This window comes from Erithacus rubecula (genome assembly GCF_903797595.1).
Source record: "Erithacus rubecula genome assembly, chromosome: 21".
NCBI lineage: Eukaryota > Metazoa > Chordata > Aves > Passeriformes > Muscicapidae > Erithacus > Erithacus rubecula.
The window spans coordinates 9,364,945-9,925,522 of NC_136673.1; the positions used below are offsets into that span (position 1 = coordinate 9,364,945).

Genomic DNA, 560,578 nt, shown 5'->3' on the forward strand with positions numbered 1-560,578 from the left:
ATCCCACCAGAGCCTGGATAATCCACTGATCTCCCCAGGACTAACAGCTTGCCCTGAAGAACTGCTGCATCTCATCCATCTAAAGCATTCTTCATCCCACAACAAAATGATTCCACACAATTTAAGAGTCCCAAACAAGGGCAGCCTGGAGTTGTTCCCTCCCTGCCAGAGACAGCACTGAGCCTTGTTTTTGGGCAGGGTCTCACTCATCACATCCAGCTGCAAGACACTGCTTTAGCCACACACAGAGCCCCAGACAGCAGCTGGAGCCAACAGCCCCCTCCCAAAACCCCCTGGGGCTGCACATGGAGACCCAAGGAAAGGGGGACACTGCCTGGCAGACTGGGGAGTTTCCTGCCTGCCACTCCAGCATGGGGAGGTGCCAAGAGGAAAGAAAGGAGTTGGCACCATTGGAAAAAGAAGCCTACAGTTATTTATTAACCAGGGAGGTGGGCCCAGACACTCACATAGGGGAGGAAGGAATGTGGGGAGCAGAGCCAGACACTGTGGGGTATCCAGGCTGCTGCTGAGCTGCCTCCATGTGCAAAGTGACACCCATTTGGAGAAGGGGGTGCAGCAAACCCCCAGGACAGAGAGAACCCCCCAGCAGGACACTGAGAGCTGGTGGCACTCAGGAGCAGAGCTCAGGCACAGGCAGGGTGCCCAGGGGGCAGGGACACCCAGGCCAGTCCTTCAATTGCAGTTCTTGGGCAGGCGATAGACGCCCCCCGAGTAGATGAGCTGCTGGTCCCGTACCTTCTTCTGCAGGAACCCCTGCAGCTCCTGGATATCAATCTCAGTCACCACAGGGCCAGTCATCACAAACATCTTGAGCATGCTGTGAATCCTCTCCAGGGACAGGCTCTCCAGGTTGGTCAGCATGGCCTGGATGTACGTCCAGAACAGCTGCAGAGAAACACAGGCCACAGTGAATGACTGACACTACAGCATAAAGCAAATACCCCAAACAAGGCAGGAATGCAGCTGGCAGTAAGTTCTGCTCTCAGCCATGAGCATGGTGTCTTTAAACAGGACATATCCAAGAACAGCAGCAAAATGCTTGGACACAGAGTCAGACAGTGGGATCTGACGTGCAGCACAAGCATGACCCTCTGTGGGTGAACACCAGTATGACAATGCTGTGTTGCACAACACACACACAGTGTGACTCACAGCCAGGAAAGACACTGGAAATGTCCAGGAACCACAACAGAGAGAAGGCAAAGATCCAGCTGTTAGTGCTGGGTAAGTCTTTTGGGCAGTCAGAAGTGCCAAAAAGTGTTCCTCGGGTGCATCCAAACAAATTATGACTATTTTCAAATATGAAATCATGTCTTGGACTTTTTTCTGTTTTTAAACTGAAAAAAAAAACCAATCTGGAGATTTCCAAATGGTTTCCTGACTCAGCAGCTGGGCACTTGTCTGGAGGGAAGGCTGTGATCCAGCACCAAGAGAGTAACCAAGAGATACCCACTTCAAAACCCAGCCACTGGACTCAGCCACTTGCAGTGGAAAATGTGAATCTATAGTGCAAACTGAATTCATAATGATCAGATTCCCCAAACCCAAAATAGAAAATGTTTGCATGTCCATAGGGCAGGTACCTGCAGCTCCTCCTCCTTCTGGTCAGCCTGTGAGGCCATGGCAGAGTCCCCCTCCTCATCACTGTCAATCAGAACAACCTTCTCCACCTGGTCCTTCTGCTCCTCCTCAATGACAGTGAAGGTGCCCTCGGGCTCTTCCCGCAGGACTCCCTGCTGCAGCCACAGTGTCATCTTCCTCTTCAGTGATGTCACAGGCACCTTGAGCACTTCACTCAGCTCTGTCAGTGTCCAGGTGCCTGCAGAGACCATGGGGATCAGAGAGGAGAGGGAGAACAGGACACTTCCCACACCTGAGCCTGCCAGGATTTGGTAGGAAGCTGGGTAAGGCAGGGAAGGCACTGCCAGACACAAGGAGAGGGGTGCAGAGCTGACCCTGCTGGGTGCTGGAGAGATCCAAACCCATGCACCAGTCTTATCCTCCTGCCAGAGCTCTCAGAGCCTCCAGCTGCCTGAGGAATGTGGCTTTCCCACCCATGGAAGCACATCACTCACTCTTGGTCTGGAAGTGCAGGATGATGGCGGCGTGCACAGGGGACACAGACAGGGAGAGCGTGCGATCAGCCAGCTCCACGTCCAGGCTCACCAGCCCCAGGTGGTACTTCCAGTTCAGAGTCCTCATGGCCTGGGAAAAGGGGGAAGCTGCTCACCAAGTGCAGGGTTATTGCAAACCCCACTGCAACAGCCTGGTCCAACCAGCAGTTAAAGGGGACTGGATAAAGCTTTCATAAGGAGGGTTAAGGCAGGCTCACCTTTAATTTCTCATACTTCTTGGAATATGCTTCCATGGCTTCCTTGACCTGCTCTGGCAGCTCCAGCTTCTCCTCTTTGAGTGGTGGCCAGAACTCACTGGACAGGATGACAGCCACCAGGCTGAAGGGAGGCCTCTCCTCCTCAGGGAGCTTCTCCTCCTCATCCCGAATATTGGCGTTGATGCGCCGTGAGTCAGCCATGTCCTGCAACAGCAGCAGGAGAGGTGGCTCCTGCCCTCCAGAGTCACTGCTGACTATCAGTGAAGGAGAGCCTTGAACAAGGTGAACAGTGTTCTCTCCAAACTATACTGGGGACACTGGAAAGGACACGATCATGTGTGTCTACTTGGAAGTCTGCTAAATACTCAGAAAAATTTGTGGGATGTTAGAGGAAGGGGTTACAACTCAACACTGCCTTCACTGGAGGCCCTCCACATCTTCCTGGAGTGCTCCAAAAGAATCAAACTCCAGAGTCCCAACCCCAGAAGGGCTGGATGAGCACAGCTCTTCAATGCCAAGATACTGCTGGAATGGCAGGAGAGACAGCAGCACCAGAGGAACCATTCCCCAGAGCTGATAATCCAGCCCTCAGACCTTAAAACCAGACATGATTTAAAAGCACTTCTGCCTGTCCCAAATCAGCCCCCCACTGGCATTCCAGAATGCCCACTTTCCTAAAAGATCCTTTTTGGGTCACTCCTCAAGTCCCTCCCCTTCCCCAATGGGCTCAAACACCCAGGACTTGAATTTAAAAAATAAAAGGAGTTACTTTTAACATGACTTCACAGTAGTGCATCTGAGCTTCACCAAACCTCAGCTTCAGCAGCTCCACGTTACGGATTTCCCTGGAAAGGGATGCAGCAGATCAGGCAAGGGGCCTTCAGATGGACAAATCTGGCTTGGCCTCCACCCCTCCCCACACAGCCAAAAAAAGGAAGTTCCTGGCACAAGGGTGCTCTTCCTAGGAAGCCTTGCAAGGCACAGTGTCTGCCCAGGATGGCTTCTGGTACCCATGTGAGGAACAGCCATCTCCTCTAGGCCAGCAACTTTTTGAAGATAGAATCCCAGAATGGTTCAGGCTGGAAGGGAGCACTGGAGCTCATCCTGTTCCACCTCCCTACTCAAGAAGGATCCCCTGGGGTAGTCACTCAGGGTTGTTCCAGATGGGTTTGGAGTATCTCCAGGGAAGGAGAACCCATGGCCTCTCTGGGCTCCTGTTCCACCTAACAGCAAAGGAGTTCTTCCTCATGTTCAGGTGGAACTTTTAGAAACACACATCTTCCATCCCTTCCATTTGAGGGGGCCATCACAAGATGTGGGATGGAGCTAAGAGTGTGTGAGTGCTTCCAAATTCCTACATGCTGCTCTATCAGCACAAGCCAAGGGCAGAATTGAACAAGGAATTCTAGAGGCAAACTCAAAACTGCAAAGGAAATAGCAAAAGGCACTGCTGGCTCCACAAACAGCTATAGACAGGCTCTACCTTCAGACAGCAGGTGATTTTGCCATGGCAGCCCTGGTGTGGGCACTGGGGCCTCACCTCTCAGCACTGTAGTTGAACTGGTGCAGCAGCCTGTCAGCCAGCAGCGTGCGGTACTCGTTGATGAACAGGTCCTTGCTGCCATAGATGCTCACCAGGAGGCTGATGATGTCTGAGGAGCGACGCTTGGAGCTGGATTTCCCTGATGGAATCCAACAGACAACAGTGTGAGATTAACAGGGACCTGCCCCAGCCCAGCCCAGCCCAGGGGACCAGCAAATGAGCTGCTCAAGGCTACAGCCCACCAGGGAAACCAGCCGGCTGCCAGGACTGCTGGGCTTGGCATCTCACCTGGATCTGCATCCACTGGGTCAGGAACCCAGTCCCCTGGCTCTGAGATGTCATCATCACTCTCCTGGCCATTCTCCAGGGTCACTGGGTCAGCTTTGGAGAGCTCGTTTGCCAGGTCACCCGAGCCCTCAGCATCCCCTGTGAGACCAGCCACGATCTGCCGCACCGTGTCCTCCCGAGTCCTGCCACGGAAATGGAAATGGAGTCAGTGAGGGAAGGGAAGGGAAAGGAGTGCCAGAGTGCCCCACACACCTCCTACCTCAGATACTTCCTGATGGGCTCACAGGCCACCTCCAGGATAACCATGGAAGGGTCCAGCTCCCGCAGGGCCTTGATGGCTGAGATATACAGAGTGATGATGTCGGAGGTGTTGACTCCTACGGGAGAGGAGCAGAGGAAGTCAGAGTCCTGCAGCACAGAATAATGGCTTGGATAGAAGGGTCTGGATGGTACAACCCCTCTGTTCTATCTGAGGTGTGAGAGGAGGAGGGTTTGCTGTCCTGCTGCCCAAGGCAATGGGGCAGATCAGATCCATGTGGCACAGAAACCAGTTCTGAGCACCAACAGAGCCTCAGAGCTGAGCCCTGACAGTGCAAAGAAGCATTTGCCCACCTTGACCAAAGCTAAATTTTGGGCTCCTGACCATAGTGTAAAAATGAGGCCAAAGAGGGCTGGAATGCCCTCAGCTGCTGCTGCCATGCCCACTGGAACACAAAGAATGTGTGATGGCCATGGTGACTGCCCCTCACTCCTCAAACAGGAAACCAGACCAGCTCCAAGTAGATCCCCACTCATGCCCAGGCTCCTCACAGGATACAGAGAGGGATGTGAAACCCACCAGGGTGCAGAAGTCTCATTTCCAGAGCGCTTTTCAGGGAGCTGAGCAGCTGCTGCCTCTGGTTAGTCCTTTCCAGGCAGAACTTGAGGTCCTCCACAGCAGGCTTTGACTCTGGGAAATCTGCAAAGCAAGTAGGGCTCAGGAGCAGTGCCGGGCTCTGAGGGGAGGCAGTGTGGCACTGAGAGAGCTCTCTCTCCCACCAGCCAGCCCCAGCCCCAGCCCCAGGGTGGAGCACCTCGGATGATGCTGAAGAGCTCCTCGATGCGCATGCTGGCGTAGATGCGGTAGAAGAACCTCTGGACGTGGCAGCGCCAGCGTTTCAGGGTGCTGCTGGCTTCTGGGGAGGACTGGGCAGAGGGACCATCCTGCAGGAACACCCTGCTGAGCCACCCAATCACCTTCTCTATCCACTGCACAGCAAGGGAGACACAGATGTGAACACAGAGCTGGATGCACAGCCACATCCCAACCCACCACTGCAGACAGGGACAGCTGGATCAGGACAGCATCACCCCCAGCTGCTCTTCAAATGTGCCCCAGCCTGGGTTATAGCTGGGGAAAGCCCAGCTGAAAGAACTGGAACTTTAACTGCAGATCCAGGATATGGACTGTGCAGCTGGGTGTGAGAAGATAAGGGGCAAACACGGACTGTGTGCAGGCGCTGGGCTCCAAAAAGGACAGGGCTTATTCCAAAACTTGCAGCCTATTCCATTCTTGCAAAGTTTCATGCATTCTATATTTTCAGAGCTGTCCTATTCACAAGAAAATGAGCAAATTGCCCACTACACCATCCTTGACCCAAAATTTCCTGAAATCAGTGAAAAGCAAACAAGATATACCAAGAAGTCAAGAGCACCCAACAGAACTCAGGCACTTGAAATCCAAATACCAGCCTCATCACATGAATTATAAAATAGAAACCTGAACAAAGTGCATAAAAAGGTTATTTTTTTATATTTGAACTTTAGTGAGAAATGTGTAATTGCTAAATTTTAAATGTACTCAATTACAATATCCAGATGTTTAAAATAAATGCCTTTTTTCCCCCATCAATTAATAACTATATGCTACTTCCTGGGATAGTAGCATATTTGAGGACCAATATACTATGAGGTGTTTTACTACTACTCTACTACTTGATAATAGTTTTGGTTTTTTTTCAGATTCTGACAGCGTGGAAAAAATTGCTAAGTCAAGGTTTGGTTTGCTGATGTTTATTTTTAATTATCTACTAGACTAAGAAAACACTGAAGAAATGCACAAGTTCTGCCAGGACACCTGGGCAAAACTGTGGAGAAGCTGATAAAGAATTCCTCTAAAGAACAAAAGAACAGGACTATAACTGAAGCAAAATAACATGACTTTAAGGAATTATTATCAAACCAACCCATTCTTCCCTCTGAGTTAATCTTCCCTGAGTGCTCTGTTACAGCCTGATTGTGACCTGACACTCCAGGCAGCTGCTGCTGTGCTAGCAAAGAGGCCTTGCCACCAGCACCTGTAATTTTCAGTGAGCTGCTTCTCAGACTTCTCTAACCTTTAGATTTCCAGGCCTGTGCTTTATTTTTTCCTTAAAATTATCTCTTCCTAATCCCAACAAGCTCCAATATTCTGTGGCCAAACAAGAGGTAGAAGCAAGGGCAGCATCTGATGAGCAGAATGCAGTTAGTTGTGTTTTCAGTGGTGCAATGAAAATATCCTTAAACAATCTCCAAGTCATCCAAAGCATTTCACATGAGGTGCAGTGAAAAAAGTGTTGCACAACAACCAAGAGGAAATAAACATAAAAAGATTCCTAATGTTTGCAGGCAACAAGAATGGTTGGCATGGCAAAGAGAGAGGGATCCAAGGTGTCTGGCTTGCATGGGAACCTGGCTGCTGGCCTGGTTCTCCAGCACAGGCAAGGGCAAGGTCATGGGCAAGGAGAACTGAGTTCAGAATTGTGTCCTGGAGAAACCATAACCTGGAGAAGAATTTTATTTTAAAGTCATGTTGTGTAAACAGCTCAACACAAACTTAGATGAAGTAGCAGCAAAGCAACTGGGCAGCTGCAAAGAAAGAAAGATTTTAATTGTCTATGTGGTCACTGGTGAGATCAATACCACAGTATACTCTCTCATCCTCACTTCCAATTTTACACGGGGACTGGGAAGAGGACTGGGAACAGCCACAGAAAGTCTAATTATGGGCTCACCTACACAGAGGGAGGGCTTTCTGCATGCCAGGTGGCACTTGTTGATCTTGTGGTTTGTACACTGGAACCACAGAAAATGCCTCATTACTACAGACATCATGAGGTGAAATGTGAAAGCCCTGCATGCACAGGTCAGAGCAAACCTTCCCCTCCAGCATCAGCCAAAATGGGGAGTTTTAGCCACCTCTCCTGCAAGGCATGGTGGAAGTCATAACCCTGGACTAGGTGTTTTAAGCTGGAATCTGCTTTCAGCCTGAGCTGCTAAAAACCAACAAGAGCTGCAGATCTGCCAAGGAGGACTCTCACTCCCCCAGCTGTCCTACCTCCTGGAACTCGCTGAGGAAGGAGTGCTCGTACTCGCCGCGGCAGCGCTGCTCCATCCTCTCCTCGATCATCCTGTGCAGGATGGTGGTGACAGCGTCTGCACTCACCCTCTCCAGCAGGTTCAGCCCACGCCTGCGGGCACAGGGACACGGCAGGAGCACGTGGGAACAAAGGCAACAGCAAATCAAGAAAATCTTACATGTGAATGCGCCACCCTCCCTGTACATTCCACAGAGGCAGGCCCAGCTCAGGACACAGGCTCTGATAGCATTACATATGTAACACATGGCACTACTGCTATCCCATCTTCCTTACAGACATTACTTATAGCCATCAAAAGCTCTTTCATTTTTGAAGTTTCATAAAATCAGAGAATGGTTTGGGTTGGAAGAGATCTTAAAGATCATCTAGTCCAAATCCCTGATGTGGGCAGGGACACCTTGCACTGGTTTGCTTTTTTGTGGTCACAGGCCTCACAGCAAGAAGGAGAGGAACTTTCTCTCTAAAGATCTGCTCTTGTTCAACCACCAGTTGAAAGCAGAAAGTCCATGTTGAGTTCTCTACCCACCACCATGACACAACCTGACACAGCTCCTTCTGTTCTTGGGGATCAATAAAACCTGCTGCTACGCCCATCCAGACCCTTCCCTGCTCTGAGTGACAGCCACCATCCTGTGAGACACCTACAGAATGTCATTGAGCTGCTGGAACTGCTCCATGGCTTCAGGGCACCAGCACTGCTCTCTCTTGCTGTTGCAGCCTGCACAGAGCTGGCCCTCTCCTCCACCCTCCTCTGGGTCACTCTCCTGCTCGGTCTCACTCATGCTGCTCTCACACTCGTTCGTTCCATCTTCTCCTTTCTTCCACTGCCTCATGTATATCCTGAATGTGCGGCTGTAGAACTGTTGGATCATCTCCTGGAAGGATTTGGTTGTGGAGAAGAAGAGGATAGCTTTGAACATGGTGTAGACCTTCTCCTGCAGCGTCTGAGCACCTGTGCCCAGGAGCAGGCCTGCCTTGGTCCACTGCTCCAGGAGCTCCAGGCTGTTCATGTAGGGCTGCAGGCGGCACTTGAGCAGAGTGAAGGCGTCCAGGAGCAGCGCGGCGCACTGGGGCTCCCCGGCCGTGCTCTCATACTGGCTGATGCACATCCAGAACTCGGGGGCGATATTTGCCTGCAGGTCGGTCTGCAGCACCTCGATGAACCACTCCTCCACGATGGAGTGCAAGTCGTAGCAGTGCAGCACGTCCAGGGCTGCCCGGAGCTCGGCATCCTGCAGCGGCCCCGCAGCCTCTGGCCTCGGAGCTGCCTGCAAAGCGGAGGGAACACGAGTTAGGCATTTGATGGAGCACACAGGAACTCTAATGTCACACTGCACTGGGGGGATGCTGCTCCTCCAGGGCGACCTGCCGGGGTCTCAGCCCACCCATGGAAGGGCTCACACCGCACACAGCACTGCTGTCCCTGCTGCTGGCTGTCGCAGGACACAGGTGCTGATGGCAATGTTGCGAGCCACCCCGGGTGCCCAAAATGCCGAGCTCTGGAGTAAAACCCTTCCCTGGCCACCAGCTCCCTCAGACAGAGTGGGAGCAGAGGCACAGTACGGCCAGGCAAGCTGTGGCCTTTTGGTCCCTGTCCTGGTCGGAGTGATAGAGAGAGAGGGCGGCTGGACCCGCGGCCCTTCCCTGACAGTCCCCACAGACACCACAACCCAGGAGTCCTTCCCCACCTCCCTCAGCCCCGGCTGCTTCTCTGCAGCTCCGGCCGTTCCTCCCTCAGCTCCGGCCGTTCCTCTCCAGCCCCGGCCGTTCCTCCCTCAGCCCCGGCCGTTCCTCCCTCAGCCCCGGCCGTTCCTCTCCCAACCCCGGCCGTTCCTCTCCAGCCCCGGCCGTTCCTCCCTCAGCCCCGGCCGTTCCTCCCTCAGCTCCGGCCGTTCCTCTCCAGCCCCGGCCGTTCCTCCCTCAGCCCCGGCCGTTCCTCCCTCAGCCCCGGCCGTTCCTCCCTCAGCTCCCGGCCGTTCCTCTCCAGCCCCGGCCGTTCCTCCCTCAGCCCCGGCCGTTCCTCCCTCAGCCCCGGCCGTTCCTCCCCAAGCCCCGGCCGTTCCTCCCTCAGCCCCGGCCGTTCCTCCCCAAGCCCCGGCCGTTCCTCCCTCAGCCCCGGCCGTTCCTCCCTCAGCCCCGGCCGTTCCTCCCTCAGCTCCCGGCCGTTCCTCCCCCAGCACCGGCCGTTCCTCCCCAGCTCCGGCCGGTCCCACCCGCCCCGCGGAGCCAGAGCCGCAGAGGCCCGGCCGGGGAGGAGCCGAGGCCGGAGCATCGCGGGGCCGGCGGGTCGGGCCTGCCCCGGGCCCGGCAGAGCGCAGCCACCCGTGAGGGCCCGCGCGGTCCCCGCTCACCAGCCCCAGCGCGGCGGGCGGCACCAGCGCCGTGCTGAGCGTGTGCCAGGCGGCCGAGAGCTCCATTCGGGCCGCAGGAAGGGGCGGAGCGGCGCCGGTCGCGGCGATGAGCGGCACCGGGGCCGCGCTGCGGGGGCACCACGCGGCGCTGCAGGAGGGTGAGCGGGGCCGGGCAAGGTGCGCGGGGCCGGCAGGGCCGGGCAGGATGCGCCGCCCGTCTGACCCTGCTGCCCCACAGGGCTGTCGGAGCTCCGCGCCCGGCGGGATGAGCTGAGCGGGCGGATCCAGGACGAGGAGGCGGAGCGGGGCCGGCTGCAGGCGCGCATCGCCACGCTCTCCCGGCGCTTGTCCGACACCAGCGAGAGCCTGGCGGGGCTCCGCTCCGCCCGAGCCCACATCGACCGCACCATCGCCGAGATGGACACGGCCTCCGGGCAGGTACGGACTGCGAGCAGCGCTGAGGGCGCTCGGTGTGTTCAGCCTGGAGCAGAGGAGGGGACAGCGCAGTGTGCAGCTTCCTCGTGAGGGCACGGCGGCGATCTTTGCTGTCTGCGACCAGGGACAGGACCCGAGGGAATCACTGAATCAGAGTAACCTGAGGTGGACAAGGGTCACCCAGTGCAGCCCCTGTCCCTGCCCAGACCCCCCAACAATCCCAGCCTGTCCATCCCTGGTGTCCAAACGCTCCTGGAGCTCTGGCAGCCTCGGGGCCGTGCCCATTCCCTGGGGAGCCTGGGCAGTGCCAGCACCTCTGGGGGAGGGAAGAGCCTTGCCCTGAGCTCCAGCCTGAGCCTGGGCAGTGCCAGCACCTCTGGGGGAGGGAAGAGCCTTGCCCTGAGTCCAGCCTGCAGTGTCAGAGGAGCTTTAGGAGATGTATATATTTATGGGTCTGTATTTACCTGAAGGCCGGTTGGGAGCACCTCGATGAACCACCGCTGCTGTCTGGGTCACAGCACTGCAGCCAAAACAACTTCCCAGACCTGGGATGCAGCTCTGGCACACAGACCCCATCACAAGAGGGTTGTGTTGGGGGCTGCTTGGGCTTGGGCAAAATTTATTGTCAAAATGCATAAAAAATGGCCTTTGGGACAGACCCCTAAAAGTGGCCATCTCAGACCCATGGTTTGGGGGAAAGGAGGAAACAAAAGACATGACACTGACCCACAATCCTACTAATTCAGGCAGAGAACGATGGTGCTGATGGAGCTCTGATGGTGCTGATGTTGGCCTGCCACTCTCCCCGACCAGTACTTTGTGTAGCTTCTTTCATCTTTAATGTACAATGTCATTTAAAGAGTCAAATTGTTGGGGCAGTAAAGGGTAAGAAGGAGGCAAACAGCATGAGGGCTGGCACCAGTGTTTGGTTCCTGGGACAGCTCTACCCTCTCACCTCCCCTGTGTGTGTTACTGCCAGGCAGGGACTGCTTCATCCCCACAGATGGGCACAGCTGAAGTCACTTCTGTATTACACAACAACTGCTTTTGGGTTTTTTTTAAAAGGATCTTCCCAGCCTCTTTTCAGATAGGTGACAATCTTCCTTCTCTTGGTGACCAGGCAGAGTTTGTGTCAGAAACACCTTTCTCCTATTAGCTGCTGTCTAAATTCTCCTTCCATTTGCCTTTTTGAGTGTGACTGACTATTGTGTTAGTTCCTCTTCCTCTCCCAAAGTCAGTGCTTTCCCCTGGCAATCACTTTTCAGATGAAGCTGGAGCTGTTTCCTCAACCTCCTTCAAGACCTGATAGTTTGCAGTGAAGGGGGAAGCACACATAAACTTTTAAAAGCTTTATGTTGTAAGGTACACAAACAAACAGCCCCTTTAAAAAGAAACTTTACCTGAGATCCAAGTCACACCCCCAGCCTACAGATGAATTCCTGTGTATTGAAATGAACTGACACTCACAGGGAGGCAGAAAGAGGCAGTGAGGAGGAGATGCTGGTGTCCTACAGACAGAAAGTAACATAATTCCTTTCCTGTGGATGTGCATCTCTGGTTTGTCACTCCTTGCCTTCTGCCAGCCCCCATGGGATTTCACCTTCCTCCAGCACCTTGTCCTGTGGGGCACTTCCTCAGCTCCTCTCTGATTACTTGATAATTTCCACAAACTCACAGGACATAGGTTATTTTTGGGGCTATAACCATCACATTTGGTTACAATTGTCCACTGGGTTAAATTTTTTAACTGATGAGATGGACAGGCAGCAAGGTCTCCTAAATATGTTGTAGCCTAGACTATAGGAACCAGGCCTGTTGGATTATGTACACAGTGAGTTAAAAATAGGAGAAAATTAATAACAGATATAGTCTGACATAAGGTCACTGTAGATTTGAGTTAGTCTTGAAGCCAGATACTCAAAATGTGCAGTTTTAATAGTGGAAAAGAGTTGAAACTGGGTCAGCTGAGCACAATTTAATACTGATCTAAAAAGCCCAGGTAGGAAATCTCCCTTAAAAAACCCCAACCAACCAACCAAAAACACCCCAGTCTGCTTCAGGAAGTAATCTGCCTCATGACCCAAGGCAGATAAATTGCTTAAGGCCTTTCATATTCAGAATATGAAAACAAACCAGAGAAATTCTCCCACAGATATTCCCACAGTGAGACAGGATAATAAATCACCAGGAATTCAAGGCTGAAGGGCTGGAGATCCAATTCAACTGATCTGCCTTGCAGCAAGAGGGGAAGGGAATTCATAAGAGAAACAGTTTATGTAAAAATAAGCTATTTTTATTTCTTTCCCAGATACTGGACAATTCTCAGACACTGCTAGATGTGCTGAAGGAGGAAATGGGGGATCTTGGTAAAGCCATTGAGCCACAAAGTGCTTCATTAGGACGTGCACGTCGAAAGCGTTCCTAAACTTCTTCAGCCTGGAAAGTCCTGTTGGCCAGAGAGAGCTGCTCTTGTGGTACAAGGATGCCACATTTAATAAAAGCCTTTGCTTTGCAGAAGTAAATCTTCCTTTCAGATGTGCTTTGGTATTAGTGAGAGATCCACTGAAGTTGATCTTCGAATGCTACAGAGCAGGGTAGGCATTTACAGAAAGATAACTTTGATTTTGAGCACAGCCATCCTGAGGGACAACCCATCAGCTGATGCTCCTGCCCTCGGGACAGCACTCACCCTGCTCTGCCTGGAGGCAGCCCGAGTAGCTGGACAGGGCTGAGAGCCAGCTGGGAAGTGCAAAGGAGGGCTCAGTGAGGTGTGAATCTCCAGGGTGGAGCAGGATGGCCCGGAGAAGGAGCAGAGAGTCAGCAGCACACTGCACTCCCACACTCCTGAGCCATCCTGCCCACTGGGCTGCAGGCACACTGTTAACTCCCAGAGAACCAGAGCAGTGTTTGAGCTGCAGGACACTGTTGGCTTTAGCATTCCTCATGGATCCACAGGAGAACCAAGCCAGAGCTAGTTGAGACCCCTTGTCCCTAACGTGAGTTGAAAGCAGCTTTGCTTTACCATCTGCAGCTGTGCTAGGAACAGAGCTGCCTTAAACTAACCTGAGCTTGTCCACAGGGAAAGACGCTCACTGGGACCTTTTTAGCTAGAAATGCTGTGCTGAAAACTCACCCCTTAAATCTAGCAGTGACCAGCAGTCTCACATCCCCCCTCATTCTACCCTTGTCTCAGCACCTTATCCTGAATTATTTCATTAACAGGAAGCTCAACACATGAACTCCATGGTCCTTGTGTCATGTCTCAGGCAGATGCACTGCAGACACATCCTGCTCCCAACAAATAACACAGGCAGCAGATCTTAAACTAGTTTGGAACAGACAAGGAGGTGCAAAATATTTCTTTGTAGCCCCTCAGCCAACATCTAACAAACTACTGAGTAGCTTTTTTTTTTTTTTTTTTTTGCATTATCTTTCCAAAAGTATTTAGGCACCCAGGGCAGCAGGGAACAATTACAAGTAGGTATATTCTAACATTTAATCCTGTGTTTTTCAGCAGAACAGCCTTGCAGCTACTACAGACACCAAGCCAAGTGCAAGGTATGCAGAGCATTTTCAGTTCACAGACCAGTGTCACTTGAACAGACATTCATCCTCTATAACAGACAAACCAATAACCATCAAATTTAATCAAAGATACCAGCTTGTTCCTTTGGATCATGCCCCACACCAGGGTACCACTCATTCCATAAAGCCCAAAGAGGCCAGATCTGTTCTCACCACATCTCTTTTAATCCCAAAGTACAAATCACATTAGCAGCACTGCTCCATCTGTTCCAGAGTGCAATTTTGACCCTGAGTTTACAGTAGTAGAAAACTTGAATGGAAGATTCTAGCAGATTCCTTTGCATATTGGCTGCAATAAACAATTACAATAGAACTATAAAAATGCTAGAAAAAACAAAAATAACCCACATTCCTTGTTCAAGTTCTGCAGAAGAAAGGAGTGAATCTGCCCTCCTGTGCTTGAATTAGAGGAGCAGAGTGTGGCATGGAGGAAGCAACCAAGAGAGATCAATCAGATCTGGAATAAAGCAACAAGAGGAGCTGGCAAAGTGGAGCACAACCAGCAATTAATTCCCAGAGACTGGATGCCAGAGTTGGAAAGGACAGATGAAAGCTATGGCCAATGTGTGGGAATCTTCAAGGAGCTCAATACAGTCTGGACATTTCTCCACTGATTGGTGCAAAAATAACACCTAAAGCTAAAGGCATTCATTGCTGTTCCCACCTCCCAGGGTGTTCAGTGAACTCCACAAGCATATAACTGGCACACATGATGTTTCAGTGAAACCAGGGCTGGAAACATGCCAAGGACAAACCATGGTTTTCCCAACTGATACCCAATGTGTCAAATCACAGCCACACTGTGAACCCACCTAACTGCCCAGTGCTCCAATTCCAGAGCCATCCTCCACTGGGGAGAAGGGTTGCAAAAGCTGTCCAGACCCTGCACAGTGCCTGGACTCAGACAAGCACTGAGAAAACCCAACATCCATCCCGGGATTGCAGATGTCCTTCCCACACGTGCCGAACCGGCAGCTGATCTTGAACAAGGAATATGCAAGGCCACAGGCAGAATCAATCATACGCCTGGAAAGCAGTAGTTGGGTCCCAAAATCCAGTGCAAATATTCTCCGGAGATGGCCGAGCGCATCTGGTCCGCCCTTGGCAGCGGGCTCGGGGGCGGTTCCCGTGCGGCTGCACTGCCCCGTCCTGCCCAGCAGCCGCTGCTGCAGCACCGCAGCGGCCTCAGAAATAGAGCGCGGGCTCGCTGCTGAAATCCGAGAGACCGCCCTTCTCCGCCGGGGTGAGCTGCGGGAGAGCACAGGACACCGCGGCTGTCAGAGCCGGCCAGGGAGCCCCTCACCTCTGGGGGCTGCCTTGGCACCCTGCCCTGGTAACTGGCTGGCTTTAGTCAGCCCCCCCACCCCAAACGTGCCCTGGAGTTCAGAAAGTCCTGCAATGGTTTGGGTTGGAAGGGATCTTAAAATCCACCCTGCTCCAACCTCCCACCAAGGGGCAGGGACACCTTCCACTATCCCAGGCTGCTCCAAGCCCCATCCAGCCTGGCCTTGGGCACTGCCAGGGATCCAGGGGCAACCACCCTGTGCCAAGGCTTCACCACCCTCACAGGGAACAATTTATTCCCAATATCTAATCTAAATCTCTTCTCTTTTAGTTTAAAACTGTTCTCCCTTGTCCTATCACCTGCTCACTTTAAAACAAAACAAAACAAAACAAAAACCTCCCTGTTTTTTATAAGCACTCTTTAGGCACTGGGAGGGGCTCTGAGCTCTCCCTGGATCCTTCTCCTCTCCAAGTGAGCACCCCCAGCACTCCCAGCCTGGCTCAGAGCAGAGGGGCTCCAGTCCTTGGAGCATCTCTGTGGCCTCCTTTGGACTTGTTCCAACAGATCCATGTCTTTCCTGTGCTGAGGACAGAGTGTGCCAGCTGCCTTCACCCAGCTAGGGAGGGGCAGCAGTGGTAGTGGCAGTGGGATGGTGTGTTGGTCCCTTTGGGAGCAGTGACAGCTCCCTGGGCAGGAACACAAACACAGGTGTGCAGGGAAAGGCACATCCTGTCCCATCCACTGCCTGGAACAACCCCCACCACAAGAGAGCACAAGAGTTGCTCATTTATAGTCTCACCATGACTTGGTTTCCATGGGAATCAGTTTCCTTTGCTGCAGGTCCCTCTGCAGCAGGACCCTCATACTTCTGCTCCTGCCACTCGCTGAACTTCACGGAGTGCTTTGGGGTGTAGCTGGATAAATCTGCTGCAAGGAGAAAGACGAGGTAAATATTCCTCACCACCCCAAAGAGAAGAGGGGCCAGGATCCCAGCAGGGACAGGCTGGAAGCTGCCCATCTGCAGCACCCTGTTCACCTCCATCAGCATTTCCACCCATATGGAACCCTTAAGAGTCTGTGGGCAACGTGGGCAGTGTCAGACACCACCAGAAACCCCATGGTGCTAACACAGTGCCTCACTCACCTGAGTTAGGTGTACTGGGATGCAAAGTGCTGTTTGGGCGTGGAATGTAATAGCTATGAGATTTTTCCTCCTCTGTTTCGGAAGCATGTCCTTCATCTTCCTCATCTTCTTCTGCCAGGGAGCTCTCTGAGGGATACTCAAACATGGTCTGCAAGCTTGTCTCGTTGAAAGAGATCTTCATCTGGGTAACAGCAAAGGAGAATTGTCAGGGAGAAGCACAAGAACCCGCTGATCCCCACGCTGGCTCTGCCACAGGCCACTGCAAACACCCTGGTTTACAGCAGCCACTGCAGATCCCCCAGTCCCTCCCCAAGTGTCTTGGTGGATCTCTTGCCATGCTGAGGGAAACCCCAAAGGCAGAACCAAATGGATGGGATGGAGGCAGGAGCCCAGGGGTCTGGAGTACCTCTGTGCCCTCTGCAGCACCTCACACTGATGCCCAGCATGCAGGGGAGCTGCCACCATGTCTCTCATGGGAGACACAAGCAGCAAAGCACCCACGTGTGGGAAAGGTGACATTGCTAATTCCTGGCAACTCCTTTGTGCATCCAAGCTCCAGAAAACAGAAACATCCATGATCAGGATTCCAGTCTTGGGAGGACATTTTGGCAAAGAGCTATTTAAGCTGCATTAAACAGGGCTTAAAACCAGAAGTGAGGAAGCAGCTAAAGGAGAGATGGTAACAGCTGGTAGCAGACAGGGAAAATACTGGACAACGGGGAGGCCTTAAACATTCTGGTTTGAAGCCAGTTTTATCTAGTATTGTCACTAATGACCTTACTACAGTAACTAGGAGACTAGGAAATGAAAGTGACTTCAACACAAGAGTTCATCAAGGGCTAACCAGAATTTTATGGTCATGAAGAAAACTGGAGAGCAAAACCACTAAAAATAGAATCATGTTTAAGAGCAACCATTGCACTAAGAGAAGTTCATCACCTGTGAGTAAGTGAGGAAGAAAATTTGGGATTGGCTACAGAACTGTAATCATCATCAGGATGCTACTTAAATAAATCAGGAATGAAGCAAGGCATTTCTGCTGGAAATAGGGACTGCCTGGCTCTGTCCTCCCTGGAACACCCAGCAGGTGATGGAAGTAACTCCAGATGTGCTCATCCAAGAAAAGAAAAGCTGAGGGAAGGGTTTGTTCCCCTGCAGACCTGCCTGGCCTAATCATTATCTACCTCTGTGCTCCAGGGATCTGGTTACAGGTCACCTCAACAGGTGCACTGCCAAAAACTTCACACCAGCAAAAGTGAAGGTGGAGAAAAAGCATAACAGCTCTTTGTAAGTACTCCAGAAAATAACCACCAAAGAGCAGAGAACTGCTGATGCCAGCACATGACAACCAAGGAGGACAAGCTTGCCAGGAGTACATTCATGCCAGAAGTAGGGAAGTATTTAGCAAACACAGATCAAGGTTCAGCAGCAGCTGTCTAAAAGGGTGTTGTGATCCCTTTATTTCTAAATACAATTAAAATTCAGCTAATGGGGTTGTGAACAGAATGGAAAGGATGTGGCAGCTTGTGACAGGAGCCTGATGGTTCTGATCTCTCCAGATGCTGGGTAATGACTGGCCAGGGGCAAGTGCAGCACATTTATCCCATATTTCTGTCATACAGAAAATCCCCAGAGGCTGGGAAGTGGCACCTGGCCCCAAGCAGCCCTCAAGCACCATTCCCTGTCACAGCAGCAGTCAGAGCACTGGAGTGACACTGCTAGGAGCTGTCAAAGAGACACCTGGATGTCCCCAAGGGCCAGAGCTGCCAGCAGGTCACAGAGCCACCTGTGCTGCCCATGCACAGGGACTCTGGGGGGAGCAGAGCAGGACAGGGAGCATTTCACTGCTGCTTTTTAGCAAAGCAGTGGGGGGAGCTCAGTTTGAATCTGGGTAACAGGGAGCAGCTGCAGCTCCTCCACACTGCAAACCCACAGCTGGAGCTCTGTGCTACTCTGCCCCAGGGCAGGATGGACCTTGGACACAGGCTGCCTCCCTTCCCTGCTCCCAGGAGGAGGGAACCAGCTGCCTTTCCCCATTCCCTGCCCCAGCCACTCTGAGTCTCCCCAAATGACACACGAGGAGAAGAGTGATTCTAGTTCAGAGAAAAGGAGTTGGAATTAAATGGTCCTGAAGCTGAGAGCATCCCACTTGCTGCTCCCTGAATTTCCCATCCCTGCTGCTGACCTAGATGCTCCCTGATCCGAGCCAGGCTGTCACTGCTCACAATGTGGTGTCTGTCCTGTGGGGATGAGCCACACTGCCAGGCACAAAGGCCACGAGGGTGGATGTGGCACAAAAGCCTCAAGGGTGGATATGGCACAAAAGCCACAAGGGTGGATGTGGCCAGGGCTCCTGGAAGCCCAGGAGCTATCCCAGAACCAGAAACTGCACACAGGCCACTTACCAGTGCCAATGGCACTGAAGGGCAAAAAGTACTTGGCTAAATGTGGAAAACAAAGCAGACAGGAGAAATGTGCCTTGGGGCTAAGAATTTAAGTTTGGGAGATAGAACTAAATGTTCCTGGTTTTGTTATCTGGAGGAATTCTCTAAAAAAAATTACTTTGAGTCCAGTTTGGACCAAAGGTGCATGCAGTGCTAGAGTTGAAAACAGCCTCATCAGGGAGCAAAACCAAGGAGCAGAACAGAGCAGAAATGGCCTGGAGACACCCACATCCCACACAGAGCCCAGAGCCAACACCAAGAGCCCCAAATTCAACAGCTCCCACTCTCCAGAGCTAATTCTGTGCTGGAGCCCTTCAGACAGAGTCAGGCCCTGGCACCCAGGGCACAGCTGGGGCCAGGCTCACACAGGCAGTGGTGAGTGGCACAGGGACACGTGGCACAAGCTCCCCCAAACCACACTGAGCTGCCCTATGGCAGATCCCAGCTCCTGCTCCCAGCAGAGCCCCACAGCTGCTGCAATAAAGCCCAGGGCACACCCAGGCAGAGCAAACACAAGGCACAACCAGGCACTGGCACAGGATGGACCCTGGGGCACTCAGTCAGCCCTGCCTGTGGGGAGAGAGCCCCAAACCCCAAAACCTGCTGTGGCACCACCAGAGCTCCCCTCTCAAAGCACAACAGGGTTTCAGGGAAGCACAAAGCAGCTCTGCCTGACCCAACAGAACAGGGAGGGCAAAGCATTCAGGCTGAACCAGGAGACACACAGGGCAGAGCAATGCTGTGAGTGGCTGCAGAGCACAGCTGAGTGCTGTGTGCAAGGAGCACAGGCAGCTTCAGTCCCAGCAACCAGCTCAAAAGGAGAACCAAGAGCCCAGTCATGGCACAGACAACAGGTTTGCACAGCCAGCAGCACCTTGCCAGACCACAGAGACTTTCATGGGAACACAAAAGGCAGCAGGGGACATTTCTTTAGAAGAAAAGTGTGTCCCAGCAGAGCCAAGCTGGCTGGAGCCCAGCCAGTCTCAGCACTGCTTCTCCTGGTTCTGCCCCAACAGTTGTGGCAAGGAAGAATTTTGCACCCTTCAGCTGTGGATGTTTGCAGGGATTTGTCACTCTTTGCTCAGCTGGAGGCTTCACCCACAGCTGTGTCACAAACCCAGGGTCCAACCCAAACCCATATATATATATACATATATATATATATATATATATATGTATACTCTGCCCAGCAATCAGACACACTGGAAAGAGTAAAGCAGGCTTTTCAGGAAATATTGTGCTGTTCAACTGATAGGTTGTTGTTGCCATAGCAAAAATCATTTATTTATTTGCTAGGATTTGAACAGTAATGAGTAATAGAATATCCAGGAAAGAGAAGCCAGGGCAAATACTGCCTAACAAAGCATAAATCTGAGTAGTCATGCAGATCTCATTTAGAAAAGGGAAGTCAGCCTTGTGTCAGGCTGTCAGGACTCAGGCTGCACCCAGACCAGCAACCAAGCAGCCCTCATATAGAGAGATTTATTAAAAACAAACATAACTGATTTATAGAACCCGACCTACAACATGGGCAATGACAAGTCAGCAGCCACCTCACTCCCAAAAAGGAGATGAGAAAGTCTGCAAGGCAGTACTAATGACAGACCCAATGGCTTCTCACACACCAGGGACCTCTCTGGATGTCTCCAGGGGTTAATCTGCATCCTCAGCTCCAGAAGGAATCTGCTTACTGTGGCTCTTCTCCACCCATTATTACATTTGCTGCTTGCTTGATGAGCCAAAGCCAAATTGATAACGTAGGGTGTTTACACCTTTTAAACTGAAACCTCTTTGGCAATCCAAATCCTCACCTTGCAACAGTCAGGAAAAAGTGATTTTTCTAGACATTAAAAGAATGAAATCATCCTATAATTATATTTCAGCAGGGAGAGGAGAGTCCAAGTCAGCATTTGATCCCCATCACAGCAGCCCAGAAGAGGGGGCTGAGGAGCAGTGAGCCCACCTCCCTTCCCTGTGAGTGGTGCACATCTCCCAAACCCAGGGCTCCTGCCAGAGCTGCCATCCCTGCTCTGTCCTTGAGGAGCAGGATGGGATGGCAAGTGGTGAAGCACAAGCTGGGCTCCATCCTTGCCCTGCTGCCATTCCACAGCACCTCCAGCACATTCCAACCCACCAAGTGCCTCACCAGATCCAAACAGCTGAGCAGCACCAGGGATCAAGACTTGTTCCCTTCATGTACTGATTTTCCTCTAATCATTCTCTGTCCTCAGTAATTCCCAAGTGACAAACCCAGGGACTGCACTGACTCACCAGGAGCTGCCAGGTGCTGCTGGGTGTGATTGAAAGCAGCTTTCCCACCTGGTCTATTACAGGATCACAGAATATCCTGAGCTGGAGGGACCCCCCAGGATCAGCCAGTGCAGCCCCTGTCCCTGCCCAGACCCCCCAACAATCCCAGCCTGTCCATCCCTGGTGTCCAAACGCTCCTGGAGCTCTGGCAGCCTCGGGGCCGTGCCCATTCCCTGGGGAGCCTGGGCAGTGCCAGCACCTCTGGGGGAGGGAAGAGCCTTGCCCTGAGCTCCAGCCTGAGCCTGGGCAGTGCCAGCACCTCTGGGGGAGGGAAGAGCCTTGCCCTGAGCTCCAGCCTGAGCCTGGGCAGTGCCAGCACCTCTGGGGGAGGGAAGAGCCTTGCCCTGAGCTCCAGCCCTGGCCCAGCCCCAGCCCCAGCCATTCCTGTGCCTGTCACAGAGCAGAGATCAGTGCCTGCCCCTCCTCTTCCCCCCACAAGGAAGTTGCCTCCTCTCAGCAGCACAGGAGGCATTGGCTGGCATCTGCAGGAAGGGTGGACAATCCAACATGAGCACAAATCAGGGGTCAACACCTCAGAGATCACACACAAAACGAGTGCTCTGAAGAACCTTGTGCTCCTGTGCCACCTCACATCCAGACTCATTTGCTGCTGCACTGGTTGGCTCAAGATTGGGTCAAGACGACAGCAGAAGACATCAGAGCTGATCCCTGGAACTACAGCCAGCTGGGAGTGTCAGCAAGCCTGTGCACACAGAGATCCCAGGAGGGCTGCAAACAGCCCCCAAGCAGGGCAGAAAAGCTGCTCGAGCTCCAAACCCACTGGGTTGGTGGGTGGAGGTCAGGACCTGTACAGAGAGGAGGTTCTAACACAGAACAACCTCCCAGCTCCCTTCTACCCCAGCAGAAGCAGAGATTTTATGGTGGACAAAGATCCCCACAGGGTTTACCCTGCTCTTCCCATCTGGCCAGTCCCACAGAGCAGCATATTTAGTAAAAGGAGACAGAAAAGCAGTTCATAAACTCCAAACCTCTGCAGACACTTTCAGTTTTTCTTTCACAGCAGCCTGCAGTCAATGATCTAGACAGCTTCCTTGAAAAGAAGCTTTTAGATAAAGGATTTTTGGGAAAATTAGCTTTTTTTTTTTGAGTTAGTAATGAGCTTATCTATGTGTCTGTCTGTGCTTGTCCTGAAAACAGTCATGTGTCAGCCAAAATTGTTGAATAACTCCAGGCACAAACTATGTGGGCAGCCTGAAATAGTATCCTGGGGAGTGCAGAAGCACTAGCACATCATCAAGGCATTTGCTATCATTCAGAAGATAAGCAGCTTTTGTGCCTCTAAAGCTCTTCCTTGACACAGAAAGAAAGGGTTTTCCCCTGACAAGTATCCCTAGGAACAGAGGGGACTTGAGGCTTGGCTCCTATATCGGATTAACCCTGTACTGCTATGGCTGAAGCATTCTAAATATGCCCAGAAAAATGCAGATGGCAGTTCAGAAATGTACTTTTCTGTCATTCTATAAAAAAAGAAGAGTTTTGGGGAACTGGAGTTGGCTATGACACCACGGAATCAGTTGATCATGATTTTCCAGGAAGTGTTTCCTGAGAGTGAGTGACTTTTGCTCAGCCATTAGCTGCACCTCAGTGAGTTACTGAGTAGAGCTAAGAGCACTAAAGATTTACAGCAGGAGCATGTCAGGGAAACCCTGTGTGGCTGGCAAAGAAGACATTTCCTCCAGGATCACATCCCAGCTCCTAAGCCACAAGGCAAAACAAGAAAGTCTCCATTTACAAGGCAACCCACAAAGCCAGCTCTGTGTAATCAATATGCTGAAGCACATGGCAGATAGGAGCAATGCATGGAGATTCGAAATATTAAACTCCTTGTGCAAGACACGGGCAAGTTTCAAATTCCTGATGAGAGGTGACAGAGTAGGGACAGCCCCAAGAGCATGTGGGGTGGCTTGGTTAACTCTTCACTGTGCAGGACAAGGGGAGATGCCAGTGCTGACACAAGCACAGCTGGAGCCCCAGTGTGCCAGGGCACAGAGCAGCCATTCACCCTGGGAGTCCTTTATTCCTCCTCACATCTGCAGGCAGAGGAGCCAGAGCCTTCCACAGCTTAACAAGCAATTCAAAAGTCACTTACTTGGCCCCTAAGAACCATACAGATCTCCCTACTGGTATGAAACTAATCTCATCTGAATACACAAAGGGAGCAGAATAAGTAAGGTACAATTAGTATCAAGAGTTGGTGTCCTCACAAAAACCACACAGAGCTCCCCAACAGCAGAGGAGTTCACAGGCAGCTCTCAGCAGCCCATTTGTAGCTACAACAAGGAGCAGTGCTGGGAGCTGCCACCCACAAACATTTCTGTGCAACCCAGACTGCCCAGAGCAGCTCACAAAAGTACCTGGGTTTGGTGCTGGAGTGGGACCCACAGAGCAGCATTCTATGGGAAATAGCAGAATTACTTCCCACCCTGTGGGAAGGAGCTCATTCAGGACCAAAAGGCTCCCATGATGTGAACAGTATCACCTGCACAACAGGGTTCATGTCTCTCTTGCCCTTTCCCTCTCTTTTAACATGCAAAAGGAACTTCCTTGATGAGAAGCAAGTGCAGCAGGTTCACCAGGAGCCTCAGGGATGTGCCTTCAGAGCTGCACTTTCACCAGCTGCAAGCGACACAATTTCCCTACACACACAAGTGTTTTGTCTGGGATATTTCCTACATTCTTGCACTGCCCACAAAGCAGCAGCTCCATCCTGCCAAGTTCCCAAGATCATCCAGAGGGCACTTGTAGGAAAACATCAGCACCAAGTTCCTCCAGCCCAGATTTTCCCAGGATGTTTGTGAAGTTGCTCTGTATGATACAGACACTTCATGTGACTCTTCCTACACAAACTGGCAAATAGGGATATCCTCCCAGCCCCACAGACTGCTGCAGTCAGTGCAAGAGTCTGGGTAGTAAACAGATTCTAAATTCAGGTTTCACTTGGGAGGAGGGTGAGCACAACCCCTGAGGCAAAGGAGATGTTGCTGCAGCAGCTCTTACACAGATTTCCTTTGCTGCCACTGCACACAGAAACTAAATATTTTCATTTTCCCTACTGTTGCCCACACATAACAGACCAGCAGAGCTCCTGCCCCAGCCACCCAGTGTCCCTCCTCTGCTCTTCTCAGAACATCATGACCACATACTGGAAAAACCAGAGTGGGAAAGAAAACCCAAACCCAGTGGAGGGAAATTATAAACCATCTGCAATCTGGTCCACAGATTAGGAAAACTGATTAGGAAAACGTTAACTGTAATCCTCGTGATTAGAGTTCAGAGCACAAAGCACTTCAAATCTCCTCTGGAGCTCTGGGGCAGGCTGAGCCCTGGGCACGTCCTAACCAGCTTCAAAGCCAGGCTCGGCTCTTATGTGCGTAACAGTTTCTATTTCAGCCCTTCTGTCCCCTTCCCTGCAGCGCTGAGAGCAGCAGGCAGGACATGGGGGCAACAGAACCAGGGGAATTTGGGACCAGCTCAGACCGTAACTGCAGAATGAAAGAAGCATGGGACTGGTGAGGCCATGCAGAAAAGTTTCCAGTACAGAGATGAGATAAATCTGACTCATCTGCTCTGCCAGGGTTTCATACAACAAAGTCTCAGCACTTCAAGGTGCTGGCATGCAGTGGGGAAACAAAAAAGCACCCACTGCTCCATTGACAGCCTCGGGGGCAGCTTGTGAAGTGGTTTAAAAGCTGTAACTGCAGCAAATTCTGATTTTCAGTCTTCAGCCATCAACATCACAAAAAAAAAAAAAAATCAGTGGAATTAGCAAAGGGCAGGAGAATGGCCCTGTCTGGGTGAAAGAGCCTGCTGCCATCTGACAGCTAATGGAGATCGTCTCCACAGGGGAGGGGCTGCACTTCATCATCCAAGACACTGATTTCCTGAGCATGACTTATCACTGCTGACCTCATCTCCTAAAAATGCAATGCATCCATGTCAGATACTGCCATGGCCCCTCCTTAAAGGTGGCAGATGAATCTGCCCCAGCAGAGCACAGCCAGAGACAGAAAATAGAACAGGAACACACAGTTCTCCAAGAGCTAAAGAACACAAATCTCTGCCCTGACCCCTCCAAAACACAGAGATGACATAATCAAAGGAATTTTTGCAGAGATTTTTCTTCTTCTACCACCAGATTGGTTTAATTATGTTATGGTTAATTTACTTATGTTATACATTGCAAAAAACCACTTCAGGCAGCCACCAGTATTTAGACTCCACACTGTGCAGACTTGCTCCAAACAGGTCCAGGCAACAGCTGGAAATGTTAATCCCTGCCACAAGCCTACACCTGGTTCTCAAAGGAGACCATCTCCAGCAGAATTGAACAGATGGAAAACTACAGAACAAGGAGTTCAGCAGGTTAGACCAACAAAGCTGCTGCCCATGATTAAAACTGATGGGTGTTTAAAATAATTTTTTAACAGACTTTAAAGTGGGACTTTGGAAGCCACATTCAGGCATTACGCAGCTCAAAAAATTAGGACGTGGACCGTGCTAAAGTTTATGTAAACTGGAGCTTTTTGAAGTTCAGCTGAACATCTTTGAAGACAATTTAGCTCTGGACTCCAACTGTTTGGATCCCACCAGCCTTGTTCCCGTAATCCCTGCTCACACTGGGCTGCGACTCGCTGCCAGCACACGGCAAACTGCCAGCTGTGACAAGCACAAAACATGAAATCCATCAACAGCATGATGTCTGCTGGCTCTCAGGTGCTGTTATTCACAGGACTTTGGGTGGCCTGGCCAGAACTCATTCACCTTCCCTGCAGGATCTCCAGGAGGTACCAGATCCTGGAGAGAACACTCAGGATGCACTGCAGGAGTGACAACTGAAGGAGCAGGGTCAGGGCAGAGTCCAGCCTCCAGCAAGAGGAGAGGCTGAAGCCTAAAGCTCGTGGGGAGCCCAGCTGGCTCTGCAGTGCTCTGTCCTTCCCCAGCTCTCTCTCCAACACGCCAACCACATGTTCTGCAGAAACCCAGATTTCTATCTTGCCAACAACTTTATTGCATGTAATTCTGGCAGGTAACCAACCCACCACTGACTCTTGTCAGCTCAGATGAGCAAGATTTTATCCTCTGTGATCCCAAAGATCCACATCCTGCAGCAAAGCCTTCTCTTCCTCCCAGCACTGCTGAAATGCCTTTCCTTCTCTGCAATAACAGAGTACAAAGAGGAGCCCTGAGCAGAGGTCACCAACAGCGTGCTGCATCCTCTGCCCCACTCCCAGTTTAGAATAAAGGTCAGTAGGTCTCCTTCCACCTCTGCACATGTATCCTGTCCTCTCTGAGAGCTCAGCCAGCTCCTCCAGCAGCTGCCCAGCAGCTCCTGGCACATCCCTTTGGAGCTGCAAACACACATCTCAGACTGAGTCCCATCCCCACTGCTTTATCTGAACTGCTGTTGGTACTGCCTGGAGAAGTCTCAAAACAGCCCCAGAGCAGATGAACAGCCCTGAAGGGCACCTGAACCCCTGCAGGAGCACAGGATGCTGCAGCTCATCCAGCCCCCAGGGTGAGCAGGGCTGGGGCTCTGCCCTTCACCTGCAGATCCTGATGTGTCCCATCACACACAGCCCCACACTGGCCTCCAGAGCCACCATGTCCCCACAGCAGCTCCACAATAGAGCTAGGAAATACATTTTATTTCCAATACATCATCTTCCTCTCCCTCATCAAGCTCCAGCTCCAACCCCCAAAGTAACAGCTGCTTTACATATCTGAAGGTCTGAAAGCTGCAATAAAGCTGTTTATCCTGAAAGGCCTTGAAGCAGCAGCATCCCTCCCTCATGCCACAGCAAAGTCACATATCCCACAGCCACTGTCAGCAGCCAGCAGCAGGGGCTGGAGCTCCCTCAGTGTTGGAACCCACTCCCAGTCTGTCCCAGCCACCCTCCCAAAAAGCCACGGAGGATGTGGATCAGAGGACACGGACCATGTCAGCTGGCACCTCTACCATAGTCAGGCAATCACTGGCCAGACATGGGGATGGAAAAGGGAGGCTGAATTTCTACATTTGAAGAAAAACACCATTTGCATCTCAGAGAACAGTGGGGTCCAACCAGCAGGGCTGACATCCTCTTTCCAAATAAATTATTACCTGTGACTGCACAGATACCCATTGATCCACAGCACTTCCAGGCTGTGCTGACCTGCTGTTTATCCCCCAGATTCCTGCTGGGCATCAGCAAACAGTTAAACTTTTCCAAGTGCTTGAAGTTTCACTAAAAGTTATTTTCTGGAATATGGAGCATAATTAAAGACCTTTTAATAGCAAGGTTTGGAAAGGAAGATGCTTAGCACAAGAAGGGCTTGTTCACCCCAAAAGACACAGGAAGCTGCTCACTAAAACCAGCATCAGGTTTTGACACCCCAAAAGAGAAAGGGGACTGGTTTTCACAACCAGCTGCAGCTCCCAGCTCACAAGAACAGTCTGTTTCTGCCCAATTCAGGCCAAAATCAAGTTTCTGAAAACCCCAACACAGCTACAAAACAGAACTCTTGTTTTTGGCTGGTTGCCGTGGAGACACAGAGTGATCTCTTGGGAAGAAACCAAGGAATGCATCTTAATATGAGCTCCTTCCTTTTCAGGCATCAACACTCAGCCTTATTACCCAGGCTAAAAGCCACAAACATCCTCTAGGTCAAGAGTAAACAGAAATCTTTCCATTTGTCCACCATCAGCATCTTCTGGATCCTGGCTACAAAGTCATACTCTGTGCTTGACTTTGAGCAGGAAGGGAACTGAAAGAAAAATGGGTGTTTCTTCCACACCACATTTAACTTCACCCAGAAACTTGTGTCTTGACTACTTTCCTTCAGCTTGATCTTATTATAAAAGGGTTTCAGCTTCCTGAGTTCTACAAATCCAGCAGGCAGTTCCTCCTTTGCCTTTTAATCTCTCTCCTCAGAAACCAAATGTTTGCACAAGCTCTCCTGCAGGACGACCCCACATACAGTTCTTAGGGAGCAGCTGTGTGTGCACCTTGCAGTATTTGGCACCTCAGCTGCACAGTCAAGGCTGTTAAGCTGATAAGAACAGGTGCAGAGAAGCTCCATGACCTGCCCAATGTCACACAAATCCACCACTGACACACAAACCACAACATTTTAGGCTGGAAAAGGTCGTCTGGAGGTCTCTAGCCCAAACTCCTGCCTGAAGAAGGACTGACCTGACGATTGCCCAAAGCATTCCCCTGGCCAGTTTCAGACAGCTCCAAGGTAGGACATGCCAAACTTCTCTGCATTTGACCAACCAAAAACCAATTCAGTCACTGCATTGGACTTGTGCTCATCTCCCTCCCTCCCTTTTGTACTGTTAAGGACACCTTACACTGTGCACCATTTAATTGGCTTTACTTGAGGCTTTGTTCTTTGTGCCCCAACAGCATCCCCTGCTCAGAAAATTCAGCTCCATCAGAAGTAGGGCTTGTCCAAATATGACAATCCCACAAGATTCCCTCTCCGACCTCTGCTCCATCCTAAGAGCACTCACAACTGTAACATGCTGTATTTTCACCATTTACACCACATATATGATTTGGTTTCAATACAATTAACACCCCAAACAGAACCTGAACAGAGCCAAAACATCTGCAATGAGTGCAAGCCAGCAGGTGTATAAGCAGCAGAACAACTCCAGTCTGACCAAGCACTTTCCTGTAGGAAAACTGCAGGAGCACTGAGCAAGAATAAACACTCCTGCTCATTTGCTTGTTCGAGATCTCAAGGTGCACCAGACTCACTCCCTGCATTAGTCACCATCAAATTACCACAGGCTTCATGCACTGAGGGAGGAATTTGACAGCGTTAAGCCAGGGAAGCAGCACTCCCTGCCTCCCTTCAAATGAGATGCATCCTGCTCAAAGGATTTCCTCAAATGATAATGCTCAGCGCCTCAGGCACCCATGTGCATTCAGTCCCTCAGTTATCTACTGGCATTTGGATAACGGGAAATGTCCAACAATTCCCACTATGGAAAAACATGTCAGAGCCCAACAACTCTCCCCCACTCCTTTTATCCTTCACCAAGACCTACAAAGATTAATTCTCAATTTAGGGCTCATAAGGACCTACACTACTCCCCAAGGCGTGCAAAAATCTGGCATTCGCTCACTCCAAAGGCATTTGGAGCAATCAGCACCTCGTGGATCTTCAGAGCTGTAGCTGCACATTCAGAACAAGCAGGTGGTGTAATCCTATCAATGGGAGTTAAGTTCTTGCTGATCTCTTTCTGCCTAATCGAGACCTAATTCTTGAGCCTCTATCAATAGATCACTAATGCGGGGACGTCGCCAATGCCATGCTGCCCAAATGACCACGGGCAGCTCAACATGTCCAACCCCTCAGACACAGCTAGCAGAGCTCGAGGGCAAGCCCACAGCTGTTCAAACCACCACCTTCCCCAGATTTCCTAAATTCCTGAAATATTTTACTTTCCACTATCATATCTCCAAGAAAGAATGGGGTGGGAGAGGCCCTGCAGTTATCACAGGGCATATCCCACCCTCAGCTGCCTTGTGGGACAGCACCCACTGTGCCCTCTCTGAGGGAAAATTTCCTTTAAGACCACAAGTCCCATCTCCCAGCTGTGGTCCTCAGGCTCCCTTTAAAATTCTAGGAGACAGTAAAAGCAAACAAGACACTGGGCTTGCAAAGATTTGCAAACTTTCCTAATATTGGATACCATGAGAAATATTAATCCTTGACTCCTTCCTCACTGTTCTGAAATATCCTTCACATCATAGTGGAGTTCCACCTTCCCTCTCCCGTTTTCCACCAGCCCCAAGGCGTCACTTGTGAGTCGGTTTTACCCCCTCTTCAGCCAGCTGTGAGGGCAGCCCGTGTCCCCATGAGAGCCTCATGAGAAGCCAAGCCCAAGGCAGCACTGGCCACGTCCAGCCCGGCTGCTGAGCACACAGGTGCCCGGTTACCTTCTTGCGGCGCGAGCCCGTCTTGCTCATGCAGGACCTCTCCAGAGACAGGTACCCCCCGATCACTTCGATCTCGTTCACCGTGGGGTAGCGCTTTTTGTGGGATATCCCCACTTGGGGCCCATCAGCATTCTCCACGGCTTTGCCTCTTCCTTTGCTCTCCTCCTCCTCCTCCTCTTCCTCCCGCTGTGGTCTTCCGCTGGCATCCGCCTGCAGCCCCGGGGCCGCGGGCTTCCTTTTGGGCACGACAGTGAAGGTGCTGCCTCCCCTCTGCTGGGGGGCAGAGTGTGGTCTGTAGAGGGGCACGGAGGAAAACTCCATCTCCAGGTCAGGGCCAGCTCCTCCGGGCTGATCCGCCAAGCTCCCGGTCCTCGCAGCCGGGCCGGCCCTGGGAAGCAGCTCCCCGCTCTCCGGCTCCACAATGTCATCGATGTAAGTCACAGGTACCAAGGGTTCCAGAGGCGCCGCTGGGGAAGTGATGGGCTCTTCCTGCTCCGGGGCGGGAGCCCTCGGGGGCTCCTGGGGCGCCTTCTCCTCCGAGGGCGGTGGCGGCGGCCCTGGCCTGGCAATCTGGGCCGGGCTGCCCTCCCGGCGGGGCACGAAGACGAAGGAATTGCGCGAATTGAGGCGCAGCTTGGCCAGAGCCTGTGCCTGCAGGTCGTGGGCCGGGATGGCCGCCAAGTCGGGCTTGGGCGCCGGGTGGATTTCGAAGGAGCCCCCGGCCCGGGGGGCTGAGGCGGAGAGCGGCCGGACGGCGCCGGTGGCACTGGGGGCCGGACTGGCACTGGGCAGGGGCGACACGGCCGCTTCGGCCTCCTCCGGCTTTGGCCTCCTGGCGTTGGCTCTGGCATGGGAAGGGCTGGGGGATGGCACTGGCGGCCCCTTGGGCGTTGCGGGGCGGCCGGCGGGGACAGCACCGGGCTCGGGGACGCGGGCGCTGGGGGGCTGCCCGCGGGGCGTGACCGTGAAGGAGTTGGAGCTGATCTTGTGGACAAAGCAGTTGGCCTGAGGGGCCGCAGCCTTGGGGGCAGCCGGGACGGCCTGGGGGGCTGCAGCCCGGGGAGCAGCCGGGGTGGGCTGGGGGGGCACGGGCTGGGGGGTGACGGCCCGGGGAGGTGCCGCGGGTTGGGGGGTGACAGCGCGCGGGGGTGCCGTGGGTTGGGGGGTGACAGCCCGGGGAGGTGCCGCGGGCTGGGCTGTGACAGCCCGAGGGGAAACCGTGGGCGGGGGAGTGGCAGCCCGCGGGGAGGCCGCGAGAGGAGGGGTGACAGCCCGGGGGGAAGCCGGCTGCAGGACCGTGGGCTGGGGGGCCACCGGCACCGCTGGGGTGGGTGGCAGCTCGGGGGGGAGCCGGGAGCGGCGGAGGAGTGGTGGGGACCGCGGGCGGAGACGCCGGTCCCGGCTTTGGCGCCGGTGCCCGGGAGAAGCCGGGTCCCTTCTGGAGGGGCGCGGGGGCGCGGGGGGAGCCGGGCCCCGCGGGCGGCGCGGCTCGGGAAGCGCCCGGTCCCACCTGCGGCGGAGCCGCGACCCCGCCGGTCCCGGTCAGCGCGTCCCCAACGCGGCGACGGCGGCCCCGCGGCCGCTGCCCGAACTTCTCCAGGAGGCGGCTGACGGTGCCCGGCTCGGCCGCCTCGGGCGGCTCCGGCGGCTCGGCCGTCTCGTAGATGACGACCTGGTCGGCGCGGATCTCGGCGAGCGCGGCGCCGCGCCGGGCCAGCAGCTCCCGCAGCGGGTCGGCGCCGGCCGGGTCCCGGCGGCGGGCGGGCGGCGCGTCCCCCGCCGAGAAGCAGGCGGCGGGGTCGGCGCGGGACTCGATGATGAGGATGTTGTCGGCGCGGATGGTGCGGATGCCGGGCACGGCGCTGTACAGCTCCAGCAGCTGCTGCAGGGGCCGCGCCGCGCCGCCGGGCCCGGGCCGCCCCTGCCGCAGCCGGCGCCGCTCGCTCTCCAGCCGCATGAAGGGGTTCTCGCGGAGCGGGCCCAGGCTCTCCGCCACCACCAGCCGCTCCCCGGCCGGGGGCTCGGGCTCGCCGCCCGCCCCGGCCAGCTTGGCCCGCTTGCGCTCCAGGATCTCCCGCTGCCAGGCGGGCGCTGCCCGCGGCCCGGCGCCGAGCGGCGGCTCCGCGCTGCTCATGGCGGCGGCGCTGGGGCTCTGCGGGCCGGGCCCCGCCGCACCGGGGCGGCCCCGCGGCCCCGCCCCCGGGCCGGGCCGGGCCGGGCAGGGCCGTCCCGCGGGGCCGGGCTGCGCCGGGGCCGCCCCGCTCCCGGCCGGGGTCAGCGCTCCGCCCCCCGCCCGGGGAAGGGCCCGGGGCCGCCGGACTGCGCGGGGTGAGGGCTGAGACCTGCGGTGGTGCCGCATCCCCGGGGGGGAACTCCCTCCCCTCACACACAGGAGACCCCCGGCCCGGACACGAGCCGTGGTGACCCACACAGAATCCCAAAACGCCCATATTTGCCCATTCTCCCATCCCGGGCCGGTCCGTCTGGTGCCAGCGAGGACAGGATCGGAAAACGCCTTTCGGGGGCACCCTGGGGATGTCGGCCGCCGTGGCAGCGGAGCAGGGAACCAGCCCCGGATTCTGGAGCAGTGTCTGTGGTCCCCGCACCGCCAGAGGAGTGTTTTAGGGAGAGCTCTGGTGGACACGTGTTTTCCATGGCACATGGCAGCAGAGCGGGAGAACATTTTTCCCGTTCTCCCATGGCATGGAAGAACACTTTTCCTATTTTGCTCTTCTTTGCTGCCCAGGGAGTCGTGGGGTCTCCCTCCGTGGAGACATCCCAAACCCTTTCCTGTGTCACCTGCTCCGGGTGACCCTGTTTTGGCAGGGAGCTGGACTGGACAATCTCCAGAAATCCCTTCCAACCCCAGCTATTCAGTGATTCAGTGATTCAGTGATTCAGTGATTCATTGACAGCCGCTCGTTGGACACAAAAGTGGCTCCGCGGCGTCATTTCCAGTCAGCGCCTCTTATCAGCCGCCCGCAGGTGTCTTTGGGAAGTGTGTGCAATCAGGAAACCGTGGCTGGGCAGCGCAGCGCTTCCCACACCTCCCAGGCCCTGGCACACTCAGGGGACACGGCACAGGACAACCTTTGGCAGGACTCGGGGAGGTCCCGGAGCCGCGCCCGGCACGGGCGGCTGCCCCCGCTGTGCGAGAGCGCAGGTGTGTTTGCGGGGAGCAAATCCCATCCTGCTGATAAGGCTCCTACCTTTGCACTCCCGAGCCACAACAGAGCGTTTGCACCCTCTTCAAACGACACCTGCAAATTATACCGCTGGAAATAGCTTTTATTGCCCGTGCCGGGTGCCCAACTGGGCTGCGTGCCCCGCGGCGCTCTGGGGAGGAGGCAGCTCCGAGCCTTTCACCTTAAATAACTCGGGGTGATGTGAGGCTCACGCATGACCTGCCGTAGCCCCTGAGGCACAGCTCCATCACGCCCCATCTGCCTCCAGCCCTGGCCGGCCCGCAGCGGGTGCCCGGGGCTGAGGATAAAGAGCGGGGCAGCGGGCAGAGACATTTCCCCGCCTCTGGTGACTCATGGCTCAGGCACGTCCAGAGCCAACAATGTGCCTTTGTACTCGGAGATCTCAATGGATTTCTCTTTCGTGGTCTTGTCTGGTTGGCTTTTGAGCCTGTGTAAAGCCCATAAATCCTGAAAGAATGAATCCCACACAGTTTTGCTGCACCTGGCGCAAAGAAAACGCCTCCCTTTGTGGACATTGAACCTGACATCTGCTAGTTTTACTGCATGCCCGCCTGCCTTTAGAACAAAACAATAAATCCAACCATTATTCATCCCCTCCCCTGCCAGTCAGGATTTGAGAAGCTTCTATCATTTCTGTCAAGTGCTCCGAGCCTGGGCTGAGTCAGTGCAAGTGTCGAGGGCTGGGCAGTGAGACTTGGCGGGCGCTGCCCTGGAGCTGATCCCCTGCTCCGCTGTGCTGGCGGCCGCGGGGAGCCCGGCAGAGTGCCCGCTGCTCGTGCTACGAGGCTCCCGGGAATCCCGCTCGTGCTTTGGCACAACAGGGAATGCTCGATTACAAAACGCAGGTGCGATGATGACGGGCCAGCACGGGGAGGCTGTGATGCGAAGTGCCAAAGTCCGGGGCACACACAGAGCCAATGTGGTTGCAGGGCTGCAGGAGGATGTGGCAGATCCAGCACGGCAGGAGCTGAGGAACAGCCCCAAGTACAGCCAGGGGATGAGGGGAAGGGACAGAGCAGGGCCCAGCACGACTCTGTGATTTCATCTTAAACTCAGATCATCTGCACAGCTCCCACTCCAGTGTGTGTCCATCACCCACCTCGTAACAGCACAAAGGGAGAAGGAAGAAGCAATAGGGGAAAATATTCCTTTATAACTGGGATTCTCTAACAAATTTGGCTTTGTACCTCACGATGCTGATTTAAAACCAGGACACATGGAATGGTTCCAGGATAAAGGATAAAGGATGAAGATCATCTTTCTGGGCACCAGGCTCTCCAGGCGCCAGTGGTGCCACAAGGCTGTGCAGTGGGTGATAAGGGATTAAAGGTGATTGCTGTCATCTGTCACACAGCTGAGGTGAATATGGCACATCCCACCTCACTGTGGTGGTGGCACATGGAGAATATCCCCAAAAGGGGAAGATGAAGAAATGGAGGCTGAGACATCCCAGGGCTGAAGAAAAATCACTCAAATGACAGAGCTGTCCAGCCTGTTTCTCTTTGTGCTGAGGGGCTGCAGTTACCACATTTATCAGAAGATGAACATGCAGGTGACTGTCAGCATGGGAGATAAGGAGAAAATTGCAGCTGGGAGTTCAAGCCAGGGCTGCTCCCTTTGGCAATTCACTCAAACAGGCCCGTGGGAGAGAAAGTGGTTTATCAGAATTCATTCATTGCCTTCTGCCCTCCTGGGGACTTGCTGTGTTTTGGAGCTGGTCTGTTTTCCCTGGGGGGATTACCAGGCCTTTAACCTCCTTGGATTTCTCCAGGGCCCTGTTTCTGTGTCTGGGAGGGTGCTCAGGGATTAGCCTTCCTCCCAGGAAGAGGCACAATCCCTAATGCGCTCTAAATTCCTTAGCACCCCATGCTCACTAAGCCACAGATGCTGCTGGAACCTGAATCACTCTGAGCTATCCCTGTCCTATCCCCATGACTGGATTTGTGTATCTCAGATAGTCCCTTGTGTAAATTATCAGGATTTTTTCTTTCCTCCCCTTTTAGCTGCACCTGGGCTCTTGTTCCTCTGGGGTGCTGCTCCTGTGTGCTCAGCTGCTGCCATTCAGAGGTGCCCAGTGCTGCAGGTCCCTCACCTGCACCACAGGTTCATCACACACCATTTTCCTTACAGCATCTGCCAAGTGCCATTTCCTGGGTTTATAAACTCAGACAGAACAACAACAACAACAACAACAACAAAACAAATGAGAAAAAAACAGCTTTCCCAGAAAGGTCTCTTTTTATTAATCATACATTTGTGTACTCAAAGCCTGGTTATCCCCCACAAAGCAGCAGAGCCCCAGAGAAACCTGAGGCAGCAGAGATGCAGAGGGCTCCTGAGTCAGGCAGGGTTGGCCCCATGCCTGGCCAGCAGCAGGAGCCAGAAACCCCAGTGAGAGTGTTGGGCTCACTGGAACCTCCTCCTCACTTTTCCAAGGAGCCAGCCTGCTGCTCCAGTGCCCACTGAGACCTTGGAGGTCACAGTCTTTGTTTTCAAAACTCTCCATCAACCTCAAGACCATTTTGGCCTCAAACCAGTATGCCCCAGGCTGGGCTCTCCAAGCCCAGGGCTCCTGGGCCCAGCATTTCCAGCTCCTTCTGCCCCTGCTGTGCTTCAGCTTCCTGCTGGGATGGGAGAGCCACGAGGGCTCGGGGAGCTCGGACGTGCTGGGCAGGTCCATGTGCACCACAGTGCCCTGCACTCCAGCTGGGTTTGGGAAAGGAGCAGGACACTGTCAGCTCCCTCTGGACTCCACAGAGAGCAGAGGCAGAATCAGCAGAGTGGTTTATCTCCACAAGGTTTGTCAACTGATCAACTCTGCTGAAGTGGTCTGGGGCTCCCCACTTTCTTTTTCTCATCTGGGTGAAAGAAACTTGCTCAATCATCTCAGAGTGTAGAGGCTTTACTGGACATAACCTATCCTTCTCCACATTTACCAGACCCATTTCACTGTTTGCTTTTCTCCTTGCTACTCAGGCACTAAGTTTTCTTTTCAGAAAGCTGCTGCTGTCCCCTCAGTCTGCAGAAGCAAAGGGAACGGGAAATGAAAAAATGAAAACTGGTGCCTGAACTCCGAGGGGAAAAGGATCCCAAAAGGGCACTGGCTCCCAGCCCTTGAGAGCTGAGGTTGTGTTGTTGTTTGGTATCACAGCTGAAATCACCCCGGTTCCAGGAATAGTGTTATTAGAGAACAACAGGAAACACACAGCAGAAAAGCTACAGCCAATTCAGCACATTTGGTTCTGACTCCAGCCTGGTTCCCTGGGATGGGGAACACCAAACCTGCTCAGTTCCTTCAGCCACCCCCACCTGAACCCCCAGCAAAGTCAGGCCTGAGCACAGGGGCACAGCAGGGAGCAGGATCCCTGCTCAGGGGCCTCACCTGGCTGTGTTTATCTCAGGTTTTTAGGGCATTCCAAAGGGAAGGGCAAAGATCCCTGTCCTTGAATTCCCAGCTCTGCCCCAGTTCCACCTTTACAGCACCTTGTAGGTGGGTCTGTATTACTACAATGGAGAATTAGCACTAAAAACACAAATTAGGAACTAATTATCTCATAACCCCCCACTTCTCACTCGAGATTTTGAATCCACCCAAGGTGCATCTGAGCTTGTCCTGAGCCAGAGACCAGAGCACAGTGGCAGTGACCAGTCCACAGCCTCAGCAGCAGCTCAGTCACCAGGTGAGGAACATTCCCCAGGTACAACCCAACACATCCCTGCAGACCCTGGGAGGAGAGTGGGGAAACAAGGCAGGGGCTGTGCCTAAGGGAGGGGCTGTAGAGATGGGAAAAAGCACAGCTGGGGCCACCCCAGGACATGGGACCAGCACCTGGGATATGGGACCAGGACATGGGGACATGGGACATGGGACCAACACTAGGGGACATGGGACCAGCACGTGGCTCCACCAGGTGCTTGGGGGTCTCTCAGCTCAGCAGTGCAGGTGGAGAGGCTCCTCCTGCTAAAGATTTATGGGGCACTCCTGCTGTGATTGTCACCAGGCCATTGGGATGCTGAGATAAGAAAGGCTGGAATGTCTAATGAACTGAGTCATTATCCCCATTCTCGGAATCAAGGGCAACAACGTGTGATGGGCCTTATCTGTCCTTAACTGTGTCACTTTTTTATGGATACTCTAAAAACAATACAATACTGTGAAAAAATTGTTAGGTTGCATTAGTTCTTTAATATTTACTAAACATTTATGGAAAAAAGCAATGTAGTTTCTCTTCAGACAGATTCTTTACATTTAATGTCCACAATGTTTATTCCTTTCAGTCTTTACATTTCTCACACTGGCAGTAAATTGGGCTGAAGTTATTTCTGGACCAAAGCTGCTGCTGGTTCCTGGTGCTCTGACAGATCATGCACTGCCCCAGCAAGAGGTTATCTACCATTAACTGTGCCAATGACACAGCAGGATCACCTGGGAATAGCAATGATCCCAACAGGGTCATGGCCATTAAACCACCCATTTACTCCCTCAGCTCCCACAGAGGAGATCAGTAACAGGCTGTAACAGCTTCCAGTTGACTTTGGCTTGTGTTTCCAGAATGAGAATTAAAAAACACTTCCATGGAAGATGCAGAAAGCCAGGGATAGGCTGTGGTCAGTGGTACAAAATGCAGGATCACAGAGTCTTTACAGATGATGTGGAAAATGGTATCACCACTCGATAGCCCTTGGGAGGACACTGGGATCCTCGGGAAGGGCTGTCCCTAGCTCCAGGGACTGGCACAGCAAAACCCAGAGCACAGAGCAGCTCAGCTCGACCTGAGCTGAGCTTTACCTGAGCCCAGGTAATGGGCAGTGGGGCCCAGTTCCCCAGGAAGGAGGACATGGCCCAGCACATCCCTGCTGGAGGGTTCTGAGAGCAGGTGCCAACTGGAAGGATTTTCTCACTCATACAGCAACATAACTTGTCCTGGACTAAGACATTAATAATAGCCAAGTGTGAGTCCAGCTGGCTTGTGAGGAGCTGCATGTTCACACTCAGACCAAGGGAGCAGAGTGAGCCCTGCCACTCCAGCTCCAGTGGGATTAAGAATGGGGTGGGATTAAGGAGACGCTCCCATTCCCAGATCCTGCCAGGCTGGCTGCTTATAACAGCATTTTCCATTCCTTCAGCCAAGCCCCCTTGTGCTGCTGAGGGTGCAGAGCAGCAGAGCCTGGGAACAGAACAGGAACAGGCACAGGTCAGCACGGCAGGAGCTGTTTGTGGGGTGGATCCGTGCCAGGATCCCGCGCGCTGCTCACGCAGCCGGACACATCCAGCCCACACCTCCTGCACACAGCAACCCCCAGAGCTGGGACAGGCCTGGGGTGAGGACAGGGCAGCACACGGACACACCACTGGAAGCAGGAACCCTGTGCTGAGCTCCAGGCTGAGGAATGAAGAATAAATTCCTTCCTGGAGTTTCCTGCACAGAGGCTGAGCCCTTCCACTGCCTCTGGTGGCTCCAGAGGTGGGAGCAGGTGGGATCCCACAGCAGAGTCACACAGGAAGGATGAGCTGTCTGGAAAGGATTTTTCTGCTTTTGTTTTTTTAACACAGGAAGGGATTATCTGGGAGTTTGTGTTTCCCACCCCAGGCCTGGAGGTCAGCTGCAAAGGGAAGCTGGTGGCTGCAGCATGAGCAGAGGTTAAAAAAGCTTTATCTGTTTCTACCTATATTTCTACAACACATGGATAACTTGAATTTTCTTCCTTTTCCTTCCCAGCCAAACAAGAGGAAAAGAGAAAAGCCTCTCAGAAAGTGAAACATCCACAGGGTCTGTGATTCCCCAGGCCTCTCCAGCCCAGTGAACATCCCCTGCAGGCACCAGAGAACATCCTCAGGGCCACTCCCAGCCCCAGAGCCAGGCTGAGCAGCAGGGCTGGGACAGTCAGGCCTTCCTGGAGGTGACACTGCCAGCCCAGGCCATAGCACATTTATTACATTTAACAGGTGTGATAACACCTTTACCCAGCCAAGGGCTGGGGGTCACATCCAACACCACTCCAGCACAAACCCCCACCTGTGGCTGGTGAACAGCCAGGGCTGGCACCCAATTCAGCATCTGGGCTTAACCTGCTTCTCCTCAGGTGTCCCCACTGTCCTGCCCTCTAAAGCAGCTCCAGAGCCAGAGCAGCAGCAGTTCCTGGGTGGAACAGGGCAGTGGGGATGGAGCTGCTCCCTGCTCACCCAGCCCAGCACACGGAACTGCCGGTGGCACAGGGCAGAACTGGTTCAGACACACCCCAGAGCAGGTGCTGGGACTGCAGGAACAGGCAGGAGGGGAATGAGGACTGCCTGTGTGCCCAGCAGCCATGGGCAGGGCACTGAGGGAGCCCCAGAACCTCCAGGGATGCTGCAGGGGCACAGGGCCTTGGGCTGTCCTGGCTGGGACCATGCTGGACTCATCCTTTACAGCCTGCTCTGACTGAGCAAGTTCCAGGCTCTATTTTCACTTCTGAAATTTAAATAATGACAATTTTTATTTGCCTCTGCTGACCCCCTTCTTTCCCAGCAGCCACCTGAAAAACCCCACCAGTGAGAAGGGGGAATAAAAGTGTTTTCCTGTCACCAGTGGTTAACTCCAAGCACACTGCCACACACAGGACATCAAACATCACAACTCTATTCCAGTCACAGCTCTGAGAGAATTTCATCTCTTTAGGTAAATGAATGCTACAAAGGAAAAAATATGTTCATGTTATAAACACCACAAGCTATGAGGAATATAGATCTTTGGAGGGAAATGCATTCATCAGTTGTCATATCCCATAAACTGCACCAGGAGAACAGTCCATAGTCCACTCCAACACAGAAATTACTGTAAAATCTACCTTCTACTTTGCACCCCAAGTACTACAAGTGGTCAGTGAGGATATACAACAGTTCTACAGAGAAATCACTCAAGTGGATACATAAATGGGCCCTTTGGGGGTTAAATAGGATTTTCAATAGTTCCACAATGCTACATTCATGCTACCAAGTTCACTGAATTGGGATTTGAGAAAGGAAGAACAGTTTGCCTGTCTCCAATTAGGAGGTGAAAGGGTCAGAAAGGGAGAGAGTTTTGTGTCAGCATTTCAATCCTCCCACAACCATTTCCTTCTCCAGATAACATGACTTTGTGCTTTCATTGCACCTCTGGCTCCCACCACTCACTGCAGAGCTGGTGGAAGCTCCAATGTTAAACAGTAATTGGCATAAATCTGGGGCTCTTTTTCTTTTATTTCTGACATTTTTTCCCAAAAGCTACAGACTGGTGCCTGCTCTCCCCTTCACTGTAAGTCTGGCAAACCTGACTGAGTCCAGGGATGAGATGTGGCTACCAAAGTTCCCAGCCTGGGGGAGGCAACAGCCCACACCTCTCTGGGTGGCTTTCAGTGACTTTATCTCTCTCCATCTATTCCTCTCCTTGCTGTATGTACATTATTCCTTCAAAAGTTTTGCTATAAAACTGCTCTAAATGTAAAGAGTTCAGCAGTTCTAGCCAGGGGCCTGCTCCCCAAAATCACAACCACAGGTATGGCACAGGGGAAGGAGGACTCTACAGATCAGAACACCAAGTTCTCTTTGTAAGCAGTTAAAAGAAGATTTGTACATGTATTTTCCTTCACTTCACAATCAACAAAATTGAGATACCAGGAAAATAAGGTAATTCTTCCCTGTTATTTCCTTTGCTTGTAAAAGAAATAACTTGTGTAACCTCCCAGAATTGCCAGTGACCTACACAGACTCTAAGTAGTATCTGTCCTCTGAAAGGACAGCAGAATGTGAAATAAGCCCCATCCCCAAAATCGAAAAAGCACCCCCTTTACCAAACCAAACAAAAATAAATAGATTCCAAAAGATACCATTAAATATCAAGTACAGACCTGGGCTCTCAGGCTGCTCTGACAGAGCTCAGGGTTTTCTCTGTCCTACACAGGAAGGGGCTGAGCAGCTCAGACCAAGAAACAGGTCAGGGGAAAAGGGGTGGGTTATGCACAAACAACTGGCAATCAAGTGAACAGAGAAGAGTCAAACTCATGCTCCAAGCCTGTGCTGTGCCACTCCAGAAGCATTTCTCCCAAATGCCTCAGTGCTTGGCCCCCTCAGAGGGGTCTCCACACAGGAAGAGAGCTCCTCTCCCAACACACAGCAAAACACTGGCATGAACAATTAATTACCATGGCTATTAATTTCTAATTCATTTTTATACCAAAGCGAGTCTGGCGGAGGCTTCCCAGCCAGGTCCCGTGTTTCTAACCTAAAGTATTTCAGCAAAACTAAAGTTCCATAGTTTTGCAAGCAGCAAAATAGAAAGTAATGAACTTGTGGCTAACTGGAGGAGAACTATACATTCGTGAGAGCATGTACAGGTAGTGCAGCACAGCTACTCTGAAAGGAACCAAACCAATGCAGCAGACATGCAGGGTCTGCTAACTTATGTTAAAACCATGTTTGCTGGTGATTAAATATGTCTACAGAAGATATATTACCATTCTGAATATATTTTCAAGCAGACCAAAAATACCTCATCTATTGGTTATGGTGTGTTATTTTTAACTAATTAAATATCAGGAGGGATTTTACCCCTCCCTCGCTATAAAAATTGCACTTATTTTCTATTAAACAAAACAAACAAAAAAGAAGATTTCAGTTCCATATCCCAGTATATATTCACATGGAAAAGGGATGATCTTGCTCTAAGCTTGCAGGAGTAGGTGTAGCAGTCCTTGCTCTCCAGGACTCCCAGCACAGAAAGTCCCACCAGGACAAGCCCCTGCTCCCTCTGTGCTCTGGTGACTTCTTCACTGTAGTGCATGGGTTAACTGGGTTTGTGTATTTTTTTTGTAAGAAAACCTGAGCTTCAAAAGTCTTTAAAAGGACCTGGAATCAAATCTGGCCCATTCTGACCCAAAACAGCTCAGTTCTGCCAGGAACTCCATCCTGTCCTGGTTTCACACAGCTCCTCCTGAGCCCCCATGGCTCGGACCGAGGCCAGCGAGGTGTCACTGTCACCCCCTCCCCTCCAGTCTCTCCTGGCCCAGGACTCTTCTCCTCCCGAGGCTCCTCCTTCCCTCCCTTTAGCACTGCTGCCTCCTGTAGGGCTGTGAAGGGCTCCCTGTGCCAATAAAAAAGTCTCTCTGCAATAAAGCATGACTTCTTGGACACTGGTGATGAGCTTCCTCTTGCAAGGTCTTCTCCAGCTCATAAAATGTCATCGTAATCCAAGAGCTTGGAGTGCTGGCGGGTCTTCCAGAGGCGGTAAAGGCGGAAGTCAAAGTAAGTCTCAATCATTTGCTTACCTAGGAGTGAAACAGGCAGAGGGGTCACACCCTGAAAGGAGCACAGGGAGAGGGGACAGAACACAGCAGCACAACCCCCAGCCTGGCTGTGGGCAGGGCAAACCCTGACACTGAGCACGTGGAGGGGCCCGTGAGAACCAAACGTCTTTTTAGATCTTCTCAACCATGAACAGCTCCCTGTAATCCCCTGGCAGGGTTTGTCCCCAGGGGCAGGAACTGAGCACAAAGTCTGTCTCCAGACTTTGACCTCTCTGCACTGAATGCTGAGGGGAGCTGGGGGCTGGAGAGATCAGCCTGTGTGAGGTACAGGGACTTCAGAGGCTGTAAACCAAGAGTTAACTCCCTGTGAAGAAACACTAGAAATAATTAACATTGAAAACTCAAATTGAAAAATGCAAGTTTTTTTAAAATGACCAGGCCATCCCTGTCCTGCTCCTGTCTGTGCTCCCAGCAATGAGCTCCCAGCACACACCAGTGCCAGCTGTGCCCCCCACCCCTCTGACTGCAGGGGGTCTCACAGGCGGCCAGGAGCTGCATTTGAAAACACAAGGGCAAACAACCCTGCACTGAGACAGGGCTCCAAGAGGGGATTTTCACTTGTGAGGCCTGATTAAGATTAGTTTTAGATGACTTTGCAAAGGATTACAAGGGTACACTCTTAGTATGTCCCAGACTGATCAAGGGGATAAATTCAGACGTGTTCTTCAGCTCAGCTGCTTTAATGCCTGCACACAGAACACACTGCTGGCCTGTGAGCTGCCCACAAAACCAGGAATTTCCCTGCAAGCTGCTCCTGGACACATCTGAGTGTGTTTGCTCTGGGACCTGTGCAGGCACAGCTGAACTGATCACACAGAGAACTGAACAGCCTGGCCCAGGGGAGGTGTCCCTGCCCATGGAGGGGCTGGAACTGGGTGATCCTTAAGGTCCTTTCCACCCAAACCAATCTGTGACTCTGGGATTCTGTGAATTCTGCACAGCTGAGCACCAATGTGCTCAACTCCTGCACATTCCTGAGGGTGAAGGGAGGTAAGAAAAACCCAGCAATGCTGAGCTCAGAGCTGGGGGCAGCAGAGAAGTGCCTACAGCTGAACCCTGCATGGTTTTATCTGCCAAGAACTACAGCAGAGATAAAAAACCACAGGCAAATTCAGAATCTGTCACTTGTGAAACTGCATTGTGGATTACTGACATTGACCAGCAAACAGGAAAAATCCTGTAGCTTCTTGAAATATCTGAGTCCAGGAAAAAAAAAAAGGGGAAGCAGACTGAGCTGCAGAATGGCTCTGATGGGCCATATCCCAGCTGCTCATTCACACAACTCACTTGGTGCCAGTGGTTTGAGCTCTGGAGAAGAGACCCCAGCACACCTGGCAACAGAAAAGGTTCTGCTCCATGTGCATTTCCCCCCCAGAGTCCTCATGCCCCAATAATGATGGATTCTCCTAACTCAGCCTGGAAAGCTTTGCCTTGCCAGGGTCCTGGGAGAGGCCTCTGCAGCCTCAGGCACAACAAACAGGGCATGTGAAATGTGAACACATGCAGGAGCTGCAAGGGGAAAGCCAGGAGCAGCAGCTGAACCACACAAGCTAAACAAAGACCATGACAGGACTTAAGGGAGTCAAAACTGCTTTTTGATGAAGATGCCCCCTGAAGGAGGCAGATTGGTTAGCAAGTGTGTGTGTGCATTTCTGTACAGGAAATGAATTACCTTGAGCTGATAGTTCAAGTGGAGACTCAAAGGCAACCCTATAAGGATTCATTAAGTTTTTCAGATTCTGAAATAGCTGAAAGGAAAACATATCAGAGTTAACAGTGAAAACAGTGATGACTCCTGAGCACCCAGAACTGCCCATCTTTGTTCTGGAAAACATCCACCCACATCCTTTAAAACATCTCTCTCACCAGTAAATAAATAAACCAAGTACTTTGAACAACTCTTCTCCTCAAAGGTTCCAGTTATTTGCCCTGCACATCACTCATCCCTCCTCCCCTGCCCCACTGTGGGTGGTTCTCCCACTCACAGCTCCCATGGCTGGCACAGCAGCACCTTCCCACCCAGCAGAGGCAGGTTTAGAGCTCCCAGTGTGACTCTGGCCTCCCTGAGCCCAGCAGACATTCCAGGGGTGACCCACAGGCTCCTACCTTCTCCCCATTGGGGTTTCCAAGAACATAGCAGCCCATGATGTGGATGATATTTGGTTCAGGATTGACTTTACTCATCAGCCGGCTCAACCTCTTCCAGAAGCTGGAAAAAACAGAACACATCATTAAAAAAACCCAAAAAAACTCTCCTCACAGGCAAGATTAATGCCAAGGATGTGGGCACACAGGACTCACAGAGGGCCCAGGGTTTGCAGCCTGGGCAGGAAACTGCTCAGGAAGAACCACTGGATCTCAGACAAGAAAAAACAGGGTGAGAGCCAGGGCCTGAGGAGCAGGTCCAAGTCATGTGGCAGACAAGGAGGGGCAGCCCATGGAGCCAAGGGAGCTCCAAGGTGAGGAGAAAGGAGCAAAGTCCCCCAGGAGTGCTTCTGCAGTGACAGTTTTACCAAGCATCCCCTCCAGCTTCCTCTCCCCCATTTCTATCAACAATTGCCCTTTCTGAACACGAGGGCTCTCAGTGCACTGGTTCATTTCCAGGGCATGAAATCAGCAGGGAACAGCTGGAGAGATTGTTCTGAGTGAGACAACACAGCCCAGCCATGTCAGTCTGTGCTTGGTGCTGCTCACAGTCACCCCCACTGTAGTGACCAGGCACACTTGGTGCCTGAGGGATGTGAAACACAATCCCCTTCCCTGGGCAGAGGGTTGGAGAAGATTTCTGGGAGGCTCTAAAGCCCAGAAATTCCTCCATGGATGTTCCAACCAGACTGCAGCTCAGCTTTCCTCAGCACTGCCTCCCAGGAACACACAAGCTGGATGGAGACATTCACTTCCAAGCTCCCAAACTTTCAGCTGTGTGTTTACAGCTGTCTGCAGATCCCTGATTTATCAGCCTGGGAGCAGCTATGCCTGGGATGTGCTCAGAATTGTGGATGTGCACACGTGCTGGAGAATTCTACAGCCAGTGTTTGTGCCAGGGCATGAGATTGCTGAGCAGATGTTGATTTTAATACTCAGTTCTCATGCCAACAAAAAGTTGTGTAGGAGCAGGTTGGTGTACATCCTCTCCCCCACAGCCAGGCACTGTTAGCCAAGTAAGTTTGAGCCAGCACAAGTGAGTAGGCAGCAAAACAGGCAAAGCTTTACTCTCTGCAAGGAGCAGCAAAATTGCTCAGCACTCCCAGCTGAAGGCTGGCATGTTAGTGAAAAGCCTCCTCAATAACAGGCTGGACTTTGAGCAGGCTATGCAGAGACAAATTCCATTTCCCCTTGGCCAGTGTCAGCTGTGGGGGAACTCTGGATTTCTGCCATAGTCACCAGCTTAGCAATGGCATCACAGCACCAGAGGCTTGGGGTGCATGTTCTCACTTCTGGTCAGCAAAGCTGTTTTCAGTACAAGAAATATCCTGTTTTTCCTCCTCCTCTGACAGTCTTTATCCACACAGACACAAACAGACAGAAGTATAAATCTCCTGGTGACAGGGCTGCAGCACCCCAGGGACAAGCTCAGCTCTGCCACCTTTGCTGTCACCCCTGAATGAGCTGAGAGCTGCTATTCAGTGCCTCCTCAGCCTCCTCACCCCCTGACCAAGCCACCCCAGCTCCCTTCACTTCTCCTGCTCCACCATGAGCTGCAAACATAGAGCAAACCCAGCAGGAAAATGCCATGCAAGCCCAGAACACAACACAGCCACTCACAGGATCAGATCTTCCTCCTTCTCCACTTTGGCGAAAGTGGCGACTTTGTTCTTTAGCAAGTATAAGTGCCCAGGGCCTCCCTGCAAGAGACAGAGGGACAGATGGAAACCCCTGTGCACAGGCCCCCAGGAAACAACCCCTGGATGTGTTTCCTGTCCTGCCCAGCCATTCCCAGAAGTGCCACAAGGGAGCAGGGCAGCCCTGCACTGCAGCACGCTCAGGAACATCCACACATGGGCAGTGTGCTGGGGGCTGCATTCCCTGGGTTTTGCTGCTCTGTGCCCACATCACTCTGTAAGGGCACAATAATAGATTAAAAACACCCTTGTGGGTGGTTGGAGAGTAACAGGGAAGACAAGAAAGTCCCTGTCACTTGGGGATGCTGGGGGTGGGCAGAAGAGAAGCTGAGCACAGCAGGGACAGCAGGCAAGGGCTGCACTGCAGAGGAACTGGACCTGGGCACAGGAGGCATGAACAGATTGACACAACACCAGGAACATTAAAAGTCAAAATGTCCAGGCCAGTGTGCAGCAAAGCTGCTCCTCTGAGCACTGGGCACATGGAGGGAGTTGAGTCAGGTCACCTCCCTCACTTCTCAAGGCACAGCTGCCCAGAAGTCCACAACTGACCACCAAGAGGAACAGGAAACTTGGAAGGAAATCCCCAGCAACCCCCAAATCCAGCAGGGCCTGGACCTGCCCCAGCCACAGCTCCACCCTTATCCTGCATCCTCTGGCCCAGCTGAGCCATCTGCCAGACACACCATTGTCACTGTCACACTGAAGCTGAATGGAAACCATAACTATGACACTGCAAGGGCTTGTTCTTGTCTCTGGAACCCTTTCTAGGTCAGTGCTGTTTGTCTGAGGTTCCTTGAGAGAATCAGTTCAGCTCTTGACTCAGCTTCACTAAATCAGATTTGACTTCCTGCTGTCACAGCAACTTGAGACTGCTCCACGTCTGGGAAATGGGAAGTGAAATCTGTGCCTTGGCAGTGACTTTAATGCAAGCTGACTTTGGAATATTGGTTCCTCTATGTCATTTCCCCTATAGAAAAAGACAAATTTGTAACAAATCACCCGAGTGTTTAACAGCTTTCATGTACCTGGCAAAATATCAGCATCTTCCAGATTTTGCATCCTTTCCGATAAATGTTGAGTTTCTTCTCTATTTCCTCTGGGGGGAAGAAAAATGGGAAAGATGAACCATGGACAAAGCTCGAAATTAATCTTATTTCTTTGAGGGCAGGAAGATGAGCTGGCAGGGGTGCTCAGTGCATGCCAAAGGTGCTGTGGGGAGCAGGAAATGTCAGCAGTGACAGGGCAGAGAAGGGATGGAACAGCCAGACACTGCCCTGTAGTGAGCACAGCTCCAGAGCAGCCCCAGCCCTCCTGGCCCTCTATCACTGCTCCCCTCCCTACCACAGGCACAATGAACAGCCCCCTGCTGCCCTGGGCCTCAGTTTCCCTGCCATAAACCACGAGTTTAGCACAGAAAACAGCCACAGAAGGGAATGTTTATTACAGCAGCACATCCAAAAGCAGCTGATTGACTGGCAGGGGTCACTGGGGTGACAAAAACACCTCTGTGAGTGGCAGCTGAAGCACAGGGCAGCTGAGTGACTTAAATATTGATGATTACATTTGCAATAGGTAGAGATAAAAGGAAGTAACACCGACATACCCAGGATGTCATCAAAGGTGGCGTGTTCATGGTCCTGGAAACCAAGACAGAGCAGATATAAAGGTTCACTGTCACTCCAGCAGCTCCCTAATAACCACACAACCCCACTCCAAGGATGCTTTAACAGCACATTTACACCAACTGATGGCTGCTGGTCACAGCAGCAGTAACCCTCACCCTAAATCATATTTCAGCACAGAAGCTGAAGACTGAACAGTCCATGAAGATCAAATCCACCTGAAGGCTTGAAGCTGAATGTGCAGACACATCCAAAGCACAGACTGTCCCTCACAAGCAGCCAACACCAGTAATGCCAATTTGGCCCATGTTCTGCAGCCACTCTCTGGCTTTACCCTGTCCAAGCTGGCTGACCAACAGCTGCACTCCCAGCACAGCTGCCTCTGCCACAGCAGGGTCATCAGGACAATTGAACAGCCCTCCAAGGAACAGAGGCAAGAGCAGCCAGGCTAAGGCCAGCAGCACTGCCTGATGCACACTGACTTGTTGGGCTCTCAGTCCCACCTTCCCTTCCAAATTCAGTGATTAGGAAAAAGATCCCCATGACTCCTCAGTGCTGTTTCAGACACCTGCTCAGGCCAGACTGCCAGTGAAAAGCAGAATTCAATTAATGACTGAAGGGATGTCCCACTGCACATGGGGTGATGGGGCTGGTGGCTCACTGCTGAGCTCTGAGGTGCTGCTTATCCCAGGGATGAGCAAAAGGAGGAGCCCTAAGCCTGGCAATGCCTGCCCTGCCTTCCCTTGAAAATCCTCCCATGCAGTTGGCTGGGCTGCAGAGCCCAGAGCCCATGTGTGCCATTTCCACCCACCTGACTGCTCCACCTAGACCTGAGCCCCCACAAAGCTGGGTTCAGCACACCCCCAAGCTCCTTCCTGACAGCTTTTCCAAATCACATCAGCATTTTGGAGTCACCCTAACAGGAACTAGGGAAATGGAGAAGTCTCTGTATGACTCCTGCTCTCACCCACAGCAGAAGTGATTTACTTACATAGAGGATGGGGATGATGGAGGGGTCGTCCCTGCGGATAATTGTTGGGACATATTCTGCTTTGGGCACCTTGGAAGAAATGAGCTGCAAAGGGGAAAAAGGGTGCAAAGCATGAGGAGAAGGCAGTAGAGTCTGGACAGAAGCACAAAGGCCACAGAACAATGGCCTGTACTGCTGTTCTCTGGTGTTACTCCAGGCAGCAGCCAATCCAGACCATCCACATCACAACGGGAATTTTCCAGCCCAGAGCACCCCTGGCCTGCCAAGTGCCCCGAGTGTCACCATCTCCTTGACCCCCACACATGAGCACACAGCTCTGCCCTCAGGCTGCACTGGGCCCAGAACAGTCAGGAAAGGGGAGACTGGGGTGCACAGAGGATGGAGCAGCTCGTGCCCCACCATGGTTGGCTGTATCCCAGCAAGGATCACTCCTGCAGAACCCCCTTTTGGCTGCAGGGAGTGTTCAGTGTCTGGTGGGACCTGCACAGGGTCCAGCCAAGGGCTGGCACTGCACCAGGCACAGCAGGCACAGGCCTGTATGTGTCAGATAGTGCCTGGCAGCTCTGGCTGAAGCCTCAGCTGGCTCCAGCAGCACCAGAGCTCTGAACTGTTGTAATTCCAGGCCCCTCAGTTGCTTGCTGCAGGAGCAGAGCTGGCAGTGGTGCTCAGGTCTCTATTTTCAGGGTTAACAAACCTTAGGCTGACTTGGTTCTGTGTTGGTGTCAGTCCTGCTCTGATTTGGACTACAGATTCCTCCTTCTAGTTTTCTTTCAACACAGTACCCCAGCAATAACACATCCAAACCCATGTCATGTCTTGGTTCAACTCTGAGTGTCCCTCACAGACACCTGAGGCACTGCCTATACAACAGACTTCCCATGAAGATCCTGAACTCAGCAGCACTGAGAGGACAGGCAGAGCATAAGCTGGAAACTCTCACCATTATTTTTGGTGGAATAAAGTCTTCTCCGTCACATGCCATGGCTTCAAGTTCCTTTTCTGCTTCCCAGTTCAAGTCAAAGTCACCATCCAGAGTCCCACAGGAATCCTGAAGGTCATGGCCTGCCAGAACACAGGGAGCATTCATTACAAGGGCAGAACAGCTTTCCCCAGTCTACCCTGCCTTGGCAGCTTCCTCATAGGAGGTGCCACGACACTCGTGCCCTCTTGTCACCCACAGAGTGACAGACACCACTCTGGGGCTGGTGAATTCAAACAGACAAACATGTAACAAATGAAGAGTGCACAGAGAGCTCACACCACGTGTCACAGAGCTTCATCACTCTTGCAGTCACCAAGCTTGGTTTTCAAATGCTAAATCACAACAGTCACCCTTGTCACTCCAGAAATGGGGAAGGAGACAGAACACAGACAGACTCTACACTTCAGCACTGCCAGGCTGGTAAGCAAAAGTCCAAAGACTTCAAAGCTGGTCTCCTTGTAGTAATTACTTCTCTGACTACATCTTTTGAGGGATTAAAAAGAAAATCTGCCTTGTTGGTCAGCCTGATCCTGGCAGAGAAGTCTTAGAGCGTGCGTGAGGACAGCTGCAACAAACACAGTCATATTGCAACAGTAGACTTGAACTTGCTCTTCAAATCGACCTTACCTGTGGGCCTTCAATGCCTCCTGGGGAAAAAAACATCTGGAAGGAATATAATTGACCATAAAAGGTTAAAAACAGAGATGGTGGCTGGACTGAGGAAAGAGAACCGAGGTGCCACTGTTTGTGCCTTTGGGGATGTCCACGTGTCGCTGGGCAGTGTCTGGAGCCTGTGTGAACCATGGCTTCTCCATGGCTTATCCATGGCTTCTCCATGGCTTTTCCATGGCTTTTCCATCCACCTCTGGGTAGCTGAGGAAGCAGGGAGGAGTCAGACTGCCAAACAACATGGTCATGTTTTGAACCTGGCCTTTCATACAACTTCCCCTACAAGCTGGCTCTTCTACACCTAGCAGGGCCAGATCTCGTGCTTACCTGGCAGATCAGGTCATTTCATTAGTGAAATTCCCTTCAACATGGGCAAACTCATATCCACCAAGCTCCTGCCTACAGGCTTGCAATAAAATCTGTGTAAAACAGCCATTGCCTTTATAAGAATACAGTGGGAAGATGCTGGCATTCCTTCCTGTAAATGAACACAACAGCATCTGAGACCCCTCAAGCAGAACACGGCAGCATTACTGGGGATTCCCAGAGGGATTCCTGGCAGCCCAAATGAAGATCAGATTGACCCAAGCTATCACCTGTGCAGGAAATCAAAGCTCCATCTCATCACTGTGTTCTTGAGCTATTCCAGGCTAGGAAAGAGCTCAGAAGGGGCTCCTGCATGGGAAGCCATGTTAGCCCCACTATGGTAAAGGCAGCCTTGGACTGGTGAGCTTCCAGAGAGGTTGCTTTGGTGCCAAGAGGATAAGGGATGATGGCAACAGAGGGCTGTAAGAGAGCTGTACCACTGGGCACCCTTTGGCAACTGCTCAATAACCTGAGGTTGGATGAGTGGTCCTCTACAAATAAATACAGGTACATACAGATGAACAGGTACATACACCTGGAGCGTTACCTGCTCCGATCTCAGGAAACTAAAAAAGGATCACAGACAGGACAGAAGGGCACAGAGGAGTTACTCCAGTGGGACTCCAGTCAGCAGCTGCTGGAGGATTTGCCCACAGGAGGAAGCTCAAAGGACTCAGAACTCACTTTCTCGAGAGTCATGGAAGGGATCAGCTTTGATGGGAGTCGGGTCACTCCAGGACCTGCTGAAGCTCCTCTCACGCCGTTCGGCAAATGCTAAAGGATAAAACCAGAGCACGACATTAACAGATCCCAAAGCACCTCTGCTGCTGCCAGCAAACAAATCATCCAGCAGATTGCCACCAAAGCCACACATCACAGACTCCCCTGGGCTGGTCCTTCCACTTGCCAAACGTGAGTCCTTTCCACACAGCAGAGACAAAGTGCCCACTTGTGCACGGATGGGACATGGAACACAGAAAAAGGACAACACTTGATGGTCTCTCCTTAAATGCACACAGCTCAAACCTCAATTCAACCAAGGCCAGTCCAGTGTGCCAGTGTAAGTGCTCAGACTCCAAGGCCTCACAGAGACAGGCACTGCACAGCTAATGACACCTCCATGCTCAGAAGAAGGCTATAGCTCTTCGGTCAGTTCTCCCTTCATGTCCTACTGGCATCCCAGTCAGACTTGGACCAAACAGCACAGAGGGGATGTCTCTGGAAAGCTCATGCTTTCTACATTTTGTTGCAAAAGAGGAAATCCTTCAGCCTCTGTTTGCCTGCCCTCTTGTGAGCACTACTCATAGCTTTTTTTTCCTCCCAAGGAGTGCTGTATTGTTTGCACTGGCACTTCCCAAGCACAATCCAGGGAGCTTGGCTTGGATGGCTGCACTGCAGGCAAATTCCTGGGAACTGGCAACCATCAGTCTGACTTGGCAAGCCCATGTGAGAGCCATTATGCCAGGATTAGCAGCCACTTATGGGCACTAATACCTATTTCTGGTGGCAGACAGAGTGAACAGCAGGGAATTGAGTAACAGCAGCACAGGAATTCACTGTGGATCAGCATCACAAGGGCAGCCTGTCCCTTGCTGAAGTGTGGCAATAGTGGGTGTCTGGGGAGACAAACCACATCTTTGGCTCTTCAGGTGATCTCCATCCTCAGCTTTCAGTTAAAGCCAGTCATTTAGCTACTGTGCACAGAAAGCAAGCTTTAAAACATGACCCAAGAGTTCCTGAGGCAGAGGCATGCCTGAGTTTCAGGGAGGTGAGCCCTGTTCATGTCAGGCAGTGCTAACTCAGATGCCAATGAAGACTCTGGAAAGGGCAAAGCTCTTTGCTGATCACTTCCCACATCACATGAGAAAGGAAAGAATGCAGACTGAACTCAGCAGTGCTTTGCTGTGAGCACTCTGTACATGATGCCTGGCCAGGGGGTGGGAAGAACAAGATGCTTTCTCTTCTGGAGCAATCCTCAGCTCCCAGGAGGAGGTTACACCACTTTCATAGCACTAAGGGAGTTGCCCAACCAAGTTTTGGAGGATTACTGCCTTCCCCAGGGAAAGGGAATTGCCACTTTGTAGGTCTAAGAGGTGATTTCTTCCCCAGTCACTCCCTGATTTGCCCCTTGCTCCAGCCTCTCCTCTGATGCTCTTCTTTCTTCCTTCCACCATCATCTCAGTTCCCACCAGGTAACTCTCCACCAAGTCCTGCCGTGGAGATGGCAGTGGGATGGCGGAGGAGGGGACAGCCAGCAGTCAGTGTGGCACATGGAGCCACAGCTGGTCACAACTGCAAAGAGAGGCCAAGAGCTCTGCTGGACTCCCAGCTTGGCTTCTCCTCAATGGCCTCCACACCAGTGATCCACACAGGAGACAAAGATGCTGCAGCTTTCCTTCCACACCTTGCACCAGGGATGTCCCACAGCCACAGCAGAGGGTCCTTGGGAACAGCCTCCAGGCATCCACATGTCCTGGACACTTGCAACCACCTGGCATTCTTGTTCGTAGGGTAAAATGGCACTAACAGGTCAAATCCTCTCCCCAGCCCAAAGCCAGGTCCTTTCAACCCACACTGGAATGTGACAGAATTCCCACAAAGCCCACAGAGCTCCTGACAGCCACATTTGCAGGTGCTCACTTACTTTGTGCTTTAACCCTTCGGCTCCCCACCATGCGGAGGTGCTTCCGAAAATTCCTGAAAGAAAGGCCAAAGACAACCTTTGAGACACAGAGCAACACCTGGGCCCAGCAGGACTGTGAAAACAGGCAGGAGGAAAATAAAATGGGCAAGATGGCATATTTCCTTCTGGGCATTCCAGAGCTAGAGACCAGGTCCCCATCCTGCAGTGATTTAGTGCTGGGGATGGTGATTGTTGAGTGGGGCTGTTCTGAGATCCCTGGGCTGGTGGTACAGGGCAAGTGGGGTCCCACAGGGCAGCCCCCTGCTCATGGCTGCTTTCCTTTTTCTCTGGTTAAGCTTTACCTGTGCTGTATTTGCTGAGGACACCCACTGCCTGTGCTGGCAGTGTTCTCTCTTTTCTGCTCCCCTCTCTCCAGCAGGAAGATGGGGAGCTCAGGCTCTGCAGACACCATGCTCATGGCTGTGCTCATTCCCAAACACAGCAGCTCCTAAAACTCCTCCTGTGCTGCTGGGAACCATGCAGCCTGTGCTGCTCTCCAGGCAGAGCTAAGGAGGGCCAAAGCAGCTTCTCCCTCCTGGCACAGCAGAGTTCAGTGATGCTGCCTGTCCCCATGGGCCTGCTCTCCCTGTGTGCTGCTCTGGCCTCACAGGCAGGTCCAGAGGGGCTGCAGAGCACACAGCTCCAGGGGAAAGCCCTGGGAGCAGCTACACCCCAGAGTCAGGTCTGTGGGAAACAGAATGTCCTGGCCACTCCTGAGAGGCCATGGCAAAGGGACTCTGTCCAGCCCCTCCCACTGCAAGGGACCAGTGTCTCTGAGTTTCTCACGAGGCAGGAACAGGACAGAACAAACAGGACACCAGAAGAGACAGAGAGAATCAGCATCAAGAGCAGCATCACCTCTCCATGAATTCTACTGCAGCCCCAGGATGACAGAGTGTCCCTGGAGTGGGGGAGCCTCCCTGGATTCCTGTGCCCCCCAACACACAGGGCAAACAGCAGACAACAGACACCACAGCTGGTGAAAGGGGTAAGTCACAAGTTGTCTGGCTCACACACAGGTAAGTGGGGGGAGTAAGGACATGGCACAACCATGCAGATGCTTCAGCAAACTGATTTGACCAAAAGACACTTCCAGCACTAACAAGAAGTTGTTCAGAGAATCTGGGATACATCTGCTCCTGTCAGGAGATCCACACAAACCCAGTCCCCGTGGGAGAACACCCAGGTCACCCCCTGCACTGCCCCTCGTTGGCCTGGGATCCCTTGCTGTCATCAGGCTCCAAATTCAGCAAGAAGCAAAACCAGCAGCTGGGAGCAGCATTACTCCATGCCAAACTTCAGTCTGTGCTTGGGCTATTAATATTTCCCAAAGACTTACTTTGTCTCTGCATGGGTACATGAAGATTCATTGCTGTGGATCAGACAAGTGCCTCTTTAGACACATCCCTGGCCTGGCTCTTTGTACAAAACCCTCTGGGGTCTTACACTGCATTAGATTAAAATCCAAATAAATACAACTTTTTAAGGGAACCAGGGCTGTGCTTTACACAAAAAATCCTTAGACATATGTGCTATGGAAACCTTTATGGTCTGTTGTGAGCCTGAGATCACACCAGGCACTGAGAATCAAAGTTAATTGCCCAAGGCCACTGTCACATGCTTTGGGCTTTTGGCATTTTGGAGTAAAACCCACTTTTCTGTTCAATGCCCAGCTGTCCTCTCCACAGGAGTTTCTTCAGACTCTGGGGGAAGAAGGGTAAAGCAGCTTTTGCCATGGAAGAAGGATGCTCCCAGCTGCCTGGACAGCTTGGGCTCTTCTATTGGAGACCTAAATTCTGTCTCCTAAATACTGCTGAGAGCAGCTACAAGGAGTTATTTAAGGTTAACCACTGCACTAAATACTCACAGAATGTGACAAAGACCTTTTGCTCCATCTATTTTCTTCTAGAAAAAAACAGCACTTTAGAAAACTAGTGCAAGTCTGGGTCTGCATCCTAAATTTGGCCACGTTGTGAACATCAAGATCCTTCTGAGGGCTTCTTGCAGCTGCCTGGCTCCTCAGGCTCCTCTGTGCCTGCCTATCAGCATAACCAGCACTGGCCTTGGAAAAACTGCAACCACTGTGAGCAGTGGGCTCCCCAAACCTGCCCAGCCTTCCTGCCTGGCTCCTGCAACTGCACCCAGGAACCCTGTGGCATCTGATCCCTTGCAAGATCCCTTCACCCAACATGACAAAAAACCAGAATCCCTCCAGTTTCAGCACTGAAATCTCCTTTTCTGAGCAGCTCTCCTCCAGTGTGCCTCATGGTCTGCATGGCCCATGGCACCTCCAGGGTGCCCATCCCAGCCACAGGGGCTGAGGCACTGCAGCCCCACTGCACACCCTGCAGCTCTGCCTGCAGTGGGTCACCACACTCTGCCCAGAATTCTTTTCACTACCCAAACTCCTGGCAGCACCTCTCACACTCCTCTCTCTGGCTACTCCTGCAGTGGGCAAAGCTCTGGGCAGCCCTCACCACACAATGCAGCCTCCCTGGACACCAGGACTGAAGGGGCTGTGTGAGAACAGCTGAACCCTGAAACACCCACACAGGGCTGCACAACAAACCCCCAAAGCCACAGTGGGGCTCTCCTTGCTCTCTGCAGGACAGAGCTGAGCTCTGCCAGCAATCCCTGCCCAGGGCTGTCCTCCCTCCCCTCTGGAACAGGCCAGGCACAGTCATGCTCCCTGCCCTGCCCTTCCCTGCCCTGCCTGCCCAGGTGCACAGCAGGAGAAGGGACACCCTGCACATGGCTCAGGTGACTCCATCTTCTCTCCTGACTATGCAGCCCCACCAAGGGACACTACTGCTCCTGTACTCACAAGCCATTTTCTAAACAAGACCTGCCTCTGCCTAACAAATTCTGATAAATCTCTCTTTTTAAAGATTGGATTTTTATTTATCTTTGTTATTGATGAAAAAACTTCAACACTCTGAAGTTGTTAAAAAAAGATATTGCCTGGCAATTTCTCAGTTAAGAAAACCTGATGTTTTTCTCCCACCTGGGTTTGAACAGTGTTGAAGTGATCATGGCAGTTTTAAACCAATGACACAGATACTGTGTTATCCTTTTTGGTAGGCTGCCACAAGTCTTGGCACATTTAAAAAATAAACCAGTTCTGATTCCTACTGTGAGTCAGTGATGTGCCATAGGAAGCCTGCAGAAGGAAACAAGGCCTCTCTGTAACACCTGGACAAGGAATCAGTCCCCATCCACTTTTATTTCCCTTCTATTATTGAAAAAAAAAGACTTAAAAATAAACTTCTGGTCACTAGAGATGTCAATTTTGCCAAGATCTCAGATTTTTGAGGTGCATTTGAAGGTGGAGCAACGGCAGGTACAGTACTCATCTAACCTCAAATGCCTGCCTGTGGCAGGGGAGTTGGAACTAGATCATATTTTAGATGTCTTAAAATCCAAGCCATTCTGTGATGATCTACAATTCTAAGCTGGAATGGTGAAATTACATCTTTAATTTTTAAAGTATGTATTTTTCTGCCTGAGGCAACAGATCATGTGGAACGCTAAAAGCAACTTGACAGTGTTCTTCCAGAAGATGGAGATGAGCTCTCCTGAGCATCATTCAGCTCCAGCAGAGGCACTGCCAGTGTCCCCAGCATGGCACAGAGGCAGGGACAGCCACAGTCAATGCCCCAGGGCTCAGTTCTGACCCCAGGGCCATGCAGCAGCCCGGGCAGGGGCCCTACCTCTGGATCAGAGCTGCGGAATCGTTCTCTCGTTTCCGTCTCTTCCTCTCTGCGTGGCCCCTGAACGCCCTGGGAAACCATTGTAAGCCATTAACCAAGCCACAGCTCAGCTGGACAGGACAAGGGACACACAGAGGGAAGCTCTCAGCAGACAGCAGAGGCTGAGCTGCCCAGGGGGCTGGGCAGCAGTGGGTCAGGGCACCCAAACCACAGCTCCTCACTCCCTAGGGCTGCTCCTCGAATGTCAGAACGTGGCTCAAAGGAGGAACCACCACCCCTGCCCTGCAGAATGGACCTGGGAGCTGCAGCCACACCCCCTCTGCACACCTGCATCCAGAGGGACAAAGTGTGCCAGCAGCTGAGGGCTGCACTCAGAGGATAAGCATGGTTTGGTGGATCCATGTAGGTGTGCCAGGTGTAGCCACCTAACCTCCTGCCAGCTGACACACAGCCCCTAGCACAGGGAAAGCACAAGTGAATGTGATGGACAGGAGAGGAGAGTTAATCCAGGACACCAACAGACAAGGAAATAAAAAATAAGATTATACTTACGAGATGCTAGAGATTCCAGGAGATGCAGGAAAAAGAAAGAGAAGAGGAATTTATTAGTGCTCAGCCCCAGCCAGTGTTCTGAGGGAATTCTCACTCCAGAAGGAATATTTCTTGTTAGGTAGAAGGAAATTGCTTTTTAAATTAAACATTTCTCAGTAGTGAGACTATTCCTTGACTGAGCTCAGTCCTCCCTGGGGCAGGGCTGACATGTGGCTTGGATGCAAATTGAGCTCCACACAGACCCAGAGAATGTGCAGATGTGCAAGAGCTGAGTGTGGCTGTGAGGCTGCAGCACCACGAGCTCCTGGAGCAGGGAGAGCTGCTCCCAGCACCACAAACACTGCTAAGCTGGTTTGTCACACTCTGCTCCACACTGCACACTCTCACACTGCTGCTCCATGAAGGGAGCAGGCACAGCAGGATGAGAACACTGGAGCAGAGGCCAAGGCACCTGGGGAACCACTCCAGCACTTTGGGGAGGTGCCCAAAGGTGTTTCTGTGTCAATGAGGCAGCACAGAAGCTCCAGAAATGTTAACCAAGGAGCTACATGAACCAAGGGAATTGTGCTCCTCAAGGGTTCTCAGAGCATCACTACCCAAACCAACCCCACACTGGCCTTCAAGCCCTGTAAACCCAGCCATGGGCCATCACCCTGCAACAAGTCTGTCCAGAAAATACAAATTCAGACAGCAAAGGCTGTGTCCAAATGTGCTGCTTTTGCACGTGGTTTGTGGGTCAGATCACAACTGTGAAATACCATTGATTTTTATCAGTCAATATATATTTTTATTTTTTTCTGGAGGATGAAGCTACCCCACTCCTCAACCCCAGATCCAGTCCTCCTTGCATGAATCCTTGGTCTGATCCAGTCTGGGTTGTCCCAAGAGAAATAATCATCCTCTTTCCAGGATTTGGGGAGGGAAAAGCACAAGGGAAAGAAGAAACATCAGAGAAACAAGAGCAGAAAAAGGACACCAGATCAAACAAGAAGAAAACAGAGCCAGAGAGCTGAGGGTGTCCCAAACATTCAAAGAAACACACATGGAAAATGTGACAAGGCTGGGGAAGGGCCTTGGAAAGCAGAACAGCATCTCATTTCCCTCACTGCTTGCCTTGGTTTTCCAGTCAGGTAGGAAATCCTCGAAAGCAGGAAGGCAGCACTGCCTGGCAAGCTGGGTAACCTGGAGACAAGGCTTCCCTTACTCTGCTCAGCCCTTTGAGAGCTGCCTCCTCCAAAAACAGCACCCAGGGGCACCAAAACCTGTGTGGAGTGTGGAGGGAAAGGCCCCTCCTAATGCACAGCCCTTCATCCTCTGCAGGGATTTACTGCCACTTTTTCACACTGCAGGACTACATCTTATCCCAGAGAAGGCACCTCTCTGGAGTGGGGATGCAGGGCAAGCCTGGGATAGCCTTCCCTTGCAGCAGAAGCAGTTGCTGGAGGGTCTCAGCTGGTGATCCACAGGACCCTTGCTCTGCAGAGGCAGCCAGGCCACGGTGTCACAGACAAAAAAAATCAGGGAAGCAGAGAAGAGCAGGGTAACCCAAGGATTTAAAGAAGGTAAAACAAAACAAATGAGAGCAGTAGGAAAGAACTAGGAAGTGGGAAAGAAAATTAACAAGAGACAAATTTCTTTCATTCTTTGTTTCTCATCCCTCAGCAGTGATGCAAACACACAACTCCTGCTCCAGGCTCTCAGCTTGGAGCACATCTGGACTCAGACCCAGAACAGAGGCCACAGCAGTGGTGTCACTTACGCTTGCATAGTTGTAGTAGCAGTGTGGAAACTGAAGAGGTTCTCTTTTGGGAACCAGGTTCGTATGGGGACATCATCTGCAAGAGACAGAGGAAAGCCTGAGCACCCAGCAGGCACAACATCCCCCAGGCAGCCACATTGCCTTCCCTAGCTCTTTCTCTCAGGACTTTCCTTCAGCATCCTGCCCTGACTGAACAGTTCAAGTCTCATCCTCATATAAACTGCACACTGCCACCAAGTGCTCTGTAAATTTGTGCTAAGCCTGTCTATCAGGCTACTAAGTGAAGAATAAAAGCTCTATCTTAAGCACTGGAGATTATAATAATCCAGGAATTACAGAACTGACACCTGAACTAGGAAAAAAAGCAGAGAAAAGAAACATTTTTCATTAAAGCATTTTCCTGTCTCTGCCTTCTCCTTTATACCATTGATTTAAACTGTCCCATTCCTCCATTTCTTCCTGATACAGCCAGTAGAAGATGAAAAGCATTTACCTTCCACTCAGAACAGTAAGCCTGGAATATCCTCTCTTTTTCTGCCACTGAAGTTTCAGTAAGCCACTCACACCTGCTCCTGGTGACTTGGTCTTCAGGAGTTCCCCTGGTTTGGAAGTCAAACCACCCATCACCTCCACAACCTGCTGGTAACTGAGCTGATTTAGGCACTTCTCTTTGTAAACTGCCCTGCCCAAACCAGCTCTGTTTCTTTCCTAATTCCAGAGCATTAGAACACTGCATCACCTTCACTGAATAACCACTAAGACAAAAAGCAAAATAAGTCACCAATGAAATGTGTGGTGATCAGGAGGAGGAACCTGCCCCAGCAGCAGCTCCTGCTGACAGCTCTCATGCTGGAGTCAGGCAGGCAGGGAATCAGAGGGGCACTGAAACCCACTGCCACAATACTTGAGATCTCAGTGGACTGCATGCCTGGGCTTGGGGGCTACCTGATTTTTCATCTTGCTTCACACACAATTTGTGGCTCCCTTGCCTAATGCCTTGCTCCATGTTGCTGACCGTGTCTTGCCTCAGTCATTCTAATAATCTACTAATTTAATAATATTTCATATCCTGGCATTGTCAAGGTATGTTTTAATTCACTTTCACTGGCCCAAGCCCAGTCAAACTCCACATGCCCATTGCAGGCATAATTACTACAGACAAGCTATCTTAACAAATGTTTTGTATAGATCATCATATCCTACAGATTATTCCCTCAAAGTACAGAAAGTGGCTGCAATTACAGATGCAAAAAATGCTAACTGCACCTGGGGAGCCTTCCTTTGAAGTGCAGCTTCCAAGAAATCTATAGAAAGCTGTACCAGACACTCCTTCTCAGCTCACAGTTTACATCAAGTCTTGTTTAAAGGAGCTCCAAGGAAATATATATGTTAAATGAAACTGCATTCCAGTATGCTAAAGACTTCTGATGCAGTCCCAAAGTCTGCTCTCCTCCAAAACACAGAGGCAGAAGCAAAGCAGAATAACTCAGACTGTAAATGAGTTACTTGTTTGAAGCCTCCAACCCACAGAAGTGGCGAAGGAGAAGTTGTACAAACTCCTTTTTAGCCAACAATTCTGTACAGGCTTCTCAGGGACTACTCATCTCAAAGGACTGACAATCTCTTAATATGTTTTACAGCTTCTAAGCCACAGGCTTTGGTTCAAAGCAGAACTTAGGAACAACAGGCAATATCTTTAGGAGGCTTTGCCTGCACCATTGCTAGGAGCTTTCTCTCCTTTTCTCACAGACTGGAGTTAACTGAGGAGTAACATCCCTGCCCTTCACACAGCACTCAATGCAGAATAAAGGATTTGGAACTCTTAGAGGGTAGAACATCAGCAGAGGAGCCCACAGGTGGGGACTGGGCAGTACAGCTCAGCCCCAGAGCTCACTCACTGAATTAAAATGCAGATTGCTGCTGCCAGGAGCAGGTAGCACATCCTTCCCAGCCAGGCAGAGAAGCTGCTTCTCCATTCTTGTCACCACCAACTGTGAGGAAACTGGAGGAGCCAGGGGCCTGGTAAGACTGGAGGTGCACTCCACCCCCACATCCAGCATCTCCAGCCACTCCCCACTGCCCCCAAATCCCAGCACCTCTGTCCATGAGTGGATGTGTCTGCATCAGATGCTGGGAGCAGCCCAGGAGAGGATAACTTGTGCTTCCCTGGAATGGTGTCAGGCATCAGAAACTCAGCACCAAAATCCAGATTCAGCAATGCCAAAGGGGCCTGGCTGCCATAAGTGCTGGTTTGCAGCAGCACATTCTCATGTAAATGCAAAGAGAAGCAGCACTGTCAGGTGAACCCCTGGGGAAATCAGCCCCTCCTGCCTGCACTCCTCTCTGCTGCCTTTTCCCTGCTAGCCAGGCAGGAAGGACATGTCAGGGCACTCCTGCAACTGTGGCACTTGTGCTGCTCAGTTCTGGGGTTATCTCTGAGTGGCAGCACAAGGATAGAGAATGCAAAGAAGACCAAGCTGAGGGAACTCTCCTTCCTTGCCAGTGCCAGTGCTGGGATGGAGTTTTGGCCTGGGGACACAGCCCTGCCTGTGCAGCCACATGTGTCAGGACCCAGAGGCTGGAGATGAGCACCCAGGGAGCTGCTGGAACATGGAATGCCCATGGGAGCACCCACAGGTCCTGCACTGGCCATTTTGCTCCCATTTAAGTAACTACTCTGACACATTTTCAGAAAGATGAAGCTCCACTTCACACTGATGACTGGCCCCAGTGGAAATGGCTGCCTGGTTGAAAATGGACACTGAATTCCAGGGCCCAGTATCAGCATCTCTCTGCAGGAACCAGCACGTGTTCCAGCAAACACAGCTCCAGCTATGAGTTCAACTCCTCCATCAATGATGTGGAGCTTTCCCTTGCTTCTGTATCAAGTAACTTCCTTTAGTCCCACAGTGCAATTCTGATTTATCCAGGTGTGCTGGTTTGAGCTGGGATCAAGTTCATTTCCTTCACAGGAGCTGGTATGGGGCCCATGCAGTGTCTGATGTGAAGCCCAAAAAGTCCCAGGGAACAGAGGAACAATGTTTAAAAATCATGCCCAGGATTTCAGGGGGTGGCAGTTTTCCAAACATTTCATAATCAGCTATTTTTTCACTACTATTCTTCAGTTTAGGCCATACATTCATGTAGCCACATGATTTCAGGTGTCTAGGCATGAAAATATGGTCCAGGACCCAAACTTTCCATTATTTTACCTGTAGTAAACATCACTGTAGTATTTACCAGAAAACCATGAACCCAGGGAAGCTGGACAGTTTGATCTCCACAGTCCCTACATGCAGCTTCTTTTCAAGGAGAAAACTGTGACCTTTCCTGGCCAGACTCTCTGCTCTAAATGCCTTGATGTATGTTTACAGAAAAAAATCAGACAAATTAGGCCAGACTCTTTGCCAGCCACACACAGGCAAAGAAGCACTGCACATCAGTTTATAATTCAAAGCACACAGACCGTGACATGTATTTGATTAATGGTTCAGTTTTTAAAGACAATTTTTTTTTTTTTTTATGGAATGGAATAATTACAAACCCTATTCTGTGAGAACACTGAGCAGGGAAGAAAGAAGGGATGAAAGGAGGGAATAAAGGAAAGAAAGGAGGGAAGAAAGGAGGAAAGAAATGAGGGAAGAAAGTCCAACACTGTTCTTTGCTAGCACTTATGGGAAGCCCATGAGGTGGCACTACACGAGTGGCTTCCAGCCCTGCAAACAAGAATTTTGGGAAGACACTTAAGTACAGAACACCATAACCTGATGCTCCCACAGAGAAGTTCACAAAGATTTCCCCTGCCAGCAAGAGGCAGAGAGAGGATCCTGCTCTGAATTGCCTCTGGGATGGGCATGGATGCAGGACTTTGACAGAGCTTCTCTCTCTTTTGCTCTTCTTTCATAGAAAATGAACTGCATGGAGTCATGAAAACCACTCAGGAGCTGGGATGAGCTGGCCTCCAACTGAGCTCAGCTTATTGCAGACTTCTCCACTGACAACCCCTTCCCAGGAAAATCCTTTGCCCCACAGCACCAGAAGGGATCAGAACCCCCGTGCTGGGAGGAGAAGGGTGTCACCCAGCACTCACTCACCAGACACTCGATCCACGCTGTACATCCTCTCCAGCCTTTTCCTGTGCCACCCAGCCTCTCCAGGGGGGTGCTGCTCCAGCTCAATGGACTGCTGGGAAGGGGCAGCCAGCCTGCTGCAGTTGGGGCACTCCTTGGAGCCCTGGCGGCCGCCGGGCCAGGCCTTGCAGTGCCGCGCGCCGTGCGCGCCGCCGGCGCCGTGCGCGTGCTGCCCGTGGTGACACTCCTCGTGGGCAGAGCCCTTCATCACCACCAGCTCCATGCTGCCATTCTCCTGCTCTGACAGCATGGGCCTCTCCCCAGAGATGGTGTACACCCGTGGCTTGGGGCCCTCGCTCGGCAGCTTCTCCGCCTGCTCCTCGGTGAAGCTCCTCTCGAATTTGCCGTCCGAGATGACCGAGAGCCTGCGCTTGTTCTGGGCCCCCTGCTGCATCTCAGGGGAGTCCTCCTGCCCGATGTAGGAGTCTGCTAGCAGGTGATCTGAAACAAAAGGCACATTTTCCTTAAAGCAAAGCCCCACGGATGCTGGCAGAATCAGGAGGCCCTTTGCTGCTGCTGTGCAGGGGAGACAGATACAGGAGGTCCCCACCAGAACTGTTTCAGATGAACGTGTGCCCATCACCACCTTCTGAACCTCCAGAGCAGGCAATGAAATGAGAGATATTTCTCACATGTTTTAAGCATGTGTGGCCACCCAACAACTCTAGAAGCAAATGTAGGTCTCACTGCTCAGCCTGAAAATGCTGCCATGCATGACAGCTCTGCTTCAGCTACAGCCCCATTCAGCACAAGGGCTACAGATCTGGTCACAGTCTGCAGGACAAGGACCAGCACCACCTATTCCAAGTGCCAAACTCTGAACATTGGCAAAGGGGCAAACCAGCAAGGTTTGTTTTTTCCCCCCTCCTGATTTTCTGCCAGGTGGTTTGACATGAAGGAAATGCAGCAAGACTTCAGCTGACAGCTGCAGCACAGCACCCTGCTCCAGGCACAGCCCAGTCTCAGATGGCCACAGCTCAGCCCGTGGGAGCTGCCCTGGAAGAAAACACAGCCACTCCCTCCACGGGCTAGGAAGATTCAAAGGAGAGAGGCCTATGAGTGCAACTATCTTTGGAGCCCACACACTGGATGAAGTGCCAGGAAATCTCAGCATTTCCATGGCAATTCCATGCATGAACCCAACAGTAGCTCCCACCCACCTGCTAATCCTTTTTCAAGTGGCTGTTAATTACCTCTTACACTTCCCTTCAGATGGGAAGCAGCTCAGGGACTGGCAAAAAGGCTCAGTAGGGAATGCATTATTTACGTGACTACTACCCAAAAAATGAAATCATTAGTGTCCAGCACAGACAGAAGCAGTTAAAACAGAGGCAGAAAGTAAACTCAAGCCATTATTTCAGCAGATATTTAAGGAACATAACTTCTTTTGCTACTGAGACATGACCTGGAAGAACTCATCCACAATTAGAAGGCTTGGCTACCCTGCAACTGGCCATGAAGTGAAGGAGGAAGAGGACAATGACCTCTGGACAACGGTGGTGGTGCTTGTGTGTAACATGGACCTTTCACTGCTGCCCATGAAGTGCTCCTGTGCCCCTCAGAGAGGAGCCCTTCCAAGCTGAGGCCAGATACACTCAGCTTTTGAATCTGAAATCCATCCTGGAACATGCTCACATTGCCCAGAACTCTGCCTCTGTCTGCAACCAGAACTGAGCTGGTACCAGTACAGGGTGTCACCCTTGTCTCATTTTTCTGCTTAAGATACAAGTTCTTCCAGCACCTCTAGGAGGAAATAAATCACTCTCTGGCCACTCTTCTCAAGAAGTGACTATCAGAGCTGTTCAGGATGACACAAGTCAGGTTTCCTTTCATTTGTCTCCTCACAGTCTCTGGATACTGGAGCTGGCAGCTGTGTAACTCCTGCAGCTGGCCAGGAGGAGACACTGCAGGAGTTCTGAATAAAGAACAGAGCCTTTTAAACCTGCAGCTGATGCTCTGTCCAGGCTTCACATGAAGTCAAAAATCCACATGCAGGCATGGTGAGGGGTAGTGCCCCTCATGCCCAGGTATGTGAAAGGCTGGCAGGGCTCTACTTGCCCCATGGTCAGTGTGGACATCTGCACCTGCTCCAGGAGGAACTGATGACAACAAGGGCCATTCTCGTGGAAGAAGGTGCTACACAGGCTGTCATCCCAAAGCCTGTACCCACCTGCAGGGCACAGTGCCACAGGAGAGTGCAGAGTGCTCAGAGGCCCCAGAGTCTCTCAAACTACCTCCCAAGAGGCAGCAGGTCCCCTGCATCTGCTCTCCAGCAGCCCAGGTCCTCCCCAGCTCCAGGATTTACTGTGCTCTAGAGTGGGCTTGTCTTGGGAAAACACCACCAAACGACTCCTTGAGATCTGCCAAGATCTGTGCTCACTAATAGAGCCAAACAAACCATTTTTAAAATTAAAAACAAAGGCCAGCTCTGAGTACTCGTCTCAACTTGTCAAATTTACTAATCTGTGTGGGCACAGTGATGCTACAGATTTCTTAAGACACCACAAAATCGTGGCTGACAGCTGCCCCTGCTCCTCCTGAAACTGATACTTGTATGGGAGATGCACAGCCTCCTCAGAGGGAACACACAGGAGTGTCACCTTCCCTCACACACTGACAGCTCTGGAATGCAGAGATCCAGGAATTCCTGAGCCCTGGCATCTGTGGATAAATGGAAAAATGAAGTCCTCAAAGCACAATAGGCATGAAAATGCTGATGGTCACAAGAGCAAAGAGATCAATTCCAGTCTGTTTATAAGCACTGAGGTCTCTTCAGCTCCATAAAATTTAGATATCTCAGGGGGCCATGACTAGTTTCAAGTAAGAGTCAATTTTTTACCAAAATCCTGGTAGGATTGACCAGATATATTTAACATAAACTCCCTACCTGATCTAGCATGCAAAAAGTGGGGATAATTCTTTCTTCCTACCTTACTTGTCCTCTCCTCAAGGTGTTTTCACTTGTACTTATGTAGGAGTTTTCATGATCTACACTACAAAGGGCTGCCAGCACACCAATGTGCTTTCTTTTTGTAAAACAATTGGATAATTCTTCATTTTCATTCAATTTAGCACCTTCAGTAATTACACACTGGAGAAGCAACTTCATATGCAAAGGGAATATGAAGCTTTATTCAAGAGTAGCTGTTAATAAAGAATTTATCTGCAGAAAAAAAAATAGTGTGGAAGGAAAAGAGATTCAAACATCCATCATAATGAATTATTGGCCTGTAGAACAGAGTCCACACCATTTCAGGAGTCTGTGCACTCACATACACGAGGTCACACAACACCCAGCAGCCCCAAGATGTGACCAGTGACCCCTGTCTGTGCTTGCACTGAGCAGGATTCAGGTGCCAAAGCACTGCACCAGTGGCCACGGTGCCATGTGAGGTTAATAGTTTGCCTCTCCTAGGAAGGAAGTCAGGCTGGTCCAGAAATCAGTGCTGGATTAGAGCTGAGCCACAGGGTGAGGAGAACCAAGGGAGCTCAGCAATGACTGGAGCTGCCTTCTGGAGTCAGCTGCAGCAGGCTGCTGTTCACACCCTCTCCTCGAGCTGCTTGCTCCCTTCTTTCCATTTTCACATTGCTCTTGCCACCTCTCCCACTGCCAGCTGCTCCATCACCTGCCACAGCAGCCCTGGCCAGTGGGACTGGGCAGCCTGGCACAGCTCCCTCCTCTCCAGCCTGGATGGAGCTGCCCTAGGAATGACCCTGCTCCCCCACCTGCCTTCAGCAGCAAAACCTGTGTCCCACACAGCTGTAAAACTTAGGACCAGATAAATCAGGCTCTCTTCACCTTGATTCCTGCTCCACATGGATTTATTGTGCATGAGGAATGAGCAGCAAGACAGAGGGAGAAGACCAGTGTGCTTATCTGTAGATTGGGTGTCCTTTGGTACCAGGACACATCCAGGTGGTATTTCCACCACTACCTGGGCCAAGCCCAGCAGTGCTTGACATGCAGCTGTGAGGGCCAAACCACATCTCATCCCTCTCATTATTGTGATAATTGACAAAAGATTCGTGTTAATCATAGAAGTATTGGGGTTTGTGTAAACCAGAATACTCAAATCTGAAATGAAGCATGGCACTAAAGAAAGGAAAATATATGATTAAATAATTTTGTTTTAAATTATGAATATTATGTTTCTAAATAAGTTGTATCTACTGACAGCTTGTAAAACAAGGCTTTCACACAGCCCAACAGATTCTGCAAAATCAGATTTCCTACCTTTGTGTGATCAATTGCAGCCTATCCCTAAGACCAGACTGCCTGACTTCTGCCATTCCTTATCTACCAAGAGCAGATGGTTATCTGTGGGACTGGACAAATTGTCTAGACTCACATCATCCAGAGATCCCATGGACCACTATTGCTTACCTGGCAAAATTATGACAGCAACAACAAAAAATATTGATTACTACAAGGAAACCATCCTTGCCATCCTATAAAAAGGAGCTGCAAACCAAAGTTCTGTGGAGCATGGAGTGGGCTGTGACCCCCCATGCTGCATTGCTCTGTCTATATAAAATAAAGCAATCTAAATTTTGTTGAATATCGAGGTCTTTGTTTCTCATTTATAACATGTACTTGAACACTCATCTTTTTGGTTTTTTGGCTTCACTTGCTTCTGTCTGACATTTCTTTCTTCACCTTCCACACAGCACTGCCCAACACAGGGCATGTGCATGAGCAAAGACTGACAGCAGTGACAATGTGTGCTGGGCAACTGGCAAAGTGACTCAGGAAAAAAAGAACCCACATTCTCAGTACATGTAGTTCCTGATAATTAGGCATTTATTAGTATTAGATATTTGCAATACATCCTTCCTCATTCAGTAACTCTAGCATGAGCACTCACTCTGATTTAGGGAACTGAGAGAGGACTTGCCCATTTTCCTGTCACTGTCACCACATTCCTCCAGAGCAGGGAACATGATGGGACCAGCCCCAGCTGACTGATGCCCATCCACAACTGTGCAGCCAAACTCTGCCTTCTGTAGACTGCCTTGTGACCCTGTGGGATGAGAAGTTTATAAATCAAGGCAGAATACAGCCACAAGGCACAGACAGAAGCTCCAAATTTATTCCTGTATTTAGCAGCTAAACTGATGATTAAAGCACCTTAGATTTAAAGTCTCTGCTCCAGCATCAGAGGCAAAGTGGCAAAGGGGAATCCAGATAAACGCATTAAAAGAACATCTGTCATCTCAGCAAAAAAGAATTCAGAGAGACAGCTCCTTCTTCCCTGTTCCCCCTCAGCTGGAACTCTCTGGACCTGATGTTTATGACAATTAAGTTCCAACTTTAAATCAAAGAACTGCCATAGTTGCTGAAGATGAATGGAAAGTTTCTGGGCAGTACAGGGCCCTGCTCACAGAAGTAGGAACAGAGTTAATGATGTTTTTACCTTGCAGCAGGAGGAATCCAGGTGATTCCCTCAGTGAGGGGAGCAGACAGATGCTCTGGCCAGAGCCAAGGGTGCTGCAAAACCCATAGAAACCATTCAAATGGCACAGCTATCTCAATTCCAAACCTGCAACATGCCAGTCACTGTCCCTCAGGTGTGCTGGCAGGTCCTGCTCTCCTCTGCTCCCTCTCAGAGATGGAATGCAGAGCTTCTCCCCATGCCAGCTCTGTTCTCCCAACAGCAGGACCCCTGGCACAGGACAGGCAGCCCACCTTACTGGGCTCAGGGATGAAATGGGATCAAGAAATAGTCATGGGAAAAAATGGGAATTTTGCTCAAGTTGTTGAAGCATGAGGCAGGGACATCAAAGTGGGAGATACAACAATAAAAACAGGTCACAGTGGCATTTCAGCCATGCAGTAGCTTCAGAGCCAAGTGAGTAGATGGAATCACAGAACAGCTGGGGTTGGAAGGGATGTCTGGAGATGATCCAGTCCAAGCCCCTGCCAAGGCAGGGTCACCTGGAACAGGTGACACAGGAACGTGTCCAGGTGGGTTGGAATGTCTGCAGAGAGGAAGACTCCACACCCTCCCCAGGCACCTGATCCAGAGCTCTTTTTCCCTTCCTCATGCTGAGGTGGAACTTCTTGTGTTTAGTTTATGGCCATTGCTCCCTGTCCTGTCACTGGAACCACTGAACAGAGTCTGGCACCATCCTCTGACACCCCTGGAGTATTTCTGTGCACTAACCAGATCCCCTCTGAGACCTCTCTGCTCCAGACTAACAGTCCCAGCTCCTGCAGTCTCCCCTCACATGAGACATGCTCCAGACCCCTCACCACCTCTGCAGCCTCTGCTGGACCCTCTCCAGCAGCTCCTTGTCTTTCTTGAGTTGTGCACAAGGACCTGCACAGTGTTCACTGTGGGTTACCTGAGGCCTTGACCAAGCCAGCTCCACATGACTTTCCTGGCACCCTGACCCCAGTGTCCCAAGAAGGGAATGCCACACCCTCCCTTGCAAAGGCACAGGGAACAGGCAAAGGCTGCTTCTGGAAGGGAGCTGCTCTGAGAAACCAGAAGGTCACTTAGCTATGACAAAATGGTTCCAATTAGTCTTCCCTGCTCAAATGTGCTCCAAAAACAAACAAACTGAAGCTAGCATTGACCTGGCATCTCAGAGGTGAGTAACCTTTTAGTCTGGCCTGTAACATTAATGTGAATAGATGAAATTGCTACTGTGAGACACGACCCAAAGGAGCAAGTGGCAGCTCCATTACCGGCCTCAGCATCTCCATGGTAACTCCGTGCCCCACGTCTCTGCTCCCTTTCTAAGCCAGCAACAGACTCCACAGCAAGTTTCAGGATACACCCACACCATCCCTGCACTGGCTGATGCTGGAAGTGGCCTGAAGCCTCAGAAATGAGATTTCACAGCCCTGCTCTGTCCTGAGCTCAGGCCACCTACAACTCCTTCCAGAGCATGGGGGCCAGAAAGTGCACCTGCACCTCATCAGCAGAGGGATGCACCGAGAGCAGGGCCAGCTGCACTGCTGGGTCTGTCCTGGGGACAGGACTAACACCCTCCAGAGAAAAAGGACAACCTGGTGCTCACCCTGAAGCAGGCTGGGCTGGCAGCTCCAGTCTAGACCCAGAAATGGAATGTCTCCCTCAGAGCACTGCAGAGCTGCAGTGGCACAGAAAGCTCAGCCCACAGGTTACTCAGCCTGAGGCACCTGTGAAGCCTCACCTGAGGTTTCTCCAGCCCCATGCCAGTCTCTGGCAGCATCAGGAAGCTCCTCTGTGCCTGGCTGCTCCCTCCACAGACAGAGCAACCAGCCCCTCCCCACTGCCACTGGCTTGGGGAAGCTCACAAGGGCCCTCTTCTCCTTACACACTCACACTGATACCTGAAACATCATGCAAAAAACAAAGGAAAGACACAAAGATGACTTTTTTTTTAGTTTAAAAAGAAGCTTTCCCAGTTTCAGGCAATTTTGGTTTGTCCTGATGCAAACCAGTAGCTATGCTGGTTTAGCAGGGACCATGGAGAATTTGGCCCAAGCCCTGCCAGGCAGCTCCTGCCCAAGGCCCATCACACCTGCAGCACCAAGGACACCTCATATTTGATCTCTCCCACTTCCTTGTTTCCAAAGCCTTTCCCACACAGCTTGCCCAGAGCAGCTGGTCACAGTGGGCAGCCCAGTGCTGCATCCTACAGCCCCTCACTCCAGCAGCAGCAGCTGCCCTCCCAATAACCCCACTGAGCAAAACAGATTAAAAAAGTAACAGGAAAAAACTCCCACAGCTCCCTCCTGATCCTTGTGTCTGAACCCCAGCTCACCAGGATGGATCCCTGCTTCCCCAGACAGCAGGGAATTTCTCAAAGGCTCTGCTTGCTGTCCTTTCCAATGTCACTGCCCCGTGCCCTGGTACCTTTTCCTCTCACAGTTCCAGAACATGGAGATAAAATCTAAATGCATTATCTCAGCGTGGGGCCTCTGACACCTAAGCTGGAGAATGCCCAAAATTCCATGAGCTCTGTGAGACTCTTTATTCTCTGCAGCCTTTTTACACTTCCCTTTCACATTTCAATCCCTTTCTGCATCTTCCTTCTAAGTCTGTCCTAAGGGACACCTACTTCTGTATTAAAAGGTACCAGAAAGCTACAAAAGTCAGCCAAGACTCTGGCCACAGCCTTGGATGCAGAATGAATGTTGAACATGGCAGAGTGCTCTTCATGGGAACCTTCCCAGACCTCCAGCCTGCATGAATAAGTCAGCAATTAATAGAGGCAGGAAGAGAGCAGGAGATGCATCACCACCCTGGCACCAGCTCCCTCAACACATCTACATCCTGTCACCTGCAGCAAAGTCCAACCATTCCTTTCTTTCTAATTCCTCAAAATATTTTAAAGATCAGGGGAAAAATCTGAGTGATCCCAAAGGAACAACCCTCTCTATTCATACCCCACCACCAGGCAACTTCCCTGCTCCAAAAGGAAAGAAAACTGTATTGTCATCATCCCTGACATAACCTCTGAGAAAGAAGAGAGGTAAATGCACTACCCCAGTCACCTGGGAAAAATCTCTTCCAGAATAAGACACTGGAGAGTTGCACAGGAATAGTCACACAACATTTCTGAGCCATGTGAAGTTCTTGGGCCTCACATTAGGAAGAACCAGAAGCTATAACCAACAAATGCTCCCCCTCACCTTTCTTCCCTCCAGGTACACCCTGCAAGCCTCTCTACCCCGTGCAGCTGTGCCACTCCACACCTCCTGCCCCAGCAAAGCAAGCAGAGCATGCACACCCTGCATCTGTGCTGAGAACAGAGCATGAACACCCTGCACCTGTGCTGAGAACAGAGCATGCACACCCTGCACCTGTGCTGAGAACAGAGCATGCACACCCTGCACCTGTGCTGAAAACAGAGCATGCACACCCTGCATCTGTGCTGAGAACAGAGCATGAACACCCTGCACCTGTGCTGAAAACAGAGCATGCACACCCTGCACCTGTGCTGAGAACAGAGCATGCACACCCTGCACCTGTGCTGAAAACAGAAGGCAAACACAGCCTTGCACATAACTCAGCCCCTGGATGAGGCAGCTGGCCTGTCCTGCTGATCTACAACCCCTCTGCAGCTCTTCATTAGCACTCCCCAATTTCTCCAAGACATTCACTCACAGACAAACACATAAACTCTGCAGAGCAGCCACCACAAATAAAAGTTATGACTGAAGCAGCAGCTCTTTGATCAGCTGTGAAATGTGAAGTTATGAGGGATGCAAAAGCCTTTTTATCTTTTCCTTTCCTTGAAGGGACTAAAAAGATTAAAAAGGCAAACTAAAATGGACAGTCCTCGGAGAATGAAGTGCAGCAGAAGTGGAGCAAGTGTTGGGGCAGTGTCTGCACTCTTGTATCTCCTTCCACATCTCCATGGATCTCCTGGAGCTGCCTGGGGTGTCAGAGCTTCACCCCTCTGCTGAGGAGCTGAACCAGCACATAAAGCAGCAGAGAACTGACACCCCAAGGATTCACACCCACCTCATCTTCTGCATGAGGACTGACTGCTCTGCACAGGGAGAGAGAAGGGTTCCAGCTCTTGGGTCCAGAAAAGGAGGATCCTGCCCTTTCCTCCTCCATTTATGCCTTCATTGTCCCACTGATGGACACACCTTCCTGCTGCTCAAAATCCACACCTCCTTTCCCTCACTGCATTCATCAGTGACTTTAAACACTTCTTAAACCATTTTCTTCTGGACTGAGGCAAGGCCTGCCTCCTTCCAGCCATATTTAGTCCAGAGCCTTTGCCTCAGCTCAGTCTGCTGGCAGTGCAAGGAGCACCTGGCTGCACAGCTGGGGTTATGACAGCAGAAACAGGCCTGTCCCAGCAGGCACAACACTCAAGGTGAAAGCTCAGAGCTGGCAGACACATTCAGGCACTGAGGACTTGATTCTTTGGAGCACTGAGCTTTCAGGATCTAAGGCACCAACACATGCAAGTGGGAATCCAACCACAGGATGCAGGTGGGCTTTGCAGGTGAGCTCCTCCCTGCTCACATTGCCTCTGCCTGCTCTCTGAGGAGCTGGAGCTGATTCACTCCCTCTGGATTGTAAATGGGTTGCCTAATTAGTGTCTTGTTTTATTTTATTTTGTTTTCACTTAGAGTCACGACTAAAAACACAAATGAGATGAAATTCTTCATATTAGGATTTGGTTGTTTTTTACATCTTATTTAAAGTACACACAGTTCTGCAACACTTCTAGCTACCAGCTAAAAGTGAGCAAAATGGAGGAGAATCTAGTTAGTTACAAGATATTTTAAAGCTAAACAGTTCAATAAAGAACTAACACCTATATTATTTATACTTTTGACCTAATAACTAAAATCCTGTGAGTGGTAGTGTAGCACTAATTATCCAACCAAAAACTACTACTTGAAAGCATGAAGAAGGAAAAAGATAGAAAGATACAACACTCAGAAACCTCCATCTTGTCCCATACCTATAACTGTATTCTAAAAATCCTAAATTCCAAATTCTTCTCTATGTAAAATTACACACTTTTATTCTAAATACACACTTGTGATTCTAACTCCATTACTCAAATCTGGAAGCCTTTCCCAAGGCCTCAAGTCACTCCTGGGAGTCAGAGTCAGAAAGCAAAGAAAGTTCAAAATTCCCAGGCTTGTGGGTTCCAACACTGGACCTGTGCTATGCCTCCAACTTTTGCAGCAGAGAACCTTCCTCTGCTCCCCTGGGTGACAGCTGATGCTGCTGCAGCTCCAGCATCCTGCCCAGCCAAAGGTGAAGCCTCCAGAACTTGCACAAGTGATCCTGAGAGGGAATTTCTGCAGGAAGGAAAGATGTGACTTCCCTGTGATGGGGCTGCTGGGATGAACTAAAAGGAGCCAAATTTTCTACTTGCAGTGTTTTTTATTGGATAGCAACCTTCCTACTGGGGTTATTTATAAAGAAGTGTTACAGACTGTGTTAAGTTATACATTGCAGAATTTCAGAAGATGACTTAAAAATTACGATTCCTTTTTTTCCCTCCTCTCTTCCTCAGAATTTAGAGTAATTTCTAGGGAATTTTATTTCTTTCCAAGTGAATACTTAAGGATCCCAGAAGTATTGTGGTATTTCCAAGTGTGTCTCTCACTGCTTGATTCTTGCCTTGGATTCAAAAACAATCTCCAGGCTGATATACCAGGGGGTGAAAAGGCTCCCTGGGGAGCTTATGGATGTCACAAGCACAGACAGGGCTGAAATGCTGCTCTGGGGAGCCTGGCTGTGGCACATGATCCAGCAGTCACATCAGCTCCCTTTCCATGCTCTGCTCACCTACAGTCAGAGCAACCAGGAGCCCCCAAGGATGAGTGCCCATCAGAGAGGCTCCACTGCCTGGATGTGACCAGGGCTGCCCAGGCCTCTGGCACCTGAACAGATCTGCAATTTCCTCTGGCCTCCATCAGAGATTCTGTTCTCTGCCTGGCCCCAACAAGACCCCACAGGTACTACAGGGGCACTACAAAGTGAGCAGGAGCCAACACCTCTCCCTGTTGGAAAGTGGGGTGAGGGGGCTGCAAAAAGGACTGGCAAAGACTCCAGGGGACAGAAGCAGCTGCACAAATGGTCATGATGGAAAGAACAAAAAAAAAGGTTTGCACCAAACCCCAGCCTTTCTCTCCCCTTCCCTTCCTACCTCCACATGCTGCTCTTAGATCAGGTATTGTAAATAAAGTGTCTCTGGAGTCATTCATGAAAAGAACCAAGAAAACCTCAGGACACTGTCTTAGAGCCTTTCCATTCACAACATTAGCACGATTCAGCCAAGGACAACTTGAAGGTCATTAGAACAGATCCCAGAAAAAAGGAAAGGACTCGGCTGCCAAAGACTGTGTGACTGTTCTTACAGCAAGAGGCATCTCCTGTACAGGCTTAAACACACCCAGATCACCTAAAATGATAACATCACTCTACATTGCATTCTATTTAATAACTTTATCCCCCACATAACAGTTCAACAGCAAAGAACAATTTGTTACTTGTTCACACAGACTTTCTGTGGATTCCACAGGATTTCCTGTAGGTTTTGCAATTAATTTATTGCCTGTATAATATTTTTTCTTTCACACAGTAGACACAGCTCTGTTAGAAGTCAGGTGAGTTTAGCTTGAGCTTTCCTGCCATCAAGCAGAACTCATGATAAGCTGATGGGTTCAATATCTACATGGAAAATACTGACTTGGCCAGCACATGTGGTGCCCTCATCTATGCAAATTTCAGTTTAACTCCTGTTGAAGCAAACACTGGGGATAAAAGCAGACATCACCTCTGCCAGCAAGGATTCACACCAGTGAACAGAATATAACTCACCTGTTTTTATATCCCAGTGAAAGCAAGATCTAGGAGTCACAAAGCAGTGCAGAAGCCTTGTCAGTGCTGTCACTTCCCAGCTGCAGGGGTGAATTTATGACAGGGCACTTGTCCCCTAACTAAACTCATCCCCACAGCCCACCCAAGCCTTGGGTCACCAAACTGCCTTTTCTCCTCGAGGACAACTCCTCCTGCCTCTCTGCTGCTGAGATCTCACTCTGTTTCTGACAGATAAATAAATGCACTTTCCTTCTAAGTTCTTAACCACAGGTGCAGGCACACATGGACATAAGCAAGGCACGTCAGTTCTCTTACCTGAGCCGTTCCTGCCCTCAGGATGGTTTTGTGAAAGGTATTCTCCAAAAGCCCTCGCCGCTCTGTGTCCCAGCACCAGGAGGCAGCCAAGGAGAGAAAGAGAGATTTGTGATGCTCAAAGGCCAAGGAAAGAACAGTTCAACATCCTGCACTGCTGGGCTACTGCACTGCCATTCCCTCAGCCTCAAGTGACAGCCATGGAAACACACTGCCACAGCAGTGAGGCTTCCTCACTGCACACCAGGATTCCAGTGGTTCTGGTGGAACATCAATGCTTCCCTGGCCAAAGGGAGAAACAGAGCTGGACTAGAAACCCAGGAATAGTTTAGGCTTTAGCTTCTCTCTTATGAAGATGAAAAAACAGAACTGAAATGCACCTGCATGAAATCTGTGATGCACAGAGGAAGTGGCTCACTGTCTCCAGCCCCCCTGAGTTAAGCCCCTCCTGGCAGCTCAGGAAGGAGGCATCTCCACCCCAGAACCAACCACCACTCCAGGCTCCTACAGGTCCTAAAAGCTCCCACTTGGGAGCCATCACAGCTCAGATGTGGATGCCAATGCCCATTTTACCTACCTGAACTCTAAGTTTTCCAGCCCCAGCTATGTCAGTATTTGGATTACTGGACAAGCTTGTTTGAGAGACACCCACAACCTCCCACAAAAGCAGTTCCTGCTTCTCTGGTGGATTCCAGTCCTGTGGATGACCGAGATTTTACTGGAATATATTAAGAATTGAGCAAGCAGGGTGAGCTCAACCCTTATCACACATTCAGACCTACGTAAGAGAGCAGACCTATGAATATTCCAACCAGGGAAGAGCTTCCTGCCTGCAACCCACACAGGAAAGGAATCCTTGCTCAAGGCATGGAATACAGTAACCTCCAGACTCCAACAGCCAGGGCATTTATAATGTCCTGATGCCTTGATTGTTCTTCTGTACCCAACAGACCTGTGACTCCAGAGAGCCAGTACCAGAGCCAGGTTTTTCCCACAGCTGTAGAACAATCTCTCCAAGGTCTGCAGCATCCCAATTGGGCTGAGTTGCCACTGGGTAGCCCAGGTGGAGCCTGGCAAAGAGGGATGTGAAACCACCACTCACCTCCTTGGCAAGCCAAGCCAAGCCAAGAAACCAAGAGCTGAGCACCCTCAGCCCTCAAGCACACCAGTATCTCCTGAGAAAGGACCAGACTTGCTGCAAAAGGGAAGACTGTCCATACTGAGGCATCACATCCACTGTCCTCCTCCTCCAGAGGTGCTCAGCCTCAGAACATCCTTCCCTCCAGCTGAAGCTGCTGCAAAAGGCTCATAATGACCATCAAACATCTAAGTGGAAAATGGCTTTGCCCTCCAAAACCACCTTCTGCTTTGAATATCCCAACCTGGGTAGCCAGGATCTTCCCCACTGCTTTTATGCACCACCTCCCAGAGGAGAAAAGGTTAACAAGGCTCCAATGCACTTCCCAGAGTGACTTGGGCTGGAAGGAGTGGGAAGTCCATTTGTCATCCACAGCTGGCAACACAAGATCAATATGAACGATGAAGAAAGAGTAATTTAATCTCCCCGGGACTAAATTTCAGCACAGTCAAATGCAAAATGCTTTGGAGCAGCACAGCTGGAGCTGTGCAAGAAGGAAGGTTTCAGCTTCTGCATCTTTTCAGACTAACAGACAAGGCTGAGGTTTTTTTGGATTCTTATATATCCAGGGCCAGGCTGTACCTTTAGACACTGGTTTGGGGTGGCAACACACTAATGCAAACTTAGGAACTGGAGTGTGGCTATTTCAGGGAAGTGGTTGAGTCAACATCCCTGGAAGTGTGGATGTGGCACTGGGGGAACAGGGTTTAGTGGTGGATGTGGCAGGGCTCAGTTTGCAGCTGGACTCACTAACCTTGGAGGTTTCTTCTAACCTTAACAATTCTATAATTTTAACATTCAGCTGGAGGAGAATTCCTGAGCTGCTCCTGTACTCCACCTCACAGGTGGTTAAAGCTCAGCCAAAGCCACAGCTGCTCTTGAACACCACTGGCAACAGCACGGCTTTCATAAGATGGCTGGGCATGAGATTCCAATATCTCTTCCACCAAAAGAAAAGTCTCTTCTGTGACTCCAAGGCTTCCCACAGAAATGTCTGTCCTTGTGAGGCATCACCAACATCACTCACAAACAGGGCATGCACTTAGACCATTTGGAAAAACTTTGAAGCTTCTCTTTTGCAACAGTAGTCATTCCATGTTGAAAAAATAACAGCAAGCAAGTTCTCAGGTAAATTATCAGTGAGAGAACGTGGTGATTTACACGAAAAATGCTGAAATATGATGATAACCTGCAACTAGTTCAAAAGTTCCATATTCATCTGTCATTGTCTCCATTCATCTTCTCTGCTAATGCCCGAGGCTGTTTTGTCTGTCTGAAAATCTGAACCAATGCCTCACCTTTAGCTTGCAAACCACAGGCTCAAAAAAACAGTACAAAGCATTTCCTAAGATCCAAATTGACAACTGGCTAAGACAGAGCCAGAAGAGCACTGCTGCCCTCCAGCCCACTTATTCCATGGTGAGAACAGCATCACTCAGAGAAGAGCTTGGGCTGGAAGGTGCTGCAGTGTCTCTGTCCTCATTACGGTTTCCCTGAGCAGAGGAGGGTGCAGTCCCAGGTGCCAGAGCACAGCCATACCCAGAGAACAGGCATACCCAGAGCTCCTGTGCAGGCCAGCAGCACAGTCAAGGAGCAGGGAGCTGCCCAAAAGCACTGCTCCCTGCCCAGGCTGAACCTGCAGCTCTGTCCTGGCTGTTCCACCCCGTGGCTCTCAGACCCTTCAGCCAAGCCAAGGGCAAACAAACGTGGGCACTGGGCACAGCTCCCCAGCCCTGCCTGCACAGTGCAGTGTGCAATGGGGGGTTTCCAGCCAATTACACTGCAAATTTCACACTAATTATTCTGCCTATTATCTCAGTGGTTCCCTTCTACACTCCTGCTTTCTCAGTGCCACTGGCTTCTCCTCGGCCATGCCTCAGTGGATCTCCTGTAGATGTCTGCATGTGCCCTTTGCCAAGGGGACTGATGGCCACACTTGCTCCTTATGGCTACTTGCCCCTTTGCAAGCCTTTTGTGTTCTTTCCCTGCCCTCACTGCCCTCACAGTCCTCCCAGCTCAGCAACACTTGCATGGATTGTTATTGTGCCATTTCTTCCTCTCCTTGGGTACCATCGGCTTCATCGAAATAAAGCCAGAGCAAAATTCAAACAGATGGTAGCAGTTCTATTCATCCTATTATTTTCTCTCTGTTTATCTATTACCACAAGTCACACAATCAGACTCCTCTGGGCTCAGCTCTGCCTCTGCTATTGCTGCCAATGGAGTTCAAGTCCCCTCACACCGCTGGACAGCGCTGGACATAAACCCCTTCAACTGGGCTCTGAGCAGAGACACCTTGGGATAATTTAACTGGCAAGAGATGAAAAAGAAAACTTGTTTCACATAAATGAGATGAAGTACAAGGTGCCTTACAGCTCCATGGGCCGGTGAGCTATAACCCTGAGTGTATGACACTGCAGAAGCTGCATACAAATGAGCAGGTAGCACTGAGAGGTGATCAGCTGATGACAGGACAAGTTTAGCCCTGACTCATCTGGAGAGAGGTTTTCATTTTAGTGGCAGACCCGACCTACATGTCACATAGTCAGCACAGCTTGATTTAACAAAAGGACATCACGCAGGGACCAGGGCTCCAGCACACTGCTGCTGAGTGTAACCAGCACAGACCAGCCTCAGCAAACAGCAGCATTTCCTCCAGCATTCCATCAGAACAGCTCCAGGGAGGGAAGAAGGATGGGGCACAACAGCACAGGCAGCAGAGGCAGCTGCCCTTCTGGGGGCATCTGCCAGTACCCACTGTGCCTCAGATGTCCGAGCTGGGCTCGGGTCTGGAAGAGAACTGTGAAGAAGCACAGCCAGTCTAGACAGAGATTTGCTCGAAGGAGCAAAGCCGCCAAATAACAGAGATCTCAATTACAATGTAATAAGCACAGAATGGCCTTCATGTCTCTGAAATAATCACATCAGCGGGATAAAAGGGGCCTTGATGCACACGAGCTGCTAGGAGAAACTGATGCACATAAATTTATCCACCAATCTGACACTTACAGAGTGAAGAAATGCAGATTGAAACACTCAGAGAGACAGGAAAGACCTCAGATAACTCCATTTAGAGCACAGCAGCAAGCTAAGCAAAACCTGGACTACTCAGGAGTATTACACAGAAAAATAAAGAACACCCACCACCTTCTTGTGCTCCTTCAGAAGTAAGGCCCAGAGGAGTTGCAGCAGGAATTTGTTGTGACAGCATCTGACAGTGCAGCATCTCAGGCATACAGGAGAGAAGAGACCTGCATCATCAGGACCTACGTCCTCCTACAGCAGCAGCCCTGCTCTTGTCACCAAGCAGAGAAGGGAACACCTCCAGCACATCCACAGTTAACAGCTCAGTCATTAAAGACTGTTGACACCTACGTTATTTAAGCCTGATAGTAACAATACCTTGACAAAAATTAGTTTTCTAAAATATCTATGGAGAGAAAAGGTAGCCAGAAAATTTTAATTTTTAAATTCTCAGACTCAGTAAAGGGAGATTGGATGTCAGCAATAGGTCATAGAGACCCCAGAGTATTGGAGCAATTAATGATCACAAAGTTTGGACAGGAGAAGAGGAGCAGGCTGAAGTTAAAAGAAAAAGGCAATCAAAGAGACAGTTCATACCACTCACCAGAAAATTCACAAGCAGAAAAGAAGAATCTAGACTCCATGAAGAACCCCAAGCTAAGCCAAAAATCACTCACGCAGCAAGAAGCCTGGGATAAGGTACACAGTCACTTACCTCTGCATTTCATCAATGAAAAATCCCACAGCAACTAATGCCATGTTCAAAGCCACCTTTCATCCCTCTCCAGGCAGGAAGAGAGGGAGTGAGACCAAATTCTTGTCCCCTCTGTGGGCTATCCTGGACTACATGCCAAGGTCATGGAATTGGGCAAGACAAAACACACTCAACTCAAATTCTTCCTGTGCTAACTGCTGCAAGAAGAGATGGTTCTGGAACACCCAGCAAAAGCCTCATGTCTGTTTGCTCTCATCATCAAGCTCTCCCAAAGAACAGCTGTAGGCCAGCACAACACAAAGCAGAGCTGCAGGAAAACATCTGTTTTATTGCCTCATTTGGGGTGCAAGGTTTTCCTGCAGGTGTCAAGGCAGCAAGGGCAACAAAAGCCCATTTCTGAAGGGCTTTGGTTCACCTGCACCCTTGGAGAAGTTCTAAGGAAGGCAAGGAGCACAGGTCAGGCAGCCACAGCCAGGCCCTGGAGAGGCTGTCAGCGGAGGGGCAGCACCAAGGTCACCGCCCAAGGACAACTGCGTCAGCCCTGCCTTCAGCACTGGGGCCCAGCAGCTGCAGGGCAATAAAAGCACAGGCAGGGAGGGAACACTCCCTCCTGACAGGGAGCTCCTGCATCCAAGCCCTTCAGAGGTGATCAGAGCAGCAGCACCAAGCACAGCCCATGCCTGGGTGTGCAGGGTGCTGCAACTCCCCCAGGAGAAGATGAGCACAGAGACCAAAGCCAGCAGCACCCTGGGTGCTCTCCACACTGTTGGCACAGAGTAATTGCACCTTTAGTTTGTAAGAAGCTACTTAAAAGACCCAGCACACAACAAGCAGCACGGAGCTTAATTAATGCTCCTGGGACACAAGACTCCCCTGAGTCGCTCTGCAGAGCTTTTAATTGAACCACCTAGGGAGCCTGTACCTCCAGCCTGGATCCCATCACTCACACCAGCAAACAAGCCCTGCTCCTTGCTCAGTAAGACAGCCAAGTGTGCACACACACTCCAGCCACAGGTAAGGAACACATACTGTGATTGCTTGGACTTGCAGCAGAATTGCAGATCATTTTTCTCTCCAAAGAGAAGTAATGAGAAATATGACCAGGACAGAGCCCAGTCAATGCAGAGAAGCAATCCCAGGGCATCTCCTTCTGCAGCACAAGAACAGGATCCCCCAGCTGCCTACACCCACAGGACACATCACCATTGCAGCAGCGCTGTCCACACAGGTGACCCTCGCCCAGCCCTCGTGAGGTGGACAGAACAGTGTCCCTGTAGCCTTGTCCAGTGTCCTACAGAACCCTTGCTGTACAGAAATACACAGGAGATACAATGGAGGAGGACCCAGGGCAGAGCAGAGGAGCTGTGTGTGATGTGCTCCAGGAAACCTCTCAGCAGGTGGGTCATTGCCACTGTAGAATTCTAAGCATGACAGAGCCCACGGGAGCAGGGACTGAGCCGTGCCTGGAGCAGCAGGATGGGGCCACATGGACAGCACCTGTCACCACCAGCACCTTCTCCATGCAAAGAGGCTCTGCAGGGACCCCTCAGCAAGTTTGCTGACCTCCTCAAATGATTTTTGGATCAGGAATTTCTAGCACAGTCATTAACAGGGACACACATAAAAGCACCTGTCCTGTGCCGTGGTCTATATGACCAGACACTCCTCAAGTGCATTATGTTCCCCAGCCCAAATCCACTCATCAATTTTCTGGTCAAACGACTTTAATTCACACCATCCAGACATACCTCAGAGCTCCCACAAACCTGTACCTCCAGCTTGCCAGCAGTCACAGCAGATATGGAGCAAACCAGAACCTCCTGAACTCCACACAGCTGATAGAACCTGAGCAGCATCTGCCCACCCTGGTGTAGGCTAACAAGTCATTACATTCAAAACACATTAGTCGCTCCAAAACACCCACACACCATTTGAAATCCTACCAATTACTGACTATGTTGTTTGTGTGACTGCCTAATCCCACTCCCAGAACCCCACCACAGCACTTATGGTGCTTTACGTGGCATTTCTGTACATGCACCTGGCTGACATCACCACTAAGAATCCCACTTCCAAATCTCTGAATGCCATGGAAAGCATTAATGTTTTCATTACTGCTTATGGACAGGGTGCAACAAAACGTGGGTAAAAGCTGCAGGCTCTGCCTGGAGAGCTTTCCCTCGAGATACTCCAGAGTTTGAAGGATGGATTTCTTTACAACTCAAACAGATGGCAAGATGCAGACAGCTTTGCATCTCTTCAAGCCACAAGACTTCTCTTTCCTCCCAGCACAGCAGAGATGCCGTAACGCTGAGTTACAGAGAGAGGTGACTGAGATCCTTCAGCAACACGGATTGACTCCTATACACCACTTCAGGTTATTCTAACGCAATTTTGTCTAACAACACAAAGAAGGTGTTATATAATGCAGCTGAAAAGTTTCATTTCTCCCAATTTTTCCCCAGCAGCAAAGAGCCGGTCTAGCAGAAGCAGAGACAGTGACAGACCTACCCTTGGCACAGCTGTGCTGAAGGAACAGCTAAAAAGCTGCGCCAATGCCCCCAAACAGTCACCGGATGACTCTTGTGACACTTGCACTGCAGCGTGGGACAAGGGTCCTTTCATCTGGGAAAGGTCACTAAGGCAAAACTCATCTCTGACAGCTTTTAAACCTAAGTAGCACTAAGCGGCAAATGTATTTTCTCGGATCTCCCATGCTCGATAAGGAAAAGCATTAGGACCAGGCAGTGAGTGAAATGCTACACTGTAGGACAAGCAATATAAAACCAGGCAGGCACAATATAGAACCCAAATCCCTTAACTGGTCCATGCAGTGGCTTGGGACACTGCTGGGAGAGTGCAGATTTTCACAGAGCAGTTTTTCCGTTCAAATGAGCGAGACCCCTTGAAGGAGGCTGCTGACTTTGCCCTCGGACACGCACAAGGCATTTCAGCCGCGGAGAAACCACCGAGCAAACTGACCGCGCTTCCGAATTCCCGAAGATTATACAGATCCATCCCTGACAAACCCACTTCTGACACGCTCTTTGCCAACCCAGCAAACAAAACCTGCGGGTGCTGTGGCCAGGCCGGCGGCGGGGACGCCCCTGGAGAAGGGTCCCCGCTCCGGAGGGTCCGCGGGGCGCAGGGGCGGCACGGCCGGCGCCGAGTGTGCGGCTGCTTGGGGGATCGGGGCAGCCAGCCACACAGACCCGCCGCCAGCTGCCACTCCCCAGCCCCGGCATGGCCCTGGGGGACAAACCCCGAAGGGTCTCGGGGATCCCTCCCTCCAGCCCGGCACAGCCCCTGAGGCGGCCGGGGGCGAGCAGGGTCCCGGCACGGCGGGGCCCCCCGAGACACCGCGCGCCGCGCCCCCGGCACCCACCTCACTTTGGCCGCCACGGACGACATGGCCTCGTTCCTGAGCGTCTTCCTTTTGGACACGGCTGTGCCCATATTCGCGCGGGGGGTCGCGGCCGGGGGAGCGCTCATCGCCGGGCCCCGCGGCTGCCCATGCCCGTGCCCGTGCCGGGGCGCGCCGCCGCCCCTCGCCGCCGCGCCGCCTCAGCGCCCCGCCATGCCGGCCCCCGGCCCGCGGCCCCGGCCCGCGCTGCGCTCCGCCGCGGCCGCTGCCGCCCCATTGACTGCGGCAGCAGGGAGGGAGGGAGGGATGGAGAGAAGGAGGGACGAGCCCGCCCCACCGCCCAGGAAGCGCCGCTATATTTGGCCAGCGGCACCTCCTCTGCCTGCTTGACATCATGGCCGGGGAGGGGGCGCGGGCCCCGCCTCAGGGGCCGCGGGACCCCGGCATGGGCGGCGAGCGGCTGCAGAGGGAGCGGGGAATCGTGAGGGGACCGATCCAGGGGTGCAGCTCCTCCCGAGGGCAGCAGCCATCCCTGCCCTCTGTGACAGGGACAGGAGCCAGGGAACGGCTGGGGCTGTGTCAGGCTCAGGCTGGAGCTCAGGGCAAGGCTCTTCCCTCCCCCAGAGGTGCTGGCACTGCCCAGGCTCCCCAGGGAATGGGCACGGCCCCGAGGCTGCCAGAGTTCCAGGAGCGTTTGGACACCAGGGATGGACAGGCTGGGATTGTTGGGGGGTCTGGCCAGGGACAGGGGCTGCACTGGCTGATCCTGGGGGTCTCTCCAGCTCAGGGGATTCTCTGATTCCGCGGTTCTGCCTGAGGGGAACACCCAGCCAGCGGCCGGCACACACGGCTGCGAGGGGAGGCCCAGGAGTCGCTCCCTCCAGGCGTGGAAGCAGACGTGCAACCTGCAAAAAAATCGGTCATTTTGACACAAAACTGCTTTTGACAGATCGGGTGAAAGGTTTTACACACAGTTTATTCTTCACAGCAGGGCAGTGTATGAGTGCAGCCGCGTCCCTCTGCTCATGGGTGGGTACAGTCATGAAGGTCGGGCTGTCGGGTTTTGGGCACGGCAGCTCTGAAGGAGGGACACAAACACTGCTGGCTTTGTCCCCTAGCAGGTCCCTGCTCCACACCATTGTCCCAGAGCAGGCGAACAGCTGTTCCCAGAGTGACTGGAGGCAGTGGAGCATGAGGTGGACACGGGTGTTCAGAAACCTCTTTGTGCCCGGTGTCACCTGCCAGAGCCAACACCTGCCTTGAGGTCACCGAGTGCTTGAAAACAAACCCAACAGAAGGAGCTCATCAACCAGGCAGCCTTAGAGGATTTTCAGTTCACGTAGCCACAAAACTGCTTGGGTTGGGAGGAACCTTCATAGATCACTTACTCCATCCCCTGCCATGGCAGGGACCCCTCCCACTGTCCCAGGTGCTCCAGCCCCAGTGTCCAGCCTGGCCTTGGGCACTGCCAGGGATCCAGGGGCAGCCACAGCTGCTCTGGGCACCCTGTGCCAGCCCTGACCACCCTCATAACAGAAAATTTCTTCCTATTGCACAGACTAAATCTATTCCTCTGCCTTTTATCCTGGTTCTGATAAAAAGTCTCCCATCATCTTCCTTATAAGCATCCTTTCAATATATAAAGACTGCAATATATAAAGAGCCTTCTCTTCTCCATCTGAAAACTCCCAAGTCCTCCAGCCTTTCTTCACAGCAGAAGGGGTTCCAGCCCTCAGATCAATTTCATGGGTGTAGGTTTTGATCACTTTCCTCGGGAAAGTATTTTATAAATCTGCTTTTAGGGCACTTGAGTGAGTGGGGCAGCAAATTCTTGCATATTATTCATAATACATACTGAAAAGGCACTTGGATTGTCCCCCTTACTCCACAGGCAAGTTCAGGAATCCCAGGAACTCAGAGCCACTCATTCAATAATATTGGACAGAGGGGTAGAAGTTTTATACATAATTAAAATTCCTGCAGGCTTTGTCAAAGAGGCAGCTGAAGGAGGGAGTGACAGCACACCTTGTCTTGTCTGTACCTGAGGAAGGGCTGTAGCATAAGCTCATGTTTCACTGTCCTTCAGAGACCCTGCATGAAGAGACCAAAAGTTGGGGGAAAACTTCAGTCCTCTCTCTCCCATAGACTCCAAAGTAAAATCTGCAAGAAAATATAACAGAATTTGAAATTAAGTCAGTTTGGTCTATTAATCTATCCATTGAAAAATAAAGTAATTTCTATAGAGAGGAAAAAAGATGGAGAAGGTACCCAATTCCCCTGGTTTGTGTGGACACAAGGAGCAGGATACAAATACCTCACCAAGCAGAATTATCACAATCTGAACAATTCACTATGAATAACAAATTTTCAGAGTTGTATCTTTGCTGAGGCCCAAGCTGTGAGAAGAAGTTCCATGTGTGTACAATAAAGACATAGAAATACTTCACAAATAAGGTCAACCTGTGCTTCCCAACTCTTTTTTCCCTGTATGTAAACTAGATGGGGGAAATATTCTTTATTTCTATATTTAAATATTTTGCCAGTTGAGACAAATGCTATTCCTTAAAAACACAACTCACCCTCCAAACAGGCAAATCTGCTTTATCCATGACACAATTTTTATGTACAAAACCCAATCTCAGTATATTAGATTTTTTCCCCCAGAATATGACTCCAATTAAATTTCTGCTCATGACCATCTCCCCACCCTGTTTTTTGCTGTGCAGTCATGTCACCAAAGATTTCCTACAACAGAAAAGGAGAAAAAAATCCATCTGTTGTGAATGAGCAACTGAAAAAAATCACTTGTAGAAAACTGGAGCCATGCAAGCAGTTACAGTCTCCATGAAGCTGTGCCCAGTGCTATTGATTCCCAGAATTAAAAAGCATCCAGATGGATGCCTCCATCTTCATCTCTTGCTCAGACTGCTCTTGCTTGTGCCTCTTGGAGCTCCCTCAAACTCTCCCTTGCCCGTTCCCCACCAAGGTCTCCTTCTTAGAAGCTGGGGAGGGTCCAGCTCAGAACAGGGCTCACTTTGGAGACTGCTCAGGGCTTGGCACAGTGGGTTTTGAACACCTCCAAGGATGGAGATGCAAATCATGCTCTGGTCCATGTCCCAGGGCTGCACCACTCTCACAGGGAAACATTTCCATAGATTCACTGGGAATTTCCCTTGTTGATCTGTGTGCCCTGGAGAAGCAGCCAGCTCCACCACTGTATAGCACCCCAGGAGCCCTGCAGAATCTCTGCAGATTCCCCTCTTGCTCTCTGCTTTTCTCTGCCTTCCTTTAGGGTTTCCTCCCTGCCTTTGGGTTTAATAAGTCCAAGTGTTGATTCCTGCATTTTGGCCACAATAACTCCCTGCAGTGTTTCAGGCTGGGGATGGTGTGGCTGGACAGTGCCCAGGCAGGAAAGGACCTGGGGGCACTGATGGACAGCAGCTGGACATGGGCCAGCAGTGTGTCCTGGTGGCCAAAGCCAATGGCTCCTGGCCTGGATCAGGAATGGTGTGGCCAGCAGGAGCAGGGAGCTCATTCTTTCCCTCTGCTCAGCACTGGTGAGGCCACACCTCGAGTGCTGTGTCCAGTTCTGTCCCCTCAGTTTGGGAATGACAGTGAGAGCTTGAGCACGTCCAGAGGAGGGAACAAGGCTGGTGAAGGGCTGGAACACAAACCCTGTGAGGAACAGCTGAGGGAGCTGGGGCTGTTCAGCCTGGAGAAAAGGAGACTCAGGGGTGACCTGGTCACTCTCTGCAGCTCCCTGAAAGGTGCCTGTGCTCAGGTGGGGTTGCTCTCTTTCTCCAGGCAGCACTGACTGAACCAGAGGACAGTCTCAGGCTGCACCAATGGAAAATTAGCTTGGATATTAGGAAAAAGCTTTTCATGGAAAGAGTGATCAAGTACTGGAATGGTCTGCCCAGGGAGGTGGTGGAGTCACCATCCCTGGATGTGTTTAAAAAAGACTGGATGTGACACTGGGTGCCATGGGTTAATTGAGGTGTTAGGGCATGGGTTGGACTCGAAGATCTTGAAGGTCTCTTCCAACTCAGTTATTCTGTGATTCTGTTTATCCCAGGCATTTGCAGGTCTGGGTTACCCCAGAAGAGAAGGCAGCCAGCTCTTTACAGCTGGAGAGATGCCTTTGCTTCGTGCTAGGAAAAAAGTCAGGCGAGCCAGGCAGACAGTTCCCACGGCTTCTCCATGGCAACAGGGCCTTCCAGACACTCACAGGCAACTGGGCTGAGGGGGCTGAGCATCATCACAGCCCCTCCACCCCAGCCCCAAACCTCCCCTCGTGGGGCTCTCGTGGGACCTCACCCCAAAACACCTTCCAAAATAGTCACAGCTGGCCAGAGAAATGTTCCTTCCTTCCACTGGGGATGCTGCACTGCCCTGAAGCGCAAGCCAGGCAAAGTCCATCCCAACTAGTGATGGGTTTTGTCCAGAGAAATTCATCACACTTGAAAATCTGGTGTCTGCATCCTGTCAAACCAAACAGCACATCTCTGTCCAGTAGAAAACCCACAACCTCAGACCTGGTTAGGTCTAGGTCTCAGATCAGATTCTGATACTCAGATACTCTGATACTCATTCTTTTTATCTTTAGAAAAGTAATTTTTGTCTAAACGAACAAAAACTGTGTATTCTGACAATTTAAATGCAAAAAAGGAGAAATAAAGCAAGGCAAAACGAGTCACAGCAGTAACCTGCAAAAGGGAGAGGCAAACAATAATAAATACTTCTTCAAGCACGTCAAGCTGGAGAGTCAGAAGTTGGCTCTGGTGCAAGAGAAGCATTTGTAGCAGATAGGGTCAGAACAGAAAAACAATGAATATTTTGCATCTGTAGTCAGTGAAGAAAAGCTTGGAGATGTTCCTGTGCCAAAAGTCATCTTTATATGGATGTGGCATTGGATTTGGCTCATGTTCAAGTGTCAGCAGAAGAAGTTGAAGAATAAATGGCCAAACTAGAGAGTGCAAATGCACCAGGCTGAGATGGTTCACCTAAGTGTCCAGTGAGCGCTCAGAGGTGAAACAGTTTAATTACTTAATTGTAGCATGTAATCACAGTGTGTAACAGCCTCACTGTCTGAGAGCTTCAAGGTGACAAATGCAAAGGGTTTGGGGTTAAGACAGACCCTCAAGTCTGAGGTTCCCTCCTGGACAAAGTGAAATTGTCACTAAGAATCTCATTAGTACAGCATTGATACATTTGAAATATTTGGAACAAAAGAAAGTTGATTTTTCTGGAAAAAAGGAATGCTTGACAAACATATTACAGTTCTTTATAGGGATTAATAAGTGTGTGGTGCAGTCTGTCTGGATTTCCAAAAGGTCTGTTACATGAGTTTCTTACAGGAATGCAGCTACCATGGGATAACAGAAAATACTTGAAATAGATAAATACCTGGTTAAAAGATTCCCAAAGAGCAGGTCTCAGTAGGCAGGTTCCTGAATGGAGGGAGGACAGGAAAGGAGCCCCACAGGGATCTGGGCACACTTCAGTATATTCAGAAATAATCTTGAAAATTAATTGGGAAAAAAAAAAAAAAAAAGGAGTGACAAAGCTTGCAGCTGATGTAAAGGCATTCAGGGTCATAAATACTGAAGAGTTATACAAGGACCTCATGGTAGTGAATAACTAAGCAATAGGTTCAGGACATCCAGAGGAGATAATTACAAAGATAAAGACACAAGAAAAACAATCCCAACTCCTCAAGCACTGGGCTCTGCACTGATCCTTATCCTCAGACATAGCCTCCTTTCCTTCCAGGTTCAGCTGAGCATCATCCTGCCCAGCCCAGCTCCATTTGTGCCTCATGCTGGCTCCTGGCTTTTGTGGGACTATAAACCCAGGAGGAGGGAAGGGACTCAGCAGTGTGGTAAGCACAAAACCAGGATAAAGGGGCCTGTTTAATGGCCCATGTGAGGTGACTGCAGTTTCTGTGGCCCAAATTGAGACCAGGATTGTTTGTGGTCCCTGCAGAGAGCACAGTCACTCACTCAGGTCCTGGGAAGGGCAAAGACCAGGGCCAGCAGTGCCAAGGGAGGTGTGGGACCCCTCCCCACAGGTATTTCCCAGGGCTCACATCACCACAGCCTAAGCCAAGGTGCAGGTGCTTCCCCAGGAACGTGATGTGCTCAGACCACACAAGTGGCACAGATAGGACAGGGCAGGATGATTTTTAGCCTCCTGCCCTGTTTCCATTTCTCTGCACCAAACCAAAAAAAAAAAAAAAAACTAAAAAAACAAACAAAAAATAACTAGCCAGAGTGTGTTTGTACTGAAGGGATAAAGCACAAGACTTTGAAAAAAGACAAATGGATGTGCCCACTGTCCTTAAACACTCTGCCCCAGTTAAGGTCTTCTGACAAGCCACAGCAGTCCTGAGAGCTGGTGATAAACCCACAGCACTGAGGCAGCTGGAGGAGCTGATGAGGTTTATTCACTCAGCACTGGAAAAGCCTTTGAGGACAATAGTTATGGCCAAGTTCCTAGGAATGTCAAGGTCTCCTGAATGCCAGAAGGTCACTCAAGTATCACTTCTTCACCTTCCTGCTTGGCCAGTTTAATCCCTTCAAGATGTTGCTGTTAAATTCATTGATTCCAAACTTCAATCTAATGAGGCACTATAAGAAAATAACTTTCCCAACACTGGTATAATTGAAATTAGGCCATATATCACTGAAGCAATATCAATAGCTAACAAGTTGGAGTTTGCCAAGAATTATGGTTTTTCTTTGAGTGGATTCATTTGCATAGAGCTGTTCTCACATGGCCAAGCATTTGGCACCAGCAAAGCTTGTTCAAACCCAGTCCCAAAGGCAGTTCCAGTCCCTGGGTGAGCAGTTCTGAACCAGCTGGGATGCAGGGCACTCAGACCCCATGCTGGCCAGCTCACCCCCAGCTATTTTTAATAAAACACCTAATCAGTAATTGCCAGGGCTAGGTACAGCCTTTCAGCCCTGCTGTCTGCTACATGACACGTGCCAGCCCCGAGTGCTGGAGGGGAGCTCAGCCCCCTGAGACCCTGAGCACAGGGTTACCTGTGCCCAAACTCTTTTTCTCATTCCCCCTCAGCAACTGCTGTTCCCCAAGTCTTCTAATTTTGCCAGCATTATGAAGAGAGCAGATACTGTTTTATATTATTAGTCTGCTCCTGCACAAGGCAGCAAGGTCCTGGCAGAGCAAGCCAGAGCAGCCCTTCCAAACTGGAGATTTGGAAGGGAGGCTCTGTGCTCAGCTGTCAGCAGAGGATAGGGAATGCATAGCTTTCCATCCCAAATTTGGAAAAAAACATTGAAAAAGGTCTTGGGTGCTTACTTCCCATGCACAGTGATAGTCTGGGGGGTTTTGAGGGTGGGTGCACTGTCCTGGGTGAGAGCAGCAGCCTGTCTGTGGCAGAGAGAATGTGGCTGGGAGGGCACAGCACGCTCCTGCTGGGGCAAGGGCCTTTCCCAGGCACACACACCTGGGTATTCCTCAAATCCCAGCACCAAGCCTCTTCCTCAGCCTCCACTGACCTCCCAGGCTGGATCAGCAAGGACTCAGAGCATGAGCAGTCCAAACTTGGTCAGCAGCAGCAGCCTGGTTTCCCACTGGGAGACTCCCGGGTAATGCTGGCTCCGCCTGGCTGTGCAAGCACAACCTGAGCAGACTTTGTGTGTTGTTTGGAAAGGTGGGGAAATGATGAGGCTGTGGGGTTGCCACTGTTCTGCAGGGCAGGAGCCTCAGCAGCTTTCTCTGAGCAGACATTAGAGAGGGGGACAGGCTCCAGCTTGGCACCAGTGTGCACAGCATCTGGCAGGGCACTGCCTCTGCCTGCTCCCTGCACTGCAGCACCAGCACTGGCACAGCACGACCCCAGTGGGAGGCATCACACTACTTAAAGAAAATTATGTTGCTGGCCTTTTCATTATGTTGCCCAGCAAATGTTCCCATGAAATATAGGCCTAATTATCTACCCACATTCAGATTACTCTAAGATGCAATTTCCTTCTACTCTGTGGAGTTTGCTCTCCTTCTGTGGATCTCATGATTGAAATACACTCAATTAGTTATTACTCTGCTGGCTGAAATCTCGAGCTGCCTTCCTGACAGGGCTGCTCCATCTGGGGCCTCACTGGCCTTACAACAGGCAGGTGACACGGGGTCACAGGCAGGCCACAAAGATGCCTCAGCACTCAGCCATGCCTGTTATTTATTAGATTTGTATCTCAAATGGAAGCCTTGTCAGGACTGAGGGTTTGGAACGTGAAGTACCAGCATCATAGAATCACTGAGATTGGAAAAAGCCTCTCAGATCATGAAGTCCAACCATTCCCCCAGCACTGCCAAGGCCACCACCAAACCATCTCCTCAGGTGCCACATTTACACATCTTTTAAATCCCTCTGGGGTGGTGGCTTCACTATGCACTGGGCACACACCAATTAATCAAAGAAATGGCACAGCCTCAGCATGGGTGGTTGCTGTGGTCAGTGTCCATCCCTTGGGTGGGACCTTTGCAAAAGCAATCCTGAATTCCTGCTAGGGAACTCCCTCTGCCCAGGAGAGGAAGACTCTGGGTGAGCCCATGTTTCTGAGTCAGGAGAGCTGACAGGAGAGTGAGTATTTCAAGAGCAGCATAGTATTAAATACCTCTTTTACCCTTAAAATGATCCAGCAGGTGGATCAGAAACAGAAACAAGGAGCATGAGCTGTAGCAGGAAGGAGGATTTGAGCAGGGTGCTAATGTCATTTCATTCCTTTTAGCTACATCAACATAAGCCAGTCCCTCAAAATAAACTACAATAAATAATAAAACCAATTGATATAACAAAGGAAATAACAATATGGTTGTGCCATATAAGGAAAAGACTCCTTAACTCCTTCATAGAATTTTGAAAGCCCTGATGTAAAGGCTCTCTGGAGGTCTTTGCTGGAAATCTGGCACAGCAACTTCTTTTGGCCACACTGAGTCACTTGCTGGATGTTGATCCCTCCCAGGGTAACCTGTTCCCATGCTTGACCACCCTCCTGGTGAAGGGAAGCTAATTTTGTACCTACCAGAGACACATTTCACTCCCAGGGATCCCAGGGATCCCAGCAGCTGGGGAGGTGCAGGAGTTGGAAGTTGCACTGGAAGTTCCTCAAGGTCGGGGTTCCAGAAACAGCTCCAGGAACAGATCGGGTGGTAATTAACTGCTCAGTGATTCAGTCATTACTCAGTTTTTGCTCCATCCACATCTCAGTATTTCATTGTTTGGCAAAATATCAGCCTGACTTTGTCCTGACATTGACACCACACAGCACAAGAAGGGCTGAAGTTTGGAGTGACTGCGTCATATCTAAGATGGAAGAAAAAATATTATGATTATGGGAAAGTTTGTGTGACTGTGTCCCTGGAAACACCTCACTCCCAAAACTCTGCTCCAGCCCTGCCCTTCACCATAGCCAACCCTTGCTGCATCTAAAAGTGCAGAAATGAAACCATTGAAATGAAGCATCTGCTGGCAGAAAGGCTCAGATCATCTGTATCAGTGGACAAGGGGACTACAGAAAATGTGATCTGTTAGTCCTGACTTCTGTAGGACTTTTGAGACAGTCCCCCACAGTATCCTTCTTTCTAATGGGAGAGATGGACTGGATGGATGGACTGCTCAGTGCATGAGGAATTGGTTGGACAGTCACCTGCAGAGAGTAGTGGTCAATGGCTCAGTGCCCAGATGTCACTACAAGTCACTACAATGTCACTTGCCACTACAAGTGGTGTCCCTCAGGGGTCTGTATGGGACCAGTGCTGCCAAATATCTTCACCAGTGACACAGATTTGGATCCAGGGTGCTTCCAGCAGATGACACCAGGCAGTTGTGGGGTCAGCCCCAAAGGGGTGTGGTTGGCACACCTGAGGGAAGCTGGAAGAGCTTCTGAGGACACACCCAAAGAGCTGGAAATGCAGTTCCCACTGTCCATGGAGCCCAGGGCAGGGCAGGAGCAGCTCCCTGTGACACGGGGCTTCTGCCTGCCATGAGGCTGAGCAAGGGAGCAGCAGGCAGGGGACTGATCCTGCCCACAGCAAGGAGCAGGGAGAGGAGGGAGAAACATTCGGGGAGGATGACTCAGAAAGCTCAGCTAGAGGATGAGGAGGGATGCACACACATTCAGGCCATCAGCAGCTCCTGGACATGGCGAGGGTGTAACAAAATAGGTGCCATCTGCTTCAGCTGGAGCATCACACAAAGGCACAGGCAGTAAGAGCCTCCAGCTTAGACCCTGTTGGCAAGGACAACAAAATTGCTACAAAAATAGCCCAAGGCACAGGAGAGGAGTGGCCACAGCAAACATTCAGGTTCTGCTGTCCCTGCTCGTGCCCCACTTCCAAGCTGTCCTGTGGAGAGGAAGAAGAGCAGCCCTGAAAGGTTCATAGTGATTCAAAGCAGTGCTGAGTGGAATTTGGCAGCGAGCTTGGGATAGGCAGCAGCTCAATCCATCACCCATTCTGCAGGAAAGGACCTGGATGCTGCTACAAACCAGAGTCAGAAGTGCTGTGATTGTGCACAAGAGGTGAATGTCACAGCATGAGAAATAAGTGCCAGTGTGTGCCCTGTGTGAGCTGTGCAGGGCTGGGACAGCCCAGCCTGTGATGCTTCAGGAGATATTTGGACTGGTTGGAGAGGGCTCTGGGGGAGCACCAGGAGGGGTCAGATGGTGCAAGAGTGCAAGCTGTGAGCAAAGGCTGAAAACAGGACTGATTCACCCCAGGAAACTGAGGCAACACACTGGTGATGGACAAGGCTGAAGGCAGGACAGGGCCAGGAGCAGTGGGGTTAAACTGTGGTGGGGAAATTCAGGTTCCACCTGGAGAAAAACTGTGTAAGGATGGTGAGGCAGTGGAACAGACTGGCAGGGAGAGCAGTGAGGTGTGGCCAGGTGGAACAGAACCTCCCTTGGGCACCAGGTCAGATTGGATGGGCTCAGCACTCTGCTCCTGCCTGGGACAGGCCACAGAGCCACCTATGGAACCAGCAGCTTCACAAACCTCATGGAGATGGTGGCAATTCTGAGAATTTGAGGGAAAAAACCTTCTGCAGAATGGGAAATCCACAGTTCTTTGAGTCAAGCTTGTGACAGGGCAGAAAAGCTCATATTGCAGAGTAAAGAAAATGTTTATGTTTGGCTAAAAGCCTGTCCTGTAAGTTGGTAATCCTGAAAACAGTCATTGGAAGAAAAATGACACTAAATATGATGAGGAAGAAAATAATAGATACTGATCAATATGCAACAACTACATCAAGCTATGGAACAGAGCTATTGATAGAGGAGGGTAAATGGGCAGAAGAAAATCCATGTCTGGCAAAGCCACAACCAGTAAGGAGCTGTTCACTAAATTAATTAGAAACAAAGAAACATTAATGATGTTACAGACTCATTTCATAGACTAAGGAAAGCACAGAAGGATTTTGGTCAGGAGCTACCTCAGGTGTCTCCAGTCCAATACCCTGCTTGGAGCAGGAGATGTCCAGGTGACACTGCCTTGCCCAGGGATTGTCCAGGTGAATTTTGAAGTTCTCCAAGCATGGAGAGGCCCCAGCATTCCTAGATGAGGAGGTTTGCTGATGCCAGGGCCCTCCCTCAGTGGGTGCCTTCTGTGTTTGGAAAGGATGGGAAAGTCAGACATGAGGATGATGAAATTGTCTGTGGTCTAATAACAGCCCAGAGCACCCTGGGTGCCATCTGTGGAGTTTCTGAAGCAGCAGAGCTGTGTGAGCTGCACCTGGGGGCCCTTGAGCAGTGCACTGAGCTGAGCTGAGCTGAGCTGAGCCTTCTCCTGCTGCTGCTGAGGGCCTGCAAGCCTGGGAGATGCAGGTTTGGCAGGATGCTGACATGGTGCTCAGCTGCCCTGGTTAACAGCTGCTCAGTCCAGCACGACACATCCAGATGGGAAAATGGAGAGGACACAAAGGATTCAATTAATACAGAATTCAGGGATTAAAAATACACCCCTCAGCATGGTGTAATGGAAAGTGTCTTGTCAAATGAGCCTCAGTTCATCCTTTGAGAAAATTACAGGTTTGTAGATAAAGGTTACCATGTAGCCATTATTTGCTTAGCTTTTGGCAACGTGTTTGACTTAATATCCTATGACACCCTAATTACAAATTTAGTGCTATACAATCCCAATAAAGCCCACATTAAATGGATGGAGAGCTGCAAATCCAGCTCCAAAACAAGGACTTGTCAGTGAACAGAGATGATTTAGAGGGATTCTGCCAGAGTCAGTCCCAGCCTGACACTAATCAATGTTTTCATCATTGATTGAGAAATGAGCACAAAACACAGCTGATAAATTATACAGCTGCTGGGAGCAGAAGGACTGGCAGTGAATAATTATGACAGAGAAGTTCTACAGAGTGACTGGGATCTTTTCTGTGCACAACCCATTTTCACTTGGCAGTGTTAAAATAGGCCAGCTTTCAAACAGGAATGGAGGAAAGGTTTCATCCAAAAGAGTTGGGAGGAAACATTTCATCCAAAAAAAGGATGGGAGGAAAGGTTTCATCAAAAAAAGATGGGATACAAAAAAATCTAGACATCAGCAGGGGAAAGTAACAGAGCAGTTGGTTTTGCATCACTCCAGCAACCACAGCACTGGCTCCAGTGCAGAGACTGAGGCAGAGGAAGAGGAAAGCAGGACAGCCCTGCAGTGCAAGGGATGGTAGCAGAGGACACCAGAGGTGTCTCCAGGGGACAGCTGGAGTGGCAAAGGAGGCAGACAAGACCCCAGAGAAGAGATGGACAAAGTCCCTGAGCTGCAAACACCCCATGGAGTGCAAGTCATGGGGACAGGCTCCAGCTGAACCTGCTGTCACCTCCACCTTAGAGCAGCACAGGGACTCTTTGTGCATGGCCCTGCAGCACCTCTTGTCCTCATCCTCTCCATGCCCTCCACAAGCATGACACTGAAAGAGAAACACTCACTGGCCCAAGAGAAGAATTGCTTTGCTCAGCTCTTGCATCAGGCTGGGGTTATGTTCCCCTCCCCAACATCATTTTCTGCAGTCATTGTTACCATGGAGTGAAGGGAAGCTTCATTCAAGACAGGCTTTTCTGAGGCTGGAGATGAGACCCCAGGCTCACAGAAGGGTCTGTGCAAGGAGCAGGGGCCCACCTGGCAGGTGACTTCTGTGGGAGCCTGGATGGTGGACGGTGGTCAGGACAAACTCAGACACTCTCTATATTCTGGCCTTGCAGTTTGCAGTTTATTGCACAGGGTGTGGGTGAAAAGGGCCCTGCTGGGAGCAGCTGCAGCTCAGAGCAGGGCAGAGAGTGGGGGGTAGGAGTTCTAAGAGATAAGAGAGGGGAGTAAGAGAACAAAGTAAGAGAGCAAAGTAAGAGAGAGAGAAGTAAGAGAAGTAAGAGAGCAATTTTCCTGTTTACAACACAATAAATCTTCTTCTATGTTGAATATTCTAATTTCCACTAACCAATCTAATACAAGATACAAATTCTCTAACATTTACATACAACCTATAGGAATTGCTACATTACCATGTTTTACTACTTTCTTATCTCTAAACCTTATCTCAGACCCTTCCTGTCACACCTGGAGAGGGTCTCTGCTGCTCTTTGGTATTTGCAGCAACTGGTGTTATCTTAACAAAGGGAGAGGATCTTCAAGCGTCCACATTGCTGCTCTCCAGCCACTCAGTCTAAAACTGCTTTCATTTCCATCTCACTGATGGTTTCCATAGTCTCAAAATCCTTTGCTAGGCAATCATATTTATAAGGTTTTCCTGATTCATCCTTCCCAACAGACTTCCAATGATTCCACCATCAGCAGAGAGACATTTTCTCCTGTGGATTGTGCTCCTGCAGCCCCAGAGGGGTTTTTCCATGTTGCCCCTCTGCTGGCCACAGCCCCAGCCAGCCTGGCCCGTGGCAGCTGCTGGGGGAGCACTCAGCTTTGCTGGTATTTTTAGCTCTGCCCACGACATGGCTCGAGTTCAAGGCGTGACCTACTTAGGGAAGGCAGAGCTCTGGCCCCACTGAGTCCCCACGTGCTGCAAGATGCTGCTGCCCTGGGAACAGCCCCCCGGGACACCCTGTTCCCAGCGCGTGGTGCTTGGCTCCCTGTGGATCCACACAGAGCCCAGGGGCAGGTCTGGGGGAGAGGAGCAGGGTCCAGTGGGAGCAGGGCTGTGTGCAGCAGGGACATGTGCAGGGCTCCCAGGTGGATGCTGCTCTGCAGGGACTCAGCAGCCTGTTGGTTGGGTTCTACATTTCCACATTTCCCTTGCCTCAGATACAATCAGCAGCTCCCAGACTGGCACAGGCATGGCCTGGATTTGGGTGCCCAAGGGAGTTATCCTCCACAACTCATCTTTCCAGTGGGCCAGACTGTGTAGCCAGCCCAGCTGGACCCTATGGAGCCCCCAGACTGACCCTGGTGATCATAAAATCAGACTGAGTTGAGAGGTACCTTAAAGCATCTCATTGTCCTGTGCAGGGACATCTCCCATTAGACCAGGCTGCCTCAAGCCCCGTCCAGCCTGGCCTTGGACACTTCCAGGGATGTGGAGTGGAGCTGATGGGATGTGTGCTTCATGCCCAGGCTCTGGTGTCCACCCTGCCCACAGCTCCATCAGGGACCAGGCTCATTCTCAGTGTCACTGAGCAGCTGATGAATCTGTCCTCTCTCCTCTCTTAGGCACTTGGAAAACCTCTTTGCTGACACTTGGAGTTCATGACATGGTTCACTGCTTGCAGAAGAGCTCCAGAAAGAGACACACTCACCCCAACAACCCCTGCAAAGTCCAGCTCTGCCCTCTGCTTTCAGCACCAAAACCTCCTTCAGCTCCAGGTACATGTCCCAGCACGAGTCTGGGGGTGGCTGTGGCTGCCTGGGCTGTGCAGCCCCTGCCAGCACTCATGGCTGGCACTGATCCATGAGGCTGGCACAGCCTCCTCCTTGCCAGCTCTTTCCTGCCTCATTACCCCCAAAATCCCAGGGGTCCATCGCTTTGCCAGCCCAGCTCTGGAAGCTTTTCTGAACTTTGCTGTGTTAAAAGCTTTCTATTTCCAGCGAGGATGCAAGTGGAGGGGAGGGATTTTGCAAACACCAGGTGACAGTGCTGGGCATGAGCCATGGGGCAGTAGTTTCAGGGTGAGAAGAGGCAGAGAAGTCACCCACCAGCCACTTCCAGCTCATCCAGCACCTAACTGGGGAGAGGAACAGTAGCAACAACCTGGTCACACACTGGGGGAGCAGACCCACAGCAGTGGGAGAGGGGAAAGACAAGGTAAGACAAGATAGGACTGAGAATAATGATGCTAAGGGCAACAGAGCTGACACACGTATCCCTGATTCATCCAACCACACAAGAGCCAACACCCCACACAGGCTGAGCAGATTCCCATTCCAAACTCAGAAACAGCCCTTCTGGCAGTGGCAGTGATCAGCTGAAACCTTCCCCTGGGAGCCTGTGCCTTGAGGCAGCCACTGGTCACTGCAGGGAAGGAGGATTTGCCAGCTCAGCTCACACAGAGTGGACACTCTCATGCCAGATGGAGCAAAACCTTGCACTGGATGCAGACACAGCTGCAGGCACAGCCAGTGCCACAGGGCATGTCCCTGTGTCCAGCAGGCTGCAGAGCTCCCTGGCAGGCAGTGCCAGGGGCAATCAGGGGTTTGGGGTGACCTGTGAGCCCCAGCAGCAGCAGCAGTGTGCCCCAGCACGGGCACAGCTCAGAGCTCGCCCCAGGGCAGCGCTGCCTGAGCTGCACCAGCCGTACTTGACACGCTCCCCTGGGGCTGTGCATCACATCCAATGTGCCTTACCCAAGGAAAAATTGTGTCACTTATGGTACATGTAAAGTTAATGCAGGTTTGGTGTTCCTGCTGATCCCAAATGATCTCCTGCACGTGGGGAGCTGTGCTCAGCCCAGCCAGGACAGCGGCGCTGCTGAGCCTCCCTCCCAAACTCCCAAAAATAAGGATTTCCAGCAGCACTGCCAGCGTTTGTACCTCACCAGTACTGGCTCCTGCCTGGTGCCAGGGGGGCTCTGTGCCATCCAGGGCTCAGCACAGTTCTGCCTGCAGGGACACAAATGTCCTTACAGATAAACCCCTGCCCCTCCAGGGCTGGGGCCCAGCTGCCTCCTGATGGGAAGCTCACTCCTGTCCATAACCCCTGAGTGCATAAGGCTTAATTAAAAACTGTCCCTGCTGATGTTGGTGGCAGTGCTGAGTGGTGACTGTGGCTCTGCCATGTGCAAATGCCATGTCTGAGCTAAGTGATGCTCAGGCCACAGGCACCTTCCCAGCGTTTGGAATGCTGCTCCTACTGCCTGCAAGGACCCTCCAGGAACCATCCTGACACACACATATGGGTATTTATGGTATATTCTCTTCCAAAACCCAAATTAAGGGCACTGGGAAAAAGAGGGTCACACCCTCCATGACCTGAGGAGGGGACAGGGACAAATTCAAACCACACCAGTCCAAGTGGGAGCAGAACCAGCCATCAGCTCTGGAGGGATATTTATGGGAGTCAGAGCTTTGGTGCCAGCAAACCATCCCAAAATTGTGTTCATCAAACAGCACCTTAGCAGTGCCAGTGCCAGTGCCCCATGCTGAAAGCTGGCTCCCCATGGCCATGTTCTGGTGGGGCTCTCAGGAGAGTGGCAGTGGCATCCTGGAGGGAGAGAAGAAGATTTTCCATATTTTCTTGTTTGCTGGTTTTCTCAGCAGCTCTTGCAGCGAGTGGAAGCAGTGGCACAGCCAAGCCCCTGCTCTGGACAGTCAAACACAGCCCGGGGCAATCACACCTGGGGCAGGTCAGGGAGAAGGGGAACAGGATGAGGTGAGTTTGGGAACAGCAGCAGGCAGAATGACATCTGCAGAGAAGGGGCAGTGCTGTCCCCCAGCACAGCCTGGCTGTCCCTGTCTGAGCAGCAGAGCCCGGGGGCTGCAAGGACACACAGCCCCACACAGTGACAGAAACCTGAGACAGGAGCTGTCACAGCCAGCAGACATGAGCCCCACTGCTGGCAGCAGAGCTCTCCCCAGCCTGGCAGGGCTTGCTGGAGGCTTTGGACAGGTGCTTCCAGCTGCCACTGGTCCTTCTTTCTAAATCCCACTGCGGATTCTCTAGGAGCTGGAAGGAAGCAGCTGAGTTTGTTGCTTGCACCGAGTCCCAGGGTGCTGCCCATGGGGACAGCAGTGCCACTGCCACCAGCTCTTGGTGGGACAACCCCAAACATCCTCCTCCCTCCATGGCATCCCCTCTCCAGAGGGGTTCCCAAATCCCTGCCTTGAGTCCCCTGGGGCAGGGGCTCAGGATGGGAGCTTGGTCTGCTGTGAATCCATCACTGGGACACATTTCAGAGAGCTCAGCCAAGGCTTTACTCCCACTAGATGTGTCACCAAAAGGTTTTGAGTGGAATGTTCTCAGTGCAGGTCCTGTGGCTCCTCGGGACCTTGTCTGACCCTGCTGCCTCAGGGTTGGTGCTGGCTGGCATCAGATTTGTTTGGGAACAAGCTCTGTTTCCTCCTCACCCACAATGAAGCCTCCAGGCCTCAGCAACTGCTTCAGCTCTTCCAGCAAAGAGAAATTAATCCAATTTCTGGTCAGATTTTGTGTTCATGGTGATGTCACACAGCCATAAAGAAACTGCAAGGGTGGTTTCCAGGTGAAGCCTGCACCAGGAGAGAGGGGACAGGAGCCTTAGGCTCTTCCAACCATTGCATCTCCAGCAAGGCAGAGCCTGGGGGACAAAGGGGTGGCACAGCACTGGCTCCTTGGGGCAGGACTGCTGTCCACATGGGCAGGGATTGATTAAAACCTCCTGACATGGAGGTGGGGTCACTGGGGTGCCCTGGGTGTAGGAGCAGCATGGGGCAGACTCACCTCTGGCACCTCTGGGACCCAGCCAGCAGCAAAGCAAGATGAAAAAAAAAAATTTTGCTTTTATATTTGCCCCATTATGGGTTTACATTCCTCAGCATGGAAGAACAGATTGGTTTAATGTCCAGGGCTCAGCTATGCAAGATGCAGCAGGGAGGAAAAACGTGATCAATTATTTAGGAGAGACTTTCAGTCTCACATCAGAGGTTCATCTTCTGAATTCATACATTTGAACTAAATGCTGTTTCCCCTGGTACAAGGCACAAAGCAAATAGAGAGGCTCTAATTAGCACTCTCAGCAGCCTAATATTTGTCTGTTTTCTGTGACTCCCTCAATGAGCCCTGCAGCTCCCACCCAGGCTCCAGGAGCACGTCTGGCTGCCAGGATGTTTATAGGGAACATACACAGCTTGGAAATGAATTACCTGTTTGAACAGAGGGGAAGAGCTCTCCTGGAGCAAGAGCAGCAGGGTTCAGCTGACAGAGCTCTCATTCTCCTGCACAATAACCCGTGGTGCCCCAGCTGAGGGATGCCCTGGGCAGAGGGAACACCTGCAATCAGCTCCTGCTCCAACAGCACAGCACAGGACTGTGACAAACACAGTCTGTCTACTGCCAGGGGGTTGGATCCAACCTCTGCTGAAGGCAATTTTGGTTTTGGCTTTATCCTTTGGAGGCAGATGGCCCAGGATGGGCTTGGTAAGGGCAGGCAGAGCACCTTGGTCATCTCTGGGGTTTGTGCTCCAGTTGCAATCAGGGAGAGGTTCCTGGAGTGTAACCACCAACAAACACAGACACTGAAGGGCCTCACATCTGGTTTGCCAATCCTTCACCAAAACACTAATCTCTGAATTGTGCTGCTGCTGCTGCCCAGAGCAGATCTGCTGGAAGGTGAGAACTCACCTGTGCTCACCTGTGCTCACCTCCAGGCTTGGTCCCAGCTTAGAGCCTTTCCCACACCCAGCACCAAAGGAAATCCAATCTCTCCAGCTCCACAAAAGCTCCCAGCTGTTCTACCTTCACTTCTAAAGAAGTTTTTAAGTTTTCTTTGTAAGAATGAATTCTTTGCAGCAGCAGGGAAAAGCCTCCAGTGATTGCAACACATTCTGTACAACTGCATTAACCAAAATCTGCATCAAAGGTTTACATGACCCTTGTAGGGAAGGTTTCCAACTGCTTCCACTGCTTCTGGATGGGCCTGGAGCCAGATGGAGATGCAGCCAGGCTGGGTGGTCTCACCTGAGAACAAAACATTGACCTGGTGCTCTGAAGCTGAAAATTACATTTTGTGTAAGCGGAGCAGCCTCCCTGGCACAGGCTGCACATTTCTGGACATGCCCCATCCCTGGCAGTGTCTAAGGCAGGTTGGACAGGGCTTGGGGCAACCTGGGCCCGTGGGAGGGGTCCCTGCCATGGTAGGGGTGGCACTGGATGGGCTTTGGGGTCCCTTCCCACCCAAACCAGTCTGGGATTCTGTGACAGAGGAAAACAATGCAGGGCAGGTAGAATAGAGCATGTGCCAGGAGAGGAAAGGAGGTTCAATGCAGATAAAAGGTCACAATTCAGAGCTTTTACAAGTCCCAGACATCACCAAACACATTTCTGGCCTTAGAGTGCTGCCCAGCTTTGGTGATGCCTGGAGGGCCAGGAGAGCTGAGGGAAGGAAGCAGCTTTGGGGGTGTCCTCAGTGCTCTGGCTGGATGACAAATCCCTTCAAGGCAACAGCACCTACAGATGGAGCTGAGCTGGAGTTTCCATGAAGCAAGAATCAGCTTGGTTATGCAGCCACTGGCAGTGACAGATGTGACACAGGCTGAGCAAGCACCAGGGGATGTCTGGACAGGGTCCAGCTGCCACTGACAGCTCCAGCCCTGGGGACAGAGCACTGGAGATTTCTTCCCAGTGCCTGACAACACCTAGAGTGACTCCTGCTGGGCTGAGCAGCTGGAAACTGTGTGTGTTCCTCTGCAAGTCTGACAGAAGCAGAGCCAAGTTGGGCTCTTAGTTGTTGACAACTTTTCTCTTTGTAGGACCTGATGCAAAGAAACAGACATTTCAATCCAGCAAAATAACTTTATTTCAACAGGGCAAGTACAGCCAAGTGGTGATTCCAGAGTTGCCCAGCAAGTGTCAGCTCCATGATCCATCAGCAAATGTCCTGCTGAGGACTCGAGGATCCAGGCTCTATGGCCACCCTTCACAATGATTTCTTAGGTTTAGATTTCAAATGAAATACATTCAGATTTGCTCCTGTCAGAGCACTGCTCACCAGTACATGGTTGGAAGTCACTGAGGAGTTAATTACACAGTTACCTGATTCGTATGAAAAGAAAGCAACCCACAAACCCCTCCCTCTCTCCAGTGCTGCTGCTTCTTCCCAGCACCTTGCAGGGGGAGGTCCCAGCCTTCTTTGGGCCTTTGCAGTAAAAACAGTGGCTAAAAAACAGCAGCAAAATTCCAGGCAGCTTTGAACTGCACATTTCCCCTCTGCCAGTCTGTGATCAACAGCTGCTCTCCTGGCACCAGAGAGAGGAGCAGGCAGCCCCTCCCCAGAGCTGCAAAGGGCCTGGGGCACGGTGCAGGCTGTGCTGAGTGCCCGCCCTGCCTGGAGCAGCCTGGACTCTGCCTTCACTCATCTGGGCCTTGTTTTGGTTTGGTGAAGTGTTCAATAAGCAAGCAGGGCTGCTGCCAGCAGGATGGGCTGTGGCTCCCAGCTGCCTCTCCTGAGTCTAGCCCGGCTCCCCCGTGCTGCTGGCCTGGCCCTCCCCGCTGGGCACATTCCTGCGCCTCCTCAGCTGCACCTCTTCATCCTGCAGGAGGAGAGCAAGCACACACTGACCCTTCACACCCTCTCTGACTGCATCAAACCTGACCTCTTCTCCTCTCCCACCAGCTCAGGCAAGCCCAGCAAACACAACCCCCACTCCAGCTCCTGTCTCAAAACACTGACACCATCCTCACCTCCACATGGGCCATTCCAAATCCATCCTCAGTGAGAGCTGGTCAGGACTAACCCAACAGGCACCCCCAGAGCAGCAGAGATGTGACCTGGCTGAGCTGTGCTGCACCTGGTGCTCACTGACCTCAGGGTGGGCCTGCTGTTCCACAGCATCAAACCCCTGTGCCTGGAAGGGACCTCAGGAAGATAAACTGACATCTGCTCTAAGCAGGGCTGACTCAAGTGCTGGAGCTGGTTCTTCAGGGCACTAATTTGCTTTTCATGTATCTACAAGGGTGGATTTTCCACCTCTCCTCACACAGCCCAGGGTGGGACAGCTGTGTGTACAGGGCTGTATCTCCCACTGGCCCCAGGGAGGGTTTCCTTCTGCACAAATTGTCCCCTCTTGGCTTTTTGCTGGGCATTTTCTCCATAACCTCCATCTCCTAACCTCCTTCTCCATAACCTCCTTCTCCATAACCTCCTCCTCCCTACCCACCCCACAGGCATTTGGCAGATGCTCCCTTCAGCTCCTCTCCCCCAAGCTGGAGGAAGCAGCTCCCTCAGCCTCTCCAGCCCTGATGCACCTCCTGAACAAACCCACAGAGCTGCAGGGCCAGGACTGAACTGTGGCCACCCATGGCAGGGGCTGGCCCGAGGAGGGTGAGCATGTGCCATTTAGTGTCTGTACTAATAAAAGCAGTTCTGCACAGTCCTCCTCAGCCAGTGCCTCCCAGATGCTCCTCTCAGCACCTTTCCCAGCACATCCACCTCTCACCACTGAGCCAGGACTCAACATTCACCAGCCTGCTCCACTATGGTTCGTACCGAGTCAGAGTCTTCCTCAGCCTGGTTGCTTATGAAATCCAGATAATCATCCTTCTGGCTGTCCAGAACTTCTTCCTCATACTCAGTCTGGTAGTCTGACTCATCTAAAGAGAGAAGACACAAAGCACAGGGAGGATTTAACTGGCAGGCAGAAAGCAGAGGAAACTGGGAGAGGAATGACTGTCACTGTCACTGTCACTGAGCACGGGCAGGACAGTGCCAGCAGCTCTCTACAGCCCAGTGAACTGGCACTGCTCACACACAGACCTCAGCTCTCAGCTGGCCATGTCCTCTTCCAGCTGCTGTCCTGAGCCCTCCAGAACCCAGGGAACCACAGCACAGCAGCCCTGCCCAGCTGTTTGGGTCTCTGTGGTGGGTGCCAGCTCCCAGCCCAAGGGACACAGTCTGGTTTTGGGGGATGCTCCCTGGGAATGCCCTTCACTGCACAGATGCTGTTTTCCACCCCCAGCCCAACCAGACCCGTGGTACACCTTCAGAATCCTCTGAGCTGCCAACCCAAACTCCCCTGGCCACAGCAGTCACAGGCTCTGGGAACAGGGATCCCAGGCTCAGGGTGAGCTCTGCCTGCTGTGGAGCTGATAACTGAGTGTCTCCCAATCTCTGCTCCACAGGGGACTGGCACATTTGCATTCCCTTCCTCTCTGCACAGGACAATCACTTGCTTTCTCCAGTAATCCAGCAGATTAACATAATTAAAAGAGTCACAAGAGCTGTGCACAGCAGCAGGACATGCAAGGAAAGCCCCAGTCCCTTGGAATGAGGACATCAGTGCAGAGCCAATGCCTTTCCCAGCACCTGGAGATGACCTGGAGGATCTGCAAAACAGGCAGCAGGAGCTCACCAGGGCCTGGAGGAACAAGACAAGGGGGAATGGCTTTAAGGAAGGCAGGGCTGGATGGGATATTGGGCAGGAATTGTTCCCTGGCAGGGTGGGCAGGGCTGGCACAGGGTGCCCAGAGCAGCTGTAGCTGCCCCTGGATCCCTGGCAGTGCCCAAGGCCAGGCTGGACACTGGGGCTGGAGCACCTGGGACAGTGGGAGGGGTCCCTGCTCATTGCATGAGCTTAAAGGTTTCTCCCACTCAAACCCTTCTGTGACTCCACCTGCAGCCAGGGCTGGCTCCCCACAGACTCCAGGAATGTGCTGGGCCCAGCTCACCCCAGTGCAGCAGCAGCCCCTGCAGAGCCTGTCTCAGGCAGCACCTTCCTGTGCTGGCACCCAGATCTCCAGGATGCAGCTTCAGGCATGAAAGTGGCATTTTATTGTGACCACTAAAATCACATTTGTGTGACACCAGCTCTTCCACCCCTGAGTTAATTCCAGTGTTCTCCAAAGCAGTATCTGGGATGCAGCTCACTGGTGAAGAGAGGGGGCTCCTGTTTAAACCAGATCTTGATTAAGTATTTCTCCTGGGAGCTGTCAATAGCATCTGCTCCATGCTGAAGACAACAGCACAGCCTGTTCCACAGCCTTTTCTCCTAGCACATAACCACAACCAACTGCTAGAACATTGGAATGAATGATATTTGGTCTTTTTAATTTTCTTTTATGCTTTTTAGCTTTTGGGTTTTTGTACTGTGGATTAGAGAATGATTGTTAGTTTTTACTAAAAACACTAACAATAATCTTTGATAAAATACACCAGAGAAACAGGAAACTCATCTCAGCAGCAACAGACACCACAAACAGGAGTTTGGAGTTTATACCTCCAATAAAACCAGCTGCCATCAAGACCATCCTCCTTGACTTTCCCAGCACTGTTCAGCATTTAACAGGTCTTTCCACAGATACAGAACCAGGTGCCACCCTTCTCACATCCCTCACAGCTGCTGGAGGGAAGAAGGAGAGCAGGAGGTGGCCCTGCTGTCCCCAGACATCACCTTCCATCAGGGCTGAGGCTCACAGTGACTGTTCTGGGCACTACAAAACCTCCAGCAGCACCAAGCAGGAGCCTTGCTCAGCTCTCCACCAGCCAAAGAGCACAGCCTGGCATCCAGCCAGCCCAGAGGAGATTCCCCCATGGCAAGGTCCCCAAGGCTGCCCTGAGCAGGGTGAGCAGAGCTCTGCCTGCTGCTGCAGCTGGGGCTGTTTCCCTGCTTTGTGCTGATCCCAGCTGTGGTGGGGCTGCTGGGGCTCCTGCAGTGCCACTGCCAGCCCTGGGGGTCACTCAGGAACTGGAAGCTCAGCACAGCCTCAGCTGCATTAGTGCTGCTTCAGAAAAGTTTTTTTAAGCAGCACAGCTGCAGAGGTGACCTGGTGCCTGTGAATTGTGTCCTTTGGGAGGTGCTGGGATGTCTCCTGCTTCAGCTGAATGCAAACCCAGGCATTTGACACCACCATTAACATTTCCACAAATCCTTTTATCCAAATGACCATGGCTGCAAGTGCTTGATCTCCTGGGCTCAGCAGTCCCTCCCAGGGATGTGACAGAGCCACCCCAGCACAGTGGCACCTGTGCTCCCCTGGCCACAGCCAGATCTGAATCCAGATCACAGCAGGGCAGAGGGATGGCCCTGGGGAGGGAATGTGTGGATGGAGGATGGGCACAGGGCCACCAACACTGCTGTGGAATGAGACACCTGTGCCCAGCCCTGCTGCTCAGCCCTGCCTGAGGAACATTTTAGTAATGGTTTTGGTCACTGCTCTCAGTGTGCTCAAGAGAGGAGCAGAAATTCCTCTGCCCTTTCCCCACAAAACCCACACAGGCTTCTCACCCTCTCTGCTGACCCTTCCCCACCCATCAGAGCTTGAGACTTTCCCTTTGCTTTCCTTAGAACAAAATTATTGACAGAATTTCCTCAGCCAGCCTGAGACCTGCAGTGTGCTGTGAGAACAGGCAGAGCCTTCCTCATCTCTATGATCCAAGAGCTCCCTCAGGAAGGGATTTCCAGAACAAAGGTGACAGAGCAGGGTCACAGCCAGGCCACCAAGCAGCTCCCTGTCCCCTACCCTAACAGGTCACAAGCCCAGACCCCCCTCACCCCCAGAGCAGAGCAATGCCAGAGCTCAGCAGCTGCAGGAGCCACCTGAGAGCAGGTGCCACCTCCCTCTGGGCTCAACTCACCACACACCTTCCCCCACAGTTCTTCAGATAAAGTCTCATGCACAGAGGCCACCAAGGAATGTCACTGCCACCAAAACAGGGTCCCTGCAGCCACACAGAGCCCATGGCAGGAACACCAGAGATCCTCCAGAGCACAACTGTGCTGCCACCCCAGCCTCCCCCTCCTCCAGCCCCCACAGCCAAGGGATTTCAGCACCCTTGAGGAACATGTGGGCCCTGCTCATCCCACCCCATCCCACCCCATCCCATCCCATCCCATCCCATCCCATCCCATCCCATCCCATCCCATCCCATCCCATCCCATCCCATCCCATCCCATCCCATCCCATCCCATCCCATCCCATCCCATCCCATCCCATCCCATCCCATCCCATCCCATCCCATCCCATCCCATCCCATCCCATCCCCATGTGCCACTCTCCCATCCACAGCCTCAGCAGAGAGCAGGAGCCTAAAGGGGAATCATCAGGAACTACAGGAAGGAGGAGGATGTGTCCCAGTGCTCTGGTTAAATCTCAGCAAGTCTCAGTGCCTGAGCCTTAAATAACCACATAGCATGAACTCTTTACTCTTATCCACAATGGCTGCCTCAACCACATTTGATTAATATTTTCTTCATAAGGCATATGATTGTAATTAGCATTTCAAATTACCACAGGGACATCTCTACAAACAGTCACAGATGGGAGCACTGCTAACTTTAGCTTTCCCTCTGCAGGAACAAGAATCAGGAGGAGGGGAAGAGACTGTGTAGAAAGAGCTCCAGCCCTGGTGCCACCCTCAGGGGTTTCAGGCCTGCAAGGCTCTGACCCTTCAGGACCTGGGAGCTCCATAAACAGGGAGCTGCTCTGCAGGGCAGGGCCACCACGGGGCACAGAGCACCTTTGTGTCACCATGCAGGAGTGGGACCTGCTCCTCATCACTTCACTGCTGCTCCCACAACAGAAGCACACAAAAAGCACTGGAGCCAGTGAGTCACTCCTGATCCCACTCAAGACAGCAGGGAAAACAACCTTGGGGCAGGGCTTTAATTCAGCCTCCCCCCAGCCCAGGATGGGCAAACACATCCTTGAGGCAGGGCTTTAACTCAACACAACACAGGCTGAGGATGGAGCCAGCAGAAGGGCACAGCACAGCCTAAGGGGATGGAAGCTGTGTGTCCATTTGTGTTATTTCCCTCAGATGAGACTGGAGCAGGGACCATTCCCACCCTGGAGCACACCAGTAAGGGGCTGACAGCAGTGAGATCATCCTGACTGATCCCTCTGTTCCACAGGAGGTGGCAAGAGGGGGACAGAGAGGATCTGAGAGGAGCAGGGAATGGCTCCCATGGATGGCAGTGCCCAGCAGGGAATGGCAGTGCCCAGTGGCTGGCAGTGCCCCATTGCTGGCAGTGCCCAGTGCCTGGCAGTGCCCCATGGCTGGCAGTGCCCTGTGCCTGGCAGTGCCCAGTGCCTGGCAGTGCCTGTGCCTGGCAGTGCCCCATTGCTGGCAGTGCCCTGTGCCTGGCAGTTGCCCATTGCTGGCAGTGCCTGTGCCTGGCAGTTGCCCATTGCTGGCAGTGCCCCATGGTTGGCAGTGCCTGTGCCTGGCAGTGCCCCATGGCTGGCAGTGCCTGTGCCTGGCAGTGCCTGTGCCTGGCAGTGCCCCATGGCTGGCAGTGCCCAGTGCCTGGATGTGCCCCATGGCTGGCAGTGCCTGTGCCTGGCAGTGTCCCATGGCTGGCAGTGCCCCATGGCTGGCAGTGCCCAGTGCCTGGCTGTGCCCCATGGCTGGCAGTGCCCCATTGCTGGCAGTGCCCTGTGCCTGGCAGTGCCTGTGCCTGGCAGTGCCTGTGCCTGGCAGTGCCCCATGGCTGGCAGTGCCCCATGGCTGGCAGTGCCCCATTGCTGGCAGTGCCTGTGCCTGGCAGTGCCCCATGGCTGGCAGTGCCCAGTGCCTGGCTGTGCCCCATGGCTGGCAGTGCCTGTGCCTGGCAGTGCCCCATGGCTGGCAGTGCCTGTGCCTGGCAGTGCCTGTGCCTGGCAGTGCCCCATGGCTGGCAGTGCCTGTGCCTGGCAGTGCCCCATGGCTGGCAGTGCCCCATTGCTGGCAGTGCCTGTGCCTGGCAGTGCCTGTGCCTGGCAGTGCCCCATGGCTGGCAGTGCCTGTGCCTGGCAGTGCCTGTGCCTGGCAGTTGCCCATTGCTGGCAGTGCCCTGTGCCTGGCAGTGCCCCGTGCCTGGCAGTGCCATCAGGAGCTGTCCCTGTCCCTGTCCCTCCCCCCAGCCCCTCACCATCAGCCAGCGCAGCCTTGACGGGCTCGATGCGGGACACGATCTCTGCCAGGTCTGTGAAGGACGTGGTGGGACAGGTCACGTTCTGCAACACAAGGACAAGTTGAAGGTCTGTCAGCAAATACACACAGAAAATCCAAACAAGTGGAGACTGGATAAAAATGCTATTGAACAGACAAAGCTCCAGACACACACATTCTCCACAGCTACCCCCTCAAAAGCCATTACTCATCACAGAGAAATCCTCAAACAGCTCTCCTGAGGCAGCTCTGCTGCAGAGATGGGATTCCCAACTGAGGGACATGCTCCTAATGGCTCTTACTGCACCCACACAACAAGAACCCTTATTAACAATTAGCAAAGTATGGAAAAGACCCCAGAGACAAGCACAGGAGGGGCTGAGCCCTGGCATGGACAGAGCTCACTCCATGTGTTTTTCTCCATCCATGTCCCTCTTATAGAGGGGCTGGCTGGGCCAGGTGCAGCCCCCAGGGAGCTTCTGCTTTCCCTTGAGAGAAGGTGACCAGGTGGGACACAGCCCTCATCTGGAGGCTGCAGGGACAGGAGGGCCTGGGGTGACCAGAACCCCTCAAGACCCCTGAACTGGAGGTGCTGCAAGAGCCTGCAGAGACTCTCCCACACTTCTCTCTCCAACAGACCCTTGCTATTTTCACTCTGCCTCACCTGAGCAGTGGGCTAAGTGTTCTCTGTTTTGAGAAGCTCTTGCTCCAGTCTCTCCTCCAAGAAAACCCAACTCTGGCATTTAAGAGCCCTCTTGGGATTCCTGCAGCCCCATCTCCTTTGGGGCTGGGCACAATGAACCAGGTGGGCACCTGAACACCTCTCATCCTTTTTTAAACCCAGTGAGTTTAATGAATACAGGACAGCCCCAGCCTAGAGGAAAGGGATGGGGGAGAGCTGGCAGAAGGAACTGGGCTGCCAGGAATTGCTGTGACAGTTTCTTCTCAAACACTCAGCCAGGGCAGCTTCCTAACACAGGGTTTTATGAACAACCCTTTGCCCTTCTGGCAAGAACAGGGACCCTGTGAATCACACAACCCCTGGGGGTCACAGCAGCAGCCCATTGCTGCTGCAGCAAAGTGCTCTCACTTGACCTCCCATCTGTAGCTGATTTTGATGAAATTTAGAACAGCCACAGCACAGAGCAGATCCAGGACAAGCAAAGAGAGCAGAGAAAAGCCTGGAGGGAATGAAAAGGTACCTGTATGAAATGGAACAGCAGTGGCTCAGGACACACACCTTACAATATAAAGAAGCTCATTGTGACTGCTAAGGAACTGCTGGAAAGGATGAGTCAGCCCAGGCTCCCTTTGAACATCCAACCTGAACGTTCCCAGTGCAGCATCTGCAGAAAGTTCCTTACCAGGACAGGCAAGAAAAGCTCCTTAACAGCTCCAGGCTGTGCCACACGACTCAGGGAGGGCCAGGTGCACCTCTGGCCACCACACAGCCACAGCCAAGGCCTGGACTCCCAAACCCACCAGGAGAAGGAGGCTGCACAGAGCACTGGGGCAGACAAGAGCCAGGCTGGGCAGGAGCAGGGACAGGCAGGGACAGGCTTTGGGTAGGGTGAAGGTCCAGGGCTCTGCAGCTGAACAGAATCCTGCCCAACACCAAAGTGTGCCCCAGGAAAAGCAGCAGCAGCTCCAGTGGTGGGATGGATGGCAGTGAAGTGTGACTGGACCCTCAGAAGCATCTGACCCCAGGTCAGTCTGGCTGAGGCAGCTGCACCCAAAACCTCAGCACCAGGACTGGAAAGGCACTTGTGGGAAACCAGGTGTCTTCCCACACTCATTTAGTGCTTTACAAACAGGACTCCAATGTTTAAGTGCCTCCTCTCACTACTTTTAAGGACAAAATCACCCACCCATCAGATAACACAAAGCAAAGAAGTGTCTCAGATCCACCTGAAACCTACTCTCAAACCTCTCTGATATTTTTTTTCCCAAGGAGAAAAGTTTTCTCTTTGGCACAATCTTTATGAAATAAATTAGAGGAGAAAGACAGTTACTATTGTAGTCTGATGGATTATATTTAGCTTTGACTATGAATAACACCTCAGTAGACAAAACTTCCCCAAGTAGATCCAATTAATGGTGCTGCAGCATTTCATACTGGGGAAGAGTAAGGGCTGCTCAAAGTAAAGTTTATGTAAGGTTTCTGTTATTTGTGTCTTCAGTATTTGCATTCTGCAGACAAAATAAACAGGGACTAAATGATCAAAGCAAAGGAGAAGCATCTAAATGATTAAATATCTGGATTTTAAAATAAAATTGCAATGCTCACAACATGCAAATGAGACTATAAGAAATGGCACTCAGCTCTCAGATGTTGAGCATTCCAGAAATAGATGAAGAACTAAAACATATAAAGCATCAAAACCTTTGCTAATGAAAGGCAAATTAAAAATATCAGCTGCTCTGCCTGGAAGATAACACAGCTAAAGGCCTTAAGTGAGTCTAATGCACTAAGGAAAGCAGGAAAAATACTCCAGTGGGAGCTGCAACAGTTGTAACTTCATAGAAATAAATCTCCTGCAACAGAAGCCAGATGCAAAAGTCTTGGGTTTCAGAGGGCTCCAGAGTTTTAGGAGTTGAGCAGATGTCCCTGCAGGTCCTTGGGGTGCACAGAGCTGTGGCTCCTGCTCCATAACCCAGCAGGGCTGGTGAGCCACTCTCCCAAGCCTGTTATTTCCATGCTGTGGCACCTCAGCAATCAGCACTTGGTGCCTCGTTATCGAGTGAGAGCAGGGCCAGGCTGGGTGTGCAGTGAGGAGGTGACAGAAGTGCCACAGAACCCAGGGGAGGTGTGACAAATGTCCATCATGCTGCTGTGATAGCATGATTCAAGTGAAATATTCCCTTCCATTGCTGTAGCCTGTGAAAAGGGCAGTTTCAAAAGCAGCTTTCTTTAGAAGAAGTGTCTGTTACAGCAGTGAAAATGTTTGAGGCTTTTTACTGGCTGGTGATAAAAGCAGGGCTGAAGTAGGACACAACCAATTCTGAGACACAATTCTCCCTGCCTTAACCTCTCCTTATGACTTTCAATATAAAACCTGAACCCCAGCCCCTGTTTCTGATCAGGAGGTGCCAGAGGTGGATTGAGGACTCATCTTGTGCAGCCACACTGAAGTACCTCCTCACCCAGGAGTGCTCCCAGGAGAATCCCAGGCTGAGGGGTCTGGGGCTCTTGAGGCTCAGGGATCTCCAGCTTGTTTCCTCCACAGCTCAGCCTCTGTGTGCTCCTTCCAGAGCCTCTCTGGCCTGCCAGGCAGCGTGGGCAGACCCATCTGATGCTCTAAGTCCCCCTGGACTGGGGGGACATTCACCTCCTCCCAGCAGAGCCATTCCCACCCCTCAGTGACTCACAGCCTCTGCTGACACTGAGATGACATCTGACACTGGCTCAGATGTGGAATAATTCTGCCCTCATCCCTGGGCCAGTGTCCATCCTGCCATCCATCTCTCCCTATCTCCAAGCCCAAGTGCTCTGCCACCCACCCCTGGAGTGCTGCAAATCCTCAGTGTCATCTCTCACCTCACTTGACTTCCCTCTGTGAGGCTCATGACACCTATGATTCATTCTGGCCATCCCTTAAAAAATTACTGCTCATTTCCCTCTCTCTACAAGATAAAAAAGAATTACTGGGTAGAACATAAAGCCTTTGTAGCACTTGAGTTTCAAATCAGAGGGGTTCAAAGGAGAGGAAGGACAGTGAGCCCTTACATTATCCAAATTCCTCAAAGAGCTGGTAACTGTTTCTTAAAACCAACTGGAGTTTCCCTGCCAAGAAATCCAGAGCACAGAGCTGTGACCCAAGCTCAGGGCAGCCACTGTCCCCTGTCCCAGCCCTGAGCTCCAGCAGCACAGAGCATTTCCCTCAGCACTTACATCAGTTTTGGATTTGCAGGTCTCTTGCCTGTCCTTCAGCATCTTGTCAAGGACTCCACTCCTGCACCACACATTAAATACTGTTTTCCCATGCTGGTATCCCACTTCCTGGAAAAAAAAAAAAAAAGTAATCAGGAGGAAAAAAGTAATTAATAACTGCTATTAGCATGGAAACAACTGGAAAAAATAGACCCATTGCTCAAAGTTTTACTCTTTTTCTCAGAACACAGCAAAAATGATCTGAAAAATCAAATGGGAAGGACAGAGCAAGAGGTTTTGAGAGCCCTGGAGCCCTTCAGCCCTGGTTCTGGCAGCAGCACCAAACCTCTGCTGTTGTCTCTCCTCTGGTTTTGGATGAGGGTTCAGAGCATGGGAGACACTGGGGCTGGAATTCACTGCTCACCATCTGTCCCAGCCCAGGGTAGGGGTGATTAAGGGGAGAAAAAGGAGCTGACAGCTCTGCCTGGCAGGGTCAGGCTGACCCAAAATAACCATGAGAAGCTGAGCTTCAGGAACTGCCCCACAGCCACCACTGCTCTGGGCTTTGACACTAAGAGATTCCAGCTCCTTGGAAAGTGCTGGTGCCCATTTCTATCTCCTGTAAAACCCAGGCACACAGCTGAAATTAAACCCCCCACACTACTGCCCAGTCCCTAAGGATTAAGGAATGCCTGGATTGTCCTTCCCTTTGAGATCAGCACAGTTCAAAGCTTCCTTGTGGACAGAAGTGATTGAGCTATGCTGCAGGGAATGAGGATCCAGGAGATGCTGCCCCTGCAGTGTCTCATGCCAGGTGACACTTTTGAGGAACTGCCCTTCTCTCAAGTTTTACTGCACTGACAAAATTTGCCTGGTGCCTTTACTTCTCTTTAACAGCACCACATTAGAACAGAGCAGGGATGTGACAGCTCATGATCTGCTCCTGTGATGAACTATCACACCTGCCTGTCAAGGTTTTCAAATCAGCCAGGGTTCTCCAGCTGGCAAAGAACTATTTATCAGCAAAGTCCTAGATCCACAGGCAGACAGCAGTGTTTGCCCAGAAACCAAGAGGCACCAAATATCCCAGAGAAAATATTTTACACTGGGGAAATCAGCTGGTGGTTTGGATTAGCTGCTGTGTGTCCTAAGGAGTCTCTCAGATGAGAGACTGAACTGTGATCCTGTGTTTGTTAAGCCAGGAGAGATCAGTCTGCAGGTTAAAGAGCATCACAGCATCTTGACTGCAAGAAGGAGTGGTGGTTTCCCAGCCTGGGAGAGGAGCAGAGCTCTGCAGGAATATCTGGGCATGGAAGATGCCTGCATGGCTAAAACAGGCAAAGAGGGGAAGGAGACAGTAAAATCACTTTCTTGACAGGAGACACTGAGCCAGAGTCACTTTAGCTGCCCTGCCTGGGCAGGGACATTTCTGCTGTGAACACTAGATGATGTCAGCAGAACAATTCCCTGCACACCTGGAGCTCTGCCCCTGCTGGGCTCTGACACAAACTCAGCCAGTGCCAGAGATGTGAGGCCTGGTAGCACTGCTCTTCCTGACCCTCTGAGGGGTGCAGAGGAATTATGGTTGATGTTTATACATTGAAGTGTTCACACATTAACAGAACCAGCTTTTTTCACATTTCCCTCCACTTCCAGGATTCAAGGGCTCCCTGACAGATTTCTGCAAACCTTTTGCCTTGGGTTGCAATACAGGATGTGCCAGCAATGTGTATTCTGTCCCCATCTGTTAAACCAGCTGGGGCAGTGATGCTTTTCTCCATGGGAGATCCCCTGCTAATGGGCCATCTTTAAACCAGCTGGGACAATCATCTTTATCTTCCCACAGCCCATCCTCCCTCCAGGAGATATCTCCTGTTCATGGCCACTGAGTCCCAGTGCATGGCTGATAAAATTCCATCATCCCACTGGGAGATGCTCCAGCCAGGGCAGGAGCCAAGCCTTTCCTGCCCAGAGAAAAACTGAGATTTTGGACACCAAGGCACCTTCTTTCCACTGCATTCCAGAGCAAAGCCAGACCTTTCCACATCATCCCTGCACCTTCAGAGGAAACTGCACCTTCTCCAGGAGCACTGCTCCAGCTGAACCACATCTGCCGCTGCAGGAGGATGCAGCCACCATTGAATGGGACTGTGCCACCACCCTGACTGACTGACTGTGTCAGCTTGGATTCTGACTCTGGCAGGGTTTGGGATTGTTCTTTTTAATACTGTATTTCTATTTTAATTTTCCTAGTAAAGAACTGTTATTCCTAATTCCCCTATCTTTGCCTGAGAACTTCTTAATTTCAAAATTATAATAATAATTTGGAGGGAGGAGGTTTACATTGTCCATTTCAAAGAGAAGCTTCTGCCTTTATTGGCAGACACCTGTCCTTCTAATCAGGACACCTTTCATGCTACAACAAGCTCCAGGAGGAGGGGAAAGTGAGGACAAAGCCCAGCCCACACCAACACCAAACCCCAAGTGCCCAGAGAAGCTCAGACACCCACGAGCTGTCACTGAGCCCAAACAGCCTCGAAACACAACGAGGCAACCGATCCCTTCACAGGTCATTACAGAATCAAGATTGCTAACTCAATTCCTGCTGCTAATCCAATCTCCCAGCCAGGATATCATTCCACAGCATTATTGAGTGTCAATTATTCACTCTGTGCCAGCCAGCTCTTCTCTCTGCACTGCTCCAGCACTAATTAGCAGCACCAGAGCTGTGAGGAGCAATGCTGGGGGGGGTGTAAGAGCTGAAATGAGGGATGGGGGCTTTAGGGGGCTCTTTAAAATGCTATTTATTGTATTTAGATCTTGTAGCAATTCACGTGTTGTGAGTAATGAGAGCCCAGCCCACAGGTTTTTCAGCATCAGCTGTGGGTTTGTCTGAAGTTAGCTTTAGTTCTGGTTACAATGCATTATTTACTTTTAATTGCAGAGCATTTTTAGATATAACAACTAATCAATACTCTTATTATTACCTACAGCCTATTACAACTACTAACATTACCATATTTATGCTACTATTTTCCAATCACAAAAAGTTAATATGTTACAGTTTAAGCTAGGAGTTGTTTTTCAGTTTTCTTACAGTGGATGATTTTGAGATGTTTCTTTGTACTTCCAACACGGCATTTTTGTTTGCTGTGAAAATCTTGCTTGGTAAAGACATCTTTTGTTTTGAGGCGGATTTATCCTTTGCTCAGAGTTATAAAAACCCCTTTCAACTCATTTTACTCTTTGCCTTAGTTACCCCCTAAGGCTGGCTCAGCAATTCTTTTCCTCTATATCAAAACTTGCTACCATTTCTATTAACTCTTCAGACTGCACACCCGGGGCCTCTCTGTCACACAGATACCCCTGCGCTCCCGACGTGTCCGGCGGGGCACTCACGCAGATCTCGTCGAACTTGCCGAAGTCCAGCGTGCCGTAGCGGTCGATGGGCGGCCGGATGTACTCGCAGTAGTCGCTGCTCTTCACCATCTCCAGCTGCCGCACGCAGCACACGTACGCCAGCCGCGTCTGGATCTCGGCCATGTTCAGCACCTGCCCGGCAGCCACAGCGCAGCCTGAGCCGCAGCTCCGGGGGAGCTGCGAGAGAGCCTGCACTGCTGAGCTTACACAGCGTGTTGACTGCGTGTGATGGGGATGGTGATGGAATAAGGGGTGGAAATGTCTTGGGTTGCACTGCAGCATGTCACCAAAAGTGTGGATTCTGCCACCATCTGTTAAACCAGCTGGGGCAGAGACCCTTATCTCCCAGCACATATCCTCTGCTAATGGGCCATCTTTAAATCAGCTGGGACAATCATCTTTATCTTCCCACAGCCCATCCTCCCTCCAGGAGATATCTCCTGTTCATGGCCATTGAGTCCCAGGGCATGGCTGATAAAATTCCATCATCCCACTGGGAGATGCTCCAGCCAGGGCAGGAGCCAAGCCTTTCCTGCCCAGAGAAAAACTGAGATTTTGGACACCAAGGCACCTTCTTTCCACTGGATTCCAGAGGAAAGCCAGACCTTTCCACATCATCCCTGCACCTTCAGAGGAAACTGCACCTTCTCCAGGAGCACTGCTCCAGCTGAACCACATCTGCCACTGCAGGAGGATGCTGCCACCATTGAATGGGACTGTGCCACCACCCTGACTGACTGACTGTGTCAGCTTGGATTCTGACTCTGGCAGGGTTTGGGATTGTTCTTTGTAATACTGTATTTCTATTTTAATTTTCCTAGTAAAGAATTGTTATTCCTAATTCCCCTATATTTGCCTGAGAGCCCCTTAATTTCAAAATTATAATAATTTGGAGGGAGGGGGTTTACATTGTTCATTTCAAGAGAGGCTCCTGCCTTTCTCAGCAGACATCTGTCTTCCAAACCAAGTGGATTTCAGAATGTGCTCTGTGCTCACATGAGCTGGCACACAGGAACCTGGTGATGCCCTCACAGAGCAGCACCTCCAGTGTGTCCCAGTGTGGGCAGGCAGGGATGAGGGCCCATGATCAGCACCACAAAGGGAACTGCCTTCCAACAAGCTGGAACCAAGACTTTCACCCCAGGATATAGTGAAAGATCTGTGCTGAGATGAGAGGCACAGTGGTCCTTTAAGGCAGAAATCAGTGATGCCCCATCCCTGCAAGGGTTCACAGCCTTGTTGGACAGGGCTTGGAGTCTTGGGGAGGAACTGAATGAGCTTCAAGTCCCTTCCAACTCAAGCCAGTCTGAAATTCCATGATTCTCTGATCTGTCCAGGGCCAGTGCAGAGATTGTGCAGAATGGCTGAGGTGGACAGGGACCCCTGAGATCACCCAAACTATCCCTCCTGTCCAAGCAGGGTCAGCTGGGGCAGCTTCTCCAAGAGCATGTCCAGCGGAGTTTCGACCATCTCCACAGATGGAAACTCTACCAGCCATCTGTTTGGCCAGTGTTTCATCACTATCAGTAAAAAAAGAGAAGTGCTTTGTGGTGTTCAGAAGGAAGTCCATGTTTCTGTGGGTGCCTACTGCCATTCAGGCAGTTGGAATATTTCACTGGGTACTGCTGAGACCAATTCCAACTGGGGAATGCAATTGGAAGGAAAGAATTAAAATCAATATTCACTTGGGGGACAGCTGCAGAGCCAGGAACTTTAGGAAATGCAGAATAAGAAACAGAGTTGGCCTGACCACATTAAAAAAAAAAAAAAAAAAAAGTAAAATCATGGTACGCAGACCCATGTTTATCAGTTGTACTTCATTACTGCCAAGTGCTAAGATATCCCTACATCAGCAGTTCAGACACATACAGGATAGAAAGTGAACTGAACAGATTTACTACTTTTATGGGTAAAATTAATAAATTCTGACTTTATCAGAATGTACACAGTTCCAAGAAAAGGTTTCTTTGCTCTGAGAATTCTGCCAGGCCCTTCCACATCACTGCCCTCCCCATGGTGTGAGGGCACTGCCCTGTTCTCTGAACAAGAACTCAAATCCAGCCAAACAACAAACCTGGCACAGCCTTGCTCCCTGAGTAACAGGGAATCTTCCCACTGCTCCCACTGTTCCCACTGCTCTGGAAAGCTGTCTGGCCCCCAGCAGTACCTTGACTTTCTCAGCCAGGGGGTTCCACCTCTTCCAGAGCAGCCACCATCCGGACAGGCAGTCGCCGTAGTTGGTGAGGTCGGTCTCGTCGCGGCTGCCCACGTCGATGGCGATCACCACCTTGGCCCCCATGGACCTGGCCACGTCAGCTGGGGGACAGCAGCTGTCAGAGCCCCTCTGCCCTCCCTGCTGCTGTCCCAGGGGCAGGGACAGATCTGTACAGCTCAGCTGTGTCACCTGAGGCTGCACCCACCAGCAGCAGCAGCTGGGCAGGAGTGACCATCAGCGCTGACCATCAGTGCCCAGCCCTGCAGGGATCCCAAAGGCAGGGGGATGTGGCACTTGGGGACACAGGTTAGTGCTGGGGAATGGCTGGTCCCAGAGGGATCTTCAGCCTAAACAGTTCTGTGATTCCATATGAACTCTGCAGCAGCTCTGCCCACACCATTCCTGCTCAGGGAGGCTCCATAGGGAGGGAGGGATCCCAAATCCTGAACCAGCCAAGCCCTGAGTGACCCCAGGGTGAGCCCCCACTGCTGCAGGACATCACTGCCAGGGGATGTTTTGCCCAAATCAGTGGGATGACCTGACCCTCCCTGAGGTCCCCAGTAGCCTTGTGAGGCAGCAGGGGAACAGGGGACACAGCACCAGGGCAGTGACACCACACTGGGTATAATGGAATAGAGCACATCAAATCCACATTTATCCTAAAAAAACACCTGGGGCACCTGCAGAGAGAACAAGTGGCTGTGCCTTAGAGAGAGGAGGCAGCAGTGCCAGTGCTGCAGGGAGAAGGTGACAATGGGAGGAGCAGGACAGGGACCTGCCAGAGAGGAGAGGCTGGATGGCAGCCTGAGAACAGCTCTGGGATCCAAGAGAAAGATTCACATCTGAAAGTGGGAGAGAAATGAGGCAACACTTCCTACTTGAAGGTCAGTGAAAGGACAAGCTGCAGTCTCTGGATACGGGTGAGGATTCAGGGAAGCGCCAGGGGAGGGAAGAGAAGGACATGAACCTCACAGAATGAATTTATATTTCTTTCACACCCCCAGAGTCCGAGATAGTTGCAGTTTCCAGAATAGTTTTGCGTAGGAAAACCACAGCTCTGAAGAGCCAATTTAGAGGCTTTATTTAGACACTTCTTTAAATCAGAGCTGTTCTGTAAGTTGGATTTATATTCCTGGGCTTGTTCAGTCTATTGTGTTTCCCACCCAGTGTCACCTGTGTCTGCCCTTTGCCCTCTCCAGCTGTGGAGATGCAGGAGGTGCTTTGGTTTGCACTTCACAATTTCTGCTTGCAAGCACAGAGAATGCCAGATTTGGGGGATCTGTTTTGTACTATTTCTGTTACTGGGTTTTAAGTAAACACAGCCCTGATGGAAAAATGAAGTCAGGGTGTGACAGAAGATGTAAATGACTCAGGTTGCTCAGGTGGGGAGTCTCTGCCTGGGGTTCCTCCCTCTTGACCTGAGCACAGTCACGAACTGCAGTGACCCTGCAGGGCTCTGCTGCCTCTCCACCCCCTTGGCCACCCACCCTGGTGACTGCAGTGAAACCTGACACAAAGCACATCCCAAACACAGCCAGCTCACAGCCCTGCACCCTGCTGGGGGTTCAGACCTCATCCCACACCACACACCCTCCTTCATGGCCCCGTGACTCCCCCACTGCCACATGCTTCAGGTGACACCAGCCTGAGCAGCAAATGCTGCTGATCTCTCAGAATGATTTTTAATTAACTAATTTAAGAGAAACTCCAAGGTAGATTGTATGTCTATGGTTTGATTCCTCCTCTCTCCCTGCAGCAAGCACTAAAATAATTCTGACTTAACTGGGAGTTGTATATTCAGAATTCTGGAAATACTTCCTAGAAAAGTGTTAATAAAGCCAAAATAAAGGGAACACCCAGGAAACTGAGAGCAATGAGGTCACCAGGATGAGGTTAAAGGTGTCTCTGAGATTTAGGGGAAAACCAAGGAGCCCAATGTTTACAGGCTGTTTGATGGGCAGTTCTGGGAACTCCCTCCCCCTGTGTTGTGCTCCTACCTGGCAGGTTGTTGATGTAGCCCCCATCCATGAGGAGATGGCCATCCTTGGGGTCACACAGGGGAGGCATGTACCCCGAGAGGGACATGCTGGCACGGACATACCTCCACAGGGAGCCTGCAGGGAGGGCAGACCAACCACATTAATCACCAGCATTAATTACTGCCATGCAGGGGGGGCTGCTGCACTCATTAAGGTAATCAAGAGATAGAGACAGGCTTTCCTCAGAACACTGTGAGCAAGTTATTAAAGCAGTTTATTATTTTCTGTTGCATTTTAAGGCTGTAAGAGCAGTGAAAAGGATAATGCAACATAATTCCTGGTGTAATGGAGAAGTAAGAGAGAAGAGAGATTTATTTTAAGAAATATTGCACATATATAAAGGGTAGTTTGTGCAAAACAAAATAGAAAAGACTCATTGGTCCAAGAAGATAACACCTCTCTCAAAACATACTTTTGCAAAACATCATGTCCCTCAGGCACCCTGCAGGTGCAGAATCATTGTTATAATTTGTTGACCTTGTAAAGGCCTGAGGAAGGCAAGGCCTCAAGGCTTTTCCCTGGTTCCCAGTAGTATCCAATGACAACTTTCTGTATCATAATCCTGGCTAGGATGAAACAAGGACTCTGCAGACATCAGGCAACAGCCCCAGAACCCAGGGCTTGAAGCCCATTCCTCATATTTATATTGCCTTTTGTGAGATCTCAGCACATTCCTACTGCAGGGAGCACCAGGGCTGAGGAGGGAAGGAAAAGGTTTCTCCTGAGGACAGAGGGATTGACAGAACAAGTGCAGCTGAAGTCACTGTGCTCTACAGAGATCCACAAACTCCTGACTTCTAGCAGGACCTGAACCTGAAAAACACAAGCTGTAGAACCCACAAAAATTCTGGTTTCCCTCCTCTGCAACAAGCACACATTTTCTCTTGTGAAACCACTGCAAATGCCTGGTGGGGATCATTATCTTCTCCTGGGCCATTTCTGATGGTGCTGTAAGGAAGTTATAATCCTTTAAGCTGCTAGAAACAAAGTTTAGTCAAGTAGAAATTGATTTGCCTTGCTTCCTGTAAAACATTCTGCTTTAAGGCTCTTACACACTGATTTTTCTCTTAACATTTGCATCAACCAAATTGGGAAGACACTGCATTTCCACAGGCCAAGAGGCTTGTCAGAGAAGTGAATCTTTAAAATACCAGGAATAAGTGAGCCTTGCCGTGTTAACTCACTGCTCAGTAATTAACTGCTTGGTGCTTCTAACAGCAACTCTTCCCAGCAAATTCCCTGGGAATTGATTTTTTTGGTGTTTTCTTTTAAAAACAGATAACAGCTCTGTTTCTAATGACAACCCCAGCACTCCTGCTGCTAGCACAGGTTAATACTGGCACATTTGGGGGTTATTATTAATAGTTTTAGTGGAACTTCCACCCAAGGAAACTGCTGACGTGTGTTACACCTCACAGCCCAAACCAAGATGGGAAATGGCAGCAGCTGGGAACTTAATTTATCTCCATTCAGTGGAGACACCCATAACCATTGTCCAGCTGATTCCTACCCTTACATTAAACTTCCATGGGGACAAGCAGGTGGCTGGAGTGAGTTTCCTGACCTCAACTGGCTTAACCTGCTATGGAATGGGAATACAAAACCTCTGAGAAGGGTTAATCCTTTTTCTGCTTGTTTTAGCTGCTCTGATCAAAGCCCAGAGTCCTTCAGCAGCTCCATAACCCCCCTGGAATGGCAGGAATGGACAGTGTGACCTGTGCCAGCCCAAGGACAACCATCAGAGACATGGCAGCAAGGGGTGCAGCTCCCCCCAGGAGGAGGCCTCCCTGGAGGCCTCCCCTGCAGGCTGAGCCACTGCCCTGCTACCCCAGACTGACAAAGGGCAAAGGCAGGGACACATCCCAGGCACCTCAGATCCTCCTCCCCTCTTCACTCAGTGAGAAACAGAAAGGACTGACCACAGGTGAGAGCTTCACTCAGCCCCTGCTGCAGGCAGAGTCTGTTCTGGGGGAAGACAGCTTCACTTAGGGGAATTTGAATTGTCAAAGGTTTCAGTTGTTTGAAGTCTGATTTATGGATAAAATACCTGCACTTGACTTTAAGGATACAGAAAGGTGCCAATGGACCCATTTTCTCCTCAAACAGTGAAGGCAGCATCTCATTGAATCCCTTCCCAGCAGCCCTGCCCCTTGTTAACTGTGTACAACCACAGTTTGGTGCTCAGCAAGTATCAGAGAAGGGAGAGACAAAAGGAAGGACAGATTTGAAAGGTGAGACAGATCCCAAGAAGAAGGGGTGCCCCTGAAGTCCCCCATGCAGGTTCAAGGCTGCAGAGGCCATGGACACACTCACCATCCCTGTGCACCCTCATGGCTGAGGCAGTGATGTCAGTGGTGATGGTGAAGTAGGGAATCCACAGATCCTGCAACACAGGAGTCCCAGTTTTACTAAATCTGTGACCTTGCACTTGAGCACACCCTGTGCCTGCCACACAGCAGAGCAACAACCCCTGGGCCTCATCAGACAGAGCTAGACACACACCTGAATGGATGGAGGAAAAACCCTCAGTCCTGCATTTCAGTTCCTAAATTTGTCTCTCATGCAAACAATTCATTCAGAACCAAGGCAGACAAAACTCCTCATTTCCTTTTTGCAGCAGCAAGAACCCCTTGTTCCAGCAAAGTGTGCAGAGACAGCACAGAGAGCTCCTCACACAAATCAGAGTCACCTTCTGCAGGGTTTTATTTTAATTTCAGGTGAAGGGTGGGATCTGATCACTCCCATCCCAAGGGATCCTGAGGCTCTTTAGTGAAGAAAAGGATCCATGGCTTCTTGACTGAACAATGGTTAATTTGTAGCTGCTGGTGAAGGAGCCAGGGGTCATCACTTCAGCAGGAAATGCAGACCCAACATTTTCTGGAATCAAACACCAAACTCTGGAGCACTGGCTACAGGAACAAAGGACCCTGCAAGATTCCAAGAAGATTTTGGAGGCTGCCTGAGATCCTGCAGTGTAGCACAACAGTGGGGGTGTGGAACAGGAGGTGAGTTAGACAAAAAGAATGGCCAAGCCAAGGGCTTTGAGAGTTCACTCAATGGGGCCAGCCCTGCTCCTGGCAGGGGAAGTTCTCCCTCTGGCTTCAGCTGTGTCTCACCTCCCACCAGCTGGAAAAAGCAAAGGGCAAGGTGACCTCCCAAGTGTGCAGGCTCTGCTGGACACAGCAGAGTTTTGGAAAGTTTCCATGGTGCCTGGTGAAATGGTAGCTGCCAAGGGGAAGCAGGAGGACTTGTCTGAGTGAACTGACCTTGTGCCCAGGGAACAGCTGATGCTGCTCTGTCAGTCAGAAAACTTGAATCAAGGCTGGAGAGGAAAACCTGCCCTCCCAGGCAGCCTTTGTTCAGTGGACACAGTGTCTGAGCCTTCTCCAGCACAGCTTTAAAGGGCCTTAGACCAAACCCAGGTTTGCACTCCAGGACAACTGGAGCTGGAAGCTCTCCCTCACTGGGCAAGCTGCAACTCCTGGTGTGATTTCTGTGCTGTTCACCCTGAAATTGTGCCCTGCTAAAAAGAAGGGGTTTTTCTGCTGAATTTAATCTCAGCAGCTCTGCAAAGCTGGGGAGAGCTCCCAGGCACAGCACCAGTATCACAACCCCAGTGTAAATGCCAGAGGAAAGTGGATGAATAGTGTGATTACAAGAGAATTAGGGTGCCTATCCATGCTGAAGATATTCTGGGGATTGCAGCTCTCAGTGCATCAACCACATACAAAGCAAAAATAGGGGAATGGGAAAAGAAGCCTCTCTGACACCTCCTTTCATGTTCCTGCAAACACAAAGCAAACCAACCCGAGCCCTCCCACGCCACAGCAACATCTCACTGCTCAGGGATTGTTCCACTGCTTTGGAACAGAGCATCATTCAAGCCTGAAACAGGCCTTAATGAAAGGCTTGTCTGATTCCTCACACCTGAACTCCCAGCTGAGATGATTCACAAGGGCATTTTGGCACGGGTGTAAGAACTCTGGAATGGAGAATAAAAATTCCAGAGGCTGATGTTCTCACAGAAGAATGGGGAATTCCAGAGGAAAATGGCTCTATTACTGGAGAAATTTCCTTCAAGCCCCTGGGCTGGTTAGTGTGTCCAAGGGCCCAGGCAGGGCTGGGCTGTGCTCCCTGAGGGTCTCACGTGGATGATCCCAGCTTGGGAAGTGCCTGGGGCTGGAAGCAGAGCTGGGTTTTTGTCACCAGAGCCCCCACACGAGCAACACTGCTGGGAGTCAGGAGACACCCACGTTACAAGGGTTGGCAGGGAGCAAATTTCAGAGAAAATGGAAACCTCCCTTTCAGTGTCAGAAATACCAGCTCAGTGTAAGCTCCTGCTCCTGCCTCCCACGGGTGAGGGGTGAGCACTCGTGTGGGAGCACAGGGGTGTCACCTCACTGCCACACCTCACAAAAGGAGGGTCTGGCCCAGAGCTTCTCAATTTCAAACTTTTCTGGAGTGTTTTGGGTTGATGTGGCCAGAAATGTATATTCTATCACTATCTTTAAACCAGCTGGGACAATCATCTTTATCTTCCCACAGCCCATCCTCCCTCCAGGAGATATCTCCTGTTCATGGCCACTGAGTCCCAGTGCATGGCTGATAAAATTCCATCATCCCACTGGGAGATGCTCCAGCCAGGGCAGGAGCCAAGCCTTTCCTACCCAGAGAAAAACTGAGATTTTGGACACCAAGGCACCTTCTTTCCACTGCATTCCAGAGGAAAGCCAGACCTTTCCACATCATCCCTGCACCTTCAGAGGAAACTGCACCTTCTCCAGGAGCACTGCTCCAGCTGAACCACATCTGCCCCTGCAGGAGGATGCAGCCACCATTGAATGGGACTGTGCCACCACCCTGACTGACTGACTGTGTCAGCTTGGATTCTGACTCTGGCAGGGTTGGGATTGTTCTTTGTAATACTGTATTTCTCTTTTAATTTTCCTAGTAAAGAGCTGTTATTCCTAATTCCCATATCTTTGCCTGAGAGCCCCTTAATTTCAAAATTATAATAATTTGGAGGGAGGGGGTTTACATTCTCCATTTCAAAGAGAAGCTTCTGACTCTACTGGCAGACACCTGTCCTTCAAACCAGGACACAGAGCCGTGAGGATCAGTCCCTTGGGCAGGATGTCCCCAGGTTTTACTGGGATCACTGAACATCCTCCCAGGAAGGAGCAGCTGTGGCCAAGCACAACCCAAATACAACCTCTCCCTGTAAGGATGTAATTAATTTTTACTGATAGGAATTTCCAGGTAGAAATCATTGCTACCCAGCCAAACCCACCCCAGTTAGGGAGAAAAGATGGATGTTTGCAGTTTGGATGCTCCGAATACTTTGAGAAAAGGCTTTTTAAATGTTTCTGGCTCAGCTCTTGTTTCTCCCTTTACCCTGGGCAGTTCCAGGACTGGTTATCCCACACTGAGAGTGGGAATTGCAATGAAGGAGAAACTCCCTCTTTCCTGACTGTGCTACACAACATTTTTCCTTATTTATCTGGGGGAATTCTTCCCACATGAGGAAACCCTGGGCATGCACTGAGGGGTTCTGATGGTCAGCACACAGTGATGCTGCTGCTGGATGCCTCAGGACTGGATTTCTCCTGCACAAAACCTTCCTGTGGCTGCAAGGGAAGATCAGAACATGCAGCTACAGCTGTTGAAATTCCTAAGGAAGGAATCTGCTGCATCTTAAAAAGGAAGTACAGAGAACTGCTGGAATCCAAAGCAGGGAGAGTCAGAAACAGCCTCAAGCTGCACCAGGGGAGGTTTAGGTTGGATATAGGAAAAATGTCTTCATTTTCCAACCTTGATGATTCCAGGATTCTCTAAAATCTGCTTGTCTCCAGCTCCATCCCCTCTGCACAGCAAACTGCTATTTTAAGCCACATGATGATTAATCACTTGCTTTCATACTTACATTTAGGTAGGGAATGTTTTGGATTATTTTTACCAAATATATTTAAAGTATATACAGTGTTAATTTGCTACATGATCTTTCATCACAAGGATGCAAACACAGGAATAATTTGGTTAAAATTGCAAATCAGGTGAAATTCCAAGGCTACCCAAACACTCTCTGAGCTGGGTAATGTGGGAAGACAAACACTGATAATGTGCTTTACAGTCTGCTGCTGCTGAGGGACAGGAAGAGGTGGATTCCAAAGGTGGCTCGTGGCTCAGGTGGATCACACAACACCCAGCAACTACAAAAAGGTCACCAAGTGCAGACCAGGACACAAAGGACTCTGCCATTACTGCAGTTTTCAGTAGGCTGCTCAAAAAAACTCATTCCAGCTTCAAAACAAAAATTCAAAAAGCCAAATCCACTGCAAGCCAATTCAAGCCCTTCTCTGATGTGCCCTGAGGGTCTCTGAGACCTGATTTGCAGAAAAATAATGATGAAGCAGTCTAAGCTGTTCTTCTTCAGTGTCACAATTTCCACTTCTTCTCTCAGACAATGAGATCCCTTTGTCAAACTGAAATAACTACAAATAATCCACAGTTTGTCTTTTCTAAATGCACCAAAAAGAAGAGGCTCCTTCCTGCACTCCTGGACCACCACATGCACAGTTTTCAGTCACCCAACAGCTCCAGACTTCCACATTGGCATGGAAAAAAGCTATTTCTGCTCCACCAGAACACAGGGACATGATTTCCTACCCATAAGGTGAATTAACAACCTACCTCTATCTGCTTATCTTTGAAGATGTTGTTGATGCTCTTGTTAAAAGCTGCTCCAGAAAACATTGAGGTTATTGGGTATGTCAAGTCTAGAATAGTCTTAAACACCGAGTTCATGACCTAAAAAGAAAAAAGAAAAAGCATTTCAAAGGTCAATACAGAATCCAGAGGAATATGTGCAGTTCCAGAGACATCACATTCCAGAGTTCAGAGCTGACATGCTGGAAGCATCACAGGTGCAGAAAGTGTTGAGGGGACAGAAATACAACTGCAAAAATCTACAACCAGGAGCTCCTTGAGTGGTGATTTTACAAACCCCAGAGCAGAGCAAGCCCTGCAATAAAGCTCTGCAAGAAGGACCATTGCTTCCCCTGTGCCCCAAAATGCCCCAGAGCAGCTGACACGGATGGGGCAGCTCCATCCTTTGCACTTTTTTAATTAAAAAGAGATGTTCTGAGTTGTCTTCCTCTTCACTATCCTTCCCACAGCACCTGTGCGGCTCAGTGGTGTGGGAAGGAAACCATAAATCCATGGCAGAGGAATTGCTTCATCCATCTCTTCTCATTTGGGGATCACACCTCATTTTTCTCCCAGATTTAAAGCTTTTCTCTGCCTCAGTGGAAGCACTTAGAAAATCATGCCTGGGATTCTCTGGGACTCCAACAGGGCTCAGTCAAGCATATGTTACAGAGCTTTGAACACTTTCCATGGAGCAGGGTCCATTATTTGTCATTTCCAAAGTTACTGGGATGTGTTATGGACACATTTAACTGCTACAAACCCTCAGCACAGCAAGGGAAACCAAACCACATGAGGTTTCCTAAAGCACTGCAGAATCCCTGCAAACCAACCCTTCTAACACACAGATCATGGAATTAACTTTCATGGATTCCTTTTTCTCCATTTCAACAGCATTATTACACCTGTGTACTGACCCACAAGAGAAAATGATGAAAATCCTAAAACTTTTATGGCATTATGGCCATAACCAGGCTATTGCTGCCAAATCCTAATAAATATTAACAAAACTCAATGTTTAATATATTACACCATAGTCAAAATGTAAAAAATAACCATCAAACCAAATCAATTCCTTTAAAATAAAATAGGGTTTCACTATTTTATAGGTGAAATGGATGAAATATTTCCATGAGATGAAATATGTTTTCTCTCTACATGTTGTCTGTAATTTAACAAACAACTTCTCAGAGATCAGGGCATCCTTCCCAGGCAGACACAGGGAACAGCCTCAAAGCTGCCAGCTGTTGAAGCAGCTGTGAGCAACATCTGGCCCTGGCTTTACTTTGATTTAACCAGGATCAGCCTGCACTGTCATGTCCAGTTGCTTTCACATTTCTACCAGGGATGTGCCCAGAGAACACGAGTGCAAGGATAAAACCAGATCACTAAGAACAAGGATGGGAGCAGGAAATGTGGGGGAATGAAAAAGGCTGAGCACAAACCCAAGGATGAAGCATCAGCTTCATTCACATCCTCACTCTGGGTTTGATGTGCTGAGGACACTGTGCCAACCTAACTATAGACTGCTACCCACAGCTTCAGAGGAGATGGAATTAGTGCTGCACCTAAAATTGGGAGCAGGTCTCTTCAGGATGATTAAATCAGGGGAAGAGACATCTACAAAGAGCCCTTTATTTAATACTGAAGAAAAATCTCTCCCACTCAGCAGCAGCCATCAGGCTTCCCTTGCTGGAAATTATATTTATAATGCTGAGCCCTCCACATTTCTCCTCGTCCTGACAGTGATCTTACCCATGGACAAAATACATGTATTAATTAACAGTTATTTCTTAATATTCTCATTTCTCAGAGCTGGAAGATGCCCTTTAGCTGAAGCTGATGGCCAAAAGCCTCCCTCAGCCTTCCAGGAATAGCTGTAACCACCTCCTGTTGCCCAGATAAATTCAGCTGAAGATCAGCCTGTGCAGAGGCAGCCAGAGCCTTCTGCCTCCTGCTCCACTTCCTACCAGGAGCTCTGGATCAGCTCCAGCAGCTCCAAGAGCTTCATCCCCTGACACCCCCAGGGAAACCCAGCCCTGAGCCAGCTCTGCCAGTGCTTCCAGGTCATGGAATCATGGAATGGTTTGGGTTGGAAGGACCTTAAATCCCATCCAGTGCCACCCCTGGGGACCCCTCCCACTGTCCCAGGTGCTCCAGCCCCAGTGTCCAGCCTGGCCTTGGGCACTGCCAGGGAACCATTCCTGCCCAATTCTTCATTAACTTCTCATGAACTTTCATTTCTACACCTCTGCTGCAAGATAAGCCTTTTTTAAAAAAGACCTTCAATCCCAAAATAATTTCTAAAGTGACCTAAGGTATAAAAAACTTCAGGAAGAAGGGACAAGGTTCTGCTCACAGAGCAGAAGGACAAGAGCAAAGACACATGATGATGGACAAGAGGAATTTTCATCTCTGCTCTTTTATTCTTTGATGCAGCATTGTGGCAAACTGGTGTGAAAAGCCAGTATAATCCCAAGATTTTTCAGTGCTCCTGACAAAAAAAAATACCCAAGGTTATGGGAAAACTTATGCAACAACAAAAATTTCAAAGGGATCCAGTATTTTTTAAACTCCTCAAAAGATCATGCAGTGCCTTCTCAGCATTCACCTATAAAGTTTCAATAAAACAAGGAAAGGAATTCACATGGTAAAAATGTTAAATCAATAAAATAAAAATATAACTCAGGGATGAATGACAGGGAAAAAACCAAACAGGCCTAATTTCTGACCAAATCAGGTCATTAAAGCACAGGATCTCCCAATGTACAAATAGAGCAGGGTCAGAGGCAGAACCCCCCCTTTATCTGAGCTGTCAGTGCCCCCAGACAGTGACAGGCACCAAAGAATGGCAGTGTCCCACCAGCCAGCCCTCATTCCCATCAGGGGCACTGTTTTAGCCCCACACACACCTGTAACTGTATTCCTTTCAAAAAATATTCCATCTTTATGAAATATTTCTACTTTGAGATATTAATCCTCCAATAAAAAAAAAAAAAAAGCCCCAACAATCTGGAAACATTGAAGTTTTGGCTTGTTTGCTTTGCTGGTTAAATAGAGGTGCAGAAGACACACAGAGATAATAAACAGTAACTAATCTGACTGGGAATTTTCATATTTCCCCCTGTATTTTGACAAGAGTCATTTATTTCTAAGTTGCTTCATTAGGTGCAGAAAACACATTCCATTAAAAATATCCCTTCTCCCAGCACCAAGTGTAGAGCTAGAGAGATGCCAATTTCTAAAAATACCAAAAAGAGAAATAAATGCAGGACAAACAGCATTCATGATGGATTAAAAAGATAGATAAGAAAAGCTCAGAGTTAAGTGAGTTAATCCATCCCAGTGAAGACATTCCCAAGCTCAGAGCTCCAGAGGAGCAGGAGCAGCAGGTCCTGGACAGGGGATGCTCCAGCCTGGCTGCTTCTGGGGCAGCAGGGAAGGTCCAACTTGTGACATGGGAATTTGGGGTTATCTGGGGGATATTTCAGCTCTCTCACACTCAGTCCCTCCAAGCAGATGTTCCCAGCAAACCTGGCTGTTTCCCACACCCTGGGGCTCCTTTCCCTCTCCCTGCTCAGCATTAACCCACACAAGAGTCAACACCTTAGAACAGCCACTGATAAAAGATTTGTAATCCCCCCAGCTCTCTGCACACTGTGATTTTGGAGAGGGGATTTCATGGCTCTCTTCAGTTTGCAGCCATTCTCCTGGACACTGCTGGTACCAGAGGGAGAGGTCTCAGACAGAGCAGGGTTTGCTTTTGTCCTCAAACCATTAAACAATTTCTGGGTTGGAAATGGACCTGCAAGAACAGTCATGCAAGTCCTCATGAAAATCCATCCTCATTAAAGAGATGAAATGTTTCTTCTAACAGAGGTCAGTCACTACTTCCATTACTTATTTGCAAGTTTCAAGGCATCAACACCTGAAACAGCCCCAGGCCAAAAATTGCCTTTTACCTTATGAAACATTCTCTGAGCTTCTCCAATTTGTGCTCAAAAGTTAATCAACAGATTAAATGCCTTCACTTCATCTCTGACTATTCCTGATAAAAGTGACTGTGATCCCAGCTCTGCCAAACTCCAGGAAACATCTCCAGTTCTGCCTCATGCCCTGCACAGGGGAGACCTGACAAACAAGAGGAGAATCCTCTGGAGAAATGCACAGAGGAAAATTCCATGGCTGTGCCTAACCAAGAGCTGGGAGAGAGGGCAGAGAGCCCCAGAGTGCTGGGAAAGCACTGGGAGCATCAGCACCCACCCAGCTGCTGCCCTGCAGGCACCAGGTGGGAAAGAGACACAAGGTTAAGGGCATGTCTGACACAATTCAGTGCAGTTGGTTTTATGGCTTTAATCTTGAGCCTCCCCCATGTTTGTGATTCCAGCAAACTTCTCTGGATCATAAACAGTTTATGTTTTGGGTGCTTCCCAAGCCAGCCAGGCACAGGCAGTTCTTAAATAAAAAGCATAAAAGCCATATTCTTCTGGCAGGCAGTGATGGGGAGGAGAATCTGTCCCACAGTGCTCTGCCCACCAGGACAGCACAAACATCCCAGGGACTCCATCTGGATTTTAGTGCCTCACTCAATCCAGCTTCCCAGAGACAGTTTTTGTTGCAAAGCCATGGCAGATTGGAAGATCCCTGGGAGTCAAAATCAGTGCCCATATGCCTATGTCAGGGTGTTGTTTCTCCTGAAACCAAGACCTAAGACTCTCAATCTCATTTATAAATTTCCCTATGTCACTTCATTTCCAGTAAGAAAATCTACAGGGAAATGTGGCTATGATATGAAGAACAGAAACTTGAAACCATCAAACTTCAGAAATAACCTCACCTTCAGTCAGTGAGCCAGTGTCACCTGGGACAGTTTCCATCCAACATCCCATCAATAAATTAAACCAAGGCCAGGCTGGATGGGGTTGGAGCACCCTGGGATAGAGGGAGGTGTCCCTGCCCATGGCAGGGGTGGGATGAGACATCTCTAAGGTCCCTTCCAATCCAAACCAATCTTTGATTCCATGATAAATGAACTCACCCACTGAAGTCACTATTTAAAACACCCTTCCCAAAACTTGGGTTAAGTTTGAAAATAAGATTTGGTTTGTACTAAATGTTGAAAGTGATGAATTTCTCCTGACCCAGAGTCCCAGTGCTGTGAAGTGCACAGGCAGCACCAGGAGTGACACACTTGGGAGTTATTTAGAGAAGGATTACCTCTGTCATTCAGTTCCACTGACACATGACAGCATGTGAGAAAGAGAGAGAATAACACAAAAGAGAAACACATTTGTTGAGAGCTGGAAAGGAAACAGGTCCCAGCACATAAAAGAGAAGATAAAACAAAGATAACCACAGGTGAGCAGACTGGAATAGCATCATTGTGCCTTGACAGCATGACCAGGATTTGTGCAGAGCTAAGCCAGGCAGCTGCCTCCTGACTCCTTGGACATGGAGCAGCTTTTCCAGGTGATCCACTGTGGGCACTGCTGAAGGCTCCTGGAGAAGCCTAATCTGTTTTTTCCCCAGGTTGCTGATTTTCTCAGCTCCAGCTTGGATTTTTCTCAGAGACAAAACAAGGGAAGGAAGCAAGAAAACACAGACAGACACCTGGTGTTGACCACTGAGCTGTGTGAGTGTCTTGTGGTATTTTGCAGACAGCATGTTTGCAAAGAGGTGTTGCCTTCTTTGACCAATGAACCTTTTCTACTTTGTTTTTTCCCCATCTATACAATAAATAAATAAATAAATAAATAAATAAATAAATAAATAAATAAATAAATAAGCCATGGCTTTCCAATAAATTGCTCTTTCTTGCTGCCTGGGAGGACTTTTGTTGCTGTGTTCTTTGCTGCTTCCCAGCCCCAGAGTGACAATCCATCACTGCCAGGCAGGGCTTGTTCTGTGGCACAGACACTGAAATCCAGGAGGCTGCACCTTCCTGCTGGTGCCTGCCTGGGCCTGGCTCCAGAGAGGAGGGATCCAGCATTCCCATGGGATAGAATTCAGCATTTCCAGGGGAAAGAATCCAGCATTCCCATGGGAGGGATCCAGCATTCCCATGGGAGGGATCCAGCATTTCCAGGGGAAAGAATCCAGCATTCCCATGGGAGGGATCCAGCATTCCCATGGGAGGGAGTCAAACATTCCCATGGGAGGGAATTCAGCATTTTCAGGGGAAAGAATCCAGCATTCCCATGGAAGGGAGAATCCAGCATTCCCATGGAAGGGAGTCCAGAATTCCCATGGGAGGGAGTGAGTTCAGCATTCCCATGGGAGGCGATCCAACATCCCCATGGGAAGGAATCCAGCATTCCCAAGGGAGGGATCCAGCATTCCCAAGAGAGGGAGTTCAGCCTTCCCATGGGAGAGATCCAGCATTCCCAAGGGAAGGATCCAGCATTCCCAATGGAGGGATCCACCATCCCCAATGGAGGAATCCACCATCCCCAATGGAGGAATCCACCATTCCCACAGGAGGGATCCACCATGCCTACAGCAGGGTTCCACCATTCCCAAGGGATGGATCCACCATTCCCAGGGGAGGGATCCACCATCCCCAATGGAGGAATCTGCCATTCCCACAGCAGGGATCCATCATTCCCAGGGGATGGATCCACCATTCCCAAGGGAGGGATTCACCATCCCCAATGGAGGAATCCACCATTCCCCTGGGAGGGATCCACCCTTCCCAAGGCAGAGATCCACCCTTCCCGCAGCAGGGACCCACCCTTCCCAAGGCAGGAATGCACCCTTCCCGCAGCAGGGAGCCGCCCTTCCCAGGGGAGCAGCCCTGGCAGTGCTCACCATGGCCCACTGGCGCGCCTTGATCCTCATCTGGTTGTAGCTGCGCTCCTCGGCGTAGAGCGCGCTCATGAAGGCGCCGATGGACGTGCCCCCGATCATGTCCACGGGGATCCCCGCCTCCATCAGCGCCCGCATCACGCCCACCTGCGAGCAGCCCCTGCAGGGACAGCGAAACACCAAGCCTCCGTCAGCCGCGGGCACTGAGGGACAGCAAAGGCTGCGGGTGGGTGCTGCAGCCAGCCCGGCCCGTGCCAGGCTCTGGCTGAACAAGCCCCGGTGCAGGAACAAACTGTGAATGCAGGAACGCTGCAGAGACTCCCAGGGGATCCCAGGGAACTCGACCCCACAGCCTGGACCAGGCAAAGGCAGGAGAGGGCAGCAGCCAGAGCTGAGCTGGTGGATGGGCGAGGGGAACGTCAGCGTGCATTCACTGGGGTCCCCCCAGAGCACCCAGGCAAGGCTGGAGCCCAGAGCCCTGCCCAAGAGCTTCTTTCCCAGGGATTCCCCACAAACCCTGAGCCAGCCTGGGCTATTGGGAGGGGACACCACATGGATTAATAATGAGTTTGAAGATGGAAATAAAAGCAAGCAGAGACAAAAAGTGATGAGAGGGCAGAGGCTGAGTCTGCACACAAACCCAGGAGAGGGGCAGATGAGGAGGCGACTTTTGAGGATTCACAAATTCCTTCAGGAAAGTAAACATATTCCTTGATTTCAAGTGCAGAAGGAATTCTGAGCAACAACAGAGTCAGGTGCTAAACAACAGAGGAACCTCAGTGCTGATGGGGCAAGAGGAAAACAGAAGCAGCAATGCCCATGCAGCAACCAGTTCTTATCCAGCTCTGCTCACATGGATTTGGGAACCCCTGGGGATATTCCCTGAAAAATATTAACCTAAGGTTCAGTGCTAAGCTTCAAGTGGCAAATCAAAGAAACCAGAATAAACCAGAAAACATAAAAACACACATCCAGGATGGGCCAGCCTTTGGAAAACAGTGAGGAAGCTCAAACTTCTCACCCAAAAAAAGAACAGAACTAAAAAATGACAGAGAGAAGCACAAAAGGTGACCAGAACATGGGATGGATTTCACATGAGGAGAAGGTAAATTTGGATCCCTGACTGGGTAAGATCCTGACTGATGGGAACCATGCAGGCCAGCAATGATATCACCATGCAGAGATTTTAATGGAAAGGAAAGAATTTGCAGACAGGTGTGCATAGAGCACAAACTGGGGAAGCCACTGTAACCACATGCTGGAGAGGTCAAACCACAAATGGATTTAAATGTGGAAAGGATGAATCAAAGGTACCAGGCTGTCAGTGGCTACTGAACATGAAAATGGGAGGTGCAAGCTGGTGCTCAGGAGGCTCAGAAGCTGCTAATTGCTGCAAACACCAGAAATGAGGAAGCAGAGGTGGAACATTTGATCTGATCCTATCAACATCTGAATAAATCTGATCTTTTATCCCCTAATGGGAGAGGGATCCCTGTCCATCCACAGAACACTGCAGTGAAGGTGAATTGCCCTTCCAAGCAGTCCAAAGCTACAGCCTCTGCTTTCAAATGCTTTGTCCAGTGAATAAGAAGCATTTTTGATTAGTTCATCCCACCTGGATGGACATTTTGCAGTCTAGGCCATAAAGCAGTAAAAAAAAAAAATCTTCCTTTTCCTATTTTCATCCCATTTTCTGTCCCCCACAGTTTGCTCTGTTTCCATCCTCCTTCCCCTTGCTGTTTACATCCTATAAATACTTGCTAACAGCTGCCAAGTCCACCGTAGGTGTCATTTGGCCAAGCTATGCTGAACACATTCTTTCCATCCAAATAAATCCCCTCCAGCTGCTGAAATGCTTTGGGACAGGTTCGTGGTTACACTGGTGTAAATGACTTCAATGACAGATCTGTGCTGCTGCACTCCAAGAGCAGAAAATGGCTCATTTCACTTTCCTCTCTAAATTCTCCTTCCCCTCTTCTTCTCCTGCTTCTTCCCACAAGATGCCCTGACTTAAAAGGAATTATACTTTTATCCTGCCCATTGTTTTGAGGCTTTTAGAGTGCAGCTATTTTTGTGCTCTGCTGCTCCTGCCTGGCATTTCCCACTGCCTCAGCCCTGATATTCCAGCAAGGAGCAGACCTTTCCCTCCACCTCCTGCTCTCTGCAGACAGCTCACATCAGGTGCCTTTCTCAGGGCACAAGAAGTACATTAAAGCATTTCCTGCTTGGAGGACAATTTTAAACAGGCCATGAGTAGGTCCAGACTGGATTGTTTAACTGTTAACTGTTTCTCCTGATTCACACATCCATAAATATAAGGGATTTGAGCATTCTGGGTTTGCTCCTACTTTGCTGCATGATGTCTTTGCATGAATAACAAAAGATCATTATTATTTTTATTGGCAAGTCATCCCTCCTCCTGCATCCACAGAGTCCCTGCCAATATCCCACTAATCCCACAGATACCCAACAGATTCACTGATCCCAAAGCAAGATGGGAATCAAAGTCCTTTTCTTGCTTGTAAAAGGATCTCCCATAAGCTGCCTGGCTAAATCATGTTTCATTTATACATAACCAGAAAGTTGATTCTTCCAGCTCCAACACCCTGAGCAGGAGCATTCCTGGAATTTGCAAACTAAATCCTGAAAAAAGACAAATGTGCCTGACCTCCCCCTTTGCTCCAGGTAATACCTGACTTCCTGAAATATAAAAATGGGGATTTTTTTTTTTTCCTTTCTCCCTGCAGTTTTAGGCCATCACTGTCCCAGCAATGTTACTACATGGGACCTCTCAACAACTCTTTGCAGTTGGTTCTGCCCTGGGCACTTCCCAGCTCCACAAACACAGGCAGGCTGCCAAGGGAAGGGCTCTGTGTGCTGGCTCAGGCACTCACATCCCCTCTGACAGCATCCCTGCACTCCCACAGAGCTGCACTGGGCACCTGCAAACTGAAGAGGAAAACAAACTGCAGCCAGGAGCAAGATCCATGTCAACAGCCAGAGATCTAGTGCAGAAAAAAACCCAAGGGACTGTGCACTTCTTGTAATGCCAGGCCCAATTTCACAGGGGACATGTCCTGGTTTAGGGAAACATGGAAATACAAGTGTTGGGCAGGAGGAGAACAAAGGGAGATGGCTTGTGCCAGTGCTGTACCTGCACAGCAGTGACAACACAGGGACAGGGCAAACCTCCTGGTGACACAGAGCTGAATGTCACTCACTGCAGAGGAGAGGGACAGGAATGCTGCTCCAGGGCAGTGGGGGCAGCCCAGAGAGGGGGACACAGTGTCCCTGGAGCTGCCTGAATGCAGCACCTCCTATGGCAGGATAGCAGTGCCCCAGGACAGGGACAGGGGGGCTAGGAACAGTGACCTACAAGATGACTTGAAAATGGGAGGTGCAAGCTGGTGCTCAGGGAGGCTCAGAAGCTACCAATTGCTGCAAACACCAGAAATGAGGGAGCAGAGGTGGAACATCTGATCTGATCCTATCAACATCTGAATAAATCTGATCTTTTATCTTTTATCATTTCTATCAGAACCCAAAGATTTGCCCAGGAGGTGCAATCAGCATCTCTATCAGAACCCAAAGATTTGCCCAGGAGGTGCAATCAGTATCTGGGCAGAAACTCTTCAGTGCCCAGGGCAGGGCTGATTCACTAATGCCCTTTCAGAGAGAGCTGAACCAGCATCACCCAGCTGGAGGAGCAGCTGGAAGCCAGAGCCAGGCTCTGTTCTCAGCCCTGAGCAGCACAAAGCAGGGGCTGCTCTGGGCATCAGCTGCCCAAGTGCTGCTCTGTGCACTCACCAAACCATGATCCCCAGGCTGAATAAACCTCCAGAAGCTGTGCTGGCTAAACTCCAACCCATTCCCTCTTCACTGCTCATGGTGACAAACAGGTCACAGGATCAGAGGGATAAGAGACTGAGGGGAGAGAGACCTCACTGCAGGCAGAGGGGAAGAACAGGGACAGCTCTGATCCCTCCTCTGCATCACCAGGGACAGAACCCAGGGAGTGGCTGGAGCTGTGTCAGGCTCAGGCTGGAGCTCAGGGCAAGGCTCTTCCCTCCCCCAGAGGTGCTGGCACTGCCCAGGCTCAGGCTGGAGCTCAGGGCAAGGCTCTTCCCTCCCCCAGAGGTGCTGGCACTGCCCAGGCTCCCCAGGGAATGGGCACAGCCCCGAGGCTGCCAGAGCTCCAGGAGCGTTTGGACACCAGGGATGGACAGGCTGGGATTGTTGGGGGTCTGGCCAGGGACAGGGGCTGCACTGGCTGATCCTGGGGGTCCCTCCAGCTCAGGGTCTTTGATTCTGGGAACGAAATGATCACAAAGCAGGGAGAGGAGTTACAGGGTTGGAGACCTGCTTCCCTAAATACCTCAGCCCAGCACACACAGAGAGCTCAGCCTTTCTGCAGGAAAATTCCTGCTGCTGAAATGAGCCCTTGCTCATCCCCAGGGGAAGTGCTGCTGGCATGTGACTGTAATGCATGAAGGCCAGAGCAGAACTGATAAAAGGAGAATTCCCCTGTGAGCTGTGCATGTGCCAGCCCTGCACGTGCTGCCAGAGCTGGGATTAATGAGGCTCAGGAGAAGGCAGGGAATGCAGCAGGACATCCCAGACCCAAGAGCCAGCAGGAAGGCAGGCTGAAAGACAACCAATACAAACCAGCATTTGTGCACCAATATTTCCCCCACAAGCCATGTCTAACACACCAGCAGGATGCTGCCTGGTTTGAAAGGACAAGCCAGGCCTGGGAGCAGCCAGAGGGGATACTCACTTTCCAGACCATGGCTAAGGGGGTAGCCAGGCAAGGCTGCAGCTCAAGCACCTCCAAAGCCCATGTCAGATCCAAAAAGGAAGCTGGATTCCAAGAGGAATCCAGCCCAGGCACTCATCCTCACCAGCCCCCATCTCTCCTCCTGACTGACTCAGCAGCCTGAGGATCTCCCTGAATGCTCTGAAGTGATGCTGTTTCCTTTGGCTAAAGAAGGATTAAGGCCATGGCTGCTGCAGAGCTCTGCTGTGTCTCCCACCAAAGCCTCCCCAGAGTGGGACACAGCTTCTGTCCCTCCTTTTCTGACAGTTACCTGGCAAAGGAGGCAGAAAAATAGAGAAATTGTCAAGGGGACTTTATTAAGCTCCATTAGAGCCTAAAAAACCCTGAATTAAGACACCCTCAGAATCTTAAAACTCCTCAAGTAGCAAAGCCACAAAAGCAGCTTTTCCCTGGAAGGGCTGTCCAGCCCTTCACAGGCTGCTCAGGGCAGTGTGGAGTCCCCAAAAGCCACATGGATGTGGCACTTGGGGACAGGGGTAAGTGCTGGGGGATGGTTGGACTCCATGACTTTAAAGGTCTTTTCCAGCCTTACCAATTCTGCAATTCTGTGAATTTGCATTTATCATGTCCATTTTGTGCAGAGTGGTGCCTTGGGCAACCACTGCTCCAACCCTGCTGTGAGCACAACAGAAATAAACTGAAGGTGCCTGAGCCTCCAAGCCCAGAGGAGTGGACAGCACATCCAGAAATCCACACACAGGGAACCACAACCCCCAAACTGGGCTGGTCACTGAGCCTGCAGCTCCCAGAGTAACAGGTGCAGCCACACAACCATTCACTGAGTGGGGGTAGTTCTAGATCCTTCCTGGAGTCATGGTGGAAGTGTTCTTTGTGTTGGGATGGATGGAAATTGGATGTTGTTTATGTGAAGAGCTACATGGAGTGGCATCAGGAAAGGTGACAAGGAAAAGCCTCTTCTTTACATAAACAGCAGCATTTTTGGTGTGTTCTGTGGTTGACCCTGGCATTGAGTGGTTCAGTCACTGGCTCAGAAATGGAAGTCTGCTACAAGTTGCAACTGGACTATCTCCAATTGGCACCTTCCAGCTCTTGCAGCAGCAGCAATATACTCAAATGCTGCTTTGAAATCTAATCCTAGTTATATCTTCCCAATAACACTATTTCCCAGCTTTCCTGACCATAAAATTTCCCAGCATCATAAATCAGCCAGAATTAATGCAGTGATTTTCTGCCAGCTCCAAAGGAAACCAGAGCCCTGCACTTCTGCAGCCACGGCTCTACGTGAGCATTTACAAGGAGCTTTACAATCTCAACAACATTAATTAATTGATTCATCAACTAAGCACCATTTCTAAGCTAAATAGAAGGAATAACCCCACATTACTGGGTTCTCATTCTAACATCCAACAATCAGCAGGATCTCTCCCAGCAGCTGCCCTGGAGGAAGCTTTTTCCCTTCCACAGCCCACACATATTGATCCAGAGACCTGGATTTTTCTTGTCCTCCCCTCCATTAACAATCTCATTCCATCCTCCCACTTAGCTCTGCCCTCAGATTCCCTTTAACTCCTTAAGCCAGAGCTCAGGAGCCTCTTCCCCTTGGCCTTGCCATGCTGCAGAGGTCACACCCTGTGCCAGGCAGGCACATCTGGCAGAAAAATCCTCTCCTATTTATCACAAGCCCGGTGAAATCCTCTTCTTCTTGCAAGAAAATCCAAATACAATGTCCTTTTATAGCCCTGATCTTGTTTCTGCTTTATACACTAACTTTAGAACAAGCTTTAAACAAAGAGATTTGTGCCTGACACAGAAATAAATGAACAAAATGTGTTCAGTCCTTCCAGGAGAGCTGTCAGGGCTACCAAGCCCTGGGGTGTGAAGGGACACAGGAGGGAGGCACTGGAGAGGAGAAAAAGCACAAAATAGTCAAAGTAAATTATAAAATGCACTATTTTGTTTTCTGATCCCAGCTGGCAGCAGCACACCCAGAGAGGGGCACAGGAGCACGGAAGGGGCTGAAGGACAAACTGCACCCACTTGGGGATGTCACAAAACCCTGTCTCTTACTCTGAGCCAAGGAACAATTCAGTTATCACCTGCAAAGAAGATAATTCCTTTGGAAAACAAATATATCCTCCTTCCCCACCCCTCTGAGACTTATTTATTAAAGCCTTGGAAGAACCCATTCTGAGCATAACATCTGGAAGCTGCAGAAATAAGACCAAAGCACTTCAGAGAATATTAACTGAGAATTTACTTTTTCTTAACAGGAAAGCTCAATGCCCAGGTGAGGCTGGACAGAGATTCCCCAAAATCACAGCAGTGCAAGAACCAGACTCCTGAAAGCACAGGGATTTGCCAATAGAGTTTTACAGCACTTTTTATGCTCTTATATCTGATAAAAAAAAGGTGCAAAACCAGCAACAAGAGCTGACCCACAGCTCCACCACCTTCTTGTTTAATTTCATCTGTTTATAAAGGCACTGCTGTAAATAAATGAGCTTGGTGGGAAAGACTAGAGATCAGGACAGAAGAGTCCAACTAAACCACCTGCAATTAATTTTAGGGGTTTTCTTTAAGCAATAACTTTGAAGGTGATAACTCCCAAGCTCCTGCTGCTTGGAGGGTTTAATAGAAGTTGTTATAACCTTCAACCTCCATGGCAGATGGAGGCAAATGAGCAATTACAGAGGTGCTGCAGATGGGAAAAGGAAAAATCAGATCACTGAGCATTCCTTGGGTGCCAATGCATTTGAGTCTGGCTTTTGTGGGCACGTGGTGACCCAAGTGTTACACAGCTCCCTGAGCAACTGGCATCAGTCTGGGAATGTGGGAGCAGCCCCAGGCTCTGCCCTTCCCCAGCTGAGGGCAGGCTGAGCTCTGAACTGCTGCACAAACACAATTAGAAGCACAATGAATGCAGCAGGCATGGCTCAGGATGGTTGCTCCCTGCAGAAACCCAGCAGAGCCTCTCAGGAGCAATCAGGCTGTAGCTTCTCCCAACATCTGCACACACAGAGCCCGGGGTCCCAGAGGAGCTCCCAGCCCTGTCTCAGGAGCTTTGCTCAATAACAGCAAACACAAATCACTGATTTATTTTTAGGGGTTGTTTTCTGCTTGTTCAAACAACCTAACTCTAGGGCTGACCTGGATAAGACTCACATTAGATATCTGAACATACATTATCATCATCTTTTCCCAGCAGGAGCTCACCTTCCCTACCTTACTCCTCTGGCCTCTCCAAAAGAGCAGCACAATTAAAACACCAAGTCCAAGGTGCAGTTTTATCTTTAAGGATAAAGATTTTTGCTGCTTCTCTGTTATTTTACCTCCTGAATGTTGCCCTGGAATCAAATCTAGATTTTGAAAGATCTTGGGAATCCAGGAGCCTGACTCTGGACTTCAGCTTTCCCTCTGGTTTGTCTGCATGTGGCAGTGGGTGCTCCTCTTGTGACAAGACACCCAGCACAGGACACTTCTCTTAGCACCTACAGGGGCAACTGCCAGCTCTGAAACGCCCCATGCACCAGCCTGAGCTTCAAAAAGGGAATCACAAAGGAAAATCCCACTCCACTGTGCACTGAGGTACACACACAAATGCCACAGCACAGGTCACCAAACAGCCTCCACTCCTTCAAAATGCTCCCAGCCAGTTCAGGCTGGTCCTGATGGGGAAAACTGCAAAGGCCACAAAGCTTAACCTCAGAGCTGCCAACTTTCTGCCTGTCCAAAGTCAAAAGACAGACTGGCCTGGTGTACAAAGGGATTACTTTGAAGAAGAGGAACTGAAGGAAAGATATTTCAAGTATTCAGAGGTTGGAGTGTTGTTTTTTTTTTTCATGACACAAAGCAGATTGAGCCCCTTTTGTATCATTTTGATACTTCCCTGCTGCAGAAATCCTGCTTCCTCAGCTCTTACTGGGCACTGACAGACTGCAGATGCTGCACAGCAAGCCTGATTCTTCCATTTAAACCCAGGGAACAAGCATTTTTCAAGTTCCTTTCCCATCTCAGCTTAATTTGCTGGAACTTCAGAGCATGATCAGGATGAGGAATGGGATCCTTTTAGCAGCACATATTCCTCAAGACCTGTCTTGCTGAGGAGAGGAAAGTACAGCCCTTAGGTGCCAGCTCAGTACCTCCAGCAAGCACTTGGAAATGGAACAGGAATTTCAGGGATGCTGAAACTGCATCAGGGGGAGAGAAAGAAAAGACAGGAATCACACAGAAATCCTTGTTCTTGTCTTGCCTAAGTGGAAATGGTGTGAAGCCAGTGCAGAAGGGGCCAGCCTGTGCCAGACAGGCTCCATCCAGGGCTGCCAGACACCAGGCTGCAGACAGGGATCTTGGCCAGCCCAGCAGAGCCCAGCACCCAGATCCCTCCTGCCAGGGAGGCAAAGACACCCCAAAACTCAGCATCAACACTGCTCATGGCTTGGCACTGCACAGGGTGTCACCTGGGCACCCCTCTGCTGCTGCAGTGAAGAATCAACTCCACCAGGCACTGGAATTTGCTTTCAAGCAAATTCCCCAGACACACCAACCCACGAGGCAGCAGCAGAAATCCATTTACATTTGGAGATAACAACATCCTCCTGAAACCCCAAACTCCTGCCAGTAATGGTTTGTATCTCTCTTCCCTCTAAGTGCTCCAGAGCCATTTCAGAGCTGCAGAGGGTGACCTGCCCATCTGCCCATGCTGGGTTTCACCAAAGGAGAGCACAGCTCTGAAAGTTTAAACCATTTCCTCAATCCCATCAGCAGCTGAACCCCAGCCCCAGGAAATCCTGCCTGTCCCCTCCTCTCCCCAGTGACTGAACCCTTCAGAGCTGCCAGTGGCTCATGGCACCAAGAACACCTTGGAGAGGCTGGTGCTGCCCTTCCAAACCCCTCCTAGCCAAGGTCACAATAAATAACAATGGGTTTTAGCAATAGTTTTGTTCCATAATTTACTCCAGAACAAGCATTTTCTCAGGCTATGCTTTCTAAGCACTTCAGGAAAAAACACAGCCCAATTTTTATATTTTTATTCTCAACCCTGAATCCAATTTTTATACATTTCCAGCTGTCAGCTCTGTGCCATGTGAATTTCAAGCACTGTGAGGTAGAGATACCAGAAGAAGGGGATACCTGTGCCCCATTATAAACCCCTGAAAACACCATTAAACATTGCAATCAATAACCTATTTGCAAACTTGGTGCAGTCCTGAAGCTCACTGCATGATCTGGAATGATTTCAAAGCCAAGTGCATCTCTGTTGACACACAGGGACATACCAAGATGGCAAAAAAAAAAAAAAAAAGGCAAACTGCAGTTTTTCACAATAAGTGAAAATCTCAAAACTTGTGAGAGAACTTGAAAGCAAAGACTGAGAAAAGAACTAAAGGGCAGATGTAAAGAAGACAAGAAGGAAAGAATGTGGAGCAAAAACAGTGCAAAGAAACTGGGAAATCTCAAGGACTGGATGTGTTAGAAAGGGAAGAGAGACTTACAGACTGGCAGACACAGCCAGGTGGGAAAAGAAAAAGGGAAAATAGGTTGTGTATGATCTAGATAGATATGGAAGCATGGAGAAATATTGCTAAGCAAGTTCTCAAGGTATTCCTTTTATCCTCCAACACAAGGAACTGGTCACGACAGTACTTGGGCTCCAGGGACCCCTCATCCCTCCTGCCCCTCACCAGACCCAGTCCATGTTAAGTCTTGAACCCAGCAAAGGAACTGGAAAGCATTTTCTGTGCTCCAATTTAAGTGAGGTATATCAAGAGCCCAGGAAATTCCCATGGGATTTTCTTTCATCCATTCTGTAATCTCTATATTGAGTGTTTTTAGGATCCCACAGGTGAAAGCACTGCTCTGTTCTTGCTGGCAGTGTTTTCCAAGTGGTTTTCTCTGGAGCTGCCTCCTTCAGGCAACAAATTCCTTCCCTCTTCTCCCACCCACCCTAAGAGCACATTGTCTGGGTGCCTGTGGTCAGGTTTAACAGTTTAACAAAGTAACTCCCCCCATATTTCCAGTTCCCTCCCAGTATTTGAGATTCAGTAATTGATCTCAGGAGCCCACCAGCTCCATCTCAGGTTCTGCAGCTCTGCAGTGGCACTTTTAAACAACATCCACACGCACACTTCTCTTCCTGACAGGGGTAAAAAGCCTCCTATCATTAGTTACCTGTCTTAGCTGAGGAATAAGAATTAATCTTCCTTAACTGCTGGAACTGAATCTGAAGCACCTGCACCACAAAAGCTCAGAGTCTCCCCAGGAGGTTCTGTTATTGCCCAGGACTGAACATCAGGGTTTCATAACCACAGTGCAGGAAAGGAGCTGCAGCCTGGGGAAGGGAGCTGTCAGCACATGGGAGCAAATTGTCCATGTCAAGGACAGCACTTTGTCACTGGAGCAGCATTTCCACCTCAAATTTCAGCTCTTTGCTCCTCAGATGTTGCATCACAGGCTGGAAGTTGGGCTATGAGGGGTCAATTGTACCACTGCACCACCAGCCAGCCCCCTCCACCCCTGGAGCCAAACCTCAGTCCAGACCCTTTATTAGTCCCTGAAAGCCCTAAACTAAGCTTAGCTATTTTCTGTGCAGTATTCCCTGGTTTCTCTCTGCTGTTGCAGATCATGGAGCAAAAGATGACATTGCACAAGGGATCTCAGCTCTTCTCCACAGCAGCAGTGCTGAAAACAAACCTTCCCATGCTGCCATTTGACCTTGAGAGAACTAAACACAGCCCCAAAAAGCAGAGGTGCAATTTCCACCCTCCTTCCCTTGCAGCATATTCCTCAGTCATTGCCACTGTAGCATTGCCATGTTATGCTGATGAGAATTTAAATGTTCATTAATTCTGGCAGCTTGTCAATTTTTCCTTTATGAATTCAAGCAGTGGAAAGAACAATGGCTTCAGGACTCCTCTCAGGAAAAAAAGCTGATGAGAATTTCACAGGAGGCAAGAAAGAAATTTCTTCTGCCTGTAGTGACCCTCTTGTCAAGCATCAGACCTACACTATGCAGAAGTGAAAGTTTCTCAGAGTTAAGATGGCAAAATCCACTTAAGGAGGAGGCATTGAACATCTAAATACCAGGGTAAGCACCAAACCCTGTCTGTTACCAATTATTATGTGAAAAGGACAGAATTAAGAAGCAACTGCCTTCAGCCAGGATGAGACCACAAGGGTTTTGCTTTAAGACTCCTCTCCATGTTAGACTAACAAACAAATCAACCCCCAAAACTTACTAATGTCCTTATTAATAACTTCTGACTCTGCATATGAGCATATTGCAGATTCAGCTTCTGTATCCTGCTGGCTGGGCCAGCACTTAATTGCTGGGTGTGTAATTAAAACACTGCCAAGGAACAGCAGCACCACGTCCCTGTGCCTGCTGAAGGCAGCCAGGAGCTCCCCAGACAACCTGAGGAGGAATATCAGCTCTCACAGCACAGCATTTCCTTGCTTTAAAGTGTTTTACACGGGTAGATCAGGCCATCAGTCCCCAAACTCGATGCCTTTTTTAGCAGGATGGAGCGGGGGAAGCAGCACAGGGTTTGTTCCCAGGCAAGAGCTCCTCACCTCCCAGCCACACTTACAGGCTAAAAGCACTGACAGTCAGAAAAGGAACATGATCTAAAGTTCTCAAGTTCTCAAAATCTGTTTCAAGTTTTTCCTTATGGTGTGTTGGGAGCTTTGTACCACTTATTTTCTGCCATGATTGCTCAGGAACACAAAAGGGCAAAACCCTCCCAAGTGTGCTGCCACACTGGGCTCAGCCTGCAAGCAGAAGCTCCTGGAGGGGCAGGTGAGCATCCAGCACGTCCCCAGGTGGCTGTGGGCACATCCCACCTGCTCCTGGCCTGACCCATGCACAGGACTGTGTGCCCTGTGCATCCTCCAGGCACTGAGCACAGCCCTGCCCCTCCTGCCTGTGCCAGGCTGAGTGCCAGTGCACACACAGGACAAACAAATCCCCTGTGCCTTGTGAATAACAGAGCAGTGCCTGGTGGCAGGACAGGATTGACAAGCAGGATTTTACTCAAAGTAGCCTGAGTGAGCTGGAGCTGCAGCCAAACATCACAGGCACAGAAAATCCTCCATGCTTTATCCTCCCTGCAATCCTGGAGTCAAACACAGAGTGCAGAAAGCAAATGTGATCTCCTGAGAGCAGAACAACTGGGATCTGCCTCTCAGGGACCCTCCAGCCTCTTCATCCCTGGGTAAAGCCACTGAACAGGCAGATCAAGCCAGGCTTTAAGGAGCTCAGCAGCAGCCCATGAGTGACCAGCTGAAGATGGAGCTGCCTGCTTGTCCTTCTCTAAGAGCTTGGAGTGCGAGCACCCTGCATGTGGCACAGACAGGAGACAACAGAGCATTATCAGACACACAGATCCCACAATAAAAAAGGCACAATTTGCTTCTCCTACACTGCTGCTTTTATCCTCCCTTTCCAGAAGGCCAGAGCTGGAAACAAAGAAAAGGTAGAAAGGACAAGTTGCTGAATCAAGCCAACTGCCCAAAATAAAAAGGCCTGAGCTATATTTGTAGTGTCAGCAAGAAAACTGTGTGCAAAAAAACCCATCTACTTGACACATCAAGTGCTGAGGTGAGATAATAAGTTTGAAGAGAAAACTAAACAGAAAAAGGAGAAATGAAAAGATGCTCTGATGAAATATCTATAAATATCCTTGGACAGAGCTCCTCAGGAGAGGTTGAAATGCTCAGGGGGGATTGCTGGGGGGTTTGTACAGGCACAGGAGTGAAGATCCTTGTGGGTCTCCTCCAGCTCAGGATATTCCATGATTCTGAAACAGCTCAACCCATTTTCCCCCCAAAGTTTAGGGATTCCCAGATAGTTCTGCAATAATTATTTACTGCCTAGAAGGTTCAGTTTCCAAACAGCTTTGCTAAGACTACCATAGCAAACCAAAGAAGGGGTGGGCTGTATGTGGGAGGGCTAAAGGTCAGGACAATTATTTATGGAAGGTTTATGCCTTTGTTCAGGGCTTGATGTGTCATTATTCTTGCAACTACACCTCAAAGGTATTATTTTCCTAAACACAAATCCCCTTTCCTTCCCTCAAACTCCACAATGTTTCTAACTAAAATTAAGTTAGCATTTAACAAAAGCAAAACACTGTAATTTTAGAACCATATCACTTCAAGTTGTTTTATTTTTATGCTCACAGGAGAAAGAAAACCTTTAGTTCCTATGAGCCTTTTGTCATGACAAACCACAACGATAATTACTAGGAAGCTGCTCTTGGTAAAACCTCCCAATCCTGTCACTGGGAAGCCAGACAAACATTCCCAAAATAACAACTAAATAATTGATATTACTGGAGTCACAGAACACAATAGCTTGAACAAATACCCAGCAGCCAGCCCCTGCCACTGTCACCTCTCCCTGGCTGAGTACCCTGTATGACTCCTGCTCTGGGAGAGCAAGGGGGAGGTTACTCATGGAATTATTATCCAAAGGCCATCAACAGTCTGTGCAAACCCACAAAAACATTCTCAGTCTGACTGTGCTTTAACCACAGGATGATTTTAAGTATCTAACCTAATCTGTTGAAATTCCCTTGTTAGTAGAAATGGGCAATCTAAGAATTTATTTTAACCTTCCAAAGGAAGAGGTTCAGAGTAATTTTGTCTTTTCCCCTTAATTACTTCCTCACTTCAAAAAATCTTTATCTAAGCACAATTTAGATGATTATTTAATGACTAGAACAGCATTCTGTACCTTTCCAGGAAAAACACAGTGTTCACACCATCACTGTGCCAGCCTGGAACTCCTGAACAAACATTTCAGACCATGGTACAGAAAATGTTTCAGGAGAAGGAAGAATTATCCCATTTATGCACTCTGCCCTTAATCCTCTTCAGGTGCTCCCCACTGAGGGATGCAGGAATGAGCAGAGTGATGGCTAATGGCCCATGGCTCCTTGCTGAATGGGTGATGAGCATCCAGAGACCCCAAAGCCAACACAGCAGCAGAGCAGCTTTGCAGAGAGGGACAACACAGGACCAGCACAGTGACCCTGCTCCTCCTTACCTCAGATCCTGCACACCCGCAGGTGGGAGCTTGCAAATTAAGTAGTAGAATAAAAAAAAAATATAAAAATAAACAGTTTGGCAAAAATTACAGCAGTGTTACAGAAGGAAGGGAATGAGCAAAATGTGCTGCCAGCAGTACAGGAGTGCACATATTTAGCATGACACAGGCTCTGGTAGAGGCAGAGATATCAGCTGGGAACAAAGAACAAACCACAAATGCTCTGTATCAGTGGATGAGAAGCCTCCTGAGATACTCAGATAAAACAGAAGCTCCCCTCTGCTGCTCTGTTTTGTGTCTCCACAGGACAGAGCCTGTGTCAGGAATGAAACCCTGAAAGCAGCTCAGGTGAGGGGCTGTGCAAGGGAGCAGGATGAAGGCACCTGTGAGACACAGGAGGCAGCTGTGGCTGTGCCACCTCAGGAGGAGCTGGCAAAGGAGCTGCAGCCCCTCCTGCAGTGAAGGGAAGCACGTGCTGGCCCCACGAAAAAAACGTGACATTGCTGTGCACTTCAAGAGACAGGCTGTGTGCAAATCAGGGATTTTGTGGTTTTGAGAGCTGTATTTCAAAGCTCTCTTTCAAAGCAGGGCTTCGAGAACACATTGATGGAGACAACGAAGACGGCGCTCGCTTGAGACAAAGGGCAACTCAATTCTGGCTCAGCAGAAAACTCTCCAAGAAAAAAGGGGTTCCAAAGAAAAATGCCAGCAATAATTTATTGCTAAAGCTCACTGGAGTTTCAGATGGAATTCTAACAGAGTGCTCAGCACACACCTTGTCCTTGTGTCTGCAGAAACACACTCCTGCTCTAAGGTAAGGCTGTCATGTGTATGAGCACCTGGGGGTTTGGGGGATTATAAAGATGAGAACGTTCTCCATTAGAGGACATAACTCCTCTTACTGTTCAAACTTTGAAAGCTTTGAAACACTGTGAGCCACTTTCTAATATAAGAATCCATAAGGGAAAACAAATCCATAGTGTAGGCCAGCAGAAAGAAACGTCATCTTTCGTGCCCTGGTCACCTCCTGGTATTAAACCATTATGAGAGGCCTCAAGAGGTCACAAACACTCATGTTCCTTTGCAGAAATTCTGCACAAATCCCCACAGCAGGCTAAGTGTGTGTGATCCCTCAGTGTCTCCTCCCCCATATGCTGCCTGCAGAGCAGTACTGGTGTCCCAGGATCTTTATCCTGAAGGATCTGTCCCAGCCCAGGGACAGCTCTCAGATCTGCTGGATGCACCAGCACAGACTCCTAGAGTGGTTTGGGGTGGAAGGGACTCAGAGCCCATCCCCTGCCTTGGGAAAGGTCTCTTTGCCCAGGCCAGACTGCCCAGAGCCCTGCCCAGCCAGCAGGATGCTCAGAGCCTTGTCCAGCCCAGCCCAGCAGATGCCAACCCCATGCCCAGTCCAGCCCATGGGGGTGCCAGCCCCACACCCAGCCCACGGGTGCAGCCCCACGCCCACAGTGCAGCCCCACGCCCACGGGTGCAGCCCCACACTCACAGTTCAGCCCCACACTCACAGTGCAGCCCCACGCCCACAGTTCAGCCCCACGCCCACGGGTGCAGCCCCACACCCACAGTTCAGCCCCACGCCCACGGAGTACCAGCCCCACGCCCACAGTGCAGCCCCACACTCACAGTGCAGCCCCACGCCCACAGTTCAGCCCCACGCCCACGGAGTACCAGCCCCACGCCCACAGTGCAGCCCCACGCCCACAGTGCAGCCCCACACCCACGGGTGCAGCCCCACACCCACGGGTGCAGCCCCACACCCACAGGGTGCAGCCCCACACACACAGTGCCAGCCCCACACCCACGGGTGCAGCCCCACACCCACAGTGCAGCCCCACACCCACGGGTGCAGCCCCACACCCACAGTGCAGCCCCACACCCACGGGATACCAGCCCCACACCCACGGGATACCAGCCCCACACCCACGGGTGCAGCCCCACGCCCACAGTGCAGCCCCACACTCACAGGGTGCAGCCCCACACCCACGGGATACCAGCCCCACGCCCACAGTGCAGCCCCACGCCCACAGGGTGCAGCCCCACACTCACAGTGCAGCCCCACACCCACAGTGCAGCCCCACACCCACAGTGCAGCCCCACACCCACGGGATACCAGCCCCACGCCCACGGGATACCCGCCCCACGCCCACGGGATACCCGCCCCACGCCCACGGGTGCAGCCCCACGCCCACAGGGTGCAGCCCCACACCCACAGTGCAGCCCCACGCCCACAGTTCAGCCCCACGCCCACGGGGTACCAGCCCCACACCCACGGGTGCAGCCCCACACCCACGGGTGCAGCCCCACGCCCACAGGGTGCAGCCCCACGCCCACAGTTCAGCCCCACGCCCACAGTTCAGCCCCACGCCCACGGGGTACCAGCCCCACACCCACGGGTGCAGCCCCACCTGGCCCCGCCGCCGCCCAGCACCAGCGCGATGGCGTTGCCCGTCAGGACGCGCGCCAGGCGGGAGAAGTCGGAGTGGCGGTCTGGAACCTTCTGGAACACTCGCTCGTACATCTCCACCTGCAGGGAGAGCCGGCACGCTCACTGCACGGCAGGGCAGAGCTGACGGTGCTGCACACAGGCTGCAGCTCCTTTCTGGGAGGAACGCGGGAGCTGGGGCTGCTCAGACCGACTGGCCCTGCAGGGAGGGCTCAGGGCAGGGACCAGGCTCTGCTCCAGGGCCCAGCCATGGCACAGGGGGAACGGGCATAACTGAAGGAAGAATTTCTTTCCTGTGCAGTGACTGAGCACTGGACAGAGACAGAGGGGCTCTGAAATGCCCCTCACCAGAGATAGTGCAAGCCTGTCTGGACACAGTCCTAGTGACTGCTCCCTGCTGAGCAGAGAGCTGGGACAGGAGGAGCTCCAGTGGTTCCTTCCAGCCTGAAGCTGTCAGTGATTCTCTTGCAGCTCTTCTTCAAAGGAACAGAGGATTGTGAACCACCCAAACAGTTCTAGTGGCCAGTGGTCTCTCAGTCTTTTATAGCTGCTGGGGATAGTACAAAATTTCCTTCAGAGCTCCTTCTCTTCCTTGATAAGGATCTGAAGGTCTTGGGAAGCATCCCAGGCTGCCTCTGCCTCATGTTTAGCTCAGCTTTGGGAAGCACAGGGATGCTCCAACAAAAAGGACTCTATGGCCTCTATATACATTTCACTGGGACTCTGAGACAGTGATTGCTCTTTCAGGATATCAAAAAGCCAAGTCTGTATCCATCAAGAAAACCTGGTCCCCTTATCCCTGTTCCCTAAATCCATCTGAGGCCAAACAGATTAAAGGGAACACTGTGTGTGTAAGAATATGGTGGATTACCATTATCCCAGATCCCCTTTGATACACAGGCCACAGATCAAGTGAAGGGCAGCAAGGGATCAGCAGGCAAACCAGGAATCTCTTACCAGCTTGGGCAGACTCCTTTTGGAGAAGACTCTGCGTGGACAGTGGATGTGCAGGTGAGCAGAACACCAGCTCCTCATGTTGAGCCACTCCACGGTGCGGGAGGGCAGGGGCCCATCCTCCTTATGGAGCAGGATCAGCTGCTTCTGGGCTCTCACTGCCGTGTTCTCCAGCATCCTCTCCAGCTGCAGCAGCCAGGGACACACAGGGAGAGGGCAGTGAGTGCTGGCTGCTCCACTCTCAGGGTGGAATACATCCACACACAGCCCACACCCTCATTCCACCTGAACCCTACTCTGCACAGTCACAACCCCCAACCATGACTGATTCAGACAGCAACACTTAACCCTGGGCTTACACAGCACACAGAAGCCAGAATCAGCCAAGGACTCAAAACTGAATGTTTTTGACTTAAACCAGGCCATTAAAAGCTCAGCACAGGCAGGTGCTGCTCCTGCACGTGAGATGCTGCCCGAGTCACTCAAGCCCACAAATATTCAGTGTTTTCTTCTTTCCCTTCCCATCAGTCCACTTTTTTTTTTTTCCTCCTTGCATTCCTGATCTTGATTTTTTTGTTGTTGTTGTTTTAGGCAACTGCTGGCAGCTTGTTCTGCCTGTGCTTCCTGCCTCCCACATCCAAGAGCCCACACAACAGGACACACACAAAACTGCACGTGGGACCAGCCCAGGCTCTCTGCAGGTCAGGCTCAGCACTTCACCATCCTAAAAAACACCAACTGTGATCCCATTTTAAAATTTCTTGAAGAATTTTTGTCTGGTCAGAGGACTTTGGTAATAAATATAAAACCATAAAAATAGATAGTAAGGGGGAAAAATTACAGCTTAAGATCTGTAATAAAATATAATAAATAATTCATACACTGCAATTTAGATCTACTTTTTCCTAAGCACACACCATAAATTTCATCCAGGCAGAAAAGAACTTCTCCCTCTGTTTAGAGACACAAAGAAATTCTGGGAAGAAACACAAAGCTTCAAAGCAATTTTTGATTTACCATTGGCCAAAATGACTCTTTAGGGGGAAAAGAACTTTGCTGGAAGTACTCTTCCATAAAATTTGCCACTTCAGAGGACTCTCATGCAATTCTTTTGCTATTCCTAACAGGCATTTCTCAGGAATATTTCATTATATGTTGGGAAGGATAAGGATTTGACATGAAGGTCTCACAGATATGTAGGTATAACAGAAAGATCTTTGAATGTAGACTCTGAAGAAGGAATAGAAATGATAGCAAATTTTGATACAGAAGAAAACAATTGCTGAGCCAGTTTTACTGGGTAACTAAGAAGGCAAAGAGCAAGTGAGTTGGAAGGGGCTTTTAGGACTCTGAGCAAAGGATAAATCCACCTCAAACAAAAGATATTTTCATCAAGCAAAAAGATTTTCACAGACAAACAAAAATGCCATGTTGCAAGTAAAGGCCTCAGAATTTACCACTGCAATAAAATTGAAAAACAACTCCTGGCTTAAACTGTAACAGACTAACCTTTGATGACTGGAAAATCATAACATGAATATGGTAATGTCAGTAGTTATGATAGTCTATAGTAAAGGTGTTGATTGGTTGTAATGTACTGTCTTGGGTTGCAATACAGGATGTGGCCAGCAATGTGGATTCTGTCCCCATCTGTTGGAGCTGAGTGGGGCAGTGCCCCCGATCTCTGTGGAGATATCCTCTGCTAATGGGCCATCTTTAAACCAGCTGGGACAATCATCTTTATGATCCCACCCTCCCTCCAGGAGATATCTCCTGTTCATGGCCACTGAGTCCCAGTGCATGGCTGATAAAATTCCATCATCCCACTGGGAGATGCTCCAGCCAGGGCAGGAGCCAAGCCTTTCCTACCCAGAGAAAAACTGAGATTTTGGACACCAAGGCACCTTCTTTCCACTGGATTCCAGAGGAAAGCCAGACCTTTCCACATCATCCCTGCACCTTCAGAGGAAACTGCACCTTCTCCAGGAGCACTGCTCCAGCTGAACCACATCTGCCACTGCAGGAGGATGCAGCCACCATTGAATGGGACTGTGCCACCACCCTGACTGACTGACTGTGTCAGCTTGGATTCTGACTCTGGCAGGGTTGGGATTGTTCTTTGTAATACTGTATTTCTATTTTAATTTTCCTAGTAAAGAACTGTTATTCTTAATTCCCAATCTTTGCCTGAGAGCCCCTTAATTTCAAAATTATAATAATAATTTGGTGGAAGGGTGTTTACATTCTCCATTTCAAAGAGAAACTTCTGCCTTCATTGGCAGACACCTGTCCTTCTAACCAGGACATTTAGCAAGATGCACAGCAGAGAAAGAAACATGAACAGAACAGAGCTTCAGGACACACAGTTTGCCTACAGCCAGCAGCTCTAGTCTCACTCAGGATCCACAACTGCTGGAACCTGTCTGTGCAACAAACAGCATCTCCAGATCTGGCCGAGATCACCATGTGAAACCCAGGAGTGTGCAGCACCCTGCCCTGCTCTGGGCTGCTGGCAGTGCCAGGAAGGGCAGCTGGCCCACCTCTCCCACGGTGGGCTCCTGGTCGCCCAGCCCCACGATGAGGATGCAGTCGGCCTGGCGGATGCAGCGCTGGGTCCAGGGGGTCAGGCTGCTGTCAGCCTGGTACAGCACGATCCTGTGGATGTCCTCCTGCTGCCCCAGCCAGCTGGTCAGCCTGTACTCGTGGATGCTGGGGAAACAAAGGAACACATAATTCCACTGGTGTCGTAGCACTGCTCCTGGAAATGTGGTATTTGCACTGCTTGTTTGTAAGGGTTTTTTTTTGTTTTCACTTAGAGCCTTTAGGATTAAAAACACCAAGGAGATGAATTTTTTCGTGTTGGGGGTTTGGTTGTCTATTAAATTTTATTTAAAGTACAGAGAGTTCAGCAACACTTTTAGCTACCAGCTAAAAGTGAGCAAAATGGAGGTGAACCTAGCTGGTTACAATGTCTCTTAAAGTTAAACAGTCCATTAGAGAACTAACACCTATACTATTTATACTTCTGACCCAATAACCAAATTCCTGTGACCCACAGTGTAGCACTAACTGTTCAACCAGAAACTACTACCTGAAACCATGAAGAAGGAAGAAGAAAGCCAAAAGAAACAATACCCAAGATCTTCCATTTTGTCCCATACATATTCCTACATTATAAAACCCTAAAGTTTAAAACCCTTCATCATGTGAAATCACACATTTCTATTTAACTACACACTCGTGATTCTAACTTCATCACTCAAATTTGGAAGTGTTCTCCATGGCTCTCAAGTCAAAAGCAGTGTTCTCCTGGGGGTCAGTGCCAGAAAGCACAGAAAGTTCTAAAATCCCAGGTTTCTGGGATCCAACAGGCTCCCAAGAGAAGAGAGGGATCTCACACAAGAGAGAACAGCATTTCCTGCTCAGCCAGGATCTGCTCCCAGCTTCTGCTGGCTCTGTTTCTCCAGGATTTACACCATCAGACAAATACCAAGGCAGGGGATGCAGTGATGCTTCCATAGCATCCCTAAGCATGAGCACACTCAGAGCAATTCAGCTTTTCCCATTTCACAAGTGATAAAGTAACTGGAAAAAACCCACCCACACCTGCACCAAATACTCTTGAAACATTATTGTCTCCAACACCTGGAGCAGAAGGCTCAGTGTATGTGAGAAGGCAGGATTCTGTTCCCAAACTCTGTGTATTTTAGGAACAGTGTCTGAGATGGGAGCAGGTACCTGTCGAGAGCAGCAGAGCCCAGGCGCTGTTTGATGTTGTCACTGGTGAGCAGCAGGGCAGGACCTGGGGGAACAAGGAATTTCACCTGTGAACACCCAAATCTGAGCTCCTGGAGAAGACTGCCCAGACAACTGTGGCTACCCATCCCTGGAAGTGTCCAAGACCAGGCTGGACAGGGCTTGGAGCAACCTGGGAGAGTGGAAGATGGAGCAGGGACACAAACTGCAGCAGGGATTTGTGTCATGTGTGGTGGAAGTTGCAGAGTGACTGCAGCTAAATTTAAAAAAAATGCAAAGGAAAGAAAACATAAGGGAATAACTGAGAAAATAGAGAAAATATTACCTGTCCCTTATTAAGAGAGAAATTCACATTTACAAAACGTGACAGAGCAGTCACTTTGTATTCATGTTTGCACTATGCAATCCTCATTGTTTCATTATCAACAGAACTGAAATTTATGTACTAAGTAACAAAACACTTCACTATGTGAGGTGTCTCAAGGAAAGGTTATAATGTGTTCAGTAAAAATCAAGGAGCTGTGAACAACCAACATGGGAGAAGGTCACAAATTGACATCTGTGTTCAAAAAGCAAAACCCACAGGTACAGATGTGGAACTGGCTGTCCTGACCTCCAGGGTCAATTTATCTTCCCCCTCTGTGCTCAAGTCCTGCTGAAAAGGCTTCACTCTGCTTCAACTGATTCTACTCTAAAGACCTGAAAAAGTTCCCAAGTGTCATTTTCCACCTTGTACTTTTCAATACCCAGATAACATTTGCTCTTTGCTACATTGATTATCAAGGAAGAGCAAACAGAAATGGACCAAAATATCCCATAAGCAGATTCTAAAAGATAAAGCTGGTGAGAAAGCACAGAGAGGAGGATGACTCAAGAACAGAATTTGACTTTCCCATCCTCCAATAAAAGTTCTGGAATTGGTTCCTATGGAAGCAACAAGTCCCAAGCAGAGGGAATGAGCAGAATTCCCAGAGCAGATCTGGGCTCAGCCTGCCCTCCCTCCTCCCTCTGCAGCTCCTTGAGCCATCCAACAGCAGGAGCAGCCCCAGTGCTGGGCAGGGCTGTCACCACATCCTTAACAGGGGCAGATTCTTTATTCTGACTCACTGCTCACCTGCTGTCAGTGCTGGTCTGGTGTAGCTTTGAGGGGGCACAATGGGATAAGAGAGGGATATTCCCCAGAGGGAACAGTGATGGCACTGCACAGGAGAGAACAGCAAGAGCCAGAGTGCAGGGCAATTCTGCAAGCATTCAGCAGCAGAGTGATCATCAGTGTTCATTAAGGTGTCAGAGCTCTCAGTTAAATAGAAAAGATAGGTGGATTAAAATTGTATTCCAGGATATATGGCTCACAAAGCTTTCTGGCAGTGGTGGAAGTTTAGCAGGCAAAGACAAACAGCCTGGAATGCCAAATGAGCTGAGGAATGCAATAAAAATGCTAAGCAAGAAAGACAACACCAAGGGAACAGCGTGGGCACCTCTGCCTGTCACCCTCCTACCCAGGGCACTGAGATCCAGCAGCATCAGCCCCTGGTGGTGCTCTGGGGCCCAGGGGGACACCACCAATCCCAGGGGACACCAGGCACCTGCAGCCAGAGCAGCTCTCATCCAAAGGGAGAGGCAGAGTGTGTAGGGCTGGGGTGGATCTTTGTGCTCCTTCAGCCAGAGGCACCTTGACTGTGGACAACATGTGCCCAGCAAGCACCAGAAAAGCCTTGGAGAGACTTAAAAATCACATCCAGACCTCAGCTGTGATGTGGGGAAGCATCAAGTCACAGACCAGGACACAAACAAGGGTGCCCAGGCAGCCCCTGGCTGTGCCAGCCCAGCCTCCCATCCCTCCACATGCCAGGGACACGGGACAGAGATTCCCAGACCTCCACCCATCCCCAGCAGCAACAGGAGATGCTTCCAACAGAACCAGCTTGTTTTGTCTCAGAAATACCAACCATCTGCTCTGCACTCCCAGTTTCTAGCAGGCTCCCAATTAATCAGCCATTAAAACCCCTCCATTAATGTGACCAAGAACACCAACATATGGGAGCTCAGAAAACAGAACCAACAAAAGTGTTATTTCAACTAAACTGCTGCAAGCAACCAACTCATGAAAAAATATCATTCCTGCCCTGGAGGTTCAAGGCCAGGTTGGACAGAGCTTGGAACAAACTGGTGAGAGGAATGTTGGATTTGTCTTTACAAACAAGCTGTGGGGCTGCTGGGAGATAAAACCAGCACTGAGAGAGAAAAGAAACAATGGGATGGATTCCACTGATTGATGAATGGAAAAAGAGATTTGCCTTTACAAACAAACTGTAGGTTTGCTGAGAAATGAAACTGGATATTGAAAGATGAAAGAAGCAATGGGGAAAAAACATGAACTTTGTAAGACTTAAAAATTAAAAGGAAGGGCTGTACATTAGAGGGGAATCTCAGGTATCAGGTGTTTGGGCAGTCTGTGCCTCTCAAGTACCTCAGCCCATGGGCAAAGAGAGAGGGAAATTGGGATAAAAGGAGGCTGCATCCTCCAAAAATCTGAGAGATCCCAGGGCAAAGCCCCATGGCCTCTCCCTTATTGGAATAAAGCAAAAAGTACTCCTCTGTCTCCCTTTGGACATAAACCTCTGGTGTCTGTGGATTCATTTTCCTGACACTGGGAGAGTGGAAGGTCCCTGCCCATGGCAGGGGGTGGGTGAGATTGGCTTTAAGGTCCCTTTTAACCTAAACCATTCCATCAATCTGTGATGATCCCAATCCCTCAAACAGCCACAGCTGCAGGCAGGAATGACCAGGCCAATGTGTCACATCACACACCTCTGAGCACCTCTCTCCAAACCTCAGGGGAGCTCCAGCTGGAGCTGGCATCAGGGGCACATCCCTGTGTTCTGTCAGCAGAGCCAGAACAGCTCAGAGTGAAGAACAGCAGAGGTGATGTGAGGTAACATGAAATATTCCTGCAAGTCCTGTGTGTCTCTGACAGCAGCCAGCAGCAGATTGCTGGGGAGGAGCAGCAGAGCAAGGAAATCTGAGTGACATTCCCTGAGCCTCCAGCAATCTGCAGCTTTCTCAACCTTTTTGGATTTCTCAAGCCTGAGGTGGTGACTTCCAGTAACCTGGGGGATTTTTTGTCAGCCAAGAGCTCACAGGGATCCTGAAACTCAGGTTTTCTGTGCTTCAGGTGACAGAACTGCAGGCAGTGGCCTCACCCCAGGCTCAGGGATTGTGGTTTCTGGGAAAACCTCCTGGAGCATCTAAAGCTGTACTCCAGAGCCATCTGTTTTCAGTACAGAACTAATAATTCCATGAAACAGGAGGGAAGAGAAGGAAAAGATGGCAAATACCAGAGGTCTGGTTCATTTTCTCTGCTAACAAAGAAGGGCACTGAAGAGAAGGGCTGAAGCAAAACTTGCAACCTCCTGCCCCAGAGATGGGGAAAAAACCTCACACGAGACACAAAACCTCCCATTCTTGCCAGTGAGCAAGACACTCACTTTGGTCATTTTTTTTCCCACAAAACATCAGTTTCCTACGATCTGCAGGAGCAAGAGTACAGGTGTCCTAGTTCTAAGTCTAACAAAACATGGTCCAAAAGTTGCCTTGAGAAATGAGCAGCCCAGAGGGCAGAGAGTGATTTCTGAGGCTCAGAAATGGTTTCAAATCCACCTCACCTGAAAAACACACCCACATCAAAAGGCAAGGCCAGTACAAAATGCACTGTTGGAAGCTTTCAGCAGAGCAAATTTGCTTGCTTGGATTCCATAAAAAGAAAATTTACTTTGGTCCTAATAGAAGTCTACAAAATTATGTGGCAAAGTCACATAATTGATAAATGAGTTGGATATCAGAGGATCTTGCCCAGCAAAAAAATACTAAATTGTGCCAGGGTTCAGGCACCACAGTGAACATTTCACATTTAAATCTAATCTGTGTGTAAAGACAGGCAGAACTGTAATTAAAAACTCCAATAAATTATTAGCAAAGATTTTTCAGTGAGCTTTCCAATACATTATACATTTTTAGAACTGAAAAGAAGGAAAATTTAAAGGGCAGAATGGAATGAGAGAGACACATATGTTGGATTTGAATCCCTCTCTACTTCAGTTTGAAATTCTATGAGATCAGAGGGCTCCCACATAGAACCAGAATTTGCACAGCCATGTGGTGCCTTTTAACTGGTCTCAGTAAAAGAACAAAAAAATAGTCAGGCAAATACTTCTGAAAAATCTGAATACTGCAGAAGAACTTCTTATCAAAAGATGTTCTGAGCTCCATCAGCATTAAGAGGAAAAGAATAACAAAAATAGACATCATGAACATGACCAGAATTCATCAGCATGATGAATTGCATGGCACAAAATCCTGCCCCCCTTCCTGGCACTCCAGACCTGCTCCTGCTTTCTGGAATTTGGATGTTCCACAGTCTTCCTTGCAGACCCAGAGCTGCAGCTGAGAGGAAGGGGAGCACTGGAGCCACTGTGCCCTGCAGCACCTTCTGCTCTGCCACAGCTCTGAGCAGCTTCCAACCTGGCTCTGTCTCAAGGTGAAGGCAGGTCCAGCTGCTGCTGCCAGGTCCCAAATAAATCTTCCATCACACAGACAGAGCTGCCCCAGCCCTGGAACCAGCACAGGGAGGGGCTGGAGCTGCTGCAGAGTCCAGAGGAGGCACCAGGGGATCAGAGGATGGAGCAGCTCTGCTGGAGGAAAGGCTGGGACAGCTGGGATTGTTCACCTGGAAGAATTTTGGGGTAACCTCACAGTGGCCTTCCAGTGCCTGAAGAGAGCTGGAGAGGGACTGGGGACAAGGAATGGAGGGACAGGACACAGGGAATGGCTCCCAGTGCCAGAGGGCAGGGCTGGATGGGATATTGGGCAGGAATTGTTCCCTGGCAGGGTGGGCAGGGCTGGCACAGGGTGCCCAGAGCAGCTGTGGCTGCCCCTGGATCCCTGGCAGTGCCCAAGGCCAGGCTGGACACTGGGACTGGAGCACCTGGGACAGTGGGAGGGGTCCCTGCCATGGCAGGGGTGGCACTGGGTGATCTTTAAGGTCCTTTCCAACTCAGACCACTCTGGGATTGGAAGCTCCATGGAAGCACAAACATCCCTTAGCATTTAACTGGGACACAATCCCACTTCTGGAAACAATATGTGAAAATTACCATAAATCACAGAAACACCAAATGTCAAAGAAAGCAGCACAAATGGGTTGGGGAAAGCTGTAGGTGCTTCCTGTGTGCAGAATGCACCCCTGATGGAGAGCTGCTCACCTGAGCTGCTCCCATTACAAATCAAAACATTTAAACTAAAAGAAATTTGAAAAACAAAATTAAACTCACAAAAATAATTAAGCAATGAAACCTCTAAGTCCTATCTCACTACAGGCAAAAGTGGATTCTTTTTTTCTGGGGGAAGGAAGATTCTGAATACTTTTCCATTTTTTGTGGACAGTAAATATTCACTGTCAGACTGAGATTTTCTAGTTGTCATTACTTTTATATCCATTTAATATTACAGAATTTGCTAAAAATTACCAAAACAAGACCCAAAATCCTCTTGAATAGATTCACCTGCAACCAGCTCCAACTCCAAGCACTGTCCACAGACTTCTCATGCCAATTCCAGGGAAAGGAAAGCCTCTTCTGAAGGGTCATATTGTGTTACAACCAATTCTAGGCATCACTGCAATATCCAGCTAAGCTCTTATTAACAGGAAGGAGAAGGAATTTTCTGTAATAAATATATTAATTTGCAAAAGAAAGGTAAAACCAGCTGCTCTCCACTGCTCTGGAACATATTTGAAGCCCAGAGCAATGAAATTATGTGGATCAAATGTTAAGTATGGATTAAATGTTAAGTCAAGTATTGTAATCAGATGCTGCCATTTAACTTTCAATTAGAAAAAAGGGTTGATTCAAGGAAAAAAAACCCACAAAAAATTAGTACAAAAAACCCTGTGAATAGCAGCAAATCTTCAAAGCAATTTTCCAAACGGAGAGCTCCTTTCAGAGAAGATTTTCAATTAAGCCTTGTGCACATGAACAGCTCTCATTTCCACAGAGCCAGGGCAGCTCTGGTCCCAGCTCCCACCCAAAGCCAGGTGCTGATGCTGGCAGCTCAGGGAAGGGCTCAGGGGCAGCAGCTGCTCAGCAAGAGCCCAGAGCAAACCTTTCCACATGGAATCATGGTTTGGAAAGGACCTTAAAACTCATTTCATGGGCAGGGACACCTCCCACTATCCCAAGTCCTTCCAGGGATCCAGGGGCAGCAACAGGTGCTCTGGGCAACAGGTTCCCTGATGTAGGTGAATAGGAAAACAACCTGAAAACAAATCAAAATTTCACTCCACTACTCAGTCCATTTTCTGTTGCAGCAAGTTGGAAGAAAAAAAAAAAATCATTCCAAACCCTGAAAGCAAAGCAGCAGTTGCATGTGCTGGCAGAGAGAAGGAACAGCCAAACAAGCTCAGCCAGGGGGTAGAGGATGAAATACAAAAGGTACAAGGTAAAAATAAAAAAAGGAAGAAAACAGAAAGTGTTGCTTCTGGTAAATAAAGAAATAAAAGCTTTAGGCTGCCAGGAGCCCCATGGGAGCTGTGCAGAGCCCTGTGGGGCTGGGCTGGTGGCTCTGAGGCCACAGAGCTCCTGTGCCAGTGGTGTTTGGGAGCAGATGGCTCCCTGTGTTTTCCTACAACACTTTCCTCTTCCCACTGCATCCGTCTGCTCCCTCTTGGCAGCAGCTCCAGGTGCCAAGGGTGTACAGCACCACCCTGAGCTGCCAAGCACTGCACAGGCAAAGAAAAGGCAAAGGCTGAAGGGGAAAAGCCACCAACCCCCCTCTGGCACCTGCTGCTGCCTTCAGCCCAAATGGGTGTTTTTATCCTGAACAGTCCATGTACCTACTTCAGTTTCTGTTTGTTTTATTTACAGGCTCTCAGTGTTGTCACACATCAGAAGAAGCTGGCAGTGATCCCTAAGGAGTCCCCATTAGCAATACAGCTCCACTATGGATGTAACATTTTTCTGCCATCTCCAAAATAAGAGGAATCTTCAAACACCCACAAATCAGTTCTCACTGTAACAAGTCTCTGCCATAAGCTGCACACAAATTCAGGCTTGAGAAGGTTCAAGAGCTCAAGCACCACCAGCTTTTTCCTGTGCCTGTTCACCCAGAAGATTTTTAAGCAGAAACAGGAGTGTCAGCTCCAGACACCAAAAGTCAGAAAGAAAATTAGCAATAAATGTAAGTGGTTACGCCTCAAACATCACATAACTGGTACTTTTAAATAAGCCATGAGCGAGCAGATTAATAATTTCTCAAAGGACTACAGGAGATTCACTCAAGAGATCTGTAACAGCATTTGAGGATGAGAAGAGGATGTTCAGGAAATGTCAAACACCACTAATGAACACAAAATGAATTCTGAATTAAATGCATGGGTTTTGTGAGGAACTGGAACTTGCACAAGCAACTTCACCCATGGATAAAGCAATTAATGACTCAACTGTGAGCTGAACACATGGTTTTGTGGGCATGAGACAGACAAACAAGCTGGCAACAAATGAGACAATGATTTCAGACTAAACTTTGGATTTCCAGTGCCAGTCTGGATCTCCTCCACGAGCCTCTTGCACCAAGTCTTATGCTTACCAGTCATGCACAACCCCAGCACAAAGAAACTGCCTAAGAAACACTTTGCTGCATGGAGCTTTTCAGCTGAGAGGCCTGGAAGACTCTCAGCCATGAGCTGGAGAGATGCCATGGGAGCCATGAGAACAGAGCCCTGCTGTGGGATGTGTCTCCTGCGTGTCTGTGGGGAGCTGGGGGCAGCCAGAACAAGGGACAGAGAGGCTGGTGAGTATTTCCAAGTCATCAAGACAAAAAAGTTTTCCACTATAATTAAAAGCGTGTTAAGGTTGGGAATAGAGAAGCAAGAAGCATGAAAAAGGCTGATCCTGACCACTGCTGCAGAATCACACAATGGTTTGGGTTGGGAATGACTTCAAAGATTACCTGTCCATGGACACATTGAACTATTCCAGGTTGTTCCAGCCTGGCCTTGGACACTTCCAGGGACCCAGGGGCAGTCCCAGCTTCTCTGGGCACCCTGTGCCAGGGCCTCACCACCTTCACAAGAATTTCTCCCTAAACTCTGACTTAATCCTGCCCCCAGGTTACAACCATTCCCCACTGTCCTGTGGGAGAAAAAGTCCCTCTCTCCTTTATCATAAGGCACTGGAAGCCACATGACTCTCTCCAAACCTCCTCCCCAGCCCTGTGACCAGCCCGAGTCACTGCACAGCAGGGACCCGCAGTGACAGCTGGCCATGCTCTCTGCAGTGAGCAGCAGGGCTGGCTGGCTGTGATGCCATGTGGGACACTCACCCACAGCACTGAGGGCATGCTTGAGCTCCAGGGTGAAGGCTGTGAGTGGCACCTCCTCAGACACAGGCATGATGGCCACCGTGGACAGGTTGCTGGCCGGGTTCCCCGCGTCCCACTTGCTGCTGGAGCCGTGCAGCCCGAGAGGATGACCTGAACAGAGACAACACTGCCATCAGCCAGCCCACCCAAAACCAGGCAGTGACACTGCTGCTGGGTGCTGCTGCCAACCAGGGAAAGGCAGCCTCGAAGCCTTGCCTTCCTCAGGCTTCACAAGGACAGGAATTTATGCCAATGATTGTGCAGGGTGTGTGAGAGCCATGTGATGTTTTGCAGAAAGTGTGTTTTCAGAGAGGTGTTGCCTTCTTGGACTAATGAGTCTTTTCTATTCCGTTTTTCACTTAGTACCCTATATAAGTGCAGTATTTTTTTAAATAAAGCTCTCTCTCTCTCTTTTGCTTCTCCATTGCATAAGGAATTGTGTTGCATTATCCTTTTCCCCACTCACCTATAGCCTAAAATGCAACATGTCACCTTCAGGCAGGAGGGAAAGTGTCACTGTGTCACCCAGCTGCTCATGGCAGAGAAATGTAACACAAACCTCCACAGCACCTGAGAGCAGAGTCCCCACATATTTCACTTTAAAAGGATGAAGGTCAGCTTCCATCATTTTTGGTTGCTGGCTGAAGTTAAACAATGTTAAAAATATGCCAGGAATATGTTAAATGAAACATGGATTTACCTGACCCAGGAAGACAAAGATAAAAAGGCATTTAAAATCCCTTTACCACAACTTTGGAACTGCTTTAGCCCACAAGAGGAATTAGCTTAACTAACAAAACCCCAAAATCTGCTGTCAGTATAAAAATATTCCAAACATATCCTTTTCTCATGGTATTCCTAAGCAAGGAAGGAAATAGCTGTTTTCAATAAAGCTCCTATAGAAAATGTGCATCTCTACCTGTTTTCCCTTCTCTGCAAGATGCAGAGCTTTAGACATGGCTTAGGAGTATTAAAATATGGAAGTTCTGAAGTAGCTGCAAAGTACCTGGGAACTATCTCTGATATAATTTAGTGAGTAAGGGCAGAGGAAAAGCAGTTTTTGAGAGAAACCTGCAGTGCACTGAGGAAGATCAAGATCTTCCCAGACAGCTTAGAGCAGGTAAAGGTCAATGTTCTACAAACTGTTCTTGTTCTGATACTCTTTTTTTAGCTGAGCCTTCTCAGAAAATCTCACTCTGCTTCTAATGCCTGTCAACTCAGCTCTGAGAACACAAAAAAATTTTGAATTTAAGTTGGGATTTCACATCCTGCTTATCTCATTTCATCCAGAAAGCCCAAAGATATTCCATCAAGATGAATTCTTAAGCTGGGCATGTGGAAATACTTGATATCCCCTGTGCAAACCCATTCAAAGGCTCAATGCCAGGGTGACAGACCACTGCAGGACAAAGAAATACCAGATAAACCTTTTTTAAAAATACATTCAGCAATTGAGTTATTCATTTCAGATCTTCTAAAACAGCTCTGCACAGAACATTAAATAGTTTCCCCCCTCCTTCTGGTGATCTTCAAGAAGATATTTGTAGATTCAAAGAGGTTCCACATCACAGCTCAAGCCCTTCATCTCCACAGGCACTTCCCTCCTCAGAACTTCAATGGTGATTCTCTGATTGAACTCCTGTTACTCTCACTAATTTCCCTCCCACTTTCTGTTTGCCCATTTTGCTCTATTTTCCAGGCAGTGCAGGCTCAGCCCTGGGACACAGAAGTTTAAAGTACAATTATCACCAGGCATTTGTGCATAAGTGGCTGTGCCCAGAAAGCTGAGCAGGGGAAGAAACATTACATTCCCTGTTGGATCCAAGAAATCTGGGATTTTTGAGCTTTCTGTGCTTTCTGGCACTGACCCCCTGGAGATATCTGCTTTTGACCCAAGGCCTTGGACAAAGCTTCCAAATTTGAGAAATGGAGTTAAAGGTCACAGGTGTGTAGTTAAATAATAATGTGTGATTTCACATGGTGAAGAATTTTAAATTTGAGGTTTTTATAATATAGTAATAGCTATGGGACAAGATGGAGGATTTTGGGTGGTGCCTCTTTCAGTGCTCATCCTCCTTCTTTGCAGTTTCAAGTAGTAGATTCTGGATGGACATTTAGGGCTGCAATAAGGGTCATGGGAATGTAGTTATTAGGTTGAAAAAAAAAAAATTGTCTTAGGTTGTAATACAGAATATGAACAGCAATGTGGATTCTGTCCCCATCTGTTGGAGCTGGGTGGGGCAGTGCCCCTGATCTCCTGGCACATATTCTCTGCTAATGGGCCATCTTTAAACCAGCTGGGACAATCATCTTTATCTTCCCACAGCCCATCCTCCCTCCAGGAGATATCTCCTGTTCATGGCCATTGAGTCCCAGTGCATGGCTGATAAAATTCCATCATCCCACTGGGAGATGCTCCAGCCAGGGCAGGAGCCAAGCCTTTCCTACCCAGAGAAAAACTGAGATTTTGGACACCAAGGCACCTTCTTTCCACTGGATCCCAGAGGAAAACCAGACCCTTCCACATCATCCCTGCACCTTCAGAGGAAACTGCACCTTCTCCAGGAGCACTGCTCCAGCTGAACCACATCTGCCCCTGCAGGAGGATGCAGCCACCATTGAATGGGACTGTGCCACCACCCTGACTGACTGACTGTGTCAGCTTGGACTCTGACTCTGGCAGGGTTGGAATTATTCTGTGTAATACTGTATTTCTATTTTAATTTTCCTAGTAAAGAACTGTTATTCCTAATTCCCATATCTTTGCCTGAGAGCCCCTTAATTTCAAAATTATAATAATAATTTGGAGGGAGGGGGTTTACATTCTCCATTTCAAAGAGAGGGTCATACCTTTCTTAGCAGACACCTGTCTTTCTAACCAGGACAATAATATAAGTGTTATTTCTTTATTGATCTGTAGCTTTAGAAGACAGTGTAGCTAGCTGGATCTGGCTCCATTTTGCTTGCTTCTAGCTGGTGGCTAGAAGTGTTGCTAAACTTTCTGTACTTTTCATAAAATTTAATAAACAACCAAGCACAAACAAAAAAAATCTGTTTCCTTTGTGTGTTTCTAATCCTGGCTCTAAATAAAAACAAAAGAAACTCCAAACAAACCACTTAATTAGTGGTACAAAACACCAGCACTATTCCACTTCCCCAGACTGCTCTGAAACAGGAAAGCAGGTAACCTTCCTCTTCAGTCTCCTTGTAATTTTGCAAAAACCATCAACTGAAATAATTAAAACCTCCCAACCAAACAAAACTCAAACAATCTCAGTATCAAAGAACCCCACAACACCCTCAGTAGTTAACAGGCATCTGTTTGCTTTCAAATACTGCTCAAGAAAATGGGAGAATTCCCTCCTACTCCCTTCAGTCAGCAAAGAGATTTGTGCTGGTCTGCCACAAACACAGAACCAACCCATGGCAGGCCACTTCCTCCCAGACAATTCATTGAAATACTGCAAATCCAGGCATTTTAAATCAGTCTGTGCTGCTGCTGCTGCTGAGCACAATGCTCTGACTCCAGACCTTTACAGCTGCTATTTCCAATTCTCCCTTCACATTGCTCTTGCAAGAAATTCCAGGGAAATTTCACTGCAGACAGGCAGCAACACTTCTGTATCTCAATTGCAAATCATTCCATTCCCAGTTAGCAATGCTCTGCCAAAACCAACATGTGTACACAGATATAATAAAATCATCATCCTACAGCTGTAACAAACCACAGGATCCCAGAGTGGGCTGGGCTGGAAGGGACCTGAAAACCCATCCCATCCCACCCCTGCCCTGGCAGGGACCCCTCCCACTGTCCCAGGTGCTCCAGCCCCAGTGTCCAGCCTGGCCTTGGGCACTGCCAGGGATCCAGGGGCAGCCACAGCTGCTCTGGGCACCCTGTGCCAGCCCTGCCCACCCTGCCAGGCAACAATTCCTGCCCAATATCCCATCCAGCCCTGCCCTCTGGCACTGGGAGCCATTCCCTGTGTCCTGTCCCTCCATCCCTTGTCCCCAGTCCCTCTCCAGCTCTCCTGGAGCCCCTTTAGGCCCTGCCAGGGGCTCTGAGCTCTCCTTGGAGCTTCTCCTCTCCAGGCCAAAATTTAGCCTGAATTTCCTTTCCAAGTATCACTGCCTGTTTCCAAATTTAAGGATGCAAGCCTGGCTCCAAGGAGCCCCAGCCCCAGTGGGAACAGCCCAGGAATGAGTCTCACCTCCTTGCTGCAGACTGCCAAGAATCTTCTCACCCAGCAAGTGAATAAGTCTGGTCACAACCTGGGAGAGAAAGGAAAAAAAAAAAAAGGAAACATTCAGGCAGAATGTACTGAAAGTAGAGCATCCACATGGAGACTCCCAAACTTTTTTTCTAGATGTTCCTTCACTTTGAGCCACACAGAGTCAAGGGATTGCAGCTGTGGGTTCTTTCCTGGCTGTAATGTGTGGTGACTGATCATTTGTCTTGGTTTCTCCTACCTTGTTTTACTTTAATTTGGAAAAACAAGCAAACAAAACAACCTCAGAACAGGCAGGATTTACCTTGTTTTAGGAAAAAAAAAAAAAGAAAAAAACCCTGATTATTTGGGAAAACATGTCAAATTACATTTTCAGCTCTCCTCATTTCTCTCTGCAGTGCACCTGCCCCTCTAAATACTCTCACTGCTGCACCTTTTGTAGGTGCTAAAGGCTCAAAAAGGTAAGTCTGTGCTCAAACAAACCCTTCCCCAATCCTGGTGAATGGTTTACAGCAGCCAATTTAAAATATTTTGGGGGAAAAGAGGGGGATAAGTACACCCCCTAAACACCTGCAGAATCAAAACAAACTACCTAAGAAATTGCTTTTCCCCTCAAATCATGTTTGCCTGGTAATTCATGTTTGAAGTCACAGATGTGCTCCCAGCTGTTTTTCCAGCAGGACTCACATCAATATAAACTAATATTCCAATAGCCAAATGTATCTCCAAACTGACAAGCCTCTCTCCAACATGACCAATCAATAATTCCAGACAAGTGGGGTAGCAGAAGAGTAATCCTTGCAATATCAGGAAGTGACAGACGTGGCAAATGCAGCATTTATTCAGAAAGCTCTACACAGCTGTTTTACCAAATAAGGAAGAGAGTTATTTAAATACATTAAGGATTAATAGAGCAATCATTAAATATTCTCCCCCAGACAAATAATTCAAGGTCGAAACAGCTCAGGAGGACATAAAAAAAACCCCAAAAGTGCCACAACAGCTCTCTAAGGTTAACAAGCAAAACAGGGAGCAGCCAGGTTAGCTGGGATCCTGGATAAACACAGAAGAGGAACTTCAGGATGCATCTCTCAAATCAAGGGCATGTGGCCATGAAGACAGGTCAGGATGCCCACCTGATTTATTTATACATCCTGCCTTAAAAATGAAATCTAATGCAGCAGATTCCTGCACTGTGAAATGTGGGTATGAAGCACTGATAAAGTCCTCTTTGGGATTTTAAGTTCTCTTTGGGAAAAGGAGGAAGAGCAAACAGGAGGCTGCCAGCACAAGGGTGACATGTGAAGCACAGAAAAAGAGTTACCAAGGTTATTTCAGGGATTTCAAGGGCATGGTTTGGGGTGGAAAAACCTTTAAAGCCCATCCAGTGCAAGCCCTGCAGAGAGCAGGGACAGCTCCACTGTCCCAGGCTGCTCAGAGCCCCTCCCCTGGCCTGGGACACTGCCAGGGATCCAGGGGCAGCCCCACTGTGCCAGCTCTGCCCCACAGCCATGACTGCAGCTTCTGAGGGTGCCACACCAACATCCCCTCAGTGACCAGGACAAACCCCTTGCAAGTGCCCCCTCCTTGCCCCAAGAGCAGGCACAGTGTCCCTGCCCACTGCCACCAATGGGGAGGGCAGCAGGAGAGCCCCAGCCTGCTGCCCCACCCTGCAACCAAAGACAGGATCTAAAATGCCTCCCACTTTCCAAAATACAACAGAATCTGATGATCACCCAACCACACAACTCTTTGCCACGTCACCACCACCAGCCTCTGAGGCTCTGGGATTCCCCATGTGGCTACAACAGAAACTACCCCAGCCACGGGGAGAACTGAGGGAAACAGGGAATCCTTCACAAAACTAGAGACTGATGGCCCCTGCTAAAGGAGATAATCTGCCCAGAGCACATTTGCTACACCCAGCTCACAGGTTACCTAACCTGCAGCAGCACAGCAGGACTTTCCTTCAGCAGTTTGGGGAGGTGCAGTGAACATTTTACACTTCTGAAGCACTTAAGCATCAGAATTTTAATTACTTACTAAAACCATCTCCTGTATTTATAACTTTTTCTGCTTTACAGGCAGCTAAGGAGAGCTCCAGCTAAGTTACAAAATATGTCCAAGGTTAATGATGGAACTAAGAATAGAACCTATTGGTCTCATTTTCCAGTTGGCTGCTCCTATTACTGGGAAATATTATTTGTCTTGTTTGCTGGAGCAAACCTTACAGCCTTGGTATGTATAGATAGGGAAAATTATTTCCCTGGTGACTTTGTACAACAAGCAAAGCTGCTCCCCAGAACAGGATGAGTCACTCTGTCGCAGTCATGGCAACGTCCAAGGAACATCAATTTGGGATCCGAGCTCAGAACTGAAATTTCCAGTTTTATATTACATACACCAGATATCCTTTCACAAAAAGGCAATGTTTTCCTCTGAAAGGGATTTGTCCATCCTTCTGAGGGAGAAGTCAATACAAATCACATCCCTCCATCCACAGCAGACCTGACCTGATCAACCCTCAGCCCTCAGTGTGCAGGGCAGCAGGAGCAGCTCTCCCCAAATTCAGAGGGAGAAATGAAAACCAACTGGAAAAATTCATCCTTCAGGTTTCCAAGGTTTTCCCCTTTATTCTCACTCCCACACAGCAGCAGAGCATGGGAAGGAGCAGCACAGCTCAACACTCAAGAGACAACAAGGAAGCCAAGGGATCTGGGAGAGGACAGGGATAGCTTGGGCAGGGAGGAACAAACAGGAATTAGCCCTTGGGCTAGGAGCAAAACACCAGGGATTGAAGGGAACAGTTATTCCAAGTGTGTCTGGAGAGGATGGAAAAAAGGCAGGTCCAGGGTGGGACCTCATGCAGAATCTGTGCTGAGACTGAGCAGCCCCTGATCCCTCCTGTTCAGCTGCACTTTGTAGGAAATTCAAGGTGGGGCTCAGTCTCTTCAACCAGGTGAGAAGTGACAGGACAGGACAAGTTTAGTTGGATATTAGGAAAACCTTCACTGCAAGGGAGGTCAAGCACTAGCACAGGCTGCCCAGGGCATTATCCCTGGAAATGTTTAAAAAATGTGTGGATGTGGCACTTGGGGACATGGGTTAGTGGTGATCATGGTGGTACTGGGGGAATGATCTTAGGGGACTTTTCCAACCTCAACAACTCAAGCAAAGCTCTGGGAATTGGCAGTGAGGGTTTGGGCAGAGGGGAAGGCTCTGAACTGACCTGGAGAACAGTGAGTTTCCCCCCAGAACTGCCCTGCACCCCTGAGCCAGGCACTGCTCTTCCCAGAGCCTGCCCCCTCCCCATGGGAACACCAGTCTATTCCAGTCAGCCCAGAAGAGCCCAGAACACTCCCCAGACCTCTGCACAATTCTCTCACGTTCAGGGTGTCACCATCAGCCCTGCCAGGCAGAGGCTCTGCTGTGCTTGCCCCTCCACATCCTGCACTGCACAGCCTCCTCCAGCACCCACCCTGCACACACCCCCCCTGCTGCCACTGCACCAGGCAGCCCCAATTTAATGCTTGAAGAAAAATCTGCAGGAAGGCAGTGAGCTGGATCCCAGATGGATAAACACCACCAGGAGGTTCCTAAATTAGGTGAGGATGGTTAATTGTCTGTAGTAAAGCAAATGCAGCTCCTGGACCCCTTGTGCTGGGGAGGGAGCTGAGCTGGGCTTAGCTGGGGAGGAAGCTGAATTAATCCTTGCTCATGATTAGGAACAGCAGTAGCAGCAAGTGCAGGCAGCTCAGTTAATCACAGTTAATCACAGCAAGGAGCAGCAGAGCTGTGGGTTGGACACTTGGCTGCCAGGACAGGTCTGCTCAGAGCTCCCCACACTGCCAGGGAACACAGCTTCCCACCCCCTGACCCTGCCCAGGCTGGGGGGTGACCCAGGAAGGTCACAGAGCACCTAAAGAGGCACTGCAGGGGCTCATGGAACATGTCTGGAGCCTCCCAGGTCAGGGAGGTGACTGAGTTCACCATTAAAAATATCCCCAACGCACACAAACCCCACTCTCCTGAGCTCATGCAAGAGTTTTCAGGCCAGAGGGTTAAAATCTGACCTTACAGGTCTAAAAAACTGAGTAAATCTCCACTTCAAAAGCTACTTGTGGCTCCAGGTGCATCAGTGCTGCCCTCCAAAAGCCCCAAACCCCTCCAGCTCCCACAGACAGCACTGCAGATGTCATAACCCTGGCCAGAGGATGTTGAGGTCAGATCTGACAAGGGAAATGACCATTTCTCCTCCTCCTCCTGCCACCCCTGTTCAGATAAACACCCCAGGACATTTTTGTGCAGGGCAGAGCAGGACAAAGAGATTCTGTTTTTCAAATGGAGAGCATTTCTCTCAGCACAATTCACCTCTGAGACCCAGCCCACCACTCACCAGCTCCTGGACCTACAAACACCTCGTTCCCCTGGCTGCTCCTGCATCAGCCCCATCCCAGGGAGCGCCAGCCAGGCTCTCAGCACCCCAAACACCCAGATATCTCCTGTCTACTACGACAGTCTGTTCCTCCACCTGCCACAGAGAAGTTTCTGGGAAACCATTAATTTTCCCTGTGCTCAATTAATGTTTAATTACTCCACAGACCTGCAGCCTCTGCATTTGTGGCCTGAACACATCCCAAAGGGCTGTATCTCCTTTCTTTGGGTGATGAATTCCTGTTTCCAAAGCAGGATGTGGCCAGGCACAGAGCTGAGTGCTCCATCCATCCTGAGGCTCAGTTACCAGAGCACCACTTGTCCACAGCCACTGTAATTCCCATATCAAGAGGTTACAGTCACTCTGCAGTGCTGTATTTCCTATAATCCCTTTAAATATTTCCAACTATTACCTACCCCTGCTAATCTTCCAAGGCTGAGTTCTGGTTAAAGCTTTTGTTATTATTCAACTGTGAAATTCAAGAGTTTATTTACAAAAAGCTCTTTTGAAAGTGATTTTCATGAGAATTCAGTCGGAAAATATATTCCTATGGACATTTATTTTAATCTGTGAATACTATGGATTGCCTGGCAAATTGAATTATCTGCTGATAGACAACAACTAATCCAAACAAAGCTTGCTCCATCAACTTCTGATTTAGAGAAAACTATACATGACCAGAAACATTGAGACAGATTATTTATAAGTGGGGCCTGGAGGGACAGGACACAGGGAATGGCTCCCACTGCCAGAGGGCAGGGATGGGTGGGATATTGGGCAGGAATTGTTCCCTGGCAGGGTGGGCAGGGCTGGCACAGGGTGCCCAGAGCAGCTGTGGCTGCCCCTGGATCCCTGGCAGTGCCCAAGGCCAGGCTGGACACTGGGGCTGGAGCACCTGGGACAGTGGGAGGGGTCCCTGCCATGGCAGGGGTGGGACTGGGTGAGCTTTGAGGTACCCTCAAACCCAAACCATTCTGGGACTCTAAATCAGGGGAAAAAGTCACAAAATCAACACCAATATCCAAATTCACAGCCACAACTAACTGGTGTAAGGTCCTGTGTACTACAAACCCCTTTAGTTACGACAGAAGAAATATATAAAGCATAAGACCAAAACATACACACCCCAAACTGTAATACAGATTCATACCTCAGCCCTACCCTGCACCAGGGTTCAGCTTTCACAGTCTGTGATTTTAAATCAAAGCTCCAGGCCCCAGGAAGCCCCCCCAGCCCTGGCAGCAATCTCCTGCAGGTTCCTGGGCCAGGAAAGCAGCCTTGGCTGAAGGAAAGAGCCTGACCTGGCCCTGTCAGCCCTACTCTAGCAAGGCATGTCTGCAGCCCTACAAAGCTGAATGGGGTTTTACTCTTTGGATTCTCCAGCATCATCCAGACCCCACAGAGAGGATGCTGCAGGGAACAGGGAGCCCTGGAGGGGAGCTGAGAACTCTCCAGTGCCTCCAAAGGCTAAAGATGCTTCCTAGTTCAGCTACTAAAACTTCAATCACCTAAAAGGTCACTCCAAACTGCAATCACAGAATACTCTGAGAACCTCCTGAGCTGGAGGGACCTCCCAGGATCAGCCAGTGCAGCCCCTGTCCCTGGCCAGACCCCCCAACAATCCCAGCCTGTCCATCCCTGGTGTCCAAACGCTCCTGGAGCTCTGGCAGCCTCGGGGCCGTGCCCATTCCCTGGGGAGCCTGGGCAGTGCCAGCACCTCTGGGGGAGGGAAGAAACCTGTCTTGGATTGCAATACAAGATGTGCCCAGCAATGTGTATTCTGTCCCCATCAGTTAAACCAGCTGGGGCAGTGCCCCTGATCTCCTGGCACATATCCTCTGCTAATGGGCCATCTTTAAACCAGCTGGGACAATCATCTTTATCTTCCCACAGCCCATCCTCCCTCCAGGAGATATCTCCTGTTCATGGCCACTGAGTCCCAGTGCATGGCTGATAAAATTCCATCATCCCACTGGGAGATGCTCCAGCCAGGGCAGGAGCCAAGCCTTTCCTACCCAGAGAAAAACTGAGATTTTGGACACCAAAGCACCTTCTCTCCACTGGATTCCAGAGGAAAGCCAGACCCTTCCACATCATCCCTGCACCTTCAGAGGAAACTGCACCTTCTCCAGGAGCACTGCTCCAGCTGAACCACATCTGCCCCTGCAGGAGGATGCAGCCACCATTGAATGGGACTGTGCCACCACCCTGACTGACTGACTGTGTCAGCTTGGATTCTGACTCTGGCAGGGTTTGGGATTGTTCTTTGTAATACTGCATTTCTATTTTAATTTTCCTAGTAAAAAATTGTTATTCCTAATTCCCCTATCTTTGCCTGAGAGCCCCTTAATTTCAAAATTATAATAATTTGGAGGGGGGGGGATTTACATTCTCCATTTCAAAGAGAAGCTTCTGCCTTTACTGGCAGACACCTGTCCTCCAAACCAAGAGAGAACCTTTCCCTCATTTTAATGTAAACGTCCCCTGACACAGGTCATTGGTCACTATAGAGAAATCTTTTAAATAACAATCCACTGGTGCTTCCACAGCAGGGTATTGCAGAACTTCACATCCAGATGTGATTTAGTTAAAGGACTGTAAAAGGGTTTCGTGCCACACAGAGACCCTGTGGATGAGCTGCCATGAAAAACAGGCCTGCCAAAGGTTTTCTGCTCTACAAAATAAGAACAATTTTAGTAAAATAGTGCAAATAGCCATTTTACCCACATAAATACACAGAACAGCTTCTGGGGAGCTCTTTCCAGGAGCTGAGAATATTCTTGACCAGCTTTCTTAAAGGCTTTTTCTAAGGGACAAGGGAGGAGGAGAGCTAAATTAGATCCTCAGCTTGAATAAAACCAGGGTGTTACTGAAGCTTCACATGGCCCCAGATCAGATAAACACTGGCTTGTCCAGGAATCAGGAGCTTAGCAAGGGGTCTCTGATTGAAGCTTCCGACGTTTGATCAGCACTGTGACAAAGCAAATCCTCAATGCTCCCTCACAACAATTCCTGGCACCTTTTCAAATGCTGCTGAAGCCCACAGAGGAACTGAAGCTTTATCCTGGGGCTGTTTGAGCTTCTAATGCTTGAGATCAATCACATCTTGAAGGAAAATGTCATTCAGGAACTGGTGCTGATTAATTCCCCCCTCCTGCCAGCCTTGCTCAGTGACCATGCTGTTCCCACTGAATTCCTTCTCTCCTTTTTATCCACTCCTCTTACAGTCAAGGAACACTTAGTGGAATGGACAAATACAGAAAAATCCGGAAGCACAGCCTCTCCTGATCCACTCCCCAGTGCCACATCAGGCTCAAGTCATGACGCACAACCTGCCCAGTTCCTGAGGGCAGCATTTGGAAAAGAGGGCACATTCCAGAGCTCACATCACCCTGGGGATGGCCACTTCAGAGAGGCTCTGGCTCAAATACCCATATAAAGATAGCAGAACTCCACTTGGAGATGGATGACAGGTTGTGAATATATTTAAACCCCAAGGCCAGACTCAGAGAATTAAAAGGAAGATGCAGAGAAACTCTTTCTATTTCTCAGCACGCGTTTCCAGCACGCCAAAGGTTGTCTCACAGTTCAGCCCCCACAGCTCCCAAGCAGATTCTCAGCACCATTTCCATCAGCAACCAGCAGGTCTAAATTTCAAGTTAGAATTCTAAAAACTACCTCAGCTCAGGAGAGGCAAAGCTAATCTAGGAAATGTGATCCCAGCTCTGCAGTGATGTTGGAACATCTCTGTGAGCTGCTCACAGGTTCCTGTGCTCTCGCTGCTGCCTCAACGCTGCTTCACAGTGCCAGGAATCGTGAGCTGGTTCCCTGTCCTACTTTCCAGAACTGAAGGCAGGGATGAAAATAGAAAGAATCAATTCCTTTCCACTCCCTGCAAGGCTGAAGAGCTTCAAACAGCACCAGAAATGAGCACAGAGGCTGTCAGGGAACAAATGCCCTGGCTGGCAGAGAGCCCTGAGGGCTGTGCTGGAGAGCTGGGGGCACCAGGGTGGACAAAACCATCAAGGTTGGCACCATTGACCACTTCCCACTGAGAATGTCTAGGATGCCATATCCAGAGTGAATCGAGGTTGAGATGCTTTCCTGAGAAGCCAGACAACGTAAGCTTGACTTCTGCAGACTGAGGAGGATGTAGAAACCAGCATCTGCTGTTTCTGGGCACATAATCTGAAGTTTTGGCTGTTATTTATAGCTGAGGTCAGGCTCCCCACACTCACCCATCTGTTCCAGCCCTTGGAATAACCTGAGCTATGGTGGATCATTTGGAAGAGCCCAGCAGATCACCTCCTGTCTCTCCCAGGACCAAAGCAGCTGTCCAGGAGACAAAACAGAAGGCAGTCAAATGGATCTCTCCAAAGGATCAGCCACTCCACTTCTCCAGATTGTACATGGCAGCCCAAGGAGCTGGAATTACTGCTTGGACTAGCAGAGCACGATTTCCCTCATTTCACACAGTTCTCACTGGCAAGCACCACCCACGTCCTACAATTCTCTTACACAGCAGGTAATGTTTTCTTACAATGCATTCCAGAGTTGGAACCCTTCCTGGATCACCTACAAACACAGCATGGCTGGGGAAGAGTCTGCAGGATGGAGTCCTCCCACTAACTCCTAAAATAAAGGGGTTTTCACCCTTCACAGGAACTGTCTGGAGCCTCCTCATGAGGGGGCAGCTCCCATCTCTGCTCTCTGTGACAGGGACAGGAGCCAGGGAATGGCTGGAGATGTGTCAGGCTCAGGCTGGAGCTCAGGGCAAGGCTCTTCCCTCCCCCAGAGGTGCTGGCACTGCCCAGGCTCCCCAGGGAATGGGCACTGCCCCGAGGCTGCCAGAGCTCCAGGAGCGTTTGGACACCAGGGATGGACAGGCTGGGATTGTTGGGGGGTCTGGGCAGGGACAGGGGCTGCACTGGCTGATCCTGGGGGGTCCCTCCAGCTCAGGGAATTCTGTGGTTCCTTGGTTCTGTAAAGCCCAGGGGTAACAAACTGAGGGAAACTCAAGCTCAGGAGCTGTCCAGTTTTTAGCTGCTAGCACACACACACTATTCAGGCTCTAGCAGAAGTTGCTAGAAGGAACACAAAAAAAATCCAGTTCCCTCTTGAACTGAGAGTGGATTTCATCTGACCCAGGGGACCAGCATCCTAATTTAACCATTTTTCACCAAGTGAGACTCGTGTCATTACCCTCACCAGGCAGTGAAGGCATGGAGCTGATACAGGCAGAGCTGCTTTCTGTCCCCTGCTTTTCCCTTTGCAGAGGGAAATCCTCCACCACTCTGCTGAATCACCAGCCAGCTCTTGCTACCCAGTCAATTATTTCAGAACTATTGGACCTGCTATCCCTTCATTACTTTATTACTTCTGCTTGAATGAGGAAAACAACATCATAAACCCTGTGTATAAATCACTCTCCTAGAATAACAGCCAAGAAAATAAGACAGAATTCATTTGGTCCATCCCTCTGCTCAGCACTAAGCATTACTCCACTGATCATTTTAGAAGAGGTTATAAAAACAAGTAACAATCTTTTAGTCTTTTTGGAGATGAGAATGAGCTTTTTCTCACTGCAGCTGCTGCCATTTCAGTTCAGTCCCAGTTCCAGTACAGTGAGCAGCATCTGCCCTTCCTAGCACAAGACAACTTTATATATCTGAAAATAGCTACCATGTCTTCCTTTAACCTTCTCCAGGCTTTTTGTCTTTATAGGTCAGTATTTCTAGTCAGCACTCAGCTGCCTCCTTGTCCTCCAGACTCTCTTCCTTTGGTCTGCCTGTGCCTTCAGATGTGCTGCCACAGGCTGCTGCTGAATCTCTTCCAGCATCAAGCAGAATGTCAGGATTTCTTCACTCCAAAACCCATTCTGTGAGCACAGTTTACTTTTTTTGCAACACTGTCCAGGCATGGGCAGCTTTTGATCCTCTAATGCCTGGATTCCTTTTCTAACAAAGTGAACCAGTCCCTGTCCTCTGCACATTTATCAGCTTTCCAGCTCAAGCACTTCTCTCCAGTAAAATCCTTTCAAGTTCACTTTGGCTGTTCTAGTTGTCTCCTAAATTTCTACCCTATAGTTTTGCTCCACCACTTCAATTCTCTCACTCCTGTCCTTCCTCTCTTTACCTGCATCCAAAGCAGTGTGGGCAGCAGGGCAGGGGGATTCTGCCCCTGTGCCCTGGGCTCAGGTGAGACCCTGAGCACCTGCAGAGCTGCCCCAGCCCTGGAACCAGCACAGGGAGGGGCTGGAGCTGCTGCAGAGTCCAGAGGAGGCACCAGGGGATCAGAGGATGGAGCAGCTCTGCTGGAGGAAAGGCTGGGACAGCTGGGATTGTTCACCTGGAAGAATTTTGGGGTAACCTCACTGTGGTGTTCTAGTGCCTAAAGGGGCTCCAGAAGAGCTGCAGAGGGACTGGGGACAAGGGATGGAGGGACAGCACACAGGGAATGGCTTTTCCAAGACTGGATGGGATATTGGGCAGGAATTGTTCCCTGGCAGGGTGGGCAGGGCTGGCACAGGGTGCCCAGAGCAGCTGTGGCTGCCCCTGGATCCCTGGCAGTGCCCAAGGCCAGGCTGGACACTGGGGCTGGAGCAGCTGGGACAGTGGGAGGGGTCCCTGCCATGGCAGGGGTGGCACTGGATGGGCTTTAAGGTCCCTTCCAACCCAAACCATTCCACAATGGACCTAACAGACAAAAAAGGGAACACACAAGGACTCTGAAATCATATTAAAATATTTTACCTTAAGTTTTTAAGCCAGTCTGAAAGCATTAACTGCATAAATCGCCTACATAAAGTCTATCTTATGTTCCTTTCTATTTCTAGTGGGGTTCTAAAACAATCCTATGGAAAAAATGCAAGTTCTCACTTTTTTATAACAGCTTAACATCTACTTAGATTTTGGAGACCTCAAACAGTAGCACAAATGTGTCTTTCTAACAACCTTTGTTTCAACACATTTCCTTAAAATATCTATTTTAGAATTTTGTTTCATTGCAACTAATTAGCCAGACTACAGGCAAGTCTAGAAAAAAAAGTGATTCCATACTGAAAAAGGCCAGGAATTTGTGGCTGATGGGCTGTACCCTTTAGACACAAGAAGACATTTAAATTCTATTACAAATAAATGTTTTGAATCGTGCTATAAATGTAACACTCAAGCTCAATTTTAACTGCAAAGCAAAGAGATTCACAGCTCCACAGAGATCACTATTCAGGGGAAAACAGCTCTGCCAGCTGGCAGAAAGGGAACAGAGAGAGGAGAGACACTGAAATAAATTTCTGCCCCAGATAAAGAGGCAGAATTAGAACCCAGCCTTAGTGCAGAGCAGTGCTCAAGGCATTGCTCAGGGTTCAGGATGGGCTTGGAGCAACCAGGTCTAGGGGAAGGCTCCCTGCCCATGGAGAGGGTGGAATAGGATAAATCTTAAGGTCCTTCCAATCCAAACCAGTCTGTGACACTGGAAATTTAAAGTCTGTATATTTATCAGTTACATTTAAAGCAGAAAAGTGGATTTGACTCCTGCCTGGGTCATTCCCTCCTGCATCAGCCACAAGGACAGGGATGGTTGACAGCAGCTCCAGAGTGGATGTCACATGTCTGGGATGTCCCCAGATCATGGGGAGCTCTGTACTGAGCTCCCAGTTCATGAACCTGGGCAGGGAATCACATTAAAGGGACAGGAATAAACTCACAGGTCTGTTCAAGTGAGCTCCAGGGACCAGAAGCACCTTAATAATCCCCATGAGAAGCTCAGAAACACTTCAGCAAAAATAATCCTTACAGAGAAACCAGGAAGATTATTTTTCACTGACATAAATTCTGAACACTAATTGCCATAATTAAATTTTCATGGCAATAACACAGACCAAACTCCACAGTTTTGGTACTATGAAAATTGAGGATTTATACTGTATAGTTAAAAAAAAGTTATTATAGGTGTTAGGAAAGCAAGAGAATAACTGTATTTAAATTAGGTTTATATTTTTTTCAGGATTTTTAAAGAAATCTGTTAAAAAAAAAAAAAAAAAGCCAAGGTCTTCAAGACGGCAAAATGAAAAATCAGAAATAATTTGAAGTAACAGCATTAAAGAATTGCCTGTAAGGCCAATGCAATGATTTAGTGCTTAGTATAATGTCCCTGATGCACTTAGGGAAAAAAGAATTAAATTTCAAGTCCGTCAGTCTCCAAATTTGCAGGAGAGAGATATAATGTCAAGTGAATTAAAGAAGATGGATGAGCTGATGGATTCAAAGGGAGCAATCAGAGTCTTCAGGACACAGACAGATCTGGCAATTGCAGAATGAGGATTGACAATCTAAAATGGCAGGAAAAGGGAAACCAAGCCCCAAATATCAAAGCTCTGGAAATAAAAGCACAGGACTCTGAGCCCAGGAGGAGAAGGAATGAATAACATTTTAAAAGGGATTTTAGAAGCCAAACTTGCATTTCCCATGAGTAGCTCTAAGTGATTTCCACTTTTAAGCAGGACTCCTCCCAGACACACAGAGCATTCCTGCAATGAAACCTGCAGGGCAGAGCCAGGAAAGCTGCAGGAGCATGCAACACCTCCTCCCAATGCACCAAGCACACAGCAAACCCAGAGGCTGCAGGGGGGCCTGGGCTGGCTCTCAGACTGCTGGAGAGGCACAGAAGGTGCTGTCAAGGGCCTTACCTGGGGGAACTTGCGTTTGATGGAGATGAGGGCGCCCTCGGGCAGCTTGGCCAGCTCCGAGTCGCGCACGGCGTGCACCGTGGTGGCCCGGGGCTGGTGGGTCAGGGCTTCCACCTGCAACACAGCACAGCATCAGGGGCAGCTCACCCAGCACCCCACCACCAGAGCTCCCCCTGGTACATGCACACATCTTATTGCTGGCTTGTCACAAATATTAAAGTGAATGACGTATAAAAACTTTGCTGAATGTATACGGCTTCTTTTAGTTCTGCTGTTAACAAAACTTAGAAATAGTAGTGTGATAAATATGTATTTTTGGACTGTAACATGGTGATGTAAAAAGCTTTCGTTCACATAACTAGCCCAGAGAATGTTAAAAAGATAATTAGGAAATTCTTCACATTCTAGACTATCCTATCTGCATGAAGACAGGGGTGATGAACACCAGAATGGAATTTATTGATCTTTGTTATCAGGGAGTGCACCAAGGAGAAGGAGCCACAAGGAAAAAAAAAATTGATTTATAGGTTGGGGGAGTGATTTTGAATAATGCATGAAGTACTGTAAATCTACAACAGGTTGATGCTTTTAAAGAAGTGTTTTCTGAGTTAAGGTGTGCTCTTGGCTGAATGTCAAGCACCCAGCTGTTATAACCTTTTGCTTTATTGTTTATTGTTTTATTTGTTTATTGTTTGTCTCTTACTGTCTTTTATTAAACCTTTCAAAATCTACCAGGCAAGTCAACCTCATTTTTCACACCAGAACTGCTGCTGCTCCCACACAGAGCCCTGTCCCAGGGGTCTCACCCAGGCCACCACAACCATCTCTGCACCCCAAATCCCTCAGGCACACCCTCTGCAGCTCCTCACAGACACAGAACCCACAGCCCCAGAGGGAAAGTTTTGTCTGAGCTGCTTTGAAGGAGCTGCCAGAACAATCAGCAGAGTGAACTCAGCACCTCAAGAACCCCGAGAGCTTTGCACCCCTCAGTGCTGAGGTGATGGAGCCACCTAAGAGCCAGAAAACTCCATTTCTCTACTGCTCCCTCCTTCCCCAACACCACCCTGAATCACTCCCACTGCACCTCTGGAAGCAGAATGCCAACAACCCTGAAATAACTGAGACTTCCTAAAAATTAAAAACAGGGGTGAGAGCAGCCTGGGGTGGTGCCCATGGCAGGGGGTGGCAACAAGATGAGCTTGCAGGTCCCTTCCAACCCAACCTAGCCTGGGATTCTAGGGGCAAATTAGCACATTTGGGCCAAAAACAAGCATTGCTTTTTCATTATTGTAATTTTTTTAACATATACATGTTTGCCTGTGCTGTGCACACAGGAATGCCTGGATGGTTCAGACTGGAGGGAGCACTGGAGGGTCCCCTGGAGCTTCACTCAGGGTTGTGTCCACACAGGTCAGACAAGAAAAATCTACACCAGGACATACCTCCCTGACCAGTGCCCAATTATTCCACCTAGAAACATCAATTTAATTGACAGTAGAAGTATAAAGAAGAAGATGCTGACACAAAGAGAGTGAATACAGAGATTTTCTCCTTTATAAAGAGGATCTGCCACCATATAAAACAACCTGGGGTAAGAAATGCAAAATGCAGCTGCTGCCCCAAACCTGCCACTGCCTCTGGGGTGGTTTGGAAATGCAGAAATCCAATTCCCTGGTGAAGTCTCTGCCCATGGCCAGTGACTTATCCTGCCAGGAGAGGCACTGTCACTGGAGCTACAACCTTTAATTGTTTGGGAACAGCCTGCTGCTCCATTTTGGGAGTCCCAGCAGCAAAGTTTATTGGGCTTGAAATCCATGGATCAGCCATTTCCAAAAGCATGGTTGTCACTGCAGCAGCTCTAATTACTGAGGGTAAAACATAAACAGAAAAATCCCTCTCTAACTGCAATTTACTCACATTTTGAATTAAAGTGAATATGACTTTGCATTTTTAATTGTCCACTATAAAAAGAAATAAATAATATATCAGCTTAGAGCTGTTTGAGTTGTTTAGAGGTTGGGGGGTTGATGGTTTTTATTTGTTTGATTGATTTTTGGGGCTTCCTTTCAGGATTTTTTCAAAGCTTATGCTGACAGGAAATTCCAACAGAAGCAATTAATTCCTCCCATACTATGGGCTCAGACACACAAAATGAGCACCACATATATATATTATTAATCACAACAATAATAATATAATGCCTTGTGCAAAACACTCAGCTCAGTGATCACATTTCCAGCAGATCCCTGCCTGGAAAGCTCCATGCTCACAAAATAGTTAATCCATCCAACCAGAACATCTTGAGCTCAAAAACTTGCCATTAGTCCAGAAAACTGAGTTGAACTTGCCAATATTAACTTGAATTTCACCAGCACCAACTGCTCTGCATGGAGAACTGCACAGGGAAATTTAAAGCACCTTCACTTTGCAAGCCACAGCCTTTGTTTTTTGCTCTGGTACCAGGGATGTTTTGTTCTGTCATCACATTTTAAACTAATTACATAGAAGGGCAACAACAAAAAATCATCTTTGCACATACATTTATGGAGAAACAAATCCCCTTAAGGCTCCCCAAAGGGCTGTAGGAGATGTTCTGTTTTATCTCCCTCCTCTATTACCAGCTTTTTATCACAGGTTCTTGGCTCTGTAATTTACCTTCCTCCTCCTGAAAGCAGGTTAAGAGTTTCAGCTGTTAAAATAAAACCTTTCCTCTCAGCCAGGCACCTCCTGACTGAGTTTAATTTGTATCAAGAAGAAAAACGCTGGAACTGTCTGAGATCCTTTGCCAGGATTTCTGTGATATATGAGTGCATAAAATCAACTGTGCTCCAAGGGGCTCCTGAGCCTTTCAGAAAAGATGAAATTTGTAAATTTGTAGAAAAGGCAATTAAATTTTAACTTTAAACACAGCCTCAAGGGAGGGTTTTTTAGCTCCCAAGTGTAACTTTGTCTTTTTGGCAGAGCAGAGGGCACAGGGACACCTTTTCCAAACCTCCTTCCCAAAGAGCCACTCAAATATCCAGATTTGCAACACCAGCAGTCCCAGGGACCCCTGCAAGTGCTGACTGCAATTCCCAAGTGATTGCAGAAATTGGATCTTGGACTGTCCTTACATACAGGCACTATGGAAGTCTTGGATATTTTCATTTAAATACACCCCAGTGTTCCAGCATGGAAAATATCAGGGTCCCAGGCACTGTACACAAGGAAATTCCAACTGTGCTTTCCTCTTGGATAACCTGAGTTCCCTATCTCTGTATTTATTAATAATCCCCATTATTCACTTATTAATTATCCCAGAGCAGCTGTGGCTGAATCCCTGGCAGTGCCCAAGGCCAGGCTGGACACTGGGGCAGGGGGAGGATGGGATGAGCTTTAAGGTCCCTTCCCTCCCAAATAATTCTGGGATTCAATAATTAATGAAATTAATCCTCTTCACTGGAGTGTGAGGGCTCCCACTTGGATCATCTGGAGGATGATTCCCAACTTTCACCACACTCTCCCCTCTTCCCACCCTGTGGTTTTAGAGCCTTTTTTGCACTGGTTCCATGTTTCCTGCACATGGAAATCTGCCAAACCCATTTGGTTTTGGATAATTCCATCTCCTTTGGGGATCAAATATTCTAACATCAAGTTCCAGTTTTCCCCTGAAAATAACACTTTCTTACTTTGTATTTTTTCAATAAACTGTTTGAGGTATCAACTGTTCAGAGATTCAGATATTTTTCTTCTTGCTTAGGAAAAAACAGAAGTCTCAAGCCACATGAGAATTTAAAACCATTTCTTCCTTAAACCACATTCAAATCCTTGGACTCCTCTGCCCAGTCAACCTTTTGAACAGGGTTTCTTCTTTTTCCAGGTTTGTAAAAATACAAGGCCCAGAGATCTAGCTTTAACTTCAAAATGAACAAAATCCACTTGTGATCAGAAGACTGTAGCATTTTTTCCTAGGTCACAAAAAGGGAAATTTAACATTCTGATCACCCATCACAGCTGCAGCAAGCAACACAAAACCACCTCCACAATAACATTAATAACCAAATGTTTCAAGAAATAGCATTATTATCTTTCAGATCTTATTGAACCTGACTGGGGAGAGTGTTTATTTATGTATTTGGTTTCATAATCACCCAAGGCTCTCTCTTGAGCTCCTTCCCAGACTGCCATTAGCATCACTCATGCACACCAGCATGAACACAGCCACAGCACTTGCTCCAGTGTAAAAAAGAGCCAGTGGAACTTTTCCCATTTCTGCAACCCCAGCCAACACAGCCCTTTTCTTGCCAGAGGCAATTGCACATCTCTGTTCTCCTCATGTCACACGCATTCCTCCTCCTCCTTCCTAACAAGTCTCTAAATAAGTTCCACCTCACTGCCCATTTCTGGGTTTCTCTCAGTTTTGCTGCATTTGCCATGGCTGTTGTTCCTCCCTCCCTCCTCTGGTTTTGCTGCAGTTCCTGATGCTGAGCCCATCCCATCTCTGCCCTGCCTGGACTGGCTGCTCCTCTCTCTGCCACCTCATCACCTGGTGTTGATTGGTTTTCTCTCATACAATAAACTCAGCAAGCCCACACTGCAGAGATAATTTCACTTGGAACTCCATCTCCCTGAAATCCTGCTGTGCCTTATCTTAACAGCCCTACAAAAATGCTGGATGCTCCCTTCACCACTCTCCTGTCTCCAAGGTTCATCCCTTGGCTCCTCAAAATCCGTTTCTATCTCCAGCCCACCCCCAGAAATCTGTCACCCATCACTGCCTTTACTTCCACTCCCTCTAATTTGGGGGAATTGCACAGAACAGTGTCTCACACACTGGAATAATTTGGACCAGAGAGCACAGAACCATTTCCAGGGTTACAAACTCTGTGGTTCTTGTAACTAATCAAGATATGGCCAAGGGTGAGGGCACTCCTGCATTGCTGTGGTTCTGTTGTTCCTAACACTTAAATAACACTTTAATAAACAAAACAAATAAAAACACCACAACATCCCCCCCAAAAAACCCTAAAACCAGACCTGTGCTCTGTGTACTGTCCCAGTGAATTCTGACAGGGAAGGGTTTTGAGCAGTCAATGGAAGGGGCAGAGGGATGGAACAGGATGAGCTTTAAAGGTCCTTTTAAACCCAAACCAGTCTGGAATTCCACACCTTCTCTTAGTTCAGTACTGAACAGTGACAAAAACAGGTTTTGCTGTCTCCATCCCATCCCATGCACATGATTCACAACCCTGCCTTACAAGCTCTTTCTGAAGAGAAAGTGTTGCTGTAAATCTTTTACAGGGAGGGGAAAAGCAATTTATACTATCACAACCTCTTCTGACTTCATTTCCAACAGTCATTCCTGACAGTTCTTTACCGATTTCCAAATTACACAGCTGGGAAATGAAAACCAGCAAGTGAGAAATTCTTTGAGTTGTTCCAAGTAAAAATTCCTTTCTGAGCTTCACTCAAGAAATCACTTTACTTGCTTAACTTTTGGTGTGAGCACATCCCCAGTGTGATGAGCACAGATATTTTCTTGCTCAGGCTTCAGCATCTCTGAGACCTCCTGGAGCAAAGTGGGGCTGGTGCAGGGCAGTTGATTTGCTGGAAGAAAAATGTTGCTTCTCCAGACAAACTCAGCCTCAGTTTAACAAACTGTTGGGTGACTTTTCCTCACAGTCAGCAGCCACTAAAAATACAAATTATTTCCAAGTAGTTTCTTGTGGAGATTATTTCTTTTCCAGTGAGATTTCAAGCAGATCTAGTGCATGAGGAGACACGTCCAGTGCAAATGTTCAGAGCCACAGGTGGGCTCTGCCCAGCTCCAGCCAGGAGCACATTCACTCCAGTGGCTCTTGCTGTGCCTTCCCATCCCATCCATTCTGCAATACACTGTCTTCAGTTCCTCTTCACTATGGCCACTGTCCCAACCAAGAACCTGTCATCCTCTCAAACATCATATTTCTTCCTCTCCCATTGATTTTTCCTTGCTGCCAGCTCACAAAAAGCAGCAATCTTTTGGGAACCCTCCCTCTGGCCCTTGTGTAAGAGCACACAAGTGAAAGCATCAGTTACAAGGAGACCTGGGAAGCAGGCCAGGACCTCAAGGACTATTAAATTATATAGCTTAAACTCTTCACTTTCCAAATTTTCCTCCAAGACAGACACAATCACTGCCTGGTAATTAGCCTGATACTGTATGGTCTCTTCTTCAGCCCAGGGGCTCCCACCAGGAGCATCAGGGGAGCAGGCAGGAACAACTGGGTGACACTGGGGGGGCACAGACACCCACCCCCCCTCTGGAGAGAGCATCTGCCAAAATTCCTCACTCCATCCTGAAACATCCACCCCAAAGCAGGCCAGGCTCTGCACAAAGCCATGGGCTCACCCAGGGAGCTGGGAAAGGATCAGCACAGAGGGGGGACAAAGATCAGGGGAAAGGACACAAAGGACAGGGGAAAGGACACAAAGGACAGGGGGAAAGGACACAGACCTGAGGAGGGATAAGGAGAAGAAACATCAACACTGACATGTGCTGCTGGCTCAGGAGGCTCTGGACAGGCTCTGCTGGCTCAGTGAGGGAGCTGGCAGGTATCTATACATGTATACAGGTACAGCACACCTGGATCTCAAGGCAAACACCAGCACCAGAAGAGCACAAAAGGCACCTGTGGGTTGTCACAGCACTGTCTTTGTCAACACCAGGGCAGGACCTGCTGCTGCTGCTGCTGAAGCCAGTGAGGCAACACCACCAATGTTACCACAGGGAAACCAAACACTACATGGAACATTGATTTGTTCTGGCTCAAACATGATACCCTCAGACCCTTCTCCAGCTCATCTGCACCTGGAGCAGCAGAGGATGCTCATCCCAACAGTGTTTGCTCCAGCCCCAGCTCAAAAGGACCTGAAACATCAACTTGTTTGTATCAAAAAATGACAAAGGAGGAGACACTGCTGGAAGCAGTGAATGAGTGGGAAGAACAACCAGACAAACTGCAAATTGATGCTATTTGTGGGAGCAGAGCCAGTGGATGAACTCAGAACACCATGTACTCTTCAAAGTTGTTCTATCAACCACCTTCTGCAATCTCCTGTGTGCCAAGTTAACCCTGTGACTGAGGACATCCAGCCCTTCTGCTGTGTGCAAAGGAGAAGCCAAACCTCCCTCCCTCATTTTTAAAATAGATAAACATATTAAAAAACCATGAAAGGTTTACACACTCAGGCATGGAAGTCTGGTGTATCTATACATGTCTATATGCAAGAATAGGTCTAAACTACAGGTAAAAATGAAATAAGGCTGAGCTTGCCACGTTTTGCAATTAGAGCAGATGGAGTCAGGCCATAGGTCCTCCCCAAAGGACTGAGCCTGCACTTTGTAGCAGTGCAATGACAATCCTGCTGCAGCAGTGAATGTCATTAAGGGACCAAAAAGAGAAAGATTAAAGCTAGGAAGGGAATTGGCAAAAGCTCAGCCTCCTGTATTTAAGCTTTACTCCTTGTCTCTATGTGGCTCTTAGAAGAGATTTGAAGTTTCATGCATGTTTTACTGCCCTAAATCCAACATTAGAGTCAAAACACCATCAAAAACTATGTCAGAAGTCACCTGAGACACCCACACCAAACACCCACCAAAACCATCACATTTCCCCAGGCTGTTGGAAGTGCAGTGCCCTGGGCAGGCTGCTCCTCTTTGGGTGAACTATCCCTGAACTTCCAGAACAGAAAAAGAGAGAACAACCCAAGATGAGCTGCTCAGATCCTTCCTAGGAGGGAGAGATCCAATTGCATTGGACCCAGCTTCACACAGGAGTCCCAAACTCAGCTGGAACTTTATCAGGGACCCTTCCCCACCCTCCAGCACTGCTGACTCTTCCCCCAAAAATCCTTCCTGTCACCTCTAAAGGACTCTGCTCCCACCACTCACTGCCATCCAAGCATTCTGGTGGTAATGACAAGGATCACTTTTATCTTTCTCTCTCTCTCTCAGTGGCTTTAATTCAATGATGCTTGCCAAAAAAAAAAAAAAAAAGCAACAAAAACCAACCAACCAAACAAACAAAAAAAACCAAACAAAAAATCCCCACCAAAAAACCAAAACCAAGCAAAAAAAAAACTCCAAAAAACTTTAAAAAAAAAAGTTCTCATCAAGGAAAACAAATATTTCTTTTGCTATGGATGGCCTTGTGCATTTGCCAGGGTTGAAGGGGATGTAAGATCAGCCTTTGCTGCTCCCCAGCCAGCCTGTTCCAAGTGGAATCCCTCAAAATGGAAGGGGGAAAGGAGAAGGAGGCAAGGGAAGCAAAAAGTTGTCCTGCAGGTGATCAGGAGGTGTATCAAGAGTGAGCTGATAGCTGCAATTATCACAGCAGAGTTCAGCTGGAAGCAGAAGGGAGACACAAAATATCCTAAGGAATGATAGGCAATTCATGAAATCCCCAGTGGAACCCAGCAGGTCACAATTCCATCACCTGTCATCAGAGCTCCTCATACTCTAAAAAGAACATGGCCCAGGACATCAAGCACATAAAGCACTCTGCAGTAATACTTGAGGCAGCCCCACAGCCAAATTATTTTACCCCACAACACAAACCCAGATAATTTAATGCCAGATCCTGTCCAAGCCAGGAGAACACTGAGCTGCACCACAAGAATTTGCAGTTATGGGTGGTCTCTGACCTTCAGCAGCTGTTTAGAACTTGAGGCAAATAAAGGTAAAAGGGAAATTTCTGTTGATAAAAAGAAATAACTGTAAAGAATCTGAAAAACAGACAGCACTCAGCAGCTTCACTCAGGGAAGACCCTTGTAGGAAATCAAGGCTCAGATCAGTGATTTGAGTTTAACAAAAACACTCTCAAGATGGGTTTGGAAATCAAGCACAGCTTCTCATTTCATTCTGACACTAACTCAGCAGTGCAAATGTGAACTCATTCCTCAGGGCTTCCTCTGCCTCCCTCTGGGGCTGGCAGACACTGATACTGGGTTTGCTCTTGGTGCTTTGGCTGCTTGGGGGTTTCACTGCATGATTTGGATTTTTTGGCTTTGCTTTTGTTGATTGTTTTAAATATGAGTTCACACCTAAGATGCTGCAAGGAAAATAATTATTTTTAGTGATGTATTACCAAGAGAGAGATGAAAAGAGAACAATCCCTTCCTGGGCCATGTCTTCCAGCTCTGTTCCTCAACTTCACCCACCTCCAATTCCCTCAACTACAGCCTGTGCACACAGTGCCTGAGGTGGCAATAATCTGAATTCACCTGAAATAGCTTTGCAGCATCTTACAGCTTTAGCAAATGAAATAGTCATGGTTTGACAAAATGACAAGAATGCAAGGAAATGGCAAAAAAATTCACATGTTTTTGAAAGGCAGAGCAAAGCAGCCTTAATGTGGAGGGTGCAGTGACATTCAGCTGGCTTTGGAGCTGCCTGATAATATTAATACTGATAAAGAACAAAAGCCTGACAAGTGTAATCCTGATTCTTCCCTTTGTGAGATTCCTTTGAGGATTACACAGCAATTAAAGATTTCTAACAGTGTTACATTTCTAAAGGACAATGCTTCCATCCCCTGAGGAAATCATAAGCCATTTACAGATTCTTCTTGGGTTTCAACTTTTTAGAGAGGAAAAACAGCCATGGACATTTAGCTGTCTTAATTAGATGAACAGCTTAACATCTGAAAGTATTTACAATGTCTTATTTCTAGAATGTAAAACATTATTTCCTGCCCAGCAGGACTAGTGTGCTGCAGCATTGGCAGCTAAAGCTTCTTTTCTGCAATTTATCCCTGTGTTACTAGTCAGTGCAAATGCCTTTCTGCATTTTTCCAGCAGTTTCTGTGCTCAAAAGTCACTGTGTGTTACCCTCCTGACAAGAGGGACATTCTGGTTGCTAAAGAGAAAGAGAAAAGTGGTTGAATTAATCAAAACATCACTGCAGCTTCCCCCTCAGCAGGTATTTTGGAAAGCTGACAGGATTTGGACACTGCACACAACAGTGTCCTGGGAGGGGCTACCAGTAAACCCAGCTCTACACCACCTGGAAGTCCAGATCTGGAAAATATTTGCGGTAAGCAGCTGCCTGTGAGGCCCCTGAGAGCTGCCTGGCATTCAGACACCTCTCCAACAGCACAGCCATCCTCCAGAACTCAGCCAGGACTGAGAGTGGCTGTGCTGGGCTGCAATACAGGATGTGCCAGCAATATGAATTCTGTCCCCATCTGTTAAACCAGGTGGGGCAGTGCCCCTGATCTCCTGGCACATATTCTCTGCTAATGGGCCATCTTTAAACCAGCTGGGACAATCATCTTTATCTTTCCATAGCCCATCCTCCCTCCAGGAGATATCTCCTGTTCATGGCCACTGAGTCCCAGTGCATGGCTGATAAAATTCCATCATCCCACTGGGAGATGCTCCAGCCAGGGCAGGAGCCAAGCCTTTCCTACCCAGAGAAAAACTGAGATTTTGGACACCAAAGCACCTTCTTTCCACTGCATTCCAGAGGAAAACCAGACCTTTCCACATCATCCCTGCACCTTCAGAGGAAACTGCACCTTCTCCAGGAGCACTGCTCCAGCTGAACCACATCTGCCACTGCAGGAGGATGCAGCCACCATTGAATGGGACTGTGCCACCACCCTGACTGACTGACTGTGTCAGCTTGGATTCTGACTCTGGCAGGGTTTGGGATTGTTCTTTGTAATCCTGTATTTCTATTTTAATTTTCCTAGTAAAGAACTGTTATTCCTAATTCCCCTATCTTTGCCTGAGAGCCCCTTAATTTCAAAATTATAACAATAATTTGGAGGGAGGGGATTTACATTCTCCATTTCAAAGAGAAGCTTCTTCCTTTATTGGCAGATACCTATTCTTCAAACCAGGACAGTGGCCTTGTATAAAAACCTCACTGCAATGAAGGTTCCATCACCTGCAGCTGTCTGAAAGTGCAGGCAGTGCACAAATAACTTCAATTCAGCAGCAGATTATTCTGAGGAATGGCTCTGATGGGTCTGTTGCCTTCTTCTCACCCACTGCTGTCCTGCCAACAGTGCAAAAAGCAAAGAACACCCATCTCAACACATACTTGGAGCTGTGACCCTGTGTTCTGACCTGCTCTGCAATTTGGAATAAACCAGGGATAACTGTTCCAGTCCCAGCACCACTGCCAGGAACAACAGAACCTCAGAGCCTGGGCCAGCACCTGCTATTGACAGGCACAAAAATCTAATTTAAGGGAATCCTTTCCCACACACAACAACATGCTAATGAGATCAAAAGAACAAGGCTAAAAATGATAATTTCCAGAGGTTAATCAAGATCAAAACCAAAGCAGCAACATCAAGAAATGAACTGAGAAACTAAGATAAGCATTTTAAGCAAGTAGCTTGGTGAAGAGAAGCCCTTTGAGTAGCAACACAGAGTGGTCTTCTCTGATCAACTCTGGGATCACCCAGGCATGGCAGAAGTGGTAAAAAGGTAAGAAAAGTGACCCTGTAGCTGGTAGATAAAATTCACATTTCAACATTTTTCCGTAAGTGCATCTATAGCAATGGACCACCAAGTTAAAAGATTTCCCCTAAATGAGTCAAATCTTAGCCTCTAGAAAACAAGACTTAAGCCAACTGTATTTCAACAGTAAGGGAATTATTTAACAGATTCATAATTTTCCTTTAAAATCACATGGAAGTTTCTAAATTGAGTTTTGGCTTGCTTTGACCAGATACAGTGACTGGAGTTGTCCATCACTAGGGCCAACAGCAGCCAATGTCCCTCCAAAAAGCCTCCCTGAGAGTCAGGGTCCTTTTTCCTCTGACTGAAATGTCCCTGTCAGCTCTTCAAGGAGCTCTCCAGGGAAGGAAAGTTCATTTTCTAATCTGCCCCTCACCCCCTACCAACAGACCCCAGGAACAGATGCCACTGAGTCAGTGCAGGGAACAAAACAGTTTGAGCCCCAAGTTAAGCCTTGGGAGTGCATGCACACACTTGAAAATTAACATCTTGTCTGAAGCTCTCATCTTGCACTGCTCTGCTTCTGCAGCAGAAATGGCAGAGCCTCATCTCTTATGCAAATGACACGTGGCATTTGGAAAGTTCTGACACAGAGGCAGTAAACAAAAAGCCACAGACCACAAGACTCTCCTCTTGTCCTGATGCCCACAATTATGGGTGACATGACATTCAGGGAGGATCAAGCCACCAGCTCACCAATAAACCAATTACCAACACCAACTGCTGCTTTCATTCCCTGCAAGCACCCAGAACCCCAATTATGTTAATGTCAGGAGAAAAAAAACCCAACCCTTCAGCAGGTTTTTAAAGGTTTATAACAGATTCTGCAGAAGGGGATAAACAAAACTTTTTAAAAGCAAAAATATCATTTTGCTAATGCCCTCTGAAATAATGCTGGCATTCTTCACAGATCCTCCCCCATGTTTGTAAAAGGCTGCCAGAGCATGGAGACACTTCCAACAAATGGCAGAGTGAGTCAGTGGGGCTGGGAGCTGTGGGCAGGAAGGAGATGACAACGTCCACAGAGTCACTAAAGGCTCCAACGTGATTCATGTCACAATGTGGATCCAAAACAGTGACTTGTGCTGCAGGCACAAACTGCATGGGTATTTCTGTACCCTGCCTGGGCACTCACCAGCAAACAAGGCACTGTTACAGCAAACACACCCAGTGCATCCAGCAACCCAGCTCCTCCTTCCTGCCCAGAGAGACAGCAGGGACAGTAACCCAGCTCTGGGAAACCAGCACCAGGCCATGCACAGGGAGCAGAGCTTAGGGCATTTCACAGAACCACTGAATTGTACAAAAGCTTGGGTGGGAAGAGACCTTAAAGCCCATCCATCCCATCCCATCCCATCCCATCCCATCCCATCCCATCCCATCCCATCCCATCCCATCCCATCCCATCCCATCCCATCCCATCCCATCCATCCCATCCCATCCCATCCCATCCCATCCCATCCCATCCCATCCCATCCCCATCCCATCCCCATCCCATCCCCATCCCATCCCCATCCCATCCCCATCCCCATCCCCATCCCCATCCCATCCCCATCCCCATCCCCATCCCCATCCCCATCCCCATCCCATCCCCATCCCATCCCCATCCCCATCCCCATCCCCATCCCCATCCCCATCCCATTCCATCCCCATCCCAATCCCCATCCCACTGCCCCAAGCCCCAGTGTCCAGCTGTGCTAAGATACTGACAGCACTGTGGATTTAATTAGCATATGGTTGATAACCAAGATGCCTTGGCAAGAGCAAACAAAGCTTTGAAGATTGCAAGAAGATGTAACTAAGTAGAAATGTAAAGTTTGTCTCTGTGATGTTTAACTAAATGAATGTAGTAAAAAAAATCCTAGCCTTCCTGAAAATGGTATATAAGCATGTGCAGCTCACAGTAAATTTGTATTCTGATCATGAATCAGTAGTCCCCATCTCTGTCTCAATTATCCATATCCAGCCTGGCCTTGGGCACTGCCAGGGATGCAGGGGCAGCCACAGCTGCTCTGGGCACCCTGTGCCAGGGCCTCACCTCCCTCTGAGCACCATATGCTGCCCTGTCACTCAAAACTGCTTTCAGAAAGTAGAACAGGTCTGTTTTTAACCTGGGAGCTCTGCAAAACTCCAGGAGTTTGACAGTGAAAAGCTGTAGATCACCACAGGCAGAGGAAAGCAGGAAAATGCCTGGATGTGACAAAAATGACAAACCCTCCTTCACACACCAAAAAGGCCTCACACCATTGTGATTAGTCACAAAAGGTGGCAGCTTAGTTCCTGTCAAACCACGTCATTTTACCTTTAGTGAGGTATCCCAGAGAAAGAAAAAACCAGAATTTGTGGGTGTTCCATTCCAGCATGGACCTGCTTCTCCAAATACAATCCCAAGCCAACACAACCCCTCAGCCAGAGCAGCACTGAGTGTGGGAAGAGATCCTTAAATACTGCACACATGGAAATATCAAATCTGGGGCAAGCAGCAGCCCAGCCCAGCCCCATGTGCTCCACAGGCAGCATTTTGGAGCAGATCTCTAAGGGGAGCCTCAGACTCCTCCTTCCCCTTCATTCCCATAAAAAAGAATTTCTTCCCATAAAACTAATCCCAACTCACACGTTTCCTGGTTTAAGAGTTATGCTACTTCTTCCTATAAACAGATGAATGTTCAGTGCTTAGTTTTCAGCTCAGAAAGCAGAAAAGAGCCTGAATAAACTTATAACTTCAGAAATCTGATATTAAATATTAAGTCAAACAAACCACACATATGACTCCTATTTCTGCTGTTAACTAGGTCTGAGAAACAAAAAATGAACAAAAGAGAGAAATTAAACATGGATAAATACTACAATTTTGAAATGAACAGTTAATAGCTATAATAATTACACACTCCCTGAAAAACCTGACAAAGTTTTAAGTCAGCTCTGCTAACTCTGAGGAGGTTGGACCAGACACTTCATCTAAACTGAATCCTCCTATGGCACTCCATTTATTCAAACCCCCAATGAGTGCACATTCCTGCAGCTCCTCCAGCCCTGATCTCCAGGCTGCACTGCTCTCACTGGGAGGAAAGGAACCCATGGCACAGAGGAGCACTGGAAGGACCTGCTGGATTGGTAGGGACCATTTTGGGTTTATCTTTCTCAACCAAGTCTAACAACCCCATTCACCAACCATGGTAAACTTTCCAGGCAGAAGGGAGTTTTCCACGTTTTCAACTTTGGAAGCCCTGAAGATTAACAAGGGATGGGAGCATGACTGTGTGTGTTTGGCTGTTGGAGTCTGAAAAACAGAGACCTGAGCTCCTCAGAGAGAGATCAACAAGCAGCAATGAGAGCTCAAAAACATAGCCCTGGATATCAGTGTAGAAAACAAGTCTCAAAAACAAGTCCCTGTGAAAGCTCCAATACATAGTTTTAGACATAATAAAAATATAGTAAGAATATTGCTTACATTTTCCAGATAGAATAGAGGCCATATGCACAGGTTATACATAAACTTTTGTACTAAGAAACTAGAATTCTAAGAGGTTTAGAAGAAATGCTTCAGATTCATGTTTTTAGCTCACTGGGTAATTTGTAAATAAGAATCTGTGTACTGGAGTGAGAGCTCTCTTGCTCTCTTTTCCTCCACCATCATCATAATCACTACCACCACGTGAAGAAGAAGAGGAAGAACAAGAATAGAAGAAAAAAACAGGGAGCATCTGCCTCTGAGGCTCTGCACCAGGCTGCAGCCCCTGCCTCTGCCCAGGACTCTGTACCAGGCTGTAATTCTGGCTTCTGGGGACACCAGCAGCTGCTCCTACTCCTAACTGGGACTCTACTTCTATTTGGGACTCTGTCCTGAAAGCCTTTAGCACATGTGGAGAGGGACTTGAGCACTGAGAGGGATCCCCAGTTAGGGAGACACAAAAAGTTTCTCTCACAGCAAATGCCAATGCACCCCTGCTCTGTTCCCCTGCCTGCCCTGTGTCCTTTCCCTGTCCCTCAGCCTTTCACTCACTCCCTGTTTCCCCACCAGCTCCCATGCCCTAATCCCACCTTTGTGCCACCCCCATGTGTGGATACTGCTGAAGGCTCGTGGAAAAACCCAATCTGATTTTTCCCAGGCTGTTGGCTTTCTCAGCTTCAGCTCAGACCTTCCCCAGGCTGGGGATTTTTCTCAGAGACAAAACAAGAGAAGAAAGAACAACACAGACAGACACCTGGTGCTGACCACCAAGCTGTGTGAGTGTCCAATGGTATTTTGCAAAAAGCATGTTTTCAAAGAGGTGTTGCTTTCTTGGACCAATAAGTCTTTCCTACTCTGTTTTTCACAATCTCTCTTATATAAATGGCATGGCTTTTCAATAAATCACTTTGCTGCTTGGAAGAGGTTGTGTGTGTTGCTGCACTGTTTGCTGTTCCTAATCAGACAGTGACACCCATGTTCTCTGGTAACTGGTCTGTGATGTTCTGCCCACCCTGAACACCCATGTACTGAGCCTGGACCCTCACCACAAGGTCTGCCTTTGCTTCTGACCCTGGACTACCCACATGTGTGGCTGAAATAAACAGCTCAGTGGAACCCCTACCAAGGCCCTTCCTGCCTTTTTATTAACAGCTATCCTGGCTACTGCAAATGGCACCCAAACAGGGATTCTACTCCTTGAAAGCATCTGTGCTGCTGCCCTCAGCTGGGCTCACCCTGTGCAAAGGAGAGTGGCAAGAACTGTTAATATCTGGCTACTACAAGCATGGACTTTACCTCTTGGGACTTTCTGCCTTTTGAGACAAATGTGCCTTTACAATAAACAACTTTATAGCAACTAACAACTGCTCAGCAGTTTTAAAGAAATGTGTTGGGTTGATGTGGCCAGAAATGTGTATTCTATCCCCATCTGTTGAAGCCAGGTGGGGAAATGATTCCTTATCTCTGTGGCACGTATTATCTGCTAATGGGCCATCTTTAAACCAGCTGGGACAATCATCTTCATCTTCCCACAGCCCATCCTCCCTCCAGGAGATATCTCCTGTTCATGGCCACTGAGTCCCAGCGCATGGCTGATAAAATTCCATCATCCCACTGGGAGATGCTCCAGCCAGGGCAGGAGCCAAGCCTTTCCTACCCAGAGAAAAACTGAGATTTGGAACACCAAGGCACCTTCTTTCCACTGGATTCCAGAGGAAAGCCAGACCTTTCCACATCATCCCTGCACCTTCAGAGGAAACTGCACCTTCTCCAGGAGCACTGCTCCAGCTGAACCACATCTGCCCCTGCAGGAGGATGCAGCCACCATGGAATGGGACTGTGCCACCACCCTGACTGACTGACTGTGTCAGCTTGGATTCTGACTCTGGCAGGGTTTGGGATTGTTCTTTGTAATACTGCATTTCTATTTTAATTTTCCTAGTAAAAAATTGTTATTCCTAATTCCCCAAACTTTGCCTGAGAGCCCCTTAATTTCAAAATTATAACAATAATTTGGAGGAAGGGGGTTTACATTCTCCATTTCAAAGAGAAGCTTCTTCCTTTATTGGCAGACACCCATCCTCCAAAGCAGCACAAGAAAACAACCAGCCCATCCTGTGGCATGGATTAAACCCCACTCCTGGCACTCTCACCACTCCGATCAGGTCTCCCCGGCCGTACTCCCCGGTCAGGTGCTTCTTGCCGTCGTCCATGCGCAGCACGGAGCGCAGCCGCCCGTTCAGCACGATGTACGTGCAGTCAGACTTGTCGCCCTGCCTGCAGGAAACAGCCAACACCAGCCTGAAGGAACCATCCCTGCTCACAACATTGTCTGCAGGTTTTGAGTTAGTTGGGGATTTTTTTTCCCTGCCTGGATTGGAAGACACAGGGAAGTGTTTAATTGACACTTAAGGAAGAAATGAGGAACGGAGCAGAATTTGTTAAAAGGTGAATGAAAATATGTTTAATGTGTAAATGTACAGGCTGTGCACAGTTAGCTGAGATAGAGTGACAGGACAAAGAGGAATGGCTTCAAACTGAAAGAGAGTGGGTTTAGATGGGATATTGGGCAGGAATTGTTCCCTGGCAGGGTGGTCAGGGCTGGCACAGGGTGCCCAGAGCAGCTGTGGCTGCCCCTGGATCCCTGGCAGTGCCCAAGGCCAGGCTGGACACTGGGGCTGGAGTACCTGGGACAGTGGGAGGGGTCCCTGCCATGGCAGGGGTGGCACTGGATGAGCTTTAAGGTTCTTTCCAATCCAGGCTAGTGTGGGGTTCCATGTTAGCAGTGGAAGGGGATGACCAAGGTGTGAGGGGACACCACAGGGGCATGGCTGGTTACTGAGGATCTCATTCCCATTGCAAGGTCAGCATGGATGTACAGAGGAATTCTGCAGGTCAAAGAGCAACACCCCGAAGGAGCCCCAGATTTAGTGCATACACCTTTTTCTATCATTTTCTGCTCTATCCAGCTGGCACAATTAATAGTGCTGCTGGGAATACCAACTTTGGTGGTGGAATTAAAACAAATGCAAGGAATTCCAGAAGATTTTAACAAGATATTGACAGCTAGGAGTGTTTTGATGCACAGAGTCATCCAAAACTTCCATTGACATTGGTGCTGCAGGTATGGTTATAAAAATTACAATTATACAGATCATGCTCTAAATTAGACTGTTACTCTTCCACCACTGCAGCAACCACATAACAGCTCAATTGTATCCAAGTACATATCCATAAAACTAAGTTTTCCCAAGGTAACTTTTGCCCCTTAAACAAAATTCCTGTTTTCAATTTACTGCTGAATAAGCCTAACTGAATTACCTTTGAGTTTTGCTGTTTATTTCAGAAAGGCTGAAAACCTCTGAGCAATGCATCTTCATGCCCTCAACAATGCAGAAACTACCACCAGAACATGGAACTGTGTCCTAATCAATTATATCACTTAAAAAGCATGCCAAGACAACAGGAAACATGAGGAATAGTATAAAATAATGTAGCAACATATAGAAACAAGAGACTGAAGCAATGTTGAAGGTACCACGGAAAGAAAATAATTTCAAAATAGGCAAACAAATAAACATGATGGAATGGTTGATAAATACAGCCTGAGGTTCTTACTTTACACATCCCAAAGGTCATGAAGAAGGAAAATTTCAATAAATATCCAATTTTTTTCCAAATCTCACCTGTAAACAGCTCGCCCAGCCTCAACCTCCATCCAGTCCAGAGCAAAGTCAATTTGCCTGACAAAGGGGGACATTCTCTTCACCACTGTGTGGGCCACCCCCAGCACCACACTGGGCTGCTCCCGCATGATCCTGAGCAAAAAGAGAAGTGACAGTGAACGTCCCCAGAACAGAACAGCTGCCACCACATCCCAGTGCAGCTGGGCAGCAATTCCCAGCCACACCCCACTCCTGCCACCACCACTCCCAGCAGGGACTCTGACAAAACACAGGGCTGCCCAGCTTCCCAGCCAGCCTAAATTAAATGGCACTCAGAGCTGGCACTGTCCTATTTGCAGGATGCCAGTCCTGCTGTCTGGCTCAATTCCCCTCTCCCAGTGCAGCAGGATGGACAGGAGCCATGTGAGCTCTTGTGTATCAGCCACCTTCCTCATTTCCCCCTCACACAAGTCTCTCATGACTCAGGAAAATGTTCATCCTGTTCTCACCATCTTCCCTCCCTGCTGTTCTGCCCATCTCAGTCTCTTGCTCGTGTTCAGTTTCCCCCACATATCACATCAGAATCTTTTTATATGTAAAGTCTGATGCACTTAAAAATAAAACACCTGCTCTGCATTTCAAATATTCCTTTTTCCTCTTGCAAAAACCACAAAGAGCTGAAATACCTTCTAATAGAGCACCCAATCTTCACACTGAATGTTTTTAGTCATGCTTAAAACCCTCTAATAATAAAGACACCATGTAATTCAGTATGTTCCTCAAACTGAAAAACTGAAAAGGTTCTGCAAGGACAACCTCCAACTCCACACTGATTGTGAGGCCTAGCAGAAATCACTCTCACACACACCTGAGAATTGCTCAGGAATGTCTAATTTCTTGTTCTTTTTAGAGTGAAGATCACTTCACCCTCTCACTGTGGGAGTGAGCACTGAAATACCTCCTGAAGCACTGCCAGGGGTGAATGGATCACACACACGTGTCAGGTTGTTCTGCCTGTTAGGGCAGCTTATCTTTCCTGCTCCTGTGCAGCATCAAGAGCAGACTATTAAAAAATTGTTATTTCACAAGAGAAATAACAGCTCATGAAGAACAGATTCATGTCTGCAGCCCCAGCAAGCGAATGCACAGAAAGATGAGGGAGCTGCACTGAAAGCTGCTCATGGACAAGCAGGCTGCTCCAGCCCCAATGCCCAGCCTGGCCTTGGGCACTGCCAGGGATCCAGGGGCAGCCACAGCTGCTCTGGGCACCCTGTGCCAGCCCTGCCCACCCTGCCAGGGAACAATTCCTGCCCAATATCCCATCCAGCCCTGCCCTCTGGCAGTGGGAGCCATTCCCTGTGTCCTGGCTCTCCATGTTTCCTGCAGCCCCTCAGGCCCTGCAGGGCCACACTGAGCTCACCCAAAGCTTCTCCTCTCCAGTGAACAATCCCAGCTGTCCCAGCCTTTCCTCCAGCAGAGCTGCTCCATCCTCTGATCCCCTGGTGCCTCCTCTGGACTCTGCAGCAGCTCCAGCCCCTCCCTGTGCTGGTTCCAGGGCTGGGGCAGCTCTGCAGGTGCTCAGGGTCTCACCTGAGCCCAGGGCACAGGGGCAGAATCCCCCTGCCCTGCTGCCCAGGCTGGGCTCAGCCCAGGGCAGGGGGTTCAGGGCTGGGGCAGCTCCAGCTCTCCCCCACAGCCCCCCCAGCTCCCTGTCCCAGGGCTGTTCCCTCTGCTCAGCCCAGCCTGGGCTGAGCCAGGGGCTGTCCTGACCCAGGGGCAGCTCCTGCTCTTGGCCTGGTTGGAACCTCTTGGGATTCCATTGGTGACTATGTTCCTTTTTCTCCTGCCTTCAGTCAGAATTGGGATTGAAGCACAAGAGATGGATTCTCATGTCTGGACTCAGGTGTTTATTAACTCTTATCTATGATACAGTGAGCTCTGCAGCACTTCCAGCTAACAAGCTAAAAGTGAGAAAATGGAGCCCTATCTTGCTCATCAGAAGATCTTTCAAGGCCTAACTATCCAATTAAAAAGTAACATCTATATTATTTATACCTTTGACCCAATGACCAAATACCTGTGACCTGCAGTGCAGTACTCTCTATCCAACCAAAAACTACTACCTAAAAACAAGAAGAAGGAACAAGAAGGAAGAAGAGCCAACCCAAGAACCTCCATCTTGTCCCATACCTATTACTGTATTCTAAAACCCCAAATTCCAAACCCTTCACCATGTGAAATTACACACTTCTAATCAAACTACCAGCAGTGATTCCAACTCCATCACTCAATTTTGGAAGCCTTCTCCAAGGCCTGAGTTCAAAAGCAGTGTTCTTTTGAGGGTCAGTGCCAGAAAGCACAGAAAGTTCAGAACCCCCAGGGTTCAGGGTTCCAACAGGATTCCTTGCTAAGTTTTCTGCATCCCTGTTCCCTTCACAAGGAATGTGCCAGGGTAAGAAAATCTACTTAGGAGACCCTGTTATTTGTGCTCTCTGAGCACACATCATGTCAGCTTTGTATCCAACCTCACCCCCAAAATAACAGAGGAAGAGAGGAAGGTATGGAAGGAGCACTGTCACTCCTTGTTCCCTAACTGGATCACAGCTCTTGTGGATCACTGGCAGAATCAGAGAAAGCCCAAGCAGAGATCCACAATCCAAGACTGTGAAAATAAAAGCAGACTCACAGGAGCTCTACACTGCCTGGATGTGGCACAGAAACTGCCCTGAAGTCTTGTAGCAATGTATTTGAACAGCTTAGGCCATAGTTTATACCAGGTGCACCAGCCAAGCCATTTTAGTTATTCTTATCAAACACTCTGGAATTTGTCAAGGCTACTGAAACATAAATTGTGCTAAATTAGGAAAAAAGCTGAAAACAGAATACCAAGATTGCAAGAACTGAGATAAAGAAGGGCCATGAAGCACTGGACTGTAACCAGTCATATTTCCTGCAAGGTACAGAGCTCGTGGACAAGATAAAAGCACCAATCAAGTAATGTGTGATTGCATGGGCAGCAGTTTTAGAATGTACAAGTAGAGTATAATGGAAACAATAAAGTGGCTTCTGCTTAATCACATTGTTGTGACTGAGGTCCTGGGTTTTCCAGAGGTGCTGAGTTCCTGCAAAGTCTTCACATCAAGACTCTCCTTCATCAGTGCCACTGCTGCAGCAAGAGCCCTGGAGCTGCCAGGGACTGTGGGACAGTGCAGCACACATGGAGCTTTCCATGGATACTGCTCTCCTCACCCAGAGCTTCTACTACTAATTTTGCAATAACAAAGCCTAAAATTTCAGCCAAAAGCTCTGAAGTAGAAAGGGCACAGATCCACAGACACATATCCCTATTTCATGTTGAGCTCACCACACTCATATCCCTACACCTGAATGTCTACAAGGTAAATTAAACTGAACACAAGCTCTTACATTCAGAACACTTAAAAATCCAGCCAGCAAACATTATTACCAGAAAGCAGGATAGCTTTTCTCTCCTGACCCTCTTCTCTTGCCCTGACTTTCCCATGCTATCCCACCATCCTGACCAATACACCAACACACACATGGAAAATACCCAGCCCTATCCCCCTTCTCAGCAGATTCAAATGTTAAATAAAGCCCTTTAAAATTCCTGGATGGTTTAGCTCATTGATTTTACTCCACTTGCTTACTTAGCCCTCAAAGTCTCTTCCCACACAGGCTGTCTGCTGTCGTCAATAAAAGCCATTTACTCTTTTCCTCCCTCATAATATGTATCCTAATACTTAATGCATTCAAAATGCAAACTAACAGGCTTCTTCAATTTCCACCTAGAGCTCTCTCATGTCCCTCAGTGCCATGCAGCTTCCATAAGAGAATTAACACAGAAGGTGAGACCCACCCTTAGCAGGAGAAAAGAGATTTTTTTCCCACCATTATCAGGCCAGTTTCCTTCCTCTCACATGGGCATTTACATCCTTGCTCTTCTGTCTGGCACATGCCTGGCACTGGGAAAATGAAAATCCAAAGTTCTGTATGGCAAAGGTTTCTGAGGGACTTTGAGGATTCTTTACTAGAAAGCTCACCAACTACAACAATAAGGGCAAAGCATTTTCTTTGAATGCCTGGAGCTTCTGCAGATATTCTTGGGGATGTGGCTGCGATGGGATTTTCAGTTTAGCTGGCAAGACCAAATAAAAATCAAAGCTTTCCTGCTTCTCTGGCAAGTGCACATGATTAAGCCTCTAAACTGTGAAATTTACAGAAGCAGAAAATGTGAGAGAGCCACTGGTAGCACAGATCCTGAATTTATTCCCTCGGGAGATCCTGGTGACAAATTGATTCCCATTTTGCAGGAGCTGCTGCGGGGGCACTGCACGCCAGGAGCAGCAGCTCCTGAAGCCCTGCAGGCACATTCCAGGGAATCAGCCCTGGATTCAGCACACCCTCAGCCTGTGCCACCCCTTGTCACAGGTTACAATGTAAAGGTGTGCCCAAAAGTATGGATTCTATCATCATCTGTTGAAACCAGCAGTGATCCTTATCTCCATGAGAGATATCCTCTGCTAATGGGCCATCTTTAAACCATCTGGGACAATCATCTTTATCTTCCCACAGCCCATCCTCCCTCCAGGAGATATCTCCTGTTCATGGCCATTGAGTCCCAGTGCATGGCTGATAAAATTCCATCATCCCACTGGGAGATGCTCCAGCCAGGGCAGGAGCCAAGCCTTTCCTACCCAGAGAAAAACTGAGATTTGGAACACCAGAGCAGCCCTTTCCCACTGGATTCCACAGGACAAGAGTTACCAAACCTTTCTACAGGATCACTGCTTCAACAAGAGCACTTCACCTGGACTGCTGCCACCACCCAAACTAGTGGTGTGTCGAGTTGTATTCTGATTCTGTCAGTGGTTTTCTTTTGTATTATTGAATGTATTTTTATTTTTTTCCTATTAAATTGTATTTCTGACTTGGAGCCTCTCACTGATTTTGCTTTCAAACCAGCACAGCCCTGGACTCACACTCTGCATCTACAGCCAGCCACTCACCCATGGCAGCACCACAAAAAAGGCTCCTGCCCTGAAGCTTCAGTGGGAAGGATTAAATTCAACATCCAACACTCAATTCTCCACACCAGGCTCCCTCCATTGCTGTGCTCTTTGCCTAATGACAACCATTGACTGTGTGCTTTCTGCTTCACCCTCTCATTAATTATCAAGAAAAAGCACATAGAGTGTTCCAGGGCAGGAGAGAGGAAGAGAGGAAACACATGTGACAGTAAAAGAAAAATGAAATTTTGGAGAATAATATGAATTATTGTCAAATTTCACCTAGTCTATAAGCTAAGAGAAAAATGAACAAAATAAGACAAAAATAATTCCTCTGAGATTCCAGGCAAAGTGGAAAGCTGAACACTGTGGAACTATGAGCATAGAATTTACATTAAAATGGCAAACAGAACTACATCCTATTTTATTAACAAGTTTTTCTTTCTCATAGAGTTAAAAGAAAAAAAAATGAACCAACAGAAGAAACCTGATGCTTTTCAAAGCCTTTCTGCAATGTCACTTTTAAATATGGGCCCAGGAGTAAGAAGTGCCATAAAGCACATAAAGTTCAGGACAAATTGTGAAGATGAAATACTGAAATATCACAGAGCTTGTAAAATGGAGATAACAGATAATAGACTTTAAAGGAGAGAAAGAGAGATTTGGAAAGGACCCAAAAATGATGATGAGGTGATATATTGATGAGTCTTGATCCCTGAATGGTAAGGGGTTAATGGAAGCAGAAAGGTAAGCTGGAATGAACAGGAGGTAAGTCAGTTCTTGAGAGAGAAGAGAAATCTCAGGAAAATGAGCTTCAGTAAATTAGAGAGAATCCAGTCCTGAGAAGCAAAAACAACAAAGAAAAGAAAAAAAAGGAGAAAAAGGTGGAATCTGGCTGGCTGGCTGAGACAACATAATGAAATTTTGAAGTCAGAAACGAGTTGGAAAACAACAGCAGGAAAGACAGAGAGAAAAAGCAGCCATTTAGAAGAAATAGCCTGGTACCACATGGAATGGCACAAGTGGGAAGCATCTCTCAGAAATTAGGCCAAAGAGTTGACAACCACCTCAGAGCCTGGAAAAACACAGCTCATCAAGAAGCACCTGCTGAGCACAGCACGTTCAGCTCCACAGCCTCCTGCCTGGGGTGGGAAAACCAAAATCCCACAATAAGGGCTCTGGGGGAGAGTTGATCAGGAATACAAACAACTATAATTATTTAGAAAGCAGGAAGGATGCAGAGATGGACAGTGGCTGAGAAAACACAACACCCCTGAAGTCCTCCATGTAACTCAGGACTCATGGCACATTCCAGAAGCTGGAAAATGAGATTATGAAAGGAAACTGTGCATTAGCTCACACACAAATTATGTGTGTGAACTAATTCTAACTCTAAATGACAAGATCACAAAATAAATCAAGGGCATTAATCATTATTATTGGCAACAAGGTTAACCACAATCATATTGGATTTTTAATTACCTATATTCCCCTTTAAGCATAAAGTCCCAAGTTAAGTGCTACTTCCAAGGTCCAGGAAGGAACTTGTCTTGCACAGGGGAATTATTCCTTAGCCTGTTCTATTAGTGGGCATTAAAAACCCACCATTACACCCAGACCAATCACTTACAACACACCCAGCTCCCTGGCTCTGCCTGGGAACAGAACTGAGAAGGTTTTCCAGCAAAAAAGAAAAAATGAATCCAAGAGAAAAGGCCAGGCAAAGCAGCAATTAACCCAGCAAACTGCAGGCTCTGGGCAGACTTTCTTACATGGATTATGAAGTACTTGAGTCTGGGCCATAATTCCTACCCTCTTGGGTTAAGTGCTCTATAGGCCTTGAACAAAGATGGCACCATTTAATATTCCCATGTTCCTGAACTGCTTCTTGTTGGAGTTAAACCACCTGACAGAGGGACCACAGCTCACCCAGGCACCTAAACCCACCCCATCAAGTGCATGGTTTGCTGAGGGATGCACCTGCAGCAGCACAGGCATCCAACACTGGATTTGAAATCATGGAATCATTACAGTTGGAAAAGACCTCCAAGAACATCAAGTCCAAGCTTTAACTGAATACCCCCAGGCCCTCTAAACCATATCACAAAGTGCCACATCTTAGGCGTTCACACATTTTTTTAGCACCTCCAGGGATGGTGGCACCACCACTGTCTGAGCAGCCTGTTCAGATGTCTGACCACCCTTTCAATGAAGAAATTTTCCCTAAAATCCAACCTGAACCTCCCCTGGCCATTCCCTCTCCTCCTGTCCCTGTTCCCACAGCCCGACCCCCCCCAGTGTCCCCTCCTGTCAGGGAGCTGTGCAGAGCCAGAAATTCCCCCTGAGCCTCCTTTTCTCCAGCTGAGTCCCTTTCCAGCTCCCTCGGCCTCTCCTGGGGCTCCAGCCCCTTCCCCAACCCTGATCCCTTCCCTGCACATGCTCCAGCCCCTCAGTGTCCTTCTTGCAGTGAGGGGCCCAAAATTAAACCCAGGATTTGATGAGCAGCCCCCACCAGCACCCAGCACAGGGGGATGGTCACTACCCTGGTCCTTTCCTCAAAAGAGTGATAAAAAAATTCTAAAAAATACTTTAAAAATACTAGATCCATGTATGTTTGAATGGCAGAACTCACTCATAGAAATGGGACTTGGAGATGGAGAGGAAGCTGCAGTCTCTGTTGGCCTTGATGGTGAAGATGAGTGGCTCCCCAGTGAGGACAGCGAGCTGGCCCACGAGCTCCCCAGGGTGGGTGATGAAGAGGCAGGTGTCCTCCTCAGAGTCAATCTTCCTCTGGTACACATGGAGCATCCCCGAGACCACAAAGCAAACATTGACATCCTGGAGCAAATGGAGGAAAAAAAAAACCCTCAATAAAAATCCCTCAGGATTTTAAAAGCAATTATCCCAGTGACAGCACTATCACGACTGATCTGCTTCCCAGAAAGCTCCCCTATAGCTTTTGAACAATTAGGTGGTAAAATAAGACACAATAGTGAATTATTAAAAGCAGGTTATGAATATTTAAATCTAAGCAGGCACAATATTGAAAAACGGGTTCCTCTTTGGGTGATTATGAAAAATGAAGCTGCATCTCTGAGATACCAAGAAATAACAAGAGATTAGGAGAGGGGGAGATAATGGGGAATCACAGCTGCAGGATGAGGGGCATGGCAGGTCAGCAGAGCAGAACCCAGCACTGAAACTGGAGCTGCCCATCATCTGTTTTGCTTAAGCTCCTCTATTTCCACAGGATTATTATAAATGAAGCTTGTTATACCCCAAACACACTTTGCTGTAAATGAATAATGCAGGGTTGGTTTTGTATGAGGGCTTTACTGCAACTGAGTGGCATCACAAAAGCCCAAAGTGCAGGGTGTGAGAAAAGGCTTCCCAGCCCCCAGAGCTGCTGAGGAAGGAGGAAGGTGGGACAGTCCCCAGAGTCCCCCAGAGCTGACCCTGGTGCACCAGTCCTGTGAGCAGGAGGGCCAGAGCTGGGGGTGCTGCACCTCCAGAAGAGATGGCTTGGGAGGGCACAGCAGGGAATGGCTTATTGCCATCAGTGTGTACAAACACCTCCTGGAGGGGCACAGACCAGCAGCACTCACCTGATCTCCCTGCCTGGACAGCACAGTGCCAGCAGTGACCTGATGCAGCGTCACTTTGCCGTTCAGCAAGGCAGGATTCTGGAGAAGAAAGGGGGGGAGGCACAATTTACTGCTCTGTGCACAGGTAAAGGTCCCAGAATGTGAGGCAGCACCCAAATAGAGTAAGTAAGAGTAACAGTTAAGACTATGTTACAAGCACTTGAATCTGTTTAATTACTGCACCTATTTTTATATTTTTCTACACACCAGAAATTTCTTCCAGAAGAGAAAAAAACATTTAACTGATCACACTTGGATTCCTAAGGATTTTCTATTTATCAATTTTCCCCTCAGACTCTTTAAAGGGTCTATAATGAAAAGAGACCTGTATTAGCTGGCATGAAAACCATGAAACATGAAGCTACTTTGAAAGGAAGGTGAAATTAGAGGAGACTCTCTACATCATGGAGTAACAGGACAAGAGGATCCAGCACTGGCTTTGTCCCAGCCCAGCCCTGGGCTCACAGCTGAGCAAAGCAGATTTTCATACACACTGTGCAATAAAAGCTTCCCCAACCCATAAACTCCTGTGCTCAGGCAGAGAAAAGTGGGAATTCCATTCCCAACTGAAAAGCACATGGGAGGAAAGGTTCTTCCCAAAAGTCACCCTCAGTTTGGACCCCTTGCAATGTCAAGGAGCTGAGTTAGCTGAACCTAAAAATTCCTTTGATCCAAACATTGTTTTCACCACCATAACCCTGAGTGCATTACAGACAAACAGGCATGGAGAGACTTTCCCTTCCATCTCAAAGAACTGCCCACACAATCTGGGCTGCTGTGTGCAGGCAGGACCAAACCCTAATGCTCCAGGCCACCTTTGCTTTGGCACAACTTCCACCCAAACCAGCAAATCACAGAGTAACAGACTGGTTTGGTTTCAAAGGGACTTTAAAGCTCATCCAGACCAGGCAGGGACCCCTCCCACTGTCCCAGGTGCTCCAGCCCCAGTGTCCAGCCTGGCCTTGGGCACTGCCAGGGATCCAGGGGCAGCCACAGCTGCTCTGGGCACCCTGTGCCTCACCACTCATCAAATAAAGAATTTCTTCCTAATATCTAATGTCAGCCTGCCCTCCCTCAGCTTAAGGCCATTCCTCCTTGTCCTGTCACTCCATGCCCACAGTCCCTCTCCAGCCTTGTTACAAATATTCAGAAATTCAGTATTTATCACCACCCCTGAATGGGCTGGGGCAGAAAGCAAGGCTCAGGGATGAGTTCAGGGCTGAGGAGAGGCAGCACAGCCTGGCTCTCACAGCTTCCCTGGGTATCCCAGGCTCTGCCTCAGAGGCAGAAACACTAAAAGCTGCACTCACAAGAAGAACCAATTGAGCACAAGTGCAGAGTAGAATGTGACCCCAGTTATCAACTCCATTCCAGCAGGAGAGCAGCACAGCAGAGATGTAAACACTCCACCAGTGTAATTGCTCTGTTCCATTCTGGGTTGAAAAAAAATAGTGCAAGTAAAATAATCACAATTATTTTTTACACCTACTGCTGATAAAAAGAACATATTTTCATCAAAAATAGTTTTATTAAGCCAATCTGTTTCATGGGAACATATCCAATGCAGAGAACCTGACAAGCACCTGTCAAAATATTTCAGTTCAGCAATAGCAACTCAACTAATTTCTATAATGTTTATTCTATATTTAGACATTTATGCTTGTATAGTATTATCTATTCTTAAAGCCAAAGTTGTAACTCTGAAAGTACCTCTCAGTAGGGGAATTCAGGCTCCCCCACGAGCTCTACTTATCAAAAGCATTTTCAGGCTGCATTAGCTCAAAAAAATTGCTGCAAAGATTTTCTTCATGTCTGAGACTACTTAAGTAGTGGGATAGATCGTACTCAGAGCTGTGAAAGCCTCAGCATTGGAGATCTTTAAGAAGCCAAAAACCTGCCAGAAATGACTTAGCAATATCTGATTCTGCCTCAGGCATGGAAGGGACTGAGTGACCTCCAGGCAGACCTTGGTATCCTCCTTGGCTGTGCTATTACTGCCCCATTAAGCAATAAAAGAGCTGACAAATAAAATCCATCCTGTCTCTCTCAGATGGGTGAGACAGCAAACCCAAATTCAGCATTGCACAGTTACAGGGTTTAGGTTAAAACCCAAATTCAGCATTGCACAGTTACAGGGTTTAGGTTAAAACCCAAATTCAGCACTGCATAGTTACAGGGTTTAGGTTAAAACCCAAATTCAGCATTGCACAGTTACAGGGTTTAGGTTAAAACCCAAATTCAGCACTGCATAGTTACAGGGTTTAGGTTAAAACCCAAATTCAGCACTGCACAGTTACAGAGTTTAGGTTAAAACCCAAATTCAGCACTGCACAGTTACAGAGTTTAGGTTAAAACCCAAATTCAGCACTGCACAGTTACAGAGTTTAGGTTAAAACCCAAATTCAGCATTGCACAGTTACAGGGTTTAGGTTAAAACCCAAATTCAGCACTGCACAGTTACAGAGTTTAGGTTAAAACCCAAATTCAGCACTGCACAGTTACAGAGTTTAGGTTAAAACCCAAATTCAGCACTGCACAGTTACAGAGTTTAGGTTAAAACCCAAATTCAGCATTGCACAGTTACAGGGTTTAGGTTAAAACCCAAATTCAGCACTGCACAGTTACAGGGTTTAGGTTAAAACCCAAATTCAGCATTGCACAGTTACAGAGTTTAGGTTAAAACCCAAATTCAGCACTGCACAGTTACAGGGTTTAGGCTAAAACCCTGCATTGATCCCCCTCCATTATTGATCACAAGCATTTAGGGAAAATAAGTCATTACCCCAAAAATATCCATCTCCCAGCAAGTTTCTTTCTTTGCAGGACTGTAATAAATGATTGCAAGAGGAAACTAAACAAATTTGGGTACAATAGTAAATGTAAGAAGCAACAGAGGTTATTTCTGGGCAAAAAATTAGCAGGGGTTTACAGTGCAGAACTGAAAACACAAACCAACTATAAACAATTTAAATAAAGCAATAATTAACTGGGACAAATAATATTTTAGTTGAAGGAAATTCCCTTGTAACTCATAAAGAAGAGATGCAACATGACTTAACCCTCCCCATTGTAACTGCAGATAAAGCTGAAAACACACAAAAACTGTATGGAATTGAAAACCATTCATGACAGAGATCCAAGGAATTCAAATTACTTAAAACGAAAGGGAAAAAAAGAAAATTTTAATTCTGAAGTCAGATACCTAAAGGCTATCTGAAATAATACCTCTCTCCTAGAGACATTTTCCCCCTCTGTCACATGAAAAAAACCCCAAACCTACCATCTGTCATCAAAACATCCTAATTTTATTCCCTCTGACTGGCTGATTTGAAAAATGGCAACTTAAAATGTTTCTATCCAGCTAAGATCTCATGTTTTTAAGGGAAGAGCTTAAAAGAATTCCTTTTCTTTCCTGTAAGCAACATTGAACACAATTATTTTGTATACAGTAAGATTCTTCTTGCATTGCCTATAAAATAATCAACTGCTGCTATTCCTGCATGGAAAAAAAAATTGAGCTTTCAATGACATTTCTGGCATTTGGCCACATCCTACCAGATTCTAATTTGCTTGTAAAAAACTAAGGTGTTTGAAAATCCTATCTCATTTTACTACTATTTAGATCTTCATGCTACAAACTCTGCCTATTAAGTGGTACATTTTGAGGACACTGCTGAAATCAACTTTATCTCTAAATTGCTACTTGGTAATTACTGAGAAATTTATTCTAGACTAAAAGAAAAGTGCTGTGATCAGGAGCATTTGAAATCTTGGAATTTTTGCTTGTGATCTGTTAGCTGGATCAGGAACAGAATAGACAAAGTCCTACTTCACTCCTCCTGCAACAAGAATTTATTCTAAAATAGTCTGTAGCCTTTCAAGAGGATATAAATGCCTGAAAAAAACTGAAAATTAAAATAATGAGACAGGTAAGGCTCCTGCAGACTAAGAGACCTCAGATCAGTGATGATGTGGAACAGGCACCTCGAGCCTCACAACTGGGAGCTGAAAGACCCTGACAGGGATTCTGAAGCTGCAAGGGGAAAAATTTTGGAAGTCAGGAGGAAATGCTAAAATCTGGAAGTAAAATCTTTTTAAGTTCTGGCAAATGTAGTTTGGTGACAGCTCTGAAGGCAGGGAGGAGGTGCAGCAGCTGTGCCCAGCCTCTGGCAGCAGCAGCAGACTGAATTATTGCAGAACAGGCTGGAACAAACCAGGGATGGCTGTGACTGACTGAGACAGATGCAGAGCTTCCCAAATTGTCTGATTATCCACATGAACAGACACACCTCTGTAATGAAATGCATCTGGAACGACTGGATGATGGAAAGAATCATTTTCAATCCTTCTTACACCACCAAGGGGCTGCAGGGATCAGGCACAGCCCCTGCCATGGGCACAGGACCCAGCTGGGAGATGCTGCCAGTGCCCCTGGGCAAGTCCAGGGACAATTCCAAACCCAACCCACCCCCTGGGATGCAGTGCCACCAGGATTCATGGGTTCAGCAATCACCTGAACCTTTAGGTGACTCCCCACACTCCTGAGAGCACAGAAGGAGGTGGCAGGAATTGCACATGTTCTGCTTGCAGGGCTAACTCTGCACACAGACAGGGCAGATTCATGCACTGCATTCCAGCCTGGTCTGCAGAAATGGCAGAATAATTCAAATTTATTTCAGCTCTTCTAATGACTTCAACAGGCTCTTGAATAAAACATCCAGCCCTTCTCCAGCATACTGAGGAGACAAACCCACTTTTCAGTTGCTGGCAGAAGAGATGAAAAGCAGAAGCAAAGCCAGTTCCCCTTGCAATAACTCACATCAAGTTTCATCAGGGATGAGAGGTCTTTCTTTGCTGCCTCCACGATGGCATCAATGTGTTTGCTGTTACAGGAGTCCTGCACAGCACTGTAATGGAAAACTGCTGAAGGAGTTTCTGTCACTGTCACTGTCTTCTTCAAAATCGACTGCAAAGAGAAGAAACACAACAAAGATCAGCTTAAACATCAAAATTGGCACCCACCTGGCCAAAATTTGCTTTTATCATCCACATTCTCTACCCACCACAACTGGGGGTCTCCAAAAAAAGAAATCTAGGTTTCCAAAAAAGCAACAGCTTGCTAACTTCATTATCCCCGTATTTTTCTGCACAGCCTGACACTTGAATCAAACAAAGTTACTCATCACAGCTTGTGAAAGGGAAGGAATAAGAGACTTCAGAAACTGGGCTGTTGCCAGCTTGATGGAACTAAAACTTTATCAATCCTGAACACAAAGATGGAGGAAAAGAGAAAATGTCTGTCAAGGTCACAGTAAGCAAGAGCACCATTCCAGATTTTAAGCTGCAGTTGTATAATTCAAGAGTGTTTCTGTGCTCTTGACTTCCAGGTCAGCATTTGTAAAAATCAGACCACAAAAATAAAAATAGATTTATAAATAACGACTGGAAGCCCACAGCTGATACAAGTTTTTAGTTTCTTGCTGTAAAGTACTTTTCACAAATAAAGCATGGTCTGACAAATCCAAATAATCCATTTAATGAGTCAGGGCAAGAAAATACTTTAGCAGTTGCAGCAGTGGCTTCCCATTGCTCACCAAGGGAATCTCCACAGAATTTCAAGTTGTGCCTTAAAATTACTTGAAAGCCACTAAAATCTATGGAAAACCCCCTAAGTTAAAAAAAAAACAAAAAAACAAAAAAACCCAAAACAATAATACAAAAACATTCAAGGCAGGTTGGATGGTGTAGAGGAAGGAGTCCCAGGCCATGGAAGGGGGATTGGACCAGCTGGGCTGCTAAGGACCCTTCACCCCAAACCACTTGGGGATTCTGTAAATCCAAATATTCCAAACTGCACAGAGCTGCAAGGACAGTGCTCTGAAGGGAGGGAGAAAACACTGAAATGGCTCCAAGCAGGATGGGGAAGGGAAAAGGAAAAAGGGGAAGGGGAGAAGGTGGGGAGAAGGGGGGGAGAAGGTGGGGAGAAGGGAAGGGACAGGCGGGGCTCTGGGCAGCAGCAGTGCAGACCCACCTTGGCCACAGCAGGGCTGCCAGCACCATCCTCAGGGGAGAGCTGCACCCTGGCCCTCTCGTAGGCCATGTCCATGTCAGACTTGGCACTGCTGGAATTGTCTGCAACAACACAAAAACCCTGCTCTGAGCACCTCCTGCACTGCAGGTTCTCAGAAACAGCAGGTGACACACCAAGGGGAGCAACTTTAGCAAGTGGCAGCTTCATGTTCCTGTTATTCCCCAGTTCCTATTCACCTGGAAGTTTCAATCTTCCCATCTGAGCTCAGGTGTAAAACACATCCCAGAATTGCCACTCCACTCCTGTACAGTCATTATTTGAAGGTTTTTTTGGGGGGCTTTTTGTCCACTGAGATTTGGCAGAGCACTGCAGAGAGGGAGCTCCTGAGAACTTAAAACTTGTGGAAGGAGCAGAAACCCTGACAGAGCCTCCCTGGAAAACCATCCCCTAGGTAAGAAATTGCTTCCTTAGAATAACTAATACTAGAAATATCTCACCCCCTCTTGTAGGCCTCCACTTTCTCTCTTTGTGAGTTAATGGGTTCTTTTTTGATCCCTTGGGTGATTGGTCACTTTTTACCTAAAACCTTTAAGTAGTTGCTTAGCTTTTCAATCCCTGATATTACTGGTTCATTTTCTAAGGCACCCTAACCCTGTAAAAGCCCCTTTAATGCCTCACATATTCAGACCCCTGCTCAGATCCCTCTGTAGATGAAATAAAGTATCTGCAGAACCTCTGTGCAGCTTTCTCCATCTCTGTTCTCTGCTGGCCAAGAAGGAACTCTGCAAACTGAGCAAACCCACTCCAAGAGCTGATGGCCCAGACTCCAGGCTTGCATTTAATTATCTTGTGGCTGAAATCTGCCTGAGACACCAGGAGAAGCTGTTCCTTACAGAATTTCTTATCTGGGCTTCTTGTGGCAGCTCAGGGCAAACCTCAAGCTCCACCAGGCAAAAAACTTTCAGGTGTTTTTTTTTTTCTGCAGAACTGCCTGAAGTGATGCTGCTGATGGTTCATATCAGCTGCTGCATCTTATTTTCCATACTCTACAAATCCTTGAAATCCTTCATAGGATTGACATTAAGTTTTGGGGCCAATTTCCTCATTTGTGAGAGCAGCTCTGAGCTCATCTATTGCTCCTTCTAGATGTTGATGGGTTTATAGAAAATATGGGATCTGCTGAAGAAATCTTTATTTCTTTTAAAAGCCTTTTTGGAAAAATTAAGCATATTTTCTACTCAGTTCCACATCCATTGAAGTCACAGCCTGAAGATTTACAGATGAGTTTAAAAATCATGCAGAAACTGCAATTTCCTTTAACAGATAAATCTATAATAATTTCAATCTTATTTCTATGCCTAATATAGCTGCAAAATAGACTATTCAGGAAAGTTTACATTTTCTTTCTTGTACCTTTTGCCTTCAGTCACTACATCATTCTTACACTTTTCATTTTATAAACACAAATTGCTGCTCAGGAATAAACTGGGCCTTTTGGAAAGGCAACTGTCTTTCCTGACTGGTAAATTCTGTCATAAATTCAAGTTTTTAATTCTGAATTCTTTCCCACCTGTCCCACCCAAGAGACACACACCTGAATTTGCCCAGGATTGCCCCAAGCTTTGGGAAGTTGGCTTTTGGAACCAACACTGACACCTTTGTGATCTATGACCATGTGGCAACACCACCCTACCACACAGGGCTGTCCATAAATTTAATTTCAAAACCACAATTTTTATTTTGAAGGGACTTCACTCCTATCTCCCACCCCAGCTAAGCCAAGGGAAGAATCCCACTGCCACAAAAATTCAGATCTCCCTCAGAGTACTCTTCCCATGTCATTCTGAGGAAATGGCCTTGAGTACTGCCAGGGGAGATTTAGATTGGATATGAGGAAACATCTTTTCATGGAAAGGGTTGTAAAATACTGGCACAGGCTGCCCAGGGCAGGGATGGAGTCACCACCCCTGAAGTGTTCAAAGGACATGAGGGTGTGGCACTTGGGGACATGGTTTAGTGGGGAGCACCAGGGTGGTGCTCAGACAGCTGGACTTGAGGATCTTAAAAGGTCTTTGCCAACCTTAACCATAATTCTGTGATCTACAAATATAAACAAATCCTTGCACATTTCAAACCTGCCCCTGGGATCATAAGAAAGTTATTCAATCATCAGCCTCCAAACAAGAAACCAAACAAGTTGACCCAAAATGACTGTCATCAGAACTTACAAGCCATAAGATAAAAATGAAAAATAAATAGTAATGCTGTTGATGCTATGAACTGAATTTGCTACACACTGCAGCATTAAAGACCCTAAATCAGTTATAAAACTGGGATAGTAGAAAGAGCAGTTCCTTATGAGCTGATCTCCCTGTCCCCCAAATCCAGGGTCAGGGTCCTATTTTTCTCCACACAAAGCCAGTACATTATAAAGCAGAGCAGCCTGAGCTGGCAGAAGCCATTCCCTCATCTACACAACTGCTATGTTTCAAGTTAGATAACTACACACAAAAAAAACCCCAGAAGAACAAATTACAGACAGCTCCAGGAGCAACTGAGGCACAAGTGTTTTCTCCCAAAGCAATTTTTAGCAGTGTTTATTAATTCTAACAACAAGCAAATCAAGGAGATGTTGAGATAACAGCACTTGTATGACTCTAACAGTTTTCTCCTCTCTGAATTAATAATAAACATGATCAATATTCCATGGAGTCTGAACACACAGTAAACAGTGGAATAGAAACTGAAGCAAGATCTTGATCTTTTCATTACAGACATCAAGACACTTCCTGTGCAAGCCAAACAGTGAGATCAGCTCTGTTAACTGAGGCAAATCATAATTACCCAAGTAGATATGCTCCTTCTGCCAATAAAAATTAATTTTCTCTCTCTGCTAAGCTCTGTGTACCCTGGCATAACTTTTATGACACATAAAAGAAGAAAGGAAGGACAAATGGACATATCCACTGAGCAGTTTGCAGGGATCCTTCCATATTAAAGCTCCTAAAAACACCCAAGGACTGTCCCTGAGAATGGCACAGTCTGCACAGGCAGAGCTCACTGACCTGCCTCCTCTACCTGGGGAAGGGGCTGTGTTCAGGGCAAGGATTAATTAATTTACCACTTAACCAAGTCTGCTGGTGCATCTTCTAGTTCCTAGTGCAAAACAACCTCACACACATGAAAGCCAAGGCAAGTCTTGTGTGGGTCAGTCAGTATTTTCTCTGAATTTGCCTCCCTGCCTTAGAAAGATGATCTACTGCCCCTAGACAAAATCCTATTTCTCCAGCACATCCACCCCTCTGGACACTAACATGGAAACCATGAAGAAAATCTAACTGGGACCTCTTACACCTGCCCAGCAGGAACTGAGGAGGAAACAAATCAACCCTCCAGTGTTAAAACTGAAGGAAATCCCCATTGCTCTCCCCTGTGCACACCAAAAACTCCATGTGGCAGCAACAAGTGACACAAACCTTAGCTGGGGACAGCTCTCAGTGCTCAGGGCTCCCTCAGCTCTTCAACCCCTCATAGTATGTTCCTTTTTCCTAAGTCACTTCATAGCCATGGTGAGCAATAAAAGCATCTTCTGAAGTACCCAGGGCACCCTTATTCCACTGATGACACATTTCTCTATTAACAGTGCCTGAGCATGACCTTGGAATTCCCTCACAGTGGTTAATTTATTACTCATCCAACAGACACACATGCCTGTGATTCCCACAAGAACAAGTTTCTCCTCCTTGGAACACAAAGCTGCTCTAAACACCAGGCCCAGAGGAAAATGTCTAGAGTGGAGTAACTAAAGTTTCCCAAAATGATACTGCAGCATCAAACCAGCTCAGCCTCATAAATGTCTCCTCAGAGCATCCCATGATCCATCACCTTTATTATCCACTCCCAAGAACATTCCTCTAAAAGCAGCAAAGCCATCTAATGTGCTTTTTGGGACAATCAGCCAAGCAAGAAACTGTGTCATCTTCCATGTGAAAGATGATGGCCTATCATCATAATTCAGTTTGTTTCAGTAATATCAATTAATAAAGCTCTTCATTTGCAGGTTTTGGAAGCCAAATGATGTTCCCATTGCTGATAATGACAGCAAGGGAATGCTCTCTGGGATAACAGTCCATTTGTTACTAAATAATCTTTTGACCAATGAGTTAGGAAGCAGCACCACTGCAAGATGATTATCTGCCATGAACAGGATTGCAAGATGATTATCCACCATAAACAGGAAAATTATCTAGCCCAGCACTCCAGAGATCACGTGGTTTCTCCCAAGATTAGATAAATTACATATTTCCCACAATTTTGCCAACACTACTTACTAGAAGCCTCTGTAGACCCTGCATAGGGAGGTGATGAAAGGCTTCTTCTGAAAACATGCTCAGAGTTTTCTGCACCAGAAATCCTCAGTGTATCTGAAATTTAAAAACAAATGTTGTAAACACAAGGTATCCCCTAATAAAGTAAGTTTCACTATCAACAAGAAACTTGAACTACCCTCTATTAAAGGCTGACTTAAAGATTCTGAAACACTGACAATAAATATTGTTTAAACTTTTTTCCTGGTTTTGATTTAATTAATCTTTTTCCATCTGCAGAGGCAAAATTCAGCTCCATCTATATTCCTGGCTTTACCTTCAGTATTGAGTCTTTAGGCTGAAAAGACACATATCCAGCAATTCTTCTGCTGGTGTCTACAGTGCTGATTTTTCCCAACTCCCTCTCTGCATTCTAAATAAGGAATCACTTATTTTTCCCCTTTCCTTCATTCCTCAGTATCACAAGAACACAGTAATATTTCCCCATTGAAGCTAAGGACTATCCAAAGGCTTCAATCTGAAATTAATCTAAGCCAATCCTTAGCTACTCTGATAAAATAAAACCCTCTGATCAATAGCAGCCATATCAACAGTGGAACAAATGCAGTGAAAGGACACAGGGGAATGGCCTCATGCTGAAGGAGGAGACTGGATTTGGGGAGGAAATCCTTTACTATTAAGGGCAGTGAGGCCCTGGCAGCTGTGGCTGCCCCTGGATCCCTGGCAGTGCCCAAGGCCAGGCTGGAGCACCTGGGACAGTGGGAGGGGTCCCTGCCATGGCACTGGGTGAGCTTCAAGATCCCTCCCACCCCAAACCTGCCTGGGATTCTGTGAGGAGTACAAAAACAACAGAAGATCCCAGAGGACAGTTCCCCCATGTTCCCAGCAGCATTACCCATTTCCAGTGCTTCCCCAGACTTCTCAAACTTCTCCCCACGATCCTCCTCCAGAGCACTGGGTGTTTGTCTCTTCCCTGCCTTGCTGGTGCTGCCTCCTGTGGAGATGCTGCTCAGGGAGATCAGAGGGATGGCTGGGCTCTGCTGGGAGCAGCAAAGGGACACCAACACATCAGCCACCCTTCCCAGGTGTGCCACACCCTGCAGCCTGCACAGCCCCCTGCTACTGCTCAGCTTGTGCTGATCAATCCCAGATCCCCAAGGATGGCTTGCCCTGGGATCTGCAGCTCCCTCAGTGCATCCCAGCAGGGCCTGGCTCTCCCAGCTTGACACCTGGAGATTCCTGACCCTCTGCCAGCACGGGTGCAGCATTTTCCCACTGCTCCAGGCAGAGGTGACACCAATAGCCAACACCAGGACTGCTGAAGCACAGGGCAGAGCACACACAGCACTCTGGAATGATGCACTTGGGAAGCTGAGCCCTCCCCACCAATTCCCCAGGCATCAGTGTAGGCTGGGTTTTATGGGCTGCTTTTACAAGTGCCTCAGTGCTCAAGCACTGTCATTATGAAATGAATATGTAGCATTTGCTTTATGACCTTCTGGAAGGAGGAAATGCTCCCTGTGCCTCAGCAGAGCTGAGGGCCTGCCCCCCACACTCACACAGCTGAAGAGCTCCGTGGTCAGCCCCAGGTAGTTGTGCAAGGCCAGGAATGTCACCCTCTGCAGCCTCACCATGATGATCTGCACACAGGGAGTAAAGAAGCCATGGCAATGGAGTTAGCATTCTCCCACACTTGTTCTGGCATTTAGAGACAATCATGCACCAGAGTACCTGAAAGCATTCTATAAAATACAGACTGTACCCTAAGCTGAGATTCCTTTTTAGCAGCTGATAAATTGAGACAGAGATACATTCAAATGATCTACCAATGACTTAACAATCATTTGATGCATGAGAATCCAGTGTCTTACTCCCAAACACCAAATGCTTTTTGTTTTCTATAAACACCAATAATAAAAATGCCTTGAAATACAAGTATTTGCTTCCAATTTTCCTCCTCATTAAAAAAATTATTCCAGCTCTCCCCATAGAGAACCTGTCCCACAAGCACTCAAACCTAACACTGGAATCAGTGGCCCCTTCCCCTGCCCTGCCAGCCAATTCCCACTCCTGAGCCATCCTCTCCTCTGTATCAGCTCTCAAAGAGCAAATTAATTTGGTGTTAATGATCTGTTCTCCTTCAACCAGCAGCATGAGGAGGTTCATGTGCTGCTCATAAATCCTCCAGAGACCAGAACAGTCTGCAAGGACAAACAGATCCAAAAGTGACAGTGAAGCAGAAGGATGGCCCAGAGTGACTTGTGGGGTCACCCTGTGGCTGCTACACCTGTGGGACAAGGCACCACCCCTGGAAATCCTCAATCCTGATCCCTGCACTTCTCCCACCTGCAGGAGATGCTCACTTGAGAGCTGCCTGAGCCCCTGCAAAGCAAGAAGGTGAGCACAGAGCTGACACAAAGCACAGCTCCCTCAGGAGCTGAGAGAGCCTTCTAAAGTAAAATTCCCACATCAGTCTGAATTCTGAGACTTACAAAGCATCAGCCCTCAGCAAACAGCCCCTGAGGGTGCAGCAGTCCTGTTTCAGGACATGTGAGAGCCTGTCCATGACTCTCAGCCATTCTGGAGCCCTCCTGCTGCTCCAGAGCCCACAGCAGCACCTTCCACTCCCCAAGGACCAACAAACTCACACAGTAAGTCTGGCTGGCAGAAACTCAATTAATGGAGATATATAGATACATAATTTTTTTTTTTTTTTGCCTGTTTGGAATAATGCTGGGTTATCAACAGCCAAGAGAACAGCAGAACAAATCCAAACCTTGATAAGCTGTGCTGAGCAGTTCTGTACCTACCAAAGGATGAATGATGAGCCTGCTGAGCCTCCAAATATCCTCCTATAACCTGGAAATGAGATTGGCTGCCCCTTCCCTCTCAGCTTTACCCACCTGCACCACTCTCACAAGGGTTTCAGGGTATTTCTGGAACACATCCTGGAAGGCACTGGCTGGAAGCCTCAGAATTGTGGAGGGAGTGGCTGCTCGGGCTGAGACGGTTTTATAGGGAGCAGGGTGACCCTAAGAGTGAGTTCAGAGACACTGGGTTAATCCATCAATCCAATCCAATTCCTCCCAAATTCCTGCTGGGCTGCTGTCTGTGTCTGACAGGACAGTCTGACCACAAAAACCTGAGCTGGTGCTCCATGACCAGGGGGAGGCAATGATGGAAAATTTACACCTGCATTAGGGACAGGGCAGGGAAATAAGAGCTCCAGGAGCTGGGTCAGAGTGAGGGAAGTGCCAGGCCCAGCTCTGACACAGTTTTATTGCAGAACCACCCTTCAGAAGCATTGAAATCCCAGCTAGTCAAGGCTGCAGAGAAAAGAGGCTTTGTTGATTTTATTATCTGTACTGACAACCAATTTATTTGCTGCAAAAATAACCCCAGACTCACACAACCAGTGAAAAACACAATAAAATTGTGCAATAATTACAGACATAATGGAAGAAGACAAAAGACAGGCAGACTTCTTGTCTTTTAAGATATATATTTCATATATATATGTATATATATGAAATATTCCATGTGACAAAGTCAAACAGCTTCTCTTTACTGGAGACGTTGAATTACAAAGAATTACTAGACTTTCCTGCTTAAAGGACAGATGGAGAACTAACAAACAAATGAAAAGTGGGTAGAATACAGAGATTTTTTTTCACACTGAAAGGCAAGTCTCTGGGTTTGGATTTTCCCCCTTAAATGAGAATAGATTGCAACAAAAAATCTACTGCCAAACACTTGGATTAAAAAGACAGACAGACAATGCCCCTTTTACCCACTTAATAAATGCTGGAAACAACATCTCTAACTCATAAATTAATTTAATAATCCATCAAATGTTGATTTACACAGTATTTCTAAGATACAATGAGCCTTTCTGCAGCACAGAGCAGGAGAGAAGGAAGAAAAGGAGTTTCTATTTTAACAGCACCTCAAGCTCCAGCAGCTTTCCCCCTCCTGAGCAACAGAAGCACCTTTTTCCCAACACTGACACACAGATGTTAAATGCTGATTACAATCCAAACTGCCTGCAAGACTTGCAGAGCATCACACAACTCAACACAAGCACTTTGAAGGAATTCCTGCCTAAAGAACCCAGCAAAACCCAACAAGAGACTTTCTCTAATCACTCTGGAAAATAAAGCTGCAGCTCTGTCTGCCTGCTGGTATGGAAAGCACCATGAAGCAGATTCTAAAATTAAATTAAATTAATTGGAACCAATATCTTAATTACACCAACTTCAGCTGACCTTTTTATAAAATCTGGGGATGATATTAATAGCTTTGATTTTGAGTTCCTGAGGGATCTGAAATTTTAAACATCTCTTTGACCTACAGTGCAAAGCTGCCAATGTCCTCAATTTTCCCAAGTTTCTTTTAATTAAGTACAGAAATTAACAAATAACATTTCTGTGCCTTGGCTGTACCCCAAAATAAATGCAACAATCCTTTTTTACAGACCAGTCTGAAGTCTGGTTGTACATGAAGTATTAATTTGGACTTCTACTTACATGTAAAAGAAAATGTGTATAGTCTGCATTTAAGCACTGCATTTACCATCAACTGTATTTCCTAATCTCTACAGCAAACATATAGGAAAAAAATAAGGAAATTATTAAATCTTTAGCTGCTGGACAAGGATAAGCATCAAGTTTCCTGAGTTATTCCCAGGAGCAAACTCAGCCCTGGGTATCCCAGAACTCTGATCTCCAGTCTACCCAGTAAAGTGTTTGGGTTTTTCTGGAAAGTGCTCAGTGCTGACAACCTCAGAAAAACAGGGTTAGGATAATAACAGATAACCATGAAGAAGCCTTTTTGTCTAAAGAACAGCCCATTCCTCCAGGTTTTCAGCATGTAATTTTGCCTCTTTAAAATCCCTGCATGAGAGCAGCTCTCCTGAAAGGGCCAACACCACAGCTAATGGGGCTGGAACAGGCAAGAGCTGGCAGAGGAGTGTGAGGAGGAAATATTCCATAATTGTCACTTCTCTCAGATCTAATGGTACCAGCAGCACAGGGAGAATACCATGTTCAAATTATACTATTTTGCAGTCACATACTGAGATGACAAGAACAGTTAAGTTATAATCAGTTATGAAACAGGGTTTTTTTCAACAGAGAACTTTTTGTTCTCAGGGCAGGTAACTATTTACTTCTGTCTCGTTCCAAGAGCTGAAGCATCATCTCCAAGCAGCAGCTGAACTCAGGTGAGAGCTTATGGCCAAAGCCAATCAAGTTTGGTCAAGAAATCTGCTACAAGAGACAGGGATGTTACAAATTCTCCCACCTGCATTGGTAGCTCCTTTTTGCACCCCAAAATCTGGCACGTTCTCCCCATTTCCATGGCTGGATTTTGTCTTCCTCCACTCCTTCCTGACATCCTCCACATCAACACTGCTGCACCGAAAGCTCTTGCAGCCATCAATCACTTCTTTATAACCTCATCTATCTTGTCAGCCCTGCAGGCTCACCTTTATCCAAGTGTTTTTCCAGCTTCTTTTAATCCTGACTTTCATTTTTCCCTCCCTCAATCACTGCCATTTGATCAATATCCCTTCACAGCCTCTTCTTTTTCCAACTTTCTTATCCTAACTATGCCACCAGGCCCTAGTTTTCCTAAGAGCATCTCCACATGGATATAAGAGAAGAGTGACCCCCAAATCTCCAGCAATCAGCATCACATCTCTGCAGGACCAGCTCACTCTGATGAACACTGACTGCTCTGGGAAAAGCTCTGGCTGCACACACAAGCTCCCAGCAAGAGCTGCTGGAAACAGAGACATCAACAAGGCTCAGCTCAGAGATTTCTTTGGTATTAGAGGCAGCAGTATCAAGTCAGAGCCATGAACTGTTCCAGAATACCAGGAAAGGGCCTGCAGCTACTTGGATTCAAAAACTCCCAGTTGCTCCTCAGTTTGGAGAAAGCAGCATCAATCTGTTCTCAGAATGAGGGAGGCTCATGTCACAGCTGCTACCTTTGTATTTAGTAGAACTAAAGGACTTTTCCATGTAAAAGCTGAAAGATTCAGTTAGAAAAGTACCTCTGGTGTGACCTTTCTTTTAGGTCACCAACAAGATCTTGCCACTTCTTACAGCAACCTCAACTCTCCTGCACAACTCTCAATTAAGTGAGGGACCAGCCTGACATTAAATGCTGCAAAAATCAGTCAAAAGAATCACAAACTCAGCTCAGACAACTAAAATCCTCTCTGAACACAGCTAAAAGCCATGTGTTTGGCTTGCAGTGAGATCTGATTCAGGTTAAGGTATCTGCAGGATGTTCTGACACTCACTCACTGATTTGGGATGACACTGAGGGGTCTCCTCTATTCTGATCCAGTGCTACTTTTTCTCTCCTTGCCTACTTTCATGCTACTCCTCTACCTAAAGTGTGCAAGGAACAAAAGGAAGTGGAAAAACAGCAATGAAATAAGCAGTTCACGAAGCTGGGAAGTGAGGAACAAAAGAGTTGTAAAAATAAATGAGAACAAGTTTAGCAAAAACTATTTCAAGGTTTTTTCATTACAGATTCCTCTGCAGACTGCTAACTCTGTTCAGCACACTTTCAATCTTTTTTATTTTTTTTACTTACCAGTGGTATAACTAATGGGAAAGAGAAAAAAAATAACAGAATGAGAATTAAAAATGAAAATAAAACCCAGCAAGATAAAAAATGAATGGCAACCACTTTTTCAAAAAACAAAGCCATAAAGCACTGCTATACAAGGATTTCTTTTCTTACATTCCTTTTGAACAAGCAAGAACATGACTGGTATTCATGTTCCTTAATGATGGCCCTGCTCCACAGAATATTGTCATGAAGAAAATTTACTGGTGGAAGTAACAAGGGCAAAGCTACTTATATGGATTTGAAAAGATATTATGAATTTGATAACAAGAACTAACTTGTACAGTCCAAATTATTCCTTTTCTACAGAGAAAAATGTGACCAAGCTTAAAAAATGTTCTCACTGTCCATAGGTTTTATGGGAGCTACAGACCTACCTAACAGAGATTTACAGATAATGTGGATGCAGAGGTGTGTGCCTGCTTTTGGAAGGGACAAAGAACACTGCAGAGAATCCTTTAACTACTCACACACAGAGTTTTGGTGAACAGAGAGAGCCAAGCATGGCAGAAACAGGACACAAAGTTAAACATGAACAACTTTATGATTAGATTTATCTTCATCCTCTCAAATTCCATCCTATCAAAATCCTTCAAGAAAACACCTTCATGGTTTGTGTATTATCAAACATTTGAATTCAACACCTTCCATTTAGGCATTCCTAAAGGGATTTCAGCAAAACCATCAGTCTAATTTCAACTAAGCAAAATCCACCAATTTTGCACTGAACAGGATCAGCATTCAGCTCATCCTGACCCCTGCCAAAGAGCACAGCCCTCAGCTGGCCACCAGCACCACTGGTGTTACAAAACAAAATCAACCCAAAAACTGGTTTCACAGTATAATTACAGTACTAAAAATGTCAGATGTATTTTCATTAGACTAAATCAAACCAAATTCATTAAGCAACCCATCAAACATGTAAAAGCCCAGACTGCTGGGCCCCAGCCTGGTCCTGCTCCTGCCTGAGCTGTGATTTGAGCAAATCAAACTGTAATCTCAGTTTTCCAGAAATAATCAGGAGTAAACATTTCACAACCACCCTCCACACCACAAAGCTCAGCTTCCACCTGCAAAGGCCTGGGAGGAGAATTAATAAAAACCCCATTTTGCATTTCTGATTCTTTCCCAGGGATGCTGAAGGCTGTTTCCCTGGCAGGCTGAGGGAGGAGCAGAACTCACCGTGATGACATCCAGGATGCTCAGCAGGCTGTGCACGCTGTCCCCTGCCAGCACCTCCTTCACCACCACCTCTGTGCCATCCTGCAAGCACACACACAGTCACTGCAGCCTCACAGCTGCCTTTTGGCAAACCTGGAGCATTTCAGAAAGCTTCTTTTCTCTCTGTTTTTTCCCAGGGATGTTGTGACCTGCTTGTCTTTGCTATGTAACACCAACAAAACAAAGCTTCCTTCACCCAGAGGCAGAATGAGTTCCCTTTACTGAGGGGTTACCTGCCAAGAGGTTGTACAAAACAGGAGCAGCAGAATGTAAAAATGCACAGAAATAAGCCAACTTGATATAATTTCCAAACACAAGCCCACTGAACTTTCAGCCATTGGAAAACTGTTCACATCCAAAAGTTAAAGTTCAGTCAGGAAGAAGGTAAAAACTAAAAATTTAACTTGGCAGAAGGGATCACAAGGACTGGTGCTCAACATTTTAAGACTCACATGGAAAACAAACAATCACTTTTTTCCCTTTGTTTACCCATGTGGATGATTCAGATACCCTTTTAGGGCCCCCTTGGAAACTTAACCCTCAGATAAGAAATCCTTCCTTAGGATGACTCATGCTAGAGAAATATTCACCCCCCTGCAGTGTTATCTTTTAGCGTTTTAATTGGTCCTTTTTTTCTTTTAATTAACTGGTCACCTCTTTACCTAAAACTTTAGAGTAATTGGATAGTCTTCAACTTGTAACTTTATTGGTCACTTCTCAAGCCACCTCAACCCTATAAAACCCCTTTGATATTCTGTGTATTTGGATTTGCTGTTGGACTCTTTCACAGAAATAAAGCTGCCTGCAGAATTTCTGTGAAGCATTCCCAGATCTCTTCTTCACTGGATAAGTGCTGAAAGCAAAATGAAATCACAAAAGAGCTGATGGCCTAAGCCTAGGCCTTGTTTGCATTTTAGCACTCTCTAGCTGACTCTGCCTAAGGCAGCCAGATCTGTTCTATTCAGAATGTTTTATCTGGGCTTGCTGTGGCAGTCTGAGGCAAAACCCCAGCCCTGGCAGCTGCATACCCAGAGATGAATCTGCCTCTTCCACCCCCCAGACAAACCCAGTGACTCCTGCTGGACTGCTCTGAGGTGAGCTTGGTCTCTCCTCTCTCTGTGCCCAAATCCTTTCTGTAACAACCTTTCCAAAGGTGGTGAATGTTTCCAAGCCCACCTTGCACCCTGTCTTCCCTCAATAACTTCTGAATTTCCTATGAGGGTATTTCCAGCTGCCTCATCAGCTTTGTGCTCTGCTCTCTCACCTGAGACACCAGGGACCAGAGCTACAAACCTTGATCTTTACAACCACCACAGCCCCCAAGAGCTGGGATTAATCTCTCCTAAACCACTGCGATCCACATGTCTAAGTTTAATCAATGCTTAATGATCCATGCAAGCCTATCTGCTGTGCCAACAGATTTCTCTCAGGATGTGCAGAGCAGTGGGTTCTTACACTTTCTTGGATGCAAACTTCCAGCTTCCCATCCTGCACCACGTAGATGCTGTCGTCCAGCTGCCCGGGACGGAAGATGTACTCGCCCTCGTGCAGCTGCACAAAGAACATGTGCTTGCACAGCTCCAGGAACAGGGGCTTCTCAAAGTGCCCAAGCACCCTGCAGCAAAGGAAATGCAAAGGGAAAACCTGAAATTGCCACAGTGCTTGGAAAATCCTCCCTAAGTCAGCAAAGCCCCAGGTGGAAAGGGCGGAGGAAGCGCAGAAGAGTGGCTGTAGGGATGGAGCCTCAAAGAGCTCCTCAAAATGAAATAAGGTGCAAGAACAGCATGAAACACAGAGCTGTGGATGCTGGGGCTCTTTTGGGAGACCCTTCCAAGGAATGCAGGCTCAGAAGGAAGTACAGGCAAACTTCCTCCAGCAAACACCAGCATGGCCTGTGCAGGGTGACAAAAATAAAAACCTGCCAGACACATTCTGAGAAAAGTCACCCCAGGAAAGTTCCCCTTTTAGTGCAGCTGCCCTGTCTGTGAAAGCAGGACACACCAGAAATACTGAACAGAGGGAAAAGCTCCTGTCATCTGCATGTAATTGCAAGTTTGGAATATTCCATCTCCTGCACCTGGACTCCAGTCAGTCACTGCCAGGCAGAGAGAAATATGGATTTCACACCTGATCACTCTGCACAGAGCTCCAACAGCTCACATTTATCAAGATCAATCCATCAAATCCTACTGCAACACCAATTAGTCCTTGGAGATCATAATTCCACAGTAGCAAGTTCAGATGCCTGAAACTGCATTTTTATTTGAAAATGTATGACCTTCAGGACTACATTATATCAAAACTGGGAAGAAAAATTAACATCCACAAGCAAACCAAAACTACTGATTGGAAGATCTCCTCCTCTTTGCTATGTCAGCAAATTTAACCCCTTGCTGAAGGGGCACAAAGACCACCCCTTTTTCTTAGTCTGCTAAAGAGCTGTGGGGATTAAGTTGACTTTGATTTATTTGCAACCTTTTCAGGCAGAGAAGTAAAAGATTCTGCAGCCCAGGGAGCTGTCAATATGGTATCTAATTAACATTTACCAATTATGATGATTTTCTATAAAAAAAAATCATCTGATAGAGCCTAAACAGAAGTTTTAATATGCAATACATCTGTTCATGTTAGAGCACCTTTATTTGCACTACTCCCAAACTCAGGCAACAAACCTACTTCCTTTGTTCCCCATCTCTTCTTTAAATTTTTAAAACAAACTCAGCTGTTTTCTAGAAAATTCGAAGTCCCTTATTCTGTCCTTATGCTCAGATGAATTTCAGTCCACTCCCTCAGGATTCTGACCATGCAATTGTAAAATCTGAGATCTGACACAAACTGTCAATTGTTTACATCACTTAAACATCCATCAAAAACAAACTCTACATTTCTCTTCCCATTTAACATTACCTGACATTTTTAAGCATGTACAGGACTTCTGAAGGCAGGTGGGAATTCTTGACATCAAATTCAGTCAGATCTGCCTCTAGCAAAGAAGGAGGAGGTTCTTTCCTCTGCAGAGTTGGACATTCTTTCTTAATACGCAGAATTCTACAAAGGAAAAGGAAGTTCAGATGTTCCCTTAGCTGTACTAATAGGAAATATTGAATTTGTACTAACAGGCAAGGTTAAATAAGTATATAGTAAATACTAAAACTCACCATCCCAAGTTACACATTATCAGTTAGCTAAAACATTCCACCCTGCTGCCTTTCCTCACCAAAACCATCCCAGTTCAGCAAACTCCCAGCTGACCCACAGCTGACAGGACTGGGAAAAACCAACAGCTACAGAAAAGGGCTCTGCTAGGGATAAGTTCAAACAAAAACCCCAATCCAGCCCTCGTGATGTGAATTTTCCCCTTCCCAAAGTCCCAAGTACCTTTTAGCCAGAGATAAAACCTTTGCCCGTTTCCGCATCCTCTGGCGAGGGACGGTGTTCCCAACCAGAGAGTTGGGAAGAGTTGTAACCTACGAGGAAATAATGGAAAAAAAACAGTCACAAAACCCCAAAACCAAAAAAAAACCAACCTGCTAATTCCAGCCCTGCTGAGGCACCAACATATTTACCAGCCATTAGAGTGCGAGCAGAGCTCATGTAACACCTTGGAGGATTGGAATAGCTACTTCAGGATCACTCCCTTTCTATAGAGAATATTTTGATTTTACCAATCAACTACTGCAGTGCTAATGGATGCTAGAGGGGAAATGAGTGGTTGTCATTCAGAAGCACTCAGCATCAGGAAGAGGAGTAAGGCACTGATCTCTGCTCTGGGCCAGGGACAGGAGCCAGGGAAGGGCTGGGGCTGGGTCAGGCTCAGGCTGGAGCTCAGGGCAAGGCTCTTCCCTCCCCCAGAGGTGCTGGCACTGCCCAGGCTCCCCAGGGATTGGGCACGGCCCCGAGGCTGCCAGAGCTCCAGGAGCGTTTGGACACCAGGGATGGACAGGCTGGGATTGTTGGGGGGTCTGGCCAGGGACAGGGGCTGCACTGGCTGATCCTGGGGGGACCCTTCCCACTGAGGATATTCCAGGATTCTATCTGGCTGTGATGGTGACAAACCAAGGCTTTTCCTTGCATTTCCCAGTTCCCAGGTGCCACCCTCTGGAGAAACACCACAACTGCTACACCAAGAAAATCCCTCATTAGGTACATTCAAAACATTCCCAGCTCTCCATTTGTTACCCAAAGAGTTGAATCTCTGTAAAAAGCTTCTGTTGCAAAAGGAATCTTTAATTAGTTTGGAGGGATTTTTTTTTTTCAAGTAAAATCTTGGTATGTTATAAAAAAATAATGAAGCGCAACCCACAGAAGTTTGGGTATAATGTTCTCTGCCTTACTTGGGAAGAAAAGCGAAAAGTAAGATCTAAAACTCAGACAAAAAACTACCTGAAATTATTTTCCCATGTGGAATTCTAAGTATTCTTTATTTATGTGAGTTACATATAAACAGCTTGGCTAAAAATTGTTCAAATTACGATGTTCCACATGGAAATCATGAAGAATATTAAAATCATGAAGCTGCACATACAAAATCTCCTCTCATTGAACATTTTTTTGGCCAAGATCTACTTAAAGACTGACCTGCCATGCAAGATTCAGGGAGCAACCACCCCCTTCATAATGAAACAGCTCCAGCACTGAATATTAAGCCCACCAGTGTCTAATTAAGTCAAAGTGTTTGAATTCACCTCAATGAAGTGTGGGAAGCAGAGGATGGGGCAGTTCAGAGCAGAAGTGTTCCTCCACACAGGCTGACTAAGGAGGGTTACTTCCCTGTACCTTATTTTTCTACAGATGTTGGTTTTCAGTGAGTGCACACCTGGCCTTGGCAGCACAGGGAACAGCCAGAACCCTGTGAGGGTGGGCAGGGCTGGCACAGGGTGCCAGAGCAGCTGTGGCTGCCCCGGATCCCTGGCAGTGCCCAAGGCCAGGCTGGACACTGGGGCTGGAGCACCTGGGACAGTGGGAGGGGTCCCTGCCATGGCAGGGGTGGGATGGGATGAGATTTAAGGTTCCTGCCAACCCCAACCAGTCTGGGATTCTGGGATGTTTAAATAACCATTAACTCCCTACAGGAGTTAGATACTCATTGATTTATTGCTACCCTCCTGACTGCAAATATTTTTCAAAGAGGAAAGGTTTGGCCAGAAAGAGAAGCTCCTGCTGCTCCATCAGCAGCCCAGTCAGTACTGCAGGAGTTCTGAAACATCCACACAACCCCAGTGAGATTTGATGTGTTGAAGGACCTGGGCCAGGCTCAGCAAGTGAAGAATTCAAATGAACACCTCCCAAGCTGGATTTTACCAGTGCCTCACCTTCCTCATGATCTTCCTCCCGTAGAACATCACTTTGTCCCTCTTGCGAAACCTGTACTGAGGCACGTGGGGCTGGAGTTGTTCTGCAACAGAAGCATCACATCAGAAACACTTCAGCAGCTGGAGAGCACTGAGCCCAGCCTGGGGCCTTTGCTCAGAGCAGCTCCTTGGGCAGAGCTTGGAATGCAAACCACCCTGGGGTCCCTCGTTGCCCAGCTCTGGCCAAGCCAGAGCAAGGCAGGGCTGCCCTGAGGCTCCACCTCAGCCCAGAGCAGAGGAATAAAGGCTCCCTGAACAGACAGAAGGGTTGGGAGGCTTTAACCTCCTGAAGGAAACCTCTCATTCAACCATTTCTCCTTCTGTGACAGTGAAATCACAGTAGGGCTGAAATCATCTGCAGAATTCACAGCTGATCCTGAGGCTGACACTGCTCACACAGCAAAGAAATAAAACCTCCAGGTCCTGCAAGTGTCACACCTGGGGAAGTGAATCAACACAAGTTCTCCATCCCTCAAAGCTGTTGTCCTGCAAGAACCACACCTCTAAAGCAAATAGCCACCAGAAAATTACAGAAAGACTCAAGATTGATGGAAAAACTGGTTTTTAAACTTACATGTTTATCAAGTACTTACTAGACTGTCGCACTCTTCTGTACACAACAAACACAACAACTGCTATAAGCAACAGGGCAACTGCAGCTCCAATTGCAATTCCAGTCAGCTGGGAGGGGAATTTAGGGAGAGAGAAGTTAATAACTTTCAATTTCAGTTACTACATACTTTTCAAAGGTGTGAAGAACATTTGGCTCAGTGAGATGTCTAAAACCAAGCATGTTCATACACATTTAATTTTTAATTCAAACATCACATATGAGAGAAATTTAAACTGCATCAGTGACCAGTCCTAAGATCACATGCAAAATGTTCCATGTTTTTCTTCCCAAAGATCTGTGAGCTGATCAACTCGTGGAGGGCAGGAAGGGACAGGACAAGGGGAAGTGGCTTTAAGATGAAGGAGGGCAGGGCTGGATGGGATATTGGGCAGGAATTGTTCCCTGGCAGGGTGGGCAGGGCTGGCAGAGGGTGCCCAGAGCAGCTGTGGCTGCCCCTGGATCCCTGGCAGTGCCCAAGGCCAGGCTGGACACTGGGGCTGGAGCACCTGGGACAGTGGGAGGGGTCCCTGCCATGGCAGGGGTGGCACTGGATGGGCTTTGAGGTCCCTTCCAACCCAAACCAGTCTGGGATTCTAAATAACAGGAATTAATTCCTGCCTCATGTACAGTGACAGCTAAGAAACAAATGCTCAGACTTTGGCAGTCCCTTAGCAGAGCTCCTGGAGCTCAGAGAAGCTGCTCTGGATGCACCCCCACCCCTCAGCTGCTGACTGCAGCTTCTCTTTACCATGGTGGTCTGGATCCTGTCCTCCACAAACTGCAGGATGGGGGTCCCACCTACGGGCAGCAGAGCCTGGCACCAAAAGGAAGGTGAAATTAGTTTCCCACAGCTGGGAAAAAGCCCACATAAAAAACATCTCAACCAATTGGATTGTGTTTTTCTTTGACTTATAACCCATTTTGCAAACAGAAACATTCAGTGGAAAGAGATCAGTAGGGGAGTTTTGTGTTGCTGTCAGCTCAGTGCATTCCTAAACTGTCCCAAACCAGGGTCACACAGTGAGATGAACACTTTTTATAATCATTCTGTATTATTCAGAGCAACAAGGATGAGAATGGAATGCAAAAGACTTCATGAGACTGAGAAAACAAGTCATAAACCAGCATAGTAAAGTCATCATAAAAAGCAGATGATGCACATGAGCTCAGGTGTGCTGCCCTGGGACCTGGGTCCACCAGGGTCACTCAGGAATAACACCCAGCACTTAACACAGTCTCACAAATGCCAATGCAAAACTTAAGAGAAAGGGAGAAAAAGGAAAAACAGCTCTCAGGAACAAGTGAAAACAACGTGAGTACAAGGGCAAATACAACCCACTCTTCTCTTGAATCTTAAAAGCCCTTGAATCAAGCACTGCACACAGCTCTGGTCCCATTCCTGCCCATGGTTCCAATCTGGATGACAGCAGAACTCAGCTTTGCCACCAAGAGAAAAATGAAGTGTACACCAAGTCACCAAACTGGTCTCTCTAATGGAATTCATTCCAGTTTTACAGCACAAAGCAAACTCCTGCCAGACCAGTCACCTCACCTGTGCTCACTTTGCCTTCTCAGGTCACTTCAGAACTTCAATGTTTATCTTCCCAGCATGAGTCAAACTAACTCTGTCACTGTTGTTATCAGACTACTGATGGGATTACAGTGAAAAATCACAAAATTTTGAAATTAAAAAAAAAAAAGAAAAAAGCTGAAGGTGTGTCAGCAACTTCAGCAACAGGTACAACACCTGGTGACACAGAGTTCCTGGTAGAAGTCTGTTGTGGTCACTTAATGTATTTATTTCCCCCTGACAGTGTCAGGGACACTGGGACAGTTCTGCTGCTCCCCAGGCCTGTATGATCTCAAATAACACCAAAAATAGTAATTGCCAGCTGACACTCACACTGCTGCTGCAAGAGGAGAAACAAATCCACAGGAAAAAAGAATAAAACACAAAACATGCCCAGGTTGGGGCAGTGCAGAAAAGCAACAAGGGAAAGAAGAAATGCAGAACTCCAAGAACCACTGAGAGGTTCTTGCTAAGTTTTCACCAGTGACAACATGATATTCCCCTGCTCAGACTCAGGGGGGATCTTTCCCAGCTTGGACAATCCTTGTGGACAAGCAGAGGAAGCAAAGCAGCCAGGCTGAGCTGAGCAGACACCTGAGACATGTCACTGATTGCTGTGACAGCTCCTGGGGCAGGAATGAGGTCACAGCCAAGTCACCAGGGCAGCTCCTCTCTGGGGAGGGCTGTGCTCAGAACTTCACCTCAGCCAACCCCTCAGAACCTCAGACACACAGCACTTGTGGGACCACCCTGCAGGGCCCTCACAGGACCTGAAAATAGAGCAGCCACCTGCCAGGAGTGTGGATTGGCATAAAGAGCGTTTCTGTACTTCCTGATGCTCCTCACAGAGCTGCAGACTGGAGAGCAGTCAGCACAAACATGCAGCCTCACACCCATCCAGAGTACAGGCACCCAGCACTGCTGAGAGTCCAAAACCTCCTCACTGCAGCGCAGGGCAAACACTGACACATTCCCCATAAAGGCAGGGGTGGGAAAGGCTTATCAGCCCTGAAAACAAGCACTTAAAATTGGGATTAGCCCAAAACATAGGGCTTCCTCATAGCTCAGAGGCACCCGTGCCTTGTTCTGACCATGGAACCTGGATTTTCACAAAACATTGTTAACTGTGTACAAGTACACTGTGTGTTGTTTTTTAGTTCTGAGAACTATTTCCTCTCATGGGGCTTGTTTTTCACGACTAGGGAAAGCATCATGTGCCTCTTTGCTCTGTGAGTTTCACATCTGTGATTCGAAACAAAGGCAAGAAGTGCAGCCTGCCAGAATTCTGCAGCTCTTCATTATTTAGGCTAAAATTAAAGTATTTAAATCACAGTGTTATTAGAACAGTTTACAACATGAGGCAGAGCATGAAAAGTTTACAAGAAATAAAAAACACACACACAACAAAATGGGACCAATCCTTAAAAATTTGAAAGGATAAAACTCCCAGCAGGAAAGGCTTTTACAAAGTAAAAGCATCTAAAGGCATTATCCCAATGCTATCAAAATCAGTACCACTACTTTCAACTGCTAGAAACACTCACAGTAAAATAAATAAGTGCAAAACATATTGTACCTCAAGGCTGGTGTTGCTGTCCCCTTCATCCATGTCTGGAGGTGCAGCAGGAGCAAAGACAAAAACAAAGAGGAGACCGAGTTAAGAGATGACCACAGCTTCTGATCCAAACTTTTGAACAACACAAGGGGAACAACAACTTTTTAACTTTATCATCCTTTCGTATCAGTGCTGAGCAACAAAACCCAGCAGCGAACTGCTGGGGGACGGGACTTCCCCGAGCGCTGGACACCGTCCTGGTCACTCTCCTGGTCACCAGCGGCCGGACCTGGTTCACCCTCCCGGTCACTGCCGGGTCACTCCCCCGGCCGGACCCGGGTCACTCTCCTGGTCACTTCTGGGTCACTCCCCCGGCCAGACCGGGTCACCCTCCCAGCCCCAGGTTACGGCTCGGGACACGGCCCCAAACAAGCGAACAACCACCTCCTCCTCCTCCTCCTCCTCCTCCTCCTCCCGCCGGGCCTGGGGCACCGGCACCGGCCGGCGACACCGCGCGACTGCACAAGCCCGCCAGGCCCGGGTCCTGCCGCGCTCCAGGGGTCCCTGGCACTCTCTCACCTGCTGCTGCTGCTGTTGCTGCTGCTCCTGCTCCTGCCCCCGCCATGGTGCCGGTGCCGGTGCCGGTCTCGGTGCCGGTGCCGGCCCTCGTCCCGCCCGGGCGCTGGCGGGTCCCCGGGCCGGGGGCGAAGGGCGCCGAGTGCAGACCCGCCCGCCTCCGCCAGGGGCCGCGGCCGCGCCGGGCCCCGCCCAGGCCGCGCGCCGCTCGCTGCTGATTGGCGGGAACAGCCCCCCTGGAGCCGCTGGGCGCGGGGCAGCACGGGCGCTGCGGATTGGCTGGCGCGGCGCGGCCAATGGCAGCGGGCGCTGTTGGGGGGTGCGGCGGCGGGAGCGCTCCCGGCCGTGAGGAGGACGCGGCTCCGGCGCGGCGCAGGGAGCCCTCGGTGCTCGCAGGGACCGACTCCGCCTGCGCTCAGCCCCCCGGCTGCTGTCCGGCACTCGCTCCGGCTTCGCTAATTCCTTGGTGCCTGCTGGGACCGGCCCGGCCCCGCTGAGCTCTCGGTGCCCGGCATGGGGCTGCTGACCCAGCTCGTCCGCGGGCTGGTGCGCGGCGCCGACCGCATGTCGCCGTTCACCAGCAAGCGCGGCCCCCGCAGTCACAACAAGGGCCGCGGTGCCAAGAAGCTGGGCGTGCTCACCCGCAACAAGAAGTTCCTCCTCGTCAAGGAGATGGTGCCCGAGTTCGTCGTGCCCGACCTGACGGGTTTCAAGCTGCGGCCCTACGTGTCGTACCGCGCCGCCGAGGGCTCCGAGCCGCCCGTGACGGCCAAGCAGCTCTTCGACCAGCTGGTGGCTCCGCGCATCGAGAAGGACGTGAAGGACGGCACATTCGACCCCAACAACCTGCAGAAGTACGGCTTCGAGCCCACGCAGGAGGGCAAGCTCTTCCAGCTCTTCCCCAAGAACTACGTGCGGTAGGGAGCGGGCAGTGGCACCGCCGGCCCACACTAGACAGCTCTGTCACTGAACATTAAAGCTAATCCTTCTGCCTTGTTCTTCTGTAATACCTGATTGAAAGGCTGGGGGAAATCTGCGTTTTTATTTCCCACCCATGACTGGTTATTCCTCTGGGAGACAGTTGTGCCTGGTGAGCAGAGCCCCCTCTGGGGGCTCTGAGGGTGAGGGGTCCAGGACGTTTCTAAATACAAAGTACTGCAAAGTTTAAGAATTAAACTTTAAAAATTAAATTGAGACTGAAAAACGTTCACTTTGGGAGAAAAGAACTAAGTTTAGTGGATGGTGTGTGAGCACTCAGTCTCAGATGAGTCCTTAGGGTGGTTGTTAAAACCCCCAGGTTTTTGGGGCTGGCCAGGGCTGTGATGGAGTGGGGGTGCTGCAGCCCCAAATCACAGAAGGGTGAGTTGTGCTCAGGGACCAGCCACAGTGGGGATGGGAAAGGCTTTTCTAACTGAACTCGCTATTTTTCACCTCCTGTGCAGCTGATCAGAACACGTTACACACAAGTGGCTGTTTGTTACCTTGGCTGCTGCTGTTGGCAGAGGTGGCCCTTCAGCCCTGCCCTTGTGACACTTGCTGCCCAGCCAGGGCCCTTTGCAGGTGGCTGGAGAGGAGGAGATCCTGTGCCCTTTGATATCAATTCCAGCTTGCTCTTGACCCCATCATTTGCCTCACACCCCATGTGAAGGCAGATAATAACAGGGTCTCCTCGTTTCTCTAAGCAAAGCAAGGCCTGGTCTTGCCTAAACCAGGCTGGTCTCAGTCGGTGACACTGCTCCAGCTTCGTTGCCCTCGGGCTGTTTCCTCTGCTCTCACAGGGCAATAAAAGGCATTACAACCTTTAAAACAGAGTCATCGGCAGATACAGGGACACACCCTCGGTTTTCCCAGGAAACTGGATTGTCCCTCTGACTCCCAAAGAACATTTGCCTCTTGGAGCTTGAATCAGGTCAGAACAGAGCAGAAGGTCCTCATGAGGATTGTCAAGTCATTTGATTTTTAAAATTCAACCAAAAAAAGACAAATCACTTACATTGATTTTATTTTAGAAACATCCAAAAATAGCATGTTTTTTTCTTTAGCAAAAGCTCTTGGTTTCATTACTAATACGAATCTTCATGTAACAGTGCTCCAGAATGTTTGCTAAAATACACATTCACCTTTGAGAAGGGGGTTTCAAAGCAGCAAAGTTTTCATCTGCTGCACTTCATTTAATTGCAGCACTGTTACACAGAGACGTGTTGCTGGTGTTTCTTTCCCTCCAGACAACTCATTCTTTAGGACCCTCAAAGACAAACCATGCAAGCTAAAAGATTCAGTTTAAGCTGGTTTTTTGTTTCTAGGAATAGAGAAAATGTTCCAGAAAGATGTTTTGCTGATATTTCACAGTGAAAAAAATAGAGCTAATGGAGCAACCATGAGAAATCCTGCAGCCATTCCTGGAGGTAGTTAGGGCAATGCTGTTAAGATTTTGGTTTCTGTACTTACTTTAAACTTAAAAATATGTCAAGAATCACTGCTTATACTTTTTGGAGGTTTTGATCTTAAAGCTGTTTACCTTTTAAAAACTGAACTTAACTTTGGAGCTGTACATGGCTCTGTGGAGAGCAGAAAGCATGAGCTGGATACTGAGAGGCCATGGCGGGTGGCTGAGGAGCACTAAAAGATGGTGGGGTCACTACAGGATTTATCTGGAGCAGGGTGTGCTCAGCTAGGAATGATGGAGTCTGCAGTCAGGTGATGAGTAAGATGGAGAAGCACCAGGATGCTCACAAGGAAGATCCCACAGCACTTCCCATCACACCAGGCAGTCTGCACTTCCTTCTGAAGCAGAACTTCTGTCTGTTAAACTTCACTGTGAGCACATTGCACTGCATCTGGCCTGTCTGAGCTCTCCAGGGACACACTCACCACACAGCCAAGCCTCTGCTCAGGGACTTTTCTGAGACATTCAGGAAACCTTCTGATCACTTACTGGGTCTGCACAGCAGCACAGCCAAGTCTGGTTTGTGAGGGAAGGAGGAGCTTAACAGATGGAAATGCAAACCAGCTTTGATTCAGATCTGAGGTACAAAGCAGCAGCCTGTGAAAGGAGGGCTGTTCCACTTGGAACTAGGACATTAAGGGAAAAACTAAATAAAATTGTCTGGGCATGACCACAAGCCTCTAAGCAAAGGTTTCCCTCTGTGCTGAAAATAAAACAGCAGGAATTCATCAGTGCTGGGCTTGAAGGATTCCCAAGCTCAGCAGTAAAATGGGGAAGCCCAGCAGGAGTTAGGGCATTAAGTTCAGCTGTCACTCTCAGTTCAGGAGTTTTCCTCCCTCTTGGGACTGGTCAATGCAAACTTTCAGCTGTTCTTTTGGATGGAGATCTAGGACTTGGCACATCTGGAGGGGTCACCAGGCTCATCTCCCACTTCCAGACATGGAGGATATTGTCATAGAAAGAACAAGTGGCTACAATGCTCATTTCTTTGGGGCTGTCTGGAGACGTGGCCGAGTCACTGCCTCTGTCCAGGCCCATTCCATTGGGTCTCCTGGCTCCTGAGTCAGAGCCACTGGCTGACCCCAGATCTGCCCCTTGGGCAGCCAGATCTGAACTTCCCTTTAAACCAGAGCCCCTGACCAGTCCAGGATCCCCAGCCAGCTTTGGCCCTGTCCCTGCTGCAAATGCCACAGCAGGGCTTTCACTCTCCTCATCCAGGATTACATCAAAAGTAGCTGTAGGAGACTCATAAATTATCTTCAGGTTCTGGACCTGCAAACTCAGCCTCTCATCTCTGTGCCCTGACGCTCCCACGGTCTCCTCCGAAGGCTGGCACACAGCAGCAAGGTCCTGGCTTGCAGGCAAAGAATCCCTTGGACACAGCCTTGACCAGTCAGCCCCATAGGCCAAGGAATTGTGCAGGACATAGGATGACAGGATGATACATTCCTCTGTGTTTTCCGCTTAAAAAAAAAAAAAAAAAAAAGATAAATGAAATTACTTAGAGATCGAAGTTGTGGGTTATGGCAGAGTGCTCAGCAGCCATTCCAGTACTGGCTGTGTCTCATGGGAAGAATTCTCTGCTTATTGCCTTTTTCACCACAAGGGGAAGCATTCCAGGAGGATTGAGTTACTGACTATTTTTCAGCCACCTCTTAATGGCCTTAATTCTTCCTGGGTCAGTAGCAGAGGAGAAGGGGGGTTAACATGCATGTGGTTTAAGAGCATCATTATTCCAAGTGCCTACAAAGGCTCAGACAAGACTGATCACACCACAACCTTCACTGAGCCATGAACACACCTGAGGGATTGCCAGGTCCTGGTTATTAATACACTACACATGTTCTTCCTGTCAGCTTTCAGCATTTCACTCTGACAGTAAGTGGACATCAAGTTCCTTCCTTCCCACACAGGAGAACTGCTATCCTCATTTCCTAAGCTATGCATCTGCCCAAGGTCTGGAGAACCCAGGAAGCCAACCATCCTCTGTCAGACTGCATTTAGAATGTGAAGGTAAACGATTTTTCCACCATGGAAGTACCTTGTGATTCACATGAAGAGCTTATTTATGTTATTCTGGATTAACAAGGTTGCAAAGCACTTCCTTCCTGAGGCAGTAACTGATTCCCCAGCAGGTGACTCCTGCTAACAGGAAAGCACCACCTGACAGTCAGAAGCATCTCTCTGAACCATCACAATGAACACAAACCCAGAATAGTTGTGCCCTCACACCAAACACAAAGGCTTTCCTCCTGTGAAAAGTTATGGCAGATGTACATACAGATAGTGACAGGGCCTTGGCACAACCAAGGAGGCCCACAGAGTGCACAGATGTGGAAAAGCTGGAAGTTACATCAACTTAGATCAGAACTCTGGCCATTACCACCATCTCAACCCTTCCAGCAAGAGCTGGAGCTGCCCATGAAGCTGGAGGCAGCAAAGCAGAGCAGCCCTGGGGCTCCCTGTTCCTGCACACTCACCCAGGCTCCCACGGCAGTCCAGGATCTTGAAGCCACTCTGCATGCAGGCTGCCAGGAGCACGAAATCACACGTGGGGTGCCACTTCAGCCTCCACACCCCACCCTCCACGTGGGTGTCAGCCAGTGGCTGCCTCATGTTCCTGGTGTCCCACAGCAGCACGTGCTCATCGTAGCTGGGGACACACCACAAACAGGCACAAAAGCAGCACAGCTGAGTCAGGGCACAGAAGAACAGTAGGGAAGACCATGTGCTCTGCACCACACAGGATTTCTGAGGAGGCAGCAGCACATTTGGATAACAGAGGAGGCTGGTTGGTCACACCAGGGGAGGGCAGCTGAAGGGACTCACCTGCCTGTGGCCAGGAGATTCTCCCGGTGGGGACTGCACTGGATGCTGCACACACCCATGGAATGTCTGCAGAGAGAAGAGAGAGCAATTCCAGAAGGGCTTCTTCCTTGAACTTCAAGGATTCCTAGTCCACATTATTTCATCAAGGTGTCTCAGCAGAGGTAAGCTTAAAATTTCAGTCCAGTGACCCACCCAAGCAGAGTTCTATCTACACAGTCCAACAGCCTTCCCAGGGACAAAAACTCAACTCACACCAGCTCTCAGCACAGGTATTGTCTAGTAATATTTACCCCATAAACTGCTGCCCAAAGACCCTAAAAATTCCAGCAGAACAACTCCATTCCCAGATCTTACTCCCAGAATTACTATTTCCATAGCAACAGTCCCCAGTGTAACTTAAGTTTGCAAACAGAATTCCACTGCAGAGCTGTGTATATTGTTTTAACCATTTTTTAAAATAAGATAGAAAAGAGATCACTTCAAATAACTAAACACTGGAGAACAAAATATTTTCTAAAAAATATTTCATAATAATATATCCAAATTTAACACACAAGTTGCCAAAATAAAAGTGTAAATCAGGATCCATTTTTAGAAAGAAACTACCACCCTCTTCACATGTGGAAGTCAACACTTCGTTAATTGTGTTAAAGGACATAGAAAAGAAAGTTTCTTCTGAAGTTATTCTGAAGAAAAAAAACTAACTGATGCCTTCATTTCCCAAGGGAAGCAGAACCAGGATCCACTATCACTGCACATATCCGAGTTCAGTGGCTTAGGAAGGGGCAGGGCAGCAGCGGGTGTTCCCTCCCCACTGCTGGAGGGCTGGGCGTGGACAGCTCTCACTCACCTCCTGCTGGTGAAGACTGGAGCCTCTGGACTGCAGCGGGTGTCCCAGCCCTTGAGCAGGCTGTCATCCCCTCCTGCCCAGGGACAAAACACTGTCACCCTCAGCACCAGCCTGAGCATGGGGCAAAGCTGTGCTGAGAGTCTGCAGCCTCCTCATGAGGGGCACCTCAGATCCCTGCTCTGGGACAGGGACAGGAGCAGGGAATAGCTGGAGCTGTGTCAGGCTCAGGCTGGAGCTCAGGGCAAGGCTCTTCCCTCCCCCAGAGGTGCTGGCACTGCCCAGGCTCCCCAGGGAATGGGCACGGCCCCGAGGCTGCCAGAGCTCCAGGAGCGTTTGGACACCAGGGATGGACAGGCTGGGATTGTTGGGGTGGGAGTTGGATTAATGATCCTGCTGGTCCCTTCCTGCTCAGGACAGTCTGTGACAGAGGTGATGCTTTCCAGCCCTGAGATCTTACAGAACAGACACATCAAAAATCACATTGAGGCTCCCAATACACATCATCACAGAAAACACATATGGAGGGTACCCTCCCCTTTGTTAAGAAAAAAATGAGAAGTCATAAAGACTGGACTCAAACAGCTCTCTGGCTCTTTGCATACTGCTGGAGAATATCATCTTTTTTACCAACAGCCACCCAAACTACAGTTTTCAGGGGACAGCTTCTCCTAATTAACTCAAACCACTTGACACTATCAAGAAAAGAAGCCTTTCACCTCTAACTGGAGGCCCCAGCTCTTTCAAGAGGTGATGCAAGCAGCACACCCAACCCTGGAAAGTAAAAACCAAAGGAACACATCCCTAAACAAGTGGCCCCCTCCCCAACAGTCCCCAAGGACATTTCCCAGCCCATACAGACCTGAATACACAATATCAGTGTCCCAGTAATTAAAAGCAGCAATCCAGGCCTCAAATTTGTGAGCTTCCCACTGGTTCAGGACGTGCACAGAAGGAGCAGATTCATCTATGGAGAAAAGATTCAGCTTCCCCTCTGAATCACTGCTGATCACTCTTAAAGGACATCCACTACAGCAGGGTACACAAAAAACATTGGCAATTACTGCAACAATCAAATATTTTGATTGAAGTAAACACTGACAGAGACGGGCAGCATGCTGGCAGGAATGACACATTCATACAATTCTTTTCAGCTTCATCTCAAAATCACCTGCCCCAGTGACTGCCACTCCCTGCTCTCATGGGGAGCAACCATTCCCACCCATGACAGGGAAAGAACCACTACTGACTCCTGTCTTTCTCAGAGATGCAAAACTTGACTTCTTACATGCTTCACATTACATCAGTAAACAAATTCCATGTGGAGAGGGTTCTTTTTTTTTTTCTCCGAGTCAGACTGACAATGCCCTTTCAGAGCCTCTTCCTTCTTCTGGAGTACAAAGAGATGTTTTATTTCCTTGCTATCACTGAAACCAAAGCACTGGCTGATCCTGACCTTTTCTGCTCTCTTCCTGTGCCACAGTACAATTACAATTTCTAGACAAAATGACCTTGGAGCACTGGTAAATGTTTTGCAATTCCCAGTGCACAGATCTTTTAGCATTTCCTCACATGGACTAGGTCCCTTCTGTTTGGTTACCTGCAACTGCAAGCACTGCTTTGGTGGCCAGGGGCTTCTTCCCAGTTCTGAATCAAATGATTCAACCACATTGAATCTGCCAAACTCCCACATAAGAGATACAGGGCCACCCCCTTCCTGCAGAGATGTGAACAATGTACATTTGGCTCCTAGACAAAGTTACTGGTCTCTTAAGTGACAACGACAGGTTTAAAGGAATGTTTCATCGTGGCAACAATCATTATCATGGACAGAGACAAAAAGGAGTAATATAAGAAGGAAGTCTAACTGGCAGTTCTACTTGCTCATTAAACAGCACACACAGAAACAGCTTTAATTAGCAAATTTGCCCTACAGCATTAAGCAATAACTGCCTGATCCCCCTGGTTCCCAGCCTCACACCAAAGGCAGAACTCTTCATCTGCACCTACAGCACCTACAGAACACATTAACCCCCTCTTTCAAGGTACAGCTAATTCAGCTTATTTCATGCAGCAATGCCATTTCTGAAATCTCATATATGAGCACTTGAGAGAAGGAGCCACTTCCAAACCAATTCTCTCCTGTTTCTCACTAACCCATGATTAAACTTCCTACATGTGCTATTATTAGCAGTCCTTAAGGAGAACTTCACACTAACATTTCAGCTGTTCTAAGAGCAGAGTTGGAACCAATGGCTGCATTTGCCTCCCATTCTGGTCTCTCCTTTTAACAAAGGCAGCAGAAGACACATCCCTGGCCCACCTGCTGCCATTCCCCAGGGCACAACCTCCCATTTGTTGTGTTGTGACCACAGTGTTTGTGCTTCTGTTACCTTTGCTCTGGAAGCAGCAACTTCTAGAGCAGGGCCAAGGAGACAGCTGGGATCAAGAAAGTGAAAACCACTAAAGACTCCTTCATCCAAGTCCTCAACTTCTGCTGAAAGTTGTCCCACACACCCTGGCCTCCAGCCCCAGCCTCCATCTGCCATGCTCACCACTGCTCTCGTCCAGTGGACCAGTCCAAGGACAGGGCCAGCCGCTGTGCCCCGAGATCCACCCTGAAGCGTGGCTCCAACATGCAGCTGTTCTTCTACTGGAAACAAAAGGAAGGGGTAAAGACTGGGAAGACAGCAGGTACATAATGACAGGTACACTGCTTCCCACAGTAGGTTTTCCAGAGCAAATGAGACACTAAAGAAAAAATGAAATGTCCCACAGCAGTAATTGTCCAGTGCTGGCTAGGGGCAATTATGCACATACAGGATCCCACCCTTCTGCCGCTCATCTCTCCCCAAACCTCCCTTAAACTCTGATTCTTCTCAGGGAGTGGTGAAGTGCAGCAGAAGTGATGACCTGACTACTGAATTCCCTTACAGACTGGCCTCTGCTTTCTTTGCTCTGTGAGAATGTCTCTGATCACTCTCTTCTTTCACCACCAAAAGAAACCCCACTCCAATAATCCTCCCTGCTTTCACCAGATTTGCACCTTCTGATGTTTTCCAGTTAGCCCATACTTGTTTCCAGGGTTTGGTTCTGCCCTCCTCCTGCCTCTCCAACTTTGCAGGTGGGTAGAGCCCAGCCCAACCCTCTGGCACCATGAACAAGTTCACAGAATTTATGACAAACGTTATCAGAAGACAAAAGAAGCATTTATAAAGCTAAGCATGCTGAGGAAGCCATGGAAACCACCCAGCTTTCCTGCAAGCCTATGCACAGTGCTAGTAAATGTAGAGATGTATCAAACATGGGTTAAAACCAGCTTCAGCAGCAGCAGGCATTGTATCCACCCACCTCACTTCCAGTCAGGTGGCAAAATTCCACAGCACCTGTGGAGTTTGCAATGCCAACCATGGGATGTTCTGCAACAGGAATGTGGCACCTAAAAGATCAAGTTAAACAAGTCTACAATGTGCATCTTTATTATATTTTAGGAAGAGAGCAAAGCCATAACTTTCATTCCAACATGCACAAGGAAAAGGTATGTGACCAAAAAAACCCTCACATTAAGAAAATCTAAGGCTCCTCAAGTTCACACACACCTGCAAGGAGGGGGTTCTGTATAGGGAAGATCTACTGTAACTTATTATATAAATAAATGATGGCCACGAAATCATGGCCAGCCAAGTGAGCAGAAAGTAGAAAACAGAAATAAGGCAGCCTTTGCTCATTGGAACAAACCCTCCAAGCAGTCAGGAACTGTTCCATTAGTAACTACTGCTGTTGCTGCCATGCCAAAAAAGGATCCCCGGAGGAGCAGAGCGTGCTGCTGGGGCACCGAGCCTGCCGGCCAGCGTTACCATTTGATGTCCAGGATGGCGGCCGTGTCGATGCGCTGGATCTCGGTCAGAGGGATGTACGGCTGCTCCTCGTTGTAGTGGTACAGGTAGAGCCGTCCCGTCCGGTCACAGGCCCCACTGCTCCCTCGGGAATCGCTCTGGGGCAAACACGGGACAGAAAAGGGCAAGCTCAGCCGCGCTTCTGCCTCCGCGCCCAAAATCCTGCTCGGAGCGAGGTGCAGGGCTGAGGCTCCCAGCTGTCCAGTGCCAGCCTTGGGGGATGAAAGCCCCCATCGGGACCAGCCAGCCGCACCGGAGGGGCCTCTCTGCCCCCCTCGAGCTCCCCCAGCCGGGACAAGGCACGGCCCCGCCGCGGGGACCGGCAGGACCGGGCATGGGGATGGAGCGCGCCCCGGAGTGCGGCCAGGCAGGGCTGGGGGTTCGCCCTGGAGCGGTATCGGCCAGGGATGGGGTCGGGGCTCGCCCCGGTACCGGGCAGAGACGGGGAGGTGAGTTCGCCCCGGAACGGTGCCGGCCGGGCGGATATGGGGACGTGGACTCACTCCCGAGCGGGAGCGGGGCCGGGCTCACCTGCTCGGGCGGGCGCAGGTGGTAGGTGCCGCAGGCCAGGATGCTGTGCCAGCCCTCCACCGGGCACCACTCCACCGCGTCCGCGCTGAACTCCGTGTCCACCACCTGCAGCGTGCGCGTCCTGCACGCCGCGGCCATCGCGGCCGGGCCCTGCCGCGCCGCCGGGGCGGCTCCCAGAGGCCGCGGGGAGGCGGGGCCGCCGCCGTCTGCTTCCCGGTCAGGGCGGGCCCGGGGCGGGGCTGCCCGCGGAGCCGCCCCTTCCCCGCCGGCTGCCCGCGCACGCCGCTCCCGCCGGGGGCTGGGGCTCTGCTCGTGTCCGGGCTTTGGGGCTGCGGCTCCAGCGCCCGCCCGGCGGGGGATCCCTGTCCCGAGCCCGGCAGCTGCTCGCGAGAGAAAACCGGGATCAGCCTTCCTTCGGCACTAGAGACCTTCCCCACCCCGGCACTTCCCGGGCACACACGGGCGGGCACCGCTGTCCCTGACCCCGGAGCGATCCTGGGCGCTGCCCTGCGCCTTTCCCTTTCCCCAGTCCTGTCTCAGCCGGAACGCAGGTCCTGCACACTCGGGGTGCATCCCGCAGCCATCCCCCCCGCAGCCATCCCCACCGCACCATTCCCCCCGCACCATTCCCCCCGCACCATTCCCCCCCGCACCATTCCCACCGCACCATTCCCACCGCACCATTCCCCACCGCACCATTCCCACCGCACCATTCCCACCGCACCATTCCCACCGCACCATTCCCCACCGCACCATTCCCCCCCGCACCATTCCCCCCACACCATCCCCTCCGCATCGTCCCCACCGCACCATTCCCCACCGCACCATTCCCCCCCGCACCATTCCCCCCACACCATCCCCTCCGCATCGTCCCCACCGCACCATTCCCCACCGCACCATTCCCACCGCACCATTCCCCCCGCACCATTCCCACCGCACCATTCCCCCCGCACCATTCCCCCCGCACCATTCCCCCCGCACCATTCCCACCGCACCATTCCCCCCGCACCATTCCCCACCGCACCATTCCCACCGGTGCTGCTCCCTGCACTCCCGGCCCCTCCTGGAGCCTGGATTGCCGCTGTTCCCTGGAGGAAATCCTGCACACCCCAAGGTGTCTTGCTGAGTGAAATCAGCCAAGGCCTGCCCATTTGGTGGTTTCCCATAACCAATGCTACATTTATTGACACTGAATTTAATCTCCCACTGTCCTATATCCTTCTGGAATTTACTCAGCCTTTATTATATTATTATTATACTGAATAACCTCATCAGTGGATGTTGTCACTTTCATTGTACATCACCTTTTTTCTATTTTATTTTACATATTGGGCATCCAGCTGTTTACTTCCCACCACCAAAAAAAATCCTCCCTTCTGCTCTTCCTTTCCTGTCTTTTAAACAGTTGCTTGCCTATGTGACATTTCCCTTTTGACAAGCAGATTTTTTTTCCTTAAGTGCCTGAAACAAAGTAATCATTAAATACAGTTCTGTCCCAAGCAAATCCTCTTTTCCCTTCTTGTTTATGCCTGCAATTGAAGCAATTGCAGTAGTTTTGAACCATGATTTTCCTGTACAAAAGCCACACTGACTCCTCCTCAGCATTCAGTCATTGGTGCTGCATCACAGCATCCATGAATTCACAAAGTGCAGGTGGCTGTAGTTTGAAATTCCTTCCAGAAGCTGCTGTGGCATTTGCTGTGACATTGTACCAAGGGAGAGGTCACCATCCCAGCTGGGAGCTCAGCGTATTCATCCCTGAGCTCCCCCAGAGCCGTAGGTGGCACCGTCTGCTCCTGGCAACTTGTTGCTGCTCATTTCAGCTGAACTCTAATCTCTCCTAAAAGCACTTCTGCTGTGAACAGATTCTCTGTGGAGCTCTCCATATGGAAGTATTCCTGTGTGAACTCCACCAGCTCTTTCACAGGGAACACATGCAAACAATTCACTGGATTTTCTTCTGCTGAGACTTTCATCTTCAGGTCAGCCCTTCCCTTTGCTGTGCATCAGTCTCTGCTGACTCTGGCAGTCCCCCTGCTCCTGACTTTTTCAGAACTACTCATGCAAGTTTTATGAACATTCTTCACACTCTGTTTTCCTTTGCATTATTTTGCCAAGTTGCTTTGTTTGCTTGCTTGTTTTACGTTTTACCTGCCAAATGTTACTCTTTCCATCTCTTACCATTTGGACACAAGTCCAGTTTACAAAGGATTTCTTGTTACTCTGAGTATCTCACATGTTCCTGTTTAATCTCACCAGCCTCCTTTTGCTCTCAGTGCAGTTTTGCTGGGTGGTGAGGCTTTGCTCCTGGCTCCTGTGGTGTCTTACACCATCTCCATGCCTCCCATAAGCATCTCAGTCTTTCAGCTGTTCCTTTTACCATGAGTTTCATTTAAAATCAAATCACAGAGGAAAACTAAGACTATAACCTGGTGTGTTCAAGGTGCAAGTATCAAAACACCAAGAACTGCAATCCACTGTATTTGATATTTTGTGTTCCTTAAGCCAGCCAGGATTTCCAGTTGTGTTTTCTGCATGTTGGGATTGGTGATATCATCCTACTTGGATAGGAAGGAGCACATGGAAGGTACCTGTATCAACATCCAGTGTGTTTACAGGGACTCTGAACACTGCAGCCTCCTGACCTGAGCTGGATTTACCAGATCTCCCTGCAGGAAACAACCTGGATGAAGAGTATCTCTATCAGGTGGAAGCCCTTAGAAAATAAAATTCTTTATTAGAACTGTCCAGGTCTTCTCCCAGATAAACGACTCCAATCCTGGGTTTTTAAACATTTGTCCATATAGAAATTTCCCTGCCTGCCTGGGCTCTCTGTGGGTAAGGAGGGCCTTTGGGGTGGCTTGGGGAGCTGCCACCCTCCTTACTGAGAGGGAAGATCTCTGCACATACCAAGATCTGCCAGAATCACTGACCACACAACCTCCCCCAGCAGCAGGCAGGGACGTGTTCCCTGCAGCCCCAAGACCTTTCCAAGAGTTAAAATCCCCATTACCACTTCTCTCCCCTGGCTCCAGGACAGGCTGGAGTCAATCACACACCAGGTCAGAAGCTGTTATCCCCCTGAGGATTTGCAGGATGTCTGGGCAGTTTCTTTTTCCTTGGGCATCTCCCCACCTGCTGTACCCCATCCTCCCAGCCCCTTCCCTCCCACACTCCCTGGGATTGGGATTTCCCCAAACACCCTCCCCTGAGTCCCACCTTTCCCTCATTCTCTCAGAGGAATCTCCCCATTGCCCCACCAGGTCTGCAGCCTGTCCTTGTCCTCATGGCAGCACTACAAACATCAGCACCAACTTTCCCCTGCTTGGTGCTGCTCAAGGCTTTAAGGGCTCTGAGACTGCACTTTGTTTAGATAAACATGGTTCCTGGTAATAAAATGGAAAACTGGCAGGACAAATAGCAGCCTTTTAAACAGGCAGGAGAAAAAAAGTCAATACTTCTGCCCTGTTCAGTGGATTACCTCAAATAATAAACAAAATATTCCTTATGTCCCATTTTATATTAATTAAAAACTGTGCATTTCACTTCAAGGAAAGAATGAATGATTCCTTTAAAAAAAATTTACACATTACAGGAAAATTTGATTGGGTCCTGCTTGGTTTTTTTCATATTGAAAGGCACTTTGGGCTGCCTGGACAGAAAAGTTACAGTACAACTGTAGTTTAAGAGAGGCAACTCAACCAAGCACCTTCAAGTGAACTTCCAGCAGGAAGTTTCAGAAGTTCTTTGCTATTTCCCAAGATGCTCAAAGCCAAAGGATGAAAACCCACCCAAATGTTAATAATTCAGAACTTCCTCTGCAGATATTAGAAACAGAATATAATATTGGAAGTCCACAGCAGATCAATTTTCGAACAAATTGAATACAAGCAAGACCAACATTGCAACATGAAGTAGCAAAGTGAATCCTGATTGAAAAATCAAAATTCTAAACGGCTTTTACAAAAAAATTTTCACTAAGCACTCCAAGAAAGGCTCTGCTTTAAGCACTCAGCAGCTCACATTCTTCTACTGTGAAGCAAGACTAACACCTGGCACTAAATTATCCATTTAGTTCTTCAGGAAACTCAACTGATATTCCTTACACTTCTAAGGCAAAAATGAAAAAGAAAATGGTTATTCATGAAAAGAAAAATAGGCATGTGCTCTGCAAGAGAAATCCTCCTCCCATACTACTTTTACTCATTACTATATAAAAAAAAAAATCAAAAAGGAAATCTTGGATTGATGACAACTCTTAAAAAAATGAATAAATAATTCAAAATACCCAATATTAGCTATTTAAACATCTCAGCACATGACTGGAGTTTGCTACGCTACAGGGAAGCCACAAGGGCAACCACATCCACACACAGCTGCTACCTGAGCTCCCCTCCCACTGCCTCTTGTGAAGGGCTTTGGAACAGAGCACTGATGCAGCTGCTGCAGCTGCTGCAGGGCCCATGTCCAGCAGCCCTGGCTGCAGTGCCTGCACACTGATCCCAGAGGGGCCCCGTGCCCCATGCAGCTCCCGGGGCGCTGCTCCTGCCCTGCAGGCACTTCCAGCACCCAGGGCTGCTGAGCTCTGAAGGCAGCTGCAAGGGAAGGGGAAAAAGCCAGAGAGCAGACAGGGATTCATTCCAACCTTTACTTTGTTTGCTCTTTTTTTGTTTGTATTTTTTTAAATAGAGCTTCCATGCAGAGTTCTCCAGAGTAAGTGCTGATGCCGGAGCCTGCCCCGCCGGCCTTGGCACTGCCACAGACACTTCTGCCACATGGGAGGAAAAGCTTTTGCTACATGACTTTTTTTCTTTTTTTTTTTTTTTTTTAGACTTTTAGGCCAACAACATGTTCTCATCTGAACATTACAGTTAATGAGTGCTATCAAGAATTCCTAACAAAAACTGTACATGAGTTTACAAACGTATTAACATATAAATAATGAGAAGCTTCCTGCCTGGAGCCTCCACAGTAGTCTTTTTGCTTGAGAATATAATACTGGAAGGGCAGACCCGATCCCTTTCCACAGCACCAGTCAGAGCTGGCTTAGTCCAGTCAGCCATTCTGCTCAAGCATCACAGGGTTTGTCTTCAGTGCCTCTGGCTTTGATAAGCAGTCTGTCATACTGTGCAAAAGCAAGAGTCCAATGCCTTTGGGAAGGAATCCTGCTGCTGAGAGGCCTCTGCCACCCGGTCATCGTTCTGGTCCGAGCTCCTGCTGGAAGGTCCTTTTCTTCTCCCGACAGTGCTTCTTGTGGGCAGGCCAGTCCTTCTGCTGGCACTGCGAGCCGCAGTACCGCGCCACCTGGCAGCGCCCGCAGATGTTGAACTCGCGCAGCTGCGAACAAAGGAGCCGTCAGAGAGGCTGCTCAGGGACTCAGCCCACGCCATCACCGGCCTGGGAGGACCTCCAAGATCATCACCAACCCAGGCCTAACACCTCAACTAACCCATGGCACCCAGTGTCACATCCAGGCTTCTTTTAAACACATCCAGGGATGGTGACTCCATCACCTCCCCGGGCAGACCATTCCAGTACTTGATCGCTCTTCCCATGGAAAACCTTTTCCTAAGATCCAGCCTGGGAGCATCGCCCCCAAGGGGAAGCCCAGCTGCATTCCCAAGGAGCTGCCTGATCAGGTCTTGCACACCTGTCACAAACAGGTGAACAGCCTCAAGCTGGAGGAGGGCAGGGTTAGAAGGATATTGGGAAGAAATCCTTCCTGAAAGGCCCTGGCACAGGCTGCCCAGAGAAGCTGTGGCTGCCCCTGGATCCCTGCAAGTATCCAAAGCCAGACTGGACAGGGCTTGGAGCAGCCTGGGATAGTGGAAGTTGTCCCTGCCCATGGAATGAGAAGAACTGTAAAGTCCCTTCCAACCCAAACCAGTCTGGGATTCCAAGATTCTGTGGAACACAAACATCCCACCAAGAGTTTCAGAGAACCAGAGGGACTGAAGCAATTTCTGAGGCTGTATATTTGTTCTTATAAAATGGGCTTAATTGACAAAATATTGGAGCATTATACATTTGTTGTCACCATGCTGCTGTTCTGTCTATTTAAGTTCTGTTTTCAACTACCAACACCTGAAATTCAGAAATGATCAGCAGGGCTGCACTAGCTCAGCCATTGCCAAAGTTACTGCTATCCAGGGAGCCTGTGGGCACAGACTCAAATAAAAGGCAGAGCTGCCTCTGTTTCAAATACAGGGAATTTAAGATCGTTTTTGCAAATGTTCTCATTCCTAAAGCAGAAAGTGGAACACAATGGGTTTAGCCTACTCAGCATCTGCTAATACAAGAAAAGTCCTTGTTTATAGATAAGGAATCTGTGTGACAGAGGCACTGCCCTTGCACAACTCATTCTCTCACTCTTGATGTTTTATCTTCCTCCAGCAGAACTCTTCCTCCCAGCTCTCCCCTGAATGAAAACCCCTGCAATTCACCTTCTGCTCAGGAAATGCTAACCAGGTTATTTTTTGATTCCATGACTGTCCAAACCCTCTCACAATGCTTCCTGCTGCCTCACAGCTGCTCACTCATCCCTGCAGGAAAGCTTCCACCTGGCTTTTTGTGCACTCTGCAGAAATCACCCTCCTCCCAGCAGCCCAGTAACATCCACTGCTCCAGTTCAAACCCACACTCCCTCCAACAGAAAATTATCACAGGCTCTGGAGGTTCAGGCCAAAGAAAACCTGAGTGGAAGAAAATTATTGCTTTTAGCTACTGAATGGCTCACATAAGGCTCTACATTTTGAATTATAAATAAATCCCTAGGCACACCATTAGCCCAAGGCATTCCATGCTCACTCCCTGCTCTCTGAACCTACCTGTTTTTCAATCATTGTGCAGGGAGGGTAGTGACATTCATAGTAAGTGCAGGAGTTCTCTTCCTCCTCCACAACATCCCCATTAGCGTTGTAATATCTGGTTACATTCAGGACAGGAAACTGCTCTTCTATGGGGTCTGTAGGAAGCTGTTGGATTGCCAGCCAGTACAGGCTTTGTTCCCTGGAAAAATAAAAACAAGTACAAGTTTGTTACATCAATTCCTAATAATCATATAGAGAAAGTGATTCCAAAATAAAGTTAACATTTATTTAGCCTTGGACTGCACATACTGCTCATATATTGGGTATTTAAAATTATTTTACTAAGTAACCCCAAAAGTTTAAAGGTATCAGTCAAGAAACATTTACAACTAGTAAAATTAATTCTGTGCAAAAATGTTCATACCAAGTTAAAATTAATTTTTGGCTTGAGGTCTGTTTCTTGTTCTTGAACTCCAAAATCACGTGGAGCATTTGTAATTCACTCCAACTTCTCAAAATCAGTTTAATCAGCTCTGAACACCTCAATCTCAAAGCTGCTGCTGCAAGTGTTTCAGAAGTGTGAAGTCTGTGGGTCTCCACTGTGTCCCATCACTGATTATCCAGATCCATCCTGGCATTAGGAGTTTGATGTGCTGAGTGGCAGCAGTGAAACCCAGCCCGTGGGAAGTTCCACCCTGAGTGAGCCCAACCCCAACTCACAACTTCCACCAGGAGCATTCTGCAGCTCCTACAGGTCACACTGCAATTTCAGTGCCTGAGGGGCAGAAGGCAGTGAGATCTGCAGGTTTCCCTGAGCCTCTGCTCAGCTGGGAGGGCACAGAGGCTCCTGCCCCACCTGGCACAGCAGGACCTTGGCACAGCCCCAGGGTGAGATGGTTCCTGCACAGCAGGGACACGAGCACAGCTGAGCCCCAGGCGAGGAATCCAGGACACAGTGATGTGTAAAGCATCCAAGGTTAAACCAAAAAGGTTCTGCCAAGGCAAAAATCACTAAGAAAGGAGACAATATCTGAAGAAATTTTCCTTCCCCCTGCCAGGTGCTGCCATACCTTTGTTTGCTTGAGATTTCCTCAGCCTTGGGCTTCCAGCCCCACGGGACGAGGCGCAGATTGTCCAGCCGGTTGTCCACGGTCACCGAGTTCAGATGCACCACCTGAAAGCCAGGAGCAATCCCTCCCCTGTGCCTCTCCCTGCAGGACAAAACCAGCCTCAAGGTCAGTGTCAGCTAGAAAACAAAGGATCACAGCAATTCCAGGGACAGTGTGAGTTGGGACCTGCAAACAGACTCCAGTGGCTACTTCAGATAGGGCTGCTCCCAGGAGAAGGTGCCTTTTTGCAATTAAAATTAATTAAATCAAAGACAGAATATAAAATAATTTTAAGCATATTGCTTAGTTCCAGAGTCTACTCCTCCAGTTACTGCTAGAGATTCGTGAAATTATTTTTATAAAGGTGCCAATAATGGCTAATTATTTTCATAGGAAATTCTATCAGATATATGCAAGTCTGGCACTGGTGAGGAGTCACAGGGCTTATTATTTATGAAGAAACATCTCTGAACAACAACAGGACAGAGGTTTCACCGAGTATGCAAATGCTTTTTAGACTCTAATTGTGTGTAACACACTGAAAGTCTGAAGTGGCTCCACAATTGATCAAGAGACACCTGAAACTTGCCTAAAACCAAAGCAGGACTAAGCCAGGATGGCTGCAGGGGGAATCTTCCCTACTCCATCTAAGAAATTCCCCTTCCCCCTTGTTTTCATCTCTCCTTTCTCTATTTCACCAAGTTCACTGTCAAACACCCTCATGCCTGGACAAGTTTTGGTATCACTTCTTGCAGAAATCCCCATCCCAGCTGAAATGCAAGGCTTGGACAAAAGGCTGTGTCCCAGCACAGGAGAACAAGGACCAAGCAGAGCTGAGAGCACTCACTGAGGGTAACCCAGCAGCTTCCCACAGCTTCACCCAAGCCCAGTCTGGACACTGAGTGCTGCTCAGCCCTTTACTGAGCATTTCAGACCAAATAGTTCCTTTCATTTTCAAGAGATATTTGCCTGAGTTTAAAAATTGCTACTTTTGTAACCTTTACAAAGCTCAGCATTACCCAGCAAAACAGCAAACTCATTTCAATGTGATTTACAATGAAAAATGTAGGAATTTGTATTCTTGGTCAAAATCCATGCAGGTATGTGTAAGCTATATATATATATTGCATATAACTCTTGCAATTTACATATGCCTCAAAACTTCATGGAATTTAATGAGAAGAATCCCCCTGGAGAAGGTACAAGCAGCACCTACACACAGACTGTGCTCCAGCTCCCACCAGGTAATTCCTGTGAGGACACCCCTGCATGAGAACAGGGCCTGGAGCCCCTGTCAGGGAGTCTGCTGAGCCTCCAGGAACAGGGAAAAGTTCTTCCCTTTGAAGATAAAACTAATAAAATCCTTCTTTTGGGGAAAAAGAAACCAAACTACACATATTAAGCAAACAAACTATGGCAAGGAGTCTGCTGAGGTGCCCTAAAGGAAGAATCCCAGAATCCCACCTTGATTAGGGTTGGAAGGGACTTTAAAATTGACTTTCCACTATCCCAGGTTGCTCCAAACCCCATCCAACCTGGCCTTGGACACTTCCAGGGCCTCTCAGGGAAGGGCTTCCCAATATCCCATCTATCCCTGCCCTCTGGCACTGGGCCACTACAGTAAAAACTCATTTTGAGCTGCTGAAAGCCAGCAGAGGGTCTGGCAAAGGGAATGAGGAGTCCTGAGGGCTCCAAGGGAGAACCCAGGAACTGGTGAGCATCACTCAAATATGGAGACAGGGAAGGAGTTAAGGCTTAGAATGAGCTGGGACAAAGTGCCAGCTGGAGAGATGGGACAGATAGGAGACAGGAATCTGGGAGGAGGAGATTGAAGTTCAGAGCAAGAACAGACTGTGCAGGGGGGAAAGGGAAGGGGATTCCAAGACTAAATTAAGAAATATTTTTGATTTTATTAGATGAGAGTCTAGAAATTGCTGGAGTTGGGGAAAGAGAAGGGATTATGAGAGATTGTCCCTGACACCAGGATGTCACAGCAGAGTGGCACATACCTACCCTGCTCCTCCACAGCCCAGATCTGCACCCAACACCCCAAAATGCAAATTCTGACCAAATCCCCTCCCACACTGAGCCAGTCTTTACCTCCTTGCATGAAACCACATTTATCCACATCACTGCCAGCTTTTCTCTGGCCTCAAGTGACAAAAGCCTAAGTAAAGGTGGAAGCTGGGCCTTGCTGGTGAGCAGTCAGTGTTAAACACCACTGCACTGAGGTGCCAGAACTGGTAATACCAAATCCAGGGTGGTCCCTTCTCTCCACACATCAAGAAGGAAGCTTGGGATGCACAAACACTCCCCTCCCCAGGCCTCTCTTTGACCATCCCAGCTCATCCAAACTGAGCAGGACAGGTTGTGGAGATCCTGCCTTGTCCCTTGCAGAAGAGGCAGAAAAACAGCCTCAGTCAAGCAGCCAAAACTCCTGCAGAGCTGGAGCTTCCACCTCCCCCTGGGCTCTGCAAGATGCCAAGCAAAACCCTTCCCCTAAGGCTTTTCAGGGAATCATCTGGACGCTGTTCTTCTGGCATTTCAGCAGCTCAGAACCCAGAACTGGAATACAAGTGCAGACACAGCAATTCCAATCACCAGGAACCATAACTGAGCCTGCTATAGGCAGCAAGATGGCAAATGCTCCAAAAAAAAAAAACCCTTAAAACCCCCCAAAATCAGGTCTTGGATGTCTTTAACATGCAGTTGGTGCTCCTTATGACTAATCCCCTGCTGCTGCTGTTCCCCAGGGAACATCTCTGCACCCAGCAGAGCACAGAGCTGGGATTGCTCCACAGAGAATGGCTGAGGGGATGGGAATTCTGCAGAGACATCCAAACCCTGCTTTGGGGGAGCCAAAACTCCACGTGGAAATCACAGCAAGCACCAGAGAGGATGAAGAACCATCAAGAAGTTCTTCCTATAAGAATTTTTGCAGCTCATGTGGGGAATTTTCAGATCTTGGTTGCCTTTTGATCCCACATTTGCCTCAGCACAGGGCAGCAGGAGGGCTCTGGGAGAAGGTCCCTGTCACTGCTCCCAGGCTTCCTATCCCAAGGGCCTCATGACATGAGCAAAGATACTGGCTTAACTAGAAAAGAAAAAGAAAAAAAATCAAAAAAATATCTTTTACTTGCATCTACCACATGCTACTCACTGTATCTTAAACCAGAGGCACTGAGTTGGTTTTTCATGCTTTTAGGGGGTCCATGTGCAGAGAACAACTGAGTTACACACCTCCACCTGCAGTAATCCAGGTCCTTTGGTGTTCACTCACCCCAGGAGTCAGGCTGGCACTGGCAAGTGCAATCACTGCCTGGCTCTGCCCAGCTCTCCTGACTCTCACAGCTCCAAACCTCCAGCACTGCTCCTCCTCACAGAGGAAGGACCTGCCACTGCTCTCCAGCCCTGGTCTGTGCTCAGAACAACCCCAAAACTGCTGTTCAGGAGGGGCAGAACCTTCACAGCCCCTGCAGAGACTCAGCCTCTGACATGCAGTATTTGAGCTCCAACTACAGATCAGCAACACAATCACCTTCAGGACCAAAAGGAATTCACAGGAACAGCAGAGATGTTTTATATTTTCTAGTCCAAAAATCTGACTGCAACTTCAGAAGTGCAGCTCTGGCAGCTGACACCCCTCTCTGTGCCTCTCCAAAATCCCTACTACACTCAATCTCTTATTTTTAACCCCAGTCCATGCTCGAGTGACACAATTTGAATTTCCTAACTGAATATGCTCAAATGACTTCCTAATTTGAGTAAAACAAGCCAGAAGAGGCAATGGCTGGGCTGGGTCATAAACAAATAGCTGGGCTGTCATTTGCACAGCCTTCAACAATTGACCTGAATAATTTTCAGGTGCTATTTAATGCTACTTACAGATAATAACTATGACAGTCTGAGGTTCACAGTTAGCAGCAGCTGTCAGTGATTTGCTCCACATACTGCAGCCAATTTCATAATTTCAACAAAGTTCTATGTGCAGTAAGATTAAACATTAACAGATGCAGGTTAAAATCCATATTTAATAAGCAGATTGGAAATCATAATAATTACAATTATCTGATAGTCTTCCTGTCTCCTTCCTCCTGTGCAGAGCCTGGTTCTAGGGGGTAAAAGATAACGTGCAATGATAAAAGGCATCCTGGGCACTGTGACTTCCACAGATGTGGAACTGAATAGAAAATATGCTTAATTTTTCCAAAAAGGCTTTTAAAAGAAATAAAGATTTCTTCAGCAGATCCCAACTTTTCTATAAATCCATCAACATCTAGAAGGAGCAATAGATGAGCTCAGAGCTGCTCTCACAAATGAGGAAATTGGCCCCAAAACTTAATGTCAATCCTATGAAGGATTTCAAGCATTTGTAGAGTATGGAAAATAAGATGCAGCAGCTGATATGAACCATCAGCAGCATCACTTCAGGCAGTTCTGCAGAAAGCCAGAAAGAACACCTCAAACTTTTATATTATCAGAAGTGGTGTTCTGTGTTCTGTTCTCTGGTGTTCTGCCAATTCTCAGGGGACAAAAAAAATCCCACAACAAATCTTCCAAGACTTGTCTTCACCTATTCAATGGTGCAGGTCTCATTTCCCCCCCAGCTGGAGTTTGGGCAGCATTTCTCAGGTGTGAACAGGGTGTCCCTCTGCTCCCCCTGCCTAGAAGGTTTCACAGCTGTGCCCTGAGAACTCTGCAAAGCAAAGCCCTGTGGGCACCCTGTGTTGCTTCCATCTCTCCTGAGGGGATCTGGCTACTACAGGCAGAGAAATCACCCCAGCCAAGCTGGTGGCAGCAAAGTGAACCCTTGGCTGCCCAGTCCCTGCAGCACCCACCAGAGCAGCTCGTGCAGGAGCCGGCCCGAGCCCCGGCCGCGGTTCTTGTCGAAGGCGTAGGCGAAGATTTTAGCACCATTTCCATCAGCATCCACCTCCATCCGAGCCTGGGGGGAGGGAAAGGCTGTGAGAGCACCCACGAGGGGCAGACAGCACCTGCTGCACTGGGAGGGACCCAGCACCACCCGTGGCCCTGCAGGTCCCTGGAGCTCAGTGGGATCTGAGCTGTCCCAAACCCCCAGGGGCACCCAACCAGGTGGGGCAGGGAGGAGCTGGGGATAAAGAACAGCTGGAAAGCAGCTGTGGGGCTGGGATTCATGTCAGCTCCACACTCTGTGTCTGTGCAGCCACCAGGGCTTTGCTTCCAGCACTGCCCCTGCACCCACCTCACTGGGAGAGCCAGGGCATGGCATTTTTCCTGCACTCCACACAGTGTTGGTGCCAAAGCTCACAAAGTACAGCAGGAGCTTGATACATTTGGGACGCTCACAGTGTGTTACCACCACAGGGACTGCCACAGGGGATGAATGGACAAACAGGGAGTGCTCTGGCAGCAGCACTGCCCAAACTCCTAAAATTCCTAAGAGCAGCCCCAAAGCAACCACTGCACTGCCAAAATTTAGCAGATGATGGTCCCTGCTCAAAAAAAAAAAGCCTTATTTGTTGAAGATTTCATAATCATTGTCTTTCACTTTCAACGCCTTGGTAGAGCTCACTCACTGGCTTCCAGGGGATGTGAAGAGGAAACACTTTATTCGGGTGGCTTATCAGTTACAATACACGTTTTCCTCATCCAAGACTAAGTGCAGAGTGAACATTTTTAATGTTTGCCAAAGCATGGGAGGACAAATTATCAGCTCTCCAAAAACATACAAATAGTATGAAATAAAAAACTAGATAATAAATTACAAGCTTAAATACAAGCCTCCACGTTGGGACTTCGGTAACTTAAAACTAGTTATTTTTCCCCCGATCACGGGAATTGCAGGCACAGCACTTCCACGAGCCGTTTGGATGGAGCAGGGCACGAGGGAAGGAAAAAGCCGAGGCTGCACCGGGAGCCGGGGCAGCCCCGGCGGGGAGAAGAGGCACAAAACCCGGTAAAATTCCGCGAGGGGAGCGCGGGCACGGGCGGGGATCCCTCACCTCGAAGGAATAGCTCTCCACCAGCGGGATGTCCTGCTCGTCGATCAGCGTGTACTTGGTCTGGAACACAGCGAGAGCGCGGTCAGCGCGGCGCCGGCGCGCCGGGCACGGCTCGGGAACACGCGGGGCTGCCCGGCACGGCCCCGGCTCCGCGCGGAACGGCGCGGCAAGGCCCGGGCACGGCCCCAGTGCGGCCCCGGCACGGCCCCAGCGCCTCGGTACGGCCCGCTAATGCACGGCACGGCCCGGCACGGCCCTCCCCGCCCGGCCGGACCCTCGCCCCGGCCCCGCCGCCCCCCGCCCCGCCCGGCGCGGCCGAGCCCGCCTCGCCTCGCCGCACCCCCGGCGCCCCGCGCTCACCTTGCCGGCCACCCGCCCGAGCCGGACGATGCCCAGCTTGAAGTCGGTCATGGCGGGGCCGGGCCGGGGCCGCCGCTCGCCCCGCGCCGCTGCCACGCGCCGCCGCCTCGCGCACACCCGGGGGGCGGGGCCGCCGCGCCACCGCCCCCCCGGGCCCGTCCGCCAATGGCTGCCCGTGACACCGCCCCCCCGCTCCCGGCGGACCAATGGTGATCCGCGTCTCTCTGACGTCACTCCCGCGAACGCCGCCGCCGCGGCCAATGGGCGCGCTGCGCGCCGCGGCTCGGGTCACGTGGGACGGGGGCCCGCGCGCGGGCGCGGCGGCGCGGGCGCGGGAGGCGCGGGCGGTGACGTCACGTTCGCGGGAAGCTTCGTGCCGACGGCAGCGGGGGCGCGGCCGCGCTTAAAGGGACCGCCCCCCACCCCGAGGGCCGAACGGGGACATCGGGAACGGGGACAGGGCCGGAGACACCCTCGGGGACCCCAGGAGGGGACAGGGACACCCCAGGGCCGGGGAGCCCCGGGCTCGCTGCCGGCGGCACATGGCGGCGGCCCCGCCGCTGGATGCCCGGACACCCGCGCAGCCCGAGGAGCCGTGCGGGCGGAGCCGCGTCCCGGCCGGACCGGGCACGGAGCAGTGTCCAGGGCTGGAGACACCCACCGGATCACGGAGTCCCAGCTGCCGGGACACCCCGAGCGTCCCTCCCTGTGCATCCCCCAGAGCTGTGGGGTTTCCCGGGGGTGTCGGTGTGACCCCCGGCAGGGGCTGTGAGGTCCGAACTGGCTGTGCCCTGCCCTGGGACAGCAGCGAGGCCCAGCTGCGACAGCTGTGTGTCCCCCAGAGGGACACCACAGAGCTGTTGTGGGGTCACCCCAAGAGGCTCCTCACCAGGGCAGAACTTCCAGCCCTTCCATCACTGTGAGAGTGTCACAGCAATTTTCTGGTTCAGATTTCAGCCCAGGATATCCTCTGCATCTTCATTCCTTCAAAAAACTATAAAAATTTGTGGGGTCCTTCTCCCAGGGCTGCTCTGTTTATCCCCAGCCTGGGTTGATCTGGTTAAACCTCAGGAGGTTCTCACTGCTCACGCTTGTCCAAGTCCCTGTGCATGGCATCACATCCCTGGGATGTGTCACCTCAGTTGGTGACATCTGCAAGCCTGCCGAGCTCACACTTGATCCCTTCATCTATGTCATTAATAATGATACTAAATGAAATAATAAATTAGGAAGATGGGTTTAAATGTGACGTTGATGGAGGTTGTTACCTTAGAACTCTCTGCCTCCTTTTAAAGAAGCATGATTTGGAAAAAATTAATTTTTGCAGGGCAAACGCTCCTTCTAAGCACTGCTTTGCACCTACCAGAGCACATGCCCTCAGCCAGCATGGGAAAGGTTATGGCTCCTGCCCCAGGAGAACTCCCCATAAGCAAAAGGAATAATTTTTCCAACTGGTTCCAGCACTGCAATGTGGAGGGAAACCCACACAGAACAGCAGGAGGCTGAACAGCTCCCGAAACTCTCGGGGCTCACATCACAGTGGATGCCTGACACCAGGGGCACAAAGATTTTAAACGAGTTTAGAGCAGAGCTGCTCCTGAGAGGAGCTGCAGCCCCTGCCAGGCTGCCCTGCCTCAGGCACCTCGAGAGTTTCTGCAGCTTTGTTGTGGAATCCCTGCAAAACCTCAGCTGGAAGGGACCAACCTTCCCCTGGCATCACAGCCAGGCCTCAGCTGAGGATGGGGACCCCACCAGCCCCCTGCAGCCCTCTCAGCCTGTGGCCACTCCTCACACAAAGGTTTTTTCCACCCTTGTATCTTACCAGAATTTGTGCCACACAAATCCTTGGAGAGATAGGGATTGGGTAGGTTACAGAGCACGAGAAGCCACACCCGACCTATTCAGAGCATCCAAACATTACTGTCAGCTTAAAGCACAGTAAATTCCAGGAGAGGAACCAAATAGAACCACAGAATATCCTGAATTGAAGGGACCCCCCAGGATCAGCCAGTGCAGCCCCTGTCCCTGGCCAGACCCCCAACAATCCCAGCCTGTCCATCCCTGGTGTCCAAACGCTCCTGGAGCTCTGGCAGCCTCGGGGCCGTGCCCATTCCCTGGGGAGCCTGGGCAGTGCCAGCACCTCTGGGGGAGGGAAGAGCCTTGCCCTGAGCTCCAGCCTGAGCCTGGGCAGTGCCAGCACCTCTGGGGGAGGGAAGAGCCTTGCCCTGAGCTCCAGCCTGAGCCTGGGCAGTGCCAGCACCTCTGGGGGAGGGAAGAGCCTTGCCCTGAGCTCCTTCATGGAGCTCCCCTGACACATCTCCAGCTATTCCCTCAGCATGTCATGTGCCTGCAATTTCTGCTGTATTTCTATTTTTTTTTTCCTTGCTGCCTCAGAAGGCCCTACAAACAGCAGGGGGAAAACAGATCAAAGTGCAGAGCCACAAACTCTCCTGGTTTTGACCCCATCAACTGCTCCTGGAGCTGGGGACAGGGAGAGGGGCCAGCACAGGCCTGGAGCCTGGGCAGAGCTGCCAAGGCACAGCTACACCAGGCAGGGACAGACAGATCCCTGCGCTCGTGGGATTCCCATGGCTGGGAATACCCAGGTCAAGCTTCACTGTTTTGCTTTAGGAGGGTCCAGCTCTCCTCCACACTACCAGGGACACAAGTGGGATGTCCTGGACAATTGGTGCCTGCCATGGCTTGTGGATTTGATAAGAATGTTTTTTTGATCATGCCTTTCCCTCTGTCACTACAGCTCCACTTCAGGCTCTATGGCCTTTAAGTCACCAGAAAAATGACCCAAATTTCATCAGGGAGCAAAGGTCACAACTGGATCTCATTTTGAATAAGCAAGGCTAAACATTCTGCTTTCATTCCTCACCACGTTTTGAACAGCCACACTTCCCTCCCTGCCCCAATCCAACCAGAAAGGACATGGACACATCACACCAACGGTGCTGTATTTCCAGAAGACAGGGAGAGTTTTCCCAAAGGAAAATTCCCAGCATGGGACAGGGACAAATCAAACCAGCAACAGTGCTTGCAGACAACTGGGTCTTTATTTAGGTATTTAAAGTGCTACAAAAAACTGAAGGAGCCTCCATCTGGCAACTTCCTTTTCTGCAGTCTTAACTCTGTTGGAAGAAGCAGACACAGCCCATTAGTGGAGTCTCAGTAATTAAGTATTACACAGCAATTTCAGTCAGAGCTGGGCACTTACAGCTGGGCACTCGATGGCACCACTGTTGATGTCATCAATGATGTCGTGGGGGTGTCTCCCATCAATGCTGCAGCCCACAGACTGGGCAGTGCCAAGGATCTCCTTGATGGTCCCTGCAGCAGGAAGACACACCTTTGTTTTACCAGGAAAACACCTCAGGAACCAACCTGGAGCAGCCTGGGCTAGTGGAAGGTGTCCCTGCCCATGGAAACTCAGTGAACTATAAGGTTCATTCCAACAGACACCAGCCTGGATTCTGAGAATCACACAGAACTCCTCAGATCTCTCAGCTGTTCCTCCTCCCTCAGAGGTTTGCAGGCTGGAGCCTCAGGGCTCACCACATCTCACAAATCCTTACCCAGATCTCACACCCTGGATTCCCCCAGGAACACACTGCAAACCCCCTGTGCCTCTACCCTCCCCAGGGTATGGGGCTGCCTGTTCCCAGCCAGCACAGAGCCACGGACCCTCCCTCCCAGGGAATGGAGCAGGGGAAGGAGCTCTCCCTGGGAATGGAGCACTCCCTGGGAATGGAGCAGGGGAAGGAGCTCTTCCTGGGATTGGAGCAGGGGAAGGAGCTCTCCCTGGGAATGGAGCAGGGGAAGGAGCCCCCCCTGCAGAGCCCAGGACTCACCCGAGAGCTCCCGGGCCAGCGAGCGGTGCCGCATCTGCCGCGCGATGTTCACGATCTCGTCGAAGGTGACGCTGCCACTGTGCTTAACTGGGAGGGAACAGCAGCACTGAGGCCTCTGTGCCCTGCCAGCTCCTCTTTCCTCTGGGAGCACCATTCCCAGCACTCAGATCACGTGGAGATCTGGGGGTTTGCAGCTCCAGCAGGACTGCTGTCAGTGCTGCTGCTCCCACACTGCAGCACTGAATTATCCCCAATTCCTCTGTCTAAGGCTGCATTTCTGCCAGCTCCCCTGGCTGTGCCAGGCCCTGTGCTACAGGAGAGGAGTCTGATCTACCCCAGCTTTGCCCAGAGAAGCTGTGGCTGCCCCTGGAAGTGTCTATGGCTGGGTGGACAGACCTTGAAGCAACCTGGAAGCTGTCCCTGCCTATGGCAGGGGGGGAATTGATGGGCTCCTAAGTCCCTCCCAACCCAAACCACTCCATGACTCCACACATCTCTGCTGATGAGCATCTCTTGGTACCCTGGCACTGCAGGGATGCCCAAAAAACAGCCTCATATCCCCTGTTATCCAGTTTGTGCTGAATAATTCCAGAGGAAGGTACTGGCATTTTTCCTCTTTTAGCCCCAAAACATTCTGAACCAGAGCCAGGGGAACACTTACTGTTCTTCTGCTTCTTCCTGTCACGAGGTGGCTCCTTCAGAGCTTTGATAATCAGAGCCGAGGCAGAGGGAACAACCTCTATCTAAATGCAAAGAGATTAATTTCCCCCCCCCATTCTACACAGAATTCCATTACTAATGAAGAAACTCAACCACTCAATTATCTCAGCAAAAGTAATTCCAGAGCAGTTTGGTTTGATCAGTTCCCTCATGCCCAGGATTTTTATGCTGCAGAAATCTGTTCCCAGGTTTTCGGCACAGGCCTCCCCACGTGCAGGAGAGGACTGCTTCCTGCCTGGGGCTTCCTCTTAGCTCACCACTGGAATGTACCAGCCACGGGCATCAGAACAGGTACGGTGGCAGGTGGCTACAGGAGTTAGCAAGGTTTTAAGTTATTTATTTCTATGCTGCTTTTAAGAAAGTCTTGTGGGTTTTTTTTTTAATATGCTGGTTAGACATTGTGTAGAAAGAACAATTTATCTGCAACAGGATGAAAATTGAATTTTGGCACATTACGATCTTTTCTCAGGCTCCACACACATCCCCCCACCCACGTTTTAAGGTCTTTCCAGAAGACCCCCACACACCCCCTGTGTGGCACTCATTTTATCCACCTCGGAAGGATGAAGGGCTGAGTGGACCCTGCCGGGCTCCGGGCCGGGGGCTGGAGCAGGCGGAGCCCGGGGGGGCTCCATCCAGGCCTGCCGCCCCGGCCGGCCCTGCGGCGTGCGGTACCTGCGCTTGCCTGTTCTGGATCGTCAGCTTCACCGTGATCCGCAGCCCCTTCCAGTCGCCCGTGGCCTTGGCGATGTCATCGCCCACCTTCTTGGGGGACTGAGGGGCGACACGTGGAGGTGACACAGGGCTCGGGTTACAGCCCAGCCCAGCGCTGCCCGCGGCTTCTCCCCGTGTGCGGTACCCGGACACCTTTCCCCCAGGATGGAGCAGATCCCCAGGACACGCTCCCCACCGCCTTCGGGACGTATTTTATCCCTCCCGTTTAAGTTTCCCTTGGGATTCAATCACTCCCCTAGCGGGACACGCTTCCCACTCCGCCCGGGACGTGTTCCCCCGCTCCCCTCCCAGCCCCCGGCCCCGGAACGTACCAGCCCCAGCGGTCCGATCTTGGGCGCCAGCGCGGACGTGGCTCCGACCTCTCCGCCGGTGCAGCGCAGGTAAACTGCGGGGACAGCAGCGTCAGCCGCGCCCGCCGGGCCCGCGGCCCCCGCCCGCCTCCCGCGCCCGCCGCCGCCACCACCTACCGACTTTGATCTCATTGGGATCGAACTTGGGCGGCATCGCGGCGGCGGATGGCGGGGATGGAGGCGGATGGCGGGGATGGAGGTAGACAGAAGCGGATGGAGGCGGATGGAACACGGAGCGGGACCAAACACAGACCACCTCCCCAGAACAGCGAAAAGGCGGGGTGGGCGGCGCTGGCCTAAGATATACTCGCTGAGATCTCGCGAGAGGACAGGGAATCATAAACCATGACCGAGATCTCGCGAGACGTGAAGAGCTGGCTGTGGCGGGATGTCTACAAATGTATTTATGAGTTTTTATCTCTGTATAACGTGATGTAGCGATAGATAGATAGATAGATAGATAGATAGATAGATAGATAGATAGATAGATAGATAGATAGATAGATAGATAGATAGATAGATAGATAGATAGATAGATAGATAGATAGATAGATAGATTGATAGATAGCCCTGTTGCAGAACGTGGGCGCAGCGGTGGTGAGGCACTGGCAGGCACTGCCCAGGGCACCGCTGCAGTCCCCGCCCCTGGAAGTGCCCAAGGAAGGTCCGGCCGTGGCGCTCAGCGCTCTGGGCGGGGGGATGCGGCGGGGATCAGGCACAGACTGGACTCGGTCACTCCCGGGATCTTTCCAATCCCGGGTTCCCGGTCCCGGCGGGGCGGTCCTCCGGCCGCCAGGGGGCGCTGGAGCGCGGCGGGCGGAGCTCTGGGGCGGGGCGCTCTGGGCGCGCCGCTCGCTGCTGGCGCTGATCACGTGAGCCGGCGCTGAGACAGCGATGGCGGCGCCGAGCGGTGAGCGGGGCTGGGGAGGGAGGACCTGCTGTGGGACCCGCTGTGAACACTGGGTTGCCCCGGGCCGGCGCCGGGCACCGCGCCTCGGGTGTGCTCCTCGGGAGGGCTCGGGAGCAGGCGGTGTCCGGCGCTGCGCGGTGCCCGCCGCCCTCGCTCACTGTCACTGCTCTCCCCAGGTGTCGGGCCGGTGCCCGAGGGCTGCCAGCCACAATCCCCGCAGGGTCGAGTCACTGCGAGGTTCTGGGCCCTCGGGCACAGAGCGGCGCTGTTCTGGATGAGGGAAGGGTGAAGAAGAGGAGGAGCTTGGAAGCTGTGTGACCCTGGGAGGGGACCCGCAGAGAGAAGAAGAAGAGAATAGTGATGGTGAGGGCAAGGAAGGCGTGAGAGGCAGAGCTGCACTGGTGAAGACGGGCGGAGATTTGTCCCAGGCGTTGTCAGGAGAGGCCGCGGGCAGGCTCAGGCTGCGGCAGGGTGGCAGCTCCAGCACAGAGAGCGAACGATGCAGGACAGAGCTGCAGTTCAGCCTCTGCCTCCGTGCCTGTCCCAGTGCCTGCAGTGACTGGGAGAGAGCCAGAGCAGCCTGTGGCTGTCTGGTGACACCCCTGTCCCCCAGGGCCAGGCAGCATCTTCAGGAGCCCACGCAGACCCACACCCTGGCTCACTGCCCCCTCACTGTGCTCCCGAGTGTGTTTTCCCAGAGTTAATAAAATATCTCTTCTTTCTACACCCTCACCTTGTCTCATTGTAGTGCCTAGATGGGTTTATGGCATCCAGACTTCTTTGAGAACAGGGGCTTCTTCCAGAGCTGTGTTGGTGCCTTTTAATTACAGTTGTTAGTAAAATGAAGTGTTTGGTTTTATTTTGCTGTCATCACAGACTGGGAAACACCCAGAGGACATTCTTGTGCCCTTCCCCACCCGAGTGTGGGGCTGCTCCTCAGGCTGAGCTGGTTCCTGCAGAGAGCAGAGGGATCAGGATTTGGTGTCTGTGGGTGCTCACTGCCTGCAGGGGGATCAGGATTTGGTGTCTGTGGGTGCTCACTGCCTGCAGGGGGATCAGGATTTGGTGTCTGTGGGTGCTCACTGCCTGCAGTGGGATCAGGATTTGGTGTCTGTGGGTGCTCACTGCCTGCAGGGGGATCAGGATTTGGTGTCTGTGGGTGCTCACTGCCTGCAGTGGGATCAGGATTTGGTGTCTGTGAGCGCTCACTGCCTGCAGTGGGATCAGGATTTGGTGTCTGTGAGCGCTCACTGCCTGCAGGGGGATCAGGATTTGGTGTCTGTGGGTGCTCACTGCCTGCAGGGGGATCAGGATTTGGTGTCTGTGGGTGCTCACTGCCTGCAGGGGGATCAGGATTTGGTGTCTGTGGGTGCTCACTGCCTGCAGGGGGATCAGGATTTGGTGTCTGTGGGTGCTCACTGCCTGCAGTGGGATCAGGATTTGGTGTCTGTGGGTGCTCACTGCCTGCAGGGTGGGTGCTGGCCCAAGGACTTACAGGCAGTTCTTTCAGTAATTTAATAAATAAAAATGATATCATGTAATGGTCACATGCCAAGGGCCTTTTTCACTCCTGGCTGCTGAGTTTGATGTGTCATCACTAAAGCAAATTTCCACTTTTAAAAGCTGTTCAATCCATTTAACAAATCTCTGATTCTTCATCTTCTGACACCTGATGTGATTATTTCCTGTTCACTGTCTGCCCTTCAGCCTTCATGTCTTTATCCCTTTTCTTGGGTGAAAATTGATGATTTCCCACTGTCCCCATGACCAATGGGATCTGGCTGGAGTAGGGAAAGGTGGGGTCACACAAGGGGATGCAGAAATGCTCAGCAGAGTTGAACATGGTCATCAATTCAAGGATATCTCATTAGAGGCACCTTTTCCTTCTGCTTTCTCATCTTGAATATCTCCTTTTGTTTGTGCCTCTGATGTGCTGTGCTTGATTGCTGCCCTGCATTTCCCTGGCAGTCAACTTCCCTTCTTGCTCAATCCTTTGTGTTCTGGCTCACCTGCCCTCCTGGGAGCTGTGTCTGAGCAGTATTTCAATAATCTGAACTGGTTAAAGAGGCAGGAATTGGGATGGCAGGGAAAAAAACCACAGAACTGTTGAAGATGAGTTTATTGCCACCTCCTGCTGTGGCCCATGGCTTCTCCCAGTGAGTGTGTGACAGCAGGACAGTGACTCAGGATGTCTCTGCCTCCTTGTTCCTGCAGTGAAAGGAAGAGGGATGATTATATAGAATTATTTTACTTTGACAGTGAGGATATATCTCTCTAAAGATTTTATGGAGTTTTTGGCAGAGCTCCCCCTGCTCAGGGATCATCCCTGGCTGGACCCTGTGGGTACCTGCTCTTCAGGAGAGTTTGAGGTCACTTTGCAGACACAGAACTGGCAAAGAACCAGCATTTTCTGTACAGCACCTGAGCTGCACTGAGCTCTGAGTTCAGTGTTCTGTGGCTGTGCCAGCTACTGCTCCACTGCTGAAGTAGTGACTCTTCTGTGCTGATTTTTAAATTGCATAGAAAAACAGCATTTTAGAGTTACTCCCTGTTGCCTTCTTGCTCTTCTCTCATCTCCCAGGCAGATCCTTGTGTCAGGTCCCTCTGGGAGCCCCAGCTCAGGCTCCTTCTGCATTGCCCATTTGTGCCCCTGTTCTTATGCCTCCACAGATAAACCCCATTTTTCTCCTTGATTTCATGACTCAACTGGCCCCATCCTTTCCCAGCATCCCCACTGGTACCACCTCATTACCAGCTGCTTCTCCATTCCTTCTCCAGCCACAGCTTTCTGCCTTTCCTTCAAAATCTGCCAACAGCTCCTTTTTCTGCCCTGCTGGGTCAGAGCCCTGTCCCAGAGCTGCCTGGTGTCTGTTCCCCTTCAGCCACCTGCATCTTCCTGCACCCAGCCTTTCCTCTCTCAGGTTCAAAGTCTCTTCCTTACACTTGAACCAGCTGGAATCCTTGCTCTCAGCTTTTTATTATTGTGCCAGAATCTAATTTAAATAGTTTGAGTTTTATTCCTGGTGCTGGATTTCTTGATACAGCTTTTTGATTTTTAATTCCTGGAGTGGACCCTGCGTTTCTCTGATCCCTCAGTAGCCTTTCCCTGTGCCTGTCCCAGGGCTGACCCAGACAACCAACCTCTCAGACCACAGCAGGGCTTGAATGCCTCATGTTTGTGCTTCCCTGTGCTAGAACCTGCCTGTGTGATCCAGCTAAGCAAAGACAATTGCTGACACAATTATTCCTTTTTAACCTTCCTCTCTGCCACTTATTAGGTCCCAGTTCTGCAGCCCAGGCTCCCCAGCAAACTCAGACCCCAGGATCCCTCAGCCTTTCTCTGCACTGACCATCTGTGCCCCTGGCCAGAGCCACAGTCAGGACTGAAGATGCCTCTCTTCTCCAGGAAGAAGAAACCCAGCCAAGATGCTCGGAAGCGCCTTGAGTACCAAATGTGCCTGGTGAGTAGTGCCAGGGTCATTTCTGTCCTGAGTACCAAATGTGCCTGGTGAGTAGTGCCAGGGTCATTTCTGTCCTGAGTACCAAATGTGCCTGGTGAGTAGTGCCAGGGTCATTTCTGTCCTGAGTGCCAAATGTGCCTGGTGAGTAGTGCCAGGGTCATTTCTGTCCTGAGTACCAAATGTGCCTGGTGAGTAGTGCCAGGGTCATCCTTAGTGCCAAATGTGCCTGGTGAGCACTGCCAGGGTCATTTCTGTCCTGAGTGCCAAATGTGCCTGGTGAGTAGTGCCAGGGTCATCCTTAGTGCCAAATGTGCCTGGTGAGCACTTCTCTTCTCCATGTCTGATCCTGGCTCCAGGTGGTTTGGTACATCCCCTGCATGACCAGTAACCATGTTCCATGACCAGCAGTTGTGTTCCTGGTCCCACCAAGACAGCAGGTTTTCTTCCTAATGTACCTCAGGGGGTTCCTGCCTCCCTGCCTACCTTTGCCTTCCCACCCCCTCATCCCCTTCATGCCACTGCCACCCCTCTCTGTGTGGTTCCATGGGGCATCCTCCACTCCACCCACCTCATGCCAGTGTGCAGGTGGGACCCCAGCTCTTCTTTTTCCTCCATGCCCCTTTGCCCTTACAGATCCCCCAGTTTGCTTTTCCCTCCAGGGAACCTGTGACTTCCCATCATATCTGCCTTGCCTTGTGCCTCTCTTTTCCTTACCATTATTCTGATCTTCCTGTCACTCCGAGAATTAACTGGTTAGATGTTGCTGTTTGTTCTGCTGGACTGGGATTTCACCAGGATGCTCTGGCACTGGGAATCTCCTGGGGAAGGGATGAGGAGAGGCTGAGGAGTTGGGGGGGCTCAGCCTGGAGAAAAGGAGGTTCAGGGGAGCCCTTGTGGCTCTGCACAACTCCCTGACAGGATGGGACAGCTGGGGGGGGTCAGGCTCTGGGAACAGGGAGCAGGTGCAGGAGGAGTGGCAACAGCCTCAGGCTGGGCCAGGGGAGGCTCAGGCTGGACATTGGGACTTTTTATTTTCTTGAAAAGCATTGTCAGACATTGCAACAGGCTACCCAGGACAGTGGTGGGGTCACCATCCCTAGAAGCGATCCAGAGATGTGTCCATGTGGCACCTGGGGACGTGGGTTGGTGTGTCTGGCCAGGTTCATCAGTGTTAGCAGCTGCATTGGATGGGCTTGATTTGAACATGGAAAATACTTTGGAATAGAATCCCAGGCAGGTTTGGATGGAAGAGACCTTAAGGTCCATCCAGTGCCACCCCTGCCATGGGCAGGGATACCTCCCACTGCCCCGGGGTGCTCCAAGCCCTGTCCAACCTGGCCTTGGGCACTGCCAGGGATGGGGGGTCCACAACCCCTCTGGGCAAGGTGCAGCAAGAGGTGCTGTATTTCTACATGGTCTGATTCTCTGGATGTGGTTCTTCCCTCTCCAGGCAAAAGAAGCTGGTGCTGATGACACCCTTGACATATCCAGATGTGAGCTCTCAGAGGTATGTCCTCTACAACTTCCATTCTTCACTCACAGCTCTGATTCTCTGTCTGCTTCTTGGTACCAACTGTCAGATTTACCCTCATGCATGTGAGCTTTGAGACAGAAATTATTGCTGGTCCACCTTTTTCTCTATCTCCTGATCTCTGGCTTTCAGCTGGGGGCTTCTTCCCTTTTGGTGGGAGTTTGCCTGTCCTGTCTGATACTTCAAAACCATTGAGTCCTTTAGAAGGGCAGAGTGGTCTCATACCCTCCACCATGACCCTAGTTTGGGACTTTATGGCTTAATTTTGCTGGTCCTGAGGGAATTGGCTTGCCAAAGGCTGAGTATTTCTTATCTTAGAGCTACACAGTCTGCCACCCATGGTTGTTTTCCTGTGAAAATCCCACTTCTGCTTCCAAGTTGCTGGTTAAGGATGGAAATCTCACTCCCAGCTTGGCTTCTTTTATGGCAACCACCTAAATGAAGAACAATCTGTCTGCTGGTGTGTGGGTAGGCAGTGACAGAGTGCCAGGCTCCCAGACACAGCTTCTTCTGCTGGCAGCCAGGCCAGCCTCAGGCAGAAACTATTTCTCCCATTTCTATCTTAATTTTAATTTTATTCCTTGTCTCATGCTTCTACACTGTTGGTCCTGAATACAGGATGCCCTTGCCAAGGAAGGTGGGGAGATTTGACACTGTGCTGGAGAGGAGAGCTGCCTGCTGTGCAGTGTGAAATGGCTTTGCTGAGACTTGGGGATGTTTTGTTCCCAGCTCAGGAGCCAGCAGCAGGCTGCGTGTGGGTTTGCAGGCTGTGTGGGAGGGCCTGGGTGTGGCAGGGTGGCAGACAGAGTATCCACCCAGCCAGCTCCACTTAGAGCCACAGATGATCTGGGATGCCCAGCAGCTCCTTTTGGACCATAAAACTGTCTTGCTGTTTCATTTTCATTGTTGTTTCAATAAGTGAAGGGAGACATCAGTTTGGTTTTACAATTAACCATGGGCAGGAATCTGGCAGCTGCTGCAGGGAAGGTCACAGTGCCCAGCTGTGCCTGGCAGGGGCTGAACTGGCATCTCCTGTTCTGCCTGTCCCTCTCTGGCACATCAAAGCCACTCTGTCCTGCCTGGTGCTCCCCTTTCTCTCTCAGCACACTGCAGTGTGGTTGGAGGTTGCCATACCACAGAATGCATTTCTGTGATGACTGAACTGAACCTTTGCCTGAACTCATCTGCACAATGAATGGTAAATCACACAAAGCTTGAAGTCCTGCCTAAGCCTCAGCCTGCTCTGTGACACTGTTGTGTCAAAGAGAGCCACTGAAAGCTGTTTAAATGGAAGCTCCCTGGGAAGTAAAGGGCCAAAATCAGGGGCCAGTAATTTTAAGCATCACTTTTATTTTCAGTCGAGCTGTTCACACTTTACATGTGGACAGTGTAGAACTGCTTAAAAGAAAAGTCTGACATGGCTGTTTTTGAATTGTTTTTCAGGTTCCTTATGGGGCCTTTGCAACTTGCAAGGTCTTGCAAAAAAAGGTAATGTTGTAATCAGAAATGATTAAATTATTCTATAAATAAGCTTAACTATTATTTTGGTGTTTGAAATGACTGTGTGTGGTTGTTTTATGGTGAAGGAATTTGCTTGTAAGGAGTTTGTCCACCTTTGTAATACTACATAGAGAGCAGTTTGAGTCAGATCAATCCTGTCTGTGTTTTCTGAAGTTAACTGCCAGGTGGTTGTTCTAGCCCATCTAAGGGTATTTCTCATGTGAGGAATTAGGACCTGCTTTAGATCTCATGTAAAATCTTTGACCTTCTCTGACAATCCATTTCCTACTTTAATGTTTTATGTGATAGTAAATAAGATATTGAGCTCTTGTAAAGCCTTCCCAATTCAATCTCCAGCTTGTTCTGGTGTCTCTTGTGTTTATATGTCCATGGGGTTTTTCCTCTCCAGATGCTGATTATTCATACAAATAATCTGACATCTTTAGTTCCAAAGTCCTGCAGCCTCCTGAGTCTCATAACTGTGAAGGTAATTTGGATTCTTAACAGTTCAACTGCAGCCAATTTTCCTTGGATTTGAGCTGCATTAAAACACACCAGCCCAAGTAAATCCCTTCTGGCTGACTGGCTTTGCCAGGAGTCAGTACCAAGGTGTGACACCTGCCTTTTCTGGGTTCAGCTCCCAGGCTGGCACACAGCAGTCACTGAGTGGTCTGTGTAACATCACCATCAGTCCCAGGATTCATTTATCCCCTTCAGAATCCCACAGTTTCCCCCTCAGCAGCCTTGCTGGTGGTGGTGGTCAGAGCTGGGTGTGTTATGGGGTAGGTCCATTTCTCCCCTGCTCTGGAGGGTCACTGGAATGGGAAGGAAAGTGGTGATGGGTGTGACAGGGCTGGGTTACCATCATGCTGGGATTCCCCAGGAGGCAAAGTCATTTCAGCAGCTCGACATGGAGGGAGGGAGGGCTCCAGGTCTAGTCCTGCCCTCTCCCTGCACTGCTGTTGGAGCAGTTCAGCTCATTTGATCCTGCAGAAATTCCTTTTGCCAGCCTGATTCCAAGGGGATGATTCATCCAGTTGGCTCCTCCAGTCTTGTAGGACTGCTCTCCCTCAGTGTCACTGCCACCCTTGCCTCTTGTTTGTCACTGATGCCTGAATTTCCAAAAGACCTCTAAGAATTAAGTACCTGTGTCCCCTGGAAAACTTGAGCTGCTTTTCAAAGTCCCATTGGAAGCAAAGTAATTTTCACTGTGAGATAATTAATTACTTTTGTTCTCAGCCTTGTTTGGTGACATTATCTGCTTTTCCAGGTTCTGGACCTGCATGACAACCAGCTGGCTTCACTTCCTGCTGATATTGGTCAGCTGACAGCTCTTCAGGTAAAAGATTTGCAGCTACATCCCAGGTGTCTGTACAGTGCTTGTTTGGGGACAGCAGGGATATGGGTTACTGCTGTTTGGTTTATAATTAATCACAAATTCTGTGATGGTGCCATTTTGTCAGATGTATCACACCACCCTGAGTGTTGCTGTTGAACTGGCTGGTTAGAGGGAGAGCAAGAAAAAAGGAGGAATGGAGCAGGAGAGGAGCAGGAAAAGCCAGGCTTGGTCATGTTCTCCCAGCTCAGTGCAACCCAGGTGGCTCCCATGGCCAGGCAGATGCTCTGAGCAAGCAGAGTGCTGGTGATCTCCCCAAGCATTCATGTTTTGCTGTTCTCCCTGGTGTGGTTATATTGAGAACCCAGAGTAGTGTCTAAGGGCACATTCAGGGTCTCCTGCTCAGGGGGCAGCTTTAGGTGGGAGCTGGAACTGGGGAGGGCTGCCCTGGACACTCCAATTCCCAGTTCCTGCATGTGGATCCAGCACCAGATGCTGGTGGTGAGCAGGATTCTCACTGCCCCTGGTAGCTTGGCATGCCCTTTATCCAGGGTTAGTGGAAAACACTTTTTTTAACCCTGAAAATGTAATCTACAACCAATTTCAAGTTGTACTTCTGGCCTGAAAGTCCCAGGGCGCAGATGTGTAGAAGACATGAGACTTGGATGAGTATTTTGAACATCTTTTCTGTTAATACCTTAGGTCCTAAACCTTGAAAGGAATCTTTTAAAAAGCCTTCCACAATCTATAGGAGACCTTGCCCAGCTCCAGATCCTCAATGTGAAAGGTATGGAATGGGATTGCTCTGGGCAAAGCACATTTATTATCTGGTCATTTATTATTCCTTTCAACCAAGGCAAGCACCACATGGTTTACACTCTGAATGCTGAGGAAGAGCACAACAAGGAAGGTTTGAATTCAAATAGTTGGCAAGCAGGAGAAATGATCTAAGCAGAAAATGTGTCAGCCTCAAGCCCTCCAGTAAAGCAAGCAGGGCACTCAGCCAGATAAACCAAATTACAGTTGGGTCCCCCAAGAGCCAGAGCTGGTCCTGTGAGCCTGTGTATCCCCACCAGGTTTGCACAGCCCAAGCACAAAGGTCACACCTCTTCTCCAGACTTCTGGGTATTTTCCAGCTCTGCAGTGCCATAAATCTGGGAGAAAAAGGAGATTTAGTTACGTGGAGCTGTTGGTGGAACAGGGAAGGCAGTGGAGGGTGAGGAACTTGGAAGGGCAGCTCAGGTCATTGCCTGTCTGTCTGAGCCCAGGGTGTGCAATTCACATTCAGTCCCCTTCCTCCCATCCCCAGGACTTGGACCAAGGGAAGAGCATTCCATGGTACAAGTATTCTCCTGGTAAGGAGCACAGGTGCAGCCTGCAGCAGTGACCTCAGCCAAGAAAGAGATTTGGATCCCAAATTGGCCCTGGTGGGCAGTGACATCCTTTGAGTCCCTGTGTGGCCTGGGGCAGCCCTGTGCAAATGAGCTGTAGGTGTGGTTCTGGGTTGGTGCTGGAGCAGATGAGCTTGCTGCCTCCTGTCTTGGGAAGGTTCCCTGGTTTTAACTGGCTTCTCTGTCTGTGTAGGGAACAAGCTGAGGGAGCTGCCCGGGACTGTGAGCGGGCTGCGGAGCCTGCGGGCTCTGGATGTCAGTGGGAACCAGCTGCACGAGCTGCCCCGGCTGCTGGCCCACATCCACACCCTGCAGGTACTGCCCACACCCTGCAGAACTGCCCCACACCCTGCAGAACTGCCCCACACCCTGCAGAACTGCCCACACCCTGCAGAACTGCCCCACACCCTGCAGGGACTGCCCCACACCCTGCAGAACTGCCCACACCCTGCAGAACTGCCCCACACCCTGCAGAACTGCCCCACACCCTGCAGAACTGCCCCACACCCTGCAGGTACTGCCCCACACCCTGCAGGTACTGCCCCACACCCTGCAGGTACTGCCCACACCCTGCAGAACTGCCCCACACCCTGCAGGTACTGCCCACACCCTGCAGAACTGCCCCACACCCTGCAGAACTGCCCCACACCCTGCAGGTACTGCCCACACCCTGCAGGTACTGCCCCACACCCTGCAGGTACTGCCCACACCCTGCAGAACTGCCCCACACCCTGCAGAACTGCCCACACCCTGCAGGTACTGCCCACACCCTGCAGAACTGCCCCACACCCTGCAGGTACTGCCCACACCCTGCAGAACTGCCCCACACCCTGCAGAACTGCCCCACACCCTGCAGAACTGCCCCACACCCTGCAGGTACTGCCCCACACCCTGCAGAACTGCCCCACACCCTGCAGGTACTGCCCACTCCCTGCAGAACTGCCCACACCCTGCAGAACTGCCCCACACCCTGCAGAACTGCCCCACACCCTGCAGGTACTGCCCACACCCTGCAGAACTGCCCACACCCTGCAGGTACTGCCCACACCCTGCAGAACTGCCCCACACCCTGCAGAACTGCCCCACACCCTGCAGGTACTGCCCACTCCCTGCAGAACTGCCCACACCCTGCAGAACTGCCCCACACCCTGCAGAACTGCCCCACACCCTGCAGGTACTGCCCACACCCTGCAGAACTGCCCACACCCTGCAGGTACTGCCCACACCCTGCAGGTACTGCCCCACACCCTGCAGAACTGCCCCACACCCTGCAGAACTGCCCCACACCCTGCAGGTACTGCCCCACACCCTGCAGAACTGCCCACACCCTGCAGAACTGCCCACACCCTGCAGGGACTGCCCCACATCCTGCAGGTACTGCCCACACCCTGCAGAACTGCCCACACCCTGCAGGGACTGCCCCCACCCTGCAGGAACTGCCCCACACCCTGCAGGAACTGCCCCACATCCACACCCTGCAGAACTGCCCCACACCCTGCAGGTACTGCCCTGGGCTGCCCTTCCCAGCTGCTTCCTGCTTTCCTCAGCTGGGAATAAATCCAGCCCACAGGGGGAGTGGTTAGGGTCTGGGCAGGATGCACTGCAGAGGGTTTTAACAGGGCTGTTCACATAAAATAACTTTTGTCTGCCTGCTCTGCTTTTTTCTGATAATTTTTACCATCTAATCATGACAAAAGCAATCCCCAGAGAGTGAAACCATGGATGTTACCTGCCTGCCAGGGCTGTCTCTGAGCACAAACTGTGCCTCTATCACCCTGGCAGATCCCCAGCTTGTTGTCAACTTCCATGGGTTTATGGATCTCTGAAGTGCATGTTCAGAATAGCAAAAGCTGCTGGATTTTTATGGATATGTTGCTATGTTGCCTTCTGGCTGCCCACCTTGTCAGTGCTAAATGGTGCAAGTGTGAGGCAACAGCTGGCTCAGACATCAGCAGGAAGGTGTGAATAAATGCTCCCCTGTCTCACTCAGCATTTTGTTTCACTTCTCATGAGGACAGTGAGATTTAAGCCATCTGTGCAGCTTTTCCCCCTGTGCTTGGTAAAGGGGTTCCTTTCTGGGCCTTCCTGCCATGCCCTTCTCTACAAAAGGCAACATTAGGTCCTTTTGGTGGCCACAGTAGGATATAACAAGTGGCTCTTGCCCTCATTCTTTATGGGACTTCTCTCCATGCTCTTGTATCACCCCTATGTCCATGCTGAAGGGAACTCCTGATGTGGAGTAGGGAATGTCTGCAGCTGAGAAGTGCTCTGACCTCTGGTACTTAAACATGAAGTACCAGTGCCTGCATGAGGGGAATGTTCCAATGAGGGGTCAGCTCAGAAGCTTCCAAAAAAGGGACAGTGGAGTCACCTCTGAAAGGTCCCAGACACCCAGCAGGGATCACATTTATGTCAGGATTTAGGGTAACATTAAGTAAGGTTTTGGGGAGCTGCAAGGAGAACTGCAGCTGGACTCAGAATAACCTGGAGCTCTGTGTGTTCTCTTTTGGAGACACTGACCCTGGATGCCTGTGCCATGACCTACCCACCCCCTGAGATCTGCAGTGAGGGTACAGAGGCCATCCAGCAGTTCCTCTGCAAGGGTAAGCCAGGAGCACCTGGGCTGTGCCCAGAGATGCATTTCTGAAGGACAGACACTGTGTGGGCTCTGCTGGGGGTGGTGGTTGGTGCCCTGCACACCTGGTTACCTGTCTTTGTGGGCAAACAGCACAACAGTCCTTCCCTGAGCCCAGCCACACTCAAGTGTGGAGTGTTTTGTTAAAAACCAGAGTGGCTGGGTCAGGCTGTCTCAGTGACTATGAGAAGTCAGTGCATTTTTCATGGGTATTTGCATTTTCTCCTGTGGGAGAATTAGACATTGTCCACTTTGTCACTGCCTTGGGACAAGGAGAGAGTCACTCAAGAGTCACTTGAGGAGTCACTCAAGGTCCCTGCTGCCCTCATTTTCTCTGAGGAATAACCTGGGCCCTGCAGGTTGTTACAAGAATGATGGAAACAGATGTAAACTCAAATGACAAAGGAAATTTACTGTAAGTTTGTAGACACTGTGTTTAGTGCAGACAGGGAGCCTTGTGGAGGTTTTATGCAGTGCCTTACAAGGCATAATCAGAACTTACTTTGTTCTGGGCAGTTACATCTGCAGCCCTGCAGAAGTCACCAAGCCTGCAGCTGTGTGCAGGATGTGTTTGTGTCTGAGCAGATCCTTGTCCTGGTGGGGATGAGATGGCCTCACCTCCTCCCAGAGCTCCTTGTCCCTCCTGCTTCAGCTGGAGCCCTGCCAGGCACTTCCTGGTGTGTGGGCAGAGGGAGCACAGCTGGAAGCAGTCCCACACAGCAGCCAGCTCTCAGCCATGGTGCCAAGGAGGTCTTTGAGCCCCAAATGTTCTTATTTTGTGTCTGCTGCCTTGCAGAGTGTGGAATTGCTTACTACCCTCCCTCCCAATACCTGCTCCCCACACTGGAGAGTGATGGAGGAGGAACTTCAGTGGATGGGGTGGACAGGACAGTGGAGAAGTACCTGGAGGAGGAGAGCAAGTGGCAGGTGAGCCTCCCCTGCACCAGAGGGTTTGGGATTTGTGTCTGTGCTCCACCAAAGCATCCCCCAGCACTTGGTACATCATCCCTCATCACCTTCCCCTCCATGGGTTGTGTCTTTTGGGATCAAGGGAGCAGCCAGGCACAGTGTGTGCAAGGGTGGCTCATCTCCTTGCTGAGCTGGAGCTGGTTTCACCACTCTGGCTTCTGGAAGACACATCCCAAGGAACTGTCTCCATCCTTGAAAGCAATGATGGAGCCAAGGGACAGAGCTAGCAGTGGCACATGGAATGTGCAGTGTGTGATGTCTGTTTTTGAGGGGACAGCAAACTGCAGAAGAGCCTTGTGCTCCCTTGTGCTAGACTTGTTCAGTGTTCCTGGGAAAGGGGAGGCTGGGCCAGTAGTTGTGGTAACTGTGCTATTTCCTGTGCTCTTTGGCAAGTGCAGAGTCAGTGCCTTTGCCCCTGGAGAAGCCTGAGTGACTGGACTTTGGGCCTGTGTTCCTGTGCCTTTGGTTGATGTCTTCACTCAGTATGGGGAGATTGTGCTATGGACTAATAATATCTACAAAAAAAGTACTTCTGGAAATAAATGTCTGCTGATATTGCTTATTTTTCAGAACAAATTCTTGGATTATGAGAAGAGGAAGGTAAGGATCAACTCCTGCAACTTCTTTGTCTGCAGCATGGGTCTGCTTCTGGTTTTGTTTTCCATCTTTTTATTTTGTTTCTTTCTCCCCTCTCCTGGCTGCACTTCTAGTTTGTTCCTTTTGTTTCCCTGATCTGTCTCTTCCCCTGTGCAAGGCTCACTTTGAAATAACCAGAAGCTCCTGCCATACAGTTCCTTTGCCTTTGGCTCAAGCTGCTCAGAGCTGGCTGCTTCCAGCACACAAGGGAGTCCTGTGCTGTGTGGAACTGAACCCAACCTGCATTTTGGACTTCCCTCCATGTGTTTATATTGGCTGGTTTGGTGTCAGTCAATGCCCAAGGAATTCAGCTTCAGGACATGAAAGAGTTTGGAGATTATGAAAAGAGCAGCAGCCTCTGCTTCACAGTTTTTGGGTTTCCAAGGAGAGAACATTCCCCTCCCCTAGACAAACCTCCTGTTTGCCATTTGCCTTGCCTTCTCTGCAAGGGACTACTGTTTCTTGCTTTACCTTTTTCCCAGAGTATGTTCTTGCTGGTGAAGGAGATTCCTGACATCATTCTTCTTCCTCCTCTCAGGAAAGGAAAACACAGGAGAAGCTGGAGTTTGAGCGACGCCTGCACCTGGGGCAGAGAGAGCAGGCCCTGCTGGTGCAGCAGCTCAGCAGCCACAAGGATGAGATCCTGCAGACAGTGAGAGAGGTGGGTGTGCTGGGTGTGCTGGGCAGGGCCTTCCAGGGCACCACTGCCTTCCCCAAGCCCACCACCTTCTCCTGCTCTCCCTGCTCTGGGCAGGAGCAGCAGAGGCTGGAGCAGGGTCTGTCGAAGCACCAGCGCTATATGGAGGAGGAGAGGCTGAAGCTGCTGCAGCAGCTGAAGGACACAGAGCAGGGCACTGCCACTAGGATCCAGAAGCTGCTGGAGGACAATCAGAGGTGGGGTTCCAGGAGTCTTGCTCTGATTTTTTTGGTCATGTTTGTTTTGGGCGGTTCATTTCACCCCTGAGTGTTTCAGCCCTGGTCAGGATTGATGACTGGAGGAGTTGCCTTAGGTCTGGACTGCCAAAGATCCATTCAAAGCACATGGAATTTGCATCTTAAAAGAGCTGTTTCATAGATATGTGGTGTTGGGATTTTGCAGTGCTATGGAAGAAATTAGAATTCCTTGTGGAAGGTGCAAATTTGAAGTGTTAAGGTGCCCCTGCCTGTGTCTGCTGGGTCTCCATGTGAGCTGGTGCTAAAGGAAGGTGCCCAGCCTACTGAAAGCAGCTCTGCTGTGCATGACAGCAAGCTTGTTTTCTCTCAGGCACATGGGAGGATTGTTGGGGTTGTCCTGTGTAGGGCCTGGAGTTGAATGATCCTTGTGGGTTCCTTTTGAGTCAGAATATTCTGTGACTCTGTGATTCTGCCCCCTGGGGGATCATGATGTTCTACTCAGCTTGATGAAAACCTTTTGTTTTATCTTTTTATTTTAAGGCAAAAACGAAGTTCAGACATTTTAAAGTCCTTGGAGAATGAGAGGTGAGTCTCTTTGAAACAAACTTGTCTGGGAAAGGGGTAAGAAGCTGGGAAGAGGGCTGGGAGCTTCCTTTCAGAGTCACCAGTGTGAATCCACCCTAAGTCAGCTGAGGTTTGTCTCATACCTGCAGCTGCCTTTGGTCTCTGTTGGAGGCAGGACACTGGACTCAGTGTGCCTGGTCCTACCCAGTCTGGCACACCCAGTGACAGGGTGATTTTACCTCTTTTTCATCTCTGAATAGTCCTAAATAATGAGTTTGGGAACATAACTCTGTATTCCAGTATCAAGGACCGACAGATCCTCCATCTGCTGGCAAGCAAGGCAGTTCTGAAGCTGTTCCAGCAATGTCTCCAGGCTGGGAGGAGTAGGTGGGAAGCAAATCTGCCATTCAGCCAACACTCTTAACTCACTCTGCCACCAAAAGTGACTGTCCCAAAAGTGACAGAGCTCTGCTCTGCCTATGGGCTGCTCCCTCCCTTCAGCCAGCTGTGCTGTGGCCCAGTAAACTGGGTGAACATCATCCAGTTGTTTGCCAGATTGTTCCCCACCCACACCAGCTCCTGACCTGGTAAATGTTGGGGAGAATGTTCTGGAACAGGACAGGGGTGGTGGGGAGGGAGGCCAGGCTGCTGCCTGCAGTGACACTGCTCACTTGGGCTCATCCTCAGCAGAAAGCAAAGCCAAGGAAGGGCCTGGCACTGTTTGGGAAGAGCATGTGCATGTTGTGTTGATGTTCTGTCTCTCCCTGTCTAAAGCCACTGCCCATGTGGTTTTGAGCAAATTTTATGTTATCACCCAAAAAACTTAGAGGTTCTTCACTAAAAAATCGCTGAGGCTTTGGTGTCTTTGATAAGCCCAGCTTTCCTGAGCAGGGTGAACCTGTCCAGCCTTGAGACTGAGCTGGGTGAGGAGAGGGAAGGGGCTCTTTTGAAGGAGAGGCTGAATTGTTGTTTGTTGGCAGGATCAGGATGGAGCAGCTGATGGCAATAACCCAGGAGGAGACGGAGCAGCTGCGCAGGAGGGAAGTGGCCTGTAAGTCCAGACAGCTCTTTGGGGAGATGAGGTGAAGTGTCTGGAGCACCAGGAGCAGCTGAGGGGGCTCAGCCTGGAGAATAAGAGGCTCTGGGGGGGACTTTCTCACTCTCTACAACTCCCTGAAACAAAAGATGGGGATCAGGCTCTGCTCCCAGGGAACAAGGGACAGGACAAGAGGAAACAGCCTCAAGCTGTACCAGGGAAGGCTTAGGTTGGATATTAGATTTTTTTCCCATGGAAAGGGTGATTAGGCATTGGCACAGACTGCCCAGGACAGTGGTGGAGTCACCATCACTGGAAGTGTTGAAAAAACATGTGGATGTTACACTCAAGGTTTAGTGGTGGTGGTGATGGTTGGTCTTGATGATTTTAAAGGTCTTTTGCAACTTTAATGATTCTGTGATTGTATGAAAGACCTGATTCCTCTGGAGGTGCCCTGGATAGGTTGCAACCACATGGGAGATGCTCTGGCACACACATTCTGACATGCCCTGATGGGCACAGGGAGCAGCATTGCCCATGTGCCACTGATCCAAGGCTTCCACCTGCAGCTCCAGCCTGTTCTCCATGGGGCACAAGCCAAGCTCCCTGTTAATCCATCAGATTCATGTCTGGTGAACAAGAATGGTGCTGGGAAGTCTTTTCTGCTCATGCTGACCATGACCAGATGTGTTTCTCCAGGGAAACAGAAGGTGGTGTCCCTCTGAGACTGGTAGAGCCCAACTCCTCTCTGTTCTGGGACAGGGACGGGAGCCAGGGAATGGCTGGAGCTGGGCCAGGGCAGGCTCAGGCTGGAGCTCAGGGCAAGGCTCTTCCCTCCCCCAGAGCTGCTGGCACTGCCCAGGCTCCCCAGGGAATGGGCACGGCCCCGAGGCTGCCAGAGCTCCAGGAGCATTTGGACACCAGGGATGGACAGGCTGGGATTGTTGGGGGGTCTGGCCAGGGACAGGGGCTGCACTGGCTGATCCCTTCCTACTTCCCCAGAGATTCTGTGATCTCAGGGCTGGTAGGCAGTGACTGGGCTTCTCTGAGCACTGAAGAGGTGCAGGCACAGGCAGAGTGGAGATTTCTCAGCTGTTTTCCCAAAAAAGAGCCACAGTTCTCAGGTGGATGGGTGTGCTCTAGAACCAGTGAAATGGGAAAAGCAAGAGCAATGAGAGAGGAGCCACTGTTGGTTGCAGTGGCTGCAGCAGCAGTGGTGGGTGAGTCCTGCTCTGCACACCCAGGCCAGGCAGGCACTGACAGCCCCTCTGTCCCTCTGTCCCCAGCTGCCATGCAGCAGATGCTGGCTGAGACCTACAAGAACAAGCTCCTCCAAATCACCTCCGAGTCTCGTCGGCAGGACCTCGTCAGCCAGGCCTGCTCCAGGTGCAGGGGGTCTGGGGTGCTGGTGTTACATCCCTTTCTTCCCATAAGTACATCAGGAGCCCCTGGAGCTGCTGGAATGCAGCAGGACAGCTGTAACAGCACAGGACAGTGCAAATTAAACTGTCAGAGTCTCTTAAATGAACTGCTTTCAAAGGACCCCAATCTGCATGTTAATCACACCTTGGGGGAACTGTCACTTTTGTACACTGTTTGTTTTGCCTTATACATTCTGCTAAATATGGAGGATGGAGTTAGACCAGTGATATTTCTGTTTTTGAAGCACTTCAGTGCCAAACTCAGAGCTCCTCCCCTCTCCTCCCAGCTTGCCTCAAGGGTGCTCTGTGTGCATAAGTGTTGCTGCACATACCGAGAGCATCCTGGCTGAGTGTTTACAACAAGATGACAAACTTTAATCTGGCAACCTCTAGCACTGACCAAAAACAGCCTTGTGAGCCTGTGACCTGCTCAACAGGTCCACAGGAGCCTGTGGTGCAGATTTGATTTGGCTGTAGGGAAGGAGGTGTTAAATTTGTGGCCATCAGCTGTGCAGTGCCAGGGCTCTGCCCCCATTCAGTAAGAAATTCCTCCTCCTGCTTCCCATCCTGCTTTTCCTCTGGTTCACCTCCAGAGTCCCAGACCCAACATTAACTCCATGGCACATCCATCTCCTTGCAGCCTAGCTGAGATGGATCAGAAGTTCCAGCAAATCCTGGCTTGGCAGCAGCTGGATCAGAACAAAGCTGTCAGTCAGATCTTGCAGCAGGTAGGCCAAGGAGCAAACTGCTCGTGGGGGATTGAGGGGGAGCAGGATCCAGAGTGGGTCACAGGAGCAGCAGTGGCTGGGCTGGGCATGCAGAAGTGATTTTATTTAACACTACATGCTAAACTTTGAGAGTGTCTGCTATTCTGACAAACTAACTTGGGTGGTTGAAAAAAAAAAATCTTATTTATCTAGCAATTTTTCAGAAAAGACAGAAGTGTGGACCATGGGAAGCAAAACTGCCATGATGATTAAGAGGGGATTTTGAGGCAGGTTTCCTGGGGGACTTGGGACAAGCATTTTCAAAGTTTGTTCTCACAAGTGGTGGGCAGCTGTGCCCTGCAGCACAGCCTGGCTGCCCAGTGCTGCTGGAAGGGAGAGCTGGGGTCACACAGAGCATTCCAGATCAATGTTTGAAGAACATTAATATTTCTCTGTGTGTCTCCAGAGTGGGCTTTACCTGTTGGGCTCTCAGCTGTGTTTCAGGACACTTGCTCAGGGCAGCACTCAGAGACTTGTAGCTGAGTCCCTGCAAGGCAGCAGCTTCTGAGCCCATCAGCAACTGCACCAACCACCTCACTGAGCAGGATTTTGCCTGTCCCTTAGATTGAGATGCAGAAAGCTGCCTTTGAAGCTCTCCAGGTGAAGAAGGATCTTATGCACAGGCAGATCAGGAACCAGGTGAGTCAGCAACAGAGGAAAGAGCAACCAGCTGCTCAGCTCATCCTGCTGTTTGATGAGACCCTGGCAAGAAGAACAAAGTGAGCACAGAGCAGGGTCTGAGAACATGGAGAGCTCTGGTGCTGCTGAGAGCTCTGGAACAGAGTTGGGTGGTATTGGGCACACTCCAGTCTCCCAGCTCTGAGGGAGGGAGTGTCAAAGCAGCTTTTAGATTCCTGGTGGTATTGCTATTCCTTCAGTCACCTCAGCACTGGAAGACAGACCTGCACTGGCTCCAGGGGTGCTCTGCAGTTGCACCTCTGATTTCTTTCAGGCTGTGCACTTGGCAGGGCTGCTGCTTCCACATGAGCCCATCAGCATCCTTCTGCATCTCCATCCAGCACATCCAGCTACACCTTGAGCCATAAGTTCATCTTTTCTTTCCCATTCTCAGCCTGCCTTTCTGAGCTCCATTCTGCAGAAGATGCAGTGATGTAGTCAGGGGGAAGAGCAAGATTTGGTGGAGAAGGTAGTGGTGGATGATGCAGGATGATGGAAAAATAGGAGGGGATGATGCAGGAAGGTGGGAAGGCAGCAGTGGTGGATGAAGGAAGGAGGGTTGCTGGTTTCTGACACAGTGCTCCAGAATCTTCCCTCTCCTGATCTGACACAGCAGAGAAGTCTCAGGTCAGGATTTGATGGATAAACTTGAGGGTTTGGATATTTTGAGTGCCCCAATGACCAATTTCTGTTGGAAGCCTCTCCATCATTGCCTGAGTTCACCATCTGGGTCCTGCATTTTGCTCCCTCTTGCTCTATGAGCAAAGGGAATTTGTTCCTTGATGCCAAGGCTGGACCTTTCACCCTTGGGATCCCTCCCACCCCTGCTGCAGGACCAGCATGGTCAGGGGCAGAGGGATGGCCTGGGCTTTCATCTTGGCTTTGCTGTGGGACCTTGGGCAACTCACTTCACCTCTCTGTGTCTCAGTTGGCCACCTGAAAGAGCAGGTGCTGTTCTGGGATTGCTGGAGCACCTGGAAACCAGGGCACTGTCCCAAGAGTCTGAGGTTTGAGCTGTGCTGCTGGAAGGGCCTTGGCTCCACTTTCCAGAGTGGCTGCAAAAGGTTTGATTGCAGTGAGCTTCCAGACATGAACAAAAGGTGTTCAGAGTAGAGAGGCAGTTGAAGGGTTGGGACAGAACTCAGGTAAAAGAAAAGAGACCCTCAGCACACACATCACCAAAGGGCACAGCACCCCCACAGCAATCCCCTCAACCTCTGAGTGCTCTGCAGTGCTGCCCTTGCCACTCAGACTTCATTTTAAAAGAGCATAAATTAAAGTCGTTTTAAATGTCAGTAAAAAATGTTTCATCTTCTGTTTAGATTAAATTAATAGAAACAGAGTTATTGCAGCTGACACAGCTGGAGCTAAAGAGGCAAGAACTGGACACAGAGACACTGCAGGTACGTGGGGCTCTGGGGCTGCCCCCCACCCTCTCTGCTCTGGGATTGCTCCATTTGCTTCCCTTGCTCCTGGCACTTCCCAGGTGGTTTTATGCTTAGTCAGAAGGTCCTTCTGCACAGGACACACCAACCTCTCTGTGTCCTGGCAATGTGGGACATCACTGCTTCTCCTAAACATCCCCAGGCATTCTCAGCAGAGAGACAGAGGAGTCCTGATAGGGATGGGCAGTTCCAGGTCTGCTGGGTGGGGAAGGATTTTGCATTCCAGTTGTTTGCTGTCCCAAAAACACCTGCCTGCTGTGCATTGCATGTCCTCTTACATTGTGTTGTGTTTTGGTTTTGACATCATCAGCAGTCACACATTGAGGAATACCAGGTTTAGCTTAAGCAACTTTGGTTTAAATTTTGTTTTATGATGCTTTTGCGTCAGTTGTTTTCTTCTGTGTGCCATGTGCCAGGTCAGGTCACCTGTTTAGTCAGCCCAAAATCAGTGACAAACACCCAAGGCTGTCACAGAGCAGTGGTGAGTGCTGGCTCCAGGCAGCAGTGCCTCCCAGCCCTGTCTGGGATCCTTCAGGAGTAAGGTTTGGGTTGTGCTGCCTGGACTCACACAGCTGCTCTGTGGTGTTGGAGGGCAGAGGCTGTGAGTTTGTGAGGGCAGAGCAGGTGTGGCTCTGTGAGCACAGGAGCTGCAGGGCAGTGCAGGTGCCCAGGTACCACCTGCAGCTTCAGCACCAGGAGCTGGGGAACCAGGCCTGAACAGCTGAATCCCTCTGGATCCCCCTGCCCTTGGTGCTGTGGTGCCCAAAGGGTCCCTGCTGGGCTGGAGCAGCTCCCCCTGACAGCAGTTGTCCCTACATCAGTTGTCCCTCTCTGATCCATGGAGGTCCTGATGCTTCCTGCCTCTGCCAGGGCAGCTCTGCAGGTGGGGGTGGCCTGGGAGAGGCAGCTGTTAACCTGGGGCTTTGTCCCTGTGCAGGGCCCAGGTGCTGAGCCCAGGCTGGACAGCCCGTGGAGCACCCTGGGACAGTGGAAAGGGGTGGAACAAGATGGATTTTAAGGTCTCTTCCAACCAAACCAGTCTGGGATTCTGTGGTCAGTGAAGGTTTCTCCAAACCTGAGGGTGTAACAGAATCCTTGTCCCTCTGTCCATGGGTGTTGAAGTGCTGTGGCTGATGCCCACTGGGCTCTGCTCAGACATGGCTGAGCTGGGAGTGAAGCTGCAGAGGTGCCACATGGTGGGACATTCCTGAGCCACTTAACTCTCCACTGCCAAGGAATGGCTGCAGGGATGCCTGGCCTTGCCCTAGGGTGCCTGGGGTGAGACCCCAGAGAAAGGAATCATCCCAAAGGCATGGGGACCTCACCTGTCCTGTTTACCTGCAGGATTCCACACCTACTTTCAGGTGGTCTCTCCTCAGCTGGGCAGGGCTTGGAGCACCCTGGGATGCAGGAAGGTGCCTGTGCCCATGGCAGGGGGTGGAATGAGATGAGCTTTAAGGTCTCTTCCAACCCAAACTAGTCCAAGATTTCCATGATTCTAAGGAAGGGGCACCATGGATGCTTTTGGCTGAACTGATGGAGTGAGGAGGAGCTGCTGCAGCCAGGGTGAGCTGGGGCTGCTCAGAGTGGCAGTGCAGTGCTGAAAGAAGTGGGTTCAGCTTGGTTCTGCCCTGCTAGGAGAGGATCTGAGCTGTGGGGCACAGGGACTGTGTGGGTGTGGCAGGGGCTCTGCTGGGAAGGGCACAGGGGCAGCAGGGTGGGGATGTGGCTGCCAGAGCTCTCCTGTTGCAGGAGCTGGTCACGGAGCAGCGCCGGGCACTCAGCTGCCTCCTGCAGCAGCTGCTCAAGGAGAAGAAGCAAAGGGAGGAAGAACTGCAACAAATCCTGGTAATGAAGCCCCTGATGAAGTGCTGTGGATGAGGAAGCATTTGGGTTGGCTGCAGGGAGAGTCCATGGCTCAGTGAAGGGGAGAAGAGCAGAGCTGTGTCCAGACCCAGGAGTTCTAACATAAATCTGGGGGGCACAGCAGCTCAGCCTGGTGCAGCATGGGGCACCATCATCACCAACTGTGACCCTGCTGGGAAGGGAGTGGTCAGCAGGATGAGCACCAGGGATGGGAGCTGTGCTCTTACAGTCCTGAAGATCTTCAGCCTCTCCTGAACCTCAGGAGACCAGGCCACAGGGTCTGGGGCAGGGGGAGGAGGGGGATGCACAGCCCTGGACTGGGTGTGAGCAGGGTCAAAGTGGGGCCAGCCTGCAGGAGCCAGAAATGCCTGTTTGCCCCAGTCACAGTGCTCTGGCTGGGCCCTGCACAGCCCAGCTGGGGGTTCCCTCCTGCACACCCATCTCTGAACCCCCCTGACCACCTTCTCTCAGGTGCTGAATGAATGAGTGTGTTTGTTTGTTTTTCAGCTGGAAATGGAGGCAAAGAGTGAGACCAAACAGGAGAACTACTGGCTGATCCAGTACCAGCGCCTGCTGAACCACAAGCCCCTCTCCCTGAAGCTCCAGGTGCTGCTGCTGTTCCTGCTCCCACTGTGGGCTCTGCTAAGGCTGGGAGCAGGGCACAAACCCCTCACACAGATCAATCCTAATGGATTGCCAAAGGGATTTTTCCATGTGTGAGAGGAGCTCACTGGGGGCTGCAGTTCCTCCCGAGGGGCAGCTCTGATCTCTGCTCTGGGACAGGGACAGGAACTAGGGAACAGCTAGAGCTGGGGCAGGGCAGGCTCAGGCTGGAGCTCAGGGCAAGGCTCTTCCCTCCCCCAGAGGTGCTGGCACTGCCCAGGCTCAGGCTGGACTCAGGGCAAGGCTCTTCCCTCCCCCAGAGGTGCTGGCACTGCCCAGGCTCCCCAGGGAATGGGCACGGCCCCGAGGCTGCCAGAGCTCCAGGAGCGTTTGGACACCAGGGATGGACAGGCTGGGATTGTTGGGGGGTCTGGCCAGGGACAGGGGCTGTTCTCAATGGTCCTTCTGGGTCCTTTCCAGCTCAGGATATCCAATGATTCCCAGACACCTCAACATTATGAACTGTGCCCATAAAACCCCTGGGACCAGAGCTGCTCCAGCTGTTGGGCTTTCAGGCTTTGGTGTGTTTGGGGTGCAGCACAGCTGGAGCAGGGCAGGGATGAGCACACCCCAGCCCTGCTGCTGCCTGGCCTGGGGGGTGCAGTCTGGGAGCTCAGTCCATGTTTTGCAGGAGAAGGGTTTGGAGCAGCAGCTGGTGACCCTGCTGCTGGAGCTCTCTGCTGACCAGTACGTGCCAGTCTTCGCTCACCACCGAATATCCCTGGAAATGCTGGGCACCATGAGTGCCAGTGACCTGGAAAAGGTATGAGACAACAGAGCCACACTGGGGGACAGCAGCAGCAGGGATTGTCCTGTCCCTGCCCTGAGCCCAGCTGTGCCTTCTGGGTCTGCCAGGGTGAAGTGCTGGTGCTCTGCTGCATCAAGGACTGCTTTGCTGCTCTGCCTGTCCCTGTAGGCAGTCTCTGCTCTCCCAGAGACTTGCAGGGTGAGCTACAGCCTGGCTCTGTCTTCCAGCATCCTCCAGATGCTCTCTATAGTAGAAATAGCACCAGGGAATTGCTGGTGCCTGGCAGAGGGGCTTTCCTTGGTATGGCCATGTCTTGCCAGCAATGCTCAGAAGTTTTCAGTGTCCCCTTGGGGACATCAGCCTGCTGTCCCTCTGGGGCCAACACCCTCCTCTTGCCCCACAGCTCGGTGTGACAGAGGCTGGTCTGCAGCGTGCCATCCTCAGGAGGGCTCAGGAGATCCTGGCTGTGGCCACCACCATCCCAGGTACCCCAGTTCTGTACTGCCACACTCACAGAAGGTACCTGAGCCTGGAGCACGGAGCTCTGCGGGTCACACACAGCCCGTGGGTGTGAGGAGGGGAGGCAGGAAGGGCAGGCAGAGCTCAGGGGGCTCAGACCTTGCTGTGGTTGCAGAGCTGAGGAGGGCAGAGGACAGCGAGGTCCCTGCGGCCCCAGAGCCCAGCGCTCCCCCGGAGGAGCCCCCGAGCCCCGCGGCCCCGGCGCTGCAGTGGGACGAGAAGAAGTCGGAGTGCGTTGTGTGCATGGAGCAGGAGGTGAGAGCCGGCACGGAGCGGGGCGGGATCCAACATCCCCGGGCCTGTGTCCCCAGGCTGGCCCTGGCAATGGCCGGGCGCTCGTCCGCCAGCTGGGGGGCACGGCCGGGCCTGGGCATCCCAGCGGGGATAGAGGGAGACAAGCGCAGGACAGGGATGGAGCGGGCTTTGTGCGGCTTGGGCAGGACCTCGCTGGGCTCCACCCACCCTGCCTGCTCGGTTCAGCCCCGTGCCCTTCCTCCCCTGTGTCCCATCGCACATCCCTGTGTCCCTGCCCGGCACAGCCCCGCACAGCCAGGGGGACAGGAGGAAATCGGGATGCGGGGCTGTGCCCCCACGCTGAGACACCCCGGGTCATCCCAGTTCCCCCGTGCTGGGACCGGTGTTCAGGGACAGCAGCACTCCCCCTCTCCCCTCTTTGTCTCTCCCCCAGCCCCAGATGATTTTCCTGCCCTGTGGCCACGTCTGCTGCTGCCAGCGCTGCTGCGAGCGGCTGCACTCGTGCCCGCTGTGCCGCCAGGACATCGCGCAGCGCATCCGCATCTTCCACAGCGCCTAGCCCGGCCCGGGAGGCACCGCCCCGCTCCCGGGCTGCTCCTGCCGCTCACGGCCCCGTTCGCAGCCCCCACCCGCACAGCAGCACTGCCCTCCCCGTGCCCTGCACCCGGGAGCCTCAGCATCCTCCCAGCTGGGGCTCCTTCAGTGAATCCCTTCCTGCTGCCCGCCCGCGGTGACACGCTGGGTGCAGCTGTGGCTCCTCTCTGCAGAGGTGTTTGCTTTCAGAACGGCCCCTGGCTCAGCAGGGGCACGGGGAGTGCTTCCAGCAGTGCTGCCCGGCGCTGGGGGAATTTCCCGTGGGAGGATTGGGCCAGGACGTGCTGTTCTTCATGTGCTGACAGTGCCTTGCTCTTCTGTCATGCCAAAGGTCTGGGGCTGCTGCTCTGGAGCCCCACAGGGGCGTGTCTGGGTCTGCAGCCTCAGACAGGGCAGAGCCAGGAGCTCCCAGCCCCAGTTACTGCTCCTGGGGGGCTGAGAGTGCAACACCCCCAGGACTGGAGGGACCTGCCCTGGCCAGTGGAGCCCAGTGGGGTCCCTCATCCACAGGTCAGTGAGGGAGCAGAAAGTGTTGCTTCCACTGGACAGCAGGGCTGGGGCTGTGCCCAGCTCAGATCCAGGGTGCCTCTGTGCACTGGGGTGTGGCTCAGATCCCAATGGAGCCGGTGCCCAGCTCAGATCCTCTGTCACTGATCAGTAACAGTTCCTGTCTGTCCCTCGCCTCTTGACCTCGAACTATAAAAATGCTGCTACGAGCCCAGTCCCACCCCAGCCTTCAGCAAGAGCAGCCATTAAACTGCAGCTGGTTTCTGCTGGGGGTGTTTGCTGGTGTTTTCTTCTGCAGGGGGGATGGCTGAGAGCTGGGCTTGTGGAACAGTGTTGGGGCCACCATGTGCCCTGCTGTCCCAGTGTCACCTCCTCCTTATCATCTTCTTGTCAGACAGAAGAATTTGGGCTCTGGGCCTTCTCCCAGGGTGTTGCTCATTGTGGAGCTGCCCCAGGGATGTCCAGACCTTGGACCCTGCGCTTGGGTTGCCTCACATGAGCTGCCCCGTGCAGAGCATCGCTGTGGGACACGTGTGGCCACCAGTGTCCTGTGGACGTGCCACAGCACCAGGGCTGGCACCTTGGAAACACCCTGGGGATGTTTTTCCAGCCTCTGTTTCCACGTTTTGCTGCTGCTGTAGGTCAAAGCAGGGAGGTCCTCTCCAGGGAGGGGCACGGGGCTGCACCAGGAGCGGCTGGTGCTTGGGACGGAGGAGGGGAGCCCTGAGGTGTCCGAATGAGGGAAGGAAGGATCGTGGAGCACCCTCTGTCCTCCTCATTCCCCCTCCATCGGCATTCCCTGGGGTCGGGGAGTCAGAGGGAGTCAGAGGGAATCAGAAGCCGTGGCCTGAGGGATGGTGAGGACCAGGGAGAGTGGATCCAGCCCCCCAAGGAGCCCCCCCCGCGCCCCTCCCGGGGCAGTCAGGGACCACCGGGGACCCCGCGGGTCTGGCCGGCGAGGGAGGAGAGTCCCGAGGGCTGCCCCGACACCCGGCCGGCAGCAGCGCTGCTGCAGCATCCCCTCCATCCCCTCTGCCCCTCATCCCACTGCCCCCTCCATTCCCACCGCCCCTCCATCCCCTCTGCCCCCCATCCCATCCGGCGAGCCCGGCCGTGCTGGGGCGGTGATGGGTGACAGGAGCTCAGGGCAAGGTCCGCTCGGGGACAGTGCCCGTCCGGAGGTGGCAGCGCTTCCCGGAGCGGGGCAGTGCCGGGCTGCCCTTCATCGCCAGGGCCACAAAGCTGCAGGGACAAACAACCAACCCCGCTCAGCCACGGCCAGACAGAACAGCTGGAGCATCACCCAGGAGTCTGGGCGCTTTCTGGTATTGCGGGGAAAAGTAAAATAATTTTTAAAAGCACCCTTAGGTGCCACTCAGCCGAGCAGTGCCGGGCAGTCGGGGTCTGCAGCCGCCCTGTGCTCAGCACAGGCTCCCCTGTCCGTGCCTGGAACCCCGAGGTTAACTCTCCTAAAGGACAGTGATAGCAGCGATAGGAGCTGTGCTTGGGAAGTACGAAGAATACGATGGGTTTGGAAAGGGAAAAGCGAAAGAGCAGCAGGTGTTTCAGGGGCAGCAGCTCTCGGCGGAGGTGGAGCGTTCCCTGTGCCGCTCCAGCGCCCGCCGGGCACCCGGGGCCGGGCTGAAGTTCAGGGGGGGCGGCTGCCCCGGCCCCTCTCCCCTCCCCGGGCTCGGCCATCGCCGCCCCCCGCCTTCAAAAGCACCGGGGCCGGGCGGCGCCCGCGGAGCGCGATGGCAGCGGGGCCCGAGGCGGGCTGGGAGTGCGGCATCTGCTACGAGGCGTACTGGGGAGCGGGGGGCGGCCCGCAGCAGCTGCCCTGCCGCCACTCGCTGTGCCAGCGCTGCCTCCGCCGCCTCGTGTGCCGCGCCGCCGCCGCGCCCTTCGTCAGCTGCCCGTTCTGCAGGATGGTGACGGTGCTGCCCGAGCCGGGCCCGGCGGCAGCGGAGCCGGGCACCCCGCGGGAGGAGCAGCGGCGGGAGAGCGGCGGCCGTGCCCCCCCGCACCCCGCGCTGTGCTCGTCCCACGGCCCCGTGTTCGCCGTCAGCAGCTCGGTGTCCCCCTGCGGCCCCGAGGCCCCGCACGGCTTCGTGCTGGGGCTGCTGCTGGACACGCAGCCCCCGCCGGCCTCCATGGAGAACCTGCGCCTCGGCTTCGCCGCCGGCATCCTCGTGCTCATCGTCTCCACCTTCTTCCTGCTCGTGTTCCTCAAGTAGGTCCGGATGGCGGCGGGGGGCTCCCATCCCGTCCCGACCCGCCCCAGCCCGGCGGATGCACCCGGTGATGGCTCAGGGATTTCTCGGGCCGTGGACGCCTCGGTGGGCAGAGCCAGGGCTCAGCGCCTGCCTGGATCCAGCCCTGGGCCCGCAGGACGCTCGGCTGCCCCGCACCACAGCCCCCGGCCATCAGACGCTTTAAAAATTAACTTACTGCAGCGCTTTCCTCGCCCCGGGGCCTGGCTGTGCTCATGCTCCGTCCCGAGCGAGCCCGGCTCAGCTCGGCGGGAGGCGCAGCCTGGGGCGGGGACCGGGACCGGAGCATTCCCCGGAGCATTCTCCAGGAACATTCTCCAGGAACAGTGCCCTGGCTGTGCCCCGCTGCAGCCGGGACGAGCCGAGGGGGACGGGAAGGGCCCCGCACTGCGGGCGAAGCTGCTCCGAGGGGACTCGGCCCGTTCCCGGGAGGAGAGAGCGGCGCGGTGCCCGCAGAGGGGGGAGGCAGCCGGGGACGGGCTCAGCCCCTCAGAGACGAGACATTAAACCAGACATGGGCCCAGCACCGCGTCCGGGTGTTTTTCTGGGAGTCCTTGAGCCTCGGCAGGCAGGGCAGGGCTGAGCACCAGGGTGGAGCAGGGGCAGCTGCTAAGGGAGGGAAGAGGTTGTGGTACTTGAAGGGGGGAACAAGTTTCAATTCAGCTCTTGCACCCCAGGCTCCCAGCACAGCAGAGCTGAACCTTGCTGCAGCCCCAGAGCAGCTCAGGAAGGACTGGGTTCTGCAAACCCCTGGAGATGCCCAAGATCCCCTCCCCTAAAACCTGAGGGGAACCAGGCAAGTGGATTCTGTGACCATCACCAGTTCTTTGTGCTGCAGCTTCTCACACCAGCACATTCCAGTGGGAGAGCCCAGGGAGCCACAGCACAGAGGGACCTTCTCTCCTAGCCCATGAGAAGGCTTCAACAACAAGGACACACAAGAACAGCTTCTAAATCAAATTATTCCCTATTTAAGTCAGAGCTAAGTCAGTTTTCAGGTGACAGATAAAGCCAGACTGAAGTAAAGCCACTTCAAGCAAAAAAATACAGGTTTAATTGCACTTTATTTTCCAAGAAGTGAAATGCAAATGCCTCAGGGTACCTATCTTTAATGGGGAACAAGAAGTGGAACTTGTTAGTATGAACAATGATCAATGGGACACTGCATGGACAGGGCCAGGGGCCACATCAGGGCACTGACACTCAGAGCAGCACAAACACCCCCAGAAAATCCAGTTTCAAACACCCTCATAATATTCAGCACTGAGTAATGCCCAGAAGGCCCAGCTCAGGTGACCCTGCTGGCAGCAGGGTGGCTGTCACAGGCTTTGGTCTCTGCCCCAGTTTGAGCACTGAGGGTGGGCACAGGGAGCTGCCACATCCCCCAACACCCCCTGTTCTTTGGGGGCTTTCCTCCCACAAAATCACCTTTAGGGGGACACAGGTCTAACTCCAAACTGTAAAGGCAGGTGTAGAAACTAAACCATAGAATTATTTTAAGTCCTTTCATTTTATGAAGGGGTTTATTTGTTTTAAAGACTTCTGGGGTGAAGTTGTGTCAGTGCCCATGAGTGGAATATAAAAGTGCTGTAAGAGTCCTGGGCTGTTTGTCCAGCTCTGCCCTCACTCCTTCCCCCTCCTGGTCCCCTCAGAGTGCAGGGTGACACCCCAAAGTGCCCAGCCCAGCCTGGGCCTTGTGTCCCACCCCTCTCTCCAGTATAACTGGTGCTGGGATGGTCACATTTTAACAGCAGCAGAGCCAAAGGCACAGGAGAGGGGCTGGGCTGTGGGGAAGGATTTCCCAAACATGCAGCACATCCCAGAGCTGTGCTGCTGCTCCCACAAACACAGCCCAGCAAAAACCACCTCAGCTCTGGGCACAGGGGAGGAGGTGCCTGTGAGTGACTAACACACAGCAGGGATGGGCTCCTTGCACCCATCACTGCTGCTCAGGCCCTGCTTTAGCAGAGCTCCAAGGGTCAGCACCACCTGTGCCACAGCTCAGTCAGTGCCCACCTGAGCCCCCAGGGCTCCCCAGGCTGCTTGTGCAGAGCCAGGGACTCACAAGAACACCTGACTGGGATTCCTGGGGGAAGCTCCAGTGGCACATGGCTCAGACACAGTGGGGAGAGGGTGCAGGGTCCCTGGGAGCCACCCTGAGGACTAAGAAAAATATTCCAAGGAGCTCATCACTGGGGAAGGAGATTTTAGTCTGATTTTTAAACAGGGTATTGCCACTGCAGGGTCCTGGCAGATTCACTCTGCTCTAACTCTTCACCAAGTTCCTATTTGCATAAAGTTTGAGGTTAATGAATCCAGGGCTCAGGGGAGGGGACAGTGGGTGGCTCCTGCACTCAGCCCAGCCCCAGAGCATTTGGCAGCTCAGAGTGACAGGCTGAGCCCCCACCAGTGCACAAGAGCCCCCTGGTGCAGCCCCCATCCCTCTGCAGGACAGGAGCTGGCAAGTCCCTGCTCATTCCCAATGTCCAGGTGTGCAGCTCACCAAGGGCTCAGAGCACAGAAGAGGCCATGGCCAGAGCAGAGGGCTCAGCAGGCACATCTTCATCCCAGCCAGTCCAGCTCATCATCATCGTCGTCACCGAAGAGCGGCGCGGGAGGGGGACGCCCCTTCATGCTCTGCAAGGCACAGGGGAAACTGCTCAGCCCAGCAGCTTCTGGCATTCCATAACCACAAACTGCCCTGAAATCTCTGCCAGCCTGGAGGAGCTGGCAACTAGAAGTGTCACTATCCAAGTTTTTATTTCTCATGTGATGGTTTAGATTCGATAGCAGGAAAAAATTCTTGATGGAAAGGAATGTAAAGCATTGGCACAGGCTGCTCAGGGCAGTGTGGAGACACCATCCCTGGAGTGTTCAGAAAGGGGTGGATGTGATATTTGAGGACATGGTTCAATGGTGAATGATGTTATATGGATGGCTGGACTTAATCATCTTAAAGGTCTTTTCCAATGATTTTTATGATTCCAGGAGCTGCTTACAGGCTAAAAGGGACTGGAAAGGGGCCAAAACCTAAAACCCTTCAATTAACCTGGCAGGCCCCACTGATTTCATGCCAGCAGGAATCTGTCACCACTCCCTCAGCCAAGCCAGCCCCTCCCAGCTCAGACACCAACCCCAGACACTCCTGATTTACACAGGGAATGGATGGAGAACTCTGAGCTCAGCCAGGCCCCCACTGCCACACAGAGGATTTTACAAACTACAGACTGTTCCTCAATCAGAGCAAAGTCCCAAACACCCAAATACATACCACTTCCTCCTCATCCTCCTCTTCAGAGAGAACTTGAGGCTTCAGTGGTTTAGGAGATGCTGTTTCAAAGAAGTTGTCATCCTCAAAAAGACTGCAAGGAGATAAAGAATGAGCAGCTGGCTTTCAGAGGATGGGATTTACAAGTTCTGTTACTGAGAGATGGCAAAGCTTTGTCCCTGAGGGAAACCTTTGTGGCATGTACTGTTCAGCAGTGCAGGGCAACTCTGGGAGTGGCAGGCAGCAGGATCACTGCACAGGAACTGCACAATCCCCTGGCAGTGCTCTCCACTGACTCCAGCATACATGAGGCTACTCTGGGGCTGCTCCCAGTGCAATGTACCCCGGGCAGCCTGGGCTGTGCCAGCTCCTGGCTGCAGCCCCAGCCTGTGCAGCCCTGCAGCAGGGACACACCTGTCCCAGCCCCTGGGCCTGCTGCTGTCCCAGCCCCAGCTGACCCAGGCACCCAGCACAGCCCCTCACCTGGAATCTGTGTGCCTGGAGCCCAGTTCCTGTGATCCTGGAGTTCCTCCCAGGACAGCTGAGGCTGGATCTGCTCTGCTGGACACTGAGGCAGGTTCCTGCTCTGAGCCAGCTCCATCCCACGGGTCTGTGCCACTCCCTTCCTCCCCGTTTAAGGGAGGAGGCTCTAAACCTCCCACAGCCTCCTCCTCCTTCTGCTCCTCAGCTGGATGTGCTGGAGGCACTGCCTCATCCACCTCTCCTGCCTGGGCTCCTGCAGCAGAAGGTTCTGCAGCTTCTGCCTGCACAGACACTGCAGAGGGAGCCTGCTCTGGGCCAGCTTCCCCAGTGGCAGCAGTGTCCAGCCTTTGCTGCAGCCCAGGAACAGGCTGTCCTGCAGGGACAGGCCCCTGCTCAGCACCCAGGCTGCAAGCAGCTGGGGCAGGGAGATGCTCCTCCTGAACTTTCTCTTCTTCTGCCACCCCCCTGCTCTGGGTCTCCTGCTCTTCCTCAGGAGCTCTGGGGCTGGCAGGGTGAGGAGCAGCCTGCCTTTCCTGCTCAGACTCCAGGGAGCCTCTGGTCACTTCCCCAGGATCAGCTGGGGGTGCAGTGCTCTGTGCTGGGCTGTGCTGCAGGGGCTCTTTGTGCTCAGTCTTTGCTCCAGGTGATCCCTCCTGTTTCCCTGCTTCTGGGCCAGATTCCTCACTTTCACTGCCATGTTCTGGTTTCTCCTGCTGTTTGTTGAGCAGCTGCAGTGTCACAGTCTGGAAAAGGGAGTAGAGAGAGCACAGGTTATACTCCAGATACAAACCACCTCAGCTCCCTGCATCATCTCCTCCTCCCAGGCTGCTCTGCCACCCACAACAAAATTCTCCTTCAGTTATTTCAGTCTGACAGTACAGACTGGAGGTTTTAGCCCAAAGCTCTCTCTCTCTTCTCTCACCAGTGTCATACCTTGATAGTGTTCATGACAAGCCCCAGGACTGTCCTGCCACTGTACATCTCCTCCAGCTCAAATTCACCCCGAAGAGACTGAAATACACCATTCATTATCTTCTTTACCTGCAAAAGAACATGACAGGAAACAGAGATACAATTCATCAGCATGTAAAGCACAGCACTCAACATCAGACACTTCTCCAAGGGAAGGAATAATAAATCCAAACACACACAGGTGGTTTTGCAAAAAAATCTACTTTCCAAACCAGAAATCCTCACCATATCAAGCCACCTTAACTCAGAACCACTCTATATGACCCAAACTTATCCCCCAAACTGAGACAGGCTGCACAAAGCCAAGGCAGACTGGCACCTCCTTCTTTCTTTAGTTTTTAAATCTAATTCTCAGATGTAGAGTTAACAACAAAAATCAGACAACGAAGTGGGCAGCAGAAAGATGGAGTGAGGCTGTTTACAAGGGATGGAGGGACAGGACACAGGGAATGGCTCCCACTGCCAGAGGGCAGGGATGGATGGGATATTGGGCAGGAATTGTTCCCTGGCAGGGTGGGCAGGGCTGGCACAGGGTGCCCAGAGCAGCTGTGGCTGCCCCTGGATCCCTGGCAGTGCCCAAGGCCAGGCTGGACACTGGGGCTGGAGCACCTGGGACAGTGGGAGGGGTCCCTGCCAGGGCAGGGGGTGGAAATGATGAACTTTAAACCATTCTGTGAGGCCATGATTCTAGGATAGATCCTTTCTTCCTTTGTGGACTGTTACTACAAACACAGTGCTCTGTGGAGAAAATGATATTTTTCCTTTTTACATCAGTTCAGAGAGAAATAATTCAAGGTAAATCCTTCCAGGAAGGAGAAGTACTGCAGCCAGGCTCACCTGCTCAGTGAAGTCTGCAGGGACAGGTCCATGCTGGTCCCTCTGCAGGTCCTGGATCTGTTCCTCATAGCGAGCCCTCAGCAGCAGCACATCTGCCTGCAGGGCTGAGTACTGCCAAGGGAGATGGGAAACCCTCAGAGCTGCTCCTCACTCCTCACCTCCAGGGTGGCTTGGGCAGGCTTTCAGTGAGGCACTAACTCTGACTGGAGTTTTAAGCATGTCACAAAAGACTTGGCTGAAAGCAATGGCAACAAATAAGGACACCCAAGCCAGCCTTGGGAGAGTCACAGTTGTGTCATCAGCTCCTCAAGTGTCACCAAGAATAGGTGGGTGCAGCATCACTGAGATCCCAGTGGAACAAAGGCTGGATCTCATTACTGGGCCTGTTCTGGTTTGCTGGAAACTACATGAAATTATCCCTTCCCTGCCATATTCTGGAACTCCCATCCTCATTATTCTGGACAAGCCTGAGGCTGGTGTTCCCTGCTCTCCAGTTCCAGCTGCTGTGTTATTCCTTTACCTTCTCCTGGATAGGCTCCAGTTCCTCCAAACGTTGCTGAACCTCAGATAACTTCTGCTCCTCTGCTTTTTTTGAGTGTTTGAGAGCTGTGAGCTGAAACACAAGAACCAGAGCAGGTTCAGCCCCTGGCAGTATCCAAACAGCCTCTGCTCACCCACAGCCACCAGGACAGTGCAGAGAAGTGGAAGTTGTAGCTGTTGCTGTAGTTCAGCACTATCAGTACCTTGCCTCTCCCTCCTCCATAACCCCACCAACCCAACAGAAAACTGCTGTAGATGGCTGAGATCAAACTCCATAACAGGCAGGAAATTAGAAAGTCAAGCTCCCACTTCACCAAGTGGGAGAAGACTGTTGGTTACAGTTGCTGGTATTTAGTGCCCATTAGAGGAACAAAGAACAGCCCTTTACCTTCTCTTCCAGCTGGGCCACCTGGTGCTGCAGGGAGTCCCTCTGCTCACACAGCTCCTGGCACTGCCGGGCGTGCTGCTCCTTGGCTGAGGCCAGGGCACGCTCACATCTGGCTTCACACTGGGACTCCAGCTCTGCCTGGAGCACTGACAGCTGCCCATGGCACAAGAGACACCATCAGCATCACACACACACACACCATCTGTGTTAGCACAAGGTGACACCTACACAGTGCAGCCCAGTGGCTGCCACCAGCTCCTACCCACACCTCTCACTTCAGCTCCAGCCATAAACCCCCAGGCTGGCCAGGAGGTCTGGCTCAGATTTCACACCTCTTGCCATATTTCTTAACAACCTTTTACTCCTCACAAGTTCCATATTCTTCTCTCTACTACAATCTCAATTTGGTGCCTCTCCTAGTTTGACACTAACCCATGAATTCAAGCAGGTAACACTTTGATTCTTCCCCTACCTGAGCATGTTGACATTATTTCCCACCTGAAGGCCCCAGAAGCCCTCCAGGGCTGGAGCAGCAGCTGCCCTGAGCCCTCACCTGCTCTGCTGCTGCCTGGTCAGTCGAGGTCCTGGCCTTTTTCAGCAGCTGCCGGAGCTTGTCCAGCTCCTGCTGGTACGACCTGCGCGTTTCCTCCAGCTCCTCCTCTGCCTGAGCTCTCTCTGAGAGGGATTTCTTCTTCCTCTCTGCAAGATTCTGCAACACAAAACATGACATAGAACAGGCCAGACTGCACCAGAGCAGCTTTTCTCCCTCAGGCAGGAGGCTCTTTGGGCAGGAATTCCACCATTGAAATCAAGCTGAGGTTATCTCTGAGGTAAGGAAGACTGACACATTACTGGGTAAGAATTAATTAAATTAAAAAAACCCCACATGAGCACAAAGGATCCACCAGCCTGTAGAAGAGTCAAGATTTACTTAACTTACATATTTAAAAGCAAGAACTTTTGGTTAGCCTTGAGTAAAGAACTGAATCTGTTACTGGCCCTGGCCATACCCTTTCCAGAGTCTCCTTTTCCACTCTCAGGTCTGCCAGCTCCTCCTCCAGTGCTGCCATCCTCATGTCCAGCTGCTTTCGACTCTGCTTCTCAGCCTTGAACCTGCTCTGAGTGTCCTGAGAGGCTTCTTGGAGTTCTGCAAACAAACCCCCACATTCCTCTGTGAGTTTGGGTGCAACCTCCATTGCAGGGGAGCACATTTTGGGGAGGAACAGGGTCTCCTGCACAGTGCAGTCAACAACTCTGCTTGTGCCTGCAGTGAGGACTAGAATTCATCAAGAGCAGCCTGTTCCAATGCTTTGGAATAATTTCTGTAAATACATTTTTCCTAATATCCAACCTAAATTCCCACTGGCCCAGCCTGAGGCCACTCCCTCTCCTCCTGTCCCTGTTCCCAGAGCCTGACCCCCCCTGGCTGTCCCCTCCTGTCAGGGAGTTGTGCAGAGCCACAAGGGCCCCCTGAGCCTCTTTTTCTCCAGCCTGAGCCCCTTCCCAGCTCCCTCAACCTCTCCTGGGGCTCCAGCCCCTTCCCTTCTCTGGAATTGCTCCAGCCCCTCAATGTCCTTTTTGTCATGTGGAGAACAGAAGGGACCCCAGCATTCAGGGTGGGGCCACAGCAGTGCCCACCACAGAGGAATAAATGAACCCCTCAGGTTAATCTCAACTTTCCATCCACTGGAACATCTCTGGCTGCTCTACAGGATGTTGGACAGAAAAGCCAAGAGATTGTTCTACAAAAGGAATCCCTATAACACGATGAATTTTGTTTGTTGAGTCATCCCACTGTCTTCAGTGGTGACAGGGATGCATATCCCTCAAGATATTTCAGTGCATCCATATCCTTCTTCCATCCCCTGTGTCTGATCCTAGGAAAAGCAGAAAGATACCCCAGAAAACAGGAAAAATCTTATAAAAGAAAAGAGGAGCTCTCAGAGACAGGCAGGAGCAGCCTCACCTGCCACCTGTGCCTGCAGCTTGTTGAGCTGTGCCTCCTGTCTCTCTGCATCCTGCACAGCACAGGAGAGCTGCTTCCTCAGCTCCATCTCCTTCTTCTGGTGGGCAGTCAGCTCCAGCTGCAGCTGGGAAACCTGGGCTGTGGCAGCTGCCAGCTCCTCTGCAACTTTGGCCTGGAGCACAAAATGGAGCAGGGAAAATGGGATGTGTGAGGAAGCTGCAGAACTGTTCTCTCAGGAAGAGCTGGAAAAGGGTTGGAGGCCTTATCAGGGAAGACATCCCCACACTGAGGAGGTAACAATGACTTTTTTGCCATGTCAGTTTTGTCCATGAGGCCACCAACAACCTCATCAACACATCAGTTCAACCCAGTGAGTTTTCCTGAAAAGGTTAAGTGTGTGCAAGCCTGGTACCAGTGCCTGGTGCCTCTGCTCAGTTTTCAGGCTATGGAAACATCTATTTGAGTAAAAAGCCTGGGCTCCAATATCTAATTGTCTTCTATAAACCCACACATCACTGAAGAGCCACTTAAAACACAGGCTGGTCCCAGCCAAGAGAGCACTTTGTCCCCAGAGCACACAGCATGAGGTCACCTCAGCTGCCAAGGCAAGGCTGGCATTTCCCAGCACAGTTCTCAGTCATCTGGGGACCTGTTTAGATTTAGGATTGCTGAGAGCCAGTGATTCACCTCAAACCAGGCACTAGCACAGCTTGTTAGACAACTTGTAAACAATGTTAGCAGGGGCTCAAAGCATCAAGACAGACACAAAGTCCCATTCCCAGTCTTGTTGAGTGACACACAAACTTCAGAGGATGCTCTGCAAAGACAGAATTTGCACAGGGAATCCCTAAACAGCTACCACACCTCTGCCTAGTCTGAGATTCCCAACAGATTTTTCTCATTCTTCTACAGGTAAAGTCAGGAGAACTGAATTTGCTCTCTGCTTTATCCCTCTAAGAGAAGTCCCTCCACATGAAGACCAACACCTTCTGGCACAGAAAAGCTGGGAGCAGAACTGTTCCAACTATGGTGATGATGAGGATGTGCTGACCTGGAGGGCTGGGATATCACACCACTCATTTCAAGGGGAGGCAGCATTTCAGAGTGGCCAAAACCAGATCTGCTTTCCTCTTGTGCTTCCATAAATGTTCCACTGCTATACTGACTCCTGGCACTCTAAAATCAAACCCCAGGGCACAGCTAAAGTAATCTAAAAGTTATTTTAACCCTGGCCTCTGTCTTTAATGGCAAATAAAGAAAACACAATTAGGAAATCCTATGGCAGGAAGGGTTACTAGACAGAAGTTTCTACAGAGGGTGCTTCACGTCCACAGCTCAGCTCCAGCCTCCTGCTTTCAGGCACCAGGAATCCTGGGTGACCTGTACCTGCTCTGACAGTGATCCTGTTCTCCCATGGGGAGAGGGCAGAGAGAATGTGAGAGAATTCTTGGAAGGGCTCCCCAAGGAAGAGGGGTCAGTGGGGAGACTAAAGCCCTTTTCCCAGTGAAGGATCCAAGCTCATTCAAGCTCTGAGACAATTCTTTTCATGCCAATCAGTTTCTAGCTCAAGAGGAAGCTGGGCTGGCACTGCCTAGGGCACAAGCATCTACCACCTACACAGTCAGCAGACACTGCCTCACCTGGTCCCAGCCCCGATCCACTGGCAGCATGTGCTGGGAAGAGAAAGCAGCAACAGGAAACAGGAAGGGTTAAGAACACAGCTTGAAAGGCAGAGGCATTCATCAGCAGAAAAGCACAATGCTTCATAACAGGAGCCCAAGGCATGCCAGAGAAGCCTTTAAATTACTCCAAGAACTGTAAAAGCTTAGACAGAAAAAGGGAGTGGAGCCTGGTGTAAAAAGAAAGACACTGAAGGTATCCTTAGGGTATGTCACATATTACAGGTGGCTGTGACCTGCACTGGAGAGGTGGGGAATTACTTATGGCTCCCAAAACCTTCACCTAAAGCTGTGACTTGCTCTGCCAGGGCCAAAGATTCATAACTCTGAAGCAGTCAGTTAGCAACACCTCAGTGATCCTGTGTACAGCCAAATAAATGGTGAGTGCCCATCTGTGTGTAACAATGGATAAAACAGCTTCCAGCCCTCCTCCCTGGCTCTGCCTGTCCCTGGGGATTCAGTGACTGCAGTCCCAGGGCAAGCTGGGGTAGAAAAAGGGAACAGGAAGGAATATCAGCCTTCATCTTTCCAGTCAATACTCCCACAGAGCCAGGGGAAACACCCCAGTGCAAGTCAGGGCTTTCCTGCCCTGGCCTGAAGCCTGTTCATGTCACATCATCCCCAGGCAGTGACTGCTCAGTGGGGTCCTGCTGAAGATGAGGCACAAAGACTCCTGAGGATCTTATACTTCCAAAAGAGATTCCTTCCCAAGTATTATTGTACCAGCAGGATGCTGTCCTCACTGAGAAAGGAATTTCATTTATTATCTCAGTCTGACTCACTCCTGGTTAGAATCTCTCACACTCCTACATATTGTGGGTGTGCAGCCTGGGCTGGGGGTGGGAAAGCAGCCCCCTTCCTGTCTGCTCTCAGCACTATCAGCTGCTCCCTGCTCTGCTCTTTACCCCTCTTTGGAAAGCTGCAGTTCTGGCCAGCTTTAGGTCCATCAAGTTATGGTTCTCACACAGAAGCAGCATTTGTCACCTCACTTTTGAACTGGAGAGAGACAGCTCAGCAGCAGAGCACAGAGCAAGACTGAACTTGGTGTAATTTAAGAAAGCAGAGCAGGCACCATGCAGTGGCAGAGCCAGAGCAGCACACCTGGGCTAGGCTGGCCTAGGGATGGTTCAGGATATGCAGCCATGCATAAATGCAATTCACTGGTTTAACAGTGAGCAACAGCTCCTGTCATAAAAGCACAATGTGTTACTGGGAGAAACAAACAGCTTCTCATTAGCATTAAAACAAGCAAAAAAGTGCAATGAAGAAACTCCAGCAGGAAATATTTTTTCTTGTATCTACATTCACTCTATGTCAGTTCTATAGCAGGAATAAAACACTTGTTACACTGGATCAGTGTAACAAATAACTGAAGCATTTCCAACTCAAAAGCCCTGAGATACACAATTCCTCAACACATTGGCCTCATGCCTACAGAGTTAACAATAAATCAGACACTTTCCTACAATATAAGAATATTAAAGTTATGACAGCATGAAATGATTACATCTTCTGTGATGTTTTGGTCATGAAAGCCATCAAAACATCCAATATTTTTATCAACAAAGTTCAGAACTGCAGTTGCCTTCTCAGAAAACTGCCTTGACTAGCAAGGCTTGTTTGAATGCAACAGCCCTGGCTTTGTTCATGCCACCATTACCTTCTCCTGCTCTGCATGCAACACTCTTGCCTGTGTGTTCTCATTTGTTGTCTGCAGGGAGTGGTTCCTCTGCTCCATCAGCAGATTACTCTGCTCCACATACCTGTGAACAGGAGACACCGTGGGCATTCCTGGAAACAGGAATTTTCAGACAGAAAAAAGTGACATTCCAAAGCACAGAAGTTCTGTTGAATTCATGATAAGTGCCAGACCATTTTGCAGGATGTGCTGCACTAAGAGCTGATCTCAGAGGGGTGGGAGGGCTGTGCCTGCTACAGCAGGGATTTTATCAGCTGGGATAAATGCTTCACCTCTCTGAAAATGTCTCATGTTCCAAGAGTTTTGATAACTTACTATCAGCTGAACTTCACAAAGGGCACCACATCCCCTACAATTTCTTCACCTCAATAAAAAGCCAGCAAAAATAAAGCAACTCCCAGAAGCAGGGCAAGCATGCTCACAGACAGCATGAGGGATTTTGTTCCCCTTTTACACATTCATGTATACTGTATATCAGAGTTTTGGGGACAAGCCCTCAGAGAAGGGGTGGGAGGAATCCCACACTTTTAATACCTTAAAAAGAATTAAAATATCAGAACATGGCTGTCTCCTAACAAACACCCCCCAGATATGCCCAAGTGTAAGCTGGAGAGTCTGGAAATGCAGTGAGATTTCCAGCCCTTACCTCTGGTTACGTTCAATCAACTCACTGATCTTCTCATTCTGCTCCTCAATCCGACTGCTCTTCTCAAATATCTCCTGCTTCAGTCTCTCATTCTCCTAAAGCACAGCTCAGCATGAATATTCAGCTTGCTCAGATTTCCTTGCAGCATTTCCTAAACCCTTGTTTTGTACAGATGTAGGACAGTGGTGATGCTCCTCCCTTCTGTGGTAACAGCCCAGGAAGAGCACTGTGCCACATTTAGCAGAATCCTGGCACAGGAATGTGGCTGCCAAATCTCATTCTAGAAAATATTGTGTCTGGTTGGCTTTTTTATCCACAAACTCCAAGTTTTTAAGACTGTTGCTTGGAAAGGCATCCAAGCATAAAATTTAGTAGTGAATAGCAGAAGCAGGTGCTTTTTACAATGTGACACTTCAGCTGTGAAATTGTTCTGCTGGAAACTGGGGTTAAATCCATAATGGTTTGAGAAGGTGAACTTCTCCCACATGAACCTTTTGTCAAGGCCTATGAAATACCCACAACTCTGACTCACAAAATACCCAAACCCCAAAATGCTGAGAAGAGCTTTTTGGAGGGGGAAAGAGGGATGGAAATCATTTTAAGTCTCATGCTCATTGTGGCCATGGAAAAGCAGAAGCCATGGGTGGATGGCCATTTGCTCTCTTTAGGGTAAGCCTGAGCCCCAGCTCAGAGAGGTGGCCATGGCTGGCCCTGCTCACCTGGATGATGCGCTGGATGTTGCTCATGATCATGGAGGCTTCCATGGTGACAGAGGAGATGCCAGGCAGCAGGGAGCTGTTAGCAGTGCTTTGCTTCTTCAGCTCCTCCACCTGCAGGGATAAACCATGCTTAACCCATTTGAAATGAATTTATGGGTGCAGGTGAGAGTTTGACATGTGCAAAGAGGAATTTCACTGTTTCTTCTGCTCAGCTGCAGGGAGTAGGCACTGAATCAAGTGTGACACCTCCCAGAGGGCAGGGAATCCCTCCAAACAATGCATCACATGGTATTCAAGACAGTAAAAGAGAACCTTTCCCCAAGCCTCAGCTTTGCTTTTTCACAGCAGCTAAACTGCTGCCACTTGAAGGCATGACAATATTGGGCTATTACTCATTTACTGTATCTCTTAATGCAGGCATTTAAATAGAGCCAACTGCTCTCTGCACACCTGGAGAGAAGAAATGCCCTGGGCAGCCATACCTTGGCAGCCAGGTGATCCATTTTATCCACCACTTTGCTCACAGCCAGTCGGATTTCAGTGTTGTGCTGCCGAGCTTCTGTCATCAGAAAGGAAGTGACATCTCCAGGTGCTTGAAGGGAAAAGAGAGAGATTTACAGTGACAAGGGGAAATACCTGCACAAAGACACAGCAAAAGCTAGGTAGCAGGAAGCCTGACAGCAGGAAATTCACTCTCTGCCCAGAAATAAAAGTGATGTGGTATTTGGAAAACAAATAATGTGGATATTTCCCAAATAATCTCAACAGGCAGGTTTGAGTACAGGAAATTCTTGAGCTAGGTGACAGCTCAACTCAACAAGAGCAAAGCCCCCAGACACACCAGAGGCACAATCAAACCACAGCAGTGAAGGTCAGCTTCTGAAACTGCACTGAAAAAACTGGCTCCAAGAAAGGCTCAGCTACACTCAAGACTTCACCAACTGGGATGACTTAAATGGTTCTTTAAAAGTCTTTGGTCCTTCCTAGGTTTTGCCTTTTACAGCTCAATTCTTTCCCTGGCTGGTTGGGAGCTGGTTACTATTAGTTTTATTTATAACTGGAAGCACCATTTACCAAATTCCTTTAGTAATACCCAGTTTTAGGAAGAAACAGAAATACAGCCCCTTTCAATTGCACAAGGCTCTTTAGAGTAAGAAAGAGATGGATATTTCTTGGGAAGTATTTGCCCCTATTTGCTATTAAAAAATAAACATTTGTGAAACAGCACAGCTATAAATCATCATCACAAACTGTTCAGTGCAGGAGCTGCAGCCCTCTGAGAAGCAGGTACCTTTTCAAACTTACCTTGGTAAGGAGCAGGATACATCTGCCCCACAGGCTGGAGTTGGGAGGCAGAGGCAGCAGTTTGGGGGTAAGCAAATGGCACTCCTGGATATGCCTTGAAGGACAAGTTCAATAGGTTAGAATGCATTTTGCTACTTCCCCATGTCCACAGATTTGTATTTTTTTAAGCTCAAGAGCAAGGAGGATGTTTGGAAAGAAAAAAAAAATCCAAGAATTAAGGAGCTGGAAAGTCAAAATACACAACAGTCATTGTGAAAGGAAAATAATACTCTTCTTTAGTTAGTTCCAACCTTCACTCAAATTTCAACAAAATTGTGTCACCCTACATTTGTGAGGGTCAGATCAGCACGTGAACACCTCCCTTTGAAGTTATGTTAATTTGAACACAAGTTTATTTTCCAAAAAGGGCTCAAAAAGCACAAAACAACTTGATTGCAACTTTACTGCTCATTGCTGCAGAACTTGGAAGTTTTTATTGCATCCACTACAAAACCAGGTATTAACAAAGCCTGGTTCATCCTTAGTTTAAGAACCCATCATAAAACATAAAATTGGCTCTTTTAGAATAAATTTTAAAGGGCATATGATGAAAACCTGACAATGCCAAAGAGTCAGAGGAAACTCCCTGGAATTCTCATCCTTATGTTAAAGTCCTTGCTCCCAACAATGGGGAAAACTTAGGAGAAAGGACAGAAGTGCCAATATTCTCCTTGATTTCATTTTGGTACCTGAAAGCCCTGTGCTCCTCCAGGCAGAGCTGAATGGGGCTGGATGGTTGCAGGAATTAAAGCAGCAGAAGATACTGAAGGTGCAGCACCAGATGCTTGAGGTACTGGAAAGGAAGAAATAAATACAGCATGCTATAAAACAGCTCGAAAGAATTTAATTCACCTAGTCTGAAATGGCAAAAAAACCAAACCAAACCAAAAAACCACAAAAAAAACCCACACAAAAAAACCCCCAACAAAACAAAACAAAAAAACCACTAATAGACAAAAGTTTAACAAAAGCCTGCCTGCAACCTTGTGAAAATTAAATCCAATCAAGCAAGTAGTAATAGGTCAAGAAAAGAGTATCCTTTCACAGAAATCCCACTTCTAGCTCCATTTAAACAACCTCTTTTCAATCCAACAGAGACAGCTCTGAAGTTTACTGGCACAAGGCATGACTCTGACTCTGAAGGCTGCTCAGCTGACCAGCAGCTGATGTGACCATTCCATCATGGGAAGACACAGCCAGCCCTGCAGAGCCTCATGCTGCCCTTCTCTAGGATTTCCATCATTCCTAAACATACTGTTCACTGGGAAAGGATCTGTAACACTGCATTTACAGATCCCATGGCCTACAAATCTCAGTGCCCAGTGACAGGACAGCTCAGCCATGCTGGCTGCTCTTCCTCAAGCACTGGACCACAAACACTCCAAGGATTGGCTTGTGCTCCATGATTAGTGGCTCATGGATCAGCAAGCCTTATCAGAAGCTCAGTTCATATTTCAGCTCCTGGAAGGAATCCTGTGCTCCCACAGCCCTCATGGAGTGGACAGGGAGTGCAGCAGCTCCCCAGCACATTACCTTGTGTGGACACTGTGGGCAGCACTGCCTGAGCTGGCTGGGAGGGTCTGCTTGGAGCCACTGGCTGTGTTGTCCCTCTCAGAGTATTGGGATCCTAAAAACATTTCTGCATGTTACAAGAAACACCAAAGAACAAGCCAAGAGACTGAGCCCAAGGTCACTTGAGACAAGTTGTCACCCCAGGAACCCAAGTGGAACCTTCCTGTCACAGAACCAGAGTGGATTTCCCTGGACAAGGGCAGAGCCACTGCTAGAGGCCCCAGTTTAAGCAACCACCAGAGTAGGAAAAGGAGTAAGAGTCACACAGCTGTGACTGGTACCTCTATTTCTGAGTCACTGGAGTCCAGCTGACTCCCTGCTGTCCCAGCAAGGAAAGGCAGCATGGGCTGTCCCATTTTGGCCATCCGAGAAATCAGCTTTGCCTTTGCTACATCTGGGTTCTAAAAGAAACAGTTAATTACTCTCCCTTTCTCTCAGCCCAGGCTTTTGAGGTATTACAAACACTTCTACATCTCTCACTGAATTTTGACTCAATTTTTCAATGACTGTGAGAAAATCTGTTCTTCAAGCACACAAGGTAGTGCCAGGAATGTTAATCTGGCTTGTTTTATATATCTTATTTCTAGGATGACAGTGCTGTCACTACAGAGAAAAATCTATCCCTGCACAAAAACCAACAAGAAAATGTGTGAGTTCAGGAAGCTGCTTAGCAGCTTTTTCTGTCTGGAGGCACAAAGTCTTCTCATGCAGCTCTATAAACTTATCCTGAATGTCCCAATTCCTTTGTTATCTATTTTAAATTTGTCCATTTATCTCAAAACACAACCAACCTTGTGAACATCCACATGGTCAGAGTCACTTTGCATTTAAGAATAGGAACTGGGGCTGGAGTTCCTTAGGTCCTGGTAATCCCAGAATCATTAAGGTTGGAAAAGACCTCTAAGTTATGGTTAATCATTGAGTCCAACTATTAACTCCTTCAAAAACAAGGCACTAAGCTGCTGTAAGGTGAACATTCCAGTGTCTTGCATGATCCTCACTTTATCTTCAGCAGTACCCAACGCTGAAGGTGAAAATAAACTTCTCTGTTCAGGCTACAAGTTAGGAAAAGCCAGCACTTACTGCAAGCTGCTCACTGATGGAGTTGGACTTGGCCCGAACAGCTGGCTCCCTGCAAAGCCAAACAGGTGTGGAGATTAGCCAGGAGGAGCTCAGGAGCCAACATTCTGGATTGATAAATACTGCTTAATACACCTCTCCCTAGGAAAGCTCTTTTCTCATATCATAAGCATTGCTTTCAGCCTACACTTCTGGAACATTCTTTGCAGTGTTATCTGTAGGTATGTTCAGGACACCACTAGGGCCCATTGGAACAGCTGACTACAGAAAGATAATTTTGTTGATTGCTTTAACAACCATATTCTGGTATAAATAAGTTTAACCAAGTCCAATAACAAACTACTTATGGCAACAAGGGCAACACTTCCTTGGACTCCCTAAAAAGAGGGACTGACACATTTAATTTAAGGAACAGAACAGAGAATTGTTAAGGTTGGAAAATACATCTAAGGTTGAGTCACCAACCACTGACCCAGCCCCAGCACGTTCAGCACTGAACCCCATCCCCAAGTGCCACATTTGCATTCTTTGAACACCTCCAGGGATGGCAACTCCACCCTAGGCAGCCTGTGCCAATTCCTGTCAGTGAAGGTTCTCCTAATATCCACTGTAAACCTCTCCTGGAGTAACTTAGAGGTGATTTCCTCTCCCCAGTCACTTGTTACCTGGGAAAAGAACTTGACCCCACCTGCCTACACCCTCTGCAGGGAGTTGTGGAGACTGAGAAGATCCAAACTGACAACAATGATGACAGCTGTTAGAGCAGCACCCACACAGCTCAATCCCACTGGATCTCAGGAATGCTGGAGAGGAATGACCTCCTTCACTGGAGCCCATCCCATTTGCTTTAATCTGGAAGTCAGCACTCAAGCAGAAAATTCCAGCAAGTCCTGTTAGCAGCACTGCTCTGCCACATGGAGGGCACTCAGCTGGCACAGAGGCCCCACATTTGCAAATGATGTGTCAGGGCAGCACTGTGCTGATGGGCACCACCAGCCTTAACAGAAAGTTGGTTAAGCCCTGCTGCTTCTTACCCAGGCTTTGGAGGGATGCTGGAGGGAGGCACTAAACCTGTGTCTGAGGAGAAGCCATCTGAGCTGGGAACTGGAGAAGGTGCAGGGGAATCCCTTGAACTGACACTCAGCCCATCTGAACCAGAGCACTCCTTTGCCAGCTTCACCTTAAAAAAAAACATTAAGGAAAAAAAAATATTTTCTGGGTTCCTGTAAAAACTTTCATCAATTTATTTGTGATGCTACTGTGTGTGGAGCTTCTGCACTTCAAGGAAAAGCAGCCAACTGATTCAGAACTAGAAAAGCTCTCATTCCTCCCACAGTATTTTGTTTTCCCAAGTGACTCACAAGTAACACAACTAAAAGATCCCAAGACAGTTAGAACAGACAAACAGCCTTGAGGGATTTTCTGGGTTTAGGGTTCTGTTTTGGGTTTGTTTATTTGTTTGTTTGAATTAAAGATACACATCTTGCTGAGGTTTCTAACAGTTTCTGAGCTGGAGTTCTCACACTAACAGCAGGTTCCTCCCTTGCAGTCACAAAACAGATGGAAACAAACACTTGGCAGGAGACACTCACCCTCCTGATTTCCACCTCAAACACCAGAGTGGAGTCTGGAGGGACACGAGCAGCCACACCCTGAGCCCCATAGGCCCAGGCTGGAGGAATGATGAGCAACCTCCGCCCTCCTTTCTTCATGCCCAGCATTCCTTCTTCCCAGCCCTTTGGTTTGCACAGGCAATGGAAGAGAAAGCAGCAGTTGGATCAGTGACATTATTCACCCCAAATAAGATAACTTCAGGCAAAGGTTCCAAAACACATATAGAGAGATTCCTGCAAAATCCTCACCAAACCTCTGACTAGCCAAAAATCCTAATAGCCAGTTGTAAATTCCAGTGTTAACTTAAGAATAAAGATGCAGCTCCACCACACAGTGATGGCCTCACTCAGCATTTTGGGGAAGAACTGGACTCCAAAGAGATCTGAATTGCTCTGGCTAGATTTGTAAAGCAACCAAAGACAATAGTTGTAATGAGGGATGCAAACTGCCTAAGGGATGCCAGCACTGCACAAGATGGCTCTAACAGCCAAGCAAAATTAGTAAGACACAGGATAAAACAAATAAACAAATAGACATCTTCAGTAAAAGACAACTTGTAACAGGTCATATATGAATTATACAGGTCATACATGAATTACTGAGGTCATGGACCTGAACAAAAGCATCTGTGACTCAAACCCTGATTTTATGGGATAACATAAGGGAATATAAAAAAACATAAGGGAATATCAAAATTCCTGGATGAAAAATTGTTTCCTTTAGAAATAGGGTTCCCCAAGAACAAAGAAAGGAATTAAGTGACTTCCAGAAAAACAAAGACAATAAAACCCCAGCTCCTGAAAACAGGAAGTTTTGTTTTTTACTGAAGAGGACAACTCCTGTCTAACACTGATACTGAAAAGGAGACTGGGCTCTATTGTGCAAAGTGAGTGAGCCACTGTCACAGTGTTTGCTAATAAATGAAACAGAAAGAGAATGTATGAATCCTGAACAAGATCTGCAGTAATTCAAAGCTCTGAGACTTCAATTATTATAATTGAATAATATTAATATTCAATAATAATAAAATTAACTATATTAAATTATATATTACATAAATATATCAATAAGTTATATTATTGATAATATAGTGTATTGATATAACAATATATTATGTTATTAATTATTATATTAATTATATAATTGAATAATGATAATATTATAATGAAAGTGGAAGAAGCTGTACCTTGATGACCTTTCCAGATCCCAGCTTTAGCCTCAGCAGCTTGTCTTTGTTTACATTAGAGTCAAACACCTGGGGAGTTGAACAAGAACACTAAATACATGGATTTCCCAACTGTTTCAAGGTTCTGAATGCTATTTTATACATTCCATAAACTCCTACAACTTCTGGTTAAATGCCATTTCCCATCCTGTTACTACCAAAATTAATTCTCAGCCATAAGACAGAGCTTCAGTCCATTTCCTGAAGTACAATTTCATGAAGTGAATGGTAACTGCAGAGTCAGACTTCAGACCTGCTTTAGGACAGGACTGGGTAAAGCAAAACATTAAATATTCATGTGGGAGAGTGCCCACAAGTTTAAAAGCATTTAAATCACCTCTCCCTGAACAGTAATGGAATAACAGAAACATTAAGGTTGGAAAAGCCCTCTAAAATTACCAAGTCAAATCACTCCCCCAGCAGTGCCCTGTTCACCACCACACCATGTCTCAAGCACCACATCCAGATGGTTTTTTAACACTTCCAGGGATGTCACTCCACTGCTGTCCTGGGCAGCAACAACCCTTTCAGTGAGGAAATTTTATGTAACATGCCAGAATCCCTTAATATTCTATAAGCAATATATATGACCCCACTTAGTGTGCCATAAATGCCCAAAGTATACCTTTAACATCAACACCAGCACCATGCTGGATGTGCAGGCTCCTGCCAGGGACTGTCCCACTCAGCATTAAAAGGTGACAAATGTCTGTACCTGTCCAAGGCCGTTGTTCTGGAACAGCCATCCTGTGTAGGCAACCTCCAGGGAGTCTCCTCCTTCCACTCCCTGCCCTTCTCCCAGCAGGAGATCCTGGCCCAGGACCGAGTCCAGGGCTGGGCAGCTGTTGCATTTGGCAATGCACACCTGCAGAGGGAAAGCCTGGCAGTGTCTCTGGCCTTTCATGGAGAGTCCCACTCATGGATCTGATGCATTCCTTGCTGTACTGATTAAGCCCACACTAGAATTCCACATCTCCTTGTGCTGAATGTTGCTGATTAAACATCCTCTGCTCTACAGAACCATGGATATGCAGTACTTGAGAATCTTGAGAAGCAACAGGCTCCCTGCCTTGAAGAGATTTGCTTTACTGAACACAGCTCAGGGCAGGCTGCTCTCAGATCTGTCTCCATCACAGTTATGCAGACACTCAAAGCTGAACTCCAGTGAAAATAAAACTTGATTTGCCCCTGCTGCCATCAAGAACTGCCTGGCCCAGAGGTGAGCAGTTACCTGCTTACTGAAATCCACTGCTGCCTTTTCTGACTCAAACATGATGGACCAGTTTTGCCTCTGATCATCATAGAAGGTGCTGTAATTGTTGGGCTGAACCTGTGGGAGAGGAAATAAGTTTTATCTTGGGCAATAAATGAACTTAAAAACCCACATCCAAAAGAAGCTTAAAATAAGAGCTACCAAAATCAAGCAGGGAGAACCCTCCTGTTCTACTGCTCAAGTTCAGGATTAGTTTTCATTTATGTGCTCATTATCATGGAAGGGTTATTATAATTCAAATATGTGAGCAAATACTAAGCTCTTCCTAGATGCTGCAGTTCACACAGGAAGGTGAAACCTTTCAAAAGCTTCATTGAAGCCTGGTTCATTAATATATACTGAGAATTTTTAAGTGTAAGTAATTTATATTTCATAGTTCATTGCATTCATGCTTCCAGAATCAAATGGAGAAGTCACTTCTTCCTCACTTCTAAACCCATGTCATCAGAAGTGACTATACAACCCATTAATTTTCAATAATGTGCTTACAAAACTAGAGAGGCAAGGTCTAAGCTGGGACAGAAATTGCATTATTTTGGAGTGAAATTTCTACCTCTCATTCCAAGAAATTTGATGCCATCTGATGACAAGCTAAGAGCAGTAAACCAACACATCCATTTTCTGTAAGACTGGCAGAAACCAACTTCCTGAGAGATCCCATTTTAGAGCTCACAAAGCTCCAGACTGTTCTCAACAGCAGGAAAATGCTGAGTGCAAATTTTCTGAGAGAAAACATTTCCTTGCTGTCATTTCCTTCTGCTTATTCAGTTGTATTCTCTCAAACACAACTAGGAATTCTCAGCAAAAGGAATTTTGCTGGTTTTCTCCATTACAGGGCTGCAACCCTCAAACACCTCTGTGAGCACAGGTAATAATTTACCTCCTACAAGAGCCTTGGTTTGGAAATCTCCTGAGGAAATGCTCTGCCAAAGGGACTGTCACAGCCTCTTGTGCAATACATGAGGAGAACAGTCACACTGGGACACCTCCTGCCCTGTCACTCAGATGTTTGATCTCAAAGGTTACAAAGCAAGGCTCAAGGGAGGATTTTAGAGCCAACCTTGTGTTTGCTGTGATCACAAAGTGCTTCTCTAGGCCAGAGTCTCACCGTGAGCACGAAGCCTGGGTGGATCCTTGCAGAGGTGATCTGTTGCTGCTGAGTGATGTAAAGGAGGATCCTGTACTGGATTCCACAAGGAATTAGGCAAGGAAAAAAAAAAAAAAAAAACCAAAACCAGGAACTCAAAATGTCTTCAATTCTAAGGTGTTTTGTCACATGCAGAATTTAAGGCTCAGTATTTATTTGTCAAATATACCACAGCAAAACTACTTAACACAGTTTCATGACACTTATTAAAACTAGTTTATTCTCAAGGGTTTTATTTAGCAGCAGCAGCAACCAAGCAAGTCAAACTTTAGAATAAGCAACATTCTTTAACTAATTCCACATTTTTCACAGTTACAGTGGAAAAAGATGGTGCACTAACCTTTCCAGATACAGAACTCACCACACATGGCATCAAACCATCACAGAGTCATTTAGGTGGGAAGAGACACCCAAGATGATTCCCTCAGCACTGCCAAGGTCACCACTGACCCATGTGCCCAACTGCTATATCCACAAGACTTTTAAATCCCTCCAGGGATGAGGCCTCCACCACTGCCCTGGGCAGCTGTGCCAGGCCCTGATCACCCTTTTGGGAAAGGCATTTTCCCTAATATCCAGCCTAAAGAAGTTTGTGTGTGTAATTTTTTATCTTTGCATAAACCTATTGACATGACAGACAGAGTTGGAGGGAATTTTCCAAGTACTAAACACAGATATGAGATTTATTGACATATTTGGCTCTAGTAAACATAATCTATTAAGGAAATGTGTTTTTCTTTGTGCACCTGCACTGGACACAGCTCAGTGGTGAACTGGGAGGGACCTACTGACTGCTCCCAGCTGGATGTGGTATCACACAGGCAGCCTGAGGAAAGCTGGTTCAGCTTCCTTCCAACACAGCTCAACACTTCCAAGATCACTGACTCAGTTACCAAACTAAGATTTATTTTGTTCTTACCAAAGCAAAAGCAACTTAGTGAGACATGAATGAGGGATCTGAAACATCACAAATACCAACACCAGGGATGGGTGAGAGTTTTCAAAGATGCCAATTTCCTGGGAACCTCAGTTCTGTGTTCTTCAAGGAACACTTGGGAAGGAAAGATGGCTTTGACACCAAAAGAACAAAACTTAAGCAAAGCATCTCTGTATTGCTGGACAGAATTTTACTTTATATCCATTTCCACCTCCACAAATACGTGATCCAGTTGTCAAAGACATTCAGAATAAATACCAAAATGACTTCCAAAACCACTGTGAACTATTTCAGGCACAAGTTGTAAGAGACCTTACAAACTCATGGACTGCAGGAAAGAAAGATGCCACCAAGGTGGATGGCTGAGCCCCAAGAAAACCCAGGAGACAGAAAGGCAGCAGGAGAACAACATCAAAAGCAAAACACCTGGAAAGTTCACAGAAGCACCATCTCATAGCAGAGTTAGGGAAGGAAGGGTCTCTCACCTCTTTGGCAGCATGGTTCCCTACTACAGCTGCTCCATACTTGCCTTGCTTCAAGTACTGCCCATTTGTACTAGAAGAAAAAGGAGACATTCAGCTGCACAACTGTCCCTAACTCAGAATTCTTTAGAGTTCAGATCCCTTTGCTCAAGCATAAAATGTCAGGCAGCTTTGGTTAGCTTAGAGACATTTCTGCTTGCCCACAGGCAAGAGCACACACTGTGCAGTTGAGTTGGAAACTGCTCTCACAGATCCAGGGCAGAAGTGCTTTTCCATGATGGCAGCATCAAACAGTTTTAGTGCTCTCACTCTGCTCATGCCTCAATTCTCAAATGCATGAACCACAAGCATCTGCCAGAGCCTCCTGAAGCAGTGCACATCTCAGCCCAGCAGCCAGGACACAGCTCCCAGCCACAGCCAAACCCACAAACCTGCTCTTTATCTCAGAATTGCCTCACCCAGAGCTGCAGCACAGCAACTGCTCTTGAGCAGAAACTTCCATTGCCTTGCAGCATTTCTACCATGCAGATATGTCTGAAAACAAGTGTCTCTTGCCATTTACCCAGCAACATCTCCCCTCCAGGGACACAGAGTGCAGCAGGTCATGCAGAAGTCACTTACTATCGATAGGCGAGCACTGCCGTGGCCACCAACACCGAGGGGGCTCCTGCTGGGGCCACTGCTGCCTTCTGGGCCTGGCCTGTGGGGACACAGAGCAGGGACTGCTGTCAGGGGCACAGGACTGGCTGGTGGCACCACCAGGACATGCTCCTTCCCTCAAGGAAAAATTATTTCAGTAGGAAATTACAAAAAAACAAAGAGGTGCATTCCAAAGTCACTCAAGGCTGGCTGGAAATCCAGATGTAGGAGGGCACTGGAGGAAAGCTCAGGGAAATATTTGCTCTGCTGCTCTTCACAAAGGCCCTGCTTCTTCCCACACACACTTGCTGCTGAGTGGGTTCCCCACTCTCAAGCCCAGTTACTCACCAGATGCTGCCTGACCCTTCTTGGGCTGCTTTGGTGCAGTGAACTGGAAGAATTCATTTCCTGGGCTTGAGACTGTTTGATCCAGGCCAAAGAGAGAGGCTAATCTGGCTCTAGAAAGGGAAATAAAACCATTTAACCTAATTTAACACAGGCATTATACCTAATGAACATCCTGAACTAGGAGTTATATCACATACAAAATGTTTACCATCACTTTGGAAGTAAACAAAGGGCTGCAGGTTAATTTTCTTTATGCTAATTAACTGTTTGCTTTAGAATAGGCAGAACTGGTAGCTGAAGGGCTTGGGAAAGTGGTACAATTGTGTTTCATTTCCTCAAAACTCGATTGAAGGCATAAGAACTGAAACTACACTAAAAAAAAAAAGTGTCTTTGAAGCAATGTCCAGAACTAGCTTCACATAAAATAGATGATTCCTACAATACTCAAAATAATGTGTGACAGAAAAACGACCATTCAGCTCCTGAACTTTCTTTTCTTTAAGTATCCAGGAAACACATACTCCCAATTAAGTTTTAAAATGGGAGAAGCTCTCTCAGCTAAGGGCAGAGGGTTCAATGCCGGAGGTTATTCCTTCAGGAGACATTGTTTGTAATTCCACTGCTTCAAGGCCAGTTACACTCAACCTATTCCTGGCACCACACGGCAAGGGAGTAATTTAAACAGGATGACACCACTGTCAGTGAATCTTCTTTAAAAATATAACTAAATATTCTATAAAGAGAGAGGAATAGTTTAAGAGAAACTCTTGGAAGGGGGTGGGGAGTGCACCGAGTTGGAATTGCAGCTCTCGGAGCGGCAACAAGTCAGCGATACAAAGCCTGGATGCGCTGGGCACAGACACGATCCAGGCGAGCCGGGGGACAAACAGCGCGGGAGCGCCGGCGCTGGCTGAGCAGCCCCAGAGCGGACTGACGGACTTCCACCCACCCCTACTTAGCGTTAACACCGAGTTCTGTGCCCCGGCCACCCCGGAGCAGAGCGGGGTCCGGCGGGATCGCACACCTCAGAGCCCCGGGCACACCGGGCCCGCACCGAGCCCCGCGGGCAGCCGGGCCCTTCCCGAGCTGCCCCCACACCGCTCCCGCGGCGGGACAGGAGCGGGGCACCAGGCCAGGCCCGCTGCACAGGCGGCGGCCCGCCCGCCCCTCACCGCTGCGGGCCTTCACCGGGGCCACGGCCCCACGGCCCCGCGGCCTGCCCGCGCCGCCGCGCCCTCCCGGCGGTGGGGAGGGGCTCTCGCCGCGCCCCCGGCGCTCACCCGCTGGCCGGGGACAGGAAGTCAGCGTCGTCCTCCTCCGCCGCCGCGAACATCGCCAGCGAGCGCCGGGGCGGGGACGGGCGGGAGGCGGCGGCGCTTCACGGCACCGGCACGGAGCGGGGCGGGAGCAACGTCACAGGGGGCGGGGCTCCGGGGCGGGGCTTAGCGCGACTGAGGGGGACGCGTCATGGGCGGAGCCTCCATGGACACGTCAAGGGGCGGGGCTTAGGGAGCACGGCGGAGGGCGGGAACTGCGGGCTGCCGGTAGGGGCGGGGCTTGGCGCGGAGGCGGAGCGAGGGCCGCGGCTCGTGGCGGTCGCGCGGTGAGTGACGGGCACGCTCTGCGGTGGGGGGAGCTCGTGCCCCCCGCGCCCCCCATCCCGCCTGAGGGGAGCGGGGGCGGCCATGGCGCCCCTCAGGCGCGACGCGGGGGGCGCCGTGGGCGGCAGGGGATGGGCAGCCACGGAGGAACGGGGCGAGCGCGGGGTGGTGCAGGCAGCACTGCCCGCGCTCCCGGGAGCTGCGCGGCCCTGTCCCCCGGCGGTTCCCAAGGTGACAGCCGGGCCCCGCCGCCGCCGTGCTGCCCTTGCCGGGAGCGAGCCGTGACCGCCGGGGCTCCGGGCTGACCGGCGGGCCCCATGGCTCCGCTGTGGGTCCGTGGGGCTCGTGGGGAAGGCTGGGGACACCGGGCACTGCTGTGCTCCAGGTTCGGTTCTCTGAGCTGCCCAATATAGCAGCACTGCGCTGGGTTCTTAAACAGCGGAATTGTTCTTGCGTAGATAAACGTCTGGGCCGCACCTCCGAAACAGTTTTCCACGTTCTCCTCGCATCTTGAGAAATGCACCTTTTTGTTGGCTTGTTTAATGGGTTTTTTGTGTGTATTGTGATTTTTTCTGTGTTTTTTCCCCTCCTGGAAAGCTGGTATTGTTATTTGCATTGTGAGACTGGCTTTGATTTCACCTTAGATCCAAATGATGTTGAAATGCAGGAAAACAATAATGCAGAAGGTCAGAATTGCAATAAGAGTTGATGTTTCCTGGCTTTGGATATTTGCTGGCACTGGTTGGGAGTTTTTACTGTCAGTTACTGACTGGATGTTTGAGTCTGATCAGGAAGTTGCCAGGTCTGTTGTGGACCTGAGTTTGCAGTAATTCAGGAGTTTATTGCTATGATTAAGATATAATCGATTCCACTTCTAAAGGGAGAAGATAAAGAGAAGTGTTAAGCAGCTTTTATATTGCAGAATGTGTGATGAATTTAGAATGAAACTTGGAAAGGGTCAGAATATTATTTATTTAAAAAAGAAACCAAAAAAAAAACAACCCACAATAATTTGGCATAAATTTTTGGTGGGAGGAAATTATTCCAACCTTGGTAAGGCAGGTGGGCATGAGCTTCCTTCCAGTGGGAAATGTGGTTCCTTGGATGGAGAGAGTTTGTTGCTTTGGCTCCTGTATTTCTGTCAGGTTGGTTGTTAAAAAAGTTTTTGTTTTTTAAGTGGTAAAGACACATGTGGCTAAGTCCTGGTGTGGCTCTTCAGTTTAGTTTTTTTAGGTGTAGATATCACAGAATCCCCTGAGCTGGAGGGACCCCCCAGGATCAGCCAGTGCAGCCCCTGTCCCTGGCCAGACCCCCCAACAATCCCAGCCTGTCCATCCCTGGTGTCCAAACGCTCCTGGAGCTCTGGCAGCCTCGGGGCCGTGCCCATTCCCTGGGGAGCCTGGGCAGTGCCAGCACCTCTGGGGGAGGGAAGAGCCTTGCCCTGAGCTCCAGCCTGAGCTGCCCTGGGAGAACTCCAGGCCATTCCCTGAGGACAGAGCAGAGATTGGAGCTGCCCCTGGGGAGTTCTGACCTCAGTTTTCCCTTCAGGATGAACAATCCCAGTGCCCTCAGCTGCTCCTCGTGTGGCCTTTTCAGACCTTTCACCATCTTCTTAGCCCAGTGTTATACCTGTATATATTTCCTATTTTTTTCACTGTTTTTTTCACCAGTTTTAATGCCAGTGTGGTGGGAAAAAGGCTGTAGCAGCACATCTTGCAGCACTCAACAAGCATCACATTTTAGCCACTTGTCCTTTTTTAATTTCAGCTTTGTTCATAGCCCTCATCTGTATTGGAGTGTGCAGTGGGCTTGTGGTTCCACACAGTTCCCAGGCAGAGGCCAACTCTGCCTGTTTGTGCTCGAATTCCAAGCTCCAGAATGCTTAGTCCTGCTTTTTGTGCCCAGGTGGATGAAACTCTCCTCACAAGTGTTTATTAAGTTGATTTTCAGTCTGTTTGATCTCAACTTGCCTCTGCTTGAGCCTGAGGTCAGTAAAGCTTTTCCAGGATTTTTCATGAGTAACAATATGGCATTTTATAAGGTAAGTTAGGATCCCAAATCCTGCCGTTTATGATGTAATGTTTCCTGGGGCTTTCATCAGCATTATTTTTCCCATCCTTCATTAAAAAGGGGGCACTGGGAATAATAAATATGTAAATGTTACTGTTTAAATGAAGATTGGTTTTGTAGCTGAGGATTTGTTGGTGAAGCTGCTGTACAATACAAAATTAAAGTGATGCTTTTTGCTACAAACACAAAAATAGTTGCAATAAGCAGGTTTTTGCTTCTGCTATCCTCCCCCAAAAATAAAATACTTAAAATACAAGAACTGGCCGGAGTTGCAGGCTCCCACACAACTTTATGTTGAGAATGGAGGAATTTTGTACAAACATTTCCTACTGAGACGTGGCTGCTTTTCATTTCATACAGATTTCTCATCTAGGCTGGATTGTTAACTAAGATGGGAATTAGGATAATTTCTGCCAATAGAGAGAAATTAAGTCACCTTTCCAAGTCACTTTTGCTCTTAAATTTTAAAAGCATCCCTGCCACTGTCTCAGACTTGCAGTTGTACAAGGACAAGATTTGTGGGTTTGGTTTTTTTTTTAGTTTCTTTGTTTTGGAGAGAGGTATGGGGGAATTTTTCACTTTTCCCTTCACAATGCAACTTGAAGGTTTGGATTAGTGAGACACTCTCCCTGAACAAAAGCTTAGTGCCTGGGAAGGGAGGGCATTGAGAATAAACTTTTGCAGTTTTATATTAGAAGTAAATGACAAAATCTACCATGTTCACACACTGAGTTTTAAGCAGGGAGGAGTTTCCTTTCAGCTGGTTTGTTTTCCAGTCAGACAAGAAGTCCAAGAAAAGACAAAACTTTTTGTTCTTTCAGCAAAATTGAACTATTTCTCCTTTCCTCCTTAGTTTCTCTGTTTGGTATTACCCACCAGAAAGCTGCCATGGCTCTGCAGAGCTGCCTTCCCTGCCTGCCCTGAAGGTCACCTGAAAGTTAGCAGGAGCCTGCAGCAGAATTTTGGGAAGTTGATCTGAAGCACATTGCCAGTGTGAGCTCCCCAAGTCTGCCACTTGTGGAAATCACTGGGAGTCTTGGCAATTTTTTCTTAGGGAAGGATGAAAAAGACTGAATTTAGTTTATGTTGTTTTTCTCTAGAAAATCCAATCTTAGTTAATCTTCTCCATTGCCTTTTGTTTCAATCTAATTTTCTGGAAATGTTCCCAATCAGGTCCTGGAGAACAAGATGCCAGTGATTTTTTCATTAACCTTTTTTTCATCTGAAAGCTGGAATCTGCTAATGCAGAGGATAATGGGACTAGTTATTGTAAACAAATTAATTTCTATTTTGGTGTGCTTTCTAAAGCCTTTCATTTGTTGGTCCTGGGATTAGACTTTCCTGGTTTAGAAGCCAGTCTAGAAGTGGGGGGTTGTGTTGAAATAGCTCCTTTTTAGTTTTCCTTTTTTATTTTTACAGTTTATAATGTCAGTTCCCATTGTCTTTTCTTCCCTGTGTTATCAATTCATGTCTTCAAGGGTCTTCAGCTGATTTCCAGTTGCACTTCAGCAACTGTGAGCCAGAAAAATGGCTTTGTTTTTTGCTCTTTTCCTCTCTGTGGATATAATCTTAGAAAAATCTCACATTTGCTGTATCACAAATGTAAATGTCATTTATCCTCTGCTGAAGAAATTACAAACATATAATCTTTTCACTTTATTCACATGACTAGAGCAGCCCTTGGTAGCCCTAGAGCACAGACCAAATGCTGTGATTGAGGCTCTTCTGTTCTCACTGCTTGTTCAGCATGTCCTGATACGAGTCCTGAGAAGCTGGGAGAAAACTGGGAAGAGAATGGAGGAGTTCTGGCATGGAGCTCACAGTGAGTGCCCCAAGCTCTCCTGAGGCTGTGGGAGAGCCACTTGACTTCCATAAACCTTCTTTTCCCACACTTACTCATTAGTTATCACAGATTCAGATCTCATTCCTCTGATGAAGGTATAAGAGCTTGGAATATGAGCTTTGTGATATATTTAGCTGATCTTTTGGCTAACCTGGATAAGGGGAACCTTGGCAGTCTTGGCACTGCATGTGTAAGGGGAAGGAGTTCCTGGCAAGTGCACTTGGAGGCGTTTTTCACATTAGAGACAATGTAATTGGACTGGGTCTGTAGCATTAAGCAGTGCTTTGAGGCCACCTGTGAGGTGCAGTGCTCATCTGAGCTAATGCTGTCAGCAGACTGGCTGGCCTGCTCAGAGAGCTGGGAAAAGCAGCTCCTGGCAAGGGATGCAGCTCCAGCCTCTCTGGGGAGAGGCTCATTGCTGTGACCCAGCCTTGTCTGCTGTCTGTGATTGCTGGCTGCTCTCAGTGCAGTGGGACAGTGGCAGCAGCTCCAATGGCAGCAGCTTGTGCCACCCTGGCTGCTCCTGGCTGGGCTCTGCCAGAGGCTGGACTGGGAGCCAGGGGGTCCCATTGGTCACTTGCTTCCCCTGTTAACCTTCCCTGCTCCCAAAGCCTTCAAACAGCTCCTTGACACAGCTGCATTTCCCAGCTTGCATCTTTTACTTGGGAAGGGAAAACACTCACAAACATGGAGCAGACTCAAAGCCAGTGCTCCCAGTAGGAGCCATCCCAGTTCACTGTGCTGCAGCCCTCGGGAAGTCACTGAAGTGCTGCCCTCGGTGTGGCTCCATGGGAAGGCAAATCAGCCCTTGTACATCAAAGTGACAGGGAAGTGGGAGCACAAGGTCCCCAGGGGCACAGCAGCCTCAGGATACTGTGCAAGTGAAATGAAATCAGTGTTGGTCTGGTTTTCTTGGCTCCCTTGTTTGTCTGAGCTCCTGGTCTGATGGATTTGACAGGAGGCTGAGTCACGATTTCTGGGTTTGCTGCCAGTAGGGTTTTATACAAATCAAGTTACCATTGGCTTTGGTTCCTTTTATTAACTTGGGGTAAGACATTATCTCACAAGGATGTGTTGAACTTTAGTGTTTGAGGTGGTGTCAGGTGAGGTTGAAGTGTGCTGGAGGAGCATGTTATAGATATTGTCAGGCAGAAACCTGAACAGCTGCAGACAAAGTTGGGAGTTCCACAGCTGCCCTCATGTTCCTGTTACAGGCTTGGTTGGCCCTTTTTGTGCTCTTTTCATAAAAGGCACAGAGCAGTGTCTATGGGATAGCCTTCTGTATGGGTGGTAAAGCCTAGTGCACTTGACTCTGATTATTTTGCTTCTAGCTTAAAAAAATCACTTGGCAGCAGCCTGACTTTGCTTAATTTTCTGAATTCCTCAAGTAAAACCCTCCAGGACATCACAGCAGGATCATGTGCACTGCTTGTCAGTTAATCCCATTTTGTGTAACTCTTGCTTGAAACCACAGTCCCCACCACGAGGCCCCTTGTGTTGCAGGGCACAGCACAGCTGTTCTTGCACTTTTTCTGCTTTGTCCCCTTTTTTTTTCCATAACAATTGTCTGCTCCAGCTTTCCAAGCAGAGACAGTTACCCTGACAGGGTTTGTCTCGGACACAGTGTTGAAGAATTTCTGCACAATTGATGATTTATCTGCCTTGTTATTTGATTGTCTCTTCCTAATGCTTCTGAAAACTGGCTGATAGCTTTGAAAACACCACATTTTTTCATTATGGGGCAGATAGAGTCACAGGGTGATTTAGGGTGGAAGGGACCTTAAAGCTCATCTTGTTCCACCCCCTGCCATGGGCAGGGACACTCCCATTGTCCTGAGTTGCTCCAAGCCCCATCCAGCCTGGCCTTGGACATTTCCAGGGGATCCAGGGGCAGCCCAGAGGATCTCTGGGCACCCTGTGCCAGGGTCTCCCCACCCTCCCAGGAAATAATTTCTTCCTAAAATCTTAGATAAGCCTGCTCTCTCTCTGTTTAATACTTAAATACTAAAATAAACTAAGCTTGCTTTGTTGTAATATTCAGAAGCAAGCAAACCACTGATTTATCTGATAGAGATAGGAATGTTTGAAATGTGTTTTGGTTAATGTGTTGGAAAGTAATCTCTGCAATGCACTTAATCAGATCAGGGAGTTCTAAAATCTTCTTGCACTTGTGCAAAGATCTCGTGAGGGAGACTCAGGAACTGCTTTTGCTGCTCTGTGGATCTCTGTGAGCATCCCAGTGCTTGGTCTGATCCTAAGCAAATCCAAGCAGTAGTTAATGATTAGCCTTTGATAGAGATAATGATGTGCTTGTCAGCATTATGTGAGGGTTGAGAAACTTTGATCAGTCTCAGACTTACTGCCTCTCTGGAGAAAAAGGCTCTGCTGGAATCAGTAGATGGAAAACCTGTTTCTGGAAGAGTAAGTACTCAGCATTTTCTACCTCTGAATCATTTCTGCTTTGGATTAGCAGCTCTGTGGCTGTCCAGGGGTTTGAAAATGATGAAAAAGCCAGCATTCAAAGCTCTTTCCCAGAGTGGTTTTTTGTCACTCTTGGGAAACTTTTTGATGGCTCTTGTTCTGGCTTTCCATGCCCTACAGTCATGGCTCTTCCTGTCAGAAGAATGTCACGAGGCCAAGGCTCTTCCAGAGATAGGTTCCTTTCCAGAGATTTGAGTTGATTGCTCTTTTCCTCTTCTTCATACTGGAGCTCTTCTACCTTGCTGAGACTGTATTTTCAATGACTCAGTAATTCCAATAATACTTCCAATAGTTCAGTTGCATTTTCAAAAGGAGAATGCTCAGTTCCATGGATTGGGGCTATGAATTTGTTCTCTTAACCCTTACAAGTATTTGCATCACTACCTGGAAGCTGTTTATGTGTCACTGTGCCATCCACTTGCTCTTTGCCAAGATCATGGATCAAGAGTAGGAAGGTGCCTCTGGTGATGGATATTTGGCCTTAACCATCTGCCAAAACAGAGATTGACTTCCTGGGCTTAATTAAAAACCCACTGGAATGGATTTTGCCAAGGGTGACCTGAGTTCTACCTTGTATTTTGCCCATGAACAGCTTGAGGCTTCTCAAAACAAGTTGGAGGCACAAAATAATTTGATTCTTGGCTGTGGTAGAACAGGTTCTTGTGTTGAGGGACAGTCATGGATGGTGCAAAATGAAATGGACACATCCATTTCTCCTCTTCAAGAAAAGGTATTTTTCAAAAAGTCAGTCTTGTAAACTCTTAGGTCTTTGATTGAAGCCTGCATTTCAAAGGTGACCCTGACAGGCCAGAGCAGGAGCTGGAAATGCCAGGTTATCCCAGCAGGAGCTGACATCAGCTTGTGGCTGTTGAGGCAATGTTTGACACAGGCTGGAACGTGGCAGCTGCAGGGAAGGGGAATGGTTCAGTGGGCACCTTAAAATGCTGTATCTGCACATGGACACACTTCTGAGGGGTAATTACAGACAAACAGCTGCTTCAATATGAAAAGAAAGGAGTGCAGTGGAATTGCTCTGCAAGGACATTTTCCCATGTGGTGCAAGGTGATGTGTGCCTGGCTGTACTGACATGGGAAAAAGTGTGTGAATCACTCAAACCAATATGTCTCACATAATCCATGTGGAATGGCCTCTTAAAAATTAACCAGGAGTTTTGGAGTGTGGTTTTCTTGTTTTTCAGATTCTCTAAACACCTGAAAGTCAGTTCAGAACTTGAGCAAGTGTTGCCTTTTCTGGGTTAAGTCTGATTATAATGTTGAAAAGCAGCCAGAGAGGGAAGGAAAATGAACTGTGTGAAAATGGGCAAGTAGGGTAAGATGTGGGAATCTCCTGTGGATCACGTGTGCTGGACTCCCTTTTATGAGGCCTCTAATAAACCAGTGCCATCCACTTATTGCCTTCAGGTTTAATTTTACCTGCATGGGACAAAGGTATTGATGCTGTTGCAAGATAAGGTCTGTAAGGAGGTAATAACAGATAACATCTGTAATCCTTCACCTGTGTTGAAGACCCACTAATGCACTTCTGGGATACATCAAGTCACTTTTGGCTCTGAGGAAACCTGTGCTTCCTTTCTGGGATTGCATTTTTTGACTCTGCTTTCATTTTGTGTCTCCTGAGATTATTTTACAATTTTATAGGGTGTAAGGCTTGAAGACACCATAAAATCAATCTGGTCAGAGCTGTTTATGCTGTGTGGCCTGGTGTGTCCTTCCCACTCCAGCAAACCATGGTTTATCAGGATCAACTTGCAAGTAGTTCCCTGTTCCTTAGAGATGGAATGCTTCTGAACGTGGCCACTGAACAGCCACAAACAATAATCTGTGTCCTTACCCTGTGAACAGACACATTTTTGTGGGAGACAGGCTCCTTTCCATATGTACAAGTGGTGCAGGAGGTGTTGAATGTACAGGAATCTGGATGCTGAATTAGTGGGTGTGTGTCCTGGTTTGAAGGACAGGTGTCTGCCAATAAAGGCAGGAGCTTCTTTTTAAATGGAGAATGTAAACCCCCTTCCTCCAAATTATTATTATAATAATTTTGAAATTAAGGGGCTGTCAGGCAAAGATAGGGGAATTAGGAATAACAGTTCTTTACTAGGAAAATTAAAATAGAAATACATTATTACAAAGAACAATCCCAAACCCTGCCAGAGTCAGAATCCAAGCTGACACAGTCAGTCAGTCAGGGTGGTGGCACAGTCCCATTCAATGGTGGCTGCATCCTCCTGCAGGGGCAGATGTGGTTCAGCTGGAGCAGTGCTCCTGGAGAAGGTGCAGTTTCCTCTGAAGGTGCAGGGATGATGTGGAAAGGTCTGGTTTTCCTCTGGAATCCAGTGGAAAGAAGGTGCCTTGGTGTCCAAAATCTCAGTTTTTCTCTGGGTAGGAAAGGCTTGGCTCCTGCCCTGGCTGGAGCATCTCCCAGTGGGATGATGGAATTTTATCAGCCATGCACTGGGACTCAGTGGCCATGAACAGGAGATATCTCCTGGAGGGAGGATGGGCTGTGGGAAGATAAAGATGATTGTCCAGCTGGTTTAAAGATGGCCCATGAGCAGAGAATATGTGCCAGGAGATCAGGGGCACTGCCACACCAACAGATGGTGATAGAATAAACATTTCTGGCCACATCAACCCAACACAGCAGGATAAAGAACCTTGTATGCAAATGGTGAGGTTTGTTTTTGTTTTTCATTTGAAGAGAAAACATCTCCCTTCATTTAAAAAGTGCCTGATATAGCAAGGAATACATGTTAGAAACTGTTGTTGATTAGGGCATATGAAGTAGGAAGTGAAATTTTCCACTAGGTCTGTTTTTTTTCTAAGGAAGCAGAAGTTGTCTAATACTACAGAATTCACATCTTGCAAGAGGGGGTTCCAAATATTAATCTTTTTTTATATTTAAAAGTTTTTGAAGAGTATCACAAGGCTCAGGACTCTGTCCCATTTGTTCTCAGCCTCCCCTGAGGCAGAAGGATGGCTCCTGCTCTCTGGCCATATGGATCACATCTCCTGGTCACCATTCCTGGGTTTGGTTGTGTAACATCTGAGCGAAAACCACCACTCAGGATAAGGAAGTATCTGTGTATTCAGGAATGATGTAATCTTGGAAATATGGGTCACATGGGCCTGCTTTTCTGTCTCTTCCCAGTGCTGTCCCATGTCTCCTCAGTGCTCAGGATCCTTGGTTGTCCTCAGCTGACCAGTGAGTGCTGAGAGTTTTTAGCAGGAGGTTCCCAGGTGACTCCTGACTGAGCACCACCCACCCTGCTGCTCCTCCATCACAACACAGCTCTTACTCCCCTGGCCTCTGAGCCATTCTGCCTTATGTCTGCCTAAACATCCTCCCTTCCTGCCAGGTTTCTCCTCCCTGCCTGCTCAATCCTGGGGACTTCATGACCTGGATTTGTGTTACTGTGTTCCTGTTCCTTGTGTACTGTGTTCCTTGGTGTGAGGAGGAGAGGTGAAGCTCTGATGGTGTGGCCTGCTGTCTGCAGACCTGGACTCGTTTCTTCAGAAGGCTCTGATGTGCACAGGGAGTGCTGAAGGGCTTCTGTAGATGCCTCCTGGGGATTGCCTTTGGAAACTTGTCAGTTCCAGCTCTGAATTCATGCTGGCATAGACTATAAGGAATTTTGCTGTCTGCTGTGCCTTTTATCCTGGATGTTTCATAAAGAAGTTGTAACGTGGCATCCTGTGCCAGTTTCTGGTGCTGTGCTGTTCTCTCCAGGTGACAGAATCACCAGTCAGCTTTGGTACAGCTTCTCCTCTGCTTTGGGAGCTGTGGGAATGGCAGTCACTCCTCAGCTCCTGCATGTCCTGAGGTGCCTCAATTCTGCCACTTTCCAGAAATGTCTGTGCTCTTCTGTGCCAGAAAACGAGGACAACTGCCTCATCCACCCAGACAGAAAGGGGAGCAGTGAACAGTGTGGGGCAAATAAGGGATCCAAAAGGCTGGTGATGGAAGAAATGAAAATGAAAATGCTGAACATGTACAGAATGGAAGAAATTGTGCTGTTGGTGGGCTTGAGAAGGACAAGGCACTCCTGAGTGCAGGAGTCAGAGCCTAGTGCAGAATGGATGTGCTCTGGCTTTGACATCCCAGAGGACTTTGGTGCCCTTGCTGGTTTTGCCCAGAGGGCAGAGCTGGCTGGAGCCAGGGGCTGTTCTCTTGGAGCAGTAAAAGGAAAAGGGGAAGTTTTGTGGCAGATGAACAGGGAAACTGAAGTATGGAAGAGATGTCAATCACCCTTTAATTGGCACCATCTTGCCACTATTCCTCTTCAACACCTGCTGATGTAGCAGCTCCCCTTTATGAATACAATCTTCACTGGCATTTATTGGCAATAAAAGCAACTTTGTGGTTGACAAGTCTGTTCCTGGCCCTCTGCTCCTGGTCAGTGTGTGGGCAACTCCAGGCCAAGCAAGCTTTGCATTCTTCCCTGAGCTGCACTTTGGATTTGCTTGGCTTATTATGGTCCCTGGCTGGGGTTGTTCAAGACAGCCAGGGCTGGAATGTGCTCTGATCCTTGGAAAGTGTCCCACTGAGGACTTCAGGTTAATTTGGGTTCATGCAGGTTGAAAGTATTTGTGTTTTTTCAGAATGGGAGCAGGTTGTTGCTGAAAACTTCAAGTCATACATAGTGTTCTTGATACCAATTTCTCCAAAACGAGTTTGCTGTGTCCTGTCTGGTTGTCCTTTGTGTGGATAAGAGTCCCATGTGTGGATGAGTGTCCTCAGCCTTGTGACAGCCTCCAGCATCTCTCTGCCTCCCAAAATTCCCTCCCTGGAGCCAGGCTTCTGTGACAGATGTGCTCTGAACAACATCTGCCAAACAGACTGTTTGGGAAACCTGCACCCTGTGGCTTTCACAGCAGCTGCCAGACCCCATCCCAGTGGAATTCCTGGTGTCATGCCCTTCCTACTGTTTTGCATTGGGCAGGACAAGGAGTGTGTTACATTTGCAGAGGCATGGGAATGATCCTGTCACATGTACCCACTGCTGTCCCCTGAGTCCCAAAGCCTGGTGTGCACCTTCCAAACCATTGTCACCACAGCAGAGGGCAAGGAGCTGTGCTGCTGTGCTGAGGGGATGGTGCTGTCCCATGTCCTGCCAAGAGTGGGGTGCTCTGGGGAGCACATGCACCTGCCTTGGGGACCCCAAGGTTTGGCCCAGCAGTTGGAGGCATGAATCAGTCTGAGATTGCAGTGCTTCTTTCAGTGGAAAATGTAATACTCACTGGGATGTGTGGGAATGTGAGTGGGATTCCTTTGTAGATGAGGGGAGTTTCTACCCCTGCATTGCTGACCTTGGATTTGTGAGGGACAGAGACAAACTGAGGTGAGAGTGACAGTGTTGGTTCTGTCACCTCTTGCTGTGTCACCTCTTCCTGTGCTCATGGTGGAAGTGATCTCACTGCACTTGCAAGGCAATGGCTGGGAGGTGGCCAGCACAAGCAGAGGGTGTTGCAGGATAGAAGAGGAATAGGATAGGAATGTTAAGTTGGAAGGCACCTTCAGGAATCATCTGGTCTGGCTGTCTGGTCTCAGCTCATTGGAGACAGTTGAGGATCACTCCTGGATCTCCATGCAGAGCTCTGTGTGTATTCCAGGTGTTTGCACCTGGGCTGGCTCAGACTTCTCTGCAGAAATGAGTCTACAGCCAGGAAGGGGCTGGCAAGGACTCCTCAGTTTTGCCACACTTCTCACAAGGATCCTTCTTTGACTGCTTTGTCAGCTCCTGGAGTTTCAGTATGGCTGAGGAAAGTGCTTGACCACAAGGAAGAATCAGCCTGACTCCCCATTATTTTGCCACCTGTACACAGCTCTTGCCAGCATTTCTCAGCCTTTCCTCTGATGTTAGCAGACCTAGAGTCTGAGGTTTTGTGCTCTGCAGGGTTGTTTTCAGCTGCCTTTCAGTCCATTGGGCCTGTGGGTAATGACATGGTTTGTACTTCACTTAATGAAGTTGAGTGCATTGTCCTGTAAAGAACAATCTGTCCTGGGTTATTTTTTCTTCTTGTTCAAAGATTACAGATTTCCTGAGGCGTCTGCAGAAGCTGGGAGATTAGGAATGACCATCCCCTTCTAGGGAAGCCTTTAACAGAGGGTGACCAGACAAGTTTGCTAGGAAAACAAACTCCATCAAAGGGCCATTATTGTAGCCATGCTGAGAGGAAGAGCTCTGGCCCCTCCTCAAGTAATGGGGATTGTGCTGAGTGGCTGTGACCAGCTTTGCTTTACTTGTACAGCTGAGGGATGCTTTGATTCAGGGCAGAGGACAGGACCTTAAGGATTGAACATATGCTGATACTTCATCATTTTGTTTTAATCTTCATTTGAATTAAACATTAATTAATGCATGTAACTGCATCAAGCTGCCAAATGATGTGGTGCAGCTCTAGGAAGTTTGTGTGAGCTGGAATAGTCTGGAACTGAAGCACTGTTTGGGGTTTTTGCTGTGTCTGTGGTTGCTGTGTGATGGCTTCATGTGGAGGGGGCAGCCTGAGCCTTGGGGACACAGCAGCCCAGTAAAGAGAAGGACAAACATACTGGTACAAGAAACACAGGGATTTGGTAAGAGTAAAACAAGGAAATGATGGCAGCCAGGAGGCTGAAGGGAGATGTACATCTCCTCCTGTTTGGAGATGTACCTCAGGGTGTGATTGATGGCCCCAGCCCTGTGATCTGCCTGTGCTGCAGAGAACACCTGAGCTCACCTCTGGCTTAAAGCTTCACCCCTAAACCTGTGTGGGTGATGTGGTTTTGCTTCATTCTCCTCCCACATCCTGCCTGTGGGGTTTGTCAGGATCACCTGAATAATTGTCTGTCTCAGCCTGGGCAAATCCCATCAGTTGTGGGCATGGCTCCTGGACAGAGGAGTGGTTTTGATGTGCCAAAACTTTGTCATTACATTCAGCAACCACAGCTGTGCTGTAATGGTTCCAGCTGGGATCCTCAGTGGAGGTGATGGCAGAGATCAGATCTGTGTGGATTTCTCCCCTCAAAAAACATGGAAACCCTGCAGATCATTTTAAAAGCCCATTCTTTGCCTGTGTTGTGCATTCCAGCTGGGAGAGCTGGGCTCTGGGTGCCTGTCCCTGCTGACTGCTTCCATCCTGGTGTGTCACAGGCTGCCCAGGCACTGTCCCCTTTTGAATCTGGACACAAGATGTTGTCTACAGCCCTGCTCAGCTCTTTCTTTGCCCATTATTCTCCACTCTCTGCTCTGCAGCCTCTGGCATCTCTGGCTGGACACCCTTCAGAGTGCCTGTGACCCTTCAGAAGTTCTGAAACCTGTGGGTGTGAACACTTCAGCCTGCTCCCAGGTAGAGAGAGAGGATGTGCCCTGTGCCACACTGTGTGCTCCTGCTTTGCTCTGCTGATCCAGTTTGGATCCAGCAAGCTTCCCTGATCAGGGACAAGCCCCAGGAAATCCAAATTTGTACAGCCTCACCCTCAGTGTGTGTTGGAGCTCCTGAGCTGTGCCCTTCTCTTTCCCTTTATCCAAACCCCTTCTGGTGAGTAGAGCTTTTGTGAAGCCTTAAACTTCTGGGAAAAATTTTAGGATGGGACTCTGAGGTGGTGAGGCAGTACTAGGGCAAACCACAGTTCTACTGTGAGCTCAAAACATTCCTTGAGTTCTTAATATAGCTCTAAGAGTTCCTTCTTCAGGAGTTGTGCAAGGGAAAAACAGAGGTGTGCAATTAAGTGTGCTGGGCACAGCACAGTCCCTCCCTGTGTCTCACTGCCAGCCTGGGGTTGCTGAAGCTGCCTGGGAGAGTTCCAAGGGGAATTTTCACACTGGGAAACAGCAGTGTGTATCTGTGACACGTGTTCTGCTGCATTACTGAAGAATGTGGTGTTTGTTCCCTGTGTGTTTAAAGTGTATCTTTACAGCTTGGCCCAGGGGCCCTGGCTGCCATTGCTGCCTGCTGCTGCAGCATGAACAGGTGGAATTGGTTTGTCCCCCAGCTCTGGAGCTCTGCCTGGGGTCCTGGAAAAATCACAAGTCCACCCATTTGGAAAGGAAGCAGTTAAAGGAGAAAAGTTTGCCAGGAAGCTGAATAAACCAAAAGCAGTGCTTAGGTCTCCTGCTGACGAGCTCAGTGGAGCCCACAGCCAGAGGCAGGGAACAGAGCTGCAGTGTCTGCAGGCTGCTGCTTCCCTCCCACTCCATTTACAGCACTGCTCAACAAAAAAGGGATTGGCCTTGGGACCACAAGCTGGGAGCCAGTGGAGCTGGGTCTGCCAGGGGCACTGCTGTAAGTAGAGCACTGGGAACTCCTGAGTGCCTTTTCCATTCCTTCTGTGTTTTTTCTCTAGCATTCCTTTGTGTCTTGCAGCACTGAGCCATATGTGATATGTAAGCAAGAGGTCTTTACTTTTCCAGCTTGTATTTTTAATAATTTCCCTTTGGCTTTCTCATAGCAACTTTGATTTTAATTCTTAGTAAATATTACCAAGTCTTTCTGGCTTGTTAAGGAGAGGAGAGGGACCCCCTGACCATGTTCTTGTTATCAGAGATGATGTGCTGAGAGGAGTCAGGAGGGTTCCTGTGCTGGCCACTGCAGCAGGACCCTCTCTGTGGGACAAATAACTGCTCTAAAGGAGAATAAAGAGGGGATTTTTAAGGCTCTGGTCCTTTTGGGCAGAGTCAGTGGAATCTTATTTCTTGGGTTTTCTGGACTGGTTTGGAAAAGGTGAGGCACTGTTTAGGAGGAAAGAGTTGATACTGTAATTGGCATTGATTTAGGGCTCCAGTGTTAATCCTGTTGGACTTCTGATTTGGAAAGGGGCTTCATTCCCTTTGGAACTTTAAGGAAGATCTGTTTGAGCTGATTGTAGAGTACTTTCTGGGAGCTTGGTAGATTCTTCTTATAGTGTGTCCTGTTTCTGCACATCCTGTGTTTCTGCATTGGAAGGTGTATTTTCCTTGGGTGTTTGCCACAGGAAAAACTGTGATTTGCTGTGAAGTTGCAGGACTCTGGATGAACACAGCAGAAGCCATAGACTGGGAAGCTGTGGAGGGGGTTATGTGTAAGGGCAGTGATTTTTGGCTGAGACCTGCTTGAAAAGACTTCTTTGGCTTTAGCATCAGATCCACTTGTTTACCTGCACTGTGTGTGCCCTGCCACCTCCTGCCTGTCCTCCCCTTCTCTGTGCCCTGCAGTTGGAAACTCCTGCTCTGTGTGAGGTGAGGCAGCAGTGGTTTGCTGTTGGAGGAGGGTGAGGTGAGTCCTGTCAGATCCTGCTCCTGGCTGCACTGTCCTGATCCAGCCTGGTCTCAGAGCTGCCATGGTGGCACTGCAGGGACAGAAACCTCAGTGTGAGCAGGGCCTGCCTGAGGTCCTGCTTAAAGAAAGAGAAGTCCTGTGTGGAGCTCTGAGTCTTGCAGTTTTCCTTAAAAATCTGAGGGGTTGTGAAATGGAGGCTGTGGCTTGTCTCACCTGGGGTAACAGCACTGAGAGAGAAAGAAAGAAGCCCTGGAGGAAAATTTCCTCATTCCTCTCTCCTGTTCCACCCTGTTTGTTTTCTTAGGCAGTAGGTTATGCACAGCGCAAAAAAAATCACTGTGTGTGTGTCCCTTGTGACAGGAACACCCTGGGGTCTGTCCCCCTCAGGTGTTCAGAGCACCTGAGCCTGGTGCAGCCAGGGCTGTGGCACATCCCTCTCCAGGGCTCCATGCTCAGGAATCCACTGCAGTGCCTCTCCCTCCCCGTGCAAACATGGAGCAGGCAACAGCCAGAGATCAGATCACCCATTCAGGCAGAAATACCTGCTGAAGGGCTAAACCTATTTAAAGAATTTACAGCAATAGAAACTTGTAGGGATTTTTTTTTCCTTCAGGTCTGGAGTCAGCCTTGTGAAAGCACCACCTTTTTGTGACACACAGAGCTCCACATCTATCAGCTGTGCAAACCAAGCAGGGATTTTCAGCTTCGAATATTACACACATTAACCTGCTGCTGCCCTATATATTGTTTTTTATCTCCATGCTTAGGTAGAGATCTCCTGAGTTGTAAATCAGAGTCTGATTGTCCACTGGAACTGATTTATTTTTAAACAGAAATTTCTCCACTGTTTGTTTTCTTCAGTGACACAAAACACAGCTGAAGTGGCTCAGGTGAGGTTATTTCCTCTTAAGCTAGTTAATGCCCCATCCTTTCAGGATCTCATAAAATATCCTTCAGTGTTGGGTGGCTGCAGCAAGGGCTTGGATTTGGTGTTATAGCACTGGGATAGCACGTGAGGCTCTATCCAGGTGAGCCTCAAGCTTGCCCTTTGTAACCTTATCAAGGCCTGCCCAGCCACAGGCAGCCACTCCTGAACACCTGACCATGTTCTTTGTTCCCACAGAGTAAATATCCTGAGAACACATCCACTGTTACTCCCTTTCTGCAGACAAATGATGATTAGTGAGAAGGAAAGCAGTGAGAAGCTGGACACAACCCAGCCAGAAAGGCAGTTTTTCATCTGGTAACCAGCCAGGGCTTCTGTGGAGCATTTTGGAACCTGCTGAGCTTGGCAGGAGTTTGAAATCCTAAAAGGAATAAATAATCATTGGACAGTAGTTGCTGGTGAGGATATTGTATTCAAAGGAAAAGCAATGGATAAGTCAACTGGGAGAGAAGAGGGACAGCTCTAAACTCTGCTCTGGGACAGGAACAGAACCCAGGGAACGGCTGGGACTGGGTCAGGCTCAGGCTGGAGCTCAGGGCAAGGCTCTTCCCTCCCCCAGAGGTGCTGGCACTGCCCAGGCTCCCCAGGGAATGGGCACGGCCCCGAGGCTGCCAGAGCTCCAGGAGCGTTTGGACACCAGGGATGGACAGGCTGGGATTGTTGGGGGGTCTGGCCAGGGACAGGGGCTGCACTGGCTGATCCTGGGGGGTCCCTCCAGCTCAGGATATTCCATGGTTCTGTGATTCCAGGAGATTTTGGCTGCAGGAGAGGGGAAGTTCTTGTGTTACGTCTTTCCTCTCAGCACATTTACCTTTGATCCTGTGGGTAAAGCACTTGGGCTATTCTTCCTTCCCTGATGCAAAAGACAATTTGAAGTTTGTGTGTTTTGGCAGAGGATTCCTTTCCCAAGTGTTTGGATTTTGGGACTGCAGCTCTAGAGCCTGAACAGGATAATCATTCATTCTCCAATTATCCCTTGGTGAAGTTTGTGTCAGCTGAGCTGCTGCTTGCATTGTTCTCTCTCCTTTTTATCTCCCCACAAACATTTTTCTGTCCTCAATATTTAAGCACAAATCAGGGACAAAGTGAGCTAAAAAATATTAACAGAAATATGGACAGAGAATTCATTCTGCTTTAGGCAGTGCCCCTGGATTCCATTCCATTACTTCACAGAGGATTATTGTGAGGTTGTCTGATGAAATAAGAGATAGGCTACAAACTTCACCAGCACAGAGATGCAGAACATCTATGCAACATCTGAGCTATGGGTTCCTGATGTCACTTCTTGGTGCTTCCCTGCATTATTTAATTTCTGTATCTGCTGGGTATTGCTTCTATCTTTGAGTTCCTCCCCAGCACTGCTGGCTTAGTTTCTTTACCTTTCCCAATCTTTAATTCCTCTCATTGCTCACTTTCATTTAACCCCAAAGCCCCTGGATTTCCCCTGTGTTGTTGGCTCCACAGGGCTGCACTGGCACTGGTGCTCTGGGCCACAAGGTCACTGTCACCTGCTGTGCCAGCTCCTCCACTGGCTGCTTTTCAGGGTTTTATTTGCTACTTTCAGTTTAGAAAGCTCTTCTAGAGTCTCATTTTCTCTCTTCAGTCTAAATATAGCCTTGCCTACCTGTTCAAGCACCGTGCTGCCTTTTGGCTTAAAAATCTGAAAAAACACGCTTCTAAACTCCCCTGTTGATTTTTGTGGAAGGAAGTCTGTCTCTCATTTCTTTCTAAACTTTAATTTGATTAAGTGTCCGAACTTTGCTTTTTTATTTCCTTTGGTTTTACTTCAGTGCAAGACTGGAGTGGGAGGGGACAGAGGATTCCAGGCAGGGTCCAGCTGGACAAATGCTGTGCTTTCAGGACTGACTGGTATTGCCAGATTATTTTCTCTCTATTGCTGTTTTTACCCTGATGATTTTCATTTCCCACCAGCAGTTGCCAGCCCAGGCAGTGCTGGGGCAGAATGCAGCAGCCATGACCCCAGGTAACCACAGAGGGTATTTTTATTTATTTTTTTAGTGTGTCCAGACATCCCTGATTTGTTGTAACCAGATTAAGGATTGGGACTGGCAGCCTCTTGAGTGTTTCTCTCACTGTGGGTAATGTGATTAAAGGGGAGATGTGGCAATGTAAAGCTCATGGAAATGAAATTGGATTGCCTGTGGCAGTTGCAGACCTTTGCCTGGCAGTAGGTTGTGTACCAACTAACACAATTTCTGTGTTAAACTGTTCCCAATAAAATGCATAACTGTCAATTAAGAGAAATCCTGTGATCTGATCCTTTAGTATATGCAATTTAAAGTGGTGCTTGTGACTTTTTTGCCTCTTGCAAGACTGCCCTTGGGAAGGGGCTCTGGTTTTTTCCTCGTGTAGATAAGAAATGTTCCTTTATGCTGACCACTTGCCCTAGGGGCCATCTCAATCAAATTAAGCTGCAGGGGGACACACCTCCTTTAAAGTGTCCTGCTGTGTGCTCTCTGTAGCCAGAGCAGGACCATGAGGAAGCTCCAGGAGTTTTCCACAGGCAGCAGTTCTCAGTGGCTTGGAATATTTTCTTGTGCAGCAGCAGCAGTAGAGAAACCACATTCTGTTTAGAAAAAGGCTTCATTTTTTGTTTGTTTTTCAGGGTCCCACTTTTCTATGTGCCTCTCTGAATCTCTCTGTCCTCAAGATGTCTCACCACATGAACAGTTCCATGCCCACATCACATCCTGCTGAGCATCACCACCCCACCACAGCCTCGGGACACGGGCACGGATCTGACATGATGATGATGGTAAGGGAAGTCAGAATTAACCAGAGAGCTTTTCCTTGTCTGTGGTTCAGAGTCACTTGTCATCTTAAAGACTGTGCTCTTGAGAACTGGAAATGAACCTGATCTTTGCAAGGTAGGAATCCATCCAGGTTAAACCCACATGCCACTGTGGGTCTCTGGAGTGAAGGAGCAACATGAGGGATACAGAGCAGGAAATGGATTTCAGAGCTGAGGATCCTTTGGCAAAATTGTCATTTCTTGCAGAAACCTTTCCAGCAGCCAGCCTGCTGTCTGCTCTGCAGCCAGCTAAGGCAGAAATGCAAAACAAGAGTTTTCCTGCAGGAAATGGGTGGATGGAGGTCTCCAGGCTGGCAGGGAGAGCCCCAGGCAGCCCTGAGAGGATTGCCCAGCAGTGAGGGGCTGTGCTGAGCTCCCTCTGTGCCCTTCCCTCCTGAACTCTCAGAGCACACTGGGTTTGGGGAGCACAGCACTGCCAGGGCTCTTTGCCATCTTGGCATTAAGGCTGCACTGGTCCTGATTCCTGCTGCTCCAGCTGACTTTCATTCCAGCAGGTTCAGACTTGTGCATTCTGGCATCACTGAGGCTTTGCAGAGATCCTGGCCAGAGTTTCTATGGAGATGACCAGAGGATCAGTGTTTGTGTGTAGCCAACTCTAGGAACTTTTTCAGCTTTTGCTTCATTTCCTAAATACTTTTGGATCAAGTTTCAGATTATTAAAACATGTTTGTTTATGATTAAATTTCAAAAGGAGGGGAGAGAGGTCATATTTGCATCTCAAATAAAAGTGTTCTCAGGAGTAGATTTTGCAAACCTTCATCTGGAGTTTGTTTGCCAGCTCTGTGCCTGAGGAGAGAACCAAGAATCTCTGCTTCTATTTCTATTGCAAGCAGTGTGACAGCAGGAGAGGAGAGCACCAGAAGAACCTTGGTGGGCATGGCCCACGTGGAGCTCTCAGTCCAGCCCTGCCACTGCTCTCCTTGTGGAGCTCTTCCCACCAGCTCAGATCAGTGTTGACATCACTGGGCCATTACTTTCCATGTAAATATAATTTCTTTACAAATGTCAAGTGTTCACTGGATAGTTACAGGACCCTGCCTTGCCCTGCAGCTGAAAACTGAGTAATTGCACAAGATTTTGAATTCATATTGCAAATAAATCTGTCAGGGAAGGCAGTACATAGGTACAGCATGTTAGATAACAGACTGAGCACATTTAATGTGTGTTTTCCATTCCTCACTGGTACCAAGTAACAGGCTCAGGTTCAGCTGCAGTTCATTGATTTATGTGGGTTTTGTTTTAAATGTAAATATGTTCAATTCATTGAAGAGATGAAAAGTACTCTCTAAAAAGTGTTTTACAGTAATTTCTGCTCTGGGGGAAATTGAGAGATTCTTATGGATGCTGAAATGAATCATAATTCTGAGCCTCAGCAAATAACCTTAATTAAGCAATGAGGGAAGTTCAAAGAGAAGTTCCTCTTGCTTGGTCAGGACTTCCCATGTGAAAATTCTGTGTGCAGCTGTGCCCAAGACATGCCAAATTGTGTTTACCTAGATGGGAAGTTTGTATCACCTCCAGCTGGCCTGGGGGTCTTTGATGTCTCCCCTTCCCACAGCATTCACTGTGCAGGCTCAGGAGCCATTTTCACCCAGGGGCAGCTGTAGACTGGCTTTTCCTCCTTGTGTAGCTGTGTTTAGGCCTCTGTTTCCCATAGGATTTTGGGAATTCCATAGGGAGACAGCACTGATGGCACAGGACTCACCTGTACAACCCTTACCTGTATCACACAGAGCAGGGCCAAGTGGGGAAGGGAAGGTGCCCTGTACCCCAGTTCCTGAGGGGATGGGCAGGCAAGGAGGAGCTCCATGGAGACATCCCAGTCCCTGATGTCTGATGCTGAGGAGAAGAGGATCTCCAAAAGCAAGGAGAAGGCACTTCTGTGAAGGACAGGGCCTCCTGCCCAGGGCTGCTGAAGGAGCTGGAACTGCAGCCTGGAGCATCTCATCCCTGTCTCTGGTGTGTGTTACACCACATCTATGGAGAGTTCCTTGGTGTTTTGCTGGTGACCAAATGAACTGATCTGAGTTCTTGTTCTGATACAAACCCCATTGCTACACCTTGCTGTGAGCTCCTTGGGATGAGCTCTTCAGGCTCATCTTGGTGTTCTTTGTGTTTTGGGCAGGCCATGACTTTCCACTTCAGCTATCAGAATGTGCCATTGCTGTTCTCTGGACTTACAATCAATTCTCCTGGAGGTTAGTAACACTGTCTTGTGCAGTCCAGACAAAAGGTTTGCAGTTGGTGTTTCAGGATTCATGTTTCAGGAATTACTTTGTTATTTGTACTAAAAATGTATGGTCATGCTGTGTTGAGTCTGGTTTAAATGACATCTGTGGGGAAAGAAAAGTGGAGATATTTGTAGAGTTTAAGAGTTTGGTTTTATTAGCAAAAGTGATTGCTGCTTTTGCTTTGTGGGTGAAATTGCAGTGAGTGTCTGGGTGAAATTCCCATTTCCCACCTATCTGTGCATGCACACGGAGCTGGGCCTTACCTGTGCAGCACAGTGGGGCTGTTCAATCCCACAGTGACTGTGCTGACTCATTCTCTTGCCCAGAGACAATCATGTTTCCACTCTTGTCAGAAATGGCTGGTGCTTTTGTGGCTGTCTTCTTCCTGGCCATGTTTTATGAAGGCCTCAAGATTGCCCGGGAGTGTCTGCTGAGGAAATCCCAAGTCAGCATCCGCTATAACTCCATGCCAGTGCCTGGCCCCAACGGCACCATCCTGATGGAGACACACAAAACCGTGGGGTAAGGGCTGCACTTCATTCCAGAGCAAAGCTCTGCAGGTCAGACTGGCACAGGAGAAACTTTGTGCAGCCAGGTTTGATCTCTGGAGTGTCCTGGCTACAGACTGGGGGCTGGGGAACACTGGGCACCCTCAAGTATGGGGACAAAAGGAGGAAAGCAGCAAGGAGCCAGATGAGCTTGGGGTTTTTGTCATGAACGTGTTTGGGGGAGTTCCCAGGAACAGTTTGGGTGTTACATCCAGTGACCCTGGCAGAAAACACTCAGGATCCTTTTGTTGACAAGTAGTCAAGGCCTGTGTGCATTCAGCTTTTGAATGGGGGGGGTAAAAGAAGCTTGGCAAAGTCTGTTTTTCAGCTAAAAGTTGTGTCCTCCCAGCAAGCTCCTGCTTGCTTTGCTCTGTGAGCAAAACCACAGCTCCAGGTGCCAGCTGCACCCAGGAGTCCCTGCCCAGGCTGGTGCCACCTTCTCTGCCATCCCACACCCACCTTGCTGCCCTGGCAGCTTTCTCTTCGGGGATGTGCATTCCCCACCTGTTCCACTTGCTGACTTGTTTGGGTTTGTGTTCCCAGCCAGCAGATGCTGAGCTTGCCCCACCTGCTGCAGACTGTGCTGCACATGATCCAGGTGGTGGTCAGCTACTTCCTCATGCTCATCTTCATGACCTACAATGGGTACCTGTGCATCGCCGTGGCTGCCGGGGCAGGCACTGGATACTTCTTCTTCAGCTGGAAAAAGGCAGTGGTGGTGGATATCACAGAGCACTGCCACTAGCACTGGGTGTGCCTCTCCACCCCATCCCTGCAACAGCAGCTACCTGAGGACTGGAGCATTCCTAAGCTGCCAAGAGAATCATGATAAAAAAAACCAACTGGAGTTCACCATGGGTTCCTGGAGGGATGCAGGGATGTGAGGAGCTGGGACAAGCTGCTCCTCTTGACTCTTGAGAGTCCACAGCAGCCATTCTTGGCCAGGATTTGCTTCATTCTTAGATTATGCTGTGATTGAAATTAGTTGGCTGACAGAACTGTAGAAATTATTATTCTAAAAAGAAAAAAACGTTTTATTTTTAAATTCTAAATGCTCGTCAGTGAGGGTTTAATGAATGTGAGGAAAAGATCAAAGTTGCCAATAATGTGTGAATGGCTGTTTTAATTTTGATTTTTTTTCAATGTGTACATAATGCCAGGGGATGAGATTGCCCTGGCATTGTGGCTTTTGGGGCCAATGACACCTTTTGCTATAGGACTCAGCCTCTGAGAAAGATTTGGTGCTGCACATCAGATATGCTCAGGTGTGTCCTGGCAAGGGAGGGCTTTGACCCAAGGATGTGACTTGTGTGCTTCAGGGCTTGGATGAACCTGCCCTCTGAGCCCACCAGAGTCTTGTTAATCTGATGTATCCAGCAGCTTTACTCACCCCCAGGGAGAACACTTGAGTTTGGCTGCTTTCCCTTCCCAATTATGGATCAGATGCAGGATAATAGTTCTGTATTTGCAGGGCTAAAATATTCCAAATAAACCATTGATCCCACAGGTACTTAATGTGGAACTGCACCTGGATGGAAATAGAGCTAAGCTTTGCATTACTAGAACTGGTTCTGTAAATGAGGCAAGAGCTAAATAATGATTTTGTGACACTAAAGTTAAAATGGCTGGAGGGTATTCCTGGATGGAGGTGAAGGGGGAAAACAACCAGGTTCCTGTGCAGGAGAGATTTGGGGAAGAGGAGTAGGAAAATATAGGATTACAGCAGCCTTCAATGTCTCTTCAGGTGAAATTTGGAGCAGCCTGGGTTAATCAAAAAGTGCTCCTGACCCAGATGACTCCTCTGTGTCTTGATAATCACAGTGTGCCCATGCTGGAGGTGCAGGTTCTCCTGAGTGCAGTGGGGGACTCAGTCAGTGCTGTGAGCTCTGCTCAGTGCCCAGCCAGGACAGGCTGTGAGGGGGCAGAACCACCCTCCTGCCTGTCTGTGCCAGGCCAGGCTTGGGGAGCAGCTCTGGCTTAGCACCTGGAGGTTAAAAAAGTTCTGCAGAGTGTGATGCAAAGCTGGAGTCTTCCCTCTACCCAGCTTGCCCAGTTTGTGCCTGTAACTGGCCTGGAAGAGAAGACAGTGGGAATTTGGGAAAGGCACTGACAACAGACCCCACTTTGAGACTGGGACTGGTGTCTGGAGATGCCATGAGAACAGGAATCCTGCTGGGATAAAGGCCCTGGGCACACACAGGAAGGTTTTTTCCCCTGAAGATGCTGCTGGTGGCTGCTGTCAGTAGCTGTGTGAGCAAAGTGAATCTTTGGACATTTTTTAGTCCCTGAGCCTTAGAGGGTGAGGCCATCCCTGTGTACTTGGGTGCTCCATGGTGCTGGTGCTGCTGTGCACACCCTCCCACCCTCTGTAAGGAAATCCAGTGCTGCTGCTGCCAGGGCTTGAATTGCACCTCCCAAAGTCAGCCCTCTTGGGCTGATACCAACTGTTTATTTGGACATCTTGTTTTCTCTAGGCAGTGCAACTAGAGAATAAAAGGAGATGAGTTAAAAGCAAGCTTAGGTTCCTAAATAGCTGCTTTCTGTAACAAATTCACATCTGGGTGAAAGAGGCAAAGTTATTTTCATGGAAAAGTTCTAGCCACCTCCTGCTGAGAGACAGGAAAAGTGCTTCCTTCCCCAGTCTGATCTTTGCAGGGAGTTGTGTCTGTGACAGAGCTGGTGCCCTCTGTGCACCTGTCACAAAGGTAAAACTCTCCTGTGCCCTCCCAGGCAATCCTGGGAGGGGAAACCTGACCCTCCCCATATGTGGAGAGCTGGGAGGAATGTTAATGTTGGACAGAGAAAATGGACAATCCCTTCCCACTCCTGCTGGAACTGAGAGGAAATCCAAGTGTTTGTCAGAGAAAACTGGAGCTGTTAAAAGCTGGAGGTGGTGCTTGGTGTTGTGGGAGGTTTGCACTGCAGGGCTTGACCCCTGAAGGAGCTCAGGGTGACATTGCCACTGCTGCCATTGGTGTTTCTGGAAGGGGCTGGAGTTGTTGCCATCACAATCACAGGCTGGAGTGAGGAGTGGCTGTGTGGTGACACTGGTCACCTCAAATACCTCTTGCTGTGTCTCTCTTTGAAACAGAAGCTCCTTGGCCTGATCTTGCTGTCAACTTTTTAACCTCTTTTCTCTGTATCCAAGTGACCAGGCTTGAATTCTCTGAGGGATGACTTGGAGATCAGGCTGTGGCTCTTGGAGTGTCAATCTGGTTCTTGTTAAGCTTTTCTGCCTCGTTTTGCTTGTACCATCTGTGCTCCTGGAATTGTTTCCCCCAGGATGAGCTTCCCAGGCTCATCCCCTGCCCATGCTGTCCCAGAGAGGACACACAGCTTTCTGTAGCACCCCTGGGCTGCCAGAGAAGATGAGAAGAGAATCTATGAGGAGAGCAGGGTGAGGCTGTGTCCCCTCTGCTCTTGAGCTCCCTGATGGCAGCTGGGGAAGGGGCATGTCCAGGCTGTGCTTCCCTCAGTTCAGTGTCACCATCCAGCCTCAACCTCCCCGAGTCCCAGCCTCCCCTTACTGCCAGATGCCACCACAGTGTGTGCTCAGCCTGTGCTGAGCTGAGCTGAGCCTGAACTCAGTAGAGCCTGTGCAAATCCCTCTGGACAGGAGGGATTCAGCCCCTCTGCTGAATTTGAAGTTGCCCTGGTAACACAGGGAGGGGAGGGCTGGAAGGATGACCAGGCCTGGGTACTTTAAACTCCTGTGTTGACACACATGTAGCATGTTTGGTGTTCTGTCCTGCCTGGGGGTGGCATCCTGTGCCTGTGCCCTGATGTTTGCTCTGCACACGCTGTGCCTCTGGATTCTCATCAAGGAGGGAGCTCAGAGCATCCAGGCCATGTCCCTCAGTGGGCTTCTGTTGCTTTTCTTTGAGTGCCTTTTGAGTTTGTCTGGAGCCAGTCCCACCCAATCCAGCAGGATTTCTAGTTTTGTTTACAGTGGACTGTCAGTTTTGTTTTTATTCTTGTTCCATGTGGCAGTAACTTCTCTGTGTTACTGTGAATATCAAGAATCTCCTGTACATAATTAACCAATAAAATAGATTGCATTTTACTGTGCTGGGAGTGTATTTTGGGAATAGTCCTCAGTGCAAGCCTCAGAGGGAGCAGCAGGCCGAGTGCTCCTGTTCAGGTGCTGTGGGATGGGAGTGAGGAGCAGCATCCTCTGGGCCTCCCCAGCCCCCAGGAACGTGCCCTGGAGCTGCTGGAATGGGAACGTGGGGATTCACTGGGAACTCTGTTCCAGCTCAGTCACACTTTGCAGGTGTGGGAGGGATGGAAAGAGGAATTGGTGCCTCCCAGTTCTGCCTGCCCTGGAGAGGGAAGAGTTGGGGAGAGTTTTAGGGAGCTGTAACAACCTGCTGAGGTGTTGTCCTCTGAGAGCTGGGGCCTGCAGGGAGTGCCAGCAGTGCACCCCTCTTCATTTTATTTGGAGTTGGACAGGAAAAGCAGCTCTTTCCTAGGCCAGTCTGGGGCTCTTTCTAGTTGGAAAAATGTGAAGTTCTGTACCTTTCCCCAGCCTGACATGAAATTTGATGCACCTGCAACACGAGAAGCCTGAATTTAACTTAGGTCCACTTTGGAGGATTCTGAAAAACCAGACTTGGTCATTATGCTGAAGATGGTAGGAAACAGCCCTGGCCAGAGGCAGGGAGTGGCTCCAGCCCCTGAATTCCCTGCAGGTATCCTGGTGCAGGCCCAGGGCTGTGCCAGCCTGCCCTGCTCCTTCCCCAGGCTGCAGGGAGCACCAAGAAGCTGCTCAGATTTTTAAGTTGTTTCCTTCAGCTCACCCCACTGTATACCAGACTTCTCTTGAGTGGGCTCTGCCCCAAATCTCACCTTCATCTAAATAAAATCTGACCTCACCCTGCCCTGGCACCTGATGAGGGTAAATCCAGGGACCTGCTGAAGGAATCAATGTGCCCATGGCCTTTTCACGTGTCACCTTCCTTAAGGATTTATATTTGTATTTGGTGGCCTTTGATCCAAGCAGCAAACAGCCCTGAGCTCCACTCCAAAGACAAACCAGGGCAGCAGGGCTGGATGGAGGTGGAACAGAGAAGTGTAAAGGAAAAGCTGCTCAGCCTGAAAATACAGGATATCACTGCACAACCATGGGCCCAGCCCATCATCCAGGTCTGCAGCCATTCCCTGCTCAGGGCTCAGACCACATCCCAGCTGTGACAAGGATTGGGAAGCAGCTGTGGGATCTGTTTGGGACTGAGTGATTGAACAGACAAGGGATTCTTTCCTGGTTGCTCGGGAAAGGACAGAGCAGTGCCTGGCACCCAGAACTGTGGCACCTTTATCCCAAAACACTCATCAGACACTGCTGGGACCTTCTCCTCAGTGGGGCCACCAGCAGGTAGGACTGGAGGTTCGGGTGGTCACACTCCACTTGCTTTAAGATCACCAAATGACTTTTCCAGAGGATCCTCCCGCAGTGTCTCATACTCCTGCTGACAGGAGTGCTCCAAGTGTTCCCATCCCCACCTGGTCACTGCAGGCATTTACAGCAGCTCGTGAGGGGATTATTATTCTTTTCTTAAAAAAAAAAAAAAAAAAAAAAAAAAAGCAATACATGTTTATTTAAAACAGAACACTGGGCCAAGGGGCGTTCACGGGCAGGTTAACCAGAAATGGAGCAGCTCAGAGCGGGGCCGGTTCTGCTGTCCGGCTCGGCGCCGCGGCTCCCGAGCTGTCCCCGTCAGAACTCGAAGGTGCCGAAGTGCGCGGTGCGGCCGCCGGCCTTGGGCTGCGGCTTGTACCCGATGCGGTCATTGATGAGCTGCTCGCGGCTCTTGTGCTCCGTGCCCAGCGCTCCGATCGCCGCCGCCTCCTCGCCCCCCGCCGCCGCCTCCGCCTCGTCCCGCTGCTTCCTGCGGCTCTGCGGGCGAACGGGCCGGTCAGCGCCGGGGGCGGGCCGAGCCCCCCGCGCCCGGCCCTGCGCGCACCTCCAGCTCCTTCCGCACGCTCTCGAACTCCTCGATATCGTCCAGCTTCAGCTCCAGCCGCGTCGGCTTCCGACGGAGCATCGCGACCGGCGACACCGCCACCCGCGACGGGACCGAGCGCTCCCGCCTCAGCGAGCCCCGCCCGCTCCCCCGCGCCTCCCGGCGTGCCCCGCGCGTTCTGCCCTTAAAGGGAACTACAGCTCCCGGCGTGCCCCGCGCGTCCCGCATTTAAAGGGAACTACAGCTCCCGGCATGCCCCGCGCGCGCCGCTCACCCCACTACAGCTCCCGGCGTGCCCCGCGCGTCCCGCCCTTAAAGGGCATTACATCTCCCAGCGTGCCCCGTCTTAAAGGGAACTACATCTCCCGGCGTGCTCCGCGCGCGCCGCTCACCCTGCCACACCTCCCGACATGCCCTGCGCGACCCGGAAGTGGCCGTGAGGCGCCGGAGCCCGTGTGCGGCGGGTCTCGCTCTGTCACGTTCTCTGGTTCCTGTTCCCGCTCCCTTTCCAGGCTTCTTTTCTCTTCCCGGTTCTGTTCCCGGTGCCGCTCCCGCCATGGCCACCGCTCGGGCTCCGGCGGCGCGCGGCGCGGCGCGGCCCCCCGAGGTGAGTGAGTGTCCGGGGATGGGGGCGGCTCCGGGCCCGTTCCCCGCACGGCAGCGCAGGAGCGGAGAGGCCGCGAGGTCTCTGTGTGGGGTTTGCGATGCACCGGTGCCACCGGAGCCATTGAAAGGAGCCCGCAGGCTGGCGTGTTTTCCTGCATTTGTACACAGTCCCGATTGCTCCGTTCACTTTCCCCAGCCTTGCAGGGAGGCGCTGGGAGATGCAGGATGGCATCGCTCCTCCTGTGCTGGCGCTCAGCAGGAGGAGAAAAAGCTTCGCTTTTTAAAAACTACCTCTGCAGATAGCAAATAATAGGGACACAACACTGCCTGACTTAAGCCCTTTAATGTGGCATTTTCCTTTCGTGCTTTGGCCTTTGGGCAAAAACCTCAATGTCCAGTGGCAGCTCCATCCCTGGAAATGTTCCAGGCCAGGTTGGACGGGCGTGGAGGAGCCCGGGATAGTGGAACCCTGGGGGGTCTTTAATGCCCCTTCCAAGCCAGAGAAATCTGCGATTCTGAGAGGGTCTGTGCACGGGCCAGCCCGGTTTTGCTGGCACAGCTGGGTTGTTGGTTGGCTCCTGTGTCCCACACGCTGCACACTGTCTCTCCCTGCAGCCCCCCAAGGCCAAGGCTGCCGAGGAGGGCGAGGCGCCCCCGGCCAAGCGGGCGCCCATCTTCTACGGGAGCCTGGAGGAGAAGGAGCGCGAGCGCCTGGCCAAGGGCGAGGCGGGGCTGCTGGGCAAGGAGGGCATGAAGGCTGCCATGGAGGCTGGCAACATCAACATCAGCTCTGGTGAGGCTGTGCAACCCCCTTTGTTATCCCTTCCCACTGATGCCTCCGCTCTCCGGGCATCACCTCAAAGCAGAGGGATGGGCGGCTCCTTGCTTGGATCCAGGGGCAGAGAGGCTGCCCAGGGAGCGTGTGGGGTGTCCCTCTCTGAAGACACACCCTGCTCTGGGTGGTCTCCCAGCCCCTGCAGTTCTGCAGTGGCTGTGCTGCTCAGGCTGTGTGTGTGCAGGGGAGGTGTTTGACCTCGAGGACCACATGAGCGAGCGGCAGGCCGAGGTGCTGGCGGAGTTCGAGCGCCGCAAGCGCGCGCGGCAGATCAACGTGTCCACGGACGACTCGGAGGTGAAGGCGTGTCTGAGGGCCCTGGGGGAGCCCATCACGCTCTTCGGAGAGGGGCCGGCCGAGCGCAGGGAGAGGTGGGTGTGCCCAGCACTGCTCTGCTGGCAGATGGGCTGTGGGAGGGATGGGCGTGTGCAGGGCAAGAGAAGGGTCTAGGGAGAGCTCAGAGCCCCTGCCAGGGCCTGAAGGGGCTCCAGGAGAGCTGCAGAGGGACTGGGGACAAGGGATGGAGGGACAGGACACAGGGAATGGCTTTTCCAGGATTACATGGGATATCAGGCAGGAATGCTTAAGTTTACTGCTGCAGGTCACATTTTGCACAAGAACAAAAATGTTGTTCCGTGTAGCACAGGTATAAATCCAGTGACAGAGGAGCAGCAGCTCAGCCTGAGGGGGAAACCAAAACCAGGGGACAATATTGTCCTTCTGTACCTCAGGGAAATGCTAGAACAGATTTAGATTCAAATGCTTTAAATTAGATATTAAGAAAACATCCTTCCCTGTGAGGGTGGGCAGGGCTGGCACAGGGTGCCCAGAGCAGCTGTGGTTGCCCCCTGGATCCCTGGCAGTGCCCAAGGCCAGGCTGGACACTGGGGCTGGAGCAGCTGGGACAGTGGGAGGGGTCCCTGCCATGGCAGGGGTGGCACTGGGTGGGCTTCAAGGTCCCTTTCAACCCAACCCAGTGTGAATTTCTGTTCTAAGAGCCCCAAGGCAGAGGGAATGTCACACTGGTATTTGTCAGGTGAGCTGGGAATTCACTGACTAAATCCAGCTTCATGACTCCTTTTCCAGGTTAAGGAACATCCTCTCAGTGGTCGGCACAGATGCATTAAAAAAGACCAGGAAAGATGATGACAGGTCAAAAAAGTCCAAAGAAGAGGTAAAGGTGTCCCCTGTCCCCTCTGTGCTGAGGGAAGGGTGGTACATCCAGGCTGGATACACCCAGGACTCCTGGCTTTGGCCAGCCTGTGGATTCTCATGTCATCCCTTCAGGCTTTTTTTCTGTGTTGCCCATTTCAGCAAACCTGTGGCAATGTTTGGTCTCAATGAGGAGCACCAAGTGTGGGTTTTACTCCCTGTGCTGCACTCAGTGTGCAAAGGAGAGCAGATGTGTGGGCTCTTACCTACTGTAGCAAGTCCCTTACTTTTGTTACTCTTGGAAAGAAAAAAAATACGTTGCTGCTGCTGCATCTGTTTCTGCCTTTAATTACTCTTTCTGTTTCTCTTCTCAGTCCATTTTACCTTATTTTTGAGCTGTACTGCAAGAAATAATTTCTGCAGCTCTGGGTTTTTCTTTGCTGGGTGATATGTAAACACCCAGTAAAGGGTTGTGTCAATAATTACATGTCAGTAAATGCAGTTGAGTTCAGCTGGAATGTTGAGTGAAGTGGCAGCATGTCAGGATTGGATCTGTAGGGCACAGAATTTGATTTATCTCTCCAAATCCCTTTTCCTGGGGCTTACAATTGTGCACAAGCCCCTTAAAAAGAGGCCAGAGCACAGCAGGGTTTGGGGGCAGGTGCTGGGAGGAGCTGAGGGGAATGAACACAGGGGCAGCAGCAGCAGAGCTTTTCCCTCAGTTTTATTCCTGTTTTCACAGTATCAGCAAACCTGGTACCACGAGGGCCCACGCAGTCTGAAAACAGCCAGGCTGTGGCTGGCCAACTACTCACTCCCCAGGTGAGAGAAAACAGCTCAGAGGAGGAGGGAGGGAATTTTGGCCAAAGGGAACCATGTTAGAAATTAGACACAAGAGAGTAAAGTTGCTTTTTTTCTTTCATGACCCTCCTCCCCCAAAGTTTAACTGTGAGAATACAGGGTTAGATTATTTTCTAAACTTAAATCCTCCTTTGTCTCTCTCTCCCTCCATCCTCTTGCTGTGGTAAGAGATGATGTATCATGAAATTGTGGAGGAATGCCTAAAAACTCTCCTTAGTTTGTACTAAGTGACTTTGAAGGCAGCTTAAAACATAATATGCTTCATTTGTTTTATGCCTTGGCTTCACCCAGTGCAACAACACTTCCTAAATTACCTGTTAGTTCTACTGTTGTTGGTACTGTGAAAATACCTCCCTTAGAAGTCACCATTCACAAGCTGAGAAACCAAATGTATGAAGAGATAAAACTCTATTTCTTGCAGTAATTTTAGAATTGCTAGTCTAGATAGATAGATAAATATTTTGTTTGGATATAATGTCTTTGATGGCCTTTCCATGTGGCCATCACTTCACCAAAATTCACTCCCATTTCATTTGTCAAATGCAAGTGCAGGTCCCATTGTGGGTAGCACAGGAAATCCAGGCAGTGGGGAGAGAAGTGCAGTGAGCCCAGAGCTTGAGCTGGCAGGGGCTGATCCAGCACTGGGGCAGGGCAGGGAAAGGCATTTCCTCCCAGTGCTGGGGGCTCTCTCCACCTCTGCTCTCCCCAGGGCGGCCAAGCGGCTGGAGGAGGCCCGGCTGCTCAAGGAGATCCCCGAGGCCACCAGGACATCCCAGAGGCAGGAGCTGCACAAATCCCTCAGGGTAGGTCTGGCAGCTGCCCCATCCTCCAAAGGGCTCAGCAGGGATTCAGCTGCCTGAGGTGCTGTCCAGATGCACACCTGTCTGCACTCTTGGGAAGTTCTGCTTTTGCTCTCTCTCCCTGTGTCAATCAGGCATGTTCAGATGCTGCAGGAGATGGAATTTGTCCCTGAGCATGGCAGAGGGATGCAGAGACACCCCTGCCTTGTCTTGCCTTGCCACTCACCTGTGAGGCTAAAGGAGTGTATTCCTGCCTTGGGCACAGGTTTGGGGAGCCAAGGGAAATGCCCAGTTCCAGGTGCTGAACATGGCTGGGATGACTCTGGGATGTCCTTTCTGAGCAGCTAAGCCAGATTCCCAGCTTAACCAGGCAGAGAGGCTCAGGCACAGCCTGTGCTACCCCCTAATCCTGTTTACTCCAGGGGATTTGCTTCTCCCCTCTGCCCTGTCTGTCTGGTTGGATTCTTTGGATGAGTTGTGGAAAGATGCCAAACTCCAGCTAGCTCTGTGTCAGAGCTGCAGCTGCAGAGCTCTGGGCTGGGGGTCACATGCCATGGGTGGCCCTGGGGGGGGCTGAGCTGTGTCCCCAGGCCATGCTGGGCCACTTGGGCCAGGCTGCAGCTGGAGTGGCTCTGAGGCAGCTCCTCCCTTTGAAAGTGACTTTCCAAAGGCCTCTGCCCTCTGTCCACATTTGCCTCCCTCAGCTCAAGCTTTGCCTGGGGATAGCTCTGGGCTGGATGCACTTCAGTCATTTATTGATGGTTTTCTTTGTAATTTTTACAGTCCTTGAATAATTTCTGCAGTCAGATCGGGGATGATCGCCCACTGTCCTACTGCCACTTCAGCCCCAACTCCAAACTCCTGGCCACAGCCTGCTGGTGAGACTGCAGGCAGCACCTGCTTTGGGGGCTGGGAGAGCACAGCAATGTTTCTGGAGGCTTAGGAATTGTGAGAGGCTGCTCTGAGCTCTCATCACGTCATTTTAGAGCTGAGCAGAGATTCATTGATCTGAGCAGGTTGAACAAGGAACACTGATCTGTTCCTTGATGTTCCATCTCCTCTGACATCCATTCCTTGTCTCCACAGGAGTGGGCTGTGCAAGCTCTGGTCTGTGCCTGACTGCAACCTGGTTCACACCTTGCGAGGTAGCGAGGGGCTCTCACTGAGCCTTTTGGTTCTTTTGTTCCTCTCTGTGCTGAGCTCCCACATCTCAATTACTTTCTGATTTAAAATGTTGTGTTTGGGCAGATTTCTGTCTTACTGAGAGCATCCCTTGGCTTGGGAGCATAGGAATGTGTCATGTAATAAGGGAGACCTGGCCTTTAGTTCAAATCTCAGCTCTAAGTTTGCTATTTCTGAACAGTTGGGTTTGGTTTCCACACCTAGTTTGAGTTACTTGAGTTACAAACAGCAGCAGTTTTGGGCAGGGCTCTTGACAACAGTGAGGTTCTTTGAGCAGTGGTCACCATTTGGACTAAATACAGGTGTGAGGACAAATCCTTTGATTCATACATTGAATTTTGTCTGCACTTTTAGGGTTCCAAACCTCGATGTTGGATGCTCTGCCATTGGTGCACCTGAAGGTGCAGTTTGGCTGGGGGTCACAGGGCAATGTCACCCAGGAGTGAGCACACAGTGGAAGTGTTTACTGGCACCTCTCTCACCAGTACCAAGGAAATTCTGCTATTCTGAAGAACTGCCCAGGATCCTGTAGCAGATTCTGAATTTTGGTTTTTCTTGCCCTTCAGGACACAGCACCAACGTGGGGGCAATCGTGTTCCACCCCAAGGCCACGGTGTCCCTGGACAAGAAGGATGTCAGCCTGGCCTCCTGTGCAGCTGATGGCTCTGTCAAACTCTGGAACCTGGAAAGGTCAGAACTGTTCCAGGTGTGCACAGCTGCAGCATTGCTGTGCTGGGGTTTATTCCATGTTCCTGCAGACATTTACCATCCTCCTGCCAATATGACCTTTTCTTGTAGTTACCCCAGTGCACTGCCTGGCCTCAGTTGTGCCAGCCTCTTCAGCAGGAAGAGAGATCACCCTGACTAGGGAGTCAAGGTGAGGGAGATTGTCTGACAGGGATTGAGGCAGAATTGCTGCTGGGCATTGGTGAGCTGCTGGGGCTGATGGATGGAAGGTTTGGGGATTGCTTCATTCAAACATCTCAGTTAGGAGAAAATTTCCCCTCTTGGATATTAAGAAATGAATTTTGGGTGGTTAAAAAGCACTGGGACTTGGAGAGGGATTGACCAAATACAAGACCAGGCATAAAAACTTCTGCCTGTGCTGCAAACAAGTGGCTGTCACCTCACAGAGCAGCTCTGGCAGATGGGCAGCACCTCTCAGGCCTGGGAGGAGGAGACTGGTTCAGATACTGAGCCTCTGCATCAGCTGATTGAGAAGTGGAGCCTGCAGTGCTCCTGGGAAGGGCAGGCAGCTCCCAGAGCCCCAGTTGTTTATCCATAGCTGAAAATCACAGTTCCTAACAGCAAAAGTGTCTCTGTGCAAAGGGACAGGGAGTTGTTAGGCTCATGTGACCACATCTTAATTAACCTGTTGGAAAGAAACTTCACTGCTGTTCAGATCCTGTGTGAAGGCTCCTGACCTGCTGCCTGTCATTCTGGGAGAATAAATATTCCTTCATCCTGTCTCCCTGCATCCTTCAGAGCAGCAGGAGTTGCTGCAGTTCAGGGTGTTGTATTCTCAGAACTCCCTGCAGTTTAGGCAGTCTGTGGTTTGTTTCTGTACTTCTAAAACTGCTAATGACAGAGGCCTTGTTAATTTTCATTAATCATCATCATCATCCCAGGAGATCTCTACAACCAACAGGAGGTGTGGAGAAGGGTTTCACTGAGAGCTGTGTGACTCAAAGGCAGAATTCAGAGTCTCTGGCTACAGCTGTCCTGTTCTGCCTGGTTTGCTTTGATCAGCAGGGTTTTGCTGCCATCCCAAGGTGCAGAGGCAGAGTGCAGAGTGCAGAGCAGGGCCAATGGCTGGTTTGTGTTGCAGTGACGAGCCGGTGGCAGACATCGAGGGACACAGCATGCGAGTGGCGCGTGTGATGTGGCACCCGTCCGGCCGCTTCCTGGGCACCACCTGGTACGGACACCTGGGCACTGCCCTCACCATCACCCTGGGCTGCCAGGGCTTCCCACAGCAGGGAGGGCATGGCCACTGGTGACCACAGCTGGCTGTGGCAGTGGCAGTGACATTAGGTCATTGGGGTTCCTATCTCTACCCCTGTGTGAGACACTCTTGGTCTCAGGTGGGAATAAAATGCTCCCAGAGTTGGTGAAATATCCTGTTGTTCTCTTGGAGTTATATGGAGACCAGGGAAGGTTTAGACTGGATACTGGGGAAAAAATGTCTTCACAGAAAGGGTGGTCTGGCACTGGAACAGGCTGCCCAGGGGTGGAGTCACCATCCTGGAAGTGTTCAAAAAGCATCCAGATGTGACACCTGGGGACAGGGGTTAGTGGTGAATGTGGTGGTGCTGGGTTAACACTTGGACTCGATGGTCCTGCAGGGCTTTTCCAGCCCCAGTGACTCTGTGACTTACCGAGTGCTTTGTCCCTGCAGCTACGACCACTCGTGGCGCCTGTGGGACCTGGAGGCGCAGGAGGAGATCCTGCACCAGGAGGGGCACAGCAAGGGCGTCTATGACATCGCCTTCCACACCGACGGCTCCCTGGCCGGCACGGGGTCAGTGCCCTGGCTCTGCATGGCTGGGAACCCTTGCCCAGGGCTTGCTGTCACCCAGGGGTTCCTGCTGGGGGATGGCTCCCACTGCCAGAGGGCAGGGCTGGGTGGGATACTGGGAAGGAACTGTTCCTGGCACAGGGTGCCCAGAGCAGCTGTGGCTGCCCCTGGATCCCTGGCAGTGTCCAAGGCCAGGTTGGACATTGGGGCTTGGAGCAGCCTGGGACAGTGGGAGGTGTCCCTACCATGGCAGGATGAGCTGTAAGGTCCCACCCAGTCCAGCTCAGTGCGATCCTGTGATTGCAGAGGCCTGGATGCCTTTGGCCGGGTGTGGGACCTGCGCACAGGCCGCTGTATCATGTTCCTGGAAGGACACCTGAAGGAGATCTACGGGATCAACTTCTCCCCAAACGGGTAAGGAGGGAGCTAGCACTGATGTGGGAGCTCTGAGTGCAAACCCCACTCCCTAACACTGCTCTGCCTCCCCTCCTTGGCAGGTACCACGTGGCCACGGGCAGTGGGGACAACACGTGCAAGGTGTGGGACCTGCGGCAGAGGAAATGCATCTACACCATCCCTGCCCACCAGAACCTGGTCACCGGCGTCAGGTTCGAACGTGAGTCCCTGCTGCTCCCCAGCCCTGCCTCCAGCAGCTCAAAGGCACACCTGCAGCTCTGCAAGGCCTGTGCTGCTGAGCAGAAATGTCATGTTTTCATTTGCAAGTCACATTCTTACACTCCCCTTTCCTCCTGTGCAGCCAACCATGGGAATTTCCTGCTCACGGGCGCCTACGACAACACGGCCAAGATCTGGACCCACCCTGGCTGGTCCCCACTGAAGACCCTGGCAGGGCACGAGGGGAAGGTGATGGGGCTGGACATCTCCCTGGATGGGCAGCTCATTGCCACCTGCTCCTACGACAGAACCTTCAAGCTCTGGACAGCCGAGTAGCTCAGAGGGACAGGGACTTTAAGGACTTTTGGTTGCTTTTTTATATTAAAGAACAAAATAGGAATACAATGTGTTACAGCAGCTGTAGTCATGGCTGCTCTGGTGTTTGGGTGTGTTTGAAGCACCAGTGTTGGCCTGGGCTTGGTTGGCATCAAGTCTTGGGGCATTTCCCACTTTTTGGACTGTTTTTATACTGCAGGTACACTTACTGCTGTAATTTTGATCTGTGTATTTCTATCCTCCCTTCCAAGTTCAGCTCCCAGATGTCCTCCAAACATCTGCAGTACCCACAGAGCACCTCAGGTTTGGTGTGTAGTTCAGCTTCTGTTACTGCCTTTCTCACCTTCCTTTTTGGTAGGTGTGTGACTTGAAACTTTGATTTGGAATTAGAGAGAGAGCTCAGAGGAAAAGGCACGTGGTGCCCTCCTTCCCCTGCCTCAGGGGTGTCTCTGTTAGGAGATCTGCATCCTCCTGGATTCACTTAAAGCAGATGTCCAAGGCCAGGAAATCTTTTCCAGGTATCACCTTGTGTTCTACTCCTTGAGTTGTCCCATGGACTGGGTGTTGCAAATCCATGTCAGCATCTCCTGTTCAGGGTTTGCTGTGTGAGGTCACTCAGTGTAGGATTGTCTTGTTCTGCCCTGCCCTGGGGTGAGCTTTTGTACTTTTGTTTAAATTGAGGTTTTGCAAATGTTGTATCCTGGAAAACCTAAACAGGTTTTGAAGTATATTCTGGGATCTGAGTCTCACAAAGAACTGAGAAATTACAGGACTTCCACAATGCACAGTTTGATTTCTGCTGGTGTACAAACCACCTGAGGAGGGGTGAGGTCATTGGTTCAGCCTGGAGAAGGAGAGGCTGAGGGGATTTATCAGAGTCTGCAGCTCATCCTGAGGGGCAGCTCTGATCTCTGCTCTGTGACAGGGGCAGGAGCTAGGGAATGGCTGGAGCTGGGCCAGGTCAGGCTCAGGCTGGAGCTCAGGGCAAGGCTCTTCCCTCCCCCAGAGGTGCTGGCACTGCCCAGGCTCCCCAGGGAATGGGCACGGCCCCGAGGCTGCCAGAGCTCCAGGAGCGTTTGGACACCAGGGATGGACAGGCTGGGATTGTTGGGGGGTCTGGCCAGGGACAGGGGCTGCACTGGCTGATCCTGGGGGGTCCCTCCAGCTCAGGGGATTGTGATTGGATGAAAACCTTCAGGAGTAGAGAAGATGGGTTCACCTCCCTGTTGTCAGCTGGAGAGCAGCTCTCTGTTCCTTGGCACTGTCAGCACAGTTCTTTCAGGGAAAATATGATGGAATGAGAGGCCAGTAACTAACACAGAAGAATTATTTAATTACAGTCTCTGCTAGTCCAAGCCCAGGTCCAGCTGTGTGCCTGGTGCTCAAGTATCTGTCCCTTGGTCCTCTGTCTCATATCCTCCATCTGGCTACAGGGAGAAAGTGCAGGAGGCTCAGTCGTGAGCAAGAGCTTGGCTTGAAAGGTCCCTGGGTTTGGCTTTTCTCCTGGACGGCTCCGGTGCCTCCTCATCACCCACAAATCAACCAGCAACTCTCCCAGCCCTGCTGCCATGTCCCACAGGCACAGAGTCCCTGCTGCCCACTGTCAAGGCAGCTCCTGGGGGTCACATCCCCTCCAGGGCCAGTGTCTGACAGGTGTTCAGTGCTCAGAACACTGCCACCTCCTCCAGGGACAGTGTCTGACAGGTTCCAGTGTCTCAGGTTCAGTGCTCAGAACACTGCCAGCTCCTCCAGGGACAGTGTCAAGACAGGTTCCAGTGTCTCAGGTTCAGTGCTCAGAACACTGCCAGCTCCTCCAGGGACAGTGTCAGACAGGTTCCAGTGTCTCAGGTTCAGTGCTCAGAACACTGCCAGCTCCTCCAGGGCCGGCTGGGCGCCGCCCCTCACCCGCAGCACGTGGATGCCGGAGTTGGAGCTGGCGCAGAGCAGGGTGGAGCTGTCACACGCAGCCAGCGAGGCCAGGGCTCCCGAGCCCTCCAGGCACAGCGTGGCCAGGCAGGCTGCAAGGCAAGGGACAAGGGAGGGAGGCTGGCTTTGCTGAGATGAGGCAGGGACACACCAACCTCCCCTCTCCAGACTGTTCTCCTCAGGTGGGTGAGCTGCTGCCCTCACTGTGCTGGATCCACTCATCTCTTCCCCTGGAACAGACTCTCACCCCTGTGCATTGCCCAGTCAGGCAGTGGCTGACAGGGATCCAGGCTGGGCTCAGGCTCTGCCCCCTCCTGGCAGAGGAAGCAGGACTACAGACCCCACTGGGCACAGCTGCAGGGTGTACCTGCAGCCATTTCCAACACACCTTTTTCTCCCAAATTTCTTACTGTTTTCCTAAGGGCTGTGCTACACTCACCACATAGTTTTGATAAATCTCCAAAAGGGAAGGAGAAATAAAATTTACCATATCCAGTGCCACATGAGCCTTTCTGTTTGTGTCTGTTATTAGACCCCTGAAGACAGTTTGTGCAGAGACCCCAGCCCCAGGCTGAGCTGCAAACAGAGCTGCATTTGGCCTGGACCCAGAGGCAGCTGCCTCTGCTGGTGCCCTGCTCTTCCCAGAGCAGCTGGATTATGGCTCACCCAGCTGGGAAGGCAAGAGGATCAAAGCTGCTGCCAGCCCCACATCCACCTTGGGTGCACAGACACCAGGAAAAGGAACAGGTGAGAGAACAGAAGGTCTCTCTCTGCAGGAGAGCCTCAGGTTTCTATTTTCAGCCCATCTTAATAAAGTCCCCTTTGAGAGGGGCTTAGCCCTGGGGCGTGTCTAATGCTGTGAACCTGAACAGCTCCCAGGAGGTCTCTGCCTGCAGCACAAGGGTTACTAAGAACCTGCTGCTGAGGCAGGGCTAGGCAGGCAAACAAACACCTTTGGGTCCAGCCCTGGGAGGGACTCATCCTCACCACAACGTTTAACCCCAAAATGCCCTTCAAGAGGACAACCAAAATGAGGGTTGACAAAAATGACAGCCCTCTGTCCTCCAGCACAAATTCTGTTCCTTACTACCTTCTACTTGTACCTGCAGAAATCTCTGGAGTTCCCCTGATCTTTTTGATCATTTTTCCTCTCATGGTTTATCTCTGATGTATCTTTAAAAGCTGCCTGGTAGCTCTTCCTTTTAGCTGAGGGAAAATCCATGTAATCTCTGATGTGCAGCCCCTTCATGTTTGTTGAGCCCTGGGGCATTTCTTCACCCTGCCCTGCAGCTGGCTTGGAGTGAGCTCCAGAGATTGCAGCACTGACCCTGCCCATCACCACCAGGAGACAGAACTGATGGAAGTGGGTTTGTTATCCAGGAGAAAGGAACAGGGAGCAGGCAGGAGCCTCCCCTACCTGCAGAGTCTTGGTCCCAGACCTTCACCGTGCTGTCGCTGGAAGATGTGGCAATGCTGGGGGGGAGGGCGGGGCCCCGGGGCAGGAAAACACACGAGGTGGTGGTCTGGAAATGTCCTTTGTACTCACACACCCGGCTCCTGGTCTGCCTCAGGTCCCAGAGCTGCAGGAAACAGGCAGAGGTAGAGCCCCAGCTCTGCCAGCACCGAGTTTTTACCGAGACATGAAGGTGAGCTGGGATAAAAGAGTTCCTCACCAACCCTCAGAGTACCATGGCTACTGCCTTGTCCCTGCTCATGCTCACAGTCCTGGAGAACATCAAGCCCAAAGGCTTTTCACCGCTGGTAACTGAGCACATGGCCACACCCATCAGAGCCAGGTGAGAAGTGTCCACCCTGGGATGGGATAGTTTCATCCTCTTGACCCTCACACACAGGGCAGAAATTGCAGGATTGCACAGGATCCCTGACAGGCTTTCTGCAAGAACCTTGTGTTCCTTAGTGCCATCCATTGCTTTTTTCATGTGTTTTACTGAAATTAAATTCCAGACTGGTTGGGGTGGAAGAAACCTTAAAGAACCTTAAAGAGTTTCAACTCCCTGAAATGGGCACAGATGCTGCTCATTAGATCAGGGAGCTCCAAGCCCCATTGATGCCTTAAGTTCTGAGTTTTCTGTTCTGCTTTTCTGTTGTCCTTAGGGTGAGGAAGACAACATAGTCCAATTTCAGCTATTAACTCAAGGGCAGTTTCTTCAAACTCCAGGCCCTCAGCATAAACAACATGAAAACAGGAGGGTGGACCAGCAAGCAGGCAAGGAGGATGAAACCTTACAATTTGGGACTGTTAATTGGATGGTTGACTCCTATATGCAAATAGACTAAAATCTATAGAGATGTGAGATCATGTGACCAAGCCCTCCTTAGCTTCCACCTTGGAGCCATCCAGGCAGGGCAGGGGCCACACTGTGGCACTGGTACTGTCAGGGTGTGCCCTTTGAAGGCCTCTCAATAAATACCCATTTTATTCCCCCTAACTCTGTGTAGTCTCTGCTCCAGCTCCTCCAGGCATCACCATCCAGCCTTGCCTTGGACATGTCCAGGGACAAATCCCGTTGGTTTAATCCGGAGGAATAACTGCTGATGTTCCCTGAGCAGAACTTCCCAAAGGGACAGGCAGAAGACAGCAAGCCCTGGCTGGTGCCACTGAGCCCCAGAGCAGTGCTGCTGTGGGGCACAGGAGCAGAGCCAGCCTGGCTGGGATGTGCACTCACGGTGGCCTCGGCGCCGTGGCCGGCGCAGCCGCTGCTGCTGCTCAGGCAGTAGCGCCCGTCCTGGCTGGCGTCACAGCACGTCTGCATGTGCTGCTTGGCTGGGAACGTGTGTGCCACCTGCAGCTCCCGGCTGTCCCACACCCTGCAGGAACAACAGAGCCCAGGGGACCCTGAGGCATCATCACCACTGTCCCTCTGTGCCCTCCCACACACCACACGCTATTCTGGCTGCTCCCAAACTCTCCCTGCATTTATCCGTGCTGGATCCCTCTTCACCTTTCTGTCTCACAAATTCTCCTTTTCACCTGCAGTCACCACCCATAACTGCTCCCAGCCTGGCAGGACATTGTCCTCCAAAGCCCAGGTGAGCTGGCAGGTAGCTTTTAGTCACACCAGCAGTGGTCATGACAACCAACTACACAACGGCCCCATGTGCCTCAGGCTGTACCTCCCTTCTCTCTGGCCACAGGGAGAATTTACCTGGTGGTTTTATCCTCTGAGGTCTGGATGACATAAGGCTCCCCAGGAACCCAGCACAGGTGTGTGACCTGCAGAGAGGGAAGGATGAGCAGGAGCCACCTCTGTGTGCAGCCCAGGCTGTGTCTGCCTGAGGATGGAGCCACTGAGCTCCCATCCTCTCCCTCCTCCTGCCTGGTTGGAAATGTTGCATGAAGACATTTGCTGCTCCCCTGCCAGTCCAGCCCCAGTGGGGCTCCTGGGGGTGACTGAGGCTGGCAGGTGCCAGCAGCAGGACACAGAGCCATGGGAACAGGGACAGCACCAGGGGTGTCACCCACAACAGCTCTGGGCTGGTACAGGAGAGAATGCAGCCCCACTGCACAGGGCTTGTTCAGCCTGGAGAAAAGGAGACTCAGGAGGATCTTCTGGCTCTCCACATCTCCCTGACAGGAGGGTGAAGCCAGGTGAGGGTCAGGCTCTGCTCCAGGGAACAAGCAATGAGAAGAAATGGCCTCAAGTTGTGCCAAGAGATGTTTAGGTTGGATATTGGGGGAAATTTCTTTGCTAAAAGGGTGGTCAGGCATTGGCAGAGGCTGCCCAGGGCAGTGCTGGAGGGATTTGGAAGACAGGTAGATGTGCCACTTGGGGATATGAGTTAGTAGCAGCTAAGGCAGCACTGGGGGAATGGCTGGACCCTGTCTTAGAGGTTTTTTCCAACCTCAGTGATTCCATGATTCTGTGTGCTTCCAAACAGCTCTGAGAGCACTAATATATTGCCATGAGTCCCTTGGTACCTTTGTGCTCCCAGGTTTGTTGTTACCTGGAGCAGGTTACAGCCTCAAGCTGAGCCTGCCCAGGTGCAGTGTCCCAAGGGCTCCCTTGGGCACCAGGCTCACAGCAAATTCTCTCTGCACAGCTCCATGTATGAAATAACCACACAGGCAGGGGGGTGTTGGGATGGGATTTGAGGAACCAGCAGATCCTACCAGATTCCTGGAGATTGCAGCTCTGCCCAGGCACTCCCCAGTCTCAGTGTCCCACTTGCACACGGTGTTGTCCCGGGAGCCCGTGCACAGCTGGGAGGCATCTGCACCCACAGGTACCATCAGAAACAAGGCAGGAAACACTGCCAGGCAATCCCTGGGGACTGGGAGTGTGCTGTCCCTCACCTGGGCTCACAGCCAGTCCTGTAACAACCAGGTCATGTCCTGGGAAGTGCTGGCTTGGCCCCAAAGGCCCGTGCAGCTCCCACATCATCACTGTCTTGTCCCGGGACGCGCTGAAGACTCTGCTGGAGTCAGGGGCTGAGGTGACCTGCAAGGACCAGAAGGAGCTGCTCATCCTCCCACCCAGTTCACAGGGGGAGCAGAACTCTGCTGCTGGCCTGCCACAGCCCAGCACACACAGGAACATGGCTGGGGAGAGCCCGGCCTCCCAACCCTGTCCCTTATCCCCTCAGAGCCAGGGATGGAGGATGGGTACTCTCAGGTCTTGTTCTTAGAAACCATTCATTCATTTTACAGAGAAACTTCCTTACAAACCAAATGATCCCAGTGCACAGTTGTTTTGAGCACTGAGGTGAACAAAGCCCCTTTTGCCTTTGCAGTACCCTGCAGAGGGGCACTGGCCACACCACACACAGCTACAGCCCCTCTGCACATCTGCTCTCCCAGAAGCCTTCTTGGCTTTGTCATCCCAACCCCAGAAAGGAAATTATAGTCCTGCTATTCCCAGAATATGCCAGGTATGACACATGGTATGGATATTCCCAGAATATATCAGGCAGGTACAGCTGATTTGGGAAATAACATCAAGCCTAGCAGAATGAGACCTGAAGAAAAGTGAAAAGGAACTCTGCATCAAAAACTTGACCTCATGATCCATCCTGAGCTTTTGCTGCAGTCTCTTGGAGGGGAAGACAAGCTCACATCCAGACTTCCTGCAGCCCTGTTTATTCTGGATGCAACACCCCATGCTGCTTCCACAAATATCTGTTGGATCTTGGAAAAAACCTAATGTGTTCTGATCACAGAATCATTAATCCTTAAGTTTGAAAAAGACCTTTAAGGTCATCAAGCCCAACAATCCCCAGCTGGATAGCAGGAATACCCTGATCCCACCTTTCTGTGTGGGTGACTAACCAGTGCTCCCTCATTCCAGGCCCCCCAGCTCCTGAGGGGACCCAGCACTCACCTTGGTGACCTCGCGCTCGTGGCCGATGAAGCGGCGCAGGGCAGCCCCAGATCTCCAGCTGGACACAGCCACGCTCTGCAGGGACAGGAACAGGGACAGGGGTCAGCAGGAGCAGGGCAGGGAGGATTTTTCACATCCTTGGTTACACCATACCAAGATTTGTGCACAGTCCACAGGACAGGGAACAGGCTCCTCTGGTTTTCAGCTCCCAGAGCATGTACAGCTGTCCTTACAGACAAGTGATGTAAGAGTCAGTGTGGCCATCCCAAGCCTGGGTGGGAGCATTTGATGTGAAATGAGCTCTGGAGAGGTTACAAAACTTGACTCCATGTGCTTCAGTGCGTGCCCTCACTCTAAGCTCATCTTTCCTTTCCAAATCCAGGGACCGACCTAGCTACCATCCACAGAAATGTTCAACGCTCACATTTCAACCTCATTTTTGAAGCTGTTGGTATGTTTTCCCATGCAGGGGACACCTCACCTTATCCCTTCCTCCTGAGACGCACAGGTCCGGTGTGAGAGCAGCCACAGAGGTGACGGCGCCGGTGTGGGCGGGGCTGTGCTGCCCCGAGGCTCCGGCTGCCCAGTGTCCCGCGGAGCCCTCGGCCCTGCAGACACAGACACAGGCACAGACACACAGACACAGGCACACACAGACACACAGACACAGACACAGGCACAGACACAGACACAGACACACACAGACACACAGACACAGACACAGGCACAGACACAGGCACAGACACAGACAGACACACAGACACAGGCACAGACACAGACAGACACACAGACACAGGCACAGACACAGACACAGACACAGACACAGGCACACACAGACACACAGACACAGACACAGGCACAGACACAGGCACAGACACAGACACAGGCACAGGCACACACAGACACAGACACAGGCACACACAGACACACAGACACAGACACAGGCACACACAGACACAGACACAGGCACACACAGACACACAGACACAGACACAGGCACACACAGACACACAGACACAGACACACAGACACAGACACAGGCACAGACAGACACAGACACACAGACACAGGCACAGACACAGACACAGACACAGACAGACACACAGACACAGGCACAGACACACAGACACAGACACAGACAGACACACAGACACAGGCACAGACACAGACACAGACACAGGCACACACAGACACAGACACAGACACAGGCACAGACACAGACAGACACAGACACACAGACACAGGCACAGACACAGACACAGGCACACACAGACACACAGACACAGACACAGGCACAGACACACAGACACAGGCACAGACACAGACACAGGCACACACAGACACACAGACACAGGGACAGGCACAGGCACAGACACAGACACAGCACAGGCACAGGCACAGGCACAGGCAGACACAGACACACAGACACAGGGACAGGCACAGGGACAGGCACAGGGACAGGCACAGGGACAGGCACAGGCACAGACAGACACAGGCACAGACACGGCACAGACACAGCACAGACACAGACAGGCACAGACACAGACACAGACACAGCACAGCAGCAGCTGCATGGGCTGCCAGGCAGTGCCAGCTGCCATTCCCTGCCACCTCTGCCATCCTCTGGCATGACAGCATCTGTCTTAGAGAGCCAGAGAAAGGCTGTGAGTGAGATAGAGCATGGAGCAGACCTATCCCAGCTCTAGAACTGCTGAATATTTGTTTCAGAAGAAAAGAGATTCTGATCTCAGCAGCCTCCACAGTCACTCACAAGGATCAGGCCCTGCTGCTCTTTGCAGTGACACCTCCCTGGCCACAAGTCCCTCCTGCTGGCACCCTGTGCTGCTCTCCAGGCATAGATCCCTCTCCCTGCTGCCAGGGACTGAATTATTTCATCTTGGCCATGAAAGCTGGTGACAGGCTCTGAAGGCACTACAAAGTAGTTTGGGTATTTGGGCCAAAGAGCCACTCCTGGAGCTGCTCCCCTTCAGAGCTCTGCCTCAGCCATCACAGAGCACAGTCCCTGGCCAGGGTTATGTGCTTGGCCAATCCTGTGAGTGACACTTGGGCTTTTGGTCCTCACATAAGTGAGGGTTAGAAATCAAAACCTTGATTAAACATCCAGTAATGAAACTAAAACCCTGTTCTTGCTGTATTGTCTGGTCTTTTGTGTTCTCTCTTCACTCTCACATCTGGTTTATTAGCAAAACCTGATCTCCCAGCATTGCTTTACCTGTATTTGCTGGTGTGGAAGCTGATTTTACTCTGCAGTTCCCCCATAGCCCTGGCAAGGAGCAGGCAGTGGTGGGTGTCACATCAGCACCTCGGGCACCTGCTGTGGGGACACAACCTGTGAGTGAGGGGACATGGCATCAGCAGGGATCCAGAGGGGTTTCTGTTTGTCACACACACAGGATAAGGTGCTGCTAATGTGTTATCTACATCCTAACTCCATTCAGAGCAAGAGGAAAACCTCAGAGGAGGAGACACCTGGAGGTTATGAGTGGAACCCTCAGCTTAGAGCAGTGCCAGCAGCACTGGGACCTCACACTGAGCTTAAAAATGCCAAGGCTTGGAGAGGCCACAGCAGAGATGGAGCTGCTGCCTTTATTCTTTACACCTCCTCTTACTCCTGCATCTGGTCTGGACTTCCATAAACCCTGGAGACCCAGTTTTTGGCTTGGTGAAAGCAAACACCTTCAGACTTGTACAACAACTGGTGAGACCAAGTGCAGGCACAGGCAGCCTCAGCTGAGCCAGCCTGGCAATACCTGAATTGATCTTTCCATGAGCTGAGGAACACTTTGGGAAGAGTTTCCCTGTCCAAACACCAACTCCAGGCAAAGCAAGACCACGTGGATAACACAGATGCATCCAGCAAACACGTGCTGGCCAGGCTGTGTCCAGGCTGCCCCATCCTCCCAAGAGGGGTCAGCACAGCCAGACCCTGCAGCAGATCCAGCAGATCCATCCAGGAGCAGCAGCATCTCCCCCATGTGCTCACAGCTCACAGACTGAGCAGAAACCAGCCTCAGTGACAGTGAATTGCCACAGACAATAAGTGGCTGCTGCTTAGCTCGAGGCACACTAATTGGATTTACTCTGCTGGCATGCCCATCTTCCATGGCTGTAGCATTTTACTAATGAAATCAGAGAAAAAACCCTCCAATTTTCTTTTTCCAGCAAAAAACTGCTTGAGGGTTCTGCCCACAAAAAAAAAAAGCACCACAAAACCCCCATGAAAACCAAATCCTGAAAGCACTGAGCAAAAGGGGTTGGGTTTCTACAAAATTCCCTTTCTAATTTTACCCTGACAGTCTTTGTGATTAGCAATTTGTAATACCCAGTTAATCTCCTGCTGTTCTATCCATAAGTTTGCATGTTCCACAGATGTGAGGAATGATCAATCTCACAGCTGAGAGGCTGTGTTAATCTGGCAATTTATTCTTTCAATCCATCAGGAACATGATTTTTCTCTGACAATGGGAGAACTCTGGAAGTTGCAAAACAAGATTCTTGGAAAAGCTAAGGCATGAATTCTGCATTTTTAATTCTGATGGTTACCATTTCCAACCCAGAGTTAGTTAATGTTCATTCCTACCTGCACATCAGCTCAGTGGGAGCTGGCAGAGGCTGAGGTGACTGCAGGGAAGGTGGAGCTTTGTCCTGTGTCTCACTGTTCTCCTGTCCCTTCCTCACTGCAAGAAAGAGCAGATTCTTATGTATCCTGGATGAGAACAGTGCTCAGGCAGGATGTTAATCCAAGGCTTTGCTGTCTGTATCCCAACACACATTTATCCATCAGCTGCTCCACCACAAAGCTCTAAGAACTCAGGGATCCTACAACAACTGATCCACACCAAGTTCACCTCCAGCAGCCTGAGTTTCATGCTGGAGGATGCCCTTATCCTTCCTTCCCCCCAAATGCACTGCTTGACAGAAATAAACACTTTTTTACTGAACTGCTTTTGAAAAATAAGCCACACTGCTGCCTCCTGTCCAGGCTCAGCAGTGGAAGCTGTACTGTGGGATAGGGAATTTCAATAACCACAGCAGCAGAACGGGGACCCCAGCAGAGCTGCCCCATCCTCACAGGGGAATGAGCTTCCCTTCCAGGAGGGTGTTTGGCTTTGGGGAGAATGGGGAACATCCTGGCTTCCCAGAGCTGAGTGTGACCTCACAGCGGTGCTGGCAGATCTCTGGGACTGGGGGTGTCCCTGTGGGGTTAAATGGGAACATCCCAGATCCCTGTGGGGTTAAATAGGAGCATTTTGGGTCCCTATGGATGGGGGTGTCCCTGTGGGATGCTCCCGTGGAGCTTCTCAAGTGCCACGGCAGGGGCGAGGCGGGGCAGCCCTCGGGAAAGGTTCATGAAGGAAGGTTGTGAAGGAGGGTTCGTGAGGGAGGGTTCGTGAAGGAAGGTTGTGAAGGAGGGTTCATGAAGGAAGGTTTGTGAAGGAGGGTTCGTGAAGGAAGGTTGTGAAGGAGGGTTTGTGAAAGCAGGTTCATGAAGGAAGGTTGCGAAGGAAGGTTCGTGAAGCGCTCACCGGCCGCGCGTCCCGCCCGTGCCGCCGCTCCAGGCTCCCGGCGGGGCCGGGCCGGGGCGGAGCCGGGCCGCGAGCGCCGAGCGCGGCCGGGCGGGGCCGCCGCCCCCGCGGCAGGTGCGGGCACAGCATGGCCCGGGCCGAGCGGCTGCGGGTGAGGAGAGCCCGGACCCGGCCCGGCGGGGCTGGGGGGTGGCTGGGGGCTGTGAGGGCTCTTGGGGGAGAGTGGGGGCCACTGGGGATGTGAGGCAGTGAGGGGGTGAGGGAGTCCCTGGGAAGCTGAGGAGGTCCCTGGGGCTGAGGAGGGTCCCTGGGGGCGGGGGGGGATCCCGGTGAGGGTCTGGGGCCACAGGGGTTCTTGGAGGGGTGTGGGAGTGCCTCGGGAGCTGTGGGACCGTGGGGATCCCTGGCAGGGTGTGGAGGTGCCGGACGGGGTGTGGAGTCCCTGGCGGTGTGTGGGACTGTGGGGTCCCTGGCAGGGTGTGTGGGGTCCCTGGCAGGGTGTGTGGGGTCCCTGGCAGGGTGTGTGGTGTCCCTGGCAGGGTGTGTGGGGTCCCTGGCAGGGTGTGTGGGGCTGTGGGGTCCCTGGCAGGGTGTGTGGGGTCCCTGGCAGGGTGTGTGGGGTCCCTGGCAGGATGTGGGGCCGTGCGGGTGGATCCCACGGGGAGCTGTGTTCGCTAAAGGAGTCCCTGGCAGTGCGGGCCCACCCAATGAAGGGGATGGGCGCTCTGCGAGGGGCTCCTGGCACGCGTGGGTTGTTCAGGGGAAGGGGCTCCTGGCACGCGTGGGCTGTTCAGGGGAAGGGGCTCCTGGCACGCGTGGGTTGTTCAGGGGAAGGGGCTCCTGGCACGCGTGGGGCTGTTCAGGGGAAGGGGCTCCTGGCACGCGTGGGGCTGTTCAGGGGAAGAGGCTCTCTGTGGGGTGGTGCAGAGGGGTGTGGGTGTGGGTATGGGTGTTGGTGTGGGTGTGGGGTGGCCATCCAGCCCCCATCCATCCCCCCTGCTCCGTGTCCCAGAACAAGCTGGTGGAGCGCTGCGAGCGGATCCAGCTGCAGAGCGCGGCCATCGCCCGGCACGTGGACGAGGTGCTGCCTGCCAAGGACCAGGCTGTCCTGGTGAGTCCCTGCGGCTGGCCCTGCCTGCTCCCTGCTCGCCATGCCCCGCAGGGATGCTCAGCTCCCGGGGAGAGGCGGGGAAAGGTCGGGATGCGGCTGTGGAAATGGAATGCCAGGGTGTGCCTGGAATTCCTGCTTCATTTGCCTAGAATGTGTGCACAGACAGTGGTGTGAGTGTACAACAATCAAACATCCTACTAGGATCAGTGCCTTAGAATTCCTGGGGTTATTTATTCCTTGCTGTCACTGAGAATGAGGACAAAGGATAGAATCACAGACTGGTTTGGATTGGAAGGAACCTTAAAGACCACCCAGTTCCAGTCCCCTACCATGGGCAGGGACACCTCCCACTGTCCCAGGTTGCTCCAACTTCCATCCAACCTGGCCTTGGACACTTCCAGAGATCCAGGGGCAGCCACAGCTTCTCTGGGCAGCCTGTGCCAGGGCCTCACCATCCTCGTGGGTGATATTCCTTCCCAATATCCCATCTAACGCTGCCTTCTGGCAGTGGAAGGTCATTCTTTCCTGTCCTGTCTCTCCAGGCTCATGTCCCAAGTTCCTCTCCAGCTGTCCTGGAGCCCCTTTAGGCACTGGAAGGGGTCTAAGTTCTCCCTGCTGTCTTTTCTTGAGGCTGAACACCCCCAGCTGTCTTAGCCTGTTGTGTGAATGTGTGGAGATTTGCTGAGGGTTTGGGACTGGTGTGGTGCCAGTGGCCTGGGCTCAGTGAAGGGAGTAGCACTAGTGGCAGAGCCCAGGAGCAGTGGGGCTCCCGTGGGTGCAGCAGGCTGATGTGCTGCCCTGCCCTGCCCGCAGAGCGCGGCCAGCGCGGCGCGGGAGCTGGTGATCCAGAGGCTGCTGCTGGTGGGGAAGGCCTGTGAGAACGAGGAGCAGCAGCTGCTGGAGAGGGTGCACGCCGAGGAGGAGCGGGCGCACCAGAGCATCCTCACCCAGCAGGTGCACTGGACTGAGGCTCTGCACAAGCTGGGTGCCCTCCGCACCTACCTGGTGGACATGATCACCAACCTGGATGACCAGGACCTGCTGGTGAGTACTGCCAGTCAGGCAGCCCAGAGCTGAACTGCACTTTTTGTTGTGGGACTTCAGTCAGTCTTCAGAGCTGCTATGCTGGCACTAGGGAGGCAGAGGTGGACAGACAGGAACCTCCTTGACCTGATCCTCATAAGTCTCTGTGGTTTTCTGGTAGTTCTTAGAGCATGTGCTCTGCCTGATCCTGCTCTTGCTTGCAATGAGGTCCAGAACCACCCAGGTTCAGGTTTCCAAGCTCTGGGCTTGTAGTTGCCCTTAGGCTGCACAGCCAGGACAGCTCTGGGTTGTGAGCTGCTCTTACAACAGTTAGTTGTACCACCAGTTTTCTGGTGTTTAGTTTTAATCAAAACTGACCCTTGGGAGCACCTGCAGCTCTTCAGGAAAGTCCCCTGTGTTGCCTGGCTTAGCCCTGTTAGAGAGCAGCCTGTGCTTCCCCTTGCTCAGTTCCTTCTCTGGTTATTGAATCATTTGGGTTTACCCAAGTGATTCCTCTCATTTTAGATGTGAGCAGGACCTCTGCCTTGCTACCACCATGCTCAGCCTCTGCTTCCCACGTGTAAATTTGTGAGGAAGGGAACAACAGCTTGGCTTGGAAAACAGACCTGATCCCATGGAAAGAGGGCAGATGTTCCTTTGGTGGGAAAGGCAGTTCCTGTCCTGCCCCAGCACCTTAGTGTGCTGGGCTGTAGCTGCACCATAAAGGGGAGAGGTTGGAGAAGGATCCATCAGCTCCCTGTGGCAAAGAACAGCCACACCCTCAGGTTCTCCTTTTGGAAGGGAACTAGGGGGTTCATGTGCTCTCCACCTTGGGTTGTTGGTGCTGGTACTTGTACCTATCTGGAATATCAAACATGCCATGCCACAGGAAAGCTGAAGGCATGCAAAGTGCCCTGCTTGGATTTGAGCAGGGATCAGGTATTTTCTTATCACTGTGCTGTACCTTGAGTGTGCCTCATGCCCAGCACGTACAGAAAAAAGTGGGACTGACCATGAGGTCACCTGACTCTTGGCTCAGTCCCTCTGCAGCCTTCCTCCTTTGCTGAAAGCCCTGGGGTTGTTTGCTGGGAGCACAGGCTGTTCCTGCAGTAGGGTGGGGAAAGAGAGGGAACAGCAGACAGTGCCCCAAACACAGGTGCAATGTATGGTCTTCAGCCATTCCCAGTCATTCTATGAGTGGGAAATGCTGCAGCTGAAGAAAGTGGATGTTGGATGCTCCTGCTGCTCCCCAAAGCTGGGGCTGGGGTGAGGGATGGCTTCTGTGGGTCAGGAAGGGGAACACTGCTCCCCAGGTCCTGGGTTTGCTGGTTTGGGGTGTCTTCTGTGGGGGTTTAAGCTGTGTGATGACTCTTCCTCTCCTTGTCCCCAGCGTGCAGAGCAAGAGATCTTCGAGAGGTCAGTACCCAACTGCTCCTGGTCCTTTCCCTGACCCTGCTCCAAGCTTACCCTGCTCCTGCTCCACACCTGCTCCTGTGCTGCGTGCCTCAGTGACTCAGGCACCCCATGACACCTCCTTTGTCCCTTTGCTGCTTTTGTTGAGGACAAGCACAGAGCACAGAGTTGCCAGCGTGGCCTCTTGTCTCTGCTCCATGTGCTGTGCTGCACCTGGAGATGCTCCATGTGCTTTCCCAGATCAGTCCTTGCTTATGGGAGAACTTCTGCAGCTCCTTAGAAAACCACCGGGTTTGCTGGGGGATGGAGTAGGCCTGTGCCAGGCTGCTGGCAGGGGGTGGGGTGGTCTGGGCAGGGAAAGCCAGGTGCAGGTCTCAGTGTCCTCAACAGCCCTGTCAGTGACATTGGGCTACCCTTCCTGAGGAAGCACCTTGGTGGCTGTATTTTTATTTAATCTATTTAATTTTATTTAAGTTATTTATTTCTGTGGCTGCTGTGAGGGTGGTGGCCCTGGCTGCACTATGCTGCGTAGAGGGCCTGGGGGGGGTGTTTGTGCCTGTGGAGAGTATGGAATGTGCCACAGCACATGTCCAGCAGCCAGTGCCACAACCTGTCCTCACAACCAGGAGTTCTGTGTGTGCTGCAGGTCACAGGAGTAGCAAACCCCTGGCTCTGTGCTGGGTGAAACCTGGAATCCTGGCTTGCTCTGTGCCCAGACCGTGGGGCTCTGGCAACAGAGGGAAATCTGATTCTCTGCCTGTGCATTGTGCTCCCCTAGTACCCTGATGGCTGCTCTCAAGACACATTTATTTACCCTGTGACTGCTGAGTGAGGAGTGTTGACTCAGGCTGCTGGGATGTGTTTTATAACACTGTAGCCCTTTCACAAGGAGCTGTAAGCAAAGCCAACTGAAAGTATCACTCAGAGTGAGAGCTGGCCAGGCACCCCTGCTGTGGTCTCTCTGCAGCCAGAGCTGCTCTTTAACCTCTGCCATACCTCCTCATGATCTTTTAAACACCTCCCAGCACAATAAATGATTACATTTTCAAGCAACTCCTGTTTCCCTGTGCTAGGACGGAGGTGGCAGAGGGAATCTTGGAGCCACAGGAGTCCCTGAAGTTAAACTTTAATCAGACCTGTGTTCAGAGTCCACTGCTGCATCGACTGTGGGCCTGTGCTGTGCTCTGCTGCCTCACAGGTGAGTGTCTCACTCACATCTCACATGCTCCAGGGATTCTTCACCCTCACTCACTTTGTGCCCAGACAAACACCCTCCAAACTTCCTCAAGCTGTGTCCTGCCCCTCTGCACTCCCAGCCCCTGCTTGTTTCTTCAGGGAGGCAGCAGCTGTGGGAGGTGTAGGGGATGCACTGGGGGCTCCCCCATTGCAGGTTGTGGCTCAGGGAAGAACTGGGGTTTGAAAAGACTGTCTGTTTATCCGCTCTGTGGCTTTAACGTTGTGTGGTTTCTTTTGCTGTTTCCTGGGTCTCTGGTGACAGCAGTGAAGCTGATGCTGCTGTGGGGCTCTCTCACAGAAATCTCTGTTCACAATGTTTTAGCATTGGGCTGCTGGGGACTTTGAGAGGGTGATTTCATCTGTGGGGTGTCTGGGGCTGCCCAGTGCAGGGAGCAGTGAGTAGATGGAGCAGTGTTCTGATCACAAGCTGAGGTTGTGCTGTGCACGAGCTGGTGGTTCTGGAGGTGTTTGTGCTCTGGCTCAGCTCCTGCTGTACAGCTGAGGCTGCACTGGAGGCATTTGCCAGGCTCTGGGACTGGTTCACCTGGTTGTATTAGCAGAGAAAGAAGTTTTTCCTCTGGCTGTGATATGCTTGAATGGCTGGTTGTGAAATGTTTGCTTTTATTCTGGCTTTCAGTCTGATGTTAGATATTTCAAATGCATTTTTTTGTTTCTCAGAGATGACAGTATCCTTTGTAATTTGCCTTGTGAACAGTCCCTAGAGTGGTTTTTCCAAAACTTCTATACAGACTTCTGATTTCTGCTCATCTTGCTGTGATTCTGATGACTGTTTCCAGTTTTTCCTTGTTTCCAGACCTACCTCCAAGGTCTCCACTTCAGACTTTTATTGCTCTCATGGTTAGCTTGAGAGTCCATGCCTATCAAGCACTACCATCATGTGTTTATCTACTGCAAACTCTGGTGTTTCTCTCCCTTTGTGATTAATTTCCCTCTTGGAATCTGTGAGTGCTGGCAGTTGAGGAAAGTGTCCCTGCAGGGTGTTGGGATTAGGTGATCTTTAGGGCTCCTTCTGACCCAAATCACTCTGTGATTCTATGCCTGCCCCTGCTGTGGTGCATTGACACTGTCACAGAATTGCTCAGGTTGGAAAAGACCTCTAAGACCACCCAGTCCAACCTGTGATCACCACCTTGTCACCCAGCCCAGAGCACTGACTGCCACGTCCAGTCATGCCTTGGACACCTCCAGGAATGGTCATTGCACCACTTCCCTGGGCACTCCCAGTATTTAACAGCACATTCAGTGAAGAAATTCTTCTTGAAAGACTCAGTCGAGCAGCTTCTCAATGTTCAGGGCCATGGAGTCAAGCAGGAAGCCTTTCCCTAATTTTCTTTGTTGTGACAGGGTTTTTGTAAGGATTCCCCTCCCAACATCCTTGTGAAATGTAATGACTTTAAGGCATTCAATTCTTGTGATGGGTGTGCTGGTGCACTTAGTGCACAGGAATTCCATTCTGTTTTGGTTTTTTTGAGTGTGTGGTTACTTGTCACGTCATTACTGTGTGCTGAGGATGCCTGGTGTATCCTTGTGGATCTCATCAGTTCACAGGCCACCCTGGACAAAGCCTTAGAGATTTAATATTAACAGCAGTGGTCTGAGCTTGCCTTAAGACACAGTTATGTGAAATGTCACTCTGTGGTCCCTTCTCCCAAAGGCAGGTGAGCAAGTGCTGTCTTGTTTATTTGCTTGAAAACAGAAAATTCCAAGCCTTGATGGCTCACTCCATAAGTTCTAAAAAACTTGGAAAACAGCTGCAAAAGGGTCTCCATTTAACTCTCAAAAATAAACATGATTCCTTTGATGCCTTTACTTGTCATCCAAGTTTCTGTATCACTTTTGTTTGGGGTTGGCAGCTTTTTCCTTATACTATGAGATGATGTAAATCTGACACCATTTTGAGAGAGATCTTGGTTCCAGGGAACTTGGATTTTTAAAAGTAGTCAGATGTGCTGCAGCTCACACAAATGTGCTTCACAGAGCTGTTAACCATAGGAGTTTATTGTGCTGGTATCCCTCATGCCTCAAGGCCTGATAGATACAGGACACAGAGAAAATAGACCTGGGTCAAGATGAATTCCCAGTGGAATCATTAATCAGAATTACATGTGAAAATCCAGATTTAACCATGACAAAACACTTATGTAAGGGGCAAAATTCCCTGATCCAAGTTACTCTGCTGTTACTTTGCCAGCACTTCCCCTCCCTCAGATGCTCCTCTGGAGCTGCAATTCCACAGCAAAGCAATGTGGGTGTCAATGTGGTTTCCCTGCACAGACCACCAGGATGCAGCCCTAGGTTAACTGTGTGTTGCACAACAGGAGGTTTAGTGCCCTCCTTCTGCCAGAGGAAGATAAAGTCTGGTGCTGCTCTGTTTTCTATGAATTCAGAGCAGTATTTGGCTTCCTGGAAAGCTGCCCTGCACACCAGCAGCGTGGGCAGTCCCAGAAGCCCATGGAGAGCTCAGGTTTGGCTGCTGGGTGGGGAAATAAATCATGAGATGAATGATGCTGGCAGCTGCTGCTGAAGGAAATGCTGGCTTCAGCTCCTCTTTGGGTTCACTCTTGCTTGCAATAACTCCTACCTAACGTGCACAGGTGCATGGCACTGATTTGCAAAGGGGTAATTCAGCCTGGGTTCATCTGCCAGGGAGCACCTGGGCAGGTGCAGCCTGAGGAAATCCTGGAGCTGCTGCTGCTGTTGGGTGCTGTTTGCTCTTAGAGGGATGCTGGCCTGGGTCCTGAGTGTGTTGGGCTCTGGGATGACCCTGCTGAGGTCATCCTTTGGTTCTGTAAGGGCTCATGGTGCTGGATGCTGAGCAGAGGCTGTTGGGCAATGCTGGTGCTGACGTGACAGGGTAGAGCTGCTGGCAGGGGTGGGAGAGCCACTGAGTCACCCCTCCAGCCCTGTTTCCATGGTGGTTTGAGACCTAAAATGAATAAAGTGAGGGTGGGGGAAGGCAGGGAAAGGAGGGGCACCTGCTGGCAGGAACTGGCTCTCTTCAGGAGCAGGTGAGTCAGCCTCATCCCTGCTTCACCAGTCTGGGGACTGAAGGACACACTTGTGCAGTTCCACAGCCTGCAGACCCACAGAGGGGTCTCAGGGGAAAGCATGCAGCCAGGACAGGGCACCATGATCTTAGAGGTCTTTTCCAGCCTCGACAGTCCTGTGATTCTATGATTTTGAAGTTGTTCAGACCCACAGTGGGTGCTGTGTCCTCTGGCCAGCCTGGGCTGCTGCTGGGGCTGGGTGTGTGCATCTGGGCACCTTCTTCTTTCACAGCAAAGCCAGATCCAGCCATGCTCAGCTCTAAGCCTGGTGCCACCTCCCCACACTCACTGCTCCCAGCACTTCAGGGTGGGTTGATCAGCACCTGGGGCATTGTAGCAGGAAAGAGATTTCCCTGCCCAGCCCTCTCCAGTCCTGTTTTTCCGGCTTTGCAGGTTTTCTGCACACAGCCCTCCCAGTCATTCGAGACTCTTGGCTCCCCTGGCTGGAGGAGGAGTAGCCAGGTCCTGCTTACCCACTCTGTGGGTAGGAAAGGACAGGAACTAGGTTTGGATCTCTCCCAGAAGTGGGATAAACCAAACCTGCTGAATTGTTTTGTGGGGAGTCAGGCCAAGGTCAGAGGAAGATGAGCAGGGCCCTTAGTGCAAGGTGGAGAGGTGTCTGCTGAGTCTGGGCTTTGGTGAGTCTCTGCCTTGTTGTGGTCCTGGCTCAGAGAAGCTGTGGCACGCAGCACTGTCACCCTGGGGAGCAGATGGGGCCCCAGGAGTGATCTGTGAAGAGAGGTTGGTTGCATTTGTGTTTCTCATGCCACAACTACCTCAGGTGGTTCAAGTGGTAGCCAGAGTCAGTGCTCATCACGTGGCTTCTCTTGCAGGCTCACAGGAGATTCACATCGATGAGAAAACTCTAAGCCCCCACCTCAGCTTGTCAGAGGACAAGAGGACCCTGACCTTCAGCCCCAAGAAAGCGAAGGTGGACTCGGACTGCCCCGAGCGGTTTGACCACTGGCCCAACGCTTTGGCCACTGCACCTTTCCACTCGGGGGTGTGTGCCTGGAAGGTCAGTGTGGAGCAGAGCTGTGCCTACAAGCTGGGGGTTTGCTACAGCTCCGTGCCCAGGAAGGGCTCTGCCAACGAAGGCCGCCTGGGCTTCAATGCTGCCTCCTGGGTCTTCTCACGCTACGATAAAGAGTTCCGCTTCCTGCACGCGGGGCAGCCCCAGCCCGTGGAGCTGATCAAGGCCCCGGCACAGATCGGGGTCCTGCTGGACTTTGCAGGGGGGGAGCTGCTCTTCTACGACCCCGACTCCTGCGCCATCCTCTTCTCCCACCGCGAGGCCTTCCTGGAGCCCGTCTACCCCGTCTTTGCCGTGGCACACCAGAGCATCTCGCTCCTCCCATGAGCGGGGCGTGCCCCTGTGACTCTGTGCTCTGCGAGTGCCTGGGGGTAAAGGAGCCCGGGCAGGGCTCTGCCTGTGTCCGGGGGCCTCCAGACAACACCTGCCTTCACACTACACCTGTTCCTCGCGTGTTTTCTGCAGCTTTCCTCTCGTCCTGGAGCCTACACCCTGTGCTGGGGTGAGGGGTCTGAGAATGCCTGGCTGGGCCAGCTGCTCCTAGGTAAATTGTTTGATTTCTGTCCCACCAAAGGCAGCTTTCCAGTCTGCTGGTGGGCTGGAGGGAGAGTAGTGAGATACGTATGGAGAAATAGCAGGGAGGAAAGGGACATGCCGTGCTCTACAACTCCTTGACAGGAGGGTGGAGCCAAGAGGGGTCAGGCTCTGCTCCCAAGCAACAGTGAAAGGATAAGAGGAAATGCCTTCAATTTGTGCCAGGATTTAGGTTAAATAGTGGAGAAAATTTCTTCACTGAAAGGGCGGTCAGGCCCTGGAACAGGCTGCCCAAGACAGTGGTGGAGTCACCATCCCCATCCCTGGAGGGGTTTAAAAGGTGGTGTGGATGTGGCACTTGAGGACATGGTTTAATGGTGGCTTAGGCAGTGCTGGGGGAGCTGTTTGACTCGATCCTAAAGGTCTTTTCCAACCTAAATGATTCTGTCATTGCCTGATTGGGACACAACTGGAGATGCTTTTGGGAGGAGCTACTCCATTGCAGAGCAGGGACAGTGCAGAGGGCTACCCCCTGTAGAGGAACTATACTGGGAGAAGGACACTGCTGAGGGACTGTGGCCAGGTCTGGGCAGAGGAACAAGCAAAGAGCAGCAGAAACCAAAACTGAGTGTCCCCAAGGAGTGGGGTTTGAGGGTAATGTGGTGCAAACACAGGGAGCTGATGGCAGCAGGCAGGAAGGATAGGTGTAAGCCTGAAGTTGAGCCAGAGAATGGGGTTTTGAATAATCTTTAAAAGGTCATCTTTATTTCTCACTATCTAAATCAGTAGTTTGTTAATTGGCAATTCATTAAGTGAAATTGTCCAGCTCCAGACTGTTTTAGCCACAGCAGGAGACTTGCAGGCACCTCCTGCCTGCCTACTGCTGTTGGGGAGGGGGGGGATGTTGGTGAGGTGGCAACGCTGGGGTACACTGAGGGTGCAGGGCCTGGGAAGGGATGCCCTGGGTGGACAAACCTTCTCTGAGAAAGGCCAGCACTTATATTGGGGGCTGCTTGAGCCTGTCCCCCGGGGTGACTGAGAAGGGATAAACCTCTGCATCTGCCTTCATCTCCTGCCACAATGAGCCTCTGGAGTGACCCAGTCCCAGCTCTGTTAGGGGATGACACCACAGCTGACCCTCTTCAGCAGGTGTTTTTAGAGCCATGAAACACATCTGCTCCACTGCTGGGTGTCAGAAATGTTTTATTGCATGAACACTCCTCCTGCCCACCTGGCAGCAAGAAATCTCAGTCAGGACAGTTCAGCAGCACTGGATCCCTGGGAACGGCAACTACTCCTTCTGGATGCGAGCCAGGAGGTGGCTGAGCGTGGGCAGGACGTGCTCGGGGGGCACCTCCTGCTCCTGGTGCTGGCCGGCCGGCCGCAGCAGGAAGCCGTGCATGCCCGCGGCCCGGGCTGCCCGGTAATCGCGGCTGTAGTCATCGCCGATGTGCGCCGCCTGCTCGGGCCGCGCCCCGCCCAGCCGCAGCGCCTGCTCGAAGATCCGCCCGTCCGGCTTGGCGACGCCCGCCGCCTCGGAGGTGAGCACGAACTGGAAGTGGTGCCGCAGGTTGCACTGCGACAGGATGACTTCCAGCCGGCTGTCGAAGTTGGACACCACGCCCATGCGGAAGCCGAGCTCGCGGCACCGGTTCAGGGTCTCGGCGGCTCCCGGCAGCATCTCCCAGCTGTGGGAGCTGCAGTAGTCGCGGTAGAGCTTTTCAGCCACCTTCGTCAGGGCTGCCTCGTCCAGCACGCCCGAGAGCCTGAAGCTCTGTTTGATAACATCCAGCCACCACTGCCGGGAGCTGAGCCCCTGGTTGTGGCCGTAGTTGGGGAAGCGCCGGCTCTGGGCTCCGTACACCTCTCGGAAGGAGCGCCCCAGAGCCTCGGGCTGCACCTGCAGCCCCTGGGCCCGAGCCTCGGCCGCGTAGCTCTGGCCCACGGGCTGCCGCAGCCGCAGCAGCGTGTCCTTCACGTCCCAGGTCAACAGGCGCAGCCTGAGCATGGCCTCAGCAGCGCCCGGGACAGCCCAGCCCCGCCGTGCCGCTCACGCCAGAGCGCTGCGGGCACCGAGCCCTCCGTGCACCGCACTGCGAGCCTCGGTGTACCTCCGGCGGGGCTCAGGGCCCCTCTGGGACCAGGATGGAGCGCGGCACGGAGGGCAAACCCTGCTCCAAGTGCCGGGGGCAAAGTCTGCCGGGCCGGGGCAGCGACACTCCCCACGGGGGTGCTGCAGACGGACCGAGCCGAGACAGCGGGGCTGGAGCCGGCTGCGGATCCGGGGCACGGCCGGGGTGTCCGGGCTGGGAGCACCGCTGGAAGACAGCTGCAGATTCGCGGTGCTCCCGCGGGTCCCGGAGGAGAGGGGGGGTGCCGGCACCCACCAGGCCGAGATCCCGGAGAGGGAGGGGCGCGGGCTGGAGGAGCGGCAGTGCCGGGACCCGGAAACACCGCCCCTCCCGGAGAGCCCTCCCACCCCGGAAAACCCGCCCGTCCCGGCATTCCCTCCCCGCCCGGAGATCCCGCCCCTGCCGCAATGGCCGCGCTCAGTGCCGGCCCGCCGCCTCCCGCAGCCAGCGCAGCAGCTGCGGGGTGAAGTAGGTGATGATGATGTCGGCCCCTGCGGAGAGACGAGACGCTGGAGCCAGCACGGGGGATAGAGAGAGAGGGGGGGACACGGGGCCGCAGCCTCACCTGCACGCCTGAAGGCCGTGATCGCCTCCTGCACAGCCGCCTCCAGGCTGAAGGCGCCGGCCTGCGCGCCGTGCCACAGCATGGCGAACTCCCCCGAGACGTGGTACACGGCCAGCGGGTGCGTGGGGTGCTGCGGGGGCGGGTCAGCGCCGGTCAGCCGGGGGACACCGCCGCTGTGCCCCGCGCACAGAGCCGCTGCCCGCCCCGCACACCCCACTGCCCGCCCCACAGACCCCACTGCTCACCCTGCCCGCCCCACAGACCCCACTGCCCGCCCCACTGCCCACCCTGCCGCCCCACAGACCCACCCCACTGCCCACCCTGCCCGCCCCGCACACCCCACTGCCCGCCCCACAGACCCCACTGCTCACCCTGCCCGCCCCACAGACCCCACTGCTCACCCTGCCCGCCCCACAGACCCCACTGCCCGCCCCACAGACCCCACTGCTCACCCTGCCCGCCCCACAGACCCCACTGCCCGCCCCACTGCCCACCCTGCCCGCCCCGCACACCCCACTGCTCACCCTGCCCGCCCCACAGACCCCACTGCTCGCCCCACTGCCCACCCTGCCCGAGGCCTCACCCGAGCCTTCACGTCCCTCACGAGGTCCAGGTAGGGCATCCCCGGCTTCACCATCAGCATGTCGGCGCCCTCCCGCACGTCCCGGTCCTGCACGGCAGCGCAGGGACAAGAACAGCCCGTTTTGTGCCAGGATTTGGAGCTGAGCATTGTGTTCCCCGGGAGGCTGTGAGCCCCTCATGGCCCAGGTGGCCCTTGCCATACACCTGGTGCCTGGGGAGATCTGGTGGCATCCCCTGCCCCTGGCACCCCAAGCCACAGCGGGGCATGGGCACAGCAACTGCACAGCTACCAGAGCTCAGGCTGGGGCACACACTGGGACAGCTCTGCCAGCCTGACTGATGGGCCTCGTGTTTCTTTGGCTCATGGAAGGGGAAGACCTTTGACCATTTGCCTCCCAGCCTCTTGCTTACCCCAAGCCCTGTGGGTGCAATCACCCAGCCCCATGTGAGGGTTTCCCACCCCACAGCCATAACCCCACACACCTACACTGAGGGTGTCCCACCCCACAGCCATAACCCCACACCTACACTGAGGGTGTCCCACCCCACAGCCATAACCTCACACACCTACACTGAGGGTTTCCCACCCCACAGCCATAACCCCACACACCTACACTGAGGGTGTCCCACCCCACAGCCATAACCTCACACACCTACACTGAGGGTGTCCCACCCCACAGCCATAACCTCACACACCTACACTGAGGGTGTCCCACCCCACAGCCATAACCCCACACCTACACTGAGGGTGTCCCACCCCACAGCCATAACCCCACACCTACACTGAGGGTCTCACCCCACACTGAGGTGTCCCAGGCCATACTCACCACAGCACGCACGGCCAGGCCCCGTGCGCCCGGGGGCAGCTGGTAACAGCGCCGGTCCCCAAAGGCAGGTTTGGACAGCGCTGCATCCCTGCAGAGGGGCAGAGAGCAGGGGTGAGCAACCTCTGTCCCCCACCTCATCCAGCTTCAGAAACACGAGGAGAGGCCAGGACAAGCATTGGAGTCACTGAGCCATGAACAGGGGGCACTCCTGGCGCAGTTCAGCACTCAGGGATTGCTCTGGGAGGTCCTACAGGCCCAGGCTGGTCCTGGGAGCTGTTTCAACACCCACTGCCCTCCCCATGCCCAGAGTCTGGGTAAAATCGTGTCAGGCTCTTTTCCAAGGCTGGTTCCGTGGGGGCGCTCTGCCAGGCTTGGGACAAGCTGACTAAGCTGAGCCTTGTCCCTGAAGTCACCCTGTGGGGCAACACTGACTGCTCCTGGAAGCTGCAGGCAGCTCCATCTCTGCCTGCCTTGCCACCAACACTGAGCAGGCGAAGGGCTGGGATGGGAGATGACCCTTCAGTGACCTTCCCACCAACCAGCCTCTCCTGGGCGAGGTACATTCATCTCCTTTTTGCATGGAGAAGTAGGAGTAGGGTGCTACAAAGTGACCAGTGTGGCCCCACATGCAGCCCAGGCTCTGGACAAGCCCCTTTCCCAAGGGAGGGAATGCACTCCCAGGCAACCTGGCCCCAGCTGGGCACACCTGGCTGAGGACAGACCCACCTGAAAGGGCCGTAGAAGCACGAAGCAAACTTGGCACTGTAGCTCATCACCGAGACCTGCAGGGCACAGAGGGGCTGTGAGGGCTGGGAGCTCAGGGCCACATCCCAGTGCTGGGACAGGAGAGATTCCCTCCCATGGCTTTATCCTCCCTGCCACAGGAGCCTCACCCTGCCTGGGCCCAGCCAAGGACATTCCCCTGCTGTGTGTGCTGGGGCAGAGCACTGCCTGTGGCACCGGGGGGGGGATGCCCCTCCTGCCCTGCCCTGCCCTGCTGTGCTGCAGCTTCCAGGGATGTGGCTCAGCACACGCTGGCCCCTGGCTCACCTTGTTGCCCAGGTCATTGGAGATCAGTGCCTGCTTGATGGCTGCAATGCGCCCGTCCATCATGTCTGAGGGAGCCACAATGTGACAGCCTGAGGGGAGAGGAGGACAGGACAGGACAGGACAGGGGTGTTGAGAAGCACTGGAGGCTTAGGAGCTGCCTGGAACAGCAGGGGAGCACTCCCAGCTGGAGCCAGGCCCAGTGTGCTTCAGGGTCTGCCCAAAGTCAGAGAGGGCAGCTCTGTGAGAGCCGAGCTGGGCTGGCACTCCGGGGTCCCCACCTGCTTTGGCATAAGCCAGCGCCACCTCCGCCAGCCGCTGGCAGCTGAGCTCGTTCTGGATGGTGCCATCGTCACGCAGGATGCCTGCCAGACAAACCTGGGGTTACACAGGGGACAGACAGCTGCTGCTCAGTCCCCAGGGGAGTGTGGCCCTGGGGACAAGCTGTGGAGATGCTCAGAGCAGCAGTGGGGAACTTGATGTGTTGAGGGAGGTGGATAAAGTCCAGGAGCCCTCTGGGGACTCCCGAGGGAAGGCAGAGATGGGGGACATGGAGGGGTGCTCAGACTCAGGGGCCCTAAGGGAGGGTCTGAGCCACCCGTGCCTCCCACCCTGTGGTCAAAACCCAGGAGAGGTCACCCAGGCTCAACTACACCAGTACAGGGAAGCCAAGTCTTGGAGCAGGAGCTGGCCAGACCCTGAGCAGAAAATGGCAAATCCCAGAGGCAGGAGAAGGTGCAGAGTGCAGCCCAGCCCTGCAGCCTGTGCTCACCACAGTGCCCATGCGAGGTGTAAGGGCACAGGCAGACATCACAGGCAATCAGCAGCTCTGGGAAGGTGGAATGGATCTTCCTGATGGCCTGGATGGCAGGAGTGCCCTCGGCATCAGCAGCAGAGCCTCTCTCATCCTGTGAGGGCAGAAACCCCTCAGCATGCACAGCTGACACTTCCCACCAGCTCCTCTGTGGCAACAGCTATGCCCAGGAAGCATTTCCTGAACTGTGGACCCCACTGAGGGAAAAGGGAGATGGGCAGCTAGGGCAGGTTTTGGGGCCACCTGCAGAGCTCTGGGTGTCACTGCAATATCCCATCCCCATCTGCTGTGCTCAGTGGGCTGTAATCACAGCCAGAGACTCTGAACTGCTCCTGTTTGATCAGGACCCCACCCACCCCCACTTGCTCTGCCAGCCCTGTGGCTATCCCAGCACCTCCACACACATGCACTGACCTTGTGGACCTTGCTGGGCACCCCAAAGATGAGCACACACTTGAGGCCGTCTTCAACAAGGGGCCGCAGCATCCCCTCCAGCTTGTTCACTCCATACCTGAGCAGGGCAAAGGGGAGCAGCTGCCAGGCACCCACACCTGCTCTGTGGGGAGAGCTGCCCTGGCACTGGGATGCTGCCCTGTGAACAATCCAGCATCACCAGGCAGTGGCTGGAGCTACAGGGGAGGTGTTGCCTGAACACTGGGAGGAACAATCTGAGCCCTTATCGGGGGCTCCAGGAGTGCTATCTGCCCAGCATGCACACTGCTCTGGAGGGATGGGCAGACCCTGACCTTGGATCCCTTATCTTGGTGTCCCTGCTGCAGATCCAGCACACTTTCCCATCACAGTACCCCTGCTAATGTGGCAGCAGATGCAGAGGAGAGCTTCCAGTCCAGTAGGATCCAATGCAGGACCAGATGCCACATCCTTGCAGAGGTTTTCTGGCTGCTGCTGGAAACCCTGTTCACTTCCAGCCTCCCTGTGTGCCCAGCCCAGCCTGGGAGTCCTCTGGGACAGAGTCAGAGCCTGGTGCTGTCCCTCCCAGAACTGACACTTCTTCAGCACTCCCTGCATGACTTCCTCCACTCTCTTAGTGGATGAACATTCCCATCTTGCTGATGCAGGAGATCTCCAAAGCAGGAACCAGAGGGCTGGAAGCCTGGCTCATGCTCAGGGCATAACTGAACCCTCCCCAGACACAGGGCATAGCAGTGACTGGGGGCTGGATTCATACCTGGCTTGTCCAGGAAGGCTGGGAATTGGCTCCACGGCATCAGGGCTGTCACTGTGGGAGGTGGATGGGAGAGACATGAGCGCCTGCTGTGAGAGGGAAGCCTCTCTCCCAGACTTGCCCACAGGAACTCTGAACTGTTTAAGAGCTCAGGGGGCTGCAGTGATGGACCCAGCCAGTCACCCTGGGGCAGGCCCACCCCTGACCCGAGAGCTGGGCTCACTCACGTGACAAAAATGGGGTAGATGAGGTTGGAGGCATCGAAGGCGGTGGCCGTGCACTGCCAGGAGCGCAGCACAGGGTGGAAGTAGCCACTGTGGAGAACAGAGTCTGCCTGCATGGTGGGCTCTGCTGGCAGGGAAGGAGACTCTGAAACCAAAACAAACCAGCAGGGCTCTGGTCAGCTGCTGCTCTTGGCACACAGGAGGAGGGGCTGGGATCCAGGCTGCAGGACTGACCTGTCCCATGGTCATCCATGAGCTGCAGCCCAGGCAGCTCCACCCCAGATACCTGGGTGCTGCAGGACCCCATCAGCAGTCACAGCACGGCCCTTCCCATTAACAGGGCCATCAGTGACTTCCACACAAACCTCCCAGTTCTGTGTATGAAACCCCCATTTCCAGCCACTGACAACCTTCCCCAGCAGAATCATGTTTACCCTCTGCAGGTTCCTTTTCCTGAGCCCCAAGAGGGGTTCATTCACTGTAGTTTTCCTAAGTGCTGAGAAATTGTGGGACACAGTTTGTATGGAGAGGATACAGAGCTGCTGTGTGATCTTTAAGGTCCCTTCCAACCAAAGCATTCCATGATTCCATGTAGCATCACATATTTATGGCTGCAGTGTGAAGGTGCAGTTATAGAAGGGTAGGGGCACTGGAGGAGAGAGGCATGGGACCCTCCAGGGCTCTAAAACTCTCACACAACTCTCACACTTACACAAATCCAGTGGCCACTGACTGCTGAAAGAAAACCATGGAGTTGGGCAAAACTGATTTCAGAGATAACAAAATTCACACATAAATCAATCATTAGCTATCTCCTGGTTGAAGCTTCTTCTGTAGCAATGCTTTATTCTCTATCGGATTTAGTAGTAATTCAGACCATTAAGAATTACATTTCCATGAGGGCACAATTCCCACCACCATGTTGGATGTGATGGAAGGGGCCGTGGGAAGGGAGCTCTCCTGGGATGAGGTGTTTGGCTGCAGTGCAGAGGAGCAGCTGCACAACCCAAACAAGGGACTGTTTGTGCAGAGCAGCTCCACACAGGCTGCTCCCACCAGGCCACATCCCTCAAACACCCTGTGCAGAGGAGCTCAGGTGCCCTGGGAGACAAAGCAAAGCTCCTGCTGAAGAGTGTGGATTTTTGGGAGCTGGAACCTGAGGGAGGTGGGCAGGAGCAGAGCTGAGATGGAAAGAGCAGGTGGATTCCTGTGCAGGGAAGGACAAGGCTTCCCTAGGGAGATGGAGCAGCAGGAGGATGGGATCTATCTCAGGGGAGCAGCCTTGGCCCCATCCCAGGAGGGGTTCCCCAGGCAGAAAACCTCACTGACTCCCAGCCTGCATCCAAACAGAGCAGAGTGGGATCAGAGTCTGTGGAGGCACAGCTTCCACCTCCCAGCACAGGATCCAGGGGAAAATGTTTTACACCAGCACCCACAACACCAGCCAGTAAGAGAGCTGGGCAGGAGATGGCTCAGTTCTGGAAAACCTTCAGTATGAGATGTTTCACCTATTTTACACAATCCAGACCCTTAAGATGTTGTAATATGGAGCCAAACCCTGTCACAGCACCCCAGTGCACAGGACACTTGGAACAAAGGGGAATTGTGTTCAGTCCAGGGCTGGAATTGAGCCTCTCACACCCCAAGGATTCGCTGCTGCTTGGGGATGAGGAAAGACCCCTCTTGGTTAGAGGCTTACACGCATAAAAAGCCTGAATGAAAACATCAGGTGATGCTCGTGGGGGATGCAGAGCAGCTGACGGGCACGCTGGCAGTCATGGCATCCCTTGGCAAGTCATTTTTAGCCCTTGGAACGCTGCCGTCCCAGTCCTTACTCCGGGGAAGGGGACAGCCCCGGGTGAAGCGGAGCTGGCAGCTCCAGCAGCGCCCGGCTCCAGGCAGGGCTCCAGGCAGTGGCAAACAAAGGGCTCAGTGAACAAAACCCACCTCGAGAATCCAAAAAATGCTTTCAACAGTTAATCCCACCAGAGGGAGGGGAGGGGGCCGGGTGGGACCAGAGGCACCTGACTGGATGGGACAGATAGAGCTCCAAAACCGCGCTCTGGAGCGAGGAGGAGGCGGCACTGGGTGGGATTGCAGAGCCGAGATAAGAGCGGGACGGGTGGGTCCTCCTTCCCAGCCACAAGGGACAAGCTGCGGCCCAGCCGGTGGGACGAGGACACCGGGGTGGCACAGCCGAGGACATCGGGGAGGAGGGCAGGGCCGCGGGGCGAGGGCTGCAGGAGTGTGGCAATGGGGACATTGCGCCACCCGCTGCGCCCCGGGCTGGGGCTGCTCTCCCGAGATCCCGCAGGGCTCCCGGCACAGCAAATTAACCTGTCCTCAACATCCAAGGCCCAAACCTGTCTTTCTAAAGCTCTTTGCCCCGCGCACGCCGGAGGAGTTCAAGGACAGGTCGGCAGCACAGCGGCTTCACCTTTGCTCCTTCGCACTGGGGCCAGTCCAAAGCCGCAGCAGCCGAACCTGGCACCCGAACCCGCGGCACTGCCCCGGGGACCTCGCTGCTCTCGAGGGACGGGAAGCGGCTTCCCAAGGGTGAACCCCGGCCCTTGGCACCCGCACCCATAGGGGACAATTTTCGGGAACGGGCTGGAGGCAGACCCGGCGCTGCTGCGGCTCCCGACAGCCCCGCACGAGCCGGGAGTGTTTGTTCCGTCTCGTCTCATCTTGGCAGCAAGAAGTGTTCCAGCATTTCGGGACACACAGGCACACGTGGCCTCAGACGTGAGCACAACTATTTAGCTAAATCCCAGGGACATGCAAACTCCCAAAATCCCAGCTGGGGACGGACCGGGTGTTCTCGGAAAGTGGAGCTCCCCAGGCAGACATCGGAGCTATGGGTTAATTAACAGCCACTAATGCAGGTCAGGCTGTTCGGGCAGGTTTCGCACTCCAGGATGGGAACGGGGATGCTCAGGGGTCTGGAATTACACCCCAGGACAAGCGGGAGCTCGGGACCGACGCCAGCTCGCAGCATCACACGCTGCTCGCTGCGTCCCCCGCCGTTGCCACGGTTACCGAGAAAAACCGAGCAAAACCGAGCAAAACCTGGGTTGTCCTTGCTGCGTAACCCGGGGCTGCCCTTCCTGCCTGCACCCAAGCGCGGCCGGGCCCCATCCCTGGAGCCATTCCCCGGCAGCCTTGCAAGGGGCCGAGGTCGGGCACCGGAGAAGGGGCGGACGCCCCAGCCCCAGCTCCAGGTCCGCTCCCAGCCCCGTTCCCATTCCCAGTCCCGCTCCCGGCACTCACCGATCGCCGCGTCCGCTCCGGCCGTGCGACAGTGCCCGCTAGATTTGCTTAGCCCCGCCCCCAATTAGCATATCCCCGCCCAGCGGAGGGGCTGGCGGGAAGTCTCGCGCGGCGCGGCGCGGCGCGGGAAAGGCGGCGCGGGGATTTGGGGCACGGCCTCGGGGTGCTGCCGTGCTCTGCGTGCGGGGCCAAGCCATCCCGTTCCGGGTGCTGCAGGGGCACCTGGAGCCAGGTCTGAGGGGGGACAGAAGGCAGGTTTTGGGGGGTCATGGAGGTTGCAGCAAAGCTCTGGGGTGCTGCAGGACCTAGAGCCAGATTTTGGGGTGCTGAGGGGGACATGGAGCAGGGTTTTGGGGTGCTGGAGTTCTATGCAGACCTGGAGGCAGATTTTATGATCCTAGAGTGGCTGGGGCAGGGTATTGGGGTGCTGTGAGGGTTTGGAATGCCGGAATGTTCGGTTAAGGAGCATGGCTGGGAGGCTGGGGTGGTGTGGAGCAAGGGTTTGGGGTGCTGCAGAGGCACCTGGAGCTGAGTTTTGGGGTGCTGGGGGTCTGCCAGGCCCAGGGAAGCCCAGCCCCCTGCGTGGTCTCTCAGAGCAGGGGAGATGCCAGGATCAGGTTTAGTGCAGGACATTCTGCAGCTCCCCCACCAAAGCACCATTCCCTGGCTGGCTCCAGTGCAGAAACGCTGGATCCAGATCCTGGATCTCCTCCCCAGCCTAGGGCCTCTCCCTGGAGCGAGGGTGAGCTGAAGGCTCCTTCCCCCAGAGACATCAGTGACCTGGCAATCCCCTTGTTCCTTCCAGTCTCCACAGCTCCCTCCCTCCTCTCACAGAGACCAGGTTGCAGCAGCCTTCATCCTCCCCTCATCCTCCTCCATGTCAGCTGCTCCACAAACCATTTCCCAGAGCACTTCCTGCTGCCTTGGCTGCATGCTCCCATCCCACTTATGCAACCACAACTTGTTCATTTTGTAACTGACTGAAATACGAGACCCCATTTCTGTAAAAAAACAAAAATAAATCTGGCTTTTATTTAGATCTCATTCCCTTCCAGAATATGCACCCCAGATATGTGCTGAAGAGGAAAAGAAAAAAAACCACAAAGAGAGGAAAAGAGCTGGAAGGTGGGTGTTTATCAGAGATGTTAGGAACACATCATCAGTTCAAGCCTTCCACAGCCTGACTGAATGCCAGCAGAAAGTAGTCAGGAGAACATCTGTGTTGGTTCAGTTCTTTTCAGAAGCTGGGCTTGTGTGCGTGTGAAAATCCAGTGTGCCAGAAAAGCAGGAAAGCAGGGTGCTTCTTGTGGGTAGCTGCCACCATTTTTTTGGATTCCAGGATTCCTCACAAAGTGCTATTTTAAAACTGCACATCATCAAAACTTGGGGGTTTTAAATGTACCTAAAACTTGGTGAGGGATAAAGGCATCAGAACTAAGAATTCAAGTGGAAAAGCACAAACCTACACTAGCACAAGGGATACCAACAGCTTCTCTCAGCCCTTCTTTCTTGCAGGAGCCTTTTTTGAAACCACGTGGGCCCCTGGGTGGGAGCACCCTGTCCCTGCTGCCCTCCCACAGGCATCCATGTCCCTGGAATGACCAGTGAAGGCTACAGAGGGACCTTGGATGCAATTAGCTTGTTCCAGCTGGGAAAAGGGGAAAAAACAACCACAATTCATGTTCTAGCACATCTCAGCTTGCTGCAGGAGCTGCTGCTGCTGCTGCTACAGGGGGACAGGTGACACCACCAGACCCCAGTGCCACCACTGACCTGTCACACCCCCAGCACTGCACTGCACCTGTTTTCAGCCCTGCTCCTCATTTCAGCCCTTCATTGTGCTTCAGGTTTTAAATAATCTCTTTGTCTCCCAGGGCTCTCAAAGACACTTTCAGTGTACAGTTTACATGGTCAGCACTGTGCGTTTTTCAGATTTGGGTTAGTTTGGGTGAGTCAGTGAGTGAGCTCATGGTCCCTGTACAGCCACCCTGTGCTGCTGGGGCTGAAGGACACAGTGTCACTGTCACAGTACAGCAGGGAGGGAAGGCACAGCCAGGATGTAAGGAAACAAAGGGAAAAAACAACTTGGACCTAAATCTTTAATGTGCAGCTTCCAAGCCTCTGGACACCATCACCTACCTTCTACACCCCAAAAGTGATCTAATGATCTACTGGGTTCAGCCCCTCATAATCAAGACTCTCATGTTCTCCTGGCCAGTTTCTGCACTGAGCACCCACCAGTTCTTTTTTCCTCTCTTTCAGAGCCAGCCCAGCATCCAAAGCCCAGGTAGTGCCTGCCCAGAGCCTGAGGAAAGCCAAAGCCCCCCAGGCACAGGGAGGAGCCGCCCTGCCAGGGGAAAAGCCTCAGCAGGACTCCTTTATGTACAAATTACAGCCCAAAGGGCCAGGCCACAGAGGGGCAGTACAAAGCTCGAATGGAAACAGGAGGGGACACAGCAAGGTTGATTTACAGCGTTTCTGTCCCTCTGAGAACACCCCAGCCCCTGCCCACCAGCAAGCTCAGTTGTCCACCTCTTCCTCATCGTTTTGTTCTTCCTCCTCCATCCTTTCATCATCATCATCATTGTCCTCCTCTCGGCTCTTATCTTGCTCCTCTGAGTCTGCCTTCTTGTCTTTATCTTTCCTGGCCTCCTTCTTTCCTTTCTGCTCCCGCCTGTAAACTGGAGGAGAGGAACAGTGAGGGGTCAGCGCTGGCAGGGACAGGTCAGTGGCTGAGGTCCAATGTCCACTTGCTCTCCCAGCTTTTGAGGGGAGCAGGGAACTCAGAGCACAACTCACCCTATGAGCTGAGCTGTGCTGAGCAGCTCCATAGGAAATCAGGTTAAATTTCAGCAGAAAAATGCTGAAAAGGACGCAGGTCACATTTACAGGCAGCACCTACGGCTCTCCTTAGATAAACATAATAGGGGAGTGAGAGCAGATGAGACTTTCTCAATCCTCATCAGTTGTGCAATAATGTTATCCTAGTCCCGTTAAGGTGCACATTAGTTACTCCCCAGGCAAACTGCAGTGTAGGATGCTGGGCAAAGAGAAGAGAAACAAGACAGGCAATAAGTGTTGCTTGTCCAGCGTTTGATGGTGCCTCTGAGAGCCCCTGGACACCCACAGAGCACAGTACCTTCAAGGGATTCCTTCAGAGGGGCCACGAATCTCTGGAACTCCATCTCCTCCATGGCAGACAGCACGTCCCCAGCATTCAGGGTTTTCCTCTTCCCCTTCATGGCAAAGTTATTTGCACTAGGCAGAACCAAAAAGAGAGGTAATTGGGAACTGTTAGCAATTCCATCTTGTTTATTGAATTCATAAGCAACTTTAAAAAGCTGTCCCCTAAACATTTAGGGACTTATATCATTTACTAAAGAAGGTTTGGGACATTTCTGTTTACACTGGCTGGCTGTGCTTTCTCACAGTGTTAGTTTCTGCTCCACAGACCTTTTCTACGAGCAGGAAGAGAAAGCCTGAACCTTGGCTCTGACAGTTCCACACAGCCCTGGAAGCACCTGACACTAGAAAAGTGACTGCCTGCACAGAATATGCCAAGCCAACCCAAAAATGTGACTGTGTCCTCTGTGGCAGCTCTTGCCCTAACACAGCTTTGTGATGAAGAGCCTGAAAGTGAGCCAAGTGCTCCTGCCTTTGCCAGGAAGGCTGTGCAGCCAAACTCTAAGGTTAATGACAGTTTGGGACCCCTCTTTTTGGGACATGGCTGTGTCCAGAGCCCAGCTATCTTCCCATGGGCTGCTCTGGGCAGTCCAAACCTGCTGCAGCCTGGTTTATTTATATAAACAGACCATACAGAAAACAACAGTGGGAAAGAGTCCCCAGGTCAGCAGAGGTGAATTATCAATCAAGGGCCCCAGTGAGTGCTGCAGGACTTGTCCTTACCATGATGTTGCATACAGCACAAACACACTGGCTGCTCGGGAGATTGCACTCCGGGCTTCTTTGGAAATGTTGACTCCATCAGGAAGCTGAAAAACAAATCCAACCTTTATCAGCAGCTGCTAAAAGTGACTTAAACTCACATAATTCACGTGTCAGTTTGTTAAAGCTCTCAGAGGGCTCAGAAGAAGTGGGAACTGCTCTGGGGTGCTGTCACAGGAGCCCTGCTCTCAGGTGGAAGCCAAGGGCAGTAGGAATGTGTCCCTGAGCAGAAACCCAGTGACTCTGGAGTCTGGGTCTGGCCACTGTCTCCAGGTAAATCATCCTGTGACTACCCAGCTCCTGACACGCCTGCCAGGCCCAGACCCACTCAGCAACACCTCACAGCTCCGGACCGAATGCACTAAATCAATCACTGGGAATTATTCTGGATTTTTATATAGCCATGAACTTGTGTGCTGAGGCTCTGGGGGGCCTGGTTCTGACAGTGCCACTGCGGGAGCCGCACTGTGGAGCATCCCTCGGGACACTGCTGGGGCGCTGTAGCCCCGGTACCCGGGGGGGACAGCCCAGGGCAGAGCCGCGGCCGGGACACGGCTCGGGCCGGGACCGGGGCCTCCCGGAGCCGCGATCTGCCGGGCCGGGCTCTCCCGGGGCCGGGTCCCGCCGGGCCGGGCTCTCCCGGGCCGGGCTGTCCCGGGGCCGGGTCCCGCCGGGCCGGGCTCTCCCGGGGCCGGGCTCTCCAGACTCCCGGCTCCGCTGGGCCGCGGGGCCCGGCACCCACCGCCTCCTTGATGATGCGGGTGATGACGGCGTTGGGCAGGTTCAGGTCCTCCGGTCTCTCCGCCATCCTGGGCCTCCTGCAAGGCAAACGCGGCGTCAGGGGCGCGGGGCTAGGGGGGATCCCGGTGGGTCGGGAGGGTCCCGGCGGGACAGGGATCCCCTCAGCACCCCGGGCCCGCACGGACGCGGATCCCGGCCCGGCCGTACCCAGCCCGGCCGCAGCCAGCCCGCGCTCCGCCGCCCCGCCCGCTCCCGGCGCGCACCGCGGGCCCGGCCCCGCGGCGGGAAATGGCGGCCGAGCGTGAGGGGAGGAACGGCGGGAACGGGAGAGGGGCAGGCCGGGCTGTAGGGGTGAGTGTGGGGACAAGTGCAGGTGCAGCGCCAGGTGATGGGGGACGGACAGGGACAGATTCACATGTAGGTGATGATGGTGAAGGGACAGGGACAGGTGAAGGGACAGGTTCAGGTGAAGGGGTAGGTTCGGGTGAAGGGGTAGGTTCGGGTGTAGATGAAGGGACAGGGACCGTTTCAGGTGATGGTGAAGCGACAGGTTCAGGTGCAGATTGTGGGGAATAAATGCCCATTTATTTCACAGAAGAAGGGACAGGTTCAGGTGCAGATTGTGGGGAATAAATGCCCATTTATTTCACAGAAGAAGGGACAGGTGCAGGTGCAGATTGTGGGGAATAAATGCCCATTTATTTCACAGAAGAAGGGGCAGGTGCAGGTTCAGGTGGTTCCCCGCAGTCTCTGGGGGCTCAGGGCTGTCGGGGCTGGGGCAGAGCCGCTGCCTGTGGGAATGTTACCAAGATCCCAAAATCCTCGGGATCACCAGCCTCCCTCTAACACTGGTAGCATTCAGCACTAAGGCATTACTGTGTCCTTGGCCAAGAACTGTGTTGCTGATGAAGTTCCAGCCTCTGCATAATGCAGATATAAAACTTTTTCACTTATCTGTACATTTTTAGCAAATTAATGTTCATTGTCTCTAATGGCTAATTACATAATTCTCTTCATTACTTAGCATTCTGTCTGTTGGTTGTTAATTTCTCACTCTTCATGCTAATCAGGTCCATATACTTCATTACTTTTCTAATCTTTTTCTCAGTCGGGGAATCTCCAATTTTCCAGGCCTTAATCTCTAAATTTTCTGCTTACTCCAGCACCCTTGAAGGTCATAAATTTAAGCTTTCAGATGTCCAATCTCCAACTCCCTTTGTCTTTGTTTATTGAAGCTTGCCAGGGTTACTTTTAGCAAACTTGAGGTTTTGGTTATTTATTGATCAAAGTAATTGTAAGAGCCTGAGAAGAAACTTAACTAGTGGTAGCTGAAAGTGCACTGGCTGCAATTAATTAAAACAATTTGTTAGGAAAGCTACATAATTTCCAACAGGAAATAACATCTTTTTTCCCCCCACACTGGTTTCTGGTCTCTTCCCTTGTTGCTGTGTAGGGCACAGGGCCTGTGGGCTCCTCCATCACTGCCATGCCTGGCCTAAACTCTCTAATTCCATGAGATTTTATCCCTGTTATAACCTGACCAGGTTATTAAGTAAACACAGAGTGCAAAAAGACAGATTAATTAGGTGCTGTGTTAGGGTGACACTTAAAATTGTGAGCAGTGGTTGACAGCAGAGCTCTTTTCCATGGAAAATGGGAATTTTCTATTATCAACACTGCCCTCAGTGTTGCTATTATAGAGAGAGTTCACAGGATCTTGTGAGCCCAGGTAAAGGTAACTGTGCTGGGAGAAGCACACACAAAGTACAGGGCTTGTGTGAGCCCTGGGTGACTGTTCCAGGATTAAAAAACTCCATCCCTGCTGTACAAACCGTGTGAGTTTTGTTTTTAGCTGCTTTCCATGTGCTCTGCTGTTGACCCTGGCTGCTGGGTGTCCCTGGGCAGGTGTGGCAGGGAGGAGGCTGCAGTCACACCTGGAGACTGAGCTGCTGTGACAGCGACCATGGCAGGCTCAGATCCTGGACAGATCAGCTGCTGGAGCCCTTGGGAGCCACTGCTGCTCATTTTGGTTTCTGTTTTTGAGATCATGATGTGTTTTTGTCCATGAACTGAGAGCCAAGAGAGGTGGTGGTGTGGCACTGCCTGGGGAGGGGCTGGGGCTGCCCAAATCCAGGGATGTAGCCCAAAGCTGCCCCACCCCCCAGCAAAGCCTGGGCTGGGACCATCCAGCTCCCTGTGTCCTCATGACACAGCAGGCTCTCCTTGCTTCCTGGTGTGAGTCTGTATTTGTTTTTAATTACAATTTTGGAGGTTGGTACATTGAATCCCAGGAATGGACAGTCCACTCTCCACCTTCCACTATCCCAGGCTGCTCCAAGCCCTGTCCAGGCCCGGGACACTGCCATGGATGGGGCAGCCATCCTGGCCTTATATTCTGTAGGTCCAGAGCCTTTCTACTAAATCAGCTTTCTAGTCTTGTTTCACTGTCATGTGTAAAACACAAAAGATGTTAAGCATGCAGTGCTCAAGTTTACTGCTGCAGGTCACGTTTTACACAGGAGCAAAAATGTTGTTCCATGTAGCACAGGTATAAATCCAGTGGCAGAGGAGCAGCAGCTCAACTCAGCCTGAGAGGGAAAGCAAAACCAGGTGACAATATTGTCCTTCTGTACCTCAGGGAAATGCTAGAACAGATTTAGATTAAATGCTTTAAATTAGATATTAAGGAAACATCCTTCCCTGTGAGGGTGGGCAGGGCTGGCACAGGGTGCCCAGAGCAGCTGTGGCTGCCCCTGGATCCCTGGCAGTGCCCAAGGCCAGCTGGACACTGGGGCTGGAGCACCTGGGACAGTGGCAGGTGTCCCTGCCATGGCAGGGGTGGGAATGGATGGGCTTTAAGGTCCCTTCCACATTCTGTGATTCTCTTTGATGTCTCTGCACTAATGTCAGGAGAAGAACACTGTGAGTTTTAAGCCCACAATGAGGGTGGGCCCTCCCTTTTTCTGCATATTTTTCCCCAAATTGTACAAAAATGTGACATTTATGGTTTAACTGCAGGCACAGAGCTTACCCAGCAGTGTTTGTACTTCTCAGAACCCACTGTTAGTACAGAGGGGCTTGAATCTCACTTGACTTCTGTGAAAATGACACTTCAGTATCGTCATGGCCAAAGAAAGAAATATTAATACAAAAATACAGATTATTCCAATGTAGAACAGTCACTGTGGAACACCCGTGTTGCTTCCAGCACTCTTGAAGCCCTGTGTTGGTGGGTGCCCATCCAAGTCCTGTAAATAAGAGGCTGTTGATGGAGTACACAGCTCTGCCTCTCATAAAATCAGGGATGAGGTGTGCCAGGACGTGGTGCACAGGAGAGGTCTGAGCTGCAAACCCTTCCCTCTGGGCACTCCCTGGCTCTGCTCGGAATGTTTTGGGGTTCCAGGATTAACTGTGAGGTCTGAGAAGCGTTCAGTGCGTTCCTCTCCCCGTGAGTCATTTCACACCTCTCCCTCCTCATTAGTGCTGGGCAGACCCGCCCGAGCTGCTGCCGGGAGCTGCTCTGGGTGACTCACGGGGACAGGGCAGCGCTCAGGACAGCCGAGACAAACAGCCAGAGAGCCTGCGGGAGCACAGCTGACAGCAGGGACACAGGGACACATCCCAGACTGGAGGGGATGAAGGAAAGGACACAGGGACACATCCCAGACTGGAGGGGGATGAAGGAAAGGACACAGGGACACATTCCTGACTGGAGAGGGTGAAGGAAAGGACACAGGGACACATCCCTGACTGGAGAGGATGAAGGACACAGGGACACATCCCTGACTGGAGGGGATGAAGGGAAGGACATCCCTGACTGGAGAGGATGAAGGAAAGGACACAGGGACACATCCCTGACTGGAGAGGATGAAGGAAAGGACACAGGGACACATCCCTGACTGGAGGGGATGAAGGAAAGGACACAGGGACACATCCCAGACTGGAGAGGATGAAGGAAAGGACACAGGGACACATCCCAGACTGGAGAGGATGAAGGACACAGGGACACATCCCTGACTGGAGGGGATGAAGGACACAGGGACACATCCCTGACTGGAGAGGATGAAGGAAAGGACACAGGGACACATCCCAGACTGGAGAGGATGAAGGACACAGGAACAAATCCCAGACTGGAGGGGATGAAGGAAAGGGCACAGGGACACATCCCTGACTGGAGGGGATGAAGGAAAGGACACAGGGACACATCCCATACTGGAGGGGATGAAGGACACAGGGACTCATCCCAGACTGGAGAGGATGAAGGACACAGGGACACATCCCAGACTGGAGAGGATGAAGGACACAGGGACACATCCCTGACTGGAGAGGATGAAGGACACAGGGACACATCCCAGACTGGTTTTGGATGAAGGAAAGGACACAGGGACACATCCCTGACTGGTGTTGGATGAAAGAAAGGACACAGGGACACATCCCAGACTGGTTTTGGATGAAGGAAAGGACACAGGGACACATCCCAGACTGGAGAGGATGAAAGAAAGGACACAGGGACACATCCCTGACTGGTTTTGGATGAAGGAAAGGACACAGGGACACATCCCAGACTGGAGAGGATGAAAGAAAGGACATAGGGACTAATCCCAAACTGGGATGGATGGTTTGCACTTAGCAATTTAAATTTCCTTGGAAGACTTGGGAGTCCATGATGTTCTGTTTTCTAATTTACTTTTTTTTTACTTTTAGCTATGGAAGAAGAATGAATATGGAACACTTGGCAGTATGCTTTCTAAAATAAAATAATCTTTAACTTGCTCATTAATATCTCTAAATTTTTAAGTGCATCAGGCCTCTAAGGTAAAGGTGCTGCAATTATTCCACATGTCCTTCCCCTAAGGACAGCCCAGGCACTGCAGCCTGGTCCCCAGAGGATGGAGCTGTCCCTTGGAGGTGTCACTCACACACTTCTCTTCCTGACTCAGTCCCTCTAAGTTTAGCTCAGCTCTGACGAAGGCCTATGAGTGCAGCACTTTCACTCTCAAAATATCTTCCTGGCATTCTTTTTTAAACTAATTCAGCAGTTTTTACTGTCAAAAAAGCGCCAGCCTCAAATTCTGCTGATTGAGTGGACTTTCCTATGTGACCCAAGACAGAGATTTGGACAAATCCTGTGTACCAGGTCAGGAGCTATTTTGAGGCAGGTGGACAGACTATTGCATTAACTGTAACTTTGTTATTCCCTTTGGAAAGTGCTTTGGGAAGGAAAGCTGTAGGGTAACCTCTGTGTTACCTCTGGTGGTGTTCATTCGGGTTTGTGCCTCCATGAATCTTGCTCCTGTTTGTGCTCCAGCCAGGGCTGAGCTGTGCAGCAGGTCAGACATCCTCTCACCTGGACAGATGACCTGGGAGGGAATGCCTTCCTGATTATCACTAATGGGATCATGCTTAAACAATACAGGCAATAATCAGGCTGTGCTGGGCTAATTGGTCCAGAATACCAATTAATCCACAGAGGTGGCCTAAAGGTGCCCCAGTAAGGCTGTGCTAATGGTGTGCCACTACACAAATGGGATCCACCTCCTGTGTCTGCCAAATGTTCATTAAAATTGGCCCTACCAGAGTGGAAAGTCCTTGAATTGAAAATGGTTTGGGCCTGGGAATCTGTTTTGGAAAATGTCTGTGCCTGCCCTGCTGTGTTCTCCTCTGGGCATCACCTTCTGACATGAAACAGGTCATGTCTGACCCAATGAGTCTGCTTTTATTTTCTTCAATATTCTTGAATATATTTATTTCCTTAAATATTCTTGTGAAGATTCCTCACTGAAAGGTTGGTGGGTCACTGGCACAAGCTCCCTGGGGAAGTGGTCATGGCACCAAGGTGCCAGAGCTCTAGGAACATCTGGAGGATGTGATTAGTCTTAGGATTTAATTCTAGTCCTATGAGGGAGTGGAGTTTGATGATCCTTCTGGGCCACTTCAGTCTGGAGAGACTCTGTGTGCCCATTCCCATGCTTGGGCTAAAGGGGGGAGTCAGGATCACAGCTCTGGGGGGAGAAAGGAGGCAGCTGCCCTTGGAGCAGCAGCTTCACTCTGGATCAGCTTCATTGAACACAGAGATGTCAGAGAACCTTGGTTTACTCTGTCCAGCCTGGGAATGAGGCCTCACCAGATGACAAAGGACATCAAGAAAGATGTCAACTTACACCTTCCTGATGTGCCCCAGGACAAGGGACAAACTGAGGCTTTAAAGACTTTAAACTGATATTAGTTAGATATTGGGCAGGAATTGTTCCCTGGCAGGGTGGGCAGGGCTGGCACAGGGTGCCCAGAGCAGCTGTGGCTGCCCCTGGATCCCTGGCAGTGCCCAAGGCCAGGCTGGACACTGGGGCTGGAGCACCTGGGACAGTGGGAGGGGTCCCTGCCATGGCAAGGGTGGGATGGGATGGACTTTAAGCTCTCTCTCAGCCCAACCAGTCTGAGATTTCTGGCATTTGATCTCTGTCTCTCCTGATCACATACCCTGGTCAAATCCATTTGGGTGCAAATGCCAGACATCCTTGATTTTCTGTGAAATTAGTGAGCTGGCTCACTGGGAGGCAGAGCAGTGTCAGACCCTGGGGAGCAGAGCACATGTGAGGTACCTGAGAGGAGAGCTCAGCTATTTCCTGCAGCTCCAGACTGAGCACAGCAGTTCAGCTCAGGTGACAGGCAATAACTTCCCAAGCTGTTTTAACTTCATTACTTTGATCCATTTGATCATTCTAAGGCCAAAAGCATAATTCCCTAGAGACCTTTTGCTATATTGAAACTGATCTCTTTTATGAGAACTGTCACTAAAGACCCAGCTTGGTTATTACATTGTTTTTATTGCATTAAAATAAATCAGCAATGGATTAATACTCAGAATTTGTCAAAATGCTACAGCAGGACTGGATGCTCAGATCAGACATCCTCTAAGAGACCCAGAATGTCTCATGGTGCTGTTCTTCTGTGTCTCTGAGGGTTCAGAGTGCAGAGAACAGTGCTGTGAGCTGATGTGCTGCTGTAATTCACTGGGCTATTAATTGGGTTAAGGCTGTAAGACAGGTGTGTGCTAAACACCTGGCCTGAGACAGTCCCACTGCCCCAAGGAAATGTAAAACCAAGGACAAAGCCTTGAGCTAGGAGAATTGTCAGGTGTTTGGGCACTGTTTCTAAGTCAGGTGTGTGCCCAGCCTGCTGTTATCCTGCAGGCTAGGCATGGCAAAAGGAAAAAAAGATGAAAAAAAAAGAGAAGAAAAAAGTAGTTTACGAAGCCCTGTTAGTGCTTTGGAGTCAGCATCTCTTCTTAACCAGCTCAGAGGCAATAGGACTGTGCTGTGTGCCTTTCCTGAGGAGAGAATCAGGAATCCCAGACTGGTTTGGGGTGGAAGAGACCTCAAAGCCCATCCAGTGCCACCCCTGCCATGGCAGTCACCCTCCCACTGTCCCAGCTGCTCCAGCCCCAGTGTCCAGCCTGGCCTGGGACACTGCCAGGAGTGGGGAATCCACAGCTCACAGGTAACCCCCAGTGCTGTGATTGCCACTGCTGTCTCTAATTGCTGTTTGCTCACTGGGAAGGGTGGCAGAGGAGGCTCTGCAGCCTAGAGAAGATGTTCTGTACACGATGTTTCTGGAGGGATCAGGAAGCATCCCTGTGCCTCAAAGGGATCCCTCCTCTGAATTAACCTGGATATCTCCCTGGATATAACCAACCCCAGGGCAGTAAGGGAAGAAGCCAGGCAATTTTTGCAGGTTTAGAGGGTTCAAGACAGGTGAAAATCCAAACTGAAATAAAACAAGAGCTTCTTGCTCTGCCACCTTTCCCCTGCTGCTCTGCTCCTGGTTTATGGAGCAGCTCTCATACAAACCATGCAGTGGTCACAGCTGCCTTAGTTTCAGCCACAGTTTAGCAGTGGCACAGGGACAAGATGAACTGTTTCCAGCAAGCTTGGCCCTGCCCAAGGATGGGCACAGGAACAAGTGGTTGTGCACAGAGGCTGTTCTGTGCTCTGCATCCCTGCTGAGCCACCAGGGGCTGTGCCTGCTCCTGCTCACGTGGGGTTTGTCACAGAGTTCTGCCTGCCCTAGAAATACTCTGTGCTTCCAGCCACGGCATCCTGGCTGCTTACAGCCACGCCTCAGAGCCCAGGGATTGCTGCAGGCAATCCCTTTGCATGTTCAGACATTTCATTCAGACATTTCATGGGGAAGGGGCAGAGAGGGAGGTCTAGAAAAGAGATCAGCCGAAGAAGTTTGTTGCCCAAAATGATGGGTGCAAAGTGCCAAACTCATCAAGTCCTGTGGAGAGGCAGGGACACAGTTCTTGTAAGACTCTGGGTGCTGCCAATACTCTGATATTCTGGGAAAGCAGCAGTGCTGAGCTGAGGGCTGTGCTGGCATCGTGTGCTGGCTGTGAGGACACTGTGGAAGGGGTGGGTGTTTTGTGCAGTGAGCAGGAGCAGCCATGGGGTCAGGTTTAACACCAGTGCACTGTCCTCTCCCAGCTGGGAGGGACAATTCTCCAGGAACTGGAGTCCTGAATGCATCTGCCTCAAAAAGAGATGAAGGAGCTGCAGGATGGCAAAGGCAGCAGCAGAAACCAGGCTGGGGATGTTGCTGCTGCTCTGGCTCAGATTTGGGCTCCAACAGGATGCTCACACTCTCAGGATGCTCATCCTCTGGGATGTGAGCACAGAAGGGGTGCAGCACCTAAAATAACCTGGCAGGAGGAGAAATCTTTCTTGGGCCTCAAATTGGAAAAGGATTTGCTGATGTGCCAGTCTGCCACTTTGTTGGGTTCCTAACTGGAGTTTTCCAGGGACAAGCTCATCTCTGCCTGCTGCAGAGGTGGTGTCAGGACAGCAGCACCCCAGCTGGGCCCTGGGGAAGAGGGGCTGCAGTGTTCCCACTGCTGGAAAGTGCTGTGCCTTGTGTGTCTGCCCTATATGCCAGGCTGTGATAATCCCAGAAATCTGCCCTCAGGATTGCCCCAAAATAACCCAAACCTCCCTTCTTGCAATCCTCTTACCATCTGGGAAGCCAGATAAATTTTCCCAACCTGATTTCATTTCTTTAGTTCCACAGGCAGCCTCAGCCTTGTGGGTTTTCTGTGTGCATATGTTACCCTTTTGCCTGGAATAACTGTCTAAGCACGTGTTTGGATTTGAATATCCAGCCAAAGGCAGACCCTAGTGCTGGCAGACTGAGATTTGTGATGGAGAACGGTGTTAAATTTTAAAAGAAAGTCATTAACTCCCAGGCCAACCAGCTGAATGGGCAGTTTGCTGGAGACTCCAACAAAACTGCAGGTTAAGGTCAGTCCCGGGGCTGGAATGTGAGGAGGGAAGTTAGAAGGAGTTGATTCCTTCTGTTGGGAGCTGAGAGAACAGGGCTGTTGCATCTCCTCTCAGCTTACAATTTAATTTGTACCTCCCCAGACTGGAACTTTGTTCCCTTGGGACATTTATATACTGGTTTGGGTTTGGATTTCCCCCCTCTCCTGCAGTGGTACCACGATCAAGAGCTCGTGGCAGTGAAATCCCAGCCTGGACATTGCTGGGGAGGATCCTGAGCCTGTGTGGGAGCCATGGAGCAGCTGGGAGAGCCAGAGCTCACACGTGAGTGCTCAGGGATTCCTCAGTGCCTGGGCAGGATGGATGATGGATGGGTGCATGGGTGATGGATGGGTGATGGCTCTGGGCTGCTCATGGGAGCCAGATGCTGCTGGCTGGAGGAGATGAGGGTCTGTATCTCCCCTGTGCCTGTTGTGGGGGGCAGGAGATGCCCAGATCCACGTGGGATTGTGTTTGATATCTGTGCTGCAGGATGGAGTGGATTTGAATCTCCTGGGTTTGTGTGTTAGGAGGGATTTCTGCAGCCAGTGAGCTTCAAACCCTCTGGGAGATGGGTGGGGGAAATTTAATGGCCTGGGAGTCCTACAGAGACTCTTTACTATAATTTATTTATTATTATTTTGAAAGCCCTGTCTCCTGGGACTCTTTCACTCAAAGCTGTGAGACTGCCTGCTTTAGCAGGAGAGACACAGCATTTATTACTGTCCTGTTTGCCTCTTAAAAGCCTTTTGCAATGAAGGCATGGAGAGAGGAGGCTTTGTGTGAGCCTGGGGAGCTCCTGGGAGACAGGGGGAGTGTAAACACCTCTGTGTGCTGGGAGAGCTGCTGAGAGGAGCCACACAAATTATGGTGCTGTGCTGTGACAGGGACCAGGACACGGCAAGGCTGGGCAGGTACAAACTCTGCTCCCACTCCAGAGGTTCAGGACACCTGGGATTGTGGAGGGAATTGTTTGCTGTTTGCTCAGGAGGCTGCTTGGTATTGTCTGTCCCGTGGGCTGAGCTGTGCAGTGGAAAAGGCAATCCCAGATTGGTTTGTTTTTTCCCAAGGGCAAATAAATTTGCTGGGAAAAAGCTGGGTGGCAGATGGAGATCACTGGGAGTGTCAGCAAATGGATTCAGCTGAACAAATGAAGAAGAGTTTTTGATTATCCTGAAAGCAGGAACATTTAGAAGTGCCTTAGAAATGACCCTGAGTCCCTGAGCAGGGCCAGGACTGTGTGTTGGCTCCTGCTTGTCCAGGACAAAACTTTGGCATCATTTACCTATTTCTGTGGGGCTCTGGCATCAGCAGAGCTTCTGGGGCACATGGCCAGGGACAGAGGGGGACAGAGGCAGGGTTGTTTTTCAACCCTCCTGCCCAGGAGGTGACAGCAGCACTGGCTGTGACCCCAGGCAGTCCAGGGCCTCTCCATCTGCATTATAAACACATCCATGAGAAGGAGTTTGAGCCATTGTGAGGTTTTTCCACAGATCCCAGGGCTGGGATGATGAGGGGTCCCCAGACCCTCCCTGTGGGCAGGATGGGAGAGATAAATACACTTCAGTTCCTCTCCCAGTGCTGCCTGTTGAGGATGGGATGAAAATGAGGGTGGCATTAAAGGGTTCATCCCCACCCCAGCTCTATATCCTGAGCCCTCTTGCCTTTCATGGCCTGTCACATTTTGGAGGAGCTCTGTTGCTGATGATGCTGTGCTGAGCTCAGGACTTTGCTGTTGGGAAGAGCCAGAGGTGCTCCCCTGGCTGTGGCCCTGTCTGCAGGGAAAGTGTGGAGCAGGCCATGGGGATGTGTTTTGGAATGCCAGGGTGCAAATATCAACTTGGGCAGCTGGGACAGGCCACTGTGGGATGTTGTGGCACTGGCTGTGTGCCTGGCCAGGCTGGCTCCTGGCTGGAGAGGCTGCCTGTGGTGCAGAGATTGCTCCTGCCTGCTGCCAAGGGACCCCTTCCCTCTCTGTATTCCCCTCCTTGTGCTTCTGGGTTTTGCTGGCTGCATTAGTCCCTTTCTCAAGGAGCTGCAAAGCAGCAGTGCCAGATGTGGGAAGGCAGGTTCCTGTTCTGGGCAGAGCTGCTGGAGCCTTTCCCCTCCTGCACCCACCACATTCCACCAGACCTCACCCTGGGCTTGCTGTTTCCAGTCCCTGGCAGGAGTCACAGCTGTGGCTTCCTGTGGGTTACCAGGTCCTGAAGGATTCCAGAGGCTGCAGGGCAGCCCTGGGAGCTTTGGGGCCACCAGGCAGAAGGAGAATGCAGGTGGTGGCCCAGACTTGCAGGGATCAGTGTCAGCAGCACCTTCTGCTCACCCCCACACCTCTGGCACTGCCAGCTGGGGAATGGGGATCCAGCTTCCCCTGGATCAAATCCAGCCCTGGTGGGAGGAAAGGCAGAGGTGCTGGAGCTGCTCAGGAGCTCCTGGTGCTGTCTCACAGATGCTTCTGCTTGCTGCCACATCCTGCCCTGCATTTTGATGAGGGCAGCAAAGGCCACTGCTGTGCTGGCCAAACATGCAGCAATTACAGAACAAATCCCATCTTTGTTCAGGGCCCCTCCTCACCCCACTCTGATCCCCATGGCTGGAGACACAGGAGGCGATGGGGAGCTGCAGCCCAGCTGTGCCCACAGATGTGCCTGGGGCCTCTTCCCTTGGGCTGTGGGTGCAGGGAAACCAGCAACACAGCATCCATGGGGATGGATCTGGGTGCTTTCAGGGCTGGAAAGGGACTCTCACAGCCTGAGTGGACTCAGCTCTGGGCCTTTTCTGCCCCTCTGGTCACTGAGCTGCACATTACCCTGCTCCCATCCTGGCTCGTGCCTCGCTGCTGTGCTGTGGGAAGGAGGGAAAAGGAGGTCCCTGGCCCCTTCCCACCAGGAAAGCAGGAGCTTTGCACAGGAGCTGGCAGCAGAAACCCTGCCAGGCCTTCCCTAGCTCTGAACACCCCTGAGGCACCAGACCCTGGGCAGTGCTGGCTGGCTCTGGCTGGGTGCCTGCCCAGACCCCTGCAGGGTGCCAAGGTCAGGCTGACACTGCAGCCCCAACAGAGCTGTGCTCTCTGTCCAGCCACCTGCTGGGGTGGCTTTTGTCTCCAGCAGTGCCCAAAGGGGCTTGGATTTATGGCAGTGGTACAATAGGTGTCTGTGGCAGTGATGGATTGGGCTGTGCAGAGCATTCCTCCTTCCTTCCCTCCCTTGTTTGCTCTGTCCCTCCTGTTGCTTTTCCTTCAGTTTCAGGCAGTTTTGCTGGTGAAAGTTCAGCTGAATCAAACCAGTGCCCTGCCAAACTTTGGGGGGAAAGACAGCTTTTCTAGTGAGCAAACAGCCTTTCCAAGCTGCTGCCTCTGTCTAGGGGCTGTGAAGATGGAGTTGCAGATATTTTGGGGTACCTGGAGGCACTGGGCAGGGTGTGGTAGGTGCTGTCCATCTGTCCATCCTGTACACACTGGCACAGGCTGAGGGGCACCTCCTGGCACCAAAATCCCAGGTCAAGCTCTTTTGGATTTCCAGCTGCTGGGAGTGTGGCTCCACCAGGGGTGAGGGACAGAGCTCTGCCCTTTGAGGGAGGTCACCTGGGACTCCAGGCTGGCTCTGTTTTAGGGGAAGTGTAAAACACCTCTGCTGCACTAATCCTACCCTGCTCATCTCTGCGGAAGAAGCCTGGGCAGATGTTTCTGATCCTGCAGTCACTGGGCTGTGCTGGCTCCTCTGCTCTGTGGGGGCTGGGAGATCTCTCCACCAAGGCTCCCAGCACTGGGTCTGTGCACTTTTGTCTGTCTCACCATCAGACCCTGTGGCAGGTTTGGATGGCTGTGAGTGAGGAGGGCCAGGCTGGGGCTGCTGCGGCTCTGTCAGGGTGCTGGACATGAGGAAAGCACCCAATTCCCCCTTTTGTGTAGCCTTCTCTGAGCCCCAGCACATCAGCAGTGGTGGGCTGGAGCTGGTCTGAGCCAGAGTCTTGCAAGAGTGTCCAGCTCTGGGGCCACCCACAGAAGGACAAGGAGCTGCTGGAGAGTCCAGAGGAGCCCATGAGCTGCTGCGAGGGCTGGAGCCCCTCTGCTCTGAGCCAGGCTGGGAGAGCTGGGGGTGCTCACCTGGAGAGGAGAAGGATCCAGGGAGAGCTCAGAGCCCCTGCCAGGGCCTAAAGGGGCTCCAGGAGAGCTGGAGAGGGACTGGGGACAAGGGATGGAGGCACAGGACACAGGGAAAGGCTCCCAGTGCCAGAGGGCAGGGCTGGATGGGATATTGGGCAGGAATTGTTCCCTGGCAGGGTGGGCAGGGCTGGCACAGGGTGCCCAGAGCAGCTGTGGCTGCCCCTGGATCCCTGGCAGTGCCCAAGGCCAGGCTGGACACTGGGGCTGGAGCACCTGGGACAGTGAAAACAGGAATGGAACTGGATGCTCTTTAAGGTCTCTTCCAACCCAGACCATCCTGTGATTCTAAGCCTGTCCTGAGCACCCAGTTCAGGACAGCATCCCCAGCTGCTTACGGATTAATAAAGCCCTGGCAGGACTGGTCATCTGTTTTAATTAAAATAAATCTGTGCTGAGCAGAGCTTCTGGGATGCACTTGGTGTGTGGGATGGGAAGGGCCATTCCCAGGGCTGCAGCTGGGACTCCTGCCAGGGGTGACTCCCTCTGTACGTGGCTCTGTGTCCTGCTGGGACACTGCATCCAGTGAACTGCCATCGTTGCTCTCCTCTGTGCTCTCACGGAAGGCTGGGGCAAGGTGCAGACAACCCCCGTGGAGGTAAAGCTGAGGGTACAGCAGAGCCTGTGATGTCCCTGCTCCCTGTCCTGCCGTGTCCTGCTCTCATCTCCCCTTTTCCGTGGCAGGGACAGGGCAGAGTCCCCCGGTGCTGGAGCCCCTGCCGGCAGGGAGCAGGGCTGGACAATCCCCGCTGCGGGGAGCCCCGGGGAGCAGGAGGAGGATCAGCCGCGCCCGAGTGAAAGGGAAAGGTGAGTGAGGGGCGGGTGCTGTAGGCCAGCCGGGGCTCAGCCTGCCCACGGCTGCCTGCAGGGTGGTGGGGGGTCTGTCCAGCTGCTGCACAGGAGATCCGGGACAGCCCAGCCTTTGGGGAGGGCTTTTCCCCAGGAAACCATCCCCATCATTCCTCCACACCCTCCGGACCGGTCTCAGCCCTGGTGCCTCCCGGTGGGCTGTGCTGCAGCTCCCAGAGCGGGGGTGCACTGCCGGCTCTTGGGTGATGGGGTGGGCAGCTCTGGGGTCCCGGCACTGTCTCCATCCCGGCACTATCCCCATCTTAGCACTGTCCCCATCCCTGACACTGTCCCCATCCCGGCACTGTCCCCACCTGTCACTGTCCCCATCTCAGCCCTGTCCTCATACCTGTCACTGTCCCCACCCTGTCACTGTCCCCACCTGGCACTGTCCCCATCTCAGCCCTGTCCCCATCTCAGCACTGTCCCCACCTGTCACTGTCCCCGCCCTGGCCCGTGGCCGCAGGTGCGCTCCCGTCCAACCCGCGGGGCCGATGGGAGCCGCTGCATTCAAACCGCGGCGGTTGTTCCGTGTCCCATGGAAACCCCGCTCCCTGCGGGCTCGGCTCCAATCCCTGCCGCTCCCAATCGGAGCTGTGCTGCCATGGAGCCCGGCAATGTGCGCAGGGTCTCTCTCTGCTCCCGCCGGGCCGGTCCCGTCCTGGGAGCCTCCTTCTGCCTCAGCACGTTCGGTAAGCGCGGAGCCCGGGCTGGGGGAGCCCCGGCTGGGGGAGCCCCGGGAATGCATCCCGGCTCGGGGAGCTGCTCCTCGGGGGAATCAGGGCCGGGCAGCAGCTCCAGCCCGCCGGGCCCGCAGCCAGGAGCGCCCCGGTTCAGCCGGGGAAGCGCTCTGCAGGTGTGCCGTGCCCAGCTCGTTCTGCCCCTGCATGGACACGGGCTGGGGAGGGCTGGCTGGAGCTGTGCCCCGTCAGGGCAGAGCCCCAGTTTCCCTTTTGCTCCCTGGGGCTCTTTCTGTGGCTGCCTCGGGTGTGCAGCGGGGCTTTGAGCTCTGCGGGTGGAGCTGGCCCGGCCCGGGCCCGGCTGCGAGCCCCGAGGGAATTTGGGTGTCTTGAGTCTGGCTGGGCAGCAGAGGCACACCCAGGGCAGCTGGGTGCCCTTTCTGGGTGCTGCTTTTTAAGCAGCAGTTTTGTTTCCTTTCAAAGTTTCTCTTGTTCTTGTGAGCAGAGCAGGGGTCATGCATCCCTTCCCAGGGATGCTGCTCCTTCCCAGGGATGCTGCTTCTTCCCCTTTTGGACTTCTGAGTGCCAAACTGCTGAGGACAGCCTGAAAGCTAAAATTCTCCTGGTTTTGTGTCTAGGATATAGGCCAAATAATGTGGGTTCTGTGGTGCCTCCTAGCTCTGTAAGTCCAGGCCAAACATCATCAAACATCATCAGTTTCCCTCACGGGCTGAGCATCACTGGTGAGATGTGGAGTTGTGTTCAGAGTCTGGCAGGACAGAGTCAGCACTACCTTCTCACTGAGGGTGACCAGGAGAGAGTCTTCCAAAGGGCTGGTGCCAGGGCAGAGATTGTAGATGGTGATTTTGGGGTGCCTTGTGCCCATGGGGACCTCCTACCCAGGCAGGATCTGACACTGTGACCTCTGGCAGGAATCCCCACTGGCATTTGCACCAGTGGTTCTTGGCTGTCCCAGCCAGGGCCAACAGTTTTTCCTACAGTAAAGCAGAAAAGCATTTAAGAAGAACCCAAAATTTTCCATTTGTCAGAGACCATCAGTAAGGAACAGGTTTCCCTGCTGGGTCTGATCCCATAGGAGGTTGCCCAGTCCCCTCCCTTAGCCTGGCAAGCTTCTCTCCTGGGTGGGAACCTGTTTGATTACCATCTTGTGCTTGTTCATGCCCATTTTCCCCTGCTCTCCTTGTGCCAGCTTTGTTTCTTGGCATGAATTGCCTCTCCTGGCCCTGTGGGTCTGGTTGGATGGGGCTGGGAGCTCTCTGTGTTACATCCCTGCAAGCCTGGCTGAGTCCTGCTCTGTGATGAGATTCTCACCCAGGAGCTGCATGTGGGTTCTCCCTCTGTCCTTCTTCTGCATTTACTTGAATTGATATTAACCTTTCATTAACAGAGAGGACCTGGAGAAGCTGTGCCAGGGCCTCTCTGCTGGAGCTTGTTCCCCTCAGTTCCTGTTAGGGATGTACAGGAGATAAATCCAGGGGAAAAGGTTGTTCTGACCCTCTGCACTTGGGTAGAGGTGGGAATGCAGCCCATGAACCATCCTTGACAGGGACTATGCTCCTGCCCACCCAGGTCTGGCACCAGGTCACTGCTCTGCTCACCTGACAAAGTGCCTCAGCTTTGTCTGAGGACAGACATTGGCACAGCAAATCCCTCCCACCAGCTCCAGCTGGATCATTCTTCCAGGAGCAGCTTCCCTCTCTGATCCTGGCCCTACACAAGCCAGTGAGTGTCTCCCAGTCCTGAGCAGGGGTCAGACAGGGGCTGGACCATGCTGGGGTGATGATTTGTCCCTTCATGTGCTTGGGAGACACTCAGGAGCAAATGGCATTAAGAGGGAAATGTCCTCTCTGTTCCTTACAGAACTCCCAAACCCTGCTATGGCCAATTTGTGTTTCTCCCCAGAAAGGCAGAGCTGCCCCTCTTCTCCCTGTTCTCCTACCCTTGGTGCTGTGCCAGGGGCCTGTCCCCACAGCAGTGACACACACAGAGCACAGGGCTGGGTGACCCCCTCCCTCACTGCTCAAAGCTGTGAGCCCTGAGCTCCCCAGGAGCAGCCCCAGCCCTGCCCAGGGCAGGACAGTCCCCAAACTGGCAACCCCCCAATTTACCCAGCACAGAAACTGCCCTTCTTCTTCCCCTGTCTCTTCATTCCCCCAACTCCTGCTCATGCTTGGCTACTCTGGGGCAGTTTCCTTCTGTGTGTGCTACCAGTGCAGCAGGCAGAGGCTTCCCAGAGCCCCAGAGATGTGCAGAGGGGTTCCAGCCTTGTGCCTGAAGCCTGGAGGGGGAGGGTGACACTGGGGACAGCGTTCTCTGTGTTGCAAACCAGTGTTAGAGCTGTCCTGACTCATCCCACTGGGCTCCTCTCTTCACTCTCTCACCTTGCACTTGTCCAAATGCACACAGACACCATTTCCACGTGTCCATGCACACGTGAGCTGTTCAGAGGTTGGACTGTTTTTATTTTAATGAGTGAAAAATGTGTTCTCTGAATTGTTTCAGGTTAAACAATCCCATCAGATATCCCCTCCCAAGCAAGCCCCAGCCCTTGGGTGTGTCTTTGGCAAAATCTAATGTTGGGTTTTAACTTGCAAGATGTCTGTGTATCTGTACATTATGTTTACTTGCCTGTAAATGATGTTTACTTACTTGTTTGTTGTTCTTTGTAAACTGGGGAAGAAGTGAAAATGGGATGTTTTGCTTTGGACTAAAGGAAACATTGTACCAGTGATGGTTTCAGTCTTTGGATTCTCCAGGGGTGTTGGGAAATGTTTAGTTTTGGGTTGATCCAGAACAGTGACATGATTAGAGACCCTTGAATGCCATTCAATTCTGCACATCCTATCTAGGCTGGCAGGTCCAGCTCCCAGGGAACCTTCAGGGAGGACATCCAGAGGGAGTCAGCTCACCCTGCACCCCTTAACCAGCACACCAGACCCTGGCAAACACCCTGGGCTGAGCCTTCGTGCCAGTCTGAGCCTTGTGGGGAACTTTGGGCTGATGCAGAGCTGCCAGTGCATGGAAAAGTGAGGGAATGGGTGTGAGCAGGCTGGCAGAGCAGTAGTGCTGCCCCGGGTGCTGTCCCCTCCCTGAGCAGGGCACACCTGGGCTCTCCAGCACTGACCTGCACAGGGACTGGCACCTGCAGGCTTTTGGGGCTGGCACCTGCAGGGTTTTGGAGCTGGCACCTGCAGGGTTTTGGAGCTGGCACCTGCAGGCTTTTGGGGCTGGCACCTGCAGGGTTTTGGAGCTGGCACCTGCAGGATTTTGGGGCTGACAGCAGTGCTGACCTCCACTCTGACCCTCTGTGAGCTGGGATGCTCCCCCTCAGCTCCCTGCCTGGGCTGGGGGGCAGGGTGTGCCTGGCCCTGTGTGAGCCTTGCAGGTGGGGGTGGGTGAGTCCTTCACCTGTCCTTCACCTGTCATTCAGCCTGTCCTTCAGTCTGTCCTTCAGTCTGTCCTTAAGTCTGTCCTTGACCTGTCCTCCAGCCTGTCCTTTACCTGTCCCTGACCTTTCCTTTAGCCTGTCCTTCACCTTTCCTTCAGTCTATCTGTCAGTTTTTCCTTCCCCCTGTGCCCCTCTGTGCCCAGCTGTCCCTTCCCTGTCCCCAGGCCAGCTGAAGCTCTCCATCGAGGTGCGGGGCCGGTCGCTGGTGCTGCACGGTGAGTGTGACCCTGGGACATCCCAGAGTGATTCCAGAGCCACAGGGGGCTGGTGTTGGGAACAGCTTTGGAGCTGGGAATGACTCTGTGGTGCCATGGCACAATTGGGAGCTCTTGGATTAAGAAACCAAACTGAAATTTGCTGAGACCTTCATTTCAGGGTGAACACTGTGTTTGCATCCATGTGTATAAATTACTTTTCTTTTATTCCATATGAAGAGAAAAAAGGCAAATACAATCTGGGAAGTCTGAAATGCTTTGTCTCTACCAAAACTGTTTGCCACATTTGCCAGGATTTCCAAACTGTTCTGTAACCTCCAAATGCTGCAGTTTTAAACTCCAGCAATGTTTCTTTAACGAATGTTTCATCAGAGGCACCAATGGGAGTGTCAGAATTATCTCTTTTTGGGGAGAAACACCTGTCTGAGGGTCTGGCCCAGGATTTACCCCAAATCCCTCCATCTGGAGCAGCCCCAGTGTGAGCTGGGTGTGAGTAAAGGTCCCTGGCACATCCCTGGCACATCCCTGGCACATCCCTGGCACATCCCTGGCACATCCTTTGCCCCAGACAGTCACAGGGTCCCTGCAGCAGCATTGGGGCAGTGTCAGGATGCTGCTGATATTTCACTGGATGGTCAGGATGCCATTAATATTTCACTGGATGGTCAGGATGCTGTTGATGTTTAACTGGATGATCCATTTGGCTCCAGGGAAGGCAGAGCAGGGCTGGGGGCAGTCAGGCACAGGGAATGCAATTTGCCATGTGGATGCTGAGCTGCCTCTGCCACCCAGCTCACCCCCAGGCTGTATTGATAGCATGAGAGTGTTAAAGGGGAAGTACAACAAACACCTTGTCCCTGTCTGAGTGGGCTCAGCCCCACAGGGAGGGATCACCCTGTGGAGCAGAGCAGTGTGGGGTGGGAAGGTGCCTTCCCTGCTGCTTTGGGCTGTGACCATTTCATTTTTTTTCCAGTCATGGAAGCAAAAGGTCTGATGGGAACAGAGTGCCGTGTGTGTGACTCCTATGTGAAGGTGGGTTCTTCTAGGGCTTTGCTCAGGGAGCTTTGTGCTTTTTTTGAAGAATTTTGTGGTTGGCTCCTCCAAGCTTGCTCTACACTGTTTGTCCCTTCCTCTTCCTTCCCCATCCTGCTCTGGAGGAGCATCCCCAGCATGCAGGAGCTGGCTGGGCCCTTGCCCAATACTGGACAGCTCATGAGTTTTGTTGGCTGTGTCTGCATGAAGTAGAAAAAGGGAGGACAGGACCCTGCTGAGGGCTGTGTCAACCATTAAGTGCAAGAATTAATGTCCCAGTGGGTGCCCAAAGCCTGGTGGGGATATTTGTGGCACAGGGAGGGTGTCCTGCTAGGATGTGCACAGTGCAGGGAGCAGCTCCCAGAGAGGGGCTGCGAGTCAGACCCCAGCCAGCTGCCCTTGTCTGCATCACTCCTTGGTTTTCTGCTCTTTTCCCTCCCTCCCCTGCCCTGAGCAGTTTTGTAATGCAATGACCTGACAGGCAGAAGGGTGAAGTGATCCCAACCAGCCATGAGCACGGGTTCAGCAGGATCTTTGTGCTCAGCCATCCATACATGTGCCTGTGCCAGGCTCCTGCCATGGCAGCTGGGGCTGCTGCATGCTCTGGGAATGTTAACATGGCTCTGGGAATGGTAACGTGGCTCTGGGAATGGTAACGTGGCTCTGGGAGTGTTAACATGGCTCTGGGAATGTTAACATGGCTCTGGGAATGGTAACATGGCTCTGGGAGTGTTAACATGGTTCTGGGAATGTTAACATGGCTCTGGGAATGTTAATGTGACTCTGGGAATGGTAACATGGCTCTGGGAATGGTAACATGGCTCTGGGAGTGTTAACATGGCTCTGGAGTGTTAACATGGCTCTGCGAGTGTTAACATGACTCTGGGAATGGTAACATGGCTCTGGGAATGTTAATGTGGCTCTGGGAGTGTTAACATGGCTCTGGGAATGTTAATGTGGCTCTGGGAGTGTTAACATGGCTCTGGGAATGGTAACATGGCTCTGAGAGTGTTAACATGGCTCTGGGAATGTTAACATGGCTCTGGGAATGGTAACATGGCTCTGGGAGTGTTAACATGGCTCTGGAGTGTTAACATGGCTCTGGGAATGTTAACATGGCTCTGGGAATGGTAACATGGCTCTGGGAGTGTTAATGTGGCTCTGGGAATGTTAACATGGCTCTGGGAATGGTAACATGGCTCTGGGAGTGTTAACATGGCTCTGGGAGTGTTAACATGGCTCTGGGAATGGTAACATGGCTCTGGGAGTGTTAACATGGCTCTGGAGTGTTAACATGGCTCTGGGAATGTTAACATGGCTCTGGGAATGTTAACATGGCTCTGGGAATGTTAATGTGGCTCTGGGAGTGTTAACATGGCTCTAGGAATGGTAACATGGCTCTGGAGTGTTAACATGGCTCTGGGAATGGTAACATGGCTCTGGGAATGTTAATGTGACTCTGGGAATGGTAACATGGCTCTGGGAGTGTTAACATGGCTCTGGAGTGTTAACATGGCTCTGGGAATGTTAATGTGACTCTGGGAGTGTTAACATGGCTCTGGGAATGGTAACACACTTTGTTTTCCTCCCAAAGATGTCCATTGTGCCAGATGCTGACTGGAAGTGCAGGCAGAAGACAAAGACTGTGCCAGACAGCAAAAATCCTGTGTTCCACGAGCACTTTGTGTTGTGAGTATGGCAGGGCAGAGGCAGCTCTGTGCCACCCCCAGCACTGTCACACAGAGCAGGGGGCACCCTGTGCCTGCTGTGCCAGGGCTCCCTCCCCTCGCCAGGACCCTGTTTGGTTTTGCTTTGTGGTCTCTAATAAACACTCAGCACGCCTGAGCAGCTCTGCTGCTGAGATGAGGAGTGACAGACATTGTTCTGCTGGTTTTTGTAGCTCAAGTGCCTTGAACTTCTGGGCAGAGCTCTGCAGAGCTGTCAGCACACACAGCATGGTAGCACTGCTCCTGCATGCTCTGACTTTCTTGCTGGGCAAGAGTTGGACAAACTCATTCCATTTCCTAGACCTGGCACCTGCAATAGAGTGAATGAGGAAGGTAAAAGGGTTTCCTACAACTCCAGCATGTCTCTGGAGGGGAAAGGAGCTGCATGACTTAGTGTTTGAGTAGAGCTTGTCACTGCTGTGGAGGTTGTGCCAGCCCTCTGACCCGTGCAGAGGCTGATTTGGCACTTTGGGTGATGGTTTCAGAGCATGAACTGTGGCTTGTTCCTTGCTTTCACCCTGTGATGTTGGATGTGTGCAGTCCTGCAAGGTTATTTACCCCCTGAAGTGCATGAGTGTTGTCCCTGCACCTGCCCAGGAGAGGTCACATCCCCTTGCAGGTGTTTGTCAGGAAGAAGCAGATTGCTCTTTGGGGAGGTGCTGCAGTGCTCTGTGCAGGGACTGGAGGAGAAGAGCTGGCTGTGAGGAGGCTGAGGAGTTTGTGGCTGTGAGGGCAGCCCTTGCTGAGTACTCCTGGGGAGGCTGATGGGCTGTGCCTCTCCTTGTTACAGCCCAGTGCAAGAGGAGGATGAGCAGAAGCGTCTCCTGGTCACAGTGTGGAACAGAGAGAGGAATTCCAGGTAAGGGGCTGCCAGCTGTCATAGGACCCTTTTCAGATGGGGCTGTTGAGACCCTGTCCCCTGCTCTGGTGAGCTTCCTCAGGGCCCTGACCTCAGGGCTGCTCTCTCAGGGTCAGGGATGGGCTCACACTCGTGGGCAGCCAGTGCTGGTGAGCACCACGGGCAGGAAACCCTGCCCTGGGCACTCTGTTGCCATCAGCTGGGCCAGCACTTAAACCCTGCAGCCCCTGGTGCCTGCACTGCTGGCCAGAGCTGGGTGGGGATGGGTGGGCTGGGACCTGCCCTCCCTCTGGGGACAATGCCCCCAGTGGGCTGTCACCCTGCAGGCTGTGCTGCCAGCCCAGGCAGGTGCCAGCTGCCTCCTTGGCCGAGCTCCTGCCAGCACCAGGAGGTGACCAGGGTGCTCCAGCCCTGCTGCAGCTGAGCCCTGTGGTGACACAGTGCCTGCTCACACCACAGGGACAGGGACATGCCCTGGGCACTGCCTGGCAGCCAGCATGGGCAGGGATGGTCAGGGGCTCCCTGCAGAGGGTGCTGGGGGGGTCTGCTGCTTCAGCAGTGCCTGAGCTCTGGCTGTCCTGCAGGCAGAGTGAGCTGATTGGCTGCATGAGCTTTGGTGTGAAGTCCCTGCTGTCCCTGGACAAGGTACCAGTGTCCCAGTCAGGGTGTGGGGTGTGGCTCTCTGGGCTCGGTGGGTGGATGAAAACAGGCTTTTCCCACCATGGGAGAAGGCACCTGGGGAGTTCCCTGCTCCTGTTCCCAGTATGGGTGGCCAAGGGAGATTGAAGTTTGTGTGGTTGTTGGAGGTGGGTGGGGAGGATGCCAGAGAGGGTACAGGGGATGTCACTGCCCTGGGCAGGGGCACAGAGGTGTCCCCAGCACATGCTGGCTGCCCAAGGGTGACATCTGACACGTGGGTGAGTGGGTGTGATGGTGGGACACACTCAGGAGTCAGCCTGATCCCTAGCAGTGGGCAGATGGGCAGAGGACACACACAAAGGGTTTTTGGCAGCTCCTGCAGGAATTCCATGACAGAATGGCTGTCCCTGCTGCAGTGGGTTGGTCACAGTGCTGCTGCCCCAGCCTGGCTGCTGCTATTAGTACAGCTGGCTCTGCCTTCCTCTGCACAGGAATGCTTCATCCCAGCAGCCAGCAGGGAGGGATTCTGTCCCTGGGCAGCAGAATATCTCTGGGCAAGCTGGGGAGTGTCAATACACCCCCTGAGTTCACAGAATCACAGAATATCCTGAGCTGGAAGGGATCCACAGGGAGCATTAAGTCCAAGTCCTGCACAGACAATCCCACCCTGTGCCTGAGAGCATTGTCCAAATGCGCCTTGATATTTTCAATTTCCTCACTTGAAGTGTGGACATTTTCTTCATGGCAGGAGACTAAAAAGGAGCTGGTGGTGGTGGTGGGCTGAGAGGTAGGTTGGGAGGTGGCTTAAGCATGACCTCCTCTGAAATTTGGACAGGTGAGGTGCAGCTTTTTTAAAACACTGTGGTGCTCCAGGGACCTCAGCAAGGCTGAGATGAGGTCCTGTCCCCTGGCTGCTGTATGAGACTGCTGGATATCCCTCTAAAAACCTGGGATTTTGTTGCTTCAGTGCTGCTCATTCCCCCCTTGCAGGGAGGATGGGATTTCAGCTGTTGCTGAGAGAAGGACTCTGTGTGTGTGAGCAGGTCTGGGCACCTGTGTGTGCTGTACCTGGGGCAGCTCCTGCCCTGGCTGGGTGAAAGGGGCTGAGCACCTGCCCCTGCCTACACAGCTGCTTCCCTCCCCACAGGAGATCAGTGGCTGGTATTACCTCCTCGGGGAGGACCTGGGCAGGACCAAGCACCTGAAGGTGGCCATGAGGAGGCTGAAGCAGAGCACAGGTGTGTCCCACCACGGGAATATCCCAGGGGGGGTTGACAAGGCTTGGAAGAGGAGTCACTCCTGTCTGAGCCTGTGTGGAGCAGCCCCAGCCCCATGGGCACTGCTCAGCCTGTGGTGCTCAGTGGACACTGGGATCCCAAAATCTTGTGGGGTGGAGATCCTGGCTGGTTCAGCAGTCCCTGCTGTCCCCTTCAGCCTCACTTCTGGGGCAGGGTGGGGACCCCAGCCCTGCAGCCACATCTGTCCTTGCTTGGCTTGTCCCCATGCTGCCTCCTGCCTCTCACACTTGGGGCTCATTGCTGTGCCACCCTCTCCTTGCCCCTGGGGTCTGTGCTGGGGGCTGGGAACTTTCTCTCCTGCCTTGGCCTTGCAGTGCTGCAGGCTGGGGGAGCAGAGGGTGGCACGGGCAGGGTGGGACAGCAGTGTCACCGTGTCTCAGAGTGCAGCCAACCCCAACTGCTGCCTTCAGGGATGTGCCCATGACATGTAAAGGCCTCATGTGCAGTGTGGGGTTGTCAGATGTGCTATCACATGCTGGGGCCTTTTCCTTTTTAAAAATCCTTTTTGAAATAATTTCAGAGGTCAAGCTGGGAAGTCCAAGTGCAGCCCGGGAGGGGCAGGACGCTGTGACCCTGCAGCAGCTGAAGGTGGGTGTGGCAGGGTGTGACCCAGCCCTGGGAAGGTGTGTGCTGTGTGCCTGTGGGTGCAGGGGACAGTGTTTAGTGAGGTGATGCTGAGGTGATGCTGTCACCCTGTCACACCGTGGCTGTCTCAGGCAGCTGTTACCTCAGTCAGGCCCAGCTGGTGAGGGGTGATTTGGGTGCTAACCCCCATTGCCTCCCGTTTTTCCAGTGTACTCCCACTCAAGACAAAGCCCCGCTGGGATGGCAGGGCTGGGGCTGGCAGGCTGCTGCCCCACACGTGGCTCCATGTACACCTCTGCTCCTCTCCTCTCCTCCCTCCAGGACCGTGTGCTCTGGGAAGGGGAGGGCCCGTGCTGGAGCCGGGTGATTTATAGGAGAGGCAAGGATGGGAAATGGGAACACAAACACACGGTCTGCATGGGAAGCGGGGCTGGGGCGGCCCCGTGATTTATCTGCGCCGCGTTCCGCCCGCGCTTCCCTCAGCTGCATTTGCAGTTATTTTGTTACAGAGCAGGGCTGAGCAAAGCAAACAAAGCCAGCGCCCCTCTCCTCCCTTCCTCCGCGGCTGCCGCCACTGACTTGAAAGGTGGTGGCTGGAAGGAAGGCTGCTCCTCCTTCCAGCGCCAGCTTCATCCCTAGCCCTAGCCCCATCCCCATTCCCCATTCCCATCCCCATCCCAACTCCATCCCCATCCCCATTCCCCATCCCCAGCTCCATCCCCATTCCTCATCCCCAGCCCCAGCCCAGGACAGTGCTCTCGTGGCTCTGCCACTGCTGCTTCCCTGGGAATGCTGAGGTTCCTCAGCTCCCTCCCTGGTCCTGCCACCCCAGCCACTGTGCAAGAGAACTTGGATTTTGGGTTCCCTCCAGCCTTTCCTCCTTCGTCATTCCCCTGTAGGAGTGTGGAAGGTGTTTTCTTCTCCATTGAAAACCCCTCTCCAAGGAGTTGTGCCCAGCTCTGGCAGTGGGGCAGCTGAGCCTCGCTGGGTATCCTGCTGCTGGCTGTACTCAGAGCTCCTCTTGGCCTTTAATTCCCAAATTCCACCATGGATGCAGCTCAGCTGACCTCGATGCTTCCCCCTCGGTGACTTAAGAGCACAAAACACAGGGACGTGCATATCCTCTGTGTCTGTGCTTTCAAAAACAAACTCTGCTTTTTATTTTATTTATTTTTTTGCTCCTGTAAACCCAAACCTCTGATTTTTTTACGAGCGTGGAGCCGTGTCTTTCATGGAGCGAGGCTCTCACAGCCAGTGCCTGTGAAACGCCGCTCAAACATCCTCCAAGTGTTTGTGAGAATGTCGCAATAACAAAGCGCTCCGTGCGCCTGAAGAATGCCACGGGAACAAAAGCCACATCAACAGAGCCGGGACTGGGGAATAGCAAAGAGTTGACAGGAATTTTAATATAAAACTCTCTCCCTTCCTCGTCAGAGAGGGTTTTCAGGAAGCCTCTGGCTTATCGTGGAGCGGCACGCAGCGCTCGCAGGGGCCGGGGAGGTGAAAGGTGGCTTCCTGCCATTCTTCTGCAGAGCTGGGTTCCCATGGGCGGCCGTGCCAGTGTCACTGGGGCTCCCTGCGCGCCGCGAGCAGCCGCGACTCGCCGCGGCCGCGGGGCTTGCGCGGGCTGCCAGCCATGAACCGCTTCCATGGACTCTGCAAGGTGTGCTCGGAGCCGAGGTACAGGCAGGTCTGTATCTGCCCTGCCACCAGCCCTGGCACAGCCTTGGCTGCATTTCTGGGTGCCTGGGAGGTCTCTGGGCTCTGCGGGTGCTGCTTGTCAGGCATCGACTCGATATCATTAAATTTGTAAATTATAGTGAGGGTAGAACATCTTCACATGGGTGCCTGTGGCTGGTCCTTGCCTGTTGCTGCAGTGGAGGGGTGCTTTTTAAATATATAGAAATTATTTACATATATAAATATAATATATATATTTACTATACAACTTGCAGGTAGCATGCTGATGGTAACAGTGTTAAGCTGCAAGGTGTTGTCTTGATTTCCCTCTTGTTAGAGAAGAAGCAGGCACAGCAGGCTATTAGTGCCTCTTTTAAAAGATTTTAGTGTTTTGGGGAGCTGGCAGTGCTTGTTTCCTGAGAAGTAGTTTGCTGTGCTGGTTCCAGTTCTCCCAGTGCACAATGCCAGGTGCCTCTTTTCCATGTGCAGGTCCCACTCTTCTGCATTTCAAAGAAATATTCTCTCCATGGTCTGGATTGGGACTTTCAGCTCAGGGTCAGCTTCTCCCTGTGCTCCCGAGCTCATTGTTCAGGTTATTCCAAAGCTGCTGTGGGGGACAGCAAATACAAAAGCAGCAGAATTCCAAACTCAATTGCCCCCTTCTTGCCAGGGCTGTGGTGACCATCTTGTGCAGGAAAGCTGCTCTGCCTTGGCTGATTAACAACTGACTTTGCTTTGTTTCTTCGATCTCCTCAACTCTTTAATTTGAAAATTTCCTCTGCATTTTTTGACAAAGTTTGGGTACAGCAAGCCTCCCCAGCCACCTCCCAGCTCATGGCAGATGCTCATAGTTCTTTAGTTCTGTGCATGGCAGCAAAAATGGGCAAAAAATGGGCAATAACTGCCAGTGATGGCCGTGGTGGTGGGAGCTGAGGAGCATCAGCAGGGAGAAGCTGCTCTGCAGTGGCACAAGGGCAGGTGAGGGGCAAGGGCAGCCAGCTCAGGGAGAAGGAGACCTGACACAGGGGAAACCTTGGGATGGGAAGTGCCTGTGGAGTCTCCATGGTGGGAGAGATGTGGGCTGGATCGTGTGCTTGGTGTTGGAGACAAAATCCTAGGCTGTGGAATATCCTGAGCTGGAAGGGACTCAGAGGGACCATGGAGTCCAGCTCCTGGTTGGACTGAGCTGTGAAGTTCATTCAAAGATGCAGAGCCACCTCTTCGAGGAACCAGCAAACTCCAGAGAAAAATAGTCAGTGTAGTGGGACTGGATTTGTGTTTAGATCCTGCCAGGGCAAGCCAGTTTCTCTTTTGGAGCCTGATTTTATGCTGAGCAATCACACAGGGACGAGGGAAATCTCACTGTCTTTGCCCTCCTGTGGAGTGAGGAACCATATCACTCCTTGGCAACTTCTGCTGAATTCCTCATCTTTCTTCTGCCTATTTGTTCTCAATATAATGCAGGTCAGATGCTGTATTTTTAATTTTCTTCTCTCTGTCAGTAAAACAAGCATCTTGACTAATGTCTTGGGGGCTAATCAGGTATTTACAGGATCTGTCACGCTGAGCTGCTGCTGGAAGCCAACATCAAAAAATAAGCATCATTTTATTAATAAGCTCAATGCTCCTCGAATCAGGAGGAGAAATGAGCCTAAATCAACCCAGCATACATCCTCTCCAAACTCAGCAGGGGAAAACACCCTCAGCCCAGGGAAGGGGGTGATGCACACAGATGTCTGGAGGACAGGAGCGTGCTGAGCTCGCAGCTCTCTCTGGAGCAGGGGAGTGCTGCTATTTCTGTCTTCTCCAACAGGAAATGAAATGTTTAAATGACTTGCTTAGAGAAGTCAGTGTCAGGGCCAGCCTGCCAGGTTTTCCTTTCAAATGGATTCTCAGACCTTTCCTTACACTTGGAAGAGTTGAATGTGCTAAACAAACTCCTTTTGTGGCATTCCAGAGACCCTTGGCTCCAACTGGCACTGCCCTTTAGCACCCTTTATCCATGGGGTCACAGTGAGATGTGCCAGCGTTTCCAGAGGTGTGGGACAGTGTGGGAGTGAGGGACATCATCCCACACAGTGGCTGCTGTCCCCTCTGACAGCTCTGCTGTCTCCCTGCAGATCACCATCCCTCGGGGCACTGACGGCTTTGGCTTCACCATCTGCTGTGACTCCCCAGTCCGTGTGCAGGCAGTGGACTCTGGTAAGAGACTGGATCCTTTTCATCCCTCTTGATTTGAAGGAATTATTGCTCCTGTTTTGCTTCCCAGAGCTGGTTGTGATTCTGGAGCTCCCACACCTTGCAGGGCTCTGGGTACCTCCAAGAAACTTCATTAACTGAATTCTCTGTTGCCTCTAATGAGGTCAGAGGCCACTGGGTTAGCACTGTATAACTATTTTCCAGTGTTTTGCAGTAATTGGCAGAGATTTTCTTCCCTTCCCTCTCCAACCTGAGAACTGCCTGTCTGGTTGATTGACCTTTGGAAATCATTTGGGGAGAAAACAGGAGGGGGGAGCAGGATTTGGGAATCCTCAGTTCCCTGAATAGTTTCTCTTGCTGTGGACCTGTGGGATGGACTGCTGTCTCCAGTGCCCTGTTGCTCCCCACTGCACCCCTGGAAATACGGGAAGTTCATGCAGTAGCTCTGGGGGAGCCCTGGTGTCTCTGTCCTGGTGCTCTGTGTGTGACTGTGCTGCAAGGTGAAGCTCCAGGCTGGTTGACCCCACTTCATTTCCAGGCGTGGGTGTCAGATGGGGTTTGAAGGGGGGGTGAGTGGTGCAAGCTGTGGAGCTCTCTGGGTGCCTCCAAGTTCCAGGGCTTGTTCTCCTCCTCCCACTCAGCCTCCTGGCTGGCAGGTGACTGGAATTTGTCCCTCTCAGGTGGCCCAGCAGAGAAGGCAGGTCTGCAGCAACTTGACACGGTGCTGCAGCTGAATGAGCAGCCTGTGGAGCACTGGAAATGTGTAGAGCTGGCACACGAGATCCGGTGAGTGTTCCCCAAAAACCCCAGGGCAGGGAGAGGTGGTTTGAGGGAGCCCAGGGCAGGGCAGTGGGTGCATTGAGTGACTGGGAAAAGGAAAGCTCTGAGGGAAGCAGGACACTGGGAAAAGATTCCCTAGAGGAGAAGTATGGCAACAGATGTGGGGTTTCTTTCTGACCCCCAGATGCTCTATAGCACCAGAGCTCTATAGGCTCCTGCTCTGAGATCTTGGCTCTTACTTGTTGAGTAATCTTAATATAAGCAAAACAGCTAATAGTTAAAAAGGTTGTTTATTACAGAGCACATCTTATTACAAAGCACATCAAAAGGCAATAGCAAAAGCAATGGCAAAAGCAGCAGCAGTAAGTGAATGGCTAGAAGCCCTGGCAAAAGACAATAGCTAAAAGCTGAATGGCTGAAAGCCTCTGGCTAAAAGCAGCAACTCTCCCAATACATAGTCTTATATAGGGTTTCCCCAACAATCTAAGATGCAAGCTCAGACCACCAGTCTTTAACCTATTAGAATTCTAGTTTCTTAGCTCACCAGGTTACGTGTAACACTACACATACATTCTATCGTGTTCTATCTGAGAAATATAAGCAATATTCTTACTATAACTCTATTATGTCTAAGTCCTGTCTACAGCTGTGGGCTTGGAGCCTCTACTGAAGATATCACTATGTTTGTAACCTTCAGTAGAACACAAGCTACTACTGTGGAATCCAGACCTTTTACTCACTAAAAACATCAGAACTCACTGTAAGACTTATTCAATCCCTGCACTCCGATCCCTCTCTGAAGAATTCAGAGAGACTCACTGGCTCCAACAGAGAAGGAAGGCTGCAGGAACGAATTCTCTGGAGGAGAAGGAGGGATGGAGGGGCTGGGGAGCAGGGGAGAGGGGCAGAGGCTTTGGAGGGAGGAAGGGCTGCAGGGCTCGTACCTGGACACGGATGCTCCAGCCCCGATCTCCCCGCCCATCAATCCCATCCACTTTCCCGTGCCAGGAACTGTCCCACAGAGATCATCCTCCTGGTGTGGAGGCTGGTGCCGCAGGTGAAGGCAGCACAGGAGGGCATGACCCGCCGTTCCTCCTTCAAATCCTCCTGCGAGCTGCAGTCGCCGCCGCAGAAGCGGGAGAAGAGCGGCGCGGTGCCGGTGCGGGCGGAGCAGCGCCGCAGCTGCCACGTGCTGTACGGCAGCTCCGAGGGGCTGGGGCTGCACTCCTGGGACAGGGACAGCGAGCTGGGCAAGCGGGGACAGAGCACCCTGCCCGCCCTGTCCCGCCTGCCCTCTGCCGCAGACCACAACTACATCATCCTGGCTCCTCTGAACCCTGGCAGCCAGGTAGGGCTCCGTGCTGCCGCCTCTCCTGGCCCTGCCTCAGCCTCACCCAGCCTCATCTCTAAAGATCTGCCAGTTTCACAAGCTTGCCTCTGTGCCTTGCTGCAGCTTTCACTGTTTTCCTGAAGCATTTCCCTGCTGCCTCCCCTCAGGGCTCACCCCGGGGCTATGGGGAGGATGTGGGGTGTGTTCCCACTGCTCAACACCACACTGCAACTCATTGCTCTCATTTTCTGCTGCAAAAATGCTGTTTTCCCCTCTGAAGTGCTCTGGCTTGGCTGGGTTTGGCACCTTAACTGTTCAGCTGGTTGTTGTCACTGAGGCCTGCTGCAGGTGATGTGTGTGTCCCTCTGTCCCTTGCAGCTGCTGAGGCCGGTGTACCAGGAGGACAGCTCCACTGTGGGTGAGTTGTCCCTGTGCTGGGAATGCTGCCCAGAGCACCCAGCTCTGAGCTGCACCATCAAATCCTTGTCCTGAGCTCGTGGTTTGAGGGCAGGAGAGCCTGGGGATTTTGGGAGGGATCATCTTCCCTCTGTGGCTCAAATCCAAAAGCAGAGGGGAGGGTGAGTCTCATGTGAGAAGGTCTGTGGAGCTCACAGAGGCTGCTGGGGACTTTCCATCAGGCCAGGATGAGAGGGTGAGGTGTGAGAGCTCTGAGCATCGTGGTTCCCCACGTGTCCATGACGTGTTTCCCTCCTCAGCCAGGAGGCCCTGCTGGGAAAGCTGAGTTCCTTCAGTGCCTCTGGGGTTCATTCAGTGCCTTTGGGTTCCCTTTCAGTGCCTCTGGGGATCCTTTCAGTGTCTCTGGGTTCCCTTTCAGTGCCTCTGGGGCTCCTTTCAGTGCCTCTGGGGCTCCTTTCAGTGCTTCTGGGGTTCATTCAGTGCCTCTGGGGTTCATTCAGTGTCTCTGGGGTTCATTCAGTGCCTCTGGGGCTCCTTTCAGTGCCTCTGGGGCTCCTTTCAGTGCCTCTGGGGCTCCTTTCAGTGCCTCTGGGGCTCCTTTCAGTGTCTCTGGGGTTCATTCAGTGCCTCTGGGGCTCCTTTCAGTGCCCCTGGGGTTCATTCAGTGTCTCTGGGTTCTTTTCAGTGCCTCTGGGGTTCATTCAGTGTCTTTGGGTTCCTTTCAGTGCCTCTGGGGTTCATTCAGTGCCCCACAGGGAGGGTGCCTGTGCCTCCCATCAGTGCCAGCAGCAGTGCAGCTGCTTGTGCCAGCTTTGGGAAATATCCAAGCCCTAGGTGCTGCAAAGTCTCTGGGCCAGCTCTTCTCAAAAAACCTTTGGAACATAAACTCATAGCATAAACCAGACCTGTGACAGGTGTGTGTGGGATGCCTGGAGCTCCCTGGGGATGGTTGGATTTGTGGGAACAGTGGGCTGGGGTGGTGGCAGGGCTGGGCACTGCAGGAATCCATGTGGAATACCCCTCATGGATTTGGGAGCTCTGGAGGCTGTGCTTGCACCCTGGCCTGTCTGGATGCCCTCAGGGTGAGCTGTGCACCCTTAGCAGAGCTGAGCTCTTGGAGGAGAATGGATCCCTCAGCATTCCCTGTCTGCTGAGGGCACAGCTGGAAAACCTGGTGCTGTGTCTGAGGTGGGACAGTGTCCAGAGGAAGCCAAGTGTGGGGCTGGCAGAGCCATGGGGAGCAGGAGGGAGCAGCTGTGGGTGCCTGGCCCCTGTGCCTTGGGTGCTCCAGCCCTGGAGCTCTGCAGCCAGGAGAATTTTCCACTCCCAGCTGCAGGGGATGTTTTGTTCTGTGGATAATTGCAGCTCTTTCCTGCTGTTTGTGGAGCCTGTGAAAAGATGAGCTGGACCACAGGGACTTGTTCTTACAGTGGGGTGGGATGTGAAAGGCTTGGGCTTCTTCCCATAACAAATTGTTTATTTTTATGGGTTTGTTTTTAATTATTTAGTGTTAAGTTCAGAGGGAGGAAGGTATCAGTTGACCTGAGCAGGGATGAAGTGTGGCAGCACAGAGCTGCACAGCCAGTGACAGGAGCTGACATCTGGGTGTGTTTCTGTGGTAGAACCTGTGCAGGTGATTATTTCCTCTGATAAAACAAGGTGATTTAGGGATAAGAGCAAAAGCGAATCCTGAACAGCTCAGGCAGATCTTATCTGCACTGTGCTGAACTGTGTCTTGGGCTTTGATGTTTTCTGCCAGTGCAACCAGGAAAAAGGGAAAATGGCAGGATTAATGCACTTAGAGGTGGGAACAACCTCTTGGGTCACGAGGGTCCCCCCAGCAGAGGCAGCAGCAAACAGCTGAGCTGGCTGCCCAGCCCAGCACTGCTGCCCCTGCTGCCTTTATCTGGCAGTAAATGTGCTATTTCCTAATGCTTAATGGAATATGTAATGCTGGGCAGGTTTGTGTATTTGCTTTGGACAAGACCTTATCTGCCCTGGGCCATGGTCAGGAGTGTTTTGGCTCATTTCTGCCTGGGAAGGCTCTGGGCTTCTGTTACAGTAAAAAGCTGCTGTGGTGGGAGCAGAGGCTCTGGGGTGGCTGCAGGGAGGGAAGAGGGGAGCTGGGGGTCCCTAGGGAGGGAAGGAGGGATGCTGGGGGTCCCTAGGGAGGGAAAGAGGGATGCTGGGGGTCCCTAGGGAGGGAAGGAGGGAGCTGGGGGTCCCCAGGGAGGGAAGGAGGGATGCTGAGGGTCCCCAGGGAGGAAAGGAGGGATGTTCATTCCTGTTCCTGAGACATCCCTGTGGGGGAGAAGGAGAATGCTGCAGCTCCTCACCTGGATATGTTCAATCCCAGTGGAGAGCTCTGCCTGCAGCCCCGAGCTGGCTCAGTTCAGGAGGAGGGAGGAAGGAATGCATTGATTTTTCAGTGGGGTTTCTTTTGAAGATGTGTAATTTTGGTTGGAGAGCCATTCAGTTCCTGTTGGAACTGTTGCCTGTGAGTTTTAGGCAGAGCACAGGTTGCTGGTGTCCAGCAGGATGTGGTCTGGGCTCTGCTAGAGCAGCTGAGGAGGGAGTGTGCAGGATAAAGCCTCCTGCAATCCCTCCTTTGAGTGAGGATAACTCTTCAGGAGGAGGTGCAGACTGAAAACCAGTCAGGCTGTTTGGACCTTTTCCAGCCCCAGAATGTAATGCTGAAAAACAGAGGATGATGTGATGCCAGCCTCATGAACAATGAGGTCATCCTTTATAAATACACCCGATGTCTGAATACCCAGCACTGGCAGCAGCAGGGATTGATCCCAGCCATGAATGTGTTTGCAACTTCTGCCTCTTTCTCTGGCACCTCCAGCCTCAGAATCTTCTGAGAGCTGTGATCAACCCACTGCCACTGTCAGGACATTCCTGCACTTCCATGCCCAGAATCTAGAGCAGGCAGAGCTTGTGTGGATAAAAATGTTGGAGTTTTTTTTTTTTTCCTGGAGCCCCTTTAGGCCCTGGCAGGGGCTCTGAGCTCTCCCTGGAGTTTCTCCAGGTGAGACCCCCAGCTCTGCCAGGGCCTAAAGGGGTTCCATCCTCCCCTGGATCTCTCCAGCAGCTCCAGATCCTTCCTGTGCTGGGCCCCCAGAGTGGGACAGAGCACTGCAGGTGGAGACTCAGAGGGCAGAGCAGCTGGTGGGATGTGTTGGGTTGGAGCAGAGCTTGCTGTGGCCTCCCTGGGGTCCTGTTTGTGCCCTCCCAGCCGTGTCTGTGCTGCTGGTGGCACCCACTGCAGTCCTTGGGCCACCAAGCAAGGGGCTCTGGAGCAAAGTCACCCAGGGGCATCTTGATTCCCACTAGAAAAAGTGGAACCAGTGCTGTTATTTCATGAATCCCTGGGATACCTGGATAGCTGAGTGATGCCTGTCCCTGCAGCTCTTGGCTCCAGCAGCTTCCCAGGATTTCCAGCCTGGGAGAACAGGACCAAGCCTGAGTGAGCTCCCCTCATCCTGTGTTTCCTTCTGCCTCCTCTGTGCACCCAGGGAATGGCTGCAAAGGGAAATCCCACACGGGCTCTGGGAGGAAATCCAGGCTGATGAAGACTGTGCAGACCATGAAGAGTTATGGGAATTACCAGAACTGCACCATAGTGAGGCCTCACATCCCCCATTCCTACGGCACCTACGTGACCCTGGCTCCCAAAGTGCTGGTGTTCCCCATCTTTGTGCAGGTCAGTGCAGCTGGGATGTGACCAGTGCCCAGCCTGGGCCAGCCAAGGATCTTCCAGCAGGATCCCTGTCATCCTCAGCCCTCCTCTGGAGCTGGCTGTGCTTGCCACAGTGTTGGGGCTGTCTCAAAGGGAGCTGTGTCCTGCCCAAGCAATTCTAGGATGGGTTTTTTTTTTTCTCCTTTTCAGCTTTCAAATCTGGTCCTTGGTACTTGCTTGGGTCAGGAGGAGATGTCCCAGCTTTTGGACTTCAGAGATAACTTTGGAATTGTAGATCAGTGTGACTCTTCTGGAGGGTTTTTGTGCTGTCAGTGTGTACAACAAACAAAGGGGTTTTAGTTTAGCTGGTGCTCACACTAAAATTTGGGGAACCTGTGCCAGGGCCTCACTGTCCTTACAGAGAAGGATTTCTCCCCAGTATCCCATCCAGCCCTGTCCTCTGGCACTGGGAGCCATCCCCTGTGTCCTGTGCCTCCATCCCTTGTCCCCAGTCCCTCTCCAGCTCTCCTGGAGCCCCTTTAGGCCCTGGCAGGGGCTCTGAGCTCTCCCTGGGTCCTTCTCCTCTCCAGGTGAGCACCCCCAGCTCTCCCAGCCTGGCTCAGAGCAGAAGAAAAGGATCCAGAGCAGTAATGTCTTGACAGGGAATGTTCTGCCTCCACAGGTCCATGAGCTGTTTTAAGAAAACAGCTCTGGATTTGGTGGTATTAGTTCTAACTCCCTCTTTGCCCTTCATTTTGCCTTTCATATGGCCAGAACCCCCAAAATCTCATCTGCTCCATATATTTTATCTGCTCCATATTATTTATATTTATATTATCCTGTGGCAGTGGCATTGTCACCTCAGCTCAGCCTAGTGACTTCTTCTGGGGTGAAGCCATGCTCCACATTCCCTGTGACTCCAGCCTGAGCCATGGGGGCAGGGTGGGCTGGGCTAGAGCTGGGGCAGCTGTTTGACCCCCTCCCTCCTCCCTGATGGGTGACCCCAGCTTGTGTTCACCTATGGTTGTCCTTGGGCAGGGACACAACTGGCACTTTCTGCCTCCTTACTCCCAAAACTCCTCTTGGATTGTTCCTGGGAATCTGCCCCTTCAGGAGCTGGATTTTTTCTTTGCCCTGCCTGACCTGCAGGGCCCTGTGCAGACACCCTCCTGCTCCTGTGCTGCCCCAGGGTGATCCCAGGTGTACTCCTGAAGCTGTCCCATTCTCCAGCACAGACTGGGGGCTGGCTGTGGCACAGGAAGGGAAAGGAATTCTGGAAAGTTGCTTTGAGAGTGATCAGGTACAAATACTGGTGCCTGAGGGACGTGGGAACCTGAGGTGCCAGCAGTGTGGTTGTGCTTCCTGCTGACAAACACCCCTGACCCCCCTGCAGGGAGCCCCTGTCAGAGGCAAGGGCTGCTTGTCTTTTCACAGCTGGGCTGACGTAGGTGTGAGTGCAAGGCTTTGTTTTCTCCTCTGACTGGACTGCAGACTTTGTGTCCTTCTGAGCACAGTGCAGGGTGGCTTCTCCCCAGTGAGTTACAGCTCAAAGTGAAGACAAAGTGGGTTTGGTGGGTGGAAAGTGTATCTCACAAACCACACTGCTGCTGGAAGGTTTGACTGTTTCTTTTGTTTCTTTTTTTCCCCATCCAAACATAGCCCCTGGATCTTTGCAACCCAGCCCGGACTCTGCTGCTGTCGGAGGAGCTGCTCCTTCTGGAGAGCAGGAACAGAACTACACAGGTAAAACTCTTCCCTGTTGTCTGAGCTTTCCAAACCTGCTCTTCTGCTGTCTTACATAGAGGATTGAATCATAGAATCACCATGCTCTGGGTTGGAAGGGACCTTAAAGCCCATCCAGTGCCACCCCTGCCATGGCAGGGACCCCTCCCACTGTCCCAGCTGCTCCAGCCCCAGTGTCCAGCCTGGCCTTGGGCACTGCCAGGGATCCAGGGGCAGCCACAGCTGCTCTGGGCACCCTGTGCCAGCCCTGCCCACCCTGTCAGGGAACAATTCCTGCCCAATATCCCATCCAGCCCTGTCCTCTGGCACTGGGAGCCACTCCCTGTGTCCTGTGCCTCCATCTCTTGTCCCCAGGCCCTCTCCAGCTCTCCTGGAGCCCCTTTAGGCCCTGGCAGGGCACTTTGAGAAGGCACACTTCATTACAGTGAGAAGGGAAATGTTTCATTGTGCAGTAATTATACTGATATGATGCCTGGAAGGACTTCTGATCAGTTTATTGTGGGATAAACTAAATATCAAAATTCTTCTGTGCTAGAAATCAACTTTTGTTCCTGTTGCCTTTGGGCTCACAGAGAGGAAACTGTGGGTGGCAAATGCACATCAGTGGCAGCCCAGCAGGCTCAGGAGCAGGGGGTTTAGAGATATTTTGTGCCAGGTTAGAGAAGCACAGAATGACAGAATGGTTCAGGCTGAAAGGCACCACTGGAGGTCATCCAGTCCCATCCCCTTGTTCAGGGATCCCCTGAAGTGACTCAGGATTGTGTCCACATGGCTTTGCAGCATCTCTAGGGAAGGAGAATCCACAATCCAGAACTAGGAACAGACAGAACTCACTACAGATGTTCTCAGAATTTCAGTTCCTGACACAGTTCACATGTCCTGTCCAAATTCCTCTCCTTCTTCTTACTTCAGCTTTTCTGCCATGTTATTGGAGAGCTGTTGGAAATTTGGGGACATAACAGGACTTTGTCATCCTGTGGATGAGACAACTTTTACCACTCAAACTGGCAGAGTTTGGATATGCTGATCACATTTGCTGCTGGCTTCACTTGCATCCAACTGCAGAGTCTGCAAAGCCTTGGAATTTGGGAGAGAGGCAGAGCCCACTCCTGCTCTGCTAACCAGTGCCATTTCTCCTGGGGGAGTTTCAGAGGATGTCACAGTGTGATTTGGGGCTGAATTCAGTTGGTGTGAGCAATGTGTCATCTTCAATATTTGTAGAGGAAGTTCTGCTTCACTCATTTGAGTTTCTGGGTGGCCAACAGCAGAAGCCCAGAACCACTTCCCATCACTGGCCAGTACAAACCAGTGGAGGGTTGTGCCAAGTGACTCTTCTCTCTTTCCTTGTTCCTGAGCAAACTTTCTCCCATCTCCTGAAGGAGTCAACCTATCTCTCTGGAGGCTTGCCAGGGTCTGTCCTTTCCCTGACCTTACCTCTGGGGCAATCCTTATTCAGGCCTTAATCACATCCTGTCTAGACTTTGCTGCAATTCCCACTTTTCTGGTCTCCTGAAATCCCTCCAGCCCGTGGAGTGCCAGGGGAGCCAGCAGGGGATGGCACACAGGGTGTCCAGTGAGGGCTCTGGCCTTGTCCATCCCTTTCCCATGGACCTGGGGGCCTCCCAAAGCCCTGAGGTGTCTGCTCAGTGTGGGTCATGCTCCTGCCCTTCTCATCCCTCCTTTCTGCCCCTCTGGCAGCTCAGGATGGCCCTTCTGGAGTCCTGCAGCCTCATAGATGGCCTTGGCTGGCTTTATGCTTTTCTCTGTAGAGCAGGAGGCTTTCTCCTCTTTCTCTCTTCATTTCTGGGCACCTTTTCATAGTGATTTTGTTGCCTTGTTTTTCTTTACAAGGTGTGGTGTTGGCTGCCCCCAGGGCAGGGCAGTCCCAGGGCTGTCCCCTCCTGGGCAGCACACTGACCATTGCTCCTGCCTTCCCTCTTGGCTTTCAGTTTCTCCTGATTTCCCTCAGGAAACTCTTTCAACATGTCCCTGTCTGCTGTGCCAGTGCTTTGCCAGTTTTGTCCTGCAGCTGCTCAGGTCCCTCAGCAGAAGGGGCTTTGCTGTTTGCAATGGTGCAGAGCACACCCAGATGAGCAGTGTGGAGACATCAGGCTTAGCCTGTATGAACATTTCCCCCCTGTAAAATCTGTTCACACCCCCCTAAAAGGTCCATGTGACTGTGGCCATGTGGCCTCCATCACTCCAGCAATAACCCAGGGTGCCCATCTCTGTTTTCAGAGAGTCCTTCTGTCCTGTCAGCTGCTGCATTTCTGATTTTGGGGTAGGAAATTATTTCTGGTAAATACCCAAAGCTACTTTGTCCCTCAAGGAGCAGCTCTGGTGAATTCTATGACTTGCCTGGGTGAGCCCAGTTGTGTTTGTTGTTTGTTTGCCCTTGGCTTTTATGAATCCTGTGATTTTTCAGGGTAGATCTGTTTACCCAGGGCTGTTTCAGACAGGTGACAGTCCATCAGTGTTGATGGCAGCCCAGGCCAGAGCTCCAAGTTACTCCCCCAGTCTCCCCTTATCCCTGCTGCCCTGGGCTCACCCCTGAGTCCCTCCTCAGCTCTCAGGTGAGAGATGTGTCCAGCTCCCACCTCTGGGTCTGCCAGAGTCCGTGGAGCTGGGCTGCCTCTTCCTCTGTCCCTGCCCCTGTCTCTGTCCCTGTGGGTGGAAGGGGCAGTTTTTTTTTCCTCCCAACAGCCTGGAGGAGCAGAGATACCTCTATCAACTGCTCTCAGATCAAGTGCCTTCCTGGAAGCAGCATCTGATAGAGGTGCTTTTACAGACCCCACACTGGATGTGCTTTACCTTCTACATCCCAAGTACAATCCATCCCATCTTCCTGTAAAAGCTCAATGTTACCTGTAAATACTTACTCATGTAATTCCATTTCCAAGATTCCCTATTGAAACTTGCTTGGTTTTGAAGTGATTTTCCTGCTGCTCCCAGTCTTTTTTCTATCCTTTAAACTTCCACAGGTAGTAGGGTTTTAGTTTCTTTCCTCCATTTCTGCTGATCTGTTAGTTGATCAGGCTTTTATCTCCTTCACTTTGGGTTGCAACTCCCAAAATCCCTTCAACATCTCTTCTTTGGGTTTGAGAGAACTGAGATGACACTAGACATGTCCCAGAAAAGGGACATATTTTGGCACAATGTGGGCATGGGATGAAGGTTACAGCGCAGTTTCTACCTGGTTATTCTTTGTATTACCAACAAGACCAGAAGGAATTAAGAGAGTGGATGTGGGCACTGGACCAGCAGAGTGCTGAGAGCAGAGGAAGGGATTTTCCAAATAACACAGAGAAGATCAGCCCCTCCCTGGTTTCATTGTCAATTATAGCTCCACCAGCAGCTTTGTATTTACTGAGAATCCCACAGAAATGAATTTGCACTGCAAGGAGAAATCTTGTGGCAAGGGCTTGGTTTTGGATTCAGAGCCAGATGCTCTTCCCTGATGTGAGACTACCCAGCATGTGCTAGTGAACTCTTACCCAGCTTGTTCTCCTCAGGACGTGTCCACCAGGCACAGACACAGCTGTGCTGCCAGCTGGGACTGGGTTCCTGTGGGTGCAGAGTCACCTCTCTGTGCTCTCTCCCACCCCTCTGGGACTCTGAGTGTTAGCTCCTTTTGCAAAAGCATTGCTGAAAGGCCACAAACCCTTCCCTGCTGTGGCTCAGTGTTTCAAAACTTTCTCTTTGCTGTGGGGGCACCCCAAGTCACTCACCCTGAGCAGGTCTGGCACTCACTGTGCCATTGCCACATTGCAGCTGCTCCCTGGCATCTCTGGAGCCAGGCTGGAGCTCAGGGCAAGGCTCTTCCCTCCCCCAGAGGTGCTGGCACTGCCCAGGCTCAGGCTGGAGCTCAGGGCAAGGCTCTTCCCTCCCCCAGAGGTGCTGGCACTGCCCAGGCTCCCCAGGGAATGGGCACGGCCCCGAGGCTGCCAGAGCTCCAGGAGCGTTTGGACACCAGGGATGGACAGGCTGGAATTGTTGGGGGTCTGGCCAGGTACAGGGGCTGCACTGGCTGATCCTGGGGGGTCCCTCCAGCTCAGGGGATTCTGTGATTCCATGATTCTGTGGTGTTTGAGGCTCTCTGTGTGCCCCAGCTCCTGGAAGGTGGGACAGGCTCACACCTCAGCTGTGGCACCAACCTCATCCCTGGGATGCCTCTGGGTCCCGGATCTCCAGAGCAGTGGAGAAACTCATCCTTATTTTAAAGGTCCCATTAATCTGAACTAACAGGACTGGGGACCTCAGGCAAGACTTTTCCCCCTGGTGTGGAGTAGCTCCAGCCCCTGGGACACTTGAGGCACTGCTTGAGCACAGCTCTGGGCACAGCTTGGGCCAATGCTTCCTTTCCACCTCTGCTGTGGTTTGAGGTGTCAGGTTTGTCCCCTGCAGCTGCTCTTGTGGGTCTTGCTCTTGTGAAAACCAAACTTTCCTTTCTCACTGAGAGCAGTGAGTAGCTCCTCTGTGGGGGTGATCAGAGTGATCAGATTTGCTGTCAGGCTGCAACTTCTGCCCTGTACCAGGATTAGTGGGCGACTTTCTCCCTCCTGCTGCTCTGATTTGTAACTGGTGTGAGTGGGAGGTGGCAGCAGGGAGCAGCCAGGGTGTGTTTGTGTGGTGTGGGACTGTGGGGCAGCTTTGTCCCTGCTGGCTCAGGAGCCTCAGGAGGTGCTGCCCAGTGAGGGGAGTCTGTGTAGGGCTGGCTGGGTGCAGTGGCCACCAGCCCCTTGGGAAGGGCTGCCTGTGCCTCTCCCCAGGCAGAGGGCACTTCCAGAGCTGTTTCAGTGCCAGGAGATGAGCTCCCTAGAGCTTCTCCTCTGCTGCTCCTGTGCTTGCAGGTGACTCTCTTTGTCTACTCCGACCTGCTGCTCTTCACCAAGGAGGATGAGCCTGGGCGCTGCAACGTGCTGAGGAACCCTCTGTACCTGCACAGTGTCAAGCTCCAGGAGGGTGAGTGTCTGCAGCAGCAACTGGAGCCATTCTGGGGGTTTTCTGGCTACCTGAAAGGTTTCTGGCCAGCAGCAGGACAGCACCCTGCTGCCCTGCTGCTTCCAGTGCCTCCAAATGCAGCTTCCAGGTCATCCTTGCTGGGGTGCAGGGCCAGATTCACCCCTGCTAGCCCTGCATTAACCTGGCAGCTCCATCTCCTGGGACACCTCAGGAGCACTCAGGCCCTTTCCAGCCTTTTTGGGTCTCAGGATTTGAGCTGCCATTCCCCAGGACCTGTCTCCTGGCTGGTGCCACACTGTGACAGCAGGGGCTGGCCAAGGCTGGGAAGGGGAACTGAAGGCTTGAGGTTTCCCCCGTGGTGCCTCGAGGGAGTTCAGAGATTGGCTCCAAGGGTGGCTGGCCAAGCTCTGATGACCTTTACTTGGCTGCTTTGCTTTGCTACTTCTCTCTTCAGCCACCCACGGTTTCCCTGTTGCTCACATCCATCCCCTGCTCACCTCTCTGGGGAGGAAAGAACAGAGACAGGGACCTTGCCCTCACTCTGCACCTTGGCTGACACATTTTGTGTCCAGCTGAGGGCTCAGAGAGCTTCTAGGGAAAGGGAGACTGGAAATGGATTATTTCAGGCTGTACAAGACTCCCTTTAGCTCCTCAGGAACTAAAGAGGAATGAGGGAATTGCTCTACCACATACTATTTGCTACAGGCCACTTCTTGGCCCTGGGCCCAGTTTCACCTTGTTCCTTGTGTGCTGTGGTTGCTTTTTGGGTATGGGTTTGTTTTATGTACAGTTAGCTGGCTGTGGCACAGCTCCTCCTCCAGCCCAGGCACTGCCCTGGGACCCCACAGGGGAAATGGGGATGAGACAGAAGGAAAAGCTTTCCTGTCATGAGGTTGGTCAGACACTGAGTTGCCCAGAGAGGTTGTTGGATCCCCATGGAGATCTTCTGGAGGCATTCAGAGCTCCTGAGTGCCCAGGTCTGGGTGCTTTGGTCAGGGGATTGGACTCCAGAGCCCACCAGAGAGGCCCCTTCCAACCTGAATTACTCTGGAAGTGATGAGCCAATGTCTTTGTGCAGTCCTGTGGCCCTGACCAAAAGGAGTGAATCCAGATCTGAGCTGCTTCTCCAAAGGGATCCTTTTCTGGGTGAATGTTGCTGCTTCCCATGACTTTTCCCAGCTGAGCCATGAGCTCTGTGGATGGACTGTGTCTCTCACGTCCCACATTGTTCTGAGCCTCAATGCTGAACACTCAGGCTGCCTGCCAGTTGTTTTTTCTCATTTCCAGCAACGTTTCTGTTTCCAGATGAATTCCCTGACCTATTTGGTGGGAGCAGAAACACAAGGGAGGGAGATGGGGCACCACAGCCACGAGCCATTGAGAAAAGCCATTGAAGTCTCCTTGGGCTCAGTTGAGTGTGTTCTCAGCACTGCTTATTTCTAAGAAAGGAACCAAAGAAATTGTTCTTTGTTAAAATGCTTTTGGTCAGCTCCTGGACTATGTGTGTGTGCTGCCCCTGGCTGCTCCCAAAGGCTGGGGAATAGCTCTGCTCTTTTCACCTGCTTGGAGAAATCAGCTTCCCTGGGCTGCTCCTGGCTCTGTACACTGAGGTCTGTTTGCAGCAGCACAGAATTGTGCCTCCTTCACCACAGACACAGTGGATTTGTGAGCAGTTTTCTGCCACTCATTTCCCTGTTGCCATAATGACTTGGCTGGACCATGTCTGGAATAGCTTCCCAAGGCTCTCCAGAGGAGATGGGGTCCCTACAGCCCTGAGCCACCCCCTCCCTGTACTCTGGGAATCCAACAGCTGGTGTTCAGGAGCTCCAGCCCTGCTGCTTGGGGCAGGGCTGCTTGAGGTGGGTGGAGAGAGCACGAAGATGTCTGTGCCTCTTGGCTGCTGCTCTCCTGAATGACTGAATGGCCCATGAATAGGAACAGGCGTGTGGCTGCCTCCAACAATTGAGACATCTCCGGTGGACTCAGGGCCATTGTGCTGTTTCCTGTTCCTGCTCTGTGAGAGAGCAAATCAGTCTGATCTGCTTCACAATGCTCTCTCTTCCTGCTTTACAAGCCCAGCACAGGCTGATGAGCAGCAGTTCCCAGTGACACAGGGCTGTGACACTGTGGGAATTTCCACGTGCTGGGATGCTGGTTTCTCCTGGCTGGGTGTGCTCAGCTTTGGGACAGAGAGGAGCTTTGCTTTGTCCCCACACTGGGAGGCCCATCCTCCATCCCTGCCTGGGATCCTCCAAACAAGGGCTTCTCACCTGCTGCCTTGCTGGCCTTGCCATCCCAACCTGCTGTATGCTGCAGCTCCAAGATGCTCAGGGGCCAAGAGTGGGATTTATGGGCCTTCTGCCCTTGTTTGGGATGCTGGGGAGTGCCCAGGGCTTGCACCCTGCCACACTCCCCCAGGGACATGTGTCCCAATGGGACAAGCTTGTCCCCTCCTGGCAGCCAGGTCTGGATGTGCTCAGCAGCCTCCCCACACATCCAGGGCCTGGCAGCACCTTGTCCTGGTGCTGGCTGCAGTGCCAGCCTTGCTGAGCAGGAGGCAGCATTTGGGATCAGGTGCCTGCCCTCCCCAGGGCATTGCCACAGCTCTTGGGCTGTGCAAAGGAGCAGGAGCAGCTCCCCCATTTTCCCATCTTTCTGAACAACACCAGGCATGCACCCCCAAATCCTGTGAGCAGTGGGTGCTCAGGGAGGTGACTGAGGCAGAGCAGTGCTGAGAGCTGCTGCTGTGCAGGGTCAGTGTGGCTGTGCAGGGTCAGTGTGTGGCTGTGCAGGGTCAGTGTGTGGCTGTGCAGGGTCAGTATGTGGCTGTGCAGGGTCATTGTGTGGCTGTGCAGGGTCAGTGTGGTTGTGCAGGGTCAGTGTGTGGCTGTGCAGGGTCAGTGTGTGGCTGTGCAGGGTCAGTGTGTGGCTGTGCAGGGTCAGTGTGTGATTGTGCAGGGTCAGTGTGTGGCTGTGCAGGGTCAGTGTGTGGCTGTGCAGGGTCAGTGTGTCTGTGCAGGGTCAGGGTGGGGCTGTGCAGGGTCAGGGTGGGGCTGTGCAGGGTCAGTGTGGCTGTGCAGGGTCAGTGTGTGATTGTGCAGGGTCAGTGTGTGGCTGTGCAGGGTCAGTGTGGCTGTGCAGGGTCAGTGTGTGATTGTGCAGGGTCAGTGTGTGGCTGTGCAGGGTCAGTGTGGGGCTGTGCAGGGTCAGTGTGCGACTGTGCAGGGTCAGTGTGCGACTGTGCAGGGTCAGTGTGGCTGTGCAGGGTCAGTGTGTGATTGTGCAGGGTCAGTGTGTGGCTGTGCAGGGTCAGGGTGGCTGTGCAGGGTCAGTGTGTGGCTGTGCAGGGTCAGTGTGGGGCTGTGCAGGGTCAGTGTGTGATTGTGCAGGGTCAGTGTGGCTGTGCAGGGTCAGTGTGTGGCTGTGCAGGGTCAGTGGGGCTGTGCAGGGTCAGTGTGGGGCTGTGCAGGGTCAGTGTGTGATTGTGCAGGGTCAGTGTGTGGCTGTGCAGGGTCAGTGTGGGGCTGTGCAGGGTCAGTGTGTGGCTGTGCAGGGTCAGTGTGGGGCTGTGCAGGGTCAGTGTGGGGCTGTGCAGGGTCAGTGTGGCTGTGCAGGGTCAGTGTGGGGCTGTGCAGGGTCAGTGTGGGGCTGTGCAGGGTCAGGGTGGCTGTGCAGGGTCAGTGTGATTGTGCAGGGTCAGTGTGGGGCTGTGCAGGGTCAGGGTGGCTGTGCAAGGTCAGTGTGTGGCTGTGCAGGGTCAGGGTGGCTGTGCAGGGTCAGTGTGATTGTGCAGGTTCAGTGTGGGGCTGTGCAGGGTGAGTGTGGCTGTGCAGGGTCAGTGTGGGGCTGTGCAGGGTCAGTGTGTGGGGCTGTGCAGGGTCAGTGTGTGGGGCTGTGCAGGGTCAGTGTGGGGCTGTGCAGGGTCAGTGTGTGGCTGTGCAGGGTCAGTGTGTGATTGTGCAGGGTCAGGGTGGCTGTGCAGGGTCAGTGTGTGGCTGTGCAGGGTCAGTGTGTGGCTGTGCAGGGTCAGTGTGGCTGTGCATGGTCAGTGTGGCTGTGCAGGGTCAGTGTGGGGCTGTGCAGGGTCAGTGTGTGGCTGTGCAGGGTCAGTGTGGCTGTGCATGGTCAGTGTGGCTGTGCAGGGTCAGTGTGTGGCTGTGCAGGGTCAGTGTGTGGGGCTGTGCAGGGTCAGTGTGGCTGTGCAGGGTCAGTGTGGGACTGTGCAGGGTCAGTGTGGCTGTGCAGGGTCAGTGTGGCTGTGCAGGGTCAGTGTGTGATTGTGCAGGGTCAGTGTGTGGCTGTGCAGGGTCAGTGTGTGGCTGTGCAGGGTCAGTGTGTGTGGCTGTGCAGGGTCAGTGTGTGGCTGTGCAGGGTCAGTGTGTGGCTGTGCAGGGTCAGTGTGGGGCTGTGCAGTGTCAGTGTGTGATTGTGCAGGGTCAGTGTGGCTGTGCAGGGTCAGTGTGGCTGTGCAGGGTCAGTGTGTGATTGTGCAGGGTCAGTGTGGCTGTGCAGGGTCAGTGTGTGGCTGTGCAGGGTCAGTGTGTGGCTGTGCAGGGTCAGTGTGGCTGTGCAGGGTCAGTGTGTGGCTGTGCAGGGTCAGTGTGTGTGGCTGTGCAGGGTCAGTGTGGGGCTGTGCAGGGTCAGTGTGGGGCTGTGCAGGGTCAGTGTGGCTGTGCAGGGTCAGTGTGGCTGTGCAGGGTCAGTGTGTGTCTGTGCAGGGTCAGTGTGGGGCTGTGCAGGGTCAGTGTGGCTGTGCAGGGTCAGTGTGTGTCTGTGCAGGGTCAGTGTGGGGCTGTGCAGGGTCAGTGTGGCTGTGCAGGGTCAGTGTGGGGCTGTGCAGGGTCAGGGTGGGGCTGTGCAGGGTCAGTGTGTGTCTGTGCAGGGTCAGTGTGGGGCTGTGCAGGGTCAGTGTGGCTGTGCAGGGTCAGTGTGTGTCTGTGCAGGGTCAGTGTGGCTGTGCAGGGTCAGTGTGGGGCTGTGCAGGGTCAGTGTGGCTGTGCAGGGTCAGTGTGTGTCTGTGCAGGGTCAGTGTGGCTGTGCAGGGTCAGTGTGTGTGGCTGTGCAGGGTCAGTGTGGGGCTGTGCAGGGTCAGTGTGGCTGTGCAGGGTCAGTGTGTGATTGTGCAGGGTCAGTGTGGCTGTGCAGGGTCAGGGTGGGGCTGACAGAATGTCCTGTGCCCTTGTCACAGGAGATGTGGGGAGCAGAGCTGGGGTTCATCCCAGGCATCTCCCACCTCTTCAGTGCCAGGTTGTGCCTTTCCCATGTTTTTCCGGGCTCTGTGGCACATCAGGCCCTGCTGCTCCACCCTGACCCTCCATAGACTAGAGAACATGGAAGCAATCCTGGCAAACCTGGTTGTGGTGAAATCTGCACCTGCCTGGCTCTGCCATTGCCCTCCAGCTCCCCTTGTGCCTTGCCAGGGGTCAGCCCTGCCTCCAGCCCAGCTGTGTTGGGCTGGGTTCATTACTGCAGTTCTCCCTAAAGGCTGGGAGAAAATGGGATTTAAGCCATTCCTTAGGCCAGACTGGCTCCCTGCTTTGTATGCCCTGAGCTGCTGGGCCATGTGGAGCAGTGAGTATTGGAGGGACAGGGAACAGGAGCTGCTGGCTCTGGAGGTACTGGTGCCAGGATTCACAGCTCAGGAGAGAGGAATTTGGAAGGGAACTCAATTCTGGTGGGTTTGGATCTTGTCAAATCACTTGTTATTGCAGAAGGAATGCAGAGAGGCCCAAGAGGACCAGGGTCATTCCCTGGGCTGTTACACTCCAACATTGCTTTTCTTTACTGAGGATCCTCACATCAGCAGGGAAAACCTGGTTAAAGCTCCTGAGGAAGCAGGGCTGGGATGTGTTGGTCCTCTGTGACCTGCTCTGGCAGTCAGCCTGGAGAGGTTCTGCTGCAGGGAAGAGCAGGGCCAGGCTCAGGAGCAGCAGGAGGGGCTGGTGGACTCCAACATCCTGCTTCCAAACTCTGCCTTTCCAGGGAAAAGTGCTGGGTGAGGGGCTCCAAGGGGCTTCACAAGGAAAATGGGCACTGGTCCTGCTGGGATTTATGGAGGAGGGGCTGGGAGCTCTGGGCACTGCCATGGGGAGCAGGGGATGTTTCTCAGTGTGCAGAGGTGAGGGGTGGGCTCCCAGCCAGGCCCATTCTGCACCTGCTGCCAGGGTCCAGCATCCCTTCCCTTCTGGGAATGATGGCTTGGAGGGCCAGGCTCCCCTCACCTCACCTTGGGAGAGCACAGGGAAGGTTTTGGGAACACACAGAGGCTCTTCAGCTGAGAGGGCCACAGCAGCACTGCCAGTGGTGCTGGGCTCCAGCAGCCACTGTGACACAGTGTCCTGGTGTCCCTGCAGGGATTTTCCACCCCATGTCTTGCAAAATGCATTAAAACTGAAGCTGCCAATGGCAACAGAACTGCAACCCCACAAAGGGCAGCTGGAATGAACACCCAGCAAAGGGCTCCAGGCCACTTCTTCATGGGTTTCACATTGCCCTGGGAGTGGCACCTGAGTCCCTCAGTGGGTCACAGCTCTTATCTGGACATTTGGCTGCTGCCTGCAGCAGGAGAATTGTTTTCCTCTGGGGAATAGGGTGTTTCAGCCCTGTCCAGAGCCTGTTCCCATCCAGCAGCTCAGGCTGCTGAAATGAAGCAGAGCTTGTGCTGACACTGCTTTCAGTGGGATCTGTGCCATGCCCAGGCTTCAGCCCCAGCTCCTGGCACAGATAATGTCATTAGGAGCCTTAGGGATGCAGCAGCCCCACGGTGCTGCCAAGGGCAGTGCTGCTGAGAAGGAGCCAGCCAGCTCCTGGAGATGGGATGTCCTGCTCTGGAGAAGGGGTGTCCTGCTCCAGAGCTGGGGTGACCCTGTCCTGGGGCAGTTTCCTGTCCTCCTGTGAGGCTGGTGGACACCTGGAGCTGGCTTCCCTCGAGGCTGGGGACACACCAGGGCCAGGGCAAACCTTCAGGGACCCCTTTTGGTTGGGTGCAGGGAAGGCTGGACCTGCCTGGTGGAGCAGCTGGAGTCTGACACCTCCTGGGATATCTGGCAGCAAGCTGAGGAGCTGTTCTGGGCTGCTCCATGATTCAGAAAGATGTGGGTGGCAGAGCTGGTCATTGTGTTGTCCCCAGCACCATCTCCTTTCACAAAGCTCTGGAAGTGCAAGTTCCTTGTTTGGGTCTCCCCAGTGTCCCAATGCTGGGACACCCCAGTTTGCCCTCAGCTCAAAAGGGCAGGATGAGCTCTTCCCCCTGCCCCATGCTGCTGCTTCCCATTGCTCTGGGATTTGGCTCCATCCCTGGCAGAGGCACTGCCCCAGCTGCTGGCACTGGTGGAGACTGGGACAGGCAGCAGGATCACCCAGGACTTGGGGCAAGAAGCTGGGAATGAGATGTAGGAACCAGAGCTTCTCTGTCAGTCCTCCTGGGAGTGAAGTGCCCACAGGGATAAGATGGAGAAACCCATCCCTGATTCTTCTGAGGGGCTGTGGGAGCTATTTTGCTTCCCCTGGGAAACTCCCACAGGCTGCATGTGCCAAGGCAGGTTGGGCAGCAGAGCCTGCACGTGGTGTCTGAGTGAAACAAACCCTTCTGCAGAGGAGACACCCCCAGGAGGGTCCCTGGCAGGGCAGTGGGTCCCTGCAGGTCCCGCCCGTGCCCGGCCCCAGCAGATGCCACATACATCACCCAGGTCACAGCCTGGTACTGGGACAACAACAAACACTCATTCAGTGCTGTGTCTCAGCCAGCTCCTCTGCCAGTGGCTGCACTTGCAGAAATGTGGATGCAGCTTCGCTCTGATCCTGGCTTTTCTTCCCTGCAGGTTCAGAAGATCGCAAGTTCTGCATCCTTTACCTGGCAGAGGTGAGTGCTGCTCTTTTCCACTTCAGCTTTCCAGTGAGGCTGGACAGGTACTGACAGCTCTGATCCTTTCTTCTGGGGAAAGGAGCACTCAAAAAACTGATTTTAACTTCCCTTTAAATTTGCCAGAAGTCTGGAAAAGAGACATAATGGCTGTAGAATGTATGAATAAGAAGCTGCTCAAAGGAGCTTGGGCAGCACTAGGACAGGTTTCTTTTCCCTTTCTCCCTGTGGATCTTCCTTGAAGCATCTCACTTTTGTTTTCTCTTAGGATTCCTTCCTCTGGAGGCAAGATTTCTTTCCCAAATGTCTTGTCATTATTTTTAGGCACTTTGCTTTTCTTCTCTTCAAACATCCAGATTTGGAGCCCTCGAGTAAAATAAGGAAGCCCAGTCTGAATGACAGAATCATAGCTCTAAACCCACATGTAGCTAAGTGCTCCATCAGATTTGGGCTCACCCAAATTGGCACAGCCTCTTTTTTCAAGTCAAGGACTCTGCAAAAATTGGTTCACACTGGACCTCCCTAATCATTGAAGGCTGTGAGGTTTTTTTCCCTTTTCCAGTGACTTTACTGTGTTCCTGCTTTCAAGGCCTTGCATTTTCTGAGGTGGGTCTGGGAAAGCTCCCCAGGGCACAGAGGAGAAAGGCAAACATTGCTCAGCGGCACTGTGGAATAATGAACCATTGTGAAGGCTGGGTGCAAATGCTCAGCATAGAAGTTGTTCACCTTGAGTGGCTGGAGCTGGGCCAGGGCACCACTCACTGCAGCATCCTCCACTCCTCTCTTGTTCCCTCCCTGCTGTTCCTTCCTTGCCTCCTCTGTTCTTTCTGGGGTGGCAGGGCAGGAGCTGAGCCTCCCCTCAGGGTTTGCTCCCTGTGTGTCCCAGGGCAGTGTCACCCTGGGCTGGTGACAGCTAATCCTGGGCTGTGACTCAGCCAGGCTCTGCTGGGTGTTGGGATGAGGCTCTCCAGCATTTTCTCAGGCCCTTGGAAAAATGCACTCAGAGCCTGATATTTGATTTAGAAGCTTAGTGTCCCTAAGTACAAGTGACCAAAAGAGATCTGGCTGTGTTTCATGAGGTCTTGAAGAGGTGAAGAGGTGTCTTTGGCAGTGCTGGCTTTCTTCTTTCTTCTTTTTTCTTCTTTTTTCTTCTTCTTCCTTCTTCTTTCTGATTTGCTGTGAGAGCTCTGGTGATGGAGATCTCTTGCTTCTGTTGTGGCTGGAGTGGAGTAGTTGGATAGAAAATGTGAGATTTTTGCTTTCATACCTCCTGTTCCCCCACAGACTTGGGACTTTCTCTGCTAGAAACTGTTCACCCAGTAGCTGAAACTCTTTTAACACAGGTAGAAACAACAGTGGCTGAGCATCATTTTTGTGCTAAGGACTGACATATTCCTTCCAGACTCTTCCTTCACCATGAAAACTTTGACTGTTTTTGTAGCTCTGACTTGATCACAGGCTCATAAAGATCTTGCAGAGAGCACAACTCTTTTCTTTTAAGGTTCCTTGTTGTGTGATATAAAACCACCTTTTTGGCAGTTTGGTGTTGTAGTACTTTTAGCACTCCAGAAAATCCGTTTACACTGCATTTCAAGCTTGCATGTAACTAAAACCTGTCAAGGAAAGTCTTTACATAATGCATCAACATATGCTGGGGTTTTGTCTCTTTAGTAGAGTATGGCTATACAGTGGATTGGAGTGGCTTTTCTAAGTTATTAAATATAGCCCTAGGCAAGGCTGGCTTTTTAAATAAGTGGCAAGATCTCTAAAAACACCTGGGAAAGAGAGGGGAAAAAAAATGTAGCTCTGAGTTGGCCACACTGTGGGATTCTGCAAACCTTTCTTGTTCCTCCTGGGCTGTTTTGGGACAGGTCTCCAGTGGGGTGGGATTTCCCAGCCTGTGGTGACCAGCAGCTCTGCCATGTGCAGGACCCAATGGGGGGGTTCAGCCCAAGCTTTGGGGTGACATTGGGGCAGCCCCTGGCTCAGGGACAGCCCCTTGGCAAGCAGGACGTGCCCCCTGCCACCCCTTCCCTCCCAGCCCCAGGGCTGGTGTCTGCCCTGAGCCAGAGGGGCCACCTGGCTGCAAGGTGAGGGACAGAAACCTTCCAACTGCAGGTGCAGGGGCTCTCCAGCAGTGGGAAATTGGGGTTTGAAAGGGGAACTGAGTGGGAGATGTTCTGTGAGTCAGCACTGAGCCAGGGCAGCATGGGGCTCTCCCAGCAGACTTCTCTTCTGGGAAACAGTGACCTGCAGGGGCTGGGGATGGGTCAGGAGAGCAGGAACCTCCCAGATGGGCAGCACAGGGCTTGTAGGGCTCAGTGAATTGCCCCTGGCCCCAGGTGGAGAGATGGGCTCTGCTGGAAGAATGGAATGTTCTGGGAGCCAGCCTGGGAGTATTCCAGCAGTTGATTCCTACAGGGAAGCCAGGAAGAAAATTTCCTTCAGGTTTGTCTCTCTTGTCTTCCTTGCATGCACATTTTAGAGCAAATCTTTGCTTCCAGGGCTGTGGGGGTGTCACCAGGAGGCTGGGAGGGGTGGTCCCCTCAAAGGTGTCCCTTCAGGCTGGCTGCTCCCAGGAACACTGCAGGGGAGTGGGGAGGGTTTGGTGCCTCTCTGGCCTGGTTGGGGGGTGGCTTTGGGTGATTTTTACAGTGGGCCTGCGCTCAGATGAAGGAGGGGAAGTGGCACTTACAACACACACAGGGCTGGGGAGGATCCCTGGGCCATCCCAGTACAGCTCTCCCCATCACCTGGTAAATCTGGTGTCCAGTGGGTGCCACACTCTGGTTGTGACAACTTCTTCTGACCTGGTGAAAAGCTCAGCCTCCTTCCTGACTGTAGGAGCAGCCCACTGCAAGAATGTCCCTGGGGACAGGGAGAGGGGCTGGCACTGCCCTGGGGACAGGGAGAGGGGCTGGCTGTGCCTTGGGGACAGGGAGAGGGGCTGGCTGTGCCCTGGGGACAGGGAGAGGAGCTGGCTGTGCCCTGGGGACATTCAGGCCGCTGGGAATTGGGGTGTGGCAGGATCAGGACTGTCTGGGTGCCACCCCCTGACTGCTGGTGGCACCAGAGAAGATGAGGAGGGACAGGGCAGGGTGTGTGAGCTGTCCTGGCTTTTTGGCCCCGTGTCACCTGCGGGTCTCTCCCCATCCTGCCCTGCTCTGCCCCAGCCCTGGCACTGCTCTGTGTGTGCTGAGCCCTGTCCTGGCTCAGCCCCTGGCACTGCTGGTGGCCCGGGGGGTTGTGGCACTCTCAGCTGGGCTCCTGTCGCCCTGGGCTGGGCAGACACATCCATTGTGCTGCTCTGATGGGCTGGGAGGTCGGAGGCAGCTCTTGAGCTGCTGATTCTTGCCCACAAATCATCTGCAATGAACACTAATGTGTTTAGTGCTGCTGAGAGCTGAAAGGAGCCCACGGGGCCGGGCTGGCTCTGCCTTTGCTGCAGGAAGAGCTCTCTGCTGAAGCCTTGAGCTGCTATTGCTCATCCTGAGCCTTTCTGAGTAATGTTCTGACCCATAAGGTCACAAATTTGCATTTGGATCTGACAGGCTACAAAAAGAAAGTATGTTCTAATACCTGTGAGTTGCTTAATTTATTATAAACATGAGAGAAAATTCCAACCTTCAGGAAGTGTCACCAAAAAGCTACTGCTGGTCATCCTGTCTAATTGTGTGTAATAAATCAGTGCACAGAGTTTAAACCATGGGCAGTTTGGTTATTTGCAGGCACAGCTAGCAGGAGCTGCAGAGCCTGGTGTGGGTTCCAGCACAAAGGGTGTTTGTTTTATGGGATCTGCAAGGTGTGAATTGCAGGGTTTGGAGATCCTGAGTGCAGGTGGACCCGATTCTGAGGGACACTTGGCATCCTGGAAAAGCTAAATGTAGAATGGGATTGGAAAGGATGGGAAGGCAGAGGGAGGGTCTGCACTGAGCTGCCCCCTTTGGGGGTTTGTGCCTCCTGGAGGCTGAGGCACAGCTCTGATTGTCCCAGCACTGACACCAGCCAGGATTTTGGAGGTGAAGGTGGTACTTTGTGATCTCAGGAATGCTGTGTGTGCCTGGAATCACAGAATCCCAGAACAGATGGGTTGCCAAGGCAGGTCACCCAGAGCAGGTGAGACAGGAACGTGTCCAGGTGGGTTTGGGCTGTCTCCAGAGAGGGAAACTCCACACCCTCCCCGGGCACCTGATCCAGAGCTCTGCCATCCTCATGGAGAAAAGTTCCTCCTCATGTTGGGTGGAACTCCTTGTATTTTAGTTTATGGCCATTACATCTCCTCTATTTTTTTTATTTGCCAGCTGATATGTTAAAAATTCCTGCCAGTGCATTGAGACCTGGCCTGGGCATCTTTCCTTTCAGGATTTTAGATCCAAAGAGCACAGTTTGAAGCTGAACAGCCCCTGCCTGTGACAGCTTCTGGCTGATTTGAGCACTGCAGTGGGTGGAACTGGCACAGGGTGCCCAGAGCAGCTGTGGCTGCCCCTGGATCCCTGGCAGTGCCTAAGGCCAGGCTGGACACTGGGGCTGGAGCACCTGGGACAGTGGGAGGTGTCCCTGAGGTGAGCTTTAAGGTCCCTTCCAACCCAAACCAGTCTGGAATTCAGTGTGGACCCACATTTCTGCACCCCACAGGATTTGGGGTGTGAGAGTTTGTCTGCATTTTCCCCATCCTCCCTATTCCCTGCAGGGCACACAAGCCTGGTGGGATGTGTACAAGCTGTCAGAAGGAAATGTTTGCTGCTGGTGGGAATGGGCAGCCTCACAGGGAGCCACGTGGAGCTGTGAGTGCTCCAGGGCTGTGTTCACACCCTTCCCTGCTCCGGAAATATCCTGCTGAGAGGAAACTGCAGGTCAGGGGTTTAATGCATTGTTACAAGTGTTTGATTCAGGCCCAACATATTCAGACCAAATGGACTCAAAACCAAACAGCTCAGTAAGTTTTTCCTTTGAAAAGCACTGGCAAATCTGATTTTTTTTTTCTTCTGGAAGTTTTCATCTGCAGACACCAGAGTTTGTCTTGGGAAACTTCTCCAACAGAAAATCCTTCCAGTAGCAGCTCCCTGTGCTGCTGTGGTGAGCACTTGTCCACAGCTGAGCAAATTGATGCCATGAATGTGTGCCTGAGCTGGCTTTGCCTTGGACATGCCCATCCTGACTGCACAGGAAATGCCACTGTCCCCCACCTTGTCCCATCAGAGACAGACTGGTCCCATCAGAGACAACCCCAGACTGGTTTGGGTTGGAAGGGACTTTAAAGATCATCTTGTCCCAGCCCTGCCATGGCCTTGGACACTTGCAGGGATGGGGCAGCACAGCTGCCTGGGCAGCCTGGCTCTGTGTGGGCACATCCTGCACCAGAGGGTCCCTGTGGGCCCTGCTCCTGTTCCCACCCTCAGCTGCTGCAAGGGAATGCTCTGAGCAAATGAATCCCATCAGTGCTGCAGCCTGTGGGATGTGCTCCACTCCATCCATGGCCCTGCTTATTCCACAGGAGCATTCATTTCCCAGAGTGTTCTCTGCTCCTGCTGGGAGCCAGCACTGCTCACTGAGTGCCCTTTGGGATGTGGCACTGTCCCAAAGGGAGGAGCCAGGGAGAGCCCAGGCTCTCCAAACAGCAAATGTGAGTTCTGGGAAAAGCAATTCACTGATGGCACAGAGGACAAGCCTCAGGGATGCTCTGGGACACGGCAGGTTTTATACACCTGGGTAGTTTTGGAGTTGCCTGTTCAGGACACGTCATCAGGAGAGTTTGCAAGGAGAATTTTGGGCACTGTCCTGGCACACCTTGGGCAGATGGTTTGGTGATAGGGAAGAGGGAAAAAGGGCTGGGCTAGGGCTGGCATCAAATCTATGTGACCAGGTGAACAGCTGAAGGGAATTTGTTGAGTGAGAAGGGAGTGGAGATGAGCCTTTGTCTGGGAAATGGGCTGTGTGCTCTGTTAGAGTTGTATCTCAGTTTCCTCTCTTTCACAATAGGACCAGAGATGGTGCTTGTCTGGTCTGTGGACTTGTCCTGCACAGGGGGAAGGATCCTGGGGCTGCAGGGGCTGGGGTCAATCACAGTCTGGAGAGTCACAGTCTGGAGACTCCTTCTCTCCAGTTTTGTGACGTGATTATTCTAGAGAACAGAGTTGTGTCCCTCTGCCTTCCTCGCTCTGCTCCCAGTCCTGTTCAGTGGAAGGGGGACTCCCTTTGCTCCTGGGGACCAGGAGATGTTACCAGACAAAAAATCCTTTCCTGCTCTCTGACATGTCCTTTGTTTCCTCTGTGGCTCATTTCTGGGATGCCTCAGAGCTACCCCAAGCCTTGAGTCACCCATCTCACATGAGCTGGACATAAGACCCTCTGCCACACTCACAGCAGCAGCTTAACTCTTTCCTGAGCTGAGCTTTCCACTTTCCTCCCTCCAAAGGCCATCAGGTCCCAGCCCTTGCATTTCTCTGGGTTGTGATGAGCAGTCCAAGCTGCAGGTGCAGTGAGACAACGTTAGAGCAATGGAAAAGCTCCTTTGGAGGATGCAGTGCACCCATTGCAGTGTCCCAGATGCTGAGACACTCCTGACCTGCCCAACCCAGCATCCCCATGACAGCCCCAAACTGCAGCTGCACTGGAATGTGCCCCTGCTCCAGGCTGTCCCTAGGATGTCCCTGGAGCTGGAGCAGCCCTGGCAGTGGCTCTGGAGTTGGTGGCCAGGCTGCTGCTCTGTGCAGATAGACCCTGGGCTTCCCCTCCTCTGCCTGGGAGGATCCCTGGCTCAGATGTTGAGTGACACCAGTAGCAGATCCCCAGGCTGGCATCACCCTGGGCACAGGGCAGCTCCTGGGCACTGCCAGCCCCCAGTTCAGGGCTCTGCAGCACAGCAGGGAGTGCTGGTGTCCCAGCTGAGAAACATCACAGGGGCACTCTGCTCTCCTGGTTGTTCCACAGCTCAGCCTGAACTGAGTATTGAGATAACCAAAAGACATGGGGCTTTCTCCCCCAGCCTGAATTCTGGGGTCACATTTCCCAGATGTTGGCAAAAAGAAGCATTGATATGGTGCAGTTACAGTGCTAGAGAGATTTTTAAAAGGCCCTGCTTTCAGAGGGCCCTGGGGCTGTTTGCACAGGCTGGAGCTCTCTGTCCATGCCAGGGGAGAGGTGTGGGAAGCTCTGGGGCTGTGCTGGCACTGGCTGTGTAAACTTGGAGTTGCTGGGGGCACTCAGCTCTGAGCTGTTTTCCTCTTCCCTGAGAGGAAAGGATGTTTGCTGAGCAGGAAGGTGCTGGCCCTGCTCTGTTTGCCAGAGTGGTGTTTGCAGCTCTGTGCCTGGCTCTTTTTAGGGATTCCTGTGAAGGCTTTTACCTGATGAGCCACTTAAGGACAACTGCCTGACCTGGGAAAACAGCTCTATGTCATCCCTGGGTGCTCCACAGTGGGTGGAAAAGGTTCTTCAGGCTGATTTTCCTCCTGGAGGTTTAACAGAGAACCACAGAATAATAGAATGGTTTGGTTGGAAAGGACCTTAAATCTCATCTTGTTCCATGCTGCCATGGCCAGGATGCCACTCCATAGATCAGATTGTTCAGGGTCCTGTCCAACCTGGCCTTGAGCACTTGTAGGGATGTGACATCCACCCCTCTGGGCATCCCCCAGCTGGTGCCATCCTCATTGCTGTGCCCACAGCAGAGCACACAGAGGTTGCTGTGTGCTGTCCCTGTGAGCTCTGTGCACATCCTCCCCTGCAGCACTCCTGGCACCTCCTGGGCACCCCAGCTCTAGCAGAGCCCCTGCTCTTTCTGCCAGTTTGTTTTATGGCATCACCAGTGTGCCCAGCAGTCAGAAACCACAGGAAGAGCTGTGGTCCCCCCCACTGCCCCCAGCATGGGAGCAAACAGAACTTTCTCACCAGCCCATGGCTGGTGGTGCATGAAGTCAGCAGGCAGCAGTGGCCTGTGCTTTGTGCACAGGATATTCCCAGGCTGGCTGTTTCTGTTGGGGAAGGTTTGCTCTGTGATTTGGAGCTATTGTAGTCTGGAGCAGTTTCCGAGGTACTTCCCCTCTGGGATCTCTGCTGGCTTTGGCCATGGCCCAACACCCAGAGCCTGGGAGGCCAGGGGCTGCCAGGGCTGGGCTGGGAGCCCTGTCCCCAGAGCACCCTGCCACCCACCCTGTGCAGAGAGCAGCCTGGGAAGGAGCAGAAATGCATCCCTGCATCTGTGGGAGGAGATTGCCCAGAGCAGCTGTGGCTGCCCCTGGACCCCTGGCAGTGTCCAGAGCCAGGCTGAAGGGCTGGAGCAGCCTGGGACTGTGGGAAGTGTCCCTGCCATGGCAGGGGTGGCACTGCATGAATTTTCAGGTCCCTTCCACCCCAAACCAGCCTGTGATTCTATGACATGACCCCTTCCTCCCACCTTGGGGCTGTGTTTCTCACACAGCCAGGGGAGACAGAGGTGAGAGAACAGCCCTGGGCTCTGCTGGGGACTGAGCTCAGGGCACAGAGGTGTCAGACTGAGTCTGGCTCCTTATTTCTGTGGCTTCTCAGCTCTGCAGTGTCACACAGAGCCCTGCACAGAGGGGTGTCTGCAGTCAGGAGCTCAGTGTGCAGGGTCTGGGAGCTCCTCCTGTGATGCTGTCATTCCCTGGGTGCTCCTCTTGGGATTTAGGGGTTACAGAGCCCACAGATCCTCCTTTGTGCTGTCTGCATGGCCAGACCTCTCACCTGGCTGCCTTGGGGTTGGGTCTCAGCCTGGGGATGCAGAGGGAACTTTCCCTGCAGATGATCCTTGTTTGCAGCAGGGCCTGTCTGAGGCTGGTGTTGGCCAGCTTGGCTCATTCTCTGCAGTAACTGCTGTGCTTTCCTGCTCTCCCCTGGGCAGAGTGGGGGTCTTGTGCTGCTCCTGCCCTGGAGCTGAGGCTCACAAGGCTGCAGAGCCCAGCACACAGCACTGCAATAACATGTTTGGCACTGGGGGCAGGCAGGCAGAAAGCCACTGGCAGCCACTCCAGTCCCTGCCTTTATCTGGTGGCAAACGCCCCCTTCACACCATCTGCATCCTCCTTTCCCAGCACTGTGAGATTAAACCCTGCTTTCTCTCTGTAAATATTGGCAGGCCCAGAGCAGCCTCCCTGAAGGAAAACAATAACAGGGAGGCTGTTCCCAGCTCATGGGGCAGCACAGCTCCCTGTCCCCCTCCCCAGCCTGCCCTGTGTGCCCAGCTCGGTGCCCAGCATGGACCAGGCTCCAGGGACACGAGTTTTATCCCAGATCACACCCAGCCCTTCATCTGGCTGCATCCCAAGGGACTTTGCCTGGGTTTGGAGGCAGCCACGGGTGCTCAGCCCCTGTGGGTTGGGCTTTCCCCAGTCCAGGTGGGAGATTTTGGGAGAGCAGGTTTAGGGAAAAGCAGAGCTCTTTCCTTGGGAAATGTACTTTGGAGAGGTTAAATGTCATTGTGGAGGAATAAAATAATAATAAAATGTGTACATGTTGGATAAATGCAATTTTGACTGCTCATGTCCCCCACAATACCTGGGACACACATTGGGGTGGCTGCCTTTGCCTGAGTTCTGGAGCAGAGGGCAATCTGCTCTCCTGGCTGTGATTTTCCTGGCTGGCTGAGGTCAGGGAGCCTGCAGCAGCTGAGGGGAGCAGGAGGAGCAGAGGGGCACTTTGCTCTCAGCAGCCAGCAGGAGCTGAGCTTGCTGTGTGCTAAATTCAATCAAAGAGATGGGCTGTAATTAAATCAGTGAGGGGCTCAGGGCAGGGCTAGGTGAGCTCTGTGTCTGTCACAGCCAGGGGACATGAGATGTCCTTGGAATTGCTTTGAGCCTCGCCCCAGGGGAGTCACAGCTCTTGGCAGGGCTGGGAGTGTGCAGCACTTACCGCACTGGGATGGGCTCACAGCTGCCCCCGTGGCTTTGGGGCTCTGCTGAGTTCTTGCTTCATTCTCTTCTGACCACAAATGCGGGGCAGGGAGATGCCAGCCTGGATTCCATCCCAGCAAATGGGTGCTCATCCTCTCCTCTGGAGATGATTGGGTGTCACAGTGGTCCAGCCTGGTGACCTGCTGCTGTGGGACTGGGAGAGACTGGGACATCCAGGATGGGAAAAACTGACTGTGACACTCCAGGGATGCTCAGAGCATCACTGCCACCCAGCATCTGGGGACAAGGGGGAGCCCCACCACTTCCTGTCCCTGAATCCCAAACCTCTGTTCATTCTGATTGTGCTCAAGAAGCCTGGGAAGGAATTTTCAGTGTTTAAACCTGGAAGAATAAGTGTGGGGATGTCCAGGCATAAGAAAGTTCAATCCTTCTCTTCCATGGAAGTCTCCTCTCAGGGGCAAAGGACTGAACCAGAGCCCTCTTTCCCAGGAGGTGATGTGGGAGCTTGGTTTATTTACCACTTTAGGGGATTTTGGATGAAACATGAATGAATTCCCATCCAATGCAAACAGTGATTTAAATGGTGTGACTAATGAGCATTTCCCCTTCTGCCTGTGTTATGTCTCTGAAGTCACAAAGCTTCAGGTTCTCTCTGACCTTTCTGGGAAAAAGCAGCTATTGGGGACCTGCCCTACTGGAAGGAAATTGTAGGGGGAAATCAAAGGTCTTTTTTATGGCCCTTAGTGAACTGCTCTTTTTCCTTTCTTTGCAATCTGTCCTGAAGTTGTGCTTTTTATTTTTTTTTTTTTTTTTTCCATCTTCCCATCTGGCCACTTAAGGAGATGATCCTACCTTGGGCATTTTGGGACCCTTTTTTATAAAGTGAAACGTGCAAAATCCCAGTAGGCAGCAGATGTTATAATGCTTAATTTTGAGCATGAGAGATAAGCAGTTGAAGGGCTGGGAGAGAGCTGCTGAGCTGCTTGGTCAGAAAGTTCCTTAAGTGAGTGAGATCTAGCCCAAAGAAAACTTGTCCAAGAGGAGAAAGATGTGTGCAGGGAAGGGCACAAGAGGAGGTGGGCTCAGCTGGGATAACTTCCCATCATTTCTCTTAGTTCCTTCCTTGCTGGATGTTGCTACCAGACAGTGTGTGACCAGAACTGGAGCTTCATCCCCAAATTCATCCTGGTGTTTGTTAAGTGAGGAGCAGGATGGGGATGCTGCTCTGGAGTTTTATCCCCAAATTCATCCTGGTGTTTGTTAAGTGAGGAGCAGGATGGGGATGCTGCTCTGGAGTTTTATCCCCAAATTCATCCTGGTGTTTGTTAAGTGAGGAGCAGGATGGGGATGCTGCTCTGGAGTTTTATCCCCAAATTCATCCTGGTGTTTGTTAAGTGAGGAGCAGGATGGAGATGCTGCTCTGGAGTTTTATCCCCAGATTCATCCTGGTGTTTGTTAGGTGAGGAGCAGGACGGGGAGGCTGCTCTGGAGCTTCCCTGAGCTCTTCTTCCCAGCCCCACCCAGCCCAAAGGCTCTTGTTCTCACCAATTCATGCTCTGGTGCCTCATTAATGTTTGCATGTGGCAAAGAGCAGTTTCCACCCTCGGTTTCCCCTGCAGAGGCTCAGGGTGCAGGGCTGCCTGTGCTCTGCCCGTGCTGTCCATGCTGCTCATGGAGGCGCAGTCAGCTCCCCTGCACCACTCTCTGTCTCTGGAGGGAGCTGATTTCCAGTCTCTCCCACTCTCCTGTGTCAGGGTGCAGGACAGGGATGTGAGCTCTCCCCTCCTCTGCTGTGGTGTGTGGGGAGTGAGGAGTTTGCAAACCCAGGCAGGGCCTGCGACACACAGCTAATGACCTTCTCCCTGCCTGTGTTTCCTTTACGTCAGAAGTCGGAGTGCTTATTAAGTTTGGAGGCTTACTCCCAGGAGCAGAAGAAGAGGATCTGCTGGTGTCTGGCTGAGAACATCACCAAGCAGCAACATCCAGGAGCAGCTCCCACGGAGAGCAAGGTAAGGAGGCAGGCGGGAGCAGGAGATGCTGCCTGCAGCATGGCAGCGATGCTCAGCGATGCTCCTGCAGGAGGCTCTGCAGGAGCTCTGGTTTGCCAGCTGGGGAGTGAGTTTGGATTCAGGCACTGCTGCCTGCAGCTTCCTGCCCTGCCTGGGGAGCAGTGGCTGCATTTGCATCTGCTGGCTGGAGCTGACACCTCCCAGCATCTGTATTTGGATATTTGGACAGCTGAGGCTCTACTAGCCCGTGGCCAGCCTGCTCTGAGAGCTCGCCTCTGGGGCAGGACTGAGAGCAGAGGGAGAGCCTCAAGCTGTGATCTCTGGGTGCTGATGAAAAGGCTGAGGTCATGGGAGTAGTGGGGCAGAGATTTGCCCCTTCTGTGCACTTGGGTGGGCTCAGGTGTTTGATCCTGATCCCGCAGATGTCCTCAAAGCACAGAGGGCTCATTTGGAGAGTGCTGTTTTTCATGCCCAAAGGCAGCCCCAGCACTTTTCCCACACTGAAGAGCTCCAGCTTGGCCCGGGAGTGCTGGCTCAGCAGCTCTGGCAGAGAAATGCATGTGTGGAGGGCTCTGGGACTCTGCCACACACCCTGCTCTGTGTGGGTGAAGGGAACACCCTCATCCTCCTCTCTGGGGCTGGGGCTGTCCCACGGAGCTGTCTGGGACACTGGCAGTCTCTGCTGGCTCGTGCTGTGTCAGGTTTGGGTTGTTGGTGAGTGACACTGCTGCGGGAGAAGAGAAACCCCTGTGCTGAGTGTTTGAAGAGCTGTAAGTGCTGCAGACAGGGATTTTGGGGTAAAAGCCCCAGATCCCTGCCCTGGCTGGTGCAGGGAGGTGGAGCAGCTCCTGTCCCTGTGTGGGTGCCTCTCCAGGCTGGCTCCAGGGCAGGGCTCATCCTTGGATCCACAGCACGGCCGGAGCCGGCGCTCCCTGCCCAGCCCTGGAGCTGGGAGATGCGGCTGTGGCTCTGCAGCCTCCCAAACTGGGTCAGCACAAACATCTCCACAGGAGACAGAGCCTCCAGATTCCTTTTCCTGCACGTTTCAGGCAGATTAAAATAGCAACAGCAGCACAAAGCCTGAGAACCTCCTTACCAACCAAAGCTCTGACTCTGAGCGGCCCCGGGCAGCTGATTCACGGAGGTGACAGTGCTCAGCCAGCTCCTTCTGTCCTGTGCTGCATCTGCCTGGCACAGCCCCGTGCCAGGGCAGGGCATGCCAGCCCCAGGACATGGGGGCTCTGCTGGAATCCATGGCATGGGGCTGCCAGGGGTGGCTCTGTGCTCAGCTGGGTGTGATCCTGCCTTGGGCTGGGGATCATCCTGGGTGAATCTCTGCAGGGACATTTCCAATCCGAGTATCTCAAACCAGTCCTAAAAAGGGGAGTCATGACAGGAGCTCTGGGCTGTTTGGGCGTTTGGGGCATGGTGCTGTTTGCCCTCCCCAGCCCAGACTGTTCGTGGCAGGGTGTGGGGCTGTGCTCAGAGCAGGGCTCTGGAGCATCTGCTCCCCGAGTTGTGGAAGGAGCCTGGCCACTGCACAGGTGAAAATGCACTCCAGAAGACATCATATCTCTTTCAAAGTCTTTTCTGTGCCCCAGTAGCCAAGAGGGTGTTCTTTGGGTGCTGTGGAGAGCCATCATGGGCTCTCCAAAGTCGTGACAAAGGGGGTTCGTCTTGTCTTGCCAAAGCTGAAGGAAATCCCACTGGTGGGGTGTGGGGCCAGGAGGGAGAAAAGGAGAATGACAGCAGCTACCAGGTACTTTAAACTGAGTTTATAGCACCTTCCCACCCCAGCAAGGTGTAAAGTACTCAGGATGCAATTTTAATGCAAACCTAGTGTGAAATGCAAGAAGGAGCAGGGAAGGAGATCCCAAGGGATGGGGGAGGGTGCTTGGGGCAGGGTGGGCACGGGGCTGGGCAGGAGCCTGACCTGGGAGAGCTGCAGCTGGGGCTGTGTCCAGGCTGTTTGACCAGGACAGACCTCTCTGGGGATGCCAGATCAGTGGGAGGCAAGAGCTGGGAAAATCAGCTGCTTCTTGCAAGGGAGAACTGATCCATTAGCTTGGCTTACCAGTTATTTGATACTAGGGCTATTTAGGGAAAAAAACCCAGTGTCTGTGCTCTGTGAATGGACAAATTAAGCTGGAAATATCAGCCTGGCCAGGAATCTGATTTGCAAAGCCTTCAAAACTGCTCCAGCTCAGCAAGAGGCAGCTCATGTTGCTGTGGCCACAGTGTGGCCAAGGGGCTGTGGGCTTTGCTGTGGGGTGGGCAGGAAGGGCCAGCACAGCCTCGGTGCCAGCAGAGCTGAGCCCTGTGCCAGCTGTGTGCTGGAAAAGGGACACTGGCCAAGCACAGAGCAGCTCCTCAGGAGCCTCCCTGCTGTGCAGAGATCAGATTTTGGAGGTTGAAAACCTCCTGTTTTTCAAGCCCCCCCTAAGGCCTGCCTGGGTAGGGCAGCACTAAGGGCAGGAAGGTCCCTGTGGCTCAGGGACAGGCTCTGCAGAGCTGTCACTGCCTCTGGCAGTGCCTCTGGCAGTGTCCCCAGGGAGGATGGTGTCAGGCCAGCAGGATGAGCCCTGCAGGGCTCCGTTGGCACTGCTGCTGTCAGAGCTGGTTTTGGAGCAGAGCTGCTGGTTTCTGGGGGACCTGAGCAAATGCAGCATCTGCTTGTGGAGATGGAGGAAGAGAAATCCATGAGGGATGCAGCTGTGATAGTCCAGCCCTGCTCCCAGTGGGCTTTTCCTGCCAGAGTCAGTGCAGGAGGAGCTCTGGGGACAGCGTGGCTGTTGTGGTCCAGCTCTCTGTCCCCAGTGTCTGGGAGATGTGGTGCAAATGGGACTCTGCTGCCACTGTAAGACTTGGCTGAAGTTCCCTGAGCTGCAAACCCCCCCTGCCAGCTGCAGCAGCTCCCAAGAATTACTCCGTGGGTATTTTCTCCATCTGCAGAGCCTTCTACCTCTCATCCTTGTGTCCAGGTGTGCTCTGGGATGCTGCTCTCTGCCCTGTGCCTGTGCACATCCCCAGGGTGAGCCAGCTTGGAGCAAACCTCCCCAGTGGGGCTGTGTGGAGCCTGGAGCCACAGCCATGGCTGTGCTTGTAGCAGAGCAGCTTTGTGCATTAACTGAGTTAACCCTGGGCTGGGTCTGACCATCAGTGCTGGGACCCCAGCAGCTTGGGATAATCCTGACTGAAGAGAGGGCAAACTGCAGAGCAGGGGCAGGGCAGAGCACAGGGAGCTGTTCAGCTGCTTTGACTGCCAGGGAAAAGATGCACAGCCCAAACCCTGTGTGTAAAGGACCTGCTGCCACCGTCTGATTCTCACTGCTTGTTTCTTTGTGTCTTCCACACTCAGAACGGCTGATTACTCTTCCCTTCTGGCTCCGTGACCTGAGATTACCTCGGAGATGATGGCTGGCTGTATCTGAGAGATGCAGATTATCCTTAAGCTAAATAATTACGGACACTCTGTGGCGTGGACTTTGGGAGTCCAGGACGGGTGCTCCCGTTGTTTCCCGAGGGAGGTGGTGGATGCCCGGCACGTTCCCAGCCTGGCTGGGAGCAGGCGTGGATGACCCCGGCCCTTCCTGGCAGCGCTGGCTCCGGTGCTGGGAATGAGCGGCCGGGGGGGACTGGCCGGCCCCTTCCTGGCCTCCCCCTGCTCAGGAAGGGCAGGGCTGTTTCTCTCACTTATTTACAACGTGCTTGTCAAGTGCGAGTAAATGAGCTGTCAGCGAAAGCAAACAGTGTGTGATGGAGGGCTGATTGAAACCAGGGCCGGTGGGCGGGGGGACAGCGGCTCAGTGCGGGTCACGCCTCTCCTGCCCCATCCCCTGCTCCTCTTCCTCATCCCGAGCACCCTCGGCACCCACCCTGCTGTGTCTCCACAATCCTGCTCCTTGGCACCCCCTGCCCCAGCAACTCCCTCCTCCTTACACGGGACACCTCCCGAGCCTTCCTTGCACATCCAGCACCAGGCACTGGGACAGGGCTGTGACCAGCACTGGGGACAAGGCTGTGAGCAGCACTGGGGACAGGGCTGTGACCAGCCCCATTCCTCCCTGTGTCTCATAACAGTTTAGTCAGAGTGTGATTAGCTCTTCAGTGGGGAAGATGGGAGGATTTTTGCACCTTATTTTTTTTTGGCCGAAGTCTTTCCATTTTGGGCTGGGAACCTGCTGCCCCAGCTGTGCCAGCTGTGCTCCAGGGGGTTCTGCTCCTCTGCTGCTGTGGGGCAAGACATAGCCAAGGGTGCACCTGGATCTTCATCACAGCCTTTCCTTCCACAGCACCAACACGAGAGGCTGGGCAGGGCTAGCACATCACAGCAGCACCTGGGGGGCCAGCCTGAACCTGGCCACACCCTCCAAGCACCGAATTGTGCTGTCAGGGGGCTCAAATAGGGGAGAAACCTTGAGGGTGATTCTGTCCCAATGAGAGGTAAAGCACCAGCTGGGAGGACGTGCAGCCAGGTCACAAAACCAAAAGAAGATCTTGTTGCACTGTTCCATGCCAGGGAGTACAGCCCTGGGCTGGGAAAACTCATTACTGAGGAAAGTCAAAGGCTTCATGGATTTGTGAGGCTGTGGGACCAGAGATGCTCTTCCTCTCTGAGTCAGGCTCCAGTTCAGCTCTCTCTGCTTAAAAATCTGGAGGAAGCTGTCCATTCTTGTACAGAGTCATGGAACCACACATTGGTTTGAGTTGGAAAGAATCTTTAAAATCATCCAGTTCTACCCCTCTGCTATGGGCAGAGACACCTTTCACTGTCCCAGGCTGCTCCAAGCCCTGTCCAGCCTGGCCTTGGGCACTGCCAGGGATCCAGGGGCAGCCAGGGCCTTACCCCCTCTATAGTAAAGATTTTTTTCCTAATTTCTGTCCTAACCCTGCTTTCCTTCAGCTTAAGGCCATTCCCTTTGTCCTGTCACTTCAACCCTTGTCCAAAGTCCCTCTCCAGCTCTCCTGGAACCCCTTTAAACACTGGAAGGGGTTCTAAGTTCTCCCTAGAACCTTCTCTCCTCCAGGCTGAACAGTTGCACATCAGTTGGCTTCTTGCCTTCATTGCAAGGACGTTCCCAAGGCCCCAGGAGCTGGGATGTGCCTGTGGGGCTGGGCTGGGGTGGGGTGGGGTGCTGACCTGTCTGTCACCTCTCCTGAGCCCTGGGTCACTGAACCCTGGCTCCCCTGGCCTCACTGCCCAGCCCTGAGGCTCTTGGTGTCGTTCCAGAGGCTCCCAGCACCCAAGGCATGGGAGGAGGTGTTGGAGCAGATGGGCCACAGCTCCCCTGGCTTTGTTCATGTGTTAGCTGGGCTCTGAAGCCATCAGCAGAGCAGAGCTCTCCCCTCCAACAAGCAGGGCTCCCTTTCTCCGGGAGATGTTCTCCCAGTGCACCCAGGGAGCCGAGCATCCCCTCACCCCCTCCCCAGCAGGAAGGCTCGGGGCTGCATGAGCAGCTGCCAACACTTCCATCCTGGCCAGAGGCAGCTCTGAACGCTGCAAAGGCCAATCCCCAGAAGGGCTGGTGAGAGGCAGAGCGCCGGCAGGAGCGGCGCCGGCGGGGGGGAGTGAGCTGAGCTGTGAGATCATTTCACAGGGTGGAGAGGCACAGGCTGAGTGCTCTGAGCAGCGCTGCTGGCGTTTAGTGAAGGTGCTGGAAGTGCTTTGTTGCAGCTGCCAGGCTGCAGCCCTGCTCTCCTGTGCCCAGACACCTCCTGCTCGGGTGGCTGCTCCTTCTCTTCCCTCCCAGGAAGGCAGGGGAGTGTGAGCGTGTGCTGGGCAGTTTCTGAAGTCAAGTTCAAGTTACTCTTTGCAAAAGTTACCCAAACCCTGATATCTCTGCAGAGTCAAAGGATGTATTCAAAATTCCTGGCAAGGGGTTTTGGGTGTTGATGCCCAGAGTGGTGTGGAACTGGCAGGCACAGCTTCATCCTGCCCCCATGGCACCCTGGCCCTCCATGAGGTGTCCTGCCCTGGAACGAGCACCTTCCTGCTGCAGCAGCAGGGCAAGGCCACCAGCACCCTGCAGGAGGGCTGTGTGTGGCTTTGGAGCCACCAGTGTTGGGTTTGGGACCATTTGGGATTCCTCTCTCCTGTGTGTGGCTTTGGAGCCACCAGTATTGGGTTTGGGACCATTTGGGATTCCTCTCTCCTGTGTGTGGCTTTGGAGCCACCAATGTTGGGTTTGGGACAGTTTGGGATTCCTCCCTCCTGTGTGTGGCTCTGGCCATGGCCCTGTTGGAGGCACTCACAGCAGAGCTGCTCTGCCAGGTCCTCTCCTCTCAGTGGATGTTTCCTTCCAGTGATCTCTGCTGGCAGCAGGAACAAGTTTCAGCACTAACTTCATGGTCCTGTGAAAGTGGTATTGGGATGAGTCCTTCTTAGTGGATCTGCAGTGGCTGAATGCATCAGGCTGGTTGTCACCTCCCTCATCCTGCCCGAGGGACAGAGCTCTGCTCCTGCCCATAATGCTGCAGAGATTCCCCTGCTGAGCAGCACTGAAGGGAAAGGGTGCTGAGAGCTGTGGGCTGAATGGCAGTGACAGAATCTGCTCCTTCCTCCCCCTTTCCTACCACTCTGGATTTTTACTGCCAGGGATATTTATGACCCAGACATCATCTCACAGCTCTGGGTCCCCTGGCACTGGCCCTGCAGTGATGAGGCTGCAGGCAGCAGCTAAAGCCTGGCTCAGGAGCTATGCCCCCATCACAGTGGGCACTGAGCAGTGGGGTGGGCACATTGGGGTGGTGGCTGGGTCATTCCTCACTGAGAGGGGCTGGGGACCCTCAGGCTGGGGGTGCTCTAAGTCTCAGGGACATCCAGGTATTCCCAGTGGCATCCCACAGACCTGCAGCCAGCCAAGTGGCCAAGAGAGGGAACAGGCACAAACCCCACCAGCTCCCTTCAGCAGGGCAGGCAGGATGGGAGCTGAGCACAGCTGAGCATGGCTGTGCCATGTCACTGCTGTCCATGGTGACAACGTGTAGCTGAGCTCATCTCTGTCTCCAGTGAGACCAGGGAGCTTCCTGTGCCACTTCCAGTGCCAAATTTCTTGTGCCACTGTAAAGCTGTGCCTACATGTGAGGCAGAGGAGGCAGCACAAGTTTTCTGCTCCATCCCAGGAGCATTCACATGGCCCAGAGTCCATGCTGGAGGAGAGCTGAGCACAGACTGTCACTGTGGCAGCGAGCACCCATCAGTGAATGGTGGCTGTGGGGCACATAAAACCAGCCCATGTCTGAGAGTGGCTGTGCACACACCCCTCACTGTGCTCTCTCTCTGGAACCTTCAGGACAAGTGTCTCTGTCAGTGGAGTGTAATCCTAGCAGCAGAAATGCCCAGCCAAGGCAGTCGGGTCCCCAGCCCCATGTGCAAGGGGGTGTCGTGAGAGGGCCCTGGCCTTGCAGGAGAGGAGGAAGGGTGGATGGCCATGCGTGGGCTGTTCCCTGGATGGACACCATCCACCATCCTGCCTGTTTATTCTCCCTGTCCTTGCCCATTAGGGTCGAGCTGCTCACAGAGGTTGAGATGCAAAGGGCAGAACGCCCCATTGCAGAGCGTCCCCCACCTCAGAGCCGTCACTTTGGGGAGAAAACCCCACGAGCAGCGAACTCGCAGCAGAATTTCCTTAGGCAGGAAGCGCCGGGATCTCCGCGCTCGGTGTCGCTCGGGGGCAGGACAGGGCAGAAAGGGAGCGCGGCGCTCGCAGGGGGATGCACGGCCCTTCCTCGGGGCACAGCGGCCGTGCGCTGCTGTCAGCAGGTAACAGCACCTGCAGGAGAGCCGGCAGAGCCAGAAATAGCACGAGGGGCACGAGGGAGCCGTGTCTGCGAGAGGCTGGGGCGGTTTCAGCCGCCGCCTGACACGGACATTAATAACAGCAGGGCAGAGCCGGAGAGCCGCAGCCGAGCGTACATGGCGGGGCCGGCGGAGACGGCGCTCGCTCGGCCCGGGGGATGCAGCTGAGAGCCCGCGTTTGGTACGTTCCGCAGGGCAAGATCGCAGCCTGAGGGCCGCGCCTCGGCTGGGCAGGACCCGGCTCGGGCTGAGGAAGCGGCACAGGGCGTGAGGAGCGCGGATGTCCTTGGGGATCCGGGGCACCCGCTCCGCTCCTGCCCTGCTCTCTCCTGGGGAGCCTGTGGCTCCTGCACGGCTCATCTGCCACAGGCTGGGCTTGAGGCTCGGTAAGGTGCATCCAGGAGGAGCGAAGGGGCGTTTGTAGCGCGGGGATGCTTTGAGGTTATCTCCCAAATTTGGGCTGTGCACGGCTGTGCCATCGACACAAGTGGCTCTTGCTGTGGGATCAGCATTGCAATGTGCCCACAATGTGGACTTTCTGCTCCAGGACTTTTGCATATTTTTGGACACCTGGACTGGCACTCGGGACCATCCAGCAGGTTCAGCCTGGAATTGCAGCGGTGGCACGCTCGGAGTGGCGCTGGGGATGGAGGGCACGGGTGGGATGGGTTGGGATCCGGAGCCGGCGCTGCCGGAGCCGCTGCGGGTCGGGGCTGCGGCGGGGCCGAGCCCCTGGTGACGGCGGCGGGAGGGCTGGACCCGGGTCGGTCCCGGCTGGTCCGGGTAGTGGTGGCACCTTCAGCAGGCGGTGACACCGAGCTGCGGGGCGCAGGCTGAGCCTGCAGCCGGGCTCCCCTCCTGCCCTCGGGTGAGCGCCGACCCCGCTTCCCGCTGAGTCTGAGGAGCGGCGCGGGGCTGGGGCTGGGGCTGGGGCTGGGCAGAGCCCTGTGCGCTGGGAGTGTTCCCGCTGGGAATGCGGCATGGCGAATGGGATTTGTGCAGGGATCCTGCCGCGCTTCCTCCCTCGAGCAGGGCTCCTCCTGCCAGGGCTGGGGCAGCTCAGGGCCAGGTTTTGAGGGAGTACAAGCATTTCCCCCTATCTGTACCTCCACCTCGCTGCCTGCCCCAGGCACTGCTGGCGCTGCTGTTCGGGTTGGTACACCCGCGCTGCTTTTGCTGTTACACTAATTGCTCGGGATCAATTATTCATTGTGCAGTAATGAAGCAGGGAGAGGGTAGGAACCCGGCTGTGCAGAGAGCCCTGGCTCTGGCCGGCCCCACAGAGGGTGAGAGTAGAGTTCAGGGAACCTCGTGAGCACTTTCACAATGACTCCCACGAAAATTTTCTCAAGTTTTGGTAGTTCTGCTTTGCATTTCTGGCTTTGCTTCCTTCCCCTTAGTCCCGTGCTGTGCATTAGATGCTGTTCCTTGTAGCTGTGAGCTTCCTTGGTTCTTAGTTATCACTATTTAAATCCCTGGGGGCTCAACAGTGTTTCACACTGAGAAGTTTCTGATCTGGTGGATCTGGGCACAGTTCATCCCATGCTAAAAACTGAACTTGTAAAATATTTTCCTTCTGCTTTAGGAAGGATCTACTTTGAAAAGATTGCTGTTTCCCTGGATGATGTAGGTGGTCTTTTCCCTGCAATCCAGCTGATGTGGGGTGGGATGTTGCCTCCAGCACAGGGAACCCACTGCTGTCTGCGGCTCTCCCAGAATAACCCTGGAGAGAGAGTTGGTCTCATTCCCATGGAGTGTAATGCTTTTGGGGACAGGTGAGGCATCTCAGTCCTTTGAAGGGCAGCAGGAGCCAGAGAGGTTCCCCATGGGACACAGGGAGGATGGAGCTGCCATGGTTGGGGACAGCCCCAGGATTGGCTCTTCCTGTGCCATCCCAGCAGCTCTGTTCAGTCCTCCTGAGTGACAGTATAGCACATCCCGTGCTCTCCTGCTCACATCCATGTCCAACAGCCTGCAGGGACTTCCTGCTTTTCCCAATTCCTGGTTTTGGCTGAGGAGGTATCTGGGTGCACAGCAGCTCTCTGAGCTGTGTTTTGCCTCCTCTTCCTCAGCATCACCACAAAAGAAAGAGAAAAACCTGAGCATCCCCATCAGGAGCCAGGAAAGGCTCAATCAAAAGTTCCTGTGGCCAGGCATTCCTTGAGCCACAGTGGCTCCATGACTGAGAGGAGCAGAGGCTTTGAAATGAGAAGCTGAGATCTTAAAAACTCAAAAATCCCTGACCTCCCCTTGCTGGGGATTCCTGGGAATGCCACAGAACTGGCACTTCTGGCAGTAGGAGAGCTGGTGGCACCAGGACAAGGGCAGGGCAGGCTTCAGCTCTCAGCTGTGCTGTCTCCAGCTGTTCTCCCAGCTGGAAGTCCCAGCTGTGGGCCACCAGCAAGGCCACATTATTTAAAGACATGCTGGAGAAGTCAAGGTTGTGCTGACTCTCATTGAAATTTTCTCTGCTGGTGAACTGGAACAATCCTGGATGTGAGCAGCAACTGAGAAAAATGGAGGTACAGATCAAGGAGCAGAGGGTTTGCAGTTCTTCTGCCCTGTTTGGTTTCAATAAAATAAAATAAAAAAAAAAAACTTGAAAAAACTTCATTTTTGAGATAGTGAGTGATCCTTGAAGGCAAAGAGAACCCAGGGAGTGGGTAACAGGTGCAAGTTTTGAGGATGTTGGAGCAGGCAGGATAGTGTTGGCTTTTTTTTGGAGTGTGTTGATATTTCTTCAATGAGGAGATCATCCTTAGGAACTCTCTTGCTGTTGCTCTGGTCTCAGACCTATTGTCCTCCTTCCCTAAAATGACCCCAGAGAGCCATCCTGGGCTTTGAAGGCAGCTCTTGCTTCTGCTCTCTTTTCCCTTTCTCAGGAAATGCTGCTTGGCCTCTCAGTCAGATAGAAACTGGGGGAGTGAAGTGTGAGATCCCTCAGGGAGGATGGAGTAAATCCCCTCGACCTGCCTGGATGCAGACAGGAAAACCCAGATGCTGGGAATGGCAAAACCAATTTATTGAGTGCAGGGGAAGATGCAGATGGTGAAAAAAGGGAAATCTGCACATGGAGGTCAGGGACACCCAGATGCTGAGAGCAATGAGACCAAGGCATTGAGAATGGAGAAATCCAGATGTTGGCTGCTGACTCCTGAGCTGCTGCAGCAGTGGGAGCATGGAATGTTTTGGGTGAGTCAGTGAGGAAGGACAGCAGCTCCTTCAGACAGCACCAGCACTGGCTCCACTGCTGCCTCCTCCAGCAGCCCTTTGGCCACATGAAGTGGTGAGAAGGTGTCAGCCCCCCTTGGGTACTGGAAAAGCTGCTCAAGAGCTCCAGGGAGAGCTCAGAGCCCCTGCCAGGGCCTGAAGGGGCTCCAGGAGAGCTGGAGAGGGAATTTGAACCAGGGTCTGGAGTGACAGGACCAGAGAAATGACTTCTCACTGCCAGAGGGCAGGGCTGGATGGGATACTGGGCAGGAATTGTTCCCTGGCAGGGTGGGCAGGGCTGGCACAGGGTGCCCAGAGCAGCTGTGGCTGCCCCTGGATCCCTGGCAGTGCCCAAGGCCAGGTTGGACACTGGGGCTGGAGCAGCCTGGGACAGTGGAGCCCATGGAAGGGGGTGGGACAAGATGGGCTTTAGGTCCCTTCCAACCCAAACCATCCTGTGAGTCTATGAAACCTGGTCCATTCCCATCCCTGAGGTCCCCAGTCAGCTGTGGGCAGCAAGGTGGCCTTGGCTTTGTGCTGGTGAAGTCCTGGTGCCCCAGGGAGGGGCAGCTCTGTGGGCTGGCAGTGATGGCATTGCTGCCTCTCCTCCCCTGTCTCTCCCCAGCCCAGGTGATGCTGAGCAGAGCTCAGCACTGTGCAGACAGGGTTTCACAGCCGTGGTGATGCTCTCAGCCCGAGATGGAACCAACTGCTGCTCATCCCCTCCATGCCAGAGAAGAGCAGCAGAGGCTCTGATTGAATTAGTGTAAGGATTTAATTTAATCCCCAAATGTCTCTCATTTTAAAGGAGCCTGCTCATTTCCTTCTAGGACCTTATCAGATGCAGGCACCCAGCAATGTGAGCAGCAGGACTGGGCAGATAGGCAGTGTTGGGGGTAGGGCTTTGTGGGGAGTGACTCGAGGGCTGTGTGGGTTTTTCCTCTAATTATTTCATGAGATAATGATGACAGTGATTGCAAGACAAATAAACCATCAGCATCAGAGAGGCACACGCTGGTGCAAATGGCAGCCTGGCATGGCAGGGCTGGGAACATTCCCTTCTTACAAGGAATTACTGTGTGGGAGAAGTGGAACAGCCCCAAGGATGGGCTGAAAGGAGCATTTCTCTGTGCCTGACACCAAATCCGGCTGTTTCATGGATGGGGAAATGTCATGAAGGGACCAAGCACATCATGGTCTCTGAATTTTTGTCTTCAGACCCACTGGGGGAGTTCAGGTGATGCTGAAGTGCAGCTGAGGGGAGCCAGGCTGGGTGGGCAGAGCTGGTGCTCTCTGTGCTGCAGGTGTCACAGGGACCCTCTGGGTGTGACAAACCAGGACAAGGCACAGCTGGACACAGGGGAGCTCCTGCCCAGCTGGGCTCCAGCATTTCCCTGGAAACCAGCCCAGCTCTCTGCCCCCTGAGCTCAGGCAGGTGCTGCTGGGCAGTGTCCTTGCTGTCCCCTCTGTGCACATGGGGCTTACACCCCCGGGGTGTTTCCTGGAGGTGACAGCAGCTTTTGCAGCCCAACATCTGCACACAGCTGCCTGGGGATGCCCAGGGGTGGTTATCAGCTCTGTGATCTATCACAGCTCTGTTATCTATCTCTGGGGGATGAGGGGTGTCCAGCAGCAGGGTGGCTCTCCCAGGGTTGATGTCACAGGGGATACAACCTCTGTTCTCTCTGGGTGCCTCCTCCCAGAGGGATGTGAGGCTGGATGGGTTGACTCCTGCCTTTTGAAGCTGAAGTCAATTTATACAGAGGGAGTGTCTTTTTTAGTCACCGGGTTTGTGAAAATGCTTGGATATCAGCTGGTGATACAGTGACTTCTTTTCTGGGTGACTTGTTAGCTGGGGGTGGTCCTGTGGAATAACCCCTGCCCCAGGAGGGAATTGCCTCCTAAAGAGAGGATTTTTCTTTGCTTTGGTATTTTTTTCCCTGCTGGGTTGGTTTTACCCCTTTGGTTTAGACAAAAAAAATCACACAGGACCCTGCTCTGGCAGGGGAGGACTCATCACAGGCTCCCCCTGCTCACAAAAACAGCCTTGGAGGTTTTTTCCTTTGGGCTTTTCCCTTTGAGAGGACAGAGCTTGCTCTGGCCTTATCTAGCTGAAAAGAAACCTAGAAAAACCAGCCCTAAAGACTTAAAACCCCGACAGGAGTGTCTGTAGTGGTAGTGTAGTGGGTTTTTAGGGCTTACCCAGAGCCACGGGCTGAGCTGGGGCAATGCAGAGATGGGCAGAGCCCGGTGATTCCCTTTGGCATTTGATAATGTGGTGCAGGAGGGGCCAGAGCTGCTGCACCAGCTGCTGGGTTTCTCTGCAGCCCTTGGGGGAAATCCCTGCAGGGCAGCAGCTCCCTGGGGACACGGGGTGAGGATGCTGTTACAGCTCTGCCTCTGCGGCTGGAACCAAGCCGGGGGTGGCATTCCTCAAAATCCCTGGCATTCCTCAAAACCCACCGGTGCTGCAGGGAGCTGGAGGGGAGAGCTGAGTGCCACCACCCCACTCCTGCCAGCTGGGGAAACCTGGTGTTCCCGGGCTCAGGAGCAGGAGTGGGTGCTGACAGAGCAATGGGTGACTTGGCACCACCTGGGGACGTGGGGACGGTGCCATCCCACCCCAGCAGAGCACTGAGTTGTGCAAATCACTGCCAGCCTTGTAGGTGGGGAGTGAGGAGGTGAAAGGCTCGCCAGGAAGGTCGCCAGAGAGATTTGGGGTGCTTCTGCTTTCATCCCTGTTTATCTTCTCCTCTGGCAGATGCTGGAGACGGACGCCGAGCAGCCGGGGCAGATGCACCCGGAGGATGGGAAGGCAGCAGCGGGGGCCCCTCCGGCTGCCGAGGCAGCGGCTGTGGCCGAGCCCCGGGATGCTCTGGGGGCCACCCAGGCTCCTCTGCTGGTGGAAAAGCAGCCGGTGGCCACCGCAAAGAGAGAGGAGCAGCCCAGCTCCCTGGCAGCCTTTGTCATCCCCGAGCTGCGGCTGGACAGCACCTTCAGCCAGAGCGCGGCGGGCAGCGCCACGGACGGCGAGGACGAGGAGGAGGACGAGGAGGAAGATGAGGATGAGGAGGAGGACGAGGAGGAGGAGGACAGCGACGAGCAGTACCTGGACAGGAACGAGCTGAAGCGCAGCAGCATGATCGAGACAGCCGGGCAGCCCAGCTACACGCTGAGCGTGCAGGGCTCGCTGCGGCGCCGCACGCACAGCGAGGGCAGCCTGCTGCAGGAGGCCAAGGGCCACTGCTTCACCTCCGACACCACCCTGAACTGCTCCGACAGCCCGGACACCGCCGCGCGCTGGGCGCTGCCCTCGCCCCGCACCCTCAAGAAAGAGCTGGTCAAAAACGGCGGCTCCATCCACCAGCTCACGCTGCTCTTCTCGGGCCACAGGAAGGTACGTGAGCCGCGGCTGGCCCTGCTGCTGGGACAGCTGCTGGGTGGAGGTGTCCTCGCATGTGGCCCCGTCTCCATGACCGTGGCCTTCTGAGCGGCCAGGAGGGTTCCCTGTCCCTGGCTCTGGGAGGTGCTTAGCTCAGGGCGTGTCACCCCAGCAGCGCTGGGGCCATGGGTGGCCATTCCCAGCACTGCATCCACACCCTGCGGGTCCCGTGGCCTGGGCAGCCTCCGTCTGCTGGGACTGGAGCTGGCAGAGGTGCACCCGGGCATCTGTGCTTGCACAGGACTGCTCCCAGCAGCAGAGGAGAGAATCCCTGATGACAGTCCCCAGTGTGCAGGGGGTGCCTGCAGCAGTGTGAAAATCTGCCCCCACCAGCCTTCTGTAGGGCTTTGACCACTGTGGGGGTCCATCTCATGAGAAAGCTGTGGTCAGCAGTGATGTGTGACCCCAGCATGCAGGAGGAGCAGCAGAGGCTGTGCCCAGGGAGCTCTGCCCAGGGTTGCACTGGCCTGTGAATCCCAGGGGTTTGGGGTGCTTCCTGAGCCCCCAGAGCAGAGCTGGCCCTGGCTGTACTAGTCCAGGAAACGAAGTGCCACTGCAGAGATCATTCATGGGAAGTGCTGCTGTTCCCATTCTGCCCAGGGTGCTGAGAATGGCCCCTGGCCCCAAACTCTGCTCTGCCCCACTGAGCCCCCACCAGCTCCATCCCTGCCTCAGCTCTGGGTGCTGCTCAGGGCTCTGGGTGCTGCTGCCTCAGCTCTGGGTGCTGCCTGGGGCTCTGTGTGCTGCTTGGGGCTCTGGTGCTCGGCACAGGATCACAGTCCATTGCTCCAGGGTCATGTTCCCAGCTCAGGACATCGTTTCAAAGCTTAGGACCATGTCCTGCTGCTTGGGATCACCTTCAGAGCCACATTCTGCTCCAGAGCAATGGGCACCTTGGCAGGAGAGGTCGCTGCAGACCCTGGGGTTAAACCTGTGCTGGGTTCACCCTCTTCCTGTCACGCTGATGCTGCCTCCTGAAGAAATATTTTGGGCTCAGAGTCCCTGACCAGCTGGTGGGAGCCCTTCCCGGGTTACAGACTGCTGGGATGGGGCTGCTTTCCGCAAGGGAGTCCAAACTCTCCTGGAGACTGATGCCAAAAGTTGTGTGCGGGAGGCGATGGGGGGTTCAGACCCGCCCTGTCCCGAATAAAGAAGAGCCACCCTTGTGTCAGGGACACGCTCGCTGCCTGTCGCACATGCGAGGCGCCGGCCGAGAGCGTCCGTGAGCGCTGCGGTGAGCAGCGCCCTGAAGGGGAGCTTAGAGTGCCGCTGTGTGTGCGGCCCCGAGCCTGCAGCCCTGCAGCGCTGCAATACCGAGCCTGCAGCCCCGCAGCGCTGCAATACCGAGCCTGCAGCCCTGCACTGCTGCCCGAGCCGGGCGGGCTGCGTGTCCCTGCCGGGCACCCCGTCCCTGCCCCGGGGAGCCGCCCCCTGCTCTCATCCTGTGGATGTTTTCCCACAGAGGTGAACGGAGCTCCTCCTGCGTTAAACTGTTCTGCTGCACGTTAGACTGGGATTGTTGGGGCAGGGATTGGGCAGCCTGTGCCGGTGGGGAAGGCACTGTGGTGGCTGCACCTCCTGTAGCTCCCAATTCCAAGCCTGCAGCAGCTCTGGCTGCCTGGAGCCTAAATCCCTGCCCATGTATTCTCCTGGGCACCTCTGCCTGTTCCTACTGCCTTGTTCTCTGTTCCCACTGCCCTGCTCCCACTGGTCTGCTCCCATTGCCCTGTTCCCATTCCCCCATCCCCCCATCCCCCCATCCCCACTGCCCTACTCCCACCACCCCATTCCCACTGCCCTGTTCTGATTCCCCTGTTCCTATTCCCCTGTCCCCATTGCCCTGTTACCCTTGCCTCTCTCCCACTCTCCCATTCCCACTGTGCTCCCATTGTCCCTCTCCCCTTGCCCTGCCTCTCCAGCTGCCTCTGGAGGGTGTGCAGCACTCAGGGAAGCCAGACACGAGGCTGAGCCACTGTGGGACTGGGCTACACTCTGGAAACACTTTTATTGGTCTGTGCCTTTGAATAGCTCAATGAAGCCTCCGAGCTTTTTGGAGCAGGACACTGATGCACAATTCCCATATGGAATTTCCCCACCAAGCTGCCAAGCACTGGCAACACCTGCACCCGGCGGCCTCGGCTGCAGGGCCATCACATCCATCAAGGTTCTTGGTTACTTTCCCATCTGGGAGTTTTTCAGAGGGGCTCATTCCACAGCGCTTTTTAACACCATCGTGCCCGGTGTGCCCCCCCCTTCCCGCGATGGGGCCGGGATCTGGTTGTTTTATGGGGCATTGTAGGGAGTTCTGGGACTGCTCGGGAGAGCTCTGCTGCTGCCTTTTGTCCCCGAGCACGGAGCCTCTCCGGACAATGGCAGGAAGCCCGGCCAGCCCGTCTGCCGCGGCCGGGGCGGCCCGGGGAAGGCGCTCGGCGAGGGCCGCATTGTTCGGGGCCGATAAACTCCGGAAAGCCGGGCGCAGAATGGAAGGAAGTGTCCGAGAGCTCGGGCCCGGGGCTGCGGGGCTGAGCGCAGCGTTCCCACGGCCCGGCCGCGGGGTGATGATCCTGGAGAGCGCCCGGCAGCCCCGGGAGCACGGGATGAGCTGTGGAGGGCTGGATGGGCGGGATGCGGGGCGGGATGCAGGGCTGGCCGTGAGCATCTGCAGCGCTCAGGAATGCATGGAATGCTAAAGCCCCCGAGCTGTGGTGATCCCAGCAGCGTCTCCCTGCCTGCTGCCAGGCTTTGTGGCTCTGAGGCTGTGCTGGTGCTGCCCTGAGCTCAGGCACATCCCAGATCCCCTTGGTTTGTCCTGGAGCAGCGGTCAGAGAGCAGACTTGTAAACTGCAATGATATGATTCAATTATAGCTGAACTGTTCTGATTTCTCCTGCCTGGGGCACTGCTGGGAACTCCTGATTGATTTCGGGTGCCCAGCCTGGTTCTGGGGGGCTCTTGGGGGGTGGCAGGATCCCTCTGCCCACTCAGCATCGGGACAGGGGATGTGAGTGTCCTCCCTGTAGAAGGTGCACTGTCAGCACCTTGAACCCGGAGGGTGCCTGGGCCGTGAGGCTCCTTGGATGCTCCAGGAACACCGTGGGCTGAAGGGTGAGTGAGGAGAGGGAGGTTCCTGTGTCAGGAGCTTGTCCCGTTTCGTTGCCATCATGAGGAAGGGGCCCTGTGTGTGCTGTGGGTCTGGGCTGTGGTGTGGGGACCGTGGGGATGCTAGCCCTGCTGGTTGGTGACACAGAGTGACACCGTGGGTGTGTCCTGATGTGATGACAGACACTGTTCTTCTGTTCCCCCCCAGCTGAGTGGAGCAGACCCTGAGTGCAGCTGTGACGAAGGAGACGAGAGCTCCCGCAAGAAACGCAGCAGGAGCCTGTAAGTGTCAATCGGGGGTGGCATCAGGGTGTGCCAGGGCTCTTTGTGGGGTCAGACACCTCAGCCAAGCCCTGCTGGTACCAGGAGCTCTTAGGATCCCCATCTTTCCCCCCTGACTTTTTCCAGCAGCAAAGCCATAAACTGGGGTGCCACTTTGCATGGATTGTTTCCATGGAGGGTGGTGGGGTGTGCTGGGGGCACTGCCCAGCCCAGCTGGGAGCATCCCCTCCCACCGTGCCCGGACAGGGGGAAGACACCGGCTCTTGGGGAAAACAGCTTGCCCGGGTTCAGGGAGAGGACATAGAAGCAGTGAAATCTGAGCTGGGGGCCTCCTTCCCGCTGGCCCCATGCCGGGAGGAGGAATGGGGAGGTTTCCCACCGCGGGCCAGGCTCAGCCCTCGCCGCACATCTGTGGCAGCGCGGTGGGAGCAGGGGCCGCGGGGACCCCCGAGGGACACGGGCAGCCCCTCTGCTGCTCCCGGTAAGGCTTCGAGGTGCCAGAAAGCGGGTGCAAGCAAGGACAAGGCAGCCGTGGCCTTTGCTGTCCTCAAACACAGCTGCAGCTGAGGTGGGACAAGCACACGAGAGAGGATGCTCGGGAACGAACTCCTGCAGAACGCGGATCCAGCCGGGTGCCAGGGCCACGGGGTGCCCGTGGCTGTGTGCCCGGTGCCCTGCGCCACGTGTGCCGGGCAGGTGGAGGAGCCACACGTGGTTCGAGCGGCTCGGGGTGCGAGGGGGCTGCGCTCGCAGTGCCCGGCCCCGCCGGCTGTGCCAGCGAGCGGCACTGTCGGCCCGCGCTGCCGCATCGCCGCCGCCTATTTTTAGCTCTTTTTATTATTTCCCCCCCCAGCGCTGGAAATGAAGTCCTTGCAGCAGGGACGTCCCTCCGGCCGCGTGGCAGCGGCGGGGGAGCGGGGCTGGAGGGGGAGGCTCGGCCCCCCCGGTGCGGAGCGCTCCGCGCTCACCTTGAGCCGGCGGGGGATGGATGCTCCGGGGAGCGCCCGGCAGCGCCATTGGCTGTCCCGCCGGCTCCGCGGCTATTTATGGTGCTCGGGCCGCGGGCCGCCACTCGCTCCTCTCACGGCCCCGATGTACCACGCCATGGTGGACTTTTCCGAAAAATACCTGGAAAGGTAGGACAGCCTGCCAGGTAGGGGGATGTGCTGCCCAGGGATGGTTTGGAAGCAGCACGGGGTGATGGTGCTGGGCCTCGTGGTCATGCTGGGGTGCTGGGGCAGATCACTTTATAGAGGAAACTCCGGAGTGAAACCAGCAATTTTAAAATTGAATTAATTTTCCCGTGGCATTCACTGTGCAGTGTAGCTGCAGCTGGAGGCTGTGCCTGCCCGTGGCTGTCGCAGCCTGGGTTGGTGCCACTCCTTCTTTGCAAGGGTGTGCGAGAGGAGCAGCACGTGGAAGTTGGGGAACTTCCTTAGGAGGTGTTTGCCTGGTGTGTTCCAGCTGGAAAATCCACTCAGGAGCCGGGATCACCTGCCTGCTGTGGGCCAGCTGGTCCTGTGCCAAGGGCTGTGCTGCAGAGGTGACCCACATGTGCCACACAAGGGGTGCTCAGTGCCCTGCCAGCCCCGTGAATGCTGTCCTGCTAAAGTGGGAACACTGCTGAAATTGTTGCTTGAGGCTGTGTGGGATGGCTCTCCCGTGTGCTGGCGGGTCCCCAGCTGCCGGCGGCATTGGCAGAGCAGTGATGGGAGGCAGATGGTGTTTGGAGCAGGAGGCTCCGTGTTTGGATCCACTTTTCCCACATTAGTGGGTGCCTGGCAGCAGCAGGACGTGTGTCCTGCTGGGATCACAGCCCAGGGGGTGTGAAGGCAGTGAAACTGTCCGTGTCTGTGAGGGTATGGATGGCACCAGAGACTGGAGGGAGCAATTGCCCTCTACAATAATTCTGTGGCTCACTGGACTGAGCCACAGGGTTGTTGCAACTCTTTTGTTTTCCCCAGTGTTTCTGTGTTTTACCCTCCTGGGACTGGAGAGAGCTGTGGGTCTGGAGAACATCACCTGGGGTGGTGCATCCATGCCCTGAATCCCTCGTCCCACTCATGTGCCTGGGCATAGCTTCACAAGGTAGAGGTAGCATCTCTGAGCATCCTTGCTGTGTGACCTGTGGGAGGTCCTGTAGCATTGAATTTGCAGAATCAGAAAGAGCAAGAAGTGAAAACTGAAGCCACTTGCCTAGTGAGATGTTAGATAAGGAGCTTCAGATTTAAAGGGCAGACTCTGTGTGTTGAGAAAAGACTGATGCTCTTAAGTTTTGATAAATACATTATATCCACAGGCAGTGAAACACTCTCTTATGCACTTTATGATGAGATTGAAGATCGTATTTTAAATGGAAGAAATTAAAAACACATATGGAAGCTGTAATTCTTTCCAGTTATAAGGCTTCCAGCCACATGTAATTAAGATAGCATTATACTCGCTTTTTAATGAGCGATAGATCACTGCCATTGGGAGAAGACTGCCAGAAAAGGGAGTGAGAAGCAAGGCCCAAGCGCTAGGAATTGTCGCTGCTGGATGGTTTTTGTTTTTTGGGGGGCGTTTGGCGCCGTCCCGCCGGGTGCGGGGTGCAGTGACCGCGCCGCGCCGCGCGGGGGCAGCACCGCCCGCCCCATCCCTGCCCGTGCGGGGCCGCTCGCGGGGCGAGGGGGGTCCTTTCCCCAAAATTCTGTAAAACTTTGTGTTGCTGCCCGGGGAAAGCGAGAGTGCCATGCCCGTGTGTGCGTCAGGCTGTCTGTCCAGGGATGCTGTCACCCGTGCGCGGGTGACAGCGCGGGGTGTCTTTGCCCCAGTGCCCTGCGCTGCCAATCCCGGCCGCCCCCTTATGGAAATGTCCCCACGGCCACGCCCCACGCGGGCTGGCACCGTCGACTGCGACCACCCGTGGGTGCGTGTGTGGGTGCACCCAGGGCAGCGCTGTCCCCGCTCCGCCCCGCCGCCGGCCCCGCTGCCTTCCCGGGATGCCTGCGCTCTATAAATAACCCTCGTAAATCCTCGCCGTGATTATTTTTCCCCGCCGTCTCTTGAAAGGCCCCACTATCCGCCTCGGCGCTGATTTTTCCACCTTTCCTCAAGTTTCCCCAGCAACGGCAGAGCCGTCCCAAACAGCGGCGGGGCTGACACAGCCTTTACTCACTCGCGGCCGCCCCACGCCGCATTTAAAGCTCAGGGCGCTGAGCCCTCCCACTTCCCGTTCCGCGCTGGCCGCTGCGGGCAGGAGCGCGGCTCGGGGCGGGCGGCACAGCAGCTCGGGCTGTCCCCGCTGTCCCCGCAGCTCGGGCTGTCCCCGCTGTCCCCGCTGTCCCCGCAGCCATGCCCTTCTTCCGCGACCTGTCCAAGCCGCAGCCGCTGGAGTTCCACGCGGAGATGCTGCTGGCGGTGCAGCGGCCGCACTCGGGCAGCCTGCAGCGCCGGCACACCATGAAGGAGTAGGTGATGGGCGCTGCCAGGGGGTCCCCGCGGGGCTGGGGGTCCTCTCGGCCGCCCGCTCACGCTCGCTCTTCTCTCTAGAGCCAAGGACATGAAGAACCGGCTGGGGATTTTTCGGCGGCGGAACGAGTCCCCCGGAGCCAACCCCTCCGGCAAACTGGACAAAGTGCTCAAATCCCTCAAGTAGGTGCTGCGAGCGGGAGGCGAGGATGGGGACGGTGGGAATGGGGACTGTGAGGATTTGGGGACCGTGGGGATGGGGACAGTGAGGATTTGGGGACCGTGGGGATGGGGGGAGTGAGGATTTGGGGTCCGTGGAGATCGGGACAGTGAGGACTTGGGGACAAGCTGTGGTCTGGAGCTCCTCACCTCCAGGAAGACTGTGTTCACCCCGTTTGAGGAGGCTGTGAACAATGGTTTTGTCTCTGGAGGAGCATTTAAAATATTTTTTGGCTGAAAATCTGCTGGAGGGTGAGAGGTCCTGCCTGCACAGTGGCACTGCAGCGTCTTTGGCTGGAAATTTACCTGGCAGCAGCATTCTCCCAGTGTTTGTCTATGGAACTTTAACTGGCCAGAGGATGGCTTGAAAAACCACTTTGCTCTGCAGATGCTTTAGCAGCTGGAGAACAAGCCCTCCCTGCTCTTGCTGCTGGCAGCTTCTCTGGCTGCTTGAATGGAGCAGCTGAAATCCCACTTCTGCTCAGCTCCGCATCAGCTGGAGTTTCTCCAGCTCTTCCTCAGACACCCCAGTGCCACAGCTGCCTGCACAGACCTCCTGAGGTTGGATTTTCTTCCTGCCAGCCTAAAGGCAGCGGTTTTCTTTTGGCAGAGCTGCTGTGGCACTGCCTGGTGCAGAGCCTGGCTCTGCCTACAGCTGCTCTGCTGGTGCCAGTACCAAGGTGGGAGCCAGGGCCAGCCCCCTGGGCACACAGCAGGGCTTTATCCTCTGGAAAGTTTAGCATGGGGCTGATTTGGGAGCTGGGAGCAGCCGTGCTGGGCTCACAGCCTGGCTTTAATCCACTGGAAATGTTTAGCAGGCAGCAAAAGCAGCTTTTGCTGCTGAGCTTTGCCAACGTGCTGTCCTTTTTCCACAGGCCCACTCCCGAGGAAGCGCTCAAGTGGGGGGACTCCCTGGAGAAGCTGCTGCTGCACAAATGTAAGTGTGTGTCCATCCCTTCCACTTGTGTTTGCTGCCAGGGGAATATGCAGACACGTGCCTGGATAAAGCTGGGATTTCCTCTGTTAATCCCTTCCGGTGTTTGGGGATGCACAAAGCAAAATTAGCCTCCTCCTTGTCCTCAACCCTCCTGCTCGTGCCTGGCCCAGGGGGGATCTTGGTGACAGGGGCTGGGGAGAGTTTCAGGTCGGGGCTGCAGCCCCCAGCTTGGGGAGGAGGCTGTGATGCATGTGTGTGCCTGGTTTGGGGCTCTGCAGAGGGTCCATGGAGCAGGAGCTGCTTTAGAACATCCCAAAGATGGGAGAACAGCCCTTCTCAGGCACCCCATCCTACATCAGGCCAGGGGATCCTGTCCCCACTCCAGCTCAGGCTCCCTTCTGGCTGTGGGTGCTGCAGGGGATGTGGATTCAGCCCCGGATGGGCTGTGTTGCTGTGCTGGCCTGGCAGTGCATTGTGCCTGTTTGCACCAGGGGGTTTTTCGGGCAGTGCAGGGCGGTGGTTTGGGCTCTGCAGAGCTGTGGGGCTGTTCCCTGTCTGTGAGCAGCAGCAGAGCTGTGTCCCTGTTCCCCACAGACGGGCTCGCTGCCTTCAGGGCCTTCCTGCGCACTGAGTTCAGCGAGGAGAACCTGGAGTTCTGGCTGGCCTGTGAGGAGTTCAAGAAGATCAAATCCCAGTCCAAGATGGTCTCCAAGGCCAAGAAGATCTTCTCTGAGTACATTGCCATCCAGTCCTGCAAGGAGGTGAGGGTGGCTCCCACGCTGGTGCGTGGCTCCCGGCGCTGTGGCCGCCTGGGGAGCTGCTCAGCAGCCCTGGTTCCTCTGCCCACAGGTCAACCTGGACTCCTACACTCGGGAGCACACCAAGGAGAACCTGCAGAACATCACCCGCAGCTGCTTCGACCTGGCCCAGAAGAGGATTTATGGGCTGATGGAGAAGGACTCGTACCCCCGTTTCCTGCGCTCCGACCTCTACTTGGACATAATCAACCAGAAGAAAGGCAGCTCCCCGCTGTAGGCCCAAGGACTGTCTCGGGGCAGGCTGGGAGCTGTGTGTTTACATGGAATTGGGCAGTGGAGCCCTTCCTGTGCCCCCAGGCCCTACGGACAGGGGCAGCTGGAGGCACCGGGGCCCAGGGGACCCACAGCCAGGCAGGCTGGTACTGCTGCAGCTCCTCCATCGCTGGTACGATGCCTTTGGGTGGATTTAGCAGGAGGGAGCTCCCACAAGACTACTGTGAAGCACCTGCCCCAGCCAGAGCACTGCTGGAAGGTGGAGAGCGAGCCCGGCGCGGCGAGGAGGAGGAGGAGTTCTCGTGCAGGGCTCTGTAAGGGGACAGCAGCGCCGACACAAACACCATCCTGGATTAAAGCCTTGTGAACTGGAGCAGCCCCAGGAGCTGCTGTGCTTCCCTGTGCCGTGGGGCTCCTGCAGCAGCTCCGGCAGGAGCCTGGCGCTTCCTTGGCTCGTGGTGGGTCCCTGGAGCAGCGAGAGCCGGCTCCTTGCCCTGTGCTGGAGGTGTGCAAAGCACCCCCTCCTGCCCTCCCCTGGTTTATTTATTGCCCTCCTGTAGCTGGACACGTTGCTGTGTGATAGGGACCCTGTGTCCTCCCCGTTCCCGAGTTACAAGTGCAATATTTGTGTGTGTCGCGGCCGAGTTCTCCGGCGGAGTGGATGCCTTTTTCTTTTCCCAAGTGTGTAGATTTGGTAAGGCAGCAGGTTTGGTGTGCCAGACCCATTCCCTGGCAGCAGGCCGCTGGGGGAGCCTGGTGTAAATATCAGTGTCTCGATGCCCTGACGACGGAGGGGTTGGTGATGGAGAAAAGCAAACTCTGTGCAGCAGCCGCTCTCCTGACTCTGGATAACAAAGCTGTGTTTGGGGGTTCCTGCTGGCCCTGGCAGGGCAGGCTGCACTGCCTGCCTCCCAGTTTACAGTGCAAAGCATCTCTGCAGCTAGAAAAAAAAAAAACCTACATTGTCATGGTCATTGGTAAATAAAAGGAGAATATCATTTCTTGTAGCTGGCTTTTGTTCGTGCCGTGTTTGTCAGCACTGGTGGAGCCCCCAGCCCTCGGCTTGCTGAGGAGTGTAAAATCCTGTTACTGTGTGGCTAAAGAAGGGAAAATGTGGTTCCATGAATTTCTGAGCTGTTTTTTATATAGGAGCAGCTGCCAGATGCTCCTGAGGCCAGGTCTGGGTGTAGGAGCAGTCTTGCCCAAAGTGAGATTGTTGCCATGGACAGTGGTTGCTGTTAAACATGAACCAGGGAAATGGTTTCTCTGGCCAGGGAAATGCCCAAACACACCAGTGACCTCCTGCAGCTCTGGGTCCCTCTGGGGACACACAAAAAGCAGCAACAAAAAGCTATTCCAGGTCCATGCACAGCTTGGCAGGGATGCTACTCCCCAGCTAATGCAGTGCTCTGGTGTAGGATGCAAATGTTTTGCAAAGGCTGTTCAGGGTGTGTTTGGTGAAGTGTGACCTGGTTGTGACTGGCCTTGGATGGCTCAGGGATGTGACTGTGGTGTCACAGGGCTGTGCTGGGCTGTGGTGTGGCTGCCCAGAGTGCTGCTGATGCCCAGGGATGTGTGGCTGCCCCACCTGAGCACAGCTCTCCCAGCTGGTACCATCTCTTCTGGGGAGCTGCCTGTTTTCCCTCTTCAGACAGCCAGAGGTGTTGCCAGGTGGGGACACTGAGGCTGGAGACAGCAGGGTTGGTGACATGGCTCTCCTGGTGGCTCTCTGGAGATGCTGTTGGCACCCCAGGGTCAGGGTGCATGGATGGGGTCCCAGTGGTGACCCAGTCCCTGACCCCAGAGCTGCTGGGGCCTGGTGGGTGGCTGCACCCTCCCAGCTGCCTCCTCCTCCTCTTTCTCCTGGCACTGCCCAGAGCTTTCATCTCCTCTCCTCCCCAGCTGGGAGGGTTTCCCTTTGTGTCTGGACTCAGATTTTCTTGCACCTCCCCCCTCTCTCCATCCACACTGCCCTGAGCTCCTCACTCCATCCCAAACCTGTTAGGAAACTTACAGCAGCATCCCTTCATTTCCCATGCCCCCATTTTTGCATGTCCCCAGGCTCACTGGGACACCCCCAGAGGGTCTGGGCTTGAGGCAGCTCAGTCCCTGCCCTGAGCACAGCCCCAGCAGCCCTGGTGCATCCCAGCCCCAAACCACGCTGGGTTCTAAACCTACAACCTCCTTCCCTCCAGGAATTATCCCAGCCCAGTGAGCCAGGCAGGCAGGGAGGGCTGGACCTGCCCTGGGATGTTTAGAGTGGGAATTTCACCTTTGATCCCTGCAGGGGACAAAGGCACCGTGAGGGTGGAGAAAGAGGGACCTGGGGTGACTCCCTGGAAAGAGGGAAATAGCCCTGGGTGAGTGGCAGGAGCTGGGTTAGTGCTGTAAGAGAATTTATTGCTGGTTCCAGGCTGGCCTGAGTCACTTGGCAAACACATCCCCACATGCTTGGAGACACTTGATTCCCTGCAGAGGCAGGCCTGGGGGGAAGCTGGAAGTGCCATGTGCTTTTTCCATGTTTTCCTGGGATCCCTGCACAGGACAGGTCTCATGAACTCAGGTCTCCTTGTGGGCTCTGTGGTGACACTGGAGCCACAGCTCTGTCCCCTCTGTGCTGTGGGATGGGCTGTGACAGCTTCTCAAGACTTTGTGCTGCAGAGCAGAAGTGTGAGGAGCTTGGAGCATCTGTGTGGGAACTGGATGAGGGAAGTCAGGCCATGGAGAAACTGTGGGGTTTGTTCTGGGGACACTGATAGGGATGTCTCTGAGGGGACAGAGGGAGCTCTTCCAGGGACACTGAGCTTACAGCACAGAAGGGGAAGATAAATGTCTTTCTTTAGCACAAAATCCAATCATGCCAAGAGAAGAAATTCCTGACTGATCAATGCCAGTGCCACAAGTCTGTGTGATGGGAATGGGAATTAGGCAAATTCCTAATTCCTAATTCCTAATTTGAGCCACAGCCTCAGCCCAAGTGGCTGGAGGGACATTCCCAATGCTGGGATCACAGGGGTCACCTGGGGGAGGGGAGGGGACATTGCCTGCCCATGAAGGGTGACAGTGGAGCTGCTGCCTGTCCTGGGCTCATCCCGAGGATTGGGGGTGTGGGGAAGAGCTGCCTGTGGACATCACTGGTCCAGCCAAGGGGAATTTCCCAATGTGGGAAACGGTGCCTTCCAAAATAGAGAGGATCTTATCTGGGCAGATAACGAGGATTTATCTCTGGGCTAAAAATTAGTGGTTGCTGAGTTGCAAATAGTCCCAACTCAGCCGTGTTTGTTGTGTGCAAACAGGGCAAAGTCCACCGAGGTGCTCCTGGTTCATCCATGGGACAAAGCTCACCCAGCCAGAGGCAAAGCTCCCCAGGCAGGGGATTTACATGGGAAAATGGGAATTAGCACCAGAAAGAGCTGAAAGGTTAAAAAACTGACATGATTCAGGGTGTGAAAAAGGTAAAACATCCTCAGGTCCTGGGGTTAATGTGATGGTTTCCTCACACCCTCAGGGGTGAGGAGGTTGGGATGAACAAAAAGCACATGGAGAGGTGGGAAAATGTCTCACCTGTCCCAGGAGATGACTTTGACCCTCCAGGTATCCCTCAGCTCAGTATTTCATCAGCTGCCTGATGTGGCTGGCAGCCAGGGATGCGTGCTGAGGTCACCTGTGATTTACAAAACCAAAGGAAACTCTGAATGTGGCAGCTGAAAATGCAGCTCAGGCTGCTGAGCACCTCTGGAATGAAGAGTGTGGCCATCCCAGGTGAGCACCTGCACCTGCAAGGAGCCTCACTCCAGAGCTGGCTGGAAGCCAGGGGCACAAAGCTTTTCTCTTATTTCTACAGAAATAAGAAGTTTGAAGTTTGCCTTTTTTGCAGGAGTGTCCTGTGCCCCAGGATGCTCCTGCACAGCCTCTACAAGGGCTTTTCCAAGGCACCCATCCTGGAGGACAAACTTACCCAAATAAACACAACTTTCTACTGAGCAAAATCATTCTTTGCACCCCTGATTAGACAATTATTCTCAAAATAGAAGCAAGGCTGCTTTCCAGCCACAGACTAAACACAGCTCAGCAGTTTGATACTGAAACCACTGACACAAGAATTCCCAGCCTGGAGTAAACAGCTGAGCTTCTGTGACAGTCCCTTCACCCTGCTCAGGGCTACTGAGGCTTATCAGGAGCACCCTGAGCTCTGATTTGGGTGGCTGAGATGCCCAGGAGCTGTCTGGAGACCCACCAGAACACCCAGCTGTCTGCACTGGGGATGGAGGTCAGGCTTGGTCTGGGTTTGTCTGGGCACTGTGGCATCCTCTGGGTGTGCTAAGGGTGAGGGTGCAGAGTGTGTCTGAGGCTCTTGTCCTTCCTGCTGGTGACCCCAAGGCTGGGCTGGGGGTGAGGGGTGCTCAGCTCATTGTCCTGCCCAGGGTGCCACTGATGCTCTTCCAAAGCATCCCTGGATTGAGGCTGGCAGCACCAGTGCCACCAACCCCTGCAGGTGGCATTAATGATGTCACCCCTAAACAATCCAAGGGAGCAAATATGGAGAAAGTAAAAAGCTTCTGAGGTAAAAATAAAACCAGACTCAGAGATTTCTGTCAAGGACACAAACTCGGCTGGGCTGGTGCCAGGGCAGGAAATGCAGCAGTGGTGAAGTCCCCTGGGTGCCTCCAGCTCATTGGGGAAGCATTGTTGTGTCCCCTCATTGCTCATTTTCTAATTCTTCCGTGCATGAGGTCATTTCAGTCAGCACATCCAGCTCACACATTTCCTGGAGCTGGGGAGAAAGTGGATAACTGAGTGCAGCCAGCCCCGAGGCTGGGGAGGATGGACAAAGGATGGAGGAAAATACTTTTATTAGTGGCTGAGCAGGGCTGGGGCACAGGGAGGGGATGAGGGGTCCCTGTTCCTCAGAGTGACTCCCATCCCCTCTGTGCACAGGGATGGAGCTGAGATGGGATCCTGATTTGGGAAAATCTGGGACCCCCCATTTCCCTGCCTTCCTCCCTTGGCAGAGGGAGAGGTGGAGGGAGAAGAGCCAAGCAGGAGCAGGTGGGGGCTGTGGATGGAGTGTTTGCACAGGAGCCATTTGCAAGTAATTTCTTGTCCCTTCCTGAACTAATGGGACAATTATTTCGGGCCACATGTGTTTCTCATGGAAAGTTCCACCCAGACCCTACGTCAGCTCCTCGGGGGAGCAGCCCTGTTGTCCCTAATGTGATTTTCTAGACAAAGACAGGCAGGTGAAACTGCTGCTCCTGGCCTGGGGACAGCTGTGATGGGTCACAGAGCACCAAACAAAGCTCCCAGGGCAGAAGGGGCTCACGTGCTAAAAGCTGATCCCAGGGCCAAACAAGCTCTGCTCTGCTCTTGGAAGCAGCTCCTGTGCTTGACACAGGGCTTGGGATGTGTCCCTGTGCCTTTGTGCCCTGCTCTCTCCAGCCACATCTAGAGGCTGGGGAGAAATCAGAGGGAATCCTGTAGAGGTGGGGATGGAGAGGGATGGGATGTCACAGCATCCACAGCTTTGGGAAGGACAGCAGGAAAAGTGATGGAGGCAAACTTCTCCTGGCAGCACCAGGTGACAAAATAAGGGACAAGAGTCACAGCGTGTGACAGCTCAGCTGGGACAACAGGACAGATGTTCTCATGGCAAAGCTGGCACAGCAGGAAAACAGCCCCACAAGGAGGGGTCTCATTGCTGGAAGGGGTGCAGAGGTGACCCAGGTTCCAGGTGACATGTCCAGGTGAGGGGACATTCCTGGTCTATGGGAGGGCTGGGGCACAGACCCCAGGGATGCACCCCTGAGGAGCTGTGCAGCTGGACAGGGACAATGTCCCAGGACACAGGAGGTGCAGGACAGAGCTGCAGGAGGCCAAAGGCCCCATGTGAAGATGAGTCCTGTGTTTTTCTACAAGGAAAATATTAAATCCCAAAGCTTGAAGATGGGTCCATTGTGTTAGTGCTGGAGCTGAAGGAAGAGTCCTTCCCTTTGCCCTCTGACCACTTAGAATCTGTTTGGTTGTGGGTAAAAGATGGGAACTGACAGCCAAATTTTGGCTTGGCCTGGGCTGTGGGATGGCCCTGTGGAGATCAGGGTGACATCTCTGCTGTGCTCAGCTGCCCTGTCCTCTAGCACAAACTCTCATCTCCCTGACTGGTCATTTTGATCTCCATGTTGCTGTGTTTTCTATAGATAATTCCTAAAATCTCTATTTTTGGCCAGCCCAGGCTTGAGCAGCACTGATAGCAGTGCAGGGCTTGGTGTGGGATGGGGATCCTGGATGGCTCCTGCAGCTATTGCCCTATGTATTTTATTTAATTTGTCATTTGTATGCAAACAATCAAGTTAATTAACTAGATGATCTTTCAGGGAGTACAAGTGTTGCCAGAGGTAGGAAGTCTGATAAGTTGATCCAGCCAGTCTTTCCTTTCCTAAAATAAATAGAGGGGAAGGAAGTAGGATGGGAGCCCCTGAAAATCACATTTTAAATAGTGTCAGCTTTTATGGCTGAGCCATAAAACTGCAGTTCCTGAAGCACAGGCACGGCACTAATGAGATGATAATTATGGACACACTCACTGCTGCAGCTCCATCACAGCCCAGGAATTAACCCTGGCAAGGAGCAGGGTGGGCTCTGCCTGCTCGCCTCTGCTGTGTGCATGCCAGGGAAGTGGTGGACAATGTAATAACTTGTCTGGGAGGTCATTCCCAGCAGAGCTCCCACTGCTCTGCCTGCCCTTCCCACAGCTCAGGTGCACCAGGGTGTCTCAGGGCAGTGCTCTGGCTGCCTGCAGGCAGCTTTGGCACTCTGGGGAATTTGGGGTCCCCAGCACAGGACTCTGAGCACGAGTGACCCCCCAAGGGACAATTCCTCCCTGTCCCTCCTCTTCTGCACACAGAGAGCCTGGGGAGCAGCTTCAGGGCCACCACTGGAGACCCCGAGGGGCCAGCTTGGACCTCCTGGTCCCTCTTGTGTCTGAACAGGCCTCAAGGGCACTGCCTCTCTGCACAGGGGTGTTTTGGAGGGATGGAAGTTTGCTGGGAAATGTGCCAGCCCTTGCTGGCTCCTTGTCCAGGCACATTCCATCATCCAGAGCTGCCAGCCAGAGCCTCCTGTGCCCTGCAGAGACACAGACCCCACAGGGGTTTTACTGCACATGAGAAGGAAGAGGAGACTCCTGCTGTGCCACTTTGTCCCCACAGACCACGACCAGAGCTTGATTTCTCCTGGAGCTGGAGAGGCAAAGCCTCCTGAGGAAGGTGGGAAGATGATTTCTTGCTTGTGTTTGTGGCTGCACAGCTTTGGGGGTCAGGTGTGGCCCCCCCAGCCAGCCTGAGCTCTCTGGGGGGGTCACATGCTGGAGATTTTAAACACCACTCATGTTGGGGTGCTGTGGTTCCATCCTCTTGCTCTCCTCATCTCCCCTGTTTCTGGGAGTGGCTGAAGCTCCTGCTTGCTGGATAAAGGCAGGCTTGGGGAATTCAGCTGTTTTTTTAACCCTGAGGGTCCTATCTCCCCAAATACTCCATTTCTTGGGTGGGATTTTGAAACCAAATGGATGCAGGTCCTACTCCTTGGCCTTCCATTCTCTCTGTTCTGTGCTGGGTTTCTCTGGCTCAGGGGATCCTTACACCTGGGCTCACCTGAGACTGGGTTCAGCTGAAGCTGGGCACAGCTTGGGCTCAGCCTGGGCAGTGAGGAGAGGCACACCCAAACCTCCCTGCAGTGTCCCCTGGCAGTGATGCTGCAGGAGCAGTGGAACCCAGCAGGGGGGTCCTGTGGCTTTTCTGCTCCTCTCCCTCCTCCTGGTCCTCCCCACCCTGCCCAGCACACTCTGCTCCTGCTACCTGAGATGAAAGTAAAAGCTGCTGATCCAGGTCTTGTGAGAGATGGGGGAATTCTCCCCCTGGCCATGCTGCAGGGTTCCTCAGTGGGGCTCTGCACTGGGCAGACACAGCTGGGCTGGCTGGGGAAACTGCTGGGCACTGCCACAGGCTTTGTCCTCATCATGGGCAGATTTCAGGTGGGACTCGGGAAAAACAATGAACACCTGGGTCCTGCTCCCCATAGAGTGACAGGACAAGGGGAAATGGCTTCAGGCTGAGAGGGTAGGTTTAGGATTTTGGGAAGGAATTGTTCCCTGGCAGGGTGGGCAGGGCTGGCACAGGGTGCCCAGAGCAGCTGTGGCTGCCCCTGGGTCCCTGGCAGTGCCCAAGGCCAGGCTGGACACTGGGGCTGGAGCACCTGGGACAGTGGGAGGGGTCCCTGCCCAAGGAAAGGACCTTCCAACCCAAACCAGTTTGGGATTCTGCGATTCCTCCCCCAGTACTTCCCCCAGGCACCACAAATTCAAAGCTCTGCCATTGAACACCCCATTTTCTCTGCTCTAAGACCATCCTGCTCCTGTTCCCCATTCTCCATGGCTGCATGGAGTCCTCAGGAAATGCCAGGCTGAGCAGTCAGGGATGGAAAGTCCCAGGCTGGAGCAGGGGCTGTGTGGAGCCCCACTGGCTGCCCTGGGCTCTCCTGTGGTGCTGTACTTGGTTATTTCCAGCTGTGGCTTCTGGAAACCTTCAGTGCTTTTGCCACTTTTAGCCCTGGTGGCTCAGTAACTGCTCCTGCCAGGATTGGGGCTGCTCCTCATTTTCTGGAAAAACCTTAAAATGCTGCAGAGTGTCAGAGGAAGCCAACTAAGGAAAAAAATAACAACCAGAAAAACAAAACCTGGTCTTTTTCCAATCAATCTACAGTGTTGTTGTACTTTCCTTAAAGAAAAACACATATTTTTTTTTCCTGGATCCAACTGGCCCCTGCAAACACACTCTCCATTGTGCCAAGTTCCCAAAATAACTGCAGCTGTCGATGGAAATAAAGTCCTGGGAGAATCTTCCACTCCTGTCTCACTCTCCTGAGCTCCTGACATGCCACTCTCTCTGCTGGTGACAAATCTTGCCTGTGGCAGTTCCTGGGTGTTTGAATCCCACTGCTGCCAGGAGCCACTCCCAGCTGTGGCTCCTCAAGGCTGGCACAAATCAGGAGCAGCACGAGGCTGGCAGCTCTGCTCTGCTGGTGGATCCCTGCAGGGTTTAACCCCTTAGCTGTGGGGTTGGCAGTGCCCAAATCTTGGCCAGAGTGGAGGTTTGGGATGTTCCTGGGCTCCACTCCATCCTTGGTCCACCAGTGACTCCCAGATTAATTGCAGTGCTGAAGATCTGCATGTTCCAGGTCAGGACAATGAACACTCACAGCACTCATTGCTCTGGATGAAATTCCTCACGTTGTTGTTTGGTTTTTCAAATAAAATTTTTGCTCACAAATGTTTTCCTGGCCTCCTGCTGCCTCCCCTCAGAGGGGGCCTGGGAGTCTCTCCTGGGGGGTGGCTGCTCTTGCACAGGCACAGGTGTGTTTACAGGGACCACCTGAGGCTCCTTTCCCCATAAACTACAGAAATACTCTGGGAGAGCAGGGCCATCCCCAACCTCTGCCCAGCTCCCTGGAGGATGCTCTGGATTGGAGCCTCAGGGCTCTGGTGCTCTGCTTTCCCATGGAAGGACTGAGCTTTTCCAGGGCTTTTGGAGCCAGGGCTGGGGCTGGTCCAGGCTGACATCATCCACAGGGTGATGGTGCTGTGGTTTCAGCACCTTGTTCCCTCCTGGCTTCATCCTGCCTTCCCTGCTTTTCTCCTGCCTTTGCTGTGCCCACTCCCATTTCTGCAGCCCAGGACCTTTTGTGCTCCTTGGGGTGGCACCAGGGGCTGGGTGAGGCAGAGCAGGGGAATGTGGACCCCAGGGCATGAGGCACCGTGGAGGTGACTCCTCTCTAAATGTGACAGCCCTTCCTGTGCTCTGACCTTGGCTGGCCTGCACCAGGGCTCCTGCAGGGATGGGACAGCCCAGGTGAGAGCAGCTGAGGTGCAGCTGTTATCAGGCAGGGCTGGGTGGGGAAGGGAGCCTGGGGTGAGTCACAGAGGATGTGGCAGCCCCAGGGTCGGGGTGATTCAGCTGCAGGAGTCTCACTGCCCTGCCTGTGCCACAGGCTGGGGCTGGCACAGGGCACAGTGTCCCCTGCCCTGCACATCCCCAGCAAACCCAGAGCAGCACACTAGGGCTGCAGGGGAACTGCAGCTCCCAAGGGAATCAACTCTCCTGAACAGAAAACATGGATTGGGTGCTGCAGTTCCCAATGTGCAGGGGCTGAGGCCAAGGGCAGAGCTCTTGTGTGATGCTCCTGAGCTTGCAGGTAGCTCAGAAGGACAGAGCACCCTGGTGGGTCTGTCCTGAGCCAGGGCTTCTGGTGCTATGTGGTGGGATTTGGCAGAGCAGGCCCTGGGTTGATTGAGGAGGTGGAAGAAAAGGAGCTGAGGCTTTGTCAGCTGAAACCACTGAGCCCCTGAGGCAGCCCCATGGCTGGAGCAGGGCTGGAGAGCTCTGGTTCCTGCTCCAAGGACCTGCAGCACCTCATGGGCAGCTCCATGGGAAGGGTAGTGCAGTGTGCTGGCCCAGACCATGCCAGGGGATGTCCCCTGTGTCCCCTCCATGGCCCTGTGCTCTGGAGCAGCTGCTGGAAGGGCTCACTCCAGCCAGGAGTGACCTTGGATCCCGTGGTGGGTGGGAGGCAGCACTGGGGCTGCAGGAGACCCCTGCTCTGACCTGATGAGTGTGGAGCTGCAGCTGCTCTGGGGTGACCCCAGAGGCTCCTCAGGCAGCATTCCCTGGGACTGCAGCAGGACATGGCAGTGCTGCAGGCTGAGCAGCTCCAGGGAAATTCCACTTGGACCCAGAGCCCATCTCTGGTGTCACCTGCTCCTCCCAGCCCCTCTGCTCTCCTCTGGGGATGCTGCTGCCCCTGTCCTCTCTTCTGTCTCTGCTGCCCTCCATGGATTTGTCCCAGGGCTGCTCCCACTGCCTGTTCCCAGCCTGCTCAGTTTCTTGGCATTCTTTTTTTTTTTTTTTTTTTTTTTTTTTCTTTTTTTTTTTTCCTGCAGATCTGAGCCAGGCTGGTGCTTCCAGGGGTTTCTGCAGGCTGGAGATTGCCTCACTTTGTTGTCTCCTGTTGCGCTGATGGCAAGGCTCGAGGCCTGAGGAGGTGAGGTTTGTGTTTGGGTGTTACCAGAGCAACCCCACAGGCTGAGAGCCTTTGCCTGCCTGCAGCACATCTGTCCCACAGCTGTTTGCAGGCTGTACCTGGGCCTCAGAGGGGGGCTCTGCTCTTCTGGGACCCTTCAGGGGGTGGGAGCTGGTGGGAAGCCAACAACTGGCCCTTGGATGTGATTCCCTGTCTGCCCCAAGGGTTGGACCAGGCTCTGTAAAGTGAATTTGCAGCAAAAGACTGAACTCGGCATAACCACCCCAGGCCCAGAGGAGAGGGACAGGGTTGGCCACATGGTCTGAAGAGTGCAAGGGGTAAATTCCATGAGGAGCAGCTGAGGGAGCTGGAAAGGGGCTCAGCTGGAGAAAAGGAGGCTCAGGGGGAATTTCTGGCTCTGCACAACTCCTTGACAGGAGGGGACAGCTGGAGGGGGTCAGGCTCAGGGAACAGGGACAGGAGGAGAGGGAATGGCTCAGGCTGGGCCAGGGGAGCTCAGAGGGGACAGCAGCAGGAATTTCCCCATGGGAAGGGAGGTCAGGGCTTGGAACTGCCCAGGGGGGTTTGGAGTGCCCATCCCTGGAGTGTCCCAGGAAGGTGGCACTGAGTGCTCTGGGCTGGGGACAAGGTGAGGGCTGGGCACAGCTGGGGCTCGATGGGCTGGGAGGGATTTCCCAGCCCAAATGATTCTGGGATTCTGTGTGGCCAAGGTCAGACTCTGCCCATGCCAGAGCATAAAGGCCCTGCCATCCATCCACTCTGTGACTCTCAGCAGGCTCTTGGGTTTCCTTTGCAATCTTTTGGGATCTTGAAGCTCCCTCTGCAGCACTTTCCAACCTGCAGCTCTGCAGCCAGGCTCAGCTGGGCATGGAATCAGTCAGGCTTGGGCAGGAGGCCAGGACAAAGCTCCCCAGCATCCCCTGATGCTCACCCAGCACAGGACAGAGGGCTGGAAACAGCCCTGGAGTTTGGGTGTCTTTGTGGCTGAGACCCTGTGGGAAAATTCCCTGTGGTTGCTTGAGTGCCAGCAGTTTTCCAAAGGAGTTTGCAAGCAGCTCATGCCTTTGTGCACATGTAAGGACCAAATAAAGCCTGGCCTGTGGCTGCAGGGGAGGAACAGCCCCAGTGCAGGGGCTGTGGCAGATCCCAGCAGCATGGGAGTGATGGAGAGCACATGTTCAGCTGCTGGGCTGTGGGGATGGGGCTGGCAGTGCCCCCATGGTGGCCCTGGGAGGGACAGGGACAACTCAGTGCTCAGGAAAGGGACCCCTGTGCCCCTTGACATGGCTCTGGGCTGGATCTCCCTGTGCTTCCTGAGAGCAGGAGGGAACCACCCTGCCTGCCCCATCTCACTGGCTGGGATTGCTCCAGGGAAATGTGCAGCTGGGTCAGGTTGGCTCCCTGGGATAAGGTGACCAATTAAAAATGCAGCATTTTGGTGGCAAACTGATCATTAGCCATGTCAGTGTGCCCTGTGCTGGAAATGGAATTTGCTGGGAGTGGGGAGAGGGTGTCCCTTGTGAGACCCCACCTGCAGAGCTGCCTCCAGCTCTGGGGGCCCAGAGAGCAGAAGGACCTGGAGCTGCTGGAGAGTCCAGAGGAGCCCATGAGCTGCTGCCAGGGCTGGAGCCCCTCTGCTCTGAGCCAGGCTGGGAGAGCTGGGGGTGCTCACCTGGAGAGGAGAAGGATCCAGGGAGAGCTCAGAGCCCCTGCCAGGGCCTAAAGGGGCTCCAGGAGAGCTGGAGAGGGACTGGGGACAAGGGATGGAGGCACAGGACACAGGGAATGGCTCCCAGTGCCAGAGGGCAGGGCTGGATGGGATATTGGGCAAGAATTGTTCCCTGGCAGGGTGGGCAGGGCTGGCACAGGGTGCCCAGAGCAGCTGTGGCTGCCCCTGGATCCCTGGCAGTGCCCAAGGCCAGGCTGGACACTGGGGCTGGAGCACATGGGACAGTGGGAGGGGTCCCTGCTATGGCAGGGGTGGGATGGGATCAGCTGTAAGGTCTCTTCCAATCCAAACCAGTCTGGGATTCTGGGATTCTATCAAATAGATTTTCTGGGGATCCTGGGGAGGAATGGACACGTTCAGGAATATTTTTCACAGTCACTTTCAGAGGAGGATCCCTCAGATTTCCCTCACCTTCCTTCCCAAGGTGCAAATTTTTAACGATTATATTTCAAAGAGCTGCTTGTGTTGTTGTGAACCTGCATTTGAACTGGAGCAGAACAACTGGAAAGGAACAATGAGACATTTTGAACACCAGAAACTCAGAGCATGGAAAAAAAAAGTACCCTCAATTTCTTTGGGCTCCATCCCAGCTCCAGGACAATTAATTCTGTGTTTCCTTCGAACACACTGGATGTTCCCTTTACTGCAGCAACTGCAGAAGATAAGAGCCATGACCTGGCACCAACTCTGGGTGCTGAAGAATTTCTAAGCTCATTTTCTGATAAGAGCCTTCCCAGGGTGGTTGGAAACAGTTTTCATGGCTACTCTGCAAGGTCAAGTTGTTTAACAAGGGCCACCCCCAGTAATGCTGAACAGACTGAAATTAGGGTGGGAAACAAGGCTGTGGCACTGCAGACCCTGCAGCTCACCAGGCAGATCCTGCTCAGCCAGGAAAAGCAGAGGAAGGAAGGGAATTGAAGTTGTAAAACTGCTGAATGAAGCATTCACATTGTCCTTCTGCAAGGGGAAGGGGTTTCTGCTCCAGGGGCTGCGGTCACCCACCCTGGCCAGCAGAGGTTGGCTTGGGTGTGTCTGGAGCAGAGCAGCATTTGCAGCCTTTGGGCTGGATGAGACCCTGGGAACTGCAGAATAACACCTTGTCCCATGGAACTGTGTGACCAAATCCAATCCTTGTGTGTCCAATCCTGCTGCCCTGAGCAGGGGAGGAATGTGCAGCTCCTGGTTCCCCAGCATGTGCTGCAGACCCTCAACTCCATTTCCAGCTGCAGCCCCCACTGATGATGGCTCAGTGCAGGACTCAATCCCTCATCCCTTAAAGCAGCATCCTCAGGGGTGCCCTGAGCTGTGCTGTGGAGCTGAGCTGCCCCTCCCTGCTCCTCCAGCAGGTCCCACGGAGCAGACAGCTCTGCAGGGCAGGGCAGTGCCCCTGGGGCTGGACAGCAGGGGCTGGGAGCCCAGAGCTGCCTGGGCTGGGTGTCTGGGAGGAGCAGAGCCAGCAGGATGCAGCAGGGCCCTGCACCACCCACGGTGCTGTGGTACCATTGAAAGGTGTTGGGAAAATGCCACTGGCTGAGAAGTGTCCATCAGCTGAGCCTGCTGCACCCTGCACAGTGCAGGATCCCCCCATTCCTGCCTGCCCAAACAGCTGGAAAAGGACTTTGCATTTCCAGAGGAGTGGCCATTTACTGGGAATTCATGCAGAAGAGGACAGGGTGTCACCCCACTCCCCAAGCCCTTGCTCAAAGGGCAAAAAGGAGAACAGGTGTGCCTTGAACAAGCAGCCCCCAGAGGCTGTGAGCCTGGGGTCACCCTGCTGGGATGGTGGGAGCAAGAGAAGAGAACACCTGGGCCCCCAGGAGCAGCACTGCAGGGGCTTGGGCAGTGCCAGCACTCTGTGCTGCACTCAGGCTGCTGGTCTGGGAGCTGATCCAGGCAAAGCCTGGAGCACAGAGGTGTCATTGACTTCAGAGGCACTGGGCACCTCCTTGAAGGAGGTACTTGTGTATCTGAGGCTCTGCAGCAGGGTGAGTTTGCTGGATGGGGGCTCAGGGTGGAACTGCAGGATACTGAAATGCTTCAGGGCTGAGATCACTCTTGGCCTCGTGGAAAGCCTGCAGAAGATTTATTGACGTTTATCTTCATTGCTGCAGAAAAATGAGTGGTGTGTTTGAGCCAGAAAGCCAAAATCAGGCTCTTGGAAAAGCAGCAGGGAGAGTTTCCAAAGCTGCTGGGTGTTTCAGCAAAGGTTCCCCCACCCCAGCCTCGAAATGCTCCTGCAGTAAAATCCCAGCTGTGGAGGGAGAGGAGCACGGAGCTGTCTGGAGGCAGGAATGGCCAGAGGGGCCAGGGCTGCCTCTGGTGTGCTGCTGCATGGGGAATGCACACTGTCCCTGCCAGAACACCCCACGGGAGCTGGGAAGGTGGGGATCACTCTTTTTGTCCCAGATTGCTCTGAACAGTTCATGTCTTGCCCTTCTGGGGAGTGGACCTGGGCACAGCACCACCAGCACCGTGTCCTGGGCCAGCTTTGCCCTCCAGGGCTTTTGGCTTTCAATTAAACTAGTTAAATAATGTCAGGGAGCAGCTGGGAAAATGGGGAGGGTGGTTCACAGGGAGCTGCTGGGAGGCCACTGTTGTGTGCAGTGTTTGTAGGATTTTCTTTGTGCACTATCACTGCTGTGTGCAGTGTTTGTAGGATTTTGTTTTTGTGCAGTGTGTGCAGTATTTGTAGGATTTTGTTTCTGCACTGCCACTGTTGTGTGCAGTGTTTGTAGGATTGTCTTTGTGCACTATCACTGCTGTGTGCAGTGTTTTTAGGACTTTGTTTTTGTGCAGTGTTTGTAGGATGCTCCCTGGGCTTGGAGAGGGGTGAAGGGCACCTCTGGGATGTGCTTGGATCTGCTGCTCACCTGGGTCTTTGCTCGTCCCTGCTGCCAGGATGGAACACAGCTGTGGAACAGGGCTGGCACACAGATCCCCCCACTGGTGCCAGGAGGGCTGGGGATGGGGCTGGGGATGGGCTGGTGGTCAGGAAATGCTGGACCTCCTGCCAGGAGAACTCTCTGGGAAGCAAAAAGATTCCCTGGGCTGGGTGGATGGAAGAGGTGGCACAAGGGAGGCACTGTGTGTGTGTGTCCTGCAGGTGCCCACCCTGCACCCCAGCAGCAGGAAAAGCCTCTGGGCTGCTTGCAAGACACAAACATTTATCTGAGGGGCCTGAGAGAGCCAAGCAAACCTGTGGCTGCTGCAGCTTGGCTGGGTGTTCCTGCCAAGGCCCTGCATTCCTTGGGCTGTGCTGCCCAAGGGAGCCCTGAACCCCCCCAGAGACAGGAGATCCGGGCTCTGGGGACACCCCGCGCCGACCCCAACCCCTTTTGGAGCGGATTCCTGCCCTCTGCTCCCTTCCCTCTGCAGCTTTCCCAAAGGAACTCTCCAGAGAGCGCCTCGGGGGGTCTGAAATGTGCCGAGCATCCCCCGGGGCCGGGGCCGGGCTCGCCGGCACATCCCGGCACCGTCACCAACCCCCGGAGCGCTGCCCGTGCCTCCGGAGCTTCGTGTGCCCGTGGCAGCTCCGCTGGCGTCTCCTGCCCCTGCCCGGGGTATTTTTAGCAGGAGCTGCATCTGCTCCGGAGCAGATAAGCGAGCAGCGAGGAAACAATCGCGGCCCCGGTTATTTTTGGCTCTGAGGAGCTCCTCAGCAGCAGCATGACTTTTTAATAAACAAAATCTCCCTTCATTGAGGGCGCGGGGGAACAATCGGCCCATTGATCCCCCGCGCTAACGAGGCTGCAGAAAAGGAGTTAATGAGGGCTGGGCTGGCACCAGGGGCTGCGGAACAACGGGGCTATTTCTGGGAAGGGCAGGAAAGGCTCCCGGACAGGAGGCTGCGCTTCCCCCTGTCCCGGCTCTGCTGCCGCAGCTGCGAGCGGACGGAGCCCGTGGGGCAGAGCCCACCCAGCCCGGGGCATTCGGCTCTGGGGTGTGGGGGATGTGCCCAAATGGGATTCGGGGAGGTTTGGGCTCTGCAGGAAGAGGAGTCACAGGAGGCTGGGTGGCTGCTGTGGGTGGCACGGGGACAATGGCCAGGAAAGGGCTGATGGAGGCCGGGAAATCCTGCCCCTCCTGCCCCACTGCCTCCACTGCCCTTCCTGCCCCTCCTGCCCCACCTGCCCCTCCTTCCCCCACTGCCCCTCCTGCTCCTCTGCCCCATTGCCCCTCCTGCCCCACTGCCCCTCCTGCCCCTCTGCCCCACTGCCCCACTGCCCCTTCTGTCCCTCTGCCCCACTGCCCCTCCTTCCGCTCCTGTCCCTCCTGCCTCTCTGCCCCTCTGCCCTTCCTGCCCCTCCTGCCCCACTGCCCCTCCTGCCCCTCTGCCCCACTGCCCCTCCTGCCCCACTGCCCCTTCTGTCCCTCTGCCCCACTGCCCCTCCTGCTGCTCCTGTCCCTCCTGCCCCATTGCCCCTCCTGCCCCTCTGCTCCACTGCACCACTGCCCCTCTGCTCCATTGTCCCTCCTGCCCCACTGCCCCTCCTGCCGCTCCTGTCCCTCCTGCCCCTCTGCCCCTCCTTCCCCACTGCCCTTCCTGCCCCTCCTGCCCCACTGCCCCTTCTGCCCCCATTGCCCCTCCTGACCCCACTGCTCTTCCTGCCCCTCCTGCCCCCACTGCCCTTCTGACCCCACTGTGCTTCCTGCCCCCACTGCCCCTCTGCCCCCACTTCCCCTCTGCCTCTCCTGCCCCCACTGCCCCTCCTGCCCCACTGCCCCTCCTGCCCCTTTTCCCCTCAGTGCCCCCACTGCCCCCACCAGGCTGCTCTGCTCCCACACTTCATTTTCCTGAGTTGGAAGGGACCCTCAGGGATCATCAGGTCCAGTGTCCCATACAGGGATCAGAGCCCCAGCCTGGTGTCATCAGCAATGTCCTAAGCACTGGGGCAGCTAAAGAGGGTTTCGGGACACTTCTGTTGAAGCAGACTGGGTTTTGGGAAATGAGAGCAGCTGTGCTCAGGGCAGGTAAATCTCAGTATGTGTGCTGGCTTGCCTGGGCTGTCTGCAGATTTTGGGATATGCTGTGGGTTCCTTTCCTGTGCCTCACATGGGAGGTTTGCTCACTGGGAATGGCTCAGGCAGTCACAGAAGATGAAGACATCTGATAAAAGGGTTTAGTGGTGAGGAACACCAGTTCTGGGGCCTTGTTGAAGTCCTCTGGAGATGCCCATTTTGTCAGCCCTGGGTCTGGCATCAAGATGTCTCAGGGATTTGGCTCTTTGCCACTGGAGCCAGAGCAGCAGGAGAGGGGTCTCTGCTCCCAGCAGCAATCTCAGATCTCTGCTGAGTTGCTCATCTCTTCCCTGTGCACTTGGCCAAAGTTAAAAGGGGAATAAAGTCTCCTCTGGGGAGATGTGGGGCTTATTTATAAACATTTTCAAGTGTTCTGAGCTCTGCAGATGAAAGGGGCTGTTAAAGTGTAAACCAAAGTCTTCTCATCAATCCTTAACTGTGGGATAACAGCTCAGTTTACCCTGCCACGGGAGCTTTCCGGCTCCTTTTGATTGCTCTGACAGCTGATTGCTGCACTTGGAGGAATTCTCTCATGTCTGCAGCAGTGACAACTTTCTGCAGCACCCAGCCTCCTCCTCAGCTCTCTGCTGGTGTCCAGAGCTGCCTCCCTGGGTGTTTCCTGGGAAAGAATGCACCTTGGAACCAGCAAGGCAGCCAGACAGGGTGATAAAATCAGCTTTTCATTTATTTACATGCCAAAAATGTGGTTTTTTGGGCTGCAGAGGATCATGGTCAAGTTGTCTGATTTGATGTGGGTTTGGTGCCCACCTGGAGGAACAGGCAGACCTCAGACTCGCTGGTGAGATCAGCTCTCAGGGCAGCCCCCATCTGGGTCACCAACTTCTCCAGGCATTTTCCATGTGCTGGTGAAGCTGCCCCTGCCATGAGCTGTTGGGGTCAGTGACAGTTCTTCTTCTACACAATGGCTGTGTGAAAACTCCAGGGAAAGCTGGGCAGGAGGAACAGGAGAGAGCACCGAGGATCCAAGACTTGTTATCTGCTGGCATCTGCTCTGCTGGAGCCTCAGATGTGGTTCTGGAGGAGGTGGGGAGGGCTGGAGGCACACCTGCCTGGCTGGGGCTCTGGGGTGTGATTTCCAATCAGGTGATGCCCCACAGGCTGGGTAAGCACCCTTGGATGGGGCACACAGAGAGGTGCTGGCACTGGGCTGGCACCACCACGCTGCTGCTCCACTTCCAGCCCATCCCAAATCCAGCCCCCAGGACAGCCCCGGGAATGACCCTGCCTGACCCAGAGCTGCCAGGCTGGCTCCAGAGGGAGGTGAAGTTCTTGTTTTCCTCCCAAAGGGACAATAACATTCAGAAAAGTGGCTGGAGGTGTCAGAGGGCTGAGCCCAAGGGATGAGACCTCAACCCCCTGGCACACGTCCTGTGGCCACTCCTCCCTGGATGAGCTCTTTCCATCAGAGAGCTGGGATGGCTCCAGGACCCTTTTCTTCCCCCAGTCCTGGCTCCAGTGTCCCCCCTCTCAGGGGCCTGTGTGGAAGTGGGGAAAGCCTGACCTGTCCCTCTCTCTGGATTTGGCTCTCTGATTTTGGCTCTCTGAGCCCTTGCCTGAGGTTCCTGTGCCAGTCCTGGTGGTCATCCTGCCCAGAGCCCCATCCTGGCTGGTATGGGTGACCCAAGGCCCTGAGGACAAGGACAATGTGCATTTCCTGTGCTGCCTTCAGCTGGGATGCTGCTGCTGAACGTGCCCTTGTGCCAGACTCTCAGCCTGAGATGTTTCTGTTCCGTCTCTCTCAGCTCCCTGTCTTGGCTGACCTTCATCCCCAGCTGAGAAGGAAGCTGTGCAGAGAAATCCAAATAGCAGGTGGGAAATAAGACCAGGATGGGAAAATGACCACTGCTGAGTCCTTGGGGGAAGCAGAGTAGCAAATCGGAGAGCCTGGCACAAGGCCACCCCTGCAGACAGGAAAATGCTCTGCACTGTCCAGGGGCAGGGCTGGAGTGGTGACATGAACACCAAACATCCTGCAGGGAGGGCTGGGAGCTTGGGCATCACTCCCCATGTGCCAGGAAACACGCAGACTGGGCAGGATCTTCCTGGGATCCAAACAATCCCCTCCTGAGCTTCCAGGCTTGGGGATTTCCAGTGCCTGGGCTGGTGGCCCCGGTGCTAGGCTCAGGCACAGAAACATTGGCCCCCAGTGCCTGTAGAGGTGGCCTGTGTAGTCCTACCCCACTTTCTTCTTCTGACAGCTCTGCAGGAGCTCTGGGATGTGTCCTGGCTGCTTTAGCTGTCCTGATGTGTCTGAAACAGCAATGGCCAAGCAGCTGCCTCACAGCCCAGGCTGCTGCTCCAGGTGTGCTCCAGGTAAAGAGGCTTGGTTTGACACAGGGCAAGCTGGAGAGGTTCTAATCCAGGTGGGCCAGTCTGTAGGGTACAGCAACATTGCTTGGTCCCTCTGGTTCAGACAGGAGAGGAAGGGAATAATTGGGCAAAAAAGCTAAAACAAAGTAGGGGAACTGTTTTTCATTCAGCAGATGCACAGTCTGAGGTGTTCACACAGAGGGGGATGGTGCTGGATGCTCTTCTGGACTGGAAAGGAGGCTGGAGCCTTTCCCTCTGCACTCCTGGCCCCACCTTTATCCCAGGGGCATAAAGTGTCCCCTGGCCAGAGGCTGTCCCTGGCAGCTCCATGGCACTCAGTGATGGGGTGGGCAGTGGTGGGACACCTCAGCTGTGTCACTGCAGCTCTCCCAGGGCAGGTGAAAGGCCAGAGGCTGTGCCCTGGTGTCCCCAGGGATGGGTGATGGCTGTCACAGTGTTCTAGGAGCCATCTGGGTCAGTCTTGCATGAGCTCCCTGAATGTAGTGCTGAGTTAAGGGAGTGTCTGTGGTGGAGCTGCAGGAATGAGGTCAGTCAGGAGGAGAGGGACATTTCCAGAGTGTCTGTCCAGTGATGGGTCCACAGGCAGATTGTGGGGATAGGGAGCAGTGCTAGGAACATCTGCTAATTCAGGAAATGTGGTACCCCTTGGAGAAGTGGGTGAATGTTCTGGGTCTTCCTCCAGGCCCATCTCCAAGGAGGAAAGTTATCCAAAGGCAAGGGAGCAATCTCAACCCCAGGTCCAGCCTGTGGCTGTGAGCTTGAGAGCAAAGAGCCTGCACAGAACACTTGGCCAGGGGATAGAGGAGAATGAGAGAAGCTTTTGGCTCATCTTGGCAGGCCCAGGTCTGGTTTGCTTTTGTTTCTCTGTCTCTTTATAGCATTTGTGAATGTGTTGCTCCTGTTTGACTCTTGGGAATAGATATTTGCTTGCACCATCAGCCTGGCTTATGTTCATGGGAACTTCCCAGCTGGCTGCCAGAGTGTGAGTCATCCCATCCCTCTGGGCACAGCAATCCCGAAAATCAGGGATGGGGCCTCTCCTGCAGCCCTGGCAGGCCCTGGCTGCCTGTCCTAGAGAGGGAGGCAGAGCTGGGCTGGGACAGCACCTGGAGGAGCAGCTGAGCTGCAGGGCCAGGGAGCTTCAGTCTCAGTCAGGAGCTCAGATTCCCTCTGAATCCAAGAGTCTGAGCTCTGGTGTGAGCCCGTGGGTGCCAGGGCCAAAGCAGGCTGGACTGGGGCTGCAGCCCTGCAGGACACTGGAGGTGATGCTTTGCTGACCTTGCCTGGCACCAGGAACAAGGGCAGGGGCTGCCCAGAGGAGCAGGAATGAGGAGAAGCAAAGCCCAGCACTTTCTAGAGAGCTGTGGGGAAGCTGGGGCACAGCTGAGCCAGGGGGCTCTTGGGGCTGGGGGCACAGCAGGTGTGGGTGAGGAGGGGCTGTGTCCCCAGACATGTCATACCCTGACACCACTGCAGCTGAGGCAATGCAGGGATGATCAGGGTCCCTCTCAGCCTCAGGGAGCCTGGGGGTGTCCTGGCACCATGGCCACAGGGTGGGAGGATGTGACAAATCCTGGTTTGGAGGACAGGTGTCTGCCAATAAAGGAATAAGCTTCTCTTTGAAATGGAGAATGTAAATCCCCTTCCTCCAAATTATTATAATTTTGAAATTAAGGGGCTCTCAGGCAAAGATATGGGAATTAGGAATAACAGTTCTTTACTAGGAAAATTAAAATAGAAATACAGTATTACAAAGAATAATTCCAACCCTGCCAGAGTCAGAATCCAAGCTGACACCCATCAGTCAGTCAGGGTGTTGGCAGCAGTCCCATTCAATGGTGGCTGCATCCTCCTGCAGGGGCAGATGTGGTTCAGCTGGAGCAGTGCTCCTGGAGAAGGTGCAGTTTCCTCTGAAGGTCCAGGGATGATGTGGAAAGGTCTGGCTTTCCTCTGGGAATCCAGTGGAAAGAAGGTGCCTTGGTGTCCAAAATCTCAGTTTTTCTCTGGGTAGGAAAGGCTTGGCTCCTGCCCTGGCTGGAGCATCTCCCAGTGGGATGATGGAATTTTATCAGCCATGCACTGGGACTCAGTGGCCATGAACAGGAGATATCTCCTGGAGGGAGGATGGGCTGTGGGAAGATAAAGATGATTGTCCCAGCTGGTTTAAAGATGGCCCATTAGCAGAGAATATGTGCCAGGAGATCAGGGGCACTGCCCCACCCAGTTGCAGCAGATGGGGACAGAATCCACATTTCTGGCCACATCCTGTATTGCAGCTCAAGACACCCAGCCCAGGGACCCCCAGCCCACTGGACTGGGAGCAGTGGGTGTGGAGAGGAGCCCCAGGACACTGACAGAGACATGCATGAGCACCAGGGCCTGGGGAGGATCCTGGGAATAAAGGTTTGGTGCCTGAGCATGAACACAGGGAAAGAGAAAATGCAAACTTCCCAATGCTTTCAGTATTTTACACCTCTATTTTGGGAGCAAGGAGATAATTCCAGCAGTGAAATGCTTCCGTCCACTGATGTTTTCATTATGGATCCAGAGCTATGAGCACAAGTTTTTCTATCTGTGCTATCACAAACCAAATAACCCCACTCTGCTGAGAGATCCAGCTGTGAGAGCCATGCACTGGCCTGTCCTCACTCTGGTGCTGAAAATCCATGAAAGCCAAGGATTCCCCCAGATACTTTAATACCCATAAAACATCAGCACTGTCATCCCCAGGAAAGGGTGTGAATGTTGGGTATCACGAGGCACCAATTGTGAGTGCTGTAATGACAAGCAGCCCTTTTTCCCTGGGGTTTCTGGAGGCAATAAAGCACAATTAGAAAAGCATAAAAATCAGAGCACCCTGGCTGTGCTGCAGCAGAGGAGCAGAGCCAGGGCTGAGTTCAGGGGAAGGGGTTCCACTGGGTCCCTGTGCTGGGCCAGAGCTTTGGGAAAGGTTCTGGAGATTAAACCCATGTTCCTCTTCCCATAGAGCACCTGGCAGAGCTCAGGGATGTCTCTTCCTTTTGTCAGCTGCTCTGTCAGCTTGTGCTGCAGTGCCAGGATTTTGGGCTGCCGTAGAATGGAATGATAGAGCAGAATCCCAGACTTGGGCAGGGAGGGACCTTAAAGCCCATCCAGTGCCACCCCTGCCATGGCAGGGACCCCTCCCACTGTCCCAGGTGCTCCAGCCCCAGTGTCCAGCCTGGCCTTGGGCACTGCCAGGGATCCAGGGGCAGCCACAGCTGCTCTGGGCACCCTGTGCCAGCCCTGCCCACCCTGCCAGGCAACAATTCCTGCCCAATATCCCATCCAGCCCTGCCCTCTGGCACTGGGAGCCATTCCCTGTGTCCTGTCCCTCCATCCCTTGTCCCCAGTCCCTCTCCAGCTCTCCTGGAGCCCCTTTAGGCCCTGGCAGGGGCTCTGAGCTCTCCTTGGAGCTTCTCCTCTCCAGGTGAGCACCCCCAGCTCTCCCAGACTGGCTCCATAGGACAGAAACCCTCCTTCCTTGTCAGGGTACTTTGGATCCAGGTTTTCTCAGTCCCAAGTGTCTCTGGACAATGCTGAGCTGAGTTTCCAGGAATACAGCTTTTAATACATGGCAAAACCATGTTTGTATATCTCCTTTCATTTCCTGCTGCTCTACCAATTAAACCAACATGAAAGCCATAATGCCATAAAATATGGGAAGCATCTAGAAGAGGAATTATGAAATCATTTCCTCTTGATGTAAGTAAGTACTCCATCCCTCTCAGTGAAACTACTTGTGATTTTTGTCTAATTACACAGCTTTTCATGGTGCTAATGAGTGATCCACAGTGAATATACTACCAGGGCTCTCACTCATTACTGCTTTTGATGTGGGAATCTTTTCTCTCTCTTTTGAAAATGAGTAAATATAATTCCATTCTTGAGTTCATGCACAGATTCTAAATGTTTATGTATTTCAACAGCAGTACTTTGTGTGTCCTCAGTTTGCATCATTGCCAATATGAACAAGGCCAGGTTGGACACTGGGGCTGGAGCAGCCTGGGATAGTGGAAGGTGTCCTTGCCATGGCAGGGGTGGGATTTTAAGGTCCCTTCCAACCCAAACCATTCCATTATTCTGTTATTCCATGATTTCCCTCACACACAGCCCCTGGCTGTGATTTTACACAGACATGGGCACTTCTGGCTGATTCCTTCCCTGGCCCAGAGCTGGTTTTGGCCAGAGTGGAGAGAAGCTGCACCAAGGAGGTTCAGACGATAGGAAAGAACATTTCTCTAGTGAGAAGGTGATCAAACACTGGAACAGGGTCTCCAGAGAGGTGCTCAATGCCTCAGGTCTGACAGTGCTCAAGAAACATTTGGACAATGCCCTTAACAACAGGTTTTAAATTTGGGTCAGTCCTACCCAGGCAGATGATTCCTGTAGGTCTCTTATTGGACTATTCTATTCTATTCTATTCTATTCTATTCTATTCTATTCTATTCTATTCTATTCTATTCTATTCTATTCTATTCTATTCTATTCTATTCTATTCTATTCTATTCTATTCTATTCTATTCTATTCTATTCTATTCTATTCTATTCTATTCTATTCTATTCTATTCTATCCCTATCCCTATCCCTATCCCTATCCCTATCCCTATCCCTATCCCTATCCCTATCCCTATCCCTATCCCTATCCTGTTCCTGTTCCTGTTCCTGTTCCTGTTCCTGTTCCTATTCTTATTCCTATTCCTATTCCTGAAATTCTAATTCTGAACAAACCCCAAATGCTGGCATTTACCCCAGGACAGATGATAACAGATTTCCACTCAATAACACCAGGTTATTTTGTTCTATTAATATCCAAACATAAACATTAATGCAATCCTAATTCTATTTAACCTCCATCCAGAGCATCACATTTAATTTGCTGCAGTACTATGGAGTTAGTACATTATTATTATTATCAAACCATTCATTTAAAGAACTGAAATGCACAATCCATAAGCTCAGAATGAAGCTGCTCTGCCACAGAGGAGAAATTAGCAATCAGTCATTCAGTTTTGGCCTGCTCTTAAGGAAAGTTTTGGTTCCAGTGTGACCACACTCTCTGACAGGAAACTTTCCCCCAGAACAACTTGGCTGCTCCGAGTTTTTTATCCTGGAATCCACTTTCCCACACACTCCCTTTCTCACACTGTGGCTCCACCTGAGCTTGGGAGAGTCTCAGAGGGCTTGGTTCACTCTCTGGTCCTGCAGAGCAGCTGGTCAGGCCAGGGCTGGTTTCACTGCCCTTGAAGCACTTTGTGCATCTCCAACACCTGGCTGAACACCCAACCCCCCTGCAGGGCTGAGATGGTCCCAGGCTGTCACCAAGGCTGTGGTCACCTGTCACTACCCTTGCTTTGCCAGGGCACAACTGAAAAATGAAGTTTTTCTGTGAGGCTTTGGCCTGTGGAGGAGCAACCTTTGCAGTGAAGCTGTAAATCAGCCACCAGGTCTGCCAGGTACTATGCCTGCACAGGGGTTTGTTTTTATTCCCATGTAGGAAGCAGCCTTTTCTTCTGGCAGCCCAGGACTATCTCCCCAGGCTTTCACCACCAGCCCACCACTTTGGGGTCAGGATGTGGCCTGGAGAAGGAGCATTGCTGCTTACAGGGTAAGCACCTACAGAGACATGGGGTGGGCACACTGGGAATGAGAGTCTGAGAGCAGAGCTGTGGGAAGGGACCTGGGGGTTCTGGTGATGCCACAGGGACAAGAGTCAGCAGTGCCCTGGAGCCAGAGGGACATCTCTGTCCTGGAGCACCAGGCCCAGCATTGCTGGGCAGGGATTATCCAGCTCTGCTCTGGGCTGGGGCAGCCTCACCTTGAGCCAGGGGACAGGTTTGGGCACCATGATATAATAAAGGTATTGAGGCATGAGAGAGTGGGGAAGGGTCTGGAGGGGCCCTGAGGAGCAGACTGGGGGCACTGGGATGGCTCAGCTGGAGCAGACTGGGGGCACTGGGATGGCTCAGCTGGAGCAGACTGGGGGCACTGGGATGGCTCAGCTGGAGCAGACTGGGGAGAAACCTCCCTGGGGGCTGCAGCTCCTCCCAAGGGACAGCTCCAATCTCTGCTCTGGGCAAGGAGTGGCTGGAGCTGGGCCAGGCTCAGGCTGGAGCTCAGGGCAAGGCTCTTCCCTCCCCCAGAGGTGCTGGCACTGCCCAGGCTCAGGCTGGAGCTCAGGGCAAGGCTCTTCCCTCCCCCAGAGGTGCTGGCACTGCCCAGGCTCCCCAGGGAATGGGCACGGCCCCGAGGCTGCCAGAGCTCCAGGAGCGTTTGGACACCAGGGATGGACAGGCTGGGATTGTTGGGGGGGTCTGGCCAGGGACAGGGGCTGCACTGGCTGATCCTGGGGGGTCCCTCCAGCTCAGGGGATTCTGTGATTCTGAGTTCATTGTGGAGCAGACCAAGCAATTGTGGTCACTCTGCTCTGCAGGGTGGATGGAGGCTGAGTCCCAGGCAAGACAGGGCTTGAAGGAGCTGCTTTTTAGCAGTGCTGCCATGGGGAGGAGGATCCTGGCCTCAGCACTTGCCCTGGGGTTGGCACCCAGCAGCTGCTGTGCCAGAGGGCTTGGCTGGTTTGCTGTAATTAATTCCTGGAGCCTGTGTGCTGTGCCCAGGCCTCTGACAGCAGGAGCTGGAGCTGAATCCCAGCACATGATCCCACTGGCTCCTGTCCATGGCTAAAATACCTCAGGAGGGATAAGAGCTGCCCTGCAGTCAGGACAGTTGCCATGTCTCACAAGAGCAGCCAGGCATTATCTGCCCACAAAGCACTGCTGTGAGGGATGTCTGGAGCCCAGCAGATCCCACATGACCGGGGAAATTGAGGAGTGAAGCCTGGAAGTCTGGCTGCTGCCTCAGCCCCGAGGAGACACAGCTTCCAGAGCCATCCACACAGCTCTGACCAAGCCTGTCCTCCCTGCCCTCTCTGCCTCCAGATCTTTTCCATCTTTTGTTGGTCCTTCCTGCCAGGAGCCCCCAGTTCCTCACCTCTCCCCAGGGGCTCTTACAGCAGCACTCCTGACTGCCCTGGGGGGCTGGGATAGAGGGAGGATCTCTGCTCACTGCCTGTGCTGCTCCTGCCCTCCTGACCATCCCTGCTCCTTGCTGCCCACAGGGTGCTGGACTGGCTGGACAGCCACTGCCAGCTCACCAAGCTGGGAAACCTTCTCTCCTTTCTTCCATGTAGCAGAAGTGCATCAAAACATTCTTCTAAACCCACATTCAACTCACTCTGGGAAAGATGTGCCCTTTTCCTGAGTAAAGGGGTGACAAGGAGTAAAGACCTTTCTCCTGAATTCATCTCATCTCATCTCATCTCATCTCATCTCATCTCATCTCATCTCATCTCATCTCATCTCATCTCATCTCATCTCAATCTCCTCATGGATTGATGGGAAGTTCCTTTCTCTTTTGTCAGTCTATGAGAAGCAGTTTTTGGCCATGATCTAAGGGGTGCCTGTGGGAAGGGGCAGCCAGAGGGGAGGATCAGGAGAAATGTCCTGTTCTCCACTGCCCTCGGGCTGCTGAACTTCACAAATCCTACCAAAGTCCACCTGACTACAAGAAGAGCTTTAAAAAGTCTCTGGAAGGCCCACACATCAGAGATAATGGGCTGGGCTCTGGAGAAGGAGGACTGATGTGCACTGATGGAGAAGAGGCTGCAGGGGATGAAGGCAGGATAAAACTGTGAGATGGAGTCCAGGGCAGGGTTAAAAGCTGCTGAGGACTGAGGGAAGAGGGAATTTCCATGGCTCAGTCTGGCTCTGCACATTGCCTGCCCCCAGCCTGTGAGATTAATCACTGCCTTTCACCAACACCATTACAGAAAGGTCCCTCCCCCCATGATATAATAATCTGAAAATTCCACAGCTCCAGTTTAGCCAGAGCCAAAAACCTCATTCTGGAGATCCTGCTCCATTTTTCAAAGTCCCTGTGCCTTTGAAGCCAGCTCCTGATTTCAGTGGGATGACGATCCAGTGCACTCTCCAAACTCTATGAATCACTCTGGCCTCGGGGAATTGCCACAAGTCACTTGAGTGGCTAAAAATATCTCTGAGGAAGCAGCACAAAAATACCAATATCCGCTGCTGCTGGCTGGGAGGGCACACTCCAAATTAACCTGGTCCCCTTTCTGCCTCCTCATTCCCTGCAGGGTTATCCCATATGGGAGCAGATCCCAGCAAGCACAGAGGTTTGTAGGACACTTGATTGCTGTTCAGGGGGAGAGGGCTGGTGGGAAAAACATTTGTGTGGTTTAAAGGTGGCCTTTAGCTCTGATTTCCAGGGGATTCTGAAGTGAAGGGGGTTCTTCCAGAGCCAGGAGTGCTAAGCATGGGGGCTGATGATACTTTCAGAATCATGGAATTAAGCCTGGAAAAGGTGTCTGAGATCATGAGTCCAACCATTCCCTCTGGAATGCACTGCCAAGAGCACCCAACAGTGTCCCCAGGTGCCACAGTTACACATCTTTTAAATCCTTCCAAGGACGATGGCCCCATGCTGCTCTGAGCAGTTCCAGTTCCTTACCACCCCTTCCATTGGGAATTTTTCCTTAATATCCGAACTAAACCTACCCTGGAGCAATTTGAGGCTGTTCCATCTTGTTTTGGTGTTCTCCAGGGCTTGGGTGTGACCCACCTCCCCTGGAGCTGTGCTTATCTGAACCCATCCTGCTGGGAAGATTTCATCCCAACAGCTCAGGGAGAAGCTGCAGGTGACAGAGGGACAGAAGGGTCCTGCACAGCCTGAATGTGGCACCCATGGCCCTGCAAGGAGCTTCTTTCTCCCTGGATGGTTCAGCACAGAGGAGCAGCTGTGCTGGTTCCCAGGCTGCCCCACACAGTGTGGCCAGGAAGGGAGTTCCATGTGTCACACCCCTCACAGGTCCCATCCAGGCAGGAATAAATCAGTCCATCACAAAAATACACTCTTCCTGTGATAATGAATACTCTTCCCCAGCCTGGACTGCAGCAGACCCAGCACCATGTGGGGTTTTAGGAGCATCACACTCCTCACAGAGGGGATCACCCCACCCACTTCTCTGCTGAGGGCAGAGTTCTCCTGCAGCCACTTCAGCTCATCTCAGACCTTGAGTTTACAGCACAATGCTGGTTTCTGTCCACTGCTTTCAAAGGAGGCTGATGAGCACATGGGGATGTCCCCATGGGTCTGTCCCACAGCCTCAAGGGCATCAACAATTCCTTGTTTCAGCCCTGGGAGGCTGCCAGGACAATGGAATTGAGCCCATTGAGTCCAACTGTCCCACCTGGAGGAGAAATGTCACCTAAGCAGTGAGAGGTCACTCAGACTCTGAAGGTGCTGTGTTTCTAGGGCAGGATGGACATGGATTACTGTGGCAGTGGCCATAAAGCCAAAGACAACACAAGCTCTCCATGCTGTCCTGTGTATAGAACACACACTTGGACTTTATGACAACTTGGAATGATGTCACATCCCAAATGGAAACTGGTTCCTGTGAAGGAGTTTGGTTGTTCCCCAAATTCTGGAGCAAGATATGCTGAAAAGAAAGGGGAAGACATTGGGAAGAGTGAATATATCTAAAAAAATTGAATTTGACTGCAAACAAAGCAAAGAATGAAAAAAAAAATTGGAAAAAGTCAAGTAAACATCCTCCATGATGATATTTCCAGACAGTAGAAATATGGTGCAAAGCTGGCCTGGGTTTGTTTATGCTGGAGACAGTCATATCCGAGTGGAAGATTATTGCATTCACTTCCAGAAATAGCTGGAGAATACAAGCAGCAAACATCACCCTTGTACAAAGGTTACATCTGCTGGATGCACAGCACAGATCCCCAGGCAGCCAAAGCCCAGGGACTGATGTCATGGACAGCAGCAGCAATATTTCTCTGAGTGCAGGGCACCTGGTATCTCCTTAACTTACAGGAATTTGGGCAAATGATTAAAGCAAAGCTTATTTCCCTGTGGTTTTACTGTTTCCACTTATCCTCCCTCTACGTCAGTGAAGTTGTTTCTGTTCCCCAGCTCAGTGGAGGTGAGGTCTGAGCACACAGAACCTGCTGCATCCTTGCTTTCTCCACTGAAAGAAACCCCACAAAACCCCACAACAGAAACCCAAGCAAAACAACAAAAAATAACCCATGGAAGCACTTTTTACCCACCAACATTTGCTTTGCTTAGGTGGCCCTTGTTGCCCCTCCCCAAGGGCAGGTGGGAGAGGGGCCAGGGCTGCAGGTGCTGGGGCTGAGCCTGGGGCAGCTGCTGCCTCTGGCACAAGGTCAGGGAGCCCAGGCAGCAAAGGCAAAGCAGGAATGCAGCTCAGTGTGTTTGGAGTGTTCTCCCTGGAAGGGCTTTTGGGAGGGAGAAGCAGGTTAATAACTGAGCACAGCCTGGCTCCCCACCAGACTGGGCTGGGACTGAGTTACCCAGCAGAGAGGGGGAAAGAGCCCCTCTGAGCTCTCCAGAGTCTGGTTTGTGCCAGCCAGCCCTGCACAGAGCCAGACAGGCTGTGCCCATTCCCTGCTCAGTGCCCAGCACCCTCTGGGGGAGGAACCTTTGAAATATTTAAAATGTTCATGGCAGGGTGACAATGAGCCTTCCATTCCTCTTGTGTTTTTTTATTTTTATCAGGCCATAAAACACTTTCTGTGCACAAATGGTGTTGAGACTTGTCCTTTGGCAGAACCAGGGTTTATCAGGAGGCTGCAGCCTGTCCAGATCTCCTTCTACCTGGCACACATGGGTGCATCCCTGAGAGAGAGATCCAGGAGGTTTGGAGCAACAGAGAGACCTGGGATTCACTGCTTCAGGATCAGAGCCTTCCACAACTCAGCTCCCTGAAACATGGGCATGCTCAGTCTGACACACAACAAGCCTGCTCTAAAAATCCACAACCTCCCTGATGTTTATGATGAGAAGTCAGAGTGGATTTCAGAGGAAATGATTGATTCAGGTTGTCACGTGCTGAGATCCCTGTGAACTCAGGTGTCTGCAAGACAAGACAGCCAGGCAAACAAAACCCTTTTCTGCTGATTCTGCTCTGCACTGTTGTGCTTTTTCTCTCAGACAAGGTCTGTGTTTATGGCCAAGGAATTTGTTGCCAATCCTTAGCTGTAATTTACACTTCAGTGGATGCATGTTATAAATTCTGGCATGCAAAGATTAATGCAGGCTCATTTTTAAAGTATTCTTATGTGTTTTAAAATGAGCACTGAAAGCCTTCAGCACTTGCATACCAAGCACTTTCCATCTCTCTAGCCATCTGTATTGTATTAAAGAATATAAAAACTTCAGCTGAGCTATTCCTGCTGAATTCCCTGGGATAACTCTCAGGAAGAGAGGGCCATTTTATGATGGGCTGCCTCAACATTTCTTTGTATTTAATAGGAAAAAATCACAAATCCTCTGCAATTCTTCAGCCCCTTGCTAGGGGAAGGAATTCATAAATTTCTGTTGCTCAACACAATGCATTTGCACCCTACTTTGCTGTTCAACACATGTGGGTTGAGAACCTGGGAGTAAATATTCAGCCTTCCCCCCTCCACTTTAATTTCTGACTAAAATTAAAATTTTAGTGGCAAGTGATGAATCATCATCAGAATTCAAACCATATGGTAGAATCACTTCTCACATTTTCAGCTCTTCCCAGTGCTGTTTCTTCCTTGAAAATAACTCCACAATAGACTATTTCCCTCTCAGCTCAGCTGTAATGAGCCACATGAATTGCTTTGAGATCCTCATGGTTTCAGACTTCAGAAACCACAAATAGAAGTATGAATATTTTAGCCAAGTCTTCCATTATTCTCTCCAAAGAGCAGTTAATACATTTTTGGTGATACATGGTGCTTTTGTCTCACAAAAGGATCATTTTGGACATGGAAAACAACTGTATTTAGCTGGCTGTCATGAATGTGTCCATGGCTGATGAACTGTGCTGCACATCTGTGTCTTCTGCAGTGCTCTTCTGCTTATTCTCATGTTTTGCTATTTCTTAGCAACAAAAGGAACTTTGGAAAGCTGGAAATTACACTACAAGTGTCTTTATGTTCCACTTTTACACTCGACAGTGCACCAGGAGCATTTCAGGCATTTCCTTTGCTCATCCTGCTCAGCCTTTGGAGTGTTACCCCTGTGTGTGCTCAATCCTGTACCCATGGTAATGGAACAGGCAGCAGCAGTTCCAGCACCTTCATTTGTAAATTGAGAATTGCTCTTGGAGCCAGTCACAGGCTAAATCATGACAAAAATACAAGATTATCATTGGCCAGGCACAGGGGAGGGTTCAGGGCAGCTTTGGTCCTGCCCTGCACCAGGGGCTGCCCATCCCCACTCAGCCTGGAGCAGGGTCTTGTGAAAAACAAGGTTCACTGTCCTGGTAGATTTAAAAAGGTTTAATAAAAGGCAATAAGAGACAAACAATAAAGCAAAAGGTTACAAGGGCCGGGTGCTTGACATTCAGCCAAGAGCACACAATAACTCAGAAAACACTTCTTTAAATGCATCAACCTGTTGCATATTCATAGATCTTCATACATTATTCAAAATCATTCCCCCCCAACCTGTGAACCAACATTTTTCCTCTCCTGGGGTTCTGGTGTCTGATAATCCAAGAATGTGAAGAATTTCCTGACTATATTTTTTACCATTCTCTGAGTTAGTTACATGAACAAAAGCTCTTAACATCACCATGTTATAGTAAAAAAAAAAAAAAATTATCACACTACTATTTCTAAGTTTTGTTAATAGCAGAACTAAAAGAAATTGAATTATTACAGCAAAGTTTTCCAACATTATACATATAGCATTCATTTTGCTATTTGTGAAGGCCAGGCTGGACATTGGAGCAGCCTGGGACAGTGGGAGGAGTCCCTGCCATGGCAGAGGTGGCACTGGATAATTAATGTGCCTTCCAACCAAACCTTTCTCAAATTCTCTGATTCAATAATCTCTGTTGGGCCCTGAGTAGCCCCAGTGCATCTGCTCTGTGTTTCCACTACTCTGAGGTTTGATTCAGTATAAGAAACATTTGGAAACTTTTTTTTTTTTTTTTTTTCTGTGCCAAACTCCCTAAATTTCGATTCAGAAACTAAATTTGGCTTTGCTGTCCTTGGGCTGTCCCCTGGCTCAGAGCCTGGAGGGGACAGTGAGATGAGGGGGACCCTCCATCCTCTCCCTGTGTTCTGATGGGCTTTGCTCTTGACAGGATCATCTTCTCAAATAAAAACATTTTCAGTTTGGGGGTGGTTGGTTTTTAAACCAGGCCTTTTCCAAGGTGATGTCAGAATAGAAAAAAAAAAATCTGGGTGAAAGAGCCATTGTGAGAGTTTCTGTGCCTCCTGTCTCCAAGGGCTCTCTCAGCATGTGCCTGTTGTTTCCCCAGAAATGTGGAGGAGCTGCCCTGGGGATTTCACACCTGCCTGGAAAAGGGTTTGCTCAGTAAATCCCCCGTTGTGGGCAGAGGACACCAGGCTGTCCCCCATCTGCACAGAGCCTCAGTGCCCATCCCAGGCCCAGGGCCCAGGGGTGGCTCCTGCTGAGGGGTTGGGGGCAGAGGGGCTCTGCTCCATCCCTGCCAGCCCCCTGTTTCCACCTGACTCCTCCCTTCCTGCCTTTCCAGGCTGAGTGTTCCCCAAAAATCCACCCCCCTCCTAATCAGAGACACAGAGACCTTGCTCCTGATCTGTTTTGCAGACAGTGGCTGCTCCTCCCCATGGCCTCAAAAAGTCTCTATTAGCAGCTGTTAAAATCAAAGAAATCATACCAGAACAAGAATTTTACTCATTTCTTATATTATAATTATTTTTTTTTCTTTTCCCTAAGAGGAGTGTTGAGATTTCCTTTGCTGGGATGATTTAAATATTTCTTTTATTAGAATTTTTTTTCTCCTCTGAGAGGAGGATTGAGATTTCCTCTGCTGGGTTTGCATCTAGTGGAAGAAGGATGCTGGCCATGCCTTGCTTCCCACTGATTCAGCCCCCCAGTGCACAAAGAGCTGCTGTAAATCAGCCTGGCAGCAGCAACAAAGCCTGGCAGCACCAGGAGAGCCCCTGGCTGGCCCTGCACACTGGAAAGGTCTGGCCCATTGCAGGCTTTGTGTTTGGAAATGCTCCTTGCTAATTTGTCCATGGGCTGGTTGGTGTGTTTATTCCTGTATTCTGAGCAGAGCTGCTTGCTTTGCCCCCCCAGGGGCTCTCTCTGGGTTTGGTTTCCCAAACACAGCATGGAAAGGGAAGGGACAGCAGGCAGAGCTCCCAGCTGCCAGCACAGCCCCAGCATTGTCCTTCCAGGGGATTCATAAGGGGCACAGGGCAGGAGAGGCTGATCTGCCCATCCCTGAGGGGGATCCTCTCCAAGTTGAGCAGCACAAATGCAGCAGCCAGGTTCAACATGCCCCTCTGGACTGTTCGCTGGCAGTGGCAGGAGGGTCTGAGGGCTGCAGGAGGTTTGGGGTTGGTCCCTGCTGGCTCTGATGGGTCTGACAGCTGCATGGGATGGTCAGGACTGCCACACCTTTGGGACATTGCCCAGGTCTCTGGGGGACAGTGGCTGGGAAAGGGGGCCTGGAGCCCTGTGGGGAGCAGAGCTGCCCTGGGGATGCTCCTGGGGCAGGTCAGAGCCTCTGGGGAACTGGAGCCAAGCACTTGGAGCAGAATTCATGACAAGGGAATGGGAATGTTGCTGTGGCTTCCAGTGCAGCCAGGATTTCAGGATTTCAGCCTCTCCCTGTGGGGTGGCAGAGCAGGGTCTGCCAGCAGGGCTCTCTCTGCAGTGTCCAGCTGGTTCTGAGTTCTGCCACTGCTGGTTCTGAACTGCTGGTAAAGGACACTGACCTGGGGCATTCAGCTGCCTACTGCAGGTGATGGTGCTCCAGGGGACCTGGGGCATCTGCAGGGCTGGAAGATCCAGCACAGACCCCCAGGATCTCCTTTAGGATACCCCAAATATCAATCCAGCCTTGTGTGGGCAACTGTCCCTCCCTGGATATCACTGGGCAGAGCTTTCCCCCTACCCTGGGGATGTTCCAGCAGAGATCCCCCAGCTCTGCCCTGAACCCCACCAGCCTCACCCAGAGCTGAGGTTAGCCCAAAGCAGAGGCTGAGATTCCATGGATTTGTCTCATGCTCCTTCTTCCCTTCCCTCTGCTGGGAAGAAGCAGTGAGTGAAAAATCCTCCCTTGACTTTTCAAGCCTGTTTGTCTTTATTCAGCCTCATGTTCAGTCCCTGAAAGGGACTCAGGGCCTGTCCAGCTCTTGGCCACACTGGGGGACAAGCAGAGGTGCTGACCAAGGTGGAGTTGTGCCAGACTGAATGGAATATTGCCAAAATCCATGGATCCACAAGGATGGCGCCCAGTCCTGTCCTTGTCACCAGGCTCCAGGACCAGCCTTATCCAAACCAGGGCACTTTGATGGAATTCATGATTTTAGACATGAGGGGGAGGGAGGCACTGCAAGGATGAGGAGTCCTTGAGACAAATCCAGCACTGATAATCCCTACCAGACAAACAGAAACCACTTTTATAGACAGTGATAAAAATAATGGGAATAACAAACACAGTGGGTAAGATTTTAACTTTTGGTGAAGCACTGGGCACTGGAATGTTTTCAGTGTCCTTTGGTTGCCCACTGGTTTGGACAGCCCCAAAGTCCTGGTAGCTGTTCAGCAGCCACAGCTCTGGGTGGGCTCTGCAGGATTTACCTTCCTAAAAGGCACCAGCCCCAGGAGAGCCAAGCCCTGCCCCCAAGTGCCACGAGGTAAATGAATCCAGATTTGTTTTGAGGGAGGGCAAGTATCCCTGAGAGCTGCTTGGTTTCTTTTCTAAACCTCCAAATGAGGGATGTTCTTTATCTCCACAACCCCTGTGTCACCTGTGTGCTTTGGTGTCCCCACACAGCTCTGGGAAATGTGGGAACAGCAGCCAGATGCTTCTGCCTGAGCCAGGTGCTCACAGGGCAGAGAGCAGCTTGCAGGCAGTGCCTGGCCAGGGCTGGGACTGTCCCCTCCCAGGGCAGGAGGCCACAGAACCCATCCCACAGGAAATTCTGCCCCATTGCCTCCATGCCTGGGCACAGGACACACTCATGGCTCAGGGATGGAGCTGGGACAGGCTCCTGAGGCAGGGATGGGATGGGCAGGGATGGGCAGGGATGGACAGGGATGGATGGAGATGGACAGGGATGGGCAGGGATAGACAGAGATGGGCAGGGATGGGCAGAGATGGGCAGGGATGGACAGGGATGGGCAGGGATGGACAGAGATGGGCAGGGATGGACAGAAATGGGCAGGAATGGGCAGGGATGGGCAGGGATGGGCAGGGATGGACAGAGATGGGCAGGGATGGACAGAAATGGGCAGGAATGGGCAGGGATGGGCAGGGATGGGCAGGGATGGACAGAGATGGGCAGGGATGGACAGAAATGGGCAGGAATGGGCAGGGATGGGCAGGGATGGGCAGGGATGGGCAGGGATGGGCAGGGATGGACAGAGATGGGCAGGGATGGACAGAAATGGGCAGGAATGGGCAGGGATGGGCAGGGATGGGCAGGGATGGACAGGGATGGACAGGGATGGGCAGGGATGGACAGGGATGCTCCTCCAGGGAGCTTTGCCTCAGGGCATCTCCTGGCCCTGCACCTCCAGAGGCACTGCGTGGGCTCTCTCCACAGTCCTGCTCTGGCCAATTCCTCCACTCTCCTTCTGGACCTCAGATGTGCCTTAGTGTGACCAAGGACCTGCCCTGCAGGAGATTTAACTCGAGCACACCCACAACTTTCTCTGCACAGTCAGCCCAGAGTCCTTGACAGGACAGCAGAATCTCTCCTTTGCCAGTGATCCCACATGGATTTTCCAAAAGAGCTCAGTTTCTCCTCTGCAGATGGTCTCTGCTGAGGGCACAAATCCCTCTCTGATGCTATTCTGGGGTTTCCTGCTGCTCTATACATTACCGGGGGACACTTGCATAATTTTAAACTCAGTCCTATGTAGGCCATTTCTTATTTTTAAAAAGGAAGTTCAAAGTCAAATCCTCCCCAAAACTCCTTGAAAAGTCTATTAAGGTGTGTCCTACTTTCTCTCAAGTCCTTCAACCAGAACATTCCCCCATGAACCTCCTGCAGCCACCCCTCCTCAGCAGCACCATGGGTACCACATCAACTGTGTCCCCATCCCTGTGGGGACCTCCACTCCTCCCCCCAGGTGTAACTGTGTTGTACAACAATGGTAACTGTGCTGTGAGCAGGGGAGAGCTGCAGGGGATCCTGTGATGGCCACCCAAAATTGACATGTGCCAAGGCCTTGCTGGTGTTGAGTTTGGGGCTGTTTGAGAATGACCAGACCTGGATCTCAGATAAAACTCCCCTGTCTGTCTGAACAGCCTTGCCCTGAGCCCTGCTGTGCTTGTGCTGTGTTGGTGTCAGATCCCTGCTGAGGAATTTTCAGTGGGAAAAGCCCTGGGGAGATTGGAGCTTGCATTCCCAAGGTCACCCCTCTGGTGGCACTTCCACTCAGGATGACTCCTCTGGCTGCAGCTGCAGGGAAAGAAAACACAAGGAGCTGCCAGAGCTGGCGCTGAGGGTTACCTGCAGCCCTGGATCCAGAATTCTGTTTTATTTACAGGTGCTGCAGGCTGGGGGTGGCTGTGCCTGCACTCCCCATCCCCATCTCCCTGTCCATGCTGGGTGCTCACCAGGTGTGCTGCCAGATCTCTGCAGAGCAGCAAACTCAGCTCAGCACAGCTCAAGCAGGAGGAGGAGGAAGGAGAAGGGCAAGGGGAAGAACCTGTGTGAGGTGAAACCCTGGCTCCTCCTCAAAGGAGATCATTGTCTTCCAAGGGTCTGGGTTTCACTCACCCTGGACAAACCAAAGGAAGATACTTCCTGGAGGATGGGAGCTAACACCTAAAACCATTATTAAAAACATTATCCTCACCAAGTTTATTAAAATAACTCCAGCTGCATGGATGTGTTAATGATGACAACACAAACCACAGTGCTTGGGCTGACTCACAGCAAACCAAGCATTTTCCTCCTCCCCAGTCATGGGCCTGGCTCCAGAGAGCCACTTGCTGCAAGCCAAGATCCCAAAATCAGAGTGAAAACTGTTCATGAGGGCTGGGAGAGCCAGAGTGTGAGTCATGGTGTCTTTGGACACCTACAAGATTTTCCTGAATGACAGTGGGTGCTAGAAATAGAAAATACAGTTAGGAGAGACTGAAATAGAGATAAATCACTCCAATCCCTGATTCATCATATTTTTGGCCGTGAGCTATGTGGGAAAAAAGTCCTTGGCCTGCACATGAACAGCCCTGGGTCCTTAACAATGATGCAGCTGAAGAGAAAGTTTCCAACCAGCACAGAAACACTGGAGCTGAGTGAGGCTGGAGCTGTCTCCATGGCACTGGGGATTTTGGAAGTGGCAGAAATATTATCTGGACACTTCAGAAACCTCTCCTAGTGCTTGCCCTGCCTGGTGCAGCTGCAGCAGCACTTGGAGAAGCCTCATAGACACCTCAGTGGGAAAAGGAAATTTTGGGGTGAGGGTTTGCTTGCATAACATCCAGGAAGCTTCCTAATAGAGCAGGTTCCCAATAAGGAAATCAGATTTTCCAGCATACTTTCCTGGAAAGCACCATGGAAATTCCTTTTCCCTGTCCCTGGAGTCCCTATATTTCTGATGATAGGTGCTTCAGGAGAGATTCAGCCTTTCCTTTCCTTTCCTCCCTTGAAGTCAGTCTGCTTTCTTTGGTTTGATCATTGAATCAGCCCAATCCTTATTGGATATAGAGCAGCAGTTTTTCTTGGAATCATGGAATCAGAGACTGGATTGGGTTGGAAGAGAACTTAAGGACCAATTTATTCCAACCCTCTGCCATGGCAGGGACCCCTCCCACTGTCCCAGGTGCTCCAGCCCCAGTGTCCAGCCTGGCCTTGGGCACTGCCAGGGATTCAGGGGCAGCCACAGCTGCTCTGGGCACCCTGTGTCAGCCCTGCCCACCCTGCCAGGGAACAATTCCTGCCCAATATCCCATCTAACCCTGGGAAAGCCATTCCCTGTGTCCTGTGCCTCCATCCCTTGTCCCCAGTCCATCTCCAGCTCTCCTGGAGCCCCTTTAGGCCCTGGCAGGGGCTCTGAGCTCTCCCTGGATCCTTCTCCTCTCCAGGTGAGCACCCCCAGCTCTCCCAGCCTGGCCCCAGGGCTGGGGCAGCTCTGCAGGTGGGGTCTCACCTGAGCAGGGCAGAGGGGCAGAATCCCCTCCCCTGCTGCCCAGGTTTGGGGGCTCAGCCCAGGTTTGGGGGGCTCTGGATCCCAGCTCACTCTGGGAGCTCATCCTGGGGGCTCCTGAGCAGGGCCAGGGTGATGTCACAGTTATTATCAATTTATCAGGCTGCATCCCTCTCCTGGAGCCCTGGGCAGGAGTCCTCAGGGATTCTCAGGAACACCCAGCTGCAGGCACTGGAGTGGCAGCAATCTGCTCTTGTTGAAGGCCCAACCTCTGCCTTTATTATTAGCTTGATAATTACCTTGTTGTAAAAACTTGTCACCCTTGGAAGTAATTAATTTCTTGGAACCAAGCACAGCAGATGGGCTTCTAATTTATTTGAAATCACGTAGGAAGCAGGAGAGTCTCTCACTCAGCTTGATAAACCCGACGTTTTAACCTGGCAGTTCAATCCCTTTTAGAAATCTCCCTCTGGGGATTGGATGCTGCTTCAGTGCAGGGCTGAAAGGCTCAGGATGGGATCAATCAATGAAGTGTGGCCCTGCTTTAATCCTTTCAGGGCACATTTCCTGGGCAGGATGTGCAAACAGCCCGGGAGGAGCCACCCTGCTGTGCTGGCAGTCGGTGGCTGGAGTTTGTGACAGATTTATTGGGCTGGCCAGGTGCAGAGGTTCCCTGCACACAGCTGGGGCTCTGCTGTGCCTCCCTGACAAGCAGGATTTCCCCACATGCAGCCTTGGGGCTCTGGGGTGGGACTGCAGCCCCTCAATGGCAAAGGTTTCCATTCATGCTGCAATCTGCCCATCTGTTCTCTGGCTCCCCAGGTCCCACATTCTCCTTCCTGCAGCCTGAAAGGACAGCTGAACTGGGATACTGGGCTGGGAATCACCAGGCAGCTGGCAGAGAGAGAGAGAGCAAAGCTCCCAGCAAGGAAAATGAGGGTGAAACAAGAGCAGGGGAGTCTGGGCTGCACTGAAGCACTTTGGACTCAGTTTTGGCCAAAATCTGTGTGGGAATGAGCCAGTGAGGGAATAATGCCAATGCCTGGGGAAAGGAGGTCTGGCATGCAGGGATCTCCTGTCCTGATGGGGATGAAACTCCTCTCTCTGCCCTGGTTTGGGTTGGAAAGGCTCTTGATGATCAGCTCATGTCACCCCTACATGGCAGGGACCCCTCCCACTGTCCCAGTGTCCAGCCTGGCCTTGGGCACTGCCAGGGATCCAGGGGCAGCCACAGCTGCTCTGGGCACCCTGTGCCAGGGACATTTTTTGCTCCCCAAGAGCCACGGAGCTGGAGAAACTGTGATCCCATAACCCACAGTGCCTGGAAATTTTTGTTTTTTAAATTCCAGCAATAGCTGCAGAAATTTCTAAAGGAAATTACAGTGAAAATACCTACTTTTTTTTTTTTTTTTTTCCGTTTGCTCAGTAGAAAAATAACTTCCCTTCCCAATTTTCAACATTTCTACAGAAATCAGAGCTCTTCCTGGAACTGGGTTTTTAAAATCTTGTGGAAATCCTTGGCAAATGCTTCGTGTGGGAGGCTTCTGGACAGTTGGTATCTGTCTGTCAGCCCAAGAACCTAAATCCTGGGGGAGTGCTGGGGGCAGATGACAACCAGAAGCTACTGAAAGTGTGCAGTAATTAAATGTGGGATCATTAATGGAGGGATGAAGGCTCCCAAGGCCCCCAAAAGTTTCTGACAGCAGGAATAGGCAGAGCTGCTCCTTCTAGACTTGTGTCACTTCCCATGGATGTGTCTCCTCCTGGAGGAACCACCCAGGCCCAAAGCCCCTCTGTCACCCCAGGGATGGTGCTGGGGGCTCTCATTACCAGTTCAATCCAGTTTCCCAGTTCAATTCCTGGGAGCTTGGTCTCACAACAGGAGAGGAAACCAAGGCCCAGAGCACTCTGCCATTTTCTCCCTGTTCTTGCAGGGAATGACCTAATCCATGCTATTGTTTCCTACTCCACTTGAATTTCCACTTAGCCACATTTCCATTCTTTCTGCAGTTCTTAAAATATTTTTTGACCTTTTTACCAGGAAAGAGCAGAGACCTGACCATGCCTTTCTTGTTCAGTTTGGTGAAAGGTCATTTCTCCACAACATATTTTTGTTCTATTTCTACAGAACTTAGCAAAGAGAAGAAAAATGCACAGTTTATTCTTGCTGAGGAAGGAGCAGATTTGCATTTTCCAGCCCTGATTTGAGCAGCTTTTAGCCTTCTCTGTTGGCTGGGCTGCTCTGCCTTCTCTGCTGCCCTTAATCTGAGGGATTAGGAACAATATAGATCTGCTCACCCTGCTTGTGAATTTATTCTTAAAATAGTCAACTGATGCAGCCTTGAAAAAAGGAACAAATCACAGCTGTATCATCACCTCCTTGATATCTTTGCTGAGTTTACTTTTCTCCTCTTTTTAACTGCAAAAATCAAAAGATTCTCTCTTTTTGGGGAGGGGCTTGTTTAAATCCTTTTATACACCCCACTTCTGGGAACTCTTCCTTCAGTGTAGCTCATCCTTTGACCCAATCCATCCCAATTTATGGAGCTGTTTCTTATTAGGAGCTCAGAAGCCTTGAAGAACACATCCAAGATCAACATTTCCAGGTGGTCTGAAGTCATCTCCATGTCCCTCTGCTTCCAGCAACCAAACAGAGTGTGAGGGACCCACTTCAAGGAGCTTCTTAGGTCTGGGGGACACAACTGGGTTTGTAGGACTGATTCCTCTCCTCTCCTCTCCTCTCCTCTCCTCTCCTCTCCTCTCCTCTCCTCTCCTCTCCTCTCCTCTCCTCTCCTCTCCCTCTCCTCTCCTCTCCTCCTCTCCTCTCCTCTCCTCTCCTCTCCTCTCCTCTCCTCTCCTCTCCTCTCCTCTCCTCTCCTCCCTCTCCTCTCCTCTCCTCTCCTCTCCTCTCCTCTCCTCTCCTCTCCTCTCCTCTCCTCTCCTCTCCTCTCCTCTCCTCTCCTCTCCTCTCCTCTCCTCTCCTCCTCTCCTCTTCGCTCTCCTCTCCTCTCCTCCCTCCTCTCCTCTCCCTCCTCCCTCTCCCTCTCCTCTCCTCTCCTCTCCTCTCACTCCTCTCCTCTCCTCTCCTCTCCTCTCCTCTCCTCTCCTCTCCTCTCCTCTCCTCTCCTCTCCTCTCCTCTCTTCTCGTGGTGCAGAGTGACCAGAAACCCCACACAGAAACAAACTCAAGGGATAATCCTGTGGAATTGTGCATCTCATTTTTCTTGCCCTAAGTTTCTGTAGCAGCTTCCAAACCTCCTCATCCTTTGGTGTGCTGGAGTTAAAACATTTGGCTGAAAAGGAATCACAGCATGGATACAGTATAAACCCAGAACGGGATATAAAAAGCCTGCTTCTAAATTTAAACCTCTGTTAACAGCTAATTTAAGCAGCTAATTATACTAAAAATGCGTGAGCCCCAAATTTGCCAATTAAAAGTTAATTAAATGAAAAACTCAGCGAGCTCCAATTTGTCAGTTGAATCCATCTGCTTCCTGAAGCTTCAAAGCTGCGCCGGCAGTGGGAACCATTCTCAGAGCCGTCACAATCAGACAGATGTCCGAAATCCCAGCAAAAGCCGCGAGCTCTATAGAACCCAGGAGCAATTAGCAGCCTCAGCCCTTGGGAGTGTGCCCAGAGCTGTCACCCCCGCTCAGGGGAGGGGGCTCTGGGGGTGCCGGGGCTGTTCCCGACTCTGCAGGTGCGGGCGGGACACGGAGCTGGGGACGCTGCGAGCGCAATTAACGCCGCCGCTCATTAACAGCGCTGATTTCCAGCCAGGACCTGCTCCGTGCTCTGCCTGCAGACAGCGGAACATCCCCTGGACACATCCCTGTGTGCCTGCTCCCTCCGTGCCAGGGGCTGTGCCGCACCGGGATCCCGTGGGATGAGATCCCGTGGGATGCGGAGGGGATGGAGGCGCTGGGATCAATGCACGGGAATCCCGCGGGATGTGGAGAACCGGGATCAATCACATCCCGTGGGGATGGAGGCGCCGGGATCAATGCACGGGAATCCCACGGGCTGTGGAGAACCGGAATCAATCACATCCCGTGGGGATGGAGGCGCTGGGATCAGTGCACGGGAATCCCACGGGCTGTGGAGAACCGGGATCAATCACATCCCGTGGGGATGGAGGCGCTGGGATCAGTGCACGGGAATCCCGCGGGCTGTGCTGCACCGGGATCTCATCCCGTGGGATGCAGAGGGGATGGAGGCACCGGGATCAACCCACGGGAATCCCGCGGGCTGTGCTGCACCGGGATCTCATCCCGTGGGATGCAGAGGGGATGGAGGCGCTGGGATCAGTGCACGGGACAGTGTTCTGGGCCTTTCGGGCTGTCGCTGGCAGCTGATGACGCTTTTCATCGCCAATCTGCAGTGTCATTGTGCTGGGTGAACAGCGCAGCAGTGGCAGCAGCAGGCGGGTCTCGGCATCAGCGCGTTCCCGGAGCAGGGATCGGGCGGGAGCGGCCACGGCCGGGGCACGGCGGCTGCTCGGCTCCTGCCTGCCTGCGCCTGCCGCGGGACACGCGGGCTCTCTGCTGCTGGCGCCAGGGGTTACCCTGATTCACGCTCAGCTGGACATCAAAGGAATTCGCTTCCAAAATAAATAAAAGACCCCAAAAAGGTTTCTGTCCCTCCCTCTCCAACTCATGCTACCCACACGCTTCAGAGCAGAAGAAAGATTTTTACTAATGTTGCCTGAGCTGGAATTTCAATCTCCATCCTGTTGGATGCAACTTCCCATTCCACAGCCCAGATTCTGCTTTGGTACCTGGGTGTTACCCCAGCACTGAAGCCTCCAGCATCCAACAGGAGCATCCAACCTAACACTGGTGCCAAACCAATGAGAGACAGCAGCTCTGCAATTCTGGGCAGCTCAGTGACTCCAGGGGGCACATCTGGAGGCCCGCAGGGCTCCCCTCACTGCAGCCACCCCAGGGACTGCGCTGGGACTTGGCTCCCTGATTTTCAGCACCTGCATTTCTGGTACCCCCAGCACCAGCAGCACACCCAGAGCCTTGCTTTTATCTCTCTGCCTCAGCTCTCTCAGCTGCCCATGTGTTCTCCATCTGGGAATCCTCAGCTTTCCTCGTGACTTTTTCCCTGCTCACTTTCCCACTTTCTCACTGTGTGAAGATTTTTATCCCACTCCCAGCTGCGTTTATCTTTAATGGTACCAATTTTGTCCTTTGTTTTCAAACACAGGCACTGCTCATTGGCTCCTGGGGGCTCTGGGATGTGCTGTGGTGCTGATGGCAGGGAGCAGCTCCTGGGGATGCCTGGATGCTGCAGGAATGAGCAACAAGTGCTGGCAGTGGTTCCTCCCATTGTCAGAGCAAATCTGCCCTGCCAGGCAGAGCCAGGGCTTTGCTCCCTGGGGATTTTGTAAGGTTTTAGTCACTGGACACCCCAAAACCTCCTGTGCAACACTGCCCAGGAGGGTCCCAGCGCCCCAGTGCTCATCACAGACTCAGAGCAGCAGCCCAGGGCCAAGTTCTGCACTGGGAACACAATGGGGATGTTTGTGCCCATCCTTGCTCTAGCCTGGGGAGAGCTGGGGCTGGGAATAACACCTGGGGAACACCAGAAACCCTCTGTGACTCCTCCATGGCTCCTCTGTGCCTGCAGGAGAGGGATCACACAGGTCCCCCCATCAGCACCCCCACAGGAAGGCATCAGGGCAGAGACCAAATGCACTGTGGTGGGGATTTCCTGTGATGGGGATTTCCTGTGATGGGGATTTTTCCTGCCCTGGCTGCAGCCAAGCTGGAGACCCCAAAGAGCAGGAGGGCAGCACCCCCCCTGCTCAGAGTCCTCTGGAGAGGGAGACTGAAGGTCTCAAATGCCATTTTGAAATAGTGTTTGGAAGCACTGAGGTGATGGGGAGGGGAGAGGAAGAGAGAAAATGATCATAAAAAGGGAAGAAGTTGGGAGCAGGTGTGGGGTGGTGGGTTCAGTGGTGACCCAAGCAGGTCCCTGGGCCCAGAGTAAAGTGTAGAGCCTGGGAAGGGTCCAGCCAGAAACCCCAGGCTTGGACAGGAAACAGCTCTAGCTTCACACTGAGAGGGAAGAATTTATCCCACTGCCTTTGTCCCTCCTAAAGGAGCATCCATGAGCAGCAGGGTATTCCATATTCCCAGTTTTTTGGTGCAGTTAAAGCTGTAATTCCCCAAATTTGTCTGTACCTTGGGTTGTTGCTACTCAAGAGTGAGCAGAGCTCCTCTCCTTGTAATCCAGAGAGCCCTGGATGCCTTCCTGAGAGCCATCCCCACTCCCAAGAGAGCAAATGAAGTCCTTAGTGAAGCTCTCCAGTCCTCTGGCACTGGCACCAGTCCAGCTCTTGTCTCTGTGTGCTTTTTTCTGTGCTCTGCTCCTCACAAGAATGGATTAAATATCCCAATAACGCAGCTGGAGGCTGCAGCCTCTGCTCCAGACTGTAACAAATCTCCTTAAAATAATTATTTGACACAGCCAGGGCTGGTTTGGTTTAATAGGCTTCAGCACAGGGTTTATAAATGAGGTTTGGAATCAAATTCCTCCTGGCTCCTGAAGGATTTATTGGAAAACCAGCCGCCCTTTGTTTATTTAAGGAATCCTCTGGCCCATGGAAGTGTCCTGGAGACAGAGCTGATGCTGAATTTTGGGGGTTTGCAGCAGCACATCAGGGAGGCAGTGCTGGGCAGCTCTCAGAGGGTGTTTTGGTCTGCACTGGGACTCCTGTGAGGCACCAGTGCTTCAGCCCCACTGGGCCTAGTGCTGCTGCACCTGCTGGGAACAGGGATTAAACATTCCCCATTCCAGGAGCATCTCTGGATTGCAGAGCTGTCCTCAGCAGCCCTTCTGTATGGGGCTGGGAGCTCAGACCCCCCAGGATCTGGGCCAATTCCTCTGAAGGTGTTGGCACAGGTCTGGATATTGATGCAGCATTTTGCAGACTGGTCTGCACAGGGGCTGCTTCAGTCCTCTCCCAAAGCCAAAGACATGTGGTGAGGAGGTCAGGAATGGAGGAATGGGAGGAGTGGGAACAGCCCTTGGGTGGGGTTGGATCTCTGGGTCCATGTGGCAGCCAGTGACACTCACATGGCACAAAGGAAGGGACAATGCACAGCTGGATCAGCTCCTCAGGGCAAACCATGGCTGAGCTTTCTGGAGCCCTGAGCAGGAGGGGCTGGGAATATCCAGGGGCTCCTCCTGTGCTGCCCATTGCTGGGGCAGCTCCTGGGTATCAAAGAGAGATGGAAAGGGAGATGAAACCACCAGATCACAGCAAGGGCAGCACAGGCCACAGGAGACACCATCCCCCGAGCCAGAGTGGGTCCTGGGGAGGGTGACGCCCTCACCAGGGGACAAAGGACACTTTTACCTCTCTCAGCTGCAGCCTGGCAAAGGCTGGGAAGGTGCAGAGGAACATTCCCCATTTCACAATTCCAGCAGTGACAAAGGTGCTGCAGTTTTGCTCACCTGTGTTTGAAGCTCTGTTTTTTTGGAGTCTCCTCTGCTTTGCCAACCCAGATGTTGAAGGCAGCCCAGATGTTGCTGCATTGGCTGTTCTGCCTCCTGCTCCTGTGGACACCTGTTTGGGAGGAGAATCCCTGTTTTTCCAACAAGTGCAGGCTTCTGCTCCAATGAACATCAGCCTTCATTTACAGAATAAGTAAATATTGACCAGTGGAAAGTTAAAGCAAATATTTTCTCTGAGTTTCCCTAAATCAAAGTGTCTACAGAAAGTGAAATTCAAAGTGCTGACCCACAGATTCCCATTTGTGACACTGCCTGGCCCCATCCAGGGCAGGGATTCTCCAAAATGTTTGTTGCCTGATTCCCAGACATTTCCAAAGAAGGTGCTCTCTGTGGGTCAGGCCTTGAGCAAGGTGCTGACCCATACATTAAACAAACTTCTTCCCAGAGGAAATTACAGGTGCAGAAAACTGGGAATTTGGTAATCCTCAGTGTCACAGTCAGGAATTTGATCAATACATGAGATAATTTCTTGGCAAACAAACTTATGAGGGAGAACAAACAGAAATTCATTCCCCGTGCATGGCTGAAAAGGAAATGTTGAAATCTTGGTGAATCACAGAAAAGTTTGGGTTGGAATTTAAAGGCCATCAAGCCCAACCCCCCTGCAGTGAGCAGGGACATCTTTAACTGGATCAGGTTGCTCAGAGCCTCCATCCAAACTGGCCTTAAATATTTCCATCAGTGGCCTCACTCCAGCTCTGGGACTCATCCACCAAGTGTCAGGAATGACAACGAGGTCACAGCTTCCTTCCAGCTTCAAATAACACATTTTATCTGCTCTAGTTCCACCTGAGCCTCTAGAGGTGGCATCTCCACCCTTTGAAAGTGCCCAACCTCCACCCACCTTGATGCTCCACCTTTCCATTAAATTCCTCAGTGCCTTTAGACTCCCAATTTTTCCTCACAGCCTCACCAGTCTCCCAAGCTTCCCCTCCTCCTGTTTATGATGCTGGGGTTTCCACGTGGCAGATGTTCTTTTAGCAGGTATTTACAGTCCAAAGGAGTGGGAGTCCAGCTGTGCTGATGGGCACAAACAGCCACACTATCACTGCTGCAGCCAGGCATGAAATGTAACCAAGCCTGCAGAGGAATAAATGTTCTGAAGGCAAGGCAAGGCAGCCTGTTCAGTGCTGAGTTCAGGATTTATTATGAGGATAAACACTCATGTTTGGGCCCCCATTCAGTTTTTATTTTTTTGGGAGCATGAAAATAGCAAACTATCAGCAAAATGTTTTGGGATAAAAATATTGCTCTGAGGGGAGAAAATTCTCCATTAGTAATTTGATTGCCCACTTTTCTAGTGGGTAATTACAATATAAATAAACTACAATTTCTAGAGCAGGGAAGAAGAAAATAGTTGGAGTTCTAGATCCAGCTAACCTGGAGAAACCAGGACCTTACACCCCTCTTTGGGATCAGAGCCAAGCTCCAGCTCTGTTTTTAATTTTAATCCATGTTTTATTTCACTCCTTGGCCATGTTGTTTTCTTTTTTGCCATTTGAGGACTCAGACATAAAGCAAAGTTCAGTGACTTTGGGCAGATGGCAGAAAGCCCTTTGGGGGCTCTTGCCTGGTTCCTGCACCCCTCTGGAGAGCACCAGGAGCTCTGATACCCCAGAGGGAGCTGCCAGAGCTGCTCCCAGCCTGGGAAGTGCCTTCAGCTTGGGGCTGGGGGTGTAAAAGGGACTCCTCCCTGAGCTGTCAGCAGCTACTGGTGCTTGATGGTGGGAGAGCTTTCCCAGAGCCTGCAGAGGAGCAGGAGCCTGGCCAGATGTCTTGGGCTGCAATACAGGATGTGCCAGCAATGTGTATTCAGTCCCCATCTGTTAAACCAGCTGGGGCGATGCCCCTGATCTCCTGGCACATATTCTCTGCTAATGGGCCATCTTTAAACCAGCTGGGACAATCATCTTTATCTTCCCACAGCCCATCCTCCCTCCAGGAGATATCTCCTGTTCATGGCCATTGAGTCCCAGGGCATGGCTGATAAAATTCCATCATCCCACTGGGAGATGCTCCAGCCAGGGCAGGAGCCAAGCCTTTCCTACCCAGAGAAAAACTGAGATTTTGGACACCAAGGAACCTTCTTTCCACTGGATTCCAGAGGAAAACCAGACCTTTCCACATCATCCCTGCACCTTCAGAGGAAACTGCACCTTCTCCAGGAGCACTGCTCCAGCTGAGCCACATCTGCCGCTGCAGGAGGATGCAGCCACCATTGAATGGGACTGTGCCACCACCCTGACTGACTGACTGTGTCAGCTTGGATTCTGACTCTGGCAGGGTTTGGGATTGTTCTGTGTAATACTGTATTTCTATTTTAATTTTCCTAGTAAAGAACTGTTATTCCTAATTCCCATCTCTTTGCCTGAGAGCCCCTTAATTTCAAAATTATAACAATTTGGAGGGAGGGGGTTTACATTCTGCATTTCAAAGAGAATCTCCTGCCTTCATTGGCAGACACCTGTCCTTCAAACCAGGGCTCAAGGCCACCTGGGACCTGCTGGGTGCTGACAGGAGGGGATGAGGGACAGCACAGCCCCAAATCCCCAGGCTGAGGCTTTTCAGAGCAGCTGAGGAGCAGCTCTGTGTCTGCACCCTCATTAACAGCAAACCTGGCACTGAGGAGCTCCCTGGGTCTGCTGGAGGACCAGGCAGCCCAAGCTGCTTTATTCAGGTCTGGGTTTTTATAACACAGGGAGTTTCCACCTGCAGGTACTGAGGTGCTTTTCAACACTCCTTCCCAGTCCCTACTCCCAAGGCAGGGCTGAGCCTTTCACTGCTTGGTGGAAAATCCCCTGACAGACTGGAGTCACATAAAACCAGAACTGTTGCTGCCCAGAATGGCCAATGACCTTAGGAAAGGCATAGGAAACAAGAAAAGGGAAAAAAATCAAGGTCAGAGTGAATCTTTTTTTGTTCACCCTGTTTCTGGCCAAAGTAAATCAGGAACATCCTGACTTGGAAGTTGAAATTGGAAAACATTCTCTTTATTCAGCTTGTCCTGACTCTGGAGGTCTCACACTGTTACCCCTTCCTTCCTCCCACTCTCCCACCAGGCTTCTCCCACCCTGGCAGGATTCCTGCCAGCATCCATGCTGCTCCTGGTCCTCCAGAAATGATAGGAGACATCTCCATGCTGCTCAGAATTTCAGGACAGGGCTGCACCTGCCAGGTGCAGAATGTAGGATTAGATGGGATCTTGGGCAGGAATTGTTCCCTGGCAGGGTGGGCAGGGCTGGCACAGGGTGCCCAGAGCAGCTGTGGCTGCCCCTGGATCCCTGGCAGTGCCCAAGGCCAGGCTGGACACTGGGGCTGGAGCACCTGGGACAGTGGGAGGGGTCCCTGCCATGGCAGGGGTGGCACTGGGATGGACTTTAAGGTCCCTTCCAACCCAAACCAGTCTGGGATTCTGCAATTCTGGGATTATTTGACTCCGGGATTCTCTGAGCTAGGAAAGTGACATCTGTGGGTTTTCTGCTTTCTCTTCCCTTCCTGGATCAGCTTCCCACATGAGGAATCAGCAGCAAGACCCGTGGCAGGTCTACAAGGATGCTACAAGGTTATTGCACTAAAGGGTCACTCTGGATTTCCCTGCTCTTGGCATTTTTATCCACGAGTCCTCACAACTGGCCAGTGCATTTCTGATCCTGGGGATCAGTGCTGGACAAAGGCCAGCCCTGGTCTCCTACTCTGGGAATACCAGGAGCCCCACACTAATTTCCCACCCAGGTCACCTCTATTTCAGGAGTGGCCTGCTTCCCCTTCAGAGAAGCCTGGGGAAAAATGTCCTCTAAAAATTTCTAGGAGCCCTCTGAGACTGGTGAGAAGAAAATCTGTTAGAGGAGAGGAGGGGAGGGCACAGAGTTTGGGCACAGCTCTCCTGGGATGAGAAACCCTGGCTGGTGGAAACAGAGCCAAAAAGCCCATTCTCCCATCTCCAGGATATTTTCACCCACACTAAACTCTGCACAAGTCCTTGTTGGACCAGAAGGGCACAGAAACCCTCAAATTTGTGTAAAAGCATCCAGCTGACAGTAAAAAAAGTCAGTTTCATCCCCAAAGAGCTGCTGGGTAGTGATGTGTGAGTTCTCAGAAAACAGAGGGCTTGGAGAAAGAAAACAGGGCTGGGGATTCCCTTGTGCTCCTGGGGTGGTGGCTCATCCCTGAAAAATGAAAAATGACAGCTTTTCACTCTGGACCTGAACTCTGTGGCAGGAATTGCCACCAGGATAGGGACCATAGGGTAAAATCCACCTCACCTCTCCCTCAGTCCTGCACATCTCTGCCCTGTGAAGGAACGGGATCAAATGTTAAACAGTACCAAGAAAAAAATGTCAGAAATGACCCCATCCTGTTCCAGTGGGCTGTTTTTGTAAAGTAAAAAAAGATTGCTTTTTACACAAAACAAACACAATCTTGCCTTTCCCCCCCTCAGGAATGGATTCCACTTGGAGTAAAGACCAGAAATAGAAGCAGGAAAAACTTTGTGTGGCAACAAACTAGCCTGATGTTAATGATGCTCCCCCTGGGGCTGCTCTGAAAATTCTCCCCCGGCTGCATCACTGAGTTAAGAAAAAGTTGCATTAACTCAGTATTTTTCTTTTGGAAAACTATTTCTGGAATGTCTCTTGTTCCAACAGATTACGTCAAGTGACTCCAGCAGTCTTGTGGAGCCTCAAAGGCTCAGCTGGAAAAGACCCTTCAGGCCATTCAGGCCAGAGTCAATCCTCATAAAGGGGTTTAGGGCAGACTCAGCTCTGCCCATCTTTGTTTTCTACTTGACTCAGTTCTACCCAACCCATTTCCTGCCTTTCCCACCATTTCTGATTTTTTCACCTTTTATTCCCTACCAGAAGTTTTTGGCCCATCCCACCCCACCCCATCCCATCCCATCCCATCCCATCCCATCCCATCCCATCCCATCCCATCCCATCCCATCCCATCCCATCCCACTTCTTGGCCATCCATGTCACTGCTCAGCTGCTGTCTTATCTTCTTTTACAAATATATAAATACATATGTATAAAAAAATATATATATCTATATACACACAGATACATGCATATATAAATACATATTTATTTACTTACATAAAATGTAAAATATATAAATGTAAACACAAACAAACAAACATGTATGTATTTACAGTTCAGAATCTGTAAAACCAGGAGCTGAGAAGGGAGCAAACACCAGCACAGCCATGGCAGTGGCAGTTTCCTGAGGGGACAGTGGAGGAATGCCACATTGGTGTTTTTGGTCACCCCAGTAGATTTTTAGGGTAAAACCTCATCACCACTGGTCAAAGAAAAGTGCACATTTTAAAATGTCAAAATGGCTTTGATACAATTCACCAGAGATCTAGATTAAAGACAAAGAATAAAACCTGGGGGTGATTTCCAAGCACTTCCCTACCCTCCTGTCTCCTCCATCCCATTTGTGTGAACCAGCAGGAGATGCCAGGGCAGAAATCAGGGCAAGGGCCACCAAGAAATTGAGTTCCTGATGGATTTTTCAGACTGGAGGTGCTGAAAATCCCGGTGCAAGAATAGTCCCATAGGAGGACCAAAGTTCTACACTTGAGTACCTAAAGCAAGGGAAATGTGGATGCTTTTGGACTAAAGCTGATCCTGACATACAAAGTGGAGCCTCTGATGAAGTGCAATGATTGTGTGCAAGATCAAAACCCACAAATGAAGAGGAGTCAGGGCAGCAGCACCAGCTGGGTAAAATTGATCTGAATTAGCAAGAAAAAAATGCAGCCATTGTTTTTGGTACAACGATCTGCCAAAATTTCTTGAAGACCATATAAATACATCCTTATACCACAAATATTTTTAATCTATAAAAAGCATCTGTCAGACAAGCTCCAGCTTTTAATGAAGCCCAAATATGGTCTGTGACGTCAATCCAAATCTATTTCTTTCTGAAAAACGTAAAATGCAGAAGTTGTTGAGGCTCTTTTAGCAAATATCAGAGGGAGTATTCATGGAGATCTTGAAAACCTTAATGAAGAAGTGTTACTTTATATACTAAAGACAGGAAACCCCTGCAGAAGCAGAAACATAACAAATATTCCCAAAATTCAATATAATGCAGAGGTGCGTTCAGTACTCAGCAAAGGTTTGGAAATCCTCCCCCAAAATCAGAATGTTGGATGGGATTTGCTATGACAACCCCACATTCCTTAAATAAAATAAAATAAAAAATCACAATGTATGAAATATTTAATGGCAAAAACTGCTGAGTGGAAAACATTGGAATCTTGGTCATGGGAATTAGGATTGCAAAGCTCCTTTGTCATGAGATTGCAGCTCCCAAGGCTTGTGGGAGTCAACCTGGCTGGGACACAGAGTCAGTCAGATTTCATGAAAGGAAAGAGAATAAAGTACCAATAGGCATTTTATTCAAGCCTTAGGAAATATTTGACCGTTTAGGGTGAACAGAAGTGTTCTTCCCACAGTCCTTAGTGTTGTTATGTTAATTAGTCCAAGTCCTGTTCCCCTATTGGTTATTCATTCCCCTTATATGGCCACAGTTCAAGAAAGTTCTCCCTGCACTGTGTCTGTTGTCACACCTCCTTTGTTTCAGGTTTTTGGAATTTGTCCCCATAAAGCATTTAGTTTCTGGGCATTGTCTCCGTTTTATTTCCCGTTAAAGTTCTTTAGTTTTTTGCCAACTCCATTGTTGTCACTCCTTTATTTTTGCCACTTGACCCCTCAATACTCTGAACCCGAAAGTTTTGTTGCAGCCCCCCCTCACTGGGACAAAGGCTCATCCTGGCCTCCAGAGTGTCCAGAACAGGAGAGGAGGATCCACCTTGCCTGAGGAGAACCCAACTTTCCCAGCTGGGTCCGTGTCCCTCAGCCTCAGGTGACCCCAGGTGTGCCCTGGATGAGCAGCCTGGGAGGAGATGGGACCAGAACCCAACTTCCCTGTGCTCCAGGAACCTGGTGTGTGGGGTGGATCTAGCAGGACAGGGGATGCAGGGTTTGAACAGCCCCCACTGGAGTGCAGCTCTTCTCTCCTGAGCTGCATTGTCACTCTGATGGCAGCACCGTGTGTTTTGATTTCTACTGGCTAATTGCTTCTTAACATTGTTATTCACAGAGAGTTTCTCTGCTTTGTTCTCATTTCAATGAAACCGAGACAATAAAATGTCAAGAAATACCAAAACAAAAGCAAACCTCCTGTAAATGAAGCATTTAGGTGGCATAGCTGACAGAAAAAAGATGGGGAATGTGCCATTATGGATTTAGTGTTGCTGTGAAATCATCTTCATTTCAAGTTGTAGTTTCTGTACTGTTTTCTGTTTGTTTGATTAATATTTTACAAATTCTGACAGAAAATGCATCCTGTAAAGTACAAAAAATAACATCCCTGGTAATAAACAGCCGACTGAGGCTTCTCTTCCTTGCTTTTACTGCAACTGAATAAAACAGCACTGACTAAACATCAAGAGGGTTTTTTTTTACACAGAAAAGTTGGATTTATATATGGAGGAGTGTTATTTCTAAAAACAATCTTTGGTTTTATTCATAAAGGCTAAGGCAGAGAATGGAAAATAGATTTAAATGATCAGATCTTTCCCTGCCTTGCTTTGAATGACTGGAAACCTGGGAAAGTGTCAACGTGCTATAAACAAAACCCTACTCTGTTTATCCTTCCTGTGCTCATAAAACAGAAATAGTGATTGCAAACAAAGCAATCTTACAGCCAGCACAGCTCCGAGCTGCTCTTGGTGGCATCAGGGATTTGGGGGTTGCTGGGTCACAGAAATTTCTGCTTTCACCCCTCATGGGGAGTCCCAAATCAGGGGCATCAACTGGAAATGCAGCTGCAGAGAGACCCTGATGCAAATTCTCATCTCTCCCCTGATCAGGAATCAGTGTCTATGTCAAATAATAGCCCTAATTATAATTAGATTCAAACTGAACTCCTAAATCAGCCTGAGATTCTATTTAACAGTAATCTACTATAATGCAATGGTTAATCATATCTAACCTTAATACCAGCCTAATCCTTCAAATTATTTCAAATTTAATTCCAGCCCAAAGGCAATTATCTCTTGAAATTTAAAATCTAAGTCCTCGAGTTTAATCATCCCCATAGATATAACCCTAAAACTTATCTAAACCTACAGACACAAAGAAAAACCTAATTGTATATTTTAACCTCCAAAGTAACCCATTTCTAATTAAAGCTCAGTCCTAAACTCGTCGTTATCCTAACCAAGATTAATTCCAACTGTAATCCCCCTACCTGATGTGCAATTCACTAAATAAAAGGAAAATAGCAAAGGAGAAATAATTTTTTTCCCAGCTGGATGTTGCACACTGGCAAGGGAAAGACGTGAAGAGCTTCACATTGGCTTTGGGGTCCCAAGTGCTTGTGCAGGGAGGGGAGGTGGAGGGGATCCCCACAGGCTGTGGGACCCAGGCCAGTGCTGGAGCTGCAGAAATATCTTTAGTTGGCAGAATGGGTCTGGTTTGGAGCTTCTCATGGCTCCTGCAGCTGTGGCTGGAGGACTCATCAGCCTGTGATGGTTCATTAGCTGTGTGCTGGGCTGATGTGGCCAGAAATGAGGATTCTGTCCCCATCTGTTAAACCAGCTGGGGCAGTGCCCCTGATCTCCTGGCACATATTCTCTGCTAATGGGCCATCTTTAAACCAGCTGGGCAATCATCTTTATCTTCCCACAGCCCATCCTCCCTCCAGGAGATATCTCCTGTTCATGGCCATTGAGTCCCAGGGCATGGCTGATAAAATTCCATCATCCCACTGGGAGATGCTCCAGCCAGGGCAGGAGCCAAGCCTTTCCTACCCAGAGAAAAACTGAGATTTTGGACACCAAGGCACCTTCTTTCCACTGGATTCCAGAGGAAAGCCAGACCTTTCCACATCATCCCTGCACCTTCAGAGGAAACTGCACCTTCTCCAGGAGCACTGCTCCAGCTGAACCACATCTGCCCCTGCAGGAGAATGCAGCCACCATTGAATGGGACTGCTGCCACCACCCTGACTGACTGACTGTGTCAGCTTGGATTCTGACTCTGGCAGGGCTGGGATTGTTCTTTGTAATACTGCATTTCTATTTTAATTGTCCTAGTAAAGAACTGTTATTCCTAATTCCCATCTCTTTGCCTGAGAGCCCCTTAATTTCAAAATTATTATAATAACAATTTGGAGGAGGGGGTTTACATTCTGCATTTCAAAAAGAATCTCCTGCCTTTATTGGAAGACACCTTCCTCCAAACCAGGACACTGTGCCTTGGCCATGCCCGAGGGTCCCTGCTGTGCCTCCCCCTGCCCCAGCCCAGCCTCCAAGGGGTTCCCAGTGGGATGGGAGCACAGGGAATGCAGAGCTGGGGCTCCAGCCTGGGCAGCAGCACTGCAGAGCAGTGGAATTCTCTTTAGACTGTTGAATTTCTGTCAGTTTTGAAGGAGGTAAATTCCAGCACTTTCCTGAATTACAGCCCGGTGTTGCATTTTGGCTACAGGAACAGTGGAAAGGATAATGCCACAAAGTTCCTTCTTTGTGTAATGGAGGAGCAAAAGGAGAACTTTATTTAAAGAAACACTGCACTTATATAGGGTAGTTCATGTAAAACAGAATAGAAAAGACTCATTGGTCCAAGAAGTCAACACCTCTTTGAAAACATGCTTTCTGCAAAACATCAGGTAGCAAAACATCAGGTATAACATCATTGTTATAGTTTCTTGTCCTTGAGCAGCCTGACAAAGGCTGCTTTTTCCCAGTATCCAACAACAGCCCACCAGATCCAAACGCTGGGATCATCACCCTCAGCACCTCACTGGGGCCTTTCCAGTGCATGAATGTGCCGCCTTTTGCTAAAATCCCATTTTCCCTCTCTCCTGCCTCCCCAGCCTGGGGTGTTGGCTGGGGAGCCCCAGGAGCTGAGCTGGGTTGGGTGGGTCCTGCTGCTCCTCATCCCCCCCAGAGCTGCTGGGAATGTGATTACAAAGAGAAAAATTGGAGCTGTCATTTGCTGGTGACCTGATTTTTTTGAGAGGGATAGAAAAAAAAAAAAAGAAAAAAAAAAGAAAAAAAAAAAAAGAAAAGATTACATTCTACAATTAGTTGAAATCATTTTTTAGCTGCAGGTATAATTTATTTGGCTCGCTCTCATTTCTCATAAAGAAGGGAGGATATAGAATATTCCCCCCTAGGCATTCTGAGGTTTTATTTAATGCAGTGATTATAAAATCATAGAATCACAGACTGGTTTGGACTGGAAGGGACCCTAAAGCTCATCCAGTGCCATGGGCACACAAGTTCCCCTAGACCAGGCTGCTCTGAGCCCTGGCCTTGGACACTTTTGAAGATATAAAAGAGAGAGGAAATTGAGCAAAAATTTGTTTATTTCACAGACTGAACTTCAAGATTAAAGTGTGGAGCTCCCAGGGCTGCTGGTATCCCCTGTGCCAACCATGACATGATCCAAACCCGTGACACATTCACCCAGATCACAAATTTGGCTTTAACAGGGTGTTGTTTTTCAGGGAACAGACCCTGGGGTTTTCTTTCCTTTCCCATTTCCATGTTTTCAGGTCCTTGCTTATGTTTTATTTTTCTGTGAAAGGCTCTTTCTCTGTTATGACAATATTTTTATTTAGCAAAAGCGAGGGATCTTATGTAATTCTGTGACTTCTGGAGCTAAAGGTCAAACATTGCAGGAAAACATAAGCCTTGGCAGCAGCTTTTGCTTGTTGAAGCTTTCCAGCTTCCAACATTTCGGGTACTTCCGTAACAAATGAGTCTATATAGGAAAAGCTGGTCCAAGTCCATTTGCTCTTTTTGTGTTTCTGCCTCTTCTCTGGAATTGCTCAAAGCTCTTCCTTTCCCTCACAGTTCCTGGAGAGCTGTGTCCGGCTCTGGGGTCCCCAGCACAGGAAGGACATAGAGCTGTTGGAATGAGTCCAGAGGAGATCATGGATGATGAAAGGGATGGAGAACCTCTCCCAGGAGGAAGGACTGAGGGAATTGGGATTGTTCAACCTGGAGAAGAGAGGGCTTGGGGAAAGCCTAAAGTCCCTTCTAAAACTAGAAGGGGCTCCAGGGGAGCTGGGGGGGAACTTGGGACAGGGGAATGGAATGACAGGATAAGGAGGCAGGGCTGGATGGGATATTGGGTGGGAATTGCTCCCTGGCAGGGTGGGCAGGGCTGGCACAGGGTGCCCAGAGCAGCTGTGGCTGCCCCTGGATCCCTGGCAGTGCCCAAGGCCCGGCTGGACACTGGGGCTGGAGCAGCCTGGGACAGTGAGAGGGGTCCCTGCCCATGGCAGGGGTGGCACTGGATGGGCTTTGAGGGACCTTTTCAACCCAACCCAGTCTCTGATTCCACGATTCCAAAGCTGCTCTTGCAGCAGCACTGGACAAACTCACACAGTTCTTCCCTGACACCACTCTCTGAAGAGGCACCAAAATCCCATTTATTCTCAGAGAAGGATCTGTGCACCTGGCCACTCTCTCTCCCTGTTATTCCTTTCCCAGCTGAGTAGGATTTGCAGAATAGGACCTGGGGGTCCTGCTGGACACAAACTTGAGCAGAAGCTGGCACTATGTCACTACCCCCAAGAAGATCAGTGGCACCTTGTGCTGCATTAGACAAAGCACAGCCAGAGGCCAAGGCAGGTGGTTCTCCAGGTAGGGACACTCTCAGAGCACTGGAATGTGGGCTCCTCCTTGTGCTGGGCTCCCTGGGAACCCTCTTGCTGTACCTGGTGGCCCACCCCAGTGCCAGCCAGGTGCCATCACAGTGTGGCCCATCACATTCACATCCCTCACTGCCATGAGCTTCCAGCTGAACAAGGGGCAAGAGGATATTTAGTGGTTTTCATGGATGTATTCTGCAGTTTCTTCCTCCTCCTGTCTCCCTCTTCATCATCCTATGGGGACACTTCCCACCCTTCATGCCCTGTCACAGCCATGCAGGATTGTGATGTTCTCCTGCAAAGCCAAGTGCAATGAATCAGAGGAGAAATTCCCTCCCAATGACATGCAGAGGGAACACAGCTACCCCAAGGCTTTCCAGGGAGATGGAAGCACCATCCCAGAGCAGCCAGGTGTGCCCAGGCATGATTGGGACAGGTGGTCCTACAAGGGAGGCTGAGCTGCAGGAGGATGGACACTGCTCCATCTCCCCTCCTGCCTGGGCTGTTCCCTGTCCTGCCTGCAATGGCTCCCAGTGCTGCATTGATGGGACAGGAAGGGGCAGGGCTGGCTCCAGTGCAGGGAACAAAGCTGTTTGTGTGGGTGCCCAAAACCAGCAGCTGGGATGTCACAGGACACTAATCCTGCTTGTCCCTGATCGTGTGCTTGGGCTGCCCCAGAGCCCGGGTGTCCTCCCAGTGACCTGTCTGCAGCTGTTGGCTGCATTCCCTGGTGCCTGGATGGGGATCCCTCCAGCCAGGGACATGGGGAAGGATCTGCTGGTGGAACTGGAGCAGGGCCCTGCTGCTCCTGTCAGAGCTGATGGGAAGCTGCTGCCTTCTGCAGCATCCACAGCAGCTGCTCCCTTGGCTGCAGGGAGGGAGAGGGGAAGAAAAACGACCAAAAAAATAGAGGTGAAGGGGACAGGGGTGGGTTCAGCCAAACCCCAGGAGCAGGAGCTGCTGAAGATGCTGTGGGATCCCAGGAGTGAGAACTCTGGAGTTCAGGGGAGGATGGGTGTGGAAGTGACCTGGTTCTGAAATGAAAGAGAAAATTAAATAGGACATGTGGGTGGTCTGTAAGGTGATGTAGTAATAACCCAGTGCTGTTTGTACACTGGAATCCTGGAGTGTATCCACCATGTGTGGACAGTGGGTCACTGTCACAGCATTGCAAACAGGCTGGGCATTCCTGGTGCTCTGCTCCAGGGACTCGCAGCACCTCTGAAGGATCTCTGCAGGGCTCCAGTCCAGCCTCAGGAATTCCAGCACTGCAACCTTGCTCAGACCTTTCCCTGGCCATGCCTCAAGAGCAGCCTCTTCTCAGCTGATCCAAATCTTGGTGCTGCTGAGCTCCCTCCAGATGTGTTCCACATTCCATGGGACCAGGTCTGGCCACCCCTGCCCAGCTCTGGCACTTCCTTGGCCTGCAGGATACACCTGGCAAATTCTTTCCCACACATTGTTTTGCTTTGCCTTTGCCACTGCCCAGCAGCCTGGAGAAGGGCTGGAAGTCTCATGGCATTTTCTTTCTGAGGAGTTCTTGGCCAGTGACATCCTGCCCCCACTGCCCAGCACAATGTGGGGAAGGGAGGCAGGTGCTGCTTCAGCCACAAGAGCTGAGCAACAGGAAACTCCCACAGGGCTTTCCAGGCTGCAGTGCCAGGAAATGGGGCTGCCAGGCACCTGCCTGCTGCCTCCCAGCAGCTGCATCACCCAAAGCCAGCTCCCCCACTGCTCCTGGGCTCCTTCATCCCTCTCCTGGCTCCCTTTTCACTCACCTCTCACTTCCCTAAGGAAGTTCCTGTGAGCTGCTCTGTGTGGCCACAAACTTCTAGGGTTTCTCATTGCTACATTCCCCCATGCTCAGGGGAAGGACCCATGAATAATTGGAGAAGACATGGAGCTGCTTTTCCCTGCTCCCACTGTGCCCTGCACAGCCTCAGGCAGGATCTTCACTTGGATGCCTCTCACAGGCACCTACAGATTGGGTGGATCTTTGCCTGAGGACAACTGAGCTTCTTGGAGCATCCCACTGTTGTCATGGCAGGATTTCCAAAAGACTGAATTGATTCCTGAATTTTGACTTCAGTGTGGTCACTCGTGCTGTACCTTCTGTGTTTTGTGGCTGCCTCAGGCACCTGCTGCAGCTCCCACACCCCTCCTGCCACACACAGATGCTCATCACTGGCCAAGCTTTGGGTTTGTTCAGTGAAACACTTTTGGTTTTGGTTTTCTTGCTCTCAGCTCTGAGTTGTGCTTGGCCCATCCTGTGCTGTGAAACCCCAGCTGCTGCTGTGTTTGCTTGCCCTGTGATGCTGCTCACCCCCAGCATCCCAGCCCTGCCCAGGGAGCTGTGGGGAAGTGCAGGTGCACAGCCCACTCCTTCCAGCCTGGAAACCCTGGATGTTTTTAGCTCAGCCTTAGTTGTGATCCAGGAATGTGGGGCAGGAGGTGAAATCCCAAAAAAAGAGTTGAAATCCCAAATCCCTGAGGTCCCTGTGGTCTGCAGAGAAAGGTGAGACCTTTCCAGCTGAACTGGATCTGTGAGGACACTGCTCAGGAGTCACAGATCAAGAAAATGAAGAGAAAACTCTGCAGGTGTTGCAGCTCTTTGGCAGCTGTTTTCTTATGTAGTGCTCAGAAACCTTTTCCCTTCTCCAGCTGATGCTCAAGCTGAGTCAGCCCCAAAGCTGCACTTGCTGTTTGGTGCAGCTTCACCTCCCCACATGTCCTGTGGGGGGTCTTGGGCATAACCCAATGACCCCTGCAGGATTTTACAGCCTCAGTCATTTTACAGGCCCCTGAATCAGAGCCTCTATTCCTAAATTCTTCTGGGAACTCAAATCTCAGTGTTGCCTCAATTTCCCTTCAAAGTTCCAGACATTGGATGAGTATTTCTGCCTGAAGTTTAATGTAGTAAATGCTCCTGATCTTTGCATTCAACACCAATGCATTCCTCTGTGAAATCTCAAGGAGATGCTGTTTGTACTCCAGGTGGGGAATTGTAAAAGCAGCACTTTCTAGTAGGAGTGACTACCTCAGTGTTTGATTAATTCTCTATTTCTGAAGCTCTGATGACTCTGAAAGCCCCAGGGAGAGCTGTGGTATAGGAGAAAATAGAAACTGCAGAACAGAGTGTAACTTAAATTAGTGGGAGCAAAAGGAAAGGACTGAAAACCAGGGTTTGTCATCAGAATATATCAGTGCTCTCACCTTGCAGGAAGGACATGGCCTTGTCCCAAAGTGAAAAGGCAAAAGAGAGTGTCCAGCAGGACAGGAGGAATTGTGCCTGAACCCCCAGCAACATTTCCATGGAACAGCTTCCCACAAGTTCAGAGGCCCAAATCCCCCAGTGCATGCCACAGCTGGGCTGTGGACCATGGCAGTGTCCAGCAGGAAAAGGAACCAGGAATGGCTCCAGTGCAGAGAGATTCTGGACAACATCCAGGGGCTGGACAAGGTTCAGGGCTGGACCCAAGGCTGTAATGAGGATAAAATTCGCCTTGGGGCACAGGCTCAGGATGCACAATGTGTGCACTCAGCAGAGCAGAGCCCCAGCCCAGGGAAAGGGCTGAGCCAGCTGAGCCTCTGCCCCAGGGCTGCTGAAGGGGTGAAATGGAGCCAAGGCTGCATTTTGGCATCTGCTGCCTGGGGCCAGGGGGCTGAATTTGCCATTAATGTTCCATGAAATATAAAATAAGAGTCAAGGTCGCCTCTGGACTTCATTAACACTTTGAAAAGCCAAGGGGAATATCACATTTGACTGTGGGGCCAGCACAAGTCAGCAGAGAATCTAACATTTCAGTTCCCACTCTGAGAAGTGCAACAGCTTTGTTTCAGTTCTGACTGCCCATTCCAAAATCAACGGAGACAACCAGTCACTGTGAAAAAAAAGGGCATTGCCAATGAAACCAACTGAAAAGGTTCATTCTGTTCTCTTTGGGGATATTGACCCTCTTTTGTTTATGCTCAGTCTATGAATTTCATGGCAGAAAAGGAACTCCTTGAAACTGATCCTTTAACTTCTCAATGCTCCACATTCACATGTGGCCTCAGCCTTGGGAAGGACATGGGATGGATCCTGAGCTGATGTGGCCACATGAGTGTTAATAACAAAATAATTCCACTGCTTTCCCCCAGCAGCTGCACAGTCACAGCCAATTGTGTCTGAGTCAGGAAGTTCCTGAATGGTTCCTAGGAAAATTCCCCCTGCAAACACAACCAGACTCAGTCCTAGGATGTGCTTTTCTTCCAGAGTAAATGTGCCACCCCCTGGCAGCACTGGGATGGAGCCCCTGTGATATGTGGGGTCTCCTGCAAACCCCCAGCACAGGGAGCAGCCTGTGTGTGCTCAGGGCTGGGCTGTGTCCCTGCAGACCAGCTCCTGCTGCTCCCACTGCTGGGGAGGGAGAAAGAGAGAAACAAGGGGGAGACAGGCAAACATACACCTTAAGCAGCTCTGCCTTCCTGAGAGAGGAAACACAAGGCTCATTGGGAGAGGAAGCCAATTTCAGGGTCCTTACTCATCCTCTGGATTCATTGTTCAGGTGTGATACTGGTGATGGACTGGGGAATTACAGCTGTGGGTGTGCTGGAAACCAACTGGAGACTGAGACTCAATTGCCCTCCAGCCCCCACAAACTCTTGAAGCACTTTGGTTACAGCAGCTGAGAAAACAAAATAAAGCAAAGCAAAGCAAAGCAAAGCAAAGCAAAGCAAAGCAAAGCAAAGCAAAGCAAAGCTAAGGGTGCTTCACCTTCATCCTGAGCAGAAGCAGCAGAATTCCCTGGCAGTGGGAGATCCTTTTGTGAAACTGGGTCTACAAAAAAGCCCAACCATGGAGGAAAGCTGTGGGAAGGTTTATTTTGGAGCCATCATCAGCCTGGCTCTTGTACTGCAAGAGGAGGGATTCTCTGCAGGTTTGCTGGGTGTTTTCCAGCTCCTGCAGCAGATCCTGGTGCTGCCCTCCCACAGCCCAAGGCTGATCCAGGAGCACCCTGCAGCTCTCCACACCCCTGGTGCTGCTGCCCATGCTCTGCATCTCTGGCACTGGGATCACCTGGAAGGAGATGCCCAGAGGGGACAGCTGGAGCTGGGCAGCAGGGCAAGGCTTCCCCTCCACCTGCTGCCCTGGGGGGAGAATGAGGGAGGATTCATAGGGCAGTGATGCAGGACTAACAGGGAGTGATGAAGGACTAACAGGGACTGATGCAGGGCTAACAGGGACTGATGCAGGGCTAACAGGGCAGTGATGCAGGGCTAACAGGGACTGATGCAGGACTAACAGGGCAGTGATGCAGGGCTAACAGGGCAGTGATGCAGGGCTAACAGGGGAGTGATACAGGGCTAACAGGGCAGTGATACAGGGCTAACAGGGCAGTGATACAGGGCTAACAGGGACTAATGCAGGGCTAACAGGGCAGTGATGCAGGGCTAACAGGGGAGTGATGCAGGGCTAACAGGGACTAATGCAGGGCTAACAGGGCAGTGATGCAGGGCTAACAGGGGAGTGATGCAGGGCTAACAGGGACTGATGCAGGACTAACAGGGACTGATGCAGGACTAACAGGGCAGTGATGCAGGGCTAACAGGGGAGTGATGCAGGGCTAACAGGGACTGATGCAGGGCTAACAGGGCAGTGATGCAGGGCTAACAGGGCAGTGATGCAGGGCTAACAGGGCAGTGATACAGGGTTAACAGGGGAGTGATGCAGGGCTAACAGGGCAGTGATGCAGGGCTAACAGGGACTGATGCAGGGCTAACAGGGAGTGATGCAGGGCTAACAGGGAGTGATGCAGGGCTAACAGGGACTGATGCAGGGCTAACAGGGAGTGATGCAGGGCTAACAGGGAGTGATGAAGGACTAACAGGGCAGTGATGCAGGGCTAACAGGGACTGATGCAGGGCTAACAGGGCAGTGATGCAGGACTAACAGGGCAGTGATGCAGGGCTAACAGGGCAGTGATGCAGGACTAACAGGGCAGTGATGCAGGGCTAACAGGGACTGATGCAGGGCTAACAGGGCAGTGATGCAGGACTAACAGGGCAGTGATGCAGGGCTAACAGGGACTGATGCAGGGCTAACAGGGCAGTGATGCAGGACTAACAGGGCAGTGATGCAGGGCTAACAGGGACTAATGCAGGGCTAACAGGGCAGTGATGCAGGGCTAACAGGGACTAATGCAGGGCTAACAGAGCAGTGATGCAGGGTTAACAGGGGAGTGATGCAGGACTAACAGGGCAGTGATGCAGGGCTAACAGGGGAGTGATGCAGGACTAACAGGGAGTGATGCAGGGCTAACAGGGGAGTGATGCAGGACTAATAGGGGACTGATGCAGGACTAACAGGGGACTGATGCCTCCTCGTGGTCCCAGGCAATCCCACGGGCAGTGCAGGAACAGTCTGTGCACCTTGCACAGCCAGCAAGGGCTCCTGTTGCTGGGATGCCTGGAGAAATCCCAGGGGGAACCTGGATGGGTCAGCAACTGGGAATGCTCAGCAAAGGGTAGTCTGAGCAAAGGGGCAGGAGAAAAAGGCTGGGAATGGGGAAAAAGGAAAGGCAGAGGGAGTTCAGGGCTATGGACTGCCCAGACAGGAACAACATCCCCCAGGAGTGATGGGGGCAGCTTTGGCACCACAGTGTAAGAACTAAAGCTGCTAGAAAGTGTTCAGGGGAGGGACATGGGGATGGGGAAGGGTCTGGAAGGGAAACAAGTGAGAAGCTGCTGAAAGCATTAGGATGGTTCAGCTGGAGAAGACTGGGGGCACTGGGATGGCTCAGCTGGGGCAGACTGGGGGCAGAGCTCCCCGGGGCTGCAGCTCCTCCCAAGGGACAGCTCCAATCTCTGCTCTGGGACAGGGACAGGACCCAGAGAGTGGCTGGAGCTGTGTCAGGCGCAGGCTGGAGCTCAGGGCAAGGCTCTTCCCTCCCCCAGAGGTGCTGGCACTGCCCAGGCTCCCCAGGGAATGGGCACGGCCCCGAGGCTGCCAGAGCTCCAGGAGCGTTTGGACACCAGGGATGGACAGGCTGGGATTGTTGGGGGTCTGGCCAGGGACAGGGGCTGCACTGGCTGATCCTGGGGAGTCCCTTTCTGCTGAGGAGATTCCATGAGTCTCTTGGTTAACAAAACTGGAGCCCAGTGGAGAATTGCTGAAAGCTTCAGCTCTGAAGAGAATCCAGACACAGCTGGGAGCAGGTGAGAAGGGAAGAACCAAAGCAGACCCCTGACTAATGCAAACCTCCAGCCCAGGACTTGGTGAGGATCTGCTGGGCTTGGCAGAATGCAGGGGTGGGGATCTCCCCATCCTGTTTCCCCCAGAAAGGTGTGGAGGGATGATAATTGGGACACAGAGACAGTCAAGACAAGGACTTCTCCCTGGGCTTTGACATCCCCCAGCAGCACTGCAGGTGGGACAGGCCACAAGCTCTGTCCCTGGAGATGCACGGGCACAAGAACTGTTCTCTGGGTTCAAAATGCTGTAGGGAATGGGGAAGATCTGGAGATGGCCTTGTGGAGTGCAGATGGTGCTGCTGTGCTCTGCAGTCCATGATGGGATGGAAGTGCTTGTGGCTGTGATGGTGCAGAGACATTTTATCAGGGCACTTGTACCAATGCCAAAATATTGAACAGCTGGCCCCAGAAATAATTGTCATTTCTGGTGTGAGAAAGTTGTGGAATTGAGCAAATTGACCACAGGCAGGGCAATCTCCAGACTTGACCCTTGTGCTTTTGGCAAAGTGTCACCCCCAGGGCTCTGGGCTGAGCTGCTGTGCTGGCAATGGGCAGCAGCATTGAGGGCTTTGTGCTCTGTGCCTCCTGCTCTGCAAGGCTTGGGCTAAGCCAGGCCCATCTGACACAGGAGATTGAAAAGAATTGAAGGGAAACAAAGAGAAATTCTAAGCTTTCCTCAGAAGCCTATTAAAGTCCCTGTCATTTACTCGGAACACATGAAATAGCCTTTATTACAGGCATTTTGCTGAGCACAAAAGCTACTTTCAATAACACAGGAAGGGAAAAAACCATTACAAACTTGCAAGAATCAAGGACCATCTTGCAGAATCTCTTTATCATGAAACAAATTATGAAAGGCTATAAATAGATGACCATTATTAGAACAAGGAGCTCTCTAACTGGACTCTCTGCACAGGGAATGAACTGCTTTCCTCCCAGCCAGGGGGGAGCTGAGGCAATCAGCAGGTACATCACAGGCTCTCCAGGGTGCAGGAGAAAGCAGAATTAAAGTCTTTGCCTCCTGCTTCTGAAAATGGGAGAAGCATTTGGAGACACAAGTTACTTAAAGGACTTTAAAAAATACACAAAATACACACAGGTATTCACCCACCACAGGATGGGGCTGAACTTAGTCAAGTTCACACCCTGGAGGTGTCCAAGGCCAGGTAGGGTGGGCTTGGAGCAGCCTGAGATAGTGGAAGGTGTCCCTGCCCATGACAGAGGGTGGGATGAGATAAAATTTAAGGTCCCTCCAAGCCCAAACCATCCCAGGGTTCTGTGATTCCATGGTGTCACTGAACAGAACATGGGACAGGAGCTCTGTGCTCACAAAATCTGGCTGTGCTATCCAACTCCTCCAGAACCTCTTGTTTCCCTTTCTCACCTCTCAAGGGGTTTTCTCCTCCATGGCTTCTTGAAAAAATAACTTCTCTGATTTTTAATTTTTTTTTTTTCTTAGTTCCAGCCTAACATTCATTCTTGCTCATCAAGTAATTGAGTTAAAATAGTTGTTTCTCCTTCTGGCTGTTTACTCCTGTGGTATTTCTATGAGTTACTCATGTCTACTTTTAGCCTTCCTGTGGACAGACTAAACTCTAATAAACTCCTTCCATCCCCCTCTAAGTACCTGGCATTCCTGTGCCATTCATCCTGGCAGATTCCTGGGTCTGCCCTTCAGTTCCATTTGCATGGAACCATGCAGGGTGCCTGGGTGAAACTGGGCATGGCTGGCTTTTTAAAGCTGGCTTCAATTGGCACTAACTGCTTTTTATAGTTTGGTTAAATCTGCTGCGACTACAACAATCTCATGTTCTTTCCCAGGTTTTTTATGGAGTTATGGCCTGCAGGAATGAGGATAGTTACTTATATTCCAGCTGCCCTGAGCAGGTCAGTGGGATCTCCCCAGTGGAGTCCAGGAAAATCATAATGCCAGCATTAAACCCTGAGGGCCCTGCTGTGGAAAAGACAAGATATAGAAATTTTCCAAGCCATGGAAATGTTAAGGGTGAGCAGCAGAGTCAGGGAGAGCCTGGGAGCTGCAGGATTCCAGAACAGGGAGTTGTGCAAAGCACACTGTGTGCTAAGGAGGAGCCTTGCAGTGCTGCCCCAATGGCTTTGAGGCATTTTTGCCAGTACTCTTACCTGTCTATGGGATCTCCTATCCCCACAGAAGCTGCTAGTTTGGGGTTTTCTACTTGAACAGGGTGTAATCCTTTCCAAACACTCATGGAGCAATGTTTGGGATGTGGGGATGTTTTGGTTTGAAGGACAGGTGTCTGCTAAGAAATGCAGGAGCCTCTTTTGAAATGGACAATGCAAATCCCCTCGATCCAAATTATTATAATTTTGAAATTAAGGGGCTCTCAGGCAAAGATATTGGAATTAGGAATAACAGTTCTTTACTAGGAAAATTAAAATAGAAATGCAGTATTACACAGAATAATTCCAACCCTGCCAGAGTCAGAGTCCAAGCTGACACAGTCAGTCAGTCAGGGTGGTGGCACAGTCCCATTCAATGGTGGCTGCATCCTCCTGCAGGGGCAGATGTGGTTCAGCTGGAGCAGTGCTCCTGGAGAAGGTGCAGTTTCCTCTGAAGGTGCAGGGATGATGTGGAAAGGTCTGGTTTTCCTCTGAAATCCAGTGGAAAGAAGGTTCCTTGGTGTCCAAAATCTCAGTTTTTCTCTGGGTAGGAAAGGCTTGGCTCCTGCCCTGGCTGGAGCATCTCCCAGTGGGATGATGGAATTTTATCAGCCATGCACTGGGACTCAATGGCCATGAACAGGAGATATCTCCTGGAGGGAGGATGGGCTGTGGGAAGATAAAGATGATTGTCCCAGCTGGTTTAAAGATGGCCCATTAGCAGAGGATCTCCCATGGTGATAAGCATCACTCCCCCAGCTGGTTTAACAGCTGGTGATATAATTCATTCTGTTGGTTACATCCTGAATTGCAACCCAAGACAGGTGATAATTGATAATCTTTCCATTCTGAGCTCTGTCCAGCACAGAGCTGAGCCTTGCTGGCTGCCAGGGCTGTGTTTGAAGAGGCTCACACATTCCAAAGCCTTGGGCAGTCAAATGGGCCACCAGGATTTTCAGTGCTTCTGGAAGGTGCCCTGGAAGTCTTGGGTAGCAGCAGGTCCATGTTCACATTGGGCTGTAGTGTCTGCATTCAGGCTCTGGGGCAGCCAGCAGCTCTCCCTGCAGCTGCCAGTGCTGGATTTTCAGGCCTTTTTCAGGCTTTTTTCATGCTCTTTTCAGGCCTTGGGGCTCAGGTAGGGATTTCACAGAACCCAGGTGATCCCTGAAACATTGAGGCTGGAAAACACCTCCAAGATCAAGCCCAACCTTTGGCCAAACACCCCTGTGCCCACTAAACTGTATCTCAAAGTACCATAAAAGTTTCAAAGTGCTACATATACTTGTTTTCTGAATGTTTCCAGGGATGGTGACTCCAGCACTTCCCAGGAGAACCTGTTCCAATGCTTAAAAGGCTGGGAGATGACAATGTCCCTGGGAAAAATTTTGCACCAAGGCTTTGGAGAAATCATCTTGGATGTGGGTGAAAGATGGGCACAGATGTCCCTGTGGATGCTGAGCAGCTCCCTGCTCCTGGTACACTGGACTATGAAGCTGTTATTGCATATTCTTTATTATTATTTCAGAAACATTTCCTATTTGTTTTTTAAACACTATTGTTAAACCCACAGTATCTTGTTTGGAATAATGGGCTGAGCGTATTCATTATGAGAGAGCTGGAAAATGGATAAATTTGGGTGATGTTTTCCCACTCTAAATTCTGCAGTCCTATCAACTTTATTAATTATTCTTTCTGTGGCTGAGGCAACAAAGCTCCCCTTTGATCCCTGTGTATGTTGGATTTTAACATTAGTGTCAATTGTATTACTAAGTCCAAAACCTCCTTAAACATGGGAACATTTGCACTGGCTCTGGCTCAAGGCTTCACTCCCTGGATTAAACTGTTTGTTGTTTCCCACATGGCTTAAGAAATGGATTAGTTGAGGCATTTGTGGCCTTTGCTAGGACTGAAGAGGAGGAGGAAATGCAGCTCTGGATTGGGGCACCTCGGTGGTGCAAGGCTGCTGGGCCACAAAATTCAGTGTTGTTTATAAGGAAAGAAATTATTTCTCTGTCCAGCTTGTTGGAACCCTTGGAGGGAGACCCAGGAATAAAAGTATTCCAGAGAAATGCACAGAGTCCAGGATGGGTTTAAAAAATAGAAATGATATTCTGAAGTGTCAAAAACAAGTTTTCATGGATAGACAGGAAGACACCTTTAAATCCCCCTAAACAAAGCAATAAAAGCCAGTCTGGGTGTGGCTTGGGCAGATCACAACCTGGTCCCTGCACAAACCCATGGGAGCAGCCTGGTCCCATCCCTGTGGCAGAGCTGCACAGCCTTCCCACACCTCTGAACATTCTGCAACATTTCCATCTCACAGGTAACAAAGACCATGAATCACAGAACGCTGTAATCTCCTGAGCTGGGATGGACCCTCAGGGATCACTGAGTGCAGCCCCTGTCCCTGCCCAGGCCCCCAACAATTCCAATCCCTGCAGCACTGTCCAAACGCTCCTGGAGCTCTGGCAGCCTCCTGCCCATGCCCTGGGGACAGTGCACAGCTGCCCTCCTTCTTCCCACATTTATCTGGGCTTCAGGATTGGGATATAAACCACTTTTCCCTCCTTCCCCCTCCAGTCAAGCTTGGAAGAGAAGGAGATGATGGGTGATGGATACAAAGGTCCCCTGGTAAAAATCACCTCTGGTCCAGGCTGGTGTTCACCAGCAGCATCAGAGAGTTTGTGCTCTGCATTGCAGCAGGGTCACTGGGAGAGGAGCTCTGGCACCAATATCAGCTACTGCAGAGATTAAGAATTCAGCAAAACACATCCTGAACATTTGTCCTCTTTGCACAGAAAGGAAATACATTAATTTTTCAGAGGATCATTTCCATCTCCACCAGGCTCAGCTCAGCTGAACCCACAAGCCTGATTGCAAAAGTGAACTTGAACCACAAAGATCTTTTGGGGCCTTGCTCTGTGGTCTCCTCTAAAAGCCAAATAAAGAGAGAAAGCTGGAATGAGGGTCAGGGGAAGCCAGGTAGAGCCACAACAGCCTGGAGATAAATTCCCTTTTAGTAAAACCAATCTGTCCATTTTCCAGGACCTGGGGTTACAATAGCAATAACTTGTGCTCATTTATTAATTGCAGATTAATAGGAACCCTGCTGGTTTCTGTTTCTTTGTCCTTACTGGGGTATATACAGAGGAAAGCAGGGAAATTCCTGCAGGTCACTTCCAATGGGGAGAAAACACATCAACTCTCCAAAGCTCACTTTTTTGGGACAACAGAGCTGGAAGGAACCAGCCTGGGGAGAGGCAAACAAAGCCCCATATCCCTCATGTCACCCTGTGTCCCCCTCCACAAGACAAAAGTCTTTCAGACTTTTGAGCCTTCCTTCCCCTGGTTGGAAAAGACCCTCTTGAAATTCAGAAATTACCTTTTCCACCACTGGTTTGGCTCATTTGGACACAATATAGGGAGTCTACTTGAAAATGAATAGGGAAAACAGATGTGCAATGGCAGAGGAGGAAATCTCATAAATCTGGACAGCAATTCATGGAATTCAAGATGCAAAATAGGTTAAGTCCTACCTATTACTTTATTCTTAGAAATTATCACTTTCCAGGCCCCCCAGCAGGGTTCTGAAGATGACTGATGCTACTGCTCCTCCACAAACCATATTTATAATGTTTTCAGCCAGCTCTGCAATTACTGAGCTCTGGAGCCATAATTTGATTGTCCTGCGGATGTCTGAGGAGATGAAGCAGCTCTGACTGTAAATAGCTGGCAGCCATTCCAGCTTTGTCCATCAGTGACCCTCCCAAAGTCCTCAGGGTCCAGAAAGCTCCAAATCCCATTATTGGTGTTCCCCTTCTCTGATTGCTGCACATTAAAATATTCCAAGGATACAACTCTGACCACTGCTGATTTCTCTGCTGCTCTTTGCCTGTTGTTTGGTGTAGGTGCTGGGGGATGATTGTATGTCACTTAGGCTGGGGTGGATGCCCCAAAAAACAACATCAGGAACACTTTGAGAACAAGCAGGAAGATAAAGCAGCAAGGTCTGTGCAGGAGGTGCAGACCCTCCCCAGGCTCCAGTGAGATTTGAACTCACGACCCCTGGTTTACTAGACCAGTGCTCTAACCCCTGAGCTATGGAGCCTCTGAAATTTGGGTGCTTTTGCCTCTGCAAACATTTCATATAATAATTTTCTCCTAATCCTGGTGTGAAATGGCACTGCTGGAATGTGCTGCTCCAAGGATTTTCAATTCTCTTCCCCAACTGCACCAAACCCCATCAGACACAAAATCACCACCACAAGGTGAACCCAAAGCTGGAATTTATTCTACTTCAGCTCATCCCTGTCAGGACATCAAGATGGATGATTCCCTTTTCCCCAGCCCAGCAGCTTGAGAAGTTTACAAAGAAATGATGATATTTGGGCTCTTCATAGTTATTGCACTTTTTTTTTTCAAAAAAGGAAAGAACAGGGGTCTCAAGATGCTCCAAAACCTGGAGCCCCTCTCATATGAAGAAATACTGAGGGAATTAGGATTATTCAGCCTGGAGAGGAGGAGAAGAAGGGGAAAGAGAAAAGAGAAAAAGGAGAGGAGAGGAGAGGAGAGGAGAGGAGAGGAGAGGAGAGGAGAGGAGAGGAGAGGAGAGAGGAGAGGAGAGGAGAGGAGAGGAGAGGAGAGGAGAGGAGAGGAGAGGAGAGGGAGAGGAGAGGAGAGGAGGAGAGGAGAGGAGAGGAGAGGAGAGGAGAGGAGAGGAGAGGAGAGGAGAGGAGAGGAGAGGAGAGGAGAGGAGAGGAGAGGAGGAGGAGAGGAGAGGAGAGGAGAGGAGAGGAGAGGAGAGGAGAGGAGAGGAGGAGGAGAGGAGAGGAGAGGAGAGGAGAGGAGAGGAGAGGAGAGGAGAGGAGAGGAGAGGAGAAGAACTCCAAGGTGACTTGATTGAAACCTTTCAGTTCCTGAAGGGCCTCCAAGAGAACAGGAAAGGGACTTTTCATAAGGATATGGAGGGACAGGACACAGGGAATGGTTTCACTGCCAGAGGGCAGGGCTGGATGGGATATTGGGCAGGAATTTTTCCCTGGCAGGGTGGGCAGGGCTGGCACAGGGTGCCCAGAGCAGCTGTGGCTGCCCCTGGATCCCTGGCAGTGCCCAAGACCAGGCTGGACACTGGGGCTGGAGCACCTGGGACAGTGGGAGGGGTCCCTGCCATGGCAGGGGTGGCACTGGATGAGCTGTAAGGTCAGCTCCACCCCAAACCAGTCTGGGATTCTCTTACAGCCCACTGCTCCCCACTGGAATCAGCTGTGTATTTATTTCTCCTTCCAGTTCTTCACAGGTCAATACTTCCTTAGCAGTCCCTGTTCTGTTCCTTCCCTGCAGCTCCATCCTCCCTTGTAGTGCCCTTCAGGTGCTGAATCTGATGGACTGTGGGACTGAACACTCTGAGCTTCCAGCCTGGGGTGAAACTGCCACAAAAGTGGGGTGAATTTGGAGAGAGCAAGAATCACAGGGAACAGAACTTTGGATTTAGCATTTGGCCAATGAGAACCCCTGTGATGCCCAGGAATATTCGTGTGGAATTGTTCAGTGTGGGCAGTGCCTGAGTGATGGGAGACTCCTCCTCAGATCCCCCCGTGGTGCCCTGGGCTGGCCCTTGGGGATTTCTGTGCACAGGAGGAGGAGCTCTGGCCCTGCACATCCCTTGTGCACCTTGTCTCACCTTCCTCACATCCAACAGGCAACTCCTGCACAGCTGGAATAGAAGAGCCCTGTCTGGAACACCTCAGAGTTGAGGGAAGTATTTGTGGAGACTGTCAGCAAGTCCAGGAGAGGATGCTGTCTGTGCATTAAACCCTCAGGCACAGAAATGTCCCATGGCAGGGGAAAATCTACAGCAGCAGCTGAAGGGGACTCTGAGTTTCAGGGTAGATGCACAAAGAGAAAATATAAGTACAAATGGTTAAAGGGTGACTCAGAATAAGCCACATTGTGTCTATTATTCCTGGTCTTTTTTGTGGAAGAAAATTGCTCTCATTGAAAGAAACCAGAAATTAAGACCATCCATCCTTCCAAGCGTAGAAAAACACAAACCCTCATTAGGTGGGCTGAAAGGCAATTCTCAGGCCTTTATCTGACAAGCTAAGAGCAGGATCCTGTCTGTAGCTTTTAAAGAGAAATGATGAATTACCTGGCATGGGTTCAGTGCCTGAGCTTGGCATTGGATAAACTCACAAAGAAGCCTGAAGCCAATCAAACAACTTTGTACAAACCCTGCTGAAAGCAGCCCTTTGGGGGCACACAGGGAGGATGTGCACCAATAAAATACAGCTGAAAATAATAACCAGCATCCCATGCAGGAACATGTGCTTGGAGCATGGTTTCCAGGAGCAGCTGGGCTTGGAGCCTGGGAACACATGGCTGAGCCATGAGAGACTGCCTGGCAGAAGGCAATAATGCAGCACTTTGATACAGCCTGTGTTCAGACCTTGACTTGAAAGATAATGTGGTTTAAATGTGTGCTGGTGCTGGGAGCACTTTGGTGAGAAGTAAATGCTTCTGGTAATGAGAAGTGATGGAGTGGTGAATGTGAAAGGCTGGCTGGTGCTGCAAGGGTTGTGTCCTTGCTTTCCTGAGTGAAACTCTGCCATGTTTTCCAGTGTCAGTGTCTTGCAGAATACCTGGATGTTTTAACCTTGGTGCAGACCCTTGCAGTGCTGAGAGCTGGCCTGGAATGGAGCTGAGGCTGCTGCAGAGGCCCCTGGCACCAGTGAGCACCTGGAGAGCTTGTGCTGAGTCCTGTGCCCTTGTGGCACTGTCCCCACAGCCTGGGCTTGTCCCCACATTCCAGCTTCTGTTTGATCTCTGCCCATCCCAGGAGCTTCTCCCGTTCTTCTCTCCCTTCTCATGGTGACTGCTGAGGTGTGACCCTGTGCCCTGTCCCCAGGACTGGACCTGCACCCCCAGTGAAGGGCCTGGTGCCTGCCAGGCTGCCCTTGCTCTGTTTTTACCCCTAAAACTCCTGAAAATTACTTTCTTCCCGCTGCCAAGAAGGAAATCCTTCTCCTGAACACTTGCAGTGAGATCTGGCCTGGCTGGACGAGGGTCATGAGTCCATCCCAGGATTTGTGTGCTAATGCTCTGCCAGCTGCAGGTGGGTTTTGCCAGTTGCTCTGTGGCTGTGCAGGATCAGCAGGGCAGCCCCCCAAACTCCTGTGCCACCCCACAGACCCTGGAGCAGGACACAGCTGTGTCACTGTCACACTGTCCTGCAGTGCTGGGGGGCTCTTCTGAGCACCTCTGCTGGGAAAGCTACTGTGAAAAATGAGGAGAACTGGGAGGAATGATAATTGTTAGATGAGATGGGAATGGTTATCTGTTTGCTAGGTCCTGGCAGGGCAGCTTCAGCTGCCAACAGGCTGGACAATAAAGGAACTTTCTCCCGGTGGAGTCTGGAGGAATAGAACACTTTGCCCTTCCATGCAGTGCCTTCCTGGCCAAGTCCTAATGCAAAGTTTGTCTGGGGTCATTATGAAATTACTGCTAACGAAGACATAATGATTTTTTTTGTTCAGTGGGAGCTGGGCTAATCAGAAATCAGATTTTGATTAGTTTTCCATGCTTGGATCTGTGTTTATAGCCAGGTGCTATGATTTAGCTTCTACTCAAAGAAACCACTTGATTATCAGGAAGGTGGAAAGCTCTGCCCTAAAATTTCTACATGAGATACTTCTTGAGTTCAAATCCAGTACCAACACTTTGTCTGACAGCACAAAGCTTCCCTGGGCTGCTGAAACAATTCTGCTTCTCTTCTGGAATAGACCTTTCTTCATCTTCTTTCCATGTCCTGGTGAATTTGTCTGCTTGGGTCCTGACACAGAGCCCACCTTGTCCAGGTTTGGTGACTAAATTAGGATAAAGATACTCTGGTGGGAGATGGTGATGACTGTGAGGGCTGAAGAATTCAAAGTTCATGAGATTACACAATCTGGGCATAAAATGTGCATTTCTTGCTCTCTTTATCTCAGCAAGCCCCATCTTACAGATGTGTTTATCTACAACAGTTGGATGTCCAGTTTCCAGCACTGACTTTTGCCCTGGTCAAACCCATATTCTGGAAGCTTTCTGCTTGTAGAACCAATATAAACTTTAGTTACCAATACTAAATTCACCTAGTTAGTTAAAATTTACCTGTTTATCTGCAACAAACTTAAATCTCATCTGCCCACATTGGTATTAGGTATCCTTGCAGAGTCCAACCACTGTTTTAGATTTTATCTCCTATCAGATGCTTCCTGGTTGCTTTTTGGATCCAGACTCCTGGAAGACACTGTGGACTTGTCCCAATTTTACCTGTGAGATGAGAAGTCTGAAAAGCAGAACTCGACAGCTCCAGTGCCTCTGGTTTTCATGGAAAATAAAGAGTTTCCACTGTGTTCTTTGCTTTCACCCAGAGATGAGGGAAATTGCTACAAAGTGGAAATGTTTGTGTACAGCAAATTAGGCATTATGGGCATGATTCATGGATAATCTTTGCAATGCTCAAGAGCATTTTCTGTACAAAAGTCATATAAAGGGAGTCCCTGGACAGTGACCTCCTGCTGCTCTGTAAAGGCAAAAGGCAGCAATAAAGCAACAAACCAAAGCCCAGATGTTTGTTTTCCATGGATGGAAACATCCCTCCTGAAGGAACAGCGAGCTCTGCTGGCATTATTTACAGGGTATTTATCTCCAGCAAATGAAATTGTTACATCATGTAGGATTTGTGAGCAGCCCAGAGTCCCTGGAGCCCAGCTCAGGTCTGAACTGGGGATGAGGGGCCACCTCAGCTCACAAAA

At 51.3% G+C, this 560,578-nt stretch overlaps 20 protein-coding genes and 1 long non-coding RNA gene across 44 annotated transcripts; 8 read left to right on the forward strand and 13 right to left on the reverse strand.

Annotated features, from left to right (window-relative positions):
- Positions 1-410: 410 nt before the first annotated feature.
- ANAPC2 (anaphase promoting complex subunit 2) lies at positions 411-10,052 on the reverse strand. Its single transcript, XM_079324246.1, has 13 exons — positions 9,934-10,052; positions 8,228-8,850; positions 7,540-7,672; positions 5,258-5,432; positions 5,023-5,142; positions 4,444-4,561; positions 4,185-4,366; positions 3,894-4,035; positions 3,123-3,198; positions 2,354-2,557; positions 2,097-2,226; positions 1,605-1,840; positions 411-906 (listed from the first exon to the last, which is right to left on the reverse strand). The coding sequence occupies exons 1-13, from the start codon at positions 9,997-9,999 to the stop codon at positions 694-696; spliced, it is 2,418 nt and encodes an 805-aa protein (XP_079180372.1). The 5' UTR covers positions 10,000-10,052; the 3' UTR covers positions 411-693.
- Positions 9,964-12,890, forward strand: LOC306811026 (uncharacterized protein). Its single transcript, XM_079324278.1, has 3 exons — positions 9,964-10,091; positions 10,172-10,371; positions 12,677-12,890. Exons 1-3 carry the CDS (start codon positions 10,040-10,042, stop codon positions 12,791-12,793), a joined length of 369 nt encoding a protein of 122 aa, XP_079180404.1. The 5' UTR covers positions 9,964-10,039; the 3' UTR covers positions 12,794-12,890.
- A 909-nt stretch (positions 12,891-13,799) lies between these two features.
- Positions 13,800-32,290, reverse strand: TPRN (taperin). Its single transcript, XM_079324243.1, is given in 5 exon segments — positions 13,800-15,201; positions 16,038-16,165; positions 16,383-16,563; positions 30,091-31,419; positions 31,421-32,290. Coding segments are annotated over 5 exon segments (2,505 nt in total). The 5' UTR covers positions 32,225-32,290; the 3' UTR covers positions 13,800-15,138.
- Positions 32,291-39,900: 7,610 nt separating this feature from the next.
- On the reverse strand, positions 39,901-85,053 carry NSMF (NMDA receptor synaptonuclear signaling and neuronal migration factor). Of its 4 annotated transcripts, XM_079324256.1 has the most exons (15): positions 84,797-85,052; positions 76,538-76,599; positions 63,891-64,367; positions 59,797-59,872; positions 57,486-57,554; positions 53,737-53,789; positions 51,777-51,866; positions 50,016-50,137; positions 49,076-49,159; positions 48,066-48,099; positions 47,488-47,558; positions 46,383-46,462; positions 44,724-44,826; positions 44,290-44,365; positions 39,901-42,578 (listed from the first exon to the last, which is right to left on the reverse strand). In XM_079324256.1, exons 1-15 carry the CDS (start codon positions 84,901-84,903, stop codon positions 42,481-42,483), a joined length of 1,602 nt encoding a protein of 533 aa, XP_079180382.1. In that variant the 5' UTR covers positions 84,904-85,052; the 3' UTR covers positions 39,901-42,480. The 4 variants fall into 4 exon arrangements, with proteins under 4 accessions (XP_079180382.1, XP_079180384.1, XP_079180383.1 ...); XM_079324258.1 differs by lacking the exon at positions 51,777-51,866 and having other exon boundaries at positions 84,797-85,053; XM_079324257.1 differs by lacking the exon at positions 57,486-57,554 and having other exon boundaries at positions 84,797-85,050.
- A 106-nt stretch (positions 85,054-85,159) lies between these two features.
- Positions 85,160-100,383, forward strand: LOC306811029. Its single transcript, XR_013776586.1, has 3 exons — positions 85,160-85,256; positions 90,548-90,656; positions 99,464-100,383. It is a non-coding gene; the product is annotated as an uncharacterized lncRNA (long non-coding RNA).
- A 4,340-nt stretch (positions 100,384-104,723) lies between these two features.
- Positions 104,724-240,009, reverse strand: PNPLA7 (patatin like domain 7, lysophospholipase). 4 transcript variants are annotated; one of them, XM_079324229.1, is made up of 36 exons: positions 239,837-240,009; positions 239,254-239,288; positions 236,856-236,921; positions 236,088-236,175; positions 235,456-235,538; positions 233,522-233,610; positions 233,051-233,191; positions 231,599-231,758; positions 230,105-230,185; positions 225,184-225,312; positions 223,840-223,920; positions 223,176-223,317; positions 222,284-222,376; positions 217,953-218,053; positions 216,741-216,887; positions 211,883-211,960; positions 210,910-211,115; positions 203,272-203,403; positions 201,739-201,862; positions 184,641-184,754; positions 171,502-171,562; positions 167,255-167,404; positions 158,861-158,924; positions 157,663-157,831; positions 155,126-155,308; positions 154,131-154,249; positions 136,865-137,021; positions 130,043-130,159; positions 125,666-125,735; positions 123,311-123,427; positions 121,266-121,414; positions 119,078-119,230; positions 115,700-115,807; positions 111,788-111,872; positions 106,429-106,532; positions 104,724-105,472 (listed from the first exon to the last, which is right to left on the reverse strand). In XM_079324229.1, the coding sequence occupies exons 2-36, from the start codon at positions 239,284-239,286 to the stop codon at positions 105,392-105,394; spliced, it is 3,975 nt and encodes a 1,324-aa protein (XP_079180355.1). In that variant the 5' UTR covers positions 239,287-239,288; positions 239,837-240,009; the 3' UTR covers positions 104,724-105,391. The 4 variants fall into 4 exon arrangements, with proteins under 4 accessions (XP_079180355.1, XP_079180353.1, XP_079180352.1 ...); XM_079324227.1 differs by having other exon boundaries at positions 239,254-239,276; positions 239,812-240,009; XM_079324226.1 differs by having other exon boundaries at positions 223,176-223,320; positions 239,254-239,276; positions 239,812-240,009.
- A 118-nt stretch (positions 240,010-240,127) lies between these two features.
- MRPL41 (mitochondrial ribosomal protein L41) lies at positions 240,128-240,798 on the forward strand. The gene has a single exon (XM_079324277.1). The coding sequence runs from the start codon at positions 240,322-240,324 to the stop codon at positions 240,727-240,729; it is 408 nt and encodes a 135-aa protein (XP_079180403.1). The 5' UTR covers positions 240,128-240,321; the 3' UTR covers positions 240,730-240,798.
- A 995-nt stretch (positions 240,799-241,793) lies between these two features.
- On the reverse strand, positions 241,794-250,572 carry DPH7 (diphthamide biosynthesis 7). Of its 2 annotated transcripts, none has more exons than XM_079324260.1 (9): positions 250,358-250,572; positions 249,788-249,924; positions 249,282-249,369; positions 248,486-248,580; positions 246,793-246,959; positions 245,934-246,006; positions 245,084-245,149; positions 244,735-244,907; positions 241,794-243,717 (listed from the first exon to the last, which is right to left on the reverse strand). In XM_079324260.1, the coding sequence occupies exons 1-9, from the start codon at positions 250,493-250,495 to the stop codon at positions 243,104-243,106; spliced, it is 1,551 nt and encodes a 516-aa protein (XP_079180386.1). In that variant the 5' UTR covers positions 250,496-250,572; the 3' UTR covers positions 241,794-243,103. The 2 variants fall into 2 exon arrangements, with proteins under 2 accessions (XP_079180386.1, XP_079180387.1); XM_079324261.1 differs by having other exon boundaries at positions 249,788-249,988; positions 250,358-250,528.
- Positions 250,573-254,991: 4,419 nt separating this feature from the next.
- ZMYND19 (zinc finger MYND-type containing 19) lies at positions 254,992-264,751 on the reverse strand. The gene is made up of 6 exons (XM_079324566.1): positions 264,620-264,751; positions 264,260-264,319; positions 263,114-263,220; positions 258,237-258,377; positions 257,185-257,365; positions 254,992-255,694 (listed from the first exon to the last, which is right to left on the reverse strand). The coding sequence occupies exons 1-6, from the start codon at positions 264,668-264,670 to the stop codon at positions 255,551-255,553; spliced, it is 684 nt and encodes a 227-aa protein (XP_079180692.1). The 5' UTR covers positions 264,671-264,751; the 3' UTR covers positions 254,992-255,550.
- A 2,911-nt stretch (positions 264,752-267,662) lies between these two features.
- Positions 267,663-270,572, reverse strand: RPL12 (ribosomal protein L12; the record flags this gene model as incomplete). Of its 2 annotated transcripts, XM_079324276.1 has the most annotated exons (7): positions 270,399-270,572; positions 270,243-270,316; positions 269,872-269,970; positions 269,138-269,219; positions 268,477-268,563; positions 267,843-267,955; positions 267,663-267,756 (listed from the first exon to the last, which is right to left on the reverse strand). In XM_079324276.1, the coding sequence occupies exons 1-7, from the start codon at positions 270,433-270,435 to the stop codon at positions 267,751-267,753; spliced, it is 498 nt and encodes a 165-aa protein (XP_079180402.1). In that variant the 5' UTR covers positions 270,436-270,572. The 2 variants fall into 2 exon arrangements, with proteins under 2 accessions (XP_079180402.1, XP_079180401.1); XM_079324275.1 differs by lacking the exon at positions 267,663-267,756 and having other exon boundaries at positions 267,825-267,955.
- A 485-nt stretch (positions 270,573-271,057) lies between these two features.
- Positions 271,058-296,874, forward strand: LRSAM1 (leucine rich repeat and sterile alpha motif containing 1). Of its 6 annotated transcripts, XM_079324247.1 has the most exons (26): positions 271,108-271,191; positions 271,368-271,554; positions 274,470-274,652; positions 276,103-276,159; positions 277,627-277,671; positions 278,093-278,170; positions 278,954-279,022; positions 279,722-279,806; positions 280,604-280,725; positions 282,923-283,013; positions 283,842-283,972; positions 284,585-284,614; positions 285,189-285,311; positions 285,405-285,544; positions 286,085-286,129; positions 287,089-287,159; positions 288,431-288,530; positions 289,206-289,293; positions 289,897-289,971; positions 291,333-291,413; positions 293,208-293,303; positions 293,829-293,927; positions 294,616-294,747; positions 295,136-295,217; positions 295,367-295,506; positions 295,940-296,874. In XM_079324247.1, exons 2-26 carry the CDS (start codon positions 271,552-271,554, stop codon positions 296,063-296,065), a joined length of 2,292 nt encoding a protein of 763 aa, XP_079180373.1. In that variant the 5' UTR covers positions 271,108-271,191; positions 271,368-271,551; the 3' UTR covers positions 296,066-296,874. The 6 variants fall into 6 exon arrangements, with proteins under 6 accessions (XP_079180375.1, XP_079180377.1, XP_079180373.1 ...); XM_079324249.1 differs by lacking the exon at positions 271,368-271,554 and having other exon boundaries at positions 271,058-271,191; XM_079324248.1 differs by lacking the exon at positions 291,333-291,413.
- A 3,034-nt stretch (positions 296,875-299,908) lies between these two features.
- FKBP15 (FKBP prolyl isomerase family member 15) lies at positions 299,909-325,167 on the reverse strand. 3 transcript variants are annotated; one of them, XM_079324232.1, is made up of 29 exons: positions 325,016-325,167; positions 323,736-323,845; positions 323,370-323,448; positions 322,752-322,821; positions 321,291-321,365; positions 320,141-320,239; positions 319,625-319,774; positions 318,871-318,939; positions 317,663-317,806; positions 317,105-317,250; positions 316,074-316,122; positions 315,272-315,391; positions 314,952-315,045; positions 314,108-314,211; positions 313,380-313,473; positions 312,557-312,666; positions 312,075-312,185; positions 311,356-311,450; positions 310,671-310,773; positions 307,332-307,503; positions 306,376-306,512; positions 305,919-306,074; positions 305,366-305,518; positions 304,958-305,050; positions 304,438-304,548; positions 303,562-303,669; positions 302,629-303,371; positions 302,149-302,239; positions 299,909-301,514 (listed from the first exon to the last, which is right to left on the reverse strand). In XM_079324232.1, exons 1-29 carry the CDS (start codon positions 325,066-325,068, stop codon positions 301,440-301,442), a joined length of 3,714 nt encoding a protein of 1,237 aa, XP_079180358.1. In that variant the 5' UTR covers positions 325,069-325,167; the 3' UTR covers positions 299,909-301,439. The 3 variants fall into 3 exon arrangements, with proteins under 3 accessions (XP_079180358.1, XP_079180359.1, XP_079180360.1); XM_079324233.1 differs by lacking the exon at positions 319,625-319,774 and having other exon boundaries at positions 325,016-325,131; XM_079324234.1 differs by lacking the exons at positions 323,736-323,845; positions 325,016-325,167 and having other exon boundaries at positions 321,291-321,360; positions 323,370-323,449.
- Positions 325,168-325,235: 68 nt separating this feature from the next.
- On the forward strand, positions 325,236-351,606 carry SLC31A1 (solute carrier family 31 member 1). Of its 4 annotated transcripts, none has more exons than XM_079324271.1 (5): positions 325,236-325,338; positions 344,558-344,707; positions 346,890-346,962; positions 347,349-347,517; positions 348,087-351,606. In XM_079324271.1, the coding sequence occupies exons 2-5, from the start codon at positions 344,603-344,605 to the stop codon at positions 348,286-348,288; spliced, it is 549 nt and encodes a 182-aa protein (XP_079180397.1). In that variant the 5' UTR covers positions 325,236-325,338; positions 344,558-344,602; the 3' UTR covers positions 348,289-351,606. The 4 variants fall into 4 exon arrangements, with proteins under 4 accessions (XP_079180397.1, XP_079180398.1, XP_079180399.1 ...); XM_079324272.1 differs by lacking the exon at positions 325,236-325,338 and adding an exon at positions 331,570-331,670; XM_079324273.1 differs by lacking the exon at positions 325,236-325,338 and adding an exon at positions 339,593-340,013.
- Positions 351,607-353,259: 1,653 nt separating this feature from the next.
- CDC26 (cell division cycle 26) lies at positions 353,260-353,674 on the reverse strand (the record flags this gene model as incomplete). Its single annotated transcript, XM_079324547.1, has 2 exons — positions 353,507-353,674; positions 353,260-353,439 (listed from the first exon to the last, which is right to left on the reverse strand). The coding sequence occupies exons 1-2, from the start codon at positions 353,585-353,587 to the stop codon at positions 353,260-353,262; spliced, it is 261 nt and encodes an 86-aa protein (XP_079180673.1). The 5' UTR covers positions 353,588-353,674.
- A 173-nt stretch (positions 353,675-353,847) lies between these two features.
- Positions 353,848-362,713, forward strand: PRPF4 (pre-mRNA splicing tri-snRNP complex factor PRPF4). The gene is made up of 14 exons (XM_079324548.1): positions 353,848-354,113; positions 354,728-354,905; positions 355,132-355,318; positions 356,034-356,121; positions 356,842-356,921; positions 357,670-357,763; positions 358,544-358,638; positions 358,847-358,905; positions 359,509-359,632; positions 360,771-360,860; positions 361,341-361,463; positions 361,767-361,874; positions 361,958-362,076; positions 362,218-362,713. Exons 1-14 carry the CDS (start codon positions 354,063-354,065, stop codon positions 362,409-362,411), a joined length of 1,590 nt encoding a protein of 529 aa, XP_079180674.1. The 5' UTR covers positions 353,848-354,062; the 3' UTR covers positions 362,412-362,713.
- A 1,549-nt stretch (positions 362,714-364,262) lies between these two features.
- WDR31 (WD repeat domain 31) lies at positions 364,263-373,423 on the reverse strand. Of its 2 annotated transcripts, none has more exons than XM_079324103.1 (10): positions 373,278-373,423; positions 371,910-372,026; positions 370,158-370,284; positions 369,677-369,751; positions 368,653-368,797; positions 368,470-368,570; positions 367,505-367,572; positions 367,025-367,166; positions 365,755-365,917; positions 364,263-364,429 (listed from the first exon to the last, which is right to left on the reverse strand). In XM_079324103.1, exons 2-10 carry the CDS (start codon positions 371,954-371,956, stop codon positions 364,269-364,271), a joined length of 1,029 nt encoding a protein of 342 aa, XP_079180229.1. In that variant the 5' UTR covers positions 371,957-372,026; positions 373,278-373,423; the 3' UTR covers positions 364,263-364,268. The 2 variants fall into 2 exon arrangements, 1 of the variants encoding a protein (XP_079180229.1); XR_013776572.1 differs by having other exon boundaries at positions 364,425-364,540; positions 364,777-365,917.
- An 831-nt stretch (positions 373,424-374,254) lies between these two features.
- BSPRY (B-box and SPRY domain containing) lies at positions 374,255-384,417 on the forward strand. Its single transcript, XM_079324027.1, has 6 exons — positions 374,255-374,374; positions 375,236-375,334; positions 376,148-376,378; positions 377,748-377,773; positions 378,844-378,968; positions 382,908-384,417. Exons 1-6 carry the CDS (start codon positions 374,351-374,353, stop codon positions 383,432-383,434), a joined length of 1,032 nt encoding a protein of 343 aa, XP_079180153.1. The 5' UTR covers positions 374,255-374,350; the 3' UTR covers positions 383,435-384,417.
- On the reverse strand, positions 384,376-394,349 carry ALAD (aminolevulinate dehydratase). Its single transcript, XM_079324028.1, has 12 exons — positions 394,289-394,349; positions 391,022-391,161; positions 390,798-390,848; positions 390,023-390,119; positions 389,567-389,702; positions 389,076-389,159; positions 388,798-388,886; positions 388,474-388,529; positions 387,748-387,835; positions 386,922-387,008; positions 386,339-386,468; positions 384,376-386,264 (listed from the first exon to the last, which is right to left on the reverse strand). The coding sequence occupies exons 2-12, from the start codon at positions 391,132-391,134 to the stop codon at positions 386,191-386,193; spliced, it is 1,005 nt and encodes a 334-aa protein (XP_079180154.1). The 5' UTR covers positions 391,135-391,161; positions 394,289-394,349; the 3' UTR covers positions 384,376-386,190.
- Positions 384,933-385,649, reverse strand: HDHD3 (haloacid dehalogenase like hydrolase domain containing 3; the record flags this gene model as incomplete). The annotated part of the gene is made up of 1 exon (XM_079324029.1): positions 384,933-385,649. One exon carries the CDS (start codon positions 385,647-385,649, stop codon positions 384,933-384,935), a length of 717 nt encoding a protein of 238 aa, XP_079180155.1.
- Positions 394,350-396,373: 2,024 nt separating the features above from the next.
- Positions 396,374-399,257, reverse strand: POLE3 (DNA polymerase epsilon 3, accessory subunit). Its single transcript, XM_079324107.1, has 5 exons — positions 399,197-399,257; positions 398,976-399,051; positions 398,195-398,280; positions 397,428-397,546; positions 396,374-396,969 (listed from the first exon to the last, which is right to left on the reverse strand). The coding sequence occupies exons 2-5, from the start codon at positions 399,039-399,041 to the stop codon at positions 396,809-396,811; spliced, it is 432 nt and encodes a 143-aa protein (XP_079180233.1). The 5' UTR covers positions 399,042-399,051; positions 399,197-399,257; the 3' UTR covers positions 396,374-396,808.
- Positions 399,258-408,511: 9,254 nt separating this feature from the next.
- RGS3 (regulator of G protein signaling 3) lies at positions 408,512-484,806 on the forward strand. Of its 5 annotated transcripts, XM_079324078.1 has the most exons (24): positions 408,512-408,570; positions 413,132-413,254; positions 417,610-417,660; positions 418,634-418,692; positions 420,287-420,381; positions 421,210-421,278; positions 421,863-421,923; positions 423,065-423,155; positions 423,736-423,803; positions 427,601-427,682; positions 428,360-428,465; positions 429,468-429,807; positions 430,168-430,207; positions 433,728-433,915; positions 435,551-435,634; positions 440,485-440,596; positions 448,417-448,457; positions 460,210-460,332; positions 474,102-474,737; positions 478,089-478,162; positions 481,694-481,795; positions 482,707-482,768; positions 483,363-483,529; positions 483,618-484,806. In XM_079324078.1, the coding sequence occupies exons 1-24, from the start codon at positions 408,540-408,542 to the stop codon at positions 483,801-483,803; spliced, it is 2,991 nt and encodes a 996-aa protein (XP_079180204.1). In that variant the 5' UTR covers positions 408,512-408,539; the 3' UTR covers positions 483,804-484,806. The 5 variants fall into 5 exon arrangements, with proteins under 5 accessions (XP_079180204.1, XP_079180205.1, XP_079180206.1 ...); XM_079324079.1 differs by lacking the exon at positions 417,610-417,660; XM_079324080.1 differs by lacking the exons at positions 408,512-408,570; positions 413,132-413,254 and adding an exon at positions 413,766-413,988.
- The last annotated feature ends 75,772 nt before the right edge of the window (positions 484,807-560,578 follow it).

Coding starts and splice junctions, on each gene's coding strand:
- WDR31 (XM_079324103.1), bottom strand. CDS start 371,956: ATGGGGGAACTGCAGAGTAAAATCAGCTTCCACACCAGCAAATACAG. Junction 370,285..371,909: donor TTCCACACCAGCAAATACAG/GTAAAGCAATGC, acceptor CTGTGTCTGCAG/GGCCGAGGGCTCCGCGGGAC. Junction 365,918..367,024: donor GCCACGGCGCCGAGGCCACC/GTGAGTGCACAT, acceptor TGTTTCCTGCAG/CTCTGGGACCTGAGGCAGAC.
- ZMYND19 (XM_079324566.1), bottom strand. CDS start 264,670: ATGACCGACTTCAAGCTGGGCATCGTCCGGCTCGGGCGGGTGGCCGGC. Junction 264,320..264,619: donor TCGGGCGGGTGGCCGGCAAG/GTGAGCGCGGGG, acceptor GCTGTGTTCCAG/ACCAAGTACACGCTGATCGA. Junction 257,366..258,236: donor GAAATCTCAAGCAAACAAAG/GTATGGCAGCAC, acceptor TTATTTTTCCAG/GGAACAAAGCCTGTACTGGC.
- FKBP15 (XM_079324232.1), bottom strand. CDS start 325,068: ATGTTCGCGGCGGCGGAGGAGGACGACGCTGACTTCCTGTCCCCGGCC. Junction 317,251..317,662: donor TTGAGGTGGAAATCAGGAGG/GTGAGTGTCTCC, acceptor TTTTTTTTTAAG/GTGAAGCTGGCAAAGGAGTG. Junction 307,504..310,670: donor TGCATGCAGAGCAGGAGAAG/GTAATGGTGGCA, acceptor TTTGTGCTCCAG/GCCAAAGTTGCAGAGGAGCT.
- DPH7 (XM_079324260.1), bottom strand. CDS start 250,495: ATGGCCGCGGCGTGCAGGACGCGCACGCTGCAGGTGGTGGACACGGAG. Junction 246,007..246,792: donor CACTGATATTGTGTATTCAG/GTCTGTATGGGC, acceptor GTCCCTGGGCAG/GAGGGGATGACAGCCTGCTC. Junction 244,908..245,083: donor AATCTCCTGGCCACAGGCAG/GTGAGTCCCTTC, acceptor GTGTGTCCCCAG/CTACGATGAGCACGTGCTGC.
- ANAPC2 (XM_079324246.1), bottom strand. CDS start 9,999: ATGGAGCTCTCGGCCGCCTGGCACACGCTCAGCACGGCGCTGGTGCCG. Junction 4,367..4,443: donor CCCATCAGGAAGTATCTGAG/GTAGGAGGTGTG, acceptor TTTCCGTGGCAG/GACTCGGGAGGACACGGTGC. Junction 907..1,604: donor AGAAGGAGGAGGAGCTGCAG/GTACCTGCCCTA, acceptor GTTTCTCTGCAG/CTGTTCTGGACGTACATCCA.
- MRPL41 (XM_079324277.1), top strand. CDS start 240,322: ATGGGGCTGCTGACCCAGCTCGTCCGCGGGCTGGTGCGCGGCGCCGAC.
- NSMF (XM_079324256.1), bottom strand. CDS start 84,903: ATGAGCGCTCCCCCGGCCGCGACCCCCCGCGCGAATATGGGCACAGCC. Junction 51,867..53,736: donor CCGAAGGGTTAAAGCACAAA/GTAAGTGAGCAC, acceptor TTTATCCTTTAG/CATTTGCCGAACGGCGTGAG. Junction 50,138..51,776: donor CTTCCATGACTCTCGAGAAA/GTGAGTTCTGAG, acceptor GTGTTCTGGCAG/GCCATGACCTTCAGGATTCC.
- LRSAM1 (XM_079324247.1), top strand. Junction 278,171..278,953: donor TGAGTCTCATAACTGTGAAG/GTAATTTGGATT, acceptor CTGCTTTTCCAG/GTTCTGGACCTGCATGACAA. Junction 283,014..283,841: donor CCAGCAGTTCCTCTGCAAGG/GTAAGCCAGGAG, acceptor GCTGCCTTGCAG/AGTGTGGAATTGCTTACTAC.
- PRPF4 (XM_079324548.1), top strand. CDS start 354,063: ATGGCCACCGCTCGGGCTCCGGCGGCGCGCGGCGCGGCGCGGCCCCCC. Junction 354,114..354,727: donor GCGCGGCGCGGCCCCCCGAG/GTGAGTGAGTGT, acceptor CTCTCCCTGCAG/CCCCCCAAGGCCAAGGCTGC. Junction 354,906..355,131: donor CAACATCAACATCAGCTCTG/GTGAGGCTGTGC, acceptor GTGTGTGTGCAG/GGGAGGTGTTTGACCTCGAG.
- SLC31A1 (XM_079324271.1), top strand. CDS start 344,603: ATGTCTCACCACATGAACAGTTCCATGCCCACATCACATCCTGCTGAG. Junction 344,708..346,889: donor GATCTGACATGATGATGATG/GTAAGGGAAGTC, acceptor TGTTTTGGGCAG/GCCATGACTTTCCACTTCAG. Junction 346,963..347,348: donor TACAATCAATTCTCCTGGAG/GTTAGTAACACT, acceptor CACTCTTGTCAG/AAATGGCTGGTGCTTTTGTG.
- ALAD (XM_079324028.1), bottom strand. CDS start 391,134: ATGCAGGCAGACTCTGTTCTCCACAGTGGCTACTTCCACCCTGTGCTG. Junction 389,703..390,022: donor TGCCCAGCAAGGTCCACAAG/GTCAGTGCATGT, acceptor CTGCCCTCACAG/GATGAGAGAGGCTCTGCTGC. Junction 386,265..386,338: donor CACGGCCTTCAGGCGTGCAG/GTGAGGCTGCGG, acceptor GTCTCTCCGCAG/GGGCCGACATCATCATCACC.
- BSPRY (XM_079324027.1), top strand. CDS start 374,351: ATGGCCCGGGCCGAGCGGCTGCGG. Junction 375,335..376,147: donor CCAAGGACCAGGCTGTCCTG/GTGAGTCCCTGC, acceptor CCCTGCCCGCAG/AGCGCGGCCAGCGCGGCGCG. Junction 376,379..377,747: donor TGGATGACCAGGACCTGCTG/GTGAGTACTGCC, acceptor CCTTGTCCCCAG/CGTGCAGAGCAAGAGATCTT.
- RGS3 (XM_079324078.1), top strand. CDS start 408,540: ATGGAGCAGCTGGGAGAGCCAGAGCTCACAC. Junction 474,738..478,088: donor TCTTCTCGGGCCACAGGAAG/GTACGTGAGCCG, acceptor GTTCCCCCCCAG/CTGAGTGGAGCAGACCCTGA. Junction 481,796..482,706: donor AAAGTGCTCAAATCCCTCAA/GTAGGTGCTGCG, acceptor CTTTTTCCACAG/GCCCACTCCCGAGGAAGCGC.
- LOC306811026 (XM_079324278.1), top strand. CDS start 10,040: ATGAGCGGCACCGGGGCCGCGCTGCGGGGGCACCACGCGGCGCTGCAG. Junction 10,092..10,171: donor CCACGCGGCGCTGCAGGAGG/GTGAGCGGGGCC, acceptor GCTGCCCCACAG/GGCTGTCGGAGCTCCGCGCC. Junction 10,372..12,676: donor TGGACACGGCCTCCGGGCAG/GTACGGACTGCG, acceptor TTTCTTTCCCAG/ATACTGGACAATTCTCAGAC.
- POLE3 (XM_079324107.1), bottom strand. CDS start 399,041: ATGGCGGAGAGACCGGAGGACCTGAACCTGCCCAACGCCGTCATCACC. Junction 398,281..398,975: donor CCCGCATCATCAAGGAGGCG/GTGGGTGCCGGG, acceptor TTTGTTTTTCAG/CTTCCTGATGGAGTCAACAT. Junction 396,970..397,427: donor TCTGAAGGAATCCCTTGAAG/GTACTGTGCTCT, acceptor CCTCTCCTCCAG/TTTACAGGCGGGAGCAGAAA.
- PNPLA7 (XM_079324226.1), bottom strand. CDS start 239,857: ATGGCGGGGGCAGGAGCAGGAGCAGCAGCAACAGCAGCAGCAGCAG. Junction 218,054..222,283: donor AGGGTCTACAGAGGCTTCTA/GTAAGTAGTGTT, acceptor GTGTTGTTGCAG/ACAATTCCAGCAGTGCCAAG. Junction 158,925..167,254: donor GCATGCCCTCAGTGCTGTGG/GTGAGTGTCCCA, acceptor TTGTTCCCCCAG/GTCCTGCCCTGCTGCTCACC.